Raw genomic sequence first — 576,716 nt, forward strand, 5'->3', positions numbered from 1 at the left:
TACACCAGGGGCAGCCGGCCGTGGATATGTGTGTGCGTCTACCGTACAGCATGAGGCTCTCACGAGTCCTGTAGCAAATATTGGGTTGGCCAAAAGGTTCATTTCGTTAATGAATTCGTTGTTCGATAAAGTTCTTGGTGAGAATGAAAGACGTGTCTTTTATTTCTACTTAAAGCCAAAAGAACTTTTTGGCCAAAATCCAATATATCTGTGTGACTTTGTCCAGTCCAGTATTTTGCCAACTGGTATATGATCCTGGAACCATTTTCAAATATTACTTACGAGCCTCCCACTAAACTAGAGATTCATGGAACTAGGGAGACCAACTCCCTCATCTCGGGACTTCGTCCAGGACCTGCTGACTATCTTAGCAGTAAAATTTCTGTGTTCTAGAAAAACCCAATCTCAGGCAAACCAGGACAGTTGGTCAACCTACACGGAACCCACTTTGGGAAATTATTTCCCACTCTGACAAATGATTCCACCAGAATATTCCATTTGATTCTTCCTTCCCCTTCAGACACTTTCAATAAATAAATAAAGAAAAGTATAGAAACACAGGATGACAGCTCTGGACTACTGAGTGCAGCCGAAAGCCCCCCAAATCAGGAGGAGGGCGTGGAATGGGCTGGTACCCTATTATCATCAGGAAGGGAGGTGCCCCTGCAGGAGATGTGGGCCTCCGTCAGAAGCCTCGGTGACCCTGTCCAGACACTGAAAGATTCCTGGATCCCCAAAAGGCCAAATAATTCATGAGGCTTATATTTCATTTGAGACTTCATAGTTATTAACTGGAAAAACATCTCCTCTGCTAGGAGGGAAGGGACGAGAGCTTTCTCCTCCTCCTCCTCCTCGTCCCCCTCCAAGCAGCTTGGCAAGGAGCTGCACTCTATCCCGTCCTGGTCCCTGGGGCCCACCTCTGTAGCTGAGGAGGCAGAGCTCTGTCCCTAGGTCACATCACAAAGGAATCACCTTGGCCTCTTGCAGCCCCTGCCATCAATGCCTCTTGACCTGTGCCACGTCCAGCGTGGAAGTGCGGTGGGGAAATAAATTTTTCTGTTAGACATGCTGACCTATTTTTTTAAACTTCATATTTATTGCACTCATAGCACAACAGTAAGATGGGAAAACATCTAATTTAAAAACACCCACAGTTCTCTCCACCCTAACAAATTGTATTCATTTTTCTCTCTTCCCTTCTGGCGATTGTACATGCACATATATAATTGTTCCAAAGTTATAACTATGGTGCAAATAGGAGTTTGCACTTTGCTTTTTCAATAAACACATCCTAAAAAGTTCTCCATGTTACTCTTAGTCTTCATAATTACTTCAGAGAATGGGTACACGCCATTCCAGTGAGAAAATGCAGGGTCATTTAGCTACCCTTTCCCCTAACTCAGACTTCGGGATTCATTCTAGTTTTTTACCTTATGATTAATGTTGTGATGAGCATTGTTGCACATATAGCCTTTCCTCTGTCTGGATTATTTACTGACATCAGTATCTAACAGTGAAGTTTGGATCAGCTACCATACGGCATCGCAGACTCCTTTGAACACCCCGAAGACAGAATGACATTATTTATTATTGTAGCTGAGCACAAGAGGACGACACACGGATTCTGTTTTTGTTCTTCTTTATATAAGCACAGATGACTACATAAGCCATACGCAAAATCGAGAATCATTGCAGAGTGATGTCGGTGGGAACATCAGCACAAGGACCTCTGAAAATTTTCTATGTAAAAGCTATGAGAACACTGGCAAAATTGTCAAAATCAACTTTTTCAGAACTCTGGAAATTAACCAAAGACTTGCAACAATCTAGGGGGCATTTACGCAATGACATAGCTGAATCTCAGTAAGCACAGAGAACTTGGTGGCATTTTCAATTGCCCTATTCCTATCCCCCTCGTCCCAGCTCTGTGGTAGCTTTGAAAGTCAATAGTCCCACAATCCCACGAAAACCAGCAGCCCAGGGCTTCCCTGGTGGCACAGTGGTTGGGAGTCCGCCTGCCGATGCAGGGGACGCGGGTTCGTGCCCCGGTCTGGAAGGATCCCACGTGCCGCGGAGCGGCTGGGCCCGTGAGCCGTGGCCGCTGCACCTGCACGTCCGGAGCCTGTGCTCTGCAACGGGAGAGGCCACAGCAGTGAGAGGCCCACATACCACAAAAAAAAAAAAAAAAAAGATGGACAATAACAAGTATTGATGAGGATGTGGAGAAATTGGAACCTTCATATGTAGCCGGTGGGAACGTAAAGTGATGCAGGTACTTTGGAAAACAGTTTGTAAGCTCCTCAAAATGTTAAACATATAGTTACCATATGACCCAGACAAATTCCACTCCTATGTATATACCCAACAGAAATGAAAACATGTACATATAAAAGCTTGCACATGTATGTGCATAGCAGCATTATTCATAATAGCCAGAGTGAAAACAACCCAATTTCCCATCAATTGATGAACAGAAATATAAAATGTGGTATATGCATACAATGGGATATTATTATTTTTTAACATTTTTATTGGAGTATAATTGCTTTACAATGGTGTGCTAGTTTCTGCTTTATAACAAAATGAATCAGTTGTACACATACATATATCCCCATATCTCTTCCCTCTTGCGTCTCCCTCCCTCCCACCCTCCCTATCCCACCCCTCTAGGTGGTCACAGAGCACCGAGCTGATCTCCCTGTGCTATGCAGGTGCTTCCCACTAGCTCTCTGTTTTACGTTTGGTCGTGTGTATATGTCCATATAGACGCTACCCCTCTCTCACTGTGTCCCAGCTCACCCTTCCCTCTCTGGGATATTATTCAGCCATAGAAAGGATGAGGTACTGATAACATGCCACCACACGGATGAGCCTCAAAAACATTGTATCAGATGAAATAAGCCAGACACAAAAGGCCGCATATTGTGATGCCATTTATATAAAATATCCAGAATAGGAAAATCCAGAGGCAGAAATTAGATTAGTAATTGTCAGGGGCTGGGGGAGGTGGAAGGTGAGTGTAACTGCTAAATGGGTATGAGGCTTCTTTTTCAAGTGATGGAAATGTTCTGGGATTAGATCGGAGTGATGGTTGCACGACTTTCTGAATATACTTAAAAACCACAGAACTGTGCGATGGATGGGTGAAAACATCATGTACACTATGATCTCAGTTGGGTAGAAAATGCGTTTGTGTCTTATACATATTTTTAAAAATGTGGAAGGATATAACATACTACTAACAGTGGCAATTACTAGGTGATGGGAATATAAGGTTTCCGTTTACTTACTTTTGTTTGCTAACTTTCTACAATAAGCATACATGGTATAAGAAAAAGAGAGAGATTAGTTCTAATTAAAAAAACAAATGCAATGGCAAAAAATAACTGCAAAGCTAATTCCTATGTCACCAAGAAATAGGGCATTGTCAGCCCCCGAAAGCCTTTCCTAATTACAACCTCCTCCATCCACCCACCTGTTAGGGTGGCCACTGTCCTAACTTTTGCAAAGACCATCCCTTGCTTTTCTGTTTGTCCCCAGACATGTACAGTTTCACCTGGTTTTGAACTGTATATTAATGGAATTGTATGGTATGTACTTTTTCGGTTCTTGCCCCTTTAGCACATCTTGTTTGTGAGTTCCTCTATATTGTTGCATGTAACTATAGTTCATTGAGTGTTTTACCTATTGAATGAATATACCAAAATTTATGTATCCATTATACACTGAAGGACATTTGGGGTAATTATGAGGAATACTGCTCTGAAAATTCTGGAACAACCTCCTAAGACCCATGGGCACACGATTCTCTAGGGCATATAGGGAATGACACGGCAGTTCACAAGGATGCATAGCCTCGATAGTGGGCCACACCCTCCGTGACATCTGGCATTGTTGGGCTTGTTTATTTCTGTCAGTCTGGTGGGTGTGTGGCGGTAGCTCACTGTGGTTTAATTTGGATCTCTCTGACCACTGAGGAAGGAGAGCACATTCTCATTAATTTATTGGCATTTGAGTGTCTTCCTTTATGAAGTGCCTCTTAAGAATTTTTCTCATTTTTGTCTCCTGGGGTCTCTGGTTTTTAGTATTATTACTCTGTAGAAATTCTTTATGTATCCTGCATACGAGCCCTTTTTGAACTGTGTGTGTGGCTCCTGGGCATATATCCAGAGAAAACTCTAATTCGAAAAGACACATCACCCCAATGGTCATAGCAGCACTGTTTACAGTAGCCAAGACATGGAAGAAACCTAAATGTCCATCAACAGATGAATGGATAAAGAAGAAGTGGTACATATATACAGTGGAATACTACTCAGCCATTAAAAAGAGGGAAATAATGTCATCTGTAGCAACATGGATGGACCTAGAGAATATCGTACTAAGTGAAGTAAGTCAGACAGAGAAAGACAAATATATGATATCACTTAAATGTGGAATCTAAAAAAATGATACAGCCGAACTTATTTACAAAACAGAAATAGACTCGCAGACAGAAAACAGGCTTATGGTTACCAAAGGCGAAAGTGGGAGAGGGATAAACTGGGAATTGGAGATTAACAGATACACACTACCATGTATAAAGTGGATAAACAACAAGGGCCTACTGCATAGCACAGGGAACTATATTCAATATCTTATAATAACCTATAATGGAAAAGAATCTGAAAAAGAATAGATAGATATAACTGAATCACTTTGCTATACATCTAAAACACTGTAAATCAACTGTACTTCAATTTAAAAAATTATGTGTGTGGCACAGATCGTGTCATTTTGTGGCTTGTCTTTTCACTCCCTTAGTGACATCTTCTGATAAAGTAGAAGGTTCTACATTTATTGTAGAGCAATATAACTATCTTTTTCTTAATGGTTAGTTCTTGTGTCTTATTTAAAAAATAATTTCCTACTCCAAGGTCATGAAGATAATTCTTCTATCATCCTCTGAAAATTGTATAGTTCATCTTTTGTTTTTAGCTTATAATCTATCTGGAATCGATTTTTGTGTATGATGTGAGGTAGGGGGTCTATCTAGTTACTAGGGCAATGTAACAAATTATCCCCAAACTTTGTGGAGTAAAACAACCATATATTAGCTCACAGATTTTGTGGGTGAGGAATTCATAAAGAGCCAGCAGAAAAAGATTTTTCATTTCTTTTTTCGTTTGATGTCCTGCAATGTCTGGGTTTGGAGGAACTTTGGAAGGCTGAAAGCTGGAACCATCTGAAGGCTTATTCACTCACATATCTGGCATTTGATGCTAGTGCTGGAGATTTCAGTTTCCTTTCACATGGGGTGGGTTTTTTCTCCATGCAGGCTAGTTCTGGCTTCCTCTCAGCGTGGTGGCTGGGTATCAAGGGTGAGCATACTGACAAGGAGAGAGCAACAGCCACGTGGACGTTGTGTTGTCTATTATGACCAAGCCTCAGCAGCGCCCCCTAGAGAAGCTTCTGCACATGCTGTTGGTCAGGGTAATTACCAAGGTATGCCCTGGTCCAAGGGAAGAGAACATAGACCCAGCTCTCAATGGAGGAGTGTCAATGTCACATGGAAAGAAGAGCATGTGGGGTGCGAGCTATATCCGTGCAGCCATCTTTGAAAAATGGCATCCAGTTCCATTGTTTCATATGACTATTCAGTTGTCCCAGGACTGTTTATGGAAAAGTTCATCCTTTTCTCAATTATCTGAAATGCCACTTCTTGCATATACCAAGGATGGGAGGCTCTGTTTGGAGATGTTGCAGTCTATTCCATTGATCTATTTATCCATCCCTAGACCAGTATTACACTATATTAATTATTATTGCTTTATAATAAGTATAGGTATTTCACAGGTCAAGTACCCACTGTGTGGTTGTTTTTTCAAAAATGTCTTTATTTTTCTTGACTCTTAGTGCTTTCACATATATTTTAGTGTTATTTGGTGTCAAATTCCACAACCCCCACCCCTCACCAAAAACAAACAAAAAAAAAACTACGGACATTTTTTTGGGGATTGCCTGAAATCTACATTACCTGTTTAGGAAGAATTTACATCTTTACATTTTAAGTAATTCAGATCCATGAGCATAATATATCCTTCCATTTATTTATGTCTTTTAAGAAATGTCTGTAAAAAATTCTAGTTTTCCTCCATAAAATTCTTTTGCATTTTAAACTTGTTCTTAAGAATAGCACTTTAAAAATGCTATTTAGAAATGCATCTCTTTCTGTGTCTTTTTCTAGAAAAGGTAGAAATGTAATTGATTTTTGTATATTGATTTTATATCCCACAACTTTGTTAGATTCTTATTAATTCTAATAAATTTATCTTAGATTCTTTTGTGTGCTTAGGTATGCAATCATAATGTCTGTGAGTTATCAGTTTTGTCTCTTGCCTTTCAGTCCTCTTATTGCTTGTCTATTCCTGGCTTTACCACACTGGCTAGGACTTCCAGGTCAGTGTTGACCAGGAGTGAAAGGAGAGAGCATTTTTGCCTTCTTCCTGGTCTTAAGGAAGAGGTTTTCATTTTTTCATCATTAAGAATGATGTTTAAATATAGTTCATTTTGTTGTCACGTTAAATTTTTCCCCTCTATTCCTAGTTTGCTAAAGGTTTTTAATGGATGTTGGATTTTACCACAACTGTTTTCTAGACTATGATGTGGTGATCTGTCTCCTTTACTCTGCTCATTAATTTTCTATGTTAAACTTTACCTTACGGAAATCTGCCTACCCTGGCATTCCCATTTCAGAATGGTGACTCCTAAGGACACTGTCCAGAGCTCAGAGTCTCTGCCCAGGTAGGTCTTCCCCCCATGGCTGCTTCAGCCTACCTGAGGATGCTCTCCAATAAATGCCTTGGTGTATCTGTATCTGTCAGGATTCTCCAGAGAAATACAACCAGTACAGTGTGAGGCTGACAAGTTCCAAGGTCTGCAGGGTGAGAAGATGAGCTGGAGCCCCAAAAAGCCAATGATGTAAGTCCCAGTCTGAAGGCTGGTAGGTTCAAGTCCCAGGAAGAGTCAAAGGCGTGGGGAACAATGTTACCAAGTGCAAAGCTTGTACTGCTCATCCCACAACAGGCCAGTAAATCTAGATATGATTTGTTGGGGCAAGGAATAGTGACTTTATTCAGAAAGCCAGCAGACCAAGAAGATGGTGGACTAGTGTCCCAAAGAACCATCTTACCTGAATTAGATTTCGGGCTTCCTTTATATTAAAACGGGAGGGAATGTGGTTGGTTGTTGTGAACTTCTTGGTGTCAGAATCCTTTGTTCTTGCAGCTGTCCAGGTAGGCCAGGTCACGATATTCCTGTAAACCTCCAACAAGACAAATGCTATTCTCTGTTCTGCAACTTTTTCTCTCTATATAGATGGAAAAGTGTTATACCTTTAAAGGTCAGAGCCTTGAGAATGGGTTATTCTGTATATGTCAGGCTATAGGCAACATTCTTAAATTGTAAAAAGAGCAACAGAATACAAAGCTTAAAGTAAAAGAAACAGACCCAATATGGAGTCAGATTTGTTCTTCTCTATTACAAAAATGATGCTCCAGTTTGAAAGCAGTCAGGCAAGAGAAATTCCATCTTTGTGAGAGAGGGTCAACCATCTCTTTCCTATTCGGGCGGGCCTTCACCTGATTGGACGAGGCCCACCCACATTAGGGAGGGCAGTCTGCTTTATTCAGCCTATAGATTTAAATGTTAAGCTCATTGAAAACAGTTTCATAGAAATCCCCAGAATAATGTTTTATCAAATATCTGGGCACACCATAGCCTAGTCAAGTCGGCACCCAAAATTGAGCGTTATGCTCAGGCAATTCTTTTACTGCAATTGTTTTTTGACCTGTCAACTCTGCTTTTAGATGAGCCCCCCAAATACTGTTATTTTTAGCCAATTTGTCCCCCTGTTTCCTCAGAGCACTTTCTCCTGTGGAAATAAGCAAAGACCAGCCAAATGAAAAAAGTAAAGGCTGGCTCTAGCAAGACAGTCAACCAACGCCACCTGGGTTTGGCAGGGACTCAGAGCAGGCAGAGGACTGGGGGGAGGCTCCCAAGCACCCTGCTCAGAGCCTGGAGGCCCAGGAAAGTCAAAGTGGACCAACTACAAGTGGGGCATCCCATGTCATTGGGCAGAGGGTGCCTATTTGGTTTCCTCTGGTTGGTCTTAATTTTGAAGCAGGGACAAAAATTAGGGAAGCTGTCAGTTATTAATCCCATCCTGGTCACTTTGGGCCGATTGTCACAGGGGTGGATGTTTCACTTCCTGAATTGTCACTAGAGACAGAGGTCTGACTTCCTAAGGTACTTGTGGATGGCAGCTGCCTTCCCGGGCTGGTTTTTGTAGAGAAGGTGTTGGTTGCCTGGGCTAGTTGCTGCAGGTTGTGGGTCAGGGTTCTGTTTTCATATATGGATGGTCAGGCCATTGTCTGCTTCTATAATCAGCCTGTCACTCCTTAGCAGGTGACTAAGGAAAGCACAAAGCCCACTTGGCGTCCAGCCTGGTTTATGGGTTTTTAGCTGTAAAATTAAGTCAGGATCAGGCATCTGACTCAAAGGTGGGGAAGATAAGTACTAAATGATCCATATCTGCTTAAATGTTTTTCACATGACTTCCAAAAAAGTGTCTGAATGATTTGAAGATAGGAACTTTGGTTAGGGAAATAATATTTTAAAATAGTGTACATTGAAGTTTGAGGAAACCAAATATTCAAGGTCTCTCACTTTCTGAAGTAAGCTTTAATGTGTTATATCTCCATCGTGATGCTGACATTCACTTTTTTTTGGCGGGGGAGGAAAGTTGTTTTTCCTAAAAACAAAAGTACAGGGGGCTTCCCTGGGGGCGCAGTGGTTGAGAGTCCGCCTGCCGATGCAGGGGACACGGGTTCGTGCCCCGGTCCGGGAAGATCCCACATGCCACGGAGCAGCTGGGCCCGTGAGCCATGGCCGCCGAGCCTGCGCGTCCGGAGCCTGTGCTCCGCAATGGGAGGGGCCACACAGTGAGAGGCCCGCGTAACGAAAAAAGTAAAAGTACAGGAATTGCTGAGACTGGTACAATTGAGGTAAATGAGTAGGTACTTAACCACGATTTTAAAATACATATTTTGATTTGTGCAAATAGTTTTCATCTTTGGTTCTTTTCTAAACATCACACAGCATTTTTCTGCAAATTTGGATTGAGTTCATTCAGGTTAGCTTTCATCGAACTTTCCTGGAGTTTATCAGCCCATAAAAGTCCCCTCCAGGACTCTTCAGAGGTTCCTCCAGAGCAGTAATCAGGGGTAAACTTAATTAGAGAGTGGTGTATCCAGAGAAACTTCCAGAGAGGGCAACTTCATCCCCTCTCATGGCAAATAAACACAGTTCCAGGGGAGCCTTTCCTTCCATTTCATCCTCTCTTTGTGGCAGCTGCTTGGGAGTTATTTCTATGTATCTGAGTTTAAGAAGATTTATGTACATAGTGGTGACATCACATCTGGAGTGACCGGCGTTTCTAGGGCCAAGTTTATGAGTTTAGTGCCTTGCAAGCCAGCTACCTTCATACCAGAAAGAAATGAAGTCGGCCTCTGAGACTCCGACTCCCCAGACCCAAGCATTTCGTAACAACGGGCGGTCCAGTCGGGCGGACCTTGTGAGAAACACACGGGCAGAAACTTTCCATCCAGAAACTGAGCAGGAATGCGGGGGATCTGGGCAGCCTGTCCCTGACCTTCGGGCACGAGGCCCCACCCCGGAGTCTGGGCCCAGAAGTTAACCTCCATCGGCGGGTGCAGCCCTGGGGTGCGGCGCTCAAAGCCCACGTGTTCCTCCGGAGAGGGTCTTGCCCTTCCTGCTCTCATCTCCACTGCGGGAGCCACGTCCGGGGCTTCTCCACCACACGCACCCAATGATGGGACCCTGGAGCCTTTAGCTAAGGGGCTTCCCAGGGGCCGGCCCGGGGCTGGGCTCCGGGAGACGCTGACGATCCCAGATCTGCTGTGTTTTACCCTGTGCTCCTCAAGCCTTTCCTACAAATTTGCATTGAGTTCATTCAGGTTAGCTCAGGTTAGCAAACATGGATTTTCTAATTGAACTCTCCTCTCTCCCATTTCCACCAAGTGTTAGCATCCAGGGGCCCTCTTATGGCTGTCGCGTAGGTCATCGTCTGAAGTCACCCGTGTCACACCAGGAGCTCAGGTGGGGGCCCAGGGGATGACCCCCCCGACCCTAATCATCCCCCCTCTGATGAAAGCAGCGCGAGGAAGGGCCCCTCTCTGCCACCCCTGCACCCCGCAGCCTGCAGTGCAATAGCGGCCATCTTGACCGCTCACTAGCAAACCTGCAGGGATTCCACGCGCCCGGTCCCCGGGGAGCCTGGGTGCCCCTCCAGGTGTGCGGAAGGCTGCCTGCCACGGGGCCTCCATGGGACTGCGGCCCAAAGGGGGCCATTAGGGGCAATGTTCCTGGGAAGCTTCTAGGACCTAGGACACGGTCTGCAGCCTTGCACTTTGGAGCCCTAGAAATGCCCGTCCTCCCCTCAGCCTTCCTGCTGCTGTCTGCCCTCACCTCTGCCATTGACGCCACCCTTACCTCCTCCCCTGGCCTGCGGTCCCAGCTCAGCCCCCTCGGGGCCCTTCCCCTCGGAACTTAAATACAAGCCCCTCCCATTAAAACAGCAGGTGGGGGACAGGGGGCGTGGGCGGTGTCTGGCAGTGGTCAGCCTGCCCAGTTGGTGGAAGGTGCGGGAAGAGGGGTCTTGAAAGGGCCCATCAGGTCACTATTACGGAGGGCGTCCTCGGCTGGCCCCGCCTGACACCACGCGCTCTCACTCGGGGCAGATGGCCCTGCAAAGCCCTGGCCACGTGGGCTGCGCACGGGGTCCAGTCTCTGCAGGTGCGTGTGCAGGTGCGCCTCCCTTCTCCGCGATCCAGATGGGCTCAGGTTACCCCCAAAGCACCAACTAAAGAGGACCTCAGGCAATTTAGGGAAAAATGCTGGCCAGGGCCACATGGGAGGTGCCCCGTGCAAGGGCAAGGGGCGGGGTCAGGCGAGGGGTGGGACCTGAGGCTGGTGAGGGGCGGGGCCAGGGTGAGGGGGGCGGGGGGCGGGGCGGACCTGGGGGTGGGGGCCTGGGCAGGCCCAGAGGGCACCCCACACGCAGAGCGCCTGGCGAGGAACGAGGGTGGTGTGTCCAGGAGTCTCCCCCAAGGGCCCCTTTTGGACTCCTGTGCCACGGAGTCAGCAGCACTGGTTCCACGTTTGTCCTTTTCAGTAGGAAGCCAAGCGCTCTGTCGTCTCTGCCCTACGCCCTGCGCCCCTCTGACCACCCAGCCCCAGGCTCAGGGCAGGTGAGGTTTGGAGTCGAGCTGGGTGGAGGCGGGCGCACCCCTGAGAAACCTCTCCGCCGCCGCCGCCGCCGCCGGGCCTCCGCCGTGACACTGGCACCTGCACCATTTTCCAGGTGTGCCTGGGGACTGTCACCCGGGCCGGACCAGAAAGAGGGAAGCAGGCCATCTGGTGATGCTTCAGAGGCCCACGCCTCGTGCTTTAGCTCCCACTGGGCTTTAGAGCCAGCTGCTTGATCACCTTGCGGGGGCTCTGCCTGTCGCTCTGGGGAGACCACACCTCTTCTGCCTGGTTTCTGCTGTGCAATCGAGGGCAGGCAGGGGCCACAGAGCCGATGATCTCTGAGAGCCCCCCGGCCCCTCTGATCTCGTGAAATATGTGTCTGCTTTAGGTGCAAGAAGAGCCCAAAGATCAGTTACCGCGCAGGCCGCTCCAACCTCCCTCCATGGTCCCCACCGTCACCAGGGCCCCCTGAGGGACGGGAGAGGCAGGGCACTATTGAAACCTAATTTGGCAAAACGTAAACTACAAGGTGAAGCTGATGTCTTAGCTTGTCCAGTGGACAGAGGGTCAAAACAAAACAAAAACCCCAAACCAAATAGATTTCGCAACTGGACAAGGAAGCAGCTTTGTAGATGCCCAACAAGGGTCTAATTAGAGACTTCAAGTGGAGTTTTGCAAAGGAATTATTTACAGTTCTTCAAAGGGCAATGATTATAATAATAACCTTTGCAATTCCAAAATTAAGTTTATTATGCTCTTTTCCTCTGCTCCAGAAACTCTCTGAGGTCTGTCATCAGAGCAAACTGTGAGGAGTGAAGCCAGCCTTCTCCCTCAGGGGTGACACCCGTGGCCACAGCGTCGGGCCCGCTCCGGGCTGCCATTCCTCCTCCCCCCCCCCCCCCGGTGGGACCAGTGCGGCCAGCGTTCGAAAGGGAAAGCTGCGTAAGTGTCCTCTGTCCCCACGCCCTCCCCACCCCCGTTTCTCCTGCGATTTAAGGATGGTCTGCTTGTTCATTCAGGACTCAAAAAGTTGTAGAGGCTCAAAGAAGAAACCAAAGCCTCTATTCCCATCAGAGAGAGACCCTGGAACTGCCAAATCTAAAACAAAAGAACACAGCTGTTATGAAAAAGTAACCAAAAAGTGAATGGCGATTGACCGCGTGCTCTGTGGCCTGTAGTGGCAGCTGTCTGACTGGAAATTAAGGGTTTGTCTGTTTAGGACGCACAGCTGCGGAGCTGTGGCATCAGCGGACTGGGAACTCCTGGCTCATCCTGAGACACCCCTCCCAGGGCTGCAGAGCCTTCTCTGGTCCCCACGGGGGAACCTCGTCCTCCCTGCAGCGGTGATGAGACCCAGCCGGGCACACCTCAGGTCCTGTGGCCATGCCTGCCCCGTTGGCTCCCTCACCCCCATCCTCGACCCGCTGGCACTCGGAGCTTGTTTGGGGCAGGCCTCTGGCGGCCGGCGACAGACGCTAACGACACCCAGCGTCAGCCCAGGGTGGCCTTCATAGGCTCGAGAACTTCCCATGATGGCACAGAAGCCTCTGGCGGGAGGAACTAGGGCCCTCTCGCCAGTTCAAGCCAGAAAGCCTGATGCACCTGTTATGGTCCCCACTTAGGCCACGCCCCCTTGCCTGTGTCCTGCCCCTGGGGCAGTGAGATGGCACCACGGATGGGGCTGGCCCTGTCCTGCCCAGGCCATGCAGACGGCTGGGGGCTGCTGAGGAGGAGGGCATAGCACAGGCCCGGGAGAGCTGCACAAGCGTGCCCACCTCCAGCGTTACTCCAGGCCCAGCACTCCCCTCTTTTGCTGGTTCTTTCTCCCGCTGTCCCTGGGAATCCCCACCACGCAGCATCTTTCCACCCAAGGTCCCTAAGTCAGCCTTAGGCTGGCCGCGCACGCCCTGCTCTCCCCGGCCTCGCTTACCTGTGCGGGACCCGGGGTTAACCTCACCATTTCCCTCTCTTGCTACCACTCTGCCCTCAGTCCCAGTGGTGACCTGCGCGTGTGGGTCTGTCCCCTTAGCAGGTGGGTGTGGACGCTGACTTTTGGGATCAATTTCTCCGGCTCTCGCCATTCACGCCACCTGGCACCCTCGGACTGCCCCCACCAACCCGAGAGGAAAGGGCATCTCCCAGAGGACACCTCCTCTCCCCAACCATCCTGCACTCGCCTCTTTGAACTGCCCTTCCTAAATACCGTCATCTTCTCATCTTCTCTCTGCAGTGGTGTCCCCTTGGAGTGGCCGCACTGTGGCCCTCAGTTAGCGAAGGTCCCCTTCTACTGCTGCCTCCCAGAGGCTGTGGAGGTAACGGAGGTACTAAAGGTGAAGGATGAAGGACGTGATGGCCACCGGGCAGCGTGGATGATGGCGCGTGAAGCAACATCCAGAAAACATAGGAAATGAAGTATGTTTACGTGATGACCATGATACGTGGAAGCTGTGTACTCCTGTGGACAGGAATTGGGACAAAACATGAAAACCATTAAGTGAAGGTGCTATGTTTGTTTCCTCCCCAAATGTATATGTTGAAATCCTAATGGCCGGTGTGATGGTGTTAGGGGGTGGGGCCCTTGGAGGTGCTTAAGCCTTGAGGGTGGAGACCTCCAGAATGGGATTAGTGCCCTTTTCAAAGTGGCTCAGAGAGCTCCCTGCTCCTTCGGTGTGTGAGGACGCAGTGAGAAGGAGCTGGCTGAGCAAGGCATCGGGCCCCCACCAGAACCTGACTGCAGGCGCCTTGGCCTCAGACTTCCCAGCCTCCAAAATGGTGAGTGATGAATTCCTGTTGTTTATAAGCCACCCATCAGTGGCATTTATTATAGCAACCAAAATGGACTACTGCAGAGAGTTTCCTATTTTCAATGCCATTATTGTTGTTATAATGCTGTTTGCACAAAATAAAAAACATCTCTTGGCTCTGATCTGTAGCTGGTGGGCGTTGATCTCTCACATATCAACAAGGAGCAGCTGGCATTGGTTTATTTTCTGTTTGTTTTCTGGTTTTGTTAGTTTTTTCAATAGAAACCCCAGGCCTGTCAGAGGATAGCCCAGAAAACCAGCATTAATTCCAAACCCATAGGGGCAAGAAGAGTGCACTCAGCAGCTACGACGGGTCCCAGGTCTGCAGGGAACCAACATGGGGACACCTCAGTGACTCTGGAACCCTCTGCGGTGAGATGGATTCCAAATGGCTGGGCATCCATCACTTTCAGCCTCAAAATTGTGTTGGATTTTGACAGAACACTTTCTTTCAAAAGGGAACTGTTTTGCTTCCCACCTCTGAAGGGAAGCAAACTAAACAGTATCCTTTTCTCCGAGGACTCAAGGCCGCCAGAATGAGCACAAGTCCTCTACAGGACTGAGACCCAGCACCACCAGGACCTCGAGGCTCAGTTGATGGGGCTTCACCCAAGACCTCGGGAGACGTCGGGCGCTGGGAGCCCGGACAGGGAGCTCCCTGAATTTCTCTCTCCGTGAACCAGTGTCGCAAAGCAGAGACATTCGTTGAAGCTGGGTGACGGGTGTGTGGAGGTTTCTGGTATTCTCTACTTTTACATAGTTTGGAATTTTTCATAAGAAAACAGTTTAATTCTTTTTCCTGTTTTGTATCGTTGTTCCTGCCTCCTAGCGAGAACTGTGGTGCCAGGCTGGTCAGATGTCACCTGCTGCTGTCCAGCAGATTCCCCTTCAAACCTGCTTCTTCTCAACCACCAGGAGGGGCAACCCGGGTATATTCACATCTGTGAGCCTCTCGCAGGCTCTGCCTGAAAGAGGGATTGGCTCCTGCTGCCTGGACTTTCTTCCATCTCCCCAAGGGCCTTTCCTGGTTCGCCAGGGTTCCAGCCGGGTGAGGTGTCCTTAAACTTCCTTCCTCACCCTAGGAGGGAGGGATGGAGAAGAGGGAGTGAAGTCAGCAAAGATCGAAATGTCCTAGAAAAGAATACATGTGGCTTTCTTTAGAGCCGTGGGTGGGAAAAGGCTTTCTAGCCACGACTAAAAATCCAGATACAATTAAAGAAAGCTTGTCATTAAAGAAAAGAGGAGTTGAAAAGATAAATAGCAAACTGAGGGAAAATATTGGCAACATACATCACAGATAACGGACCAATATCCCTGATGTATAAAGAACTCTTAAAACTCCCCAGGAAAAGAAGCCACAGATCTCGTAGAGCAATGAGCAAAAACATAAACAGATCATTCAGAAGAAGATAAACAGCCCTTAATCACAGGAAAAGATGTTCAGCTTTACCCATGATTAACTAAAACAATAATTAAAATGACACTAGCTACCACTTCTCATCTATCAGATTGGAAAAAAAAAAAGTGAAGGTCTTGCTAATACACACTGTGGGTGGTGCGTCTGTGGGGAAACAGACATTCATGCATTGTTGGTAGGGCTGCAAACTGGGGTACCCTTCTGCAGAGGACATGGCAGTATCTAACAGAACTATACCTTATTCCAGGAGTTTACCCCAAAGATATACCCCAGCTACACAAAAATACATTTATACAAAGTTATCTAATATAGGAGGGCTGTTATATTTTTTGCTTTTATAATTACAAAATATTGGAAACAACCTAAATGCCACATAGGAAATGTTTTGAAGAAACGTCTGTACAGTGGAGTTCCATGCAGCTGGGGAAAGAACGAGGAAGGTCGTACGAACAGACATGGAGCAGGTGTCAAAGGTGTTGAGTGATAAAAGCAAAGTGCAAAGCAGTGTATGTAGTATGCTAACTTCTGTGTGAGAAATAACAGGAAATACAAAAAATACCTATCCTTATTTTTGCAAAAAGAAACCCAAATAAGACAGAAACAAATGAAATCAATTTTCTAAAGGGCCTTTGGGCTGTGGGGGTGGGATCAGGAAGGATCCAGGCTCCTCTGAGGATACCATATCCTTTTGGCATAGTTTTTGACTTTTGGAATCAAGTTGAGTTTTTTACATATTCAAAAAATTACATTATGTCAATAAAGAAGGAAGGAAACAACTTAAAATTGTATGCAAACAGACAAATGAACTGCCAGGCCGATGAAGGCCTATTCCAGAGCTGGCCCAGTGTCACTTCTGCCATATTCTATTCAGACAGATGAAGCCAACTGCACATCATATTGCTGACATAACAGTGGCAGATTGTATTTTCCAGAGATGACTGTGACCTTCTCCCTCATCCCACAAGCCCTTCTGTGATGGACCTTGACATGGCCCCTATCAAGAGGTGGCATCTATTTGTCCACCCCCTTGAATAGGCGAGGCTCCTGTGATTATTTGGATGAACAGACTATGGCAGAAGTGATGCTGCGCCAGCTCCGGAATAGGCCTTCATCGGCCTGGCAGCCTCCACTTCCTCTCTCAGAGCCCCGAGACTCCGTATAAGAAATCTAGGTTCCTGTGCTGGAGAATCAGGCCATGAGGAGGGGCCCTGAGGGACCAGATGTGTGAGTGATGAGGCTGTCTTGGACATCCAGCCCAGGTGGAACCTAGCCTCAGCCCCTATCTGGCAGAAGGGCTACCAGATAGGGGCTAGTTCCCCATGTGGCTGAAAATTCACCTGGCAGCCTCCACTTTCTCCCTCTTAGAGGGCTGAGCTGCTATGTGAGAGAGGCCAGTAGAGAGTATGCCTGGGTTCACCTGAATCACTGAAGCCACCTTGGACAGATGGCCCTGTTGAGTCTTTGGATGATGCCAGCCTCAACCTCTAATTGACCACCTGCAGGAGAAACCTCAAGCCAGAATCACTCAGCTGAATACCTGCAATTCACAGAACTGTCAGGGACAATAAAAAAAAAACTTTAAGCCTCTAAGTTTTGTGTGGTCTGTTATATAGCTGCAGATAATCAGAACCATAACCGCATAGAAGGGGAAAAAAAAAGAACTTATTTAAGTAACTTTTGAGGATAACCTCAGTCTAAAGAGAAAAAGATATTTTTGCTGGGTATAAATATTGAACATTACTCAGTACATTTATTGCTGAAACTGTTTTGTATGTATTCTATATTTGTGTAAATGAGTAATTATACTGATATCGTGGGGAAAGGCAGGAACAAATGTGGAATGGTAGAAGGCAAAGAAGAGCTCTGTGGTGTTGGACTTAAATAGAAGTGTCAGAGTGAGATCGTGTTTTTATTTTATTTTTATTTTTTTATCATCTTTATTGGAGTATAATTGCTTTACAATGGTGTGCTAGTTTCTGCTTCATAACAAAGTGAATCAGCTATACATATACATATATTCCCACATCTCCTCCCTCTTGCATCTCCCGCCCACCCTCCCTATCCCACCCCGCTAGGTGGTCAAATCACCAAGCTGATCTCCCTGTTCTATACGGCTGCTTCCCACTAGCTATTTGTTTTACATTTGGTAGTGTATATATGTCCATGCCACTGTCTCACTTCTTCCCAGCTTACCCTTCCCCCTCCCTGTGCCCTCAAGTCCATTCTCTACATCTGCATCTTTATTCCTGTCCTGCCCCTAGGTTCTTCAGAACCTTTTTTTTTTTTTTTAGATTACATATATATGTGTTAGCATACAGTATTTCTCTTTCTCCTTCTGACTGACTTCACTCTGTATGACAGACTCTAGGTCCATCCACCTCCCTACAAATAACTCAATTTTGTTTCTCTTTATGGCTGAGTAATATTCCATTGTATATATGTGCCACATCTTCTTTATCCATTCATCTGTTGATGGACACTTAGGTTGCTTCCATGTCCTGGCTTTTGTAAATAGAGCTGCAATGAACATTGTGGTACATGACTCTTTTTGAATTATGGTTTTCTCAGGGTATATGCCCAGTAGTGGGATTGCTGGGTCATATGGTAGTTCTATTTGTAGTTTTTTAAGGAACCTCCATACTGTTCTCCTTAGTGGCTGTATCAATTTACATTCCCACCAACAGTGCAACAGGGTTCCCTTTTCTCCACACCCTCTCCAGCATTTATTGTTTGTAGATTTTTTTCATGATGGGCATTCCGACTGGTGTGAGGTGATACCTCATTGTAGTTATGATTTGCTTTTCTCTAATGATTAGTGATGTTGAGCATCCTTTCATGTGTTTGTTGGCAGTCTGTATATCTCCTTTGGAGAAATGTCTATTTAGGTCTTCTGCCCATTTTTGGATTGGATTGTTTTTTTTTTTTTCTTTTGACTTTGAGCTGCATGAGCTGCTTGTAAATTTTGGAGATTATTCCTTTTTCAGTTGCTTCATTTGCAAATATTTTCTCCCATTCTGAGGGTTGTCTTTTCGTCTTGTTTTTGTTTTCCTTTGCTGTGCAAAAGCTTTGAAGTTTCATTTGGTCCCATTTGTTTACTTTTGTTTTTATTTCCATTTCTTTAGGAGGTGGGTCAGAAAAGGATCCTGCTGTGATTTATGTCATAGAGTATTCTGCCTATATTTTCCTCTAAGAGTTTTATAGAATCTGGCCTTACAAGTAGGTCTTTAATCCATTTTGAGTTTATTCTTGTGCATGGTGTTAGGGAGTGTTCTAATTTTATTCTTTTACATGTAGCTGTCCAGTTTTCCCAGCACCACTTATTGAAGAGGCTGTCTTTTCTCCACTGTAAATTCTTGCCTCCTTTATCAAATATAAGATGACTATATGTGCGTGGGTTTATCTCTGGGCTTTCTATCCTATTCCATCGATGTATATTTCTGTTTTTGTGCCAGTACCATACTGTCTTGATTACTGTAGCTTTGTAGTATAGTCTGAAGTCAGGGAGCCTGATTCCTCCAGCTTCGTTTTTCTTTCTCAAGATTGCTTTGGCTATTCGGGGTCTTTTGTGTTGCCATACAAATTGTGAAATTTTTTGTTCTAGTTCTGTGAAAAATGCCATTGGTAGTTTGATAGAGATTGCATTGAATCTGTAGATTGCTTTGGGTCGTAGAGTCATTTTCACAATGTTGATTCTTCCAATGCAAAAACATGGTATATCTCTCCATCTGTTTGTGTCATCTTTAATTTCTTTCATCAGTGTCTTATAGTTTTCTGCATACAGGTCTTTTGTCTCCTTAGGTAGGTTTATTCCTAGGTATTTTATTCTTTTGTTGCAATGGTAAATGGGACTGTTTCCTTAATTTCTCTTTCAGACTTTTCATCATTAGTGTATAGGAATGCAAGAGATTTCTGTGCATTAATTTTGTACCCTGCTACTTAATCAAATTCATTGATTAGTTCTAATAGTTTTCTGATAGCATCTTTAGGATTCTCTGTGTATAGTATCATGTCATCTGAAAACAGTGACAGCTTTACTTCTTCTTTTCTGATTTTGATTCCTTTTATTTCTTTTTCTTCTCTGATTGCTGTGGCTAAAACTTCCAAAACTATGTTGAATAATAATGGTGAGAGTGGACAGCCTTGTCTTGATCCTGATCTTAGAGGTAATGGTTTCAGTTTTTCACCATTGAGAACGATGTTGGTTGTGGGTTTGTCATATATGGTCTTTATTATGTTGAGGTAAGTTCCCTCTATGCCTACTTTCTGGAGAGTTTTTATCATAAATGGGTGCTGAATTTTGTCAAAAGCTTTTCTACCTCTATTGAGATGATCATATGGTTTTTCTCCTTTAATTTGTTAATATGGTGTATCACATTGATTGATTTGCATATATCAAAGAATCCTTGCATTCCTGGGATAAACCCCACTTGATCATGGTGTATGATCCTTTTAATGTGCTGTTGGATTCTGTTTGCTAGTATTGTGTTGAGGATGTTTGCATCTATGTCCATCAGTGATATTGGCCTGTAGTTTTCTTTCTTTGTGACGTCTTTGTCTGGTTTTGGTATCAGGTGATGGTGGCCTCATAGAATAATTTTGGGAGTGTTCCTCCCTGTGCTATACTTTGGAAGAGTTTGAGAAGGATAGATGTTAGCTCTTCTCTAAATGTTTGATAGAATTCGCCTGTGAAGCCATCTGGTGCTGGGCTTTTGTTTGTTGGAAGATTTTAAATCACAGTTTCAATTTCAGTGCTTGTGATCGGTCTGTTTATATTTTCTATTTCTTCCTGGTTCAGTCTCAGAAGGTTGTGCTTTTCTAAGAATGTGTCCATTTCTTCCAGGTTGTCCATTTTATTGGCATATAGTTGATTATAGTAATCTCTCATGATCCTTTGTATTTCTGCGGTGTCAGTTGTTACTGCTCCTTTTTCATTTCTAATTCTATTGATTTGAGTCTTCTCCCTTTTTTTCTTGATGAGTCTGGCTAAAGGTTTATCAATTTTGTTTATCTTCTCAAAGAACCAGCTTTTAAATTTATTGATCTTTGCTGTTGTTTCCTTCCTTTCTTTTTCATTTATTTCTGATCTGATCTTTATGATTTCTTTCCTTCTGTTAACTTTGGGGGTTTTTTGTTCTTCTTTCTCTAATTGCTTTAGGTGTAAGTTTAGGTTGTTTATTTGAGATGTTTCTTGAGGTAGGATTGTATTGCTATAAACTTCCCTCTTAGAACTGCTTTTGCTGAATCCCATAGGTTTTGGTTCATTGTGTTTTCACTGTCATTTGTTTCTAGGTATTTTTTGATTTCCTCTTTGATTTCTTCAGTGGAGCTAATGATTTTTAAATGTCTGTGGGTGTTTCCTTTTTGTGTATCAGTGTCTTGGCTCTGTACACTGAAAAGGCCTAGAAACAGTGACTCCCATCATCAATAAGCACACTAGCAGTCAGACTTTGTCCCTAACTACCATCCATTCTCCAATGAAATCAACTAGGTTTCCCTGGGGAACAGTTTGATTCCAGGACTGAAGTGAACCGATGAGCCTAGAAAGTCTTGTTCTGCCAGCAGGTTAAAAAGGGCTCAAAATATGATGAAAGTGGAGTAGAAGGAAGGGGCTCCCACTGGTTGAATCTAAGACAATTTGAGCATGAAAATGAATAGTGACAGCAAAGCACTATAATGCATTACATTTTTAAAGAGAGAGAGAGAGAGAAAGAGAGAGAGAGAGACCAAGTTTCCATATTAATTTTAGAAAGCAAACAAACGAGGAGAAGGGAAATTTCCTCTTTACAGTAGAATATCAGCCAATAAATGTGGAAGGAATGACAAGAGTTAGGAAATCATAGTTTTGCAATCAATATAGTAATGAATGATTCATGGAAGAGTCATCAATGGACGCTAAGACCACTGAATCAAAGAATATTAGGAAATAGTTTATTTCCGTCATTTCAATGTACCCCCCACAGGCTATGAACTACTAAGGGGAAAATATCTTTTCATAGTGGGGAAATCTGGAAATGCCCCCTGACCAGGTGATTGAGGTCCCTCATTAACCAGGGGACAAGGTGAGTTCACCTGTGTCCTGAAGTGATGCACTGAGGACACACCAATCGTGTTGTTTCCTTGCCCCAAGTGCTAAACACACATCCAATCATAAAGAAACCATCAGACAAACCCAAGTTGAAGGACATTCTACAAAATGGCTGACCTATACTCTTCAAAAATGTCAATGATAGAAAACAAAGGACACATGTTCACAGCAGCATTATTCACAAGAGCCGGAAGGTGGAAGCCCCCCAGGTGGGCCCGCCCAACCCTTTGCCACCCTTGGGAGGCTGATGGATGCTGACAGCTTTAGAGAGACACCTGCAGAGCTCAGCTCTTTCTGTTGCCAATGAGCACCCTGTGTGCCTGTTTAGAGCTTCACATCCTTGAACTTGTGGCATCCTCACAGCCCCCAGGGAGGAATGAGAACAGTGAGGCTGAATTTCAGAGGAGGCGGTCTGCCCAAGGTTGAGACATCTACCCCATGAGTGATGAGGCTGGCTCTGCAATCAGTCTCTGAAACCCCCAAACCTCCTCCTCCTCCACCCCATTCCTCCAGGTTGGAGATCAGAGCTGGCGTCTGAGCAGAGACCCAGGGCCCCAGGTTGCCCTCCCCATCTCCCTGCAGGTTGGCAGGAAGGCAGCCTGGAGGGGGCAGTGTGTTCCGGGTGCTTCAAGAGGCTGCTTTCTCCTAGGCCCGGCCAGTGTCAGCCCTCCAAAGATTGCCTGGTGGCTTGAAGGTTGCTGAGGGCCTCTGTGGGGTCTGCTCCCAGGGAGACCTGCACATCCCTACACAGGGGAAGTTGAGTGACCTGGGTTCCCTGGGAGCCGGACATGCCCCTGGGTTTCTTTTCCTAAAAACACTGTAATAAGGAAGAACAAATCGAACTCCATGTTGGATCTATTTCTTTTACTTTAACCTTTGTGCTCTGCTGCCTGGGCTTAGTCATGCGGGCTCAGCAACTTTTGTAGAAGAACGGCGCCTAGAGCCTGAAATATACAGGATAGCCTATTCTCAAGGCTCTGACCTTTAAAGTGTAACACTTTCCATTCATATAGAGATACAAAGTTGCAGAACAGAGAATAACATTTGTCTTTTTCGAGGTTTACAGGTACATCCCACCTGACTTACATGGGCAGCTGCAAGAACAAAGGATTCCGACACCAAGAAGTCTGCAACACCAGCCACATCCCCTCCGCTTTTAGTATAAAAGAATCTGAATTCTAACTTGGGGAAGATGGTTTTTTGGGACACTAGCCCGCCATCTTCTTGGTCTGCTGGCTTTCCAAATAAAGTCGCTATTCCTTGTCCCAGAAGCTCATCTCACGATATATTGGCCTGTTGTGCGGAGAGCAGAAAGAGCTTGGAGTCGGTAACAACACCACACTGGGAAAGCTATCACTTGTCTGTTTGTCCCCTGCTCTGCGGTCCCTGGCCCCCTCAAGGTCAGAGAGCTGCAGCCGGCACCCCTCCCTGCCACGTCCCCTGTTTGTCACCTCTGGAGGCTCAGCACGGGCTATTTGCAGGCTCCTCACCCGCTCTGGGTGCCCTGCGTCAGCAGGCTTTCATCGGGGGTCCAGCGAGAGCTTCTTCCTGGGGTGCCCGGCCGAATTCCTTTTAAGGACAAAACGGCGGACATGTGGTATAAGAATAGAAGATGGCAAAGTCCTGGTCCCCGGAGGCTTCCTGGCTGCCTTGTAAAAGCCATGCCAGCCTCTTGGCAGACTCGCCAGGGCCCGGAGGCTCGACGTTCTACCACATTTAATAGTAAGAATTTCTGATCTCACGGAAGATCATCCGAGGCTTGATTTCCAAAGCTAGCTGTTTTGGTCAACGTGCGCACAGCAAAGAGATTTCATAACATTTCTATTGTTTTGGAAAGGGCCCACTAGACCATTCTATGACCTAAAATTAACACTCGGAGAGCTCAAAACCTCTTTAAAATGTTACCTTTCTCCTCCAACCCTGAAACTTTGGTGGGCTTTTCTACCAAGGCCCGCCCGGTGCTTAGACCTGGAGCCCCGTTGGGCTGGAGTTCCCGGAGGACCCTGCAGGAAAGCACTTCTCTCATCTCCACCCAGTGCTTTTGGAATTTTCTAGTAACATCAAAGAGATTAAAACTGTTAATCCCATCCTGCACCCCAAACTGCTGCCCTTGGCTGCAGAACAACAAAGTGAGAGTAATTAATGGAGGGCCAGAGACTCAGGAAGACAAGCACTGGTGAAATGAGGGTCAGGGTACCGCTCCACCTCCTCCTCCCAGGATGGCCTGTGACTGTTCCTGACACCCGGCTGCAAAGGCACAGGAAGGGGTTCACGGTGCCTTTAAGACAAAGGCTGGAAGCATTTGTAAACTTCGAGCAATTAAATGGCGAAACCTCCCATGAAGGCAGGAGCCCTGGAAGGGAGGCCAGTTCAGTCAAAGTTAAGGGAGGGGGTGGGAGGAGCCAGACCCTCTGCGTTCAGGGGTGTCACCTGCTTTAACTTCACCAGAACTGGATGTGCTGTCAGCTTGGGGGGGTGGGGGAAAGGGCCGGCGGTGTGGGGGGGCTCCTGGCATCACGTCCCCACGAAAGAGCGGCCTCTGTGTACCTGTGCGTGCTTGCCACCAAAGCAGCCGAGGTGTGGCTTTATGATCTTAAAATAGGGATTTAAAAATATTAGATTATTTAAGTGCTGTGTATCTTCTAAGTGTAGCCATTGTTCAAGTGTGAGGAGGAGAAGAATCTGGCTGTGGGTTCGGAGAAGTGGAGGCCGTGAGGGAGGAAGGCCGCAGAAGACAGAACTCACGTGACTGTGTGACAGCGGAGCCGGGAAGTGGTGGTCTTGGCTGGCTCTGAGGCCACCCAGCTTCCCGCTCCCCAAATTAGCTCCATCCCACCTGTGTCTGCATGGTGCTTGCACAGATGGGGCTCCTCAGGCGGGCGGGGAAGGTGTTGCCATTACAGGCAGAAAAGGAAGCTGGGAGATTAAATCCTGATCAAGGTCACAGGCTAAAAGCTGGAGGAGCCAGAATAAAAGTCCAGTCCGGCAGCTCCAAGCCCTGGGCTCCTGCTCCAGCACCAGGCTTCCAGAAACCCCGACCCTCTGCTGTGAGACCATGAAAAGGGGAATAACTTTGAAGTCCCCTGACTTCCCCCACCAGGCAGCCCCACCCTGAGCCCCCAGGGGATGCATCAAGTGTGATACTGAGATCCTGAAGGGACCGGGCTTGCTGTTTGCAGCCCTGGTTCCTGTCTGGGAACAAAAAGGAGCTCCAGTTACCAAGATAACGAGGGTCCGTGCTGGAGGGACACAGGCGGGTGGAGAAGAGACAGGGCTCCAGGGTCAGGGCAGACCTCTCAGAGGACCGACGGTCACCTAGGACATGCTTGCTTGTCACTCGCTGGGGGGACTCCCAGGTCAGGCCCTGGCCGCCGCCGACTGCCCTTCTCCCCAGCCTGCAGTCTCCCCACATGGCCTCTGTCTGTGTTTTGCCGCTGCTGTGTTCAGCTTCTCATTTGTATCTTGAGGTCTTACTCCCTCCTGCAGGTCTGATGGCCTCTGTTGTGACCCACTGTGTGATGTCCCCTTCGAGCAGAGCTCTCAGGCCAGGCCAGGCCAGGGGTCATCCTGGTCCAAGTGGCCGTAGCCGGTGTGATTCTGTCATGGGAGGAAGATTGGGCCAGGTGGGCCCCCAGAAGGAAACAGAGTGGGTGCTGTGACTTCCTCTGATGGTGACCTTCAGAGGTTAGCGGGAGGAACAGGAAGCGGGGAAAACCTCCCGAAGTGCCAGGCCCCATGGGGTGCAAAAGCACGTTGGTGCACGAATGCTGGTTCTCAGGTGCGTGTTCAGCGTTCGGACCGGCCGGGCTCCCTTTCCGCCTGGTGGTCCTGGTTGTCTCTGCGGGGTGAGCCATCGCTGTTCACAATCCTTTGCTTGCCCTCTCCAAGGTGAGTTACAGGGTCCCGCCTGCTGACCTCAGGAGCACTGGTGACCTGCTCCCGCCAGTGACATGTGGGCGGTGACATCAGACCCTTCTCGACAGAAGTGCTCAGAGTCAGCCTGTGGTTCTGGGTGTCTCTGTCCAGCAACGGCGCAGGTAGACGCCACTCTGACTCCCTGGGTCCTGGTCCCAGGGCCAGGATGACAGGGAGCAGGCTGCCACCTGCCAAAGCAGGCACGGAGGTTGGCTGAGGATCGAGCCTTGGCGTCTCAGCATAACTTGGCCCATCGTGTCAGTGGGCCTGGGAAGGTCTTGCCTTAAATTGAACTGTCTTATTACTGATCCATTGGCTTTCTTGTATTTGTGTTTGCTTTATGTCCTTTCGTCATTCATTTTTTTGACCTCTCTCTGTCATTTGTTTTACGTGTATCTTTGTAAGAGGCATTTAGCTGAATTTGGGGGATAGAGATTTAGTCCTATAGTCTCCAGCCTTTATACATGAATTGAATCCCTTTTATTTACAGTGCATACTAAATTAATAGAATTATTTCTCCCATTTTATGTGATATTTCATGTACTGTGAATTTCCTTTGCTTTCTTTGATTTTTTCGGCCTCTTCCAGGCATGATGATGTCTTTTGAATCCTTCTTTTCTTCTCTGCAATGGTGTGGAGGCTACAGGTTTTATTTCCAGCCTTGTACTGGCTACCGTTTATTTTCGGTCTACATTCCTAACTCTAAATTTTTTCTAATGAAGTCTAAAGTATTTACATCTTTCTGAACAAGGAAAGAGATTTGATATCGTGTGCTGTATCTTTGTCATTATGATTGTTTACAAATGCAAAAAATATTGAATAGTAGTCTTACAATGAACAGTTCATTTTTTCAAATTAATGAATTTATTTATTCTTGTCTACATTGGGTCTTCGTTGCTGCATGTGGGCTTTCTCTAGTTGCGGCGAGCGGGGGCTACTCTTCATTGTGGTGTGTGGGCTTCTCATTGCAGTGGCTTCCGTTGTTGCAGAGCATGGGCTTCAGGTGAGTGGGCTTCAGTAGTTTTGGTGCACGGGCTCAGTAGTTGTGGCGCACGGGCTTAGTTGCTCTACAGCATGTGGGATCTTCCCAGAGCAGGGCTCGAACCCGTGTCGCCTGCATTGGCAGGTGGATTCTCAACCACTGCCCCACCAGGGAAGTCCCAGCAGTTCATTTTTTGGATGTACCCTACAATGTACAGCAGAGATGGATGAAGGTCCATTTTATTCTCCTGCTCGATTCTCAGAGGGGGCTGCAGTCTGAGGACTTGCATCTCTTTTCAGTCTTGGCTCATTCTTGGTGTCTGTTCAAATATGACCTCTCCTCTCTTCCTCCTGCTCTCCCCTCCCTGAGCTCCTCTCCTCTGGCCAGAGCTGCCCAGCCACGCATGGCTCTGAGCTGCTCTTTCACGTTGGGTGACCTCTGAACCTCTATTTTTCTGAGATGCATTCTTGGTGAATCCCTTGCATCCGTCTTCCAATTCACCTACTATCTCTCTGACTGCGTTTAACTGGATTTTATTCCATCTACTGGCTTCTTTTCTATCTCAGTGACCATCTTTTCCATTTCCACGTTTCTAGGTAGATCTTCTCCATTTCTATCCGTTCACATCTTTTTTGTTTCTGCCAACTTTTTTGTTTCTGCCAACTTTTTTGTTTCTGCGAATTTTTTTGTTTATAGCTTATTGCCCTTCGTAGGCTGTTGCTTTTTGAGATGCTAACAATTTACCTTGAGATTGCTCTAATATGTTCACTTAATAGGGAATGAGTTTGTGGATTTTATTTGGCTACTTGGGGGTGGGGTGTGCTAGTTATTTCAACAGATTTGTGCATGTGCGTTTCCAGATGCATCTTGAGTAGAATGACGTTTCCTCTCTCCTTCTCTGTCTCTCACTCCCCCACCTCTGTCTACATATCTCCTTCTCTCTCCATCCTTCCTCCTTCTCTCCCTATCCATGCCTCACCCCACCCGCACTCAATCCTGTCTGCCTAGAGGTTCTACATGTTTCTGCCCAGCCTCCGGGACACCCTCCCTGACACAGGTCTCACATCACTGGCTCTGGGCTCTCATCCACCTGAGCACTGAGTACATCACAGGCGCAGGTGGTCTCCACCCGCGTTCTCTATATGAAGCTGCTTCCTGACCTTGGGTTCTCACCTCTATAGAAAGTCGTCAACTGGAACTTCCTTTCCACTTCCTCTTATGGGTGGGTGGGTGGGGGCTCTAAGCAGTGGGCCAGCCTCTGTCTTCCCACCACCACGCTGCCCAGGTGGGGCTCTTTCAGTCACTGTTACTATCTCTGCTGATTCTGAACCTGAAGCCCAGCACAAACCCAGCCTACACTCCACTCACTGCTTTATGCCTTCTATTTCTGTCTCCAAGATGTTTGTCTTGTTTTCTAGTGCGGCTGTGACTTTTAAAAATATGTTTTATCTATGGTTGCTATGGATTTGGAGCAGAGAAGAGGCCTCAAAGCACCAACTTACAATGTCGTGTTGTCCAGAAATCCAGAAGGTTCATTTCTTTATCTTCTCATGTCAATGTAAGCCCAACTTTGAGCCCCACCCTATGGGGCTGGCAGAAAATGCAACTCCTCCCCTCGCCTCCCAGGGTCACTCCAGAATCACAAGGCTTCCGCGGTGCCCAGAGAGCACGGAGAGCCTTTAGTGATTGTCCACTGCGGAGGCCCCTCACCAGCAACCTTCTTCTGCCCTCGGGTTAGCAGCTGTTCCTGCGCCGCGCTTGGCACTCAGGAATCCTCACCGAAACCCACAGTGCCCGGGCTTAGCCTCCCTGGGGGCACAGCGTGGACAGGGTGGACGGCCCACCCCCTTCCTGGACTCTTCTCTGGGCTCTGCTCAGATCCTGGGCCCTCGATATTGCCGATGTCTCTCCTCTTCCAAATCTCAGGGAATCGCTCTTTCTCCCTCCCACTCAGCCTTTGGGAACAGGGTTTCATAAAATGGGTTTAGGTTTTTATAAAAGACAGAAAGAGCCTTTGGCTTCAAGCTGCTTTGGCTTTCTGCCTGGAAAAAAAAAAAAAATCCCTGGGGCAAAAAAATTACAAAGAGCTGAGTGATCTGCTTGAAATAGGATGAAGATGAGAAATACAGAAAGCAAATAAGGATTAATATGCCCCCCCCAAAAATATGGTGTGTCATGAATTTTATGGCTCATTGAAGCTTGTGTCTGTAAGAGACGAATGTCCTATGAGAGCTGGTGATGAATGAATGAGCTGTCTTTCTGAGAACTGACAATTCTTGGGGAAAGGTCTGACAGGCACCCAGTCAGGGAAGCTCAGGAATGTGTAGGGCCACAGCCCGCCCGGCTGAGCTGGATTTGAAGGCATCACCTCGTTGCAACCTCACGTATTAATGCCTCCTCACAGCAATGACGAAATGACCAACAAAATGACAAAATGGTGACGGACTTTTAAAAACATTCTGTTTAGTAAGTGGGGGAGTACCTTTATATGGTTTAGAATGCTTGTCTTCAAAACAGTATTTTTTTAGAAGTTTGCCTCTGAAAAAGGTAAGCTTCAGTCATCTGATAAATTCTTGGAAACACCAGCAATGCAGGTGTCACCGCATCTGTCCTGTGGCCTCACAGCATTGCTGTACAATCCCCTCACTAACTCACTGGGGACACCCCGGCAAAGCCCTTCCTTCCATACTCCACTGGATTCATTGCATTCACCCCACTGCCGGAGTAGTGGGTGAACAGGGTCACCTCCAAGAGCTGTGTCCACATCACATCAGAATACGACCTTAGTTGGAATAAGGGCCTTTGTAGATATAATTAAGGTAAGGATCGCAAGACGAAATCCTCCTGGTTTCAGGTGGGCTCTAAATCTAATGATGAGAGTCCTCAGAAGAGAAGAGAAGAGCAAGGACACAAAAGAACAGGGAGAAGACTGTGTGAAGAGCTGGAGATTGGAGTGACGCCCTACAAGCCAAAGGATCCCCCTGAATTGCCAGCAGCTTCTGTGAGCTGGAGAGAGGCCCGGCGTGGCTTATCCCCAGAGCCTGCAGAGGAAACCAACCCTGCCTTGACCGTAATTTTGGACTTCCAGCCTCCAGAACTGTGGGAGCATCAATTTCTGTTACGGCGGCCCTAGAAAACTAAGACTGGAGTTTGAACTAAATAGTCTTAAAGGGTCCTCTAGGATCCACAGTCTGTAAGTAGGAAATGGGGTCGTACTTGGGGAACACTTCTGAGGGACCTTGCACAAAGCTTGCTGCTATCATCAGCTCATTTTATCTTGGTTCTTTTTATTTAGCTCTCCATGTGATTTTATTTATTTTTTAATTTTTATTTTATATTGGACTATAGTTGATACATAGTGTTGTGTTAATTTCAGTTGTACAGCAAAGTGATTCAGTTATACACATATCTATTCTTTTTCAAATTCTTTTCCCATTTAGGTATTACAGAATACTGTGCAGACTTAGCTGTGCTATACAGTAGGTCCTTGTTGATTATCTATTTTAAATACAGTAGTGTGTGTATATCAATCCAAAACTCCCAATATATCCCTCCCCCCAACCTTTCCCCTTTGGTAACCATAAGTTTGTTTTCTAAGTCTGTGAGTCTGTTTCTATTTTGTAAATAAGTTCATTTGTACCATTTTTTAAAATATTCCGCATATAAGCAGTATATGGTATTTGTCTTTCTCTGTCTGACTTACTTCACTTAGTATGATAATCTCCATGTCCATCCATGTTGCTGCAAATGGCATTATTCCATTCCTTTTTAATGGCTGAGTAATATTCCATTGTGTGTATATGTATATATATATATACACCACATTTTCTTTATCCACTAATTTGCTTCCATGTTTTGGCTATTGTAAACAGTGCTGCTATGAACATTGGGGTGCATGTATCTTTTCAAATTAGAGTTTTTGTCTTTTCCTGATATATGCCCAGCAGTGGGATTGCTGGATCATATGGTAATTCTATTTTTAGTTTTTTAAGGAACCTCCATACTGTTCTCCATAGTGGCTGTATCAATTTACATCCCCACCAACGGTGCAGGAGGGCTCCCCTTTCTCCACACCCTCTCCAGCATTTACTGTTTGTAGACTTTCTGATGACGGCCATCTGACTGGTGTGAGGTGATATCTCATTGTGGTTTTGATTTGCATTTCTCTAATGATTAGTGATGCTGAGCTGGCTTGGAGAAGAGGCTGCCCTTCCTAAGCTGCTGCCCCAGAAGGCTGAGCTTCAGCCAGTAAAGCTCATAAAGAGAAATGGCTGCAGGTTTTGAGGACATTCAACCAGGAAAAGAGGAGAATTATGGGTTGTGGTAAGTGACCTCCCGTGGTTGAAATCGTCTCGTTTGGAAGAGATTCATCTGATTTTCAGGAGTCCAGAGGAAGTACTAGAAAAGGGGTCAGATTCCAGTTCAATACAATACAATCTTTTATCTGGGAGGGGACTGTCCTGCAAGAAGTCCAGGGCCGTCTGCCAGAGGGTGGAAGGGGTTTCAGGCTGCTGGAAGGGGTTGGACCAGATGAACTGGAGGCCCTTAAATCTGAGCTTCTGGAAGCCTGTGTCCCTTGGGCTGTTAGATCTCATCAACACTAATGCAATCTCATGAAATCAGAAATCTCCAGCAGGCAGGGCCCAGGAATCTGCATTTCCCCCCAAGAGCGCTAGCCTTACCCTGGGTGTGGAGACACGGGGCCAGTGACTGGGCGTTCCCTGAGATGGACACACCCCGACCAAAGCCAGCTGCAACTCCAGGGGCTGCCCCAGCAGAGGACCAGCCCGGGACCACGTCCCCACACTCGAAAGCCCCTCACCTTCCCCAGCTCGGGTACCGTGCCGTCCCTCCAGTGCCGCCCTGGTCGGCCACAGGTGGATTTCGCATCTGTTCCCGTTCTTTTGACCAGTTCCCTGTAACCAATGCCGCGTTCTCCTCATCCCATTTTCCTAGAACCCACCTCCTTGAGGCCGACTTCCCCAGCTGCTCTCCCGTCTCTGCTTCTCTCTGACTCCACGAGTTACTTCCTTACTTCCTTGAATCGATCAGCATTTGCAAAGTTGCACCTTTGCTGGTTTGTTACTTGGTCTTTCTCTGTGTCTCTTGCTTGAGTGAAAGCGCCCTGGGAGCAGGAACTGTCTCTATCTTACTTGTTCTCACGGCTCCAGTCCTTCGCGCGGCAGGTGCTTTCATTAGCACGGGGTTCATTGCAAGCAGCAGGGATCCACGGGGGCTGCACTGGCTTCACCGCGCGCAGCTTTGTTCTTTCAGGCCGGAGCTCCGGGAGTCCTAGTCCAGGCTGTTTGGGAGCTTCGCTCTGCGGGGTCGCTGGGGACCCAGGCTCCTTCCTCTCTGCTCCAGTGTTGCCGGGCAACCTTCATGGCCTAAGACAGCTGTCCAAGCTCTGACTAGTCTGCCCCTGTGCTGGCCGGCAGGAAAGGGAAAGGGAAGGTTTAGGGCCGAGGCAATTCCCAGAGGACAGCTCTCCGAAGGTGACATCCCATATGCCCGTTCACACCCGCCGGCCAGGCCCTCGTCGCAGAGCCCTGCGGGATGCACGTGAGGCCAGGAAGTGTGGTTTTATTCCAGGCAGCCGTGCGTGTGGCTGAGAAAGATTTCATTTCTAGGAAGTATGGGACAGCTGGCAGCCTCTGCAGCGGGAACTCTGCAATCACTCCCTGAGCGAATCGCTGAATCCGAGCCCTTTCTGAACCAGTGGAAGTTCTGGGTTCCGTGCTTCATTCGTCTGGGAGGCTCCGCTACTGTGATCACCGTTGGTCCCTCAGCACATGCCTCGTCTACGCCAGGGGATAGCAGACTCCTGAGAGCAGAGGTGTCTTTTCTCTCTCCTCTAGTACGTCCTTTCCGCCCTTACCCCTCTTTCCGTCCCCACTGTGCCAGGCCCAGCGCCTGCACACAGTAGGTGGCCACAAATATCACGTGCTGGTGATGCTGGTGGAGGGACAGTGTTCGTGGCGGGAGTACATCGGCCTTGAATGGTTCCAGATGGGCTTTCACTGTCCTGTAAAGCCCAGGAGAAAAATACACTGGAGAAACAGGGCAGGGCCACTGTCACAGTCCACTCAGGAAAGGACTTTTACATCCTGGCCACAGTGCCCCATTAATCACTGCATCAATAAACAGATGCTTGGGTAGAGATAGAAACGCCACCAATCTCAGTTCTGGTTTATAAATAAGGGCAGTGTGGCCCCTGGGCCCCGGGGCAAGCCCTCTCTGGTTACAGAACGATCCGCCTTCTTCTCTCTGGCCCGTGACTACGCGTTCAGCTTCTCCACAGCCACCTCCTCCCTGCTGTCCATGAGTCAAATACTTTTTGACAAACAGACTTCTCCCTTTGCCCTGAAGAGGGTTTTTTACTCCATCATAACAGGCTGGGATGGGAGCACGTTTAAACTTCTATTGCCTAGGGCTTCCCTGGTGGCGCAGTGGTTAAGAATCCGCCTGCCAATGCGGGGGACACGGGTTCGAGCCCTGGTCCGGGAAGATCCCATACGCTGCGGAGCAACTAAGCCCGTGTGCCACAACTACTGAGCCTGCGCTCCGGAGCCCGCGAGCCACAACTACTGAGTCCACGTGCCACAGCTACTGAGCCCGCGCGCCTAGAGCCCGTGCTCCACAACAAGAGAAGCCACCGCAATGAGAAGCCCGCGCACGACAGCGAAGAGTAGCCCTCGCTCGCCGCGACTAGAGAACGCCCGCGCGCAGGAACCGAAGCAGCCAAAAAAAACAAAAACCAAAAAACTTGTATTGCCTATATGGATAACGTGTATGTATTTTCTAAATCTCCACAATAAGGAGCTCTGCACGCTTGGCCCCGAGTTCCCGGCTTCTCTGGGCTCCTGGAGGCCCCACCTCCGCCGCTCCACCCTGCCCCCCGGGCAGGACCTCAGCCTGTACGCATCGACGGCAAGCCCTCCGCTGTCTTTCTGGTGTCGTGCCGGGGACAATCGAGGTGTCCACGCGACCGGACTCGGCGCGCATCCCGGAACTCGTGCTCTGCTCAGCAAACGATGGTGAGCCTCTGTTACGGGTCAGGCAGGGCGCCGGGCCCGTGGACACAGCAGGACGCGCACTGGAGGTGGACTCTGCCCTCCTGGGTCCCACGGGCCAGTGCGGAGGACCGACGCTCCCCAAGTAAGACACAGAGATGTGGGGGGATTTGAATGGGGCTGACTGCTTGTGTGGGGGGAGCATCTGAGACTAGGGGTGGGGTGGGCGGAAGGCCTTCCGAGGAGATGACCCCGCACCCGAAGCCCGAAGGTGTTAACGGGGTGAAGGGCCCTGGGCTCGGGGTGGGAGCAGCGCCGCGGGGCCCTCAGGGGAGGCGGGCAGGACCCGAGCTGCTCGGCGATGGCGGCGGGAGGCTGAGGTGGGGGGGGGGCTGGCGGGGGCGTCCCGTGGGCCCTTCCTCGTTTCCTCCGGGTCGTCGGAAGCCGCCCGGGGGCCAGCGAGCAGGGGAGCAACAGGAGCCGGCCGGCGTTTGTCCGGTGTCCGGCGACACGGCTCAGAGGACTTTCACGGGAAAGCGCGTTCCAGGCAGAGAGCGGAGGGTGGGAATATGCCCAGAGGAGCCCGGGACGGAAGGCAGCACGGCGGGCAGGCCTGAGACCCCCCCACGCCGAAAGGAGGGTCGGGCCGGGCAGGGAGACCGCGCGCCCCACGGCTGCCCTCGGCGCCTCTGGCGACCCGGGCCCGGCGCACCTGCAGCTCAGCCCTTTGCTGCCCGCCGGTCCCGGGGCGCCTCCTGAACTCGCACGGCGGGCTGGGCTCATCGTTTTGCGCTTGAAGGGCTCCTAATCCGCTTCTAACCCGCCCCTTATGCGAGGGAGCCAGACAAAGAAGGGCCGGGGCTCCAGGACCACGTGCTTCCCGACACTCTGCCCGCCTGCTAGGCGTACAACTGCCTTTCACGGCTTTTGCTTCCATTTCTCAAGACTCCCTGGACTTTTTACATTCCTCACTCTCTGCAGGGGAGAAAGACACGCCGCGTAAGCAAAGCCGGCTCTGGCTTCACCCCCTGTCCCGCCAGCACCCCGGTCTCTGCTCATCTGTGAGGAGGGTTAACAGTCCGCCCCCCCCCCAGGGCAGCCGTGGGTCAGGGGGCCTGGCACGTGGGATCCCCGCCGTGGTACCCGGCCTGGGCCGTGACAGAGCTTAGCTCCGAGCGTTAAAGTTGTCCTTTTTTTTATTGCAGTGCGCTTTTGAATTAGTTTTTAGAGCCAGCTATGGATTGAGCACAGTGCCCTTTGTCTATCATAGATTTTGCAAATAATTCCGGTTTTTAGGGCGCCAGTGTTTTCTAATGTATGCTTTATTCTTTTTTGTACATTGAGATATAATTGACATATATTCGCTTGCCGGGTTTTATTTATTTATTTATTTGACTGCCTCCGGCTTTAGTTGCGGCATGTGGGCTCTTTTCGTTGCGGCCTGCAGGATCTAGTTCCCTGCCCGGGGATTGAACCCGGGCCCCCTGAATTGGGAGCACAGAGTCTTAGTCACTGGACCACAAGGGAAGTCCCTAGCTTGCCAGTTTTAATTTCTTTAGATATAAGGGAGTTTGTTTTAATATAATCAAATATAGTAATCCTTTCCTTTAGAGAAAAGCTTAGAAAGGATTTTCTTACTTGATATCGGGTTAAGTGTTTACATACATTTTTTCGAGTTGTTTTAAGCTTTGAGGCCATTTGTTGAATGAGTCACCTTTCTTTATTAGTCTATCAAATACTAAATTCAGGCATGTTATGATCCATATCTGGACTTTCTTGGGCATTTTAGAGTTGCCTCCTTCTAACTGTATACTACTATCACATGGTTTAATTATTACAGTTTCACAGTATATTTTAATAATTTCAAATTTCTATTCTCCAGTTATCCTAACTTTAAACAAAGCTGTCGCTCCTCCTTTCAATTTTTCATTCCAGTGGGCAATGAGGGTCATTCAGAAGTATTTTATAAGTTTCCCTCAGGAAAATGAAAGAAAGAAAGAAAAAAGTTCTATAACATTTTAATTGAAATTTAATTAAACATATAGATCAAGAAACTTGGAGGAATTTATACCTTTACAATAAAGACTTTTTATATCTAAGAATGTGATATGTTTCTCCACTTACTAAATTTTTCTTTAATATCTTTCATAAAAATGGTATAGTCTTCTTCTTATAAGACCTATATGTTTCTAATGGAATGAATTCCTACTTTCAAAATATTTTGTTGCTGTTGTCAGTATAATTTTTGGATTATTATAAAATATTTCCTGCTGTAAGAAAGCAAATGATTTTCACATATTCCACATGTAACATACTAAACTGTCTCATTGGTTGTAACACCTTTCAGATCATTTTTTGGATTTCCTTCAGACAGCTAAATCGTCGTCGAGTGGTGATTATTTTCTCCTCTACTTTTTCCTATTTGGGCTGCTTTATTTTTCTTGTCTTGTGTTGGCTAAGATTCCAGAACATACTCATGGACAGGCATGGGCACTCCTGTCCCGTTCCTGACTTTAACAGAAAACCTCTAATAATTTCCACATATTAAATGTGATATTGTTTATTAGTATAATATATACTTTCTTGATCAGAATTAGGAAAGAATTCATCGATGTTAACTAGACTTACTGTGAACATCATTTCTCAGTACATACAAATACTGGATCATTAGGTTGTTTGTAAAAAAAGAAAAAGAGGTACCTCCCCGGAGGTCCAGTGGTTAAGACTCTGTGCTCCCAGTGCAGGGGGCACGGGTTCGATCCCTGGTCAGAGAACTAAGATCCCGCATGGCGTGGCCAAAGAAAAAAAGAAAAAGAAAGACTCCATTTATTCCTGGTTTTCTACGAACTTCCATATTAATACCTGTGTCCACTCAGAATGTTTCAACCCCAAGTAACAGAATGTATGACTAATAATCTCTTAAATAAATGGGAGCTTATTTTCTTAGATGGAGTACTTAGGTGCTAAATCCTGTGAGATATTTTTATATCTTTGTATATCTTTCACTCTGATGACAAAATAATATCACTGCTGGGAACAGATGTTCCTGGGTCATGGTCTCTTTGCTCTGATATCTGTCAATGCTGCTGTACTGTTGTTAGCATCTAGTGTTGTATCAGACGAGATGTCGCACACTGTTCTGATTGCTTTGCTTTTTTAGGTAACCTATTCTTTTTGATTGAAAATTTGTTGGATTATTTTCCTTTATGGAGAAACCCTAGAATTTGTCATTTTTATTCATATATATTTAGGTAAAGTTTGCATACAACAAAATCGACCCATTTTAATTGTACATGTCAATGATTTCTGATAAATTTATGCATCACATAGTCATTAAAATTTCCATTACAATCCCCTGGCCCCTGACAATGACTGGTCTGCTTTCTGTTACTATAGATTAGATGTGTTGTTTCTAGAAATTTCATATAAATGGAATAATGCCATATGTTTGCAGAGTCTATAACTTTTCACACGATACAGCACAGATTGTGTTTTTTCTCACCGGTCGAGCCTGGAACTGATGAACCCTTAAGTGTGTAGGCTCCAGACTTTCCTCACCTCAGAGTTTTCCAATGTTTAGCTGTTGCCTTTCTCCCACCTGCTATTTTTCTCTATTTCTAGAACTTCTATGGTTCTTGCACTAGACCTCCTGCTCTATCTTCCAAGTCAATCGTATTTTCCTTTGTTGCATCTCTTTATCTTTCCGCTTTATCTGTTGAGATATTTCTTGTCCTTTTCTCCCAGGGCCACTCGTTTAGGTCCGCATCACAATCTCTTCTTTAATCCATCTGCTGGAGGTTTACGTTGCAAATCGTGTCTTTGAGCTTCTGGCATTCTTTTCAGTGCTGGGATTTAGATCTTTTACATATAAACATGTCATGCACGTGCCCATCTGACTCTTCTCACTGCTCTGTTTTGCTTGTCACATTTTCGGATGGTTCCCCCGATATTCTTCTCTCTGGTAGCTGGGGTCTCCTTCCCACCCTACCCCATCCTCCCTCACCCCATCCCCATACAGGACGCTCTTTGATTTTTCCCTTTGTCAGAAATTTGGGGCTCAGATCTGCTGCTGGAATAGCTTTCATATTCCAACTGGTAGAAAAAGCAAAGGAATCTCCCATCCCATGGCTCTCAGCCCCTCCTGAGCCCCCCTGGAGGAACTCTCTTTGCCCCCCTTACTTCATGGGTAGAGAAGACCCAATCCACTCATTCAGCTCCTGGATGCTCTACGTGAGGCCCTCTTTCTCAGGTGAGCTGCCCGCAGACCCTCAGTCCTTCCCCAGGGCTCTGACTCTGCCAACGCTAAACACTCCGTTCCCAGGGGGCTAGGGTGCCCACCCAGCTCACAGCTCAAAGCCCCAGGCCCAGCGGCCACTGCTCTCTGCAGAGGAGCTGGGAGAAAAAGGGGACTTGGTCAGGCCTTAGTCATCCCTGAACACCCTCTTAACCTTCCTCTCCACTGTCGGGATGATGTGACACCCTTTCTTTTCAAAAATACAAGTGTTGGGCTTCCCTGGTGGCGCAGTGTTTGGGGGTCCGCCTGCCGATGCAGGGGACGCGGGTTCGTGCCCCGGTCCGGGAGGATCCCACGTGCCGCGGAGCGGCTGGGCCCGTGAGCCGTGGCTGCTGCGCCTGCGCGTCCGGAGCCTGTGCTCCGCAACGGGAGAGGCCACAGCAGTGAGAGGCCCGCGTACCGCAAAAAAAAAAAAACAAAAAAAAACACAAGTGTTTTCTATGTGCTGACCTTTTCTAGAAGACAAGTAGCTGAAAGCTGTATGCTATTTGTAGATATTTTTGGAAAAATAAACACAGTCTGCCCTTCAAGGTAAAGTTGAAATTTTAGAAGAGTGAGAAAAATGGCTCCTTTAGAAAATGATTCTATGGTGACTATACTTAGAACAATAGTGTTTTGAAATTTTTCCACTGTTATGTAATCTTGAGACTTAATATTTGTCATCTACAAAGATTCTTACATCTGAATGCTTTAAAAACTTAAGGACAGAATTTTCTCACTGTTTGGAAATCTTTCCAATGATGGGATTCAGTGAGGTTTAAATCCATTGGCTAATAATATAAAAACACAACTCCACCCAATTAATTTACAAGAGCAAATAATTAACACCAGGGGAGAGACACATGGACTAGGCAAAATTTTAACAAAACCCTTTGCATAACCGATGGATGGCATTGAAAATGGATTGCATGACTTAATAAGTACAGCCAATTAGTGCATGGTTCTGCTTGGGTCTGCATGACTTTGTGAGCAGGTACAATGACGTTAGACCTTGAATCATGATGTGACAAAGCTATCAAAGCAGACACAGTCGACAGCACCGCTCACACTGGAGACAAACGTTTCTGTGATGTGTTTCTCAAGCACGCGAGCGCCACCGTCTCTGTGTACAATAATAAAAACGGTATCCGCCGGGCAGCGCACGACTGGCCCTCCCTCAGCTCCAAATCCACCCTTGTGGTTCTGGCTTTGTGCTCCTGGGGCCGCACCCTGCAAACACGTCCTTTCTCCCCGGCACACGTTAGGCTTTGTCACGCGGGAGCTGCTGGGATGCCGTGAGGCCCAGCAGAGGAGGGGGTTTCTCCTCCTGGCCCCAGCGTGTCCTTCCCAGCAGGGCGTGGACACCACCCCATGGGGGGGGGGCGGCTCCCAGCCGGTCGGCGAGCCCCCTGGGGCGCAGCTCCCCTGGGAATTGCCGTTCCACCCCCCCCCACCACCACCACCACCGAAGGCAGGTTCTCTGATCTCCGCTGTCTTCAGGGCTCTCTCGGGCCCTCCGTAGTTCCCCCCATTACCAGATACTCATTCCTCATGGTAAACCTTCCCTTCTCAACTCACTGTGCGGCTGGTGTTTCCTGACCAGACTGAGTGCTCACCCAGGCCTGGCAGGGCTGCTCGAGGGGACATGCAGGAGCTTGGGTGGGTGATGGCTGGTTTCTTAAGGCGCTTTCTTTCTGTGCACGTGTGGTCTGGTCAGAGAGTGGCTGGGCTCTCACACCAGAGACGCATGTTACACAGACACTCGTTGCTCTAGCTTCAGGCCGGGCACGTGCTCTTCACTTACGTCTGCCCGGCTTTGGCCCAGTCAGTCCACCTCTGCTCCAGGACTCCCCCTTCTCTGCAGCTTCGGCAGGAAATGTGAGCGCCGGAGAGCGGGGGCAGGGGGCAGAGCCACGGAGAGACGGCCCGCGCGGTCGGCAGGGGCTGCTCCGGCCTGCACGGGCCTTTAAAGGGAGCCGGGTGCGTGGGGGGGAGGGCAGAGGTGGGCAGGAGCGGGCTCGGGACGAGTGCACAGGGCACGGGCGGACCGGGCTCGCGGGCAGAGCTCTGTACACCCGAGCTGGGGCTGCAGGATGAGGCGGCTCTCTAAGCCCCGGCGCCCGCGGCCGGCCCTCTGCCAGCCAAGTGCAGCTTCCCCGGGGCCTGGGGAGCGGCCAGAACGGAGAGGCGGCGGGGGAAGCCCAAGCTCCCTGCAAGGACCACCCTGGGGTCACCTGTGACCACCGTGGGGCTCACGGCGGGCTGGGCTGGTCCGGGGCCGCCCTCCCTCCCGGGTGCAGAAAGAGCAGGAAGACGCAGACCGGCCACTGCTGATCAGCCGACCGTGGGTGAGCTGGGTGCTGCTGGCTGTCTCTGTGTACTGAAGAGTGCTGGCGCCCGGTGCTTACCGAGGACTCGCAGGTATGGCCAAGCACTTGTAGGCACTGCCAGCTGCTGCGGGGTATGGTTGGGGGCTGCTGGGGACTTCTGGGGACTGCCAGGTACAGGCGGGTACTGCCCGCGGCCATTCTGGGGGGGTTTCCAAGGTCAGGATGTCAAGCTTGGTCCCAATAGAAGCAGCTTCTCCCAAGCCGTGAGGGAGCCGGTGCTGTGCAGGCGTCTGGGTCCTCAGCCCCTGGCACAACGCATCTCCTCAAAGTGGTGTGCCGAGCGCCGCCCAGTGTGTTTCAGACCCGCTCTTTTCCACACCAGGTGCCGTGGAGCACTGTTCCCGGAGATGCGGGTGGGTATATTCCTCTAAAAGCAGTGGGGGGGGGGGTCGGTCCTTGTTCCGAAGTGCAGGGGATGCCTTGTGCTGCACCCCTGGGAGGCTGCCCCGGCTCACCACGGGGCACCAAAGGTTCTGAGAAGCCCTTCAACCAATACCGTAAACCCTCTCGGTGTAGGAAACCTGTGTGAGCAAGGAAACTATGAACCACCCAGTGGACCCATGTTTCAGGGACCCCCACGCTTGAGAAGCCTCGGTTTGGATCATCTATCTTTCTCAGGGGAGAACAACTCATTTCATATGTTTGGGGAAATTCTTTAGAAGACCTGGCCGCGGGGGATGATAGGTAGATTCAAAAATACAGTGGGCATGACGTCACCTGACTAGCAGGTGACCTTGAGCTTAGTGTTTTCCTCTAGCATAGGTGCATTCACAATGATGTCATCTATAGAGAGAGCAGGGAGGAGGCAGAGAGAGAGAAGACGCTGCTGAGAAGGTGAGATGGCACGTCCTCGCCGAGAGAGCTGATAGCCGCGGGAGGGTCGGACGGGCCTCTCAAGCCCCGTGCCTTCTCCGGCAAGGTCTTCCTCAGGCCCCACCTGCCCCAGGCCAGTTACACAGTCGCGTGTACTCAGTGAGAACCTCACCGGTGCTCGTCCCTCCGCCGGGAAATCTGCCCTTTCCTCTAGAAAATTCCACACTCAGACTGTTCTCAGGGACCAGAATCAAGTCGGATCTGCCCCCCGGGTCCCCACCCATCCAGCTGCCCCTACCTCTGCCCCGAGCCCAAGCCCTGCCCTGCAGCTGGCTGTCTGGTAGGTGGGGAGTCGGGACGTGTACACCCGGAACATCAAGGCCAAGTTCGTCACCCTGCAAGACAAAGGGAGATCTGGAGAGGCTGGAGGGAGGACGCCCAGGTGAGCCCCCAGGACGAGGCGGCCTCGGGCTGGGCCTGGGCTGTGGCCCTTTGGAGATGGCCATTGCCGGCAGAGGGAAGAGGCCCAGCCTGAGGGCGATGGAGGGTCCCGGTGGGGGTGGGGGTGGGGGGGCAGGGAGCCCATGGCAGGGTGGGTGCCGGCTGGAGGACGAATGAAGTTGGAAAGGAGGTTGATGCCCTGGAGATGGTCAGCCGGACTCGGAACCCACAGCCCCTGGGCTTCCGACCAGCGGGTGACCTGAGGCCGCCCGGGGTCACCCCCCTGGGTCACAGCTTCCTTAAGGCGCTGAGCCTGGTGGGGGGCTGAACGGGGTGGGGCAGCGCTCACAGAGCCCCAGCCCCTCCGTGTTGTCGGGGAGCCTGCGGATGTCTCACCACAGAGCCCGGGCATGACGTCACGGCGGAAGCTCAGCCGAGAAAGGACCTTGGGGTGGAGAGCGGCCGACCAGAGCTACCCCTGGGGGAGGCCACCCTGGGCCGGGGCAAGCCAGCGGGGGTTGGGGGTCCGGGGAAACCGGGGCGAATTGAGCTGGGGGGGGGTCCAGGGAAACCGGGGGGAGTTGGGGGCCCAGCTCAGAGGTTCTGCGCTCCCCGTCGGGCCACCCTGCCTGTCCTGATGCCGCAGACGAGGCTCCGAGATGACCGACCCCTTTGCCGTTTCCTCGCAGGAGCAGCTCTTCTCAGCCAGCGCAGGTTTAGTTAATCTTGAATCATTTTAACATGCTCAGCGAAGTAGTTCTACCTTTGGGATTTGGATGATTCATAAAAGAGACAGAACTCTCCCGTCTACAAAGAAGAGCTATGCATTAGGCATTTGACTTATGGGGGCAAAACCCAAACAGACATAATTTTTCTGCTATAATTGGGGATGGAGGAGGAACATGTGCGACCTCAAAGTTGCTTTATTTTCTTCCTCAAGAACAGACATTTATTTGGCTGTTTTAAAAGTCTCTTTTAAAAAATGATGGGAAACGTGTATGTATGTAAAGCTTCAATGAACAGTTGAAAAAGGTCGGGGGGCGGGGACCGGAAACAACGCGCGTCTCCAGCACCGGAGGGACGGTTAGACAGACGGCGGTGCACCGGGCAAATTGTGTCACACAGCCCTCACAAAGGACCGGGGCGTTTACTAAAACCAGATAAACAGCGCCATGGAATATCGGTGAGCACAAACAGACAATACACAGCAGTATAGCCTGGGGCCGGGACCCCAGCAGGACCTCGGCGTGACCTCAGGGATGACCTTTCTAGCGGGGGCGGGCTCGGCAAGTGGCCGTGGCTGCCTGTCCCCTGCCGCCCTCGGCGGCTTGTGCGCGTTCATCCTCTCATCAAAGCTTCTCTTTAAGAAATGTGTCCCTCTCGGGCTTCTCTGGTGGCGCAGTGGTTGAGAGTCCGCCTGCCGACGCGGGGGACGCAGGTTCGTGCCCCGGTCCGGGAGGATCCCACGTGCCGCGGAGCGGCCGGGCCCGTGAGCCGTGGCCGCTGAGCCTGCGCGTCCGGAGCCTGTGCTCCGCAACGGGAGAGGCCGCAGCAGTGAGAGGCCCGCGTACCGCAAAAAAAAGAAAAAGAAATGTGTCCCTCCCTGGGGGAAACGATTTTCAGCCCCTGCCGGGTGGTGGAAAAGCAGCGGGCTTGCAGTACAGAGACCAGAGCTCCAATGGCAGTGTGACTCGTGACGTGGGCTGGTCACTGCCCCCAAGGAGCCTCTGCTCCGTCCTGGCGGTGGGAAATGGTGGCGGGTGCAGGGTCCCGGGGCTCCGGACATGTGGCAACCACAGACCAAGGAACCCCTTCGTGTTGAGGCGTTGGGGGTGGGGCGGCCCGGAGACGAGGAGACGGGAAGGGTGTCTCTGAGGGGGGCCGCGGAGGGAAGATCCGGGCTGTGTCTGGTGCAGAGGGACACAACGGGTCGAAGGCGCCAGGCCGAGGCTTGGCGCACTGAACCACACTGGCAGCCGGCGCTCTGCAGCGACCGAGTGGGGCCCGGGAAGCACGTGGACCTGGGGGTTCAACAAGGCAGAGCGGCCGTCTCTGCGGATCTGAGCTCCGTCCCTCCGGTGAGGATGGCAGGCCTCCAAGCCCTGGCCCTCGGGTTACCGTGATACCCTGGAGACGGCTGTGCGGGGAGGGGACAGCGTGTGTCACCTCTGTGCACAGCACCTGCCACACGCGGACGGACGGCAGTGATGCTCCGTCCAGTCCTTAGAGGGGGAGAGACCGTAGGCAAGGTGCGTCCTGGGAGCGGCGAGGGGCGCAGGTGGCGAAGGGGCAAAGGTGAGTGCTGTCCCCCTTTACCTCTCCCTGCATGGGGCCCCGCACGTTCCTCCTCCTGGCACAAGGCTACGGCGCACTCAAGGGTTTTCGTGACCACCTAGAGGGGTGGGATAGGGTGGGAGGGAGATGCGAGAGGGAGGAGATACGGGGACGTAAGTATACGCAGAGCTGATTCAGTTTGTTATACGGCAGAAGCTACCACACCATCGTAAAGCAATTATACTCCAATAAAGATGTTAAAAAAAAAAATCAAATAAACCCTGAAACGTCTTTACTGGCCTCCTCCCTCCCCGCGGAAGAGCCCAGGGCCCTGGCTGAGTCCCTGCAGCCTCCCGCCCGACCTCCACCTGCCACGCGTTGCCTCCCGTGCCTTTCAGTCCTCGCTCCCCAAGGGGGAGTCTTGGCCCTGGCCTGGACTGTTGCTTTTCTGAGAGGATGTCAGGAATCTGGCCGGAGGTCCCGACAGCCTCCCTTGCTGCCTGCCCTGCCGACGCCAGCATCCCTCCCCATCGCGAACATCTGGCCGTATCTGCAGGGCCGAGTGCGGGCTAGCTTGCCTTCCAGGCAACTACCGCCCCAGCCAGGGTGGACCCTGGCCCCCAGTAGTTGGCCTGACCCTGAAGTTTGGCCGTGGGAGACGCTGCTGCCCGCACTCCCACCTCGCCCCGTTTATCCCCATCCTGCACGGTTCCCATCCAATCAGACAGCTGCCCTCGACCCTCCAGAGCTGTTGCGGGGCACTGCAGTCTGTTTGGGCCATGAGGTAATCACCTGGACGGCAGCTCCAAGTTTGATGCTTGCCAGTGTCGACCCTGCAAACAAGTCAGGACAGCGCAAGGCTCCCTCGGGAAGCCATCCCTCTGCAGGAGGACTTCCCAAGAGCAAAGGGTGCGGTGGCAGGGGGGCCCTGCGGAGGGCCCGGGATAGGCCTGAGCCGCGACGGTCACCGACTGCCCTCCGACGGGCCCCCCGAGCACTCCGGGAGGCCGCTGGGCCTCAGGGCCTCGGACAGCTCCTGCTGTCCCTCCGGGATGACCGGGCTGCCCCCGCACCCAGGCTCCCAGGAGGACGTGACCCCGAGCTGAATAGGCCCCCATGATCGCCAGCTTGACCCTCTAAGGGGAGGCGTGAGCGTCCATCGGAGATGAGTGAATCACTGCCCAGGAGAGGCAGGAGGCCAGATTCAAAACCGGACCGCACCTGCCCCCCTGCACCGCGCGGGGAGGGGTCACAGCACCAAGGCCGTGTCTCCAAGTGTGTGTCCGAGCTCTTCCCGGGTCCTGCCTCTCCTAAGGGCACCCCCAGCCCACAAGGAGGAGAGACAGAGACTCAAAGAGACCACCGACCCGGGGATGCTTCCCCAAGCCCAGCCAGGGGAAGGGGGCAGGGTGCGCTTCTGCTGTAGACAGGGTGGAGCTGGGGAGGGAGAGGAGGGCGCGCAGGTGGGCGAGGGGGTGGAGAGGACAGTGCGGTCTGGACACACAGCTGTCCTTCCTTGGGGACCCCCAAACGGACCCCGCCCTGGGGACAAGCCACCTCCAAAGGCCCAGGATAGGGTTGGGGGACCTGAGGGACCCCTCGCTGTGGATGGGGGTGAAGGCCGAGCTCATCCCTCCCGGGGAAGCTGAGCAGCCTTTTGGGGACGCCCCCAATCCCCCCGCCAAGCTCCATGGGCTTTGATGCAAACAGGCACCTCCTGCCGGGGGGGTCACAGCCTCACAGGCACACACGCGCAGTCACACACACGCACACATGCACACACGTGCCGTCACGTAGGTGGGCACGCACGCACAGGTGCCCACGCATGTGTGCCCTGCGACGTTACAACCACACGCGTGTACATGTGCTCACACAAGCACGCTCTTCAGAACACCACCCTTCCCAGAGAGCCAAGCTTTTCAAGTCAAAACCCCACGCCCACCCTGTCCTCCCCACCTTCCAGCCTCCTTCCCACGCTGATTTACCGCCCCCAGGATGGCTCCCCGCGGAGTGTGAGGAAGCCCAGACTCCCCATATTTCCTCGTGGATTTCACTTCCTTGCCAGCAAAGTTCAGGGTTGGGTCAGATGCTTCCCCTCTGCGCTGTGAGCTGAGTTTTCCCAGCCCCCTACCTATCCAGGTCTGGGTGTCCCTATAGGGGAGACAGAGCCTACGAGGGGAGGGCCCCGTTGCTGAGGGCAGTGATGGCACACACACTGCGTGGTGGCCTCTGTGCAGTGCCACGTCCCCTGCGTAGCTGGCAGCGGAGTCCCGTGTCCTCACGTGTGGTGCACCCCGGCAGACGCCGAGGCTGGTGGGCAGGGAAGGTGTGGGGCTGTCCATCGGTGAGTCATTCAGCAAACGTTTCTGGAGCCCCTTCTGTGTCAGCCCAGGCTGGATACTGGGCGTGAAGATGGACAGGACAGCATGGCCCTGACCTCGTGGGGCGTGAGGTCTCTGCCTGGGACCGCCCGTGCCGGCCCCTGCCTGCCTTTCTCCGCAGGGCGGCCGCCCGGGCTCCGTTCTTCCCGCAGCTGGTGGCTCCTTGGGCTGGACGTGTCGTGAGGGCAGCTCCGCGTGCGTCTCTGCACAGGTGTCTGTGGCCCCCAGTGCACTCTGGTCTCAGCAAGCACTGCCATTCCCAGTGGGAGATTTTTCCCCAGAAAAGTCCTCAGAGGTACAAGCTGAGAGCTCTCTGGTGACAGAGACGAGCTGCAGCTGGTTGTGGCTCAGCTGGATTTTGCAGGAGAACTTGGTCAAGCACTATTTAGGGTCCAGCCCCAGCCCTGCCATCACCTCAGCTTAACCCTGGTTGTTTTGAATGAGCAACATTTTTTCTTATTAAAAAGCAAGATGCATTTATTGTTGACATTTTAAGAAGCACAATTAGATAAGCAAACATGAAAACACTCAAATATACTAATAAACTCACCATGCAGAGGTAAACAATGGTAACTTGAAAATAATTTTTTCTTAATGGTAACATTTTGATGATTACCCTTTCAAACTTTGTCAATATGGAAATCACTAGCTATCTTGACACTCCCTCCATATCATCTTTTTTGTTTTTGGTTTTGCGGTACGCGGGCCTCTCACTGCTGTGGCCTCTCCCTTTGCGGAGCACAGGCTCCGGACGCGCAGGCTCAGCGGCCACGGCTCACGGGCCCAGCCGCTCCGCGGCACGTGGGATCCTCCCGGACCGGGGCACGAACCCGCGTCCCCTGCATCGGCAGGCGGACTCTCAACCACTGCGCCACCAGGGAAGCCCCATATCATCTTTCTGTAAAACTGACATTTTGTTGGATATTCAACCTGCTTCGTTTTTTTACTAATAGAAGCAAACTTCCTTGTAGGTGGATGTTGACCATGTCCTTACTTATTTCCTTGAGTGATATTCTAGGTGTCGGCGTCACCGGGCTTCTTGCGCCCTTTTCTGTAAACGTCTGGGGTCGCACCAGCTACCCGCCAGCCTCGCATTCCTGAGACGGGGCCGGAATACCTTCGTAAGGAGGGAGGATGATTTTTCCTTACTTTTCAAGGGCTGAGGACTGTATTTCCACAATACAAGGCTCAAGACTGAGGCCCTGGTGGGTGATACACCCAGGAAGAGACCCCCTGTCTCCCCAGAAGCACAGGAAAGAACATCCCTTCGAGATAGCGGGCTGTGTCCACGTGTCCGCTCCACCTCCTCCCCAAACCCCCGTGAAATGACGGAAGAGTGCTCGAAATAAGAGCCAGCCCACGGCTAGGCTGGGAAAATCTCCCCTCCCAGGGATGGTGAGGAGTTTCTAGAAACAAGAGTGGATAGGATCCACCTGGAGAAGAATTGATCCAAGTTGACCCGCTGACGGTGCTTGGAAGGCGGCTTCTCCGTGAGGCCCAGGAGCCCCAGGAACTGCTCCGCAGCGCCCACCCCGAGCATGGGAGACGCGGGGCTCAGCGGTCAGACCACACAGACTGGAATACGGCACTTGGGGAGGCCGGGTGGGTGTGGGGTTTGCAGCCCCGGGAGGGCCCTGAGGCTGAGAGCGGTGGGCAGCTGAGCCCCAGGGACCCGAGGGCCACCCGCCAGCAGGGAGAGCTGCGCCACCGGGGGCTGCCTCTCAGAGGCCCTCCTTCTGCCTCCTTCCCAGGGCCCTCGTCCTACGTCTCAAGGCCGGGGACGCCCCTCCCTTCTGGCTAATCCGGGCCCCAGTCTCTTCTGGCCCTCGGACAGCTTTTCAGCTTCGACATGGTTTTCTCCGCCGTCGATGGCTGTACTTGTTACAAGCTTATAAAAGTCCTCCGGGGCTGCTAGTGCGCACAGAGATGTGCAGAGAACAATGAGCTCTGAGGACACGTGGGTGTCGGGGGCCAGCTTGGCTCCCTCCCCGACCCAGTGACTCATGTAGGGCAGCACCGGACCACCCGGAATCTGGTCTCGTCGCCGAGGCGACGGCTTCCCGCCTGCCTCCGGGATGGCGCGTGAGGGGCCTGTGGCCCTGGGGCCCCACCCCTGCCCTCCAGGACCCGGGACTGACCTGCGGTTTGGGGGTGCACTCCTGCTGCCCACTGTCCTCTCTCTCCTGAAAATATTCCGAATACAGATGTCCTACGTTTGTGTGCATGTCTTACGAATACAAAAAGCCAAACTTGGGAAGGAGAAACGTTTGAAATCCTGCCACTTACAGTCCAAGTTTGCCTTTTTCGTCACAGGCTTTGCTTGAATCGCGTCAGCACCACCAAATCACCCTAACGTGTCTCGGCCGATGAGGTCACCCCAGAGTAACCGAGTGCGCCCAGCGTCCACCGAGGGAGGCGGGGGGCGGGGGGCGCGTGGAGACTCACCATCTACTTGCAGCCCGTTCCCTGGGTCGACAAGGGCCCGTCACGCGCCGCCAGCCGATGGTGCTCTGGGGGGTGGGGAGCATAGCCCTTGGTCCAGAGGGCCCAGAACTGCCCGCAGAGTCAGGAGCCCCGCGACCGTGGCCGTGAGCCGTTCACCCCGAGGCTGGGCAAAACCAAGAGTAAGCCGGGGGTGCTTTGTCAGCTTTTGTTTTGGCCGTGATATTTCGGTCCCCAGGGGACTGGCGACTTAAAAATGCTGGTCCTTTGTCCCGGACGGTTTGAGAAGCGCTCGTTTGAAACACGGTAAATAATAACAGAATCAACCCCAGTGACAGTAATAGCGTCATGTGCACCTGAGCTGCCCATCTGTGGCAGAGCAGCTACCTCGGTAGGCATAGCCGGCAAAGAACCCCGTCTAGATCATTTCTCGTAGCGTCATGGAAACGTTGCCCTGAGCCAACTGACTCACCGGTAGATGATGCCCCCTCTTGGTTTTATCAATGATGGTTTATAAAGACAAATTCGACACTTGGATAAAAAATAATTTTTACATTTCAAAGAACAAGATGACAAACCGGTAGACACGAGCTCTCGAGGGGTACGGGTCGCCTCCTGCCGGGGGACGCCCCTCTGCGTGTTCTCCTGTGGTGGGGGTCAAAGGCTTCCCTTCTGGGAAGGAGGTGCACTTGCTGTCTGCACCATCCTCCCCTCTTCCCCAAATCTTGTGGCAAAATGGCTGTGGAAAGCTGTCAGGTCGGGCCTACAATATCGGATGGTTTGGATAAGTTGTCTGAGCTGAGACCTGCGTGGAGGGAGACTGCGGCCATGCACTGTGTGGGGAAGCAAGGTCCCCGTGGACACCTGAACAGGGCACGCAGACAAGGGGAGAACGCTTAGGAGATGGGGCAGACCCACTGCTGACGGGGGAGGCTGGCTTGGAAAAGGGCGATGGAGGAGATGGAGGGAAAACCTACTTCCAGAAACGTTTATGAATCACCCCCCAGTTGTGCAACCCTGTGCCGTGACTCTGGGGGGTACAAGATAATTACAAAATGCCACCCTTTCCCAAGAGTATTAGTCTCGTTTCTACGTTAAGTAATTTCTTTCCTTTCCCTCTTTCTTGTTTTAAACCCAAAGACCAAGAACGCTGAACTAAGACCTTAAGGTCTCCGTGGATCATCCTGGAGGCTTCCAGGGAAACGGGGCAAAGCTAGTTTCCCTTTCTGCTTTGACTGCTAGGAAGCTCAGAGCCAAATCTGCAACCTCCACCCTCACCCCCAGCAACTGTACAGGGACACAAAGTGTTCATTCTGGATTCTGCTTGGACTCTTGTCTTCGTCCTTTTCTCTTATTTATTCCCTTCACCCCGGTTTCACTCCTAGCATCCAGGTTCTTGGCTCGCGGCACCAATACAGTCCGGGGAGGGAGGTGGAGACATTGCTCAGGGCCCCGTGGCGGCCTTGGCTCCGCTGCCTCACCGCACAAGGACGTGGTGCCGAGTTCAATTCAAGGGCCAGGGTGCTCGATGTTTGCAAACATTCCACAGAGGGAAGCCTGTGGACTGTCACCTAGGTTCGTCCAAACGGCGATTGGCGCCAAGTCTGAAGGGCTGTGGGGGCAGGAAAACCCCCCCTTTTCTCAGCTCCAGCAGCCCTACCTGTGGCGGCCAGCGTGGGCCCCAAGGGGAGCCCCGTCCCGGGGGCCCCTGTCTGAGCAGGGCTCCTCACCCCGCGCGGAGCAACCAGAGAGCTCGCAGCAGGAGCACAGCCGCGCTGTCTTCTCTCAACCCCAAACCCATCGCGGCTGCAGGGCAGGGTCGGGGAACCGCCTGTGCGTCTGTGCATCGGGACCGGGCATACTGACGACGGTGAGCTCTTGTCCCTCAGCTTGAACGGGGTCCTGAGGGGAACCCCAGCTCCGGGTGCGGGGACTTTCACCACCAGCGCAGTGCATGGCTCGGCTGTTCCCAGAGAGCTGACGGGGCCACCCGGAGCCACGGGAAGGAAGCTCAGCAGCCTCCAGCCCTCGGAGACTGTGCCACGGACAGACGCCCTCATCTTTCCCGGTCGCCAGCTCCTGCTTCGCCGTCCCAGCCGTGCCTGGTGGCCGGCAGAGAGCGTAGGCTGCCCAGGGCGCTCACGGAGCTGTCCTGCCATTTAAAGCCTTTCACCTCCACGCGTCTACGCCTGGGAGACGGCCGTGTGAGCGCACGAGTCTGTCCCTGACCCCGAGCGACGGCGCCGTCCCGCCTGCTCCGGCCCCACTGGTCCTGGCCACGGATCATGGCTGCAGCCTCGGCTAATTTTGGACCACAGGATCTGAGATAAGAATACATCCTGTAAGATTGTGAAGCTCAGTTCTATAAAGCTTCAGAGGCTTTGCTTTCTTGCGTGTTATTTGGGAATTGGTTTGGTCTCACCCCCTAACTGAAACTTTTAAAATGCCCAGGAATTCCTTGGGGTCTTGCTAAGACGCTGTGTCTGTGCGTGAGGTGTGGCCCCCAAGCTCTCGCTGCACACACACCTATTACAGCTATTAATCTCCACGCCCTGAGGGTACGTTATTTGAGAAGAAATGGGTCCTTTAACTTTGGCACAAACCTATAACCTATCGAATAGAAGGAAACCCGTGTCTCTAAGTTAACTCCTGGTCATAAAATCTTATCTTAAGAATTATGTTTATGATCCCCACTTATAATCATCTCAGATAAATGGAGCAGGTTTTACACAAATAAATGGAGCCATTTCACGGCGAAGTTTAATGACTCTTCTCCCTCGACGTTTCCACGGTGAGTCATGTGATGGTAAACTGAGTCAAGAGGAATTTTGCTGAATCAAGGCTTTACCCGGATAATATTCATCGTGACACAGACCTGCTAACGCTCTCAGGCTTTCCCAAAACAAGAACTTACAGGCAGTTGTCAAGGCAGCCAGGAAACCCAGACCCTCTGTTTCCAGCATCATCCGCCACCACATTCTGAAAGGCCTGCTGGTCCCCTCCACTGGTCTGCTCAATACCTGCCCCTGCAACGGCAGCACCCCGGGCCTGCCTGCCCCAAGGCCCAGCGGGGAGACGGCTTGCAGGGCCCGGAGCTGCTGCCCAGGGCGGCCTCGCAGCCAGGATGGCCCACCTCCTGGCACCAGGCCCCCCGAGGGCGCCGCCTCTCACGGCTGGCGTCCTGGCCGTGCGAGGCCTGCCCTGCGAGGCCTGCCGTCGGGCAAGACAGAGGCTCTTCCAGTTGCCTTCTTTCACTTCGTCTCCCCACAGATGGAGAGAGAGACCGGAGGGTTCCGTTGACCAGCTCTGCTCGGGAAACCTGCCAATTTCAGAGCCCCCACCCGGCCAGGCCTTATCAGCTGATCCTCCATGAAGTGAGGTCCTCGGAGGTCTCCCAGCTCATCTGGACGGGAGGGGGGAGGGGAAGGACACAGCAGCTTTATGCAGTTTCCTGTGCTTTTCATAAAAGAAAAAAATCATCTCCATCTCCATCTGTTTTCTTTTTCAGATAAAATCTATTTTAGGACAGAAGTATGCGCTCCACTTTACCACGCTCTCGCCTCCCCAGCGTTTGGACGTGGCCTCCTCTGTGGGTGGCTGCAGCTGCGGCCCGTCTGTCCCTCCAGCACGCTCAGAGCCGGGCAGGGGGTCAGTCCCAGGGAGCGCGGCCCGCGCAGGCGAGCCCAGGAATGCTCATAAATAAAAGTGCGTGAGCCCTCACAGGTGGCCTGCGCTGTCCAGGGCCCCTGGCCCCAAATCCCCACGGGCTCCGGGACCCCCGTGAGCTCCCAGGGCTTTGTCTGGACTGATGAGTCCCCCAGCAGGGGTGTCCCAAGGGGCAGCGCCCTGAGGCTGGGAGCAGCACCAGGGAGCTTTCCATGGGCACCGCTTCCCGCACCAGCACTTTCCTCTCGTAACTCCAGAGCAGAGTAGGTGAGGGCCTCTGGTGAAACAGAATCTAACTCAAATCACTGTCTTAAGGGCTTCTCAACAAGAGCGATGGGTTCCCTGTAATTCCAGGCCTGAGGTCTGGTGGTTCTCCTGGACCACGATTCTCAGACAGAGGCTGGTCACACACGCAGAGCTTCAGGACACGTTTGCCTACAGCTGAGGTGATCACGCATCCCAGGGGGCTGGAAAAGAGCTCTGCGTGTGCCCAGCCCGCGTGCTCTTCACTGGCGCACCAGGCTCTTCTCCCAGTTATACCATCCCGTCCGCACCACCACGGCCTTGGAGCGTGATGGCGCAGCAAACCCTGTCTGCTGGGCTACCGCGAACTGAAATCAACCGCAACCCCTCTGGGTAGCGTGGCCTAAAATCCAGCTGCACTGAGTTGAGGGGCTTAAAGCAAATGTTAAGTCGACGTTGGTGATAGGAAGAAAAATATATAACTAAATACATGAGAAAAGAAAAAAAATTCTTCCAGCCCATTTTTAGCAATAAGGACACATTTTCTCAGGCCGCATATTAAGGCATTTCTGGCGTCTTCCCTGGAGGTCGCCCGCCCGCGGGAACGCACTGGTGTACGAACAGGAGGCCCGGAGACCTCGGTGTAAACCCTCCCGGGGAGGGCCCTCCACCCATTTCCATTCTCGCCCAGAACACACGGAGCCTGACGGAGCCTCAGCAAGAGTTCAAGTCTGATTCAAGGTGGTGTGTTTTGAAATATTGGCAGGATTTTTAGGACACTAGGAAAAATCAGGAAAAGTAACAATAACAAAGGGTCTAGACAATAAGTAACAGAGAGAAAAGAAAGAAGTGTCCTGACCTACGCAGCATAAGTGTCTCTCTCTGATAACGGAAAGAGTTGGACTGCCCCGCCCTGCAGCCCCCGCCCTGCAGCCCCCGCCAGGCCAGCCTGTGTCTTGGTCTCCTCGCAGACGCCCAGACGGCCAGTCACGGGGTAGAAGTTCTCGGCGTCTCAGGATGACCTTCCCCGGGGGGTGAGAAGAGAATTTTCCCCCATAGGAAACTGACTCGATTCAGGCCCCACTTCTAGGCCTCGGTGTCAGGAGCTGCGTCAGCCCCGCCCTGGCCGCCGTCGTCAGTACCTCCGGGTCTGAGTTCCCAGCAAACTTGGCGTTTCTCGACTTCTCAGCCTTGCGGGCCGTCCAGCCGCTCCCTGCCCAGCTCCCCACGCGGCCACCGCACGTGGTGAGGTCCTGCCGGCCGGGTGGCCGCACAGCGGGTCCCCGCAGGTGGCCCTCGGGGGTCCTGGCAGGCCCCAGCTGCACGTGGTGACGGTGCCAGGACGCCAGGCCACCAGGCCCAGCCCTCCTCGTCACCCCAGAAGACTTTTCGTCTTCTAGGGTGACAGTCGGAACCAGATGTTTCTCCAAACAGGGGAAGGGCCACGGCAGGGCCTGTGCTCCGCGCCACTGCTTTTGTCTGGCGGAGGGGGTGGGGGGGAACGCGCCAGTGCCACTGGTGCAGCCGGGACCCTGCAGGGCCCAGAGCTGCGCTCAGGCGGGCCCAGGGGCACAGGCTCCCAGGTGGGCACAGGCTTGCGTGCGGCGGGGCCTGCGGCTCCAGCCTCAGGTGTCTTCTCCTGGCATCTGGGCTCTGTCCCTCCCTGTCCCCTCGCCGGTCCCAGTGCGTCCGGAGCCTCCCAGCTCCAAGCCAGCCTCACGCTCGCCCCGCTTGGCTTTTCCAGCGCCTGACTCGGCCCTCGGCTCTCCATTGCCAAATTCTGCCGCTGGCCACCGCGAGCCAGGCTGGGGACGTCGTGGGGCCAGGGCTGCTGGCCAGGGCATCGGAAGGCTGCCCTCGGGACGCGGGAGCGTGGTGTGCAGGGCCTGCAGACTCTGGGCCGGCGGCAGGGGGCAGCCCCCAGAGACAGCGGGTAAGCGCCCTGTGCAGTCCAGCCTGCACCCGGCTCTCATCGCCGTCCACCTCCGGCCTTCTCTCGAGCCACAGCTGCTGCCTGCTGGCCCGGAGCCCGCTTGCCCACATGGGCAACCCTCAACGCCCCTGCCTTCCCCAGCCAACGGCCTTCAGACCACCCCTTCCTTTGGGAGTCATGGGCAAGGGCTTGCCCGGCGCCCACCAAGGTAAGACACACGCACCGTCCTCCAGGAAGTCATTTCTCAAAGAGAAATGAGCAAATAATTGCAGAGGCTGAACGACTGCCAAGGTAATGCCATGCGAGCAGGAAACCTCTCCTTTGGAGCGACACTGTCCACAGACCCCTCCGTGTCCTGTCCCTGTAGCGCCCAGTGTGGCCGCCACTAGCCAGTGCCGTGGGGGGCTGAGACGTGGCGGGTGTGACTGAGGAACTGGGTCTTCCATTTAGCGTCACTCCAGTTAATTTGGATTTGAATGAAATAGCCTCGGGACAAAGCAAGCCCGGACGATCCACAGACAACGCCACAGAAACTTTGGAATCAAGACGTTTTAAAATGCGAGATTGTAAACAAAGTGAACAGCTGTTAAGACGCTGGGAAGGCTGCTGCTGGAGAGGGCAGCAGCGCCCGTAACTGTGGGTGCAGCACCCCTCGTGCCCGCGCTGCCGGGGTGACCTCACTGAGAGGAAACCGGCCAGACGGGGGTGCCGCTGTGGGAGGGGGGCCTGTGGCCCAGACAGGCAAAACCGTCCAGCCAGTGATTAAAGATGGAGCCCCAAACCTCTCCAAGGAAGCACCGCACACCTAGAATTTGGAAACCTAAGCAGAGACATTCACCCCAATATTATGAAGGGTGTGCGACCGTGCCGCGGCCCGTCTGGGTGCTCTGGAGGTCGAGGAGAACAGATCGAGAGCTGAGAGCTGCCTTCCCCTCACCCGGGCCACGCTGCTCCAGGAGGTCCAAGGTGCAGATGACAGAGATTGGAGACTGCGGGGTGCAGGCATGCATATCACAGGGGTTTGGGATGCGAGGTACAGGGTGTGGGCACCACTGGGGACAGGGAGGCATTTATTTAACGAGTAAGTACTTGGTTAATGTTTCCTGGAAGCATTGTTCTGAATAGAATGCCTTTGTCAATAAACTTTCATCACCATCCCCACTTCCTGAAGAGGTGCCACAGCACAGAGGATAAGGTCGAGACCCCCGGGCTCGGAGGTTTAGCCAGGTGCCAGCGTGACCTTGGGCTGTGCTTCCAGAGTCTCACCTGTGAAATGGGGTGGTGACGGTGACACCTGCTCCGGGGCAGGTGACAGCACGGGACGAGGGGGTGCTGGACAGCTCCCTGAGCGTGGTGAACAGGGGTGGGGTGGGGAAGGTCTCCATGAGCCTCCTGCGCCGTGGTGTTTCTACCCTGGGGCGGTGCTGGGCCAACAGCAAAGGGAGGGGCAGCCCCCACACCTGGCTGAGGGAGGCTGCACTGCCAGCAGAGGCCCCCAGGGGGTGGGGCTCCATCCCCTGCGAGCCTCCACATCTCCCTGGGTGGACTGGGTTTGGGATGAGATTCCCCCGGGGAGCGAGGCCTGGGCTGTGAGCCCAGCACCTGGGTTTGGAAGCGCCAGACCCTTGTGCTGCAGCACCTCTCTGCTTCCCGGGTAAGGGGTCCTGGCTGGGCAGCCTCCTGGGACCCAGGCCACTTGAGGATGGTCTCAGAGCCCGTGAGCCTGAGGTCCAGCTTGGAACATGGGACTTGAGCCATAAGCGTCTCAGCCTTAGTATGGACTTTCTTCCTCCTGGAAAGACCCAAGTGGGTTTGGTTCCCGCCTTGAACTCTGACAGACTCTCCAGTAACATGAAATCCCCCATCACCATGAAAAATGAGACTGGATCTTCTCATTAACGGATGTCAGCATTCACTCAGCATTCACTTGACAGAGTCTAGAAAAACTAAAACAGAGGTTACGTTCTGATGTTGATCTTACGGAGTTTTCTTTTATAGCGTGATTTATTTTCATTGAAGTTTAATTTTTGCACCGTAGAATTCATAAGTGTACAATTCAATAATTTTCAGTAAATTTATAGAGTTGTGCAACCATCACCACAATCCAGTTTTAAAACGTTTCCATCACCCCGAACCAAAACGTTCTCTCATGCCTGTTTGCAGCCAATCTCTGCCCCAACACCTAGCTCCAGGCAAATACTGTTACGTGCTCTGTCACCATAGACTTGCCTCTCTGACGTTTTATATGAATGGACTCATACAATGCTTTTTAAGATAATTTTTATTGGATCTATAGTTGATTTGCAATGTTGTGTTAGTTTCTGCTGTACAGCAAAATGAATCAGTTATACATATACGTATATCCACTCTTTTTTAGATTCTTTTCCCATAGAAGTCATTACTCTTTTTTTTTTAAAAAAAATTATTTATTTATTTTTGGCTGCATTGGGTCTTCGTTGCTGCGCGCGGGCTTCCTCTAGTTGCGGCGAGCGGGGCTGCTCTCCATTGCGGTGCATGGGCTTCTCATTGTGGTGGCTTCTCTTGTTGCGGAGCACAGGCTCTAGGTGCACGGGCTTCAGTAGTTGTGACTCATGGGCTCAGTAGTTGTGGCTCGCGGGCTCTATAGCGCAGGCTCAGTAGCTGTGGTGCACGGGCTAAGTTGCTCCGCGGCATGTGGGATCCTCCCGGACCAGGGATAGAACCCGTGTCCCCTGCATTGGCAGACGGATTCTTTTTTTTTTTTTTTTTTTTTTTTTTTTTTTTTGCGGTATGCGGGCCTCTCACTGTTGTGGCCTCTCCCGTTGCGGAGCACAGGCTCTGGACGCGCAGGCTCAGCGGCCATGGCTCACGGGCCCAGTTGCTCTGCGGCATGTGGGACCCTCCCGGACCGGGGCACGAACCCGTGTCTCCTGCATCGGCAGGCGGATTCTCAATCACCGCGCCACCAGGGAAGCCCGGCAGACGGATTCTTAACCACTGCGCCACCAGGGAAGTTCCCAAGCATAGTGTTCTTGACATTCATCTATGCTATCATGTTTCAGTACTTTGTTCCTTTTTATCCCCAAACAGCATTCCATTGTACGAATATTCCACATTTCGTCTGTTCAGTCACCAGAGAGTGGACGCTTGGATTGTTTTCAGTCTCTTATGAATAATGCCATTTTGAACATTCTCATACAAGTTCTTGTGAGGACCTGTGTTTTCATTGCTTTGGGGTGTTGTATTAGCCTACTCTGGCTGTTATAACAAATACCACAGACCGGGTGGCTTGTAAACAACAAACATTTATTTCTCACAGTTCTGGAGGCGGGAAGTCCAAGATCAGTGTGCGGGCAGATTCAGTGTCCGGTGGGGGCTTTTGCTCCCTGGTTCATAGGCGGCTGTCTTCTTGCTGTGTCCTCACACGGTGGAGGGGGCCAGGGAGCTCTCTGGGGTACCTTTTATAAGGGCGCTAATCTCATTCATGACCTACTCACCTCCCAAAGCCCCAACTCCTGATACCATCACCTTGGGAGTTAGGATTGCAACCTATGAATTTTGCGGGGACTCGAACTTTCAGAGGATAGCAGGTAGATACCGACGGTGACTCAATTCTCAACATTTTGAAGAGCTGCCAACCTGTTTTCCAGAGTGGAAACATTTGACATTCCCACCGGCCATGAACGAGGGTCCCAGTTCCTCCACATCCTTCTCATCACTTAGGACCGTCTGTCCCTTTGATGGCAGCCGTTCTAGCAGATGTGAAGGGGGCCACCACAGTGGTTGGGTGGCATTAAGCCTCACGTCCCATGAGCCTGAGCATCTCTTCATATGGGCTTATTAGCCATTTGTACATCTTCTTTGGTGAAATAGCTATTTATATCTTCCACCCATTTTTAATTGAAGCCTTTATCTTAGTGAATTGTAAAAATTCTTTATATATCCTGGAGACGAGTCCTTTACCAGATACATAATTTCTAAGTAATTTTTCCCTGTCCATGGCTTGTCTCTTCCTTTTCTTGATGATGTCTTATGACCTGCAAAAGTTTTTAATCTTGATGAAGTTCAATTTATCATTTTATTCTTTCATAGATCATGCTTTTAACATCAAGATTAAGAATGCTTTGCCTAAGTCAAACTCCCAAAGATTTTCTCCTGTGTTTCCTTCCCAGAGTTTTAAGTTAGGTCTACGATCCACTTTGAGTTACTTTTTGTTGATGTTGGGCGATAAGGGCCTAAATTCGTCTTTTTTGCCTATGGATATCCAATTGCCCCAGCACGTTTGTTGAGAAGACTCTCTTTTCCCTATTGATTTTCCTTAGCATTTTTGATGAAAATGAAGTGACCGTAAGTGTAAGCATTTATTTATGAACTCTTAATGTTTGTTCCATTGATCTATATGTCTACCCTATGCCAAGAGCATATAGCCATGATTACTGTGGCTTTAGAGAAAGCTTTAAAACCCTCCTTTAAATATAAATCCTCCTTTTGTTCTTCTGTTTCAAAATTGTTTTGGATATTCTGAGTCCTTTGCATTTCCAAGTAAATTTTATGGTCACTTTGCCAATTTCTACCAAAAAATTATGCTGGGATATTTATAAGGTTTAATTGACTGTATAAATCAATTTAGGGAGAATTAAGATCTTGAGGTTTCCAATCCCTAAATGGAATATTTCTCCAATTATCTAGATCTTCTTTAATTTCTTTCAGCAATATTTTAGTTTACACTGTCAAAGTCTTACCCTTCCTTTGTTGAATTTACTCCTAAATGTTCGTATTCCTTTTTGACACAATTGTGAATGGAATTATTTTCTTCGTTTCATTTTTTATTGTTTGTTTCTAGTATATAGAAATAAAAATGATTTTTGTATGTTGATCTTATATCCAGTAACCTTACTGAGCTCACTGATTAGATTTATTAGTTTTTGTGGATTCATTAGGATTTTCTATCATGTCATCTTGAATAAAGAGAGTTTTACTTCTTCCTTTTAACCTAGATGCATTTAATTTTTTTCTAGCCTTATTTCATAAGCTAGAACCTCTAGCAAAGGTTAAATAAGCATAGAGTGAGTGGACATCCTTGCTTTTTTCCTAATCCTGTGTGGAAAGCATTCAGTCTCCTACCATTAAGTATAATATTTGCTGTAGTAGTTTTTAGTGTCCTGTATAGGAATGAGGATGTTTCTTTCTATTCCTAGTTTGTTGAGAATTTTTATCATAAATGGGTATTGGATTGTGTCAAAGGTTTTGTCTGTGTGTATTGAGATGATCATGTGTTTTTTCCCCTTTGTTAATGTGATATATTACTGTGTTGGAAAAACTCACTGCTTCCCTTTACATACTCACACAGAACACTTCTGTGACTAGATGTGTAGGTTTTCCACACTTCAAGCAGTTCTGTGACACTATCTGGGTGTCCTACAACTTAATTCAATTCTGACACTAACCGGAATTAGACCCCACAGGTCGAGGGCTCAGTCCTGAAAGACTAACCCCACCCCACTTCACATGCCAACAGCAAGTCCAGGTTGTCACCTGTGCTACTGACCAGCTGGCTGTAAATCGGGGCTCACATGACATCCTCCTCAGATACAATAACTTGCTGGAGCAGCTTACGGAACTCAGGGAAACACTTATGTTCACCAATTTATTATAAAGAATGTGATAAAGGATACAGGTGAATATCCAGAGCGTAGAGATGCATAGGGTGAGATATGGGGCCTCCATGCCCTCTCCAGGTGGGCCACCCTCCCCATATCTCCATGTGTTCAGCAATTTGGAAATGCTACGAACCCCATACTTTCAGGATTTTTAGGGAGGCTTCATGACACAGGCATGATCGCTTATAAATGCAATTTCCAGCTCCTCTTCCCTCTCCAGAGAATGGGGCAGGGAGCAGAAAGTAATAAGCTTCTGAGCATGGCTTGGTCTTTCTGGTGACTGGCCCCCATTAAAGAGCTGCCTCATTAAAACGAAAGATGTGCCTATCATCCAGGAAATTCCAAGGGAGTTAAGAGCTCTGTGTCAGAAACTTCTATCACTTAGGAAATGACAAGGGTTTGAGGAGCTCTGTGTCAGGAAGTAGGGTCAAAGATCAAAAATTAGCAGGAACCCAGGGTGAAGACCAATTTATATATTTCTTACATTCCACAGTTACATTAATTGATCTTCAAATGTGAAACCAACCTTGCATTCTTGGGATGAATCTCACTTGGTAATGGTGTATAATCCTTTTCACATGTCACTGGATTCAGTTTGCTGATGTTTTGTTAAGGATCTTGGTATCTATGTCAGTGAATGTTATTGGTCTATAGTTTCCTTTTCTTTTTTTTTTTCAACATCTTTATTGGAGTATAACTGTTTTACAATAGTGTGTTAGTTTCTCCTTTACAACAAAGTGAATCAGTTATACATATACATATGTTCCCATATCTCTTCCCTCTTGCATCACCCTCCCTCCCACCCTCCTTATGCCACCCCTCTAGGTGGTCACAAAGCACAGAGGTTAACTCCCTGTGCTATGCGGCAGCTTCCCACTAGCTATCTAATTTACATTTGGTAGTGTGTATCCCTGCCACTCTCTCACATCGTCACCGCTTACCCTTCCCCCTCCCCATATCCTCAAGTCCATGCTCTAGTAGGTCTGTGTTTTATTCCCATCCTACCACTAATCTCTTTATAGTTTCCTTTTCTTGTGATATCTTTGCTTGGTTTCTATATGAGAGTAATACTGGGCTCATTTCCCAATAGAGTCTCTGAGGAATTCATATGTTTCTTTGTTAAATATTTGATAAGATTCACCAGTGAAGCCATGAGTTTGGGCTTTTTTGTGGGAAGCTCTGTAATCACTAATTCTTTTAAAGAATTTTGCTATAGGATTATTCAGTATGAGTGAATTTTAACTTTTTTGGGGGGTAATTTCCTTTAAGGTTTTAATGCTGGTGGTATGAAGTGGGGTGTTTTTGAGAAATTATAAACATACGATAAATAAGTAAATAAATATGACAAATATTCCTTCCCAATAACCAGAATATTAAACTGTTAACATTTATTCTTATTTGTTTCCAATAAAAACCAGGAGAGAAAAGAATATCAGCAATATGCTAATTATGTTGATAAATGAAAGTGAGCATACAAAATAATGTTGAGTCAATGAAACTAAACACACAAAAAAGCACATACGCACTTATGGGAATCACTCAAAATACACGTATCACAGGGATGCAAAATAGTGCTGAGGGGTGCTACCAGGGGAAGAGAAACAGAAAAGCCTTCACAGGAGGTGGTGCAACAATTTAAAAAGGTCAGGAACCCTAAAGATGAGACAGCCATGTTTTGTGCATGTTTTGTGCATGTTTTGTGCATGGCTGATTGGCTGAATCCCAAGACTGTCTGGAAGGTTAGGGGATTTTCAAAAGGCAGACTGGACATTCCTGTATTTTGAAGTGTGTGGAAACAAAGCCCTGCTCCAGGAAGGAGGCCTGCCTCCAACGTGTCCCTGGTTTGCTCAAGACTTTTGCCAAAGTTTGAAAGTAGTCGGGCAAGAGGTTGTAGTATAAAACCTCCAACTGTGGGGGATAGGCTGAATTCCATATCCACCCCCAAGTCTTTCTGGGCAGGGAAACGGTTTTGTTATTCTCATAGTCCAAAGCTCAGAAGCACCTCCTCTCAAAACACTGCAGCCAGAGGTAAACTGAAACTACCTAAAGCTGTAGTCTAGCCCTGACCCACCTTGATTCTTAAGGAGATATGGTGAACAGAGAAAAGGAGGCACTCTCTCGGGAGAATAAAAACACCGACCTCAAACTCTGTGGTTCTTTTACATAAAATGTCCAGAAACAATCACAACTTATGAAACAGATAAAGAAACAGGAACATGGCACTCACAATCAAGAGAAAAAATAGCCAATAGAAGCAGAACCTTAGGTAATCTAAAATCAATCGTAGAATTTAGACAAGAAATTTAGTATAACTACATTCAAGAAAATAGAAAAATAGATGGAAAAATGTATAGAAAATATTGAGAAAGGAATTTTCCAAAGCCACAGCAAACTGGGAGGCAAGGAATGGTGAAAAGAGTCAGGATAAAAAAGTTCCAAGGAAACCAACAGTTGCTTGCCTTGCTCCTGCAGCTGGACCTGTGGACCTCTACCCCAGTCCTATTGACGTCCCTGCTGCTGGATGTGAGTGAGGCCTGTCTCCACATTCCTAGAAGCCCTTTGATTCCCAGGATGCTGCAGGTGCACTCACTGCCCCGTTTATGCCTGACCCAACAGGGCTGACCCATCACCTCTGCCGTGTCCCATCCTGCAATTGAAACAGACTGGGACCTGGGACTGGGGACCCTTTGCTGCAGAGCTTGCACCTGGACAAATGTCTCCTCTCCTCCAGCAACAAAATACAAAGAAACTATAGGGGACTAAAACTAACTGCACACACGAGCAGTTGGGACAAATTATGGACAAGAAGATACAAGGAGACCAAAAACCCAACTGCTACTTCTGAAGAGCCAGGAGCAAAAATAAGGTACTGGGAGCAAAAAGAGGGTTCTGCGCATGTGCCCTGCACACACCACCACCAAAGGGGTGGGCAGACCACCTAAGCCACGCCTCCCGCCCGACCCCATATAAGGAACTAGCTAACGCCCCTCCCCCCAGGGAGCGAGAAAGGGAAACTTACTTGTTTTCTCTCCCCCCTGCTGCAGCAGGAGCCCCAATAAAGCCTGGCCTGAATTTCTGGTCTGGCTTCTGATCAATTTCTATTGATTAAGGAGGCCAAGAACCCCGGTCAGTAATGCAATCACATCCATGCCTTCCCCTGGCCAGAGGCTATTTCCACTGGGCATCTGTGTCCTTCCCTTTTCCTCCCCTTGGCTGAATCCGTCTCCCAGAGAACCAAACCCCTATTTCATAACAAGCCCAAACTGTATTTCCCAACTGGTTACCACCATGCCCTGGAAAACTGCACTTCCCAGAGTCCCTTGCAGCTGGCGTTCTGGACTCAGTTTAGGTGCAGCTCGATTGCAACGGCTCTGGTGGGACTGGAAAGGCAGATGTGGCCACTGCAGGCAAGGCTGGCAAACTTGCGTGTCCTGGTGGCCGGATCCCTCGTCCTGGTGTCTGGAGACCAGCTTTGTGGGCACAAAAGGCAAACGTGGTGAGGGTCTTAGCAACGGCGGTGGGTTCCTGGACTCTGGGTCTTGGCTTCGGTGGTGGGACAGCTATATCGCCTGAGTGAGCAGACGCCCACATTCACTGCTCCGGCCCGCAGTGATTTTTAAATCCTTACAGCCTAGGCTGAATCCCTTTCTGCTTCAAATGCCAGAAGTGATTTATTTGAACCTGCAGGTTGCTACATCCCCTGTGAAGAATTGCCTGGAAAATCCCACACTCACTTCTGCTTACCTACCATCAGCCAAACTTAGTCTCACGGCCACGGCTATCTGGTGGGAAATGGGTATCTGTGGCCCTGAATACAGTCAAGGTTCTGTTTCTAAGGAGGGGATGGGGGCAGATGATTTTGAAATAGGCAACAAGTCTTGGCCACCGAGTCCCAGCTGGTTCATCCGCTTCTGAGTCTGGTCAGCAGACCCGTGGCCTGAGGGCATCTCTGAGGTCAACCTCAAGGTGTGTCCTCTTGCCTATCCTGTTTTTGTTTTTGTTTTTAAAATCAAAACCTGGAATGAAGACATGCAAAAACTTGTTTACTAAATGTCCAGGTGGCAAGATTAGTAACAGTTGGAAAATGGAATTGAGAGTCCAGAAAGTCTTGACTGACCGCAATGGGGTCCTGTAACCAGAAGCTGAAATCTTCGGAGATGTGGGGTAGGTCCTGTGCTCAATCTCCCGGCAGAGCAGGGTCTGCGGTCACGGGGTCTCCCAAGGGCTGGCTGCTTGGGGACCCCGGCTGGCCCACAACCCCTTGGGGGTCAGTTTCCTCACAGCTACAGAGAGGGGTTTATTGGTTTCGGGGATGCCGTAATAAATGGCCACAGACCTAGTGGCTTTTACAGCAATAGGAATTTTTTTTTTTTTTTTTTTTGCGGTATGCGGGCCTCTCACTGCTGTGGCCTCTCCCGTTGTGGAGCACAGGCTCCGGACGCACAGGCCTAGCAGCCATGGCTCACGGGCTTAGCTGCTCCGCGGCATGCGGGATCTTCCCGGACCAGGGCACGAACCCGTGTCTCCTGCATCGGCAGGCGGATTCTCAACCACTGCGCCACCAGGGAAGCCCAACAGCAATAGGAATTTACTCTCTTACAGTTCTGGAGGCCAGAAGCCCTAAATCACGCTGTTGCAGGGCCACACGCGTGTGAAAGCTCTGAGGGAGGGTCCTTCCTTCCTCTTCAGCTTCTGGTGGCTCCAGGTGGCCACCTGGCTTCAGTCTCTGCCCGTCTACACGTGGCCTCCCTGGGTGCTTCCTCTGTGAGTCTCTTATAGGGACACCTGTCATCGGATTTAGCCCACCCAGTTAATCCGGAATGAGCTCACGTTGAGATCCTTAACTTAGTTACATCTACAAAGACTCTCTTCTCAAACAGTGTCACATTTACTGGTTCCATGGAGTACCTTTTTGCTAGCAGCTCACGAAACGGGGAGTAGACAATAAAATCTGCAGCTGAAGACGAAAACGTGTCAAGTGACTGACCCAATACGTACTTGTGCCCAGGCTCCCCCCACCAAGCCTCTGCAGCTCTGTAAAGACTGACCCCCACTATTTGGGGGGGCGCGCCAGTAATACAACGTTCCACCTTATAAAGTTCTGTTATTTGACGTTTAGGACTTACTAATAATCCGTGTGAAGAAGCCGTGAGGATTTTAAAGTCTTCTAGCTCCAAAGGAGCCGATGGGGAGCCGTGAACATCCAGATGGGGCAGAGTCGACGTCCCCTGCTTCGGAGCCAGCGGGCAGCCCTGGGGCCAGAAGCAGCTCTGCAGCTGAAAGCCGGGTGCTGGAATTCGGTCTCTCAGCCTCTTGGAGGCCCAGTTTGTCCTTCTGTAAAGACGACCGCCCACTTCTTCGGGCCCTCGCTAGTTTTAATGGAGTCACATATCAAAATAGGTAGTGTAGTTCCTGGAGTATTGTAAACCCCCCGTAAACAGCAGCTCTAACTACAATCGTCGGGTTGAAAACATAGACACACAGGGTCCCCCGAGGGAAGGCCCGCTTGGGGTCAGGTGTGCGAGGACCAAGTTATTGAGGCTACTAGGCGCTGGGCGTTCATCTCCCAGGATGGCGGGCCCTGGGGGACCCGTGGTTGCAGGCGGAGCTCCTTGCTGACCTCCTCGGGCTTCCGCCTCCCTCAGCTGACTGGGCACTGGCCCGGGGTCGCGCCCTCCTCCTTGCTGTCCCCAAGGCTCCTGGAGCCCCAGCTCTGTGGGGGCCTGACTCTGCCCTTCTGCTTCTCACGCCGAGCGCCTCTCACCCCCCAGCACATACACAGGTACCTTTTTATGTGTTGCGTCTGCCTTGCCGTCCCCGCCGGGATGTGAGCCCTGCCACCCACGTCTCCCCTGTCCACCCGCCAGGGCCCGGCATGCGGCCGGCCCCCGGCACCTTCATACAGAGCGAGGGAGGGCAGAGCTCAGGGCTGCGCTGCGGGGCGGCCGGCAACAGAGCCGTCACAGGGGCCGGGGCCGCCGTCAGCCCTGCGTCTGGAAGAGCGCCCTGGGGGGGGTCTTGCTGCCCGGAAATCGACGGCTGCCCCCCGGGGTGGCGGGCTCTACCTGGGCCTCCCAGCAGAGCAGGGGACGTTAGGAGAACCCCGTCAAAGCACCCTAAGCCTCCCCACCAGGGAGAAGCGGGTCACTTTTTAAGCTGGCTTTTCCCCTGGGATATCGGGGTGGTTTGTGATGTCGCACGAGCTGCGCCACTGTCACGTCCAGCATCTCACCGGGGTCAGGGCTCAGGCCTGGGGGGCGGGGCGGCTGGGTGGTGCTGCAGTGCCGGAATCACCACCAGGTAGCGCTGGAATGGCAAGGCTCCCCCCCCACCTCCCCTCCCCGCCACCCCACCCCCCGCGCAGCCTGGGCTGGTGGGAGGGGCTTCCCGCAAGCCCCAACTCTCCTCACTGCCCCCCAGCACCGAAGCCTCCTTTCCTCTGCGGTGCCCTTTGGTGGTGACGCCTCCCCAAATCTCAGAAAGCCTCCCCTGTTGCTGCCCTCTTGCCCCACGGCCCCCAGCGCCTGGGGGGAGAGAAGCCTTGAGAAAACAGCCCCTCCCCCCGGCTCCATCAGATTAAGTTACCAGCGTGCGAAAGTGTCTTTCACACTTGGACAAAGGGACTGGACACATTTAATTACGAAAACCCGCCTGGGGTCGACCTTGATCTCCACGTCCCCAAGGCCTCAGGACTGCTCTGCCCTGAGGCAGCCACGCGTTCGGGGGTGGGGGAGGGCGAGGGTCCTGCGGGAGGTCAGCAGAGCCCGACCCAGGGAGGGGCTGTGGCTTCCGGGGGATGCAGCGGAGAGGGGGCTCCCGTCCGTCAAGCACGAGACGGGCCCGGGGGTGTCTTGTAGGCCCCCGTGCCACGCGGTCCGGAAGGGGCCCCACAGACGGCGGCATCGCGTGGCCCCCCAGGAAGGCCTCCTCTCCCCGTGCACGGGTGTTGGCAGGGCTCTCTGCAGGGCCTTGCGGGGGTCAGCGTGCCCGTTCCTCTCCTGGCGGCGCAGACACGTGCGTCGCTGGCGACCCGGCAGCATCCCGGCTCCTGGGTCTCTGCCTGGTTTCCCCGTCCCACCCCCAGCAGGGGCTGAGGCACACCCATCCCCGAGGACGGGGCCGGGGGTCCAGGGGCGGCCCCCCACCTGGCTCCCGGTGGTATCTCGTCCGGCCACCCTGCTCTGGCGCTCCCCTGGTTTCCCCTTCGTGTTACACAGGCGGACGCCCCGCCCCGCCCCGGGGCTTGGAGCTCCGGGCCGCAGGGCAGCACACACCTGTCACCACCATCAGTCCGGCCCCGCAGGCCCCGCAGGCCGCAGCTGGGAGCCCGTGCTGACCGCGCAGGACGATGCGGCACAGAGGGTCCCAGGCCGGGTGGGGACGTGACACTTGCCTTCTGTGCCCCAAACACTGTGACCCCCTCCCACCTGTCACATTCTGCTTGGACCTGGGGACCTAGACCCAGGGCCCAGCCCTGTACCCAGGCGCCCCTCGGGGGGTGGAGGACGGCCACCACCCTTCCCGTGGGGCCTCCAAGGAGGGGGACAGAGGCTTGGAATTGTCCTGAGATCCGGGCGGCTGCTGAAAGCCCCCTGCCCTCCCCCCAGAGAACACCGCACAAAATGTCAGGGGGGTCCCAGAGCTCCGAAGCCCCCAGACTCCCCGGGGCGCTCCAGGTCAAGAGCCCCGATGTAGTGGACCCCCTCAGACGCTACCCCAGCTGTGCCAGTGCCCCCGGCTCTCCCGCGAAGGCTCTGCCTGAGCCTCCCGGGGCCGCGGTAACAAACTGGGGGCTTAGAACTACCGAAATGGATCCCCTCACGGTTTGGAAAGCAGAAGCCGGAAGTCGAGGTGCCGGCGGGGCCGCACTCCCTCCAAGGCTCTGGGGACCCTCCTTCCTGCCTCTCCAGCGTCTGGGGTCCGAGCACCCCTCGGCTTGCGGCCGCAGCACCCCAGTCTCTGCGTCCGTCTCCACGTGGCCTCTCCTCTGTCTCTGTGCACCCGTCATGGGGTTTAGAGCCACCTGAACGGCCGGGGACCATGTCATCTTGAGATCACTGGAAGCAGGACTTAGGAGGCGGGCATCTCTCCGAGGGACCATGGCTCACGCCACTGCCGTCTGTCTCAAGGTCAGAGGGGGCTGGCCGCCCGAATGAGTGTCTCCTGGCAAGGGCCGGGCAGTGTCCCAGCCCCCAGCTCCGTCCAGGGAGGGGCTGAAGAATGCTCACTACTTGTGTGGGACGTTACGGTCAGCCTCAGGCCCCGGGGAAGCAGAGCCCAGCCTTCTGGGGCTGCAGCACCCGGTCCGCTCCCCACAGGGTCTGGTGCGAGGTCTCCGGGGGAGATCAGAGGGCAGGACTTGGCCAGGGGTCACTGTCAGGACAGAGGAAGAAACGCCACCCTGAGGCTGGCGAACAGCCCCGCCCTCCCAGCCACCTCGGTGTCTCCAGAGGGTATTGGGGGAGGGGAAGGGGACGCTTCTCAGAGGAAGCTCCACTTAAACTGGGGCTCAGGGGCAGGAGAGGGGTCACGGGAGGGCGGGGGAAGGGACAGCCATTCCTGGCGGAGGGCGCAGCAGGGCCCAGGAGGCAGGGCTTGCACGGTGCCTTCCCGGAGGCCTTCCCGCAAGAGGGAGCAAGGTCCCGGGCTGATGGTCAGGGCAAGCTGGTGCCTGAGATTTTAGCGGGGCTTGTGTGTGAAACATGTTCTGTGCTCAGGGACAGCCAACCAGGCCCCGGGCAGGATCCTCGTTCTTCGGGCCCTCCTCCCCCCGGGCTCAGCTCACCTGTGTCCGTGCACGGGACACCGGGGATGCCCATTCTCGGTTCGGCACGGCCTCCTCACCCGCCCCTGCGCGGGTGATTCTGTCCTTCCGACCTGAGCGGCTTGACAGAGAGCAAACGTCTTTCTGCTCGTGCTCTAAGATGTGCGTTTGCCTTATTTTCACCTTCCTAAAAGGTACCACACCGTGTGGCGGTGGCAACGCGGGCTCCCCAGGAAGCAGCCCGGCGAGGCTGGATGTATCGGGAGGTGCGGGTGCCTGCACGGAGGGAGGGAGGGAAGGGGCAGGGCCGGGCAGAGGGGCGCCCCGAGCTGCGGCGAGGCCTCAGCCGCCCTCCAGCTCTGCGGCTGGACGGCCCTCCACCCTGCCGGCCACTGGGCGACGGGCTGCCTGCCATGGTCCCCCACGAATGGCCGCTGGTGCGGGCTGCGGGCTGCTGCAGGGCGTGGGGACACGGTCCTTCCGTCCCGCAGGCGTCCGGGCGGCACCCATGTCACCTCCCCTGCAAGAACTGAGTTGCATCCCTTTAACCATGTTGAGCAGCTTGTGACAAAGTGATGCTGCCAGACAGAGAAAATACCGTGGGACAGTAACAGCATTGGTGACAGCCTCGGCCGGCCGGCCTGTGCTCAGGGCTTATACCTCGTCGAAGGCGGTCCTTACGGCGGTCTGCGCGACGGCCAGGCTGCCCGCCCCTGGATCTTGGGGCTGGGCGCCCTGCTGCCCTCCGACAGCTGCCTTCTCTGGGGGGTGCGCCCCAGGGTGGGCCCCTCCAGGGGCCTCTGCACACAGGAGGGCGGGACGGGGATGCCCTTCTGGGCTTGGGGCGGAGCTCAGGGGAACGTGCTAAAAAATACTCTCCCCGCATTTTATGTTTTTCTCTCGAACAGCTATCTCATTCCTTGAGGAAACTGCTCTGTGGGACAGACGTTGGGAAAGATGGCTTTCTAATCAAGCTTCATTAATGTAAATGAGGTGAACTCGGAGCACTAGATACTCCTTTCTATCACGAAAGGGAAAAAGAACTATCCTCAGGCCACTATTGGAGATGACCCTTTCCCTGTCCTCTTTGGATGCCAAGTTCAAAGGCACAGCTTGGCTTTCTTCATTAGGTTTATACTGAATACCATGCTTGGTCCTTGCTTTTTCCGCTCTCCAGCCCCAAAGGCGTGCTCCTCGCGGAGGCCAGCGGCGACGGTCTGCTCAGCCCCGGGGGGCCGCCGCCGCCACGTGCCCAGCACCTTTCCAGGTGTTTCCAACTTTTCACTAAATAATGCTGCAATGAGCATCTCCACGCAGAAAACATTTTCTGTCATTAGATTGATGTCCCTGGGACCAATTCCCAGGGTGAAATTACCAGGTCAAGGCAAGGTTCTGAGTAAATATTCTCCCGTCTGTCTGTAGCCGTGACCTTCCGCCAACAGCGACCGCTGAGCGGCCCAGGTCCACACGCTCTCCTTTGAATGGACACACACAGCCCACTCGCACCCCCGCCTCCCCCCAGTAGCGTTTTTCTTTCAGAGGGTTTTGTTTGTTTGTTTGTTTGTTTGCGGTACGCGGGCCTCTCACTGTTGTGGCCTCTCCCGCTGCGGAGCACAGGCTCCGGACGCGCAGGCGCAGCGGCCACGGCTCACGGGCCCAGCCGCTCCGCGGCACGTGGGATCCTCCCGGACCGGGGCACGAACCCGCGTCCCCCGCATCGGCAGGCAGACTCTCAACCGCTGCGCCACCAGGGAAGCCCTCAGTGGGTTCTTAGGTTACTCACAGGGCTTCCTAGTTTTCTGTGTGGTTATTGAACAATTGTGTCTCATCTTCTGGGACTTGTCCGTGATTTTTAAAAGAAAATTTGTGTGAGTGTGTATGGATTGTAAACATTGAACCTTTGTTGCATTGGCTTCCTGGTTTGTTTGGTAAGTTCAGTGTCATTAGATTGGAAGGTTTCGTATTTTCTTTAGTCGCATTTATCAACGTTCTTCCTTTGTGACTTCTCATTTCTATCACTTTTTTCCATTATGGAAAAATTCAAAGAGACATGGAGATGCCCACACTCCTGGCTGATCTCCCTTGACCCTCTCACCCGGCTGGTCCCCTACACGTGGTGGGGTCACCGTGCAGGCGGCCCTCGCCCCGAGAACCCCACGCTCTGGCTGACGCCCCCAGCCCTGCCTCCAACGGGCATATGCTCAGTGACTTTCAAACACGCTCAGTCCCGCCATCACTGCAGAGATGAAGATACACACCTGAACCTTCTTTCAAAACAGGTTTACGGCTCCATGTGGTAGATTTGATCCACCTGGATTTGTTCTTTATCATTATTTTTTAATACATTTATTTATTTATTTTTGGCTGCGTTGGGTCTTCGTTGTTGCACGCGGGCTGTCTCGAGTTAGGGCGAGCGGGGGCTACTCTTTTTTTTTTTTTTTTTTTTTTTTTGCGGTATGCGGGCCTCTCACTGTTGTGGCCTCTCCCGTTGCGGAGCACAGGCTCCGGACACGCAGGCCTAGCGGCCATGGCTCACGGGCTTAGTTGCTCCGCGGCATGTGGGATCTTCCCGGACCAGGGCACGAACCCGTGTCTCCTGCATCGGCAGGCGGATTCTCAACCACTGCGCCACCAGGGAAGCCCTAGGGGGGGGGGCTACTCTTTGTTGTGGTGCACGGGCTTCTCATTGCGGTGGCTTCTCTTGTTGCAGAGTGCGGGCTCTAGCCACCTGGGCTTCGGTAGTTGTGGCTCGTGGACTCAGTAGCTGTGGCTTGCAGGCTCTAGAGCGCAGGCTCAGTGGTTGTGGCGCACGGGCTTAGTTGCTTCGCGGCATGTGAGATCTTCCCGGACCGGGGCTCGAACCCGTGTCCCCTGCATTGGCAGGCGGATGCTTAACCACTGTGCACCAGGGAAGCCTTATTTCGATATATTGATACAAAATAGAGAAGTGGTCTTTCTCTGGACCGCATAAGTAGTAACTCCAATACAGTACATTCACTACATTCGCTAATCTTTCTATTTTGAATTCATAAGAAATAGTTTGCGTTTCTACCGCAGGATGGGCCTGAGTTGACTCGTCTTATAACATGTTCCTGGACCTTGGCAGGTCTTGCCTCCTACTTGCCTTTCTCCAAGTTTTTTAAAAAAATTTCTATTGGAGTGTAGTTGATTTACAATGTTGTGTTAGTTTCTGCTGCATAGCTAAGTGAATTAATTATACATGCACATATATCCACTCTTTTTTAGATTCTTTTCCCATATAGGTCATTACAGGGTACTGAGAAGAGTTCCCTGTGCTATCCAGTAGGTCCTTATTAGTTACCTATTTTATATATAGCAGTGTGTATATGTCAATCCCAATCTCCCACTTTATGCCTCCCCTCCCCTCCCCCCCCCGATATCCATGTTTGTTTTCTACATCTGGGACTCTATTTCTGTTTTGTGAATAAGTTCATTTGTACCATTTTTTTAGATTCCACATATAAGTGATACCCTACGATATTTGTCCTTCTCTGTCTGACTTACTTCTCTCAGTATGACAATCTCTAGGTCCATCCATGTTGCTGCAAATGGCACCATTTCATTCTTTTTTATGGCTGAGTAATATTCCATTGTATCTACGTACCACATCTTCTTTATCCATTCCTCTGCCTTCTCCGAGTTTTGACTGCTGTTCCTGGCTGTGAATTGCTCAGGGACTTGTAAACCCAGCTCCACCCCAGGCCACTTGAACTTACTGAGTCCCCACATGAAGGCAGGTGGGGCTGGCATCTTTCTATCAGGGTCTTGGTTGATTTAGGGGGTCCTGGCCCCTTCATTGTCACTCTGCAGCCCTTCTTCTTGGGGGAGTCACAGGAGTGGAGGGGGCGGGGCAGGAGGGTCGGGGTTACAGCAGGAGGTGGGCGGGGTGCAGACGGAGGAGGAAAGAGGTCGAGGCGTGACTCCCACGCTCCCCATCAGTGCTGGGGGGCAGGCCTGCAAGTCAGAGCTGACCCCTCCTTGCCCGGCAGCCCCCAACCCCCAGGCCCACCCCCGCCCTGCCAGGGGACACTTTCATCTCCTCCTCTCGGGCCCCCTGAACCCTATCCGTCTACCTCTCCAGCACCTGCCTCCAATGTTCGTGGAAATCTTGACCTGAAGTCGCAGCAGCAACTGTGCTGTTAGGAAAGTGCCCTGTGGCCGTAATTACAGGCGTGGGCACAGTCGTGGCCCTGCGAGCAGCAACTGAAAATCAGAAACAAGCCAGTTTCGTCTCACACGTCAGGAGCCGCCCCTTGACTGTGCGGACAGCAGAGGACTTGAGGGCCCCCCTGCACACCTGCTCCTTTTACAGAGGAAACTGCGGTCCCGTGAGGTCACAGGTCACACCGCCGTGCAGGGCCATCTCTGCCTGATCCCCCTTCCAGGCGAGAGCTCTGGGAAATTTAGCCGGGAAGGGGGAGGCCCAGGGGGCCGTTCTCCTGGGAGGGATGGTGGGCTTTGCCCACACCTGGTCTGCACAAGAACACCTGGGCGCCTGGCATGGGCTCCACGTGGGGGCCTCTTGGGTGGGTGACCTGAGCCCCCGGGGCCCACGAGGAGGAAGGGCCTTCTCCTGGCTGGGCTTGTCCAGCAGGGAAACGGGGCACCTGGAGGCGGTGAGGTCTGTCCCTGGAGGCTCTGTGCAGAGGCTGGAGCTGTGGAGTTTCTGGTTCGCAGCGGAGCTCAGAGGCTGGACCCAGGGCTCTGTCTCTGGGGATTCTGTGCCTGATCCGATTTCAGCGAGGATGGCTGGGTGGGGGAAGGGAGAAGCCCAGGGCCCCACCCCCGCCTTTCCCCCTGGGGTGGGCAGAGAGTGCGAGGAGGAGTTTGGGGGCAGCTGGGGGTGGAGGCCGGGACCCTGCCCTACATCCCACGGAGCCTCCTGTGCAGGGCGCTGCCGCGGAGGACGACCGGCCCCAGACGTCCCTGCGGCGGGTGTGCGGGCCCTGGTCCAGACGCCGCAGTCGACGGTCCCCGGGGCGCCCGGCCCGCTCCGAAGGCGGCTGTGGCCCGTGCGTCAGAGCGTGGTCTGCGGAGCAGAAAACGGGGATGCGAACAAGAGGCTCGGCGTGAGCCCCGTCCTATGTCCAGGCCCTCACGCCGCCTCTCGTGGATGTGCAAACTTGGGCAAAGTATTTGAACTTCCTGAGCCTCAGCTTCCTCGAGTGTCAATGGGTGTAACCACGCTACCCACCCAGCGGTTCCTGGGGGGTTCAGTCAACGCAGGCCCTGATCCACGAGTCCTTGGTGAGGCGGGGCCACCACCGAGGGTCCCGTGTCGGGTGGGACCCGCCGTCTCCAGGCCCAGGGGCTCCGGAGGGCGCTCCCTGTTAGAATAACTTACACCTTCACCTCCTAACTCCGTACATGTGGATTTCAGACTTTGTCATGACACCGTCTGGGTGGGTGTTTGTCTGAAGTGGGCCAGCCTGGGGGGCGATGGGGACAGCTCAGGTCACACCCGTTGGCTCGGCACTCAGGACGTCACAAAGCCAAGCTCCGCACCGTGCTCTGGACGTGACCGGCCACCACGTTTTCCGTGGAAATGATGCATTTCACTGGACACGACTGTGCGATCGGCCACGTTCCTCCTCGGAGTGAAGCTGAGACGCGATGAGTTCGTGAGAGCTCATGCTTCAGGCCTCGCGATGGCTGCTTCCCCGGCGCATCTCCCACTGCAAATGTCTTTGCACGGCTGCAGCCAGCAGTTCTGGGAACTGTCAGAACAAGCCTCCTAATATTGTGGGAAGCTCCTTCTCACCAGACTTGGCTCTGGCTAACCCACTTTCACCATGAGGCCCAGAGTGAGAGTTGACAGAAAATACAGCGACCGTCCATGGTTCCTCCCGAAGCCTCTCCTCGTCTCTAACCACACGCCTGGCCACCGCCCCTCACTCACTGCTCCCTCCCAGGCTGGCGGCTTCTCCTCCCCACCGGCCCAGTGGGGGTCGAAATAAAGACGGGGCTGTAGATCCCTTTTTGTTACCTCTCCGTCAGCGTATCACCCTGAAACTGTGAGGGTCAACAGTTCTCATCCTTTGGATGATGTTTCTTCATTGGTGGTAACCTTGCAGAGCCATGGTCTAACAGCTCTTTGAAATGCCCTTTGTGTTTCTGTGGTGATTTGGTCTAAGCAGCATCCCGCAGCATCACTGCTCCGTGTGAGCAAACTCCCAGGAGGCTTTCCGTCCTGCTCCGTGTCGTCCTCGAGTCCCCAGTCACTGGCCGGCAGGAGCCCACAGCCCTAGCTCTGGGCCTGGCATCACCTGGTGGCTTCCTTTAGGGTCTGAGTACCTCTCGGCCCGTCAGTATTGGGCGCCACGTCCTTTTCTGGGGATGGAACACGCCGGAGTGATTCCAGGAAGGGTGAGCGCCTCCGATTTGTTAGGGCACCGTGGTGACAGCCGCCCTCCTGTTGTCCTCGGTGGGCTGTGCCCACGCAGCCCCACACCTGACCTCGTACCTTTCCACCGACACAGAGGTCTCTCAGGTGGAGATTACTGACCTTGTAGAAAGGGCCCCAGTGCCACGAGGTCGCGGGTACGGTGGTCCTGGCGAGGTTTATGGAGACTGGCCTGAGCTCCGTGGCAGAGGTGCAGTGTCTCTCTCAACACCCCTTCTCCCTCCTGTAAAAACAGAGCTCACCTTTCCAGGTTCACCTGCTGTGAAGACTGCACTTCCCAGCCTACCTTGCAGCTGGGGGCAGCCACCTTCTGGGCCCAGGGGTTAAGCAGAAATGGTGTGGGCGATGCCCGGGAAGTGTCCCAAGGAGCCATTCTGGGCTCTGGGGCAGGCCCTGGAAGCACCTAGAAGCACCTGGGAGAGGTGTGGGCTGGCCCAGTGCCACCTGCCATATCCCGCCCCGGCCGGCAGGGATGCGGGGAGGGCAGAACAGGGCGATGTGGGCAGCAGGGCTTCTGGGGGTCTAAAAATGCCACCTCTAACCTGGCCTCCCAGGTCTCGCAGGAAGTGTACTCGTCAAGAAGGGGGTTGGGGGGGAGAAAATATTTTTATTGAATACCTCTGGAACTTGATTTATAACCTCAACTCACACATGTGAGTCTCCATTTGAACTCTTGCCTCAGGCTCTGCAAGTTACTGGTGGATGTGGTAGATCCCCAGGGATCCACCCATGCAGAGATTACCTGTGTCGTCATGTATCACTCTGTCATGTATTCGACTGTCGGTTACTCACCCTGTTTAATCTCCAAGTGGCCTTTATTAATTGGGTCATTTGTAGAGACGTGGATGGATCTATAGACTGTCATACAGAGTGAAGTAAGTCAGAAGGACGAAAACAAATATCGTATATTAACACATATATGTGAACCTAGAAAAATGGTACAGATGAACTGGTTTGCAGGGCCTAAACAGAGACACAGATGTAGAGAACAAACGTATGGACACCAAGGGGGGAAAGTGGTGTGGGGTGGTGGTGGTGGTGGGATGAATTGGGAGATTGGGATTGACATGTAGACACTAATATGTATAAAATGGATAACTAATAAAAACCTGCTGTATAAAAAAAATACATTAAATAAATTCCAAAAAAACCCCCAAATTTCATTAGCCTGAAGTCCCGACTCTCTGATTTCAGAGGGTGACTGAATTCTTGTTGATATTAAGGATGTGTCAGGAAATATAACACCCTAAAAGTGCACCCAAAAGGTTTAAGTGGGCCAACTTTCTCGGTCTTTTTAATTTGAAATATTAGCTGTGTTTCACGAGAATCAGATTTAAAAGATGCTGAGTATTTAGATTAGAAAACGATTTAGTTGCAAACCCCAGTTTTTTAATACACTCAAATATCAGATAAAGGGGTTTTAATTGGCCTTAGAAACTGGGAACTTTGCACCCATTTTAGTTTTTGTGCACGAATCCCAATACTTGCATGAATCAAAATGCACAGTTTCAACCCCGTTTTCCAAATTGGAGCTTTTGCACTACCGGCAGAGAAATAAAATGTTACTTTTAAATTCAAACCAACGTAGTTTAGCCCATCAAAAGGTGTATTTTAAACAGGAATATTAAGTGCATTTAAAAATTAAACTTCAAGTCTTACATATTTATTTAAGCCATATAATATTACCCTTTAAACCTTGCTTAAAATATTTAGTATGAGTGAGGTACGGAACGGGAAACGTTTTCATTTTTGTAACTGTAACCTTTGAGTGCTTTTACTTTTTTCCTGTAGGCGCTGTAACCAACCATAAAAAACAAGCAAAGGAAACAAAACAAAAAAGGAGACAGTTGGAGAAGCTTCGACTTTGGCTGGCTATCTGACGACATTAAGGAACAGTCCATTTTTAAAGCATGATGTGGTATCGTGTCCTGTTTAAGAAAACAGTCCCTATCTTCGAGGGACGTCTACTGAAATATATACAGGTGGGTGATGTGCTGTCGGGATTTGCTTCCAAGTCGCCCTGTCTGGGGGGAGAGGTGCAGCCTACACGGACGTGGGAGTGTTTGTAGCGAATGAATGGGTGGGGGACACAGAGGGTCTCAGTACTCTTCTTCCTGCTGCTCTGTATTTGGCCAAACTTCTGATCCAGTCCATGCTGGTGGGAGTGAAAATCGGTAAACTGCTTTGGGGAGTGGCTGTCCTGATTTAACAGAGCTGATACTATGCAGGGCCAGCAACTCCTCCTGGAGAGAGCCCCAAACGATACCCAGTGCAGTGTAATTTGTGGAGGAGAAAAGCCAGCGACAGCTTACATGCCTATCGTGTCAAGAGGGCTGGGTTGTGCATGTGGGGGACAGTCATGTAACGAAATAGCACATGGCCCTTGTAATGAATGCCCTAGAGGTGTGTGCACAGAGGAGTTGAGTCCCAGTAACACACTATGGGATGAAAAAGGCATTTACAGTAAATACTTGCACCATATGCACTAACTTCTACTTTTATGGAGATAAAATTATGCAGCAAAGATGCAAAAATATGGACAAGATGTCCACACACCAGTTTCAGGGCAGCGTTTACTCTGGGGAGGGAAGGGAAGAGCATACTGGGCTGACCTGCATCCTCCATGTCTATTTGTGACGTTTATGGCAAAATGGGACCATGTGCCACATGTGACGTGTGTTGTTTTCTCTCCTCAATGTGGTTGAGGTATTTAATACGTTCAAAAAATATCAGTGCTTTATAACACACATTAAAAAATAATTTTCAGGTAAAATGATCCAAAAGATATGTCACAAAAAACCTACAGTGTGATAAAACTGAAGAAAAGCTGCCCTCAGGAATCTCCTTGCCCTAGAGCTGGAAACACTTTTTCAAGGTTTCTTTTCATTTGCGTCTGTTTTAAAAAAGAGAATTCCTGTTAGAATAAGATCCTCTCATTTGGGGTAAATTAATAAATATATCCTCATAAAAATCAACTTAAGCTTGAAAAGGCTCAAGTTACATTGGAGCTTCCTGTTTCTTCACATTGCCTGCATCAGTCAGCTATTGCTGCAATGATACTGCATAACAAATACCCCCAACTCAGTGACTCCAACTCCTAGTTTCTTGCCTGGGCAGCTCTGCTTGTGTCTGGAGGTGGCTGTGCTCCACAGGCTTCACCCTGGGGCTCAGGCAAGGGGGTCAGAGGCCCCTGGGTATTGCAGGCTGGGTTCCCAGGAAGCAGACCCTGGGTGGAGTCTGGTGAGCACTCTATTTTTTATGGTGTGTCCTTGGGGTCAACAGCTAAGAAAGGAGAGGAAGGGAACAGGACTTGACAGAGGGAGAGTCCAGCTGGGGGGCAGGCTGACCCCACCAGAAGTAGCTAGAGGGGGCCCTGAGTTGGGCCAAGGGGGCTGGACACTTAACCCGCACCCCCTCCGATTATTAGTCACTGGACATGGGGGGCCTGGGAAGGGGTGTGACCACCGGGGAAGTATGGTGGTCACCTGGGGGTGGCAAGTGTTGGCTGGGGGCCGTGTTTGCAGACTCACGGCCTCCAGGAGAGAGTGCCCGGCTGTGGGGAGGCCGGGCCTCTGGTCCCCTTCCCTTTGGCCTCGTTCACCTACGAGGTCATTTCCAGACCAGGATTTTGGGGAGAAAATAGTGCAAGGACTTGAATTATTGGACATTTAAGTGAAGACACTCCTGTAGGCCGTCTGTACGGGTGGAGGGTGACAGGGCTGCAGATGGGCTGGGTCCCAGGAGCCACCCCCCAGGGTCCCCGGCACAGAGCCAGCGAGGATGGGAGCACACGGCAGAAACCACAGGTGGGAGGGCAATAATGCTCTTTATTTACACCACAAGAGTGACAAGTCGTATGATGAGGTACAGACACTGGACTCCGGGTGAAGTGGAGTCGGCCGTCGGGGGGGGGGGGCACCTCAGTCGGTGAAAATCCACTCACAGAGAAGGAAACAAGAATGAGAAAACCAAGAACAAAATCTCCAACTCCACCGAGCAAAGGAAAGAACCACTGGGAGGTCCAGACAATCAGAGAACTGATTAAGTTACAGATGAGACGGGTCTCTGTTACCAGCGCGGCGCCTGCATTAGCGCGAACAGGCGTCGGGTGGGACAGGAAGTCGTCACCACTGCATTTTCCACGACACCGCGAGGAGCTCTTGGGCGAACAGGGCCAGCCCCCTCCCGTAGACATGTGGTGACATGTTTGTCACTCTCGTAAATTGGAAAATAGCGCCTCCACCGTGGAGCACACACACCAAAACAACAACAACGACAAAAACAAACAAACTGTCTGCTTTCTTTTTCCTTCAATAGGAGGCTTTTAATCATGTCAAAGACAGAGTGAGCTGGGAAAGCTCTGCTTCATTACAAGGAAGAAATGGTTTCCTCTCGATGCAAAGTATGATTTTAAACCACAGTGCAGCACAGTTCACGACTGCTGAGTTTAAAGTGAAATCTTAGCCATACATGATCTAAAAGTCAGGAAAAGTCGGCACAGCTGTGCGGAAACGGCCGCTGGGGCCTCGGGTTCCCCAGCGGAACCGACGGCCACCAGGGCTGGGGGTGGGGGGCGGCGCTCACCTTGCCCCTGAGCAAGGAGAGAAGGGAAGAAACCAAACAGAACAAATCCCTCTAAATCAACCCGAGAGAGACACAGGCAGTTCACTTTGAATTCTGCGTAGTTTCCCTAAAACACTGTTTCCACATAAATACAATAAACTCTATTATTGGTATGTCACAAGTGCTAGATAAACTTTTTTCTTAATATGACAAATGTTTAAGTAGTCCTTTTTATTTTTCTTACATTAAAAAGTACAATTTCTTAAGAATAAGTTCAATAAGATGCAAACGTTCCCCCCTCCCTCACTCTCCTTCAAGGTTTTGTTTCATTTTACAGAAAAATTCCCATCTTTTGTGTCTGCAAATGTCATGGGAGGGGAACAAAAAGGCATTTCTCTTCTCCCCAAAAGCTGCCGCGTCTGGCGTGCAAAATCCGTATACAATATAAAGACATGCCGCTCGTAACAGCCCATGCAACCTCGGTGTAGGAAACTTAAAAAAATATATTCGTATGTATTTTTATATATATATTTATATATGTATCAATGCCCATAAAACACGTGGGCCCAAAAGTCTACAAAAAGAAGAATGGAATGAACGCACAGCTGTGACCAGGAGAGAAGGAATGTTCTGATCAAAAATTAAAAACAAGGAATCCCATTGCTAGTGCTGCAAAAATCAGACCAGTAGAAAACGGTCCTTCCTCTGGAAACAAACTCTGAAAAGAAGTAAAGAAAAACCCAAACACTTTGACAAAGTGGCCCTTCAGAACTGGAGGGGCGGCCAGTCCCCGGGGCTCGGGTGCAGCCCAGGGACGGCCGCCTGCTGGTGGGGCTTGGGCACGGCGTGGCGCGGCTGGAAGGCCCCAAGGCAGGGTGACACCACGAGTCCCGGGGCATCACGGGGTTTCCCCGCAAAGGGATATAAAGTGCTCACTTGCTGACCCCCGGCCAGTGCCCCCAAGGCCTCTGCAAAGGAACAAAAAGGCCAAAGGTCCAGGGACCACAGAGGGAAGGTGTGAGGGGCCCTCCCCGAGGCGGTGGGCCTGCGGGCACTCCAGGTGGGCCCTCCGCCGTCTGCCCTGGACGGCTGGCCGTCGAGAAGGGCTGTGTCTTTAAAGAAAAGAAAAGGCTACACGGTGCTGCTTTAAGCACGCCTGTGAAGCTGGAGTGAGCTGGCAAATGACAAGGCTCCCCCTACCGGGCCTTCTGCAGAGGAGGCCTCTGCTGGATGAGATTAGAAGTAAATCCCCCCGAAGATTTTACTTGGCCACCAGGGTCCGTGTTACCCATCACCTGTAAAGAATGCCAGATGATGTGTTCCTCCTCAGGAGCCACGGCTGGCGGGAAGTGGGAAGGCAGCGGGGGGAGGGGGGGTCCCCCGCAGTAAAAGGGGGCTGAGAAGGCCAGAAAAGCTGGCCGGCCGGGCCCTGCCACCGCTGTGGCCGCTGGGCGGATCCAGCTGTCCGCACACTCCAGCTCCCCCGGCCAACTTGGGCCTCAGGGCAAAAGGCCAGGAGGGGAGAGAACATCAGACGTGTCCCAAGGCCTTCCTGTCCTGCCCTCAACCACTGTCCCAAGTCTGACCGACAGCAGCCCGGCGACCAAGCCAGTCCAAGAATCTGGATTCTCTTGGTCCAAGTCTGGCTGCGTCAGAGTCTCCTTCAGAAGCTACCCTGTAAACGTCGCCAAACTTGAGACTTGGCTGGGGGCTCCCGGCTGGGGGCAAAAGCTGTTCTGCACGCCCTCAAATCAGAACCTGACGTACACTTTGGAATGACACTTGGTGGCTTCAGGTGCTGGAAAATAAGTTACCGGTAAAAAGTGACTTTCAGTTACTGTCAAAGAGAAAAAGAGCAAAGGCTGGCTGTCCCCGTCAGGAGTCGGCCGTCCCTGCGGGCCCAGGCTCCCTGCGGCCACAGGCTCCAAGATCCGGGCCTCCTGGCCGGGGCCCTACCATACGGCTGCGGCAGAAAAACCCAGAATGGGTGCCGCCCGCTCCCCACCCCCCCAGGCCCACACGTTGCTGACATGCTTACAAGGTCTTTGGAAAAGTGAAGTGAAAATTCTATCCTGACCATATGGTCAGAGAAGTTTAAACATGAGCTTTGTGAATGCTGACGGCCCATGGTGTCTGGCAAACCCCCCACAACTCAGCGCTGTGATGAGCCCCCCCCCCGAGCCCACGATGCACAGACGGCGAGGAGGGCCCCGCGCTCTATGTCCAGCCGAGGGACAGGACCAGGGGAAGCAGACCTCAGACCCTGCTGCACATTTGGTGCTCACTCTGAAAGTAAACTCTGTGCTCACTGTACAAAAATAAACAGAATGAGAATAATAAAGAAAGAAAACACCTTCCAAAGTTAAAAAAAAATGTACAAGCAAAAGTTCAGAAAGGAAGAAGTTTAGATGTTATTACCATTCAGAAAACCGCTAAATGGTGAGAAAAAATGTAAAATTCACAAAACAATGCTTATTCAGGATCTTTTTGTGAAAAATTCATACAAAATCAACAGCAAATTTATATTCTTTGCTATAAAAACTCATTAGGTACACATGTGCATGGAGGCTTGGAGTGGGAAGGGGCCGGGTCAGAAAATAATTAAAATGAAAGTACAATCTTGCAGGGCAGTTACCCCGTGGCGAATGTGTGATTGAAAGCTCTCCAATCTGGAGTTCAGAAATACATGAGCTTCAAACTAGATCCCTTTCCATAAGCACCTTGATAGCTAATTCACAAGTCGTTCATTCGCCAGGGACCTTTACAATTTGCATTTATTATATATATATACTTTTTCTATAAATGCATTATAAATATTTTATCAAGATGTCATAAGAATCAAGTTTCTTAGCTTGGAATACATTGGAATATATATTATACATATATATATTTATTTATACCTAAAATTTAAGCAATACTTCATGCTACTTGCTTTTAATAAAAAGCATTCCGATCGTAACACTGCAAGTGTGCCTAGGACATGCTTCACAACCAAATGGAGATGCTCAATTGTTATATGATGTACGAGAAAAGAACACTTTGGATTCATTTAAAATTTGTTGGACTTCAAAACCCCCAACAGTATTTGCCACATTTTTGGAACTACCTCCATTTTTCAACAGCAATCAAGTGAAACGGGGTGGCAGGACCTCAGCCCTCCGGAGCTGCCGGCCGTGGCCGCGCTGCTTGCGGAGGGCCCGGCCAGCAGGCACCGGCCTCTGGTCCCACCAGCCACAGGGCACTGTCCCACCGACTCCTGCTGTTTATTTTTTCTTAAGGCATTGTTCCTCAGACTTCAGAAAACCCAGCCACAAAAATCCATCAGAGCAATAAAAAGAAAGGCACAAACGCGCGTCTTCCACCGGCTTTGAGAAACCGAAGCCAGCTTCCCGCGGGCTCACGTTTCTGTTTCGTCCAGTTTTTCTCCCTAAACGCTCGCCCGCTCTGTGCCCCGCCCCACCGCGCACCGCGGCGTCGGCGGCCGGAGCCGGAGCCGTGGCGACTTTCTCTTCAAAAGAAATAAGCTACAGGACGAGTGGAGTGGTTTGCACGGAGACTGTGGAATTGTGGGGAATCACCAAACCGTGAGCACCAGTTTTAATCAAGTTTGCTTTGTGTCGCGAGATCTTTGATTTTCAGTTTCTTTTTCTCGTGTCGGCTAGATGCGCAGCTCTGCCCCGCGGCGCCACAGGCTTCCTGCCTCTGCGGCCTCCCTGCGGAGCCCAGAGCGCCTGTGTCCGCGCGTCCCGGCGTCTGTCCGGGTCCCGGCAGGCAGAGGGCCGCCCGCCACCGCCGCCGCCGGCCCCGCCGCACCTGCGGGCTCGGACAAGGCCGCGGCAGGACGCAGGGCGGCAGCAACTTTTCTCGGCGGAGCTTCAAGACGGAGACAAACGAACAAGAGAACCGCAGCCTCGGGCGCACCTACAGGGGCGGCTCCTCCTCCATGGGCTCCTCGTCGGGCCTGTGGGGTGGCCCGGGGGAGGGGGCGGGGGTGCGGGTCGACGGCGGCGGCGGCGGCGGCGGAGGAGAGAAGAGCAGACGGTGGGTGGGCGGAGGTCCCCTTCGGCCAGGGCTGCTGCCACCCCACCGCCCCGCCCCCGACTCCGAGCTACCCCTCCACGCTAAGTGTCTGGGCCCAGGGGCCCTTCAAGTGTTTCTGTGGCTCTTGTGCTCTGGAGAGAGGTGGCCAGGCCGCCCGGTCCTGGACTAGGTAGGGTGGGGACACCTGCCCGCCCGCCCTCCTTCCCTCCCGGCCCCGCTGGGCTCGGCAGGGCCCACGTGGAGAAACCACGCGCGTCTGAGGGCGCCCGGGGCAAAGAGCTGGGGGTCCAAGGACCGCGCCGGCACTCACCTCTTCTCGGGGGCCTTCACGCCCACGGACAGCGAGGCCATGGCAGTGACGGTCTCGGCCTCTTCGTTCTCGCACTTCTGGGCCTCAAGCAGGGAGTAGCCGGCGGTGGAGGCGAGCCGCTGCAGGGAGCGCCAGTACTGGCCTGCGGGAGGGCGCGGTTACTCGCTACGGGGCCGCGACCCCGTGCGCGTGCGGCCGGCCAGCAGCCTCCTGTGGCCGGGGGCTCACGCACAACCCGTCACCGGCGACTTGAAAGCACCACTCTCTCCAGAGACAGAAGTCAGGGAATCACCTGGTTACAAACTCACAGAGGCTGTGACTCTCCGGAAAAGCTTCTGCGTGGCCCGCAGACCCAAGCCCTCCAGAGGCAGCACGTCTGGGATGGGGGGCCCCTCCCTCGGGGTGCTGTGGCCTGCCGGGGGGTGCCTCCCCGCTCCCTCCTGGAGCCACCGAGATGATGGGGGGGGCAGTGCTGGGAGGCCCGGGGGCCCAGGCAGCCTCTCCCCCCACCGGGGAGGCTGGGGGGGAATGGCCCCGAGGCCGGGAGCTTGAGGCCACAGCGGGGAAACCCTGGCTTCCACCCACCCACACGGACAGTCTGATGACTAGGTCACCCCGAAGACCAGGACAAGCAGCTGTGTGATGAGGGCAGGGCAGGAGGCCGGCCGGGAAGGGGGCTGCACCCGGCGCTGGGTCTCTGCGGGCTGAGGGTCTCTGAGCTATGGGGTGGGATCCTCTGGTCCAGGGGTAGAGGCCAGACCCGAGGACACAGGCTCACGCACAAGTCCCCACCCCCCGCCAGCTGCGGACCCAGAGCAAGTGACCTCACAGACCCCTTGAGCCTCAGTTCTTTCACCCCACAAAGCGGTGCCAATGACAGGACCGTAGCCGGTTGTGGGGAAATGAACGGGGGTAAAACGAGAGTCTCTGCCAGCTCGTTGCATTCTAGCTGAACGCGAGTCCCTGTCATGTCGGCCTGGGGAAGCAGCTGGCAGTGAGAGAGACAGAAGCCCAGGGGTGGGAGACGGGGCCACGGGGTCCTCCCTCCTCCCTTGGGTCTCTCCCCCAGGAGGGTCTCCCAGCTGAGCACCGGACCACGCCACTTACTGTGGATTTCAATGACCTTCTCCATCGACCGGACAGCGTTCGCATTGGGTCTCTGCTGTAAAACCTTTTCTGGGAGAGGGTCAAGCTGCGAGAAAAAAAGAAGAATACATACTGAATTCATATCAGTATAATCCCCGTGTGTGTTAAGATGGGATGTCCAGAGTCAGCGTCTTTCTAAAGTGTACTTGCTGACTGAGTAATAAACAGCTTTAAAAAGCCAAGTGTGCTTTTGGTATTTATTATAGACATTTTTTTACAAAACTAGATTTCTTTTCCTTAAGGTGTTTTTCTCAGGAGGCTCTCAGGTGTGTGTGTGGGCTCCTCTGTGAGCAGAACGGTGGACGGTGTCCAGGATGCCCGGTACAGAAGGGCAGAGGCTTGGCCTCCACTGTTGATACCACAGCAGAACATCAGGGGAGATGATTATTCCTTTTTGGAAATACCAGGTTCACGTCCCCTATAAATAAGGGTTTTACCAATAGTGCCTGAATATCCCCCGTTCAGGGTTTTCCTCCAATAGTGGGGAGGAAGGTAAGCGGAAGGGAGTAAGCAGCATCTCAGCGAGGGAACCTATGCTCCGAGTCCTTCCTCAAGTCCCGCGGCAGATGGCGTCAGAAGGCACACACGCGCCCACCCGTCAGCAGCAACAGAACCGCCCCAAACGTGGGATGAAACAGATCATAAATACGGTATCGGTGTAAATAACCAGCCAGGCCTACAAAACTGAGGGCGACCTGCCGGGTTCTGGAACAAAGCTGGGACTGCCCGGGGAGGTCAGGTAACGGGGGACGGGTCCTGGGCTGCGCTCGCCCGGCCGTGGCGACCACCGCCCCGTCAAGGATGAGTGGACAGAGCAGGAGCACGCGGGCCACAGGCCCCACCAGTGCTCGAGGGACGCGTGTATCCCCAAGCCAGGCCGCCAGCTGGCGCTGCCAGTTCACTTCTGGGAAGCATGGACTCCCAATCACAAAACTCACAACACACACAAGTAAGCGAGCGTGAACTTGGGTCAGGAGGAACAGACAAGGTCTCTCATACCTCTCTCCAATGAAAGGAACCAGGCTCCTTGAAGAAATGGCGGGGAAGGTGCAGGGTGAGCCTGGAGCAGCCTGAATGCAGAGAGTAAGGAAGGACGCGCTCAAAGACAAAACGGCGGGCGTGTCAAAGGGACACACGCAGGGCCAAGGGGAGATGAAGTACGTACAGGTACTGAATTATATCTCAGAATGTAAAATTAATATCCACTCGTCCATACTGGCGTGATAAGTGACCGAGTAAACAAATACACAGAGAGAAGAGACGCATCTTCCTTAAGAGGGATTCCAAATAACTGATGTGCACACCCTGTCTCTGCCAGGTGGAGCCTGCCACCTGCCACCCTGCCCCCTCCTGCCCGAGCTGAGCTGCGTGATGTCCATCGAAGCGTCCACGCGGGAAGAGGAAACACGGCAGCTCGCTGCAGACGCCTGACGGCACACTCTAACTCAGCGCCCACGTCAGCCCCAGCGGAGGTGAACCACGTGGACGGCGCCACGCCGATGAGAAGGGCGCCCGAGCATGGGGTCTTCCTCCTCCAGCCCCTCGCTCCAGTGCGGTCACGAGGGAGAGAATCAGACATTCTACAGAACACCTGGCCAGCCTGCCTCCAAACTGGTGGAGCCACGAAAAATAACAGAAGATTGAGAAACTGTCATGGCCCAGAGGGGACTAAGGAGAAGGACCCTGAAACAGAAAAAGGGGAAAATGAGTGAAAGCTCCCTCCGTCCTGGAGTTTACTTAAGGGTAATGTGCCAGGGTTGGTTTCTCAGTTGTGAGAAATGCCCCATGCTGAGTAAGACCGTCGTAACAGAGGGAATTACTTGAGGGGTCTGCAGGGACACGTGTGCAGCTCTGCAACTTTCCTGTAAATCTGAAAGTATCCCCAAGTGAACATTTTTTTTTTTAAAAATGAAGATTTAGATCCTCCAAGAGTTTAATTATTGAAATGATCAGCTTTAAAGTAAGCATGCTTAATATATTAAAAATAAAAGTAAGATACTAATGAACGGTGAAAGGACCAGAGATCACTGAAAGTGAAACGGAATATTTGAGAGAGAGCCAAATGGAACTTCTAGAAATGAAAACATAATTTCCTAGAAATTAGGAACACAGTGAGATGAGCTGGAGAGAAAACTGGTAACCTGGAAGCAAACAACTGAAGAAATGAGCCGGAACGCAGCCCAGAGACAAGGGACAGAAGGAGGTCAATGTCCCCACGAGACTGGGGGGTGGGTGATGAACGGTGCCGACGGCCGAGGATTTTCCGTGACTAATGGAGGCATCATCCTCAGTTGCACATAAAACACAGACAGTTGGACGTGACACATGACAATGGAATCCCGCCTTACGCTCTTTGCCAGAGGACACACCTGAAACATTGCAAGAAGGCTAAAAACCCCACATCAGGCACACCCAATAAAGAGGAGGCCGGTGCACCACCTTACGTGTTTGGTACAACAGACTTAAGGAAAAAAACCATAACCGGACATAAAGAAGGTCACTATACAATGATAAAAATTTCAACTCATCAAAAGGATACAATGACTTAAAATTTGTATCTATTTAGTAAAATTGCTTTCAAATGTTATGAAGTGCAAACGGACAGAACTAAGAGGAGAGATGGATAAATGTACCATCCTAGTAGGAGATTTTGACAGGTCTTTCTTAGATCAAGCAGACAAGCGGACAAAAATCAACAGAGAAAACCAAAACATGAACAGCACAGTTAGCAAGGTTGGTTTCGTGGGAATAAATGGAACACTCTGTAAAGCAGACAGACGGGGGCCACATGTCACTTCAAACGGGTGTGGAAGTGTCTACACAGACTGACCACATACTAGCCCGTGAAGCAAGTCTCCACAAAGGAAACCTGCCACCCAGACCACCTTTTCTTAGCACAGTGCCACGTGTTAGATACTGAAAACAAAAAGAGAGCCACGAGCCCTATGGCTGGACATTATAAACACACCAATCGTGGGTCAAAGAAGAAATCATAATAGAAATTATGAAATGCATAGAAATAAAAAATAATGAAAATGCCACACATCACAGTGTGTGAGATGCAGCTAAACACGGTGCTGGGGGACATTTTTATAACCTTCAAGGTACATATTGGAAAACAAGACTGAGAACTAAGAACTGAATTTAAGAAATGAGCAAGAGGGCTTCCCTGGTGGCGCAGTGGTTGAGAATCCGCCTGCCGATGCAGGGGACGCGGGTTCGTGCCCCGGTCCGGGAGGATCCCACATGCCGCGGAGCGGCTGGGCCCGTGAGCCGTGGCCGCTGCGCCTGCGCGTCCGGAGCGGCTGGGCCCGTGAGCCGCGGCCGCTGCGCCTGCGCGTCCGGAGCCTGTGCTCTGCCGCAACAGGAGGGGCCACAACAGTGAGAGAGGCCCCGTACCGCAAAAAAAAAAAGAAAAGAAAAAAAAGAAATGAGCAAGAGAATAGAATAGCCCCAGAGAAAGAAGATAAGAAAATACACAGAAAGGGGCAGAAATACATTTTGAAAGAATAAAAGATACTGTAGCTGAAAGTTGATTCTTTGAAATGACTAATTAAATCGACAAGCTGGGGCGGGGCTGATGAAGAAAACTAAAGACGAGGCACAAATAAACATCCTAGCATAGGAAGCACCACAACTGCGGGAACCGCAGAGAGGAAAGGCAGCAAGAGAACAATATTAACGTCTGCCAATGATTCTGAAAGCGTGGCTGATGTGGAAAAAAATTCCTGGTAAAATGTAACTTTCCAAAATTAATTCAAGAAGGGATAAATAAATGACTAAGTCAGCCATTTAAAATTTTCACCCAAAGGAGACCCATAGCCCGGGAGAGCCCTCCCAGTCCAGGAACGGATTATTCTGACCCTACACTCACTCTTCCCGAGAAGAGCCAAGGAGGGGACTCCCAACGTGCACCGGTCCATCCACCCATCCCTCCATCCCTCCATCCAATTCGTCCCCCCAAGAATAAATTGGAAAGAGAGGGTCTAATAGAAAAATGGGCAAAAGACACAAAGAGAAAGGCTGAGTGGTCAAGAGACATGTGAAAAGGTGCTTGGCCTCCAGGCGATGAGGAAGTGATCCTCTACCACACCTGGTGCCGTGCCCCCCTGCAGACGGGCAGGGATCAAACGTGAGACGCCGTGTCGCTGAGGTTCGTCACCCACTGCCGAGGGCCCGCAGGGCAAAGACTCTGATGCCACCTCGAAAACGTGGGGCGCACCCCTCCCTCCACCAGGATCTGCCTCAGAGCTGCAGCCGCCCTGCTGTCCCAGGAGACTGCACGGGAGTGACTCTCAGACGACCCTGTGAGTCCAGGGCCAGAGGGGAGATTCAGGAATGGAGCCTCCCCGGGACCACCCTGCTGTCCCCCACTGCCGGGCATCCCCGTGAGGACGGGAGTGTCCCCGAGCGCCCTGGTCACCCTAGGCTGAGGGCGACGCGGGGCAGAGCCCAGGCCCCTCGCGGGCACGAAGCTGGAGCAGGAAACACACCTTTTAGGTTTGGGGTCCTCACTGCAGCATAACTTGCTGTGTCCTGACCGTTACGGCCTAACTCTAATAGTCTGCTAGCGTTTTAGTTTGATCACTTTTAAGAAAAAAACAATTCTTTAAAAAGTAACTCATTCTAAAAATCACCTCTCACTTCGAGGCAGAGGGTGTGTCAGAGCGTGGCACCAGGCATTTTCTCACACTAAACCCAGGCCCCGCAGCTCCCCGTCCGGGGGGGGGGTCCCCACGGCTGATCTCCCCAGCAGGACCCGCACGCGGCTGGCGGCTGGCCCTCCTCCCAGCACCCTCCGCCACGGTCCCGTCCAGCGAGCCCCTCGAGCCCACGCCTGCTCCCCCCATTTCTACGGCGGCCCCTCGTCTCCAGCCGCCCCGGGGCTTTGCATGCTCCCAGCCTTGACTTACAACAAAACGTCGGGGAAGCGGGGAGAATCCACATCTCAAAATCCCCTACTGCTTGGGATTTTATCCTTCCACCTAACAGATATTACTGAGCAGCCCAGTAAGAACCAACAGGGAACAAAACAGACAACCCTCCCCCCAGCCTCACAGAGCGTCATTCTAGTGGGAAACACAGAGCAGGGTCCCGGGTCTGCGGGGCGGGGGGCGATGCTGACGCAGGGCCCGAGTGGAGACGGCAGGGAAGGGGCGGGGAGAGGAGGTCAGGCGCGCTGAGTGGGGCGGGGGCCGCACAGTGACGATCGTCTCGGGAAGGGCTGAGCGGGGCGGGTGTGACAGGGAGATCTGAAGGACAGAGAGGTGTCCAGCGGCCCCAGGCGGACAGCAAGCAGGTGGCCGCAGCCCTGCCCGGCCAGAAGGAGCTGGTGCGAAGTCTGGTCCAGGCCGCGTGAGCTCCGCGAGCCGGGCCGTGTGCCCTCGCGTGCCCGCCTGTGTCTGCAAGGAGCTGAGCTGGGGAACCTTCGAGGGCGTCCCCTGGGAGAGAAGAGGGGGCCGGCTGTGGACAACGTCGTGTCCCGAGCGACACACAGAGAGCCCTCAGCCGCCCTGTGGCACGGGTACCTACTGCGTTGGACGTCAGAACCAAATCGGAGAGGAGGCTTGTCCTAAGCTCAACCTTTAAGAAGCCGGCCTCGGGGGAAGTGGGCAAGAAAACACCCAGAAGGAGCGTCCGACCTCCGGGGCGAGAAAGCCCTGCACGCTTGGGTCGGACACACTGCCTGGGGCTTCGCTGGTCGTAGCAGCTGTGGAGGTGGTTTCCCACTCTGTAGTTTACAAGGGCCCACACCGCAAGGGAGAAGAATCAAGAGGTTACAGCACCAAAGAAAACAGTCCTTAGGATATCCTGGAGGAACCTAGGTCAGAGTTTGTGTTTTCCAGAATACGTAAAACTCGACTTTGTTGTTGGGAATATCTGGGCCAGCCAGGAAACTGTGAGATGATGTAGGCCCAGGCCCCGTCCTCGGCGCACGCGCTCCTTCCCCACCCTCAGAGCCCCTGGGGCAGCTACACAGCCGCCGTATCTCACAGCCCCGGCCACCGCAGCAGGTGCCCCTGCCCTCCTTTCTTCTTAAGGAGACAGAAGATGTCTAGCAGGACCCCCTGTAGCTCTCCAGCTGACCCACACCCACGGCCCGCAGGCCGGCGCCGCGGACCTGCTCTCCCCCGTGTCCGCGGATCCTCCGGACAGAGGCGCCTGCAAACTCTCTCCCACGTAAGAGTCAGAGCAGACAGGACCCGTGGGCCGTGCCTACCTGCTCGCCCGCATCTCCGCTTCCCTCTGTGGCCGTTTTCGCGGTCTCACCAGGGCTGTTTCCCGAGGTCCGTTTCCGGTCCTCCTCTTCCCCCCCAAGTCCTCTGCCCTCAGCCTCGGTCCCAGCCGTCCTGCTGGCTCCCTCGGGAGTGGCCGGGGGCCCCCGCCTGCTCACTCCCCACGGCTTCAGTGCCCGCCAGACCCCCGCCGGCCCCAGCTCTCCCGTGGGCGCTCGGGAAGCACAGCACCAGTCGGGGCCCGGCGGTGACACCCTCCCCCTAGAGGCGCCCTCCTCGGGGTCCTGCAGGGCTGGGAGGTGGTGCGGCGCCCGTCTGGCCTGCTCGGCTCCACGGCCTCAGCACTTTGAACCGCATCAGGCGACACTGCCAGACTCAGCAATTATCCGGGACCGGTCGGCATCGTGTTCTCATAGCCCTTCTGGTGAAAGCGCAAAGGCTTATGGAACTGGTCAGGTTGGTTCTCAACACAGTGTTTAAACAGCAAAAATAAACCATCAGGGGCTAAAGGTCGTGACTCCTTTCGACAAGGGGTGAGAGGAGTGAGACTCAGCGGCCAGTGGAGGGTGTGCGCCCAGGACGACATGCCCGGGGCTCAGGAGGCAGGTTCAGGCCCCTCCCCCCAGCTCCTCTGTCCCTGCAGGGGGGCTGCTGTGAGGCCGGCGCTCCTCCCGGTGGGGGGGGGCTCTCGCCTGCAGAGGGCGCAGGGCAGCTTCTCAAGGAGCGAGCGCCCGTCCTGTGGGAGAGCGAGGGGAGCTGACAAGGCGACACGCGGCCCACAGCCCCGATGCAGTGCAGGCTCTGGCCTGGAAGCTCGACTGGCGTGGCGGGCAGCCTGCTCCGTCGTCACGCTCCGGGGAAGCCGCTGGGTACCACGGCTGACTTAGCCTAGTAACCAAATGTTCACGACACTTTCCAAGGTATGTCAGCCCTGCCCCCATAGCTGAGGGGGACACAGGCCCGGGTTCCCTCCCCCACCGCAGAGAACATCCTCTGTGTCCTTGCACTGACCTCCGGCCAGCCCACTGCTGGCCCAAGGTCAGTCTCACTGGTGTTTTTGTCGCTGCTGAAATCCTTTTGAAAGAGGATAAGGCATTAAAAAACAAACAAACAAACAAACAAACAAACAACCACAAGAGCCAAGCACCGTGAACACAGGAGTCTCTTGGTGCCCGAGCCCCACAGTGAGAGCCTGGCGGTCAGCGCTGGACAAGTGGGGACACGGGCCTGAGCTCACGCGGCCCCGGGAGCTGCCCTGCCGCTGGGCCGGGCGGTCAGCGCCTCACCCCACTCCCTGGGACCGCGATGGCCAGCCCCCTGCGGGCCCGGCTCCCTCGCCTTTTAAGGACAGGCGTTTGGGCCCACCTTCTGAACATCGGTGAGCTCAGGTCTGGGGGACGAGGCAGAGGGGACGGGGGCGGCTCGCTGCCCTCAGATGGGCCGCGCGCCTGGGCCCGCGCGCCCCGCAGGCGGCCGCCGGGTGAAGTGTGCGCGCCAGTGAGCTGGAGCGAAGGAGGGAGGAGAAGGCTGGCGGGCTGGAGGCGGTCCCCGTCTCACATATACGGCTGCTGCTGCCTCCCTCCGTCCGCACCCTCCCAGAGCATCACAACGTGACAAAGGAGCGACATTCCTGCGTGAAAGCCTTTTCCCCAAGGCTGCGGGTCACCCAGTCCTCCCTGACCTTCTCCACTGATCATGGACTTGGGCTGAATGAAAGGGTGGCATTTATCCCTGAAAAGCCATACGATAAAATAGAGAACTGGCCCCAAAGAAGCCTCCCCTTGGGGGTGACACGTAACGGCAGAAGTGACCACCCACGCGACCCGGGCCCCTCCCTGGGCCCTGACCAGCGGGCTCCCCGCAGGTCTCCACGCACCACGCGCTCTGAGTAAGTGACGTTTCACTGTCACCGTCACTGAGGGTCGCAAACGGCTTGAAGCTCAAACTGTCCAACCCAAGGACTCTTGGAGCAAGGCCGACCTTCAGACCCAGCCCCGCAGGGGCCCCTCGGCCGTCCCGCTGCTGGCGGCCGGCTCTGGGGGCGGGCGCTCCCAGCACAGGCCGCCATCCGCAGCTGGCTGCCCGTGGGTGCGGGCCGCCCTCGCGCCCGGTATCAGCATCATCAAAGGCCGCGGGGCAGACGGGTGAAGCGCCGTCCAACTTCCTGGCATTAAAAAGATTTTTAAGAGACCTCGATAAAACCAGTGCGTCCTGCTTTTTGATGTGTTTCAGTAAAAGAACATTTTCTTGCTAGAAGAGCAGGAACAGGCCTAGTTGAAAGCCGAGTTCTCTATTGTTATTTTAAAATAACTGGCTCTAAAAATCGAAAGGCTTCAGGATGGTTTGAATATATAAATCAGTTGCCTTCTACTGGTAAAATTTACGGGGGAGATTGCTTTATACGAAGAGAGGAAAGGAGAAAAGCCGTGGACGCTGTGGGAAGCAAACGGGGGTATTTGCTGGGGAACATTCACGCGTGCGGCTCACCGGCCGACCGGGAAGGAGAGACGCCACCAGCACCTTGGACCCAGGACCTGTGACTTAGGTTAAAATGAACACTGTCCATGACACGCAAAGGCTGTCGGGGGAAAATGGAGCTATCCCGGGTGCCTGCCCACCGGAGCCAACTGCCCACACAGCCCGCTGCCAGCCAGCGGCCTGTCCTAGTGGATGGCCGGGGAGTGTGAGCCCAGGCCGTGGACAGCCACGGGCAGGTGGCCGCACAGGTGGTGCCTCACAGGGAGCCGGGCCTGCGACTCTGGCCGCGGGTCCTGCTCTCGGCCTCCGTGCCGGGGGTCCGGCCCTCCCTGTCCGCCCCTGAGCTCGGCCATCGGGCGGTGTTGCTCCAGAAAGCACACACCTGTCCTAGGGCTGGACTCGGCCACCCCCACTGGGCACCAGGTAACCCTGACCCTGCCGGGACGGCGTCCTCGCGCTTGGCGAACCTGGAGAAGCCCCGTTTCGTCTGACGGGGGGAGGGAGGTGAGTCCCAGGGGTGGCACGCGAGCTGGGCTCACAGCGGTCTCTGGGTATCCCCGCGTGGGCCCGGCGCCCCCCACGAGGCCCTCTGTGTCTGCAGAGCTTGGGCCCTGGGCACCTCCCTGCCGCGGGCTGGGCCGGTGAGCCAGGGCACTTGGCCTGCGCTGCCCGAACACCAGCGGCTCTTTCTTTGGACCTTCATGGTGACAGCACAGCAGCAAGAGAAAGCCACGTCGTGGGCGGGTGGGCGGGAACCTCCCAGGCTCCTTTGATGGGGTCAGGAGGTTGGTATGTGACCCCATGTCCAAAGGCCATGGATGGATTTAAAGTTTCAGGAAGAGCACATTTCTGAAATTCAAGGTGGAACCTACAAATCAGGCCGGTCACGAACTTTAGGTTCCCAGCAGCAACCCCGGCAGCACCTCGCCCGCCCTGTCCGGTCTCCCCGAGGCTGGGGGGCTTCCTCTACCAGGAGTACCGGTGGGCGTGAGAAGCCCCGGCGGACCGCACGGCGCTCTGGGCTGGAACACTCCCCGTGGCCCTCCCTCTCTCGAACCCTGCGAAGTGCCCCCTCCTGGTCCAGACACGCCCCCCCTGAGCCCGGGCCGTCAGGCCACAGCGCCGAGCCCAGCCCTGGGCGCCGCCCGAGGGCCACAGCAGCGGGAGAGCCACAGTGAATCGGGGCCCCGTGCCCCGGTCCCCGAGATGGCGTGGGGACACCTCCGCCAGAAGAGACCCGACCGTCCACGAGGAGGACAGCGGTGAAGGCGTTCTCCCCGTAACGCACACGTCAAGCTGAGCACCTTAGAAAGACTGATCCTGAACCGCCTTCCCGAGAGAAACAGCTTCTGCCTTTGTGCCCACCTCCTTCCGCCCACCACCAGATGGTCTGGTCAGGCATGTGGGAGTCCTCCTAGGTGTGGGCGGCGGAGAGCGCGAACGCCGCGGGGACAGCTGAGCAGAGCAGCGCTGGCCCTGAGCCGCGTGGGCCCCGAGCCGCCGTCTCCTGTTCTCCTACCTCGTTTCCCAGCAAAGCAGAGACGCAGGCTTCCGAGGCGTCGCAAATGGCTGTGAGGTCGTGGCCCCCCTCCAGCGCCAGAACGATCCGGCCGCCAGCCAAGCCCATCAGCTGCTTCGTCAGGTACCCAAAACCTGCAAGGGAAACGAGATCCAAGTCGAGGGCAAGGCCGGGCCGTGGCGCCGACACCTGGCAGTGGATCAAAGCATCCAGAAGTGCATCACGTCATGTTGCAGAGACCCAGGGGCTGGCATGCGGAGACACCTAATAGAAGCCAGGCCGGACTGTAATAAATTCATTGAAGAATTTGGGTTTGGGATTCTTTCTGATCTCCTTGGGGATGGGAATTATGATTTCGTTGCTTTGATTTCACGATGCCGCAAACCATCTCGTTTGGGGGCGGGGAGGACCCCGGGGGGAGCCCCTCGTCTCTCTCCTGCTGGAACCGCAGAGGCCAGGAGGCAAGAGCAGGGCAGGGCAGCTGCTAAGGCACGGCCACGTCCATCCCAGAGCCCAGGGGTTTCTGGGCAGCCGATGTGCCAGCACACGCGTGCACACATACACTCACACGCCTCAGCACCACGTGTGCCCCTCCGGGCCTCTCCTACATCCGCGCCTGGGACGTCTGGCTTTCATCAGTAGCCACAGTCCTTCCACCGCACCCATGTCATCCTCCCCCTGGCAGAAAACGCCCGATGGGTAACGATATTACCACCCTCGGCCAGAACAGTCTGACATTTATTAGGGAGCCAGGGAAAACGAGGCTGCGGGACTAGCCCCGTCACAGGCTGGCCAGAGCGGGCCCAAAGTCGGGCTCTGCTCCCTGGCTCTTCTGCCCTTGGCCCGGCCACCTCGGCAGCCCCTCGCGCCCCCACCCCCGGGCGGTGGACCCCGAGAGGCTGCCCTTGGTTTCCGTCGCTCTGCTCCACGGACCCACGCTCTCCCCGTGCGGGGTGAGGGACAGGCTCTCCTTCGCCATCTGCGCTGACGGCCAGCACAGGGCCCCCTGGGGCTCGCGTGAGTCACCAGGGCCGCGTCGAGGAGCCCCGGAAAAACCCCAGACACCTGGACCACCGCGACACCCGGGGGGCCGGGCGGTGTGGCCGGTGGGGGCGTCTGGGGGCCCCCTTCTGTGGACCGAGGCCGGCGGTTGGGCGGGGGAGGAGCTTCCAGCGCTTTACGATTTGCTGTGACAGAGCAAAAGCAGGCCCCCCCCCGACCCCCGACTCTGAAGTAAACCTGCTGCCGGCTACGCCCGTCTTCCCGGGTTTGAGGGTCTCCCCCGCAAGCCCCAGCCACGTGGGATGGCGGCTCTCAGGAGCGCCGTGGGCCTGGCCGCCAGCTCACAGCACCAGCACGTGGGTCCCGCGCTCGCGGGCTGCACGGCCTCGTGCCGGCACGCCCTCTGGGCGCAGAGCCCTGCGGCGGCTTCCCGGGCTACGTGGGCTGTTCACCCCGTGTTCTGTGGGGGTGCCGGCGTCGTGCTTTCGGTAAGATGTATAAACTGGAGTTTCCTTCCGCTGCCACTAAAGAGGAAGCCTGGTGTACCCAGCGCCCCTGACGTCTGATTCCCCGAACAGCCGCATCCCCCGCCCCGTGCTCCTGGGTCACCTGCAAACCCGACTTACATTTGGCGGAGAGGTTGTAGCCTCCGAGGGGCGTGGGGTGGCCCTCCACGGCGTCGAAGCCCGATGACACCAGCACCACGTCCGGGGCAAACTCGCTGGCGATCGGCATGACCACAGTTCTGCGGAGGGCGGGGGGAGGCGACGCCGCGTCAGCCGAGGGTGCAGCTGGGGAGGGGACTGGACGGCCACCAAGGCCAGCCGTCAGGGCCTCGAGGTCACCGCCCAGCACCGGGGCTGCGGGGCTGCGTGGCTGAGCAGGTGCTCTCCTTCCACCGCCCCCTCCCCGCCGCCAGGCCACACGGCGGGCTACGGACAACGGACCAGACGGCCCACCGCTCGGGTGCCAGGGGGACGTGTTAGGCTCATTACAAAGAAATCTGACGCTTAGAATCTCTCAAGGGAAAACCGATGCCCAAATTTAAGAGGACTGACCGATTAGAAATCTAAACACAGAGAAGTTCGGAGGTTAAGTGACATTCGGGAAACAAGGGGAAGAGTCTACCTGAAAAGCGGGGGAAAAGCATCGTTAACACAACGCCCCTGTGCCCCCAGCTCGCAGCTTAATTGCACCGGCTCGTCCTGTAAATCGCGCTTTGGCTGAGACTGGAGAGACTCACGGCAAGTCAAGCGCTCGCGTCTGTGCCCTGAGCCGGCTTCACCGTGTCTGGAAAACCATCCCTGACCTTCCGTCTCCTTCCTGCCCCGTGCGGGTGGGGTGGGCAGGTCACGGCGCGGGGCCTGGGCTCCAGGCCCGGCCAAGCAGGAGTCACGTGGCTGCCGGCGCTGGCTGCCCTGCCGACTCGGCCCCCCAGCCCCGGCATCGCACCGCGCGTTGGAAAAGCCCTGCCTGCTGCCCCGAGCCACTGGACAGACGCACGATGCGCGAGCCCACCTCCCCACCCCCGAGACCCCCTCCCACCCCAGGTCCTCTGAGGCCCGCGTGGGAGGGGGTCAGCGCACTGGGCACGGCCGACGGCCCCCCGCCACGTGCCGAACTCCAGAGAGCGCCACGGCCACAGGGTGCAGGGTGGCCCGTGAAAGCTCCCACAGGTTCTCGTTCAGCTCTTACTAAAGGGTGAGACTGCCACTTACGTGGGCAAAGTCAACCCCAGAAGACGGCAACTTTGGCCGAAGAAACAAAATGCTCAAGACTGAACGTTTCTCCATCCAGGAACTATTCCGAATGGCAGTCCTGTTGAGGAGTTCCTCTGATTTCAGGCGCCGGAAGGGCCGAGAACCCCAGGGAGCCACACACAGGTGAAGACCCGTCAGCCCTTCTCGGCGGGATCCGTGGTGCGGAGCCAGGACGCCCCGGCCCGGCTCCAGGGACCACGCACCACCTGGTGCTGGGAGACCCCAGGGGCGCTTCCCAGGGAACGTCTGTCCTGCGATGGTCAGGTGCTGGGAGAGTCTGCCATAAAGACCCGCACCCACTTCGCACCTGGCACTCCGCCCACCAAGCAACCCACCTCCGGAACTAGGGAGTCACGGACCAGGTGGGCCTTTCAACGTCTCCCTGCTTTTATTTTTCTTTCTTCTGAGGCTGCACCCAGTTCCGTTCCTTCCGGAACTGTCTCTGTACAGCTGATGAGAGCAGCTTCGAAGGACCCCGGGCTCTGTGCCTCGGGGACCACACCCCGCTTTGGGGGCCCAGGAACACGGCGTGTGACTCTAGACCAGGGGCTGGAAAGTGTTCCTGCCAAGGGCTAGAGAGTATTTCCGTGTTGGGGCCGTGTGGTCTCAACACCACCCTGTCACGGGAAAGCAGCCTCACATGATGCGTGAGTGCATCGCCGTGGCTGTGCTCCAATAAAACTTTACTTAAAAAACACATGCTGGGACTCGGCCCACGGACCGCCGTTTGCCAACCTCGCTCCAGACTCCTGTCGTTACAACTTTGGTAAAGTTCTACCACGCGTGACAACAGCCCCAGCTTTTAATGTTTCTCTGTGCCACTGGGACGCTGTCACAAAAGTTCCGAGAATCTGTAAACACAAAGTAGAGAGCGCTGTCTTTGAAACACAGCATCTGTGTCAGAGCAGGCCTGGAGTACGTGTTAACAATCCTGCCACGGGGGCCGGAAGTGGGGACATTCCTGGTCCAGGCGGGGAGGAGGGAGAGAATGCCTCAGGGATCCAGGAAGAACCGTCCTCTTTCATCTCCACGCCCGGCAGATGTGGTCTGTCTTCCCAGAGGTACGGGCCACCGTCGCCCGTGAGGACCTGGCGGGGCTCCTCCACAAGGGCCTTCAGCATTCCAGGGAGGCTGGTTTTCAATTATTTTAATGAAGTTCTCAGCACATAAACTTTGTCTTCAGGCCGGAGACCAGTTTCGGCCGTGGTCTTGGTATGGATTTTAAAGCCGAGACCGTTTTTCAATGAAAACCACAGACGTTTCATGCAGACACCAGCTCATTCACAAAGAGCTTCTGCAGCCGTTTTGAAGCAAGTTCATGTCGGGGGGCTTTAGTTCTCTGCTTTGAAGTATCGCTGAGCTACTGCATTTCTAATCCCCCCACAAAATTAAAAACACAGCCCTGTTAAACTCATCGTTAAAGGAAGTTAATACCAAGGGGGTCTCTGGTGTCTGTGCCTGGTGTGTGGCTTCACCCCAAAGCCAAGCATAACGAATTGCAAAGCACAGTTGATCCCATGTGTTGGTGTGCGGTAGGGTGTGTGTGTGTGTGTGTGTGTGTGTGTGTAGTGTGTCCGTGCATGTGGGCGGGGCGTGTGTGTGCATGTGTGTGCAGGGCGGCAGGTGCGGGTACATCGTCAGCCACGAGTGTGAGACAGCTGACGTTCGCGCACACTCACACTCACTGCAGCTTCCCGATTTGGGACCCTCCTCTAGGCGGTAATCCCAAACACCTGCTAAAGTAAGAAAACCTGAAACGGTGCCGTATGCCAGGCGAGTGCCCAGTGGGTCTCCGGCGCTGACTTTCAGTGGAGCCCTGAGCCCCGACAACGGGTCGCCTCCCCTCGACGGGACTTGGCTTCCTCGCAGGTCAGAAGAGGGCTGATGGCGGCACTCCTGACAATTCCGCTGGCCTGCCTTCTGCACCCTGCAGCGCCACCCCACCCAGGACCCTCGTGCCCGAGGGAGGCTGGAAGCGCATCACCAGTTAATAGGTTCTGCAAAGGAAACGGGAAGCTGGCCTTACATTTTATTTCTGGAATGAAATTTTAAGGAACAGCTTAGCCTGAAAATAATTAGATGTGAATATTTGCTGGAGGCCTTCTCTCACACCACTGCTTTAAGGTGAGTGTGTCCACGGGGTCCCCTGTGACCTTCTGCAGGGCAACCGAGGGCAGAGGGGGGTGGGCTGGGAGCTTCCCAGGGTGGCGGACCACCGATCGTCCGCTCACAAGGAGGCGAACGCGCCGATTCTCGAGAGGAGAGGTGGCCGGTGCAGCCCTCCGAGTGGGAAAGCGGGGAGCAGATGTTTGCAGGGACGAGAGCAGCATGTGTCCCAGAGCCTCTGCGCCCCTGGGGCTCATGCTGGGGGTGGAGCTCAGGTGAGAAGAGCCCTGCAAACCACGTGTGCAGCTGAGGCCCGTCGCCCTCCTGAGGCCTCTTCCGGGCCCGTTCCCGGGGCCTCTGCTCCAGACACCACACTGTGCCCGCCCCTCAGTTCTTAGCTCGCCGGCCGGGCCACACCTGCGGCCAGGCCGCCACGGGGAAAAGCTGGGCTGGGCGTCCGCGAGGGGCAGGCGGGCACGGCGGGCTGGGCGATGGGGCGGATGTCGCCGACAAGCCAGTTCCCGCTCGAACCAGCCAGGGCCGCTCCGGGAAGGTGGCAGTGCCCGGTGGTGCTACGGGGCACTTACAGCTCCCAGAATCGTTTCTTACAAGCCACCCTACAACCTCAGGTGATCGGATTATGGGGGGTACCAACACACCATTTCCAAAACCCACAGTGGAATCTAAATGCAAGAGCTGATTCAATAGTCTGCTTCAACTTCTAGAAAGAAAGGAACTTTCGATTCATCCCCCAACCAGGGTCCCGCACAAAACCCACCACACCTGTGGCCCACACCCGCTGGGGGCACAGAGCCTGGTGTGGCCAGAGGGCCGAGGCGCTGTCTTTGGGGGCTGTGCTCACCCACACTGGGGCCTCCACCGGAGCCGGGGTTCAGGCTGGGTCGCTGCCCCTGGCTCCCTGCCGCCCCTCCAAGTGCCCCGGAGGCACGGTCCACACAAACTGGCCCCTGGAAGCTTCACCCACACAGGCCTCCTCCCTCACTGCCGTGCTTTTGGCCGGTCTCGCAGTTAAGCATCCCCAGCCCGGAGAGCGCCCGTGAGCTGGAAGCACCAGGCAGAGGATACCAGCTGGGGCGGAACCCTGAACCCAGACCCGGTTTTACAGGAGGTTGTGGCCTGGGTACCTGACAACACAGTTTCAATAATCACAGCATTTTGATCATGAAAACTTCCTTTTGTTGTGCGTTGTGCAAGTTCTTGCTCTGAGGGCCAGGGCGGGGGCAGGTGCGTTCCCTCTAGGATCTGGGCTCTCCTGCGAGTCAATCAGGACGAGGACGGTGATGACGGGAACTCGGCTGCCCTGGCCCGGCCGCCCAGACGGTGATGCCACGGCCTGTTGGGACAGAGCTGGACCTGGCGGGCGGGCTGAAGCCCGTCCACACTGGACGCCGTCCCCACTCCTGCCCGTCTAGGCCCGGCCGCCCCTGCCCACTGCCCCCCCGCTCCACTCTGGAGCTGCTGCCCCACAGGCCGCGGGCCTCCTCGCGCTTGGCTTGCCCCGCCTCTACCTGCTGTGGTGGGGACACTCCTCCCCCGGGCCCTGCAGCCTCCTGGAAGTGGGGGTGGGTGCATGCCGACTCCAGACCCTAATCTACCCTTGCCCCTTCGCGCCCCTGCGCTCCAGGTCCCTCCCGTCGCCCCCCAGGAGGCCCCGTGCCCACCCAGCCTGCCGCCACCACCAGGCACCATCCTGGGGCCTTCACACACAGGTGGCGCGGACGCTCTCCGAGCACGCAGCCCCCCCCCGCTCCCTCAGTCCCCCAGCACTCGGCACCCCTTCCCTCCGCGTGCCCCGGGAACGAACGCCAGAGGCGGTGAGCCTGCCGAGGGGCCCGCGACCCACCCCAGCCTGAGGAGTGGGTCTCTGCAGGGCTGGGCGGGACCTCGACGAGGGGTGACCCGCCAGGCACCTCCCGGGCCTCTCCCGCCGCACCGCGGGGATGCTCACCTGCCCGCCCGGCCCCCCGGCTCCCGCTCCCCAACCAGGTGCTCAGAAGAGCAGTCTCCGCTGTTCTTCTCCCCACACCCCTTTCGCTCCCGCACCCAGAACATTCTGTCCCCCCCACCCAGGCTGTCCCTCCTGGGCGGCCAGTGGCCGCCCAGCTGCCAGGCTGGGAACACTTTGCGGCTTTTTTTCCGTGAAAATCTGCTAAGGCTGAGGGTCCCGAGCCCCACCTGGAACCCGCTCCTCCTGGCTCTCCTCCTGGCGTGTGCCCACCCTCCTCCCACGCCAGTGCCCTGAGACCTCGCTGGACCCCCCGCCCTACTCCCTGCCCCGGCCAGGGGCCCTCATCCTTCCTGGGCTCGCCTAGGGGACCCAGCGTGGCGGCCCCCTCCCGGGACCGAGACCGTCACCGAGCTGCTGCGAGACTGCTGGTGACCGTGCAGGCCAGGCCCTCGAAGGCTCCAGAACCGCCGGGGTCAGACAGGCGGGTTCCACCGTCAGGCCTGCTCCCACAGGGACGTCACCCTCCCCGACACCCCATTCCGGCTCTTCCTCCGGGGCTTGGCCGGGAAGCTCCCTCACCTGAGGACCGGTGTGAGCCCCACTCCATCATCACATGCTCGCCTCACCTGCTCGGGGCCCTGCCACTCACGGGGACGCTACCGCGTGTGCCCCCTTTTATGCAGGTACAGCGACGGCTTGCTGAACACGGGATTGCGAAACTCTGAGTTTTTAGCTAAGACTTTTGTGCTTCTAACATCACTGCAGAATGTCCTCAGACAAACTCTCTACATAGGAAAAGAGGTGGATGCTCTTAAAGAGATACAGAATTGCCTCTAGCAGGTTTCACGTCAATATCTTCAGAGCGGTGAGCACCGGCCCCTCTGGCACAACATTTCTGGAACAGATGCGCCATTGTGAATATGCAGCCAGTGCCACCGAACTGTACACTTGCACGTGGTTCAAGCAATATGTTTTATATATATTTTAGCACAACCGAAAAAAAAATGTTAAAAAAACCCAAAACATACTTTATGGAAGAAACAAAAGAGCCTCAATCTCCGTGCCAGGCTGGAAAAGTCAGGGTAAATGAAACGAACATGCCCAGCTGCTCAATTTAAAGGCAACTCTCACTCACCAAGAGATTAAAGCTTCCACTCTCGAATATCCAGTTTCACTGCCATCTTTGATAATCTTTATGATATCGCATTTAAACCCAAAGTACGACCTAAGAGCACGAACAATCCCAGCTCCATCTCTGTGCACTGCCAGGCGGCAGGTAAGCGAGGGGTTAAGAAAAGTGCATCATTATCTCCTGGCCCCGAGGCCTCAGCCCTGCTCGGCAAACTTCAAAGCCACTGGCCTGGCTGGTTTGAATTAAGGTTCCCTTTTCTCCTAGAAGTCTCCAAGCCCAGGAGAAAGTGCGGCTGCCTCTGGATTTCATTAGGGGCAATTTTCTTATCTCTTCTTCATCTCGGGCTTGATCTCCTGAAATGCAACGAGGCAGGCGTGGGTCTGAGCACAAGGTGCTGCCTCGAAAGCATGAAGGCACGCGTGTCCTGGGGCCCCCAGGGAGCAGGCAGAAGAAGGGCAAACGGCTCCTGACCCTCCCTCCCCAATCTGATCGATGCCCAGGGAACCATAAATTGTAAACTTCAAAGTGCTATTTTACATTAAAATCAATAAAAAAAATCCTGAAACAATTTTCCTTTTCAAAGAGGCTATTTGAGCTTTACAAAGTTCATTTGATAGGGCACCATCACGTCCACGCTTGGCAGAAGACTGAAACGGAATGTCAACAGAGACTCCGAGTGAAAGGTCCATCTCAAAGCTGGCGGGGTGGGGGGGTGGGGGGACCTCCAGGACCCACCTCGCCCGCCCGCTGGGCCGGGTGCGGGCCTTTCCACCCCGATCAGCGTGCCCAGTGCACACTGAGACAGGCCCTGGGGGCCGATCCAGTCGGAACCTGGCCTGAAGGAAGAGAGAACCACCATTTTTATCGCTTTAATCCACAGTTTAAAGAAAGCCCCTCTTTCTCTGCCTTCACCAGAATTCAGCAACCCCGGGTCCCCCAAGGCCCCAGAGTTCACTCGGGCTCTGTCTATGCCTCGTACACGGAGTTCAGACCCTTTACCTCTAAGGAGGCCCCCTAAGAGGGCCGGCTCTCTTGGAGGAGGTGACAAAGTGCTGGTGGCTGGAGGGCATCTCAGGACAGGCAGTGACAACGACCAGTGATGGTGGGTTCAGATTTCCTGAGGCTGACATTTAACTATGTACATAAGCAGCTTTCAGATGTGGTATCTGTTTGGGGGAGTCCGTCTCCCCTAGATAAGGGGGGGCCAATGTCAACATTGCATTACATCTGATCAAGAGGAAGAACCAACAACAAAATTAAACCACTGAGACCAGAGGAAAAAGCGGTCCAGGTGATGACCAGGGCAGGCCCTCTAAGGAGGTGATGGACTCCCATTTGCACAGACCAGTCTCACTGTTGGGGCAGTTTCATCGTTGAGCCGTTGTCTCTATGAACTAAGCGGTTGGAGAAGAGGCCTCATGTCTGCCGAGCCACCCTTGGGGCCAGGCCTCTGCATCACTGGGGCCGGACACCCACACTGAGGCTGGGGACCTGGTTTCCAGATGATGAAGCAGACGCCGCGAGGGGTCGCGTGACCCATGACCTCTGCTGCCCCCCGCCCCCAGCATGAGGCAGGGTCCTCGGCCAAACATCCACCGGTGTGTCCTGCGCTGGGATCTCACCCGCCAGACACGACACACTGGTGCCGACGCGCGCACGAGCACACGCACCCACAGACGCACACCCCCCCACACAGGCGCACGCCCGTCCACACGGAGGCGTGCGTGTCACACATACAGACACCACACGCGCCTGCGTGCAGGACAAGAGCACGTAGTCGAAGAGGAAGGGAGGAAAGTCCTCTGGAAACTTCGTGGGATTCCACGAATCCCATGGTGCAGCTCCACCTGCACCATGCCTGCTGCAGACATGGGGCTTTTAACGAAGACTGAAGGTCTGTCGGCTTCGCCACCAAAGAGAACTCTCCTCCTCCCGGGGGCCCCTGGGACTCGCGCTTGGGAAGGCGCTGCCCCCAGGCCCCTTGCTCCTCCTCCAGCAGGCGGGGGAGACCTAGGCTCTGAGCACCCATTTCTGGCCACGGGAATCCCTTCAATCTGGCCCAGATCAAAGCAGAAATCACCATCTGATGACAAAGGCAAACACTGTGTCTTACAACATTACCCTGCAGCCCGGTTCTACCGGCCCAGCATAACCTGAAGGAACCGGGATGAATGGGGAGTCGTCTCTCGATTTTATTTCTGTTTCCCATTATCTCGCAAAAGGTTTTTTGGAAGAAAAATTAGGAGATTTCGAGCCCTTCCAGATTCGAGCACGCGCTTTTCATTAACATAACGCTTTCTGACACCTTGCCTTGGTCTCCATCACTTTCTTACCGTTAAGACACGAGACAGATTCCTGTTTTCCATTTAACACACGAGACAGGAACACTGCAGACTGAAGGCTTCTCGCGAGAAGACAGACTTGAAGATGCCACCTTTGGCTTAAAGAGCAAACTGGGAGAAGCCCCAGAGCCCGTTCCTCCAAAACGCAGGGACAGAAAGGTTGGTCCCTGCAGGCGCACGCTCACGGCGCTGAGGGCCCTGCCCGGGGACCGTGTCGGGAGGGGGCGCTTGCTCAGGAAGGAAGTTGAAGGTCAAGGAAACCAGTAAACCCCGCAAGAGCTGGAGCCACCGTCCGTCGGGGAATTCCCGATTGTTCCCTAAATGCCCCGTGGGGCAGGAAGCCGGGACTCTTACCTGAAGGCCGCCAAGTACTCTGCGTCTCCCATGGGGGGATCAAGGCCGCCGGTGAAAGCCATGTTGACGTTGAAGCCCACGCCGGGCCCCGTGCCCACCTGCACGGAGGAGAGAGGTGGGCATCAGAGATCATGACCCCAGCGGCCCCACCGGCGCGCCCCTAGCCCGTCCGGGTCCCCAAGGCCCCGACACACTGCCTTCACAGATGGAACATTTTCAGAGGCAGAGCCCGCGTCCCCGTCCACGGGTGGAGCGTGTGGGGCTGCCCTGCCCAGGGGAGGGGCCGGCAGCGTGCGCCCACAGGGCCCTGCAAGCAAGGCTGTCCTTCCCAACTTCCTTCCCAGAAGAAGACCCAGAGGCAGACGATCCTTTTTCCTTGGGTGGGATTCCCCACTGTCGGGGCCTTTTGGTTCAGAGTGTGGGGCTATGCTGGGGCATCGGGGTGTCCCGCTCCGGGGCCCGCTGCCTGGCACCACACAGGCAAGAGGACGCCCTGCGGCGCGTCTTTGTCCCACCCAGGGGACAAGACGAAAGGCGTGGCTTGGAGATGCGCTGTGACTGCCCGCAGCAGCCTCTCCTGCGGGACAAGGGCGCCCCACTCTCAGCCGTTCATAAATCCTGCAGCCTGTCTGGATTAGAACCAGAACGCCCTCCTGTTTTCCATCTGTACTCGGACAAGATAAAGCCCACGTGGGCACATGCGGTGGAATCGAGGCTGACGGCTGCCCCCCGTCCCCACTGGGAGCCCTTGCTCTGCGTTCCAGGTGTGGCCACACCCGTTCTCACGCCCCCTCCAAGGCCTGGCACGGGATGGAGCCCCGCTCACCTCGTCAGGTGCCCCGCTGCCCGGGAAGAAGTTCCCGTCGTCGTAGCGGTGCAGCGAGATGTACAGGACGCTGGGGTCACTGTAGAAGGCCTGCTGGGTCCCGTTGCCGTGGTGCACGTCCTGGAAGGGCGGGTGTGGGGGTCGGGGGTGGGGGCCGACTTAGCGCAGGTGCCCTCGGGCCCTGGCTGATGAGCCCCGTGGCTCAGGGCCCTTGGGGCCCTGGGAAGAGAAGGAAGAGGCCCCAGGTGGCATGGGGCAGGTTTGGCGGGTGTCTCAGCTTCCCCGGAGGCCGCGATTTTCCAGGCAAAGTCATTTGATCAATTTCTTGTCACAGCCTGGTGGGTGAGGGCGGGGGAGGTCCCTGACCACGGCAGCTCACCTGCTCTGCACCGGACCCTGGGGTACACGGGAGACCATCCCCGGGGCGGAGTGACGGGGGTGCCGGGCCCCAAACAGGAATGACAAACCGCTTCTCCCAATCACAGTGACCATGTGTTGAAACCACCCAAGCGGTGCGGCCGCTGCATATACAGCGTGCACACTTGAGGGCTGCACACGAGTCCATGATTTCAAATCCCGGGGAACTGCTTAGAATCCTTATCCTATTTATGAGAGCTCTCTGTGCTCATTATGGAAAAGCGGAAGGACAGCTGTAAGGGAGGAACCAGCTGGATCCCAGCGAGGCCCACCACCGCCGACGGGTGCACACCAGGGCCTTGGCACTCACGCACCACTTGTGCGCTGTTCCGCGTGACAGTGGAGCCCTTTCACGCGGTTCTGCGATGATCCACACGGATCATCCACTTTCCGCAGGTGCTTTGGGCACGCCCACCTTCTCCAGCACGCAGCTGTTACACGTGCCCAGCATCTCTGACTGCTCCCCAAGGGGCACGAAGGGAAGGGCCCCTGGGGCCGAGGCACCGGGCGTGTGAAGACTGGGCTCCGCGGGCAGTCCACGCTGTGCGGCCGTGGCGCCCAAGCGCCCCTTGACCAGTGCCCGCCGCCCGGAGCTTGGGCGTGTCCTGGGCTGTGTTTTAGTTTTTCTTTTCCCAAAGGAGAAGGACTTCGCAGCATAAAAGATAATCCCACCCAATGTACCTGACCTTTTTAACTAAAAAAAATGCTGAAATAAATCTTAAATACCAAAGAGAATGTTGCCCCTGCCCCCACCGTATATGGCTTAAAAAAGAAGAGTCACGTGAACACCTAGGATCCCCACCTCCAGCCTAAGACTCCGTACACCTGTCTTTGGAGTTCAGTTCTTCTACAGCGTTTTCCATAGAGTTTACCTCTGAGGCAGAGTGGGACTCTCAGGTGGGGCCCCTCCCATGGGAAACTGGGGAAGGAGGTTAAGCGAGCGCACACTGGCTCCCCTCCGCACAAGCAGGGAGGGCTTTTACACTGGGAGTGACATTGATGCAAAGCTGCCTTGCTGGGGCTGGCTCGGGGAGGGAGGGCCACACCCTTGATCCCTGCCGAGGTCCAGGCTCGAGCGCCTCCTGCACTCCCGCCTCCCAGCGAGGCTTTGCAAGGACTGCCCTTCGGCTGCTGCCCTCAACCACGGGCCTATTTCTAGACCCTTGAGGAGCCGGGTGATTGGCAGGGTCGGCCGATTGAAGCTGTCGAAGGGACTCCTACCAGGTTCGGGCTTTTACTTTCTGCATCTCTGGGGTAGTTTCCAGGCAGGTAAGGCCCCCAAATGCCATCGCCAGTGGAGATGGGAAAGCTCGCCTCCCTCTCCCACTGTCGGGGGGATAAGGGCGGGCCACTCACCCAGTCCACCACGAGGGTCTTGCTCACACTTAGCCTCTGCTGGAGAAGCTTGGCTGCGACGGCCACGGAATTGAAGTAGCAGAACCCCCTGGCAGGCGAGAGTCAGGAGAAATCAACACAAATTCCGGGCTCCGATTAGTTTTTATTCAACTTGCGATAGAACATTCTAGAATCCCACGAGGGTCTAAGAAGGTGGGGCGAACGCGTGGCTCCTGATCAAGCGGTTTGGAAATGTTAACTGAAGCTGATCATTGACACACACATACACACACACACACACACACACACACACACACGGTCCCTGCGTGCAGGCCTCCAGCGCTCCCAGGGTGAGAGAGTCCATCTCACTTTATGCCCCCAGGACATCTCCCAGAACGTGCACTGACCGACCTGTCAAGAGGCACTGAGGCCCACAGAACACCGAAGTTACTCATTTGACTTGCTCACTGCACATCTTTTCATACTCTAAGATGTATAACAATGATTCTAGAGAGTCTGAGAGAACGGCAAAAACAAGCTGAGACAGGGAGTCAAGTAAAAATGAAAATCTCCTGAACCTGAATTTCCCTTTGCCTGAAACACCAAAGAAAATGAGAAGCCTGGGTGGGTCTGTTTCCGGGCCGTAGGCTGCCCGGAGGTAAGCCTCGTGTCCCAGCAGCCACCGCCTCCCTGGCCGCGCCGGCCCCAGGACCGAGCTGTCCCGTCTCCAAGAGCCACCACCGACGGGTCCCTCCATGTTCCATCTCGGTCCACCTGCGCCCACCCTTCAGAATATCTGACAGCTCAGGCGCGAATCAGAGAGGTGACCTCGGCGAAATGCCGCAGACAATCAGCGCCCGCTCCTCGGTCACGTGGACAGTCCCGGGCCGGGGAGTGCCCGCACGGTGGTGACGACAGCTCCCTTGACGGTGAAGGGTCCCTTCCTGAAGCCCGGCCCGACGCCCTCCCTGGGGATTCGAGGCGGCCGAGGGCTCCACCACGCTTGGCTGGAAGCCAGGCTCCGGGTCCGGCACCGGCCCCGCGCTTCCTGCTTCTCCCCGCGGCTGTCTGCACCGTCCTCGCTTCACCAGCCAACAGACCAGCGCCCGTCCCCTCGTCCTGACGACCCACAACGCGGGGTCTGCCGTCTCGGGGCCCGAGGGCGAGCCCCCGGCATCACGCTCCGGAGGGTTTTCTGCATCCACTCCGCGCACAGCTCCCCGGGTCAGGTCCCGTGAGCGCCCCCAGGAGGCTTCTCCTCGACCAGGAGGGACCCCGAATCCGCACGTCAACCCCGCCGCCTCGGCCAGCTTCCCGCGCGCACAGTCAGGGGTGCTCACCACCCGAACACAGGCCGGAGAGCTGACCCCTGTGGGCGTGACCTTGGGACGTCAGCCTCACGGTGCCAAGCGGTGAGCAGGTCCGCTGGACGGCCACACGTGAGCAGACCCGAGGCAGGACTGAGAAGGCTCTAAACAAGGAAGCACCACGAGAACTCCTTCCGGGGCGGCTGCAGTTCCCTCCCCCAGGCCTGACAACGAGACGGCTCCTCCGGACTCACTTCTGCAGACCTCCACACGCCAGCGCCTGCATCTCTCCACCGGGACCCACCCTGACCAACTCGCGCTGCACGTTCAGTTCCGCCCGCTGGACCGGCCGCGCGGGGACCGTGCGCGGGGAGGCGCGAGCATGGCGCACGGCCCCTGCCCGAGAGCGACCGCGTGTGTACTTACATGGGCGTGCTCTCCTCTGCGTGGTGTCCTGGGGGGCGGACCACGGCAAAGCCATTCTACGCGCGACACCGAAAGGAAGAGATGGGGACAAAACATGGGTTTCAGGTCAGTGAGAAAAGGCGGAGCGTGCGTGAGGATAGGGTTCCCAGCTGCGTGCCGGGCACACCGACGTAGGGTGGGATACAGGGCTGGCTGTAAGCACCTCAAAGACATCTAGGTCCCTTCTCTGAGCGAGGCCTGCTGGTTATCACAAGTTACTAAGATAAAAGGTGAGTCCATCCCTGATTTTCTATCTCTGACAGCCTGCTGGCACGGCTGGAAGCTGCTCAGCGGGGAAGCAGATAGGAGTGGAAGGGGCACCCCGGTCCCCCTCTGATCATAACCGGCGTCCCCAGGAAGCAACTCGACAGGAACCCTGGATGCAGATGAAACGGAAAGGGCTCGGCCGCCGCACAGATGCTGTGCCCTAGTTTGGCCTTAACGTGAATCTCTCTGCTGTCAGTGCAGCTCAGTTCCCAGGGGGCTGGGCGACGCAGAAGACAATCGCTAACGCTTAGCAGGAAAATCTCAGGGGCTGGAGGGGAGCTTCAGCCCCCATCCCTGCTTAGGACCCCTGAGTCACTTACGCTTTAAAAGAACCATCTGCAAACCATCCTGCAGCCACCATAATAAAAGCGGTTTAGACCGGCACCCCGGGTCTCACCAGCACAGGAAGCTGTGCGGTCGAAGTCTGTAACAGAGACCCATGGGCCGCGGACCACGCTGACCGGTGTGGGAAGTGTACCCAGCCTGCTGCAGAGACCAGCTCGGGGGGGGGGGGGACACGGGGGCACACTTAGCGGAAGCCCCGTCTCGGCACGCTTGGCGTTTCCCGACTATCTCCCAGCTCCTGCACAGGACCCCGCGCTGCGGTTCTGCATGGGGACGCGGGCCCCGGGGGTCCTGTGCCCCGGGGGCCTTTGCATAGCAACCCCAAGGCTCTGTGCCCTTCCCGCGGAGCTGAGAGCTGACCAGCAGCGGGCAGCGATGGCGGGCGGCCTTCGGGTACGGTGGCAGGAGGAGGCCTGGGCACACACGTTTGCAGGGAAAAGGAAGCTCCGTGTCAGTGCCCCGATGAAGCAGTAAAACTTATCAATTTCATTCAACCTCGACGTCTTTTTAACACCCGTGCAAAGAGACGGGGAGGCGTGTAAATAACCCGCGGGGCTGTCACCTCAAAGGAAACGACAGTGGCTGTTGTCAGGGGTGGGATTTGAGCTTTCCCGTGAAGCTGAGAACTCTGGAAAACTTGTATTCAGCCCAGCTCTTCCCAGCACTGAGAAGCCCTTCCTGATGAGATGGGTGGTGACATTCACGGTTTCAAAGATCAGTGATGCTTTGAGCACCGTATAATAAAATGTGTCAAGATCTGGAAGACCTACGCGATCCAGGGAGCCCCTATTTCCAAACAACTGTGCACTGTGCAAACGTCAGGATAAATGACCGGCTCCACGTGCGAGGCTGATGGAATTTCTTGTACAGAAGGACAAGCTCGCTGATGCTGTTTTAGGGTCCACACTGCAACTCATCTTCAAGAAGCTGTCACTTGTTGAATTTTGGCATAGCATCAAAGAATACCCACAATTATCTGAAAAAGCTATTAAAATACTCCCCCTTCCCCAGTTCCGCATCTGCGCGAGGCCAGATTTCCTTCGTGGGCTTCAACTAAAACAACACGCCACCAGACACGGAAGCAGGAGCAGGTGTGAGAGTCCAGCTGAGCGACTAAACTCTTACTATTATATTTAAATTAATAAATATTTTAAGAGCCGCAGTTTTAAACTCTAATGAGTGATCGAGGCCGATGACACAACGCATAAAGAGAAAAGCTCTTGGAGATTTTTCAGCCATTGTAAGGATGCAGTGCTCCCGAGGTCGAATTCTTTGAGAAATGCCGTATTAACTAACACGTGCTTTCACAAGCGAGGGAAAAGCCCCCTTGCGTCCAACGGTGACGACAGAGCCGGGTCCGCCCTTACGCCCCACCACAGCCACCAGGTCCCTGTCCAGAGGCGGGGCGAAGAGGGCTGGCTGTCCCCCCCCTCCCTGCCCGGGCTGTGACCTCCCAGGACCCCTCCCGCTGGTCCGCACTGACCTTCAGTTCCCCCGTGGCCACCTTGAAGACCAGCTCCAGCACGCAGCCCACGGCCAGGCGGGCTGCCCCCGACGAGTGGACCTCGTTCCATATGGTGTCACTGTCCACCTGGGAAGACAGCACACCCGCAGTAAGGCCGGCGTCTTCGGTCACAGTCAGCCCCGTCCCGGCCAGGCGGTCGTGCAGCCAGCGGCCCTCGTGCTCTGCCTCTAACACCAGAGCCTGCCGTGTCTCCCTGACTAATTGCAGAACGTACCCAGCTCACATTCGGGCTTACTTTTTTTTTTTTTGAAGACATGCCAAAAAATACTAAACAGAAAAAGAACGGTGAATGCACCAAAAATAGCACATGCCTGCGTTTTTACCCCTTTCTGAAGTGTCGTTTTTTTTCTGAGTTGCTCCAAAATACTCCATGCTAGGAGTCGTGATGTCAAGGTTACCTAGTTCCCTTCTTTTTTTAACTGCAACTGCAGCTGAGTTACACTAACAATCAGCAAAAGCAAATGCAGCAAGTGTTAGAATTAGAGGTCCCTCCACATTATGACTCTATTTCATGCTGAATTTAAGGAGAAGCTCCATGTGCTCGACAGGAGTCGTCAACAGGGACAGCACGTGGAAGGGTGAGGGGAGGAGAATCCAGGCTCTTGGACACACACCAGGGGGCTCAGCCCAGGGGATGGCACACCTGCCCAAAGAGAAAAACGTGTGTGGCACAAACCTGTCAGGTAACTTCTGTTGGTGTGTTGGTTTATTTACTTAGACATTAGATTTTTTTTCTTTTTTTTTTTTTGCGGTACGAGGGCCTCTCACTGTTGTGGCCTCTCCCGTTGCGGAGCACAGGCTCCGGACGCGCAGGCGCAGCGGCCACGGCTCACGGGCCCAGCCGCTCCGGGGCACGTGGGATCCTCCCGGACCGGGGCACGAACCCGCGTCCCCCGCATCGGCAGGCGGACTCTCAACCACTGCGCCACCAGGGAAGCCCCAAGATATATTTTTAAAACTCTAGCTAACGTGGGCAGGAAAGAAGGCACAGACTTGAGTCAGTTCTGCGGAGGCTGAGTCTCCTGCGGGCGCCGGGCGCCTGGGGGGCGGGGAGCAGGGGCCACGATAAACAGGAGCCCCTGGTTCCAGGTCAAGGGCACTGCTATCCCCAGGGCAGGGCAGCTGGTGCCTCGGCCGCACACACCTGGGGCTCGCGTGCCCTTCCTGTGGATGCCCGAGCCTAGAGATGGTTCTGGGAAGCTGTGAGGAATAAGCCCTTCCACCTGCAGCAGAGTCGGCCGGGCCTGGGTGAGACCCTCCTTCCCAGGGCAACCTCTTCCAAGCGCTGAACGCTCGGGGCCCCGGACACAGAGGCTGAGCCGCAGGTGAGGGCCCGGCACCCCCACTCTGGCCCAGCCGGGGTCAGCGCCCAGGCCCCTGCCCACCTGACAAGGGCCCTGATCGTTACATGGTGCGGGTGGATTTCTTTCAGTGAAGTCTTGGGGCTTCATCTTCAAAGCCAGATGATTTAAAATACATTTACGAGCAGCTGAGCTACTTCCTGAGGAGTGTAATTCCGTGCGGGCTCTTCTCTTCAATGACCAAACCTCTGTGTTCTTTAAATAGCTTCCAAATGTCAGCAGAACGCTCTGCACTTAGCGCACTCTCCGCAGCATTAATGTTCAACGCTCAGAGACCAGCTTCTGTTCTAAATAATACCGTGCTGTTATTCATTGAAGTAGCCACTCGACTAGAACATTCTGGACCAGTTGCTTCAGCAGAAGAATCAATTCAATAAAACCAAAGCGAGAGCTGGCGGGAGGATCCGACCGGTCGCCTGGGCCTCGCGAGGCCGCACCCTTGAGGACTAAGGGGGGTTTGGGCAAAGCTATGCAATTATTTCTCCTCCAAATGCAAGGATGTGGGTTTTAGGCTAAGTCACCAGAGGCAGGTGGGGAAGTGGACTAACCCTCCGTGTGCCCTGAAGGAGCTCTGTGCTCCGCTCTCCTCCCGCACGGCCCCAGCGTCCAGAAGGTCCTGTAACATCGTGTCCAGGGTGAGGGACAGACCCCCCCCCCAGCCCCAATGCAGTGTCTTCAGAGAACCGGACGGTACTTTCCACTGCTTCAGGGCCTCAGTCCCCCAGCTTATGGCCACCAGCTCCCCGGGGACCAACGTGGGATGGTCGGGGTGGAGCCCTGAGTTCCAGAAGTACGAGGCGGCCCTGCTTGGGGCGACCACAAATGCAGGAGCAGGAAGCAAGGGAAGGAGCAAAGGGCCTACTCCACAATCCCCGACGGCAAAGACGGAGAAAAGGTGAAGACAGGGATGGGGAGACCTCGGGGTGGCCCCTTTGGGTGGTGGGCCGCGGACCTTAGAAGCCGCGGCACTCGGGGCGCCCAGGGCCTGCCAGGGCAGGGCTGGAAGGGAAATGCAATAATCGGGAGGTGAGCAAAGCAGAAGTTGCTCTTATTTGGCTTGGAAAAAAAAAAGGTAAAACCATTTAAAAGCTCCATTACAGAACCCAGATGTTAATTCAAGTAGCTTCAGGGGAAGCAACACACCGGTTCCTTCCCTGCCTCACCAGCGACTGACCTGCACCCTCCCAGCCACACCTGAGCCCCCGGGGTCTCCTCTGCTTCCCCGACAGACAACGCCCCAAGGGGCTGGCCCCCAGCTCTGGAAGGAGATTCAGAGGCCCAAGAGGGCTGCGGCTGCACCAGTGACATGGCGAGTCCACGCTGAGCCGGCACTGCGATTCTCTGCCCTCCTACTGGGGTAGTTATAGAAAACAACTGCAAGTGAACAATCCCTTGAGACACCCTATGGTTCACGCTTCCCACTAATTATCCTGACGGGCTCCTCTCTCGACCGTGTTCGACTTGGTGAGCTCTTCCACGTCTCCGTGTTCCAGAGCATTTTTGTGCCTGGATGTGGAGGTGGGCGCGGGTAGCCTGCTGTGGGCTGGATCTGGACTTCACACCAGGGAGGGGCCCCCTGGCTCAAGGCCCCAGGCCCAGTCCCCATTTCGCTTTCATTTGCAAATTATAAATCCTGCCTCGCACGGCACGCTGCTGCAGGGCAGTGCAAATCCAAGCCTTTTCAAGTCTGGCCAAAAATTTGCCCCGCATTAAGAGATTGCAGCCTATTTACAGTACAAAATACAATGACTCTAAGAGGGCCTGGTGGTGGTATGAATAAACGCCGTTTATGCTCTTTCTGACGGGATAATTTTCAAAGCAGCGATTTTTGTAAAGACTCAGGAAGAAAACAATTTTGTTTCATTTCCATAACGGAATCCAGACCCCGAGCTTCTCCCTGCGATCTGTCATTACGTTCACACTCGGCTGATGCGTGGCTCCAGCGGAGACGCCTTTGTCGTCCACTAGGTCCTCCGGCCTCTCTGTGACCGTGACCGGTGGCAGCATCTCCCGGGCTGGGGAGCTCCACAGCCAGCAGACTGGCCGGGGGGGGGGGCTGCTCCTTGCCCTCGCCCTCCCTCATCCAGAGGACGGCCCCTCCTGATCGAAGGAGAAGCTCTGGCTGCGGAGACCTGGCCTCCGCTGCGCTGAGGTGGGGGTGGGTGCCCGGACGGGTTCTGCGCCCCCATCATGGGCAGGGAAAGCCCAAGTCAAATCAAGATGCTGCTCCTCCTGCGTGTCCACCTGCCCAGGTCTGCTCAAGAGCGCCATCTCCCGGAGAAGCAGCTCTACCTACCCCACGTGGCCCATAAACCTCGTGCCCGTCGTCAGAGCTTTGGGGCTTCAGGTTGGAGCTCGGATACGGGATTGACACACACCCCGTGAGGTGATGGATTCACGACCCGAGCCGGGACCAGTGGACTGTTGCTCGGTGGGCCAGACGAGACAGGCCCACGCACCGGATCCCGTTTCCTAAAGCCAGCCGTGGTGCCGGACGACCTTCCCGGGAGGAAGGTGCCCCAGACCCGCCATCAAAACGCTCACAGGCTCACAGGGCCTTTGAAGCCACACGTGTGAGCGGTGGGGCAGCCCCGCCCAGCAGGCCCTGTTTATGGAAAACACCTGGCAACGACTACCTGCTCTGCGGAGAGCAAGGCAGCGATTTCTGCGACCACCAGGACCCTGAGAACAAACAGGACATTATTTACACATTAAAGAAATACTTACCCCGACACCACCGCAGGGCAGCCTGACAAACACCGACGTTAGGGAGCCTGCGGGGAGAAGGAGAGCCCGGGTCAGGTGGGCAGGGTCACCCAGCGCCCCAGCCTGCAGGGAGCACGGCGCTGGCGGTGCCGCAACAGCGCTCCGACACTGGCGGATGAGGCACGACGTGTCCCACGGACCGCGGGGCAGACGGGCTTCAAAGGCACCACTGTATCACCGTGTGGCGCCGCAGGGCGCATCTGGCCGGTGGGGGGTCCTGGGCTGAGGGGGCCCAGGCCCTGCGGAGAGCCCTTGCATTCTCCGTAGCAACAGACCACTCCTCACGGGGTGGGGGGAGACCCCACGGAGGCTTCTGCTTCCAGCCCGAGCTGTGCACCTGGCAGGGAACCGCCCAGAGCTCCCTGCCCCCCGACACTGGCTCTCAGCTCTGAGCTCTGGCCACCCCCTCCAGCTGTGAGCAAGAGAGGCCTGGTGTCAACCCCCGGGCGAGCCCTTCAGACACGGAGGGGTCTTCTGGGATGTAACAGCAGCCCTCTCCCCAAGTACAGGTGTTCCAAGGTCACTGGGATGGTGCACAGCTAAGAAACCACACAGCCTTGAACCTGGCCATCTGGGAAGGCCTGCCCGGGGCCCACGCTGCAGACACAAGGCCCCCGTCCCACGAGGCTCAGGCCTGCCTCGGTGACAAGGACAGGGAGTGTCTTCTTCAGTGTGATCCGGGTGCTGGCGATGACTAGCCTGAACCTGCCTGTGGTGCAGGACCGGAGGGCGGCACACCTCCCCAGCCCCACCTCCCCGGGCGACGCTGAAGCCCGGGCTCCCTCCCTGGGCTGGTGAAGTTTGACGCCCGGGCTCCAGCTGGCCGACCCCCTCGGGAGCTGCCCCCATCCGCGAGAGACCCTCTGTGCAGCCGGGCGCTCCCTGCCCCCCTCCACCTCGCTCCCACCGCGACCCCCAGGCCTTTCCTGGCAGGTTCCACAGCCCAGCTTGGGAGCCTGCTTTCTGGACCTGGCAGAGCCGGGCCGGTGCTGGGAGGGCTCACTTCCAGCACCGCCCTCTCCCCAACCCGGAGCGCCAGCTCTGCTTGGGTGGCCGTGAGCTGCTCCCCCGGCCCCAGGAAGAAGGCAGGCCTTGGGTCACAGGGTCTGGATGGCTCGCCAGGGGGGCGGCCTTGGTGAGGTCTGTGCCCTCCTCATCCCGGCTCCTGGCCCGGACCACACTGGGGACCGTCCCCATCACGCCCCACCTCCTCCGAGATGCCCGGACGGTGGGTCCTGCTCCGGGCCTGCCCTGCCTGCGCCCCCAGCCGCCTGCATCCTGGCTCCTGACTGTGGTTCCCCTGCCGTGCCTTCTAACATCAGCTAAACTGATTCTCGAGGAGCCACACAGCCTCCGGCCCCACCCCTGTAAGGCCGGGGGCACGCCTGCCTTCTCCGCCCTGTGACCCGACCGCAGGCCCACAGCCGGAATCGGCGGGTACACAGGTGGGTGGAGGGGCCAGCGGGCAGGGAAGTGACGTCCCAGGAGAGCGGCCCTGGGAGGGGCTTGCCAGGCCTGCCCTGCCCCCCGTGGGAGGTCCTGGGGCCGGAGGGAGAGGATGGGCTGCAGTGCCTGACGGGGGCGGGGGAGAGGGGAGCTGGCACCACACTGTCCTGCAACAGATTCACCCAATGGCCTGAATCGGGGGGGGCGGCAGCAGCCCCCCGCCCCCCATAGGGCCCTGCCCCTGACACACGGCAGTGGCTCTAGACGACCACGGGCTGGGAACGGCTTCAAGACGGCTCCCATAACACCCGCCATTCCAGCACACAGGGACGTGGTGCCAGGGGTGCAAGAGCTTTCTCCCCAAGAATGCAAGCGCCCGCACGTGTGAATCCGTGCACCTCACTCGGTGTGTGTGTAAATATGAGTGAGAGGGCCTCTGCCAAGACTGGGTTTCTGTGTTTGAAATCACAGACAATGCCGTCTGTATTAAAACCACAAATCATCTGACTATTTTGATTCTGTTCATTATTCAGCCAGGAAAGACCACCATAATAAAAAAGGTAGGACACCTGCATTCGGACACAAGCCCGTGCTCGGACGGGCAGCAGGGCCTGGGCCTCAAACCGGCGAGCTGTCCTGGCCCAAAGCTCTGGAGTGGCCCAGCGGTGGTCTCTCCACGCAGCTGGTCTCCCCCCCGTCCCCAGCTGCCTGTCAACGAGGCCCTCCCCCACTAGCCTCCTGCGTTCCGGGGCCACCACCGCCTAGGCCAGGTCACAAGTGTTCAAGCTGAGAGACGGGGGGGGGGGGTCTGACGCTTGAGGAGCAGCCTTGCTTTCCCAGTCCTGGCAGGCTGGCTGACAGGCAGGCCGGGGTGCCGACGCGCGTGGGGAAGATGCCGCCTGTGTTCTGTGTCGGCTGCGGCTCCTCCTGCCGTGCTGTGTGCAGAGGGGTCGTCTAGTAGCCCTTCACCCGAGCGCGGCCCGCACGAGGTGCTCCGCGGCCCTGGCTCCGCGCTCCTCAGCCACCGGGCCGGGCTCCCACCCCGGGTCGCTGCCATCAGAAGATGAGCTCTGACTTCCAGGAACACCTAAGGTGGTGACCAGGTAGCCCCCGCGGCCCGGCCAAGCTGTGTCACTGCCCCACACTCACTACACAGGCCTTGCACGTGGCTTGGAAATGTGTGGATTCGGTTAAGAGGAGGAAGGGAGATCACCCAGTGGTGTGTAAACACCGCATCGGGGCACTTCGACATCATCAACTCTTACCACGTCCGCAATAGTCAGACTGATGTAATAACGTTAGAACAATCATCAGAAACGTAAATAGGTCTCAAGCGGTAGGAAGGTATCTGCTTGGGCAACCTCACGGCAACGCGAGTAGACTTCACAACACAAAACTCAGTGGGAGAGAAAAAGGAAACAGAACGGGTTATAACAGCATTACGGTAAATGGAACACACACACTCACAATATGTGTGTTTGTCACAACACACTCGGCTCATAAAAGAAACAATACACCGCGGCGGCTGCCCATGGGCGGAGCGGCTCTGAGACGGTGGACGAACACTTCAACAAAGAAGCCGCGGCCAGCAGAGGGGCTTCCAGGGACGGAGACGCTGGACGCACTGAGGGGTCCCCACGAGGTGGCGGACACGGCTTGGCGGGAGGAAAGCGCCATCTCCGTCTCCCGGCTCACCCACCGTTCACTCTTCCCCAAGGACTCCTGGCTCCGGCGTCTCTCTCATTTCCGCTCACCCGTCTTAAGCCTACTTTGGAACCAGTCTGGAAACCTCACCCGTCCTCCTGGCGGAGGACTCGAGCCTCCGTGCCTGCAGGGAGACCACCCTCCCGTCGCCCCATCCCCTGCCCCGTGGAGCAGTGCATGCCCAGGAGACGGGCTTTTTGCAGAGGGACTCCTGCAGGGCTGACCAGGGGGCGGGTGTGGCGCGTGCGTGGGCTCCGAGCCGCACGGTGCGTTCAGGGGGAGGCCGGCTGCTCTCCAGGCTGAGGCCCCCGGACGCTCCCGGAGACTGCGGAAGTGGGGGCTCCCGGTCCCGTGTGCGGCTGCACCAGTGCCGTCCCGGGGCCTACGGGCAGCCCCTCCCGCGCGGGAGAACGTTCCAGGAGCCGGGCTCCGCGTTTCCTGGGGGATCCCCGGGCCCTGCCGGACGTGCCAGCCTGAAGACCCTGCACTTGGCCCACTCGGCCCCTCCCTCCGAGCCCGCTGACCTTCTCCCCCATCCACAGCGTCCTTGTCCCTGAAGCCTCCTTCCCACAAAGCCCCGCCTGGGCCCAGGGCAGACTCTCTCCTCTGGGCCCCGGCCGGCACTCTGTCTCATTTCTGGACGTTCCTGCTCCGATCCGCACCCCTCTCTGTGCCACGGGCCCGGCCTCTGGGCTCTCCCAGGTGTCACCTGTCCTCCGGAGCCCTGGGCCCCTTCCTGGGGGCAGCCAGCTTAGACCTCCCTGCCCTCCCGAGTCCTGCTCCATGACTCTGGGTACGGGGCCTGGGCACCCCCAACAAGCCCTCCCAGCTCAGAGGACACAGATGCATTCTGGGGGCGCCGAGTGGAGGACGTCGTACACACTGAAGAGTCTGTTCCACGTCTGTGTCCAGTCTGCACCGCAGACGCCCCTCGGCCGAGGGAGAGAACAGAGCAGCGTGCCCCCTTCCACGGGGAACGGGGACCCCCTCCTCGGGCCAGGCGCCCCCATCCATCTCCTGCTTTCCTGCGTGTCATCCTACACCATGCGGCTGAGCTTTGGAAAGCCAAACTGAGTAGCGGGAACGAACCTCGCCGCGTGAGGACACAGGGCCCTCGGGGGGCAGCAGTTCCCGGGACAGGAGCTGGAGCGTCTACTTCCCTGGAGTCCACGTGCATCTGCAGAGCAGGGCTCACGCCAGCCAGGGCACCTGGCCGGTCCAGGGGCCAGGCCCGGGCGTGGCCGCGGGGGTGGGGCGGCTCTGGAGGTCTTCCTCGGCCCACTGTGACCACCCCCACTCCCGGGGGCGGGCAAAGTGAGCCCCCAGCTGACGCAGGCAACAGAGCCTGCGTGAGGAGCAGGGGCTGCACGGCCAGGACAAGAGGAGCCCCTGGGCAGGCCCCCGTGGCGGTCCGGCTCGGTGGCCACGTTGGTGGAGACAGCCCGGCAGGAGGCCTCTCAGCCACACAGGCCCAGGCTGCCCTGGGGGCTTCCACATGGGGAACGGGCGGCGTCCTGACCTGCCTTCACCATCCTCAGGGGGTGGCCTCTTGTGACTGACACGGCTTCGGTGCTTTTGTCCCCCCAATTCACATGTTGGAACCCTTACCCTCAATGGGATATTAGGAGGTGGGGCCTTTGGCGGGTGAATAAGCCATAAAGACGGAGCTCTCGTGAATGGGGTTAGTGTCCTTATATAAAAGACCCGAGAGAGCTCCCTCACCCCTCCCACCATGAGGACCCAGCAAAAGGCACCGGCTGTGAAGCGGGAAGAGGCCCTCATCCACCACGCTGGCATCCTGCACTCGCGTGTCCAGCCACGGGGCAGGGAGCAAGTCTGGGCATGCCTCGATTCACCCTCATACTTGACCGGGTCTGGCTGGGTGAAGGAACCTCCCCCCAGAACTGGCCAGGCGTTGCACTGCTGCCGAGGGGCCCGACGTCGTCCTCTCCCTGAACATCGCAGCACCCTTGCGTCCCGTCCCTGTGCTCCTGAGATTTTCCCCGGCAGGGCTCTCGCGGATGGCGGCTGCTCCTCCAGTCCTGGGACCTTCTCGTGATCGCCCCAGACGCTCTCCTTTCCTTTCCGTGTTCTCCGGAGGCTCCTGCTTCCTGGGCCCTGAGCGCCAGGAACGCTCCTTTGATTTTCTTCTTTTCTCCCGTTTCCTGGTTTCCAGCTCTGGTCACCTTCCTGCTCCACTTTCCGGGGGCCTTGACTCACCGTTCCTTCCAGCCCCAACACTCGATCTCTGTGACCATGTTTCACTTCACTCTCTGTTCTGTTTCTTCCCTTTTCTATGGCCCTTGTTCATGTCCTGTGGATGTGGAATCGCCCCTCTTAAAGGACTTTAATGCTGTTCTTGGCTCTCTCCGCAGCACCCCCCTCCGGTCCCCGCACCCACGCAGAAGTCTGGCCTCCGAGCTGCTGCTGAGCGCCTTCCCAGGTGCCGAGAAATCCTGGTCTTCTGTTCGCGGCCTAGAGTGAGGACGTAAAGCCGGTGGAAGGTGCCGGGACCCGGTGGAGACCCGGTGGCCTTGTGAACTGCCAGCACCACGCCAAGGATCTTAGGCAGCCATTCGCTGCGGTGCCCCTGATGACAGCTTCCTTTGGGCTAGTCAGTCCCTTAAAGAGGTCCCCATCTCTGCCCGGGGGTAAAGGTCAGTGTGCCGGGAGCCCAGCACGGGGCGGGGGGGTGGTGGCCTCACCGTGCTCTGTGCCTGAGTCTTGCCCAGCCCAGAGACCCTGTGCCTTTCCGTCCAGGGCTGCGGGGTTGGCAGGGCGTCGGGATGGAGGCCTCCCAGGCCCCTGTGGCCCAGTGCCCTGTCTGAGCCCTGCCGGTCCTGCACTCCGGGGCCAGGGTCCCTGCGGTCACTGTCCCTGGACTGTCCGAGTCAGCGGGCGGAGCTGGGGGTGTCTGCCCCGCGCCGCTCTGCAGCCCACTCCCCGGCACCGGCTGTCCAGCTCCGGACCTCCTGCTCCTTCCCTGCCTCCCAGGTGCGAGGGTTTCTGTCTTTTGAAAGCCCTGTTGCTACATATGACCCCCACCCCCCCAGGCCAGAGCCCAAGTGTCTCCTCGCTCTCGGGGGGCTCAGCGCCTACCGGGCACACAGCAGAGGAGAAGACATGCTCCCCGAGTGTGCGAATGAGTGAAGGGGTGCATGAGTGCCCGGGGAGGGAGCAAAAGGCGGCACTGCAGGGTCCCCGGGAGGGCCAAGCCGGCCCAGCGCAGGTCCGGGCACAGAGATGACCTTCGCAACACCTGCCACGGAAACCAGAGGCAGCAGCGCACCACCCACCCCTTCCCCTCGCCCCATCTGGGACCCCAGTGGCTGTGATTCCTGGGCTCCGCTCAGGGAGCAGCCCCAAGGGGCTTCCCTCCCCAGGGGGCAAAGGCAGGGATGGGAAGGAAACCCGCGGTTGGCGGCTGCCCCGGTTCCAGGCGGGTGGGAAGCGGGGGAGGGAATTACCCAGCAAGGGTCCTGACCGGAGGGGGGCGGGGGTCTGCGCCCGGGAGCCCGGGGGACCCTGCCCTTCTGGCGGACCCGCCTGCCTGACCGGGAGACTCTCACCACCTCCCAAGGTAGAAGATGTCTGTTAGGAGGTTCCTTCGGTCAGGCCCAGATCCCGCCCCCTCATCTGGGGGGCTGCCTGCCAAAGCCGAAGCCCCTGGCCCCCAGGGAGGGGGGGTCAGGTGTGGGGTGGGGGTGGGGGCTCGGGCCATCACGGTCCACCCCTCCGAGCCTCGAAGAGCGTCCCCAGACCGACTCCAGGCCCAGTGAGGGGTGGCCAGGCGGCCTCCAGCATCCCAGCTCTGCATTTAACATTCTGCAAAACCACTGGTTCTCGGCCCATTGTCTCCCCAAGACACCGGACACAAAGCAAGAAACCAACTGCCCACGTGAATGCCGAGCGTGGAGATCTCTCCTCCAGCCCCTCACCTGAGAGCCTGGCCTGGGCACCACAGAGAAGGGTCATCCCTGCCCGAGCTGCCCGCACGGAGCCTGGTGGGCGACACTCGCCTGTGCAGCGGGGGGCATGCAGGTGGGACGGCGGGGCCTCGGCTGTGGGCAGGGCTGGAAACAGCCTCGGCAGTAAAGGTAAAGAAGGCCTCGAAATACCTAGAAGTTTCTTACTGTCCAGTTTCTGCCTGTTCAGGGGGTTCGTGCCGTAGAGCAGGGCGTGCGCCTCTGAGTGCACTGTCTGCAGCTCCTCCAGGGTGGCCTTGCGTCCACGTATGCACTGCGGGGACAGAACGAGACAGGATACCGCAGGGGTCAGCCTCAGCAGAAAACGCGCCCAGGAGGAGGTGAAATGCTATACAGGCGCGAGCACAAAATTATCTGGTTATTGAGAAATCAGAAGCAAACATCACCCGACGCGATATCCGAAAAATATTTAAGAAATATTTTAGAGGGTTTGCGCTTTAATTATAACTTAGGAAAACATTTTAAAAAAAGATAATTCCAGGCTTCAACGCTTTAACCTTCACTGTCATACAACTGATTCGGCGTCAAATTATTGCTTTGCTTTCCAACTGCCGGGGTCTGGTCTAAAAAGAGAAACGAGCTGCCTGGGGGTGGACCTGCCCCTCTGCTCTCAGGAAGCGGGGGCCGGACTCCAGCTCCTTGGGCATCTCCGAGCCTTCCCGCGAGCCGAGACGGCCCGCAGTCGTCTGACACCCCAATCTGTGTGTCCGTCTGCACTCTTCTTCGTTTTGGAAATTCCTCAGGTCTGGACCCCTCGGCTATTTTCAGATGTTCTCCAGAAATTATCTTGAGCTGAGCTACATTGACTTAACCTTTGAGAAGGAGGTTGGTCTGTGAAGCGAGATTCCGGTTGACACTTCTTTATACTTTCTGAGGGCCAGAGCGACACCGGAAGAGCCAGCAGGACCCTGGGGGCCCAGGAGGAGCCCGTGGGCTGGGCGGGACGGACGCACCCCCGTGCAGGGGCAGGCCAGGAGCTGCGCTCCCCCCGGGAACCTGCAGGGAGGTCCCAGAACCGCTCCTGACGGTACAGCAGGCCTCCCAGAGACGCCTGCCGACGCGGGAGCACAGGGCAGGGGAGCCGAGGCCGGCTGTCACCCAGTCTTGACGGCCGGGCCTCCTCCTCGTGGAGGGGCCAGGGGGCCGCGGAGAAGGTTGCCTGCCCCGTGGAGTGAGGGGCGTTGGCTGGGAGGCCTGGGCACCGGGCTGTGGCCCGTGCCTCTGCCTCTCCCGTCGGGGGCCTCTCCAGAGGGAACACGCGTGTCACCCTCTGGACCTGCAGGTGCCCCGCACGGTGAGCGGCCCCCCACGTCGAGGGCACGCCTGGCCCTTCACCCCGGGTCTCCTCCCTACCAGCCTGGGCCCGGCAGGCCCGTCTCCCCGGTACCCGGGGCCCCCACGGCCATCGGCGCCGGCCCTCAGTGCCAGGGGGCTGGACGAGCAGCTCGGTGGCCTCCGTCTCCGGCCTTGAAACCACCCTGGAGGCCCCGGGCCGAGGGGACCCTCCTGGGGGCGAAGGAAGAGGTGCCCGGGAGGCGGGGCGGGACGGTGGTCCCCGGGCGGGAGGAGGAGGAGGGCGCGTCCTCCGGGGCGATGCTGCCCCCCAGTGGTGCAGCCTCGCGGGATCTGGGAGCAGGTGCCGAGGGCTCTGGCCCACCACCTCGGGGTCCCCGTCCTCTCCAGAGGGACTCCAGGACAGGATTCTGGACCCAGGCCCCATGCTTTCCCCTCCAAACACCACGTATCGGCATAAACTGGCAGAGAGATGGGGTCACGCGGGACATCTGACCTCAACTCCTAAATGCCCTGGCTTCTGGGGAAGGGGGGCTGGGTGGGGGTCAGAGTGCGGTTCGGACCACGCCCGCCCGCCAGACGTGCTGCTCCGGGCCTGGCCCAGGTGGCGCTGGGCTGGGGAGGACGGACGTGGACGCTCTGCTCATCCACGGGGCTCTAGCTTTGCAGGGCCACCCTGTACCCCACCCCCGGCTTCACGGGGTTCCCAGTGTGCGGGGAGACGGCAGGCCCCCACTTGGTGGGCACGTTGGGGGCTGGCAGCCACTATCCTAGAGGGCTCCTGGGAGGGGGCGCCGCCTGCCCCGCTCCACGGATGACGAGGCTGTGGCGCCCACGGCCTGGAGCCCCCCAGCCCCCTCCCCGCGCACCCACACAAACGCTCCTCTGCCTCCTCTCACCCCGGAGCTCAAGACCCTCTCGACGGCCGCACGCCAGGAAACGCCTCTCCCCCATCAGAAGGATGGAGGAGCCTCAAGGGTCCTTCAGCAGAGCCTTCCTGTCCTCACGGGCCTGGGGCCCCTGCAACGGTGGGGTGAGGCGTGAGTCCCAGGCCCCGACGGGCCGGGGCAGAGGCAGCTCAGCCCAGCGTGGTCCCCTTGGCAGGCGGCTGGGACAGACGCAAGGACCCGCCGCTCAGAGGGGTAGAGGCGGGGGCAGTGCTGCGCTTGGGAACCAACGCCAAGCAGACCAGACCGGCCTGCGCACCCTCCCCGCCTCGGGGGCCTGAGGCTCCCCACACCCTGGGAGAGGCTTTCGGGAAAAATTCAAGTAAGAGAACTTCCAAGGGAAAGCCAACAGGATGATGGATGCCCCCAGACCCTGCGCTTGCGGCAGAGGCCCTGGGACGGCCTGGCCGCGTGACCCCGGCGCTGACGGGGAGCCTGGCTGGGGGCTGGGGCTTCCCAGGGAACAGGAGCGCGCGAGAGGGGGCGCGGGACAGGAGAGCTCGGCAGTCCTCCGGAAGCCAGGCCCGTGCGCCTGCCTGCAGGGCCCGCGTCCTCCCCCAGGACCTCCCCCACTCGAGCCCTGGCTCACGCAGGCCAGCACGGGCCACCCTCCTCGCTGGCCCCAGGGCCGGCCTCACCTCGCATTTGCCTCGAAGGCCGGTCTCCTGCAGCCGGGACCAGATGCTCTGGATGCGCCCGGCGTGCTCCGGGTGGCTGTTGGTGTTTCCACAGGTGCACTGGTGCTTCAGCATCAGCGTGTCGTACACGAGGCCTGGGACAGAGGTGGAGGCGGCCGCCGTCAGATGAGCCCTCGGGCTCCTGGGCAGCCGCCCCCGCCCGCCGCCCGCTCGCGGCACTCGCCCAACGGTCAGAGTCCCCGCCGCCCGGGGTGTGCAGGGAGCTGAGCGGCCTGCAGCGCGCGGGGCAGGCAGAAACGAGACGGCAGGCGGCCCGCCCCCAGGTCTCCCGCCGTGAGCCGCCTGGCGCTCACGTCCAGCGGGCTGCGCCGACCCAGAAACAAGTAAGAGTTCGGTCCCAAACTCGAGGCTCCCCGTCAGGGAACTTCTCTATCGAGCGGTTCAACCCTGCGGACTGAGACCCGTCCAAGGCTCTCGGGGCCCAGAAGGCTCGGTCCTGCCCTCAGAGCCTTGCGGAGCAGCTGGACAGGCGTGTGGAGCTCGCACACGCGCTCGGACGCAAGTGCGTTTAAAATCACCCTAGAAACGGACGTACGTGGAGTCCAGGAACTCACTCCCCAGCTCTACACTCTCCACTCGGGGCAGCGCTGGAGGCTGTTCAAGCCGGAGGCTGCCCAGCACGGAGCCGGCCCAGCGGTGGGGGCACCCTCAGGAGGGAAGTGCGCTTGCCTCACCAGCCGGGGCTCCGCCGCAGGGGGGCGGTGGCCCTTCCAGCTGATCAAAGTGACTGATGTCACCTGGCACCTGCGTGGAAGGTGGTGGGACCTGCATGTCCGGAGAAAGGGGAGGAGGGGTGGGTGGGCGTGGCCACCGTCAGCTTCCACCAGGGGTCCCCGTGCCGTGCCCCTCCTGAGGGGGGTCAGCCCCTGGTGACATCTGCCAGGAGGGGGCCCTGTTGTCCCCGACACAACAGTCACACACCTGGTCTCCCAGGGCTGGGACAGTGGGAAGGCGGCTGGGTGAGCGGATGCCCCGGCAGCCACCGGCACCTGTCACTAACGCCTGCTCGTTCCGGTGGAGAAGGGACGGAGAGCTGGGCAAAGGGCAGGGGCCACAGAGTCAGAGACCCACGGCCGCTCCTTCTCCACGTCTGATGCTGCAAAGTGGAGGCATTAGCACCAGCCTCCGGCGAACCGAGCTTCAGGGTGAGCCTGTTCCTACAGGTCCAGCTGGACATGGCAGTGCCCGAGCCTCCCCGCTCAGTCTCCTAGAAGTTGGGCTAATGGGAGTCAGTCCCCTTGCATTGGAGAGATTCTGGGTCCACCAGCAAAACTGATCGGTGGGGCGGGGGAGAGTGGGGTTGGACTTCTGGTAAAAAAAAGCAGCAGGACAGGGGCAGGTTTACAGTCAGTGCGCTAACGAGGGTGTGCCTGGTAGCGCCTAACAGACGCACACACACGCCTACGTGGACAGCATGGACGTATGTGCACAGCCCAGAGGCCCATCAGCAGCACGACATGCCCCCCCCGCCCCCCACAGCATCATCGTGGTGATACAATCGCCTCCTGACTTTTACTGGCCACGAGGCCAGGAACTTCAAGGTGATGACACTGTCCTCCCCTTTCACAGACGGGACGGCAGCAGAGCCGGTCTGCAGAGTGAGCGGGGAGCAGCCAGCATGCTGGGCAGACGCGCGCGGCTCGGAGACGCCAAGAATGGCCGATAGCGGTGCAGGCCCCCGAGTCCTGGCTTCGCAAAATGCACAACGTCTGTGTCTACCTGCCTGGCTGGCTCCGCGCAGAAACAACCCAGTAGACGTGACCCGAACACTGACGATGGCTCCTCCGGGGGGCAGGGTCGGGGCACCCGTTAGCTTCCCAGGTTTCCATCACGTGTGCTTTTTTCTTTTTTTTTAAGTATTTATTTGTTTATTTGGCAGTGCCAGTCCTTAGTTGCGGCACATGGGATCTTAGTTCCCTGACCGGGGATAGAACACAGTGCCCCTGCCTTGGGAGCACGGTGTCTTAGCCACTGGACCGCCAGGGAAGTCCCATGTGTGCTTTCTTACAGTGACTATGCGTTGTCTTTTGTATTTTTTAGAAAGTGATAATGAGGACAAACTAAGGAGGTCCATCAACTGAGCAGGGTCCACCGGCCGGGCCACTCCTGGTGACGTCACGCCGACCCGCAGGCTCCCTGGCGGGACCGCTGACCACCCAGGGGGCACACCTGACACGGGAGCGTTTCCACTGTGGTCCTGGGGTCTGTCATGGGAGCTGTGCCCTTCTAACAATGGACCTACCTCAGCCAACGGCCAAGGACTCACACTTTTAAAAAGAGTCACCTGCTGATTCTATTTGTGATACTTTGCAGGTTTCCGGTTTTCTTTCTGAAAAGCAAGAATTTAACTTCTGGATACTGACTATGAAACTTTTCTCTGAATGCGATCGGTATCCTTCGGAGACCTGACAGAACACGGCCACGTCTGCACATCCCAGTGTGCAAAAAAGCAGGGCATTTTAGGAGAACTGTTTGAAGGAGGATGGAACTGTTGTGTATTTAGATAACCGTACCCTAACACGCCACTGAGAAGAAATACCCAATGCGTTAGATGAGAGCAGCGTGAGGCGCTAAGCCGGCCACCCTCCCGTCCCAGGCGGTGGGGCAGGGCGGAGGCTGCCCCGGCCCCACAGCGAGGCCACTGCCTCAGACCCGGGTGGACGCCTCACTTGGCTACACTTCTCAGCCTTGACTGGCGGGGAGTGCCTTTCAGGCAGAGGCAGAGGGTCCTGCCCACAGACTTCTCCCCGGCTGGGCGGGGTGGTGAGGCAGCGCAGGTGGAAAAAGTGCTGTCGGCAGCAGATATGGAGGCCAACTCGGTGCAGAGAGCAGGCGTCCAGGGCTGGCCGAGCCCTGCTCTCACTCGATGCGCCAACACTCCGCGGGGTCACCTGGGCCTCACGGGCGAGGTCCTGGCCGAGAGCTCAGTTCGAGGTCGGGAAGGATGAGAGAGGGCAACGTCACTACCCTGCTGACCCCGCGACAGGAAGCCGCAGGCCCGCGGAGGGGCTGTTCCCTGGAGACTGTGATTCTCCGGGGAAGAGAAGGCGGGCTTCTGGGCTCAGGACAGAGCCCCAGGGGCACAGAATGGGGTGAGGGGAGCCCCAGGAGTGCTCCATCCGGTGCCCCCAGCCTGGGCTAAGCCGAGGGCGAAGGTCGGGCCAGGTGTGGGGGGGCGTGGGCCCTGCAGGTGGCCGGGGGGCGCTGAGCCGCACCCTCTGGCCCTCGCAGATCACGCAGTGGCGCCTCCCGCCCCCTCACGTGTGCCCGGGCCGCAGCCCCGTGCCCCCCCCACCACGTTACCTGTGGTGAACCGCGGCTTGGTCGGGGGCTCCTGCACAGACATGGGGAAGGTGGCGGACGCGGGGGAGGACTGCGCCCGGGACAGAGGCCGGTGGCTGCCGAGGGACACGGGGATGCCGGCAGCCTCCATCGACGCCTGGTAGCTCCTCAGCTGGTGGACCCGTTGCTGCTCCAGGAGGAGGGCTTGCTGGGGGAGAGGAGACAAGAGCCATTTGTGTTGCTTCCAGGCAGCTCCTGCCCCCGGCTGCAGGGCTACGTGTGTCCCCTTCTCCCAGGTCGCTCATCCACCCGGCCCTTGGCCCCCGGGCAGCACCGGGTGGACAGCCTGCGCCGGCCCCGACCAGACCGACATCCCTGTGGGAAGACAGACCGTCAGCGGAGACGCCCGACGAGACGGGTCAGGGCTGACAGGGAGGCCCGGCCCAGCCTGGGGGCCGCGGGGAGTCCCTGAGGAGGTGGCACCCAGGGAGGCAGGGGCGGCCGGGCAGAGGGTGCTCGGAGGTGTGAAGAAAGGGACTGGGCAGGAAGCCACGCCGACGGGGCTCAGCAGCACTCCCGGCCGGGCCTGGTTTCGACCAGGAGCACTTGGTCTGCACGCCAGAAACTCGGGTGAAAAGCACATCACGGCCGGAAACGCGACTTCTTCTCCATCCCCGACCTCTTCCCTCTCCTGGTCTCACACGTCCTCACGCAGGACGGAAAGGACGGCTGAGGCAGAGATGGCCGGCGCCCAGCGGTCTGGGCGTCAGGGCCAGGGCCAGGGGGGTGTGGGTGCACCTCTCCGAAGCCTGGACCCAGAGGGCAATGCCCCGGACCCCACTTTAGCCAAAAATAACCAGAGTAAAAGTGGGTAAGTTAAACACACGCTTTAAAGACTTCTTGTTCACAAGTTATCTTTCATGTGTAGAATGGGCTTCTGTGAGAGAATGCCAAGAGATCCTAAAGCAGGAAGTTTGCAAACCAAAGGGCCTCCGCCGGATGAGGCTCTAGGGCTCGGAAGCAGGGAGGCCGCAGCCCCTCGGCTGAAGCTGGACAGGCCCCCCATCACCCCTTCCCTGCTCTGGACTCTGAGCCAGCGGAGAAGCACACACAGGAAGACGCCACGGGGACCGTGGGCTGGGTGGGAGAGAGGCGCTGGGCCACGGGGAGGTGGGGTGATGGGTCTGGGGTGGAGTCAGGGGAGAGGTGGAGGTGCCGGCGGTGCGGACGGCCACCCAGCCCCTGCCAGAAGCACAGGGAGTGGGGGGCTTCCTCCCTGGGCAGCCACGGAGAGGAGGGCAGGACACCCTATTCAGAGGTGCTGGAGAAAGCAGGGCTCCTGGGCGACTGCGGGCTCCATGGCCAGCCCTGCCTCCGTTCCCGGGGGGAAACGCTGTCCTTTGGGAAGAGCGGCCCCGGTGAGGACCAGGCCCCCTGGACGAGGGCCCACGGCTGTGCTGCGGCCATGGGGGCGGCCTCGGTCTGGGCTCCCGACCTGCTACCTTTAGGAGGCAGAGCAGAGAGGAGAGAGCCCGGAGCCCCGGCCTAAGGTGAGTGCGGAGCAGGCAGTTCCCCAGGGGCCGCCCCTCCCAGGCGCTTCCTCCGCTTCTGCTGATGGGGCGCCCAGTCTCTCCAGATACGAGCCGCTTACAGAACGTGGTGCCCGTCTCAAGCTGACATCTGCACATTGTTGCGTGTGCACGAAGTTCCCCCGAGAGGAGCCCTGCTTGTGGTTCCTCCAAAGCACACAGAAAGTAGGCGTTCCCCACGACTGTCTCAGGCTTGGAGTACAAGGAGGATAATTTTCCTTAGTGAACGCTGGCCACTTTATCATTGACAAGACACTAGCCCTAAAAAATTGTCGAAACGCCTTCCAATTTCATACCAGTGGCTGAACAGCAAGCTGAATTCCAGTTATAATAAGAGGCTGGCTTCCTTCAAAAACGTGCGAGGCCCACGCCCCCCAGCACGGAAACAAGGCCCCAGCTCAGGCCCGTCAGCTGCGGAAGTCTGCACAGCACAAGAGACGGCGGCTTACTCCTGCTGTGGCCTGTTTCTGTTAAGCGCTGGTTCCAGTGCACTTTGCAGAGTGGTATTTAGCGCTGAGGCTGCGGCCCGAGACAGGAGACCGACTGGCTGCCCTCCGAATGAGAAATAAAACAACAGAGCGCCAGCCACCTGCGGTGCCTGCCCCGGCGTGTGGGGCCGGCAGAGAGAGCTGACCTGCTGCCTGTGCGGGGTCTCCAGAGAAACCTACGAGCTAAGTCCGTGTGTCACCTCCCGCCCCAATGCAGATGCCCCCGGGGAGGGCTGACAAGTAGCAGAGGCGCCTGGCCCGGGCTGTCCGGCCAGAGGAGGAGCTTGGCTGGGCAGCCGGCACCGGGCCCGGCGAGGATGGGGTGGGCGAGCTGGGGCCCTGCACCTCGGGTGTTGAGCGCCACCATCGATGAAGGACACGATTAGATATTCGATTCCGCTCCTCAGCTGCCCTGGGCCCAGCTTGTCAGGAACAGGACAGCTCCCTGCAGCACTCGGGCTTCTAACACGGGGTTTCCGACTTGCCGGCTGGCTGTGCTAGTGTTTTCTCGACCTGGCAGTTTTACTTTTCACTCAAAGTCAGTGAATCATCCCTCAGATTTCCTCATCAGTCTTACGAGTCTGTTCATTGGGTGTCAGGGACAGGGAACCTCACCCGCTCTGGATGCCTGGGCCAGGCTGCTTTTCTGGATCTGTAAGGCTGGTCACTAGTGCCTTCTTGGCCCCCAAGGTCCTGGCTCCTGGTCACATGCTACCTACCTTTTTGATCCGTTAATAAATCAGCCTCCCTCTCCCACGTTTCTGCTGATACCACCAACATTTGGATCTGTGTTCATCTACAGCCTATGAACCTGAAGAAAAACCATCCCTAAGGAGTTCAGGGCCTGCGCTTAGCCGGAAAGCAGGCACGTAAGTACCCACGGTGCGCAAAGGGCCAGCGTCCCCAGGTGAGACCGCTCTAACACAGACGTCCCACTACACCTCCCTGCCGCATGGCCAGGGAAAGACGGGGGTGTGGGTGGGCAGGTGTGGAGGAAGACGCCCTCAGACTCCCTCTGGAGGGCGCTGCCCCGGGGCCCGGCCGGTCCCCCCGGCCCGCTCTCCCCTGCTCTGCGGGGTCACCTGTCTGAACAGCAGCTCCTGCTCGGACGGCTGCCGCTGGCCCGGCTCCGCCTCCTCCTCATCGCTCTCGGTGGGCTCCTGCTTCACCTGCACCCCGGCCAGCGCGTGCGTCTCCTTCGGCCCCGAGGGCCGGTCCAGGAAGGGCTCCTCCAGGAGGGCCTGGTGTTCGCGCAGCTCCTCCTCCGTCTCCTCGGGGTGGCTCTCGGGCTGCCGGGCTGGCTCGCTCGCCTTGGGGATGATCTGCAACACAGAGGTTAGGGACGGAGCTCGGTGTGACGTGGGGCGAGCGAGATCGCAGGACGTGAGAAGGCTGGTCACAAAGCCCGCACCTCAGAAACACGGCCCGGCCTCTGAGGGCGCTGCTACACACACGTACGCACACGCGCGCGCACACACAAAGCCCACACCTCAGAAACACAGGGGCCAGCCTCTGAGGGTGCGGTTACACACATGTACGCACGCACACACGCACGTGCACACACACAGAGCCCACACCTCAGAAACACGGCCCGGCCTCTGAGGGCGCTGCTACACACACGTGCGCACACGCACACGCGCGCGCACACACAAAGCCCACACCTCAGAAACACAGGGGCCAGCCTCTGAGGGTGCGGTTACACACATGTACGCACGGACACACGCACGTGCACACACACAGAGCCCACACCTCAGAAACACGGCCCGGCCTCTGAGGGTGCGGTTACACACATGTACGCACGCACACACGCACGTGCACACACACACACACACACACACACACACACACACACACACACACACACGGGTGCCGGGCACTGTCCGAGGTGCTGAGAAAGGACACAGCCGGCATTTGGCACCTGCTCATTTGGTACCAGCGAAGCGCAATGCAAGTCACCGGTGGGGACCCACATCCGCACCTGGGCGTGAAGAGGGAGGCCTCCTTCCTTCGCGGTCATAGCTGCCGGGAGAAACCCCGCCCGTGCCCCCTCCCCTGCCCCCTGAAGAACATGCGCGTCCCAGGCGCCGTGATGACCCTGCCTCCCAGCCCTCGACGGGGCACACGTGGCTCCCCTGCTCCTTCCGGACCTCTGCGCCCACTCACTCCTCGCTGTCCGGCCTGCCCTGGGCCTGCTGCCCGGAACACCGCGCTCTTCAGCAATGAGGTCCTTTCCCTGCTGAAGCTTCCACGTGCTGGTGACTCCCAGACGCAGGTGCCCAGCCCTCGCTCCGCATTTCCAGACCTACCACCCGACGGCCGGGTACGCATCTCGGCTCAACACGGACACCCGGGGCGCCGGGTCTCGCTGGCCTCCCCCCTTCGGTGCCCGCCCGGCACTGCCCACCTCACGTCTCTGGAGAGCACGCCTCTCCCCGTCCTCACGCTCTGCTCCCGTCCTGCACCGGGCAACCTGCACCTCCTGCTAGGTCCCAGCCACGGCCTTCTGGGGCCCCTCCCCCTTCCCCTCCGCGGGGCAGTGACAGTGGGCTCTCAACGCGCCACCGCCCCGCCCGAGCCCCTGAAACACTTCCCCTCGTCCTTACTTTGCTCCTCTGCCGTCCGGCCCTGCTCACCCTCCCCTCCAACCATGCCACGGCCGTCCAGACACCACAGCAGTTTCCTCCCGACGGGCTCCCCACGGCTTCCCTCCCTCCCGGACCCCCCTGGGCTGGCGCCTCGACACCCCTTAGGCCTCCAGTCTTCTCCCGGAGGCGTCCTTCGGCCTTCTGGGGGAGGCTGGGTGATGCTCACCTGCGTCCACACCCCCAAGCTCTTCCCGCCGCAGGAGTCACTGCAGCTCTGCAGCTGCCATTTACACAGCCGCCTGACCTGCAGCCTGCAGTTCACATGAGGGTAGGGGCCACTGCTGACTTATCCACGGGGCACATGGTAATTATTCATTAAACGTTCACCTGAACGACTGGATAAGCGAATGAGACGTCCAGGGAGTGAGAGGGTCAAGGTGGAAGGTGACCAAGGCCAGCAGGAAGGCACCCTGGGGGCCGCGAGAGAGCAAGGGCCTGGCCTGCGGAGGACCAGCAGGTGCACATCCCTGCGGTAGGGTAACTGAGCTGCTTGACTTCCTGTAAACCATGGAAGAACATGCCCCAAATTTCAAAGCCCCAAGTCTGAAGGTCGCTCTCCATGCATGATCTGTCCATTCGCTGTGGGAAAGGAGTCAATGGGGCAGATAGGACTGGTGTCGGGGCTTTAAGGAGACGCGGAGCTCTCGAGAGCCCGTTTAAGTCCCTGCCGTGCGAGAGATCTGCCCCGCAGAGGAGAACGAATCTTGCCACCACTCCTAACTCTGTTTCTAGAAGGAAACCGAGGTCTTCAAGGAAGCCTAATGTTTTCTCGTCCTGGGCGTTTGTATTTTTAAAAGTCCCTACAGAGCCGCCTGGGCCCTCACCCACACCCCGATGCAGTGAAGCCTGGCCCATGAGGGATGGACTCGGGACACGTGCCAGTGCTGGCGTCCTGTTAGCTTGTAAGCAGCCAGGGGTCAGCTGTACCCGGCGGGTACCAGGGCCCAGCCCCAGAGGAAGACTGAGCTCCAGATGCCCTCCTCAGCACCTGCCTTCCTTTGCTGAGAAAACAGAGTTTTGATTGGGCTAGGGATTTATTTCATGGGATCACCCCTTACGTTGTTTGTAATGAACACTGTAAAGGAAGGCAACCTATGAAAGCCAAGCCATGGGGACCCCAGGCCCTTTCTTTACATCTGCCCGTGGCAGCTTCTCATCAGAAAGCTCCAGTCCAGCCGGAACGAGGCGGCCAGAGCTCCGGGAGCAGGTCAGCGCCGCTTCAGCAGAGGGCGAGGGGGTGTGAGAGGAGAGAAAGCCGGGGCGGGAGGCTGCCGGCTGGCAGACAGGCTCAAATCTCTATTTCGAGTAAACAATCCGCCAACCTTACATACAGGTGCTTCGACAGATGTCTCACAGTGGCTCATCAAAAAAAAAAAAAGAAAAAAAAAAGTGTTTTGAAAGTCTGTTTCTGATGATTTTGAGACGTGTCAATCCCATCTGCTTCCCGCGCACCTGGAGTCCGCGAGGCCCCACAATGAGCTTCGTGCCTGGACAGAGTCCGCTCGGGGCCAGACTGTGACCCCTACCTGCCCCTCGACTGGGGGTGGGTTGAGGCAGGGAGGACCCATCTCTGCCGAAGAGGGCGCTGGGCCTCTCCCGGGCCCCGGCATGTCCGCAGGGCCTCGAAACCTCAGCAAATGGCATTATAAGCCTCGGCTTTAGGACCCACGGGGTCAAAGCTCTCTCGTCTCTGCTGTCCCCCAGGGCCTGGCGCAGAGTCTGATAGGTAACAGGGTGGCGTTTGTGGGAGGTTTACTGAGCGTGGGACCTGAGAAGGTGGCTGGGGAACAGACCCGGTGAGAGAACGCCACGACAGAGGGATAGGGAGGGAAACAGGAAGGGGGGACAGCGGCCAGGATGGATATGGCAGCGGCCGAGGCCCCTTGCGACGCGCTGGAGGGCAAGGGTGAGAAAGAATTGGCAACAATGGACAGAGGGGTGGAGGTCAGGGAGAGGGACGCGGGGACAGCAGGGGGAGGGCGTGGGGCGGGGGCTCCCAACACCGTGGACTTCACCCTCCAGATGAAGGTCCAGGAGGCAAGTGCTTTCTCAGAGCGGGTGGCAACCTCCTCTCCGCTCCGTGGAAAGATCCCAGAGGGTCAGGGGACTGCCTGCAGGGAAATGACCCTTGGGGGCTCAGCCAGCAGGGGGCCGAAGGTCAGCAGAGAGGTGGGTCCTGGCGCAGGGAGGGGAGGGCTGGGCACGGGGAAAATGGAAGCGGGGAGCACAGAGGCTCCAGGCCAGGCTCGCGGAGGGAGCCCGGGTGGCTGAGGGCCTGGGAGCAGGTACTTCGGGGGAGGTGGGGAGGCCACGTGGACAGAGAGAGCAGGAGACAGGCTCCCGCAGGGGAGGCCGAGGGGAGGGCGGGGCCCCCGCAGGGGACTTGGAGAAGCAAGGTCACTGTCGGGAGGGAGCCTGCAGCGCCGTGGCCCAAGGGTGGCCTGCAGGGGGGTCACCCGGAAGGTGCGCCTGGTCCTGAGGATGCCAGGCCTCCTCCAGGCCCTACGGCAGGCGGCCTCCGAGTGGGTAAGAACATCCGGGGACGCAGGGGAGGTGGAGGCCCCGGGAGCAGCGACCGAAGGGTAGAGGGTCCCCGTCGTCCAGGAGGAAACCGGGTTGTGACGAAGCTGAGAACGTGATCACCGAGGAGAAAAGGAGAGCAGCCACGGGAAGGTGCGCTCAGTGGACAGAAGCTCAGTCCTTGCTTTCTTCCAGCACTTTCCTTTCAACTCCAAAACGACAGGACAGTTTCGAGAGCAGCGTTAAGACTCTCCACATGCCCTTCGCCGGGACATCAACAGACGGCGGGCCATGGAAACAGAGGCAGAGGCCGTCTGTCCTGCTGCTGACCTACCGCGGGCTGTCGAGCCGCCGGACCCAGACGGCAGACGTGTCAGCACGACGCTGTCCCCAGAGCCCCGGGGAAACCGTCCACCGCGGACCTTTGAGCGAGGGGCTTAGCAACCGTATCTGCTCTATCTGCTGTGTCCTACAGATGAATTCGGAACCCGTACCCACTGTGTGTTGGGTGTGAACTTGGTAACTGTGTGTGGTCCTACTGACCTGTATTTGTTTCCTCTGTTGTTCCAATAAAGCCACTCGTGGCCTTTTCGGTCTGATCTGGGTCCAGCTACAGGTGAAAACTTGTCTTCGGGTGTCCCGTACGGGGCTGACGTCTCGGGAGAGTCCACATGCTCTGTAAAGTGCCCTGGAGGTGGAGGAGGGCCGTCCCCTCAGGAGAGATGTGGGCGCCCCCCCGCGGGGGGCCCCGGGTCGGCCGCGTGTCCGTCGGCGTGGAGCCGGGCCATCAGGGGTTGGGGTGGTGTGAACGCGTTGCCTGTGGACGTCACTGCGAGGTCTGTGGGCTGTGTCCTACTCCTCTCCGTGAACGACGGGCATAAGCGTTCACGGGCTGGATGTGCAAAGCCTCGGACGTGTCCACGTGTGTCCTCCGTCCCGTGTGGCGGGGCTCCTGCCCCCAGCCTGGGCATACCCGCCCTCGCCTCCCAGGTCGGCCTGGGTGAGCAGTGTCCCCTCCCTTCCCCCTGCAGCGTCACTGTCAGGGATCCCAGGGGCATAACCCCCGTCCCTGCAGCCCGTCCTGGCAGGGCCTGGCAGGAAGCGGCACCTCTCAGGGGGCGGAAACCCCACACTGGGGGCGGGGGGGCTGTGTCCCCACGTGGCGGCCTCCCTGGGATGCCGAGGGGCCTGCCACACACCCGCCAGGGCTCTTCTCTCAGCAGTGACACCGGTGCGCGTGCAGCCAGTCTCCTGGGGCCATGGCCACCGACAGAGGTCTGTTTCTCTCCCTGTCCGTCTGTGAAACGCAGCTGGGAGGCCACAGGCCGGGCTGGTCGCTCGGCAGATCTGGCTCCGTGAGAGGCGGCGAGGCTCGCGGCGGGCGAGTGCGACAGCGGAAACGTCGGCGGTGGTGCAGCAGCAGACGAGACAAGTGGATCGGCTCTTTGTCTCCCAAAGGCCTCTGGGATCTTGGCAGCAGCCTCTCATCAATTAAAGGAGGACGGACGTAACCCATGTTCATAACTAGAAGCTTCTAAAAGTCAGACTAGAGTTCAGGGCCCAAACCTGACTGGCGAGCAGGCCGGTATTTAAAGGTCATTGGACACACTCACCCTTAGACACCCAAACAAACGAGGCCCAGGTTTCATATTCACCACGGAGGCAGAACACGCAGTGAAGCCCGCGAGGAATGGCCGCGATGCCGGTGCACGCTGGCCGGGGCCGCAGGGAGCTGGCCGGGGCCGTCGGGGCACGAGCCCCCGAGACGAAGGGCGGAAATGTCAGCGCCGGCGGTACTAGCACCGTCAGCTCCCTGCGCAGCCCAGGAGAACAGCGTGCAAACACTTCGGTCAACCGTCACTCGCGATGGCAAGTCAATCACGGAACAAAATCCAGGGCCTCAGCCAGCTTCTAGATCACTCTGTGAAGGATGCGCCACACGTGAAGAGGTGCTTCCTGTCTTCCTAAGACGGCCTACCCGTCACTCAGTTAATGACGTAGTACAATTAGGAAGCTGGTCGCTATTAGGAAGGTGACGTGAAGTGCCTTTGACGCTTTGACACTTGGCGGTGCCCCCGCTCGCCCACCCCGATCAGGCGCCTTTCCTGTCTGAGTGGGGGGCTGGCTTCGGTGGCCCCTCCTACTCCTGGCACCGCCCTGTGCTGTCTGGTCGGAAAGCCCGCGCAGCCAAGGGGGCTCTGGGGCGGGGCTGGTGAGCCTGTGTCCCAGCGCCTGGTGGGCAGCAGGGGCCGGGGCCTGGCCTGCCGTGGGCGTCTGGCCTCATCCCTGGGGACGGCGGGGTCCCTCCTCCCCGCTCCACCTTGCACCTGCCGGGCACGTCCCACCTGCCGGGCACCTCGCCTGCCAGGCACCTCGACACATGACCCTTCCCTCGTCCCTAGGCCCCTCCCCTCCCTGACCCATCCCCCAGGGAAGCAGACAGAGGCCTAAGCGCATCTGACAAGCGGAGCACAGGTGACCCACCCAAAAAGGGGAAATGACGCGTGAGCTTTCACGGGAAGGAGACACGCCCATAATCAGGCCTCGCTGCCCCCAATCCGCCAGCGTTCTCACGTTGCCTTCAGAAAATCCCGAAAGTTGCCTCCTATCACCTCAACCTCTTATTTTTTCTAACAGCTTTACTGAGATGTAATTCATATAGCATAAAAGTCACGCCCTTTAAATTGTATAACACAGTGGTTTTTAGTATATTTACAGAGTTATGCAACCATCACCATAACCTGCTTTTAGAACGCTTCCACGCTCTCAGGAAGAAACGTCGCACCCCCAGCCCCTGGTGGCCACCAAGCTACTTCCTGCCTGTGGATCTGCCTGTTCTGGACGTTTCACGTGAATGGACCCACGCACCATGTGTTTAGTCTTTTGTGCCTGGTCTTTTTCGCTCAGCACCACGTTTTCGGGGTTTACCCACGTGTGGCCTGTGTCAGCGCTTCTTTCCTCTCTGTCGCTGAGCAACGTCCCATCGTACGGACAAGCCACGCTCTGCTGAGCTCGCGCCGCGCGGTGGGCACGGGGGCTGCCGCCTGCCCACCCGTCCGGAGCAGCGCTGCTGTGGGTGCTCGTGGCCGGGCCCCCGCCCTCAGTTCTCCCGGACAGACGCCCCGAGCTGCTAGGCAACGCGGTCGCTCCGTGTTTAACCTTCGGAGGAACCGCCGGGTCACGTTCCCAAGTGGCTCGTCTCCTGCTCTGACAGAAAGAGGCCTCACTTCGAATGTGAGCGTTTGAAACAAGCCCCTCAGAACTGCCGCTCCTCTGTTTGCATAACCGGTGGGGCCACGCTAACCTTGCTGCTGCTTCCTGTTGAAAGGGGGCCGGGAGTGACCGTCCAGACCTTGGAGGCATACAGACCTCTGGGCGGGAGCCCTGCCGACGAGGCTGCTGCAACAGGCGGGCAGGGCACGAGTGCCAAGGGGCTCGGAACCCGTGATTTGGGGGCCCTGTGCCTCCGCCGGGGACTCTCCTCTGCGGGTGTGCTTAAGAGGGTTAAGTGCCCTTAAGAGACCCCAGGGCTTCCCCGGTGGCGCAGTGGTTGAGAGTCCGCCTGCCGATGCGGGGGACGCGGGTTCGTGCCCCGGTCCGGGAAGATCCCACGTGCCGCGGAGCGGCTGGGCCCGTGAGCCGTGGCCGCTGCGCCTGCGCGTCCGGAGCCTGTGCTCCGCAACGGGAGAGGCCACAACAGTGAGAGGCCCGCGGACCGCAAAAAAAAACAAAAAAAAAACAAAAAGAGAGAGACCCCAGAGGACCACGCGGGGCAAGTAGAATGAACCCCCAGGAAAGAGACGCTCCACGCGCACAGCCCGCTCCGGCCGTAGCCACGCCCCCAGGCCCGCCGCCCACGCAGCCCGGGCCTCACCTTGCTGAGGTGCAGCTTGTGCTTCTCCAGGAACTGCTGGTGCTGCTGCTGGACCACCAGGTGCTGCAGCGCCTGCGCGCTCTGGGGCAGCGGCGCCGACTGCGTGCGGCCCAGCGGGCGGTGCTGCCGCAGCTTGTGCACCGACGGGGACACGCGCTCCGCCCCCACCAGGGGCTGCGCGTGCAGGGGCAGCGCTCCCAGGCCTGCAAGGTAGCGGTCTGAAGAGAACACAGGGGGGAGAGGCAGTAGAGGGGAGGAGAGCAGAGGGGAGGGGAGAGGGCCGTTGAGTGACTGACGGAGGCCGGCCGGCCCAGCACCGCCTCCCTGCAGCCCGCCAGGCCTGCTCTAAGCCTGGGCTTCAAGGCAGAGGCCTTCCATCATCTGGTCCCCAGACACCCAGGTCCAGGCCGTGAACGAGAGTAGCCCCGGCACGAACGCCCTCAGAGGGGCCCAGGCCTGGCTGAGGGAGGGTCCAGGGTCCCGGTGGCTCCAGAGCGTCCTGGAAGAGCAGTCTCCTCCTCGACAGCCCACGGAACCAGGGTGTGAGGATCAGTGGTCCCTAGGGACCAAACCGTCTTAAAGTTCTCTTAAAGCACAGACTCTATACACCAAGAGGGCAGTAACACTTTAAGAACTGATGCACGTTGCCCAAATCGCTTTCTATGCATTTCCGGAAAGTTTTGGCTACCAGCTGCATAGGAAAAGGGCAGCTCGGGCGCACCCGTGCCTGGACTAAGTTTTTAAATTAAGAATCTACATGGACGGGACAGGGTCTTGTTTGAATCTGTTTGAATCTTGTTTTAAAATGCAACCTCTTCATGCAAAACCCAGGAAGGTAAACGTTTTTCCTCCTTTTCCTCCTGTATTCCTTTGTATTCCAACCATCAGTATTTTTTTAAAAGTGAGTTTTGATTGATTTTTCTTTCTTTCTTTATTTTTGGCTGCGTTGGGTCTTTGTTGCTGCGCGCGGGCTTTCTCTAGTTGCGGCGAGTGGGGGCTACTCTTTGTTGCAGTGCACGGGCTTCTCACTGCGGTGGCTTCTCTTGTTGCAGAGCATGGGCTCTAGGGCACGCGGGCTTTAGTAGTTGTGGCGCACGGGCTTAGTTGCTCCGTGGCATGTGGGATCTTCCCGGACCAGGGCTCGAACCCGTGTCCCCTGCATTGGCAGGCAGATTCTTAACCACTGCGCCACCAGGGAAGTCCCAGTATTTTTTTCTTTTACAAATTGTTGGTTTAGATAGTTTACCATTTTTCCCCGGTTCCATGGACAAAAAGGCGTAACAAACCCATCCCAGGCCACCTGAGTGTCTGTTCCCTGGCACCTGAACAACATCTAAACATCACTCAGGCAGCCTATGACCCAAGATCAGGGTGTCTGACCAGGAGAAACAGCAGGTAAACTGACGCGCCAGCTCTCGGCTGCCCAGAGAGGCTGGCTCCTGCGACGGGGCACCTGCCCGAGGTGGCCCTGCTGACAGGTGGGTGGCTCCTGCCCTCCCCCAGGGTCTCCAAAGCCAGCGGGGCTGTGTCGCCATGTTTAGTCAAGCCTGAGACCCCCGGTGGGTACGTACTCTCAGTCTTTTCCTGGTTCCTTCGTGGGGGCTATTTCTGAATTAAAAATACTACTTTGTGCCAACAGAAAAAAAAACCCCTCAACCCTAGCAAAACTGTCCCTTGTTACCTTTTCAAAAAGTTAATCAACCACAGCTCCCTAAGCCACCATCTCTTTTTAACCAAACCAGTAGTTTTCTGGAAAGGTAAGTTATCTTAAACTTTATTGTTTGCTTGGCTACTAAATTAAAGTGAATAACTCAAACTGTATTAAGAGATAGCATAGAATCATTCTCTCCCCAGCTTTCTAGAAAAGTTTTTAAAAAAAGAACGGCATCATCGTAGAGGTCTTTCAGAATTCATCGACTGTTTATGTAGGTATCGTGGGGGGTTAAACCATTTCATGGAGGAGATAAGGACGCCAGCCACACAACACTGCATGTATGGGATTAAAAGGCTACTTAGTTACTGAAAAGGTCCCTTCTTGGAAAACATCCCTTGTTGTTTTTAAAGCTCCTGTGGACCCCCAAGGATGAGGGTGTAACAGGTGATGGGACAGCAGAGCCCTGCGCTGGGGTCATCGGGGCCGACCCCACATCATATCCCGCAGAGAAGCTTCTCTCGCTTCTAGAGGAGGGAATACTAATTCCACGGAGATCTGACGTCCGGTCGCACGCAGGCTCAGGAACAAGGAGCTCAAGTGGGCCGGCGAGGCTAGGATTCCGCTTCCTGCTGCTGCGGCGGGTTCTCCAGGGCTCCCCTCCCTCTGATCTGGGCCTCCAGTAGCTCGACGACGGCGCAGACACCTGCCTTCACTGGGCGACGCCTCCCAGAGGACACAGGCCGCGGTTCCCGCAGGGGCGTGGGTGTGAGCTGACGGTGGAGAGGCCTTACACACCCTGACGCCGGCGACGCTTGGGTCTGGCACGGAGCTGCCCGGGGTGCGGGCCTCTCGGGCTGGACCCCGGTTTTGTTCTGCCTCCACTCCTGACCTCTCACCCCATCCCACTCACCCCAAATTTGACTCTCGTGCCTCTGGAGGGTAAAACTGAGGGGCGACCACGCTCGGGGACAAGTGTAGTGACATCCTGACCTTCCAGTAGCAAACCCATCAGCTGGCAGGTAGTTTCCGGTTCAGAACCTGAAGACGACGCCTTAGATCAGTAACAAGGGTTTCTGATGATGACTCAAAAGCAGGTGGTTTTCAGCATATGTTGTAAAACTTTCAAGCACGAGGGCCCAGTAAATTGGGATCAAAGTCTGTCCTGGGGGACCAGCTGCCTGCGGAGGCCGGCTGGGTCGGGTGGGGGGAGGGCCCGGGCTGCCCCTCCCACAGGGACCTGCTTCTGAGTGTTTGTGAAACGATGCGGTTGTAGCTGACACTGTCTGTCTGTGACCAGCGGCGAGCAGGCAGGTCTGTGGGCCGACCACGGGGGAACCTCAGGGAACCTGCCAGAGGCAAACCTGCAATGACGCTTCCTGACGGTGCTCAGACAGCCCTCCTGGCATACGGCTCCATCGCAGAAACGTCTACTGTGTACCTTGCAGCCTCAAACACCGTGGGGGGCGGCAAGGTCGTAGGAAAGCCCAGCGTCTGTTCTCCGGGGGGATGGAAGCCCAGAAACTGCCTGCACAGAGGGCCGGGGGGCACCTGAGCGGGGCTTGATGCAGAGAAAGGGCTCCGAGAAAAGGGCGGTGGGTCCAGCAGGCGCCGTGTGGGCCTTGCCAGTGCTGAGTGAGCGGCATCCCGCGTGCTGCGTGGGAGGAGAGAGGGAGGCCCGCGCGGCCGCCTCCACGCTCAGAGCTGGGGCTCCGCGCCACGCCGGAGCTGTCCGACGGAGCTTCCTGCGCTGACGGAGGGTTCCACGTTCCTACTGCCCCACAGCCAACGGCCACGTGAGCATCGGATGAGTCAAATCTTTCCCTCTGCTGTTAGCTTTCAGTTTCAACGTGGATGGCCACGCTGGCACAGCTCTGGACCCCGGCAGGGCTTCCCGGGCCTTCCTACGAGTGTCGGGTGACTCCAGAGATCCCAGGATCAGGGAGGGGGTGGGGAAGGGCCCACGAGACCCCCAGGAAGGACCGACAGGCCAGCGGGGAGGTAAGGGAGAGAGCGAGGTTGAAGGTTAAAAACGATAAAAGACCAAGAGTCACCACCACAACCAGGGCACCTAACAGCTGAGGAGGGAGTGAGGTCAGGGCCGCCCCAGTGATACTCAGGGCTCAGTAGGCCCCTGTAAAACCCAGGGAGGAAGCTGAACATCCCGCTGGATGGTGCCTGGACCTGGGGTGATGACCCTACGGCAGGGCCCCCCCGTTCCACGGCGAGCCCCACGCACTCCGTCACTCGGAAAGTAACACTTCTACTCTGCTGTTGCTAGGCAAATTTCATGGCAAATCTCCTATTTTTTTCTAAATATAACCACCCCTTGGATGGGGCACATTAACAAAAATGTTACTGCTAATAGAAACCCGCTGCCCCACCAGAGCCAACCCTGGGCTTCCATCACGTGTCCGACGACCCAGAGGGCGGACCCATCAGAGGGGCCGCCAGAGCCTGCTCGCGGGGAAATTACCAGAAGGTGCGGCTCACGCTCCCGCTTCCGTGCACCTGGCTCTGCAAGTGGACTCGGCCTATCCGGCCGCAGCCTGGCATGTGATGGGCAAGTCCAGAAGTTCTGGGGGGTGGGGGGACAAGCCACCCCGCCGGCCCTCCCGGGGAGCCCACGACGGCCTGACGCGGCCCGCAGCGTGCTCACCTGCGACGAGGGGTGTCTGCGCGGGCGGCTGCTCCAGGAGGACCACGTGCTGCAGGAGGGAGCTGGGAGCCGCCCCCGAGTCGCGCTCCAGGGGTGCGCTGCCCAGGTAGGGGGTGAGGTGGGTGCCCGGGAAGAGGGAGATGCGTTGCTGGAGGGCCGGGAGGGCCAGTCTCTCGGCCTCCTGCTGGCTGGCCGCCCCCTGGAGAGGCACAACCGGGCCCCCGGGGTCAGGGGCCTGGGCTGGCCGCCCCGCACCACCGCCACCCAGACCCGTGGGCGCCCGCTTACCGCGGAGGGGCCGGTGGCGGGAAGTCCCAGCGTGATGTTGGGCAGGGATGGCGACGTGTACAGGGGCAGCGGGCCCACCGAGCCTTCTCGCGTCACAAGTCTGTGCGCCAGGCTGGTCTGGGGACAGAGCACACAGGGCCATCACACAGGCTCCGCACCCCCAAGCCTGGGTGACACTCGCCAAGGGAAACGACCATGGAAAACACTTCGGGGCAGACCACGCCCAGTTCTGAGATCCCCGGTACAGAAATCTATTAACGAGGACAGCACGGGGGCGGACACGGCATTCAAAGCGGGCCACAAGCACTACAGCCTGATCCACAACCCTTCACTCTCTTGTTTTGTTCTTATTCAATTCACTCATCGTTGTAAACTATCAGAATAAAATCTAGGACAGTATATTTAAAAATACATTCTTAGAGTTGGGAATGTCTTTCCAAACATATCATGAGAGGTAGAAACCAGAGAAGAAAGTATTGATTAAAAAAGAAATCCCCTCACATAAAAGGCAAATAATGGTGACAGCAAGGTTGGCAGCGTATAGTAGAGACAAAGACCAACATATAAAGAGCACGCAAATCAAACAACAATTAGTGAGAAATGACAAAGAAGAACCAGTATGGAGACAAAAACTCAGAGAAAAAAAATACTCAACATCATCAGTAATCTAAAAACATATCTAAAAATCTAAAAACAGTTAAAAACCTATCTAGCTGGCAAAGATTTTCAAGAATGACTCCAGCACCTTGACCCAGAGAAACAGAAACACACTGCCGGCTGGATCATAAATCGGTATGCTCCTTCTGCAGGACAATTTGGCAATCCGTGTCAAAAGCCTTAAAACCGGATCTAACCTTAAATCCTAAAACCCCACTCCGCCCTCAGGATGCACTCGTAGGAGATAAAGCTGGACGCACACAGACCTGGCCACAGGAGCGCTCTCTGCAGCAGCGTCCACGCTGTGCTGCAGCGTCTCAGAGGATAAATCCATGAGGGCACGCTTACACACGGGGACGTTCAGGTTGGAAAAATCTTGTTGATGACTTGGGAACTTATTTATCACGTGTGGTTAACTACCAGTCCCCGAGGACTTGAACTGCTGTCGTATTTCACACCTTTTTGCTTCTAGAATGAAGGTTCTTTGGTAAAAGGACACTGTCCTATTCACACAGTATCCTCCCTCACTAGACGCCCAGTGACGTGTGCGGGACCAAGGGCACAGGAAGAAGAGGACGAGAAGGTGGCTGCCGTGACGCTAGCTGGTGGTGACATGGAAAATAACACTAGCGATGGACATGTAACCAATTCTCCCCTCGTTCTTCTCACAATGGACTATATAATTAAGGACGAGAAACATTCTGGGTGCTTTAAAATTTCATTTGCAAAGTTAAACAACTATATGAGCTGAAAGTTGTCACAAGTTATTGTAAACAACGGCAGGCTACCTGTAAGCCCCGGCTGGAAAGTCCATCAGAGGACTGGGCGATTACCACCACCCCAGGGCATGTGCGCAGGTGTTCGGTGCTTTGCAGAACTTCCTACGTGGCTTAACGGTGTCATACTTGGTGTTACTTGGAAACACACACGCACGTGATAAACTCCGGCCTCACACTCTAAGGGCAGAGAGCAGGAAGGACCGGCGTTCTTCCTCTGGGAGGGAAGTTAGTGCATCTTCCCCGGGGAGATGGCTGCAGCCACCTTTAGTTCATTCACATATTCAATTGTACAGTAATGATTAAAGGGCTACTTTAGAAAGTAGCCTTTTCTCTAGATACAAAAAAAATCAGCAAGCTATGATTTAGAGGAAGTGATTGAGATTGCCAAGGAACGCATGATTTTGTTCCTGGATTTGTCCAGGAACAAAATAAGCAAACATTTAATGTTTGAAAGTTGTCATTTCCTCTTTATAACCAAGGCGTTTTTTTTTTTTTTTTTTTTTTTTTTACCTGATTTATTTTTAGAACTGAAGCCGCCTTCTGGGCATTGCCTGCTATGTTGACTTGTCCGCGTTTCCAGTGCCGGCCATCTCCATCTGCCCCAGGGCGCGCTGCTCAGCTGCCCAGCTGCCCAGCAAGGCCAGGGCCAGGGCAGCATGCCCTCTGCACGACCCCGGATCACACTTGGCTTTCGGCATCGGCTGAACATCCTCCCCTGGGGAGAGGCTGTCCACGGGTCAGCGGAGCCCTGCTTCCTCCACGTAAGCGGGGCGGGGGGGTGTGGAGGGTGCTGAGCGCCCCTCAGTCAAGCAGGGAAAGGGGGTGCCGGGCCAGTGGGCCTTGCTCCCGCATGAGCACCCCACCTCACCTCTGGACTGGAGGAGGGGCAGCCAGCATGGAGCTCTCCGACAACTGTCCAATTCTAACTGCGCTTGAAATCCACAAAGGACATCCAACTGTGATCACATCTTCAAAGACTACCCCCATGATTACAATGAGTACCTAACGTACAACATGACAACTGCACTCTTGACGTTTCTCGCGAGTCCTCTGACATCTATTAACCTGCAGTAGCTTAATTTCCATTAACATGTGATTTGTAAAAATTAACACATAATTTAAACTGGCATCCACCCAAATAAGGCATCTCTACAATAAGAACCGTTAGGTACACAACTGCCCGTTTTACATAAAATCAGGATCTATGACAGCTATCGACAAGCCACACCCAGCATTCACGTCTCATGCCAGGTAGCAATTTCTAGGCCAAGTTCTAAGGCTAATTACAGGTAGACCTCAGCTATGAACTCAGTCTCACAGAGAAGGACTGTTAAAGCTTTTAATAATATAAACAAGTATTTAAACCGGTAGGTTGAAATGCACAGGTCACGAAAGAAGTAGACATATAAAGGAAAAGAATAAAAGAAAGTGGGGATTCAGCAAGCTAGAGGCAGTCATACAAAATCATTTCTAGCAGTCACCTTAGTTTCTAAGAATCTGCTTATACCTCAAGTGTCTAGAAATTGGAAATGAACATGGAGTGGACACGTGTGCCTGTGTCCTCCAACTAAGACTTGTCAACCCCCTGGAAGGGCGGGCCTCATTTCTAAATATTTAAGGAAGAAAGTAAATACCAGCATCTGATAAATTATAGCCTCCTGTAAGTTGGAAAGAACGTAAGAAACCTCATGAGGACCTTGCAGTCAGCAGGACCGTCTGGGCGGGAAGAGCTCGGCACCGCTGGCTCAGTCGGGGAAGCGAGGTGTGCGGCCGGCTCCCCGGCGGCCGCCCCCACCCTCGGGCCCCGGATACCGGTCGGCACCTGCCCATCCCACTGGGCGCGGGGGCGATGACTGGAAGCAGAGGCCCCTGTGGGGCAGGGTGCCTGGCACAGGGCTGGCACGAGGCGGGAGCTCCAGGGCCACTTGTGGGAGGAGCCGCGGGAGAGAAAGTGAATAAGGAGGGAGGTGAATGCATGTAGCACAGGTTCTGGAACCTCAGGCCCGGAACGGGGCCCTGACCGAGGGCTGGTCAAGGGCACGACCTGCAGCCAGCCCCGGGGCCCCTCCACCTGGCCGGAGCAGCCCCCAGAGAGCCCTCCTGAACTCTCTCTGTACCCACGTCCCTCTCAACCTGCAGCACACCTGGGGTCTGACCGGCAGAGGGGAGGGTCGCTGACCCCTGTGGTCAGAGGCTCCTGGTTCCTGAGATGCTTCTGAAACGCTGCCCCTGACAGTCAAGATTGAAGGGCAGCTGGAAACTGCTCTTTGGAGCCGAAAGACCAGACGTGGACACAGGAGCGCTGGGCACTGACCTCGGTCGGGATGCTGGCGACCGCGGGCGCAATCCCGTTCTCCGCGCTGGCGCTCCCAGAGCTGTTGTTGGGTGAGCTGGGTGCAGAGCCTGGGGCGCTGCTGCAGGCCGAGTCTGGGGGAGGGAGAGACACCTGTGAGCCTGACTCAGGTCAGGCAAGGACACAGCTTCCGAGGCCCTGAGCCGCGATGGCCGCCTGTCCTCAAAGCTGCGCTTCCGCTTCGAGCTGGCGGACGGCAGAAGTGCCAGCAAGAAAGAACAGGACCACGGTCCCCAAACAAGGGTCATGGAGCTAATTCCCTGCTCTCCGTTTTGCTAGCGACCCCTCGTGAGCTTCGCAAGCCTGTGGCTCGTGAAGGCCCCACTGGCACCTTCTAAGCTGTGCACACTCTCAACTTTATTCCCCTTTTGAAAAGTCTCAAGATGATCGTAAACCCCAGAAAAAGAGACCCTGAACACTTATTGATATTCTAACAACAAAAGGCGAGAAGACACAGAGGCCAAATGACTGTGAACGGGGGGTGGTCAGAGTCACTGTGCTTGCTTATAGAGGCCCCTCGGCCAACGTTTGCTGTGAGCTAATCTTTGTGGTTTTCAAACATCCCGGGAAGAGCACAGCTGGTGGCTTCTGTCATTGATCAGGGTTATGGGAAAACTCACCCCAAGATACTCTCCAAGTAGCTGTGACGGGGGTGGGGAGTGGCCCCGGCCCACGCATCGGGGCTGGGACTGAGGCGGCCGTATGTCCCAGCCGGCTCTGCCCCTCAATTCCAAAGGAGCCACTGTTGCTGTGCGTGCAAACACGTGACATAATAGGAGGGTCTTGCTTGGCTGAACGGTGCTTATCAACGGCAGCCTCTGGTTAGAACCTTCCAGAGGGAGCCAGCCTGAGCCATTTGCCTTTCCCTCCTGAGCACTCACTGACCACGGGCACTGATGACTTAAGACTCTGCCCTGATCTGGGCTCCCAGGCTCGAGGAGGGGAGGCCCGGGCCACCTCCCTAAGCTGGCACCCTGGGGGTGCTCAGCAGGCCACCCTTCAGCGCATGAGACCACGGAGCCGCCCGCGGGGCCTGGCGGACTCTGAAACCCGATTCCAGCTGAACTCGGGGTGACAGTGGGAAGGCTGGGGGTGCTGGTGTGGACGGCAGCGCCCATCCCCCAGCGCCCCACCCCACAGGCCCGGCTCACTCGGGGAAGGAGACCTGACCCCCGGGGCACATGCACGACCCCCTCAACCCAGGGGACCGTGAGCGCCCTCACCCTCCCCACCGAGCAGCGGTCCCCCTGGGGACACCCTGGCAGCGAGTGGCTCTGTCCACTCGAGGGCCCGCCCCGCCCTCCGGGGCACTGACGGTGAACTCAGGCCCCGGCTCCCCTCCCTTCCCACCAGATCCAGAGCCTGGTCTCCGCCCAGTGAAGTCACATTCATGGGCGCCCCCGACTGGGCTGGCAGGTGTCACACTTCTTCACGTGTGAAGGCAGGGCTTGCTTCCCCGACCCCCATGGCAGCCATGCCCCTGTCTCGGACGCCCACACGGTGAGGCCCTCCCAACTTCCTTTAAGCGGGCCTGTCTCAGCAGCGTCGGCAGATCAACTCTCCCAGGTGTGCGTGGGAAAGCACGACAACTTTCGGGGGCAATAAAAAAACACGTATTTCTCCAACTTTTCACCCGTTTTCAACTCAATAATGTTGATTATTTTTTCATTCCACTTCAAGGAATCTGGTCTAAGAAAATAAATACAAATGCGTAACCGTCACGATCTTATTTGTATCAGCACAATGCAATACCATGAAAGGTGCCAGAAAGTGTCGTGACTGATATCAAGTGAGGAAAGGATACAAGTGTACACGGGGCGCGTGGCAGACAAGTGTACACGGGGCGCGTGGCAGACGCACAGAAAAGGACTGGAAGGAAATGTGCTCAGATGTTAACGGCAGTTTGCTCTGGCTGGTGTTGGAGGGGCAGCTGATTCCCTCGTTTGCTTTCCCTGGTGGGCACCGCTTCGACGAGGGACTGGGCGCTGCCATGTCCCGGGACCCGTCTCACCATCCTTCCAGCCCCACCTCCGGCCCGCGTCTCACCGCCGCCCCTCCCCAGCCCCCTGTACCCTCCCCAGCCCCCCGTACCGGCTGCTTCCGCGACGCTGTGGACCTCTCCTGCTCAGGGACCTTCATCGCCTCCCCAGTACCCCGGGGGAGGTGCCCCTTGCTCTCTCTGGGACCCTCCCTGCCTGGAAGTCCTTATTTTCCAGTCTTGTGGAAAGCCAGCTCTGCGCAGCGCACCCTGCCTCTCCGGCCGCCGGGAGGCGTGCTGTTCAGGAAATCTGTCCCTCATCTCCGTGCTGCCCGCATTCACCCATCGAGCTTCCCCGGGCCCGGCGTGGCCTCCGCCGCCGCCCCGCCCCGCTGCCTTCGCTGTGCCCTCCTCGGATAACACAGCCCAGGGCCAAGCTGGGGCCGCGTGTGGCGCGTCAGCTGCCCCACACGTGACGTCTGGGCTCTGCAGTTCGACCGGAAGCTCCCTGGAGGTGAGAACGCAGCTCACCGTTTTGGTGCCTGCCCGGTCCTGACACAGTCAGGGGCTGACAGCACGAACGCCAGCGCCGGCGCTCAGCACGAAGCCGCCCGCCGGGGACTCTGCGTCCCACCGGAGGCGGGGCTGGAAATAAACGCGGGGGCCCGCCGTCCGCGGCCTGGCACCCCCCGGAGAGACGAGGCCCACGTGTGGTGAGACGCACGCTCTAACTCATTCGAGGCCCGCGTCTGAACGGAATCCCCCAGGCAGAGGCTCCGGGGGTGATACTCTTCCCGGATCTCTCTACCAGAATGAGCACATGAGAAAGGCGGGCCCCCGGGCATGAGGCCTCAGGCTCCGCTGCACACAAGTCCACGAAGTGCAGAAGCAGACCCTCGGACTAGGGGTTTCAGCCCCGGGCTGCGGGACAGGGGTGAGGGCACTCCGGCTCTCATCTCATCCCAGACCCTGGACTCAAATCGGAGCGTCGGGTTCCCGGCCCCTCACAGGGGGAGCACCCCGGAGCCCCTCCTCCTTCCCCGGGAACTTGGCCCTGAAGGACGCCGCCAAGAGCCCTGGTTTTCCCACCAAACCCTGCCCTTGGTGCACACATGGTCCCGCCCCTCCTGTTAGCAGGCCGCCGGGGCAGCCCCTCTGTCCCGTGATTCTAGGGCTGGTGGATGTGCACCCTCTGGAAGTGGGGCGCATCCCAGGACGGGGCTCCGCCTGGTGGGTGTGCTTCCCCGAGTCGGCCGCTAGGTGGGGGCCGAGAGCAGCGCGTGGACGGAGACCCGGAAACTCCCAGGCCCCCTCCTCCTCGCCCCGCCCCTGTCCGGCCCACTCCCCCCAGGAAGATTCTCACGCTCGCCAGTGGCTCAGACACCGTTTAATGGGCAGTGGGGTAGGCAGGAAACGTGGCATTCACCACTGATAGGGCACGATCAGTTAGAACCCCACCTTCGGAGGAGCCTCCACTTAAAATTCCTGAGTCTCCTGTGACGTCAGGAGGTCTGACTGCTCTCACCTGCCCGGCTGGGTCAAGGTCGGGAACAGGACAGTCGTACAGGGATGGGGAGACCCCCTGCTGGGGCGCCAACGGTGGCCTGGGACTCACGGGGCTGGCGCTGCGGGCACAAGAGCCCTTGGGGAGGGGGCGGGCGGCGGTGGGGACACGTGGAGAGGCAGGTTTCGGTGCTGAAGGGACAGCGCACAGGAGAGCCTCTCAGGGCGGCGGGGTTGGCACGAACGTACCTGTGACATCCAAAGGACGCTTTTTTAGAGCCGTGACCACTGGCCCATCTTTCCTGCGTAACAGGGGGCTGCTCCGTCGTTCAGCCACTTTCTGCTTTAGCCTGGAGCGTAATTTCAGATTGGGTTCAGAAGCTGCATGCAAAGGAGACACCGTTACAAGCAGGCAGACACAACTGGGGTCAAGGTTATCTCGTGAGCGCTGTAAGAATATGCTCACTGGGTAAATATTAGCTTAACACAGATGCGCTGTTCCAGGCTGGAGCAAGGCGGCAACCTGAGGCCTCGGGCAGAAGATGTCCAGCCCCAGCCATCGGTCCAAACGCTGACTCAGACGTACCCAATGCCTTTAGTGAACTGTCTGCGGACAGAGGGTTATATACATGTTGGAGCGGCCACTGCATTTCCAAGTAGCTGGGAGGAAACCGGGCCATCGGGGATGGTTTTGGGGCTCTGGCCCACAGATGTTACTATGACCCCAACATTATAGACTTTCCCGTTCACCTGAGAATCACAAATTCCTCCCTCACGTAACAGCCCAGGAGCCAGCCGCCCACTGGAGCTCCCGGCCACCGAGAGGGTGCTAAGGTCAACCCGCCCCGGTGAGAGGATTAGCCATGCCGCCTGCGGTTGTTTGCCTGACCCCTGGGCACAGGTGCTTAGGCTTGGTTTGGTTTTGGTTAACAGCTCTGCTTGTGTGCGTGGAGCCCTTTGCAAACACGCATCTTTAAGCCCACGGTGGTCCCAGCCTCTGTGCCTGTGCCTGGAGCCCAGACCCCCCCGGCCCTGGGCCAGTCCAGTCCCACATCGGGGGTGGGCCGTCTTGGGAAGAGGGCAGCCTCACACGGCCGGGGCCCTCCCGGTGGCCTCCAGACACAGGAATCTCAGCCCCACCAGGCCGGCAGCTCGGGAGTCCAGGACAGTGGTAAGACCACCACTCCGGAGACGCGTGTGTTCCGAGGCTTTACTCCGCTACATTCAAGCTTCTACTACTTGTGGATTTGCAAACTGGCGACTTTTTACCTTTTGTTTTTGTTTTTAATCAGCTACCCTGCTGTTTTTAATCTTTCTGGAACAGGAAGTTTACTGCTCTCTAGAGCAACAAACAACACAACCAAATTGCCCCCAGAATTGGACGTAAGCTGGTTTGGGTTATAACAACTGGGCCACGTGTGTCTCTCACGGCCGCTGTGACTCTGCCCTTTGGGGAGCACAGGGGGCAGGGCTGGGGGTCCAGGCTGCCGGGTGACCCTGAAGGAGGCTGGGAGGCAAAGGACGGTTGCTCTGTGGATCCTGGGAAGAGCAGAGAGAAGCAGTCCCCCTAAACGACGCTCCGCAGAGAAATCAAAGACGTGCAAGGAAGGGGGGAGCCACAGCCCTTCCCAGAGGCTCAACTGCTCTGGAGGCACTGATTCTGGGAGAGACGCCCTCTCTGCTTTGCATCATTTGTGTACAAAGCAAGGTTCCCTGGCAAGACTTTCATGTCGAAAGACAGAAAGGATCCAACTACAAAGCAGCCTTCCCCACCGGCTAGAGGATCCACTTCCATTGTTTTTAATACTATTTTTACATTTTTGAGATAACGGTAGATTCACATTTCATTTGTTTCTATTTCTACACTGAGTTTCTTACTTTATCATTATTTAAAAAGAAAAGAGAAAGCCCAAACCCCACCAGATTAACAAGCAAGGAAACAACAACTCTTCTCCCACTAAGATCTCAGCTGAACCGACACGGTTTCCACAGCCACATGTCCGGCCCGGGGACGGAGGCTGCTCCTGAGATCCAGGGCAATGCAGCGCCCACAAAAGGGAGCGTGCGGCCCCCGGTCCCAGCGGGGGCCCCTTTCAGGGGCACTGAGGTCAGTCTATCTGGAAGCAACACTGCCTTGTCCTGACACCACGCCCAGCAGCGAGAGAGGAAAGCGGAGACTGAGGCACCAAGGATGCCCAGGACATGGCGGGGGCAGCAGCACAGAATTCAGAGACTGTGTGTGCTCAGAGCTGCCCTCTTTGGAATTCTGAAAAGGACAGTGGAGGACGCTTCAAACAAAGGTGAAAGAGGAGGAAGAAGTTGAGAAATCTGAAAAATGGGAGTAAAAAGGCCCGACATCAAATTAACAAAAACGCCAGGAGAGGACAGAGCAAACAGAGCAGAGAAAATCCCTGGCAAAGTAACTCAGAGGAGACCCAGTGCCCAAAGGGGTCAGCGCGGGCTCGCTGTGGCCTGCAGCCCCTCGCGGGGGGCATCCGCAAGGGGTTTCAGAGCCGCAGGGCCCAAGGGTCTACCTTGCGAGCAGTGTCGGGCCACTGCAGTGGCCACTCCCAGGGCAAGACGAGGACCTGAAAGTCCTGAAGGAAAGTGGCTTCTAGACCCAACCACATCACCTATCACGTGGGAGCCAGAATAAATGCATTTACCAGCACGCAAGGACTCAAAAAATGCACATTCCACACGCCATTTCTCAGAAAGCTTGGAAGAGCTGCACAGCCAAGATGAAGGAGACCACACACAAAGGTGCACGTGAGTCCAGGGAGAGAGGCCGAGGCTCCCCGGGACACCGTGCAGGGGGGTCCAGGGGCCATTGGAGGCTTCCGGGCTGGAGCAGAGCTGCCGGACTACCTGCCCTCCATCTGCCAAAGCGTGGGGGTGAATTGAAAGCAAGTAAGTATAGGGACACGTAGGGAATATAGCCAACGTTTTATCATAACTACAAATGGAATATGACCTTTAAAAACTGTCCAGTGTACAATACTGTACATCAACTATACCTCAGTTAAAAAACAACCACGCAGGCACACAGGAAACTAAGCAAATGAAAGGGTTAGGGCAGGGCTGGGCGGGTGGTTCAGCTGTTTCCCGAGTGAGCCTTGTGGGGCTCTTTGATTTATGGACATTTATTTACTTCGATAACAATAAAAAGAGAACTCTAGAAAGACAAAAGACAGACTAGAATGCTAAAATGTTTTGTAGCATACATGACAGAGACAGGATTGGTATTAACGTATAAAGCAACAAGGAAAAAAACCCAGCCGACAGAAAAGCGTACGGGTGAGCTGCCTTTAAACACTGGACAGTAAGGGACCCTCCCTGTGTGACCGGTATGGTTGCAGACACTGGGCACAGGGGGTGGACAAGAGAGACACGGTCTGGCCGGCACCCCTGCTGCCTGGCTCAGGAGCACCGGCCACCCTGCGCCGTGGGAACGTGGCAGAGGGGTTCTGCAACACGCACTCAGCTTACTTCCTGGTAGGGAGGATGGAAAGTACACAGAGACACCCAAACCCCACTAACGATGACAGAACTGCTCTTTGAAACATCACAGACATCGTGACTTCCGCACCCATCACACCCGCTCGTGGTAGCACCCCACGAGTGACGTGGGACAGGGGCCTCTCATAAGCGGCTGGCAGGGTACCGCGTGCTCGGCTCTTTACGCCACGAACACTCATTTGAACCGGCGGCTCCATTTTCAGGAGTCTATCCTAAAGAAACAGCGAGCAAAGGGACCTATATCTGTGGGCAAAATAAAAACTATAAAACTGTTACAACTGCTGTAATTTTCGCATGTTGGGATGATATAGAAAAAGGTGCTGATCTTGATACATTGAAATGGAGTGGTACCCACGATACAGTGTTAACTGAAAACTAAAGTTGCAGCCAAAGGGCAAAGCAGGTGTTTTAGTTGACAAAGAGACAGGCACAGACCACATCTGCGTGGAGAGATGCCAAACCCGTAACGGGAGCCATCTCGGGGGGGTAACATGCAGATGTGTGCGTTTTACTTATGTTTTAATTTGTCGTATGTATACATTCCTTTTGTGATTTTTTAATTAAAAAAGCACTGTACTTGATGCTTAAGACTGGTACTTTTCTACACCCTCTTTCCCACTCAGTAGCTTCAATAGAGCATTTCAGGTGGCCATCAAGCTCAGATAGGAACAGTGCATATCTGAAAAAGACTCGTTCAAGATCTCACTTCTCATGTGAGAAGGAGTCCAAGTTTGACAGAAATCCAAGCTTGCAGTGAGGCCCTTCTCAACGCAGACACTGCCTAGTACTTGACCATACTCGCCATCGCTACAACTTTCTTTGCAAAGCACAGCAAAGCCTTTCTAAAAACCTTCTGAGCACATTCACACCACTGTGTAACGAGCGCAAAGTTGATGGGAGACAGCTCAGTACGAAAGCCCTGTGCGGGGGCCGGAAGCGGCGGGGGGGCCCCGCAGGGCCAGGCACTGTGGAGTGCACCCCCGTCTCCCCGCCCGGGCAGCTCAGACAGGGCCCATTCCCTGGCCCGGCCTGAGCAACAGCCGCAGGGCATCTACCACCCCGCGCCTGACGTATATAAAACACACCCAGGGACAGCTATACACGGTGTGGGAGGCCACCAGGATGCCGCGGGCGCTGCAAGCCGCATCAGAACAACGCGTGGACCACGCGGCAACCGGCCCCTTCCCAGACTGCGGAGACGAACATCACGTGTGACAAAGGCGGCTGTGCCCTCTTCCCTGGTGACCTCGACCCATGCTACACGTGGACGTAAAAGAAACCAGCACAACTACCGTTCAGCTCACCAGGAGGCAGGGAAAGCTTCGCTTACTCACTGACACATGCGGCCACAGTGATAGAGACACCCCGCTCTGCACTGGCTGCTGCACGCCACCTTGCCTCCGGCAGACCCTTGTCAGGTGGTGGAGGCCCCGCTGGGGTGCAGGCTGCGGAGTGGGGCCCCCGGAGGCAGTGCATCGGGCCAGGGCCTCTGCAGAGACCTGAGACGGGGCCTCGGTCCACTCTATCTGTACTGGGGTGAAAACCTCGCCTTGCCCTCCATGTGCCTGGGCACCCGCCCTGGCCGGGCCCTGCAGGCGGAACCTGACATCCACCCTGGGCCTGGACCCTGCCGTTCACCTCCTCTCGCGGGACTGGAGGCTGAGGCCCGTGGCCCGTCCCCCCGCCCGTCCCCCCAGCTCCGGGCCCGGCACCCAGGAAGCACCCGGCCACTGCTCGCTCACGAATCGCAGGGAGGATACAGGCGGGCTGGCAGCCGCTGCTCGGGCTTGGGCACGCGGCACTGCCTTGGAGTGAGCGCACCCCCTGCAGGCCGAGCGTCAGGAAGCCAGTGGACCCCGGCTTACTGTCCTGTGACCCGGCAAGGCACCCAGCGCCCGTGTCCACCCGGGGGCCACTGCCGGCCCTGAGCTGGTAACAGACACGCGGCTGCCTGCAGACCTGGACTCTATCCCCTGGGGCCGTCGAGGAAGCACTGGGACAGCAGTTGCTGACAGCAGGGCCATGAAGGCTCACTGAGGGGTTTTCAGTGACTGGATTGGGTAAAACGGGCCACAGGTATGCCCCACACTCACTCTACAAACCGGACCCTGCCACCCCCGAGGGAACGCCGACAGGGAAGGGCGGGAGGGGGGCTGGAGCGTGCGGCTTCGTGTCCCTGCTGGCCTCACCGGAGGCTGTGCACACGGCCCACGAGCGGCCAAATGCGTCCTTCTGCTCCTGACGCCCCCTCGCCCCCCCGACCTGCCCTCTGACACGAGGGGGGGGCCCTGCCTCCCACACCTGTGCTGGGGTCAAGTCCACGGAGGCTGAGCTGAACAGCCCCTCCCTTCACCTCCGGCTCCCGTCTGGAGTCTGCTATACCACACGCTCTCCGGGGCGCAGCTCTGCCTCCCGGGAGGCCCCACGTCTTCTGTCCTTAGGACGGAGGGCTGCTCCCAACACCTCATCCCTCGGGTGAAGAAGCTGCTTTAGAGCACCGCTGTCCAGAATGGACCAAACTCCTTTGGAGGAAACAAAATTCGTCTTCACGAAGAAAAAGCTGTGTCGCACGGACCCATTTCCATGAAGCAGGCACCCGGCATCTCCCACGCGGCCCTGCGGCCGTGGGCTCCACCTGTCACCTCTGAGACCAGGGCAGCCGGCCGGCCCTCCCACAGCCCAGGTCCTTGCTTCTCGGGGGCAAAGCTTCCAGAAACACCTCTCCTCCGGCCCCTGGCCTTCTGGCCACCCTAACGCACAGCCCACAGCCGTTCTGATTTTTCTTAAAAGGCGCTGACCGCTTAAACCGTCACCGCTGGGGAACGTCCAAGAGCCCTGGGAGCGCTGCTTGTGTCTGAACACGCTTCTCCTTCTGGTCTGTGAGGGAACTGCTGACGTAAGCCCGAGATGCGCACCTGGGAGGCCTCCCAGGACACGGAGCGCTTCCTCCTCGTCCAGGTTTCCCTCCCCGTCTGGGACCCCCTGCCCGCCCGCTGCAGCCCCTGCACCGACCTGTCTTTCTGAGAGGAAAGTCATCTTTGGCGTCGTACATGCCCAGGACCGGGTGGCTGTAGGAGACCGACGCCCCGCTCTGGGGCGGGGAGCTCTGGTCCAGGGAGCTGTGCTGCGTCTTCCTGCAGAGAACGGGCAGGACAGAGGCTTAGTGAGCCGCACGCACGGGCACCCACGGCCGTGCAGGGGCCGCGCGCACGGGAGCCCCGCACAGGTCCCCACGACGCCGGTCCTTCCTCTGACGCGCCAGCCCAGCTCGCAGCCGGCCTCCTGGACAGCCCGGCCTCCTCTCTGGGGCAAGACTGAAACGACACAAAACCAACACTGAACAAGCGAACCAGCGCCGACCGCAGCCTCCCCTGCCGGGCCCTCGGCGCCGGGGACAGCAGGCCGGCACGACCGCGCGCCCGGGCTCTGCCCGGCCTCCTCCTCTCGGGTGTCTCCCGACCGGCTCTGTTCTCAGGCTGGGCGGGCGGTGTCACCACTGGCCACAGAGGCGACGGCCCTCAGGACACAGGGGACAGAGGGAGACAGGTGGGCTCCAGGTGCAAGGGACACAGGCGTGCCGGGCGCAGCTGAGACCCGGCGGGGGACTCTGGGGACAGTGCTGGTGACGTCTGGTTCTTGAGGGCAGGAGCCACGTGGGGACTTCCCTTCAGCAGAAGTGCCTTCACGGGGACAGCGGCCCCAGCCATTTCCCCTTCCTCAGGGAGGGGGGGGTTGGCGGCACCACCTCTGCCCTGAGAGCTGATTCATGAAATTTTCTTGCTCTATGAGCAGCCGGCCACAACGCAAAGTCCTTGGAATGCTGGACGGGGCGGCCGCCAGGAGGGGGCTCAGCGTGGGGACCGGACCTCGGGACGAGGAGGGGTGCTGCCGTGCCTGGGGCTGACCACCGGCCTGCGTCCTGCGGGCGCGCCTGCCGGCTCAGCCTCGCGGGAAGCTCTGAAGGTGTAATGAATCCCGTGAGCCTTTAAACTGTGTAATCTGCTTAATGACTTGAAACGAATTTGCCAACGTACTGATGTGGAATTTGTTAGACTGTTTTATTTGAATACACAGTACTCCACATCTACGCACCTGGTGTTATTTGAATTAAGAATGTGAGCACTGAAATGCTTACAGGTGGGTATTTAAATATTTGAGAGCAAACCGGTGCAGAGAACGTGGTGATCACGGAGCCCAGTCCCAGGATCCCAGCTGGCAGCATCACGGGAAGCGCCCAGAGAGCCCCGGAGAACCGCCCTGCCAGGCTGCACACCCCCTCTGCCCAGGGCGCAGCACCTCCCCACCAGGACGCACGTCAAGGGGGCCAGGGCCGGGGACCCAGGGCCCGACGGGCCGCCCTCACGCTGGCTGTGCCCTCTTCGTGTTGTGCCGCCAGGCCTCACCTCGGGGGCCATCCTTGCACAGCCCCATTAGAGGCCGGAGGGCAACTCTCTCTGCACCTGACATCTTCAGGCCGCATCCTCCAGGGAGCATGGCCTCGGCCGGTTCCAAACCTCTCCTTCAGTGCCAAGTTCTAACCTGGGCAAGAGATCACTTTCTCCTTCGTAAGAAACATGGAAAGGCCTGTGCGTGTATTACGTGATTTAAAAAAAAAAATAGACAATTATGATTAATAAAATATTATAGGTAATAATAACTCTTATAGTTATATTTTAATGGTAGAGTTCGTTTGTAATTAAGCCCGAAGTAGGAAGAGCTATTTGTTTAAGATCTAATAGATTTTCTCTTCTGTTTTGATCTCTCGAGTTGCTGTCAGTATTCAAATCCTCACTTTCTTGTCCAGCCTTAAAATGAGCTACAACAGGAGGCAGCCGGCATGAATCTGCCTGTGTGCTGTGGCCTGAGAGCTCTCAGCAGACCCGCTCCGCGTCGTCCAAGAGAGCGCGGCCCAGAGCAGGCAGCCGGACCGACCCCGCTGGTAGCAGCGCGGACGAGTCCAGGCTTCAAGAGTGACGCGCGTCACGCACGGCAGCCTGGCTTCCCCAAACCGCGCACAACCGAGGAAGACCAACTCAGCACTAGATGCCCCGCGCTCAGGGCTCCCAAGGAAAGCACAGGCCACCTGCCCTCCGGGGCGGGGGGGCACCCACCCCTCATCACACAGCCCAGCGCTCACATCTGCCCCCAGCAAGCAAGAGTCTGGACATGTGAGCCAACGCCAAACCTGAACTGCCACTCTTCTGTCTAACTCAGCCCCGGCCAGAATCGCCTTCCAGGTTTTCAACCCTGCATTCCAGCCAGGGGAGGAAGCGGCCGGGGTGTGTCTCTGCTGTGACCCTGGCTGATGGGAAGGGCACCTTGTTTTAAAGACAATCCTCCCTGATGAAGATGGAAAAACAAATATGCCTTGTTTTCTTTCTAAACGTTCCCGATTGTAATACAGAATAAAGCGAAACACAAATTCGGCCACTTCAATTCCATCAACCATTGGCCTTTCCTATTACCTCAGATTTGTGCAGGTGATTTAAAATAAGTAAAACTTGTCATCACTCACACCAGCACTGGCCAACAGAAGTCACACCAGCTACATGTGCAACTTAAAATTCTCTCACAGACACGTGCACATGAGCAAAAAGGAAGCAGTGCAATCAACTTCAGTGTTCTCCTTAACCCAATTTATCCCAAATCCTATCACTTCAACATGTAATCAATCTAAAAAGTATTAATGGAATAGTCCCGGTTCTTTTTTCCCACGAAGCTCTGAGATCCGGCGTGTCTGACATTCACCGCTTGTCTCAATCTGAACAGCCCGTTTCAACGCCCTGGAGCCCACATGGCTGGTGGCTGCCACAGGGACAGCCACCACAGTCTCATACGAGGAGCTTAAAGCTGGGGGTTTTCACAAGGGTACACCGTGGAACCACCATGCCTATAAGGCCACAGAGCAGCGTCACCTTCACGGAAGGCCCACTGCCCTCTGGCAAGGGATCTCCACCCCTGGCCACTGCCGCCTGGCTTCCTGTCACTACAGCTCAGCTGCGCTGACCCTAGAACTGCTTGCAAAGGCATCGCAAGGCAGAGACTCTGCGTCTTCGACCAAGCTTAACGTTTCTAGGTGTTGGCGGGCAGCCCTGGGCCTCGCTGAGCAGCAGACTAGGGTGCCCCTGTGTTTCACCTGCTGGCGGGCACTCGGCTGCTTCCGTTCTCTGGCGATAATGAATAAAGCTTTTATGACCATGGGTACACAAGTCTCTGCCCGGATGGAAGACTTTACTTCTCTTGGAGACACACCTAGGAGCGTGGCCGGGTCATGGGGTGGGAGTATGTTTACCTTCATAAGAAACTGCCACGGTGGCTCTGACACTTCAATTCCCACTGGCCACGCGTAGGGGTCCAGGGCCTCCACGCTTTGGCCGACACTGGGTTTGTTCAATTTCAAACCCACTGGGTGTGAGGGGGCATCTTGCTGCGTACTGCATTTCCCGGATGACTCACCATCTTTTCATGTACTTACTGACCATCTGCATCTTTATTTTGTGAGGCATCGGGTCACATCTTTTGCCCATACTTTTTCAGTAGGTTGCCCGTTTTTTGTTATTGAGTTGTAGGAGCTCTTTATATGTTTTGGATCAAGTGCTCTGTCAGATACATGCATTGCAAATATTTTCTTCTTGCCTGTGCCTGGCCTTTTTATTTTCTTAAGGGGGCCTTTCAAAGAGTGAAAGTTTTACATTTTGATTAAGTTTATGTTTTTTGGTTTATAGTTGAAGATTCTGGTGTTTTAAGAACTCTCTGCCTACCTCTTCCCCAAGGTCATGAAAACTTTTTCCTATGTTTTCTTCTGGAAGTTTTAACAACTTAGCTTTTATGTTCAGGTCCATGACACTTAAGCTGACTATCATTTGTGGCACGAAGCCAGGGTCGAGGTGCGGTTCTTTCCCTATCGAGATTGTTTTTTTGCTGGATTGGTTTTCCAGCAAAGTTTTGCCTTCATGCAGCAAGTGAATGTGGTCCATGATCTGGTTTGGTTTTGGGTGACAAAACGAGAAAGGTGCCAAACCCAACACAAACAAACCCATCCCCGGCTGACTCCGCTGAGACGAGTCCGTCCCCACTGCAGCCTGCATGGCCCAGTCCCCTGGGGAAGAGGGAGCTCCCCACCAAACGCTGGACCCGGGCAAGCAAGCGTCCGCCAGGTCTCAGCCGCCCTGCTCACCAGGGAGCGGCGTGTCAGCCCCTTCTGGCACCCCGCCCCCAGGCCTAGCCGCCCTGCATGCCCCCACCTGCCCCTTCTGGCTCCCAGGTGCTCCTTGCTGACCCCTCCTCCCCAAAGCCCTTTCTCCCTTCCAACCTCTTGGCACGTGCAGCTCTGCGGAGACCACCCCTCCCCGGCAGCCCGCAGCACCTTCCCATCCCGCGGGCTCCGTCCTCCCCGTCAGGTACAAGCACATCATCACGGCCTCTATTCCTGCCAGCCTGAAGACCTCACCCCACCACTCACGGGGTGTCCTGGCACTGGCCGCCCCGATCTCTTCACGTCACTGTGGCCACTGTCTGAAGACCCCACTGTGGTCAACCGTGACCTCTGCTCTCACCACCCAACCTCCTTTGGGCCCACAGCACTCTTACTGCTGTTCCCGAAGCCCCCCAGCTGGGCTCGCCTCCCCAGGATAGGCCTCTCCTGAAACGGCTCCTGGCGCGTCCCGACTCTCGGATCCCCTCCCCTCCCCCATGGAGGATGTAGGAGCACCTCCTCACCCCTGCCCCACCAGGCTACTCCTGGCCGGTCCCCACGTCCTCACCCGCCGGCCCGCCTGCCCGGCTTCTCCTCCCTCCCTCCCTAACCTACTACGCTGCAGGGCATCTGCCTGGCAACCTTCCCCAAAGGGGGAAATGGAGCTTTCCCACTGCAACACCCAGGGCGCTGTCACTAGTGGGGAGACCAGGGATTGGTGCCACCACATCGTGGGGTCCCCGGGTGTGCTGCCCCAGAACTCTCCATCGCTGCGGGGCACGTGGCCGCCGTGTACGGCTTTTCGGGGACCACCGCTGCCGTCTCCGATCTGGGCGAGTCGTGCCACCGGCTGAACGGCCTGAACAACAGCCTGCTCGTGTGAGTGCGGCCTGAACGCCTGTGTGGCGTGAGGGGCTGCAGACACGCACAGCAGAAATGGCCTCGGAACGGAAACGCCTTTCATGTTCTACCACGACAACCAACGTCATCTGCTGAAACAAATGGGTTCATTCCGGTGGGATCTGGCGGCATTTTAGCAAAAATGTTGTCCATCCGGGGGCTCCAGAAGAGCTACATTTTTCCCCCAATGAATTAATGATAATCACATTTTCATTTATGAAAACTACCCTGTGAGGTTTCTTCCAGAACAGAAAAAAAAAACCTTGAAAGTTGTAGAAAAGTATATTCAAAGCAAAAATCTGAGGCACCTTCGACCACGGTTTAAAGCCACGTAACTTTGTCACCCCGCTTCCAACTCGGCACGTGTCAACCGCCAGCCGTGCTGAGCGGCGCACAGGCCCCGAGGAGAGACCCCCGGCACACGAGCATCCTCGCCACGAAGTTGAAGACTTCTTTGGCTTTCAGTTCTGAGCGCGAACAAGGCGCTTTGTGGCCTCTGTCAATTACGCAGGCCCTGGGGGAGGGTTCTTAGTATAAAAACAATAAAAAGACCGCAGGTGCTTTTGACTTGCCTGGGAATCGATAACACATCGCGTAGAAATTCGGGAGGTGCATACGGACGACTCAGACCGGGGTTTCTTTTTCAAGAGGTTCTTTTTGCGGCCAAAGAATTGCATGAGAAGCCAAGAGTAATGGTAAGGCACTAGCCCCACGAACATCTATCTCTTTAAGGTTTGTTTAAAGACAGGCCCCCTCCGCACCTGGACGACCGCCACGTGCGTCCAACCGGACCCCTCTGGTCTGACCACGTGTGCTGCCGGCTCACGGAGTTTCTAATTCCACGCCCTCCAGGGTGGAGAGCTGAGCACCACTCCGGCCTACCCCCAGACCCCATGCACCCGGGCGCAGGGGAGACCCGGCCCCTCCACTTACCCATACCAGTAGCGAGGGTCACTGGACATGCAGTGGTTCAGGTTCCGGTGGGCCAGCGCCTTCTTTTTATTGAGGACAAACTCCTGTAGCTTCATCTTCACTTCTGTGCTGGCCACAGCACCTGGCGCGGGAGAAAGCAGAGGCGGGTGATTCCACACTCTGCCCCAGGGGACCCTGAACCACGTGCCAGAAAAGGCAGGAAAGGGATGGAGAGGGTGGGATTCCCATTCAGGACGCTGCCGACGCCAGAGAGCATCTCAAGGAAAAGAGAAGGACGGGAGGGCTTGAAGGAAGAGGTCTTCTCTTCCCAGGAGTATTTTACGTCATTGCATCCCATTTAAAACGCAGCGGTAATCAGCACAAAATCCTGTTGTAACCTAACACAAACCCACTGCCGAAGGAAGTTCTAATGTTCTTACATAAAAGGAGGTCCTGAATTAGGCGGAGCAGCAGGGTGGGTTCCTTCTCACTGTAGCCAGAAGGAACAGAGCCTCAGAGAAAAGGCTCTGTGCAAACTGAAGCATCGTGGCTGCGACCCGTGTGACGGGATGAGGCGTGCCTCCCGGGACCTGGCAGAGGGCAGGGACAGGGCAGCTGGGCTCCCTTCCAACCCTGTCAGGGGATGTGCCCGCTCTTTGCAGCCTACAGCCACCTGCCGAGACAAAGCGCGTTTCACCAAGTCGGACCAAAGCTGAAATCTCGGGTTCTGTGTTTTTTTCTGGTGGTCGTAGAGGTTGCCCACAGCCCCGTTAGAGGAAACTGGCCAATCTGAGAAACAGACACACACAAAGTCCAAGCCCACCACCCTCACTCGAGGTCTGCCGGCACCTCATCCGTTTTCCTCAGAGCTGCAATCAGACTCCAGGGCACTTTGGACCCATCCTTCCATTAGAGATAGCGGTGAGTGTTTTCCCTGCTGTCGCACAGAATTCAAACAGCATTTGTAATGCTGGGAAAATGCTTCACGAGGTGAGCGATGCAGAGTTTACAAAACCCTTTCCCAGCTGGGAGACGTTTTTAGACATTTCCTTTTGTTGTTCCTGTTAGAAACCATGTCGCGTCAACATTTATAAGTAAATATCACCCCCCACGCTTAGGATTATGTCCTCTGAAGAGATGAGCAAAATGCCTACATCCAACAAAACATTACAGCCCCTGAAGCACCTTCTAAGTTGTCTTCCAAAATGCCTCTATACACGACCACCCAAGTGCAACCCCACTGGCCATAGACCAAGAGCAGGTACCCTGTGTCTCTATTAGTCCTCGGGAGTACCAGTGAACCCGAGTCTCTGTCGGTACTCAGGAGTACCACCTGACCCTGTGTCTCTATCAGTAATCAGGAGTATCACCCGATCCTGCATCTCTACCGAGTAGTATTTGGGAGTACCATCTTACTCTTGTCTATCGGTACCCAGTGGTACCACCTGACCCTGTGTCTCCATCAGTACTCAGAAGTACACCTGACCCTTGTCTCTATCAATACTCAGGAGTACTACTTCACCCTGTGTTTCTATCTAGTAGCACTCAGGAGTACCACCTGACCCATGTCTCTAGCTATAATGGTATTCGGGAGTACCACCTGACCCTTGTCTAGCAGTACTCAGGAGTACCACCCGACCCTTGTCTCTATCTTTAATAGTATTCGGGAGCACCACCTGACCCTTGTCTAGCAGTACTCAGGAGTACCACCTGACCCTTGTCTAGCAGTACTCAGGAGTACCACCTGACCCTTGTCTAGCAGTACTCAGGAGTACCACCTGACCCTTGTCTCTATCTTTAATAGTATTCGGGAGCACCACCTGACCCTTGTCTAGCAGTACTCAGGAGCACCACCTGACCCATGTCTCTATCTTTAATGGTATTCGGGAGCACCACTTGACCCTTGTCTAGCAGTACTCAGGAGTACCACCTGACCCTTGTCTAGCAGTACTCAGGAGTACCACCTGACCCATGTCTAGCAGTACTCAGGAGTACCACCTGACCCATGTCTCTATCTTTAATAGTATTTGGGAGCACCACCTGACCCTTGTCTAGCAGTACTCAGGAGTACCACCTGACCCATGCCTCTATCTTTAATAGTATTTGGGAGCACCACCTGACCCTTGTCTAGCAGTACTCAGGAGTACCACCTGACCCTTGTCTAGCAGTACTCAGGATTACCACCTGACCCATGTCTAGCAGTACTCAGGAGTATCACCTGACCCATGTCTCTATCTTTAATAGTATTTGGGAGCACCACCTGACCCTTGTCTAGCAGTACTCAGGAGTACCACCTGACCCTTGTCTAGCAGTACTCAGGAGTACCACCTGACCCATGTCTCTATCTTTAATAGTATTTGGGAGCACCACCTGACCCTTGTCTAGCAGTACTCAGGAGTACCACCTGACCCATGTCTCTATCTTTAATAGTATTCGGGAGCAGCACCTGACCCTTGTCTAGCAGTACTCAGGAGTACCACCTGACCCTTGTCTAGCAGTACGCAGGAGTACCACCTGACCCATGTCTCTATCTTTAATAGTATTCGGGAGCACCACCTGACCCATGTCTAGCAGTACTCAGGAGTACCACCTGACCCTTGTCTCTATCTTTAATAGTATTCGGGAGCACCACCTGACCCTTGTCTAGCAGTACTCAGGAGTACCACCTGACCCATGTCTAGCAGTACTCAGGAGTACCACCTGACCCTTGTCTCTATCTTTAATAGTATTTGGGAGCACCACCTGACCCTTGTCTAGCAGTACTCAGGAGCACCACCTGATCCATGTCTCTATCTTTAATGGTATTCGGGAGCACCACCTGACCCTTGTCTAGCAGTACTCAGGAGTACCACCTGACCCATGTCTAGCAGTACTCAGGAGTACCACCTGACCCATGTCTCTATCTTTAATAGTATTTGGGAGCACCACCTGACCCTTGTCTAGCAGTACTCAGGAGTACCGCCTGACCCATGTCTCTATCTTTAATAGTATTTGGGAGCACCACCTGACCCTTGTCTAGCAGTACTCAGGAGTACCACCTGACCCTTGTCTAGCAGTACTCAGGAGCACCACCTGACCCTTGTCTAGCAGTACTCAGGAGTACCACCTGACCCATGTCTCTATCTTTAATAGTATTTGGGAGCACCACCTGACCCTTGTCTAGCAGTACTCAGGAGTACCACCTGACCCTTGTCTAGCAGTACTCAGGAGCACCACCTGACCCTTGTCTAGCAGTACTCAGGAGTACCACCTGACCCATGTCTCTATCTTTAATAGTATTCGGGAGCAGCACCTGACCCTTGTCTAGCAGTACTCAGGAGTACCACCTGACCCTTGTCTCTATGTTTAATAGTATTCGGGAGCACCACCTGACCCTTGTCTAGCAGTACTCAGGAGTACCACCTGACCCTTGTCTAGCAGTACTCAGGAGTACCACCTGACCCTTGTCTCTATCTTTAATAGTATTCGGGAGCACCACCTGACCCTTGTCTAGCAGTATTCAGGAGCACCACCTGACCCTTGTCTAGCAGTACTCAGGAGTACCACCTGACCCTTGTCTAGCAGTACTCAGGAGTACCACCTGACCCATGTCTCTATCTTTAATAGTATTCGGGAGCACCACCTGACCCTTGTCTAGCAGTACTCAGGAGTACCACCTGACCCTTGTCTAGCAGTACTCAGGAGTACCACCTGACCCTTGTCTCTATCTTAAATAGTATTCGGGAGCAGCACCTGACCCTTGTCTAGCAGTACTCAGGAGTACCACCTGACCCTTGTCTAGCAGTACTCAGGAGTACCACCTGACCCTTGTCTAGCAGTACTCAGGAGTACCACCTGACCCTTGTCTCTATCTTTAATAGTATTCGGGAGCACCACCTGACCCTTGTCTAGCAGCACTCAGGAGCACCACCTGACCCTTGTCTCTATCTTTAATAGTATTCGGGAGCACCACCTGACCCTTGTCTAGCAGTACTCAGGAGTACTGCTTGCTGCAAATGAGAAGACTGGGTGGATTCCCTCTGCCGGGTCCTTGATAACCACCAGGACGTGCACTGGTTCTTCTCTCCAGTGACGTGCCTTTACGTCCTTGCCTCACTTCTCTTTCAGAGTCTTCCTGTTGCGTGTGTGGTGCCGCTGTGGGTCTGTGTGTACACTTTAAATGTGTAGCCTTTAGTGCGTGTGGCTTTTCCTCAGTAACACATTTATTGGCAGCCATCACATGCTAGGTGTGGCACATTTAAACCTCACACTAATGCTGTAAGCGCCACATGGTCCAGGGAGGGCACTGACGGTGGCGGGCCCCAGGTGAGGCTGTTCCGCTACTCGATGTCACCAGAGTCCTGGCTCCTGGCTCTGCAGTCTGCTTGTACAGGCAAGGTTTGTCCTGGTCTCTCATTTCCCTTGAAAGTGTGGATTATATTCTGATGCTGTGAGATAACAGAAGACAGTGGTCTCTGGCCTGGTCCAGGTGCAGAGCTCCTAAAACGCTTGCAGTTTCCTACGTGATCAGAGCGTAAGGAGCGTCCCTTGTTCTCATGGGGCTCCTGGGTGGGGGAGGGTCACCAGGAAGACCAAACCCCCCTCATGCTCCGGAGTGGGGAGAGGTGCTGTAAGTGGGGTTAGTAACTGATCATGCCCACGTGAGGAAGCCTCCCCAAAACCCCAGCTGCACTGGGAGGGGGCCCCGACCCCACGGAGACAGAGTCTCCTGTGCGTGGGACCCTCCCAGGCCTCACCCTCTGTATCTCTTTATCTGGCTGTTCATCTTCCTATGGGACTGAGTCCTTAACCTGTGAGATCTGACGCTTGCTCTGGGGAGACAGTGTCAGAACTGAGTGAAATGGTGGGACACGCGCCCGGTGTTGCAGAGAATTGCCTGTTACGGGGAAATCCTACACATGTCTGGTGCCCAGAAGTGTCAGGACTGAAGGGCTCTCTGGAGGGTGGTGTCTACGTAAGGCTAAAGGAGAAACATGAGACGAGAGTGCTGCATTTTTCCCAACACTGGAAGGAAAAGACTCAGTTTTTTTCGAATTCAGATGTTCCAGTGCTTGTTTTTATGGCATCTATTCTAGTTTATCCATTGTGATTTTTTTCCATTTCCTGGAAGCTTTGAACTTGATCTTTTCACTGGTTTGGGAAACAATCAGTTTCATTTTATCCTTGTGTTTCTGGTGTTGGGTTTTCATTCATTTAGTGGTTTTCTATTACTATTTTTTCCCATTTCACTCTGATGTATGAAATGAATTTTGGTGTATGAGACTCTACAGATATTTTGAGAAATTGCTCATAAACTGTTAATACCACTAGAGAAATATCTTTCTTGCCACCTTTATCAAATTCCAAATATATGGGTTATCATTCGCAAATTGAATGTCTGGCTATAAATAGGTCTGCATTAAAGGCAGCATATCCCACTGTGGCCGTTTCACGATGGACTTCAGGGTCAGGCAGAACAAACCATGCTGCAGAGGGACCTGAACTAGACCAGCCAGGAAGCACAAGGAAAGCGCCCTAAACCGAGTCCAGAGCGCATCTGGAAGGGTCCATCGGGACACAGGGGCTTTTGCCTCAGGTCTTCTCGGCGTCCAAGGAGACAACTCATCATCACTTGAGCAGGGAGGCTTGCCCGAGCTCCACGTGGCACGTGACGTTGTGAGTGTGGGTGCACCAGCCAGCAGGCGGAGCAGCCCAGACCCAGGGTTACAGACCTGGCGACACCCAGCACGAAGGGCCACGGGAGGGGTGACCAGAGCAGGCGGTGAGAAGTGACTGGAGGTATAAAATCGCACCTCCGCTTCTGAGCAAGGCGCCTGGCTTCCCTCCAGGTGCAGCCGGGGCTGGACTTGGACCGTCCTGCATACCTTCAGCCTGTCTGTCTCGTCTGAAAAATCACACTCATAGAAACACTGAAATCTGTGTATAACATGCCTGACACGCAGCCCCCTGGCATTCCTGACGGCCTCTCAGCCCCACGTGGACACCTGACAAAATATGCGAAGTGTGGACCGTGTCACAACACAAAGTGCCTCCCAACCAGGGAATGGAGGGGGGCGGCGGGAGGCAGGGAACAGGGGGCGCAGAGGGCCCTTTACAGCAGGGAGTGGGCAAGGTAGGTTCAACCCCGCCAGGAAAGGAGCCAAACGAGGGGCTTGGTGTCTGGCTCCAGTGCGCCGGCAATGCGGGGACAGGGCCAGGCCAACGGGGAGGACCACGACCCAGAGGGCCCGTCCGAGGAGCTGACCCTCAGGCCCTTCTGAAAGGACCGGAAGGAGTAAATGATGCAAAGCAGGACAAGAAGCAGGGTTCTCAGGGGGCAGGAGCCGACAGGCTGGGGGTCAGCTGGCCTGACCTGCTCAGAAAGCCCTGTAACGTGGATGCACTTTCCCCTGCGGAGCGAGCCACGCTGAGGAAGAGCTCACTCTCCCTGCTTTGGCCACACCCCAGGCTCACACTGTGGGCTACTGAGCTCCAAGAAGAGGGACAAGGACAGACGCCCAGTTCCCGCAGGGAGGGCATGCACACGATAAATGCAGTGACGGGCAAGGGCAGCTGCCCTGTTCTCATCCCTGGCGGGGGCTGAGCTACCTCCAAGGCACCTGCTGGGCTGGGAGGTGGACAGTCCCCTTGTCCCCTGAGCCGCCTGCAGGGCCCTCACAGGAGGAGGTGTGCCTGAGTGGCCCCCGGGCGGCCACGGACACACGTGGCCCTCGGCCAGCTCTAGGGTGGGCGAGTGCACCTTGCCAGGCTCTTACGGAGTCAGAGGAAAACAAACCCATGTCTCCAAACCCTGACTTCCTTCCCCATAAAATGACCCGGAAGGTTCCTTGACAGGGAGAGAATTCACAACAGAAGATGCTGATTTTAATCCTCATCATTCTAGTCATATACCCATCTCTCAAAAGATTTCTCCACTTTAAATGAAAGTTCCAGCGTCAACAAAACACCTTCAGTAAATGAATACCAAATGTTTCCACTTTTACTTAAAAAAAAATTAATTCCTGTTGATGATCATTTATTCATTTGACAGGCTTTACAGAGAACGTACTATGTGCCAGCACTGAACCAGCCAGCAGGGCTAGAGGTAAATAAAAGCCAGGGGGAGCGATCAGAGGACAAGCCCTGGAGGAAGCCCAGGAAGGGAAGGAGGATCTGGGCAGGGCCCACCCGCTGGGGGCAGAGACCCAGTGGCTCAGCGGCCCCGGAGGCCCTGGAGCACGTGACACCAGACCCGAATGGGGACACATCTGCCAGGTTTGCGCCTCTGAGGAAGGCACAACTTCCCCAGCAAACGGGGCAAAGAACTTCTCTTGGGCTCCGGTGTTCCATCTTTTATCTCCACCCTTTGGAGCCACTTTTAGACAAAGTGAACGACTTCCCTCAAGCAATGGCACCTTCTTCCCCGACAGGCTGTACTTGTAACTAACAGTGAAAAACACGTAGTTGTATTAGTTCCAAACTGCCCAGAGGGCGAAGACTTGTCTTCCGCTGGATTTTTCCTTATTTCAATATGAATTTAAGGACAGTGTATCTTAGAGGCTTAAACACGGTTAATTTAAATAAAACTGATTGAAGATGTGTGTGTTCACGCTGAACAAGATGAAAACTGCCATAAACTCTAAGAATTCGCTGTTCTACCAAATCAACAGCATTAATTGGTATCAAGAAGTACAAGAAAGCTGCAGAATTACTTAAAATTAAAGTACAGTAAACGTTAAGTGTAACAAAACTTCTGATTAAATATTCAAAAAGAAATTCATTTTTTTAAAAACCCCAAGAAACTAAACAGCGGAAGCTCTGCACGGCCTTTTCGACCTCTTACAAAGTGGAGATGCTGAACGCCACGCGCGCACCTCCCCGCCCCGCGCTCCGTGAGCCGCACAGACAAGACCCTCGTTCAGCGGTGAGGCCCCGCGCACTCCGCAGCCCAAGCGGCGTCCAGCGCGCCGCCTGCCAGGCCTGCCTCCTCTCAAGGCCACACGCCGAGGGCCGCACAGCTGACGCCAGCGTGCCAAGGACCCAACTGTACACAGTCCGTTATTAATAATAAAACCCGACCACCCAAACCCACAGGCTGAAAACCGCCGGGGCTGCCGCTGGGAGCAGCTTGCAGGGAAGCAGAGAACATTCCTTCGCCCCGTCAAGGGCCTGCTCGGCAGGCAGTAGAAGCCGTTCTCTACTTTAAACATGTTTTCTGAAGTCAAATCTTTTCATATTTTGCGAGGCTGAAGACGTTATTTTTACTGGAACTTTCTGGCAAACTAGGAGGAGTTACTGTAGACCAGGCTGGTGAACTGGGGTTTGTGGGTGCGCTGGGCACACAGCAGCTCGCTAACCCTAGCAGTCTAAAGCCTCCATCCTCTGAGAACAACCATTCCCTCGCTCCAAAGAAAAGCACGTGTAGGAGGCACGCTGAGGGGAGGGCAAGGAACAGGGCCACGTGCGCGGGGCTCAGCAGGTGCGCCTTAGCTCTGGACCCCATGCACCATCCTGCCCGCAGCAGAGCCCCTCCCAAGGGCACCCGGGAGGACCGGGGTGCTGTCGTCCACGGGGCAGCTTCTATGGAGGCCATGAAGGGAGACCACCGAGCCGCCAAGACGCTCAGGCCCCTAACCCAGAGAGAGGACATCGACCACGACCCTGGTTCTCAGCCGCCACTGCACCTTGGAGTCGTCCCGGGAGTTTTAGAAACGAGAGCACAGGCCCCCGTCCTCTGGCCCAGATCAGTGCGTCACGACTGGGGCGCTGGCTCCCGACACCATGTGCCGCAGGCTCAGGTGTGGTCGGCACCCGGGCCGCACCCTCCGCACAAAGCAAGTGGTGGTGACAGCAGCCTGGCTGTGGGGACCAGCACGAACCAGCCTGGCGGTGAGGAGCAACGCGGCCACGTGGACAGGCTGGGGGGGTGGCAGGGGTGCCGCGGAAGCCAGCAGGCCGCGGAGAGAGGGCTGTGAGGGCGCTGGGTCCCACGTGGCACGTCCGCCCACTGCAGGGCCGCGACGCGGCCCAGAGACCAGGGTGCAAGCAGCCACCCCAAGCGTGTGCAGCTCCGCTTCTCCCGGTGCCTCTCTGTCCTCGTCTCTGGAATCTCGACCGCGGGCCATCGCTGAGCCTGCACGTCACCGTCTCACCAATTGCTGTGATCCAACGAGACGTACCGTTCAGGTTTAGTGATTCCTTTCAAATACTAGTAGGAAAACTAGATTTCACGTGGAATAAAAACTCTCCTGACCTGCTTTCTAAATTGAAACTCTATCAGACAGTTAAAGTGAAAATATATTTGAAGTGTACTTATTTCAAGAGTGAAATGCTGTAATAACTGGAAGAGCTGTTAATTTTACGTATAAAAATGACTAAGAACGTACAAATACTTGGTTCAAGATGGTGGAGTAGAAGGATGTGCGCTCACTCCCTCTCGAGAGAGCACCGGAATCACAACTATAGCTGCTGAACGACCACCGACAGGCAGACACAGGAACTCACCACAAAAGACGCCCCACGTCCAAAGACAAAGGAGGAGGCGCAGTGCGACGGTGGCAGGGGCGCGATCGCAACAAAATCAAGTCCCATAACCAGCCGCCGGGCGGGTGAGTTACAAGCTGGAGACGCTTATACCACAGAAGTCCACCCACAGGAGAGAAGGTTCTGAGCCCCACGTCGGGCTTCCCAAGCTGGGGTTCCGGCAACGGAGGAGGAATTCCCAGAGAATCAGACTTGGGATGCTAGCGGGATTTGAGCGCAGGGCTGACCATTTTCAGCAGCTGAGGATAAAGAATTTCGGAGGTTTTTGGAGGTTAACATGCACTGGTAAAGTGCCTGAAGACGTCTATCTTTACTCACGAGCATACGGCCAGAGTAAACCACCACACGGTCACGACATCACATCCCGACACAGGGGAGAGATGCACATGCCGACGTACTGACACGCAGGGTTAACAGGGGGCCAGTGCGTTCACCTGCGCTCTGAGGTCCCGGGCAGAAAGGACCAGAGCCTGGGGGTGTGAGAGTGGGTTCACTCGCCCCCCTTAGGTCCTGGGTGTGTCGCTGCAAACGACAAACTATCAAAACAAAGAGGTCCAAATACACACGAGGGAATGTTCGTTCAGCCACAACCAGGAAGGGACACAGCACCCTGTGGATGGAATGCTGAACCGCGTCCGTCCTTTCGTGCGAGCCCCAGGCTCTTTGACCGGCGCTGACGTGGGGTGTTCTGCCTAATTGTCAAAGGGGGAACAGCACCCAGAAGAGTTTCCTGGCTAAGATTCAGTTGGGTGTCTCTTGCAGGACAAGAGACCAGGCCGGTCTTCACACAAGCACGGCTGCCGCGATGGAAAGCAAACACTGGTGTCAAAGGGCAAACGTGCAACCGGAGAGGTGGGTCATCGCGTCTCCTCTCAGCCAAGGGGCGTCCTACCAGCTGCCACCTGGCGTTCAGGTGCTCACGAACGCCCTCAAGACAAAACAGCTTTGAAGAAGTTACGGCTGAACACACAGGTGAAGCTCATCACTATGCACGTGGGATGCTTTATGGTTCTTAGTCGTTTCTCAGGCCACTAGGAGCCTGCAAACATTCTTTTTTTTTTTTGCGGTACGCGGGCCTCTCAGTGTCGTGGCCCCTCCCGTCGCGGAGCACAGGCTCCGGACGCGCAGGCCCAGCGGCCATGGCCCACGGGCCCAACTGCTACGCGGCATGTGGGATCTTCCCGGACCGGGGCACGAACCCGCGTCCCCTGCATCGGCAGGCGGACTCTCAACCGCTGCGCCACCAGGGAAGCCCCCTCTGCAAACATTCTGGCAAATGCTTAAGTCAAACCCCAAGTGGGGCTGAATGCCCCTGCAGCTCCCAGGTGAAGACAAGGCTGTGGAGCAGCCCCGAAGCCGGGGCGCCCGGAAACAGAGCCCCGGGGGGGACGGCAGCCAGGCGGCTCCGGATCCAGCCCGCTTTGGGGGCCGGGGCCACGGGGCAGCGGGAGGGCTGCCTGGCGAGGGCGCGCGCGCCACCGACCCGCCGGCCCCACCGCACACTCACTCTCTTTGCCTTTCTCCTTGTTCCGGAGCCGTTGCAGCTTCTGCTCTCGGTGCTGCTTCTCCAGCTCCTGCTCCTGGCGGTGCCTCTCCAACTTGCGCTGATGTTCTAGCAGCTCCTGCTGGTGCTTCACGGCCAGCAGCTCCTGCTGTTGCTGCGGGCGGGGAGGGAGGAGACAGAGACGGTCAGAGCCTCGCCCCGAAACAAGAACGCCGAGACAGACACACACGCGAGAAGATCGGCAGAGGGCCGCCACGTCCCCGCGCTGCTGTGGCCGTGGGGACCTCGCGCCCTGTGCACGGCCCACATCTCCAAGGAGATCAGCTCGTTCGTTCTGTCTGTACAGGAAGCAGGGCTGCTCGGGGACGTCTCCTAACCACCGCACGCTCAGTGCCAAAAACGAAAATAAAAATGAGCGAATTGCTAGAAGAAAATACGCCTGAAGATTTATGCAATCTCATACGTTGGGAATGTCTTTTGGAGAATGAAGCAAAAGCGTATGAAATGGTGCGGCAGCTTCAGGAAATTGTTGGGCCCACCCTTACAAGGCTAAACACGCACCCACGCAAGACCTAGCAACCCCACGCCCAGGACTGACCCAAGAGACGTGGAAACACGTCTGTGCAAAGCCCTGCACGGGACCGTGCGTGGCAGCTGTGCACACGGCAGCCCAGCCCGACACAGCCTAGACGTCCCTCAGACGTGAACCCAGCGGCACAAGTGTGTGTCTGTACGGGAGAATCCCACCCAGCAATGAAAAAGAATCAACCGCACATACGGGAAAAAACACGCATGGGCTGCAAGACAAGCGGAGCGAGCGGGTCCGGGGTTGACAGGGCTGTGGGACACGGGAGGGAAAAGAGTCAACACGCAGAGGTTCTATTTACATGAAGCTCTGGAACAGGAAATCCTAAGACATGGTGATAAAAATCAGAAGAAGGCTGCGTCTTGGGTGAGGCAGGAAGACGAGGCGGGAGGGAGCTGTCTAGGGTGTGGGCTGTCTGACAGAGGCAGCATTTGCTCAGGCGCTCACGACTGTCGAAGCGTGGCGGACAGACACTCAAGGCCCTTGCGTTTCGTCGTGTGTGAATGACATCACGTATTTTCAAAAATGACATAACTGACAACGTGAAAAGTTACCTTCGTAATAAATACTGTAAACAAAATTAAAATGCAAAAGATGAATGAGGAAACCTCTTTGCAGTGTTCGTGGCACAGAGACGGCCGTGCTAAGTTACTAAGGCTATGGTAAGCAGCCCCTAGGAAGGTGAGCAAAAAGACCAAGAGATTCACCAAAAGCGGCTAAAAGTAAACGGGGGACAAGGGTTCAAGCTCACCAGCAATCACATCCCACTGTCACTTATCGCACCGGAAAAGGTGAAAAAGAAGAAGCCGACCAGCGCGGACTGGGGGTGCGGGAAGAGGCTCAATTAAGCCGACACACCGGACACCCGATCTCCCCAAACCTCGACCAGCAAAAGCCCCCAGGCGGGAGGTCTGTGCTGCCTCCTCCCGCCCGACGGCTCCCCCGCCCCTGTGTCTGCCCCCCCCATCTCTCGCTGGCTGTCCCCTCCCCCTCTCTGCCCACCCCTTGCTGTCCCTCTGTCTCCCTGCACCTTCCCCCCAACCCCCGCCTGCCCCCGCTCTCCGGGGCTCCGGCCACACGCACTTGCCACCTTGGGAATGACCCGAGTGGGGTCAGCCTGGCTGCCCATATCCTCTACCCCGGCCACCTGCACGGAGCCGCCCTCACCCACAGCACCTTCCAGGTGGGCGCCCATGTCCCCCTCGCTGCTGGGCGGGGTGGGCAGGCCCACCCACCCCCTCCTTGTCCCCGGGTGGAGGGACAGGCTGGGGGGGAGCCAGCAATCTGTCACCCAAGAGGCCCCGGGACTCTCCGTCGAGGATGCTTCACCGACGAGCGAGCTCCCCGTCATAGGTCACGCGTGTGAGACACAGCAGGACTGAGACAGCTTTGTGGCCGCTCCTGGGGACCACGGCAGACACCTCCTTGCGGCCCCGCTGGCCCACCCGGGAGCCTCCGCAGACAGCACGGCCGGCCTCCGGCCTCCCGGCCCTGCTGCGGTGGAAGGGACCTGATGGCAGGGCCCCTACGGAGCCTGGCGGGCTGGTCACACTGTGCCCGCACGTGCAGCAGGAGACCCGCAAGCCCTGCCACGAAAGGGAGGCGATTCCTTTCCAGCTGGGACCACAGGGACAGAATGGCAGAGAGGTGGGTGCAGCTAAGCCCAAGACCCGCGCAGGAGGGAGGGGGAGGGAGGCGGCCGCGGACCCCTCAGAGGAGCCGGTGTCTGGACCCTGCGCAGCAGCTTGCACCTCCCGCAGGGACACTGCTACTCGGCCGGGGCTCCCAGACCGCGTCGTGCAGCAGGGCGTGCAGGGGCGTGGCCGCCAGGAGTGGGTACACCCAGCTCGGCACCCGCCCGCGGCGTCCCTGCACACTGAGTGCCACTGCTGAGAGCTGTCTGTGGAAAACAGTGTTACCTTCCCAACACCCAGCTTACAGGACCTCAGGGGCAGGAAGAAAGTTGCAGAGGCCTTTGCGGGCGGCTGAATTCCAAGAGCAGATCGCCAAGCCAGCTTCCCAACTTTGCAGTCATTGCTGCCAGCAACCAATACAATCTGGTTTGACCATGAGTTGAGCTTCGGTCCCTTCAAGCTGATGTCACTGTGCACGTCCATAAGATCAGCTTAAGAACTTTGCTGATATATCTCAAAACAGTGATGTTTTCTGCTCTTTTAAAAGGAAAACCGAATGACACCACTGGGACAAAAGAGTAAAGAGGTGGGGCCAAACCATGTCCCTTATTATTATTATAGTTCTCCTCCAGAAGGCACAGCTCAGAGCTGCACTGCCTGCTCTTCTCAGAACAGGCTCGCGCGCCGAGGAAGCAGTGTTCTGCCAGAAGCAGTATTTGTTGATCCGTATGGATCCAGAGAATCCTGCCGGGGGGCCCCGTGGCTGCGTCAGTGGGTAAAGGCCCCCAGTGGCTGCCACCAGGCCACTGCCAACTGCTCTGGGATGCCACCTGCGTGGGCAGCCTTCAGAGACGGACCACTCAGAGGGCTGCCTGGTCAGGAAGCCAAGGCTGTGTCCTGAACGACGGATCTTGGAAGGAAGAACCTCGCCCTCTTGGTATTAGCTACACCCCCAGATTGCCTTATGTACGGCCCCGGGTTCCCTTCCAACTGCTCGGTGTTCACTTAATGCGTAAATGAGGCGCAGGCAGAAATCCGCTGAACATGGTCTCACAATATTTACTTTTCACCCAGAACCCAGAAGGAAAGTGAGATCTCGCAGTTGTCATTACAAAGAGACTAGAAACAACCACCCCAGACCCTGATGATTAAAATTCACAGGATGACAAAACTCACCCAGAAAAACGACATTGTCATTGAGTGTTAATGAAAGGAGCAATTAGAAGCCACAACTCTGATTCCCCAAAATGCCCCAGAGCACGACACTGTAAAAGCCTGGCACGGGCAGTGCGGAGCCGGGACTGCTGTGGGGACACGGGGCTGCCACGGTGAAGTCCACGTCCACCTGGGACCGGAACCCGGAAGTTCTGTGCATCAAAGGCCCAACAGGCTTGCCATGCAGGTTTTTCAAAGATGGTCAAGGAACTTCAAAGGCATCACGTGGTCCACCATCTGAGGGAAGTACAGGGCAGACCCGCTGACCCTCGGAGGTCACTTTTGATAGAGAGCATCTTCTCTTGGATGCTGACCTCCAGGCTCACGTGCTACTTGGCCATGGTTTCTAGGGACCATTTGCGACTAAACTATTCTTCCCTATGGGGTCCGCAAAACGGAACCACGTCCATCTTTGTCTCACTGGATTTCCTGGCTCAAATCGAAGAGGCACCCTGCTTCCAGTACATTCAAAATCACGCTTCCCTCTGGACTCCTGGCACATCGGCATGATCAAAAGGTCCCCTAGATGTGTCATTCATGTTCCCGCCCAAATCTGGATACTCAAATGCCGCAAGGACAAAAAGGTCAGCCATCAACATGCTGGTCAGCAAGAGGAAGGCCAGCATCACAGACACCCGGCACCCTGAACGCTGCGGACGCTGCAGACTGGACGTGGCTGTGAGCGCTGGGGGGAGGGGAGCATGGAGGGGGGGGGAGTAATGAGGAGGGGGAGGGGAGAAGAGACGGATGAAAGTGGTCAAGGGAGAGCCTGGCCGGCCTCCCCTTCCTCCGCCCTCACCACCCAGTCTCCATTTGCATGACACGTGTTTTCCTCCCAGGCGGGGTGCCTTGGAAGCTGCACCCCCTTGAGACCAGTGGTGGGTCCCCTCCATCTGCAGGGCATCCTGGCTCCTTCCCTCCGTGGGCTCGCCACCACCGGGACGCACTTCCTGTGGTGGCTCAGGGCTGACTGAAGACTCAGGCTGTGTCTGACCGCCTGTCTTCTCTCTGCAGACAGCAGGTCTGAGGGAGCCCGTGACGGTACCGGGCCAGACCAGAGGCGGTGTATTTATCAGCAAGAGCCAGTGAGGAGGAGTGAGGTAAAAACCATGTCGCGAGCCAGCGCAAGAGACGGTTTTCTTCGTAGAACGAACTTCTGCAGCTGCCACCTTTGGAAATACACAGAACGACCCTTCTCTTCTACACCTGCAGGCAGCCTGCAGCACAGAGGGCACAGTCAGAGGTGAGCAGGACGCCTTATAAAGCACGACGCTCTCGTGTGCCACGAATGCTTTTTGGTGGCAAAGGAAGAGCCGGGCCCGGCACGGCAGCTGGAGTGGCCTTCGATGCCCCCTGGGGCAGCAGGTCAAACAAGGCCATCCACCTGCCCATTAACAACTTCCCAGAAACCCGAAGTGCCGGGTTTATGAGCAACTCCTGCCCGTAAGCCCGTTCATTAGGCCCAGACAGGCTCAGGGATGACGCAGGGCTTTTGGCTCCCACGTGCTTTCCCGGCACCAGGGTTACAGCGACCGAAGTGCGGCCTGCGGGCTCATTAAACGCTGCCTCAGGTGACCCGGAAGCTGGGGCCCCAGGTAACATGTCTCCAGCTACCTGGGACAGGTAATGCAGAGAGTAAACACGATGGCCTGGCTCCAGCGCCATAAAACCAGGTTCCTTTCAATGTTACCCCTTTCCCTTCACGGAAAAGAGTCACATGCTCAGCTAAGTAGCTCTTAAAGCTCTCTCCTGGCCATGGAGACAGCACAAATCACACCAACAGATTTTATACACACACACACACACACACACACACACACGTACAAAAATTCAGCCTTACTAGTAAAAAAGGACATGCAAATAAAAGTGGAAATGGTTTTTAGTTTTTTCCCATTAGACCGGAAACACCCTGCAAGACCTGGGAAAGGGACGTCCAGGCTGCATACAGCTTTGGAAGGAGCAGGAACTCTTCCGGAGGGCGAGCCGGCAAGATGCTTTAACATGTGGAACGTGCTCACGGTATTTTTCATCTGAAGCGATTTATTCTGAGACCTGCCCAAAGGATGGGGCCTGCAGGCTGGCCCACAGCAGGAACTGTGGAAGATGAGCCCCCGTCTCCCAGGATGGCACCTGCCGGACAGACGTGTCGGGACCGGTGCCCGCCGTGCAGTGTGGACCGGGAGGCTGCAGCGCCACGGTCACGGGATTCAGCCCCGACTTTTGGCCGCTTTGCGGCCACAGCGGGGGTGGCAGCCACGCCGGGAGCGCCCCCAGGCTCCTCGCCCACTCACAGCCCGTGAACCCACGGGCTCCTGGTTCCGGCAGGACGGGCCTGTCTAAAGCCCCTCCCAGCGCAGGGGTTCTTCATGGGGTGATGAGAATGGCTTGGAACCAGACATTGGTGATGATTGCACCATACTGTAAACGTACTAAATGTCATTGAATTGTACACTTTAAAATGGTCAAGTGATGAGCTTTATGTTATATGAATTTTACCACAATAAAAAAAAAAATGAGTGAGGGAAAACTAAGTATTTTCCATAAAGAAAAGGGAAAAAAATGAGCAGCCACTTCTCTCTGGGCTCCGTCGGGGGAGAACGAGAACAGCCCTGAGACGGAGGACGAGCTAGGTCCCCGTGCGTGTGCCCCAGGCCCTCGGGGTCCCTGGACGGCTGCTGGGGTCGAAGGCAGGGCCAGGCTCTCCTCCGCGCTCTCCATCCTACCTGACGGGCAGCAAGAGAGAGCAGCCTGCGTCGGCAAAGGAAACGGGCAAAGTCACCTGTGGAAAAGGATCAGGACCCTGATGAGTGCTAGAAAACTACAAACCCGCTCAGGCGACGATTACATTGTGTCCGGCACCAACCCTGCCGACAACCTCTTCTAAGAGAAAAAGGCCAGCTCCCTCCACACGGGACCAAGGACAGGCCTTTCGTCCTTGGGGAGTACCTGCTTTTATTCACCTCTGCAGCCCGGGAGTGTGGCCGTCTGATCTGACACCACAGGAAAATGGTTACAGGCCCGGAGGGGGCGCCTCCCATGCAACCCTGAGGGAGACCCCAGACAGGGAGGAGAGGCCCGGCTTTGCCCAGCTCTCCTGCAAGCCTCACACCCAGGGCAAGCCCTCACCCGGGGTCCGGCCTCAGCCACCCAACCGCAGTCCGTGGCGTGGGCAGGGCCCCTCACGCACGTGCTGTCACAGATAACTTTCCAAGACCCCAACACGGTTACAGAAGTTTTAGTCAATGCATCGAAACAAAAAGGGAGGCAACAATTATAATCTGCAGGTGACATTATTGTCTACTTAGAGAACATGAAATAACCAATTACAAATTTCTTAGGACTAAGAAGAAAATTCTAGACATTGGTTGGCTAACAAGTAATAATGAAATCAAGAGCTCTACACGGACAGTGACCAAGTAGAGAGTAAAAGGAAGAAACATTCTATTCATAACAGGAGAAAATATATAAAATACCCAAGAATAATTAAATATAAAATCTACAGCCCTCATGTGAAGAAAATAAAACAAGACTTTTCGTAAGGACAGAAGAAGCCTCAAATCACAGACGGTAATTCCATATTCCTGGATTAGAAAGTTAACAGTAGAAAGTTATTCGTAGCTGTCCTGCTGATTTATTAACTTGCTGCAACTTCAGTTGAGTTTGCAGAGCAACTGTGGGGGACGTTATGAGAAATGATTCTGATGCTCACCTGGAAAAATAAAAGCTCACCCGGAGACAAGCCGAGGGAATTAAAACTGAAGAACAAATGTGTAGGGAGCGGAGACCTGCACGGTCGGATCCTGAAACACGAGCGCAGCTCCTGCTGACACTGGGTGGGGCCGGTACGAGGACCAGAGGGCGCCGGAGACAGACCCGGCCAGATCAATAGGCGCTGATTATGGGACAGAGCTGGCGTTCTCTAAATCGTTTAGAAAACTGCTCTGCTTCGTGAATGTGGCGAGGCCAAGTAGATAAGTGACAAGATGTAACGGACACTGAAGTAACGCCCTTAATTTATAAAGAACACTCATATACTGAAGAGAGAAAGACAAGCGTTGCAACAGAAAAACAGCAAAGAAAATGATAATTGGCAGAAGAAATGCAGTAAGCGTGTAGAAATATGGCAAACCACAATCAAGGAAACGCAGGCGCGACGTGAGACAGAATCAAAATAGAACGTGAACAAGTTCCACTAATGCATCAGACTGCGGGGTCAGCCCCGGCCCCTCTCCTCTGGGAGGCCAGCCACCGCTCAGCCAGCCCGCTGTGCGCGGACCGTGGAAGAGGGAAAGCGGGGTGGGGCAGGGAGCGAGCCGCGCAGCAAGCTGTGGGTGGGAGGGAGGGTGCCCTGCAGCGCCCGGCAGCGGCAGCTGCCACCCAGGACAGGTCAGCGAGTGCTGGCTGTTGTGGTCACTGCTGCTTTACTATTCTGCTCTCGGGATGAGCAGGGGTGTGTGTGTGAGAGAGACAGACAAAGAGACACATGCATACCCAGGACCTGCTGTAGCTTTTGGAAGGAAACATGGCAAGAAATAAAAGCCACAGAAAAGGACTTATCCTGGGTCAGCAATACCACTTCTGTGTTGTTTAGACAAAGGCATATGATTCACGAACGAGGACACTAAAAACAGAAGAAAAACTGGAAATGACCTTAATGTTCAACTCTTCAACTATTAGTGCTTATTTAAATTCACTGGGGTTCATTGTAAGACTACAGTAAAACCATTAAAATCATGCTTTTGAAATGTATGTAATGGTAAAGGGAAATGTTAACAATACAGTAAATAAAAACCACGTGTCAGTATAATCCCAATTCCATAAAACTATAGATACACACACGCACAATTTACATAATATACGGTTACGGGCATCCACTACAAAATGCAACAGCTTTCCTAGCTAATAGCGCTGGAATCACATCTTCTCTGTGATTTGCAATTATTCAATAATTCACATTAATGACTGTGGCGATCCGAAAGGGACCAGGATGAAACCATTCCTTGTAAAAAACAGCACTGCCTGGGATGCAAACAGCAGGGCCCTGCTCCTCTCTCGTACACAAGCCTTGGGGAGTCCGGAGGCCCGGGACCTTCCTCCTCCTCCTCCCGTTTAGCTACGCAGGTGTTCCTCCTGGGGTGCAGGAGGCTCCAGGGAGATCTGTGGGGAGGACGCTGTGAACAAACGGTTAGTGAGGAGGTCAGACACGTGGGTGAACGTGGCTGAGTGGACACAGGCATTCACTCCCACTCCTCTCGGAACCGCGAAGAGGAACGGCGCTTTTTAGGAGACGCGGGTTCACAGGAACAAAGCCTGCAGGAAGGACTGTCACCAGAACTTTGGAAAATGCAGGACTGTGGAGATGAGGCCCGGCAGCAGCCCAGAGGCGCAGCCCAGATGGCACAGTCAGCGCCGCGCTCTACTCCAAAGTGCTCACCACGTCTCCATCAGTGAAACGGAATATTCGATACATTCCCAATACAAAACGGTAAGTATTTGCCAAATAGCAAAAAACCACACATTTATGGAAACATCACTGCCTTGGACGGAGGTCAAGGGGCGGCACGCCTGAACCCAGAACCTTCAGAAGGTGGCCAAGGGACTCTGGCTTGCACGGAGGGCTCCCAGCGTCCAGCCCCGCAGCCCCGTCCCCTTCCTCCTCTCTTCACGGTGCATCCCGACTTCTCACCGTCCCCCTACCCAAGTCCTCCGCATGTGCACCCCGACTCTTGTCAAAAGCACTGTCACCATTCCCCCTCCCGCCTTCCCTGGACTGGGGTGAGGATCCCTCCTGGAGAAGATGGCTGAGCTCCAGGCCCGGTCTGTCACAGCCCTGCAATACCCATTCCGCTGGGTGAATTCCCAAACGAGCTCTCACCCTGACCTTCAGACTCGCCTTGGCCAGCGAGGCAACAGCATCCACTTAAACCACATCCAGCTTAAACCACTCTTGCCCTCTTGCTGAGCTTGGAACTCAGAAACCAGCAGATAATCCAGCGGCCAAGCAGCAGACTGGAAGTGAGGCTACTCCAGGTCACCCCGTCACTGGGCAGCTCACAGCTGATCACAGGAGCATGAGAGAGAGCCCAAACAACCCTCCACAAACACATGACTGCTGTAGTAAGCACTATATTTGGGCTAGTCTGTTATGCAGCCAGAGCTGACTGAGACACTCATGTAACAGATTCTTTGTGGTCTTATAAAAGAGTGGCCATCACCACTCAAGCAGGAAGGACTTTGTGCTGGCTTATATGCTCTAATTGTTTTCCTTTTTGCAAAAAGCAAATATTTAAACCACTGATCCTGATCTAGAGATATAACAGATTCATATTTCAGATACTCTGAAATGCAAAAATCATGTCGCTACACCATTATACTTAAAGATAGTCTGCAGTACACGACTGAAACTGTAGCCATGACCACCGGCGTTTGCACACAGTGAAAAGAGCTTACAGGTTTCTCAAACTGTGGGACTGGATTTGCATTGGAGCATAGGGAACTCAGCCAATAGGAAGGAAGGAAATCGCTAACTCCAGGGAAAGCTAAGAGCTGTTATCAGAGAGGTCATGAAGCCATTGCATGGTGTGTGTCGGCAACAGGCACCCACACAGACACAAGAATGGAGCCCCTGATGGTTCTTTAATCAGAAGGATGCTCTCAGTATATGAAGCACCCCAAAAGTGGCAGTGTATGCGGGGGGGGGGGGTGGAGGGCAAAAGCCCAGTCTCTCCAGCAAGCGGGAAATAATCACCCCAGGGGACCTTTAATGCAAAGACGAAGCGGACCATCTGCAAACAGGGAGCAGAAGGCGGCAGAGACCTGGGGCTGGGGGGCCAGATGGGAGGGCAGGGGGGCCAGCCTCTGCGCACTTACGCGGCACTACATTTCCATTAGAAACATTAGAAATAGGGATTCCCCCGATAAAATTTTAAAAAATCAAAAATGACACACAACAAACCCCCAAAGCAGCAAATCTAGGTAATGCCACATTTGCCAGGTGATCACCTAGGCTATCCCATGTGACATAAACAGCCACGGACACCACACTCACTACTCGCAGAGCCCCGGGCCTCGGTGATCACGCTGCCTGGACCCCATTCTGGGGAGAAGAAAACTAACTGCGCAGGGGGACGGGGCTCCTGAATCAGCCACGACCAACAAAGACACTGCATCTGGTACGCGGGCAACACTGAGGGTCAAAACCCTACGAAAGGCCTTCTTTGCCCAGGGTTAACGACTTTAGTTACAATTTAAAAACTATCCCCCTTTAAACTGCAAAATCCTATGCAAATTCACTGATGATTTAATGCCACTAATTCGACGGTGTGCTCAAGAAATCCGTCTGACAAACACCACAGCCAAATGTCACTAACAGTATATACCTTGTGAAGAGAGCGTAAATCGTCACAACAGAAGCCGACTGGTGGTATGATACCATTACATAGTTCAAATGGCTTCAGACGAATGATCTCCATTTTATTTTTATTTTATTTTTTATTTTATTTTTATTTTTTTTGTGATATGCGGGCCTCTCACTGTTGTGGCCTCTCCCGTCGCGGAGCACAGGCTCCGGACGCGCAGGCCCAGCGGCCATGGCTCACGGGCCCAGCCGCTCCGCGGCACGTGGGATCTTCCCGGACCGGGGCACGAACCCGTGTCCCCTGCATCGGCAGGCGGGCTCTCAACCACTGCGCCACCAGGGAAGCCCTGATCTCCATTTTAAATGGAGAAACAACTAACGATTAAAATGCAGAGAGCATGTAACCTTGAGATGCTTCCTGATCTGCGTTTCTGGGGCTCCCACCATCTCTGGGAGGACCCAGCCTGGGGGTCAGGGGGAGCTCGGGGTACCCCTGACTTCCAGGCCCTCTCTGCACAGAGCCTGCAGGTGCTGACAGGAGGACCCAGGAGGGAGACTCTGTTCCACCTCAAAGAGGTGACACAAACCCCTGGAGCACCAGATGAGGAGAAAAACTGGGGGTCAGGGAGAAAAAGCCCACCGCAGGCTGAGGCCCCAGTACAGCAGGAAGCCCGGTCTTGCCCAGAAGGGGAAGCACCAACCGGGCTCAAGAGCGTCCCCGATGTTTCTTGCTTACTTGTGCAGCCCCTCACATATGAGAGGTTGCTGATGTCTCAATTTCTCATTTTTTTCTCGTAAAAGCTACAGACTCAACCAACACAGACACGAGAACATACGCAACTAGCGTCTTCCTTAATCCTGGGCAGCCCCAAACCCACCATCGCCAGTTTCCGGTACAGCCTCTCCATCAGGGGCTGTTTGAGTGAGGACGAGGGTGCAAGAGTGAAAATAGAGAGAGAAGCGCAAATCCCAAGTTCCTTCTTCAGCCAGGCGCCGGGCCGGGCCCGCAGATGCCAGAGGTGGGCAGCTGCCCGTTACCAGGTAGGCACGCGGATGGGTGACCTACCGCGGGGGGGAGCACACAGAGGGCTCCACCTCCCAAGAGGAAGGGCAGTGCGGGCCCGCGGGTCGCCAGGCGCCCGGTTAAAGGGGGGCGTATCTGCGAGGGCCAGGAAGACACAAGACTGCAGTGATCCTTCAGGCTTCTGAGATGAGATCAAGATACAGGACGGTGATGGCCGAAGTTCAAAACGCCGGCTGGCCGGGAGGAGAGGAACTCCGCTCCGCGTGGGCGAGCAGCGCTGCTGGTCGGGAGGGAGCCACGGCTGAGATTCTAAATTGCTTTTAGGGGTCACAGAAATGTGAGGCTGCAGCTTCAAAGACAAAAGGAAAGGGGCGGCCTGGCGGGGGGGGGCTCTTGTCAGGACTGAAAGGCAGGCACCGCGTCGGGCGCACTGCTCACAGCCAAAGACCCCTCGGGGCGGGGCCTCAGCGGGAAGCCCCACCCCCGGCCCGTCCCCCTCTCCCCCCGCATCCCCGCCTCCCCTGCACCGCACAGAGCAGCAGCCGTGAGCAAGGCGCCGGCTTCCCCACCGGCAGGGCAGGTCCAGGCTGCATCCCACAGAGTAGTCCACGGGGCCGCCCTCTCCTCCCAACAGCCAGGAGGAGCGGGCGCTTCGCGTCAGGGGAGCAAAGCGCAGCGCGGTGGTTCTCGTGGACCCTCGACCACTCCACCCCAAACTCAAGAGCACTTATTAAATAGCAGAGGACCACGATGGCCGCTGGGACGTATCCACGGAGAAAGGTGACCTCTCAGGCAGGGGCACTCTCTGGCTCAGAACACTACAAGCAAAGCCGTGAGGCCTGGACTTTCAGCAGCTCTGGAGCGTGTTCTCTCCTTGGTTTGTCCACTGCCAACCTCAGAAGCCCCACGGGGTCAGGGCAAAAGGCAGCAGTGGCAGCAAAAAAACCTGCCAAGACCCACGGCCTCGGGTGCCACTCTCAGCTGGCCAGACGCAGAAACAGACAGCGCACGGTTACTCTGCGTGGCACCAGCGCACACACACCATCTGGGCGCAGGCTAACGAGGAAGCCAAGGCCGGCCTCAGCGACGTCCAGCCGTGGGTGGTGTTGGTCTCTATGGAAAGGGCATCTCAGAAGCATGTGGGCTTTTAATTCTCCACATCCCTGCTGTCCAATCCAGTAGCCACCAACCACATGTGGCTACAATGCAGCTGGTCCAAACAGAGATGTGGTCTCCATGTCTGGTCTGCGGTGGTTCACTAGGACTTAGCGTGAACAAAGCTATTTATATGGATCACAGGTTGAAATAATATTTTAGAAATATGAGGTTAAATAAAATACATTACAGTTAGTCTACCTTGTGCAGCCAGGTTCCCAGTGACCCCAAAGATTCCTGCCTCCCGGTGTTCACCCCTTGTCTGGGCCCCTCCTGGGAGGGTTGGTCGTATGACAGTAGGCTAAGGTAGCAGGGTTGGGGGATGTCACTTCCAAGATCTGGCCAGAAGACACCGAGGCCTCCTTCTTGGTCACTCGGATCTTGGGTGTCCACTTTGGGGAAGTTGCTGTTAGAGACCCACGTGAGGAGGACCTGAGGCCTCCTGCCCACAACCACGGGAGTCGGCTGGGAAGTGGGTCCCGCAGCCCCACCCAGCCCTCAGATGAGACCACAGCCCTGACTGGCAGCTCACCAGCACCTCACGAAAGACCCTGAGGCACAGCCAGCAGCGAGGCTGCTCCTGGATTCCTGACCCCCAGAGGCTGTCAGATAGTAACACCGTTTGTTATTTTCACCAGCTAAAAAGCTTTCGGGTAATTTCTTACATAGCGATAGATAGCTTACACAATCTGGTTTCTTTTGGCATTTTAAGGTGGCTACAGAAAATGTAAAACTACCCATGTAATTTTAATGTGTACACATTTCTGTTGGACAGCATTGCTCTCCCTGTTTCCACGTACAGTGAGCACACGTTATGATCACAGACGTCAGAACCGGTCCCTCAACCACATGATGTGACTTTCCTATGCACCACTAATGCATGTTTCTTTCTAATATGTTGACTTTTAAACTCTGAGATCAGATTAAGTACATGCAGAGTGTGTACCCAAAAACAACCTATGTTAGTTTTTTTCTGATTCCATTTTAATGAAAAGTAAATATTAATACCTTTTTCAAATCATAAAAAGTTGGTGGGAAAAATGGAGAGTGGGCAGATAAGTCCCAAGAAGAAAATAAAGATGACTTGCAAACACGGGTGTTTCTTCTTGCCGGTAATGCTGCTGTCTACGGACATGTCTTATCTCTGCAGATGAAGTCGGATGATAAGCACTTCCCCTAACTTCAGCACGCGCGCTTCTACAGCCTGACTTGAAGTGCTGTTCCCACCATCGGCCACATCTGCCCCCGTTTACTCAACCAGGGCCCAAGTGCTGGACACGCAGGTATTAACCGCACAGCAAGGAACATGGCCGTGCGCCGGTCTCGGCGCTCCCGCGGGTTACGGGGGGCGGCCCTTAGCACGGGAGCCACGGGGCCGCGAGGGCTCGCGGGGGCGGGCGGCGGGCGACTTACGCGGACGTGCTCGTGGAGCTGCGCTTCGTGCTGGCGGGAGAGCTGCTCGTGCTGCCTCTGGAACTCGGCGATGAGGATCTGCCTCTGGAGCTGCTGCTTCTGCTTGAGGGCCAGGAGCTCCTGCTGCAGCTGCCGTTCCCGGACGCCGGGCTCCGTCGTGGGCAGCGGAAACTGGTGGTCCAGGCGCAGGTCCGTGGGCACCGCCGGGGGTGCTGCTGGCAAAGGCAGCGCCGAGGCCACATCCGCTGCGGGAGAGAGCACAGCACAGAGCGCCGGTCACCGTGGAGCCCCAGCCCCGCCCGCCTCCAGAGCGCCGCCGCCAGCAGTCGGGGGCCCACACGCCGAGGGCCGCTGCACGCTTCGGACGCCTCTGACCCCCTCCCTCAACAGGCTCAAAAGGCATGGCCCGGAGGCCTTTGAGGTTTCTATCCCTCGGGCAAAGCTCAGTGGACGTTTGGACCAGGACACCCCCCCCCCTGCAGGCTCTCTTCCCTCCACCCGACCCTCCACGAAGGGGCCCCTGCTCTCTCAAAGGACCTTGCTGCAGGCCCAGCGGCCTCTTCTGACATCCTTTTTGAAAGTCGACGAAGAGAAGAAGCAAGAACAAGGCTCTAAAGAGCACTGAACACCCGTAAGTAGGGAGGCAAATCGCCCAAGCTTTGCTCCTTTTCACAAAAGCCACGGAAGAGTTATGTGCCGGAACCACAGGACAGAGTGTGCCACTGAAGCGGTCCAGACGGACGCTCCGGACGGGGACAGCGCTTCCACGGTGAAGCGAGCGCCCTCTGGAAACCAGTTTACCGGCTGCAGCCGATAAAACGCTCCCCCAGCTCGATCGCACAGCTTGCGCGTCAGGGCTACGTGCTCCTGCGCTTTGCCGGGAAACGGACGGTCTGCACCGCACTGATGTGTGGCCGAGGAAGAGCCACAAGTGACTCTGATTAGAAACAGAAGCTGCATCGATCTTAAGGCCTACAAATCAATACCAAGGTAAAGTGAGAAACAGAATGCAGAAAGCAAGCCTTCAATTATGGACCCCACAAAGTAACCCGACGTGGGTGCTCCTCCCACGACAGAAGAGCATCTGAAACGCCGAGGGGGCGCCGGCAGGGAGCCCCTTACTTCCCGCGAGGCTCCTGTGCTGCTTCCCCCCTTCTCGCAGATGAGCGCGCTGGGCGCTGCTCGTAGAGAGCGGAGGGCAGACAGCCCAGCGCCGAGGCCCACGGCCTCTGTCCGTCCCCAAAGCCCCCCTCACAACCTGCTCGGGGCTGGTGCAGCGGCACAGACCAGACCCGGGGACCGGAGGCTGGGGCTTCGCCCTCTGGGGGGCCCAGGGCTCTGATGGGAGCCCAGACTCAACACCCAAGGGCCGCCAGGGCCAGCTCCTCACCACCTGGCACGGGGCCTCATTCTAGCACCGCTGCCTGGACCCTCTGCAGGTCGGGCCTTGCGACAGACGCACTGGGCCTCGTCCCGGGGCCTCCCTGAGTGAGAGTGGGCCACTCACAGGCCGGACATAACCCGGTCCCTCAGCAGTCTGTGCCCCACGGCCCATGGATTCCGGAGAAACAGCCCGTAAGTAGAACCACCCCTCAGGACAGGGCACTTCTGTGGTCACTGCCAGGAGGCAGGTCCCATGCCAACCATCCTTCTGATGAGTTAGGCGAGGCGGGGCAAGGCCCGGCTCTGGCGAAGCCCCGGGTTCTAACCCCCGAGCCGACTCCCTGAGCCCTGGAGCCCTGCAGCCCTGCAGCCCTGGACTAGGACGTGGCCTCACACCTGCAGGGCTGCTCACCGTGGGAGAGTGTGGGATGCTGCCCGGGGCAGAGAGGGGCCCTGGCTCCGGCGCTGAAGTCACCGTCTCTCCCACTCCCGGGACCAAGCCCTGGCCTCCACCCCAGGCCCCCAGAGCCTGGAGCAGCTTCCACGCAACGAATGCCTGGGACCCGGCCACAGGGAATGGGGAAAAATCCTCAATATTCAAGCAGTTTCAGAAAATACCGAATTCTCTCTCTGAAGCCCAAACAAGCCTGGGATAAATACCAGCTGCCTGTTTTTCTTTGGTTTCTTCCCCCAACTTTTTAAATGTATGTATTTCTTTTTTTCTAGTGGGGTATGAGGCTTGATGTGTGACGGGGTCTTTATTTGATATTTACGTGAGAAAAATCTGCACAAATGAGCTGTTTTCGTGAACAGGCCCGGGGACCGGGGGACCCCACCAACCTCCGCTGCACACCAGCTGGTAAAGACTGGCTTTTATTAATTTCCTTTTTCTTTTTTTGGATCATTTTTATCATGCAATATAGGAAAACGGAAAAACAGTGCAAACACCACCAGTTTTATAAAACCTCGATCAATATTTTCCCCCATTTGCGTCAGACTTTCTTTTAAGGAACAGAATATTATGGAAGGCAAGGAGGAGGGCTCAGGAAGGAGACTTAGAGCAAAGAGAAAGTTGACCTGACATCTTAAAGGAAATCCAGTTCATGTTTTGCTTTCTCCAGTGGGGAGAGGTGGTGTGTATTATCCTGCTTTCACTAATGACAGTGCTGAATGCTTCCCGAAAAACACTGTTACTGTGAATGATGGCAGGTTTTTCCAGCTCCCTTTCTGCATCCACGGATGGGATCAGAAAGTTTTTCTGATTAAGTTTTCCGGTTAAGCTGCCTAGTTCCTTCATGGATTACAGGTGAGTTACTTAGCAGACCTCCTCAGGTTAGTTGGCCTTTGTTTTCTTTTTTTTTTTTTTTTTTTTTGGTCTGCGTCGGGTCGTCTTTATTGCTGCGTGTGGGCTTTTCTCTCTAGTTGTGGCGACCGGGGGCTACTCTTTGTTGCCGTGCACAGGCTTCTCACTGTGGTGGCTTCTCTTGTTGCGGAGCACGGGCTCAAGACCCGCGGGTTCAGTAGTTGCGTCACACGGGCCCCAGAGCACGCGGGCTTCAGCAGTTGGGGCGTATGAGCTCAGTAGTTGCGGCGTGCGGGCTTCAGTAGTTGTGGTGTGCTGGCTCAGCAGCTGTGGCTTGCGGGCTCTAGAGCGCAGGTTCAGTAGTTGTGGCGCACGGGCTTAGTTGCTCTGAGGCATGTGGGATCTTCCCGGACCAGGGCTCAAACCCGTGTCCCCTGCACTGGCAGGTGGATTCTTAACCACTGCGCCACCAGGGAAGTCCCAGTTGGCCTTTGCTTTCTAAGGATAAACCCGACTTGGTCTTCCTGTGTTTTACACACACACACACACACACACACACACACACAGACACACAGAGTCGCTGATGTATTCAGCCTGTGACCGTTTCATTACGCACATTTGAATCCATAGTCATAGGTGAGACTGGCCTGCGGTGTCTCTTACACTCTGCTTGTCTGGTCAGGGAGCGTAATTTTAGCTTAAGAAAATAACCACAGAGAATTTGTGAAATAACCATATTGCCTGCATTTTGTAGCAGTATCGTCTCACCTGCCCTGACAGCAGGGGTGGTCAGACGTGGCCCCCGCTCATGCGACGTGCCAAGGTGACCTAAGACACTACATAGGAACAAGGCCGTGCCCACGATGCCGGGCAGAAGACGACCCATCCACTGCTGTCTCATACCCTCTCCCTACTTCTAGTTCTTCCTAGGAGGGGTCAGGAGGGCCATCAGAAATGTCTAGTAGTTCACGTCTTCAAAAACTGAACATTAAACAACTTTAAGGGATCCCTTTTATTGACTCCCAAACTAAGATGGGCCAAACGTTTGTAAGCGTGCGTTCATGTACCGTGGAAACACTCCTGCCGGGCACTGGCGGGCTGTTCCCAGTCCAGCCTGTGGCAGGTCTGATGTGAAGACGGGCAGGAGGGGGCAGTGGGGCCGACGGAAGGCCTGGGGAAGGGTTCACACCTTCCCCAGGTGTGAGGAGGGGGCTGCATCTCTGAGGTGGGAGGGGCGCTGGGGGTGACAGAGGTGGGGTGGTGGCCGCAGGGGCAGGACGGGAGGACTCGCGGATGGCAGGGCAGGACTGGGCCCTGTGGACGGGGCGGCAGGGCGGGGAGGGGCGTCACACCCACCACCCGTGAGCTGAGCCTCGCTTTGTTTACTGCACCTTTTCTCAGCCTCCTCTGTGTCTGGAGGCGTAAGGAACCTTAGAAGGAAACACCCCCTGGTCATGCCACAGACAACGGAGCGGATGCACCTGGGGGTGGGTGCGCAGGGTGGCGAGGAGACCCCCACACACAAGCCCCTTCAGCCTGCAGTGAACAGACAGAAGGGAACAGGGGGGCACGGGGGGTGGGGGCACGTGCTGTCCTTGGCCCGAGGCATATCCCTGTTCTCACGTTCCCTCCACATTGACTGTGAGAAAGGGACGCAGGTCCTGCCTGGGTTTACCCTTTCGAGGTTTTACATAAAACTTCATTCTTCTGCTAGAGAAAGTCAAAAGCAGAACAAAGAGAGTGCAAAGCTAGACACCACCTCCGTCAGATGCACCGCGACCAGCTCCTGCCACTTCTTCACCTCTGAAAACAGCACTGCGTTTACAGACACGCAAACCAACGCTGGCGCTTACACGAGGCCAGGGGGCGCAGGCAAGGTCCTCCTCCCGCTTCGTGTGCCCCCCCCTCGCGAAGCCAGGCGGGTGGGGAACGGCCGAGCGGTCCCCAGGCCCGGCCTGAGCAGCCCACAGTCCCCATTCATTCCCAGCGCTGGCGGGTGCGCCAACGTGACTCGGACTATTTTTCTGTATCAAAAACCCTCTGAAATGCCTTGAGTTCCCGACAGAAGCTGTTGGTGCTTTTGACCCAAAGAGCCCTGAAGAAACAATGGAAGCTTCTCTACTTAAAGAATGCAGCATCAAGACAAAAACGCCTGTATTCTCATGAATATTTTATGGCAGAGTAGAAAATTGCTTTTATAGGTTGTGCCTTGAGAAACATATTAACACAGTCAGACTCATGACGTTAGTAAAAGCACAAAGACTATATTCAGAGTTTCAGTAAGAAATGGCGGGCCTGGGCTATGAATTATAAGTTCTCAATCAGAAACAGAAAAAATCTGCTGCTCTCTATTTTTTTTTTAAATAAATGATCAGAAAAAAAGAAGGACACTATAATTTTCCATTACATGGGTTGGGTCCTCTTTTCATAACGGCACTTCATGTCATCATATAGACAGGAAAGAAAGAGAAGGGCTATTCTTTAGACAACAGGGCCGAAGTTGAGGGTCTGTTCAAGTAAAGAACGACTCATTCAAATCTAGGGGACAATAAAAGGTATCTCATCCATGGAGCCACGATTTCCTCTTACCATGACATCTGCCTGCGTGTGTGAGGGTCACGGAGAGAAAAGACTGCAGGGGGTGGCGGAGCAAGAGAAAGAAAGGGAGGGGTATATGAGAAACGTTGAACTTAGTTCAAAGTATTTTCATCTTTTCTGGTGAAATGTGTCACACACCCTGGAGAGCAGAAGGGTTAAGGGTGACACAGTCTCCCCCCACCTCAACCAGAACCAGAGCATCGCTCTCCGTGCCCCACACGTCACGTGCCTGTGCCCCCAGCAACCTTCTGACTTTGTCCAGCAGCCCCGCTTCTCCTTCTGGTTATAACGTCCGCGGATGTATCCCTAAACATGTGTTTGCCACGTGAGTGCAGTGAGTACAGCAGCAGTGGGATGGGGGGTGACAAAGGTTCCCAGGAAAAGACAGAGTCTCAGTTCAGGCTGCCTCCAGCTTCTAGGACAGCTGACAAAAAAAGCTCTGTCCGGGCGAGGTCAGGGGCCACCCCCAGCGCAGCCCCGGTGGGGCCGCTCCGTGGACCAGCACTGCCCTGCTTCCCGCCTGCACTCCACCCAGGCTGTCCTCCAGGTGTGGGGCTCACAGGAGGCCCCATGGGGAGATCTGCCTCGTCTGGTAAGTGAGGCCGAGGGCAGGGAGGTCCAGACAGGTCAGCCCCCCTTCCCACGCCCGCGCCGGCGGCTGCTGAGCTCTGGTCCGGCCGGGCAGCCCAGAATCTCCTGCAGAGCCGCCCTCCTGAGGCCGGCCCCCTCGTCCTCCCTGGGATCCCACTGGTCTCTGTCCCAGAGTAGATCCCCTGATCCCTTTATCCCACTCTTCATTCTTCTTTCTCGGTTCACTCTTTTTCTGCAGGAACTCAGCCTCCAAGAGCGTCTTGAAAAAGGAGGCGTGTGAGCTTTCATGTCTGAAGATGCACTTACTTCCCTGTCAACGCTATCATTACTTGGGCCGTGTACAGAATTCCCTCTTGAGAGGCACCTTCTCCGGGGCGGTGAAGGCAGTGCTCCAAGGCCTCCTTGTTCTCAATGCTGGTGTTAAAAAAACACGGAGCCGCTCGAGCTCTGGCCCCTTTGTGCTTGCGTTTCCCTCTGGATGTTTATGAGACCTTCTCCCTGTCCCCAGAGTTCTGAGACTGGAGAGGCAGGTGGCTTGGTAAGGCTCTTCCTTCCTCCACCGTGGGGGGCATGCAGCTGGCCTGCTCAGTTTTTCCAGTCGTGGGGAATATTTCCTTGAGTTACTGGGTTGGGCAAAAGTTGGGGTTTTTCCGTAAGATGTTGTGGATATTTTGTTGATCTCCTTGTTTCTGTTCTCCCCTTCCGAAACTTCTTGGGTGGTAAATCTCCTTGAACAATCCTCTGATTTTCTCTTTCATTCTCTCCTATTTTCCTTTTCTGTGTCTAATGCTCAACTTTATTCGAGATTTCCTTAAATGTATACTCTAAGCTTTTCACCGAGGTTTGCATATTTTCTGCGGCCGTGTCCCTGAGTACGAGCGGAGATGAACCCTAGCTGGAAGCTGCGAGCAGAGAGGTGTTCTCAACGCTGAGCTTCGCTGGACGGTGCGGGGAGATGGCCTTAGTCAGGACGCACCAGGCACCCTGCTTTGGGGCTCAGGCGCCCAGCGCAACAGGGCGCCTGCTTCTCGGCCGGCCTGCATTCCACCTGGCCCTGCCCCCTTTTGCTCCTGTCCCGGGGGGCGGGAAGTGGGGCTGCTCTTCGAGGATGCTGGGGCGTCTGTCCCCCCGGGGCTCTTGGTTGCAGTGACAGTTCGAGGATGCTGGGGCGTCTGTCCCCCGCCCCGGGCTCTTGGTTGCACTGACAGTTCGAGGATGCTGTGGCGTCTGTCCCCCCTCCCCCCGGGCTCTTGGTTGCACTGACAGGAGGCTCGGAATCTGGCTTTTTCTGCCCAAACTGCCAAATCGGTTAAGACTTATGGCTCTACTTTCCAACTTTCAGACTGTTGGCGATGTTGTTTCCTTTTCTGTTCCCCCAACTTTGTGAGCTGATGACATTTCTCTGGAATATATATTTTTATTTTTTAGGGAAACATTTCAAAAACACACAGAGGCAGAGAGAACAGTATAATCAACTCGCAAGGATCCGTCAGCCACCTGCCACCTCACGGCCAACCTTTCCTTCTCACACCCACCCGCCGCACTTCCTTCTAGATCATCCTGAAGCCTTCCAGCCAGCCAGCATGTTATCCATAAGGCCTTCGGTATCTCTAGATGAACTCTTAAAAAACACAGTCGAATACCATCAACCTAGCCAAATAAATGAACAACTCCACGACATTATCAAATAGCCAGAAGGCATTCCCATTTTATTAGAGAATCTCATACACATTTTTAAAACTTTATTCAAATCAAAACCCAACTAAGGTCCATTCACTGCAATTGGCTGATATACCCTTTGAATTCTTTTTAATCTAAAGGTCCCCCACCTTCTCCCGCACCCCTGCCCCCTCCAGCTGATGGGCTGAAGACACTGATCACCTGTCCTGTGCTGACTGAGCCCGAGGTGTAGATTCCCTGGGAGCTGGAAGGGGGTCTGGAGGCCCAGAGGATGCAACTCTGGTTCCTAGCAGGGCCGCCTCCCTGGAGAGGTCCTGTGCCCCTCAGGCTCCTGTGTTATCGGCAGCTGACATGCTCACCGATGACGTCTTCGTTGCTGTAAACAGGGCTCTTCTAGCTCCATCCACCCCTCTTGATTTGCTAGCTACATTACTTCTATAGTGAGAAAGGGTCCCAAGTCAACCATCTTGTTATTCTCACAAAGGGTTTTTAGAAGAAAGGCAGGGCGAGCGCTTGATTCTCTTCCTTGTCAATTTTTAGACAGAACGAACTAGCCCCGTAGCATGCTCCACGTGTGATCAGGGAGGGGGGTTTTGGTTTTCGGGATCATGGCGAGCTGAGCCTCTGTGGCCCTGTCCCAAGGCTGCCGCGTCACTCTGAACCCGCAGGACGCCCGGGAGCAGCTCTCTGTGCAGCTGAGACAAGGTGTCCCGGCCTCTCCCTGCACTTCCTGGGCCCCACAAGGAAACAGACGTGTCTCCAAGGATAACTGGGTCCCTTTAGTGGGAAACAGTAGAGACCATCATCTAGGTTTTGGGGTGACATGGTTTATAACAAATATACCTTTATTGGAGCTTTTGTGAATTTCAGAAGTGAGTGAAATTAGATACACATGTTCAATCTGTCATCTCACCGCAGAACTCTGGGTGCATAATTTATTAAAAATATCATTCAAAAGGGCTGAACAGTCACAATCAAGTTCCATTCAAAATACTGATTTATATTCAATATCATTTTCCCCAAAGGTGCTCTTAACTGAATTACAATTATTCTATTTAACTCTGTGTGTGTGTGCGCACGCGCACGTGTGTGTGAAAGGGAAATGAGATACAGAAGTCAGAAGTGCTTTCTAATGTAAACATTTAAAAATATTCTGTAGGGAATGTAAATAACACAAGTGACCCCCCCACCTCAGCTTCTTATGTGGATGAGCACGTTATCTCATTTCTTTTTGCCTCCTTTAGATGTATATACACAATGCCAAAGAGATAACTTATGTGAACAACCCACTATCATATAAATTATGCTTGAAACATAAAGATAAAAAACATTATGGTGCGAGAACGGGCTGTTATGTTTTACATTGTTTTGTTTTCAGTTGAGATCAAAACGTAAAGAAAGAACCGTATAACACGTGGAAGTGTTTATACGTGTACATATAGGAAGGTTTTAAATCTGGTCTGGGGCAGGGAGAGAGTTGTGACACACGTGGAGTCCATTAAACGTAACCCTCTGAGCTGTGCTTTCTGTGCACGTGGTTTCCTTGCACACATCTAGACGTCAAGGCGGGAGCGGCCCTGGCCTACCCATGCTTGCGCCTTCCAGGCAAGAAGGGGGTTGATCCCTCTTCAAAAGCAAGGAGAAATATACCGGAGCAGGGCACGGGGTCCTCCAAGCTGGAGGCAGGAGAGGACGTCTGGGGCAGGCACACCTCTCCCACCCCCGCCTCCAGGTCAGTAAAGACGTCACGACGGGATCACAGTCCTGTGGGCTGCTGGCCTGGGCTCACTTAACGTGTGGACAGGCACGCTGTAGGACGTGGATGGATACCAGCATTATCCCCATTTGACAGGTGGCGAAACTGAAGTTCGGGGAGTCTAAGTGACTCGCTCGAGGCCACACAGCAAATGTCACCGGCAGACTCAGAACTGGAAGCTAACCACGGGTACCCCAACAGTGACGCGATGCAGAGCAGGGATTGCTGGGGGCCCGCAGGTCACCCCGGGGCGGTGGTTCGCAGGCTGGGCGGCGTCAGCAGCTTCGGGACTTGGGAACAACAGGTCCCGGGCCCTGCTCGGCTACAGCGCACGGCATCCCCGGGGGCTCCAGCAGCGCCTGGGCAATCAGGACCCCCGGCGGCCCGAGAACACCCCCGCTCCAGAGCTCTGAGAGCGCCTCCCACGCCCTGGCCTCCACGCCCATGGCTCCGGCTTCGGACTCCGTCGTGACCACAGGCCGGGTGGCCCCGCGATCGCCGGCTCGCTCTAGCGCCCTGCGGTCCAGCGCTGTCCACGGGAGAAAACTCGACTTTTCCTGAAGAGCTCCTGGGGCTGGGGTAGCCACAGGAATCAGCTCTGCGAGCTTCTTCTCGCGGCCAAGACAATGGCCCCACAGGCACAGCCAGGCCGGGTCTGGACCGCCCAACCAGCACGAGGAAACAGGTTGAAAAGCACCATGGAGCCAAACGCGGCCTGCTGAGCAGAGGCGGAGACCGAAAATCCCCGAAATCTTATTTTCGCTGCTAAAAAGATAAGGCTACCATGAACACCAGGGTGAGGTTTCATACCACTGTCTCTTCACCTAAGTCAGATTTCACCACTACCCACTCATACCACGCCCCCGAGCGACAAGTTTTCAAAGTGCTTCTCCCTGCCAGAGAGTCTAAGGCCGTCAATACCCTGAGGCCTGGCCTCCCAGTCAGTGCCTCCACCAGGGGGGCCTTTCGCACAGCTACTCCGATCCTCCCTGGAGGTCCCCGCTGGGCTGCCCTGAGTGTCCGCAGACACCACAAGCCACCATGGGAGAAGCAGAGCCGGAGGTGGCACTGTTCGTGGAAAGCAGCTCTGCGGCCAGGCAGCGGAGACGTGTTGCCAAGTAAAGCCAGTGAGAGAACCCCAAGCCCGGCCCCCTGCGTCAGCGGCTCCGGGGGCCCGCGGCACACAGACCTGGTCCCTCCAACATCCAGTGTGGGTCAGAGCGGGGGACACGATCACACGTGCAGCAGAGGGGCGGGGCCGGTGGGAGTTCAAATCCTGCCGGGGGACCAGCAGGCGCGTGGCTGGGGCCGTGCGTGTGGCCCAGGGTCCATCAAGGGGCCAGGATGCAGCCTCGAGCCTGGAGGCCTCTGTCGCAGGGGCCGCTCAAACGCAGGGAGAAGAGCCCGGGGTGGCTGACGCAGCGGGACGGGCGTCCAGGCAAGGCCGGCGGAGCTGAGCCCACCTTGCCTCCCGGGCTCCTGAACACCTTTCCCCCCAAAGTGGGCCCAGAAAGCGCTTTTTTTTTTTTGCGGTACGCGGGCCTCTCGCCGCTGTGGCCTCTCCCGTTGCGGAGCACAGGCTCCAGACGCGCAGGCTCAGCGGCCATGGCTCACGGGCACAGCCGCTCTGCGGCACGTGGGATCTTCCCGGACCGGGGCACGAACCCGCGTCCCCTGCATCGGCAGGCGGACTCTCAACCACTGCGCCACCAGGGAAGCCCCAGAAAGCGATTTTACTGAGCGTGGTGAAGACCCAAGGTGAAGCCTTGCGGTCAGGATGTGGGAGAGACCCCCCAGAAGGGCGCCAGCTCACCCTCGGTGTCCACACAAGGGACAACTGAAGACAGGGGAGACGGACATGCGTGAGGACACGTGCCCATGGCGCCCGGGCTCGGGTTCCCGGCAGCCCAGATGTGAGGCCCCAGAGAACAAGCCCGCTGGCCTCCGCCACCAGCAATGTACGCTCTGCAGGCCACAGGGCACCAAACCTTGCCCTGACGGGTCCATCCCTCGGGCCGTTCAGCCTTACAGAAGCTTCCAGGGGCTCCCACAGAGCAAGGAGAGAGGAGGGGTGGAGCCCCAGGCCCGGTGTCAGGTCGATCAGCCAGCGCTACAGCCTTGCCCTCCTAGGCCGCAGGGCCCAGCAGAGCCCACCGGGCAGACTCTGCCCCCGGCACACGAGGACGGTATCCAGGAGCGTCACCGCCCGAGGGAAGCACGCTCACTTGCAGGCAGGGGACAGCAGCAGGGGACAGCGCCCGGGGGACAGCAGCAGGGGACAGCAGCAGGGCCAGCGCCCGGGGGCCAGCGCCCGGGGGCCAGCAGCAGGGGCCAGCAGCAGGGCCAGCAGCAGGGGCCAGCAGCAGGGGACAGCAGCAGGGGCCAGCGCCCGGGGGACAGCAGCAGGGGCCAGCAGCAGGGGACAGCGCCCAGGGGACAGCAGCAGCAGGGGCCAGCAGCAGGGGCCAGCGCCCGGGGGACAGCAGCAGGGGCCAGCAGCAGGGGCCAGCGCCCGGGGGCCAGCAGCAGGGGCCAGCAGCAGGGACAGCAGCAGGGACAGCAGCAGGGGCCAGCAGCAGGGACAGCAGCAGGGACAGCAGCAGGGGCCAGCAGCAGGGGCCAGCAGCAGGGCCAGCAGCAGGGGCCAGCAGCAGGGGCCAGCGCCCAGGGGACGAAAATTCTCCTTTTGACGTGCACAGGAACTTCCCTTTGTAATGACCAGGTTATTTTTAGCAAAACCAACTGTAGATTCATAAAGGATAAGAACAGGGGGCGGAACGTGCTCAGATACTGGAAAACTCCATTTGGGGCCTTAACCAGAAGTGAAGACGCCTGATTGGAAACCTTGGTAACGAGGGATCACAATGTGAGGACCCCAAAGGGAAGGAACTGCAGCCTCTCCTCCCTCTCCTAGAAATACAAACCCACAAGGGTCCTTTGGGTCCTAGGCTGGAAACCCCATCAACTGAAACAGACTTGGGGTTTTGCAAACCAACGGACTGGGGCTGACAGTCCCAGGACCGTCTGCCAAGGGCGGGCAGTGTTGTTACCCGCGTGGAGGGCAGCGGCATAAACACTGGGAGGAAAAGGAAAGACGGGAGCCGCCCTCCGTCCTCCCTGGCTGCGACCCCGTGGGGGGGCATCACCCAGCTCTCCGCACCCCCCCAACGCCCGGAGCACAGAGTCAGGCCTGCAGGCAGCAGCCCGCCGCCTGCCCGTTTCCAGGGGCGCTGACCCGGCCCCGGCCCGGCCTCCTGCTCCGCCAACCTGCCGTGTTCACAGCAGCACAGGTGAGGGGCCCCTGGGTGCCCACAGACGTGGAGCCAACACGGATCCTCAGCTTCAGCTGTTGTGAACAGGACGCAGCCACACGCAAGTTTATCAGGCACCGAAGAACAAGAACGCATCTATTTAATGCAGAGGGAGAAACAAATCCTGGCTTCATCTCCTCAAGGCTGGGTGCTGAGCCCACAGCAGCTGCTGACAAGGAGTTTAGGTCAGATCTTCCCCCCTCCCGCACCCCCTTCTCTCCCTTTGTCAAAGAAATAAAAAGCTCTTTGTAGGATAGGAGCACATAGGGAAGAGAATTAAGACAACAGGGCAGAATCTAGGTGATGTCAATGTTTCTGTTTAAATCAGACCATCGTTGCGATGAGGCCCCTGCTCCTCTCCTTTCTCACTCACTCCACCCCACACCAGCCCCCCATCCTCCAGCCCAGCTCCCCACCGCTCAGCAGGGAGGTCAGAGCCTGCAATTCAGGCCCGGGTGTCAGTTTCAAAGTGTGGGCCCCGGACTGACTGTGAAGGTCAGGGGTCAGACCTCAGAGGCAGCATCTGAAGACAGATGGCTGAGCATTTCCAGGACTGGTGGGAGACAGGCAAGGCACAAGCAAGCTGGGGAAGAAACCAATAACAGCAACGATCAAGACAGTTTCAAAGTGGAACCACAGACACTAGAGAGAAAGGTCAGCAGACCCTGAGGACGAGTGAGGCTGCCCGACAAGGGACACACAGACACGGCCAGAAAACAGTGAACCAGCTCTGAGCGTGGAGAGAAACACCTGCCAAGCTAGAACTACGTGCTCGGGGAAACTGCAATCCAGGTTGAATGCAGGGGCTTCCCTGGTGGCGCAGTGGTTAAGAATCTGCCTGCCAACGCAGGGGGACACCGGTTCGACCCTGGTCTGGGAAGACCCCACATGCTGCAGAGCAACTAAGCCCGTGCGCCACAACTACTGAGCCTGCGCTCTAGAGCCCCCGAGCCACAGCTACTGAGCCTGTGTGCCTAGAGCCCACGTTCCGCAAGAGAAGCCACCGCAGTGAGAAGCCCACGCACCGCAACGAAGAGTAGCCCCCGCTCGCCGCAACTAGAGAGAGCCCGGGCACAGCAACGAAGACCCAACACAGCCAAAAATAAATAAATAAATAAAATAAAGTTGAGGGCTATGCTGGTGGCACAGTGGTTGAGAGTCCACCCGCCGATGCAGGGGACGCGGGTTCGTGCCCCGGTCCGGGAAGATCCCACATGTCGCGGAGCGGCTGGGCCCGTGAGCCGTGGCCGCTGAGCCTGCGCGTCCGGAGCCTGTGCTCCGCAACGGGAGAGGCCGCGACAGTGAGAGGCCCGCGTACCGCAAAAAAAAAAAAAAAAAAAAAAAAAAAAAAAAAAAAAAAAAAAAAAAAAAAAAAAAAAAAAAAAAAAAAAGGGAGAAATCCTAACAACCACTTAAAAATAATTAGAATCAAAAGATAATGGAAAAAGTACATATAATAAGTTGAAAGGTTCGGCTGTTACTATATACTTAGAGGAAAACCGATAACCTTAAATGATTATGTTTGACAGTAATGAGGATACAATTAATAAGCTACATAGATGTATCTTTAGCAAAAAGACTAGAACGAACCCTAGGAAAACAGAGGGAAGGAGCTAATAAACACATAAATAAATGGAAAATGTTCATTACACTCATACATACCAACACAATAAGAAATTGGTTCTTTGAAAAGACCAACAAAATAGATAACCTTCTGAGAAGAGTGAAAATGAGAGAAAAGCACAAACTTAAAACATTAGGAATTTAAAAGGGCACCAAAGTTCAGATACGGCAGAAATTGAGAAGACGGTGAACAACTTCAGGCCAATCAATTTTAAAACCTACATAAAATAGATACATTTCTGGAAAAACATAACTTTTCCAAGTTGACAAAAAACAGAAAATACAGCAACTGTGTAATCATAAACTAAAGTGAAACAATACTTGAAAATCTTTCCACACAGATCATATTAGAGACAGTATTATCAACCTTTCGACCAACTGCTCATTCAACTTTAAACAAAACTTTAAAGAGCACAGAGAAATGAAGAGCCCTCGTGGCTCATCCTGTGAGGCTGGTACAAAACCTTGCTACAAAAACCAAAGACAGTAGAAAAAAGAAGAATTACAGTCCTGGTCATGAATATAGCCACAAAATTCCCAAATGAATGATCAGCAAGCTTGATCTAGCAGTCTATAAAAAAGATAATAGACTAAAATAAGCAGTGTTTTAAAATGAGAAACGCAACATCTACATAGAACATCTATAAATGTAATTCGCTGAGTTAATCATGAGTATCATCATAATAGAAATAAGTGTATTATAAAATCCAACAACTATAAAAGCCCTTAGCAAACTACGAATAAAAGAGAATTTCTTTAACCTGAAAAAGGTGATTTATTAAAAAAAACACAGCAGACTGGCGCCGGGGCACTCATTTAGCGTGGGCGCCCTAAGCTTTGAGGCTGAGGTAGCATCTTGGGTGTTCTCTTGTTTCTCCTTGCTTTTTGACATTCCTCGGTCGCTGGTGTCTCCGATTTTCGATATGCCGTCTTCTTTGCCGGGCTCAGCAATGCCGGCCTTCGCGTCGGCCGCAGCCCTGCAGGAAGCTTTGGAAAATGCCGGGTGGCTCACCCACCATCAGTTGCAAGGAGGCCGCATGTACCTGGACCTTTCCGATCTGCTCTTGGGGTCAGTTCAAGATAATCCCACTGTTTCTGGCGTGTCAGATATGGTTTATCCTCTACAAGGACCTGGTTTGCTGTCAGTACCCGACCTGCCAGAGATCATCTCCACTCGGAGAGTTCTTCTCCCACCAGAACTTGCTGAGCACTTGGGACGTATCCTATGACTTCGTATGTAACTCTTTAAAAAATGTAAAACGTGGTGTTCTCATTATTATAATTCTAGTTCTGTGTTTAATTAGCGTATTGTGTATAAGTTCATATAAGGGTTTTATTTAAAATGCATTTAAGTATGTGGGTAGTTTGCCACGTGCCTAGAAAATTTCATGTAAAATTGAATATTGAAAATTGAGCCACATTTTAATTGTTTGGGGACACTGAGGAGAGTAAATTGTTTACCAGCAACTCTGCACTTTTAAATGATATATGGCAAGGCATTACTTTCTAATTAAGTGCTATACAGGGCATTTTTTACTACCACGCTTTTTCAGTTCAAAGACCCATGATTTTTGTTTTTATTTTTTCCTGTATTTTAATATTTTAAAACTGGGTAATGGCTCTGAAAATGTTTAAAACAAATCTGCAAAGTTTTGGTGTGTTCTTACACTTACTGGTGTCTTAGAATTGAAGTTTATAAGTTATTGTATTTCTGAGGATTACAGCAAGAATCTGTATCTAAAGCTATAAGAAACTGAAGTATTGATACTAATGCCATCTTCATAGACTGAGAAGTTAGATGAGTTTTCTTATCCTCTAAAAATAAGATTTTATTTGTTTTTCTTAAAGGGTGGCATACCCTATAAAAGGACCACATTTATAGTTCTTTGCTAGGAAGCTTTTATAAAAATCAGTCTGTAACTTTCATAATAAAGACATCAAGATGCTGTATAAAAGTTCAATCTGAGACTTTTAAAAGTATGTTAATCTGTTCAGGGTGAGAGGGCTTCATATTTCAATACAGTGTGATTTAGAAAAAGAAAAGAAATGCAAAACTAGGGAAAATGCTTATAAAAATAAATAGAAAAACGAGTAAAATCTAATCTATATTTTCCCTAAAATTTTCATTGTTTCTCTGAGACTCTGTAAAATAGTGTTATTAAATAAATAATACACCTTATCATATACTCTTAAAAAAAAAAAAAAAAAACCGCAGCAAATATTGCTTTTAATGGTGAACCTTGACCGAGACAAGATTCCAGGCAACACCACTGCAGAGGAGCTGGCTGATGGGGGACAAATGCAAGCAGGAGGCAAGACACACCACCAGGCCTCACAGCCGCTACGATCAAAACAGAGAACTCTTCTCCCGTTGAAAAACAAAAAAGAATTACAGAGAAGTTAATCGGGTCATTGAACAAAGTGCTGGGTAAGGTCAACATACAGAAAAACCCAGCTACATTTCAATATTAATGCAACAAGTAGAGAACCCCAGTATTTTTAAAAGTACAAAGTACCAAGAATTATATGTAACAAAAGATAGAAGAGACCTTTATGGATAAAAAATTATAAAAGATTATTGATAGACATTTTAAATGACCAAAGGACAAGAAGACTTACTATCATAAAGATATCAGTTCTCTCCAAACTGATGTATTTCATGAACTTGAGAAGGCGATTCTCAAACGATACAGGAGAACAAGCGCAAAGCAGTGAGAGCAGTCCTGAAGAAGATGGTATGAGTCTTCCGCACGTAACTATGGAGAAGATGGGGTATCCCGTGTTTCTTATGGAAGGAAGATGGAACTCATCCCTATTCACACTGTACACCACAACTGCTTCCCCAAGGATTAAGACTCAGATGTGAAAGGCAAAATTTTAAAACTTTTTGAAGACACTCTTTGGAAAATATCCTCATGACCTTGGAAAGAAAAACTCAAGATACAAAACGTGCTCTCACCGCAAAAGAAAAAAACCGATCACTCTGACTACATTTACATTAAGAATTTCTGCTCAAAGGCAGAAATAGAGACACGGATGTAGAGAACAAACGTATGGACACCAAGGGGGGAAATCGGGGGCGGGGGGGGGAATGGGATGAATTGGGAGATTGGGGTTGACATACATACACGAATATGTATAAAATAGATAACTAATAAGAACCTACTGTATAAAAAAAATAAAATAAGATTTGAAAAAAAAAAAGAAGAATTTCTGCTCATTAGACACTGTTTAAAAGTGAAAGCCCGAGTCCTGAAGAAGGTGGTCCACACTGTATATAACTGACAACGTACCTGACAAAGGACTTGGCTCTATAACATATACGTAAGTCCTACAAGTCAGTACAAGAAAGATCAAAGAAAAATGGCAAAAAGTACAAATAGGCTTTTCACAGAAGAAGGGCTCTTAGTGGCTGAAAAAAATAGGTTAAAATGCAGGACCGCATTAGTAACGCAGGACAGGCAATGAGACCACCGTGAAATGGGAGACTGACATCCACCCCATTCTGGAGTTATCGAGTTTCGGAAAGGCTACGGATGGGGGTGGACTTTCTGGATATTCATCAGCTTTCTCTTATAATGCTGACACTCGGTTCTATGACCCACTCCCAGGTACACCCATGCGTGAAAAATTCCTGCCTGTGTGTACAAAGAGAATAGTGCAAGGATTGTCATTACAGCACTAGTAACTGGAAACAGCCCAAAGAGCCATCAACAGATCAGCTGCAGGATATTAAGAGTGTGTAACTGTATTTAGCAGTGATAATGAATGATTTACAGCTAAAAAAGAAATGATGTAATGAGTCTTGGAAACAATACTGAATTAAAAAAAAAAAAAAGCAAGCTGCAGAAGACTGTATCAGTATGATGCCACTTTTAAAAATCTCAGAAAAAGTAAAACTAAACAGGATGCTGTTTAAGAAAGCAGACATATATGGCAAAGTAGTTTCTAAAAGAAACTAAGTTAAAAAAAAAAAAAAAAAACCTGCACTTCTAAATAAATAAATAAATGAAAGCAAGTCAGTACACAAAACTGAAAACAGGCTTCTGCTAGTGGCGAATGGCCGACTACACGTGCCGGCACTCATTACCGGGCCTGCGAGGAAAAGGGCCGTGTGTGTGTGCAGTTGGCAATGGGGGTGCCCCCTCGGGGGAGATGAGCCCAGTGGAAACCAGCCCAAGACAACGTCTCTCTCCACTTTTCACCACGTGTGATTATAAAGGACTGAACAACGGTCCGCAATTCTACCGCCCTGACTTCTTAGGAACAGAGGGCGTTCAGCAGGTCCATCTACACAACGGTCACCGGGATTCCCAGCTGGAAGGAGGCTGGGCTAAGGGGCTAGAACCTCCCCAGTGGAAACCAGCCCTTGTTCACAGAGCCTCGGAAGGAGGCACAAGACAGGGCACATTCCTTTCATGCCTTTTGTTGCACTTACCCCATCACAGAACCTTTAAATCACGTTCCACAAGTACCGAAACTCCTTTATGAAATACTTAAATACATCCTTAAGAAAAGGGGCAGGCGTTGGCTGTTAAGAGCTATTTATACATTTCTTAAAAGGAGGAGATGAAGAAATCGTAACTGCTACATAATTAGGAATTAGAAACAGGACTGCATGATGAAACCCTCTAGCTTTAATCCCCTAAAACCACTTGCTCCCAAAATAATTCAATAAAATTCCACTTTAGATTGACCTATTCCAAACTAATTTTAAGTGGAAATTCTTGACAGAAGGAAATATATTGTTTCTTCCATCTTTTTTTTAATGGTATAAACACGGAATCGGTGCCCTTACGGTACAAAATCACTAAGGAAAACAAAATCCAGCTTCCTGGAAGCTGGAAATGATTAAGGAAAGCTCTGTCCTCCCCGAGGGCCCGGCCTTGCTGCTTCTCCCAGAGGGCTCCAAGTCCCTTCTCTAAGAGTGACAGCCCCCGGGGACCTTCCAGGGGCCCCGACGATCACCCCGAGTGGGTGTGCAGTGAGGATGAAGAAGGAAACCAAGAGCGCCGAGTCTTCACATGAAAGAGACCGCAAGGCTATCGCTGTCCTCATTCGCTGAACTTGGATGACGGGCTCCTGGCGACTCCAGTCCTACGGCTCCGTGTCCCGAGGAAGGGATGGGTCTCTAACCCCAGTCACTCAGCAGCTAAAGCTACAAAAACAGCTTTAAATCCAGGCAGGGACTTCTCCCCCTTGGCGTTTATTGAGCTGTGGGATGCTCCTCGGCCCCTGACACATTCCCCAGAATCTGGCATCTTAAAACATCTTCGAGGACTTTTCTTTCAAATGCAAGCAAAGGAAAACCCGTCGAACAAGCAGACAGCGAGCACTGCTGACTGCCCTTGTGGGGAGCAGGTTCTCTGCGGCACCAGATTCAGGGTGAAGATAAAAAGCAGTCAGTTCAGGGTTCCCTGGTGGCGCAGTGGTTGAGAGTCCGCCTGCCGATGCAGGAGACACGGGTTCGCGCCCCGGTCGGGGAGGATCCCACGTGCCGCGGAGCGGCTGGGCCCGTGAGCCGTGGCCGCTGAGCCTGCGCTCCGCAACGGGAGAGGCCACAGCGGTGAGAGGCCCGCGTACCGCAAAAAAAAAAAAAAAAAAAAAAAAGCAGTCAGTTCCCCTCAGCGCAGTGTTTCATCAAATCGTTGCACAGAGACTCGGGTCCTTTTAAACAACCTCCTTTACGGATGAAAAGTGCTGGTAAAGACTTCGGAAAGTTCCTCCAGGGACCAGTGAGGATGTGGGGAGACAGCTTTTCACTGTTTCATGGATGTTTTAACTCGGAAGCCCAGCAACAAGTGTGTTCAAAAAGAAATGGATAAAAGTGACTGTGAACTGGGATGTTTAAACTCTCTGGAGTGTTACGTGGAGTCCAATCAGTCTTCAACTTAAATTGTGAAAGTGCAAATTTAAAGGGTCTCTACACTCACCACCTCCTGGCTCAGCTGAGGCTGGGGTTCATACTCAACATTCAAAGAGCTGCATGTTGTGAAGGACACAGCCTGACGGCACCCAACCCACCCCCTCCCTCCGAAACTTCCACCCCAGGGACAGTAAAAAGACATCGATCCTTCCTCCAAGCCCCATCCCTCAAGGAGACCACAGCCATAGAGTTCTTGAAGCTGGGAAGGGACCTGGCTGACCAGGGACTTCTGATCTGAGGCTGGGGAAGGTCAGGGTACAGTCAGCTTCTGGCCACCACAGCCCGCCCGCCACACACGGGGACTGTCACTCACCACCCCCCAGAGAAGCTCTCCGCTGAGGGCAGGAGCTGGGTGCCAGCCTAAAACGGGGCACTCCAAGCTGATTCACCGAGGGTTGGCGCAGGGGCCAGGCAGGGACCCGCAGGAAGGAGTTCAGAGGGTGCCACCCGGGTCAAAGGATCGGGCCAAGGCAAAGGACAGCGGGTCCTGGCTTCTGGGACACTAGCAAACGGCCAGGCGCCTGCCCATCAGCTGGGCAGGGAGGCAGCCAGTCCATCAGCTCTGCTAGCTTGTGGGAGACTCACCGCAAGCTGTGGGCCAGCCCTGAACGGGAAGACAGCACAGCCAAGCAAAACAAAGGTGCCCTGCAAGCCTCGAGGAGCTCAGCGTCTGCTGCCCCTCCCCCGCCCCCAGAAAGGCAGGAGCGTTTACGTGGCTCCCTGTCGTCCCCCCAGAGCCCAGAGCGGTGCCAGAAAGAGGGAGGCGGCCGTGAGCTGGGGGGGCCGACGGGGCAAGGGAGGGCCTGGCCCTGCTCACCAGCCCCGTACGAGGACTTCCTGCCAAGCTGGGGCCGGTGGAGGAGGGGCCCATGGGCCACTGCATCACAGACAAGACGCTGCGGGCTCAGCCTGGGGGGGAGTCTAGAAAGAACACATGCTACTGGAAAATCCAAGTCGACAGTACCGGCCAGGCGCAACCGTGCGAGAAAGCACAAGGTGAGGGGCCGGCCAGCCCCTGCCTGCTCTCTGAAGACGGCTACCGGATCAACCCCACCCAGGGGCCCGACGGCTACCGGATCAACCCCACCCAGGGGCCCGACTCTCCGGAAAGAAGGTCCCCCTCAGGCAAGCGCCGGCTGCAGCTGCAGCCGCTGGCTGGGTCCCGGAGACCATCTATTTCTCGTCCGGAGAGCCAGGTTTGTGTTCCTTCGGCTCTGAAAGTGGCCTGAGCCATCCTCTCTGCCCCAGCAACACAGCACCTGTAGGGTCAGACCACAGAGCAGCACCAGGACGGCCCGTGTGCTTCACGCCCGCTGCGGTGGGGACGGCGGTGCGGACGGCACGCGGTCCTGGTGACCCGACGGGGCCGCTCCTGCTCCCGAGTCTGACCTGAACACGCGGCCCAAGCCTGGCCTCCGCGGAACACAGAGAGCGGGGAGGCGACGACGGCGCACGCAGGTGGCCAGGGGACCACGTGGTCAGTAGGACAGGCAGAGCCCCACACGACCTGCTAGTCCCCACTTTACAGGCGGGGAAAACCGAGGCACAGAGAAGCAGAGACGCCTGCCCGAGGCCACGTTGATAGAACTAGAAAAGCTGAACTCGGCCCAACATACGTGTTCCCTGTGGCTGCAGAATGTAACAAGTTCCTACCAAACGTGGTGGCTTGAAGCCATACACGTTTACTATCTCAGAGTTTTTGAGGCCAGAAGCCCGGAATAGGTTTTAGGGAGCTGGAATCAAGGTCAGCAGGTCTGTGTTCCTTCTGGGGGCTCAAGGGGAGAGTGTGATCTCGGCCTGCTCCAGCCTCCGGGGCGGCCTGCATTCCTTGGTCCCGGCCCCTCCATTTTCAAGGCCAGGAGTCCCACCACTCTGACCTCTGCTTCCGTCCTCACCTCTCCTTCTCCGACTCTGACCCTCCCACCTCCCCGTTATAAAGCCCCCGGTGATTACGTTGGTTCCACGCAGACAATCCAGAATGATCTCCCCACCTCAAGAGCCTTACCTTACTTGCAGCTGCAAAGTCCCTTTGCCATGTAAGGTCACAGGGTCACAGGTTCTGACTTGGGGCACAGACACCTGGGGGGCACCCATCGTTCTGGTCCTCGGCTGAGGTCTGACTGAGGGCCAGGACAGAGGCAAGGGACAGGGGGACAGCAACCGCATGGCCCAGGGGAGGGGCAGCGGGGCTCAGGCCGAGTCCTCAGCCACAGGAGTGAGAAGAAGCCAGGCTCTGCACCTGTTCAGTAACTTTACTGAGGCACCTTTTGCATTTCACACTTTGCAAATGTACAGCTCAATGATTTTTTAGTAAATCTACCAAGCTGTGCAGCCACCACCGTAAACCAGTTTCGGAACATTTTCACCCCTCGAGCGTGATCCCTCCTTCCGCACGTATTTTAAGGGGCAGCTGACGGCATCTGCTGTAACTGGCTGAACGTGGGACACGAGAGAGCAAGAGGCTCGAGGGTGACCCCAGGGCTTCTGAGGATGGAGGTGCCACTGAGTCCGGGGGAAGCTGTGGGAAGAGCAGGTTTTCAGGGTAAGATCAGGAGTCTGGCTTCAGACACGTCAGGTCCGAGATGCCTATTCGACACCCACGGGGTGTTGGCTCTAGAGTCTGGCTGGAGCTAGAAATCTGAATGGCAGCAGCATCAAGATGGCACTTTGAGCCATGATTTGATGGGATGGGACCGGTGGGGTCACCAGGGGAACGCGTCGACAAGAACGAGGAGCCCCCGAAGACGGGCCTGGGGGCCCCTCAATACTGAGATGCAGCAGAGATGAAGAAACCGTCTGCCTGGGGCCTGAGGACAAGTGGCCAGGGCAGTGGACAGGCACCAGGAGCGTGTGGTCGTAGGACAAGGAGCTTCTAGAAGAGGGTGGTCCATGGGCTCAACGCTCACGCAAGGCCACCAAGATGAGGGCTGGGACGTGGTGTTAGGGGATCTGGTGATAAGGAGTCACTGGTGGACGTAAAAATGGGGACTCTGCACCGTTAACCAGAGTAAGCTGACTCTGCAGGATGTTGCGGAGCCACCTGGAGGGTGACACCCACAGCCGATCTCAGCTAAGCTCACGTCATCTGGAAACGAGGGCAGACAGCACTAACCACCAATGCCAAGCTCACGGAGTCTGGAGGGGGTGAGGGCGCAAGGTGTGTGGAGCTCAAGGGGCAGGGAGATGCAGTATCAACCACCCGGACCCCATCTTTCTTCTCTGGATCAATGACACCAAGGGCAGGGACACCGCGAGACAGCCCCACAGCAGACGCCAGCGCTCTCTCCAGATCTCCACCCCCGCCTCCATCCCCACCAACCAACAAAACGAGGCCAAGAGCCCCAGACCAGCCCGGCCGACCAAAGCAGGAAGAGAGCCCCGACTGGCCTGCCGGCTGACCGGACCAGCATCCTCCTACAGCCTCTCACCGAGGGGCCACACTGCAGCTGCCCCGGCTCAGCAGTGGAGGTCCAAGAGTCCGTCAGAAGTCACCGTGAATAAACAAGAGCGGAACAGCCTCTCTGGAGGGCAATTTGGGGGTGTGTGTGAAAATCCCTAAATAAATATTTACACCTTTGACTCCACTCATAAAAATTATGATCTATCCACAGCATGCACCCACATTTATTTTAAATATATAATCCTAACTGCTCAAAAGGTCAAATATATAAACTCTTAAGTATTTACATATACTTCTGCTTCTATTCCGTATAGTTTATGCATTTCAGTTAGGACCACATTACGCACAGTTTTACCTTAGCGGTCATGCAAACATTTCCCACATCACTGAATATAGAAATACACATATGTGTGTGTGTGTGTGTGTGTGTGTGTGTGTGTATGTATATACACACACACATATACATATATACATAATATATATTGAAAATTCCGTTCAAGAACAAAAATGGAATGTTCTCATTTACTTTCCTAGAGGAGAAAAGAAAAAAAGGAAAAGTTTCCACAACACGTTGGCTCTAAATGATTAGATTTCACTCACATTGCCCCGAGAATAAACAGTACTGATGACATGGCATTTGCTGAGCACTTACACTGCACATCGCGGGCGCCTGGACAGGGCAGCACCAGGCTGCCCCGGTCGAGGTGCTCTGATGCCCACACGTGCTGCGCCCCCTGCCCACCGATAATCGAGCCTTCGGAAGATGAAAGGCTCTCTTAGTCTGGTTCTTAAATTTGATGGGTGTCCTCAGCAGGGGCAGAGCCTGCACATGAAGCAATGTCTGTCCGGGCACCTATATATCCTCAATAATTTCTAAATGCCACCATCCCTGGTTTGGCAGAAGAGAAGTAAGCAGCAGAAGACTTGTTTAAACGAGTGTTCCATTTCAGGCCACTTTCCCGTAGCCCTGGCACGTCATCCCCGTGAGGGGTGCATTGAAAGCTCACCTCATTAAAATGGAACCCCTTGGCCACCTTGAGGACTTGGAGGCAACCACCGGACCACCCCGAGGCCATGGCAGAGACCAGGCACATCCTCGGCCGAGATCCCTGGCCTCAGAGGGGGGACGGGAACACAGCTGTGTGGCCCTGGAGGCTGAGACCAGCCCAGTGCTGGCAGGTGGAGGGTTCCCGGCAGCCGACAGCATCGCTCTGAAGGGCAAGGGGTCCTGCCCTCCCCTCAGTGAGGACCAAAATGATGGGATCTTTAGACCCTATTGTCAGAAACCTTAGGTTGAACTTAGAATCCCTTACATTTTAAAAGGAAAGTCATAAAACAAACCAAGATGTGGGAGAAGAAACAATGTATTCATTTTCTCACCCTTCTCAGTGGTCAACCAATACCATCTTAAGGTTAATAAATCGGTAAATGATAGGCGGTAAGCATGTTATTATATGTTATAAAGAGAATCACCTGAACTAAAAATAACACTGTAACTAACAAAATCAGAAAGGGAGCAAGAGAAAAGAGGCCAGAGACACTGCAGTTTGCTAATTATCTGACGTCTCATGAGGGATTCACAAACGCTGCCCGAAGTTGCCATATCAAGAAACAGCCACATAGCTAAATGTATGGGCTTACAAAGGGTCCTGTAGTCAGTTGTGAAAGAGGATACAGCCTCCCAAGAGACCAAAAGGACAACACAACTACTGACACTAAAGCAAAGGAGAGGCCGGAATGCCCACAAACAAGAAGCCCGAAACCAGAAGCACTGAACGCAGAAAGCAGAACATAAAAACTGGATGAAAAGCTTAGAACTAAATATATCTGTTGTGTTGCCAAATGTAAACGGGATCTATTCACACAAAGGTGATCAGAGTAGGTAAAAAACAAAGCTGAACAATTACTGTCTACATAGAAAGCATCCAGAACACAACGGGCAAACAGTAACTGAAAGAAATCTGAGGTCAAAACATCAGTACCACAAAGATTAAATCTAAAGCAAATGCTACACAAGATAAGGGCCATTTCACATGTAGAAGGTACGTAATTTACCTTAGATCAGAGTGTCCTGGAGATGTGTGCTTTCTAACACGAGACAACACAGAGAATGCAGAAAAATAAGAAGAAAGGGACAGGAACACAGAATTAGCCGTTGATTTGAACTTGCTGTGGTACACTTGACAACAGTGCCATGCCGAGGATTTGAAAAATACGATGAACTCTTCAGCTAAGCTATACTTCAAATGCTGCACGATGAAAGAATTTATGCTTTCTTTTCCAGACCCTCCACAAAACATTTACGAAAATCAATGCCACATAAACACAGAAAGTTTCCAAATACGTACACAAGTACCCAACATACAGGCCACAATCCCTGAGCACACTGCAACAGAATCAGAAATGAATAAAACCAGAAGAAAAACAGAAGTCCAACTATAGGGAAAACAGAACACCTTTCTCCTGAATACTCCAAATCCAAACTGAAAGTGAAGAAACTTTATAAAGCTAATGAGCACATCACCTATTGAAAATTTCAGAAACTGCTTACGGTGAGCTCAGAGAATTAATTCATAGTCTTGTGCACTTAAGTAATTTTTTAAAAAAGGAACTGAAACAGATAAATTAAGCACTGGACTCAGAAAGTTAGGAAAAGAACTCAAAAATTAAGCCATATGTTGTTCAAGAAAAAAGAGGAAGAAGATAATAAAGATTAAAAAAATTAGGGCTTCCCTGGTGGCGCAGTGGTTGAGAGTCCGCCTGCCGATGCAGGGGACACGGGTTCGTGCCCCGGTCCGGGAAGATCTCACATGCCGTGGAGCGGCTGGGCCCGTGAGCCATGGCTGCTGAGCCTGCGCTGCATGTCTGGAGCCTGTGCTCCGCAAAGGGAAAGGCCACAACAGTGAGAGGCCCGAGTACCGAAAAACAAAACAAAACAAAACAAAACAAAAAAAAAAAAAGATTAAAAAAATTAAAGGAATTACTGGGTCAGGAAACAGGAAATCCATGGAATTGCTAAAACCCGCCATGGACAAAGTTTGCCTGTGCTTCTTGGGGGCAAAAACACGGGGATGACAGTTGAAGGAGGCTTCACAAACAGAACGAAAACAACTCCTTTCGTTACGAAAATCTTCAAAGACACACAAAATCAGAGAGGGCTATCGCGAACACCCCCGGATACAGCTCTAACAAGTAATCAATATTTTGTTTCATCTATTAACATCCATTTTTTGGGGTAACTGCATGGAATAAAATATCTCAACTTTAAACTGATAAAAGATGGCAAAGAATGAGTCATTTTTTTTAAAAAACAGATTTTTCTCATTAACATTACAAAGTGAAAAAGTAAGTATAGATTCACAGGACACTGCAAAGCTAGCACTGAGCGGTCCCAAGCATCCTTCAAGCAGGCTCACTTCCAGCTGCATTTCAGTGTGAGCTGAGCGCAGGACACGGGAATACTTCGAACTGAACAACAGCCATTTCCATACACCATTAGGACTGCTTGAAATGTACGATAAACTCAAAAATCTTATTTTCACCCAAACTTCTCTGGTGGAGAGCCGCCTCTGTACTGGCCACCAACTTGGTTTGATTCTCTTCTGGCGCAGGTTTTTCCAAAGGTCCTATTAAACGACAAGCTGAAACTACTGAAGTTGTTATGAACTTGGAAGAGACAGAGCTTTCCTTAACAGGTCCCTTAAACGGCTTTTTCTCCAGAGTAATAAATACACTGTATCAACAATGCAGAAAGCGTTCCAAACCTGAGTCTACAGAAAATAAAGTGACTTAGATGTAAACGTGGCTCTACACGTGGCTCTACAGCTTTCCAGGGCCCCAAGGAACCCTCCTCTCCCGGGTGGTTCTAAGAGGACCCGTAATTCTGGTTCAGGAACACATCCATCATGTCGCTGCAAGTTTCCTGGCTTTCCTGAAGCCCGTGATGTTCTTTTCACGGAATCTGGTACGCATAACGGGGCAGGCCATCTGCACTCCTGTGCTCTGTGATTTCAGATGAAGCCAAGTGTTAGATTCCCGCACCCCCCCCCCCCATTTCAGAACTTCTCCTTAAAGCTCTTTGGAAAATCCTTGGACTGTTTCTAATTTGTTCTGTATCCCCCAAGAAGAGAAACTGTCTTCGGGAAATATTTGCAAGCTCAAATTGAGCAAGAGCTGTAAATAAAAACCTGGCGTGCAGTTGGGAACTTGGCTTTCAAGAAGCGCACAAATGTGCTTCCGGGAAACTGTAAATAGAAGCAGGCCTGCCCGGTGCAAAAAACGGGGAGACGCACTGTAAGTTCTCACATACAAAGGCAGCCACCAAAGACAAAAGTGACCCCTGGAAAACGCGCTGGACGGGGCAATCCACCTGAGACTCTGCTGTGTAATTTTATAAACGGGTGTTACTGAGAACTCTAAGATTATACAATTACAGTGCAAAGGCAATAAATAGAAACAATAGCAGAATACCCAATGTCTCATCATTGAGCACCTATTCAAAGTGCGCCCCCTGGTATTATCTCCTTTGGCCCCCATGACCCCACGCTGGGGCCCCAGTGGTGACAGGGTACACAGATGGGGGACCCAGGCTGGAGAGTTCTCAGCACCTTGCCCAGGTCGCTCAGGCTAACTGCACACCTGGATTCAATCCGGTCACACCGCTGCAGCCCCTGCACACCTCCACAACCTGCCCACAACCGGGGGCCTGGGCTGTGCTCGCCCCAGCATAACTCACAAGTTACTCTCTGAAAGCCATTTTGCTTACCCTAAACCCCATGGATAAAAACACATTATCTGAAAATTAAAAATAGTTCCAGTGGTCTAGGAAGGCCACAGATCTCCTTTGCAATCGTCCTTGCCATTTCAGTTACGTAAGGTCAAGTTTACATAATACAAAGAAGAAAGCATTTCAGAATTTCCTTCTTAGCAACCTCCAAACGTTTGGTTATGTAGTTCACCTAACAGCTGGGTTGCGGCAGAAACCAATATTACTTAATGGTAACAGTTGAAATATTTAAGAATAGAAGGTGTTTCTTCCACTTGGCAGCAGCAGGAGAGAGGGCAGCAGAGGGCGGCCTGACGCGCGGCTGCGCTTCTGAAGGTGAGCTGGCCTTCTCCAGCGTGGGCTGGGGGCGCCCTCTGGGGTAGCGGTGAGCACCCCCGCCCGGGGCCTTCTGGAAACCAGTGTGCCCAACAAGGAATGCAGCGTCCTTGCAGGGCTCTGTGGGTCATGGGGGGTAGGAAGGAGGTCAGGTTCAGACTGTAGTGTGTAGAAGGAATACCTGGGATGCTCGTCAAAAAGTCAGGCACTTAATGTACGTGCCGGGAGGTTGCGAAAGTGACTTAGCCTCTGCAGCTACGACCGCCGGTCATGGCTGAAGGGCCAGCAGCGCCAGGCAAGCTCGCCGTTACCATCGCTACCGCCATGACTACCGCCAGCACCAGCGAGCCAGAGCGGGGACCCAAGCTCTGCTACGGAAGGCGGTGGGTGGCCTGTTCCACAGCGTGGACCCTCACTCCCCTCACCCCGCAGCGGGAGCTCCCGGTTAGGAGAACTCCACCCAGCAAGCATGACGCGGGGAGAAACGCACTGGTACCTCTAAGAGATCGTGGCCTGCAGGACAACGGTATAAACGGTGTCCAGGGCATAGACGGTGCAGGGAGATCCACGCCCTCGGGAGACTTGGTTTGCACACTGTCTCGATGCCAGCGACTCAAGATTCTCAAAGACGCTCAGCCCCGGCCCCGGTCCCTCCCACGCTGCGGCTCAGAGTCCCTTTCCTACACGCCCGTGTCCCACACCAGCCCTCACCTTCGCCCACGGGCAGCTTCGTGTTCCCCACCTCCACTCACGGCAACTCCGCCATCCAGACGCTCAAAGACGAAACCCTGTGGGACCTGGGACCCTTTGCTGCAGAGCTGGCACCTGGACACACCTCTCCTTGAGCCACAAAAGACAAAGAAACTATACGGGACTAAAAATAACGGCACGCCTGCGCAGCTGGGGCAAATTAGGGACAAAAAGATACAAAAGACCAAAAAACCCAACTGTCACTTCTGAACAGCCAGGAGCAAAAGCCGGGTACTGGGCAGGCCCCCTGCACACACCACCACCAAAGGGGTGGGAAGACCACCTAAGCCACGCCTCCCCTCCCCCCCCCCCCCGACCCTATATAAGGAACCAGCTCACGCCCCTCCCCCCCCAGGGAGCGAGCAGGGGAAACTTAACTTGTTTTCTCTCCCTGCCTGCTGCAGCAGGGGCCCCAATAAAGCCTGGCCTGAATTTCTTGTCTGGCCTCCAGTCAATTTCTATTGATTGCGGAAGGCCAGGAGCCCTGGTCAGTGTCACCTGGGGTCACTGTCCACTCCTCTGCATCCCTCCCAGCTCACCTGCCACCTCAGTAAATCCCGCTTCCTTCTGAACAGCTCTAGACTCGGAGCGGTTTCAGCCCGCCCACGGCGTCCACGCCAACTCACTGTCTTTCCTGGTCGTCTTCTCCCCCCTCCACTCTGATTTGAGCTCCGCAAACACAGGGATCTTCGCTTTATTCATAAACACATGTATCCCAAGTGCCAAGGGAGGTGATGTGCACCTAGAAGGGCCGATCCCTACGAAAGCGCGAGTGAGCCCGAAGCCTGCCTCGACAGGGGGGCCTTCCCTGACCACTTCATTTAAAACCGCAGAAACCCATGTCCATGAGAACTCAGCTGTCCTTAGTTGCTTCTTCTCCCCCACAGCCTGGATCACCTTCTAGCATCGTCTAGCTTTCCACATCATCTACTGCCACCAGCTTGGATTTAATGAGCGTATTTGGAATCCCGCATCTGACAACTAGAGGCCACACACTCTTCTAAAGCACATACTGACGAGTCATCAACTCGGGCCATAAGGCGAGTCTCAAAAACATTCAAAGGCTTAGTCACCTCAAACCATAATACAGTGTATTAGAAATCAGCAACACAAAGATTACTTGGAAGAGTCTGCACTTCCAGATGAAAGACACTTCTAAATATCTCGTTTTTTCAAAGAAAAAAGAATCATCAAACAAACTTTCAAGAGGCTACAAGTTAACTACTATAAACTAGAACTTGAATACTACAAATAGAAGTTACCGAAGCGTTTCTACTTGTCTCCAGAGAGAACTACAGAACCTTAAGTGCTTACGGTAAGAGGAGGAAAGGCTAAAAATTAACGTGCTAACTGTTCAACCTAAGAACTTAGTACAAGAGCATCCACATAAACCCCTCCACCAAAAGAAGCAGAATGGAAATAGGAACAGGAATGAAAGGAGGAGAAAATAAATGTGCACTAGTATCACCAGGGGCAGAAGTTGGCTCTTCGAAAGTGACTGAAACAGACGAAGCTGCACCAGACTGACCGAGTGTCCCCGGCTCCAAAGCTGCACCAGACTGACCGAGTGTCCCCGGCTCCGGCGACACCAGGTCTGCACGCACCCTGTCCCACTAGGAACGCAGGCGGGGGGTGGAGGGCAGGCTCGCTCAGGGAAAGGCGGACACGGCCAGCGGCTGGACACCGCAGCCTCCCCACCCCTCAGCAGCGCGCTCAGCAGGCACCGGCGGGGCTGAAAGGCGCACCGCCCCTCCCCTCGGGCTCCTGACTCAACCAGCAAGACCCCCCTCTGCTTCTCCCCGTCTGCCCCGACCAGGCACCACGGCCCAAGGACACCTGGTCAGAGCCCGGCCCAACTGGGCGCCCGGGAGCCAGCCTGCCAGGGGCACAGAGGGCCAGGGCTTGGGTCTAACGGCTGCTGGACGGTACGAGTGGCTGTGAGGTTTCTCCTTAAACGACCACGCTTTACCCTCCTGGGGGGCAGGCTGTTGGCAGGGCTGAATGATACAGCATGTTAAGTGTGACCACTTTCCCAGCAATAGTAACAGCCGTGGACAAGAGTTAACAAGACTTGTCTTCCTGGCCCCGCGGAGACACAGTTAAGCACTTTTAGACACATTTAAGGGGTTCCCAGACTCTGGATACATCTCATTCACACCGTAGCCCTGAGGTACAGAACACAAAACCTGGTAATAAAGAGACAAAGAGATACAAAGTGCTTTGCCCGCAAACGACGTGCTCGTGCATCCAGAGCTTCCTGGCCTCAGTGACGCTCCCCGAGCACAAACAGAGCACAATTCTGAGTTGGAAAAACACTGTACCTTCCGCCTAAAAAGCGCTTTCAAATACACCGTGAGGACATGAAGGTTTAATGCTCTATTTTCTGTATCGACACAGATCTTAGGGTCGCCGCTGCCGGCACCACATTTATTCCTATAAGATGGAGAAACGGGGAGTCGCCGACCTCATCCCACTGGGCTTGTGCGGACGCGTGGCCGGCTTCAGGCACACCTGAGCGCGCGAGACACTTCCACGCCATAACCGGTAAATGTTTGCTTCTCAGGCTCCTGTTCCCGCCCTCAGGCCCCACAGCAAGCTCCTTCTAACTCCCCGCGTCTATGGCAACAATCACAAAACAAACTTAATGGGGTGCGACAGCTGGTGATAAACATAAATAAGCCAAACCATCTAATGTCCACCCCGGCTGGGAAGGCCTTTATCCTCCTCCCTCAAGTGCTGAGGATACTGACGGAACACAGCCGGGGAACGAGGCCACCGCCATGCCGGGCAGTGGGCCTTGGGCGGGTGCCGGGGGGGGCGGGGGGGGCTCGGCCAGCCAGCCCGTTACAGGCACCTGAGAGGCACAGGCGGGCATTTCTGGTGGAAGATGGCAGACCAAATGCCATCATTTATCCCCACTCCTCCAGAGCCCACTAGAGAAAATCACCAACACAACTGCGGATAAAAGGCAAATAGGAGAAAACACTTGGGTGAATAAGGGGCACCTGCCTCACCGGATACAAGAAACGGAATCAAAGCATCCCGAGGCTCAGGAGGGGCACAGGACCGGGACCCCCGACGCAGGAGAGGGACCTCTTCTGGGAGCACGGGGTCCCCAGACCCCCGCGCAGCCCTCAGAGCGGGAGACTCACCTTCCGGGAAGGGCGAGGGTGCAGCAGCGGCAGCGCTGCTCGCCGGCTGCGGGCGGCCCGGGCCCGGCCCCCCAGCGGGGTGAGCAGGCCACGGGAGGCGCGCCAGAGCGGGGCACGGAGCCCCCGGCCACCGCGGCCCGAACCCCCGAGGGTCCCCAGCCTCTGGGTGCCCTGCCCTAAGCAGGAGGGGACAGGCCAGGGAGACCGTCATCACGGAAGGCAGAGCCCAGGCGGCCACACAGCGGCCCCTGGGTAGCACCCCGCTGCTCAGGGAGAAGGGCAGCCCCGCTGCCCGGACGGCCCTCAGGATGGAAGGCAGGCCTCGGGCAGACCAGGGAACCAGGCCTCCGTGTCCGGAAGGAAAGCTGTTTCCAAACCCCATAACCGCACCCCCCGGTGTGCTGAGATCTGAGTGAACATAACAGGGAAACACAAGGAAGAAGAAGCAAAGAGAAAGTAGGCAAAGAGGAAAGCGACAGAGACAGAGCCCAGCTGGCCCCTCCGGCTCCTGGCGCATTCGGGGCTCACAGCTCCATAGAAGCCCTGACAGTGCGGACCATGCGGCAGGCGCAGCTCTGTGCCCCGACGGGCTCGCAGCTGCAGGAACCCACACAGCTCCCAGCCTCGGGGCCCTTGCGACAGGCTGCTAAGGCCAAAGGCAGTGAGACACGGCAGGACGAATGAGGGACGGGGGCTGGATTTACGGTACGTGAAGCAGAAACGTGAGGAGGGCTTGGCTTGCTCTCCTCTGGAAACACCATCCAGAGGCACAGGATGCAAAACTTTGTCCCGTTAAGAACTACCGGGGGGAGAATCCATTTCCTAGTTGGTCAATTCCACTGCCAAGTGAACTTATCAGACTCGAGGGGGCAGAGGCCTCTGATGGGGCGGGCCGGGGCCAAGGCCTAAGTTCCGAAGCTACCGCCTCTGTCCCTGTCCCCTCTGGAGCTCAGGCCCCAGGCAGAAGGGGGGTTCCTAGGAGCACTTCCTCAGCCCTGGGTCCTGGGGGCCGCCACTGCCACTCTGGTTGAACTGCTGAGGTTCTCGCGGCCACAAATCAAACCCACACGTGCACCTGCACAGCTGTCGGCAGAGAGGTGGGGCCTGCCAGCTCATCCGCGGCAACGGGAGTCCTCTCTCTGTGGGCCGGACCCACGTGCCAGGCTCGGCATTAAAGACGGATACGTCAGCATTAAACGTTAAGTAGGTCCGGGAGCTCGAGGTAGCAAAAAAGCAGGCAGGCTTCTAACTTGATAACATACAGCATTCAAAGAAAAGCCTTAGCAGATGGGAGTCTTCATTCTCGACGTAACTCCAAGCATCTTTGCTGTGAAGCTTCTCTCCACCGGCTGGTTTTGCTTCGTTTTAAACGGCGGTGACAGGGGCCATCACAGAGGCCTTTGGGCTGGCTGGGGGTGGCAGTCATGCTGCAGCGGTCAGCAGAGCCGGGGCGGGGGGCGGAGCGCAGTGAAACACAAGAGGGACAGAGCATCGCGGGGCCTCCCGTGTGCCAGACGCCCGCCTGCTTCCCGGGCGCCCGACGCCTCTGCCGGGCCGAGCAGCCACATGACGCCAGACAGGCGGCCCAGGCTCCGAGGAAGTGCCATCAGCTCAAGGCCACACAGCCAATGGAAGGCAGGCAGGTGCCGCTGCCTGGCCCCCAGGCCTTGCAGTAGCTCTGCTGGCCCAGCCCTGACCCTGCCCTCACTTCTTCTAACACGGAGCCCAAGGTGGGGGGGGGGGAGTGGAGCTCCTGTAACGGGGTGAGGAGGAGAAGGAATGGGACAAAAAGACGTTCTGCGTTTGTACCACGTGAGATGCTGCCCCTGCCCGGCACGGCGGTGTTCCCAGACAGAGGCACTGCCCACGGGCGCTCAGCAATCTGGTGGGAGAGGGGACAGGCGCAGGGGCTGGGAGGGAAGCAAGTGGCCAGAGAGGAAACGGGGAGACTGAAGACTCCTAGGAGGACAGCTAGGGAGACCAGGAAGGGCTGGAGAAGGGCAGCCTTGGAATTCTGAGTGGTGACGGGGAACCTGGAACCTGGGGATGGATCCCTGGGCATGACACCCGGTGGACAAGGCAGTGACACGGGAGGACAGTGCAGGACGGTGCACCCTGGTCCAGAACCACTCTTGGCTGTAAATCTACCTGTTCCCCCAGGCGACCCTGAGGCGTTTCCAAACAGCTCATAGGTGCACGCAGCATGGCAGGGCCTCCACGGCCGGGGCTGTGATGACACTCGGGTTCTGAAGTCATGTAGGCTACAGACGCCTAAACCTGGCCTTTACGTCATGACTACTCACCAGGCCTGCACGTGAACTTGAAGGAGGGAAGTGGAAAACTTCTCAACCTTTGTTTAAACTAAGCAAACAGGGCTTCCCTGGTGGCACAGCGGTTGAGAGTCCGCCTGCCGACGCGGGGGACGTGGGTTCGTGCCCCGGCCCGGGAGGATCCCACGTACCGCGGAGCGGCTGGGCCCGTGAGCCGTGGCCGCTGAGCCTGCGCGTCCGGAGCCTGTGCTCCGCAACGGGAGAGGCCACGACAGTGACAGGCCCACGTACCGCAAAAAAAAAAAAAAAAAAAAACTAAACAAACTATCAGAATCTTTTCCTAATGTTTCAAACTGTTGGATTTTACTTTATGTCTCTGTGTTCTATATTTTCATTTTCCTCCACAAATTAAAACAAGCTCACAGGAAAAGCAACGCAGGCAACCCCTCTGGTTCGTGCACGTGCTCTGTGCCCCACCGCGCGCCTGCCCGCTCTCCGCTGCAGCCGGAGGGCAGCCAGCCTGCGGGCCAGCGGGGAGCTGTCACCCAGCGATGGGCCCCTGGCCTGCAGAGAAGAGCAATGTGCAGAGTCGGGCCTGGCCCCAGAACGAGGAGACCAAGGTCCGCTCCCTGCTGGTGGGGAGCAGGCAGCAGCCTCAGGGGCCCCCAAAGGTGGCCAACGACCCTTTACTGTGCTGCATCTCAACCCCAGAAACGCAGCTTTGCATGAAACACACACAGAGGAGGATCCAGTGAGAAGTATGGTAAGTAAGGTTTTGTTACAGGGATATTTATGATCACCGTGATGAACCGCTTTCTGTGCAATGAAGGGGCACCTCCTGCAGCTTTCCCCAAGGTCACAAGTGTCGTCACGCTGGCATCTGCTTCGCATTTTCTCCCGCCAAACCAAACCAAACCAAACAACAAGAACAACACGACACCCCTGGGAGGCACGGTAAGTTTCAGGCACCAGCTAACCTCAGATTAGCTCCTGTTCCAAAATTCGAGGACGGTCAAGCAATTCAATAACCCCTTTGACGGTGCAGTAGTCAAATACTCTGTAAGATTTGGGAATCCGTGGCTAGAGCCAATCCTCACTTTTTAAAAACTAGATTGGATAAGTTCTCTAGAGTTGGAGTAGTTTCTTCAAGTTTCCAGAATTTTCTTTTAAAAATTACACCCCTGTTATACAGCCTTGAAAGGAAACCTCGATAACTCTGACTGAAGCCCACGTTTACAACGAGGGCGATGGAGCCCGGAGCAGAGGCTCCTCTTTAGCCAACACCCCATCCTTACAGCCCCGCTGGCCCAGAGGCCCCCAGCACTCTCCAAAGTGATCTTTTACTCCAGCGGCACCCCGGAGAGCAGAAACGGGCCCCTGCCCCGTAAGTGACACGCCGGGTGACCCCGAGGAGGCGGCCCTGCCGCTCGCCGTCGGTGGGGAGCGGGCAGGAAGGGCGCGGGGCCCTGCGGCAGGCCGCCACGGTGGGCGCCTCGATGTGCCCCCCTGCCGCCCTCAGGGCTGCTCTCCTCCCGGGCGCTGAGGCCTCTCCTCCAGCCCCTTCACTCCACCCAGGCGCTGAGCAGCGACACTGCCCGGCTCCGAAGGAGCCCAACTTCCAGGTTGGAACCAGCATCCCACACACTCACTCTACAAGGTCTCTTTTCTATACTAAACATGCCTTGCTTTTATAGTCAGGGAAAACGTAAGTTACTTCCCCCAAAAGTCAAAGTGATTCAGAAATGAAGGACTGAAGTCTTTTTCTTTCAAGTTCTCTGGCACAGGCCGGTGTGTGATCTCTCTCCTAGAGGGCCACCTCTCACCTCTTCCTCTGCCCTCAAGCACCACCATCTCTCCCAGCCGAACTCTGAGCCTCCAGGGAACCCTCCACGGCTCCCGCCACCCTGTCCGCGCCCCAAGTCCCCACCTAGGAAGGAAAAGGACAACCTCCCAGGAAGGGTGAAATGGTGTGCCCTTATTCATAACTGTGACACTCCATTTAGTCCAGAACAAATGAAGAAATATGACGCTCACCCAGAACAACAGTAATGAAGGAGATGTTGCAACTAAGTGGTAGGCGAACGGTTGCTGTGTTTTCTCTCTTTTATACCAGAACTATCTCACAACGAAAAACTTTAAAACAAGAAAAAAAAACACAAAAAGAAGGAAAGGCTTGTTTGCATATAAAAAGTTAAGGGGGAAGGTGGAGGAATCAGAATGAATCCAAAATAAATAGCATTTTAGCCTGTTCCTTCTACAATACAAACTTTTCTAGTAAGAGATATTCTTGTAGGAATTACCTCAAGTCTCAAGTCAAAATGGCCCCAAAATAGAAGGCATGAATAGTGCTTCTTTATTTGAAGTAAGACTTTACAAGGACTAACGTATTTAAAGAGAACCGTTATCAGCAAGGCGGTTGAGCGGGCTGCCATTCGTGGCCAGGAACAGACAAGAAACGCGCAGAGATCCAGGAGCGGGGGGCCACGTGGGCACTCCTCCACACACAGCAAGAGCTGTACGTTCAAAGGAACAAGCTCCCGTGGTGAATGTCTGAGCGATTCCTGCAAATTATACGCATGTGTCAGTTGGTTTTCGTACCACCGAGGGTCAAGAGAGTACTTAAGATTAAACTCAATTGTTGGAAAATGTGCAACAGCAAACTGGGATTGACATAAAAATACATCTAAAGATGTTTCCACTCCCGCGTCAGAAAAATGTGGCTTTACAGAAATCATCGTACTAATTTTCGAATATTACGTAAGCTGAGATTCACATTTCTTTGTAGAACGTAGTTTACAGTGGTTGGAATGACCAAAACTGGAGTGTTACGAATGCCCTTCACTTCGGCAGCTTCTAAGGCTCAGCTCACGGCAATGCCTCTGTGGCCGGCTTGGGGCGCACGGCCCCGTGTACGCCCCTCCCCGCGCTGCCGGCTTCCCGAGGGCGTCGCCGCCCCCAGTAGAGTCCCCCCTGGAAACACTGACCCCCGATGACACCAGCGAGCACAGACTCATCCTCTGACTCGGACCAATGGAACCTGGAGGCGCAGTGTTACTGGCTCCAATTTCACCGGGGCCCTCTCCCCGATACGCCATCTCTCAAGTGGGGCGCTTCCCCCAGAAGAAGAGAAGGGGTGTAACAGACCCCAGGGGCTGTCCTAGCACCTGAACGCCGGCACCGTCACAGCCACGTCCCATGCCGTGTTCAGTACCCGCCCACAGGACATGAAGAGATGACATTTCTCCAGGAACTACTAAGAATCAGACACATAGACTTGACCTCTGTAAGAATCCCGCAGAGTCGGCATTACTATCCCATCTAGGAGCTAAAACCGAGAGACTCGGCAGCCTAGAGTCACACGGCCAGTGGGCCACCAGGATTATAGGTCCCCTCCGTCCAGGGCTGCAGTCCACGGTCTGTCCGCACGTGGAGCTGGAAGGCCCGTACGAAGTCTCAGCCAGCAGGGTGCGCTTCTCAAGCCAGAAAACTAACTTGAAGCCCACCCACTTTCTGGTTCACTTGGAAACCACCTTTCCACAGTCTATCAAGCTACTGAAAAGCTTCTTCCTCCACCCCGCACTGGGCGAGCACCAGGGAACTGTCTGAAAATGCCCGGGCTACACAAGGCACTGGGAAAATGAACGCAAGAGAAAGGGAAAGCAGCCCTGTTTCCCTTGCTGGGGCCAAAATGAGGAAGAGGGCATCTTTGTCTTCGTCTGCTGTTTCCAAGCCCACTCCCCCGCCCGGCCCCCAGCGTCCTCAGTTAACAAGGAACCTGCTCCACCGGTGGGTGGAGGGGGAGGGAGAGGCGTGAGCACCCCTGCAGGAGGCCGGAGCACCGCAGACAAACAACCCACAATGACCCTGGGCAGGCCTCAGAGGATCTCTACGCAAAGGAAGACATCTCTTCTTTGACATTCCAGCCCTGCCTCAAGCTTCGATTGCTTTTTTTTTTGCGGTACGCGGGCCTCTCACTGTTGCGGCCTCTCCCGTTGCGGAGCACAGGCTCCGGACGCGCAGGCTCAGCGGCCATGGCTCACGGGCCCAGCCGCTCCGCGGCACGTGGGATCCTCCCGGACCGGGGCACGAACCCGCGTCCCCCGCATCGGCAGGCGGACTCTCAACCACTGCGCCACCAGGGAAGCCCTCGATTGCTTTCTAAGAGGACGGAGACGGTGAGGCGATGGGTGGGTGAGCCGGGGGCCGGGGCACAGGCAGGCATCTATGTGCCAGTCTCTGCCCGTCCTGCCCACAGAGAAAGCGGGCAGAGGGGGGACGGGAAGGCTGGGGTTCAGGAGGTGCCGCGGGGAACAAGACGGAGGCCTCAGGACACGGCAAAGGCAAGGGGCCAGCAGTGCCGCCCTCAAAACGCTGGCTTAAGGACATCTGTGGAACGCCGACAACGGTCCCCTCACGTACACCCTAGGCCTTCACGAGGCTCGACTTAGTCTCAACAAGGCCAAGGAGCCCATGAAGAACGGCATTCGGGCTCTGAGTTGAAATCCCGGAGGACAGTAGACGGAGGGTTAGTGTTGTACAAAAAGAACAAGAAAAAGCTCCCACGGCCGTACGGACTTGGAAAACATTGCCTATGGCATGATATTTAGGAATATTATATATGGAATGAGAGATTTCTAATCACGCTGATGCTTTTTCGTCAACTACACATGGAAAGCTGCTTAGGACACATCACTGACTCACTTTCCCCCAGGGAGCCTGGGGTCCTGGACCCAGCGTGACCTGCCCTGCAGTGTCCCCAGCTCGAGCTCAGCGCTCTTCCCCGAGACTCTCGTACAGCTCAGGACCTGGACTTAGACCCCAAACGAGCAGTTCTTACCTTCGGGAAGAACACACCCCATCGGAGTTCAAGACAGAAAGGCCCTGCATGTCTGGGCCACTTACTTTACAGGCGTTAAGCAAAGCCCACTGCATTTCCAAAACCAGTGGCCTGTTTTTACCCCAGGAAAGAGCAGCCAACTTCCGTGGACCTGAGACCCCACCCCTTTCTCTCCACAGCCCCCCAGAACACCGGAGCCCCAAACACCCCTTTGGTGGCGCCTGGTGCGCAGCAGGGCCGGGCGTGCAGACTTACCCGAGCCGGGCATGTGGTTCACGCGGGCAGGGCTGAGCAGCTCCACTGGCTGGTCTCGGCCAGAAAGTCCATCTGCAGGGCAGAGAGAGCACTGGGCTTCAGAAACCGCTCGCATCTCAATTAAAAGACTTCACACTCCTGGTGTGCAGGGAGCACTTCCTTGCAAACAATGGAAGCGCATGTGTCCTTCTCACTTTTAAAGGACACTGGTGTCATTTTTATTTGCTGAGTCAGAAAATAAAAGACCCTTTGTAGAACATCCCAACCGGTCCCCATCTCGAATATGGCAAACACCAATTCCTGGCCTGAGGGCGTCCGGCCAAGCTGCTGTGGTTTTACTTCTTTTCAGCAGCCACCTGATACCACTCAGCGTTTCTGCAGAGACCACAAAGCACTAAGATGAAGACAGAAGAGTTACTCATCCTCTTACCAGATATGGACCCGTGGCCCAGGGGGCCACAGAGACACAACCCCTGGAGGCCCCAGCGGTGAGAGCAGCCGTGGCGGGACAGTCAAGGAAACCAAGACAAACAAACCCGCTTTTAGGAAGATACTGGGCCAGGTTCTCACAATGGAAGGAATCGTTTCTTCCAGATCCACCTTTGGATGGTGTTCTGACTGCAAAGATGGCACCGAAACCACACACCCCCTCCACCTGGCACAGGCTGCCTTTAGACCACATTCCCTCAGACAGACGAGAAAGAAACTCCGGCAGAACTTCCAGGAATCACACTTTTGGTGTAAAATTAGCTTCTGACGACGGGCGTGAACGCCCGCAGGGCCGAGCGCGTCACTGCTGACGCTGACCGTGTGCTCGGTCGCACTCGTCACGGATTTTCCGGAGAAAGCACTGGTTTCCCAGAGCGGCCGTCGGCCCCCTCGGGCAGACTTGCAAATCGTGACAAAAACACTTAAGAGCAGGTCTACTGACTCTGTACTAAAACTTTGCTTTGTGCCCCAAATGGACAGCACCTCAGGCAGCAGCCTTCAAAGGCAGTGTTCCACGACCCATGTGTGTCTTTGGAGAGGTTCAAAGTCCAAGGACGAGAACAACGACCCCGAGGAGATCCCAAAGCATCTCCTGAGAACTGCAGACCCTCCCAAGGAAGCGGGAGGCCTGTGAGCTGCGCTCCCACAGCTCCCACACCCTCGGAGAAAACGAGCTGCTCCCCTGCGGTGCCCGGCCACTCCGGAGCGTGCGACGCGGGGACTCGAACACTGGGATCTGGGGTCTCCTCTCCACAGCCAGCCACCCCTCCCCCATTCTGGCAGCTTGAAGGTAGCAGGACACAAGACACTGGGCATATGTGGGGTTAAGACAGTCCCAGGCTCCCCGAGTCAGGACGAGGACTGGGGCCCACGCTCCCGCCCAGAAGCAGACCAGGCCCGAACGCTCAGCCGACCGTCTGCACCAAAGCTTCTCCACGCATACGACCCGCCCTGAGATGGTCTGGTGCTGACCTGCGGGCCTAATGCCATATGCCCTGTGAGCCCCTTCACTGCCCCTCAGAAAGGGGCCTCCAGACGGTGATAGCAAACACTTTCAAGCCTTTTTTCTGAACGTGAATAAGTAAAACGAAAATTTTATTTTCAAAACTAAAAGATTCAGGAAAGTCTATACGTATTTTTAAAAATCCTAATCCCACAGTAAATACTTCCAGAAACACCAAAAATCGCTTTTGAAAATCCTAGTCCAGCTGCCATTTCCTGGCGGCAGGGGTCGGGAGCAGGGTGTTAGAGAGCCATCGTGCCGGCCCCGCAGCGGTGTGGGGCAAGCCCAGGGCATTCCCTCTGGCGCCACCACGCCTGGCGTGCGCCCCCCAAACCGTCACCTCCTCAGTGTCCACCCTCGGCTTCCACCTGAGCCAAAGTTCCAGAACCAGACACAGCTTAGAAACCCAGAGACCAGCACGGCTTCCTCTTTTGGCAAATGAGGAAATTCCAGCGTCGGGGCCGGAGCGGTAGTGGCACTGGGCCTGCAGCCCGGCTCACGCGAAGGCCTCCTCCGGAGTTTGGATCGAGCTGCTTTGCGTCTGCCCCGAGCCCTGCAGGTCCGCTTGCTCCGAAGCCACGTGCCCGGCGATGCCTGACCACGTGCGACTTTCAGCCACGCTGAAGCGGAAAGACGCATCAAGTAGCGAGAGCCCGTGAGCCCGTGCCCGCCCCTCCCCCCGCTCCTCTGCAGACCCCACCCCACCACCCTGACGCCCCCAGCACAGCCCACGCTCCTCTCTCTGAATGCAGGGTCACAGAGGCAAAACACGAAGAGCTCTTTTCACAGAAGGCAGTAGATGGTTCTGAACCAAGAAGGGACCGGGCACCGGGAGGCGAGGCCCAGAGAAGGGAGGATAACACCAGGCCTCCCAGTCCCGGCCCCGGAGTCTCCCACTAGCTGGCCTGTGTGCTCGAGGCTGGCAGGCCCAGGTGTGTGGCCCCGGGCACGCGGTGAGGACCCTGACATCACAGGGTGAAGACCCAGGCTGAGAACACGGAGGTGTGCAGGGACCCCTCAAGTCCCTGGAGGATTCAGATCTAAACACGGAGAGAAGATATACCAAGTCCACGGACACCTGTAAGCAGGGCCTTGTGCGGCAGGGGCTGCTCAGCACGCACACGACAGTTTTAGGCACGAAAGTCAGCCGTGGGGACGGATGTGACGCATCGTCGCTCCGTGTCACAGGCACCAGAGCTGGTGACAAATGCCGCCGAGGGCCATACACATCCAATTCCGTATCACAGGGCTCACAAAACAAACCTGAGGCTGTGCAGCTGGACAAAACCCCAGGACAGAGCAGGGATAAAGAAACTGCGTTTGAAGGGGCACGGGCTACAAGGGCCGGGAAAGGCTGCTTAGAGCCCAGGCGTAAGCGCCCAGCAGCACGTGACCACGTAGCCACGGAGCAAAGAGCAGCCAAGAAAGCAACGCAAGGAAACAAGGAGAAGGGAATCAAAGCACGACTTCCTCTTGGCCCGTGAAAAAGCCCTGCAAGCAGGTTTCCGCCCTAATCCCTCTCCAGTTGAGAGTCTAATTGTGGAAACCTCGCTGGCTGGGACTGGGGTACTTCGTGCCCTCAAGTGGCATTTTACTTGGCTCCGGGAGCTGGCGGAGCAGCGCACACGCGGGAGAGAAGCAGGGAGCATGAGGGTCCTCTGTGTCTCCCTCACCACGTGACTCGTCCGCGGGTGAGCACAGCACACACGGCGGGCGGCACATGGGGCGGCAGCGCACACGTGGCCATGCTTGCAGAGAAACAACAACGGCCCATTTAGAGATGATGGGGTCCAGCCTGAAAGCAACACTCGGCTGTAATTCAGTGTGATGGGCAGCGGGTATATCTCTGACTAGAGTCGTAGCCTTTGGAGCCAAAGGAACCTAACTCCCAACTCTTGTGGCCTATTCCCCACCTTTACACATGGGAAAGCAGCCCCGCAGGGCTGAGCAATGTCCGCGAAATCATGTACTTAGCACCCCGGAACCTGGCTCCGTCGCAACTAGGCGAGACACAAGCCTGAACTGGGCCTTGTGCTCTGTACTCTGGTACTCGGCCAGACCTGTGCCGTTTAACCAGGGCTTCCAGTCACCAAGACCGAGTCCCCCGCAACCCCTAGGAATGTGCCCTCATCTGGATTAAGAAAGAAAGAGAGGGAAGAAAGTCGAGAAAGATAGGAAAACACCAGAAAAAAAGACAAGGGGGGAGGAAAAAGAAATGAAAGCATGTCATAGTTGTAATTCCCCACTTTTCAGGTTCAATTTTCTAAAATTTCTAGAAAACAGCAGAAGAGTTCATAGAATCTTCTCTGGAAGAAGAGGTAAGTGACAATATTTATAATATTATGTCTCCCAATCCATGAACATGGAATATCACTTCATTTCATTTCTCTCAAAAATGTTTTAGAATTTTGAGTGTAGAGATCTTTGAACACCTTTAGATTTATTACCAGACATTTGATGTTTTAAGTAAAATATTATATATAGTATTTTAAATTTCAATTTCTCTCTGCTGATATATAGAAATACAATCAAGTTTTATATATTGGCTTGGTACCATAGCATCTGGTTAAACTCCTATTCGTTCTAATTACTTACCTGGAGTTATTTTGAATTTTCTACATGCAGAATCATGTCACCTATGATAACGACAGTTTGTTCTTCCTCTCCAGACCTGGCTTTTTATTTCTTTTTCTTGCCTTATTCTTCGGCTCAGATCTATGGCACGTTATTGAATAGAAATAGCAAAAGAGGACACCCCTGCCTTGTTTCTGATCTTACTGGGAATGTTTTCAATACTCCACCTAGAGTAAGTATAACACTTGCTGTAAGTTTCTGACAGATAACTTTATTAAGTTAAGGAAAGCCCCTTCTATTTCTACTTTGCAAAGACTACTTTAAAATCATGTATGTGTGCTTAATTTTATTAAGCTTTTCTGTATCGATTCATATTGTTAAATAATTTCCCCTTTCATCTGGTAACTTCCTTTTCTCGTGTCAAAACAACGTGCCTTCCTGGGATAAACCCACTTGGTTGCGTCCAGTGAGTTCTGGGGCAAAGCAAAGGAACAAAGTCGTACAGATATAAGGGATTCGAGTGCGGCCTGAAATCTTTTCTACTTTTGACTCCAAAGAATTGGAGACCTAGCCACACATTTCAGCCTTAGCTCCACACTTGCTCTTTTGTCGGGTACATAAAAGAACTGGAAAACTTAATATTCTAAAATGTGGGGCTTAGTGGGGCTGGTTCGATGTAGGTCACCAAAATGAAATGGGGGTGACAAGGCCGCCTGTCACCCACTTTATATGACAGCAGGGCGCACACACCTCATCCTTCTCACAGAGCTGTTTCCAGACCCGCAGCCACGGAATCTTTGGTATTTGGCAGCAGTAATAACTCAGTCTTCATTCCAGCCCGTTTTCCTGTCCCTTTTTAATACAAGCCTTTTATTTTAGAATAGCTGTGGATTTACAGAAAAATTTTAAAAAGTACAGAGAGTCCTCACATACTCTGCACCCTGCTGCCCCTGTGATGAACATCTTACATTAGTATGTCTGGGGTGTCGTTAACTGAAGTCCACACTTCGCTCAGGTTTCCTTGCTTTTCCCCCAGTGCTCTCTTGCCGTCCCAGGACCCCACCCAGGACCCCGCGTGACATTTAGTCATCACCTCCCCTCAGCCTCCTCTGGGCTGTGAGGTTTCCTCAGACGTTCCCTGCTTTTGATGACCTTGGCAGTTGAGGACTAGGTGGTTTGTCGAATGCCCCTCAACTGGGATTGTCTGATGTGCTCTTGACCGGACTAGGGTTGTGTGTTTAGCAAGGAGAGCACGGAGGGGAAGTGCCACGTCCATCCTGTGGTACCTCATCCACCAACAAGGCACTGACATTGACCTTGATCGCCTGGCAGAGGTGTGTCCGTCAGGTCTCTCCACAGTAAGACCTGTGCCATTCTTTCCATATGGCATTCTTTGGAAGAAGGCCACTACACACTGCCCACACTTGTAAAAAGGCCCGAGCTTTCCTTGCCACGTGGCTTCTCAGGAGTTGGTACGAGTGGACCTGCTCCAGGGAGGTAGTGGGAACCCCCGGGACAGAGGGCAGCCCCGTTTTGGGTCCCAAGGGAGGAAGCAGAAGCCCGGGTACAGAGGGGCAGAGCTCAGCCAGAACTGCAGCTGGTGCTCAGGGGGGCGGGTGGGAGGCCAGGCCCTCGGTCTGCATTTCCCAGACTCATCTTTGAAGGTTTGTGTGAGAATTAATTCTTACCTTGAGGGCTTCCCGGAGCCTGGTGAGAAGCTGGAATATTTTCTCACAGTAAGAATGATGGTATGCCTCCCCTTCACCCCATTTCCTCTCCCCTGTGATCTGTCGTGAATTCAGATCTTACAGAGAACTTGCCAGAAGGTCTGCAAAGGAGAGGTGGTTCCTCCCTAACAAATGTCTGAGTCTGAGTTTTCCTTCAGCCGCCCGGAAGGCTCCCGTACATCTGATGAGGGCCTGGAGGGTGAGGTGGCCCCGTTTCCTGGACATGGAGCCTCAGCCGAGAAGCAGGAGGCTTTCAAATCTGGAGCCGCACGTGGGCCAGGCCTGGGAGACCAATGCTGGGGGGTGGAGGCACTGAGCTCCCTCAATTTGGGGCCACTTCGAGGGCTGATCCTACAGGACGGAAGCCCCGGGTCCGTATACACTAAATTAAGGAGAAAAGGCAGAATTCCTGCGGTGGGGATATTTGCGTTGCTGTGTGTGTGCTACTATAAAACTTGATGGAGAACAGTATGGAGGTTCCTTAAAAAACTAAAAATAGAACTACCATACGAGCCAGCAATCCCACTACAGGGCATATACCCTGAGAAAACTGTAATCCAAAAAGAGTCATGTAGGGCTTCCGTGGTGGTGCAGTGGTTAAGAATCTGTCTGCTAATGCAGGGGACATGAGCTCAAGCCCTGGTCCAGGAAGATCCCACATGCTGCAGAGCAGCTAAGCCTGTGTGCCACAACTACTGAGCCTGCACTCTAGAGCCTGCGAGCCACAACTACTGAAGCCCACGTGCCACAACTACTGAGCCCACGTGCCTAGAGCCCGTGCTCTGCGACCAGAGAAGCCACCGCAATAAGAAGCCCACACACTGCAACAAAGAGTAGCCTCTGCTCGCCGCAACTAGAGAAAGCCCGCACGCGGCAATAAAGACCCAATGCAGCCAAAAATAAATAAATAAATAAATTTTATATGTATATGTATGTGTGTATATATATATATATATATATATATAAAGAGAGAGTCATGTACCCCAACGTTCATTGCAGCTCTATTTACAATAGCCAGGACATGGAAGCAACCTAAGTGTCCATCAACAGATGAATGGATAAAGAAGATGTGGCGCATATATACAATGGAATATTACTCAGCCATAAAAAGAAACGAAATTGAGTTATTTGTAGTGAGGTGGATGGACCTAGAGTCTGTCATACAGAGTGAAGTAAGTCAGAAAGAGAAAAACAAATACCATATGCTAACACATATATATGGAATCTAAGAAAAAAAAAGGTCATGAAGAACCTAGGGGTAAGACGGGAATGGAGACGCAGACCTACTAGAGAATGGCCTTGAGGACATGGGGAAGAGGAAGTGTAAGCTGGGACAAAGTGAGAGAGTGGCAGGGACATATAGACACTACCAAATGTAAAACAGATAGCTAGTGGGAAGCAGCCGCACAGCACAGGGAGATCAGCTCGGTGCTCTGTGATCACCTAGAGGGGTGGGACAGGGAGGGTGGGAGGGAGATGCAAGATGGAGGGGATGTGGGAACATATGTATATGCATAACTGATTCCCTTTGTTATACAGCAGAAACTAACACACCATCGTAAAGAAATTATACTCCAATAAAGATGTTAATAAACTAATTAATTAATTTTTAAAACCCTCGATGGAAAAAAAGTTTTTTAAAAATCGGTTACCCTTTATAAGAAGGATGGAAAAGTATGCAGTTCTCGCGCCTGGTGAAAGGCGCCGACCCTGCCTGAACGAAGATGGAAAGGACCAGCCAGCGGCTCGGAGGCCCAGCCACCAGGATGGGAGCACAGGGCAGGGTCTGCAGGACAGGCTCGCCCACTGACCCCCACCCCGGGCCCTCCCACGTCATGTGAGTCTGTGCGGAGCTCGCGGGGGTGTCCCAGGACGCTCAGGTGAGGCCAGCGTTCCCTGCACCTGACCTGTGGACCTGTGGAATCCTCCCTACTGGAAGCTTGACCCTCTTGTTCATTGAATCATAAAAGGGGGCTCCGGACACTGAAAAGTCACAGACGGAAATGATTCATCAGGTAGGCAAAATACTCACATTCCCCCAGGGCCCTTCCCTTGACACCCCAGGGGGTCTCAAACTCCCCCCAGCGCCTGGCCTCCCTCCCCTCTGCTTCGCGCCTCCTTTGCTGAAGGGCCCCCCATCCCGCTGGCATCCTCCACCCTCCTTCAGCGCCACCCAACAGAGCCCCCCGCCTGACTGACACCGCCACCACCCGGGCGCTCCATACGTTCGGGCGGGCCGGACGGGCACCTCCCCCGTGGGCTCTGCTAAGAGCCTCCAGCATCTCAGTCCATTAAATGTTTCTCTTCCTCATCGTGCAAGCTGTGGGAAAATAGCAAAGTTCTATAATAAAGCTTGTGTGTGCCCATTAATATGAATTAAACTTTAATGAGCTAAGTGTTATGAATTCCTGAGGCATGTCCAATACAGTCTATGTGTATTTATCAGAGAAAATGAAAATGAGAGCTAGACCCTTTTTCTCTGGGCAATACTTTTCCTTCAGGAAAATCAGGCAGACTTTGCAAAGGTCAGGGCTGGTCTTTGAGGTTTTCTTGTCCCTCCCCTGGAAATCAAATCTAGCTCCAGCTACCAGTTTACAGGAAATACGTGTTTAAAGGAACAGGTTCGAAGGCCACCAGGAGGCTCTGATCAGTCAGGTGTGGAAGGATAAAATCGAAGGGCAAAAGCCCCAGCTCCTCGGGGTGGGTAGGTGAGCTGCTACAGAGTAAACACTGCAGACCGGTCGCTCAGTCCCAAGGCTTGCATCCTGATTTGAACAAATGACAGAACCGAGACTTTTTTAAAGACAACAAGCAAAAATGGAGCACAGCTTGGGTATAAGATGATAGTGTGGATTATTATTCGTTTTGTTGAGTGTGACAATGGGATTGTATCTGTTAGAAACACACACTGAAGTGTTTATGGGGAAATGCTGTGGCATCTGGGGTTTGTTTTAAATTCTCCAGGGGCAGAGTTTGGAGAGGGGGACCTGATGAAGTGGGAATGGTCAGAAAGCTCAGGGTTTCTGTGGGCACAGGGGATCTCACTATATGGACTACAGTTCATCTTTTTTTTTTTTAATTTTTCATGATAAGAGTTTTCGATAGAGGCCAAGACAAGCCCCCTCTCTTCCTGTTCCTTAGCATCTGTCCTCGCTTCACATCTGCCAGCTCGGTCTCACTAGTTCTCTCAGTAACATTCCTAACAATCTCCAGTTTATTACCAGCCCCTAGCCGTGCAAGCAAGCAAACACTCCCAGCTCGCATTCAACTCAACAAATGGGTCCTGAGCGTCCGGGATGTGTGACGATGAGCAGGACACAGGCCCCAGCTGGTGTCAGGCGGAACTCAGCCCCGGCGAGGGTGGACTGGCCCTCACCAATTTCAGATACAACCCACAGACCAGAAAGTTCTGGTAGTGAGGAAGGACACACAGCGAGTGTGACCACGGGCCACCAGGAGGGGCCTGGACCAGAGCTGCCCGGGCCGCAGCGGGCTCTGTCGGGTCCCCAGGTCCCAGGCCCAGCTGGGAGCTGCACCACGGGAAGGAGCGAGGGCCAGGGAGGGATGTGCGAGGCAGCGAGTAAAGAAAACAGCTTCGCGGGTGGGCAGCGCTGGAGCCCAGGCCGCTGTGCCCCGGGCGGCCGGACAAAGCCCGGCTCTGTTCTCCCTGGTCCCGGCCGCCTTTCCTGAGGGGAGCTTCTCAGCTGCCTTTCAGATGGTCCTCCGGGGACCTCCTGCCCCTGCCCCTCCCCCCCTAGTGAGCTGACAGCTCCCAGCTGTCCCCATTGCGTGGCCCGGCCCAGCTCAACCGTTAACAAGTGACTTCGAAAACCAGGAGAAAATGTCCTTGCCCGCCTTTGAAAACAGATCGGTCTCTGCTCCGGAGAGGCTGTCCATCTGCCCTGTGGGGAGGACATAACTGAGTGAGTCATCCAAAGCTGTTGGTAGAGCTCTGGAGACGTAGGAGGGGAAAGAACCTCGGATGCAAAAGGTGCAGATTTCTCAGACTCTGTGTAACAAACAACGGACCACAGAAGTCCCACGGGAGCCCCGCACGGGGGAGCACGCAGTGAACCCGCATCTCTGCGCTGACACAAAATAGCTTTCTGGACAGGTGCCCCCGGCTCACGTCAGTAACGACGAGAAGTAGCAGCGTTACCAGCAAAGACTGAAAACTGGCTCTGAAGCCCACCTGTCCATAAGCACGCTTCCTCAGACCGACCCAAACGCCGGTGAAAACCCAGAGGCGAGCCCGCCACCACTGTTTGCTGCCACTGTCCTATCTTCTGGACCAACCCCTCTGAACCGCCCGGCAGTCAGGTGAGCAGAACTCGCGACTGAGTTCATCCCCTCAGGACAGAGCGGACCCCCGCCGGGAAGGCGGCCGCGTGGCCCCGGGGACGCGGGGTCGGACAGGCCTGGCTTCCCGAACACGCAAGTCTTCATTAGTGATCATGTCGTTTCAGCCCAGCCTCCGTTTCCTCGTGTGTTAAGTGGAGAGGTAAACGGACACAGGGGTAGATAAAATACTGTAAATGACGAAAAAGATACAAAGTGTGCCCCACCCACCTCATCTGCCCTCCGTGACGCCAGCTAGCGGGCGGTCCTGCCAGCACAGAGAACACACGTCTCGTCCCGCAGCAAAGACACCTGATGGGGCAAAGCGTCTCCTGAAGCTGTGAGTCAGCCACTGAAACCACCGGCTGGATGGCCAGCTCACCGCACGCTTTCCACACTGCTGAGCATTGAAGATTAGCTGAGAGGTGTTTGTGGTTAAGTGACAGGAAGCCGGAAAAGAGGTACAAGTTAATAAGCAGCTCATGAGAAATGAGTCACTAACTCAAAACAATAAACCCCAAATGGCCACTTGGAAGAAGGCTGCGCAGGCAAGTTCACAGCGTGGCTGGAGAGCGTTTGCGGGGAGCGCGCCCCGGAGGCCCGGGCAACACGGACACCCGAGCTGCAGCCCTGGCCCACCCTCCCAGCCACGTCGGACTCGAAAGCCCTGCTAGTTCTTTGTCTCGAAAAGGGCTCCTTTGCCCTTTCCCTTGAATGCAACGGGAGGGCCCAGAGGGACCGGGAGAGGCTGGACTGACACTGCAGTAGCGCCCCAGGGACACGCGGCCCTTGTGTCCCTCCGGCCGGCGACGTCTGCTGACGGTGTGCGGTGGCCACAGCACCTTGGGTGGAGAGGCTTTCTCCCCAGCTCTCTTGAGGACGATATTTAGTATTGATATAATTCATTGTTTCTAAACCATTGTTCTGGCCAGCTCCTAAACAACATCAGTCAAGTTTACCTTCTAACTCAGAAATAACAGCTAACCAGTCACAGGCACTGATTAGGGGTCAGGTACCGGTCCAAGTCTTTCATTCACATCAGCTCGGTCAGTCCTCACCAGGAAACGAATGGCATAAATACTATTATTGTCCGCATTTTAAAGATGAAGAAAGTCAGCAAGAGAGATGGTGACGGTTGTCTTGATCAAGGTCAGGAAGTTCTGCCTCTAAGCGCTCACCCACCAAGCCACAAGGTCCAAATCACATCATTCAGTCATTCAGCAAATTTTACTGAACGAGTTACAGAGGGATTGTCCGCATTCCAGGGGATACAGCCTTGAGCGACGTCGAGTTTCAGCACCCCAAACTTCCACTAGTGAAGAGGAGGTGACACACATAAACAGATCGTGTGGGATCATGTGCTGAGCAGGATGTGATGGGGGTTACTCCTTAGATAGGTCCTTGGGAGGTGGAGACATCTGAGCAGTGCCTGAGTGGCAGGTGAGAAGGAGCCGTGGAAACTATCCCAAGGAAGAGCATCCTAGGCATTGGGGACAGCACGTGCAAAGGCCCTGAGGTGGAACAAGCTTGGTGGGTCCCAGGTAGCAGAGCCGAGTAACCAGGTCTGAGTCAGAGAGACAGGGTCAGGAGGGCCCCAGGCCTGGAGGCAGAGAGTACTGACCAGGGCCAGGAAGGAGCGAAGAGGGGACAGAAGCAGGAAGAAGAGCTGGGAGGCTGTCTCTGAGGCCTGGAGGAGAACGATGGCCATGGAGCTGGGAGCAACGGTCTGATCTGGGATCTGTTTGGAAGGTGATCCGTCGGGACGTTCAGCTGGACGGGAGGCGGGTGGCTGGCAGGCAAGGTCCCCCTCAGGGTGTGAAGGACAGGGAGGGGACTGCGGCGGGCTCGCGCGTGCTGGCGGAGAGGCGGGAGATGAGGAACACAGATCACCGGCCCTGTTGGCGCTAAGAGACCTACTTTGAAGAGCAAACAGGACTTCGAAACCCCCTCTGATCCTTTCTTTATGACTTTCTCAGAAAAAAACAGAAGTTCAGGATTTGTCAGTGGCTCAAAATTCAAGTTAATGAATGTTCTCATTTGGTTTATTCCACGCATCTTGACAGTCCGTAAGTCTGAAGGCTGCTCTACCCCGTCCTTAACAGCATATTAACTGCTGTCCTAATTTCTGCCATCCAGACTCTCAGCATCTTGGGTGGGGCTGCAGCCCTCTGAACTACTACGTTCTTTAGCTGAGCTGCTAAAGAAATAAAAAAGGAACTGGATATTAGATGATACCTACCCCACCCAGAAATCTTGTGTCAGGAAACGGTTCTTAAAATACATACCAGCGGTGAAAGCATGTTTCATGGATCTCGCTGGTGTTAGTGTCTCTCATGCCTTTTACTGAAACGCACAATCCTACAGAGGCTCTTCATTTCAGAACTTACCCCTCGTCTGGAGGACGAGACCGGGCCGTGCCCTGCGGCCGAGCAGGTGTCCGCCCGGGCAGCCTGAGCGCGGGCCACCGTGAGGACGCCGCCCGCCTCCCACCGGGCCTCACGGACGGCCTCCGCTCACACGGACCACCCTGGCTTCGCTCCGCTTCTCGGAGCAGCACACCGTCAGGGGCCCAGTGTGCCCCAGGCCCGGCCTCAGGTGCTGGCAGCCCCGCCCTGAGGGGAGGCCTGCTCACAAGGACCGGGGGCCACGGAGGAGACACGCGACTCGTGACACCGTTTCACCCTCGGCACCCAGGGCGCCAGAGACCCTGGGCCTCCTCACCAGAACCAGTGGGGTGATGGTGAATTGGAGATCGGGCGGATGTGACCAGACACTCGTGTCGTGAGGCCCAAGAGCCGCCCGCCCTCCTGAGGGCTGTCGGGGCAGCTCCGCACGGCGGCTGCTTGTCCCCACTGCCAGCCCCCGGGAGCTCCCCTGGGCCAGGCACGGGCCAAAAGGTGCTCGGATTGCAGGCCTGGCGGGGTGGCGCCAGAAGTCCTGGTGGCTCTGGGTTCATGCTCAGCAGTGACATGGGACACTCCACCAGGGAAAGTGAAAATCTCAAGGGCTCCGGCCCTGAAGTGGCCGGGAAGGAAGCCTCCTCCCCGATGCCGCCCTGCTCTGCGCCCCCGGACAGAACGGAGCCTGACACCCGACTGTCACTTCCGGGCGGGCCACGCTGCCGGAGATCATGGCCAAAGGAAGACAGCAGACGACTGGCTCCTGAGTGCGCCAGGAGAAGAGCTGTCGGATCTGGGACTGGGAAACAGGCTTCCTCCGTCCACATGGTACCCCCTCCAGCCCTCCTCCGTGCACCCCACATCTCATCTCAACTGACAAGTGCGGCCGAAGAGCCTGCAACAGGCCTCCCCACGGGAACGCGGTCCTTCTGGAGCCTGGAGCTCACAGATGCGCCAGCGGTGAGTGGACGCCGGCCGCGGGAGCACCGTGGAGGGCGGGGGGCAACATGAGCTTTGAACCGTCTCAGGAAGCTCGACTTTCTCTCATTTCCGTACCACCTAATAACATACAGCACGTTGTTCTTAAAATTAGATCCACTGTCTTAACTTTTTTAAAGATAACTTCACAGAAACAAGAGCGGGGCACACAAATCACGCCCTGCAGACGCACGGCTGTCACATCTTAGCTGATGCGCAGAGAGCCTTCCGGTCTCCCAGGCAGCTTCGTGCACCCACAGCCCCGCTGTCACCTGCCCCTTGCAGCCTAGAGGACGGGCTCCCGCTGCTCGAGGAGGCCGGTTATTCAAAGGCGTCCACGCGTGCAAGAGAATTTCCTCATTATCATCTAATGCAAAAACACCCCAGCACACCCCTTCCTCCAGCAAAACTAGCTTTCCTGGGCCCTCTGAAAAGATGGTATACAAGCTGTAGAAATCACTATTACATTTTTGTTACACGCAATATAGATATACTCTGCAGAGCACAGCTTCCCCCAAATCAAGACGAACTAAACCTTATCATTATTCCTCTTATAACCATTTTTATACAACACAGACTTCAGTTTCTAAAAATACAGCGATTACACTCTATCGTGTTCTATTTAACCTTCTAAAAATAGAGGTACAGACAGGAGCAGCAATTTGCTGTTCGATGTTACCTGCGCTGACGTCAGTGACAGGATACGGATTTCTGTCCTTTGCATTCTTTTCAGCCTGTGGTTTCTGCGCGACTGCCGGGGAGCCCCAGGCACCCTGCTGGCTGGCGCCGAGATTCTGGCTGTGAGTGTAGAGACCAAAGGCACCAAAGGCCAGATCTGCTCCTGGGTGCCCCTGACCTCACACCAACGACCTGACCTCGTTTTCCACATCTGTAAAACTGGTGAATGGTTTCACCTCACAGGACTGACAGGATGCGATGAGGCTCCCCGAGTAAAGCAGCCCCGACTGACACCGGCGGCTCACGGGAGCTTGTGCCTCAGAGACCCCAGCCACGGAAGTGAGCCCTCCTGCCCTCACTGCCGTCAGCAGGCTGGTTAGTTCACAGGGCATTCAGCAGTAATTACGGAGGAAAATCAAAAGGCACAAGGGAAGAGCAGAACAGGAGGTCAGTTTTGGCTCCCAGTGCTCCGGTGCTCTGGGGAGTCCCTCCTGGGAGGGCCCAGGGGCCTGTGCAGGCCACCTCCCCTCCCCCTGCTCCTCCAAAGCAAAGACGGGGCCCCAGGCCACACTGGAAAGTAGCAGACTGTTTTCCAATTGCCGGTGTGTTAAAAATGGCTGTTTTAAACAACCTGCCAAACTTTGAAAGCTTCATAGTTCTAGGAACAGCTATATCCAAATTTTTAGACAACAATCCCTTATCCTCCCTGTTCTGTAACGGAGTAATTTTTGAATGAAGGTAAAAGTAGAAACAAAGCATTTCTCTCCCCCCCCCCCCGCCACAGACATGCAGAGCTGAGTGACCGGGTCTGAGTGACAGAGACAGGGTCAGGCGGGCCCTGACCCTGTGCCTCTCACTCTTGTAGAGAAGCATCCAGATTCTTCTCTACAAGCAAATCATCCATTAATGCTCTGCTTGCCCTTGGTTTTGAAACTGCACAACCCAGACTGGGGCTTGAACCCACGGTCCTTTAACCGAGCTCACACACGTAGTCTCGTAGTCTCAGGACTTAAGGACTTAAGCTCAGGTTCTTTGTCTCGTCGCAGCAAGAATTCAGTGAGAGACTAAGTGATAGGTAAGAAGCGGATTTATTTAGAGAGAGACACATTCCATAGGCAGAATGTGGTGTGTCTCAGGAGGCGAGAGGCCCCGAAATATGGGGTGGCTCGTTTTTATGGGCTGGGTAATTTCACAGGCTAATGAGTGGGGGGGTTACTCCAAGTACCCTGGAGAAGGGGCGGGGGTTTCCAGGAACTGGGCCGCCACCTGCTTTTTTGGCCTTTTATGGTCATGGAGCCTGTTTGTGCGTCATTTAGATGCTAATGTACTACAAGGAGCATATAGTGAGGCTCAAGGTTACAGGAAGCTGAATCTTCTGCCATCTTGGACCTAGTTGGTTCCAGCCAGTTTTTGTTGTGGCCTATGGCTACGTCATTCCTTTAAAGGTTGTGCCCTGCCCCCTGCCCTCCTCTTTCAGTTTCAGGATGAACAGCCCCTGGCCTAGGCGGCCAGAGGCTTCACCTGGCTAAGCCACCCACACCTCACACCACCCAGCGAGCGTCCTGAGCACCCGCAGCAGGTGGAGTAAAGCGAGAGCTTGAGGCACATTTCCATCCCCGAAGTTTACCTCCTTTCCAGGTTACGCTGAACTGATGACATACCTTCTCATATCTTCTCATGAGATATTATGATTCTTGGAACAGTTATCTCCTCTCAAAGTTCAACTCAGATGAGAAATCTTGTACACTCCCCCCGACCCCGTGTTAGTTTGCTGACAATGAGTAGAATCGTGGGGCGAAGAAAATCTGTAGAAATTACACCAAAAAAAAAGCCCCCAGAAAAGCAGCCTTTCTTAATCTATAACCAATTTCTTTGGTTCTTATACCTATATAGATAGATTATGTCCAACTACTTAGGCGTGACAGCAATCTGTAATGAAAATCAGCACCATTAGGTGGGTACTTGGTTATCACTGATGGATCATTAAAGTAACCACAGACAATTAGAAAGAAGGGCAAACCTTTTAGCTCAACTGCAGGAAAGAGGAACTGGAAAACAACAGTGGTCAAATCCGGGCTGCTTGGTTGATGTTCTGAATTAACAGGGGCACCTGTGGCAAAAACCAATTTCACACTTTGGGAAACACAGATACCACTAGGGTCCAAAGTACAGAGTTGAACAATACACAAAATTAATCACAACCTCAGGCTCTTGAACCTTGCTAGACTTAAGTCATCCAGAGAACTATATATAATTCTCGGATTACCTCAGAAGAAACAGCACTGGACTGAGAGCTAACTTTTCGACCAAAAAAGCCACAAGACAATAAAATACCTTAAAACTGCTGAGTGAAATACAAGTCACCTACAGTTCTATACCCAGCTAAACTACCACTCAAGAAAAAGGGAGACAAAGACATCTTCTGTCAAACAAAAATTGAGAATGTTTACCACGAAGAAACCATTGCTGAAATAACAACTAATGGATTATTTCAGACAGAAGGAAGCCACTTCCAAAGTGAAAGAGCAAGATGCTAGGAGCAAGGGTAAGGTAATACACTATTAACATGTAAGTCAATACAGATAAGGACTGAATACTGAGTTAATACAAACCATCATATACTTACTGAGGCTACTTTCATTATGGGTAATACTGTTTCCTCAAACTTTTGCTTCAGTGCCTCTGTGTATGTGTGTTTCAAAGCCACTGCCTAAAACACCTAGTGGGTTTCCTCTTAAGAATGATGAAAATCCTAAAAATAAACAAGGTTCCCTCTTCACTTTAACAGGGTAGGAAACCCATGGCCAAATTTTAGTTTGTTTTTGAATAATTATGCAGGACTTAAAACATGCATTTCTGGGCTCTCCTTCTCTTTGACAGACCATCATTTGTCCTTTGCTCTGATTTCTTTATCTTTATTCATATAGCCCTCATTAATGAAATAAGAATTAACTGTAGCTATCCTTGAAATAGCACTGACTAGGTCCCAAAGCGCTCCACACACCAATCGTCTGGCTTTTTCTCATTACAAAGAGGAGGCAACCAGTGAAATAAGGCCCAGTTTGAGTAACTCTTTACAAAACTCTTTGCAGAAGCAGTTTCGTAGCACTGAGAACAAGGTAATAGCTCATCAATCAGACTTTAAACACAAAAAGCTACCAAGAATATGACTGACAGCAATCAATGCGGTGTTCCACTTGACACCATATTTGCATGTTGGAGAGCCCTTCTCTGAAATCAGCTACACTTGTGCAAAAGCAACTCTTTGTGAGATATAATCAGCAAAAGATTGCTTATCCTTTGCTACACTCAGAAATTAGTAAAAAGTAGCCAGCTCTTGGAAAAGGATAAACCACTTTATGCAAATACTTTTGCAAAGGCTCTCTATTAATGCAAATATTATGTCTGTCTTTTATTTGAATGCAAACAGCATCTGTTTTGCACAGTCAATGGCATCACTTTGTAGTTTGTGCTGAGAGACTCAACTGTGTTCCAGCTGCTTTTTTAGAGTTTAAAACAGACTTCCTCACAAAAGGAAGTGTACTGAAGAGTGCAGAAAGCAAGCGAGTGTGGTGCGGATCCTGAGGAGACACCTTCACTTTTAAAGCAAGAGAAAACAAATCCAAGAATGAATTCCGGAATTTACTTCTGGAACGGTTTGGCTTTTGTGGGTGGGATTTTCCTTTTTAGTAGTTTTGACTAAGGAAAAAATTAGGATTGCCTTTGATAAATTCCTTCGTTGGGAAAATATATTCAGAAGACCAACGCATGTTGGAAAGGAACAACTGGGTGGCATAAGGCTGCCATCAGAGCACCCAACCCAGGACCAAGGCTGGCCTCTGCGGAAAGCACTGACCTGACCCACTGCGTTCTCCTCATGCAATGAGGGTGGTGATGAGGAAGGCTCCTTGCCAACACGGCCATCCTAACATCACTGGATTAATTTTCTGCCTCTGCCACAAAATCAAGAGCTCCTAACAGGGATGAAAAGACGACAGGTTTTTTTTTTTTTAATCCGTGACCCTAAAACAATGACCAGTTCAGTACGGGTGGAGACCGGATGGATGGGTGAGTGGATGGGTGTATGGATGAATCATGCTATAAATGAGGAAACAGATAATATGAAAAAACTGACCTGAGATCCTTCAGATTTCACATATATTCAACTTCCAGATCTCTACCCAACCAACAGCACCTGGAAAGAGTGTGACCTCAAACATTAATACCACTAATTTTACCATCCATTTGTATGGAATGCAGATATATTACCAATCACATCCATTAGACCAATATTTTCATGGAATGGGCTGTGGAAGAAGGGGGAGAGCCTTGATACCTTCAGATGCCCCTCAAAATAAACACCTACTCTCACATAAACTTGCCATTAAAACCCCAAAATACCTCTTTGGACAGATAACTCTAAACCTCCTAACAATCCCTTTACTAATTAACGTAGTTATTAATTACATTTCAAATTGACTAATTTCCCCAGATACACCGCTAAACATCTTCTGCTATTCATGCCTGCCTCTAATTCATGTAGGAAGAGATCTGTTTTTGACAAAATACACTCTGAGCATCAGTATTTGATGGATAAACATGCTTTCTCCAAAAACAACAAGTTGCAAGATAAGGTGAAATAATAGGTCATTTGACAAAGTTGCAACACAGACGACAACCAGAAAAACCGAAACTATGCGGAGAGGAAAACTGCCTTAAAATGCCTGTGTTAGGGCCCATGCAAGGGTTTATGAACGAACAGCAAATCAAACTCAAGGAAAGTGAAAGGAAATAATAAAGAGCAAAAATTAATGAAATAGAAAAGAGAAACAAACCCTTAGGATTAACAAAACAAAAAACTGGTACTTTAAAAAGACTAATAGAGGGCTTCCCTGGTGGCGCAGTGGTCGAGAGTCCACCTGCCGATGCAGGGGACACGGGTTCGTGCCCCGATCCGGGAAGATCCCACATGCCGCGGAGCGGCTGGGCCCGTGAGCCGTGGCCGCTGAGCCTGCGTGTCCGGAGCCTGTGCTCCGCAACAGGAGAGGCCACAGCAGTGAGAGGCCCGCGTACCACACACACACACAAAAAGACTAATAGAATAGAAAGGTCCCTAGTGAGAATGATAAAAAGAAAAGATTTTGATTGTCTCAACCGGGAAAGGGGAATTCTACTGGCATCTAGTGGGTAGATTCCAGACTTGCTGCTAAATATCCTATAATGTACAGGACGGCACCTCCAAACAAAGAATTAACTGCCCCAAATGAAAACAGTGCCAAGACGAAGAAACTCTGCTATACCTCCTACAGATATTAAAAAGGTTAACAAGAGGATCTTATAAAAATCTTTATGCAAATATTGATTAAAATTAAAAATTGCTTGAAAAACACAACTTACCAAAACTGACATCCGAAGAAATGGAAGACCTGAATAGCCCTATTTCTTTTAAAGAAATGTAATCTGTAATTTAAAACTGCCCCAAAAAGAAAACTCCAGACAGAGATGACTTCACCCAAAAGTTCTATCAAGCTTTCAATTAAGAAATACTTCCAATCTTACACAGAGCCGTTCAGAGAAAATAAAGAAAGGAAACAATTCTCAACTTTTTTCATGAGACAGCATTACCTTGATATCAAAAATTGACAAGAAAAATATTACAAGTTAAACGTATTCATTAACACAAAAGCAAAAATCATAAAATATTAGCAAACTAATATACTAAAAGATGCAGTATAGAAAGGATACTACATCTTGGTCAATGTGAATTCAGTTTGGAAATGAAGGGTTGGTTTAATTTTTAAAAATTAGTATAATTAACCACATTAACAAAATAAAGACGAAAATTTATATCACCTCAACAGAGAGAAAAGAAGCATTTGATAAAATTCAACATACATTCATGGGGGGAAAAAAACCCTCACAGGAGACTAGGAACAGAAAGTACAACACTGATTTGATAATGGGTCCTTAGGAAAAAAACAAGGAGAAGACCTATAGCAATATCATGTCAACTGTGATACAAGGAAAGTTTTCCTTTGAGGTCTAGAACCAGAGGAGGACAACCACTCTTGAAGCAGTACCAGTGCTCCTGGCCAATGCACTGAGGCAGGAAAAAGAAATGAAAGATGTAAGCAATGGAAAGGAAAAATAAAACCGCCATTGTTTGCAATCAGCGTGTAGACAATTCCAAAGAATTTACAGATGGTACTAGAATGCAACAAGGTCAGTCAAAGATCAACATACAAAAATCTTTTATTTCCGCATAAAAATAGAAAATAAAACTTACTAATAGTTACCAATATAATAGCATCAACTAGCTAGGAATAAATCTAACAAAAGCTGTGGATGACCTCTGTGCACAAAATAAGGAAGCAAGGCTGAGGACACAGGAGACCTAGGGGACGGGTCACTCCTCTGGTTCTGGGCCTCCTTGCTCAGACATTTACCATGATTCCCCCACCCTGCCTGGCCTCGCCCGAATCCGTCCCTCCTCCTAATCCATTTAAAACACTCTTGCCAGTGTAATCTCTCTAAAACAATAGCTCGAACTCCCTTTGACCACGACCCACGGTACATACATTTCAAGGTGCAGCCCAGGTCCGGAGGCCCGAGAGCCCGGCGCACCTAGCAGAGGTGCGGCCGGGCCCAGGCGGCATGCGGGGGCCACACGAGAACACCCCCAGGCACGCGTGCAGCAGAAAGACTCTGGGGGCCGCCTTCACACGCTGAGGCGGCTGGACTGTCTCCAGAAGCGGCCCGGCATCCCTCGGACGGGCTGGTGTCTCGGGTGAGCAGGAGTGTCCGGCCCAGCAGGGGCTCCCCCGCTGCAGGTCCGTCAGTACACCCACTCCTGAGACGCTCTGGGAGCCTCTGTGCCCCACGAAAGGCCACACGAAAGCCCCCCGGGCAGCCATGACCTGGGAGGGGCTTAGGTGAAGACACCTGAGCCTGAGGATTGAGAACTCGCCCCGCAGACAGACCGCCCGACACACACTGCCAGAGTCACCGCGGGAAGCTGTGTCCAACATATAAAAATGCTACATTGCTTCAGTGACTGTTCACTGTCTGGGCTGCAGCCTCTGCGCCCAGAAATCAGAGCTGTTCAAACGACACAGGGGCCCTGATGCCCGCCTGACGGAATGCCGGGCCCACCACGCAGCCCGCCAAGGAGCGTACCGCCTGCTCCGTGCAGCACAGGCCACGGGGCGGAGCGGGGAGCTCCCCAGGCAGGGTGGCTCTTGGCGCTGACGTGCCAGTGTCCTGCCGGGCCTGGTGGAGCCGGTGCAGGAGGACGGGAGCAAGGGAAGGAAGGCCCCATCCGCGCAGCTCCCGAGGAACTGCCGAGGGTACGTTCTCGAAGGCCACAGAGGGCCAGCAGGATCCGGAGGGCCTTGGATGGCGTCAGCCCCCTGCGAAGGGATTTACCAGAGGCGGGGAGGAGAGGGGGTGGACACTGCACGTGCTCTGCCCCTGACACAGGAACCGAGAGCTGGTACCTGGCCTGGGTCGCCCAGTCAGTGCTCAGCTGGGCATCACCTCCGGGCCACCCAATCTACCGAGGCTGCCACCCAATCATCTCCCGTGGCTGCCCAGGGCCCCCGAGGACGGCTGGACGGAGGGCAGGTGAGGGTACACGGCCCTGGCGAGGAAGAGAGGCTCACTTCACGGATTCAAACAGGGAAGCTGGGGGTGGGAGGAGGGTGTCAACTCAGCCTGGCCTGAGGCCCCTCCCGGCGCCCATCTCCCCCAAGCCCACCAGCTGCGGGAGCTCCCTAAAGCGCTCTGGAGCTCTGGGGAAGGGAAGCGGGTTCCGCAGCGCAGTCACCCCCATCTATTCAGCCAGAGCTCCAGAGCCTCGCGAAGGTTACATCGGGCTTTGGTTTCAAAGGTAAGCACAGGCATTCCCAAAGGCAATTTACATTTATGAGGTGCTGAGAGGGTGTGGGGCAGACGATGAGTCTCCCTGGGTTGGTTTTCCAGCCGCAAGGACGGTGCTAATGCAAGAGTCCTCGTGGAAGCCACTCAGCAGACGCGGTGGTCTATCCTGGAAAAAGCAGCATGGTGTCCACTGCACCACGGGCGGCCAACCACACGTGACTCACCAAGAACACGCCCTGCGGCCGGACGAAGGCTCCACCCCATCCAGTCAACAGAGGACCTTTGCCCAGCGCTGTTCTTACACACCTACCCCAGACTGCAGAGGAGCAGGAGGGCGCTGGTGCCACGGTTGTGAGACTCAATCAGCATTTCTCAGTGGGACCCTTGGGTCCCTTTGTATGCACCTCTGTCCCCGTTCACCCCCCAGAAGAGAGGGGGCAGTTTCCGGGCCTGGCAGGCTCTCTATCCTAAAAGGGCTGTGCTGTGCTGCAGGTCCAAGTGGGGACCCAGGGACTCCCCGTCACCCTTGGTGGGGGGCTGTGGCCATACCTCCCCTTTCCTTACTTCCTACAGACGTGACACTGATCGGGACACCCCCATGCTGACTGTGGCCACTTGTTTTTCTTTTGTCCACAAGCTGGAAACTTCCTCAGAACTTTCCAGGTTCAGAGAAGCCCTCTGCTACTACACAGCAGGCCAGAGGCCAAATATGGGTGCTAAGGCACAGGCCGCAGAGGTGGGCAGGGCTGGGGCCTGGCAGCCAAGGACCCACGGAAGCCAAGGGCTGGGAGTGAGTCCTGGGCCCCCCGGACCCCCTGCCTGCATCACCCAAGGAAAGACGCCACTGTCCCAGGTCAGCCTGTGCACTAGCACACAGCCACCGGACCCTAGGTGACAAGAGGTCCTCCGCACAAAGTGTGCTGGCCCCCAGGGTCAAGCACGCCTCTCAGAAAAGAAAAAAAAAAAAAAAAAAAAATCACAGCTTCTAAAAATGCTCCTTCATAAAAGGAACTGTGAAATGCTTCCTTTTCAAACTTGTGATTTCTCAGCAAATACAACAGACTTTCTTATCAGGAAATCACTCCGAGACCAACAATGGGTGTGGTTTAAAAAAAAAAAAAAAAAAAAAATCACTCCTCCCAAGAAGCCAAGGGCTCACGCTTCACGCTCAGAAACAGGCCTTCCAAAAACAAAAACCCCACTGTTTGTCCCCAGCCCTCAAAGGCTTTCCACGAAGCCAGCCAAGCAGCTCTGCTCTCCTGGGTGCCTTCAGGGTACAGCAAGGGCAGCCCTAGTGGGGACCAGTGATGGCTGACTGGGCAGCCACCTGCTTCTGGGTCTTTGTCCCTTTCTGGACAAGTTGTCCCTCTCTCTTGCTGGCGGCACCCAGACCCCCTCCAGGTCGGAGCTGAACCCTCACAGGGAAGCTGATCAAGTCTGCGGTGCACCAGGGCCCGACGGCTCCACCAGGGGCACCAAGCCATGTCCCAGCCCAGCGCCGCCCAGGGTTCCACAGCATAGCAGTTAGCAGAGACTTCCTGACCCCTCAGGATGCCATGGAGGCAGCTACAATCTCTAACTGTTCCCGGAAGGGCTCCACACACGACGGCAGCTATATAGAGAGTCGTAATTACTCACAAAACTAACCGCAAGCCGGAAATGTCAAACCACAGCTCCGTAGCACTCACTTCCTCAGGAGGAGTGCGGGAAGGGTGTGAGTGGCCAAGCGGACCATGAGGGCTCTCACATGAAAGGGCCTGTGCACAAGCAGCCCTCCGCCTCCATGTGGTTGCTGCAGGGCTACAGGGGTGAGATCCTGCAGAGGAAGCAGACGGCGGCCCCTCCCCGGAGCCTCTGCCTCTGCACACAGGCCTCCTGCACTGTGCTCGCCAAGGACCAGGGACGGCTCTAGGTCAGCTGGTCACTTTTCCACACAAAGTCTGCTGTTACTCATTGTTTCCAGCTTCTTGATTTTTAGACAGTAACTCCTCATATTCCTAACGCATGGTCTTTCAAATGCCAGCTCACCTAAGAAAAAAGATGTTTTCCTAAAAAGACAAAGATCATCAAACATTTTTAAAAGCTGTGCACCAAACTACAAGCTTTACTTGAATGCCATACATAAATCCGCATTCTCTAACTCCTGTCTAATTAAATTCAAAGGTTTATCAAAGTAATCAGGCAATATCTATACGACTGTCATTTTTAAATTTACCTAACTTTTCACTCGTTCCCTCTCCTTTGGAGGCATGAAAGGCACCGGGAGGAGGTGGCCAGGCCAGGCTGCTGACTGCCCGCCGCAGGCCTGAGCCTCTCGGGGACGGGCAAGGGGCCTGCAGACAAGCCAAGAGGTCACAGAGACGGGAAGAGGTTTAGAATTTCTCGAGCTAAGTCTGATTTTGAAAAGATGTTGAGTCAACACGCTGCGTGTCAGGGACGAAGATACTCATCAGAAAAGTGAACACAGTTCTCTCCCCGAGTCTGACTTATCACGAAGAGGAATCAAAATACTTCATCCGTGTTCACTTTTACCAAGCGTTCCACAAACAAACATGCCAGATAATCTGGGAAGAATGTGGGGTACGGCCCCGCCCCTGTCATCAAGAAGCACCTGGAGGCCTTGGGAAGGCAGGGGTCCCCGGTGGTGACGGGGTGGCCAGCCGCCCGCCCAGCATCCTGTCAGAGGCAAGGTCCCTCTTGAGGCTGCGACCGAAAAGGGAACAAGATTTCCCAGGAAACCACATCACCCGGGGCAGGACAGCGGAACTTCTCTTTGCTTTTTCATCCGCATCGGCCAAGAGCAGATCAGACGAAAGTGGGGAAAATGAGAGGCTCTGGGAGGAGACAAGCATCCAGCTTCGTGCAGAGGCCAGTGGGGACCCCAGGGCACTGGGGCCCTGACAGGCTTGGGGCCCAGGCGCCGAGCGGGAAAAGGCCCAGGACCGCTGCAGCAGCCCCCAAAGACAGAGCAGGAGGACGCGAGCTCTGCAGCTGGGAAGGAAGGGGGGAAGGGTCTGGCCCAGGGAGCTGAGGGCCAGTCACTTCCAGGGCCGAGCTTAAAGCACCTCCGCCCTAAGTCGCTGCCTGCGGAAAACGTCAAGGAGAAAACATCCCCGACGTGCACGCCAACACTTCACTCAGGACAGATGTAAGGCACCCACGCGCCCTCACCGCCCATCCGGGCCCACAGACGGACGCCGACACGGCCGGCAGCTGCGGCGGCGTCCACGTGCCCTCCCAGGGCCGGGCGGCCTCCGCGCCCGCGACGCTTGGGCTGGCGACAGCAGCACGACGCCCTCCCGCTGGCTCAGGAGGGAGACAGTCTCTCCCGTGGCTCGGCCGCTGTGACGCCCTCCAGCCCTGCCAACCCGCCACGGGCTCAGAAGACGGGCGACTGGACCGCGGATGGGCGACGCGGGAAGACGGCTCTGAAGCGGGGGCATCTGTGGACAAGCACGCGGTCATCGCGACGGCGCGCTGTCCCCACGCCGCGCGCAAGGCGGGGCCAGCGGCCACGGGCTCGGCCCCTGCCCGGCCGCTTCCCGCATGGCTCGGCAGGACCGGCCGAGGCTTCCGGAACACGTGCTCCCCAGACCTGCCCCCTCCCCTAAATGAGGCCCTGACACAAAGCGCAGACAGGTGGCTCCAAGAAAAGAGCTCGTTCCCTAACAGTCACGCTGCCTTCCGGGAGCCCGGACGCCCCCAGGGCAGCCAACGAGGAGCCTGGTCCCGGAGGTGGTGCCATCGGCTGGGACGCAGACTCACCAGGGCACCCACGCCAACGCTTTGCTGCCTGTCCCACACCAGTATGTGTGAAAACAAGTGGAGAGTCACAGCGGAAACGCACGGATGCTGACGCCAGCACAGTGGGGACAGGGAGGGAAACTCTCAGCAAGTCACAGGGACCCTCAGCAGCCTCAACGGGACCGGGCAGTTGTCCTCCGCACGCCCCACTGGACGGGGAAGGGTGAGCTGACGACGTGCAAAAACTCAGAACATACGGCAGCGGAACAGCTGAGCACAGAGAGAAAGAAAAGGAGGAGGGTCGTTGAAAACGAGACTCGAGATCAAGTGCTAAGTTGTCGAGGGCTAAGAAACTAAACATTTACACCTTAATTAGGGATTTGATGATACTCCCGGGAATTGCACCAAGCTCCCTGTCCCACACAAGTAAGTTCCACTTATACTCAAAAGTTTTATAATGTATTATGCATGCAAATAGAGAACCATCTGTCTATTTTAAACCACGAAAACAGTCACTTAATATGAAGAAGTTGGCCAGCCGGCTGACAGATTATCACGGACGCGATACTGCCTGTGAGCTGTCCAGGCACATCTAAGCGGCTCATAGTTCAGACCAATACATACACAGACCTTGGAAAAGCTAAGTATGGAGTAAATTACGTACTGGTGGGCTAGCTTTTGGCAAGGAAAATGCAAAGGGCCCCTTCCTCACTGAGAAACATGGTGAATATTTGGATGAATACTAAGTAGACCCTAATTAGTTACGTCGCTCAGAAAGAGTCTTGCGAATCAAAGAACTCGGTTTACCGGACAAAGACACATAGCTCTTTACTTTCTCACCAAACTGTATCTGAAGGAAATGGAAGATTCAGAATTTAACCTAGTAAAAAGTTGATGTTTAGCATGTTTTGTTTTCAGATGGTCAGAGAAGCAGCAGCTGATTCGGAAGTTATCCACATCTCACAGCCGCTAAGGGTCAAACATTGACACTTTCCGAGTGGCCCGGAATACCCAGCAGGATTGAACAGCAGTTCAGAAAGCGCCCCCTTTTTGGGGTGGCTGTTCACAAGGTCAACAGCTTCCATCCCCGACAGCGCGAGTCCTCCTGACTCTCGGGCAGACGCTGCCGTCACCCCCGTTTTACAGACATGAAGCCTGGGTGGCCGAGGCTGGTGACAATGAGTGACTGGGGGCCAGGTGTGCACCCCCCAGGCAGCTCAGAGCCCCTGCTCCCAGCCCCGCCTCTCTGGATGCCCGTCTCCCCATGTGGCGCTCCGAGGGCTCTGGGCCCCACAATTAAACTTCCAACCGGGGGAAGTAGCCATCTGTACAGAACACAGGGCCTTCAGAATGCTCTGGAATTTTTGTGTGGGCAGAGAAGGAACCTCTCTAATGCTGGGATATTCAGCAAGACCAGCAATGCTGATCTCAATGAAAATTCACAACTGATGCCAAATTCCAACCAACTGCGCACAGTAACGATGGAAAACCACGGTTGAAAAAAATCAGCAAAGAAACTCGGTTCTCTCCGTGAAACTTCAATTTACTTGGCCATTTTCCCATGGACATTCAATTAAAAACAACTGTGGGAAAGGAGAATCATGGTTAGAACGCAGCAGAACCCAGCAAGGCAATGAAAAAAGCATCTCTCATAACAGCCGGAGAAGCCATTTAGCATTTACTTGTGACACAAGCAGAAAGTCAGCAGCCCTAAGAGGGGGCCCACGCCATCACTGTCTATCTGGTTCGACTATAATAAACAGCTCCGATATGACACCAAAAACACAAGCAACAAAGAAAAAATAAACTGGACCTCACTGAAATTAAAACCTTGTGCTTCAAAACTTATGCATCCAGAAAATGAAAAATCAACTCACAGAAGGGGACAGAATATTTGCCAATCATTTATGTGATAAAGGAGTTTATATATTCTAGATATGAATATCTAGAATATATAAACAACCCTTACCTCTCAACAATAAAAAGCCCAATTAAAAAAAACCTGGCAAAGAACTGGAACAGACATTTCTCCGAGAAGGATATCGAAATGGCCGATAAGCCCATGAAAAACTACTCAACAGCATTAGTCACCAGAGAAACTCGCATCAAAACTACAATGAGAGACCACCTCACACCCAGTGGGATGACTAGAGTCAGAAAGGCAGACAACAAACAAGCAGGGCTGGCCAGGATGTGAGCAACCAAAGCCCTCACACGGCTGACGGGAATGGAAAGCGGTGCCCCAAACAGTTAAACATAAAGTTATCACCTGATCCAGCAATTCCACTCCTAGGTATATACCGATGATGCAAAAACCTGTATAAGAACGTTCATGACAATTATTCGTCACAGCCAAACTGTAGAAACAAATGCCCGTCAACAGGCGATCAAACTAGCAAAATGTGGTCTATCCTCACTCCTGGAGCAACGGAAAGCGATGAGAAGTGATACAGGCTACGGCGTGGGGGACCCGACCTGAAACGCGCTCATGCAAGAAGGCAGACACGGGAAGACCGCACACCGCGTTAGTCCAGTTAAGTGAAATGCCCAGCATAGACACGTGTGTAGAGACAGAAAGTAGACCGCTGGTTGCCCGGGGCTGGCGAGGGGTCGGGAGGAATGGGGAGACGCTGCTAACGGGCAGTAGGTTCTCACACGGCTGTGCTGACGGCTGCACGGCCCCGTGGACACACTGAAATCTACGTGAACTCAGCTCAACAGAGCTGTGACCGAACATCCGTAAGTCAATGTCTCTCCCCCTCCCTGTCCTTGTTAGTCACGAGGCAAAAAGCCCCATCCTTTGTCCTCCGCCCCAGGAGCCCTTCCCTTTTATCACAGTTCACCCAGACGCCCAGGACCCCAACTGCGTCTCCGGCCTCGGTCTCCCCGTGCCAGGAGGCCTGCCCGGCGCTGGACGGAGAAGCTGGCTGAGCCCGGGCCCCCGCAGAGCCCTGCAGGCGGCGCAGCACGAGCCGGGGCCCCAGGAGCTTCCTGATTCTCCCAGGTCCCCCGGGGGCACCCACCCCTCCTGCCTGTTCCGGCCTCCAGACTGGACCCCTGAGCTGCCAGAAACAGAGGGACAGGGACACGCTGTGGGCACCACAGGGTACAAGCAGTGACGTCCCACCTGGGGACACTCAACAGGACAACCAGCCAGTTTCTTCAACGAATAAACTTCAAGGAAAAAGAGAGAGGGAGGGAGACCACAGGGGGACCTCAGTTAACACTTATCTGAACAACAACCAGGAAAAAAATCTTCTGAGACAATCAGGCATTTTAAACAGTGACTATTTGACAGCATTAAAGAAAGCATCAGTGTTTCAGCTGAGATAATGGTATGAGGGTTAAACGTCATAAAGGGTCCTAATCTTTTAAGACGTACGAATGACAGCAGGGGGAGGGAGACAGGCCACACGCGAGCAAGACTGGCCCTGGCTGGTGGTTGTGGAGACGTGGGGTGGCCACCTGGCCATTCATGGTTCTGTTTTCTTTTACTTTCGTAAATGTTGGAAAGCTCACATAATAAACAAACAGAAAGATGCCTGATGGAAGGGCTAGATCTGGACTCAGGTGCTCCTCTGCTCTGCTTCCTGGCCATTGCTGATTGGCTGTTGGCAGGCTCCTGCAGATGCGAACCTGAGCTCCGGGTATGGGAAGGTCACCCTCTCTAAGCCGGCCCAGAGAGAAACTTCAGAAGACGCCGCCCCCGGGAGCACTCCCCTTCCTCTCCTTCCCTGGAACCGTCACACCTGAGCACCTCAGCACATTTCCGGTTGCTGCCAAAGGGGGCAGAACCCAGGGTCAGCTCCACGTGCCCGGGGGCCCCACCTCCCTCTAAGGGCACAGAGACGGGATTCGCTGGGCGATGCCATGCTGGGAAGCAGGGCAGGGCATGTGGTCCCAAGATGCGACTCAAGCTGGGAGTAGCCAGGAACGAGGACGTCAGATACAGTTTAAACTGCAAGAATAATAACAGTAACCTTTACGGTAAAAATGAGAACCTCACGCGCCTACTACAAACAAAACTCACCGAGCCAAGCCAGGAAACCGGTGATGCCACGGGCCTCGCCCCAGCAGGCCCTGGGTCACAGGGCTTCCTTGTGGGCACAGGACACCCAGCTGCTGGGCGACTCCACGAGGGCAGACCTCCACCCAGGGGCTGCTCAGCAAGGTTCAGAGTCCCCGAGGCGCAGACCAAAGCTCCCTGCTGTCCCACGGTCTCCCGGGGCCTTGGGGCCCTGCCCCTCCCCGTTCTGGAAGACTCCCTCCACCAGGTGCATCAAAGGCGGAGAGCAGTCACAGCCCTTTTTTAAAAATTTTTAAAATTTTTATTGATGTTGGAGTAGAGTTGATTTACTATGGCACGTTAGGTATACAGCAAAGTGATCCAGTTATACATAAAACAGCTCTTTTCAATTAAGCCTTTCTTACGAGGAATCTTTTCAAAGAGCCGCGTGCTAAAATCATTCTGTGACAAAGAAGAGGCCGTGGCTCTCCCTGGAACTGTCAACATTCTCGGAAGCGTGACCCTCTCCCGCGGCCGCAGGATCACCAGGAGGAAACCAGCAAAGAGCAGAGAGAGCCCGATCACCACTGCGGGGAAGGGGCCGGGGGGGGGCGGGGGGGGGGGTGACCACAGGGCCGGGGCGGGCGGCCCCCTGAGGCCGTCCCTGGCCAGTGTCCCCACGCTGGATGCCCAGCTGCCAGCAAAGCCTCGCTCGCAGCTGCTTTCTTCACATGTGGTTTGATTGACGCAAATCAAGAGGCAAGCGGGTGATTCACAACTGTCCGAGCCCAGGGCACACGCAGACGGGGCAGGCACACGAACCTGCTGAGTCACTGAGAAACGTCCTGGTCCAGGAGCGGCTGCCGGTTTGAACCTCCACACGGATGCGGGCATTCGGCTTCTGAGAGTGTGACAGGGCGGCTGCGTGGAGCACAGAGGAGGATTCACCAGCTGCTGCCCCTGCAGCAGAGGCAGCAGGGCAGGGGGGACGCGAGGGGGGAGGCGTGCGGCGGGACAGTGACCGCCAGGCCCGGGCCTGCCCGGCCGCGCACGCATCCCCTGTGCGAGCCACTGGTGCCCTACGCCAGCTCCAGCCCCAGGCCCCCCAGTACCTGCAGCCCCTGGTCCGCTCCCCAGCGCCATGGGTGCCACACGCACCTGGGCAGGCGACGAGGCAGCATGGGAAGCCAGGACCCTGTCTTCCAGAAGCTCAGCGAGGTGAAGAGCTGGGGGCCCCAGAAACCCCCCCGGAGATGCCAAGGGCTACCCCGAGGGGCCACGTAAGGGGCGGGGAAGACGCAGCCGCCGCTGCCCGCCTTGGTTGGGAAACACCCCAGAGGAGAGGAGGCTCGACGAATGAGCAGGAGCCTCTACCAGGTGACAGGTGGGCAAGCTCCTTCCAGGCAGACGGGGCTGGAGGGCCACACACAGTCATGAGGGGCCCTGGATGCCCTCCTCCGCAGGCAGGGAGAACCAGGGACGGGCTGGCCCTGGAAGCCACCCACCCCGACGCCGGGAAGACCACGCCGGTGGCGGCGCAGAGAACGCCGGAGACGGTGGACCAGGGGCCGAGGCCGCGCTGGTCCCATGCAGACGGGGAGGCCTGACCCGCAGCACTGAGGGGGCCCCAGAGAGGAGGAGAAGGTGTGAAAACCGTCTATTAGCGAGGAAACCAAGTCAGCTGTACTGCCCGGGCTGCCCTGCCTCCTGTGGCCCCTGCCCTCCGTCTCTGGGGCAGGGCTGTCCGGTCACAGCTCTGCTCACTGGGACCCCAGGTCTCTGGTGCAGCAGGGCCAGGAGGGAAAGGCAGCCCGACGGTTCTGCACATCCGACGGGTGCTGCCATCTCAGAGGCCCTGGTGGCCCCCACAAGGCCATGGGCGCCTCCCCCAAACTGATCCATGACTGATGGAGAGAGAACGCCCTCCAGCTGGAAGTGGGGCTGCTCCACGGACGCGGTCCTGCCGCAGAAGGGAACTGAGGAACAAAGCCTGCGAAGGGCGGAGCGGGCCCGGGGCCCAAAGCATCAGCACACGGCCAAGCCTGAGGGCGTCTCCACTCTCGCAACTTCTTCCACCAGCGAACAGGACACCTCAACCCTGACCCGAACGCCTGCACACATGCCCCGCTGGCACTTGGGGACACGTTCAGGAGTCAGCTCTGCGGTGCCCTCCTGCTTCTCTGCGGCCCGTAGGCAGCAACCCACGGCCCCGGGGCCCCGTGTGCCCCTGCAGACACACGGGACTCTGCACGGACGGCATTCTCGGCCATCCTCCTCCCTCGCTGTTCGGGGCGCCGTGAAAGCAGGGCCCGGGTGCCGCCACCTTGGTGTCGCCATGCTGCCCCTCGCCAGGCACAGCGGGGGCTGCACAACTGCTGGAGGAGAAACAGAAGAAATCGCACAGAACTTCCTCCGCGTGGTTAGCGGACAACCAAGCTCCAGCAGCCGACAGCCCCCCGCCAGCATCTCGACTGTTCGAGCTCCCGCGGAGAACGGGCACGGCAACTTCTTTCCTGTTTCCTGTCCCCTCCGGCCTTCCCACAGACACAGGGGTGGGACCAATGCGGGGAGGGGAGGTAGGCAGAGGAGGGGGTGGTCCTCCAGTCCGACCCACGTGCGCACAGGGGCCACACCCTCGGCAGGGGGCGGAGGGCGGCAGCAGGGGCAGGCGAGCGGAAAAGAGCACATGTAAGGCCTCTGAAACGTTGACATCTCCAGCACAACTGTGACCCACCTCGGACCCCATCACACATCCAAAGGCAAATTTCTTAACATCCTTTGTGAAATTTTATGAAACGCTCCAAAGAAGGGACCTCTGTTTCTGGGGGTGTTTCTGCATATGCCCACTGGGCCTGTTCGGGCCCCTTCAGAGACCCCCCCGGGGCACGCAGCCAGCCCGGCCGGAGCGCCCTGGCCCACCGCTCCCACCAGCACTGGGTCCGCGGACAGAAGGCCCTGCCGTTTTCCCAAGGCGGTGCCATCAGGCCAGGACGGCCTCAAGTAACACGAGCACTCAGGTTCTCCAGTCTGGAGGACGCAGAACAAATAAGACAACTCTTCTCCCAACAGGCCCACCTCCACGCCCGGCTCCCCTCTGGCCGAGGCCACCTGGAGGCTGCGGGGTTTCTGAGAAATCAGTGTGTGCTCACCACCGGCTGCAGACCGTTACGTCTTCAAACCCTCCACGACAGATGGGAAAGAAAGAACAAACAGATCAGCAAGAGAGGGTCAGGCCCAGGGGCCAGGAAGGGCACGGCTCAGTTAACTCTGCGTGAGCTCCCGGCAGGGTAGGAGGCGGGGGGTCCCCAAGAAGAGGTGTCTCTGTGACCAGAAGCATTTAAAAAACACTTGACAGGGCTTCCCTGGTGGCGCAGTGGTTGAGAGTCCGCCTGCCGATGCAGGGGACACGGGTTCGTGCCCCGGTCTGGGAAGATCCCATGTGCCACGGAGCGGCTGGGCCCGTGAGCCATGGCCGCTGAGCCTGCGTGTCCGGACCCTGTGCTCCGCAACGGGAGAGGCCACAACAGTGAGAGGCCCGCGTACCACAAAAAAAAAAAAAACAAAAAAAAAAAACAACCAAACAAAAAAACAAAAAAAACCACCTTGACAATCTAATTTGCAAAGAAAAAGAAAAATGCTTAAGTACAGAGACATATCTCGTAACACGTATCAAAGTAACTCGCCAGGCTTGCTTCAACTTACCTTCTTAAGAAGGTTCTAGACCCTTCCTCAAACACTTAGGCAGCATTCTTCCTTTTTAAACAGAAAAGGTCATGATTCAGGAGCAACTGCAGAAACCCGACAAGAAGGGCAGAGCAAGTGTAAGGCCACGCGCCCCCCGAGGCAGGGAAAGAGGCCCAGAGGTGCCTTCACGACAGCAGCGGCCCACCTGCACTGGGGCTCTCCTCCAGATCACAGGACTCTGATCTCAGAACCTTGTCACATTCAAAAATAGCCTTTACTTGCAAAAACAAAGTCATGATTTGCAGTCCCCATGACACTTGCCCCTTCCAGGCCCAAGCCTGAGATCTGTGCCTACAGAGGTGGTGAAAATACCCAGCGACTGAAAAAGTGAACTATTAATGATTCGGTGAACAGACTTTCTACACAGCACCAAGCTACAAGCTTATACTCAATCCCCTAAGCCTCATAATAAATGTCCGAGGTGGGTCTTGTTATACCCATCTCACAGATGAGGAAAGTCGAGGCTCAGAGAAACTAAGTAATACTCCCGATAGCTAAGCTACAAAGCTGGGGTTCAGATCTGGTCTTGCTGACTCCAAAGCCAGTCCTGCTCACTGTTCCAGCAGAAACCGGAGTCCCCTACCCGGGACGGAGCACAGAGAGAGATGGCCTAACCAGAGGGTAGGGCACGGCAAGCACGGGGAAGGAGTGAGCTTGAAAAAGAAACAGCAGCAGCAGCGGCCAAAGCAGCAGATCTCCAGTGCAGCCCCCACGTGCCTGACGAAGGCTTCCTGCGAGCAGGTGACACGTAGGACCTGAAATCGGCCAGGCAGCCGGGCTGCAGGGGAGAAATGGGAAGACCCCGGAGTGAAGGTGTGTCTCCACCCTCAGAGCCGGGCTGCGTAACTGACCCAGCGGTATTCATTCTGGGGAAGAGGGCCAGGCCCTCTCGAGGCGTTGCTCCACACTTTGTGGAGGACTGTTTACAAATGTTTCCAAAGAAACCAAATGCTGTGAGTATAGCGCTTCTGAGTTTCCCTCCCCATGTTCCAGAACCACTAATGATGGTCCGTGGAGAGTGGGCGGCCCCCACTCAGGAGGGGCTCTCTGTTACATGCACCCAAAGGGGAGAGGACCCTGGGACCCTCTCCCCAAAGCACCCCTGTCTCCAAGAACTCTGGGATTCCCAGCCTGTCAGCTAAGGAACTGGCCACACCGTGACGAAAGATCTTACACACCTGAGACACAGCCGGCTCTGCTTTGTCAACCCTGGAAAACGTGTTGGTCCAAAAAAAAGGCATCTGGAAATTTTTACTTTACATCCTCTCCTTTGTGATCATGCCAATAACCCCCGAGGCTGGGACAAAGGCCAGAGGCCAGCGTGCCATGCCCTCCTGAAATGCTCAGCCAAAGAAAGCCGGCCTCGGACCCTAAACGCCTTTGTCCCACGGCCCCAGGATGCGGAAGGGCACAGAGCTGCTTCTGGGCAGCGGCCTGGGTGAGTATCACTAAGCCGAGCCTGCTGGTCCCTCCGAGAGGTGGGAGCACGTGACAGACGACACAGGCACCACCTACGATGGCCCGACAAGACGGCCTCACAGCAACGTAAGGGGGGGCGTGACCCACGAGGCGTCCCGCAAGTGCCCACTGTTACCAGTGACTACACGAGTCCTCCAGGTTTTGTGTGTGTGTGTGTGTGTGTGTGTGTGTGTGTGTGTGTGTGTGTGTGTGTGTAATGCTTTAAAAAGGCACGCTTTCACCCATGGGAGCGGTCCACGTGCACGCAGGCCCAGTGGTGGCAGCTGAGGGCACGGGACACTCGCAGCCCGGAGCCCGCACTCCGGAACCTGACGGTAAACGAATGAGGCGAGATGATCACAGGGGACAGAGAGCCCCCGGGAAGAGGGCGGCAGGGGAGCAGGTAGTGATGTGGCCAGGGAGGCATCTCTGGGAGCTGAGATTCAAGCTAAAACCTGAATGCAGGTGAGTCCTCAGGTGTCCCTGAAGTCAGGAGGGAAGGGCTTCCAGGCGGCCAGGGAGAAGGCCCCGAGGCCAGGAGTGCTGAGTTCCCCAGCAGCAGGGAGCCTGGTGGCTGGAGCAGGGCAGGCAGGCTGGAGTGACAGGCCTCGCCAGGGTGAGGGCCGGGAAGTCACCGAGGCCATGTGAGAAGGGGCCTAACCACACCTGGGCGTCTGCCATACACGCAGAGGACCCGAGGGCGGGTCAGAGAGCAACGCACCCAATAACCCGGAAGCGTGGTCTTCGGCACCGGGCACCTCCGTTTGTGTGTCTCAGTGCACTTGGCCGCAAGGTCCCGTGATTTCAGTTTTACGAGGGCCGTGCCGGGCAGACGGCTCTCGAGAGACGCCGGGGGCAGCACCTGGCCACCCCCCACCCCGGGGAGAAAGGGACAGAGGAGCAGGTGAGCCTGCAGAGTCTGGAAGAGGAGCCCCAGGAAGGGGGCACCGAGTGCACCTCGGGGTCGGGGAAAGAGAAAGACAAGAGGCGTCTCCTGGACTCGTGGCCTGAACACCTGGGCTGGGGACGGGGGCTCCACGGGGACGCCCCCGCCGCGGTGTGGCCGCGATCGCCCGGCGGCAGCTGCACACCAAAACTCGTGTAAACTGTACAGCTATACCAACACCTCTCGGTGTCCACTCTCCCCTCCTCGGAGGGGGACCAGAAGGGAGTCCCCAGGAGTGGGCCGCTGTAGTCAGGGGGTTGGGGACCCTGAAAGGGGCTTCAGGGAGCTGACGGGGAATGGGAGACGAGGAAGATCCCCGGGGGCAGCTGGGTGCACTCTCCGTGGACGCGGCCTGAGGGTCCTGGGTTCCCCGGACACAGCGTGTTAGTAACGACTAATGAACCACAGGGATACGTTATCATTAAGTGAAGTCCACACTTCGCTCAGGTTTCCTTGGTTTTCCCCTAATGCCCTCTTGTGGTCCCAGAACCCCACCCAGGACCCCGAATGACATTTAGTCATCACCTGCCCTCAGGCTCCTCTGGGCTGCGATGGTTCCTAGGACGTTCCTTGTTTTTGATGACCTTGGCAGTGGAGGAGTACGGGTCAGGTAGTTCGTGGAATGTCCCTGCGTTGGGACTGCCTGATGTGCTCCTGACTGGACCGGGGCTGTGCGTTCAGCAGGGAGACCACAGAGGTGAGTGCCTCTGCTCCTGACGGCATGCCAAGGATGGATACGATCGCTGTGACTTTCAAAAACCAGAATGTAAATAAAAATACAAAGGGTCAAAACCTGCTGGCTGCACGTCACGCTGTATTTCAAGGACACGTGTGACTTCTGCTAAGAGGAAGCCTGAGAATTAGTGAGCTGCATACTCAACGGCAGAAATTAGAAAAAGAACACAGACAATACCCAGAGCGAGGAGGAGGAGGAGGAGAGCAGAAATGGTAAAACCTATGACTAACAGCTAAGCAAGTCAAGTGTCAAAAGCTGGTTCTTAAAAATTTAACAAAGATGAATCAAAAAGAAGGATATATAATGTCTGAAATGAAAAAGGGTACATAACAACAAATGCAGCAGAGATTCAAAAAGCTAAGAAAATATCACTGAAAAACTCCATGGCTATAAACATGAAAATCTCGATGAAATGGACAAATTGCTAAAAGACTAATTAACACGATAAGAATTAGGCACTCAGACTGTTAGTAACTATTAAAGACATTACAACCAGTAGGTAAAAATCAACCGACCAAGAAAACACGAGCCCCAAATACTCTGAGATAAGTTATTCTAAACTTTCAAGGAATAAGTCATTCTAGTCTTAAACAAACCATTCCAGAGAATGAAAAAGTATTTGACGTTAAAAATGGAAAATTACAGGCCAATACAACTCAAGAACACAGAAAAAAAAATCCTAAAGTACTACTAAACCTAATGCAGCCAGGTATGAAAACGACGGTATTTACCAAAATCAAGGTGGATATATTGCAAGAAGTCAAGGGATGTTTGACAGTAAAAAATCTGTAGGTGTAAAATTCAACACATTGAAAAAGTAAAGAGGGAGCCATACGATCATCACAGCAGGTTCAGTGAAAGCGCTCAGCTCCCTAAACACAGTCACATCCACCCTGGAAAGGGAAATCTACAAAACCTATGGCAACCGTGGCTCAAACTGGGAAATGTCAGAAGCCTTCCCTTTAAACAAACGTCAAGGACAACAGAAGGAAGCTCAGTGTTTCTGCTCCCATTTGAGGCTGAACTGGGATCCTCAGCCAGCACAGACAGACAAGGAAAATAAATACAGTCACTAGAAGAAAGAGGCAGAACCATCATCTGTCTTCACCCACTGGACACAGGAGCCCATGAGGACCTGGAATGACGTCCCAAGGTCACCCAGCCCGCCAGGGGGGCCCGGGACCGCCACCCCTGAGCTGGCTCTGCCCGGCCTCTGAGAACGCCCCCTTCATACACTCAGTTCCCTGCTCCCAGCAGGGGTGCACAAATCCACACTAACGCCTGCTGTGTAACCATCCTTCAGATTACTCCAAAACCCATCCTCTCCGGGTTCACCACTCATGATTTTTAAAAAGCATCCATCTTGGGCTTCCCTGGTGGCGCAGCGGTTGAGAGTCCGCCTGCCGATGCAGAGGACGCGGGTTCGTGCCCCGGTCCGGGAAGATCCCGCATGCCGCGGAGCGACTGGTGAGCCATGGCCGCTGAGCCTGCGCGTCCGGAGCCTGTGCTCCGCAATGGGAGAGGCCACAACAGTGAGAGGCCCGCGTACCGCAAAAAAATAAAATAAAATAAAATAGTCAATTTCAAAAAAAAAAAAAAAAAGCATCCATCTTTATTCAGCATCGTAGCTTTAGGTAAAGTGAACAGAGCTCTGTCAGCTACAGAGAAGGCGTGCTGTTTTCTCATCAGAGCACCCCAGACAGAAACAGCTATCGAGAGTTAAAAATACAAGTGTACACTTATCGACACAGTCTCTTAATTTAAAATCTCAACCGTATCAACGACTTTTACTAAATTTAATGCATTATTTCTCTTCCAAATGACAGCTAACATTTTCCAAATTATCAGACCTGCCTCGTACTCACTTCCCTACCTTCTGAGTCAACTTCTCAACGATAACAAGGTCAGACTATGGGGACACACGGCGCCACGGACGTGGGACACACAGGACCCACGAGCAGCCCGTTTCACCTGGTGAAGGGCAGCAGGTGGTAAAGGGACGAGAGCCGGAGCCTTCGATGTCTCCCAGAAAGTGACTGGAGGGACCGGGACAAAGGACTCGGAGGACTGACCTCCAGGGCACGCAGCAGGCCAGGCAGGCAGGGCAGGCTGCAGCAATGGGGGCGGCCCCCCGCCAACACACACACACACACACAACTCCATTAGTCACCGCGCTGGTTCTGCACAGCCACTGGCGACGGGAGGGGCGGGAGGAGGAACCACATCATTCATTCAGCAATTATTCATTGTTCAGGGAGGACTGGGGTTGAGTTTTTTACTTCAAGGGTTTTATCCAGTCATGACTGATGAAAACAGGAAAAAAGCAACTCAGAAGTCCCGCTTACGCCTGGTGGTGTCACACGGGGCAGGGCTAGCCCCGTGTTCTAACAGCGCTTCCACATGGAAACCCATGTTCCGAACAAAGAAAAAGCCCAACAGAATCGTCCCGAGGCCCTGCTGGACACAGTTCTTATTGTGAAGCCTATTTCAAGAAGGTTGTAGGTCATCGCCGCCTGCCAGAGCTGGCCCGAGCCGGCCGGGGCCAACTGCGGGGTGGGGAGAGGGCCAGGCCCCAACAGCTGGGACACCAACCGGGCCTGCTGAAAATAGCTGGGTGTTTGTTTATGTCGCCTGTGCTGAGAGCCAGCCTCGCAGGCCCTGGGAGGGGGCGGGGCTCGCTGGGGCGAGGGGTCTGGGGGGACACGCAACCCACAGTGGGGACTTGGGGATGCGTCCGGGGTGCCAGCGTGCGGTAAGGTACCGGCGGCCCGAAGCCAGCCCGCCGCTGAGACCTTGCAAGCGAAAACAGTTTTAAAGGACAACCTACAATTAACACGGGAACAATTATCTTCCTAATTCAGGTTAATTTCTACTTCACAGCACGGGCTGGCAGGTGGGGAGGCAGCCCCGGAGACATCTATGTGGGTGCTTTTCGCTTTGTTCTTCCAAGTCCACACGTCTTAAATATCGTAAGGAAGATTTCCAACACCCGCCAGCACCTTCCAGCAAAGGACCTAAGCTCCAGAGAGTGGGCACAGCTCGGAACTCGGGCTGGCTGCATGTGCATGAGAAGAGAGCCTGGGTCAGAAGAGCTCCTGCTGGCGCTTGCCGGGTCCTCGGTCTGCAGCACCCCGAAGGATCCCTGGGCAGGCGTGTGCTCTCAGGGCCCAGACCAGCCCTGGAGGGCAGGAGGGGCCGGGCTCCCACTGCAGTGGGGCAGGCGGGCAGGGACCTGGATGCGGGCACTGGGTGGGTGCAGAGAGGCCTGGTGTCCAGGAGCACTGGCAGGGCCCTTCCAAGGACACCCGTGCAGACGGTCCCGGGCCTCAGCACAGGCATGGCGAGGCCCAGAGGGCCCTGCCAGCCACGCAGTAAACCAAGCGCTCTGGCTGCTCTTCTGTGGCGAGAACACAAACCCTTTCAGCACTTGTCGTCTGTTCGCACCGTGATGCAGAGGCTGTCAGAGCACCTGGGATGGGGAGGGGGTGGTGCAGGACAAACACCGCGGGCCCCGAGCAGGGCGGAGGGGCGCCAAGCCAAGGCGTCTGAGGGGCCGCCTGGACCAGGCACCCCCAGCACTAAAGCAGGGCGCCCGGGGCGGCAGGGTCTGAGGGGCACAGCTCCCCCGCCCCCTTATTTCAAATGCTTATCTTTCTTTAGTTCCCGAGGAGCAAATAACAGGATGCCACCTGTTAAGTAAATTAAAGGGTTGGTCAAATAATGTGTGTAATTCAGGACCACCCTGATTTTCCACTCACTGGTAGCAGTGAGTTGGGGGGGTAGGTAGGGAGGATACTGGTTCTGTTTCTTTCTTTATTGGGAATAGGGGAAGGGCGGAGGCAAACTCCCGGGAGCCAGGGGCCACGATTCCTAGGGGTTCGGGGTGGGCAGCCCCCTTTAAAAGCCAGCCCATCAGCACTCAGAGCAGAGCCCATTCAGGAGCCTCGGCAGGAAGTGAACTTTCCAACTTTAGTTACCATCCAAACAACAAACAGGAGGCCCACTAGATGCAGTTTTACCTTTTTTCTTTCTTTCTTTTTTTTTTTTTTTTAAATAAAAAGGAGCTGCACATCCACCTAGAAAGAGAACGGGGCTGCCCACCTGGCCAGTGGCAGCTCCCTGGTGTCCTGGGGTCCCGTGCTTCCCAGGAAATGCTGGTCCTGGGGCAGGCACCAGTCAGCCTCGGAAATGGCTTCTTTCTCGGTCCACCCTCAGACCCACTCTTCCCGGAGAGTGTCCCTGAAGAGGACCGGGAGCTCCGTGGGCTACAGGCTCCCTGAAATACAGACTGGCGCAGGCTCTTTTAGAAGGAGCCCTGCTGGGTTCTAGACTCCAGGGCCTGCCTTCCCAGCCAGATTTTCAGATGAACAAGTGTAAACATCCTGTAAGACCCTGGGTTCCAGAAAAGCCCATTTGATAAGTGCTGCCCTGCCCTCTCCAGGTGGATGCGAACCCCTGGGGGCAGCTCCCCTCGACCACAGGGGAGGCGCCGGCAGGGTCCCCAACTGGCGGGCACACAGAGAAGCAGGGCCGGGTGGGACCTCCGACCCAGGGGCCTTGGCCGCTTAAGCAGTGCGGCCCTACCTCTGCATTCAAAGCGGGTGAGACTAGCCAGGTGGGGCGGGACCTGAGGACAGCAGAGGTACGGACGGACCACGGAGACGGAGAGGGTCAGGACGGAGCTGCAGAAGCGCATGAGGCCACCAGGGCACTCCCGTGAAGGGCTGGCCCCGTCCCTCCTCCTGAAGCGGCCCTCCGCCCAGCCGCCCTTCCCTCGGGCCCCCAACCTGCACTGAGATGCCCAGACACAGGGCTCGGGCGTGTGTCCTAACGCGTCTGAGCCGACGTCGTCGTGCGCACCTTGAAGGCAAGGACACTGGCTCCATCCTTCCCCAGAAGACCTCAGTGGGAACACATCGAATGACAAGTACTTGCTAAGCACCTGCGAGGGCCCCGGCAGCTAAAGGTAACAGGAAAACACCAAGTCTTCCAGGCACGGCAAGAAAAAGGAATGCAAGTTTACCAGACGTTGTTTCTGGAAAGAGCTGGGCCACTCAACGCGTCCCCTTCCCCTACCCCACCCTCCATGTTCCGCCACACGGAGAGCAGACCCTTCTCAAATGCAGGGGTCTGGGGTCACATTTACGTGCTCTGCCGCCCCCCCGACTCAGACGAGGCCCACTAACCACACGGGTGCCGCCTGAGGGGAGGTGCGCGAGGCCGAGGGGGGGGCAGGCCCGTCACGGGAGGCCTGTCCCCGCCGCCAGGGACGGTGGCAACCTGCCCATCAGCTCTGCATTTCGGAAGGGCTCTCCGGCAGCCGCGGGAGAGGGTGCTGGGAAATCCAGAATCCGTGCCTCCCGGGTGAGAGGCGGCGGTGGCTGTGGCACAGAAAAGGCAAAGGGAAGAAACAGATTTTTAGGGGAAAGACGGCTGCGTTTGGGAAACTGATGAAATGTCAAGAGTGGAGACAAAGGCAAGAGGCCGACCGGGCCAGGTTCAGGTGGGCGGGGCTGTCCTTCCTCAGGCGGAGGGACGGGGACGGGGGAGAACATGGTGGGGAACAAGGAGGGACACAGCACTGTGTCCACGGGCGCCCCAAAGCCCACCACGGGCAAGGCTCGGGCCAGGCGCAGGGCTGGACACGGAGGGGAGCGGCCAGGGCCGCGCCTGCCTGGAAGCGGGGGCAGGAGAGGGCAGGCGGGCAACAGCCGCAGAGGCGGCCCTGCTCCGGCCTCAGCTCCTCCGCGTCCTCCTCAGGGACACCGCGGGCATCACTGCTCAGTCCTGCCGACACCGGGCACCAGCGCAGGCGGCCAGAAAAGCGCTGCTCCGGCTCTTACTCCACAATCAACCTCCAGGTCTCTCCGCGTCCGACAGCGGAGGAAGCGTCAGGCCGGCTCCGGGACGACTCCCATCAGCACGGACGCAAGAGAAGGGGCCGGGGAGAGCCGAGCCCACGTGTTCGCAGCGGCGACCACCGGTGACCGGGTGAGGAGAGGGCGGTGAGGGGCCTTCCTCCCCGTCTGCAAATACTTCTACCCTCTTACCAATTTCTTAAAATAAACAGTTCCCACCTTTACGGTTACAAGAGAACAAAGCATCGTTTTTTCAAAGAGAATGCACTTGTCATAATTATTTTATAATTTGCTGCTTCCTTTCACGCTTGTACTTGCCTAAAGCTTTTCTGTCTTGTGTTCAGTTTACCGTTCCTGTTGAGTTTCATTTTATTTCGTAGATAAAATGTCCTCGCCCAAACCAACAGCAACAACAAGTCACTACTGACGATTTTCCTGCATGAACAGCCACCTGTATCCCTAAGGCCACCTTCCTTCCAAACCAGGTAGGGAGCTGTGCAGGAACCGGGAACCCAGGGACCTACATTCTCTTTCTAAAGACACTTCTCTGCTCGGCCGCCGAATCGCACTTCACTTACAGTGGCTTCTCACGGGGCCCCCGGCTCCAACCTTGCTCTCAAGTCAGAGACAGGACTGGAGCTCCCTGGCACGGACCCTGATCTCACACATGAGAGACCCGAGGCCGTGAGCACCCTTGTGCCCCATTCTACGGATGACAGCGCTGAGGCCCAAAGGGGCTGGGGGCTGCCCCGGGTGCCCGGGAGGGGAAGACAGCAGCCTCGCGGGAGCCTAGGCGTGGGGACGCCAGCACCTGCCCCGGGCACTCCGCTGGCACAGACGGAAAGGAAGCACGTCCACAGATACGTGTCACACGCACACACAAGCACACACGGCACACGCTCAGCCACAGGTGTGCCTCGGGCACGGAGGAGTCACCGTCCCACGGAGGAGCCTTCCTCCTCAGCCCCGGTGCAGGGTTCCTGGCTCACCGCCACGCGGGGCAGGCACGCTCAGCCCTCAACCCCGAGCACCGCTGCCCGCGGGCCGCTGCCCGCTGCTTTCGCCTGTTTTCATCACTGGTTATCGTCCCTGTATCTTAAACGCAGATGGCCAGCTGAGGGCTGACACTCAGCTTCTATCACCACTTTTCCTGGGGCCTCAGATACCCTGCAGGGCTTCCTGGGATCAGGGTCACAGCACTGGCTGGCCTTTACAAGAACCCTCACTGTTTTTTTAGGACTAAGCATTTATCTGATCATCTCTGGCTCTTTTTCATGAACATCAGTCATTAAAAAAGAAACCTGGGCAGGACTTCCCAATCCACCTGGGGACAGTGAAATGGGTGTTTGTCACACACCAGACTCTGTAGATGAGCTTCATGGGGCCAGGGTGGGTCAAGGGTGGAGCACAGGAGTCAGGGTTCTGTACCTGAATGGAGGGGCCTTTGGTAGCAGATACATTTAGAAAACACTGGATGAACGGTTAAACTCGCTCACCAGGCCTGTCTAAAATGAGACGATCTTGGAACTATATGCCCTAATTTCCCTTGACATTCAATATTTGATTATTCTTGTCAAAGAAATGAAACAGTGATCTCGATGGCTTCCAAAAGATGTTCCCTGGGGCACAGGAAAAACAAAACAACAAAATTCTCACTTCTGTTTATTTTTATATTTTAAAAAAGGGATTAGCTTTATGCTACTTAGCATAAAGGCTGAGCTGTGCCCTCACCCGGGTCCCTGTCAAGGACAGGGGGAGGGCCCCCTGGAAGCCAGGATGGGAGCATCGGATGGCCCTCTGGGCCTGGGTCCCCTCAGGGGCCTGACGGAGCCCCACTGTTAGCTCTGCAGGAACCAGGGTCGAGGATGAGCCAGCCAGGGGGCATCTGTCCCCTCAACCTTCCCACGAGCGGCAGGCACTTTCCCCGACCTCTGAAATGGGGACTGGGGCGCCCAGAGCTCCATGGACACAGCGGTCTGCTCAGAGAATGGGCCCCTGAAGACGAACACCAGCTGCCCAGGAGCTGTGCCTGGCGCCCCTGCCCTCTGGGGAGCCGCAAACCAACCTCATTCGTGACGTGAGCTCAGCGCAGGGGCTCAGGGGGCCAGAGCTCGGGGTAACGACGCCCTTCTGCGGCCTGGGGCACAGCAGGCTCACGAGCTGACCTGCAGGTGAAGCTCTCGGCCTTTGTCTCGGTCTGGTTCACTGATGTCGTCGTTTCCGACATGGGACAGACCAGCGTTGAGACAGCAGCTCCGGAGCTGAGGCCCAGACTCTGCTGGTCAGCGCACGCCACCACGAGCCCTCGGTCCCCGCAGAGGGCGGCACCTTCGCCTGGGCCACATCCTCATGAGCTGATGAAGCTCTGTGGCACCAGGTCACGCGAGCATCACCCAGGCCCTCCCCACAGAAATCCCGCTACACCTCGGAGACACCGGCGCCCGTGGCTCCGGGCCTCGCTCGGGACAGTGGCTCCCTGCTCAAGGCCGCCGGACACGGGCTGCCCCGCCGCAGACGCCACAGACACAAAGAGAGACCTTCGGGAGGCTGTTGTCCGTCGCGCCAGAACTCTGGAGAAAGCTGAGACCCACCGAGTGACCACTCATTCTCAACACAGAAAGGTCAAAGGTCTTCTTCCAACCAAGGAGCGGCCGTGGGCCCGTCTCACAGCCACCACAAGGCCAACCGTCGTGACCGCTGCCGCCATGCGTGCGTCTACCCCACGGCACTGCCGTCACGAGAAGATGCGGGGAAAAAAAGGGGGATTAAGGAAAATGTGGAAGAGAGACCTGTGCCTCCCGGATTTTAAGTCTGCTGAAACCATCGTGGGTGAATGCAGTCAAGATATTCACACAAGATAGTCATACGATTAGAAAGACTCAGCAGACTAAAGCATAAACAAGCAACACCAAACCAAATCCTCTTCCTCACCAAACGCCTGGAGGACACAGCAAGCCAGGGGCATGGCAGGATAATGCCTGCGCATTCCGGAAGCGGACAGGCTGGGACCCAATCCAGGCTTCGTGACCGATTCGGCTGGTCCCCTGGATGAGCTGCGGCTGGCAGGCCCCCCACCCCCGGCATCACGAGGGAGGAGACAGCGGCCTCCAGGGCCCGACTCACAGTCGGGACCCAAGGACTCGACAGCCCTCGCGTCTCAGGAGAGACGCGGGGCCCCTTCGGCTCAAGTGTGTACGCACTGCAGACCCGCCAGCGCCGAGGCCTTTTGTCACCGTCGTCCCTCGAGCTGACGCGTGTCCGTGTGCCAAGTGCTTTTACAGGAGGTTCCTCGTTTATCTGCAGCGCGCGTCCCTGCGCCGCTCTGCTTTATCTAAATCCTGGGGAGCAGCGCAGGCAGGGGCAACAGAGCCTGTGCCTCGTCTGACAAAGCCCTGAATTCACAGGCGCAGCTCACGCATCCAGAGCCGACGGCGGAGATCATCACACTCCACCTACAGGGGCCTGGATACGGCACTTGCCTGAATAAAGTGCACGTCCGTCTCAGAACTATTTTCACGTGATTGCTAAGAATCTCTCACAGACTTAACCGTGTCATACCATCGATGAATAACGTGATTTACTCAAAAAAAAAGAAAAAAAAAAAAGAAAAAAGACCATGTCAGGAAAATCCCCTTCTTTGTCGAGTATTTAAAAATTGGGATTGGGTGGCAGCCTGCCACCGTGAACAGTCCCCACAAGCCATCACGTCAGTGATCCTTTTTTTTTCTTTTAACGGTAGAAAGAACAGCTACCACCAAGCACAGCTATTTCAGGCAGGGACATCGCATGGCGCCACAGGAGCACAGAAGGGGCTAGAAGTCATCTCAACAGCTTAAGAAAAACCCGGGCGTGGTCTGATCCCAGGCAGACGCTGCTCCGGGGATCGGAAACGAGAAGAGGCGAGCGGGGCTGGAGGGCGCCCTTGGCCGCATGTGTGTAAGGCGGGGACGGCTGTGCATATTTACTGGCACTGACGTTTCAGTGCGACCAGCGTTTACTCTCCGGCTAAGTCACTTCCAAACGTCCACACAGCAGCGCAAGACGAATCCCTGAGGGGAGGGACTGAGGGGCCCAGGGTGGGATCATGGAGTGGGTCTGTCTACACGGATGGCTCCCTGTGAGTTTCCAGACCCTGGCCTGAGCAAAAGCCCATCTGGACACCTGTCGGCCTGCGTGTCCAGCATCCCCCCCTGCTCGAGCCGCATGCTCCTGGCTGTAACCCGAGAGGGACGCAGCGGCCAAGCCAGACAGTGACGGGACACAGCTGAGGACGGAGCAGATGGGAGGGGAGGGGACCAACCAGGGGGAGGGGACAGAAGAGTGGGTGATGCCGCCTCGGGGCTTCCGTAGTTGTGTCCTGTGAACTTCTCCCCGGTTCCACCAGCAACCCCCCGGCTTCTGTTGCACCACTGAGGCCAGATGAACCCCCGCCCCAGAAGGGTGGGTGGCCCTCTTGGCGGCACAGGACTTCCACTGCCCCACCTTGCAAACAGCCTCGGGAAGAGGCCTAAAGTCAGTGACCCCTGCCTGGGCTGCTCCTGTCAAAAGGGTCCCATTCCCACGCAAGCACCCTTTTTTTTTTTTTATCCCCACCAGGAAATTCAAAAGGAGTAAGCCTTGTACCTTCAAATAGCTGCACAAAGCCCTCAGCCTGGAGCCTTCCTCAGTGCTGGACTATGGGAGCCATCAGCCACCGGGGGCGGCTTACACGGAAATCAACTACAATGAACTAGGATGTAAGACCGGCTCCTCGGTCGCACTGGCGACATCAGACGTGCTTGACGGCCACACGTGGCTCGTGGCCTCCACTGTGGAGCTGAGGTCACCCCACCACGCGGACGTCCCTGATCAGAGGCCCGAGGAGGGCTCTTCTTTACAAAGCTGTCTTTGTACCAGTGTCTTTCCTCTTCCTCCAGGTGAGCACGAAAAAACCCTCCCAGGAGGACTCGACTCTGTTTCGGCAGATGTGGATTAATCCGACTGGGTTTTCCTGCCAAGTGCACGTGAAAACCCAGAAGTGGGCGCAGCACACCCTGGGCGCCCAGCGAAGCTCTGGGAGCTGCCACCACACCCAGTCCCCCTCCAGTCCTTACCGAGCTCTCCAGACGGCCCTCTCCCCCTCCTCCCTTTTCGTGACTGCACCCTGCTTGGTGGTGGGAGAAACGAGGCACGGCAAAAGCACAGAGCCCACCTTCCTCATCGCGCCCACCTGCGCCCGGGCTGTCCCAGGACTGCGGGGCCCAGTCTCCACAAGCAGGGCCCTGGCTCTGGGCAGCCCTCTGCACTGGGAGCACCCCTCCAGGGCCGCTCCCGTCTCCCCCCAGCCCCAGGGCAGAGCCAGGCCCTGCACCTGAGCCCTCTGGCAGACACCCGGCAGCCCTCGTGGGAGGCGAGCTGTCTCTTGCCACCATTACCTACCAGCCGAAGGCACCCTCTGGAGAAAGGAGTCCCCTCACCCCGTGCCCTCATTCTGAAAAGTCAGCCCCACTTCCAGCCTCTATAAGAAACGACCGTCAGCTCAGGGGTGTGTCCCTACGGTCGGTGGGTTTCTCACTCCTGCGGGATGTTCTTTCTGCCTGTTTGGCCCAAATGTGACCGTCCTCTATCTGCTCTTAAAGTAGCCACGAGTCTCCAGGAGAGCCGTGGGCAACGCCACCCTGGGCCCTCCGCACCGGCCGGGCCCCACGGCTGAACCCTGCTGACGCTTCATCCATCCGTTTCCGAGTCATCGCCACCGTGCGAGTGCAGGCGAGGCTGCTGGACGAAGCACCTGACCGGGCTTGTCCCTCCGGCAGGACGGGATGATCCCGGTGTCTGAGACCGTGCCCACCAGTGCTTCCCCAGAGGGCCCCACTGCATGTTTAGGACAAGAAGCCTGGTGCCCCAAGCAGGGAGAGAGAAGGAGCCCGCGTCACGGTCCCGGAGACCGAGGGGTCCTGATGGGGCACCTGGACGCCAGGGCGGCGAGTGGATGGGGGACCCTCCTCGGTGTGTGGGACGCAGGCCAGGCCTGTCCCCCAGTGTGAGGCCCAGCCCTGGGGACAGGAGCAAGGACCCACATGAGGTGGTCTGAGGACTGGGCTCCCGGGAAGCCGCCAGGTCTTGACAACTGGAAAGAACTGTTTCTTTCTTTGTATCTATTCTAATGTATTTATTTTTGTCTTTCTGCAGTGCCTGGTTAACGTTTCACTTCCTCTCATCGAGACCTGTCCTCCACTGGAAAGGGAAATAGCTCCCATCCTTTTGCAATCAATGCCAAACAACTCTGGCGGGGCCCGAGGGGTGAGGGGTCCTGGGCTGTGGTGCCCTGGGGCGCGGGGCCCTGGGCTGTGGTGCCAGCCTATCCTAAGCACACCGTGATGCGGACACGCATCAGTGAGCCCGGGTTTGCTCTTCTGGTTATTTTCTCACTCCAGCTGTTTTGCTTTGTTCGCCTCTTGAAATCGCTTGTCATCATAATGTTTTCAGCTTTTTTAACTCACAGTTGAGAACACCAACCTGTTGAGTCACTGCCTCCACGATCTTCTCATGAAGTGAAAGCTTCCAGTCGGCCCCGAACGCATCCGAGTTCCTGGTGCAAATGGCTCATCTGTAAACTGCGTACCGGAGCCCCCAGAGGCCTCGTTCCTCATTCTTAAAAAGAAGCTTCGGCAGCCACATGTCCGTCACAGAAGCAAGACCTGCGCTCACCCAGCCTCCAGGGCGGGCCCAGGCCGCAGCGTTTCTGCCGGGAACTCTGGAAGCCCTCCCAGCGCCCCGATACCCAGGGCCCCCTTCCCCTGGTGTCACCATCAAAGTCCAGCATCAAGCCCCATCGCGCACTCACTAAGGACGTGTGCGCCTCTGAGTCCGAGGCCTCGCAGGCCCTCCCCGCCACGCTCCCACCTCGGCCCCTCCCTCACTGAAGCACCCAAGGCGGACACAGCCCGCCGCTGCGACCAGATGGCCTGCACCCCGGCCCGGCCGCCCCATCGGTGACAGCCGGCCTCGGCCAAGTCTGCTACCTGAGCTTGCGTCACACGTGAATGGGACCGGTGCGGCAAAGGCGCGTGGTGGAGCCGGAGGCCTCGCTCCCCGCGGCCCGGCAGGAGCCCGCCAGCCCGGAGCCTGGCCAGGGAATGTCAGTACCTGCTGTGAGGCTCACACAAGCTCAGCCACGTAAACTGGCCGTGAGCATGGAGTGATACTTGGTGGTGGCCTGGTGTCACTTTCATTATTAATAATTTGAAAACGCAGAGTAACGCACCAGGGCCGGCTGGACTCTCAGGGCCGCCACGAAGCTCAGATGGAATAACGTGACATACAGGACAACATAAAAACTCGGGAGGGATTAACTGCTCAAGTCCTTTAAACTTCCCGCTCCTTCGAAAGGCTGTTTTTAAAGGGGAGCTGGGCCAAAGGCAGAGTTTTGCACAGAGGACGATATCCCCCTTCGCCAGGCCCCGTAAACACCAGTGGGTCCCGTCAGGAGGCCCCAGGAGTCAGGGGCCCACTGGGCCGTTCCCCGTGCCTGCCGACACGGGGGCTGACTCTTCCCTAAACCGCTTACTAGGAAGTAGGAAGGACAGTGAGAGCCTCTACCCTCAAGCGGGAGGGAACAGGATTCCAAGTGTGAGCTTCTAAATTAGCAAAAAAAAAAAAAAAAAAAACCTATAAAAATGCAAATGACTTGGAGGCAAGTTCTTCAGGGTGAGCCCCCCTGGCCCAGCAACAGGCACTGGGGTGGTCGGCCGGGGCACAGCGGGGCCTGGCCTGCAGCCCCTCTTCTTAGCAAGACCTTCGCGTGGGGCGGCACACACTGAAGGCAGTTGAGGGGTCCTTCGATCAGGGGCGACGATAAATCAATCTGATGGCGCGGAGACAGCCACGTTCGTCTGACTGTTAGTTTGCGATGTTTTCTGGCTGCGATGACGATAACCGAGCAGTCGGTCCTCACGCGGGCTGCGGCCTGTCGGTTTCTCAACGCGGGGGCAGATACACGGTACACGGGCAGGCGACACGGCGTGTGGCAAAACCTCGTCCTCGTTACGTTCTCAGGGTGACGGCAGGAACGTTCCTCACTCCTTCCGCCCAAGCGCTGTGCCGCGCCCGCCTCAGTGGCACGCTGTGGGCCTGTGTCCGCTTTCCTGGGGAGTCTGAGTGCGCCCCGAAGGCCACCGCGTGGGAGCATCCTCCCCCCGCACTGGAGCCGGTGGCGGGACAAGCCCGCCCCTTGCCCCTTCCTCTGGAGAAGCCGCCCCGTCAGAGTCTGGAAAGGGGCAAGGAGCCTCCTCGCTCTTATTTTTGTCTCTTTTGTGTACATAACACTATTTCTGCATGATCTATTTTCAAATGAGAATTCCAAAATAACTTCTAGAAGTTTCCAGATTGGTAGGCAGAATGAATAAAAACTTCGTTTGGTTTTCAATCATGTTCAAATTATTTGCATATGTGCAGCTTAGTTTCACTTAGTTACTAAATTCTAGCCATCCCTAGACAAAAATGGACCAATGAAACCTTTATCTCCAAATTTAACTATATTTACAGACACACACACACGTGAATTTGTACAGATGAATCTTCAGCAAACACTTATCTGACGCCCTTTTATCTTAAACACATTTGGGGACACAGCTGTCACTGCCCTCAGAGGCCACGAAGCTAAGCAACTTTCAGGCTGACCCTGCAGGCAGCAACTATACAGAAATATGCAGATGAATGAACAACTGTGGGTAAACTCGACAGGACAGTGATTCCCCGCAGCGGAAATCATCCGCAGTGTTCTGGACCGCCCGGCTTCCCGCGTAAGGATTTAAATAATTATGTGGGGATCCAAGATCTCAGAGTGCCGCCGACTGCAGCCAGTCTTGCTTCTAGAAATTGACAACGGGTCTGGGGTCACAGGGACCCCAGTCCCTCCCCGGGAGCTCACCGTTCTGAGTAACCCCCCGATTTCCACTTGGTTTCCTCATCCCCCATCTCCTCGTGCGTGAGAAGGCAGGAGAAGCTCAGCACCCGGGGTGACTCCCAGGGCCCACTGGTCAGATGTGAGCCGCTGACCCAGGTCCCGAGGTCAGTGGCTGTAGCTGCAGAGCCGACTTCCCGAAGGGCACGAGGACCTCAGAGGCCACCCTGGCCAGGCTGCTCACTGAGTGTCACCGCCGAGGCGCTGAGGGCTCCACTAACACCTGCTCCAAGGCCACGCGCTCCTGCGGGACACGCGTCTGGGCCCCACACTCAACCTGTCTTACAGCCACCGAGGCCGCTCCGACCACACTCCAGCATCGCGGCCTTCACGATTCCACGCAAAACGTATGCTGGAAAACATGCTCTTCACTTAAAACAAGCCGTAGGACACCTGCTCAACAGCAGGGCAGAGTCCCGGCCCGCAGGAGTCCCTGTGGGCCTGGCTGACAGCGGGACAGCAGGATGGAGGCCCTCAGGCACAGCAGAGCCTGGCCCCAGTGCCCGCCTGGTTTTAAATGGTGACTAGGGGGTGGAGGTGGGCAGTGAGAGCCGAGGCAGGGCCCCCAACCCCCAGACGACAACTGGGGACCCAGCCTTGCTTCCCACAGAGCCCCGCCCTGGGCCGGGACTGTCCAGTGAGAGAACCTTCTGGAAGGGGCTCCTGAGAAGCACGGGATGTCACGAGCCCGGCATGGCGGGGGCAGCAGGGGCCACGGGGACTGCAGGACAGGGGGTGGGCCTGTCCGTGTCCTCAAGTCCACGCCCCGGCCATCGACACCGCAGAGAACCCTCCAAGGGCCGAGCTGTCAGGGGGCCCCTTTTCATGCCCGGCCCCGGCACAGTCTGCTTTCTCTTGGCCTCAGGTGCTCAGAAGGGTCTGGAACCCTGAAACGAAGGAGGAGAAGGGCCCAGGTCCCGGAATGGGCTCCGCGCCCTCGGCCAGGCGGGGCCTTTGCCCAGAACCTCCGGGGAACAGGGCTACTTTTAGCAGTATGAAGAAGGGGTCGCATTTAGAAAAAAAGCCCCTCAGAGCCCGAGGCCAAGATGACAGCAGCCTCCCAGTGACGCCCAGGGCCACTGCTGGGACCCGGGGTGAGGGGCCTGGGAGGGTAGAGGGCTGGACAGCCAGGTACTGGGACCCAGGTCAGAAGGACACGTCCTCCGCGTCGCTTGGGCCGCCCCCGCTCGCACCTACGAAACGCACACCGCTGCTCCGTAGCCCCGTCACCACCCGTGACGCTAAACATGCTTTTCTAGATGGTCAAAGGGCAACTCCTGCTCGAGAGAATGATTTTAGGAGAAGTTCTACTTATTGAGATAATTTTCTGACAACCACATCTGGACGGCCAAACGCGGTCGGTGGGTTATTTTTTTCAAGTTCTCTTTTAGAACAAGCAAAATGGAATAAGGACGTTCGAGTGCTTTACACTTTCTTCCCAGGACCCAGATTTAGGAATTGCGGCCCACTCTTCTACAGCATCCCACTTCGTCAACATCAGGATTCCTGCCCTCGTTTCTGAGGTTCACACGCAGACAGCATGGAAGGCTCAGCAGCAGGTGCCCAGTGAGGCCCCTCGGCCACCCGGATGCAAGTGGCCGCACAACGTCCAGGCCCTGCCTGGCCAGGACCCCGCTGTGAGACGGCCTGGGGGCAAGTCATTCACCCTCTCTGAGCCTCAGTTTCCTCGTCTGTGAAATGGGGGTCATAAAAGCACAGATCTCCCTCGACTTTAAATGGGGTTACATCCTGATAAACCCATTCTACGTTGAAAATATCGTCAATTGAAAATGCACTTAATACCCGTGACCTACTGACCATCACAGCTTAGCCTCATACCTTAAAGGTGCTCTGAACACTTACGTCAGCCTACAATCGGGCAAAACCATCGAACACCAAGCCTATTTCACAGTGAAGTGCTGACGGTCTCATGTGATTTATTGGACACTGTCCTGAGAGCGAAACACAGAACAGCCGCCAGTGTATCGGCTGTTCACCTGGCGATCACGGGGCCGACGGGGAGACGCGCTGCCCGGCATCACGAGAGGGGATCGGACCACGTACCACCGCCCAGGAGAAATGCGAAACCCCACATTCAAAGTGTGGTTTCTACTGAACCCGAATCACTTTCACACCATCGGAAAGTCGAAAAATCTTAAGTCGAGCCATCTTAAGTCGGGGACCCCCTGTACCTAATTTTATAGGTGTTTTGAGGACTATGTAAGCAATTTCAACACACTTAGCACAACCCAGCACCCAGAAAGCACTCTAGACACTAGCTGTCATTTTATAGACGTGAAAGTAAGGACCCAGAGGGGAGTCCACACTCAGGACTAGAAGCAGCCACAACCCCTGTGCGCCTCAGGGGGACGGCTCCCCGGACACAGTGCAACGCTGTAACCCGAGTGCCGCTCAGCGGGGATTTTCCTACTAAGAATGTAACACTTCCGTGAGGTTTTAAAGCAACCCAGGAGGGAAGCTCACAGCCAAGAACCCCAGGCTTGTTTCCAGAGGGTCTTCATAGAGAATTCTCAAATCTGCAGATCTCTCTGGAAGGTGAACTTTCAGAAAATACCAATACAGAGATACTTCTGGTTGTTAGGCAAGGGTAAAAAACCACCATTCACGGCCAGCCATCACTTCCAGCGGGGGAGGCTCTACACTTCTGATCCAGGTGAGTTTGCTTTTCATATTTCACAAGGGCAAAGGTCCGTGTCCACGGTGCAGGCCAGGTGGAGGTGGTCAGCAAAACCTCTGGGTGTCCGGGAGGGACCAAGCCGGGCGGGGGCTGCCCCCGAGACACCCAGAGTTGGCCCCCTGCGTCCCCTTTGCTCCAAGAGCCCCCGGCTGCCAGAGCACCCCCCAGCCTGCTCCCCACCAGGCTCTGTAGCCCCTTCCCGGCCAGAGGCGGACGTCCTCCACTCTCAAACCCAAGCCGAGCCTGAGCACGTAGAGGCCGCTCACCCCTTGACGGGTCTCAGCATTCCAAGCGGATCCCAGGGAGCGAGTCTCCGGGTCTCCCAGAACCGTTATCACAAAACCGCGCGTGGGAAGCCCTCCACGAGCTTCTCAAGAAAGAGTTAACCACATGGCGTCTGTACGGTACCTGCCGCCAGGGCCTTTGTTTAGAGCCCAGGAGCCCCTCCAGAGCCGGTCCTCCCAGGGCACCGGGCCTGGGTCGGAGGAGAGAACGCAAGCGGTGCCGCCGCGCTTCCTGGCGAGGAATTCACGGCTCCGCCCGACATCTGGTTTCTATTTCATACCCGTGCTGTCACATTACATAACAAGCAGATGATACGCGGGGTCGCTGTGGACTCGGCCGGCACGCCATTTACACTCGGCCCACAGCCACCAGACCATGGCTGGCACTGAGGCCGCATGTCCCAGCTGAACCCCGCGCACCCTGCTGAAAGCCACACCGCCTGGCCAGCGCTAGGGCTGAAGGGATTTCAGATCTCACTCTCCTCGCTGCGGCAGGGACCTCGGACGTAACTAGGGAAGAGCTACTTCAAGGGCAACACCCCACGGGCACGGGCACGGTGCAGCTGTAAGACAGGCACCGCCCCGGGGAGCCTGGGGCTGGCTGAGCAAAGGCCTTGAGCCCCAGGGTCGGAGCCGGCTGAACTCCACCGGCAGGGCCGGCCCTCTGCCCCCTGCGTGGCGTCGTCTGAGAGCGCTGGGCAGAGCCGCGGGCCTGAGCTGGGGGACAGGCCCCCGGGGAGAGGTGCCCTCTGGCGCTACTGGTGTCTGGCCTCCGGCTTCATCCCCGCAGGCCATTCTCTCCAGGAGGCTGAGCCTGGGCAGGGCCACCAGGCAGACCTCGGGGCAAAGGCGACAGTCACTGGTATCTGCCACCACGTGCTACGCAAACAGCCACCGAGAGAGAAGGAATCCCCGCCCGGTCACACTGCGAACCCACCCCACGATCGTCTCTGCAAGAGACGTCAACACTGTTTACCTACGTTTAAAAAAACCACACGGGCACGGGATGAACTGTCTGCCTCCTGGCGCCCGGGCGCCAGGAGGCCCGCGCTGGCGCTCAGCAGGCTCCGCGGCCGTCAGCACGCTGGCTCTGCCGCGTGGCAACGCTTGGCACAGGCGCGCCAGGCAGCGTGTGTCACGGGTCACACAGAGCAGCATGAAGCGTCCTCACGGGCGTCAGCTGTCTCTGTCCACAGACACCTAACACTGAGGGCTGCTTGGCAACATCCGGGAAACGGACAAGCCCGAGTGCTACCAGCAAGCTGAAAACGATAGACTCTCGAAATGGAAGACACTGAGGACCGAGGGCCCAGGGAGAACGGAAGCCCCCGGCCCGTGCGTCCAGGGCTGGGCTCTGTGCTGCTGCACAGTAAGGGACAGAGGGGCGCCCGACGGAGAGGACAGCCCAGGCCCTCAAGGTCACATGCGAGACTCAGCTTTTACAGAACTTCATGCTTTTGTTTTAAACGAACACTAAAAAGCGTATTTTAAACTGCACGTTCACGCATTAGTCCCCTGCTGAGACTCTGTAACACAGCACAGATGACGAAGTAGCAGCTTCCCCCGGGGGTGATGTGCTGGGGAAGCTCTGGGCCAGGGCCAGCCGGGTCCCACAGGTGCTCCGGGCCTCCCTGCAGGACCCAGAGCTCAGAGCGGAGCGAAGATGCCGTGGTTCCAGCATGCGCTAAACTAACGTGGCGGGGAGACAGACAGAGAAGACTGACTCTCGAGAAAAGTCTCAACGAAAAATCCAAAGTCACGAAAATCAAAACCAGATATTCGCCGTCGACATTGGAGGGAGCTCAGCAATAAGGTAAAATCATCACCATCAAAGGCACCACGATGCCAGTGCCCACTGCTGGCCTGACGCTTGGCCACTGCAAAGGAGGCCACGCAGGGCGCCAGGCGGACAAGGGCTGGACACCAGACCCGGTGGGTGAGCCCGCGACGCAGCGGGGGCCGCTCCGCAGGGCCTCAGCCATCGCCCCCTCCTAAGCGACCTCAGGGCCAGGGTCGTGAGCCCTGCCCTGGTCTCCAGTCCACGAGGGGCCAACAAGGAGGACGCTGTCACCACAGCTAAGAGACCCCACCGTCCCTCCCGCAAAGAGCCCTGAAGGACCTGCAGGCCCGTCTCCTCGGCCTGTGCACACGCCCTGTGTGGAGCGCAGCCACTGAGGGGTCAAGCCCACGTCTCACGTTCTGCCCTTTCTTCCTCAATTACCTGAAGGAAGGCCAAAGCCAGCTGGTAAAATCCTGCGGTAGAAATGTCCCCTACTGTCCTCACTCTACAGCAAACACCAGACTGCTACTTAGTTTTGTTAAGAAAAATGAACCGCTCGACTGCCACCTGGGAAAGCCAAATTCACTCTTCTCTTTGTGTGTCCAACTAAATTGAAGACTTCACGTTCACCCTCCATGAAAAAGGAAAACAGCCCCTAAACAAGAACCATGGCGCTTCACCAACACAGCCCAAGGACGTGCGGCTGATTTCCTGTGACCGGCCCGGGCACCCGCCCCACGGCGGCAGACAACAGGGATCGGTGCTGGTCCGCCACTCTGTCCCCCAGAACGTGGCCCGGCCACACGGAAAGAGGGCTTCAGTGGGGGGCACGCCCTTGGTGCCGGGCCCAGGCTGACACAAGCAGTGGCCTCGGGCAAACCCGTTCCTCCTGGGCTTCATCTGTAGAATGAAGCTTTACGGTCCCTCCTGGTTCTGAACTTTGAGGAGGGATGCTCTGATGGCCCCCTGTGCTCCCCTCTCTGGCCCGCACGTTCTCCCCTCCAATGGGGGTGGGGGGCAAGGAGCCAAGGAGGAAATGTCCTGGGAAGATGGGGGTGGGTGGCCCAGCGCAGGGGGTGCCCGAGGGCCGGGACTAAAAAAGCAGCTGATGGTAAGAAGTGCCCTTGCTCAGGCTTGACCTCTGTACGTGGGAATGTGGAGAGGTCACAGGCCAGAAGCCCCGCCCCGCCATCCAGGCCCAACCTCTCCCCGTGGCCAGCAGACAGATGTGCTGAACAGCAGAGTCTGGCTTCTGCTTGAATTCATTTCGAATGTTTAACTGGGCTCTGAATGGAAGGCAACAAAAGTACTTGACAAAACCAGCCGATATCAATGTCCCTGTAGCAGTCAGTGACTAATTTTAGCAGCGGAAAAGCGAGGGGCTTAGAACCCAAGAGATGGTCACCCCCTGGGAACGTCCTCCTCCCTGAGAATGTAAATAGAGATCAGGACTAAAGCAACACAGCTCACCCCGGGCCCATTCTCCACGTCAGAGTGTGACATTCAACAGAACTTTTGACAGAGCAGCTTGGACTCTTCCTAAACTCTCAGGAGGCCGACAACAGCAGTTATTGGCAGTTCTCCATGTCACGTAACAGCATCCCGCACCCCAGATCTTCCAGGCCCTCCACCTGAAATCACGTACAAAGTGTGATTCTTGTGAAAATAAGTGCCCTCGAAAGAAAGCCAGCTGAGGGCACTGCTGACAGAGGGGGGAGCGAGAGAAGCCTCTGTGTCTGGCCAGGTGGCAGATGACTCTCTAAACTCTGCATCCAGCTGAGCTGGCAGGAGAGCAAGGAAGGCCCTCTAAGGGCAGGAACTCACGGGGGGGCGGGGGGGGGTGAACGGAGAGGGAGGGAAGGGTGTGGAGCCGAGGGCATGTCCTGAAGCTGCCCTAAGGCCACCTGCCTCCGCTGCAGCTCCCTGGGTCACTGTTTAAGGTCCCCAGGGCCAGGAGAACAAGCTGGGGGTCCGGGCAGTAGCGAGTGAGGCCGGAGCTCCCCTGTAGGGATGTGTCCACGCCTGGGCCTGATGCTGGTTGGGAGGGGGCAAATCTAGAAAGAAGACTCCCTGGGAATCCATAATCACAGACCACCTCACGAGGGGCTGGGGGGGAATCCAGACAACCCCGAGACCTGACAAACACCATGGCAACTGCATCCCGAAGTGCCTCCCAGGTGGGGCCACCGCGGCTGCTACTAACCCCGGCACCAGACGCACATCCTCCCTGGCTAAGCATGCTATCTGCCAACCCTGAAAGAACATCCGTACAAAGTTATATGGGCGTAAAGTCACAATTGAAAATCACAATGCAGGGGACAAACCCAGGCAGTGGGAGTCAGGCCAGGACAAAGTGCAAAAATTACAGGAAAATCTAACATGGCCACGATGTCATCTCAACAGCAGGCTTGAGGAAACAAACAGGGTCATCCAAGGATCCCGGTGGCGAGAGTGACCATCCAGGACCATCACTCAGTAGCCGCACGACCCTGGGGTCCCACAGCCTCTCTGTGCCTCTGTTTCTCATCTGCCAAAGGGCGATGGTAACAGCTGAAGCTCCCCCCGGAGAAACGTGTTAGGGGTAAATGAGATCATCACTGATATTCTCTATTTACCATTAACTATTATTACTAATACAAAACATGGCCAGGCACATTGGAAAACAATCTCAATGGAACTTGTAGAAATAAAAGCTGTGATAATTAAAACAAAATGAATGAGTTAAATAATCAATTAGATAGAGCTGAAGAGAGAACTGGAGAATAGCAAACCAGCACTGAGAAAATAAATGGGAACGCAGCACAGAGAGACAAGGAGACGAGAGGTGTGGGAGGCGAGGCTGGGGGCTGAAGGGCAGGGGAGGCGAGCCATCACACCCCTGATCCAGGAGGAAGAAGAGGACACGCAGAGGCCAAATGCACGAGGACTGCGAGGGCACCTAGGAAGCCCCTGTGCCCGAGACCCATGCTGGCACATCCGGCAGACAGAGAGCAGGACGTCCAGAAAGAGGCCCAGGGCTCATGGAGCTCCAGGGCAGGACAAGCTGGCATCTCAACCACTGCACAGCGAGGGGCTGTTGATCAACGCGGGCCACCCGGGAAAAGATAAAATTAGATCCGAACGAAGCACACACAAGAGCAAGCTCCACGCAGATCAGGGACCTACCTGCCGAGGACGGAACAGACAAGCCCCAGAAGAAGACGTGGCCTGGGAACAGAGGAAGGCCTTCTAACTGCAACTCAAAATCCGGATGCAGTTGAAAAAAAAAAAAAAAAAAAAAGAACTTGGTAAGTTTGAACCACTGCGGGGGGGGGGGGGGGGGGGAAGGGGGTGGAGAAGGTTTATAGGGCAAAAGCACAAAAAATATGAAGAATTCACCCTAAAGAATTCAAAAAATAACTGACAAACTGAGAGAAATTATTTGCAGTCTCTCTCACAGATAAAAGCTAATACCCCTTCCATATAAAGAACTCTTAAAAATGGCGGGAACAAAGGCCAGAATCCTGACAGAAAACCAGGCCGAAGGCGTAAAGATAGAGAAAAGGCCTCTCACTGAGATCCCTCTCCTATCTATCAGATTGCCAAAAAGTACCGTCCTCTGCTCTCGGCCGTGTGGGAACGGGCAGCTCGCACCGCTGCTGCTGGCGATGCACGTTCCCAGCGCCCGCTTCACCCCGGAAGGCACGGCAAATTCTATTAAAATTGCGTATCTGCTCATCTTTTGACTACAATCACTTCTGCACACCAAGTGGACGACAGGGCAGTGCACGAGCCCCAGGTCCCTCGGGGAGCACGGTCCTCCGGGGCGATGCCGGCCCCCACCTTGGTGCCTGACGCACGAGGGAGGCCCAGGAAGCCAGGGGCACACACGCGCGCACGGGGCAGGGAACGGGGAGGAGCTCCGTGGAGGGAGGGGGTGGGTTCCAGGACACGCTCTGGGGTGGAAAAGCCAAGCGCCAGAGAGCTACCTGTAGGATGTCCGTTTTGTGTAAGGAAGAAGGCAAAATAAAAGCCATTAATTTGCTCATTTGTCCATAAGGGCAACGTGGGAGGGCGAGACGTGTCGGTGGGGCGGGGTGGCGGACCCGGGGAGGGGGCTGGGGAGAGGGGAGGGACGCAGGCACCGGGCGGGCGGGACCCGGGGCGCCACCCCTGAGTCCAGATCCCTGTACAGCACTGGCCTGAGGAGCCACGTTCATGTTTTACGTACGCAGAAGTAAAAATAAAACCCAAAAAATCTCTAAAATGAAATACGGGCAGAAACACGTGAACCAACAAACCACACTGCAAATGAACAATATAACCACCGTGGGCTCGGGGAGGGGCGGGTAAGAACCACGCCACGTAGCTTCGGGATGTGGTATTTGGACAGTACTCGGACTCTACACCCTAAACAAGTACTGGACTCTAGGTAGTGGGTGTCCTTCTCACAAAGGCGCAGATGAGCAGTTTCTTCCTGAGCATTTCGGGACTGAATAACTAAGTAAATCTACCGTGCAGACAGGGAGCTACGCTTCCTGGTGTCGGAGGAGGGGGGGAGTGACGGATGCGGCGAAGGGTAGTTGAGGGGCCTCGCGAGGCTGGAGTGGAAGCAGGGCTGGGGGCTCATGGAGCTCTAGGTGGTGTGTGGCGTGCGCGTGCGCGTGTGTGTGCGGTACGCATGCGCGTGCCCGTGCGTGCACAGACATCCGTGTCCCAGCTCTGTCCGCTGGGCGGCCGAGGACCAGTGAGCACATCCAGCACGCAGAGCTTGCTTCCTAAATAGCAGCCCCTGAAAACAGACACCAGGCCTCCTCGGAGACTCAGCTGACTCCTGGGCAGGGGCAGGGAAGGCTCGGGGAGAGAGGAGAACATGTTACTGTATCACAGACAGTAAGAGGGGCTCAAAAGTGCTGGGGGTCTGACAGCGGAGCCAGCACGCGAGGCTCCCATCAGCCAAAGCAGGACAATCTGGGCACCAAAAGAGATAATGGTAACAAAGGATAACAATGAGAACAAACCCAGTTAATAAAATAGTCCATTAGTCCAAACTAACGAAAATAAATAAATGAACAAATAAGAAAGTTCTTTTTTACAGGAAAAAAGCCAACTACTGAATTAACAAGAATGACAGAACTAGAAAATCACCAAGACTACCATCATCACAATAACAGCTTCAGGCAAGAATCCTCACCGGATACTGAAACCAGGGGTCACTGAATGCCATGTAGGGCCCTCTTGAGATCTAGGACATTGTTAGGACAACTGGCAAAATATGAATCAGGCCTGTGAGGAGACAACACTATTGTATGGTTGGTAGTTTTCTGAGGTTGACTGCTGCGCTGAGCAGCTGAGGACAGGCTGCCCTTGTTTCTGGTCAACAGATTAGTTGGGGGGTGGGGGGAAGGGTGTCATCTCAACCACTAACTTTCAAATGATCCTGAAAAAAATTTATTTTAAAAAATATAAACGTATACAGTAATTCTCTGTACTATCCTTGCAGCTTTTCTTGAAGTCTGAAATTACAGCAAAATTAAAAGTTAAAAGGACAAACAGAAAAAGTTAAGGGTTAAAACGTCCCCAGAATTTTTCAAGGACACTCATCTCCACATTCAGCAAGTCAAAAAATACCAAGACGGATAAATGAAAACGCTTAGTGAAAATGCAGAACATGCTTAGAAGACTACGATCATAAAAGCACCAAGAGAAGTAGCAGATTCCTACAAAGAAGACACGAATGTGGGCAGGGAACTTTAAACAGTGACAGCGGCATTTAGTGGGCCGACAATATTTTCAAAGTGCTGGGAAAAACAGCTGTCCACTCAGAAGTGTCCACCTGCCATAGCAGACCACAGTGCTGGGGAAAGAATGCCATTTTAGACAGAAAATGACAGAATTTACTACTGCAGGAACTTCTAAAGAAACTTCTAAAGGCTGTTACTTTCAGCAGAGTAAGATCAAAAAAGAAGAAATGGTATGCAAATAAAATAAATATAAGATTAAAATTAAGAAGCTGTATTCATCAAGAAAGACCACAGAGTAAAAGGACAAGACACATCTGCAAAAAGCAACGTACACATGTAACCATGACTTTGTTATAAGACCCATGCACACACAGACACACACAGAAAGATCAGTTCTACAGATGAACAGGAAAAGAGAACAAACGGCTGAACAGAAAAATGGGACTTCAAATCAGAAGCTACAAATGCCCCAAACAAGATGCTCAAGTTCGCTGGCGATCTAGGGCAAGCACAGCGAGATCCAGTTTCATGAGCCATCTGGCAGGAAGCCATGGTGGGGGTCAGGGAAAGAGGACGCCGTGCAGCCACGCTGGGGACGGACTGGCATCGTGACCCAGCATCCCATTCCCAGGGAGGGACCCTCAAAAGCCCCTGCAGGTGAGCGCCAGCAAACACTGAGGAGGATGTTACCGTGCCATGATTGAAGGTAGCAGCACCCCAAGGCCAGCTGCAGGTGTGCGCCAGCAAACACTGAGGAGGATGTTACCGTGCATGATTGAAGGTAGCAGCACCCCAAGGCCAGCTGCAGGTGAGCGCCAGCAAACACTGAGGAGGATGTTACCGTGCCATGATTGAAGGTAGCAGCACCCCAAGGCCAGCTGCAGGTGTGCGCCAGCAAACACTGAGGAGGATGTTACCGTGCCATGATTGAAGGTAGCAGCACCCCAAGGCCAGCTGCAGGTGTGCGCCAGCAAACACTGAGGAGGATGTTACCGTGCATGATTGAAGGTAGCAGCACCCCAAGGCCAGCTGCAGGTGAGCGCCAGCAAACACTGAGGAGGATGTTACCGTGCCATGATTGAAGGTAGCAGCACCCCAAGGCCAGCTGCAGGTGTGCGCCAGCAAACACTGAGGAGGATGTTACCGTGCCATGATTGAAGGTAGCAGCACCCCAAGGCCAGCTGCAGGTGAGCGCCAGCAAACACTGAGGAGGATGTTACCATGCATGATTGAAGGTAGCAGCACCCCAAGGCCAGCTGCAGGGCCATCCTTAGGAAAAGGAGTAAGTGGTGAAAACTCAGAAAATGGATTGCTCAGCACCAGTGAAAATTACTCAGTTACAGCTACGTGCAAACATGAATCAGTCACCAAAATAGTTTTGTTTTAAAAAATCATAAAGCATACAGTATGATTCCATTTACATCAAGTTCACAAACATGTAATAAAACTAAAGTCATATTGCTGAGGAACATGTACATAAACATTTTTTTAAAGCCAAGGAGTGATAAGCAAACATGTAAAAGCCCTGAGAGTGACCTCTGCCTTACACAGGGCAGTTAGCCCACTGCTCGTGGCTCTATTTTCTCCTTTAAATGATGCTCATTACATTCTTTAATAGGTAAAATGTTTCATAATTAAAATTTAAAATAAATATGTGTGGAAAAAATGTTAAAGGTACAACTGAAGTGGGCTAGAAAGTGATAAATCAATACAAAAAATAAATTTGGAGGGAACTACAGAGAATGGGATGCTGAACCCCACCAGCCCCTGACAGACGACATGGGTAGGCCCAAACGGACTAAATACGGAAATGAGGAAATGTAATTTTTGAGACCCTTTTGCTATGCAGAAATCTGGAATTTTATGTAATCAAAACTATCCACAGGGCTTCCCTGGTGGCGCAGTGGTTGGGAGTCCGCCTGCCGATGCAGGGGACGCGGGTTCGTGCCCCGGTCCGGGAGGATCCCACGTGCCACAGAGCGGCTGGGCCCGTGAGCCGTGGCCGCTGAGCCTGCGCGTCCGGAGCCTGTGCTCCGCAACGGGAGAGGCCACAACGGTGAGAGGCCCGCGTACCGCAAAAAAAAAAAAAAAAAAACTATCCACTTTGTTATCGAACTTTTCATTATTGGCAAATACAAAATAGGCTGATTATAGTGGGTTTCTTATAATCCATGAATGTACTGAGTCTTTGGGGGTTTTCTGTTCATCTGTTTTGGTTTTCACATCTTACTGAAATTGTCGACATCTCTACCGTATTGAATAGATGGCTGAGGACCCTGCTCTTGTTAGGACAAGGTCCTCTAGAGCTTCCCACCAGGAAAAAGGCTGGCTGGGCTTCCCTGGTGGCGCAGTGGTTGAGAGTCCGCCTGCCGAGGCAGGGGACGCGGGTTCGTGTCCCGGTCTGGGAAGATCCCACGTGCCGCGGAGCGGCTGGGCCTGTGAGCCGTGGCCGCTGAGCCTGAGCGTCCGGAGCCTGTGCTCCGCAGAGGCCACAAGAGTGAGAGGCCCACGAACCAAAAAAAAGAAAAGGGGGTGGGGGCTTGCTTCTGCTTTCAAATAATCCTTAACTATTTATACAAACTGCTTATTTCCTCCCAATTCGGGGATTTATTTTTGTATTCACTATGAAAACTGGAGTACATATTTATCTCATCTTTTTTATTTTTAAAAAAACATTTTCCCGTATTTCCATGAATTCTATACTTCCCCTGTGTAACAAAACTCTTGCAACAGAACCCTTGCTAAGGAATAACTATAAAACGTGCTCTCATATTCTTTTCCCCAATATTCTGTGTAGGGTTTTACATCTCTGTTCATAAGTACAATTTGCATATAATTTTTGTTTCATTGTTTTCTCCAGCAGGTTCTAGAATTTAAGGCACTTTCAGTTTCACAAAACTTGATAACATTTTTCTAGGTTTAGAGGCAATCTTAAAGAGGGTTGACATCGCATAAGCTTTGGGAAAATATTGAGTAATATCCTAAGTATTAGGTGCTTTTAAGAAACATTCAGGCAAACTAATATATATAAGGTGGATAAACAACAAGGTCCTACCATAGAGCACACGGAACTATATTCAACATCCTGTGACAAACCAGAATGGAAAAGAATGTAAAAAAGAATATATATATGTATAACTGGGTCACTTTGCCGCACAGAAGAAATTAACACAGCACTGTAAGTCAACTAGACTTCAATAAAATTTTTAAAAAAAGAAAAGAAATTTTCATTCGGGTCCTTTACCAACAAACCACCGGCCCCCAGCACACTGTCATGGGCCCATGAAGTCCAGGGAGGCTGTGCTTCAAGTTTATAGGAGCGCTGCAAATTCTCACGTTTACGTAAAAAAAGGGAGAAAACGTTCGTTTACTGAGCGTTTCTACCTAAACTTCTCATTGGATGGACCTTCTTCTGGGCTCTCAGATTTCCCCCTGCTCTTCCTGTTTGTTTTCTTTGTTGCCTGGCACTTCGAAGGTTGTTATTTCTCTTCACTGTGACTGTATTCATTCTGACGGCTTTGGGTTCAGAAGCAGCTTTTTCTGAAGATCCACATGGGTCCACTGTCTTCCCTGAAGTTTTGCTTTCTTGCGAAGTGACAAAATGTTAAGTGAGAACAAAAAATCTATCAAATTCATTCTTCATCAACTAGTATTTATTTATGGACTAAGCCATAATAATCTATAATTCAATGTAACATAAATATAATGCATGCATAGATCATTGATTACTTTAAATAGCTACAACTCCTATTTAGCAGAGTCTGTGGGCCCCCTGCGGGGCTCCTGTCACCCCTGAGACCTCCTGCCCACCCAGGCGGGCCCCAGAAAAACCCTGACCTGCCAGGTCTGTGTACCGCCCCGCATCCCCGCACAGGCGCACGCGCACCCGCTAAGGTCAACACTTCCCCTTGACAGCCCGGCACGCCTCCTCGGCCTCCTCGGGGCCTTAGGATCAGAACACCAAGTAGAAAGTCCTTTTAAGTGCCTTAAAAAAATATATGATTGTCCACACCAGATGGCTTAGCACAGCAGTTCCCACAATTTCTAGTCTCAGGGCCCCTCCACCCTCTTAAAAATTACTCAGGACCCCAAAGAGCTTCCGTTACGTGGTTGTACCTATCAATATTTACCATATTAGAAGTTCAAACTGAGAGTTTTTAAAAATATTTACCTAATTCATTTTAAAATAATGATGAACATCACTGAATGTTAACACAGATCGCCTCTTCTTAGGAAAAAAGAAGCGCCTTTTCCAAAACCGAAAACAACTGGTGGAAGGAGGTGCTGCCTGCAAACCCCCGCAGCATCGCTCAGGAGGGGAGCTGTCACCTCTGCTTCCAAGATCCGCGTGTTGTGACAGGTGTTTGGGTGGCAGCGATGCGGGAAACCACCTCTCAGAGACGCAGCTGGAATAGGGGGAGCATCTCTGCGGCTCCGGGACAGCTGTGGGCGCACTCGCCTGATGCTACGCGGAAGGCAGGCCGGGGCAGCCGCGGCCACCGCAGGTGGGACGCTGTCCTGGGCGAGCTCCGTGCCCTTGACCACACCACAGACCCGCACTGTGTCTGCGACGTCGGGACTCATCCTGGGAAAGAGCTAGCTGCCTCTGTGAGGGCTTCCCAGGGTGACACGGGTCAGCAGAGACCAAGTGGGGACCGCACATGCTCCAGAACGCCAATTTCCACTTGAAAGCTGACACGTTATCATTGGCAGTTGTCTTCCTTAAAGCGACAGCCGAACCTCCTTCTAAAGGAAATATCTGGCAGGTACTCAAGTCTGAAAAACCACAGTTTATCTGTAAGTCGCTCTTTCCGGTAAGAATGGTGTCCCTTGAAAAAAGTGGTTAGTTCAGCTGGCAACTGGCTCGCTGAGCCGATCACGGTACTTCCGCCTGCACAAGTGCTTTATGTGCAGGTCCCCTTCTTCACTCAGAATATTCAAAAGGCTGCACCTCCAGGGTAGAGACGTAGACACTGCACAGAAGTAACAATCGTCCTGCCTCATCAAGAACATTCCTAACTGAAACTGGCTTTTCCGTGCAATGCCCGACGGGGAGGAAGCCCGGGGCTGTGCGGTGTGGCATCAGGCCTGTTGCCGGCTGGGGCACCTGCACTGTCACCACTGTTGCTCCCCCGGACCAGCAGACACGTGAGCACGGTGACAAGGAAAGCCACATCTCAGAACTCTTACAGGCCACCCCAAGGGGGCTGGGGACCCCTCTTCCCATTTATTAAATAAACTGCTTTCAGGAAAACAAAAACAATACGACAAATCTGGACGATCCTTTGAGAGGCTGCTCTGTAGAAGGACCTCTGCTGGGTGCGAGGTAAGCTCACAGAGGCCCAAAGCTCAGTTCCCAACTTCAAGCATGTGCAGCCTGACAGTGCAACACATCGTGCAGAAATGGGGGAGGAAGGCCTGCGTCCACACCTCTCTCTCTGTCTCCTCCCCAGGTGGGACTGGAGGGGAAGGCAGATCTGGCAGGAGTGCAGAAAGCATCTGAAGGACAACAGCTCGGGCCCAGTGCCGGAGAGGGACGTGCTCGGGGACAGCCAGGTCACACACCCACAGGGCCTGTGCAGGAAGAAACACCCGCCTCCCAGGCAGGCAGAAGTGTCATAAAACTCAGTTTAAAAAAAAAAAAAAAAAAAAAAAGGCAAGAACACGCATTCCTCTTAAAATGTTTCTCTTATAAGAAACAGTGACAATTTCAGAACAAAATAAATTTGCTGTAGCTTCCCCTATAATCTAAGCTACAAAATGCCTATATGACTGGGGAAACATACACAGTGGTGTGCATTTATTAAGCACTGACAAAGGCTGATATAACTTTTTAAGGGCTAAGGATTAACACAATTGAAAGTGTGAAATTAGATGGGAGGTAAAAAAAAAAAAAAAAAAAAAGGAAAAGAAATAGCTGTAGTATAGCAACAGGAAACTTTTGGTATCTGAGGAATATTTTCAAACAGAAAGTACTCAGAAGATCCTGAATTTCAAACCCAAATAGGACATGCAAAGTCCAAAATTTAACCACAATTAGCGGAAAGAAACACAGCCCGGAGGCACCCAACAAGAAAACCGATCCTGCTACAAATCACCACGGTGAAGAGAGAGATCTGCTCTGCACATTCTCAGAAACGGAAAGGTTAGTAGAAGGAAAATGAAAGCCAAGAGGAAAGAACAACTCGGGTCTTTAAATAGTTTCAATTAAATATAAGAACAGCAATATTGAAACTCATTTAAATAAAATAAATCAATCCTGTATAAATAAAGTTCCCTGTGAAGGCCGTTGCTATCGTGTGCTTGCCCTGGCGGGCACTGGGCAAGGCCAGGGGGTCTGTGTGTGTACCCCGCAGCTTCCCCGCCCAGCAGCCCGCCTGCCATCATGTACTGGCCACAAGCCCTGGGTCCCTGGGCAGGTACCAATCAGATTCCATATGCGCAAACTGAGAAAGTGGCTGCAGAGCCTCGATTCTGTGAGGCAATGGGTAACAGTTGGCATCGGCAGCGAGCCTAAGCTGAACTCCGCCTCTTCTGTCTTCTATATAAAGCTGTGTCAGCCATTCTCAAACACTCCATCATCCCTGGAGAGGTGGGCAAAACATAAGGGGGGTGGGAGGTGTGGATAAGGTGTGGACTCGGGGACACAGTGGCAGGGATTGGAGCCGGAGAAGGAGAAATTGTAAATGTGGATACAACACCCCCGTTTAAGAAAAGCAAGAGCTGTACTGACCTGGGATTGTAGCTCAGGATGCTTCCAAAGAAAAACTTTAAACAAGCCACATCCTCTTCAACCAATGGTGCTGAAACAACTGGATATCCAAAAGACACAGAATGCAGCTGGACCCCTACCTCACACCATATGCAAAAATGAACTCCAAACAGATCAAGGGCCTAAATATAAGAACCAAAACCATAAAACTCTTAGAAGAAAACGGGGAAATCTTCATGACATTAGATTGGCAGTGGGAGCCTGGACATGACAGGAAAAGGATGTGGGCAAGAAAGGAAAAAGACAGATAAATTGGACTTCATCAGAATTCAAAACTTTTGTGCATCAAAGGACACTCACTATAGAGTGAAGAGACAGCCCACGGGATGGGAGGAAATATATGCAAAACATAAATCCAGAATATATGGAAAACTCCAACTCAACAACAAAATAACAAACCACTCAATTCAAAAAGGAACAAAGGGGGCTTCCGCGGTGGCGCAGTGGTTGAGAAACCGCCTGCTGACGCAGGGGACACGGGTTCGTGCCCCGATCCGGGAAGATCCCACATGCCGCGGAGCGGCTGGGCCCGTGAGCCATGGCCGCTGAGCCTGCGCGTCCGGAGCCTGTGCTCCACAACGGGAGAGGCCACAACAGTGAGAGGCTCGCGTACCGCAAAAAAAAAAAAAAAAAAAAAAAAAAAAAAAGGAACAAAGGACTTGAATAAACATTTCTCCAAAGGAGAGATACACATGGCCAACAAGCACAGGAAAAGACGCTCAATTCATTAGACATCAAGGACGTGCAAATTAAAATCACGGTCAGATACCGCTTCACATTACTAGAACGGTTATTATCAACAAACCAACAAACCAACCAAGAAGGAAAATAACAAATGTGGAGGAAAGACGGAGAAACTGGAACCCTCTGGTATTGCTGGAGAGAACGTAAAATGATACAGTCACTGTTTGGAAAACAGTTCAATGGTTTTTCAAACGTTAAACAGAATTCCCATAGGACCCAGCAGTTCTATTCCTAGGTATCTACCCAAAAGATGCAGAAGCAGAGAGTCTGACAGACAGGTGCACATCAATGTTCACAGCAGCGTTATTCACAAGAGCCCAAAGGTGGAAACAACGCAAGTGTCCATCAATGGATGAATGGATAAACAAAATGTTATCGATACACACCATGGAATATTATTCAGCCTTAAAAAAGGCATGAAATTCTCACCTATGGTACAACATGGATGAACCCTGAAAATACTATACCAAGTGAAATAAGCCAGACACGAATGGGTACATAATGTACGATTCCGCCTGTATGGGATCCCCAGGACAGACACATTCTTAGAGACAGAAAGTAGACCAGAGGTTATTAGGGCCAACGAGGAGAAAGGAATGGAGAGTCACTGTTTATGGGGACAGAGTTTCTGTTTGGGATGAGGAAAAAGTTCTGGAAACAGATGGTGGTCATGATCACACAACATTGTGAAGGCATATTTCACGTCATGGAACTGTACACTTCAAGATGGTTCAAATGGTCAATTTTATGTTATTTATATTTCACAACAATTAAAAAACCACAGTGAACAAAGAAAGCGGTATACGTGATTTATGTATGTATACAGTCTATACATAAAAAGACTGAAATAATACCCAAGCATCAGAAGAGAATAAGGGACCATTTTATTAACTGCTATGAAATCCTCTTCAGGACGTAACGAATGAACAAAGCAAGCGGTTGGGGAAAGGAAACAGATGCAGTATTTTTTCTGACCTCTGTGATTTTCTCAAGAGCTCCTGGGCCTTCCCACTGGGCCTCCCCGAAGCCAGCAGCCTGCAGCCAGAGCACTGCACCCACAACACCGGTGGACACGCCCGGCGGCCACACCCGGGGCAGATGAGCAGCCCGCACGCCAACCCCGACCACAAGGAAGACACTCCCGGCTGTGTTCCTAAAGAGACACACGACACAAACCCAGAGGCGCACACGAGACACAGAGAACAAGGGCGACCACATCACTCGCCACAGGTTCCTAGCAGCCTGCACCTGTCTCTGGAGATCGCCACGCTTAACTCCAGCGACGAACGAACGGCCTTCCTGAGCAAGTGTTTCCCAGCCTCTGATGCGCGGAGCCCCAAGGAAGCCCACGCCAGCCCGCCAGTGTCCCTGAGCACACGGCCCATAAGCAGCAGCACCAGAGGCAGCAGCCATCCCACTTAGGTGAACTGATGCATAAATGAGGCTCAGAAGCATCTCCTCCTTCGCGAAGGGCCGGAGGACACAGCAGAGAAGTGTGGCCTTCTCCTCCTGCGGCGGAAGGCACACGGGGTTCCGGAGCCCTGCTCCCCGGCTGCTCTGTGGGGCGTGGTACCCAGGCAGCAAAACTCGACTCCGCTGCCCACCCGGAACAGTCTCTTATCGGCGTTCCGCAAGTCCGTGTTACGGACACCTCGCCTTTGTTTTTCACTTACAGACCCCCCTTAAAAGCACGGTCCTTACCCCACTTGAGTGCACAGGCAGAAAACCAGCAGAAACTGAGACCCTGAAACCAAGATTGGCTCAGCTTCTGGGCTGCTGTGGACTGGACCTCGGGGCTGCTGTTCTACCTAAGGGTGTCCTGCAGGGAACTGTGCCCAGCTCACAGCACGGGAATCAGGATACGGGGCCTGGACACAACTCCCCAGAGCGCACTCTGTGCCCTGCGGGCGCCTAGAAACCCGCGGCCCAAGTTCAAGGGCAGGCCACACCCTGCCCACACCTCCTGCGTCTGCTAGCAAGCATCCCACGGGCCACCTGGGTGGCGAGCACTGCCTTCTTACTGCTTCACCTGCACGCCCACCACCCAGGGGCCCAGATGGCCCGTCACTTCTTCTCCTGAAGGTGAATGCAGGCCCACCCCAGGCCCATCCACCGGACCCCTCACTGCACATCCCTCAGCAGCTGCCGCCGTCCCGGGACGTCCTCTCACGTGCCCACTAGGGATGCAAGCTCCCTGAAGACCTCCTGGAGGCCACGATTTTTGCATCACCCACCTGTAGCAGGGCTCAATTACTATCTGCCAACTGCCTGAATCACCCATGAAACAACTGGAGGCCCAAGTTCTTCTAGTAACCATGGAGGAGCTGTGACACAGACCCGAGCCTGCTAGCTAGTAAACCGGGGACTGGGGACCGCATTTCCTTTGTTTCTGGCCCCTTCTGACGACACAGGAGCACTGCCGGGGCGCCCCAGCTGAAGAGGGTTCCACGGAAAGAATATCAGGATGAATTCAGCCCAGGGACTCTCGGAAGGTCTCTAGCGCCCGTGAAAGAGCCTTAGAAGGAGTCTGACAGAACGCACTCCAGGGAGCCTTAGGATCCGAGGGGTGAGGGTTTCAGAGAGGCTGGAATGACGCCCTGAGACCTCACACACAGACGGCCCGTTGGAGGGAGGTAAATATCCCTGATGATGAAGCCATCGTAGCAATAAGACAGAAGAACGGGGTGAAGAAGCACAAACGTTCCAGTACATAAATCACATCTGTGCCCGGCACACGCCTCAACAACAGAACGTGCGTTTGCGGAGCCTGGTGCCCTCGGAGAAAGGGCCTCGCCGCGAGCACGGAGGTGCTGGCTCCCCTCCTCCAGCCGCCCCTCTGCAGCTCCGACAGTGGCCTGAGCTGGCTGAGAGTCAGGCGTGGTGGCGCTGGGCTTGCTGTTTATGTCGGATCCAGACAACGCGGGGTTTATGACGATTTACTGACGCAAGAGCTCCCCGACTCTGCGTGCCAGAAATTAATCAGGGGAGGAGGAATTCTTTTTAAGAAACCACTTGGCAGCCACCGCCCTGCCTGATGGGCTGAGACTGTAAGCTGAGCTCTCCTTCCAGGCCCCGGGCCGCCCGGGAGCCGCAGCACACCCAGGAAACACAGGCCACCGGTGGAGCGTGGGCGGAGCGCAGGGCAGGGGACCAAGGGCCCCAGAACCGGGTGGGGAGTCCCGCCGCGTGGCCGGCCCTGCCCGCCACTATAGCCACTTCTCCCCGCAGTGAAAGAAGCCAGGGCTGTGCGCCGGCCCTCCCTGGGCCCAGGCCACCCCGGAAGGCCGCATCCGGACAGTCCAAGCGGACCACTGGCGGCTGAGCAGAGCCTGCCGGCAGGTTCTCCTAATGAAATCTTGTCACGCTGGCAAAATGCCTTTCCCAAGAGTTGGGTTTTAAACTTTACAATCCCTATCACCAGAGAAAAACGTTCAAATACATACGTCTGGCGCTGGTCCCTGGTCTCAGTGCAGCAGGCCTTCCTGCGGACCTGAGAGCCGTGCGCCCGGGCAGGCAGGGGAGCAAGGCCACACCAGCCCCCGTCCCACGGGCCTCTCTGCGCCCCTCCTCTCGCTGGGCTCCCCGGCAGCTCACAGCCCCTCTCTGTGCCGCCCGTGCCCCGGGATGTTCTGGGCCAGGCGGGCAGCTGGCTCTAGCTGGGGGACGGGAGGCCGCCGGCCTGACATGCAAACACCCTCGCCGGAATCTGCTTTGAGAAATGATGTCAGTTATTCTGAAGTTTCAAACATTAAAAGACACAGGGTATCTATGTTTATCAAAAAGGGCCTGAGGCTGACAAGGGCGACTAAAGCGAAACTCGCCAGGTGCTCTGGGCTGGGTGCTGGGCCCCCAAGGGCTCTGGGTGCCCAGGTGAGGACAGCCGCTCCCAGGCCGGGCACACCAGGCCCCGGGCTGCACACCTGCCCCTGTTCATCCTCCCCCACCGCACCCCCGGGGCCAGAGCTTCTCGCAGGTCCTCAACCCTCAGAGAGAAGCCAAGCCCAGAGGGAGGGGCGCCAGCCACCCAGGGAGGGCCGGGGTCTGCGCCCCGCAGCCCTCACCGCCGGAGGCCACGCACAGAGCAAAGGGGAGCTGGTAGAAGGGCGCTGTGAGGGCCCGAGTGCGGCGTCCCGGGCCCCGGCTCGGGCCCCACCTGTCACCCAAGTGCCGCCATCCTTCCGGCTGTGGTGGGGACAAGGAGAGGGACAAGGGCGGCAAGGCCACTGCCGTGCCGCCACCCGGAAGGCACCGCTGCCCCTCCACAAACGAACGACCTACCAACTGCCGACCCCTCCAGCGAAGCCCCCCCCCCCCGTGTCACGATGGCGTGTCACCCGCCACCATGGGCGCTGGCTTCGGCACCTCCCAGACCACACGTGGAGGCTTGTCTGTGGGGACCCCGGGGACCTGGACGAGGTACTCCAGGAGGCCATGGCGAGGGAGGAGTTCCCGCGCAAGAGCAGGAGCCACCTTGGCCAGCGGAAGTGGCACATCCCGCCTGGCTCCCAAGGCCTGAACGAGGACCGCCGGGAGCCCTCACCAGCTGCCCGGACACGGGCCTCGGCGCCCGTGCGGGGCATCCGGGGCGGCGGGAGGCCACCTGGAGGAGTGTCGCCAGGCAGGTCTGCCTGGGCTCTGGCCCTCTGTCAGCACCACAGTCAGCCACCCTTCCAGGCGCCTGTTCTCCAGCACCAAGTAGACACGGACTGCCGTGAACCCCGAGGAAGGGCCCCCACGTCCGCCAGCCCTCACGCTTGCTACCTCTAGGGAGCGCCTGCATTCCAGAAAGGCAAAGTAACTGCTTGACTGCAGCGCTGTTTGAGACGGTCACAGAGCCTCACCTCCCGCGGGGAGGAAAACGCTGGCTTCCTTAAAACTAGCACTCTGTAATTCAATTATTTGCAGGTAAAATCACATTTATTTTTAAATGATTTAAATTAGCAACTATAGGAATAAAATGTACTTCTCAATGTTATAAACCAAACGTGGCATTTATAACCTGACCATATTATATTAAAAGAATGGATTAGAAAACAGAAAAGGTAAATTTTAATGTTGAAAAGCAGATTCCACCCACAGCCTCCCCCGACCCCAAAAAGCCATTAAAGAAGAGAAGCTGTCTTACACCCCTACCCCTACATATAAAAATTCCCAGGCAGTTATTTGCTGACCTGTGGCTTACTTCCAACCTTTCCAGCCTTGGCTGCCACGTGAACGTGGGAATCATGGAATCTCAGAGGCGGAAGGAACTAAAATATCACTTAATACCGCCCCCCCACCCCCCGCTTGACACATGATGAAAAGGAGGCCGAGAGAGACCTGGTGCTGCATCTGAGCTCTACTCTGCCGAGCGGGGAAACCACTGCTGGTATAGTCATGACATTAATGGCATGAAAAGCAACGTCCTACAAAATATTTCTCAAGCTAAATCTAGAATGAATTTCTCATTCACACTGGAGGGAAAACAGCTTGGTGAAAACAAAGGGGAGGAGGAGGAGAACGCAGACTGGCAGGAAGGCGCTCACCGGGTGCCCTGCACTCAGATAGGGGCACTTGACATTTGTAAGGTGCGACATCAATCACCTCATAAAATATCCCAGGAAAAGTGCTACAAGAGCAGCTGGAGGCTGCAGGTATGTTTCAGTCCACTTTAAAATACGCCCAGCAGTTATTTCACTGAAATGTAAAGGTCAGTGCAAACCCGGACAGTCACCTGGGAAACCTTACACACATTATGTGGCACCGATAAGTAAACCTCATCTTCCACTTTGGCTACAGCAAACTAGCTCATGTCGGGCCAACCCTGCCGCAGACTGGCTAACATAAAAAACATAGGTAGGTACTATGAAGGCTTTGGAGTCAGAGAGCTACCAAGGCAGCCAGGACTTGACGGGCCAAAACAAGAGAGAGAAAGAAAGAGAGAGGGCATATTTTGAGCCCATTTTCCCCAAGAGGCATTTTGCTGACATACAAGCTTCCACCAGGAGGGTGAGAAGCCAACCCTGGGAAGGGAAATGGGTTCAGAGCCTGCCAAGGGGGATGGTTCACGTAAACACCCGGGGCTCCCAGCTGGGATCCTTACATACTAGGAGTAAGTACAAGGAGAAGACCGGCCCTCAGGGAAACTGAAATCAGACACTTCATAATAATAAAATGCTGGTTATTCCAACAAGAAAGTATAAAGTTCTAAATTTGCATGGGCTTAATTTAAAATAGCTTCAAAATACACAAAAGCAAAAACTGACAACTAAAACGAGAAATAATACCAATCTACAATTACAAAAAGGGATTTTAAAATATTCTCAGTAACTGGTAGAAAAAGCAGACAACAAAATCAGTAAAGTAACAGAAGATCTGAGCATCATGATTAATAAATTTGACTTGACATATACAGAACTGACAATCTTAACTGACATATCCTCTACAAATATATAAAATATTTATAAAATTGACCATACAATGATAAAGCAAAACTCAAAGAATTTTCAAAAATTGAAATTATATACAGTAAATTCTTTGACTATAGTGAAATTAAAGTAGAAGTCAATAACAAAAGCAAAATACTAAGAAATTCACGAGAGGCTGAAATAAAGAAATAAAATAACCCATGGGTCAAAGAAGAAATCAGATGTTATTCTAAACCGAATTATAATGAAAAATGATATTTAAATACCTGTGCAACCCAGCAAAGCCACACAGAGGTGAAAATCATAATCTTAAGTGCATGTATTACAAAAGAAGAAAATCTGAAAAAATAATTCAATAACCTAAATATTTACCTCAATTAGCTAAAAGTAAAAGCAAAGTAAGCCCAGAGAAAAAAAGGAAATAACAGCAATAAGATCAGAAATTGAGTTTTTAAAAATCCAGTAGAATCAAGAAAATCAAATATGGTTGTTTAAAAATATTAATACCACTATCCTAGCAAGTCCTGCGGGGAAAAAGAGAAAGAACAAATAAACAAGATGAATGAAAAAGATGTCAGTACAAATCCTACAAACAGTAAAAGATAACAAGAGAGCATTTTAAAAACTGTATCGATACATTTGAAATTTTAGATAGAATGAAAAAAAATCTGAGAATAACTAAACACATCAAAACTGACACGAGAAAAAATAGAAAATTTGAATAGTCCTACGTCAGTTGGCAGTGTAATTTACAAATCTTCCCACAAAGAAACGCCAGTGTAGGTTTGCCAGAGAGTTCTTCCAAATATTTAAAAAAGAAATTAACAACATCAACCTTATATAAACTCTTCAAGAGAATCCAACAGGGGTCAGCAAACAATGGCCCAAATCAATCTGTGGCCTCATTTTGTACAATTTGCAAACTTAGACTGGTTTTTACATTTTTAAATGATTGTTTAAAAAAAAAAAAGAGAGAGAGAGAAGAAAAATAGGCAACAGAGACCATATGTGTTCCACAAAACCTAAAATATTTACCATCTGACTCTTTAACGAAAAACTTTGCCAACTCTAGGAATAAAAAAGAGGATAATCTCATTCCATTTAAAGAGGCCAGTATAACCTTCATATTAAAACCTAACAAAGACATTTCAAGAAAAGAAAACCACAGGCCAATCTCACTCATGAATTTAGATGAAGAAAATTAAGCCAAATATAAGCAAAATGAATGCAGTAGTATAAAAGAAGAATCATATACTATAACCAAGTTGGATTTACTAAGAAATGTATGGCTGGTTAACATTCAAAAAGCATTCAAGAAAATTCATCACATTAATCAAACATAGGGGGAAAATCACTTGATTAATAGATGCAGAACAAAGTATATTAAGTTGAACCAAATGAAAGTGCCATTTTTGTAGACTGAAAAAGATCAAATATCTGCACACCATATGGTGCAGCCTAATATTTTAACACTTATTCGTGAGAGAATGCAGCAAACTAGGAACAGAAGAGAACTGTGTTAGTCTGATAAAGACCATTATAGGAAACCTATAGCAAGTTTCATACATAACGATGAAATGTTGACAAATTTTCCCTTGATATTCCAATAAGACATAGATGTTCACAATCACCAATTCTGTTTAACATTTGACTGAAGGTCCTAGACAATGCAATAAAGCAAGAAAAACACATAAAAATTTTAAAAATTAGCAACAAAAATAAAATGTCTACTATCCACAGACGGTAAACATAAAAATCCCAAAGAATCTACAAACTAGTATAGTAATAAGCCAAGTCTAAAAGCTGTCTACAGACAAAGTGGCTCCACAAAAATTAATCGTATTTCTAAATACAAACAAACAAACAAATAAAATTTTAAAACGCATCCCCAAAAAATGCCTAGAAGTAAATCTAACAAAAGAAATGAAAGAACTCTACACTGCAAACTACAAAAAATGTTACAGAAGAAATGAAAGAAGACCCAAACAAATAGAAAGCAATATCATATTCATGGACTGGAAGATTCAAATAAACTGATTTTATATGCAAATCAATGCAGTCCCAATCGAGATCCCAGTAGTTATTCTGCTGAAATTGAAAAGCTGATTTTAAAATTCATATGGAAATGCAGTGGGCCAAGAAAAACCAAGACAGTCTTTGAAATGATCAAAAAAAGGCTGGAGGACGCACATTACCAGCTGTTATAACTAATTATAAAGCTCCGTTAGTTATGACCATGTTCACTGGCACACAGATTAAGTCCAGGAACAGACCCAGATGTATGTTCATGACTGAGGACAAGGTAGCATCACAAAGCAGTGGAGAAAGGACAGAGCTGTTTAACGAATTGTTGAGCCAACCAAATACCCAAATGGGAAAATTAACCCTCAGTTATTACCACACACCGTATTTTTTAAAACATCAATTCCAGGTAGACCATAGATCCACCTGGTAAAACAATGAAGCCTCTAGAAGATAATAGGCTATCTCCATGGCATTCAAGCAGGCATAAATAAAATGACCAGTAGTTGGACTGTGTTAAAATTAAGAACATCTGTTCATCAAAGAGCATCATTAAGAAAGTGAAGAGGCAACCCACAGGCTTAGAGAAAACATCCAAGGAAATAACCAACAAAGGACTCATCTCTCGCCTATAAAAATAACTCCTACCAATCAGTAGAAAAAACAAAGACAATCTAATTTTTTAAATGAGCAAAAGACTTAAACAGGCACTTCACCAGAAAGGATATCTAGCTCTTTGATACACATACGACAAGATGTTCAGCATCTTCGGTAATAGGGGAAATACGAGATAAGTCACAGTGGCCAGAACAAAAAGTAATGAGAGTCCCAAGCACCAGCCAGGGTGCGGCCAGTGGGTCTCTCAGAGTGTAAACTGGTAGGAGAAATCTGAGAATCTGTTTGGCCCACACATACCTTATCAAAAGAAATGTGGCCCAGCAGACACACGAGAATGTAACAGTAGCATTATATGTAAAAACCCCAGCCTGAAACCAGCCAGGTGTCAACAACAATTGAACAGATAAATTGCCATCTGGTCATACAGGGAAATATTACACACCCATGTAAATGAACAAACAACTCTGGGTCACGTGACCTCAGTAAATCTCCCAAACATATTGTTGAGAGAAAGAAACCAGACAGAAAGAGTAAATGTTCTGTGGCTGCGTTAATATAAAGTTCATAACCAGGAAAAACTAATCCAAGGTGTTAGAAGCTGGAAAGCAGATTCCCGGGGTCAGGGGAGGGGCTGTGGTGACCGAGAGAGGCCACGTAAAGGCGGCTGGGCTGCCGGGGTTCTCCTCTTCTCGCTCTGTGTAGCAGTCACAGGTGTCTTCCTCTTGTCATAATTCAAGCCAAGCACTGATGGTTTGTGCATCTAGAAAAAGAGGCCTGTCACACTCCAGTCAAGTTCACTTAGGAATGGGAACCCTCAAGGCAACACTGTTTAGGGCAGCAACAGTGGGAAGGCTGGAAACAAAGCCAGGTTCCACCGAGAGTGACTTGTTAACTGAATGATATCACGGCCAAGTACAACCATAAAAGAATATGAAACTGGTTTGTACTCATTTAGAATAATCCCCAAAGGAAAAAAATTAAAAGCTGGGTGCCTAAGTACCTACAGTATACTATCATTCATAAATAAAGAGTGAGCAAGAGAGAATATCTACAAATTTATTTTTTTTAGTTCAGAGTTTATCAATAGACTTTATTACAAATTGAGTAGACAGTACAGAGTTCCTATGTACTCCACCAACAACCAATACACTCAGCTTCTGCTATTAGTAACGTCTGACAGCACTATGGTACATCTTATACTGATATATACATGTACCCTTCACTGAGGTATAGTTGGCTTGCAATGTCTCAGGTGTACAGCAAAGTGATGCAGTTACACACGTATACATATCTATTCTTTTCCAGATTACTTTCCCTTATAGGTTATCACAGGATAGTGAATAGAGTTCCCTGTACTGTACCGCAAATTTTGCAAATAGTTTTTTGTACCACTATTTTGCAAATAGTGGTGTGCATCTGTGACTCCCAAACCCCTAACTTACCCCTGCCCCCACCTGCCCCCCCACCCCCCCCCGCCCCCCCTGCCCCCTCTGGTAACCATAAGATTGTTGTCTGTGAGTCTATTTCTGTTTTACAAATAAGTTCATTGGTATCACTTTTTTAGATTCCACATGTAAGTGATGTCGTAGGATATTTGTCTTTCTCTGTCTGGCTTACTTCACTTAGTGTGATCATCTCTAGGTCCACCCTGTTGCTGCACGTGGCATTATTCCATTCTTTATACTGATACAGGGTTGTTAACTAAGGCCGCCATTTCCTTCAGATCCCCTTGTCTCCCCTGATGTCTTTTCTCCACCCCAGGGTCCCACCCAGGACCCCACGCTGCATTTAGTCCTCAAGTCTCCTCAGGCTCCCCTGTGAGGTGACAGCTTCTCAGACGTCCCTTGTCTTCGATGGCCCTGACAGTCTCCCGGGGCTGCGCAGGTATATCAGAAGGCACGCCTCTGCTGGAAACGGATGTCTTTCTCGTGCTGAGCCTGCGTTTACAGGGCAGGAAGATCACAGGGGTAAAGCGCCATTCCGCATACGCAAATTTATCTGAAATTCACAGCCTGGAACGAAGACACCCTCACTCCCCTGCACCAGTTGTACTGAACAGCGAGCCGTCACACACAGAGCCCCGAGGAAGTGGGGCAAACAGCAATTCTCCGAAGACACCGCCATCAGGTGCACTTGGGGCCGCCACTGGCCTCAGCGGCACGATATACACTCCAGGTCTGGGAAGGCCGACAGTGTCCGCCGGGCCTGAACCGACCCCGGCGCAACTCAGCTGGTTCCCCACCGCCCCCGCCTCCCCATGCTGTCTCGCCCACGGAAGCCCCGTCAACGGAAAACTCCACTGGAAGCTGGTTACCTCTCTTCTAAAGGGAAGAAATCAGCACTCATCAGAGTAAACAAAGTGAGGCCTCAGTTTGGCAGACAAAGAAAAAGCCAGCGCTTCCATCTTAACTCCACGTTCGGTGATTGGCAGCCGGGTCAGACGGCCTGTGCCGGGCCTGCCGTCTCCCGGCTCGTCCTTTCCTGGGAGCCCCCGCCTGCTTCCCAGAATGAGGATGAATGGACGGCACATCCGCCGTCCACCCGGAGCCAACCTCGGCTCCCAAACCGACGGCCACAGAGGAGACAGGACGCGCCCCACGGCCCCAGCTTTCCAGGAACAGCACGAGCCTGGCAGGACAAGCGCTTCAGCTCGGGGCTGCAGACCCGGCCCCAGAGGGATACAAGAGCAGCTTGGACCCAGCCCAGGCTCGGGATAAGTGACGAATCGCAAGGAGAAGGAGGAGTGCTGGCTCGTTTTCGTACACTGCTACCTCTGCAGGGGGGAAGGAAGACGACAAAGGGGAGGGAACCGCTCAGACGTCTCATCCCAGGGGTCGGGCTCGGAGGGGAAGAACCAGAGGTGGCTCTGCGTGACTCTGGCCCGGACGTCCAAGGGGGGCTGCGGAAGGGCACGCCTCCACAGCACCCACGGCCTTGGGGAAGCTGCGTCTCCATCCCACCCACGACCTGGTACCCAGGCTGCTCACAAAGAAGAGCCAGGTGGCGAGGAGGAGCGGGGTGAAGTCTCAGCTCTCTGCTGGGTGGGCCACGCCCCCAGCCACACACGTCTTACCTTGTTCCCCAAGCAAACTGCTCTGTGACCTCCCAGGGCGCCGCCCTTGCAACCCAGAGCTGGTGTGTCCCAGAGGCCTGGAGGCTTCCTCTCCCTCACCTTCCTCTGCTTGGCCCATCACCCCTCCTCTCACGCGAGCAGCCCCAACTCCACTCCCCTTCATTCCCACCCTGCAGAGCACCTGGGATCTGTGGTTCTCCAGGCTGACCCTCAGCTGCCCAGCCCCGCCCCGCCCAGGACCGCTGTAGACATCAAACAGCATGAACTTTCTAACCCACGTGCTGCGAAATAACAAGGTCGCATTCGAAGTTCAAGGTCTGTTGGAATTTTGAATTTTGAAATGCAAAACCAGAAGTGATATTTTAAAATGAAATATCACTCTATAAAATATGAGAAAAATTCATATTTTTTCTGGCAGTTTCCTAAATCTGTCGCAGCTGTCATGGGATTTCCCTGGATTTTGCTGACTATAGTTTAGAAGTGACAGAGACCACTGCATTCAGTGAGATTCTGAGCCCAGTCCATCCAGAAGATTCCAGAAGCATCCAAAGCAAAAGGGAGACTCACCACGAAAAGCATTCAAAGCCCCTGATGCAAGATTCTGGAGCAGGATTCTCAGGTCGTCTGGGGCAAGCCTAGCAGCTCTTGCCCCCGCCCAGGGTCTACCAGGAGTTGAGTTCCAGCTCCCTAGTGGGAGAGCTTTGTTTCCAGAAAGAACGTACTGTGGACACACAGCTGCCTCTGCCCAGTGGCTAAACCAGCCTCCCCCCTGCCCACCCCCGGTGCAGCCCAACCGTTTCAGAACTGGAAATTGTTGAGAAACGCTAGTATAATGTTCTCTCGGACAACTTAAGCAACTTGAGAAAGACCCAAGTTGCTTTTTTTCTCACAGCTAATATTGATGTTGGAAACCGTGGGGCTCAGCCAGAGCGGACTCATCCCGCAGGATCACACACACGACCCCGAGTCCCCCAGGATCTCCTCGGAAAGTCATTAAAAACGGCATCTCCTTTGGAACGACAATTGTTGAGGCCAAATCCACGCCAATCGGTCACCACATCCACCCATGACAGGAGCCACGTAACGTCAAAAGAAATCAGAGCACCTACAAACATGAAGAAACACCCCGGCCCGTGGTTCTCGGGCACCAAGTCCTCTGGCCCCGCGGGGAGCTCAAAGAAAGCCCAGCTGAGAACCCAACAAGTCAGGTCTCCGTTCAGGCCAGGGCCACCTGGCCACGTGAGCTTCACCCTGGACAGAGGTGCTGGCCAGTCGAGCATGAGGTATTGAGATGGGACAGGAAGGGACTGGAAGCCTGAACACGGAACAGACAAGAGTGGGAACCATGCCCCGGGTCCCCCTCTGCAGCACGTCCAGGGCCTGGGGTCTCCCAGCCCCACACAGCAGCTCATCACCTGCCAGGCACTGCTGCTTCCCGACCTCCAGGACCCCTCCCGGCCCTCCCGTGAAAGCCGGCCGTGCCCAGTGAGGCCCCGAGAGGCCGACCTATGCCACTCACCTGCTAGCGTGGCCAGCCCTGCCTTTCCACGCCACCAGGAGAAAGAACGTTTTACAAAAGGCTACGGATGATGGGGGAATAACAAGAGGGAACCAAATCGCAGAAAAGCAGACGGACAGCTGGACTGTTCTCAGAGGCCCCAGGCCCCCGTGGGGACGGCCGAACGGAGCCCCTAGCCGGCCGCTCAGATGCCAGCTGGTGTGTTTCCTAAAGGCTGGGCTCCTTGGGACAGAAAGCCCACAGTGGGGTCTCCGCGCTTCCAGGCCAGTTCTCCTGTGCACACAGAGTGCAGATTTGCCCTGTGTCCCTCCGGCCAGCAATGGCCTTGGCTCCTGACCTTCCCACTGGAGCTGATGAAGTGGAGACAAACACCTCCTCCCAAAAAGTCTTCAAGGACACTGACACCCAAGCCTGTATTTAGAAAAGAACCACCTTCCTATGTTGCAGCACCACCTGCGAAGATGCAGGGTTCCCCACGACAAGGACCCCGCTGATGGGGACACCCACGTGCAAATCCGCCAGGCTGCAGCCACTCCGCGCCCACCGCCTCCACTCCAGAGCGTCAGACCCACAGCAAGGGGCCTACCGGAGAGGAAGGCCACTGCCAACCTGGTCCCCTCTTCAGCAGCCACGACTTCGACCCTGTCACTCGAGGAACGGGCTCATCGACAGCTGACGGGTGTCCATGGTCACCTGTCGTCAACACCTCCGATGCGATGCTGACCTCCCGTTGCCCCCGCCACCTTCCTCACCACCACGTCACCGTCAGCGCCTGGACTGCGGCATGAACAGAGGCTCCGGCACCACCAAACACAAAGGTTCTCATCTCCAGCTTCTGCTAAAACCTCCCGGTGAAAACCCCTGCTCTCCATGCCTCCAACCTACATGCCTGCCCAGCAACTTCTCGAAGTTTCTAAGAACCCTTTCTGTGTACTGGCACCAAAGAAAGAGACCAACGACCCCGCCTTCCTCCCGTCCCCCGAGCCTTTCAGTGAGGCTGAAATGAACAAAGCCGTCAGCTCCCCGGGCCCAGGCGTGACCGGTCTGCATGAAGAGCCGCGTGGAGGCTGCGGGTGTTTGGGGCAAAGACGGTGGTCCTGGGATGCGCGGCTGTCTGGGCACAAAAGAACAGCAAAAGCAGGTCTGCGTTCTCTGGGCCACACCCTGGCGGGGAGGTGGAGCTGTAAGGAGCAGTCAATCGGACGCTGATTTGGATTAAGTCACCGTGAACGTGAAAATGAGGAGCACCGGGAATTCTGAGTCACACCGTTCAACACGGAGGAGCTGCCGCTAAACACACTCGGTGTAACAGACGCGACGGGTTAGAAAGGGCGCTTCGTACAACGTCTAGAAAACCGGTGTTAAGAACAGATTCCACGGAATTCTCTTAGAACTCCAACAGCATCGCACAAATCCTACTGAATCAACAAGTCGATGAGAGACACAGTTGTAACGGAAGTCCAATTTCTACAAAGGACTGCCTAGGAAAATTCATAGACTGCACTTAAAAAGGAATAAACTTGGCTATGAACGCAAACAAATCAAAATATTGACAGAACCTTTAGCTCTTAAAACGTGAGGCATCCTCTTGGCTTCCGCACCTTGAACAATTGCATTGTAAGGAGCAATTTTCTACAAAGTGGCCTAAGAGTTTAAAGTTTAAAAAAATAAATTGCATGGGGCTTCCCTGGTGGCGCAGTGGTTGCGAATCCGCCTGCCAATGCAGGGGCCACTGGTTCGAGCCCTGGTCCCGGAAGATCCCACGTGCCGTGGAGCAACTAAGCCCGTGCGCCACAACTACTGAGCCTGAGCTCTAGAGCCCATGCGCCACAACTACCAGGCCCGCGTGCTGCAACTACTGAAGCCCGCACGCCTAGAGCCCATGCTCTGCAACAAGAGAAGCCACCGCAATGAGAAGCCCGCGCACCGCAACAAGAGAAGCCACCCCTCGCCACAACTAGAGGAAGCCCTTGCACAGCCACGGAGACCCAACACAGCCATAAATAATAAATAAATAAATAATAAAATTTAAAATGATAATAAATAAATAAATTGCCATCGGTCACAAAAGCTCCCTCAGTGAAAGGCCTGAAGACAATCTCGTAACAAACAGGAATACAGAATCAGAGAGCACGTGTGAGCCCTGGGAGAACGCAGTTATGAGCAGACAACACATCCCCCAGTTAGCGGCCACTCGATAATTACCATCAAGATGCTTACACAAATCTTACAGACTCTTTACGGCAAAAGGAGTAAAAATAAGCATATGTAAGATATGCATGCATTTTACTTTTTAAAAATTTTAACTTTTAAATAAGCCTCCCCACTACTTTAGAAAAGTATACCGTATTAGTAGAGGTAAGAAAAACGGTTGTAACGTCGAACACTGCTGTTCATCTTAAAATCCCAAAAGCTCGGACGCTGCGCTGCAGCCTGGATGGTTCCGGTTCCGAGTCAGGATCACTGCGCTCAGGCAGCAGCAGAGCGGGAACCCCGGGCCGAGAGGAGGAGGAGACGGGCTGGGGGGACACAGAGCCTGAAGTCCAACAGGACGAGGCCACTGCTGGCCACCCCAGCTTGGGACCCGAACACTGGGTCCGAACCCGGAACCCGACACAGCCTCCAGGGAGTGGGCACCTCCCTGCCCACCTGGGCCGAGCGCGCCCGGAGACCAGGCTCTGGCCGAGTTCATCCCTCCTATTTCCGCTTGTTTTGTGGGAAGCGGGGGGGAAGGGAGGCGCAAACATGAAAATCCCACAATCGGGTCTCTCTCCATCACACGCCGCTTAGCACTCTCTCTCGCAGGCCAATATTCCCAGCACCTTAGTAAGTGGGGAAAAGCGAACCCATGTAAAAACACAAGGCCAGATATGATTCTAAAAAGTGTACAGTCATTCGATTATTTTCTTGATCATTATAATTTTCCCAAAAGTGTCCATTTTTTATCATGGTCTCACGAAATAAGCCAACAAAAGGCTCTCAGGTGGAAGTAACATGAGACGTTTCAACCAAAATCTCCCAAATTAACCTGGTCCGCCGGCCGCCCAGTCAGCTCTCAGGACTGGCAAAGAGAAGCTCAAAGACGTTCAGAAATACACTGGTGACGTGCTGTGAGCACTGCAAACGCCAAGAAGTCCAGCCACGGCCAAGCCATGCACGTTCAAACCAAGGGAACGCAAAGCACGTGTCCCAGGAGGGCAGAGAGCGCGTGCCCGGATGCGAGGCCCCTACCCCTTCTCCACGCCAGCAGGGTCTCGGAACCGAGAGGGGACGGGCCCGCGTGGACCTGGGTACCACTGCCGCCCCTGCTCAGCACCCCGTCCCCGACGCACACACCTCTCCACTCCCGTCTCCCGGCTCTGCCGGCCCAGCTCTCGCTTCCACGCCCCTCTGGGGCATCTCAGCCTCTTTGCTCCACGGGGCAGGCGAGCTCCTGCCCTGCTCCCCACTTAGCTCACACGTCCTGACCCCACACACCCCTTCTGAGGGACCCCTGCCCCCCAGCCCATCCCCTCTCCACATGAACCACACCGTACCAAGGGGGCCGGCACCTCCGTCCGGCCTGGCCCGGAGACCCCACGCAAGCCAGCAGGATGGATTCCTCACTGGTCCGGCGCGGGCAGCGTCTGCCCAGCAGAGGGGCACACGTCCCTCAAGGGCAGAAGACTGGTTCCAGTTCCAGGATGGCCTCTGAGGAGACACCTGGCCTTAGGCGGGGCACTGGATGGCAGTCAAGACTGGTTTCCTCGCGGACAGAACAGGAATAACAGTGTTCGAGCTCACTTCCCAGGGCCGTCATGCAAAATGAATGAAATAACCCGTAAAGCACAGTTCAGAACCAAGTCGCTATTCATCCTGGGCCCCTAAAAGCATAGCAGAGTTTGACTTGCAGTTAGAGAGTAACCAGTCTGGATTTGTTACTATTATAAGCTTTAAACATCTATGGCTTTTTAAACAGAGCAGCCCCGGCCCTTCACAGCCCAGCGTCTGGGGGTGGCCGCCCAGCACCCACCTGTCCACCTTCCACCTGTCCCCACCGCCGGGCGCCTCAATCACGGCCTTTCTGTTCCACCGACAAGCTGTGCTCCGTGGTTTCTAATGATCCCGGTACAGGGCTTTCTGTGTCAAATACACACCGGGAGTTCATTCTTAAATTTCAATATCGTTAATCATCTAACATTCAGCATCTCAGAATTCAGAAATTTGCATTTCTACAATGGTGGCTTTGAAAAAAAGGACATAAATGCAAATGTTCCACAAACCGTATAAGAATTTTCAGAGAATTGCCAAAACAAACCATCAATGCTCCATTGACAGTGAATTTTCTGAGCTCTTCATAACGACTGAGTATTCGTGATTTTTAGAAGACAAAACACAATTTGAGGATTTTTTTTTTAAAGGAGGTTGAAAAAGAAGTCGTTATGTCTCCATGATTTCCAGAACAAACCTTGACTGATTAAGGCCCAGATAACGATGGCGTGGGGGATCCGGGGCCAAGACGACTCAAGGGCTGCGACCGCAGCGCCGGGCGCCCTGAGGAGCCTGGGGGACGCTCACAGACGGGCAACGCACGGGGTGTTTCTGAACCTGCCCTTGAGAAAGCAGAAGCGGGCGGTACCAGGGGCCCGCGAGCGCCTCCCACCCCAGGGTCCATCTGAACGATGAGGCCCCCCGCCGCGCCCCCAAGACCCCTGCATTCAGCACGACTTCGGGAACCTGGCTCCCCTCCGCGTCCCCGGGGCTCAGCCTCGCTCTCCCCGTGCGGAACCCCGGGCCCGCCGGCCGCTGGGGACTCGCCACGCCCCCCAGAAAGGTCACGAACAAGCTCTTCTCCAGCTGCTCCCCCATCTTCCGACGGGCGTGATCACGGCCTCCATCTCCTGGCCTAAGCTCCCAGGGCTCTGCCGCAGGCCGCACCTGTGGCTCCCCACCCCGCCTCCCGAAAGCCCAGGCCTGGGCCTCCCCTGGCCTTGTCCAAGGCCACTCCCGCCTCCCCAGCTCTCCTCTTGTGGTCCAGGGCCTCTTCGCACAGGGTCCACGACCCACCCCCGGAAGCTCAGAATCAATGTCTTCTTCGTGTTAGTTGCAAGTCCTTAAAATTCACTTCTCCCCTTAAAACTTCGCAGTATTCCTGAAACGCTGAATCCTTGCAAAGCACAATTTAAATGATATAAAAATGTGTCTTTCTGAGATCATTTCTATATTAAAATATAACACCCTTGGTGGCCAAACTGGTTGAAATAAACAGACTCGAGATCCAACAAAGCAAGACCAGGGCTCCGGCTCAGACCAGCAGAGGCCAAGAGCCTTCTCCTGGGAGACTTACAGGATTAGAACTTTACGACGGCCTGAAGAAATCAAACTATGTTGAAACTCATTAATCACCAAGTTATTGCTGACACAGACTTTTTAGCTGCTTTTATGTGGACGGGGCATTTCAGACTGAAGAGGATACTAAGAAATCAGAATATGGTCCAAATTAAAACACGGACCTGAAATACACAAGTTTCCCTCAAAACAGCTGTCCTGTTTTTAACACGATACGTGCCTCAAGACACAGGGAGGGACGGGGTGCTTGAATGCCGGGCAGCCAGCTCTCCGGCGAGGGCGTGGTTTGGATGCCCACACACAGGTCCAGGAGGCTCCGGACGGGGCTCCCCAAGGTCTACAGTCCCTCCTCCAGACTTGCTCTAGGCAGAAACGTTACTGTGAAGAAGGTGAGTTGCACTGGGTGGGCTGGGAGCGCCAGAAAGTTGGCCAAGCAACAGTGTCTGGTTCTCCTGTACGCCGGCTGAGGCCCCCGGATCCTAGCACGGCCCGACCACAAGGACCTCCACAGTGTTCATCTGAGAAAAACAAAGGAAGAGGGAGGAACGAAGGCGTCCGTGCCTGTCCCGCCGGCACACCCACGGACTGTCTACAGCCCCTCAGTGCGGCCGGGACCCGGCTTCGAAGCCGAGGCACTGTGTCCTGATAGCCCCCGAGCCCTTGGGTGCAGCCCAGCAGGGAAAGGCGTGCAGTGCTGGGGTAGACGGGAAGCACCCCATCTCCGAGGCTCTCTTTATTCTCCCTGCTCTCAAAGAAGAGTTCTACTAGACCAAATCAAGCCAGGCCCTTTCCTCGGCTGCTCGCATCGTTAGAAATAGTTATCCAGAGCAATAAAACCCAACAGTTAACAGTTTTACGTCAGAGAACCAGGGCCGGGCTCTGGCAAAGTTCAGAAAGAAAGGCAATAAAATCATAATGCGTACCTCACCCAGCACCAGAGGGAGAGTTCAAGGCAAACGGGGGAGAGAAAAATTCTACACAGCAAATGAAAAGGTCACTTTATCATCAGGCCGCAGCCGGCCGGCACTGCAAGCGTGAGAGGAGGGGCGCACAGCGGCCGGCAGGGCAGCGGCCGAGGTGCCGCAGGGGGAGGGAGGGTGCGCAGCCAGGAGAGGCTGACCCCACCCGTCCCAGGGATGCAGACACTGAAACAGGACTCGTCTGCTCGGGCTGAAGACAAGACAGAGAACGGCAAGAAATGCCTGTTCAGAAGGGCGAATCGAACAAGTCAGTATTAATTAGTTCTCTCCCTCCCTCACATCCACTACAAGGACAAAAGATCAATATAAACAGGAAGGGATTTGCAACGAGGCTGGACAGTGGGAAAGCAGTAGCGTCAACTGACAAGAACCCTGGAGGAATTTCCTAGAGAATGTACATCCCCGGGGATCCAAGTGCCGGGGAAACCATCACCCGTGAGCAGACGGTCGCCGCAGGCTGGCATCGGCCCTGTGGAGGAGGGAGTGTGCAGACCCACAGCTCAGCCCGACCGCCAGCCCAAAACGGCCCGGGGCGAGCGGCAGGGCAGACGACCCGACCCTCGTGGTGGCAGGCACTGTTTGCGGCCCCTCATTGCAGCTCCAGGGGCTGCTCGGGGAAGGAGGGCGGGCCCTTGAAGAAGAGCTTCAGGCCCCGGGCACACCACTCCCTACATCAGAAGGAAGAGGAGGGAAGAGGCTCAGGCCACAGGGCAGCCCTGCCTCACCAGCTGCACCCACTGAGAGAGACAGAGGTTCCAGCGTCAAGAACCCCCAACCCCCCCACCCCCCCCACCCCCCACACACACACACGCCAGGCAGGACACGATGGCAGTCAACAGCCACGGGTGAACTCCCCACGTGAGACGCAAGACTCTGGGAAGGAGAAAAAAGCAAAACCCAACTAGATCTCTGCTGTTCACGGGGACTAGGCTCGTGTGGGTAAGATAAGTGGGCGGAGAAGCGTTTCTCAGCCCAAAGAAACCATGGGCAGAAATACTTTTAGGAGATTGACTAACTCTGGGGCAAAGAACCATGAAACAAAGAGAAATATGTTGTATTTTGTTAAGAGAACAGGGAAATACGTTGTACTTTGTTAAGAGACCAGGGCCACCAAGAGATAACAGTCATTAGTTTTTCAGCGCTGCAAAACACACTGGAATACATAAAGCCAAAAGCGGTCCATAAAATGGTCTTTTTGTAAAAAGAATATTACAAACTAAAATAATGGAAAGCACACATTTCTCTAGAAATCGAGGAGACAAAAAAGATAAAGCCTGGGCTTCCCTGGTAGCGCAGTGGTTGAGAGTCCGCCTGCCGATGCAGGGGACACGGGTTCGTGCCCCGGTCCAGGAGGATCCCACGTGCCGCGGAGCGGCTGGGCCCGTGAGCCGTGGCCGCTGAGCCTGCGCGTCCGGAGCCTGTGCTCCGCAACGGGAGAGGCCACAACAGTGAGAGGCACGCGTACCACAAAAAAAAAAAAAAAAAAAAAAAAAAAGATAAATCCATACTGATTTAAATAACTCAATTAACTTAATATGTATAGACAAAATAACATATAGAGAAAAACATACATACCTATACTCCTATGTATAAATATATTTGACACTTGAACAACACTGGATTGAACTGCACGAACCACTTACGGTGGATTTTTTTCATAGTAAGTACCACGGTATCACACCATGCGTGATGGGTTGAATTCCCAGACAGGGAATTGCAGACACAGAGGAGCCAGATGTGGATGCAGGGAGCTGACTATAAATTACACGTGGATTTTCGACTGTGGACAGGCTCGGCATCCCTGACCCCCGTGCTGTTCGAGGGTCAACTTTATGTAATACTTACGAATGAGAAAACTTTACATACAGTATTGATGTATACATAGAGACTTCTTTAGACCAAAAACAAAAAAACCAACAATAAGAAGAAAGAAAACAATAAGGGAAAAAAGAGCACTCTTTCTCTTCAAATGCCTGGTGGCATGTACGAGATTTGATTATATCTATAGCAGCTCATGCAAAAAAAGTGCACTCCCATTTATACAGGAATGTAAATTCAAACAATAATTTCTCCCGAGAACGCTGACAAGAATGAAATAGACTGAATTCACCTAGTGCAGGTGCCAATAAAGAAAAGTATCTATGCTCGTAAACTACGATTAAGAAAAGTTGAGGCAGAGTTTCCGGAGCAATTTGAGAGTAAACTTAGAAGTTTTAAATGCACATGCCCACCAACCCAGCAATTCTACCTCTTGGAATTGATCCAGTGGAGATACTTAAAGAAGCGTATGTTCAAAATATACGTATAATAATTGTTTGATGCCAGTTTGGGGCTGTTATAAATACCGCTGCAACCACATAAATATCCACCTTCGAGCTACCAAAAATACGTCAGTTTGATATACATACTGACATCAAAAGATGCACATAATGCACTAAAATGGAAAAAATAAAACACAGAACCCCAGAGATAGAACGATTACACTCTATTAAAACATTTACACACACACCTTACCTGTTCAGACACAGGAGAAAGGCATGTCCCCAACTCTGAGTGGGAGGGAGAGTGCACGGTCTACCCCACCCACTTCGATCCAGACTGCTGAATTTTGTTTGACACTTTGTATCAGGCAATACATGAATGATTTAAATCAATAAAGCCGTCATATCTAAATATAACTGGGAATCCTGCTCTCGGGAGCTGCAGACAACCCTGATCGGGCCAAGGAGAGGGGTGTGAACGTGCGGGGGGCCGATCCCCCAGGGAGAGACCACACCAAGGCCCGCCCCTCTCTGCTGAGCCGGACCCCCAGCCGCACTGACGGATGCGGTGCCTCAAGGATGCCCTGCACCTGCCCAGGCCGACTCAGGACCACTGACAGCTAAGTGGCCCGAGGCCGCACTGCGCTGGACGGTGAGGCGGGACAAGGCAGGGTTCCCAGCTTGGCCGGAGAGAGCACGTGACTCTGCAACAGGGGAGGAGGAGCCCCGAACGCGTGTGTCCGCAACACGCTTCTGAAGCTAAGAGCCACACAAACGTGGTTCCCGGCCCCACCTGGCCACTTACGAGCTCTGTGACCTGGGACAAGTACTTCTTCCCACCAGGTGGGAGACGTTTAGGGCCTAGTGAGGAGTCAATGCGCATAAGATGCTTAGTGCAGCGCCTAATGAAAAGCCTCGGGCACCAGGAGCGATGGCCCCTGGGCCACCACTGCTGGGTACCAATCGTGCTTCGTCTCAGACTCGGCCCAGAGGCCCTCCCACCCCCACGGCCCCCAGAAACAGAGCAGCTGGAGACGAAAGCAGCTCTCCAGACCACAAGTGGACACGGACCCGTCACCTCCCTGAAGCACCAGAGAAAGGGGTGCCACTCAAGTGGGCATATGCAGGTCCCGGCCGAGGCTGAGCCCACGTCTCCGTGAGGCCCTCCTCAGCCTTCCGCCACTGAGACGAAGAGCAGAGTCTACCGTGCCCTCGGGGCCGTCGTAAGCTGACGGCGGTCATGACGGAGGACCCAGCGGGAGACCCAGGACCAGCTGCGAGGGCAGCGCGTCTGCCAAGAGGACCCAGGGCCCCGCTTACCTGGATGGCTTTGGGAGCTCATTGCGAGCAGCGGCTTCTCCTTTAACGGATTCAAAAGGGCTCAAAACTTCCACATGAACGAGAGCTCCAAAGAGCCCCCGAATCCCACCGGCACATACAAATCCAGCGACTCGCACGGCTGGTCCACGGCCACGGAAACTCCCCGTCTCGCCGACCACGTAGTGGGCCCAGTAATCCAAAGGAGGGCAGGGGTCTCCCCGGGCTCTCAGGAGACAACCTGTCTGGGGAGAGAAAGGGGAGGCTTCAGTTAGGAGGTGAAGGCCCCCCCAGACCACCACACGGAGCACGGAACCAATCATTCGCGCTCCACCGCTGTCTCTACCATGAATTGCTAAAACGCTCACATGGAACCATCATTTCAAACTTGTACAAACTACCTGGACGTTTTGTTAGCAAATGTATGTAAATACGTGTAACAGTGTATCTGTGGCACAACCTCGACACCGAGGACGGAAAACATTTTAAACAAGAAATCACTTTAAGCCCACTCCCCGCACACACATTTTTTCATTTTCGCTATATCCCCGACTGTTCCTATTTTACATAGCGGCAATCTTAGCGTTTACGTTTAAATCCAGCTTCCCTCACTTATACCCTAAATGGTTTCCCAGGTTTCCATCTTCCTAATAACCATTTCCTCAATTTATTCCCATTTTCTGATCATAAAAGTAAAACATGCTCATCACAGGAAGCATTTAAAAAGTGATCCGTGATGCCATGACACAGAGGCAAACACTTGGTAATATTCTGATGCGTTTCCTTGCCGTTGCTCTTTTCGCCTTTCACCCAGACTGGCTGCTAGCTCTACAGTTGGACACCCTGTTCCCTTTGCTGACATGACAGTCAGGCATTTTCCAATGTCATGAACAACTCCTGGTAACAGCACTTTGAAGGCCGCTTCCCTCTGCGTCTGTGACGGGAGCTGCCTGCTGCCTCCCTGGGAGGACCTGCTCCTCCCCCACTCCAGGGGGCTCTGATGAGCCCGGCCAATCACAGGCCCGTCCCCAGATGGGAGGGTGGCATGTAATGTAAGCCGAGCTCATCAAATCCTCTTCCTGAGCCCCACCCTCTTCCACAGATCACAGGCACCTAACAGAGGAGGAGCCCAAAGAAACCAGGACAGGGCGTCACCAATGACTTTTTAAATACTTTGCTGTGATGAGCGTGTTTTACTTTACAATCGGAACACAGAGATAAACTGAGGAAATGGTAGCTGTGAAAATCCTCCTGCTGACCCTGGCTCAGGGGTCCTCTGACGCCTATCATCCACTCCTTTAATAGTGTGACAAATTCCTCTTCTTGATTAAATTATTCAAGGATTTTCCCCCCTATTGCTTATAACCAAAGAACCCTAACCCATTCATCATGTAAAGGATTAAACCCCAATTATACGTTATCTATAACTCTGTGATTAATATCTTTATGATTACATTCTATATCTGTTTATTTCCTTAGGAAACACAGTAACTTATTTATTCATCTCTTAAATGGATAAAAAAGATGTGGCATATATATATGTGTATATAGATATATACACATATATATATATATGGAATAGTAGCCATAAAAGGTGAATGAAATAATGCCATTTGCAACAACACGGATGGACCTACAGATGATCATACTAAGTGAAGTAAGTCAGAAAGACAAATATCATATGATATCATTTATATGTGGAATCTAAACTATGACACGAATGAACTTATCTACAAAACAGAAACAGACGCACAGACATAGAGAACAAGTCAATGCCAAGCAGGGGAGAGGGGAGGGATGGAGTGGGAGGCTGGGATTAGCAGATGAAAAGTATTACATATAGAATGGATAAACAACAAGGTCCTACTGTACAGCACAGGGAACTATATTCAATATTCTGTGATAAACCAGAATGGAAAAGAATATGAAAAAGAATACATATATGTGTAACTGAGTCACTTTGCTGTACAGCAGAAATTCATACAACATGGGAAATCAAGTACATTTCAATAAAATTTTAGAAAAAATGGAATTTTTATTCATGTCATGACCAGAAAGAAACACCATTGTCTTGAAAGCAATGCAGATGGCATATTTTGCAAACCCTTGCAAGTCTTGGATGGCTCTGTATCCTTCACACAAAAATCACAACTTGGCTGGGTATAAAAGTCTTGGATTACAAATATTTCTCCCTCAAAATCTTAGCCACTGCCTCACCCTCAGATACAGAAAACCCTGGCCCAGCAAAGCAGCACTTCCTTTCCAGGGAACCTTTGGGGCTGAGTTCTGAGGCTTTCTTCTGTCTGGATTCTGCCAGGACTTTTTTTTTTTACTTTAATCTTGAAATTCAGAAATGTTGTCAGAAGATGTATGGTCAGTCTCTTTCCCTTTATTTTGTTCCAAACATGAACCTTTCAATACACACAGGTCTTTTCTGTGCTCAGGAAAATGCGCTTCAATCACGTTTTGATAACTGTTTTGTTACAGTTGTTTTGGCATCTCCATAACTTCCCACACTGTCTCTGGCTGAAACCTCCCCATCGTATCTGGCCTCTCTCAGCACCGGCACATTGTCAGTTTACTCTGCATCCCAAGAGCCTTCGCCAGTGTGTTCTCCACAGCGCTGCTCCTAGTTTCCACGATATCCGTTTTATTCCTATGGCTTTTCATACAGATGTTAACTAAATCTTAAGCTCTTTGTTTCAAACGTTTCCCTTTACAGCTCATTCCATTATCTTTTCCTCTCAGCTGATTCCCTCCTCATGACCTTCTATTCTGTTTGTCTTCCTAGTCAAAGTCTTTTGAAATTTCTTCTTTCTGATTCTGACTATAAATTGTTTTCAGAGGTATGTTTGTCTTCTGCCTTTCAGGATAGCTCCCTTTCCCCCACATTCTGGGATACCTTTTGAGACCCCCATAGTGGGGATCATTTGTTTATTTATCCTCAAATAAGAATAGCTATGGTCCAGGGACTTCCCAGGTGGTCCAGTGGTTAAGACTACACTCCCATGCAGGATCCCTGGTCAGGGAACTAGATCCCACATGCCTCAACTAAAAAAAGATCCTGCATGCCGCAACTAAAGATTCCGCAGGCCGCAACTAAAAGACCTCACACACCGCAACGAAGATCCTGTGTGCCACAACTCAGACCCGGCACAGCCAAATAAATAAATAAATAAATAAATAAATAAATAAATACTAAAAAAAAAGAATAGCTGTGGTCCAGACCTGAGTTTTGCCCAAAGACTCTTTCCCCTGCTCCTATCCCCTCCTCTGTCTACTGCAATGGTGGCCGAAACGCTTCTCAGAGCCACCCCATCTGCAGCTGACATGCACAGCCCCGAACCAAACGCCTAGTGTCCCGCAGGCTCTCACCTAGTGCGAGGCTGCCAGACTGAGACGGCTCTTTTCCCAGATGCAGACTGAACAGAACACAGAAGCTTCTGCTATAATACAATATATACGTTCTGGAAGAACCTCACACTCCAAAAACATGCATACTAAAAATACCTGGGCTTATGAAAAAAAATAAGGTTGGAGCAGACTATTCAAAACTGTAGTTTAATAACCAGGGTACTATAAAAATCAACACTAACTCTAATGTTTAAGTTACCATAGTTTAAAAAAAACGACATGTAAAATTCCTAATACATAAAAAGTCCTTATCAAAGGTGGCAATGGTTTGATGAGAGAGGTTAAAAGGAAGAACCGAAGCTTCTGAGTTACGGACTCGGGGACAGAACGTATGAAGATGGAGAAAACCGTGCAATAACATTTTTGAGAAGGAGCATTCCGCCAAAACGAGCAAGAGGCGGGGCCGGGGTGGCGGGAGGAGGTGCACCCAGGCCCAGGGCATCCCTCCGGGGCCACCACGCCCAGCCTGCGGGCATCCCTAACGGTCAGACCCTGTTCCTAGATGGTAAGAAGCATCAGTGAAAAAGGAAAAATCAGGGGTGACCCAGCTCGACTTCTGCATCACCCTGACACCTCTCCCCCACGTACCAGCAGGACATGAGCTACTTCAAGTCCTAAGAACATGCCTTGGGACTCCCCTGGCGGTCCAGCAGTTAAGACTTCACCTTCCAATGCAGGGGGTGTGGGTTCGATCCTTGGTAGGGGAGCTAAGATCTCACATGCCTCGTGGCCAAAAAACCAAAACATAAAACAAAAGCAACATTGTAACAAATTCAACAAAGACTTTAAAAATGGTCCATATCAAAAAAAAAATCTTTAAAAAAAAGAACATGCCTTGTTACAGGGCGGGATGTATATGAAAGAACCTATACAACCCCAGTGGACTCATTTCCTACGGGCTGCCACCGTAACAAAGGACCACAGACTGAGTGGTTTAAAAACCACAGAGATGTATTGTTCACAGTCTGGAGGCAAGAAAGTTTCAGAAGTCTGAAACCCAGGTGTCAGTGAGGCCATCCCCGAAAGCTGTAGGGAAATCCTTCCTGGCCTCTTCCAGCCTCTGGCAGTCGTGGCATTTTTGGTGCTCTTGGGCTGGCATCTGCAGGGCTCCAAACCCTGCTTTCTCCCGTGGGTCTGCCTCCACGCGGCCATCTTCTTAGAAGGACACAGTCACAGGGGATTAGGGGCTCAACCAACTTCAGTGCGACTTCATCTTAACGAGTTACATCTGCAAAGACCCTGTTCCCAAATAAGTTCACACTCTGAGGTATTGGGGGTCAGGATTTCAATAAGCTTTGGGGTGGGGGGCACACAATCCAACACCTAACGCCCAGTACGCACTGCACCCAGGCCTCTTCCCTGACAGCTCCCCTACCAGCCTCACCAGCACTGTGTGAACCTGGATGGTTCCAGAGAGAAATGTGCCTCCGTCACTTCACAATCCTCTGCATCATAACCAGACCACATTCCACACAGGCCAGCTCCCTCAGGATGCTCTCAACACCATGAGGCAGAGAGGCATGGGGTCTGGAAAGCAGCCCCCCTGCAGCATAGGGACAGACGCCCAGTATCCTGGCTGGGTCAGAGGGTGACTCTGTAAGTCCCAGGGGAGAGAGTGGGGAAGGGGGCCTCCCTCTCGGCTCTCAGTTGAACCTCCAGCTGCATCATTTAGCCCAGTTCCTCCGACCTCAGCCACACCAAGTCTATCAGGAGACTCTGCACCCTGGGTCTCTGAGAGGAGCCATAAACCTCCGGTCAGTTGTTGGCTGGCAGTCCAGCTCACAGCTGAGAGCAATGGCGTGACAGCCAAGGCCACCAGTGTCCTGGGCTCCAGGTGTGAATCTCAGGTCACAATTTTAATACGAACATGACCTTGAGCAAGCAGCCAGACCTCTCTCTGCCCCACTTCCTGACCTATGGGAACGGGGATGAGGGTGGGAAACAGCACAGGGAAACTCCTGTGAACATCACAGGAGTGCTGTAAGGACTAAATGCATTAGCACAGGAGAAGCGCCGTGACCGTGACAGGGCTGGCACAGAGTTAACATCCAAATACTAGCTATTGATTCGATCATTATTTATCTTAAACCAAAAGCTTCTAATAAAGTGTTGACAATTTCCCTGGGGACAATCAGAATTCTGCTTCTAGTCAAAATAGAATAATACAGTCCAGATTTACTCTCCTACTCAAAGCAGCTCCAACAGACAAAATACATGCAACTATGGCTTTCAGACACTGGACATCAGGCGACTATGGCTTTCAGACACTGGATGTCAGGCAAACATGATGAACTGCCCAGTCGTCCCAACTGACTGCTCAGAGACAGTTTCCAGGTACCAGTGCAGGGAGGACACAGAAAACATTTGAAGAAATAATGGCTTAAATTTCCCAAATTTGGTGAAACTATAAACCCATAGGTCCAAAAAGCTCAACCAACTCCAAGCACAAACACATAATGAAGATTACAACCGGACAGAACATAATCAAATTACTTAAAACCAGTTTTAAGATAATGTCTCAAAAGCAGTTGGGAAGGAAAAGTCACATCACAGACAGAAAAACAAAAAGAAGAACAACAGCAGATTTCTCAGTGGAAAGAATGCAAGCCAGAAGACAATGGAGCAGCACTTTTCAAAGGGACACACACACACACACACACACACACACAAATGCTGCACCACGTGAAAAAAAAAGTCTTTCAAAAACAAAGGTGGGGCTTCCCTGGTGGCGCAGTGGTTGAGAGTCCACCTGCCGATGCGGGGGGCGCGGGTTCGTGCCCCGGTCCGGGAGGATCCCACGTGCCGCGGAGCGGCTGGGCCCGTGAGCCGTGGCCGCTGAGCCTGCGCGTCCGGAGCCTGTGCTCCGCAACGGGAGAGGCCGCGACAGTGAGAGGCCCACGTACCGCAAAAAAAAAAAAAAAAAAAAAAGGTGAAATAGAGATGTTTTCAGGTATTCAAAAGCTGAAAATATTCATCACCTGCAGATCTACACTAAAAGAAATCTCAAAGGCAAAAAAGGAAAATCATACCAGATGGAAACACAGATCTACACAGAGGAGTGAAGAGCTTCTGAAATGGGAACCACAGAGGTAAATAGAAAAGATTCTTCTCTGATGCTGAATCTCTTTTAAATAGAACTGTTTAATGCAAAAGTAATACTGTATTACGAAGTTTATATCACATGTACTAAGAAAACATATGTCAAAAGTAACACAAAGACTGGGAGGGGACGAATAGAAGTATACTGTAGTATGTTCTTACATTAGACGTGAAGTAGTTTAACCTTGAAGATAAGACTGTGATAAGCCAAAGATGTAGACTATAAATCCTAAAGTCCCCACTTAAAAAAGAAATGATTATAATTAACAAGTCAATAAGGAAAATATAATACAATCATAAAAATACTCAATCCCAATGAAGGCAGAAGAGAAAAAAAGAACACAAAAGTGACAAATAGAAAACAAAAAGCAAGATGGTAGCTTTAAACCAAACAATATCAATGACCAGATCAAATGGTCTAAATGCCCCAATTAAAGGGGCTGTCGGATTGGATGAAAAAGCAAGACCCTGCTTCCAGAGTATAAAGAGGAATTATGTGAGGTAGGACTAAAAATGGTTTAGAGAGAAGAGGTCATGCATTTTATTGTAAAATAAATCTTCCCCAAGCATCACGGACCCAACCATATGCTGCCTACAAGGAACATGTTTTAAGCAGTGAAAGATGGAAAAAGATATACCATGCAAATACTAATCCAAAGAAAGCTATAATGTTCACATTAATATCAAAGTAAACGTTAACGAAAGAATATCACCAGGGATAAAGAAGGTCATTTCATAACGGTCAAGGGGTCAATTCATTAAACGGACATAACATTCCTAAACATGTATGCACCTGATAACAGAGCTTCACACATGAAGCACAAACTAGTAAACGTGTAAGGAGAAATGCACAAATCCGTAGCTGGAAATTTCAACACCCTGCTCTTTATAGTGGTTAGAACAGGTAGACAGAAAATTAACAAGAGCAGAGAAGACACCATCACACAGAACAACACCATCACCCAACCTGACCAAGATGACATTTACAGAACACTTTATGAACAACAGCAGAATACATATTCTCCACATTCTTTTTAAATGCACACAGAATATTTACCAAGACAGACCATCTTTTGGTCTCAATAAATTTTAAAAGACTCAAGTCAAGATATACAAAGTATGTTTTCTGACTTGAAATTAGAAATCAGTAACAGAAAGATATCTGGAAAACCAAATATTTGGAAACTAAATAATATACTTCATGGGTCAAAGAAAAAATTAAAACAGAAATTATGAAGTATTTTGAAATGAATGAAAATGAAGCACAACATATTTGTGGTGCTGAGAGGGAAGTTTATAGCACTGAATGCCTGTATGAGAGAAGAAGGTCCTAAGTCAATGACCTCAGGTTTTACTTTTAGATACTAGTAAAAGGATAAACCAGACCCAAAATAGAAGAAAAAAGACAATAACAAAGAGCAGAAGTCAATGAAATAGAAAAATCAATGACACTAAACGCTGATTCTTTGAGATAGTCACATTGATAAACGTCTAGCTAAACTGATCAGGAAAAATAGAGAAAGAAGACACAAATTAACAACATTCAGAATGAGAGGGGATTAACTGTAGACCATACAGATATGAAATGAATGATAAGGCAATATGATGAACAACTTTACGCCAATAAATCTGACAATTTAGATGAAATAAACAAATGTCCTAAAAGACCCAAACAATCAAAGTTGACTCAAGAAGAGAGACCAGGATCCCTGCACTGGCTTCTTCGCAGCTACGGGACCCACCGGGGGAATCTCGTCTACAATTCTCACTGTCTTAGTTATCTGCCTAAGGTGATGTCTAACTCCCCTCCTTCCTTCTGCATGTATTAATTAGAATTCCACTGCAGGGAGGAGCTATCACTTGTCCAGCTCGCTGCTTAATCATTTATTTATATCAGTATGAATTTACAGATTTTTATTTTGTTCTGTGCATGACAATCCAACACCAGCATTATTTATTTGGTCATTCAAGCTTCGGCCACTGGAAGCGCCTATGTTTTTCTGACAAGCCCCCACCCCCACCTTTTATTTTTTTTTAGCACTTCCTTACTTTCTACTTCCACAAGGTGTCCCTGTCACAAGCCTGGAACCAACCACTTCTCCTGGGAGCCCCGGTCCCCTTCTTTGGAGAGCTGTGTGTGGCCACTGAGGTCCGGGTGCCGGAGGTGCTCTCGCTACCGGCGGGTGCCACTGCTGTAGGACCCTCCCTGCACACAGGACGTCTGACACCAACACACACATTTATATTCTAGTGCCTATCTATTGGTCTATATTTTTTTAAATCGTAAGTTTACATTGACGCCTCAGATTCCAACCCATCATCACAGGTGGATTTAAGTCTCCCCCTTTCCTGATTTTCAACTTATTTCTCCAGCAGCGAGAAACCTGGTTCTTACGAGCTACAGTCTTTGCTTACTTGCTCTACTCTAGCATACACTCTCGTATAAAGTACTTTCCCAGCGGCTGACCCCCACACGACCAGACTCAGAATTCACGTCCAGTTCTTGCCTCCAGCCTCACGGTATGTGGTCAGGACGCAGGTTCCCACAATGACCTGGGCAGCTCTTCCCTTCCGAGCCCCTTCAGTGCGGTGGCTTATGTATTTATTATGTGATAGAACCCGACTCATTTGTCAGTATTTGTATTTCATTTCAGTTTCCCCCACATCCTTGTTGGCTTTAACTGTTTATTTTTTGGATATGTGAAGAGCAAGAAATACAAATTTTTAAGAATAAGAAAAAAACATGTTCATATTGATATTTGCCATTACATTTAAGATTTAACGGGTTTTTAATGTCAATTTCTCTTGCTTAAAGAAAAAAGCTTTTGTACTATGGAAATTTCAAACTACACGAAGTGAAGACCATAGTGTGAGCCCACAGCACCCACAGCTTCAACGATGACTGGCCCCGTGCCAGTCTGGCTGCACCTGTGTCTCCTTTCACACACGTTCACATGTCCAAAGTGTAACTGTGCAATATAAATGGGTAGGCCTGGGTAACCCATTTTTCCTCCTCTGATTTTTCCTTTGATATGATCTAGTGAGAATCCAGTTCTGTTATCAACAGTGGGCTTTGTGTGATATCATGTCCTCTATTTCGAGGGAAGCAGAAGTCCCTGATGGTTTCTGAGCAGTACAGAGAGTTGGGGCAGGGTCCAGGGCAGGCCAAGGTGACAGCAGCAACCCGGACATGGCCTCCCTCCCCAGAGCCAGGGCTCAGGCCCCTGAGGAGGGTGTGATGAGAACACTCCCTCCACTTAGTCCCCTCCCAGCCCCGGGGCTCCTCTGCGGCCATCGGTGGCCCCGGCCACAGCCCAGACACGTCAGCCCCTGGCCACATCTGGTTATGGCCACCTCAGAGCCAGCTTGTGCCTGGGGCCCCAGCCCCCTGGCAGGAAGGCAGTAGCAACGGAGCTTGGAGAAGAAGACCGGGGAGCGTCTGGACAGTGGCCCTGGAGCTAGGAGGCTGAAGAAGCAGTTCCAGAACCCGAGAGGCACCACCTCAATGCCTGGTCTGTGAGCGCTTCTCTCTGGAACACACAGAGAGAGGTAAGGGCTCAGGCTCTAGAACACAGGCATGTTAGGAGGAAGGCCTATCCACCAGGGGTTCAAGGTTACAAGCAACAGAAGTGGCCCCTGGATGAACTAGGTACACAAAGACCTCCCAGAAGGATCTAGAGTGCTGGGCATGGAGGGGATCTGGAGGGGGCGCCTGGAGGCAGGACTTAACAGACAGCGGACAGTCCCTGCAGGAACACTGCCTGAGACTCGCTCTCCAAGGGGCCCACGTGGGCCGGGCCGGGAGGCACACCTCTGGGCAGAGCCAGGGCCGGACGCCTCAACTGGCAGCCCCCCAAAAGGGAACCCAGTGCGAAAGAGGCCAATTCCCCAGAGGCAGGCTAGGGGCCGTGACAGGACAGGAGGACACTGGACCGGGCAGGCAAGGCTGCGGGGGAGCTGGGGGCTGGGCCCAGCACTGAGCCCAGTGGGGCTGAAGCAGGGGGCCCCAACACCCAGGACTACGGGGCCTCCCCAGCTGCCCGACTTCCCCTTCCTGATGAACATTAACGTCTGTCTCCCGTGCTCGGGGTAAGCGCCAGGGGAACCAGCGGGCACACGCGTGTCCCTGCACAGCACCGGGCCCGGCACGGGGGGGCCTGGGCTCCATCGGCCCGGCATCCCCCTGGAGAGCTGCACGACCTTGGACCAGTCTTTCTTCCTCCCTGGGCGGCTTCTCCCTGTAAGACTCCGGGCGGGAGTAAACCAGCGCTCGTTGGGGTGTTGTCAGCGGTGCTCCCAGGAGAAGCTTTACGAAGAAAGGCTCAGCGTCCAAAGGCCACAGCGAAAGCAGGACCCGGCGCTGCCGCCGGCCCTTTGCACACACGTGGACTGCGGCCCCAGGGCCCGGCACCAAGCAGCCATCAACTCCCCAGGCGTCCCCCCTCCGCAGCCCTGTGCCCACGTGTCCGTGGGCTCCTTCCCCCTCTTTTCTCCACTGTATCTCCCCAGAGGGGCGTTCCCTGACAGCACTGCCCCGCCACTGCCGTCACCCTGCTCTTTCCCTTCCAAGCCCCTTTCTTCCCCTGGCATCGTATGAGATGCCAACCTGATATCTTTATGTGATCATTTCCCCGCTATCAGCCCCCCTGCCCCAGGGTGGAGTGTAAGCTCCGTGACCTCTGTGACACGCAGCCCTTCTCAAACCCTAGAGGGCGGTGCACAGCAGGCCTGCAACGAAAATGGGCCAAGCTGAATGAACTTTTGAAAAGTTTTCCTGACTCCACCTCAGAAATCACCTCGGAAAGGGCTGAGGTCAAAGTCGAACTGCAAAAGCAACAGCACTCTGCCTTCCGGAGATGAAGGGAAGAAATCAAGGACCACGTCTCAGGCGGAAGATTCCAGAAGTGCAAAAGCGCGTGGGGCCTCAGGACACCCAGTGCCTCAGAGAGGGTCAGGGGCTGCGACCAGAAAAGCAAAGCAATGGGTAACTCAAGGAGCCCTTTCAACCCTCAGGACACCTCAGTTAAATAAGGACCCGTGCAAGCCATGAAGATACTGGGGCAGAGGAGAAAATGCCAAATTAACTCCTGAAAAAAGGGAGCAGGACCCCCTGGGCCCCAGAAGGAGAGCCAAGTCTTTAACATTCAGTCTAAGAGGATAACCGACCAGTAAAGCTGCCCGATTTGCTTAACCACGTTTCTCCTCTGTCCCCCACTCCAGCAGCATCTCTTTAGGGGGAAGGTCTCTGAACAACCCAATGGAATAGTCACAGGATAAAAATAAACTAGGAATTTAACCTTTTAATAAAATAAAGTTCAAGTGTGAAATAGTTCTTTTCATCTTGACATAAATGTCTAATGACACTTTACTAACCAGTAGATTATCGCTTTCCTAAGAAACACACAGACAACACATGGCATTAAGATCTCAAAAATTCGAGTTTAAGGTTTCTGAAACCTTTTCATAAATAACATTTGAAATTTATATCTGTACATCTCTAACTAAAGTATATACGCCTGATAAATATTAGACAAATGTTGAACGTATTATGATTGGAAACACAACTGCCTTTATGATTACATTCGTTCCTGACTTGTGACATAAATCAAAAGCCCACACTTGGGACGGTAAACGGTAGCAAGGACTCTGTGACTGTGACTTTGCACTTTTAGAAAGATGGGAATGATCGCTCCACTAAGTAAACAGTCTCTGACACTAAGCGTGTATTTATACAAAGACACCTCTTTATTTTTATTTCTGTTCCATACAGAATAAATGAAACTAAACGCATCACTACGGCCTGTGTGTGCTCGTATTTCCTTCGCCAAACCCTTTGAATCTAGGATTACCTATAGTTATTCCCTCTTGCAGCGGCCCTGGGAAATTTTAGTTGACCCAATTTCAGGGAATAAGCCGTAAACTTTCCAAAGAATAAAAGTCTTAGAAACTACAAATCATGAAGAGAACATTCTTTAAAAAATCTTGTTACGAGACCACAGAGAAATGTGGGAGCACAAAGAGGACATGTTTTCTCACTCACCACAATCTTCTGCATCCCGTCACACACGGACAAAGAAGGACCACAGCTCAAAGTCCATATTCCTCCCCACCACGGCCTCAGCCTGCCAGGCTGGTGGGGGAACAGCGAGCTGTTCAAGAGACCAAAAAGAGAAGCAAGAGCCACACAGCCTGCAGCACCCCAAAGCAGGATGAAGGACGCAAGTCATCAGCTGAAGACAACAGAGAGCCGTTGCCAGAATCACGAATGCAGTCAGGATATCCCCTCCCGCCACATCCATTCAACACCATACTGGTGATGCTAACCAGGACAATAGGGCAAGAAAAAGAAATGAAAGGAACAAGGATGGGAGAGGGAAAAGATACCACCCTGTTCACAGACGATACACTGTATACACAGGAAACCCAAAACGATTTACCAATAACTGTCAAAACTCCTAAATGAACTTAACAAGACCATGGGGTACATATGTCGATATAGAAAAGTCCACTGTATTTCTACATACCAGCAATAAACAAATTGAAAATAAGCTTTAAAAAATATACCATTTACAATAACATCCAATAATGGCAAATATCCAGGGCTAAATCTACCAAAATATATATAAGTACTCTACACATTAAACTGTGAAACATTATAAGTAAATTTAAAGATCTAAATTAATCTAAATAAATGGAGGAATATACCCTGTACATGGACTGGAAGACCCAATATGGTTAAATGTCAGTGTTAATGTTAACGTTCCCCAAATTAATTGGCAGTCAATGCAGAGTCTCAATCAAAATCCCACCGGAAGTTTTTTGCAAATTGACAAGTCAGTTTCAAATTTTATATGGAAGTACAAAGGTCCTAGAATAGCAATCTCAAGGAAAAACAGGCCTGGACAACTTACACTACTAAATATCAAGATTTATTATAAACCTATGTAATTAAGACATTGTGTAAGAATACACAAAACAAGGAAAAGAATATTCCAGAGTGAGACCGTCACAAATATGGTAATATGATTATAGCAAAGGCTGCACTCCAAATCCATAGGGAAACGGGCCAGGTCTTTTCAATAAACAATGCCTGAGTCAACTACAATCTTTATGGAAACAGAAATGAACCACGACATAGGCAGCACACCATCAAGAAAATTAGCGTGGGGTGGATCAAAGACCTAAATGTTAACGGTAAGACAAGAAAGCCTCGCCTAAAGGACAGAAAAGAAAAAGATCTGCAGGCAGACAGAACTTTCTTAAATCTATTTAATAATAACAAAATTTTAAGGCACTGACCATAGAGGAAAGAAAATGACACATTATACTGCATCAAAATTAGGAACTTCAGTTCATCAAAAGACCCAGCAGAAGAGTGAAAAGGCAACCCAGCGAGCAGACGGTAATCCGCCCAACACATCCAAGAAAGGACCAGAATCCAAAATAAATAATTCTCACAAATCGTTAAGAAAAACGCAGACAACTCAAATTTAAAAATGGGCAAAAGCTATGAACAGGTACTTTCACAAATGGTCAATCACCACATGAAGAGGTGCTCAGCACCTGTATTAACAGGGAAATGCAAATTAAAGCCACAGCGGGATCCCACAAATGGCTAAAATGTGAAAGCAAGGCAGGACCCAGCGCTGACAAGGACGGAACGGCCGGACATGGACTCTGTCGTGAGAGCGTGCGGGAGACAACGACTACGGGAAAGTGATACCCGAAAAGCCGCGCCAGGCACACCGCTCCCCAAAGCCATTCACAGGAGGACACAGCAGCATCGTCGGCAGTCGCCGACAGCTGGGAACCTGCCACACATCCATCAGCAGAAGAATAAATAAACTGCGAATCGTAGCACAGTCATACCAGAGAACACGGTCTAGCAACAAGAATAAACAAAGCACACCTAAAAGCAGAAACACAGAAGACAGACAGTGCTGGGTGGGCCAGAGCAGACACACTCAGGAGTACGATGTACTGGGCGACTCCACGGTGTGAAATCTGAAACCAGGTCAAACTAAGCTGTGCTGCTAGAAGCTGGGACAGGTTACCCTTGGGTGTGGAAGGAGGAACCAGAGGGCATAAAGTCATGTTCTGTTTCCTGACCCAAGTGAGACCCCAGTGAAAGGGCGGAAACTCAGCCACCTGAATGCTTCTGGCTGGAAGACAGAATCAACCACTCAAAGATCACCTGGCGTCAAAGAAAGATTCAAAATCATACCCATGTGGTGGATCCATTCCACCGGCACTATTCTACCTTGACTTTCTGGGCAATGGATAAACATTTTATAGTTCTTGCTGCTATATTCTCACAATCAGCATGTACACGGGAAATATTTGCCAAATTACTTCCTCTTAAAACAGCAAAACCTCACAGAAACAGCACAGAACGCGTGATTCCAAGTCCGTGATGCAAAGAGAGGGTGGGCAATTCAAACCAAGGGGCCACGTGGAAGACCCAGGAGGCTCCACATCAGGCTGTCAGATGGAAAAATGTCTACGAAATCATTTTAATTCAAATATTTTTCAATCAAGTAGTTAGTTTAATTTGATTTAATTAAGATCAATTTAAATTTAAATAAATTTTAATGAAAAAAACAGTTAGTCGACTATATGATTTTTCTGAGTCCATCTTACAACGCTTTTCAAATAAGCGTTGTTTTGTTCACCAGACACCCTCCATAAACTACGGGCTGTAAGCTCTAGCAATTATGTTTTGTGAGAGTGCCATTTTATGACGGACAGTCGCATAGCAGAAGACAAGATGTTTTCCCCATAATCTGTAGGGACAGATTTATATTTTAGTGTCAAAACAGGCTCTATACTTGAACGTAATAAAACTCCATTTCTGTGTGTTGACAGGAATTTCCCTCAATCTGAGCGCAGGCTCCGTGGAGCAGAGGGCTAGGATTCTATCGGGCCCGACCCCCTCCACCCATTCTGGAGGGGCCAGAAGGTCAGACCTTGAGGGGAGAAAGGGGACGGGCACGGGGTCATCGGGGCGCCCTCGCGCACGCACATAGGAACAACTGTCCATCAGCAGCGCCACAGCATCGATCCTCTCCACCAAAGAAAGCAACTTCCCAGCTGTCTAGATCCTTTTTCCACATGGCTATGTCCGTTTATTGATAAACAGCCACATAAATAAACTCTTTAGATTAAGGGTCCAAATGGATAAAGCGTCCAGATAAAACAACACTTGTTTCCTTAGCTGCTAAATAAAATAATTTTAGAAGAGAAGATTCCAGCAGGCAGGCAGGCAGGGGACCTGGAGATCTGACTTTTTTTTTTTTTTTTGCGGTACGCGGGCCTCTCACTGCTGTGGTCTCTCCCGTTGCGGAGCACAGGCTCCGGACGCGCAGGCTCAGCGGCCATGGCTCACGGGCTTAGTTGCTCCGCGGCACGTGGGATCCTCCCGGACCGGGGCACGAACCCGTGTCCCCATGGGCAGGCGGACTCCCAACCACTGCGCCAACCAGGGAAGCCCTGGAGGTCTGACTTTTCAGTGTAAAACTCAGGCAGGGCGGGGACAGGCGGGCAGGCGGGTGGAGAGCGGACGCTATGATCCCGGTACCTCCCAGGGCTGTTGCATCAGGGTGGTGAGCTGAGCTCCTGACTGCTCCCTGCCTTGTCTCCTTAAATGGGGGCCAAGGGAGAAAACCAGTACAAACCTAAGACAGTGAAGAATCCATGGGGGTGAGGAGGCACTGGCCGACAGATTTCGACCACTTAGGCCTGAAGACAGACGCAAGCCGGTAGGAGCGAGCAGGTATCCGAGAGTCCGCCCCTCTGCCCCCAGCTCCCGCTCGCTCCTTTAGGAAGCGATTCTTCATCCTTGTCCTTCAATTTACAAAGTGCGAGGATGCAGCAGACACGTACAAGGGCAGTCTGTCTCCCCGGCCGCTGCTCCCACGGACGGAGGAGTCCGCAAAGCCCCGGGCAGCCTCCCGTCTTCACCAGAAGAGAATCACCCTACGTGTCACTCTGCAACCTCAGGGCCAGCAGCTGGGCTACGTCTTCTTCCTACGTTACTTACACATAAACGCACACAGCGTTCAGTTTACATAAATGGATGGTAAACGCACCGCTTTATTTTTAGAGCAATTGTCTTTTTCTTTCTTTTTCCTCCTCTCTGCCATCAACCACAACAGGTAATCTTTGTGTGGGTACAGCCCATACTTTTCTCCATTTTCGCTCACACGTATACACACGCACACAGATACACAGACACACCCACATACCCCCCCCACACACACACCCCAGGTGGTCACTCTCTGCCTCACAAAAATGAGATTTTATCATGGAGATTTCTCAGTATCTGACTTTGCTCCTTCAGCAATCCTTCTTGGAATAGTCCATCGTGTGGCTGCACAAAGTTTAGCCAAGCACGGCCCCAGTGGGCACAGACTCCTCCCAAATCTTTCCTTGCCGGGAGCCTCAGTGCAAACATCCTTCCGTGCTGCGCTTGCGCTCCCGCGGAGCACAGGCCCGGGAGTGGAAGCTGAGTCCGCGGACCTGTGCGTTTCCCATTTCAGAAAACGCCAGCGGGATGATTTCCAAAGACGCGCCACCGTTCCCGCCTGCCCCAGCCCTGTGTCTGAAGTTGCGGCTTCCCACTGCTCCTCCAGCAACAGATGTCATGTCTCTACTTTCCGCCGCTCTGGGTAAAAAGCAAAATCCCTTTCCATTTGTATTTGCCTCTCCCCGTGATGAAAACAGGGAGTTTGAGCATCTCCTCGTTTTGGTTTGTTCTCTGCGCTGCCCAGTCTGTTTCTAAACTTGTTCTCCTCTCCAGTTTCTACGAGGCCTGTGGATAACAGAAACTTATTCTTTACCTGTCAAATGTTACGCACATTTTCCCAAAACGCTCCTTGACTCCTGGACTCTGTTGATAGTATCTTTATCCAATCAAAAGTTTTAAATTTTAAACGGTCAAATGTGTCCTTTGCAGCTTCTGGGGATCCTGGACCAATGAGGAGGGTGAGGGTGGCTTACAGATTTCTACTGCTTTACCTTTTTCTACACTGACACCTTGAATCCGTCTGGAATTCATCTTCCCTTCATCCTTAAATACGAACAGACAACTCCCCACCCTTTTAAGGAAAAGTTGAAACAAGGAAAAAAAAAAAAAAAAAGACCAAGATAAATAGGAAACCTGACCCCAGAAGAAACCGAGGTAACTGGAGTCCCTCTAACGAGCCACAGAGAGAACGGAGACACGAGGGACAAAGTACAGCCCTGACCATGGCCAACAGGAGCGGCCAGGCCACAAGGAGGAACCCTGGGACCTCAAGCAGGCAAGTGCCAAAACAAGACGGCCACAGAGGAACTGGGAGACCCAGCTGCGCAAACCTTAGAGAACAAAATTGGTACCCTAGATGGATTCACAGGAATTCCACCAATGGGGAACTGGAGACGGAAGCACTGGAAGGAAATGATGATGATGGTGCTGAGGAGAGAAGGAAGAGAAGGAAACTACCCCCAAAATTAACATATAACAAGACCTAAAAAGGAGTCCCCCTACATGCCACCTGGGATAAATTTTTTTAAATTCCACATTATAAAATTTCAGAACACCAAAGTGAAGAGAAGCTCCTACAGTTTCAGAGAAAATCAAAGCAAGAGTCCTAAAAGTGAGTGAGAAACGGGGCGATACGACGCTTCTCATCAGCAACACCGGACCAGCACGCCTGAGAACCCTTCCTGCCCCAAGGCAGGCACGTCTGGTCACGGCCCCCTCGGTGGAACCTTCTAGACAGTGTCGCTGCCTGCACGATAGTCAGGAGATGCTGGCCCTAAGGTGTGTGTCCACTGCGGTCAGTGATGCGGGCTTCCACCGCCATGCCCAGGACCCGTCCCGGCCACTGCGCTAGGCGACCCAGGTGGAGGTGACTAATGTCGGCCACGGACCAGACCGACAGCAGGCAGGGACCGGGGCCCAGGTCCTGCCCCTCTGCCTCGACACCACGTCATTTGCCTCGGACCCTGATACTTCTCAGCTCCACTGTGTCCCTGGATACAGCCCGAGCGACCGTGCCTGAGTGACGCTTAAGAAAACCGCAGGAAGGGGCTGGCGTGGGGACACTTCCAGTCTTGAGACGGCAAAGCTGGAGAGCGTGGTGTGCCGCGGGGTGAGGACAGCCAATCGCACTGCACTGTACACCGGAAACTTGCTGAGAGCAGCCGTAAGCCTTCTCCCCCCACACAGAGAAGTCACTGGGCGAGGTGATGCACGACTTAATGAACCTGACCCCGGGAATCATTTCACGACGTGTACGTGTGTGAAATGTACACACCTTTGTCGGGTACACCTCGGTGAAGCAGAGGCCAAGGCACACCACGTTGCTGTTACAATCATGACTAAGCCCCAGGCAGACACTCCTGGCTACCGAGGGGGCTGCGGGACGGCAACGAGAAACCGCCAGCGTGGCACGCGTGTGGCTGTTCAGCGGAGGTGGAGGTCCTCGATGACAAGGGAAGTGACTCTGAGTCAGCTCGCCCTGGCCAGAGGCCGCCCCTCACTGCCTCCCAACCCCGCCCAGTAGCCAGGCCCGGCCAGACACGTGAAGCGTGGACACCCAGGGGGCCCACGGACCAGAGTCACCTTTGACATCGTCTAAAGCCGCCCAGGAAAACACACAAGCCCAGACAGCTCTGCCTGCCGGCGCCTGATGCGCCTGCTTACTGCGTGTCCACGTGCCAAGGACGGAGCACAGTACCCCCAGGCCCCGACCCCCCACGGCACACGGCACTGGGAGGCCCCAGGTGTCTGCGGGCACCTCCCCCTCGCGCGAGTCCACGTGCAGTTGGTTCGAGAAGCACCGTCCAGACCCCCCGAAACAAAGCACTCCTGTCCAGCTGGCTGCGCCCGGACTCAAGGTCCTCCCGGCCACTGACGGGGCCTACGCATCCCTGTCACCTCGAGTAAGGGAAGGCGGGCCCCCAGACCCCCCAGCGTGTCCCAGCGGGGGCCAACCTGCCCTCAGCCCGGAGGTGAGCGCGCAGGGAGCCCCAACACCCTCCTCGCCCGCCGTCGTCTTCCAACGAGGGGCAGAGGCGGCAGCACGTCCGGCAGGAGCCAGACCTCGGCTCAGAGGTCAAGGGGTGAAGAGACCAGCCCTGATCCTCAGATACAGGCCCTGCCCTGGGGCAGGACACAACCCGTGAACGCAAGCAGGAGGACAGGTCCAGGGCCCAAGACAGACACAGCCACGCTGCGCCCAGCCCCAGCTTTCCGCCCGCACCCCTGAGCTGCGGGCCGGGATGCTGTCTCCACACACCTGCTCCACTTCTGATCACCTCAAGGAGCTCTCATTTTCCCTGGAAACTGAACTTCTACGGAAATCATCAAAGTACCTGGTTTTCAAGCTTTCCTCATGTTTCAAAAAGGCAGGGGCAAGGCAGTGTAGACATCCGCGATGGCCGCGGGGAAACAGAGCAGCATCTGTACCCCTGAGACGCTGCACCCGCCACCTGGCCCGCGAAGGGGACACCAGGGAGCACACAGGGCGGCCCCACGAACGCGAATCCGACCACCCGTGTGGCTCACGGCTGAGCCGGGGCATCCCCAGAAGGGAAGGTGGTCCCAATGGTAAGCGGCGCGCTGGGCCTCGGGAAGGAGACAGACAAGCAGACTCAGAATGTCGGGGTGACGAGGGCTGGGAGAAGGCCCGGGCAGTCAGCACGGGGGTGTGGGCCGGTCCAGGGATGGCAGGGTGTGGGGGGAGAGGGCAGGAGCCCTGGGGACCTGGGGGGCGAGGGTCCAGTCGCAGTGTTATGTGGACATGGCTGCTCTCAGCAGCCCCCGCATCGTCCCCAGGGCCCCCTCTTTCACTCGACAGTTCACCTACGGCTCACCTTCTCCTTGGCCTTGGCAGAGTCAGATAATTGGGCCTTGGGTAAAACTGCCTCTCAGAAACAAACAGGCCTCTCTGCAGACTACCAACGTCCGGCCAGTGTTTCCCAGGAAGCATCTCTTTCCCTCTTTCATCCCAAAGAGAAACGACCCCTCGCTCGGCCCAACCACTAGCTTGGCAAACCTGAGAAGGTGCGGCACCAGACCCAGAGCCGCAGGGCAGGAGGGCGGCACCGAGGAGGCCGGCCCAGGTCCAGGGGAAGGAAAGCGCCCCGACACGGAAGCATCGTAAAGGGGACAGGGAGCCCCAAGGAGCACATGTCCCCCTGGCAGGGCGGGGAGTGGAGGCAGGTGAGCCCAGGGGAAAGCTGGGCCTCTGAAAGGGAGGGAAGGGAGCCCAGCCCGAGGGAAGAGGCTGCACGTGCGCTCGGGGGACGGACGGTTGGGGAGGTCAGCGGCAGGGGCCAGGGGCTGGGCTGGCCAGTGGGGAGCCTCCTGCTGTCCTGGGGCCCCACTGCGGGTGTGCAAGCCCCGGAGAGACCATCAGGCTGCGCCCGCGGAAAAGAGAGAACTCGGTGACACCCACCACGTTGGCCATCACCAGGGCAGGACACCAAGACCTCAACGTCCCACGTCGGCAGAACCCCCCTCACCCCAGGCCTCCCTGCAGGTCCCAAACTCCACCTCCCGTCACCCGCAGCCCTCTGCACCCCTGGAAAGCCCCTCCAGGCCTGCTCCCTGGGCCCGCAGGAGAAAGCCTACGCTCCGTCCAGGGCCACCAGAGGCTCCTCAGCCTAAGCTGGCCCAGCACCCACCCAGCTCTCAGGCCACCAGGCAGCCCAGTCGAGCCCCCAGGCCATGTGCCGCCCTGCCAACTGCAGGGCCACTCAGCCACCCTCTCCACCGAGACTCTGAGCCTCCGACAGCTGCACTGCCTCAGGGATGGTGGGGGGACAGTGAGCCCCCGAACCAGGGTGCAGATGGGCCTGGCCGTGGGGCATCAGACCTGGGAGAGGAGGGGCTCGGACCCAAGGCTCCGGCTTGGCGGGACACCGGCCAAGCAGGCACACCACCAGCCAGGAGCACGAATGCTTCTCTGGGCTGGGAGGTCAGGGGTGAAAAGGGAGAATGGGCCGTGGGGTCTTGGAGCCGGCCTAGGCCAAACTGGCACCCAAGAGCTGGGTCACTGAGGGAAAGATGACGTGATCAGGCCTGAGAATCTGGACCACAATAATAAGAAAGAATGCTGCAGAAAGGCCCAAGCTCTACAGTGACCCTCGCAACTGACAATCCCCAAAGGCTCCCTGGAAATTACATGTGTGCACATACACACGTGTGCATATTCAATGTATTACATAGTTACTATTATGTTAACTTAATATAGAATATGTTACATATATTTATTGTATATAAATGATGTTAATATGTATATATATATATTTTATATATCTGCATATATGTATAGTTATTGTATATACAAACATTTGTCTCTCCCCATCTTTTCCTTTAGAGCTGGCAAATGTCAGAATAAGAACCACCTATCTTTAAAAACATCTACTAAAACTGATGCTTAGTTTTGCAAGATGAAGAAGTTCTGGAGAGCTGTTGTACAACAATGTGAATTCACCTGACATCACTGAACTATGCACGTGCTAATGGTTAAAATGCTAAATTTTAGGTTGCGTATTAACTACCACAATTAAAAATAATTTTGTTAAAAGCTGGACATGGTACAGGAAAAAAATGGGGCACAAGAGGATGGTCAGGTCCCAGGCCTCGAATGAGTCCCTGGGATAGGCTGCCAAGTGAGGGTCCTTGGCTTCACGCAGCAAAGAATTCAAGAGCGAGCCACAGAAAAGGGGAAGCAGGTTTATTGAGAGATGCACACTCCAGAGTCGGAGTGCGGCCTTCTCAGAAGGCGAGAGGTGGCCCCAGGGAACGGGTCATCCTGGAAAGTGAGAGGGGCCCCAAGGTATGGGGGTGGTTAGTGTTTACGGGCTGGGTAATTCCACAGGATAAAAAGTGGGAGGAATATTCTAACTACCTTGGAGAAGGGGTGGGGATTTCCAGAATTGGGGCACCACCCACTTTTCGTCCTTTTATGGTCATGGAGCCTGTGGTGTGTCCTTCAGATGCGAATGTATTACGATGAGCGTATAACCAGGCTCGTGGTCTACTGGAAGTCGAACCTCTTCCCGCTGTCTTGGGCCTAACTGGCTCTGACCGGTTTTTGTCATATCCTGCTCTTCTTAATGGTTGTGTCATTATTTGAATGGCTGTGCCCTGCTCCCTGCCCTTCTGTCTCCTTCCTGCCTCAGAGATGTTAGTCTCACAATGTTATGGGAAGCAGAGGGGCAAGGGTCCATCTTCTGTAGCTGCTTCAGGGCTCAGTGGGGGCACTGACCCTGCCGGTCAGGGAGTAGAAACCTCAGGAGGCCTCATCTCGGGGGCCCGGCGGGCAGGAGAGCTTCTTGTTCTAAGCCTGTGGGGGGCGGGGGGACAGGTATGGGCTGGAGTCCTCACAGCCATCACCTTGATGTGGAGCCGTCGGAACCGCTTCCATGGCCTTCCTAGGAATCTTCTAAATGAAGCACCTGTACAACAGCATCAGATTATAACAGTAACAGTTTATAAATGACAAAAGACTTAAAAGCCAGGTTAAACATCTGATTACGGTGTAATCGATACAGAAACTTAGCTACAATCACCAGAATTAGGACTGATAACCGTATATACCAGGACATATCCAAACTTTAGAAATTTTATATAAATTCTAGAATGTCTATCTATATTAACAACATTTCCCCATGGTATAACCTGAGGCTTATCACTCCTTTGACAATGCTTCCCATGTAATTTAACATATCAAATAATCCTACTTAATTTAATATCTCTCTGAGATGTCTCAGGGTTTCTCTTCCACGAACCTTCTACAACTTTCTGTACTGATATTGTTTTGTCCCTTATTTTTTTCCATTCTGAAACAACCAGCTCCAGAACAAATTACTCTCTTTTTCCCTTTAACAAATGCATTCCATTCCTCATACTTTCTTCTACTGAAAACACATCTTACTTTCCTGGCATACTGAAATGTTTCTTATTTTTTAGCAGCTTTAATTATATTATACGATTTTAATCCTTAAGAACCTTAATCTCTAGATAAACCAACAAGCAGCAAGTAATTGTAAACTGCTTGTCATACCCACATTTCCTGACTGGAAAACTTATGTTTTAGTCTTCCTCTCCTCAGGCAAAGTAGGTAAACTCAGACCCACCCCACCAGCAATTAATATTCCAATATACATCCAATTTGAAATGACCTAGATAGTCATTGAGTTCTCACCATTTACCTTGGTTTAGTTTTAAGTTACCAAAATCTGGAGAGACTATTTTAGATAGACATTCCCCAAACATAATTATTTCTATAGAGTTTACCGAAAAGTTATCTCTTTTACATTTACTTTCCTTAAAAGTTTTTATCACTTACAATACTTAGTCTCCTTGCTGACAAGTTTGCAACAGATATAATAAGGTCTCATTTGACCTCTAGTAAACCTAGGTACAACAGAAGTATTGTACTTCACACTGATGACTCTAAAGACATGTACTGTATGAGTCAAACCACAAGCGTAAGCCACCTTCTAAGCCACCTTCAACACCAGATTATCAATTCAGTACTGAATATTTCCCAGATCATGAGAACCTGAAATGCATTCTGGCCAGATTTGTTTACATTTCTGAGTATTTATATAAGTGCTTAATTTCTTTAAGTCAATTAAATGGAGCTCTTTTATGAATTACTTTTGGCAATACCACGTATCTACAACACACGTTGTAGGTTTGTATAAACATACAAAACACAGAGACCTCATAATTCCCATTCCAAAATTTCAGCCATGATTCAGATGCAACAATGTAAAACCCATCAGTTACAAGGGGTTGGATTCAAATTGGGTTTCTAGAAGATGAAACAAATCATGGTCACCTGTCTAGATGACTAAACCCTTTGTACTAATATTTATGGAAAAGATATTTAAACTTTCTATGTGTCCTCCACAAGTCAAGCTCCAAATCACCTACCCCCTTTCCTGAAATTTGGATCTTAAAAGGACAGGGAAGACAAGAGTTCCTGGAGAAAACCAGGTAGAATATTTGCATCTCAAAGACATAGAAAAAAGGCTAGTTCCTCCTTGGATGACTTTTTCCCTTAAGGCCAGAAAAAAAAAAAAAAAAGTTTTTTTCAGTACTTAACAAGTCTCTTACAATAAGCAGGGGAGGTTTGGGGAGTGCTAAAAGGATTGGTGGACTTTGGATTATTTCTGGAGCCACACCTCTGGTCCTGTAAAGACTAGATTTGTAAAGCAAGGACTTTTTTTTTTTCCCCTCAAAGAATTGGATGGTTACCTCAATGATTATCAAAGGACTGACACACCCATTCACCTATGTTGGAAAGGTTTACTTTCCCTCAATTACCTTAGGGGAGAAGGTCTCCCCAAAATTCCCATCCGACTCTGAATATCAGCTATGGTCAGTTTTGTCAGAAGGTGGACTCCCATTTTGGTAATCTACTTACAAACACTTTTGAGGATCCTCCTTGGATTTAAGAAATGCTCTAAGGATGGCCTTTGATCTAAGAGACTTGCCTACAGCAGTAGGAACAATTTTTAACCCAATTTTTTTGTCTGTTCCATTCCCATCCCATAGGCACCCTCGACCTCAATTTTATAAGCACACAGAGTAGAGGCATTCATGGTATTAATGAGTAGCTGCATCTGTCCACTCAAAGACAAAGATATATTGGGTGTCTGGGTGCAGAGAAATGCAGAAGAAAGCAACCTTTAGTTCTAGCACTGCGAACCACTTTAATAGCCCATAGGTTAAAAACTTAGATGGGGTGGAATGGAGACATCCTCTGGCTTGAGACTGAGGCAGGCTCCCCTGGCCAAGAGCAGTCCTTTTTCTTGGTAAAATTTCCTAGCAAGCAACTGAAGATGGCTGGGGGGCAGGGTGAATCGCTTGGTTTGGGGCCTTCCATCCCCCCCCCCATTATCATACATGATTGGGAGGACAAGGGTCCAGGGAAATCAGTCAGCACAGAGTAGACAGCTCCCGTATCTAGTAAGAAAATAACTTTCCTACTTGCCACATCAAGGGCTACCCGAGGAGAAATGACCAGGTGTCCTTTGGGAGCCAGGGAAGGTCCCGGGCTCCATCAGCCTTCGGTCCCCGCAGCCATCACTGCTTTGGGAGCCCTGAATCCCCTTCAGGACTAGGGGCAGTCCCGCTTCCAGTGGCCCCTGAAGCTGAGCAGGATGCTGTGGAGCTCCTGGGCACAGACTCCTTTCCATGTCTCCCATTTCGTTTGTAGGGACAAGACTCCAGCCTCCATGACCTTCCCTGAGTTCTAAAGCGCAGGTTCAAACAGCTGCTAATCACGGAAGGGAGGGGACGCAGAGACAAGGGAGGAGTAGCCAAGAAACAATAGAGCAGCCTTGGGCCAGGGTCCTGGTTCCGCCTCAAGGGATACATATAACAATGTATTTGAGCTCTTTACAGAACTAAAACCCCCAACAAATGGAAGATGTCAGCATTCTTCATTCCAGAGAACTCCACAGTTTGATCACCTCATCAAGGGACCACCTGAGGGCAGATGAAAGGAGTGCAGGCCAGAAAAGCACCCTGATCTTTATCAGCTACTGCACCCCTGATCCATGGCTGTAAAACTCCTCACCAAATCCTCCCGGGCTAGGACATGCAGTTTTTCAGGGCACAAGCCCACTGTGTCCCCCTCTGCCTGGCAAAGCAATAAAGCTATTCTCTTCTACTTCACCCAAAACTCTGTCTCCAAGATTCAATTTGGCACCTGTGCACAGAGGCCCAGCTTTCAGCATCACCATCTCATTTGAATATCGGGCAGGTTCCCAGGGGACTTTCCCACACAGGAGGCATTCGTCCTTCCAGTGGCTCTCCTAGCCACACTTAAAACAGATCCATCCTTTCTTGGCGAGACAGTGGCTCTGATCCAGGCTTCCTGGATCCTGCCCCCGCCACTGGGCTTTCGTAAGGGAGGGTAACCCTGAGGAGGTGCAGGGTTAGGGCTGCCGCCAGTAACTGTGCCATTAGCTGTTGTCCCTGACTCCCATTTGCCTCTTCAACCCTATCTCTATTGTTGAATACTCCAAAGGCCAAGTCCATGGGCTGATTCACCGGGGTCTGGGGTCTCCAGCTGCCCAGATGGGGCGTTAGGGGTAAATGGTCTGGAGATTGTCCCTCCTCAGAATTGGGGGGGGGGGCGTGTAGGAGCTCCCAGGTGTGGACCTCAGGGAGGAGGTCTCATACGGGGATCATCTAAAACACCAGGCTCCCATGGGGGAAGAAGGCACTTTGAAAGGGGTGTGAGGCAGGCACACCCAGCAGGAGTTCTTTAGACCTGGATCTTGGAATAGCGTCATGAACATCTGGACGTACGGGACGTCCCCCCCATTTTTGGTTAGTATGTCACGACAAGACGGGGGGTCTGATGGTTGTTTGTCCTGGCACCCTGCCAGTGTCCCTGATATCCCAAAAATGTAAGAAGGGAGTATGCTGCCAGGGACCCTACTGGGTGGACCCCTTCAAGGGAGTGTCACAAGAGAAAAGTCCTGATGGCAATTTAGGAGATGGTATAATTGGCCTGATCTGTAACAGCCCCTGACTCCTGGGATTTGGGGATTCAGCAGAAAAGGTGTTTAATTAAGTACGGAAAACTGGGCCAGTGGCCATCTGGTCATGAGAAAGGGTCTGTTTGGCAAAAGCAACGGTGGGGTCCCTGCAGCCACCCTGAATCTGCCTGTCTGGTGAGCCTGAGAAGGCCCCTTGGATTAGTCCGGGAAAGGAACAAGAGCCAGTGGCAGAAAAAGCAACCAGAGTCCCAGGGCCCGAATCCTCGAGAGGGAGGGTGGAGACCTAGGCCCTGAGGCAAATAAATGGACCACAGGCTGGGGACGAGAACCAGCCACCCTCCACTGAGGGAGCCACAGCCTAGTAAGCAGACAGATTATGCCCCCTGAGGTCTCTTCCACAGTCACTAGGGCTGTCCCTTCACGGTCGCCAGAAAAGATGTTGCAGGGAAAAAAATGGGGCACGAGAGGATGGTCGCGTCCCAGGTCTCGAGTGAGTCCCGGGGACAGGCTGCCAAGGGAGGGTCCTTGGCTCGCGCAGTAAAAGAATTCAAGAGCGAGCCACGGTAAAGGGGAAGCAGGTTTACTGAGAGAGATGCACACTCCAGAGTCGGAGTGTGGGCCTTCTCAGAAGGCGAGAGGTGGCCCCAGGGCATGGGATCACCTGGAAAGTGAGAGGGCCCCGGAGGTATGGGGGTGGTTAGTGTTTACGGGCTGGGTAATTTCACAGGATAACAAGTGGGAGGAATATTCTAACTACCTTGGAGAGCGGGTAGGGATTTCCAGGAGTTGGGGCACCACCCACTTTTTGGCCTTTTATGGTCATGGAGCCTGTGGGTGTGTCCTTTAGATGCTAATGTATTACAATGAGCGTATAATGAGGCTTGTGGCCTCTACCACAAGTGGAACCTTCTGCTACCTTAGGCCGAGCTGGCTCTGACCGGTTTAGGTTGTATCCTCTTCTTAATGGTTGTGCCCCCGTCCCCTTCCTTCCTGTCTAAGATACACACACACACACACACACACACACACGCACACACACACACACACACACACACGCACGCACACACACCCAGTGAATTGCCCAAACTCTTTACCACACGGATTATTTCCCTTCTTTGTTCTCAACTTCACAGAAGCCTGCTGAGTGTCATTCTCCACTGAGCCCTTCAATCCCGTTCCAGAAACTAAGGAAATGCAACAAATCTAAACTTCCCGGCGCACAGAGGCTACTTACTATTCATCAAAGGCCACCGTCTGGTGTGATCTCCAGGATGCAACAGAGCAAACGAATGTCTGTGTCCTGATAACCCGAGAAAATGACCGAAAGTGACTAAAACACCTCCCATCCAGCACACACAACATAAAACATACTCGTGGTAACTAAGCTGTCACCTGAACACGTGACAAACATGCAAAGTATGATGAAAGAGGCAGATGCTAAGAATTAAGAATAAGGGTGTTGCCTTCCTGGACTGCGTTTCTCAATCATCACAATGAAAACATGCAGCCAGCTGAAGCTGCAGTGAGAGACAAATGACCCTCACACTACAGTTTAGCACATTCTAAAAATACAATTTACAATTCAGCAATATCCTTTCTTTTTGTGTAGTCACTACAACACAAACATGCCTCTTTGTTATCTCTAACTACATCTGCATGCAAAACACGCTCTAGCTAGGAAAACGTAAGTTCTGGGGAATCTAAACCCATTTTTCAAATTTGAAAGAGAGATGAAAAGAAAGGGAAAGGGGAGAGTAAAGGTGTATTTTATTCACATGCAAAAAATGTAACTGAAAGCTGACTTCAGGTCCTCACCCCAATCTGGTAAATGAGGTTGTACCTTGTCCCCAAGTGGTTTCAAAATTACTATTTCAGCTATACGACTGTGCAATGGAACCGAATCCGTCTTGATCCAAAAGCCGTGCCGTTTACTTTCATCCTCAAGGAAATGCCAGTATTCTGCGTGCGTGCGACAAGAAGGTTTCTCAGCCTTGGCACTGGCGACATCCAAATGGCCTCAGGGTGAGAACCCTGAAGTAGCCTCTGGCCTGTGCGCCTCTCTGAAGCCACCATCCCGCCCATCAGCGCACGCAGATTCCGTCCGCTGAGGCTGGCAGCTCCCCGTGCTGCCCAGGCCCCCAGGGCAGGCAGAGAGATGATGCGAGGCTCACACAGCCCCACAGGCAACAGGCTCTGATCTCACCCGAGGTCCCCAAATCTCTGTACTACTCTTCACCGCACAGAACCGCACCAACGGTAGCTGGTTTCCCAAGCTAGGCAGGGCATGCACCCACAGAACAGATTAAAATTAGGCACCCTAATTATTAAACTGTCACTGCAAAAGCCAGGAATACGATTTTTTTAGAAAATGAATAGGAGAATTAATGGAATTCTTTATTTGCTTGCATTTGTGATACTCAGCCCGTCTTTTATTATCAAGGCAGTCATGAAAAAAATGCTTCAGCCACGTATGCAAATTAAATCATTAGTATTTTTCCCAATTACTGTTAACTGCTTATTTGCATTGCTGATCTCTTCTCTCCCAATTTCGTTCCCTTAATATTAGTGATATCGGAAATGCTTTAATAAAACAATCTCAGGCAATACAAGAGAAATAATCTCTATTACACACTTCTCCGATCCTACAGCTGCAGGACCACCCGATAGTGACCTAGATCAGTCACCCAAGGATTGGCTACACCCCCGGAGCCGCAGGGCTCTCATTTCTGTGGGTCCAACAAGAGCTTGAGCACAGAGGGCCATGGGCAGGGGGTCTCCCTGGCTCCTTCCCAGAGCGCCCCACCCCCCGCCCCACAATGGGAGACAGAGCCCAGAGCTCCCCTAGGCAGGTGGGTCCAGATGAGGAGAAGAGAGCCCACTCCAGGTGGGAGCTTTCTGTAACAGCTTCTATTTTATCTAAAAAATCAGGTGAAACATGCATTCTGCTGCAAAATGTTATATGCATGCATCCATGTTATATGCATGTTTGTTTTAACTTTAAGGCACCTTACGCAAGTGTCCAGCTCACGGATTTCACCCCCTTCTGGCCAGTCTTCCGATGCCCAGGAAGACTTGCCCACTTCCTGTGGCCACGCCCCCACCTGATCCCGCCCAACAGCTTCCAGGGGCCCACCTTCCCTGCAGCACCCTCAACAGCCAGAGGTCCAGCACTGCTCTGAGCCTCTCTAAGCAGACCCCTGTCACTCACACTGCAACTCTGAGGTTTGACAGTTTGTGAGCAAACTTCCCCATCTATGAGCTAGGATCCCGAAAGGACAAGAATAAGGCCGCCAGTTGGGAGACTGAGCCAGGCTTGGAGAACAGATATGATGGAGGTCAGGCCAGGGCCAGGGACCAAGGCAGGGTTGGGGACCGGGAGCCAGAGCAGGACAGAGGCTGGGGGGCAGGCACAGGAACAGGGGCCAGAAGAGGTGCGTCAGCACCTGGCTTCTCCAGAAATCAGAAAAATCCACAGCACGTACACAGTCCACAGCGAAGCAACAAAGAAAAGTTCATATTCCAGTCCAACCACTGAAAAATGCTCTGATAACCAATTACAATTTATAACTTTCTCCTCCACGTGAAGCCCCAGGAACACCAACTCCGCAGCCCGGCGAGCAGCCGCGAGCCCCGGCACTGAGGGCCCAAAACTGTGCGAGCAGGGAGTCGGAGCGGTCACCACTGTAAGACTAAAGACCACAGAAGGGAAAGGGGGTGGTCACCAACCAGAGCCAGGTGAGAGGGTCCTGGCCAGGGGAGGAACCACGTGACGTGGGTCCACTGCCACCTCCTCGAGGACTTGTGGGTTGAGGGATTCAGGGGAAGAGGGGCGCCCCCCACTGGCGGGCTCGGAAGATGATGCAGGTCCCATGGGAGCTGGGGGAGGGTGCGGGGCCGGGGACCTGGGTGCCTGGCTGATCGACAGGCCCGAGCCCTGCTGCAGCTGCCCTGGTCGCTTGGGACGCACCTCCGGACCAGCCTGAGCCCTGGAACGTGGCGACACAACTGCAAGACAAGAGAGCTGCTGCCAAGGGAGGGCCCGCCGCACGGCAGCTGTGGGAGCGGCTGCTCGACCTTCCAGAGAAGCAGCAGTCTGGAGGTGGGAGAAGCACATGCCAGGGCGGCGGGCAGCCGGGCCTCAGACATCCCAACCCGACGGAGCCCCGGTCCTTTGCTGGGACAACACTCAAAACCCACGTGCCTGAGAAAGCCCAACTTGCAAGGATCAAAAAACAAAGTATCTCTGCTTAGAGATGAGGAACCGGGTGAGAATTACACCCCACGGAGGGAGGATTTCCTCACCCCAACCGCCATCAGATGCACCCTCGTTCCAGAAACTCTGCTGTCCCTCACTAGGCGGGGGGTGGCCAGAGGTGAGCAGCTCGAGCCAGCCCAACAGGGACCCCACGAGGGGCTGACTTCCCCGGTTCGCAGGGCTCGCGCACGTGCACGTCGGCTTGTGTGCATGCATGTGCGTGTGTGCACACGCGTCCTGTGTGCAGCGGGGGTGCCCTCGCCAAGGCTGCACATCCCAGAACTTAGCCGTGAGCTGAAGAAGATGGGAAGTGGAGGGCACGGGTAACAGACGGCCCAGAGGAGGTCACCCACCGCAAGGGCTGCCCTGCCCCCGGCACAGGGGCAGCCCCACCCTCCCAGGCCCAGAGGCCACCTCCAGCTTCCCTCCGCCATACTGGCTGCTGGTTCCTCACACCGTCTGGCAGGGCTCTGCCCGGCAAGGAGCACAGGGCCAGCCACACCAACCTGATGCCCAGGAGAGCCTCCAGCCCCAGTGAAAAGCCCCCCTCCCCCATAAGGAAAACCTCTGAAGGGGGGTGGTGCAGGTCTGAGGTCCTCTGCCTCTCGCTCTGGCTGGGCCACCTTCCACCCCCGGGGACGTGAGTCTGTACCAGGCCTGCGCCCCCAGCTGCCAGGGTGTCACACTTAATCCTCGCAACACGCTCTGACCGTGCAGCAGAGGAAACTGGGGCGGGGGACGGTGGGTAAACGCCACGGAGAGAAGCTTGGCTGCACCAGGCTGCACCAGGACACGCATCCGGGCCCCTTTCCACGACGCCAAGCCCCTCACCACCCTGCTTTTGCGACCCAGCAGTGCATCCCAGCGTGAGGCCTGCGCTTCCCGCCTAGGGGTGGGCAGCTTTACTGTGCGTTCCAACTCGTGCGTACACAGAAAGGCAAGGGCTCAGAGCGCCACCTGGCTCAAACCTAAGTCCCCACCCCCAAGCTACCTGCGCTGGGTGTCAGCTTCCCAGCAGTCAGCTGGGAGTAGTAAGGAGAGCCAAGCTGCAGGGGCGCAGTGCGCTAGCAGAGAGCGTTCAACAGCAGCACAGAGCCCAACACTAAAGAAGCACCGCAGGACACCGGTGGGAGTTTCCAGCCGGGGGCACGGGAACTAAGCAAGGCCAAAGGAGCTTCTTCCCCTCGCGCCTCACGGCAAGTCTGGGAGCCGGGCCCTCCACCTCGCCATCTTATCCGACCTGAGCCAGAAAACATCCCTCCACGACAGAAATTCTCATGCCCACTTTGCAGATGGGAGGACTGAGGCACAGGGAGACTGAGGCTGTGGAGCCCAGATCTGTCTGAGCCCCTGGCCCCTGCACGTGGGCAGATGTTACCGGCGGGGCTCAGCCAGCACGCCCTGCACTGTACCTTCTCAGGACACCCCGGCATCTGCCCACCCCTGCCCAGGGCAGGAAAGCTGACGTGGGCTCAGCCCCTCCCCAGAGCATCCTCAGACCCCGCCCTGGGCCTCTCAGGTTGCCTGGAATCAGCCCCGAGGGCAGCGGGTCAGTCAGCTGGCAGGGCCCAGTCCCCTCCGTCTCATGGCTCCACTGCCCCCACTCTAAGGGCTTCTCCACCAGACTGTCACATCCTGCAGAGGGAGAGATCAGAGGACTCGCCCTGATGAGCTTCTGTTACCTCTAACCCACCTTGCCAACTGGCCAGTTGCCCCTGACCTCCAGGGCCCAGGGTACGACCAGGAAGTAGGAAACGCCAAGAGACCGGTGGGCCCACGTCCGCTGCCACAGAAGGCCTGGTCAAGGCCTCACTTCCAGACCCTCCTGAGCCCTCTCCTCCCTCCTCGATGAACAGGGACCAGCTCCCTCCAGAGGTGCTGCAGGATTCCGTGAGACGAGGTCTGTGAAATGATTGGCATGGCCCTGCGCACAGTGGGCCCACACGAAAGGCCATTCTGGAACTGAGGCCGGGGCTGCAGAGAACAAGGGACCCCGTGGAGGGCCAGCGCTGCCCACTGGTTCGCACCTCAGCATCTGTCCCCTCCCTCTCCTTCCCACCACCAGCGACTTCCCTAGGAGGGAAGCTGACTCCCCAGCCAGATTCTGGAAGAGGCTGAGCCACTCAGCGCACTCCATACCCTTGACCAAAGTGACAGTTCAGCGTGGACCAGTGACCTAAGCCAAACCAAGTAAGTGAAGGGTGTTTTGTTGAGGTGAAGATGCTGTCTGTCCTGGCAGGCAGGAACCAGCAAGTGTGTTGTCCTGCAAGGAGCTGGCAGAGCCATCTCCGGACCAGGAAGCAGACTCTCCCAAGACAGGGGAAAGAAACAACGTCTTGATGAGGCCGCAGAGGAGCTGGATCAAGCCCTGCCTGAACCCTACATTCACCTGCACTTTCCCAGAAAGCAAGTCAGTCAATTCCCTGCAGCACACAGTGCTCTCTGAACCTGCCATGGAGAGATCCCTTCTAATGGAGAGCTACCAGAAACATCTTCCTGCTCAATACTGAGAGCTGCTCACAAAAAAATCCTGTTAAAGTGTAGGTCCCATGATCCCAGGGAGGACACAACCTGATCCTGGCCTGTTTCTCCACCCACCAGAGGCCACCTGATCCTACAACACGGTCACCTGCCCCCCCCCACCGCCACATACACACCCACAGAGCCCCCCATGGAGGGCTGCACCCATGGAGTGCCAGAAGCACCCAGCCTCTCCCGTCTCTAAATCCTACACTGCCCTCCTCCTGGGAGCACTGCCCCTTCACCCTGCCACCAGGAGCCGGCCCCAGGTCTCTACCCACGACCTGAGCACTCAGGCCACGCAGCTTTCCTCGAGCCCCTTCCTGCCACGTGGGGCAGCCTTCTGAGGCCAGCTGCAGGTGAGGGGCATGCTGTCCTTAAGGGGCCCTGCTGGCGCTTGATAAACAACAGTGAAGAGCAGGGAAAACGAGCAAACTCGCTACTGGGTTTGTAACACACATTCACATCGTCCCAGGACGCCCCCTTTTCTGGACACCAGGAAGCACCACGGACAGCAAAGACGGTGCGAAACGTCCATCAGCCCTGTTCACGGATCACGCTCGGGGCGGGACCTCGGCACCTCCGACCCAGGGACGAATCACACAGCAGCCACGGCCCAAGTGCAGCAGGGCAGCCACCGCCCCGTCCAGGCCCCACGCGCCAAGCGCCTAACACGCAGGGCAGCGCCCTCGGACCCGAGGGTGCTCCACGCACAGTCGAAGGGCTGCTGCTGAGCTTTCAAGAATGGGGTCTCTGTGAGCTACGAGAGTGCGTGCAAGGACAAACACAGACTCACTCCCAAATGTGACTGAGGTGCTTCGGGGACACACTCACCTGGCCATGACTTCCGCAGACGCAGGCGCGCGGGGAGTTAGGGTCAGGGACTCCTGCAGTTACGTAACAGACATCAAAGGCCCAGTCACCAGCCCTCCCCTTGCAGACAACATCCCACCTGAGACCTGCCCGCAGAAATGCAGAGAGGAGCCGCACCTCAGGGAGAGGCTCACGGTCCCACCACCCCCTTTCGGCCTCCAGGGAGGAGCCCTCCTCCCATCCTCCTGAAGAGACAGGCAACAGCAGCCAGGTGAGGCCACGGTGGAGCTGAGCTCTCAAGCCCGGCTTGCCTCAACACCCATGTTCTGCCCTCAGCACCCCCGAGCCTCGGAAAGCAAAGCACCTATGTCTGCGGAAACCCTCTCGTACACTGCAGGCCAATCAGCGCCACGATAAACAGAATTAACACGTCCACAGGCTACACCCTTAGCCCCGCACACCTAAGGCAACCCGAGGAGCCACAAGGAGAAGAAGGCTCCTGAAACAAGAGCAGAGGCCCACTTCATGCCTCCTTGCTCTTTCAGCTCTGTCCCCTCCTTCCTTAGAGGAATTCTGAAAATCGTAGCTCCACCAAAATGCAACCCACATTTGGATGAACACAATCCACTCCGACACAGAAGACACTGTCATTCAGGGAAGGATTTAGGGGATGCGTTTCAACACTACTGTTTGTTAACTCCAAATCCCAAACGGTCAGCTCTCCATCAGCCCCGGGGAGTGAGATGGACGCTCCTCCAGCGGGGGCCGCTGGGGCAGAGGAGGCCGCCTGCAGCTGCGCGCCCAGCCGGTGCTCCTGCGGGACTCTCAGCAGAAACGACACCGAGGATGTCGCAGGTCGACTGCTGCCCAGGCTGACGGCGGGCGGGGTCGGGGAGCAGCAGGGGATGCGCTCAGGCTGCTGCAAAACTGGCCAGACCTGGGCCATAAAAGTGAAAGGAAAACAAGGCGCTCGCGAGGAAACAGAATTAGGCACTTAAGTGCCCCCGTGCAGTGTCCTCCGATGGGTCCCTCCAACCCAGAGGGCCGGGAAGGAATTACACCACAGCCCCTACGCTGGCAAAGGAAGGTTTTTCCAAAGAATGGGACTGAAACCTCCTCTTATGGCCTTTTCAGTGCAAAATCCTATGTGAATTTTAGAGCGGTGAGGGTTTTGATCCACTGTGGCGCTTCCCTACCGCTTCTTTACGACTCTTGGTAAAGGTCCACGATGGCCGAGAGCCACACCCCCGAGAGTGGTTATACTCTTAATTTTCACTCATCAACCACAGGCCCCTGCGCTGGAGGGTCGCAGGCCCCAGTGGACAGCTCCACTCCCACCCCCCGTGTCCACGGCCCCAGAGGTGGAGTGCGGGCAGGCTCATCAGGCCCCTCTGACCCCTCAGCCCTCGTGGGGCTGGAACGTCAGCTCTGCGGGGAGCCCTGAGCATCACCTCGGAAGACCGACACCCATCCCCGCCCGCCAACTTGCTCATTGCCCTTCACCATGTTCTGCCCATCTGCTGGGGTCCTGCTTCAGCCAAGGCACCCGATGACACAGTGTCTGCCAGGAAAGCCCCTGCGGGGGCTCAGAAGCAAGTCTTCACTCCTCATGGAGGAGAAGCTGGCTCAAGTCCCTTCCAAAGTGTTCCCAACATTGACGCCCGGGGTCCGCGTCCTGACGGCTACTCTAAGGAGTCCCGGACCTAGAAGGGGGCTCTCAGTCACACTGGCGGAAAGAAGGAAGGAAGGAAGGAGGGAAGGAAGGAGGGAGGGGAGGGGGAGGGAGGGGGGAGAGGGAGGGGAGAGAGGGGTGGGGGGAGCGGGGAGAGAAGGAAGAAAAGAAGAGCCACCTCACTTGAGGATACTCCAGCCCCCCTTGCTGCGGGCAGCCCTAGCTTCTTGCCAGAGCCTGGGGGACCGCGCCAAGCTGCAAGCACGCAGTCCTGGGACGGGCCGGCTGGGCCAGAGGCCGCGGGGGCCTCGACCAGGTTAGAGCAGCAGAGGCCAGGCACGTGGCACCTCGCGGGAAACGGCGAGCAGAGGGTCAGAAGCCTCGGTTGCGCATAAGCAGCCTGCACACACGTGAAGCGCCAAGGCAGCCAGCCTGTCTGTAGGTCCCGCTCGTCCCTCCTCCCGCGCTGCGGCCCTGAAGCCCTCAGGGCGGGGCCACCATCTGGCCCAACGGCCTTTCCCCCCTGCGGCAGCCCCGCTGCTCCAGCTGAAGTGGACCACACTCCACTCCCAGCCCTCCTGTCTTCCCTCCTCTGAACCTGGCTCCTCCACCCCTGCTGCCCGCCGCAGGGCCCCTGCCCCCCAGCCTCCCACGGCCTGGTGCACCTGTGTGTGGTTATCCCCACGCCTACCCTGTCCCCACCGACGTCCAAGCTCCTTGCGGCTCAGGGCTTCCTGCCCGAGACGGGGCCACAGGACCTGCCTCTGCCCGCCCCAGCACAGGAGCATCTGTGCAACTCCTCCGCTCTCACGGAAGACTTCCTACATGCGTTAGGTGCGGGCTTAGTATTTGCAAAATTATAACCGACCAATCAGAAACGTTTAAGGGACAGGCTCCCTACCACCGCCACAGCCACGGCTCCGCCACCCAAGACAGGCCGCCGGGAGCGGCAGGGGGGAGACACCAAAATTTCTCTTCCCAAGTTTGCGGAAGACCCGCCCCAGCCAACAGCGGCAGGCGCACCAGCTGATGGCCGCTCCCGCGAGAAAATACAGCTCCGCCAACCACGGGCAGGGCGGCACTCCCACCGGGGAGGCCAGCTCGAGGCTTCTAGGCCCTAAGAGCTGCCAAACCGTCGCAACCTCAAACATCGACCCAACAAAAGCGCTTGACCCATGCAGACAGAATACCTCACAAAGAACAGTAAACTAACACAGCCTGACATTCGCATTTTTAAACAGAGCGGACTCCAAAATGTTTACAGACGCGACCATAGGAAGGTATCGTGCTAAAACTGTGAGGTTAAATAAGAAATGATTAAATAACGTCATTAATTCCAATTTCAAACAAGCAGGGGAGCGGCTGGCCACCTGGAACGCGGGCACCCTGGGTGATCTGGCCGAGGGACGTGGTCATTGGCTGGGCCGCACGCACAATGGCTCCATTTGCCAGTTGATGGCTGGGTGTTTAAGGCCCTTCTTCCTCTCGTTCCTCTCTGCATCACAAAAACCCACTTCAGTTGTATTTACTGCAGCTACTTAAAAGCACATAATCTCCAAAATCAGAACCAAGAAGTTCCCAGATTGAGGCAGAAAGGAAGCAGGCAATTCCAGAGCACAGGCAGATACCAGAAGGTGCTATGAGGCCAGAGGACCAGTCCACATCCAGGCTCTCCTCCCAAGGCCTTCGCTGCGCCATGCATCCATCCAGCCACGCATTCGTTCATTCATTCAGGCGCTGCCAGGCACTGGGCACAAAGCAGGCAGGAGGCCCTTGGGGCCCCTCCACCCCGTGGAACCCCCCCCCCCGCTGGTAAAAGAGGTGACATTAAACCACTAATGTCGCAATGAGCTATTGAAATTACACAAGCGGATCCTGTTGGGAAGGAGTAAAAAGGATGTGAGGCCATGTTTAACAGGGGACCAAAGGCTGAGCTTGGATCGAGGGATCAGAGAAGACAGAGATGAAGAGAGGAAGTTCCAAGAAATGGAAACAGTGTGTGCAAAGGCCCTGGGGCCAAAGGGGGCTTACAGAGAGCAAGGAAGCAAAGCAGGTAGGGGCTGAAGCTCAGCGAGCAGGACAGGTGCTATCAGACGACGCAGGCCTTCCAGGTTCCTAAGACATGACAGGGTTTTGAGCATGGTAATGACGGGTACGGCTCTGCCTTGGTCAAGACCACTTAGGTGCCATTGGCAGCACAACCTGGGCCAGAGCCCACCCAGACCCAGGAGGCCAGCACTGCCTTGGAGAGCTTACAAGAGTCAGAGAAACAAATCCCCTAAATTCTTCCAATGTTAAGTATATGTATCAACTTACTAAGGACTTGGTTTTCCTCCTTTATAAATACTGGGGTTGAAGAGTATTTTCCCCCCATGGAAATATCAGCCTTTTTAAAAAAAAGTATTACTATTAAAAAGTCACACAGGCTTACAGAAAAATTTATACAATACCAACATGTATAAAAAGACAATGAAAGTCACTCACATCCCATTTTCCTGACACCCCAGAAGACCACTGTTATCACTTTAGAGACCCAAGTTCTTAAAAAACAGAAGGGGTGGGTCCTTTTCCGGACCTGCTTTTTTCACTTAACACACTGCACACTTCTTGATGGTGCTTGTTGGTGGGGATAATAATAATTTTTATCTTACATGGGTTTTGTAAAATTTAAATAAGTTAATACATGGAAGGTGCTTAGAATAGGGCTTGGCACACAGTAAGCACAATATAAGTTTTGGCTATTGTTAATTATTAATTATTTAGTTACTCTCCAGAAAAGTTTTATGTCTCAAATTTTTATATGGTCATTCCTTTTGTTCCAGCAATTTTACTTATTGGAATTTATTCTTAGGAAGGGGTAAGATAAGCGCACGGATATCCAGATACGTACAGGATGTTATTTTGCTACATTATTTATAAAGGTGATACTTACTAAACACATTGTGGTATTTTCATCCTGTGGAAATCTGTGCATAGGCTCAAAGGTCAGCAACTTAGCCTATGCTAATATAGTGGGCATAAACAAAATCTTTCTGCTAAATCTCTTTATTAGTAAAGCTACGTCTTTTTTACTATTAGCCACTGGGATTTGCAGATTTATGTGCTTTGCTCATCATGCAAGAGGGATGCTCATCCTTTTCTTATTGGTTTGCAAAAGCTCTTTACATATTGACTACTGAGCATATATAGGCATAATACATTGTAGATTTTTTTTCTCTCACTGTCACTTAACCTCACTTATGGAGTCTTTTGACAAAGAGAATTTTCTTTAATTCTTATACTGTTAAATCTGTCAATATTTTCTTTAAAGTTTCTGGCTTGGTGTTAAAGGAAAAGGGATTAAGTCAGTGATTTTTCTAAGTTTCTGAAACTTTCTTCCAAGATAATCCTACAGACAAGAGTGAAGGCCAGCCTCCTCTGGCTGAAATGGACGTGGGGCACCAGGTGCCCTCCACTACCCTCACCTGCCCCCATGCAGCCTCAGGAGAAGATCCAAGCATGGGACACAGCCAACCCCGGCCGAAAGGATTGTTCAGATCCTTTCCAGTTCTACAATGCCACACACAGCACAGAGGACAGCATGAGAAAGCCAGGATTATTTCCCAGACCCTACTGAAACACAGAATCACCTATGACATCTCTGACACCACTCAATGCAACACTAAACCTAAAAGGTATTCCAAACTGTCCTCTTCTCAAAGAGGCTACACTGTCCCAAACACCTCGATGGGCAATGCTTAACTTCAAATTCAAGACTGTCAGGGGCCCGGAAGTGGAGGCACGGAAGAGAGAATCAACATCTGGGACTCAACACAGCAAGGGGTACCAGATGCTACATTTTCACATCTGTCTCAGGTTCCTCCTCTGCAAAATGGGTGTGGTAGCAGCCACCTCCTGAGGCTGTGGAGAGAGAGAAACGGGGTACACATGGCAAGTACTTATGACAGCTTGTAGCCCCAAGTAGGTGCTCATTAAACAGTAGCTACCGGTTTATGTTACATTTACAGTGGACCCTTGAACAGCCTGGGGGTAAGGGGTGCCGACCACCCCACACAGTGGAAAACCTGAGTTACCAGTCAGCCCTCCGTATCCACAGTTCCACGTCCCAGATTCAATCAACCACAGATTGTACAGTACTACAGTATGAATTGAAAAAAGTGCACAGGTAAGTGGACCTGCACGGTTCAAGCCCATGCTGTTCAAGGGTCAACTGTACGAATATCATGATCTCCCCACCAGGAAAGAGGAAAACTAGTCTGGTTTCCAAATCTGCTGCTACAGAAGCTGACCTGTCCCCACGGCGGTGTGGAGGGTCGCTGTGGAGGCAGCCTGTGGAGGGCCCTGGCCCTTCCTCCTGGAAAGTGAGGAGAAGGCACGTCGGTCAGAAAAGGCAGCAGAGGGGCCACCTGCTCCCTAAACAGGTCCGCCCGCCCCACCTCCTCGCTCCACAAGCCCAAGGGGAGAAAATGACCTTACGAACAGAACTCGCTGATCTCAGATCAGTGATGCTTCTCCCAAAAGAAACGTTCCGTGAACACACGCTGCCAAGGTGTGAGAAGATGCAGCATCACTTCTGACACAGGGCCCCTCATCTGACTTGAACCAGAGATGCTGTGCCTTCCTCTAAGGCAAGGCCAAAAGCCCTGAGCCCACTGCACACCAGAGCACATGCTGACTGTCTTTTGAGACTGAAACCAAGCCCCCTCCAGACTGGCTCCCCGGGCCCCACCCCAGGACCAGCGGGGGCTGCAACCACCAGGGCAGGAACTCGCCCTCTGCCTAGAACAGCGGGGGCTCAGGCTCAGCTTCTCAGGCCATGGAGTGAGGGACCATCCACAGAGGCTGGGCCGGCATGGACCCCCAGCTGTACAGGCAGTGATTCTGGTCCAGGGACCCAAAGCCCGGCCACATCCCGTCGCCCCGCGACCCCCAGTGGCAGTTGTCTCCCATCCTCTGCATCTCCCTCGCTCCCTCCCTCCATCAGGTACCAATCTATTTCTCACGGCAGCTTCCGGGTGATGAAAACCCAGCGTTTTCAATAGAGAACGGTACGGACGAATTCTCCAAGAGTGATGAAATGTTTCTTCTGCTCTGGCAATTAAGACGGCAGAAAGTCGCCTTTCCTCGGGTGCCACCCCCAACATCAAAGGATGAGAATTCAAAGCTATTCATGCTGCATTGAAACCTCACAATGCAGCTGGAAAATGGAAGTCGATTACTGGACATAAATATGCAGTAGTTAAAAGGAAAGAGTTATAACGAAATTCAACTGCAGCTACCCCACAATGTGTGGAAACTTCCAGAACTGGAGTCCTCCTAGGAAACATCCAAAGGGGCATCCTTAGAAAGCAGGTTTCTGACCAGAGTCAAGATCTGCGCTCAGGTGGCACATGGCCTGGTGCCATACTGTTTTGTCCATCTGGCTCCAGCAACAGGGCCCAAGGCCTCTGAGAACATGGCATTGAGAGGTTTTTATTTTGCATGGCTGTGAAGCTGCTGACCACAGAACATCCTCTCTTGGCTCAGGGCTGCTTAGGCCACACGTGTCCTTGGTCCCTAGGCCTCGCAGGCCTCCGTGTAGACTACAGTCATCCACCCCCGCACACAACCCCAGCCCAGGGCTCTCCCAGGGGCACTCTTGCCGCCAGCTACCCTCGAAGGAGAAAGAACTAACCCTAAAGAGGGCAGTGTTACATCTGCCTGCCGCCTAAATCCTTCTTCTTTTCTAACTGATTACTGCTCTCTTTAGGAAGGTATGTGATCTTTAAAATAAAAGCCCAGAACACAGAAAGCTATAGAAGTCTAACAATGTGTCAGGGTGTGTGTTTTTAAGGCAGGAAAATACTTCCCTCCCACACAAATGTGAGTTCTGGGTAAAGATGCCACAGATCCAAGGGAGTAGAATATCTGGGAAAGCTTGATGGGTCTTAAAAATAGATAATTGAACACAGATTTTAGAATTCTCAGGAGCTACCTGAAAAAAAGAAAAAAAAAAATGAAATCTCACATATTTTTGATATCCAAAACTCCATTCTGATGAAACTTCTAAGAGGGTGGCATTTTGCATTTCCAATTATAATAGAGTAATTGTGTTGCCATAGTTACTGCAAAATTCTGCAATAACTTTTGTTGCTTTGTAATTGCTGTAGTGTATATTTGTGTACAAGCAGCTGAGTTTTGTTAATTCAATCCCTCTCCCTAGCTCCCCACCCCGCCCGCCCAATCACCACCACCACCTTTCCTGGCCCCATCCAAAGCACAGAATTAATCAGAAGCAACTCAAACTCTAAGCAACCACCATCACATTACAAAAGAAAAAGTGAAACCAGGCCAAGGTGCAAACCCACCAGTATCCCCCCAATCTTGCTGGGCTGGCGCTGGGCGAGGGCTGTTTACATGTTTACTCCCAGACCTCCTGTGCTTAGGTGGTTTGTGGGAATAAACAGAGAAGCTTGAGTAGAGAAAAGAAGGGAAGCAAAGTAACTACACAGGCCCTTTCCTCCCTCACCGAGGGCAGGCAGAGCTGCTGCAAGCCATTAGGTAGGTCTCTACAGTAATGCAATTAGGATTTAGTTAAGAAAGTCATTAGTTTTAAAATAACTTGAGTTTAATTTATGCAACACTTTATTTGAAAATTGTGTCACAGCAGGTCAATTTACAACATGCAATAAAGGAAACATTCATATCAGCTGCTGCAAGTTATTACAAATTTTTGATGTGCATTAAATGAGTACACTGGGTTCCACCCCCGGCCTTTCCAACTGATACGCACGATCTCCTGCTATAACAGTGTCAAATAATTCAACGCTAAATGTAAATACGAGATAATTTCCTTCTAATTCCATGGTGGTGTCTGCTTGCAATGCCGGGAAACGCGGCTCCCGTCATCTGGGCAGGACGGGGCCGCAGCTCGGCCTGTGGGAAGCCTGCGGGCACCCACTCGGGTCGTGGACACCCCCACCCCTGCCGTTCCGGTCCGGGGCACACACCAGGCGACGGCACACCCCGCCCGCCAGCCCCAGGAGGGACGTTTTTCTGCAAACTCACAGCCTCGACAAAGTTACATAAACGGCGCCCGCCCGGGCTCGGGAGCCCCCGGCCCACCTGCCGAGGGCTCGGCCTGGAGCGGTGCGGGCGTCCGGGGCCCGCCGGCCGTCCTGCCCCCGCCCCGCGGCGGCCCTTGCCGGCCGGGGCTGCAGGGGCAGGTCCGGGACGGGCTCCGGCTCAGCTCCGGACACCCGCGGGCCGGCGCCACGCGCGGCCTGGGAGCACGGGCCGGACCGGGCCGGCCGGGCGGACCCCGGCGTCCACCTGCCGGGCCGGGCGGCGGGGGCGTGGAGGCCGGCGGGCGGCCTGCGGGCGAGCGGGGGGCGGACAATGGCCCGCGGGCCGGACCGGGGCAGCGCTTACCGCGGCGGCGGCGGCGGTGGCGGGCGCTCTAGCCCAGCGCGGACGCTCCGAGCCGCATCTCCTCAGCCTGCGCCGCCACCACCACCGCGGGCGACGGGCGGGCGCTCGGGCGGCGGCGACAGCGGGGACGCGGCCGCGGCGCGCCGGGCCCAGGCGGCTGAGGCGGTGGCGCGGGCGGGCGGGCGGCGGGCGGGCGCGCGGGCTCGGGCGAGGCGGCGGCGGGGACGGTGCTCCGCGGCGGCGGCCCCACAACCTCCCCTCCTCATTCACAAAAAATTGACCCACGTTGAACCATGATGCTGCTCCCCCCGCCAGCACCGAGCCGAGAGCTGATAGGCCAACCCCGACGCCCGTCAGCTTCCCCGGCCCCTCCTCCCCGCCGGCGGCCCTGCAGCCATTGGTCGCGGCCGCCTTGCATCACCGCCCCTCGCGGGCCCCTCCCTCCCACCCGGTTTCTAATGAAGAGCTCGTCAATTACGGCTCGGCCCCGCCCTCCGCCCGCCCTCCCCGGGCGCCCGGCCGCCCTTCCATTGGCCCGCTGGGGCCGCGGGTACAGCCCCGCTTGCGCCCGCCCCTCGGCCCGCGGCAGCCAACCGCCAGGCCAGACGCTGTACGAAAGGCAGGGATGCTCCACCCCCGCCCGCCTTCCCGCGCCCGTCCCGATCCCCATTGGCTACCGGAGCTGCCAGTCCCAGGGGCGGGGCTATCAGAGGACGCGCCAGGCGCCAGCCGCTGGGCGCTTGGCGGTTGAGAAAGTGCAGGGATCCTGGTCGGGTGGTGACTGTAAACACGGGCCCTGGCGAGCCCCACTCGCAGCCCCGAGAGAGCTGCCCCGCGCCGGCCCATTGGTCAGGACTGCGTGCCTGCGCGCCTGCTTGGCCCAGGCCGGGGTGCAGGCTGAGGCGGGGAGCCGGTAGGGCCCGGCCGCGGTCTCCATCTTGGGTACTGGCAGTGATCACGTGGTGCTGCCTGCTCCTGGAGACGCAGGGGCGGTGCGAAGGGCGAGTGCGCAGGCGCGGCGGGCTCCGCCCTGCCCCGCGGCGGGAACGCGGCCTTTGGGGTGGGGGGGCAGGGCCGGTTGGCCTTCCCGGCTGGCGTGGGGCGGGCGCAGCGCGCCTGCGCCGGCGGGAGGACTCGGTCTGCGCGAGCGCGCTGTGGGCGTGAGTCCAAGTCCGAGTTCCCTGGCCCTGGGCGGCGGCTAAGGTCGGCCCCCCAGGTGGTCCCAGCCGCGTCCACGCCGCGCGGGAGTTCCGGCCGGCCCGTTCACCCCCAGTGCTCAGCATTTGAAGGGTGCTGTGCTAAGTGACCGCGTGGTCCCTCGCAATGCCCTTCGGAGACCTGTTGGGCCGTCCCACCGGAGGGCGTGGTGGGGTCTCCGGTGACCACCCGCTGGCAATTCCTTTTCCACGGGGGTGTGACGCAGCCTCCCAGCCTCTGGGCGCCTAACGCTTTTCAGGATCCCGTGTGTCCACCGAGTGGGGAAAGCGCTGACTGGGCTGAGTTGTGATGCCCATGGAGCAGCCCGTCCTTAATGTCAGACCTGCGTGGGCACAGCCCTGCCGGGGGCTCCTGGAGAATGTAGTCTCCGGAGAATAAAAGGCTAGGGCAATGGTGTTCAAACTGCAGCGCTTTGGAACTGTTTTGTTTGTTTATAAAACACTTCCTTTAATAAAAGTGCTGTATGGGATCTATGTTTTAAATTGAAATGGTTCTAGAATTAATTTGCTTCCATGAAACTTGATACCGTGCAGGAGACTGGAACCTCAGGATGTTTCACACCATTGCTCAAAAATCTTGAGATTGAACAGCCAAATTTTGTTAAATATGTTGTCTCTTAACTAAAGCTGCTGCTTTCCCAGAAAGCAGAATGTGGGGAGCTCATTTAAGAACTGCGTCCCAGGGTGTTTTTTCCCTCAGATACACAATGTTACTGCTGACAGGCTCTGTAACAGCAACCCAGAGACCAGAACTGTACTGAAGGCGATTTGCAGGCAGGCCAAATAGAACACGAACATTACTTATCTTGAGAACTTGGTCATGAAAGAAGAAAAAGCGGTGGAGAAGCTTCCAGAAGTAAGAAGGTTATCAGAAATTGTCTGCTGGGTTAAGGGAGAGTCCTGATCTGACACCCTCTGCTCATTGTTACATCGAGAAAAAAGGCACTGATAAACCTTCATCACTGATTGACTTAAACTTGAGCTTTTACAAATTTCACGGCCCAAGTGCTTTTTCAGAAGAGAAAAGTAGAAGCAATTCTGTTTTAATAAAAAATCACTGCTTTGTGTTATCTTCTTTTGTAATAAGGAATTTTTGATTTTTTTAAGTTCTCCAAAACTTAAATCGGATAATAGGCCAGTTTAATTATCGATCTTAGAATAATCCCACAGGCAAACAGAGCTGAAACCTGATGGAGTATCTGACGAAGTTGACTGGCAGAATGTGAGATTCCTTATTGTGAGGGCCTTTCCTTTTAGAAATGAGCGGAGATTAATTTTAATATTCTTGATCAGTGATTCTTGGAGGAAAAAATGTGGTTATGTGGGTTAAAATACTGTTTTCAAAAGCACAATGGACAATTTTGCAATATGTATAACATCTTGAAATAATAAGTAATGATTAGAAAACCTTGGGCGTTCTAAGTAGAAATGCCTAAGATAGCTTAACTTTGAAGCAGCTAAATGGTGAATTGCAGATTTTTAAAACAAAGACATAGCTGAAGAAAATGACCACTAGTGACCTGGCCAATGATGGAAGCAGGCCGCTAATCACATTTTCATGGAAGGTGAAATAAGATCAGTGACTGAGAAACATTTAGATGATGAAAATTAAGGTACAAAGTTATTTCACAGATTATTCAACGTGTACAACAATCAGGAGAAAATACAGGGGAAATGCTGCCTATACATCTAGTAAAACTCAGTTAGCGAGTACAAAATGAGGGAGACATGCCTGAAGGAAAAGTCCCATGAAGGAGGAGTTCTGGGATGTGGATCATAGGCGGGATCAATTAAAGGGTAGAATCCTATCCAGAGAAATGAGTAGGCCCCTTGTCGTGCCAGTTAGGCCTCCCCTGAAGTCCTGAGAGCTCCTCCGGGGGAGTGAGGTATCTGGGCAATGTCGGGCCCTGATGGGGAGAAGAACCCCAATGCCCTTTTCTGGAGAAGAGGAACATGGGGGCCTGGGTGGCTGTGCCCGTCTGCAGGTCTCTGAGGGGCCGTCTGGCCAAAGGAGACCTGTTCACAGCCAGTAAGAAGAACTCAATCTGACAGAGGTCTGCACAATAAAAGGGTGGTCTCTAACACTGTGGCTGAGGGCAAAGGGGAAGTGACAGCTCGAATACCAGGTAACATCCCCTTGAGGCGTCCTACAAAGGCACCGTGCAGAGTTCCAACTCAAAGCGTTTTGTTTCAGAAGAAAACGAATCCCAGTGTTAATAGAATGAAGCAAATCCTTTGATCAGAAATAAAGATAGCCCCAAAGACTCAAAAAAAATTTTTTAATCTTGAATTAGAAGTTCAGCAAAGTGGCCAATTATAAAGATACAAAAAACAGACAAAAAAACCCAGTAAGTTTCAGGTATACTAAACAATAAATATAAATGTTAGTATTGGGCTTCCCTGGTGGCACAGTGGTTGAGAATCCGCCTGCCGATGCAGGAGACACGGGTTCGTGCCCTGGTCCGGGAAGATCCCACATGCCGCGGAGCAACTAAGCCCGTGAGCCATGGCCGCTGGGCCTGTGCGTCCGGAGCCTGTGCTCCACAACGGGAGAGGCCACAACAGTGAGAGGCCCGCATACCGCAAAAAAAAATAAAAAATAAAAAAAATAATAATAAATGTTAGTATTTATTGAGCATTTGCTATGTGGCAAGCATTGTGCTAAGCACTTGATATGCATTAGAAACACATGATGGAAAATTCCCAATCTACATTAGCAAAAGAACATATTCAATACCTAAATGTAATATGACATCCCAGTGGAACTTCATGGGAATTGACAAAATGGTTGAATAGTTCAGCTGGAAGGATAAACATTTGAGAACAGCCCAAAAGAAGAGTAATGAGGGAGAAACTGTGCTCCCAGAAAGCAAAACACATTATCCAGGCTCCATAATGACAACTACATGGTCCTGGCTGAGATCGATGGAAGATAATAGAAAGTAAAGAAAGGGCCCCAAGCAAGCAGAACTCCATCAGATACCCAGCCAGTAGGTGCACTCTGCGAGTACTGTTTGCTAAATATTTTGAACATCACTCCTGTAAGGATTTAAAATATAATAAAGGCAGCTTTTCAAGTCAGTGAGAAAACAGTGTGATAGAACCCTTGTTAATAATTTGGAGAGAAAAGAATAAAGTTGGATTCCTACCTCATCAAATGGAATAAAGATTTAAGTGTTAAAAAATAAAAGCCACAGGGGCTTCCCTGGTGGCGCAGTGGTTGACAATCTGCCTGCTAATGCAGGGGAAATGGGTTTGAGCCCTGGTCCGGGAAGATCCCACATGCCGCGGAGCAACTGGGCCCGTGAGCCACAACTACTGAGCCTGCGTGTCTAGAGCTTGTGCTCCGCAAGGAGAGGCCACGACAGTGAGAGGCCCGCACACCGCGATGAGGAGTGGTCCCTGCTCGCCACAACTAGAGAAAGCCCTCGCACAGAAACGAAGACCCAACACAGCCAGAAATAAATAAATAAATAAATAAAAGTAAAAGAAAAAAAGCCATAGAAGTACTAAGAAAAGTCTGTCAGTGGACATCTCTATAGAGTTATGGAAGAGAATACCACCAACAATTGTAAAGGGGAATATTGATAAATTTGACTATGTTACAATTAAAATTTGGGGTACAATCAGCAAGGAACCAGATAAATCCCAATCGTAGCATATTCATACAAGGGAATATTACTCAGCAATAAAAAAGGATGAACTACTGATACAGATGAATGGATGTCAAACACATCATAAAAAATGCCTGATACAAAAGATTATATACTATATGACTCCAATATGAAATCCAGGAACTAGCCTAAAGAATCTATGGGGATGTCAATGAGAAGCCTGGTTCTCTTTGAGGGTGGGGGGCAGGCAGAGGAACGACTGGGAAACCTGGCATAAGAGAGCTCTCCAAGGCAATGGAGGTGACTATACATACATCTTGACTGGGGTGGAAGTCACTTAGCAAAACTCATGGGATTGAAGAGCTGTGCCTTTTATAGAGAGATTTTAACCTCAAAAGAAAAAGTGCTGAAGGCAGTAGTTGCCCCCCAATATGGGGGTAGGGTGGGGAGGAATGGAACTTCTTGTTGCATTAAAAACACAAATAAGTTTAAAAGACAAATGATTGGAAGGTCACCATGTTTCAGAAAAGCTTGGTCTCCTTCACAGGTAAGCAGCTTTCAAAGAAGAAAGACAAAGATGAACATTCCAAAAGCAGGATGGGCAGGGACATGAGGAGGGAACACGAAAGGAGAAATGCCCCGTAAACAGGACAAAAAGTTCTACTCCCTAATACTAAGAGAAGCGTGATGCTTTATCTACCTATGTGATAAGAGCAAATGTGAAGAAGTAAACATTATTACACATTTGAACAACCGGTGTCAACAGGGAGAAACCTTTAGACAGCTGCCAAACTAGACACACAAATAAACCTGAAAATTTTGCATATCCTTTCATCTTGTGACTCCACCGCTAGAACTTCATTCTAATGAAATTAACATGGATGTTGATAAAGATTTAGCTAAAAGTGTCCAACATTGATCGGAAGATATATGGATATCTGTATCTGTTATCTCCAAGTTTACAAAAATAGGGGATTTAATATCATGGAAAGAAATTCATATTATAGTTTTAAGTGACAAGGAAGACTATTAAACATCATCACAATTCAGTACAGTTTTTATAAATGCAAACATGTACAGACACAGAAGAGACAGGAAGATGTCCATCAAAATATTCCAGGGCTTTCTCCCGAGTGTATGGGATGTTTTTGTTCTCCTTTTGCTCATCCCAGCTTTCTGAATTCTCCAGTGAACATGGATTGCTTTCGTGTTAAAAAACAAAAATTCTCCAAAAGGACATGAAGTTAACCCAGAAACACGCGGGGCAAGTAGCTTAGAGGATCTGTCAGGCCGGTCAGTGATGCGCGGGGCTGCAGGACACGTGGCGAGGAGTGGCCAAGTTAGAGGGGAGGCAGCAAAGACGGATCAAGGTGTATGTTTGGGCGGTGGCGGGAGGGTAGCTCAAGGCTCATCTTGAGGAGATTTCCATCTCCTCCAGGTACCTTTTCTCTGCAGCTTGAAGCCCGGCCCCCAAGGCTCTCTCCCCAGACTCAGTGCAGACGAGGAGGCTCAGCCAGGCAACGGAAGTCAGTAGTGAGCAGAGTCCTGAACGGCCACGGACCAGAGAGCTGGTGTGGAGGGTCACCCGGATCCGGCCGGCCACGTGTCGGGCTTGGATCATTGATTAGGTGGAGGAGACCTCGACTGGGCCGGTCCAAGCAAAACCTGCCAAAGGTGGAGATCCTGTCTTCTTTGTTTTCCCCTGTTACGTGTTTTGAGAGACAACTTGAAGGTCAGCAGCATATATAATAGGACGTAGGTGGAGTCGTGGGAGGGGGCAAGGAGCACGGAAGTGTAGAAACTGCAGGAGGAAGGGGGCCCGGGGGCTGGAGGCTGGAGGCTGGGGCAGCTGGAAAGGACTGGAGTCAGAGGCCATTGACATTTCAGGGAAGCAGAGAGGTGAGTGAATGGGAGGCGAGAATATCAGTTTGAACATGATTGCATTTTGAGAAATTTAATGGCCAAGTGTCTTAGCCTAGGTCCCCCAGAGCAGAGCCTGACACAGGGCTTAAGTGCCAGCAGCTGCTTGGCATTGTGATCCCAAGGGGCAGGGGTGATGGAAAGGGGGGCTGGGGACGGGGACGGGGAGGGAGGGAGTGTCGGTGCCAGGCTGTGTCGTCCAGCTGGCCAGAACTGCCCACCTGGTGGGGGAGGGAAGAGGGGAGTGCTCTCCCGGGGAAGAGACCCCTGTGTGCGTGCAGGAAACAGGTTCTGCTGTTTGGACAGGGAATCCTAGGAATCCTACTCTCTGGTTACCTAGAGCAGGATCTAGAGCAGGGAGCACGGGCCCCAGGTGAGTACCACCACTCGGCCCCACACACTTCCCACCCTGGGGGATAGATCCGCTGGAAGAGGGCCACAGTGGGTCCTGGAGAGCATGAGCCCAGGCCAGGGGCCCCTCTTCTCAGGTCGAAGGGAGGGTCTGAAAAGCTCAGGCAGGAAAACCCTTGACGGGCAGGAGACTCCAAAGGGAAAGGGGAGAGGTGTGTACAAAGAGAGACTTGTTTCTAGGTGCAGGGGCAGGACGCTGGGGATGGCACCTAAACTGTGTAATAGATAAGGTCACAGCTGAGACACAGGGGCCAGCGCAGGCTGGTAGCAATAACAACAGGCAGCGTTCCTGTGCCTGCTAGAGGCCTGGTGTGTTGGAAACGGCTCAGCTGGGTGTTGGAAAGGGGGCTGAAAGACGTGCCTGAGTGGTGCCAAGTGCCCGGCCAGAGCCAGAGGTGGTGCATTTGTGATGGCTCCAGGCCCTTTGTTTTTGCAAAGAACCTGTATGGTTGGACGGAGGCAGGCTGGGATGAAGTGCCAAGGAATGAGGAGGCCGAGTGTTGGCCACAGTGGGGGCTGTGACTCACTATGGGATCAGAAAGGAAGGGGAGATAGAAGAAGGGCAGAATGGAGGAACTGGGGGTTTCAAGAGCTGTATCAGCAGGTGGGCTCAGGTTAGGGGCAGAAAGAACTGGAGATGTGGAACATTATGGAAAGATGTTGTTACTCGCAGTTTGATTTCAGCAGCAGAGGAGAGGGCAGAGAGCAGGACTCGGACAACCTGAAAGCATTCTCCTTACAAGATCCCTAGGAATGACGCCTAGAAGATAAGATTTTTAAAACCACATGGCTAAGTGCACAAGAAAGTAAGGGAAATCCCCAGAGGCCCAACGTGAAGGAGGAAATAAAGATTAGCAAGCTCCCCAATGATGTCTTAATTAGGAGGAACCCTTTGCTGAGGCTGCCTAACTCAGGTCTTTGGTTTCAGTGCCCAGCTGGAGAGTTGGGTGTGAGGCTTCTGTGTGGAGCTGGGGTTTTCAAGCTCTGTGTCCTTGGTGAAAGGACAGACTAGGGAGAAATCTGTACCACTGGAACAGAGGCTGAGGAACAGCATCTCTCTCTCCACCTTGGCTCTCGGTGGGAAAAGTGGTCCCCTGGGAACTTGCTGCAGGGCTGCTCTCTTGGGTTCGAATTCACACCACCTGCAGGATCTTGGAACCCTCAGGCCAAGAAGGTCACAAAAAAGTAGTCCAGGGATGGGGTACTCTCAGGGGTGTGTGGCAGAAGCCAATAGCTCTGACGACAGAAACACTGCAACCCACAGCCAAAGCATCATCAGAATGAGCTCACAACCTAAAATTACAAAATGCGAAAGGAAGTAGTTCACCATGGGCAACAGTCAGCATATAAATAAAGAGCAGGATCATACTTCCACCCAAGAAATCAAGATCATAGAAGAGAGCTTAATATACGTGTGTGTGTGTGTGAGAAATAACTAGGGAAGTTAAGGAAGAATAAGCAACAGAAGAATAAGACAAGAAAAGGACAAGATGAATTTTTTGAAAGAAGTAAAATTTTCAGATATGCAGAGTGAATTAAAATTTAAAATTCAGTGGGGAAGATAAAAATCACATTAGAATAACAGAAAACATTGTTAGCAAACTGGAAGATAGCTCTGAGGAAATTATCCCAATGAAGACCAGAGAGAAGAGGAGATGGAAGCAGAGGTTTAGGAGGAGAGCGAGAGCTGCATCAGTGCCCTGAGCCCATCTTCTCTGCCAGGGGATACTCCCAACCCCAGCTGCCGGAAGAGTTGCCTGCTGGGGGCTTACAGCTGTGTCCTTCGCCAGAGAGCTGTCCTTGGTCAAAGGGAGTCACCTCACCTGGAAATACTTGGGAGGTTACCCCCTCTTCTCCCAGAGGGGGAGCCCCCAAGGCCAACGTCTGACTGATAGCAGTAGAAAAGACCAGCAGCCCCCCCCCCCCACTGAGTTCCCCATGGGATTGGGCCAAGCTGAGGCTTGAGCCTAAATCACAAGTCTATTAAGTTTCTCGCCTGCCCTACTGTGCTACCCTCAGAGCAATTCCTCAATGAATCATTTGCACAAGCATCCTTGCCTCCTTCCAGGTCTGCTTCTTGGGTATCTGATCCACTGCGAGGCATTCCAGCAGGAGAGAGTGGAGGAGGGGCAAGAGAACGGTGAGAAGTTTCTAGAACTAATGAAGGAAGAGGATCCTCAGATTCAGGAAATCCTCCAAGTCCTGAGGATGGGAAATAAGAGTAATTACACACTGTTCATTCGATGGTGGTATTGCTCAACGCCAACAAGAAAGAAGCTTTCCGAAAAGCACCCTGAAAGAAATGACAGGTTCCCTCCTAAGGAATGACAGTTGGACTGATCGCCCACAGTCTTCCAGACTCCTTAGTACCCCACGATAGAAGCCAAAATCACGTTTTCAAAGTGCTAAGAGAAAATATGGGTTAGCCTACAATTCTGGGCCAGCTAAGCTTTCATTCAATGTTGAAGGTAAGATCATGACACTTTCCAGACAAACACTGAGAGCATCTACCACTGAAAGACTCACTGACAGAACTAAGCAAGGACATTAGACCAGGTAGCAGACATCGTGGGTGCCCCCCCCGCAAATCCGTGGCTACTCACAGCTCGGAACCACCAGCACCCAGGGGTCCCACTGCTGCACCTGCTGCCTTCTGCCTGAGGGCCGCCTGGATATGCGAGGAGATGGTGCCCTGGACCAACTTCTAGTGATCAAGAGGAGTAGGTAACACCAGGCTCCTCTCCTCACAGTGGTGACACTTTGAGGGGTGCTCTGGGCATTTTCCAGAGGCCCCATCAGGATGAGCCCCAGTTGCCCAAAGCGGTGAGCTGTGCATTCAGGCACCCTGTGTTGGCCGCCTTCCTTCCGTCTCTCAGGTCCCCACTCCCCTATCCCATGCCCGGGGGTCACCTCCCCAAATAAACTGCATGTGCTCAAACCCTTGTCTTCGGGACAGGCAGGGACCCAACCTGAGACATGGCACCAGAACTGGTCCTAGGACGCTGACCTTCAGGATGGGGTCCTGTTGCTGGTGGGATGTGGTGCAGCCGTAACGCTGGTGTGTGCGTTCACCGCAGTTACTGAGGTTGGCATCCTAGGGGCGTGGACACAGAGCAAAGTGGAAGAGAGCTCTCTGAGTAATGTGGGCATCCAGCGCTTGGGAGATGGGGAGCAAAGCGCAATTGGAAGGATGGCGGAGTTGATTTCATGGAAAGAAAGAAAACAAAAGGCCAACCAGCCAGTGGATGCCTTGGGGCATCATGCAGAAGGCAGCACTGGAAGAGGGCCAACTGTGCCCCAAATCAGCCCGACCTCTGAGCGCAGGGAGGTGAGTGTTTCTGCTGCTAAAGCCAAGAGGCTGGCGGGGAAGGAAGAGATTCTGAACGCAGAGGGTGCCGGAGAAAATGTGCCGAGAACCTCAACCTCTGCATTCTCCTAAAAGGAGTGGCCTCGCCCCGGGCAGGAGGAGGGGTTTCTGAAGCCTCAGCTGGCACAATGCCCCCCACTCCCGTGCCCAACCCAAGACCCGCCTCACCAGCCCTCTTTGCTTCTAGAGCAAAGGTCAACTCCACCGTGGGCCGGACTGAGGGCTCACAGCTCCCATTGCAGGAGTGGACTTGGATCACGTGAGCAGGAACGGAGACGCTGAGGGCGCAGAGCAGCGAGAGCAGAGCTCTCCTCGCACAGAGGAGGGGTGTTGACATGGGGTCCTCTTCTGCCACTGAGGGTTCAGCATCCTGACAAGGAGCCAGAGCCAATAGGAGGGCAGAGCGTCCCCTGGAAACGTGGGGTGGTGGCTAGCAGTGGAAGAGGGACGGGGACGGACCTGTTGTGGCTCCAAGAGGTGGGCCAGCTGGAGAGGGTTTGGGGGCTCTGAATCTCGGAGCCACACAGGGATTCTTGCTCCACCCCAAGTCTCTCCCACAGGGGGTCTGGACTCACAGACCCACCCTGGGGTCTTTCCCCAGTTCCATTCATAGTAGGTGGTAAGATTTGCTTTGTGGCCCAGTATGTGGCCATGGCCAGTGTTCATCAATGTTCCATGTATGACTGAAAAGAAATGCTAATTTAGGAGTGCAGAAATCTTTCGATACTTGAACTTTAGTTGAAGCTTGGGATGGGCTTACCTCGAAGATGACAGAGCCCTTCCCTTGGTTCCCTCACGTGTAGAATAACGGTAGTCATGGTAGGAAAGGCCACAGGGAAGCCCTTGCACATGCTTCCCTATACCTTTGCCCCTTGACTCCTGCTTCTGCCTCCTGCCCCATGCCCCCTGCTCTGGCCAAGGCCGTACGTCAGCTGAAAAGAAAATGCCGAGCAAGAAATTGTAAAAGTGTGAGTAAGTCAAAGCAGGCAGGAGCTGTAGCAAACAAAGATATAAAATAGGGCTTCCCTGGTGGCGCAGTGGTTGAGAGTCCGCCTGCTGATGCAGGGGACACAGGTTCGTGCCCTGGTCCGGGAAGATCCCACATGCCACAGAGCGGCTGGGCCCGTGAGCCATGGCCTCTGAGCCTGCGCGTCTGGAGCCTGTGCTCCGCAACGGGAGAGGCCACAACAGTGAGAGGCCCGCATACCGCAAAAAAAAAAGATATAAGATAAAATGATAGGTACTTTCTGGTGGAGGACAACGAGGTGGAGCTGGTAAGGCAGCCGGGGACACTGGAATTTAGGCATGTTAAGATCCTCGTATTGTCTGAAGGGTTTAACTTTAGATTTTGTTAAGTGAAAAGTATTTGTTACAAATTTTAAAGAAAACACATAAAGACTTGAAGAGAATATACTACTTCCATGGCAGTAGAGGTGGGGGGGGAGAGGGGAGAAAAGAAGAAAACAGGGAAAAAAATGATCAGTCCAATAGAAATTAAAGAAGAAGGATGAAAGAATCATAGAAAGATCAGGTTCAATAGAAAACCCAGAATAACACTGGGAAGAAGTCCAAATATATCAGTTATCACAATGAACGTAAATAGGCTAAATTTTCCAGTTAAAGACAGATTGTCAGATTGGGTTTAAGAACACAATCATCTCCCAAATGTTTACAATTGGTGGCCTTAAACATGAGAATACTAAAAATTGATAGTCTGCAGAGGCAAAAAATGATGTTCTAGGCCGATGCCCATCAAAAGAAGTCCCTGTTGTTATAGTATCAACTAAAATTGACTCTAAGGAAAGAACACATTAGTGACAAAAGTGGCCACTGCATAATGGCAACAGGGACATTCATTAGGGAGATTGTCAGTTTAAACTTTTTTCCATATAGTAATCATAGCCTCCAAATAGTATAAAGCAACAATTTTCAATGTTCCTAGGAGAAATTTATAAACGCACAGTAGTGAAGAACAACAGTCTTTTCATAACTGATATATAAGATCTGAATAATAAAATTAGCAAGTTTATACTAATGTTCATGTAGCAAAAGAATTCTGCACTCCTAAATTAGCAAACACATTCTTTTCAGGTACATGTAGAACGTGTATGAACACTGGCCGTGGCCACACACTAGGCTACACAGGAAATCTCAATAGGTTCCAAAGAACCAATCACGTAGATCACCTTCTTTTACTGAAATATAATTGAGTTAGAAACCAATTACAAAGAAATAACTCCAAGATCATCTATAAGCAAACTATTAGAACTAATAAGAGAGCTTGGTAAGATTGCTGGATATGAGATCCATTTATCAAAATTCATTGTGTTCCTACACACCAGGTAGAAACACTCAGAACTATAGAGAATTTCCCATTTATGATGCAAAAACCTTATCATACCCAGGCATAGATCTAACAAAAGGTATGTAAGATATTCATGGAGACACTTATGAAACTTTATTGAAAAACATCTAAAAAGGACCCAAATAACCGGAGACATAGACCAAGTTTCATCGATTCTGAAACATGCATTTTTTTCACATTTTTAACATCTCAGAAATCAGATATGTCTTAAAATTGGACATGATGGTCCAATTAAGGGACCACAGATGGTCCCTTACTCTGTGTCGTAGGTCGTAGATCAATTGGCAGTACTTTTTCTTTCTCTGCAGCACATCAGATAATGGTGTGTCTTTCACTCAATGGCGTCAATTAAATGAATACCATGGTGATGGATGGAAGGACTCAAAACTGTAAAAATGGCTGTGCTTTTGCCGATGTGTTTTGTAACTGAAGTGCAATTTGGGGCGAGCTGCTTCTGAAAATCATTGATTAGCAAGGAACCCGGGACAAGCAAGGCAATTGTGATACATACATGGTAGTGAGGGAAGGTGTATTTACCAGATATCAAGCTTTAGGAATTTGATCATGTGGTATTGGCTGGGGGATATAGCCATGTAGCAGAGTCAAGTCCCGACAGTGACACACATGATATAGAAACTTGATCTCTGACAGCGATTGCATTACAGACCAGTGGAGAAGGACTACTAAATAATTGATGCTTGGAAAATTGGTTAACCATATTGAAAAAAAAAAAATACAATTCCTATCTCACACCGAAAACTTAAACTTGGCAGAAAAAAATCTATATGTAAAAAGCAAAACTTTAAAGTTTTAGCAGTAAATGTGGGACAGATAGTTTCATGATCCATGGAAGGATATTTTTATAAAGATTTCTTATCTAGGACACAAAAAGCATAAACTGTAAAGGAAAATATCAATAAATTTGGCATCATTAGGCATGAAGGAAATGCAAATTAAACCACAGTGAGGTACCACTTCACACCTCTCTGAGTGGCTAGGGTGAAAATCAGTGAAGAGAGCAAGCACTGGTGAGGAAGCGCAGCAATTACAACGCTCACGTACGGCTGGTAGGAATGCAAAATGGTGCAGCCACTGCGAAAAATGGCTTTGCAGTTTTTTCTCCAAAGGTAAACATACACCTAACATGTGATCCAGCAATCCTGCTCTCAAGTATTCACCCTAGATAAATGAAAATGATGCTCACATGAAAATCTATACACACATGTTTATAGCAGCTCTATTCATCACAGCCCCAAACTGGAGACAACCCACAGGTCTTTCAACAATTGAATGAATAAACAAACAGTAGTACATTTGTACAGTGGGACCCTACACAGCAACAAAACAGAATGAACATGTAGCAACACGCATGAACACGTGTGTTTGTTATTCTTTCTACTTTTCTGTAAGCTTGAAATATTTAATAGGGATACACAAAATAAAATACATACCTACATAATAAAATTATGGAGGGCATGTAAAGACCAGAACCTTTCTTTTTCAAGACACTGTTAGTGTTTAAACACCCAGTGGTTTTTCCCTCAATGCCTGTCTTCCACACCAAACAAGAAGCTCTCTGGAACTGACTCTCTCCACCTCACTCATTCCTGGTCCTCAATAAATGTATCCCGAGTGGACAGAATCATTGTTATGATCCAGAAAAGACATTATGTATTAATCACATTTAGAAGCATATCCATTTGCACAATTGAAACATAAAATTTCATTGGCTACCAGTCTAAAATGTTCAATTCTATGGACGCTCCTTGAGCAAGTTATTTGTATAACTTACAAAATCAAATTACATGTTCACTAACAAGTACTTTCTATTTTTAGACACAAAAGTAATTCCAGAATATCATAATGATCATTCAAATGAATATCTAAGTGTGGGCAAACAGTTTACTTTTCAGGTGACCATGTCATGTTGAATTATTTTGGTTTAGAAGGAAGAAACTTACTAGGAGACATGGTGTTGTATCATGATTTCACTTTTAAGTGAAAATGTTTATTTTTCTGAAAATCTTTTAAACATGTGATCCCCAAACATTGCCGTGGTTTACAGTTTGGGCCGACGGAGCTGCCTGATCATAGTTTGGACATTTGAGCGGGGGTATGTGCGAGGCACACAGGCAGGCCTTTCCCCATTTAATCCCCACAACAACCTCCCCATAGGAACTCAGATTATCTATGGTACAGATGAGGATAGAGAGACTTGGGAACACAAGGACCTGACTACAGACATGTGTCCAGACCAGGGGTCCCCAGTCCCCGGGCCGAGAACCCCTGCAGGTCCCAGGCTGTGAGGAACCCGGCCTCACAGCAGGAGGTGCGGCAGGCAAGCGAGCAAAGCTTCATCTGCCACTCGCCATGGCTCCCCATCGCCCCCCATCGCTCCCCATGGCTCCCCATCGCCCCCCATCGCCACCCATCGCCCCCCATCGCTCCCCATGGCCCCCCATCGCCCCCCATCGCTCCCCATCCTTCCCCATCGCTCCCCATCCTTCCCCATCGCCCCCCATCGCCCCCCATCGCCCCCACCGCCCCCCATCGCCCCCCATAGCCCCTCATCGCCCCCATCGCTCCCCATCGCCCCCCATCGCTCCCCATCGGCCCCCATCGGCCCCCATCGGCCCCCATCATTCCCCATCGCCCCCACCGCCCCCCATCGCCCCCCATCGCCCCCCATAGCCCCTCATCGCCCCCCATAGCCCCTCATCGCCCCCATCGCCCCCCATCGCTCCCCATCGCTCCCCATCGCCCCCCATCGCTCCCCATCCTTCCCCATCGCTCCCCATCGCCCCCATCGCCCCCCATCGCTCCCCATCGCTCCCCATCGCCCCCCATCGCCCCCCATCGCTCCCCATAGCCCCCCATCGCTCCCCATCGCCCCCCATCGCCCCCCATCGCCCCCATCGCTCCCCATCGCCCCCATCATTCCCCATCGCTCCCCATCGCTCCCCATCGCCCCCCATCGCCCCCCACCGCCCCCCACCGCCCCCCATCGCCCCCCATAGCCCCCCATAGCCCCCCATCGCCCCCATCGCTCCCCAACGCCCCCCATCGCTCCCCATCGCCCCCCATCGGCCCCCATCGGCCCCCATCATTCCCCATCGCTCCCCATCGCTCCCCATCGCCCCCCATCGCCCCCCATCGCCCCCCATCGCCCCCATCGCTCTCCATCGCCCCCCATCGCCCCCCATCGCCCCCCATCGCTCCCCATCGCCCCCCATCGCCCCCCTTCGCCCCCCATCGCCCCCCATCGCTCCCCATCATTCCCCATCGCCCCCCATCGCCCCCCATCGCTCCCCATCGCCCCCCATCGCCCCCATCGCCCCCCATCGCCCCCCATCGCCCCCCTTCGCCCCCCATCGCCCCCCATCGCTCCCCATCGCTCCCCATCGCCCCCCATCGCCCCCCATTGCCCCCATCGCTCCCCATCGCTCCCCATCATTCCCCATCGCTCCCCATCGCTCCCCATCATTCCCCATCGCTCCCCATCGCTCCCCATCGCGCCCCATCACTCCCCATCGCTTCCCATCGTTCCCCATCGCTCGCATTACCACCTGAACGATTCCCCCACAACCCCACCATCGGTGGAAAAATTGTCTTCCATGAAACCGGTCCCTGGTGAGGAAAAGGTTGGGGACAGCTGGTCTAGACTACAAATTCCATGGGGGGGGGGAGACAAATCTATCTTATAGTCATAGCTGTAGCCCTAGCACCTAGCATACTGCCCAGCGCATAGTAAACACTCAGAGAACACCTGCTGAGTGAATTATTCAAGGAGTGTCTGTTATGAGATGGAAGTAGAGTCTGCACCCAAGGTCTAGCTGATTCAAAGCACGTGCTTTTTTTTTTTTTTTTTTTTTTTTTTTTTTTTCAAATCAGCACCATAAATGTTGTTATTTCTCTCTTCAGTTCCAACCCGCTGGGCATTTTCTCCCTAAAATGCTCCAGTAGAATAGGAATAATTAAATAACCTTTCATTTACTAAAGGGAAAAATCACTCTCTGCTCCTTAAACCAAAGGTAAGAATCGCCTAGAAAGGGTTTCCCCTTCTGCTCTCACACAGCTTGGAGTCTGTCCTTGGAGACTGACACAGCACCTTCAAGCCTCACACAAGACCTCCTCCAGCCAAAAACTGGAGGACTCACATCCTAAACCATTGCTGAACTTGCTGGACTACCCAGGAGGGCTACAAAGCAACCCATGCATTCACTATGTAAACATAATAATAGGGCATCTGTTTTTTAATTTTAATTTTATTTTTTCCCCACTAAAATATTCAAGTGAGAAACATTTGGAGATTTATATTCAGGGCACAGGACCAAATGGCATCTTTGTTAAATATAATTAATTTTTCCTGGCTTTTTTCCTCCATCATGACAAAGCCAGATCTCTACCATTCACCCTATTTATAGGTGAATATTTCCCTTCCCCAAAGAGTGTCAGCATCAACCACCGAGATGCTGAAGGGCAGATAGCAGTGCTGTTTCCTTTCCTGTCTTCGTATCATAAAATGGAGAAACATTTTGAGCTGCGTACTTTGGGTTCCTGACTTAAATTTTGAAAAACGAACAACAACGACCCCACCAAAGAAAAAAATCAGCCTCAGTCAGCTTCTTTCCTCTCATCTAAGAAAGTGCCTGAGCTTATTCTATTTCACTTTGAATGGGCAAGGAAAAGCAACTTCCAGCAGCTGGGGGAAAAGCGAGGGTTGGAGATATTGTGTGTGTAAGGGGAGAGACAAAGAAAATATTGCTTCTGTCTTTTCCTTGTTTTTTCCTAGAAAAAAAAAGACCTCTTTATTATATATACATATATATCACCAAAAAACAAAACACAACAAACAAAAAAACCCCCTCACAATTAGAATCTAAAGAACTGTAGGAAGGAAAGCTGCGCAGAGAATGTTATTTTTCCAATAAAAGATATATGTGATCTGGCCCCTGGGTGTTGGTTTTAAGTGGAGATATTGACCTCCAACTGAGTGATGAGTGGAACGTCTTTCCCCTGAAATATTGATATAGTAGAAACCACACGAAACCACAAACTCTCTCCATAAAGCACATCGCTTCTGATACTAATGGTGTTTTCTTTCCTCGGGATGACTGCTGCATTCATGATATGATGGCTTTATTCTATCTTGGGGAAAAACTTTTTACCATACTGCTAAATTAACTTGTCAAAAGGCTTCAAACTTCGGAAGCTTTTACAGCTCAATTCGGTGCTATTATTCCAGATTGAATGGGAAGGCCATGGACTGTAAAAGCTTGCAAAAAAATAAATTTCACGGGCTTTCATAGACTGAGTGAAATACTTACCTTTTGTTCAGGTTGTGTATCTTTATTGGGCAGCCCTCAGAAGGGCTGTGTTTTGCCCATCAATCCTCTCTCTTCCCCTGAAAGACTGTGTGTTTTGCCTGTTGCCCTTGAAGGCCCTCTCCAGCGCCGGCCCTGCTGGTAACAATTCACTCCCATAGAGGACGATGTGGACTGGAACACTCTCCAAAACACGGAGCAGGAGGAGAGACAAACGCTCCCGGCTCCCAGAATGAACCTTGGGTTTTTACAATTCTGTTATTCTCGAAACAGATTCACAAGGGATTTGATAGCCAACTACTGCTTGTAAATGCAAGCCAACTGTCATGGCACTTTCCAAGGGTTATGTCTGTGGATGGCGGAGGACGACACACAAAGACAAGGCAGCAGTAAGTGTCGGCACTCGAACTCAGACTGGCTCCTTTGGACTATCAGGTGAAGTGCACATGTCTCCGTGGATGGAGTCCCAGGCCAGCCTGCAGGACGCTCAGACCACCATGCAGTCAGGTCAATGCCACACGCATGCACTGGTCCAGTGGCCTCCTGCAGACGTTGCCCGAGGCTGACGTTGGGCAAGCCCACGCCTGTCCTCTTGGGCTCTGAAAGATTTCTAACAGTGGGATGGGAAGACATTTGATAGGCTGTGCCTCTCCTCTCTACATGGAGCGTCTGTTTTCACTGAATCACTTCTTAAGCAAACGCCATGGGTAGAAGCTGGATTGTTTTAGTCATCGGAGGTGATTAGTTAGATGGGTAGAGGCTGCCCTATCGTCTCATGGACCAGGGTTTTTAATTCTTTCTTCAATCAGTAAGAACTTATTTCAATGCGAACTCAAAATACTCAAGATACTAACAAAAAATACGTGGATTTCGTGTGCCCATCCCCCAAGGAGTTGACAAGGTTGCTGGGAAGACAAGGTGTATATACATATATCCCCATATTTCTCACGCTTGAACGCAAGTTTAAATGCCTTCTCTTCCATAAAGCCTCTTTGATTCCTCAACTGGAAGAAATCTTTACTCTGAACTTTTTTTGCAACATAGCATAAGTTTCTTTCAACACTTGACAATTCCTATCTTGTGTAATGGTCATTTGCATGTATGCGTTATTCCTTCTGTCAGACTGTAAATGTCTGTGGGTTGGACCTTCTCTTATTCATCTTCCCCTCCCCCGGCACTTGTTCCAATAGTTCTCACACGCACACTGTACCTGTGGGGATGGGGCTCGGGAATGAGTAACTTGGAAAGTTTATCAAGGAATGTGATGGGAAGCCGAGATTCACACCACTGTGCTGGGTGACCTGCAGGTGAGCACATCTCCCGGGGTTTCTGCGAAGTGCCCAGGAAGGCTCACAAAAGAATGAGGATTAGAGCTGGGCTTTAGAGGATGGGTGTGGCTGAAACACTTGCCCTGGGGAGGGGGCCTGAGACGTCTGGGCATGTTCTCGGGACCCCCCTTCTTGGAAACAGCACTGGATTACCAACCCCAGAGGAGGAGTCGGGCTCACCCTGCTGCCAGGTGATCTGAGCAATTCTGAGCTGGAGGATTCTGATGGGGGATGGCAGCAGATTCTGATGCGGGGGGAAGTCTCCCCAGGGCCCCTCACTTCTCATTGCCATCCTCCTTCATGGCCATTTCACAGGGTCCCCACTCTTGTTCAGATAAAGTTCGCAGGCTTGGGCTTCTGATGTAGCATCTTTCTGGATCTCAGTTCTTGAATGTCAAACTCAACTGGAAGTGATCCTACCAGTTAGAGGGATGGTGGGGAGACACAGCATTGGGAATTTTGAAGACAGGAGGGTCACGCTGCAGGATTATGTGGGAAGACTTCTTGCTGACTAAGGTTCTTATTTTTTATTCTGAGTGGTTTAAGGGAAATAGGAGGAGCAGGAAAGGGAACTTATATTTACATGAGTGTCTATGCTTTGCCGGGCCCCATGGTGCACCTCACATATGGACCACAGGACGCTTCGCTGCAACCCAGAAGCTCTCTATCTATTATTATTCCTCTTTTCCAGAGAGGAAAACTGAATACTCAGAGACTCTGAGCAGCTTCCCATAGTCACACAGCTAAACAGGTAAGAGCCAGAGGTGGACCATCTATGTTCCCACACATCACATGACCTTCTATGGCTACACGTGGGTGGAAACCATGGCCGCTGGGGGTGAAATGGTAAATCTTAGCATATGAGAATCTGGACTCTTATTAAAGTCAGGGACGATTTTTTGATGTATGTATTAACAATAGACTTTAATTTACCAGAGATTCTCTTGAGTATTGAATGTTGTTTTTTTCCAGTAGAGGTTTCCTGGTGAATTCAAAATATAATTGGGAAATTAGAAATGTGATTTGCCAAGCTATCTTTGTTAAGAGTAGCAGTTTTGGCAAAGCCCGCTGTGTACACTTGGGTAGCACACGCAAATAGATGAACCCGGTGGGAAGCTGTAAAACATAGCCTCTCCATAGTGACTGCATCTGGTGTCCTGGCCTTCACACTGTTGGTCAGGCAACAAGAACACGGGCAATTGTGGGAAACAGGGCAGACTAGGAAGGAAAAGGAATCAATTTTTAAAAAATGCTCTCCATATTTTGGGAATATTAAAAGCAGAACGTAAGTCAAGAAAGAGGAGAGGAAAATATCTTCAAACAGGTAAAGAGAGTCAGTACAAATGTGTACAGATATGGGCACATGTGTTGATCCTATAAAAGACATCTGCATGTACTTTATGGAAAAGATGGATACCAGGTTCCGAATTCAATCAGTGCCTTGTACCCGTTCGCTTCTTTCATCTGGGCTCCCCTCTCAGCTTCTGGGCTCCGGTTTTCCTTGGTTACAGCCCTGAGTTGCTTCCTTCAGAGAACTTGTCAAAAGCACCCTTATCATGGTCACATGTGCCTTCGCTGTGACTCCCCCTGGCTGCAAGGGAGCTCCACGGCAGGCGTCCTCCCCGCCAGGGACCTCAGTGTTTAGGGGCATGCTCAGTGGCGGGGGGGACGAGCACCTCAAAGAGGCTCAACACCCCCCAGAGCTCAGAGAGGGGTCTGCACCTCAAATTCATCAGGACCCACGTGAGGGCTGCTCCACTGCCCTGACACTGGCTTTCTGACCGCTGGGCACTGCGTGCTGGCCCTGAGCACCCCTGTTGGCACACCAAAGTGTGCCCAGCATGAGCCCCAGGGAGCCCAGCCCGGGCACGCTGTGAGCCAGACCTTGGCTGCCCGGGGTGCCTGTCCCCAGGTCCGGCCCAGGAAGGGGGCTGGGTGACCAGAACTGAGCGGTGGGTGAAGCCTATTGGCTGAGGCAGGGATTCAGGGGTCCAACCTGGTGGAAAATGACTTTTCCTAGGTGTTTTTTTTTTTTTTTTTTTTTACCAGAGATGATTTTTATTTGTTTATTTTTGGCTGTGTTGGGTCTTTGTTTCTGTGCGAGGGCTTTCTCTAGCTGTGGCGAGTAGGGGGCCACTCTTCATGGCGGTGCGCGGGCCTCTCACTGTCGCGGCCTCTCTTGTTGTGGAGCACAGGCTCTAGACGCACAGGCTCAGTAGTTGTGGCTCACGGGCCTAGTTGCCCCATGGCATGTGGGATCTTCCCAGACCAGGTCTCGAACCCGTGTCCCCTTCATTGGCAGGCAGATTCTCAACCACTGCGCCACCAGGGAAGCCCCTCCTAGGTGTTTTTTAACCAGAGTGCGTGAGACCTGGAAACAGTATTTGTGAGACAAGACTGAGGTCACAAAAGAGAAAAAGTTGAGGTCAAACAGGTAGTTTTAGAGGGAGGACAGAGAAGGATAGTTTTGAGAAGACCTAAGACTTACACATCACTCAAGACGAGGACTGTATGAAAGGCAGCGCAGCACGGGGGGGTGTGCAGCACTGGGTGAGACTTGCTGGAAAGCATCTGGAGACAGAAGGGCGAATCTGGAGGCTGAGGAGGACACTGCGGGAGTGAGGACCCATCGTGCCCTTTAGGACAACCTTTTTAACAGAGGCAGAAACAACCGTTGACCGTCAGCCGTGGTGCACACGCGATAGCCTGTTTCAGAATTAGAGAAAGATGGACCAGCCGCTGAAACGACGAGATGATGTCGCCACAGCATCACTCTTGGTGCTTGACTGCTTTCCTGTGAGCTGCCTCGTCTGCCGACACGATGTCCCCAAACACATCCAAGGACAAAGGTCGGTGTTCCCCGGACATTTGCTCTGAGAGGTCCTGGTGGTAGTTGGGTGGGCACCTCCTGTGGAGGCCCGAGGAGCGCCCCACCCCAGCCCAAGTCGGAGAAACACTGACCCTGAGGCCTGGAGTCTCGGTACCGACGTTCTCGAGCTCCGACACCACCTGCACTGGGGACCCCACACTCTCCCCCTTCCCCCCTTTGGCTGCCCCCAGGCACCCGCTGGCTTTTGTGGTCCCAGCGGAGCTCTCGGTTCCTGTGTGCACGCTTTAGAGCCCTGAGCCCTCCTCGCACCACCCCCACCTTGGATGCCTGGGCAACACTGACATTTTTTTTTTCCTTTTCCATGATGGTTTATCCCAAGATATTGAATATAGTTCCCTGTGCTCTACAGTAGGACCTTGTTGTTTATCCATCTTATATGTCCTAGCTCGCCTCTGCCAATCTCAGACCCCCAATCCTTCCCTCCCCACCCCCTTCCCCGTGGCAACCACAAGTCTGTTCTCTAGGTCTGTGAGTCTGTTTCTGTTTTGCAGGTAAGTCCATTTGTGTCATATTTTAGATTCACATGTAAGTGATATCATATGGTATTTGTTTTTCTCTTTCTGACTTACTTCACTTAGTAGGACAATCTCTAGGTCCATCCATTTTGCTGCAAATGGCATTATCTCATTCATTTTTATGGATAATATTCCACTGTATATATATACCACGTCTTCTTTATCCATTCATCTGAACATTGATATCTTTTTACTTTGGATTCCAAGGGACTTGAGAAGGGACAGTCAGAGGCTTGGAGTTTGTGGTGCCCATAACATCTTCTGTAAGTAGAGTGTCGCAGCGGTGAACGAGGTACAGAGACCACACCTTTGAAACTTTCACTCCGCTCGTGTGAGGTGAACCTAGCTCGCCGGGGCAGCTGCATCCCTGTGTCTTCCCTCCAAGCCCAGTCAACCTGTCGCAAGCCCCCGGGCACAGCCCAGATGTCCGCTGGGCCCGTGTCCTTCACGGAGCTGGTCCAACCTGATGAAAATTCGAATTCCATGATGTTAAGTCCCGAACCAGTGAGACAGCTTCCCCGCATCCCCGTCTCTGTCCTTTTCCCGCTTCTCAAGGCTGTAGGCTCACTGCCCCTTCCTTCACCGATTCCCACTCAGACGTTTGTGAGCTCAGACCTCACGGGAGATGCAGGGGGAGCTCTGTGAGGGGGCTGGGGGAGGAGGGGGGGTCCCCTCTCCGCTTTTCTCTCCCCCTTCGGAGGGCAGAGCACAGACGCCCGGCCTCGGGCACCAGCACTGCAGCTGTGAGGTTGCGAAGTTAATGAACCTCTCCGGCATCAGGTTCCTCATCGAATGGCGTCCCACAGCGCTCTTGCGAGGATTCAGAAAGTCAGTGCACCACACAGCTTAGAGCACAGCCCAAGAACTCGGCGCTTCCTGGGACTTAGAGCCCCGAGCCCTCCCCCGTCTCCAGAAGAGCCCTCCCCTTGCCTCACGCGGGACAGCCCCACCCACACTCCCCCCCCCCACTTTCTACCTGAGCCCTCTCCCAGACAGTGCAGTTCCCTCCCTAAGAACTCTGGTTAATGGTTTGCAGGGCAGAAATAGAGACGCAGATGTAGAGAACAAACGGATGGACACCAAGGGGGGGAAATGGCGGGGGTGGGGGGGTGGGGGGGTGCTGAATTGGGCGATTGGGATTGACATGGATACACTGATGGGTATAAAACGGATGACTAGTAAGAACCTGCTGTATAAAATAGTAAATAAAATAAAATTTAAAAAAAGAATTCTGGTGAATACAATTTGCTACCCTTTTCAAAGCTAATTAGGTTTCATACAGTTGAACCATCTTGCACACGAGTTGTTCCCCTCCAACTCCCTTGGAGCAGTGATGCGGAGCTGATTCAGCAGAGCAAGAGCATCCGCGTGGTTGATGAGAAAGAGAGGCAGACGTTGTTCCCCGAGACCACGCGTGCTCCTTCTCTGATAGCAGAAGAGGCCACCTGTGCAGACCTGGGTGGCCATCTCTACATCTCAGGAATATCCCACTCACCTCAGTCTGAGGTTTAAATCTGGTTGATCTAACCCGTGATTAGCGTCTCATCTCTCTTGGCCAGTATACAGTAGAGGGGCAGCCAGGAGTCCTAATGCCGACAGGAGGTAATGGAAGTCAGTTAGGTCGGTTACCAGGCATGCCTTTGCTCTTTCGATAAAAAGTGATAGACTGGGATGCCTTCCCCATTTCGCCCTTTGCTCTTCCCTTTTTTTAAACTGGGTGTGATGGATGAATCACATGAATGTGAGGCTGGAGGTGCGGGAGGCTGTTGTAATCAGGAGGCAACAAACACAAAGATGAAAGTTGATTTGCTAAGGATGCTGGAGTCCTGGATGGCACCAGTGAGGAGCTGTGCCAGCCTTGGGCCCTCCACCTCCAGACTTTGTGTGCGAGAAAAATACACACAGTGGTTTAAGCTGCTGAGGCTGAGTGAACTTTACAGGCAGCCCAAAGCATTCCTAAGCGATTGAAAGTATAATTTAAAATGATTCCACATATACTCAGAGGTAGCAGGACCATGGCGGACATTACTTAGCTCTCTGTGATCTAGAAAAGTCCTGCTGAATCCAGTCCCATTTTCATCTAGTATAGATACACTCAGTGCAAACCATAATCAGTGGGCACGTTTATTTCCACTTAGATGGAAATAAACGCAGATCGGACCCTGAGAACCAAGGATGGGTGTCTCAGGGTGATGAGGCTCTGTGCACTAAAGGATATGCTTTCCTGGAAAGTGGTATTAACATTTGGGTGTGTCTGTCCTTCATAATCCTCTAACGCCACTGGAAGATGGCCCTGCTCAGGAGGAAATGCAACAGCCTGGGACTCAGATTTGTTCTCAGTCACTGTAAGATCAAAGAACTTCCCAGTTTGCACCAGTTTGTTTTTCAGTCTCGCAACGTAAGTGCTGCCTCCAGTCTGTCTTTTTCCAGCAAAGTCAGAATCGGAATTGGGGCAGATGATCCACGGGATGTCCCTGCACAATCTTTCTTCATTTAACTGTCCCACTGGTTCTATTTTCTCTCCTTTGATGCATTTTGTGTTCCAGGGAATGAGAAGCAAACATGGTCACTTTTTCTCTGGGCCATTACCTCAGAGAACAATTGTACCACTGAGATCCCTTCTATCTTGGAAACAGATATTTGAATACAACATGTTCTTATAAGTGGTTCCTTACTCATGGAGTGGTTTCAATTACAATAAAAAGGGAAACACTGTCAGAAACCATAATGAAATTATCTCAGATTGGGACACCAACGCCAACATTTCAAATTTAATTTTTTTCAGCCTTTTTCTTTGAAACGAAACATTTTCCTGATTCCTTCCCAGCATTCTAAAAAAACGTTAAGTAAAGGAAGGGAAATATTGTGAATTCACAGACAATGCACATTTTTATATGTGAACAAGTCCCTTATGACTTCCTTTGCTTTTATTTTCCTCTATTGATTTTCGTTTAGAGATGATTTGGGGTTTTTAAATATATAAAGTTTTTAACCTAATTCAAGTAACTTGTGTCTATACATACGCGATCAACCAGATTTAATAATTTAAATTAAATTAATTGTTATTGAAACTTTTTAATAGCTTTAATCGTTACCTGAAATTATATTACTTATTGGTTTTCTTGTTAATTTTGGTTTGCCCGTGGGAGAGGGATTTTGATTTTCCTTTTCACTGCTGGGTGCCCAGAACTAAGCAGAAAGCCTGGCACATGCTAAGTGCTCAGCAAATCTTTGTGTATATTAATTATCGACGGTACAAATGTATTTTACTATCATGTGGTTTCTTGTAGCATCACACTTAATTCCATACCCAGTATTTAAAAAAAAAAAACCAAAAAACTTCTGGCTTTTGCTGGAATTGCAACGTTCCATAATATTTCCTAATGCTTAGATTCCAGGAGGATTCTTCATAGAGGATTTCTGCTCTCGGGCGATGTCGGGCCGAAAGCACAGGATTATTTATTTATTATTTATTTTGCCGCTGACACGGGTGACTGTGAACGCGCGGCCTCCTGGGCGGGCTCTGCCTGCTTTGCTCACTTACCCATGCGAACTACAGCTGCCAGTGTGTTTATTTTGGTCATGTATTTCAAAGGACCATTTCTATCCCAAAGTAAACAAACATAATGGAACAGCTGTGGCTGATAAAAACTCGCAGGCATAATCATCACCCTCTTGTACATATCCTGTGGTTTCAGATTTAATTTTAAAAATTCCCTTTAACTCTTGATTCACGACTGGTTCTGTGGATTCAGTGGAAGACGGATGCATGACGGTTCTCCTCCCAAGTTGGGCACAGATGAGGGAGAGGAACCCACGGCGGCTTCTCTCCTCCCACAAAGGTAGGAGAGCGGCTCTGAGGCTGCTATTCCTCGGCTGCCAGAGTAGCTGGAGCGCATGCGCGTGGACTCGACGCGCAGCGTGGGTGGCGGGGGATGCTGAGGGCCAGGCGTGCACGTGGTCCCAAGGGCCACCCTGCGAGATGCTCCCAGGGGGCCAGGCCAGGCTCCGAGGCCACTCAGCTCCTCAGGCCACTGGGGAGGAGGCCCTTGGCTGGACCAAGCCTGCACAAGGGGCTGCCATTTCCCTATCATTTCGTTGACTCCAGATGCAACCGTAAAGTATAAATGATCAGCTTCAGAAAGTATAAATTATCTGTTTTGATAAAAGTTGTGAGATCGCTGAGCATTTGTTTGTTCTGTGAATGCTGCATTATATTATACCTTACTTGTATCTGAAAAAAAAAAAGTTCCTTTCCTAAACCATCCCTAGCATTGGGATTCTTTTTTAAACCACAAAAATGGACACTTTTGATACAACACATTGTGGTAGATTAACAACTCATTTAAAAATTGAAATATTCCTCAAAATATTAAACATAGAATTATCATATAATCCAGCAATGCCACTTCTGGGTACATACCCCAAAGAATTGAAAGCAGAGACTCAATGAGATTCTTGTACACCCACATTCATAGCAGCATTATTCACAACAGCTAAAAGGAGGAAACAAGTGTCCATCAAAGGAGGAAAGGAAAAACATCCGTATAATGGAATATTACTGAACCTTAAAAAGGAAGGAAATTCTGACACAGGCTACATCATGGATGAAACTTGAGGACCTTATGGCTAAGTGAAATAAGCCAGTCACAAAAAGACAGATACTGTACATAAATTCCACTTATATAAGGTCCCTAGAATGGTGAAGTTCATAGAGGGAGAAAGTAGAATGGGGGTTGTCAGGGGTGGGGGGAGGGAAATCGGGGAGTTTAATGGGGACACAGTTTCAGTTTGGGATATTGACGAAGTTCTGAAGATGGATATAGGTGATGGCTGTACAACAATGTGAATGCACTTAATACGACCGAATCGGACACTCAAAAATGATTAAAATGGTAAATTTTATGTTACACATGTTTTACCACAATAAAAAAAGTAATACAATTTAAACATTGAAATAAATATTTGAAAAAGAAATTTCAGAAAATTCTTATGATGGTGAATGAAGGTCGTATGATTGATTATTTACCAGTTCTCTATCTCATGGGGTCCCATATGATTTTTACATCCGTTTTAACGGTGGACACATGTGCTAGGCTCCCATGTCAGCTGGGAGCCTCCTGCCCTTGGCATGAAGAAAGAAACTTCTCTGAAGGACCCCATTTTCCTACTCCCCATTTCCAGGTTCTAATAAAGTCCAGAATCTTCTGCAGGATTTTTGAGCACACCTAAGGACTCAGAGCCACAGGAACCCCTGCAGCTCCTGCCCATGACTCAGCTGGTATGTCTCGTCCACTCCCACGTCCCCCTGGGGGCGGAACCCAACTCTTCCACAGGGATGCCGGGAAACAGAACCAGAACCGACGTGACAGTTCATGGCTGATTCCATGCTGTGTCACTTGTAATGGCTTCACAATGTATCTTGATATCTGGCTGGCAAGTGTCCCACACTGTTCTTTTCCCAAACCTTCCTAACTATTGGTGAGCCTTCCACTTGCACGTGAATTTTAGGAACAGTTTGCCAGGGTCCATGTGAAATGTTGGTTAGAATTTCAGTGAATTTTTAGGTTAATTTTGGGGAGAGTTGTTGTCTGTATGATTTGAGTCTTCTCATCAAGAATGTACTGGGCTTCCCTTCCCTGGTGGCGCAGTGGTTGAGAATCCACCTGACTATGCAGGGGACGCGGGTTCGTGCCCCGGTCCGGGAAGATCCCACGTGCCACGGAGCAGCTGGGCCCGTGAGCCGTGGCCGCTGAGCCTGCGCGTCCGGAGCCTGTGCTCCGCAACGGGAGAGGCCACAGCAGTGAGAGGTCCGCGTACCACAAAAAAAAAAAAAAAAAAAAAAGAAAGTACTATTTTTCTCTATTTTCTTGAGGTCAAATTAAACAAACAAAACCCTTCCACGCGCTCTCACAGTTTCCTTTCGACAGACAAAGCACACTTCCTATTGGATTTGTTCTGAGGCTTTTTCCAGTTTTTGCTGATGTTGTGAATGAGGGCTCCTTTCCTCTCACATTTTCGAGGCGAATGCTGTGTGTCTCGGCCTGCGACCCTGTCTCCTTGCACATTCCTGTTAACTCGCGTAGTTTCCTGGCTGCTCAGGGCCTCTGCGCAGCACCACACACGGGTGTTCCATTAGATGGCAGCCCTGAGGGGTGAGCATCTGGGCAGAACCACTTGATGCTCCTGGGTTTTCTATGCAGATGACTATAAACTGCAAAGAGTGACAATTTTTTTTCTCTTCTGTTTGAACTGTTATTCTCTGTATTCCTTTCACTGACCACCGTATTGGCTGAAACTTCTAGTAAAATGCTCCGTGGTATGATGATGGTGAGCACAGTTTCCTTTTTTCCTGACATTAACGAAAAATGCTTCTGCTGCTTCACCGTTAAGTACGGTCATTGCTTTAGATATCTGGTAGATGCTTTGTATCAAGTAGAGAAGTTTTCTTTTATTCTTAGTTTCCTAAGAGTTTTGTTTTCAGTCACACACATGTGGTTTCAATCCATCAAACCCCTTTTATTTGGCGAGTAAAAATTGAGATTCTTTACTGCATTAATCTATTATAGAGATTACACTGATATATTTTGCAAATGTTGAATTACCTCTGGGTTACTTGGATAAAGACTCCTTGGACATAATGAACTATTTTAAAACTTTTTTTCGGTGAAATAGGATATGAAGAGAAAAACGCATAAAACATACATTTCCAGTTTAATAAATTACTGTGCATTGAGCACCAGGTCATCACCATCCAGGAGAAGAAACAGAATCTTCCTGCACGTCCATTCCCAGACACAGCCCCTTCTCACCCCCCAAACCAGCCACAATCCTGGTTTTTATTGTATTCACTTCCTATTTTCTTTATAGTTTTCAACCCAAATATGCATCTCCAAACACTGTAATTTCATTTTGCCATTTGACCGCCGCATAAATGGAATCAACCATACAGTAGTCCTTCCACTGGCTTCTTTCCTGCTTATTCCATTCTTGGAGTATCTGGAGGCCAGTTGCTTTAGTCTGTGTGTGCTGGTTCTTGTTCATGCGGTCTTGCTTACTTACCTGCCTGGTTATCTTTGCTGGTGTGGTGGACAGTGCTTTTTTTTTTTTTTTTTTTTTTTTCCAGAAGAAAATTGAGAACTGTACTATGCTTTCTTCTTTCAGAGGAGTTTCATTGCTTTATGAGTCATGTGTGAGGCCCTTGTGAGTCACTGGCAGCCTACAGTCACTTTAATCCAGTCTCAGGATTTGAGAGATTTTCTGCACCATCCTAATGATTCAGAGCTAGTACAAGAGGTGGCTTACTCATGTCCACCCTGACTTCTAGGAAGTGGTGTGCTGGGGCCAGCTAGCACTGGCTAGTCAGAGCCAACGATGTGTTCAGCGAGGCCATAGTGGTAGCTTGAAATTGGCTCTGCTGGGAGTATTTACATCATGTAAATTAGTAAATGTTACAAATCAGGGCATTTTATCTTGGAGAGCCAGCTGTTAAAAATTTATCACCATACGAGTGCTCCTAGGCTTCAGCCCTTTGGGGTTTCCACCTAAAATGTGGGGTTGTTTACTTGGCTCCCTCCCCTTGGCAGGACTCAGGCTCCAATTTTTGTCCCCAAAGTCTGACAAGGCTGTTAAATGTACAAACCAGCCTCTTAACCTCCTTTTCCACACCCAAGCCCATCAGCACAGAATCAACCCTAAATGTTGGTCCCACTTGAGTTGTTTCCTAGTTTAGGCTGTTATAAATAGAGCTGCTATAAACACTAATGTATAGGTTTTGGAGTGAGCATACATTTTCATTTCTCTAGGACAAGAACAGTGAGATTGCTGGGTCATATGGTAAGTGAGTGTTCAGATTTGTAAGGAACTCTAAGCTGGTTTCCAGAGTGATTGTACAATTTTTCATTCCCATTAGCAGTGTATGAACATGCTAGCTGCTGTGCACCCTTGTCAGCACTGGATGCTGTCAGGCTCTATTTACTTACTTACTTATGTATGTGTATATGTATTTATTTTATTTTTATTTTAGCCATTCCAGTAAGTGTATAGTGGTATCCCATTATAGTTTAAAATTGTATTTCTGTAATTCCTTGTGATGGTGAGGACCTTTTCATGTGCTCATTTTACATTCATATAGCCTCTTTGGTTGAGTCTCTCCAATTCTTTTGTCCTTTTTAAAAGTGGATTGGTTATTCTCTCATTGTTGAATTTTAAATGCTTTTTATATATTCTGGATATAAGTTGTTTGTTGAATATGTGATTTGCAAATATTTCCTCTCTCCTGTCTATGTTTTATATAGTTTCTTTTTATTTCTTCCACTGATTTAGAAAAACAGATAAATGACACAGAAAACGGAACACAGTAGAAATAAAACCCATTTATACAAGAAACACAGGGAAGGACTAAAAGGTTATATACCAAACCCATGACTTAGTTTACCTTTGGGAGGGTGATGGTGACTGGGGGTGGTGGTCGAGGGGAACTGTAGCTTTTTCTGTAATGCATGACATTTTTACAAAGAGAAAGTTTTATTTATTTATTTAACTAGAGACACATGAATATGTGAATACAATATACCATCTACCATCACCAACACATCACTAAAAAAAGGACATTTTTTTGAATTTTATTTTATTCATTTTTTATACAGCATGTTCTTATTAGTTACCTATTTTATACATATTAGTGTATATATGTCAATCAAAATCTCCCAATTCATGTCCCATTCATTGGAAGACAATTTTTCCATGGATGGGGGTGGGGCAGCGGTTCAGGCAGTAATGCTAGCGATGGTTCAGGCGGTAACGCAAGTGATGGGTCGTGATGGGGAGCGGCAGATGAAGCTTCGCTCACTCGCTCGCCTGCCACTCACCTCCTGCTGTGCGGCCCAGGGGTTGGGGACCACTGGCCTATTGCACTCTTGCAACCTAAGTGCTGGCACTTAATCCTTGCCTCAGGCTCTGTTTTCTAAGGAAACCAGGGTAAGAAAGAGCATTTACTTTTCTCACTTAACAAGAAGTCTAGAGCTAAACAGGGTAAGGATAGGGAAGTTACTCAAGTGTTTCCTTAACACCCAGACTCTTTCTACCTTCCTGCTCCACCATTCTTAACCTGTGGCTTTTATCCCCATGGTTACCATAAGGATGTTGCCTCTCCAGCTTTCATCCACATTTCAGGAAGAAGAAAGGAGAAGGAAAAATGGGTGAAGAGCTGTGCTTTGGTAAGTTTGTGTCTTTTTACTCAGAAGTGCTACTCAGTTGCCACATGGCAACTACGGTCTTCAGGGGAGGCTGGGAGATTGAATTTTTAATTTCCATTCTCTATAGTAGCAGGGGTTTGAAGTGGGTGTTGAGAGACCCAGCCTGAAGGATCTTCTGGAAGTGGAAGTAGGGGCTCGAGGACAGAAATCCCCTCATGACATTGTGTGTTTCCTTCTCTTCTTTCCCTGTGCTCTGGCAGGAGCAAAGTCCTCTGGGCCTCACTTGGATCAGATTTTCTCTCTTCAAATCTGAAAAGTAGCATTCTGTACTAGAAACTTATATTATATTTTATTTTATTTAAAAATTTTTATTTCGTAACTCCACTTCTTATTTCCTTTATGACTTGCTTTTTGAAGTACCTCCTACTGTCTTTTTTAAAAAAAATTTAAATATCTTTATTGGAGTATAATTGCTTTACAATGTTGTGTTAGTTTCTGTTATACAACAAAGTGAATGGCTATATGTATACATATATCCTCATATCCCCTCCCTCGTGGGCTTCCCTCCCACCCTCCCTATCCCACCCCTCTAGGTGGTCACAAAGCATCAAGCTGATCTCCCTGTGCTATGCAGCAGCTTCCCACTAGTCATTCATTTTACATTTGGTAGTGTATATATGTCAACACTACTCTCTCACTTTGTCCCAGCTTCCCCATCCCCCCTGTGTCCTCAAGTCCATTCTCTACATCTGCATCTTTATTCCTGCCCTGCCACTAGGTTCCTTAGTACCGTTTTTTTTAGATTCCATATATGTGCATTAGCATACAGTATTTGTTTTTCTCTTTCTGACTTACTTCACTCTGTATGACAGACTCTAGGTCCATCCACCTCATTACAAATAACTCAATTTCATTCCTTTTTATGGCTGAGTAATATTCCATTGTATATATGTGCCACATCTTCTTTATCTATTCGTCTGTTGATGGACACTTAGGTTGGTTCCATGTCTGGGTTATTGTAAATTAGTGCTGTATTGAACATTGTAGTACATGACTTTTTCTGAATTATGGTTTTCTCAGGGTGTATGCCCAGTAGTGGGATTGCTTGGTCATCCGGTAGTTCTATTTTTAGTTTTTAAAGGAACCTCCATACTGTTCTCCACAGTGGCCATATCACTTTACATTCCCACCAACAGTGCAGGAGGGTTCCCTTTTCTCCACACACTCTCCAGCATTTATTGTTTCTAGATGTTTTGATGATGGCCATCCTGGTGTGAGGTGATACCTCATTGTGGTTTTGATTTGCATTTCTCCAATGATTAGTGTTGTTGAGCATCTTTTCATGTGTTTGTTGGCAATCTGTATGTCTTCTTTGGAGAAATGTCTATTTAGGTCTTCCACCCATTTGGGGATTGGGTTGTTTGTTTTTTTGATAATGAGCTGCATGAGCTGCTTGTATATATTAGAGATTAATCCTTTGTCAGTTGCTTCGTTTGCAAATATTTTCTCCCATTCTGAGGGTTGTCTTTCATCTTGTTTATGGTTTCCTTTGCTGTGCAAAAGCTTTTATGATTCATTAGGTCCCATTTGTTTATTTTTGATTTTATTTCCATTACTCTAGGAGGTGGGTCAAAAAAAGATCTTGCTGTGATTTATGTCATAGAGTGTTCTGCCTATGTTTTCCTCTAAGATTTTTACTGTGTCTGGCCTTACATCTAGGTCTTAAATACATTTTGAATATATTTTTGTGTATATTGTTAGGGAATGTTCTAATTTCATTCTTTTACATGTAGCTGTCCAGTTTTCCCAGCACCACTTATTGACGAGGTTATCTTCTCTCCATTGTATAGTCTTGCCTCCTTTGTCAAAGATAAGGTGACCATATGTATGTGGGTTTATCTCTGGGCTTTCTATCCTATTCCATTGATCTATATTTCTGTTTTTGTGCCAGTACCATACTGTCTTGATTAGTGTAGCTTTGTAGTATAGTCTGAAGTCAGGGAGCCTGATTCCTCCAGCTTCGTTTTTCTTTCTCAAGATTGCTTCGGCTATTTGGGGTCTTTTGCGTTTCTGTACAAATTGTGAATTTTTTTGTTCTAGTTCTGTGAAAAATGTCATTGGTAATTTGATAGGGATTGCATTGAATCTGTAGATTGCTTTGGGTAGTATAGTCATTTTCACAATGTTGATTCTTCCAATCCAAGAACATGGTATATCTCTCCATCTGTTTGCGTCATCTTTGATTTCTTTCATCAGTGTCTTATAGTTTTCTGAGTACAGGTCTTTTGTCTCCTTAAGTAGGTTTAGTCCTAGGTATTTTATTCTTTTTGTTGCAATGGTAAATGAGTGTTTCCTTAATTTCTCTTCCTGATTTTTCATTGTTAGTGTGTAGGAATGCAAGAGATTTCTGTGCATTAATTTTATATCCTGCTACTTTACCAAGTTCATCGATTAGCTCTAGTAGTTTTCTTTAGGATTTTCTATGTATAGTATCATGTCATCTGCAAACAGTGACAGTTCTACTTCCTTTCCAATTTGGATTCCTTTTATTTCTTTTTCTTCTCTGATTGCCATGGCTAAAACTTCCAAAACTATGTTGAATAATAGTGGTGAGAGTGGGTACCCTTGTTCCTGATCTTAGAGGAAATGCTTTCAGTTTTTCACCATTGTGAATGATGTTGGCTATGGGTTTGTCATATATGTCTTTTATTATGTTGAGGAAATGGGTGTTGAATTTTGCCTTTATGACTTTTTAAAAATTGAAGTATAGTTGATTTACAATATCATGTTAGTTTCATATGTACAGCACAGTGATTCAGTTTTATATATATATAATATATATATGATATATATATATATCATTTTTCAGATTCCTTTCCCTTATAGGTTATTACAGAACACTGAGTAGAGTTCCCTGTGCTGTACAGTAGGACCTTGTTGTTTATTTTATATATAGTAGTGTGTATATGTCAATCCCATCCTCCTAATTTATCCTTCCCCCCACCTCCTTTCCCCTTTGGTAACTGTAAGTTTGTAGAAACTTATATTTTAAAAATGTGAGTGAATGTTTAAAAAGTGAAAGATCTCTCATAGACACCTATATTCCTGGATTTCCTGGAAAAAGATGGAAGAATTAGCCAGGTTCCTCCAAAAATTGATTGGAGCTGAGGAGCGACTCCCTCTCCAGATAGTACATGTCAGCACCTCCCCTGGCTCCCCACACCCTTACTTACCTGGCTGGATTCAAGAGCTTCTGACTTCCCACACCTCTCGCATGAGGATTCATCTTCTGCAAGAAAGTTTGCAGTAAAAGTGGATTCTTTCCTAAAAACAGTTCTGATGCTAGCTGCCGAGAGAATTGTATTCCCTCCATCTCCTTACACACACATGAAGTCTGGTTCTATTTTCCTTAAAGTGATTTTTAAGGAGTCTGATTAAAAAAAAAAAAATCTCCTGGATTTAGTCCCAGAAGAATAAGAAAGTCATATTATAGAAAGAAAGTTATGACTTCACCATCTGGACCAGTTCATTGCTTTTTTTAAAGTCAACATCTTCATTCATAGGCATGAAAGATTCACTGTTGAATATTAATTTGCCTAAAATATCATTCATTCTGACTTGTTAAAATTGTTTTATATTATTATCTTTTCCTATTTACTTTCATTTATTTTAAGGGAGAAAACCTAACAGAGGTGGCACACAGATTGATTTTGTAATGTTGATGAACCTAGAAAGTTGATAAGGGAGGATTCTGACCAGAGTTGACAAGTACAATAATAATCAAAGAAATTGTCCATGACCTCTCTCTCTCTTTTGTATTTATATTTTGAGATTCAGAGTTGTGTATAAAAACAACATTTTCAGTAACTTTTTTACTAAAAGTTCAGTAGAAAAATTATTACCTTTGTTTTCTTGACTGTCCTTAGAATATTATAAAACATGTCTCTTACTCTGTAGTAGCAGATAAGATGCTATTTTTAAAATTTACTTATTTATTTTTCCAGTGTTAAAAAACTTTGTTGGGGTTTCTTTTTATTTATTTTTATTGAGATAACACTGATTTATAACATTACATAAGTTTCATGTGTACACCATTATATTTCTACTTCTGTATACCTTACAGCGTGCTCACCACCAAAAATTTAGTTTCTACCATCACCATACAGTTAATCCCCTTTACCCATTTCACCCTCCACTGACCCCTTCCCCTCTAGTAACCACTACTCTGTTCTCTGTATCTACATGTTTGTTTTAGTTTGGTTTGGTTTGTTCATGTATTTTATTTTGTCTGTTTTGTATATTCCTCATATGAGTGAAATCATACGGTATTTGTCTTTCTCCTTCTGGCTTATTTCACTTAGCATAATACCCCCTAGTTCCATACAATTTGTTGCAAATGACAAGATTTCATATTTTTATGGCTGAGTAGTATTCTACTGTATATATTTATCTATATCTCTATCTATCTATCCATGTTTCTATATATATATATCACATCTTCTTCATCCATTCACCCATTGATAGGCACTTAGATTGTTTCCATATCTTGGCTACTGTTAATAATGCTGCAATGAACAGAGGGGCACATATATCTTTTCAAATTAGTCTTTCTGTATTTTTTGTATAAGTACCCATAAGTGGGATAGCTGGATCATATGGTGGTTCTATTCTTGATTTTTTGAGGAACCTCCATACTGTTTTCCATAGTGGCTGCACCAATTTACATTCCCATCAACAATGTATGAGTGTTTCTTTCCTCTTTTCCACACCCTTGCCAACACTTGTTATTTCTTGACTTTTTTTTTTTTGCGGTACGCGGGCCTCTCACTGTTGCGGCCTCTCCCGTTGCGGAGCACAGGCTCCGGACGCGCAGGCTCAGCGGCCACGGCTCACGGGCCCAGCCGCTCCGCGGCATGTGGGATCTTCCTGGACCGGGGCACGAACCCGTGTCCCCTGCATTGGCAGGTGGACTCTCAACAACTGTGCCACCAGGGAAGCCCTCTTGCCTTTTTGATAAGAGCAGTTCTGACAAGTGTGAAGTGATATCTCATTGTGGTTTTGATTTGCATTTCCCTGATAATTAGTGATGTTGAACATCTTTTCACATGCTTTTTGGCCATCTGTATATCTTCATTTATAAAAATGTCTATTCAGCTCCTCTGCCCATTTTAAAAATCAGGTTGTTTGTTTTTTTGTTGTTAACTGTTATCAGTTCTTTATATAATTTTGATATTAACCCCTTGTAGGATATATTACTTGCAAATATCTTCTCCCATTTGATAGGGTGTCTTTTCATTTTATTGATGGTTTCCTTTTCTGTGCAGGAGCTTTTTAGTTTATGTAATCCCATTTGTTTATTTTGCTTTTGTTTGCCTTGCCTGAGGAGACAGATCCAGAAAGATATTGCTAAGGTTGATGTCAAAGAACATACTGCCTATGTTTTCTTCCAGGAGTTTCATGCCTTACATTCAAGTCTTTAATCCATTTTGAATTAATTTTTGTATATAGTGTGAGATAGGGTCTAGTTTCATTCTTATGCATGTGGCCATCCAGTTTTCCCAGCACCATTTATTGAAGAGACTGTCTTTTCTCCATTGTATGTTGTTTGCTCCTTTATCACAAATTAATTATACATATACACGTGGGTTTATTTCTGGGCTCTCAATTCTGTTCCACTGATCTATGTATCTGTTTTTCTGCCAATCCCATGCTGTTTTATTACTATGGCTTTGTAATATAGTTAGAAATTAGGGAGCATAATACCTCCAGCTTTGTTCTTTTTTCTCAGGACTTCTCTGGCTATTTGGGGTCTTTTGTGGTTCCATATACATTTTAGAATTTTTTTGTTCTATTTCTGTGGAAAACGTCCTTGGGATTTTGGTAGGGATTGCATTGAATCTGTATATTCCTTTAGGTAATATAGACTTTTTGACAATGTTCATTCTACTAATCCATGAGCACAGAATAGCTTTCCATTTACCTGTGTCTTCTTCAATCTTTTTCCAGAATATCTTATAGTTTTCTGTGTACAGGTCTTATTTTATCTTTTTGTTGTGATTCAAAATGGGATTGTTTTCTTAATTTCTCTTTCTGCTAGCTCATTGTTAGACACTATTTTAGAATGTATTGTCATATTGATGCTTGAAAAATGCCAGATGAAAATTATTTCTAAATTTCACAAAGGTTTCCTTTTCTATACATGCTTTAAAATCCATAGTCAGTTTTACTTCATGTTAATTGAAAAATCTTAAATTTATTTTACATAATCAAACATGAATATAATGACAGAATATTATTCAGTATCATCTTGTTAGGATTATATGACTATGCCTTATGGGAAAAACTATCCAGGTTATAATGAACATGCTATTTCTGTATGACAAAAATTATTCTTTCTGAGGAATCACGAAATGTAAAGAATTATTGAAACAATCCCTGTCTCATATTGTGCAAATATGCAATGCAATTATGCAGTAAATTGCAATAATTATATTTCAATTGAACTAAAATATTTAATTGAACTAAGGTATTATCACAGACTATTTTCAAATATACACACATATTTTAAATTTCCTCTCATGTACTTACCAAGAGAGCTTAATATTGAACTAGCAATAATCACAAATGCTATTTTGATCTGAGATGGGGTTGGGGTTTGTGATTTTAGAAATTACTGAATTTATATGAGAAGGTGAATTTTATAAGGTCATTTGTTAAAATATAGAGTCACATTTATCTTTTAAGCTTTCCAGAAATGTCCAGGCAGGTCCTACGACACAAATCTGATAGCGGCTTGGATGACACCTGCAGGTTCTGTAACAGCACATTTCAAGGCCTGTCCCACCTGAGATCGGCCGTGGCTGCCGACACACTGAAACTGCTGGTAATCGTGGTTTTTCATTCATAAAAATTTCATAAGTGAAAGAGTAGCTTTGGGCAGATTGAGAGCAGGAGAGAGACTAGATCAGCTACTCATTTCATTCTAAATAATTTCCCCAGGAAATTTCCAGTGTTTCTGTAAATGTGGAACTAACCGGCTTAATTCAAAATTTTCTGGGGAATTGGGTATTGAAAGTCAGAACTTCTATGATATGTTAACACAGTGTTCTGTGTTTCATTTCCTTAGGGATCTTCTCTAATGACCTTGTTTTTTTAAAAGAGAGAAAAAGCCAAGTGAAAAGGAACAAGGGAGAGAAAGGGAAAAATCGTCTCACCGAAATCACGTGCAACCTTGGAGACATTTTAGTCAATACACATTTCTGAAGCTTTTAATTTGCAGCTGCACCAGGCAGAATGCTGAGCCACTGCAATCCAAAACCTTTAGAAGATGGCGCACCACATGTGCACAAAATTGCTTCGTTATCACATCTCTTTTGGAGGCTTAATGTGCAGACGATTCCAGGAAGGATGGCGTGGGAGATGCTCTTGGGAGTGGACCTCCAATTCTAGGGTACTCTGAGCACGGGCTGGACTGGCGGTAACGTGGGTGCCGCACCCTTACAGGTGCCGACCTGGCGGCAGCACTGCTCTCCTCTGTACCCAGTAGGAAACCTCCAGCAGGCCCGGCACTGTGGCCCCTTGGGACATGAGTTGGCTGGCCCTGACGGAGAAGAGGCAGGGTTCTCCTCCCTGTCAGGAGAGGAGAAGGGATACAGGGAGAAAAGGCAGGAGGCAGCTGGAACAGGAGGTGCCAGGACCCTGCTGGGCCTCAGCCAGCTGTTCACCCACCTCCACCCCCAACACCTCTCTGAGGCCCTCGTTGGGGTGGGCCTAGCTCAGGTGGGCGCTGCAGCCCTTTATGCAGCAGGGGCCCAGAGAAGTCAGAGGACCTGCCCAAGCAGCACACCTGGGCTCTGTCCCTCTTGCTTTACCTGCCTGTCAAGGCTTGGCTGGGACTGACTCTCTGGAGGCATCTCAACCCTCTTGGAGAGACCTGCTAGGACCCACAGTACCTCCCTCAGAAGACAAGGTTTCCTTACAGGCCATGATGCTATGATACATGTGTGGGATGTTGTGCCAGGCAGGTAACATGGGGGTTACCTGTTAAACACCTGTGCGGAGACCCCGGAGATTCCATGTGGCCCCGTCTGCAGCAGGGTTGGCCCCAGAAGACCACAACTGGGTTCCCCAGGGTGACCTCAGAACTCTGCACGCAGGTGTGAGGAGGATGCATTATCTGGGGAGAATTGATTCAAGCCTATCTTTCGCACCTAGCCACTGTCCTCTCACTGCCCTGCTCCTTCATGTCTCTTTCTAAATCTCCTGGAAGGGATGCCCCCTCCCCCGGCCCTGGGCTTCCTCTCTGCCTTTGCTCCTCTCCCCGGTCCTCCTGGTTCTCAGCAAAAAGCCACAGACAAGCACACAGGCCCGGGGGACAGTCCGTGGTGGGTGGGGGAGGTGGTGGAGAGAAGCAGAAAGGGTGGGTGGACTGAGGCATTGGGAAGGTGCACAGATGAATCATATGCTTCTTTTGTCACATGTGTGCACAGACACAAAAGCCTGGAAGGAAGTGCATCAAAATACAGACAGTGTCTGTTTTTGAAATAAACTGTTATTTCTTTTTTACTACAAAAGCAGTACAAACTTATTGGAAAACTGCATAAAATAGATTAGCAAGAAGAATAACATTCTAAGCATCGATAATTTTATTGCCGAGATAACCCACTTTTATTTTATTTTATTTTATTTTTTCGGTATGCGGGCCTCTCACTGCTGTGGCCTCTCCCGCTGCGGAGCACAGGCTCCGGACGCACAGGCTCAGCGGCCATGGCTCACGGGCTTAGTTGCTCCGCGGCATGTGGGATCCTCCCGGACCAGGGCACGAACCCGCGTCTCCTGCATCGGCAGGCGGACTCCCAACCACTGCGCCACCAGGGAAGCCCAAGATAACCCACTTTTAATACACCTTCCTTGCCGCCCTCCTCCCTCCCCTCCCACCTTTCCTTCCCTTCCTTTCTCACTCTCTCTATTCTGCATCTATCAATTTATCTATTTAACCTACCTACCTGCATGTGCTTTCTGAATTACCTGTCTCCTAACATATTCTGTCACAGAAATATGGTACTATATACCATAACTTGTTTTTCTTGTTACATAGACATCGAGAAGTTCTTTTCAGGTCATGAAACATTTTCTACCATATCATTATTCATAACTACATAGTGTTCCACTGCATGGTTCACCACACCTTATTTAATCAATTTCCTGTTACTGGACATGTAGGTCACTTCTCAAAATTTTGCAATGATAAATAACATTGTAATGAACATGCTTAGAGTTAAATCCACGATTTTGAATTTAAATTTTAACATCTTATTCTCAAAAAGTTGAAAAATTTCAAACACAAAGATATATATGCCAAATGTATACGTGTGCGTATGTGTGTGTGTGTGAGTGTGTATATATATGTACTTATAAAGAACACCGAGGTACTCATCACTCACCTTCAACAACCATGAACTTAGACAGTCTTGGTTTTCCTATAACAGGGGGTGGCAAATACAGCCGATAGGTCAAATCCAGCCCACTGTCTTTCATCTTTTTTGCAAATAAAGTTTTATTGGCACACAGCCAGTTATGAAAGAGTGACAGGCAGGGCAGGCAGAACTTACCGGGCCTTCCTGGGTTCACCAAAGAAGCGACGTTAAACACCCCAGGCCTGAACTATCCAGGCAGGCGTTATCGTGGGGGGTTGAGGGGCAGAACTGCTGAGCTAGAGGTTGCTGGGCACCCACATCGCGCAGCTGGAGGCCGGCGGAAGAAGGGCAGCCCTGTCCTGGGAGCGGATGCTGCGCGGTCCCGCCTCGCCTGCGCTGCGAATGCTCACGCTGCAGCGCCGCCCACCTGCTGCCGCCTCCCACGTGCCGCACCTTCCCCGCCTGTCCTCGGCCTTCTGGACGCTGCAGGCGGGCTCTGCTCTGGGAGGGGCCCATGGGGGAGGGGCAGGCCGGGTGGGGTGAAGAACCGATTCTGGGCTGGGGAGGCCCTTCGGGAGAGCCCCAGCAGGAGACGGGGTGCCTGCTCTCCCCCCAGCCCCCTTTGCTGGCTTTAAACCTCGACAGTGGGGGTGGGAACCCCGATAAACCTAGGGACTCATACGGACTGGGGGTGTGTAGCTCACTGCCCAGGGGGAGCCTGGGGGTGAGGGCTTCTCCGGGGAGCCCAGCCTGGTCTGGTCCGGGATGGGGGGCGGGGGGGGGACGGTGGTCCCAGCTGCAGAGAAGGTCCAGGTAGGCCCCAGAGAAGGGCCGGGTGGGACAAGGCGGGGTCCTGACGGCTGAGGGGCGGGCAGAGCCTGGCTGAGGGCACAGCAGCCCTGGGGAGGCTCAGCAAGACAGCAGCAGGGCAGCCTCGTGTGTTCTGGGGGCCTTGCCAGGCCGGCTGCAGATACGCCGGGACCCAGGTTGCACACTCTCTGAGGCTAGACACGAGTCGTGCTTTCTGGAAGCCAATACCCTCGCAGGTGGCCCCCGGGACCTGGTGTGGGCTTGAGGCGCCCCTGGGACCTGAGCTCCACCTGGTGAGCAGGGAAGAACTGGGGGGCCTCCTGGACCAATGGACACTGAGTTTTAAACCAGAAGTGATTGACTTACCTTCCAGTGGAACAGTTAAGTTTCCCCCCAGTAGTGGAGACCCCAAGATGAAGTTAAATTCCGTTTTAATGAGTAAGAAAAGTGACACCCCCCTCCCACCTGAGTTGTAGTTAATAGGGCCTAACCCTGTGCTAACGTGGGTGGTGGGCTGTTGCAGCCCCAGAGGCCGCCTGGTCTGGCCGCGGGCCAGCTCGCCCAGGAGTGCTTGCCTAGTCCCTGGGTTGGAGGGCGCTGTCCAGGATGGAGTCTCCTTTGAGAGCTTGAATTACAAACGGACAATGGCCAGACCATCCACGTATGCAAACAGAATTCTGACCCACAACCTGCTGTGCCCGGCCCAGGAAACTTTCCGACCCCTTCTCTGCAGTAACCAGCCCAGGAGGGCAGCTGCTGTGAGTCAGACTCCACTATATAGGAAATCAGACAACTGTCTCTAGGAACCAGTCCAGGAAGTGAAACAATAACCCCTGGAACAATTGGCCCCAAACAACCGGGACATGATTAATAACTGACAGCATCTCTAATTTCTGTCCCTGTTTCCAACCTTCCAGAGGAAGCCAAATCTGCACCTCAAGCAATGACGTGGGATGCCCCACTGGTAGATAGCGCACCCCCGCTCCCCTGCGCCCCCAGCCTCCTAGCAGGGCTCTCTGGAGCCGGCCCTCGGTCTGCCATAAAGCTTCCCCCTCCCCGCCTGCCTCGAGTCTCTGCCAAACCCAAGTGGTGGTGGCTGAGCCCCTCGCTAGAGCCAGCTCTGGGTGAGCAGCCTCTGTCCTCATCTGGGTGCTCTTCGTTCGTTCCGCACCAGTGTAAGGAGGGTGACGCGAGAAGGGAGGGCCAGGCCACAGGCGCTGCACGAGTGCTCCTGACTGTTCACGTGTGCAGAGAGCACAGAGGCGACAAGAGCCTCTGAAATGCTCCAGACAGCTCACCCAGCCTCGTCAAGTGGGGCGAAGCTCTCGGCCTCCGAGGAGCTGGATCACTGTGGCTGCAACAGGAAGTCCTGAGAAGGACCCACATACAAGGCGGATGATCTGGGCTTGGTCCCATCCCACCATCTCCTATCAGGTACCTTTTGGCAAAATTATTGACCTGCTAGGGCCTCTGTCTCCACCTCTCTGCAATCGGGGTGCCACACTCTTCCCTGCCAGGGGGCGGTGGTGCTGGTGGGGGGTTGATGGTGCAGCTCACAGAAGACCCTAAGCCGTGGTTGTCTTGGTTTCCCCGGTGTGATAGAAACAGCACACGCTGACATCAGCATGAGGTTTTGGACACATGATGCTGCTGGCGTGCTAGGTCATTTCCAAGCAGGCGCAGAACGGGACTCAGAGACCTCTCATCCCTAAGACGGTACCGTTGCACCTTTGTCTGTCCCCAAGGGCCCTCGGCTGTGGCTCTCAGGTGTGGCTGGAGCTCTGTGTCCCGAGCAGGCCCCTCTGCCACTTGCCTGTCTCCCCGTGGCCTTCAAGCTCCATGAGGCAGGCGAGAACCCATCCTGTGCAAATCCCAGCTCCTGGGCAGTGTTGGGTAGAGGGCCGAGACCTCTAAGTGCCATTTAATCACCGAGTGGACAAGCCAACCGCCATCCCTGGGCCCAGACGGTGGCTCCTCCCTGCACAATCAGTCCTCAGGCCACCTCCCAGGGAGCTGGCAGGCAGAATTCCTCGGCGGGTTAACAGAAAACTGGGAGGGCATCTTCCCAGGAAAATGGCCCACGTCCTCATGCAGCTGTTCTGGAAAATTACTGAACCGCATAGAAAATGCCTCTCTAAGTCTCCAGATCTGTCTTCTCATCACCCACCAGTGGTCCAGCCTTGGTAGAGGGGCAAAGAGAAGACTGAGGAGGGGTCAGCTCACAGCACCACGGCCGCCCTGCTCCCCCCGGCTCCCACCCCACCGCGGGCTTGCCCGGGGGCCTGAGCCCCGTGGGCTCCGCTACCCAGCAGAACCAGCAGCAGACTTATTTTGCACACTGTTGTCGGTCTTTAAACGGCTGCCTGTTGCACTGCAGGAAGGAGTGCGAGATGCGCTTGGATCGACAGTTAGGTGGGCCTCGGCCTCGGATGCCAGGTCAGGGGGCGCAGCTCTGGTGGGGAGTCTGGCCCAGGGAGGAAAGACGGTCTCCCTGGCCGCTCCCCGCTCCACCCCGCCCCGCCTCTGCCCAGCTGCACTCTCTCTGAAGCTGGATCTTGGCAGTCGTGAGGCCTCTCTGCTGGCAAAACAAGGCTGACAGACTCCTGGGGCTGAGCTGTTGCATACCACGCAGGCGGGGGGGTGGGGGGGGTCCCTCCCCTTCCAGCACAGGCGCTGGAGATCCGCCAGCTCAGACTCTGAGATGCCCCGAAAGACCACCTGGTAGGCGTGACGTCAGGCCCTCAGGAGCCGCGTAGGGACTTAGGCTCGGTTTGGTTGGTGGACAAGGCGCAAACAGAACACGCCTGCGCCTAGACGTCTTTCAGCTGGACTGAGACGTGGGCTTTACTTGGATAACTCCTCCTGGGGATGCTGGGGGGCAGCTGGAGGGATGACAACCTATTTTTAAAGACTCCAGTGGAAAAGTCTTCTCACAGCTGTGAAAATACTCTCCAGGGTCAGTCCTGGCTTGCGCCTGGAGTCTCCGTTACCGTTGGTGGCAGTGTTTGTTCCAGAGCCAGGGAAGCTTTCCCCTCTTCCCTGAAAGAGCCCGGGGGTGGAAACACGACCCAGAGGCCTGAAACACCGAATGATTTTTATACCCTCCCGTGGTGGATCGTAAAGTGAGCTCGGGCCCCGCCTGCCAAAACACCGAATGATTTTTATACCCTCCCGTGGTGGATCGTAAAGTGAGCTCGGGCCCCGCCTGCCAGCTCTTTCCCTTTGGCATTTTTCTAAACATCTAGAGCGATCTCGCTGAGATTCTGTTGCTGACGCCCACTCGGAGGGAGCGATCGCTGTTTTGTTCTATACATTTGCAGTGCTCCCCTTGCAAGCACTTTATCAGAGAGCTGGAGAAACAGAATCTGGGCCTCTGGATAAACGTCCATAAAACTCTGAAATCCACAAGCGCCCTTTGGTCCCTGCTGTGATGTTCCACGTGGGACATCTGGAAGCGTCCATAGCCTACATTTTCTAGTTTAAACTCTAAGCTCTCATTACAGATTGCCTCACAAAACCTTCAGCTGGTCCTCAGAATCACATTTATGGAGGGTTTTTAATCTGCACGGTATCTTCATGTGCATTTTTCCGCCTCCGTTCCTTCCACGGTCCTGGAGGAGGGGGGAGGGCAGACTATCTTGTCTTACACGTGAAGAAGAAGAAACTCAGAGGTTTTTGGATCTGCCCACACCACTCGTTGCTACAAGTCAAAAGATGTCTCAGATACAACGAGGCACCTGTGTGGTCAGAGGGGAAGCATGTAAAGGGAACTTGCTTCTGTTCCCAGGTATGAGTGTTGAAACGGGCTCCCGCTAGGCTTTGTGTGTCTCTATGATCGCTTTAATTGGTACCCATCAAAAAAGGTCCTTTCTGTTGATTTTCTTCAGCAAGTTGTAATCATAGGCTCTCTTCTCTCTCTTTCTCAGGGGGAATACAGTCTCGCTCAGGGGGGGGATAAAGCACAAGTTATCAGGGGGCTAAATCTGCACTGCCATTATGTGATGTATTCCACCCCTCCCCCAAAGAAAAGCCAACTTTTGACTAAGCACTCTTGTGGGTTATCTGGATTTTGTGTCCTTTCTGGCAAGTTGTTGAGCATTCCTGAACCCCAGGCACCCTCTGTGCAGCCTGAGGGCAGTGCTAGGAGAGGACCTGTAGCCTGAGTTCAGCTGGGAAGATGCAGTGAGCTCACACCCGTGCAGTGATCGTCTTAGCGGCTGCTGACTATCTCGTGTGTGTAGTGAGACAGCGTGAGTGGGTGGAGAGGGCAGAGGCAGAGAGAGCAGCCAGAGGCAGCTCCCTGACTGAGGCTGAATGTGAGCTCCGGGGTCAGACATGGACCCGTCTCCACAGGACCAGGCAGGATGGCGCGGAGAAGTGAGACTCTGACACTTTGGGTTCCCGTGGATTTTGCCCTGGAGCCAGTGGTGTGCTGGTAAATGCTTAATGACCAGCTCTCTGAAAAGTTAAAAGCCCTGGTTTGTAGCATCGGCCGATTGCTCTGGTGTAAATCCTCCCGGGGGGGCAGATGTCAGGCTACTAACAGCGGAGCTGGGAAGATGCACGCGCAGCTCCTAGGAGCCCAGGCTGCCTCTGGGATGGCACTGGAAGGGCGTCTGACACCAAGGGCGGGGGTCAAGGGAGGGGAGTACATGCCCACTTCCCATCCATTGTCTCATGGGGTCCTCTTCATGGCCTCACGACGAGGGACTCTTGGAGCAGGAAAAAATGAGCTGTAGGGCTCCGCTGCTGGGCGCACCTTGTGGGCGTGTCGGTTGTGACCGGCCTCTCTGTGCCCAGGTGTGGCCATGGCACCTTGGCACCAAGGAGCTTGGGGGTCACTTGTTTCACCTCTGGATCAAAGCGGGACTCTCTTCTTTAAGAGGTACGCTGGGGAGGTGGTCCTGTAGCTCCCTGCCTTTCCTGAAGCCCCGGTGTTGCTGGACAGTCTGACTCATTGGAGGAATTCCTTCTTCTTTCCCTTCCTCCCTCCCCGCCTCTGGGGGCTGCAGCTCCACCAAACGTCCCCTCTGTCTTCCACACGAAAAGCCTCTGATGTTTGACAGCAGAGCATCTTCCCAAATAGGGGCCTCGAGACTGGGAAGAAGGCGTTGCTAAGGGAACTGATGCTTACCCCCAATCCACATTTCTGAACTGAAACGCATTCCCCCGTGTACACAGATCAACAATCTGGAAAATTTAAAAATCCTTCCACATTGAATGTTTGCAGCAAACGAGCTCTGAAAATCGCCCGTGATAACAACCAGGGGCGAGTCCCCATTTCCCTGACAGCCCTTCCCTGCCTGTTCTTCCTCATGGCCCTGCTGGCGGGTCACAGGGTCCCGTCAGTGACATCCTTGGGCTAATTTTCCAGGCTCTGTTATTTTTTTTTTCCTCTCACCTTCTCACATCGCTGTTTTCCTAACCAAAGCCTCTGGCCAGTGTGCACTCTACCTGGGGCTGCCTTAGCACCTTTTCTAGCTGCCCTCTCGGTCTGGAGGCCTCTTTTGTGCCATCCTTCAAGGCCCAGTCCGAGGCCCGGCTCTTTCATTCATAAACCACCGGCGGCTGTGTCTTCACGTGACTCCTTCCCGACTGCTGTGAGGTCACGTGGAGTCCTGCCTCACCAGGCAGGGAAGACTGGTTTGCTCACCGGTGGCTCACCCTCCGGGGAGTCCTGACAGCTCTTCTCCCATTTTCACGGACGTCCGGGATACCAGCCTTGGAGTCAGATGGGCGGTGCCCCGGCCTTCCACCTCCACGCTGTGTGTTTAAACCTCGTCTGTTGTGAAAAAGAACACACTTGAGAAAGATGAGTCAAATGCCAGTGTCTGGAGTCATGGATTATGTGGCGTGAACCAGCCAGGTGGAGAAATGGAGCCACATCAAGCCCCAGAAGCACAGGTGATCGCCGTCTAAATGGATAAGACCAGGGGAAGGGTGAGGAATTTGAGAGCTCCCTTGCCGTGCTATGTCAGTAAAGCTCTTTTTGGCCAGCGTATTTCGCTGAGCACTGACTCGGTTTCCCCATCCAGCAAACGGAGTCAGCGGCTGTCACTACCTGATCCATGCTTGGGTGTAGTGGGCAAATCACTGAAAGTAAGGAAACCTCTGATGTGGGTGCCAGGAGCCAGGTGTCGTCTCTAGTTCTGTTAGAGGTGGCCCCTTCGGCTGAAATAGCAGAGAGCAATTTAGATTCCCTTCAAACCATCAGAAGCCTCTTCCTTTCTTATTTCAGGAGGCCTTGATTTCTATATCCTTGAAGGAATACTGGTGTTTTGAAACAGGCCAGCCTCTGGCTTTGTGAAGTCCAACCTGAATCCCCACGTTAATGAAGTGAATCATATTTGAGCTAACGATCCCTTTGTTCCAGGGAGAAAATGTTTTCTACTGAGTGATAATCTATTTAAAAATGATTACTTCTGATTAGCCATTCTTTTATCTTCCACCAGCGCCTATACTTTAATAATGTCTTAAGGAAGAATATTTAGTAGGGGTGTGCAAGAAAGAGGAAACGTTTTCCCTGGCCGACCCTGAAGGAGTCCTCTGGGATTGGTTCATTTTCCGGAATGCCTAATGCTTGGAGTTGTGAAATGTATTATGCCTCCCTGACTCGTGGGCACCTAAACTTTGCCTGTTGTAGATGGCAAACGTCTTTTGCCCTCCTGCCAATCCGAGCATGTCGCAATGAGCTTGGCTGCTGTGTGATCCCCTTCCAGCTGAAAGCCTTCTGCACCAGAGAAGGTTGGTATTTGCATAGCAATTAGTTTGTATTCCTACACAAATTTTCATGGATTCAAGTTCTTCATAGAAAGAATGAACCAAAGGGTAAACTGAACCACAGATTAAAGGGCTCATGTCAGGCAATTCTTTGAACAGTTTTTTATGATTGGGAACCATCATTATTTGTAATATTCTCTGAAAAGCCAGCAAATAATTGTTTTCCCCCTACTGATTTTGTTCTTTTCCTCCTAGCAAATATTGATTCTCTTCCCCCCCTCCAAACTCCGTCCTGAATGGAACTGAAATTAACAGGGCTGCTTTTGTTTTAATACAATGAACAAAAACTTATGTTTGGAGGGTTCTTGTCCTGCCAAAACATCTGTGCATGGCCCAGATGGCAACCGGGTTCTGGAAATAGGGCCTGTGAGTTAGACGCTTCTGCCGAGTCAGCAGAGAGGGGGAATGTGATGAATTTTTATAGGCTCTACAAAAATAGTAACTTTTGAAAACTTCTTGGCAACAGAGGGCTTTTTTTTTTTTTTCTAACGTGCTAAGAATGTGGGACTTCCCCATTAGATAACTAAGTAGAGAAAAGCTCAATTTATCATCAGAAAGTCTGCTCGTAAGTACTGCTTTAACGCTTTGTATCTTTAACATATATTAACGTGGATGATGTCACTGTGTAAGAGGTATTGATATTTCCTACTTATTGGTGGTAGAGCTATTCTGATCTCTAGGAATTTTTCCTTGCATGAAAAGGAAGTTGTTATAAAGGGGGACTTTATTTGTCAGGAATGTCAAGTGGGGAGAGTTTTGTAAAAGATATAGAGGAATTCCCAGGTTGTGTCTTAGAAACCTTTTCTTTGTTGTTCTCAGCATTTCCCCAACTGCCAAAACTTTCAGCTTCCTGGATGGGACCCGTAGCTTAAATATGTCTGAGAAGTGGCAAGAGGCCCTGATGGTTTTTTCTTCAAAACCTGCAAAACTTTATTGAGTGCTATATGTGTGCCATAGGCCACGAGTAAATGGCAAAGGACAAAGAAAGGAGGGTATAAACTCATCATGTGGCGTGCAGTTCAGATTCCTAGACAGTGTCAGGTCCTGGAGTTAATTGTGTGATTTAATTCTTTAAAAGGCGAGTGTCTTAATGCTGTCCTGGCTGAGGGAGAATGGTCTGCCCTTCCTTCTCAGAAAGCAAGTGTCTCCCAATTCATTATGACAGGGTTTTGAACTTCAAATCAAATCATTCTAGGTATACTTTTGTATTTCACTCCTTTGGTTCAAAATTGTATTTGTGAGTCTTATTCAAGCGTAGTTGTTGTTTGTTTATTTTTATTGCTGTAAGTATTCCAGTATATTGGATTCATACAGTTTACTTATCTGTTCTGCTTTTTGATTGAATTTTCCAGTGAAGTTCTCTAGATCTGGAGTTTTATTTGAGGGAGAAATTTTTATTTATAATTCAGTTTCTTTAATGATTATAGGCTTTCCATTTCTTCTTCAGTGTTGACAAGTTTTTATAAATTTCCCATTTCATCTAAATTTTCAAACTTATTTGCAAAAATTATTGGATTTCTTAAATAATATCATTATTATCTTTCCCATATCTGAAGACCTGTCATGATGTCCCTTTTCTCATTTTTGACATTACCTATTTATGCCTTCTTTCTTTATTCCTAATGAATCTCACAAGAGTATTGACACTAATATTAGTTTTTCCAAATAACCAATGTGTATATCTGCTCTGATAAATGTGTTTTTTTTTTAATTCTCTTAATCCATAGTCCTTTTATTATTCTTTGTTGATATTTTTGTTGTATTTATTTTGGTGTTCTTTTCCAAATGTCCTGAGATGAATGGTTAGCTCATTAATTTTTAGTGTTTTTTTCCCTCAGAGACATTATGAGGCTATATTTTGCCCTCTAAATACAGCACTACCTACATCTCACAATTCTGTTAAGTAATATTTGTTGTTGTTCAGTACAAATAATTTCCAATTTCTCTTGTGATTGTTTCAAACCTATGGGTTATTCGGAAGCATATTAATTTCCAATAATATGTGGATTTCTAGCTATCTTTCTATTATTACAGGCATACTTCGTTATATTGCATTTCACTGTATTGTGCTTCGCACATATTATGTTTTTGCAAATTGAAGGTTTGTGGCACCCCTGCTTTGAGCAAATCTATTGATGTCATTTTTCTAATAGCATTTGCTCACTTTGTGTCTCTATGTCACATTTTGGTAATTCTCACAATATTTCAAAACTTTCATTATTATTTTGTTATGTGATCTGTGATCAGTGATCATTGATGTTACTACTGTAATTGTTTTGGGGCACCATAAAAGATGGTGAACTTAATTGATAAATGTGTGAATCTGACTGCTCTACTGAATGGCTGTCTCCTCATCTCTCTTGCTTCCTTCCAGCCTACCTATTCACTGAGACACAATGATATTGAAATTAGGCCAATTAAAAACCCTACAATGATCCCTAAGTGTTCAAGTGAAAGGAAGAGTCACAAGTTTCTCACTTTAAGTCAAAAGCTGGAAATGATTAAGCTGAGTGAGGAAGGCCTGTCAAAATCTGAGACAGGCCTAGAGCTAGGCCTCCTGTGCCAAAGTTAGCCAAATTGTGAAAGCAAAGGAGAAGTTCTTGAAGGAAATTAAAAGTGCTGCTCTGATGAACACATGGACACTGAGAAAGTAAAACAGCCTTATTAGGAGAAAGTTTTAGTTGTCTGGATAGAAGATCAAACCAGCTACAACATACTCTGAATCCAAAGCCTAAGCCAGGGCAAGATCCTAACTCCCTTCAATTCTGTGAAGGGCAAGAGAGATGAGAAAGGTGCAGAAGAAAAGTTTGAAACTAGCAGAAGTTGGATCATGAAATTGAAGGAAAGAAGCCATTTTTATAATGTAAAAGTGCAAGTTGAAGCAACAGGTGCTGACGTAGGAGCTGTAGCAAGTTATCCAGAATTATCTTATCTAGCTAAGATAATTCATGAAGGTGGCTACACTGTACAATAGATTTTCAATGTAGATGAAACAGCCTTCTATTGGAAGAAGATGCCATCTAGTACTTTCATAGATAGGAGAAGTCAATGCTTGGCATCATAGCTTCAAAAGACAGGCTGACTCTCTTGTTAGGGGCTAATGCAGCCAGTGGCCTTAAGGTGGAGCCAATCTTCATTTATCATTACAAAAATCCTAGGGTCCTTAAGAATTATGCTAAATGTACTCTGCCTGTGCTCTAGAAATGGAACAACAAAGCCTAGTTTACTGTTTACAATGTGGTTTACTGAATATTTTAAGCCCACTGTTGAGAACTGCTGCTCAGAAAAAAATGTTCCTTTCAAAATATTACTGCTCATTGATGGGGCACCTGGTCACTCAAGAGCTCTGATGGAGATATACAATGAGGTTAATGTTGTTTTTATGTCTGCTAACACACATCCATTCTGTAGCCCATGGGTCAAGGGGTAATTTTGAGTTTCAAGTCTTGTTATTTAAGAAATACTTTTTGCAAGGCTATAGCTGCCATTGATGGTGATTTCTCTGATGGATCTGGGCAAAGTCAACTGAAAACCTTCTGGAAAGGAAACACCATTCTAGATACCATTAATAACATTTGTGATTCATAGGAAGCAGTCAAAATATTAACACCAATAGGAGTTTGGAAGAATTTGATTCCAACCCTCATGGATGACTTTGAGGGGTTCAAGACTTCAGTGGAAGAAGTAACTGCAGATGTGGTGGAAACAGCAAGAGAGCTAGAATTAGAAATGGAGCCTCAAGATGTCACTGAATTGCTGCAATCTCATGATACAACTTAAATGAGATGACGAGTTGCTTCTCATGGATGAGCAAAGAAAGTGGTTTCTTGAGATGGATCTACTCCTGGTGACAATGCTGTGAAGACTGTTGAAATTACACCAAAGGATTTAGAATATTACATAAACTTGGTTGATGAAGCAGCAGCAGGGTCTGAGAGGATTGAGTTTAATTTTGAAAGAAGTTCTACCCTGGGTAAAATGCTATCCAACAGCATTGCATGCTACAGGGAAATCATTTGTGAAAGGAAGTGTCAATCAATGCAGCAAACTTCATTGTCTTATTTTAAGAAATTCCCACAGTGACCCCAACCTTTAGCAACCACCACCTTGATCAGTCAGTAGCCAGCAACGTCGAGGCAGGACCCAAGCCAGCAAAAAGATTATGATTATTTGAAGGCCCAGATGATGGTTAGCATTTTTCAGCAATAAAGTATTTTTAATTAAGGTATGAACTTTAAAAAATATATAATGATATTGCACACTTAATAGACTGCAGTATGGTGTTAACGTAACTTTTACATGCACTGGGAAACCAAGATATTCATGACTCACTTTATTGTGATATTTGCTTTATTATGGTGGTCTGGAACCAAACCCACAATATCTTTGAGGTCTACCTGTACTTTGTAGCTTAATCTCTGTAGTGAGAGAACTTGCCCCCTGTAATTCATCCCTTGCTCTATGGCGCAGTGTATGGTCAATTAGAAAAAATGTCCCATACGGATTTGAGAAAGATGTGTATTCTGCTGTTGATGGGCAGAATTCTTGATATATGTTCATTAAATGTGTTAATTTTACTGTACAAACCTGTATACTCACTAATTATTGATCTGCTTTATTTATCTATTACTGAAAAAAGTGTGTCAAAGTCTCCTATTATGAGTATATATTTGTCTGTTTCTCTGAGGTCCTGTTAACATTCCCTTTGTATGTTTCAATGTTATGTTATGAGGTGCATACAAATGTAACACTTCATTGTCATGTATTTTATTTCTGTTTTTTAACTCCATAGTACGTTGTTATGGTCATTTAGTCAGTTTATTTACACCACCCATATATGTTCTTTGCTCCTTGAAGTTTAGATGTTCATTATTTTGCTAACACCTCTAAGAAGATGGTTTTCTTATATTTTATCTAGTTTTTCTATTTGTCCTCAGAGTGGAGGGTTTTTTACAATTACCTAGTTTGCCATTTCTGGCATCGTAAGTCATTGTATCATTAAACATATATATCTTTTGGTTAACGACTTCTAATTTAATTGCTCTGTGCTAAGAAAACTTCATTTATATGACAGTTTTGTTTTTGTTTTTGTTTTGCGGTACGCGGGCCTCTCACTGTCGCGGCCTCTCCCGTTGCGGAGCACAGGCTCCGGACGCGCAGGCTCAGCGGCCACGGCTCACGGGCCCAGCCGCTCCGCGGCACGTGGGATCTTCCCGGACCGGGGCACGAACCCGCGTCCTCTGCATCGGCAGGCGGACTCTCAACCGCTGCGCCACCAGGGAAGCCCCTGTATGACAGTTTTTGAAATTTGATGAAACTTGGTTTATGATCTAGCTCATGGTCAACTTTTTTTTTGCGGTACGCGGGTATCTCACTGTCGTGGCCTCTCCCGCTGTGGAGCACAGGCTCCGGACGCGCAGGCTCAGCGGCCACGGCTCACGGGCCCAGCCGCTCCTCGGCACGTGGGATCTTCCCGGACCGGGGCACGAACCCGCGTCCCCTGCATCGGCAGGCGGACTCTCAGCCACTGCGCCACCAGGGAAGCCCTCATGGTCAATTTTTATGTAAGTGCTTCATGTGTGCTTGGGGAAAATGCATCTTCTCTAACTGTTAAGGGTCTATTTCTACATGTGCCTTATAAATAAAGCATTTTATGAATACATTCTAATAGTCTATATACTTATGAACTTTAATCTTTTAAAGCTGTCAGGAAAGGTATACTGAAGACTCTTACTATAAGGTTTATTTAGTCAAAATTTCCTTATAGTTCTCAAAATATATAAAGCAAAAGTCAGTAGACTGTTTTATTAGGTTCCTAAATGTTCCTAGTCTGCCATACTTTCAGAATTCGCCTATCCTCTCAAATTTCCTGGTGACTATGAACTTGGCTTCCTAAATAGTTTTTTCACATTTTATGCATATTTATCTCACTAGAGTCATTGCTCTTGCCGCCCACCTGCCTCTTCTTCACCCTGATGCTGCATCCCATGCTTCTGTTGAGTTTGTGTTGCCTGCCCACGTGGGTGGCCCACGTGGGCTGTATTGCATTTCTCCATCAAGCTTTCTCTCTGCTTTCTCCACCCCTGCCGTGTGGGCTGCACGGCTGGGCTGAGTCTGGTGAGTGTGTGGGTGTGTGGGCTTGCTGGAGACTTCCCTCTAAATGCGTGCCCAGGAACGGTCCCCCAGCAAGCTCGGGTGTTGTGGAGGTTCCTCGTGGCAAAGATCTCACTTCACTCACTGTGCTGTCCTTTCCCAGTCGCCCTGGTGCGAGTGCTTGGCCAGCTGCTCTGGACACGGGTCGCTGGTGGAATGCCCACATCCTGCCTTTGCTTCCCAGTAGCTGCTTCCAGATCGTCCTTCCATGCCTCTCCTTTGCTGGTGCAATCTCGGGGGCTTCTGTGTCTGCAGTGAGATATCTTTGCAGAGGCACGGAAGGGAGGCATGGCCGTGCAGGCCAGGCATTAGGGAGGCCCTTTGCTTTCCCTGAATTTGCTCTTTTGGCCTCTGTTACAGAGGAGATGCCACTCTTCTCCGTATCTTTGCTCAGCAGGGGCTGTGCCTGGGGGAGCAGGAGCCATGGACCGCTGCGCCCGGCTGCTCGGCACACGGCTCACCAAATGTGTCACGTGGACCTCTCAGACTGTCCCCAGCCTGCCCTGGCCTCCAGGCCCTCCAGCTCCGGGCTGGGGGGTTTCGCACAGTTACCATTTCAGTGCACCCCCTCCGGGCCTGCACCGACCGTGGGTGAGATTCAGGTTGCCCCGACCCATTTTGTGCTCAACTCATCCTCTCTGTGCCACGCGTAGCAGAGATTTCTCAAAGTCTGTTTCATTTGCAATCCTCTGTTTCCAGGTGTTACTACAGATTGTATTTCGGTTTACATTGATTTGGTCATTTCCGTGGGTTTTCAGACAATGGAAGCAAAAACACACGGGCACAAGATGTTTGAGGTCTCGAGTGGTCGTTTTGGATCAGAAAAACAAACAGCAAATGAACACCCACCCCTGATGGCTGACCAAGAGCTGCAAAATAGCAGATCGGTGCCCCACGGGGTTCTGTGAGTGGAGAACAGGGCCTGAGCACCAAGCTCCCCACCACGTCCCCTCCCTGGAGCCTCAGCTTACCTGTCTCTCTAGCTGCAGAGACGCAGCAAAGGAGAAAGCACGGGTGAAAGACAAAACCCAGACAGGCTGGTTTCGATTCTAGCTGCCACTGCCAGGGAGGTATTTAATAGTGGGAAATGGGAAAAATCAGAGGAGAAATTTCATATAAAGAAAGTAGGGGGCTTCCCTGGTGGCGCAGTGGTTGAGAATCCTCCTGCCGATGCAGGGGACACGGGTTCGTGCCCCGGTCCGGGAAGATCCCACGTGCCGCGGAGCGGCTGGGCCCGTGAGCCATGGCCGCTGGGCCTGTGCGTCCGGAGCCTGTGCTCCACAACGGGAGAGGCCACAACAGTGAGAGGCCCACGTACTGCCCAAAAAAAAAAAAAAGGAAAATAAGTAGGTGCAGTTAGCTTGGACTGAATCTGGCTCGGTCTGAAGCCCAGGCAGCCATACCTTCCATGCTGGAGATACCCACGTGCTCTGCAGAGTGACTCCCAAGGGCCACGTGTGTTCTGGGGGACGGCGGACCCAGACTCGAGGAACGGAAGTAGATGAACAGGCCTCGGATGGATGGAGTCTGTCTACACACCGCTCTCTATGGACCAGGGAAATGGAAGGTGCGGGGAGGAGGGAGGAGGTTCCACAAAACCCCATACCTGGCAAAACAGACCACGGTCAGCTCCGCGTCATCTGCTTGAGTGTTAATTGTGAGCAAGACCCAGTAGAGTCCCCTAGATCGTGGTTCTCAAGCCTAAACCCGCACACAAATATCTTGGGGATCTTCTCAAAATGCAGATTCTGATTTGGTGGGTGTGAGGGTGTGGACCTGGGCCGGGGGCCCAGGAATCTGCATTGCCCACACGCTCCCAGGTGACGCAGAGGCTGCTGGTCTGGGGACCCCAAGGCTGTTCCTGAGCGCAAGGTATCCTAGGAGCCCCTCCGCCACGTGGCAGAGCTCCGCACACACCAGTGGTTCCTAAGACTCGTCCTGACTCTTCTTGTAACCATGTGGACGCATAACAGTTGGTCTATTTGTTCGAGAACAGCCTCGTTGCTTGAGATCAGTCCTGTTTTCCAGATGACAGAATTGTTTGTGGCTATTCTCTGGAAATATTATTATTACCTTTGGATTCTCAAAGGCGTCCACAGCTGCGATTATTGCCATCGATGTCACTGATGTTGGCATAATCACTCAATGCCTTTGTAATTTGGGAAATTACTCCTCATCTTTAGAAATAACGGTAGGTAATTGTAACAGTGCAGCCTGCCTTCCCCTGGGTCCCGGGTGGCCTAACGGATCACTCTGGTCCCATTAAGTGGAGATAATAATCACAAGATTATTCCCCCCCAAAGCTTAGGGAGGAGCTGGGGAGTATCGATCCATGGGGAGTATCGATCCATTTCCATTCTTGAAATTTCCTGGCTGCTTTTAATCCCGGCGGACAGAAGCCAGTGCCCTGCGCGTGTCTGCGCTTCCCACCTTAACCAGGGAACACGCGCCCTGCTTGACATTTTATTGCTGGAGTAGAGGTCACAGGTCAGTCATTCGAATCAAGTGATCGTGGCCACTGGGGACTCATTTGTAACAGGAAATCCTCCCATTTCCTGGCAAAATTGTCCAACGATAGATAACAACTTGCTCTTACAGTCTCCCGACTTCCCACCTAGCGGACGGAGGGGCTGGCGGCACACGGTTTGGAAAACACAGAGCAGGTTCTCAGGCCAGCGCATGTGCTCCTGTGGCCCCGGAAGGTGCATCCAGGACCCCAAGAAAAGTGGCTCCGGGCCGGTCCCCAGCGCCCTGCTGCGTCCGAGCCGGGAGCTCCGTGCGGGTGTAACCAGTATTCCAATTCCGCGCTTGGCGCTGCCCCCGATGGCCGACTTCAAACACTGGCTCTTCATTTCGCTGCAGCCGCGGCTCCGGTGCCTTGAGAAGCCGCCACAATCCGGGTGGCTGGGGGCTCTCGTGCTTCTCATTCGGGTGCTCCGTGGGCCCCATCACTGCTGCAGCCCTGCCTGGAGAGGGGTCGCGGCCCCCTCGCCTGGTGGCCCTGCATCGCTGGGCCCCAGCAGCGCAGGGCGAGGGCTGTTGTTGTAGGGGGGCCGCCCCTCAGGCTCATTCTTCCGCGGGTTTGTGTTTTAAATTCCCTTCCTCCCTAAGAGCGTGTTTTATCCCCACTCTAAATGCCGTTGTCAGATGTGTTAATTCACGTATTTAAACAGACATTTCGCAGCCGGCAGAAGATCAGCTAAACATAGGTCATCTTTCTAAGCAGGCTCTTGAACGTCAGGCTGGGCTCACGGCTCCTGACACGGAGCTCGGGTGGCCACCGTCCGTGGGAAACCACCTTGCAGGGCAGGAGGACCCGGGTGCACGCACAGGAGGTGTGAGCTGGGAACACGGAGGTCCCCGGGCCCCCAGAGAAGAGCTGGACATCATGCTGGACATGCATCCTACCCTGCTTTTGGGGCCTGTTTCAGGGTCCCTGTTTCTGGGGTCCTGCACCCATTACAGACGGTTCCAGAGCTCCCCTTTGGCTCTTGACCTTGCTCTCCGTAAGACAAGGGGTTTGAACTGCATGTCTCAGAAACTCCCTTTAAATGAAGCCCTCATGGACCCTGGAAAGTGGGGTGGGGCGGACTGAGAGGTGGGGACCTCCCGGAGGGAGTCAGGGCTGGTCCAGGCGCATCTGAGGTGCTGGGGACCAGCCCAGACCCTTCGTTCCAGGCCAGGACAGATGCCCCCAGCTGCTCCTTGGAGAGGGCGTGCCTGGCTGCTTCGGGAGCACAGCCCTCCCAGGAGGAAGGACTGTCTCCCAGGGGTGCAGGAGATGCCCTTTTCTCCTCGCCACCTGGAGCGGAGAAAGTATGGACTCTGAGTTGGGGCCTGAAGCTGATGCCACCGCTCTGGCAGGGTGACATCGTAGAGGTGGCTCCTTGGTCTCCCGCCCACTGGGCCACAAGCCTGGAAGCTCCACTTGGCAGAAGCAGGAGAGCCGACAAAGGGGAGAATGCCCCGTGGATTCTAGGGGCTCCCAGGGACCAAGAGCCTGGATCACAGGGGGGCCTCAGCCCTTGAGCCCCGTCCTGTGACAGGCGTGGCTATGGTCCCGCAGATGCTCCCTCAGAATGCTTCTCTGCCCGAGGCTCCGGGAGGCCTCTCCCAATCAGTCAGAACTGGCAAACAAGGTGAAATCTATTTGCCATCTCAGCAGAGGTGGGGGGCTGCCGCCCTGGGGGTCCCCACAACCGCCATTCTGGAGGAGAAGGGGTCGGGCCTGCAAGGCAGGGGAGGTGGGGCTGTGACTGTAACCTGGGGGAGAGGGAGGGTGGCTGAGCTGCGGTGACACGGGGGGCGGAGCCGAGAGCAGGGGTGACAGCACGGGGGCTGCCTTGCCCTGGACCTCGGGACCGGGAGCCAAGGGGTGCCCCGCAGCGACGAAGGAACCGGGAGAGGGGGCAGACTGTGGGTGAAGACCTCCACTCCAGGGGCCGTGGGCCCTCTTCGTGAGCTCCGAGGAGAGGCTGGGTGGGCTTGTCTATGCTGGGAGCTCCCAGCGGAAGACCGAGGAGGAGGTCGGCCAGGGCGGCCTCAGGGTGAAGGGAGAGACCCACGCAGGCACGTAGCTGCCTGGGCGCGGGAGCAACGTGAGGTGGAGACAGTGATGGGGGACACAGAGGTGGCGTTTCTAAGTGTTCCCAAGTGGCACTTATGCTGCTGGCCATCAAGAAGCCATCTGGAGTAGAAAACTCTGGGCTGCACCTCTGTGTGCTGGGGCTGGGAGATAAGAGGCTCTGGGCAGGGAGATGGCAGGGGACAGGCAGCGTGCCCAGAAGCCCTCACAGACACCTGCGGGTACCTGGTGGGCACCTGAGGGCACCTGGCAGGCACCTGGTGGGTTCCTGTGGGCATCTGGCAGGCATCTGGTGGGTGAGGGCACCTGCAGGTACCTGGTGGGCACCTGAGGGTACCTGAGGGCACCCGGTGGGCATCTGGCTGGCATCTGGTAGGTGAGGGCACCCGGTGGGCACCTGGCTGACCCGCGTGCAGACCTCCTCGCTCCCTCAACCCCCATCCAAGTCACCCCAGGACTCCTGTGAGTTGTGAGGAGCTCAAGGCTGGGAAGCAGAGAGGCTGTAGTCTCTCATCTCTGCCCTCTGAATAAGGCACACGGAGTAAGTTAAGACCAAAGTTCTCATGTTTCGTGCCTCTCAGCAAAGGTTTGTCAAAGCCCACACAAGGTGGCGGTCTGAAGCGCTCGTGCCACTTTCATCTTTTACGGCCAGTCTCCACTTGGGTCCCCGCACTCCAGGGCCGCCCTTGCCCACTTGCCCGTCTCCTTGGCCCCCATACAGCTGCAGCCCCGTCATCAGGGGAGCAGCTCATTCAGAGAGGCGCGTGCTGAGCCATGCCGGTGGCTGTGGCTTTCATCTCAGGACCGGCTGGCGGACACCAAGGACCTTTCCTGACTGTGGTCCCCCACGGCGCCCCCCTCCAGCGTTCATCTCTGGTCCTGGCGTAGGCAGCCCGGGTACGCCCTGCTCACTTCTCCCCCACTTGGTGAAAGTCAAGGTGCTAGTTACTTGTAGCAGGACTCAGCGTTACTCAGAGCAAAGGAACCAGCACAGGAGAGGGACAAGAGCCCCTGGGGACACTCCATGGGGAGCCTAGTGGGTGCCCCTGGGCCCTGCCTGGATAGGAAGTGTGACATGCCTGCATCTCAGATGTCAGACTTGGTCCTAGACTGACAGGCAGGCGCTCCTGCCCTGCCTGGGCTTGGGTGTGTCCTTGGCTGAGTCATGGAATGAGGGGCCGGGCCGAGGGTGACCGAGGTGGCCTTCACGGTGGGGCAGGGTAGGCCCCTCTGAGGAGGTGGCATTGGCGTTGGGACCTCACCTTGCTCAGAGTGCATGGCTTGGCAAGGCCTGAGGCGGATGATGTTCCCGGAGGAAGGAGTTGGGGCTGAAGGAGAGAGAGTGGCGGGTGCGGTGCAAGGAGTGAGCTGGAGCTGGTGCGGCTTCTCCGAGGGACGGTGGGGACTGGGGGGGCCCACAGGGAGGTGGGGGCCGAGGGGGAGTTTGAAGCAGAGGGGTGACATGATCTAATTTTGTGCTAAAATGTCCACCTGTGCTGCTCTGGGAAGAATCGCCCGCGTGCGTGTGTGTGCGTGTGCGTGTGCGTGCGTGTGTGGTGCCGGGTCAAGAGTGGGGCGCCGGATGGACCTAGAGATGATCATACTAAGGGAAGTGAGTCAGACAGACAAAGGCAAATGTCGTATGATATCATTTACATGTGAAATCTAAAATAATGATACAAATGGATTTGTATACAGAACAGCAGGAGACACATAGACATAGAAAACAAACTCATGGTTACCAAAGGGAAATGGAGGGGGGAGGGATAAACTAGGAGTTTGGGATTTATATAAACACACTACGATATATAAACTAGATAAACAACAGGTCCTGCTCTATAGCACAGCGAACCATACTCAATATCTTGTAATAACCTATAATAGAAAAGAATCTGAAAATGAATGTGTAATATATATGTATATTTATAATTGAATCACTTTGCTGAGCACCTGAAACTAACACACTGTAAATCAACTCTACTTCAACAAAATTAAAAAAAAAAATAGAGTGGGGTGCAGGGCCGCCCTGGTGAGAGATGCCAGAAGCCCCATTGAAGAGGTCATGAGTCACGGGGGCCACATTCTGTGCTGGTTTTGAAGTTCGTTCTGGGACCGTTGGCTCGTGGGGCAGGTGTAGCTGTGAGAGGAGAACGGAGGTCAACACCGGTGCCCAGATTTCACGTCTGAGCAAACGAAGGTAGAGAGTGAGCCAGAGCAGACGTGTGCGAGAAGCAGGTATGGGATGGAAAGCCAAGAGCTCCCCTCTGGATGTTTTCCTCGACTGGGTTCCCTGGAAACCGGCCCTGAGATGGAGGCTGCAGAGCACAGGAGGTCTGTGCGGGGCAGGGCCAGTCTGTGCTCCCTGCCTGGTGTCAGTGGGTGCAGAAAGGAGACGGGGCGCACCTTGGAAGTACCTTGGTCCCAAAGGGAGATGTGGAGGTGCCCCAAGGTCTGCTCCTCTGCTCCCCAAGTTCTCCTCGTGTCCTATGCTGAGTTCACCCTATCTGGGAACACACCCTTCTGGATCGGTCCATATTGTTTTCCGGACAAAGGTAGAGGGAAGGTTAGTGAGATGAACTGTAGTCCCAGTTAGGGCTGTCTTTGTCCCTTTAACATCGAAAATGAACAGGAAGAGCTAACATGTGCCCCAGAGCATCACCTGGGCTTCTGCCTCTGTTGTGTGCGAGCCGCCGCCCACCTCCTTCCGCGGAGGGTTGAGGACCCCGCCAGGAGGGCAGGTCCGTTCCTTGCCTGCTGGTCCTTTGGTGGAAGCAGGCTCCTCTGGGCCCACACAGTCTAAATTTTGCAAGGATGAGAAGATTTCCAAAGTGATGTCACTGGCAGAGACAGTGAGCAGGGCTAGAGACCAAAGAGTCTCTCCAAGAAGGCCTTCTTCTACGCGGTGGGAAGCATGAGCTGCCATAATTTGTACTTTGCAGGGGGTGTCCCAGCATGGCCCCGGTCACTGAGTCCTGGGAAACTGAGCTGATGTCACTGGCCCTTAATCTTTGTAGAGTTTACCTCCCACCCTCTGGAGCTCTTTTATCTTACCAAAGCCTCCCTCCTATAGGATGCTCTTTGTTTACTTATCTGGTCTAATTAATATGATATGGTCAGTATAGTGGGCGAATGAAATATTCTGCAGACTGTTCCGACAGAGGATGGGGCAGTTACCCTAGTCCTGCGGCAAGACCACAGGTGTGTGCTGTTCTGTGTCCTTGTTGAATGTTGACTGCTTCTGACCCTGCTGCTTCGTAAGGATGGAAAAGAATGCATTCTCCAGCTCAATGGCTGCATGTCATGTTTTTGAGGCAGTGATGATTTACTCAAGCTAAAGGACCAATCTAGCCCTGCTGCTGCACTTGGGGCTACTACTCGGCTTATGTAGGGGCCAGATTGATACATTCTATGGGGGATACTGTGGGGTCCCTTCTTTCTTCCTGTAGGTCTTTAAGGGTGTGGTACTAATCTCTGCCGTTTCCCGTGGGATAGAAATGGGTTTGATATACTGTCCGGGGCTTTCACCTGGCCTCCTCCACAGCTGTAGCTCCCTCCCACAGGGCAAAGAACCATGTGGGTGCTGTGCAGGTTTCCACATGTATCCACCCCAATTATACATTTAGAGACCAAGAAAATGACCACCGAGTGCGTCTGTGATCGGGAGATCCCTGCTGGCCAGGACTTGGGCCAAGACTCTGGTTCATTACCTATCTTCCATACACCCCATTCCTATGGTATGAGGATACTCTGAAGATGCTTCAGGTCTCAAAGGGGTCAATGTCAACTTGGACTCTATATCCAACAGTCTTTAAAATGTCTGGGTATTCCTTTCCCCCGGGTCTTAGTCTGTTTGGGCTGCTATAATGAAATACCACAGAATGTGTTGCTGTTAACAACAGAAATTTATTTCTCACAGTTGAGGCGGGAAGTCCAAGATCAAGGTGCAGGCAGGTTTCGTGTCTGGTGGGGGCTTTAGCTCCCTGGTTCATAGGCGGCTGTCTTCTCGCTGTGTCCTCACGTGGTGGAGGGGGTGAGGGAGCTCCCTGGGGTTTCCTTGTTAAGGGCACTAATCTCTCTCACATGGGCTCCACCCATGACCTCATCACCTACCAAAGGCTTCCTCCATCTCCTAATACCATCACCTTGGGGGTTAGGATTTCAAGGCGGGGGGGCAAAAGCTTTCAGATTGTAGCACCCCATGTAGAAGTGCCCTAATGAATGTTTGAAGGTGTCTTTGGGGAAGGACAGGGGTCATCACCATATAGACTGGTCATGGGGTTGCTGAGTTGTAACCCTTTGTTGGGGGGCTGCCCTCAGCCTCCTAATGATCTGTTCTTGATTTCTTTGGGTTGTGAAATTTAAGCAATATCCTTCTTGGATGTTCATCTATGTTTTTCAAAAAAATTATTTTTAATTGAGGTACAAAACACATAACTTAAAATTAACCATCTTCATTTCCAAGTGTAGAGTTCAGCCACGTGAAGCATATTTGTGTGGTTTGCAACTATCTCCGGAACTCTCATGTTGCAAAACCGAATATCTGCCCCCATTCAATAACATCCCCCCATTTTCCTCCTCCTTGCAGCCCCTGGCAAGCACCATTCTACTCTCTGTTTCTAGGAGTTTGTTCTACACAGGCTGCATAAGTGGAATCCTAAAGCATCTGTCCTTTTGAGTCTGGCTTATTTCAAGGCTCATTTATGCCTGTGTCAGAACTGCCTTCCTTTTAAAGGATGAATAATATTCCCTCTCTGGATGGAGCACATGCTGTTTATCCATTCATCCCTCAATGGACACTTGAATTACTTCCACCTTTTGGCTAGTGTGAGTAATGCTGCTGTGAATACAAGTGTGCAGATGCCTCTCTGAGACCTTCTGGGTACACGCCCGGTGGTGGGTGGAGGCTCGTCTCTTTTGGCCCTAAGAATACTGTGTGCTGTTAGGCCTGTCGTAGCTCTCTGCAGGTCAGCGGTTCGGGGCTCCTGGCCTCTGGTCACCTGGCTAGTCCTCTCAGTATTTATGCCTCTACCTTTCTGGCGACGTGTAGATGCCAGCACTCCGCCTCTACTCATCGCTTGGGGGTCCTGTCTTCCCTATTGCGGTGGGGAGGGGCGGGTCTGGGAGCCACACTCTGGAACAGCAGCTCCTACCGTCATTCCGGGTCCTACACAGCACAGCCACCACCGGGCTGCTGGACGGCGTGACCCCTTGCCGTGAGTCCCCTGTTGCTTTGGTGGACGATCTGTCCTCCAGGCCTTCCCGTGGCCCATGGTGAGCTGGTGGGCCTTCCAGCCTCATGTCGTTTGTCAACTCCTGGGTTCCCACTTCTCCCAGCCCTTTGAGCCCTTCCCCCCCCCCCCACCTGACATGGGGATTCTGGCTTTTTTTCATGTGGGCCACTGATTTTTCCACTGTCTCCTGGTATCCGTATTGGGGTGTGACATCCTGTGTTACAGATGGTGCCTCGGATCCGCGCCCTCTCTCGTTGCCTGCTGGGTCCAGCCCCTGGGGATGCAGCCCCATGTGTGCTCCCCTGCCTCTGCCCGTGGGTGCCGGCCGGTCCTGCAGCTCCTTCAGGGCTTGTCCTCTCCTTCCTTCTCAGGCTTGGCATGTCTGTAACCAGGTTATGTGTGCCTTGACCCTGGTGATTGGTCTGGTGGCCAGAAGGGAACGGGGTGGCTACCGTGGGGGGCGGGACACTGTTTCTTGTGGAAGAGAGGCTTCTGCGTTGTCTCCAGCACAGGACATCACCGGACCTCGACGGCAAGGAGGGAGCCTCTTTTGTAGACTCAGAGAGCTCAGGGGGACCTGGGTATGCAAGGTCTGGAGCACTTCAACCCAGATTTTCCCATGCTGAGTCTCAGGTCCCATTTCTTCCCAAGCAGCGTCCTGACCTTGATGCAGAAGACTTGTCCTGGATGGGAATTCAAACTTGACTGGAGCACACTATGGGAGACAGAAAAATGGCTTCGGGGACCTACAAACGTGCTGTCACGTGGCAAAGTTTTCCCCTTGGAGTTGCAGGTGGAGTGAGGTTGTTAATCAGCTGACCCTAAAGTAAATAAATGATCCTGGATCACCTGGGTGGGCCCAGTATAATCACGAGGGTCCTTATAGGTGGAAGAGGGGACAGGAGGATGAGAGTCGGATTAGGTGTGCTGAAGGGAAGAGGTCAGAGGGTTGAGACGTGAGCCCTGGACCTGCCTCTGCTGGATTTGAAGGTGGAGGAGGGGCGGCAAGCCAAGAAATGTGGGGGCTTCTAGAAGCCGGAAAAGGCCAGGAAATGGATCCTCCTCTAGAGCCTTCAGCAGGAATGCAGCCCTGCCCACACCTTGATTTTAGCCCAGGGAGACTCATTTCCCACTCCTAGAACTGTAAAATACTAAATTTGGGTCAAGCCACTAAGTTTGTGGCAACTCGTTACAGCGGCAATAGGAAACTGATACACCACAATGAAGCCCTGCAACCGTCCTCAGTGTTTTCTGCCCTCTGGCTGCGGGAGAGGAAAATCTCTTTATGGGCTGTCACAGAAGCCCTCCAACTTTCTTGCTTTGCCCCAAAATGGTGATTAATTACGTTTGGTCTTTCACGATCTGTCTAACACATCCATAGCTCCAGCAATAGCTCCCTGGTTCTGCAACGCCTACTGGTCCACTTCCCTGAACCTCTCAAACGCCTGAGATGTTGCGCCACCAGCACACTCATTTTCATGGAGATCCCTCTGGTTCAAAACCAGGGAAGACTTCACAACTGTGCCGTCACAGCTGCAGGGCCATGAGGGAGTCACCCACTGCCTGGGACGGCCCTTCATGTTCAGCCGGCCAGCAGGTGACCCGGATGCAAATCGCCTGTAGAGCCTGCTTCCTCGGGTACCTGCTGGTACCCACTGCCCTCGATCTGCTTCTCCAGGAAACAGACTTCATACACAAATCTCCATGTCAGAGTCTCTCCCAGAAAGAACACCTGTAAGGGAGAGAGGGAAGCAGGACCAGGTGGCGAGAGAAGTGAGCTGGGATGCTGTTGCAGCTGTGGCCTGGCTGGTCCCACAGGGAGCTCTGCGGAGGGCAGCCCCTATCCATCTGTCACACAGGGAGGCAGGCTCTGGGCCTTCGGGTGCCGGCATGATCCAGTCCTTGGGTGGGTGATGCCTGGAGGGGTTCCCTGTGGCCTGTGCTGGCTGCAGCCGTGGGTGAGGGCGACTCCCGGAGGGGCTTCGGTGTCAGCCGCCAACACTCCGGGCAGCTGGGATGACAGCCGTTCTGCTGTAAAGAGGGCTCTGGGTGGCACCCACTGGACACCTGCCAGGTTTTGGATGCATATTCGACATTTAGGTGGGAGATGTCACGTAGACCACTTGGAATACGTCTGCAGCCCAGAAGGGAGAGGAGAGCGGAGGTAGAAATTTGGAAATAACTGGTGTAAAGATGATGTCTAAACGGTGCGGCTGGACTTGCGATCACCAGTGGTGGGTGCAGCCGGAACGGGAGGCTCTTGGTATTTTGGAAGAGGAGGGTCTCATTGAAGGAGCCCAAGAGGAGCAGCCAGGAGGCAAACTGGACCCCAGGGGAGCACAGAGCCCAGAGGCCAAGGGAAGGACGTGGACCTCGGAGGAGAGTGTGATCACGTACGGTACCTGCTCCTGGAAGACAGAGCCAGTGAGGGCCAAGTCGGGGCTTTGCCTTTGCTGACGCAGAGGTCCTCCGCTGACCAGCACCTTCTTCACTGACCACCCAGTCACGCACGTTTCCGCCATGGCCCCAGGGGGTCCCCCCGGATTGAAGGAGCTGAGGCCTGTCCCTGGGTCTGTGTCACCCTCTGGGGTTTTGGAGGCCCCAGGAAGAGACCCCGGTCTCCAATCAGGCAGGTGGTGTGCACGACCCAGAAGGACGAGGCTCTGTCCCCACTGCAGGGCTCACGGTCCTGGGTAGGAAGGCAGTGGGAGGCAGCGGGGCAGGAGGACGTCCACCCGCGCTCGCGCTTCGTTGGTGAGGCGGGGAGCGTTGGGAACACCAGGGCTCGGTCAGTTGCATCCAAGGTGGTCAAGCATGGAGTGTCTGCTGCTGGCCTTGCCCGCGGGGTGCCTGCCACCCTGGCTCTCAGGGTATGGGGACGCAAGGAAGAACTTCCCCTCTCTTCCGACGTTTGGAGGGCCTGGGAGCTTTGCAGAAGTAGGAGAGAAATCTTGAGTGGCGGAACTCAGGAGTTTTTTCCCTGGAAAAGAGAGGGTCCTCCTCAGGACATTTTGTTGGAAGGTCTGAAATGAATTCCCTTTAAAACTAAAATCCCAAAGGCAGGGCCAAACTATAATAACACAGTCCATGAGCTTGGCTGGCACTTTATAGTTTACAAAATGCTCTGCATGCGGTGCCTGGTCTGTTCTTTCAGGGAGACCCACTGGATCATCTTTGCTTGGGGGGCTTCCTGGTCTGCTCCCCCCGTCCCACACCTGTGAACCGACGTGGGCAATGGCATCTTCCTCTTTCCTGAGGGTCTGTCAATGCTTTTCCAATCCTGTGTTTTCTATATCTGCCAACCAACTCTTTTCCATTCAACACTTTGAAATTAAAATGAGTGTGTAGGGCTGTTTAAGCCACAGACACATCCATGTAAGCCATGTTTATGTGGCAACTGGTGACCAGTTAATTACATGGTAATTACAGTGTAGAGGTAGGGTGATCACACAGTAAGTGCCGTGTCATTAGCCCTAATTACTTCCATCTTCTGCGCACAGGAAGGCTTGTGGTAATTGCTTTTGGACCTTCCAAAGGCGGGTGAGATGGGTCCACAGCAGCCTGTAATTATCGAGGGTGAGTGTGATGTGTATCAAGTAAGCAAACATGGGGTGGGGTCTGCGTGTGTAAAGTGAGCCAGAGCCAAAGCCCCTGGGGAGGCTGCAGAATCCTGACGTGGGGCCCGGGGTGGGGGCGGGGCACCTCGTCCACTGCGTCCATGAAGCTCCTCTATGTCCCCTGGCCCAACGCAGAGTGAAGAGACACAGGACTGAAGGCTGAGCCTGATTCTATCCATTTATTGAAAGCCTACTGTGTGCTTGAATGGGCTGCACACAGGAGAGAGTGAGGAGAGCACAGAGCCGTTGTCCTTGAAGAGGCCGTATGTTCCTGGAGGAGGTGAGTGTGTGAAAAAAAATACTTACAATACAGTAAAAGAGGCACAAACATGATCTTCGAAATCCCAGAGGATGGAGGGGATGCTGCTTAGGGAAGTTACTGGGGGACTTCTTGGAGGAGGTAGCACTCATGGGTCTTGAGGGATGAATAAGAGTTTGATAAGAGGAAATGAGGTTGAGGGAGGACATACTAGGTAGAATCCCAGTTCCTGATTCTGAAACTCCAAGTCCCACAGCTCTCTCTTCAGTCCTGTGAGGTCCCAAGGTCCTTCCTAGCCGAGGGAGACAAAGAATTCCCTCTCTGGCTTAAGCTGCTTTGAGTAGAGATTCTGTCATCTGCAACTGAGACGGTCCTCATGAGTAACTGAGCTCAGGGAGCTGTGAGAGGGTTATAGTGGCTTGAGCCCTGGGTATAGATGGGGGAGGTTGTGGAGGGGAGGGGAGGTGAATGAGGGATGTTCAGACCGTAGGATGTAAAGGCAGCTTACAGTGGAGAGCTGCAGTTCTGCCCAGTACTGAAGAATGTTCTGAAAGCAACTAGAGAAAGAAGGATAAATGAACCCAAAGTTAGTAGAAGGAAAGAAACCATAAAGATCAGAGCAGAAATAAATGAAATAGAAACAAAGAAAACAATAGCAAAGAGCAATAAAACTAAAAGCTGGTTCTTTGAAAAGATAAACAAAATTGATAGACCTTTAGCCAAACTCATTAAGAAAAAAAGGAAGAGGGCCCAAATCAATAAAATCAGAAATGAAAAAGGAGAAGTTACAACTGACACCACAGAAATACAAAGTATCATAAGTGACTACTACAGGCAACTATAAGTCAATAAAATGGACAACCTGGAAGAAATGGACAAATTCTTAGAAAGGAAAATATCCCAAGACTGAGCCAGGAAGAAATAGAAAATATGAACAGACAAATTACCAGTACTGAAATTGAATCAGTAATATAAAAACTCCCAACAAGCAGAAGTACAGGACCAGATGGCTTCACAGGTGAATTCTACCAAACATTTAGAGAAGAGTTAACACCTATCCTTCTGAAACTATTCCAAAAACTGCAGAGAAAGGAACACTTCCAAACTCATTCTATGAGGCCACCATCACCCTGATACCAAAACCAGACAAAGATATCACAACAAAATTATAGGCCAATAACACTGATTTTAAAAGATGCAAAAATCCTCAACAAAATACTAGCAAACTGAATCCAACAATACACTAAAAGGATCATACACCATGATCAAGTAGGATTTATCCCAGGGATGCAAGGATTTCTCAATATCCACAAATTAATCAATGTGATACACCACTTTAACAAACTGAAAAATAAAAACCATGTGATCATCTCAATAGATGCAGAAAAAACTTTGGATAAAATTCAACATCTATTTATGATAAAAACGCTCTAGAAAGTGGGCATAGAGGGAAGATATCTTGACATAATAAGGGCCATATATGACAAACTCACAGCTAGCATCATTCTCAACAGTGAAAAGCTGAAAGCATTTCCTTTAAGATCAAGAACAAGGCAAGGATGCCCACTCTCACCACATTTCTTCAATGTAGTTTTGGAAGTCCTAGCCACAGCAATTAGAGAAGAAAAAGAAATAAAAGGAATCCAGATTGGAAAGGAAGACGTAAAACTGTCACTGTTTGCAGATGACATGATACTATACATAGAAAATCCTAAAGATGCCTCCAGAAGACTACCAGAGATCATCAATGAATTCGGTAAAGTTTCAGGATACAAAATTAATACACAGAAATCTGTTGCATTTCTATACACGAACAACAAAATATCAGAAAGAGAAATTAAGGACACAATCTCATTTACCATCATATCAAAAAGAATAAAATATCTAAGAGTAAACCTAGGAGGCAAAAGACCTACACTCTGAAAAACTATAAGACGCTGATGAAAGAAATTGAAAACACAAACAGATGGAAAGATATACCATGTTCTTGGATTAGAAGAAGCAATATTGTAAAAATGATCATACTACCCAAGGCAATCTACAGATTCAAAGCAAACTGTACCAAATTACCAATGGCATTTTTCACAGAACTAGAACAAAAAAATTTTAAATTTGCATGGAAACACAAAAGACCCTGAATAGCCAAAGCAGTCTTGAGGGAAAAATGCGGAGCTGGAGGAATCAGACTCCCTGGCTTCAAACTATACTACAAAGCTACAGTAATCAAGACAATATGGTACTGGCACAAAAACAGAAATATAGATCAATGGAACAGGATAGAAAGCCCAGAAATAAACCTGTGCACCTATGGTCAATTAATCTATGACAAAGTAAGCAAGAACATACAATGGAGAAAAGACAGTCTCTTCAATAAGTGGTGCCAGGAAAAGTGGACAGCTACATGTAAAAGAATGATATTGGAACATTCTATAACACCATACACAAAAATAATAAATTCAAAATGGATTAAAGACCTAAATGTAAAACCAGATACTATAAAACTCTTAGAAGAAAACATAGGCAGAACTCTCTTTGACATAATTCACAGCAATATTATTTTAGATTTGTCTCCTAGAGTAATGGAAATAAAAACAAAAATAAACAAATGGGACATAATTACACTTATAAACTTTTGCATGAAAGGTAACCATAAACAAAATGAAAAGACAACCTATAGAATGGGAGAAAATATTTGCAAACAATGTGACCAACAAGGGATTAATTTCCAAAATATACAAACAGCTTATAGAGCTCAATATCAAAAAAATCAAACAACCCAATAAAAAAAGTGGGCAGAGAACCTAAATAGACATTTCTCCAAAGAAGACATACAGGTGGTCAAAAGGCACATGAACATATGCTCAACATCACTAATTATTAGAGAAATGCAAATCAAAAGCACAATGGGGTATATATCACCTCACACCAGTCAGAACGGCCATCATCAAAAAGTCTAGAAATAATAAATGCTGGAGAGGGTGTGGAGCAAGGGGAACACTCCCACACTGTTGGTGGGAATGTAAATTGGTGCAGCCACTATGGAGAACAGTATGGAGGTTCCTTAAAAAACTAAAAATATTGTTACCATATGATCCAGCAATCCCACTCCTGGGCATAGATCCAGAAAAGACAAAAACTCTAATTTGAAATGACACATGCACCCCAATGTTCATAACATCATTATTTACAGTGGTCAAGACGTGGCAGCCACCTAAATGCCCATTGATAGATGAATGGATAAAGAAGATGTGGTACATATATTCAATGGAATATTACTCAGCCATAAAAAAGAATGAAATAATGCCATTTGCAGTAACATGGATGGACTTAGAACTTATCACACTAAGTGAAGTAAGTCAGACAAAGACAAATATCATACGATATCACTTATATGTGGAATCTAAAAAGAAAGATACAAATGAACTTATTTACAAAACAGAAACGGACTCACAGACATCGGAAACAAACTTGCGGTTACCGAAGGGGAAAAAGGGTATGAGGGATAAATTAGGAATTTGGGATTAAAAGATACACACGACTATATAAAAAATAGATTAACAACAAGGACCTACTGTATAGCACAGGGAACTATATTCAATATCTTGTAGTAAATAACCTCTAATGGAAAAGAATCTGGCAAAGACTAGAGATACAGATATAGATATATAGAGATATATATAAATATAAAACTGAATCTCTTTGCTGTGCACCTGAAACATTGTAAATCAACTCTACTTCAACCGTAAATGTTCTCAGATGTGGAGAGATGCTGCCCGTGTGTGCTCAGTGAGTCCATCAGGTTATCCAGCAACACGTTCTCGGGTCCTCTTGCCTCAGTTCTGGGGGTTGCAGGTAGCTCCCTTGATCACCCTTAGAAGGATGGACCACAGTCAGGACCAGGAGGCTAGCCAAGGTCAGCAGGGAGGGAGAACAATGACATGGGACAAAGTGGGGCCTGTTTCTCTAGCAAACGGAGCAGTGGGTGGGTGGGTGGAGGGGCCCCTCACAGAGGTGGTGTCGAGGGTGGGCGAGCGGTGGTGGTTTGGATGGGCTGAAGGGAGGACCAGCGGGAGGAAGTGAGGAGGGAGACCCAGGGTGCAGGGCACACGGAGGGGCCTGGGTGCAAAGGCTGCTGGGAGAGCCGGGAGCAGCCTGCGGGCCCCCATTAGCTTCAGAGCCTGGTTTGGTTTGGAAGGACATAGGGAGCCAGCGAAAGTTCTAGAGCAGAGCAGTGCATGGCTGGACTGGTGCCTGAGGAAGATGGATGTGGCCCTCGGTGGGAGAACTCCTACTCAGCTCTTCCCTCAGCCCTTTGCTGAGGACGCGGCCAGGCCGTGTTCCGTGCGGCCCAGGCTGCTGTGTGGGCCACCGGGGGCCCGGTTTGCACGGGTCTACGGAAGTGAGTCACTTCAACAGCCCGCTGAACTTAATTATTAGAAGTGCAAAACGGAAGCAATGTGACTCTCTGAGGAATCAATCATTCATTAATACTTCCTCGTTTTCAGACTGAAAAGTATTTAGACTACCTTTGCCTCGGGGGAGTTCAAAAGACGGGATGCTGGTTTCCTGAGGCTGGTGAGAAGTTGGGGACCACAAGTGATGTCATGTCCCCCACGCTTGTTCCTGTGCCTCCTCCCTGGCCCTGCCTCCACGGCCTCCCCCAGGACCTGACCCCCCCCCCCCGAGGTTGGGGTGGAGGTGGGCGGGGGCCCTGGAGAGCCCTGCATGCAGTCTTATGGAGGCAAAGGTCCAGCCTCCGTGGAAAATCGTACGGCGGTTCCTCAGAAAGCCGCACGTGGAGCTCCCAGGGGACCCAGCCTTCCCACTCCCAGGAACAGACTCCGAAGAACTGATCACAGACTCAGACACGTGCTTGAACGCGAACGTTCACAGAAGCACTGTTCACATCGCCAAAGCAAATGTCCGCAACGAATGAATAAATAAATGTGCAGTGTCCAGACGGCAGGAGGGACACCGACAGCCACAGGAAGGGATAAAGGTCTGACACGGGGTACCTGGTGGGTGAACCTTGAAAAACACGACGCTCAGTGAAGGACGTCCAATACAAAAGGCACATATCACGCAACTCTGTTCTTAGGAAATGTCCAGATCGGACAAATCCATAGACAGAAAGTGAATTCGCGGTTCCTTAGGGCTGTGGGGAGGGGAGGATGGGGAGTGACTACTTAATGGGATGGGTTTCCTTTGGGGGATGAGATGGCTTGGAACCGGGCAGAGGCGCTGGTTGCAGAACATGTGAATGAGCTAAATGCCACGGAGCGGTACATTTAAAAATGGTTAATTTGATGTCACGTGAATTTCACTTTAATTTAACAAAAGCAGCCTAAAACCCTGGCACCTTGAGGGGATTTGGAAACTTCAGGGCTGGTGTGCAGGGCATCCATGCCCACCTGGGGGCGGAGCTTGCGGGGCTGATGGTGGGGTCACTGGAGCCTGGGCACTGCCAAGGGGTCCTGGCTGGGGAGGCTTTGGGTAGGGGGGCTCTAACGGCCCCTGGCTTGTTCTGAGCCACCCCAGGTGTCCCCTCCCCTGCTCTCTCCTCCTGCCCTCACTGCCTCTCTTCACAGGGTTACCCCTGGTCTCCAGGCTGAATCACTCCCGCCTTCCACAGGGGCCTGACTGCAGGGTGGGTGGTGACGCGTGGGGAGTCCTGTTCCCAAGGGGCTCTGCGTGAGGTCTCCCCTCCCTGCACAAGGACAGACGCAGAGCTGTTTGGGACACAGCTGCTGTCCCCTCTGCTGGTGACAGGTGACGGAGGACCAAGAGCTCGCACACGAGGAAGCTTCTGAGTCGGGGTGATGCAGCCCCACCAGCCTCTCGGGGGGCCTTGGGAGACTCTCCCGCACATCCCTCTAGCTGAAACGTAAAAAACAACGGAAACAGGTAACACACACCACGGAGTCTACTCAACACGTGGGTGATGAAGGCTAACAGTGAACAGAGCGCCTGGGACACCGGCACTGAGGATCTCAAGGTGTGCTCCCCACCCACAGCATCAGTACCACGGGGCTTGCTAGGAACGCGGGTTCTCAGACCCCAGCCCGGACCCGCTGCAGCAGGCGCCCTGGGGCGGCACCGCCCTCTCTGCTGCAGGAAGGCCCCACCCCGCTGCCGCCCACCGCGGTGCAGACCCTCTGGCTGAGAGCAGCCCCGGCACCTCCACCGCGCTCCCGCCTCTACCCGGGAGCTCCTGGGGGTCCCACTCTTCCTCCTCCTCACATGTCCCAGCTCTCCTGTTCAGTGCCACAGAGCTTCCTGCCATCGTTTTCCAGAAGGGTTTTTTTTTTTTTTTTTTTAAATAAAACAGTTCCTTTTTCCATGATGAAAGCATCATTGACTTAAAAACTGTTTTTTATTTATCTATTTATTATCTATCTATTTATTTATTTATGGCTACGTTGGGTCTTTGTTGCTGCACACGGGCTTTCTCTAGTTGCGAAGAGCTGGGGCTGCTCTTCGTTGCGGTAGGCAGGTCTCTCATTGCGGTGGCTTCTCTTTTTGCGCAGCATGGGCTCTAGGTGTGCGGGCTTCAGTGGTTGCGGTGCGTGGCCTCAGTAGCTGTGGCTCACGGGCTGTAGAGCGCAGGCTCAGTAGTTGTGATGCACGGGCTTAGCTGCTCCGCGGCACGTGGGATCTTCCCGGACACGGGATCGAACCCATGTCCCCTGTGTCGGCAGGAGGACTCTTAACCGCTGCGCCACCAGGGAAGTCCCTAGAAGCGTTTATCATCTCTAGGGGGACTCCTCTTTCCAGGGTTGCAGGATTTGCAAAATGAGGAAAGGTCACAACATTACCAGCGTTCTTTGAGCCCGAGGCATTGCACCCCAGTCCAAGGGCTGGGCCTGTCACCGGCCTCCCAAGGTGACCAGGCACTGCCACCGCTCCCCGGTGACCCGGGGGGGGGGCATGGGGGGGTGCTCTCTGCACCCAGCACCCCCTCCAGTCGCCCTGGGGGGCGCACGGCCAGTCACCGCCCAGCATGTGCCACGTGTGTAAAGTTTGGAAGAACAGCGCAAAGAGGCCGAGCTTATCAACAGCCTGCTGACACAGCCCCCAACCTCGTGATCACGTCAGATCTTTGTTTTTTTCTTTTAAACCCTTCTGAGCCCCTTCATCAACTACAAGTTCACTGGGAGAGACCTACTCGTGAGATGGCGGAGGGAGGCTGCCGGCTGGAGGGGCAGGTGTGGCCCTGAGCTCCCTGGGTTGGCCCGGCGTCCCCCATGGCTCCCACACGGAACCGGGTCGGCTGCAGCCTGGGGGGACTCCGCCAGCTTGCCAGAGCCGATGCCTCTGCGTCCGCCGCATTTTCCTGCTTTGTTATTTTCTCTGGCTACGCCACTTGGAACTGAATGAACTCACCAGGCGTGGATTTTCACTGTCATGAAGTGTCCACGATGACGTTTACATATCCCCCTTAGGAAATATAGCTGTGGTTCACCCCAGACCATTCACTGCCCCCTCCATGCAGGCCCCCCTGCTTCTGTCTGCATCTTCTTAGCCACCCCCCCCCGCCCCCCTCTGCCTTTCCGGACCCCCAGGGCTCATGGTCTCACCTCTGCACTGGGTTCCCCTTCCAGAGCCTCCAGCCCTGCCTCTCTCCTGCCCCACAGGTGCAGGTGGTGCCCAGGCAGCATGGAGAGAGCTGGCCAGCTTCTGAACTGCTTCCCACCTGCACCCCCCCTACTGTGACCCAGACTTTTCTTCTCTCCAGGAAAGCACCCGGGACCTTCTATTCTACCTGTGGTCTCAGGTCTGTCCCTGCCTCGTGTCGCCTGGCCTGCCCCTCGGCATACAGCAGGCAGTCACAAATATTTGTTGACAAGAAAGGATTTGCTTGATTTCATGAAATCTAAAAGCTAATTCCTGGAACTAGTGCCCTGCGGAAACAGTTCTCCAGCACAGTAATTTGGTATCATCCTTGGCCATCGAGCCTGTTGTCTTATCTAAGAAAATATGCCTCCTTCAAGCCTCTCTGCTTCTAGAACAGACACTGCAGCTGTCATTTACACTGCCCGTTACACCTGTGGTCTTCATGATCTGGGTTGGTTGCCGTTGTGGGTTAAATTGTGTCCCCTGAAGACACAGGTTCAAGTTCTAACCCCTAGAACTTGTAAATGTGACTTCTTTGGAAATAGGGTCTTTGCAGATGTACTTGAGTTAAAATGAGGTCATACTGGGTGAGGGGGTGGGCCCTAAATTCTACGACCAGTGTCCTCCTAAGGAGAGAGACCCAGAGACAGACAGACACCCAAGGAGCTCTCCGTGTGATGATGGGGTAGAGCTTGGAGGGTTGTGGCCAAAGGCCAAGGACAGCCTGCAGCCACCGGAGGCCGGGAGGGGGCAGGAAGGATCCTCCCCAGAGCCTTCCGGGAGGGCAGGAGGCCCCACCGGCACCTTGGTTTCCGATGTCCAGCCTCCATTCTGGGAGAGAGAAACTTGTGAGTTTCAAAGCTGTCCCTGTCGCAGTGGCCACAGGACACTGTGTGACCACTGAGGCCTGAGAGGGAGCAGGACGGGGTCCTCTGCATTTTGCCTCTCGGGCTGCCGGCTGAGGTTTCAGTTCATTCCCAGACTTACGGACAAAACCCTCAAATGCATTCTCCCCTCAAAGGGCTGACGCGAGAAGGTTCTCTTGCCTTTCACTTCCTGTCACCGACAGGGGTTACAAGAACAAGCCAGTGGCATCAGGGCCATGGGGCAACTGGCAAAGCGCAGACTGGTTATTTGGGTGCTCAGATTCACCAAACCAGTTTGGGTTCATCCCCCTCGCAAAGGGCTTTTGCTCTTTAGATGTACTATTTCCTCAGTCCTTTGATGCCCAGAGCCTTACTTTCTTTTCTGTATAAGCTCAGTGTATCTCCCTCCTACTGCACTGTCTATTATGTTTTAAAATAGATTTCTCTGTGTCTTTTAATTGAAAGTGTTATATAAATATTTTCTAACAGCAGGAAGATGGCTTTTCTTCTCAGTTATTGTGTCCATTATTGCCAAGATGATGGATTTTTGACCGTGTCAGCATGTGCCCCGTGAGAAGCACCCCGAGGGGACTGTCTGCAGCCGGCCTGTCTCCGGCTGTCTTTCTTAGATGCCCGCAGGCCCCGCACACCCAGCAGGGGCCCAGCTGAGTTTCCCCTTCGCCCCCAAGTTCATTGTCCCCAACATCCCCACCTGCGGAGCGAGCCTCTGACAGCACACGTACCTCAGCACCACACGCAGGAGCTGGTCCTACTCCTCCTTTCCTGCACCCCACGCCACATCCAGCTCCCATCCCCAAAGGCTATTCTGCATCCTCCACTCTGGCCACCTCCGGGGCCTCCGTCATGGCGAGCTCCGGCCCCGCCGCCTCTTGTCTAGACACGGGGATGCCCTTGACTTTGTCTCCTAGCCTCATGCTTCCCTCTACAGCCCACTGCTTGCTTAGTAACTAGAGTGCTTTTTTTAATTTAGTTTTTTTTAAAAATGTGGTAAAATATGCAAAACATAAAATTCACCATCTTAACCATTTTTAAGTGTACAGTTCTGTGGCACTGAGCACATTTACTTTGTTGTGCGACCGTCACCCCCGTCCTCTCCAGAACTTTTTCATCTTCCCAGAAGGAAACTCTGTCCCTAATTAAATACACTCACTCCCCACCTCCCCCTCTCCCAGCTCCGGACAACCCCCATTCGACTCTGTTTCTTTGGATTTATCTACTCCAGGGACCTCTTCATATAAGTGGAATCCTACAGTATTAGTCCTTTGGTGACTGGCTTATTACACTCAGCATAATGTCCTCAAAGTTCATCCATGCTGTAGCAGGTGTCAGAACTTCCTTCCTTTTTATGGCTGAATCATATTCCATTGTATGGACAGACCGCATTTTGTTTCTCCATCCACTTGGGTTGTCTCCACCTTTTGGCTATTGTGAATAATGCTGCTATAAATGTTGGTGTACAAATATCTGAGTCCCTGCTTTCAGTGATTTGGGGCATATGCCCAGAGGTGGAATTGTTGGATCATATGGTAAAATTCTGTTCCATTTTTGGAGGAAGCACCACACTGATTTCCATTGGGTGGTTCTTGAAAGAGCCCAGAGCAGATCACATCACTCCCCACTTCAAGAAGGAAGACCTCTCTTTGGTCTGCCCCCGCCTCTCCTGCCTGGCTCCTGCTCTCTCATCCCATTCCCCCTGCTGCATCCATCTGTCCTTCAGGTACGTCCCTGCCCCCATCCTCTGCACTCGTGGGCCTGTCTGCTGCCATACCCATGGTTCCTCCCCTGCCTGCTGCTCTCCTGCTCCTCACCAACTTCATTCCAATTCCTTCACGGTATGAGTCACGCCCTGGCGCTGTATGTTCACTGCTTCCTTATTTGTCTCCTGCGTGAGGGCAGAGTCACCTGAGGGAAAGAACCTGGTCAGCTGGTCACCTTTGTCCCCATGGCCTGGACCCTGGCACATACTTTTGTCGAAGGAAGGAAAGAATAAATGGATAAATATACCTGAGGAAATTGTTTGCAATGCAGAAACGTATAATATGATAAAAATATCTCTGCAAACGGAGGATTCGTAATTTTGGTCTATGATTACATTTTTAAAAGTTATTATTGGGGCTTCCCTGGTGGCACAGTGGTTAAGAATCCACCTGCCAATGCAGGGGACACAGGCTTGAGCCCTGGTCTGGGAGGATCCCACGTGCCGTGGAGCGACTAAGCCTGTGCGCCACAGCTACTGAGCCTGAACTCTAAAGCCTGCGAGCCACGACCATTGAGCCCACATGCCACAACTACTGAAGCACACATGCCTAGAGCCGTACTCCGCAACAAGAGAAGCCACTGCAATGAGAAGCCCATGCACCACAACGAAGAGTAGCCCCCTCTCACTGCAACTAGAGAAAGCCCGTGTGCAGCAACAAAGACCCAATGAAGCCAAAAATAAAATAAATTAATTTTTAAAAAGTTATTATTAAAAAAATCAGTTCAGTAATTGGAATAGTAACTTAGTGATTCCAATTACCATCAGGAGGTCTGTGTCAGATAATCAGGGTTTTCATCAGAGGGAAGGACTTTGACCAAGGATCTCCACATTGAAGTTTTGTCAGGGCATGAGGTTGGGTGTATCCTAGATGGGAACTTCCTGTAGAGAACAATCTTCTCCTGAACCACCAAAGTGTGAAATGTTGATGTTTTGCATATAAATCTTGGTAGGAATTTTTTTCTTTGACTTCTTGATTTAATGGTGTCTTGTATTTCTGAACTTGATGCTAGAGGCCTGTGGATGGGGAGATCCTTAAAGCCAGTGATAGACAACATCCCTGATTAACATTGTTGTAAAAATCCTCTCTGAAATACTAGTAAACTGAATTCAAAAACACATTAAAAGGATCATACACTATGGCCAAGTGGGATTTATCCCTGGGATGCAAGGATGGTTCAACGTATGTAAATCAAGCACTATGATACATCACATTTACAGAATGAAAGATAAAAACCACATGACCATCTCAGTAGATGCAGAAAAAGTATTTGACAAAATTCAACATTCATTTATGAAAAAAATTCTCAACAAAATTGGTATAGAAGGAGCTAACCTCAACAAAATAAAGGCTACATGTGAAAAGCTCACAACTAACATCATAATCAATGGGGAAAACTGAAAGCTTTTCCTCTAAGATCTGGACAAGGCAAGGATGCCCACTCTCACCTCTTCTATTCAACACAGTACTGGAAGTTCTAGCCATAATAGCAATTAGGCAAGAAAAAGAAATAAAAGGAATCCAAATCAGAAAGGAAGAAGTAAAATTATCTCTCTTTTCAGATGACATGATCATATGTATAGAAAACTCTGAAGACTATTAGAACTCGAAAACTATTAGAACTAATAAATAAATTCAGTAAAGTTGTAGGATACAAAAATCAACATACAAAAATCAGTGGATAAACAGTGAACTATCCAAAATGGAAATTAAGAAAATAATCTCTTTCATAGTAACAACAGAAAAATAAAATACTTAGGGATAAACTTAAAGAGGTGTAAAACTTGTACAGTGGAAACTTTAAAACATTGATGAAAGAAATTAAAGAAAACACATGGGAAGACATTCTGTGTCCATGGGTTAGAAGAATCAATACTGTTAAAATGTCCATACTTCTCAAAGTGATCTATAGATTCAGTGCAGTCTGTATCAAAATCCTAATGGCACTCTTTTACAGAAATAGAAAAAAAAATCCTAAAATTCATGTGGAACCACAAAAGACTCAGATTAGCCAAAACAATCTTGTGAAAGAAGAACAAAGATGGAGGCACACTTCCTGATTTCAAAATATATTACAAAGCTACAGTAATCAAAACAGCCTGGTGCTAGAATAAAAACAGACATGTGGATTAATGGAACAGAATAGACAGTACAGAAGTAAATCCACGCATGGTCAATTCATGGTCAATTTATGGTCAATTCATCTTCAGCAAGGGTGCCAAGAACAATGGGGAATGCATAGTCTCTTCAACAAATGGTGTTGAGAAAGCTGGATATGTACATGTAGAAGAATGAAATTGAACCCTTCTCTTACACCATATACAAAAATCAACTCAAAGTGGGTTAAAGACATAAACAGAAGGGGACTTCCCTGGCGGTCCAGTGGTTAATACTTCGCCTTCCAATGCAGGGGGTGTGGGTTCAATCTCTGGTCAGAGAGCTAAGATCCACATGCCTTGGGGCCAAAAAAACAAAACATAAAATAGAAGCAGCACTGTAACAAATTCAATAAAGACATTTTGAAAAAAGGCATAAACATAAGACCTGAAACTGTATAACTACTAGAAGAAAACATAAGAAAAAAGCTTCGTGACGTTGGGCTCGGCACTGATTTTTTTGGATATGATCCCCAAAACACAGGCAACAAAAGCAAAAATAAACAAGTTGGATTGCATCAAACTAAAAGTCTTCTGCACGGCAAAGGAAACAATCAACTGAGTGAAAAGGCAACCTATGGATGGGAGAAAATATTTGCAGACTATAATATATCTAATAAAGGGTTAATCTCCAAAATATATAAGGAACTCATACAATTCAATAGCAAAACACAAATACCTGATTAAAAAATGGGCAAAGGATGTAAATAGACATTTCTCAAAAGAAGACATACAAGTAGCCAACAGGTATATGAGTAAGTGTTCAACATCATTAATCATCAGGGAAATGGAAAGCAAAACCACGAGGAAATATCACCTTGTACCTGTTAGGATGGCTATTATCAAAAAAGTAAGAGATAACATGTGCTGGTGAGACTGTAGAGAAAAGGGAACACTTGCACTCTCTTGGTGGGAATATAAATTGGTGCAGCCGTTATGGAAAATAGTATGGAGGGTCCTCAAAAAATTAAAAATAGAACTGCCATGTGATCATATGATCATAGCAATTCCACTTCTAGGATTTTACCCAAAAAATGAAATCAGGATCTCAGAGATATCTGCACTCCCATTTTCACTGAAGCATTATGCACAAGAGCTAAGATGTGGAAACAAACTAAATGTCCATCAAAAGAGGAATGGATAAAGAAAATGTGATCTATCTATATCTATATATAGATTATTCAGCCTTAAAAAAGAAGGAAAGTCTGCACTTTGTGACAACATGGATTAACCTTGAGAACATTATGATAAGTGAAGTAAACCAGACACAGAAGGACAAATACTGCATGATACTACTTATTTGTGGAATCTTAAACAGTCCAACTCATAGAAGCAGAGAATAGAATGGTGGTTGCCAGCGGCTGGGGGAGGGGAAATGGAGAGATGTTTGTCAAGTGGTGCGAAGTTTCAGTTCTGCAAGATGGGTTTGGAGAGCTCATGTACTGCCTGGTGGCTATAGTTAACAATACCGTATTATATACTTGAAATTGGCTCAGTGAGTAGGTAAGTGTTCTCACCTTGGGAGAAAAAAAAAAAAAAGAAAGAAGGTGGTTGACTGTGTGTGGTGATGGGTGATGCTAATGAACTTGATCATGGTGACCCTTTCACAGTATGTACACCTATAAACTCACCAACATGAACATCTTAAATATGTGCTGTTTTAATTTGTCAGTTATACCTCAATGAAGCTAAAAACCAGTACTAATATACTAAAAATATTATACATTTTTGAATCAGTTAGGTCCCTATACTCCTGGAAAAATGACCTGCCTTATCAATCTGGTATTTTCAATGGATTCATGTTAGAAAAATGCACATTTGCGGTGCTTACTTGAACTTTGTCCCACTGATATAAAATACCTAATATGTGAGCCAAGTCGTAGCCATGGTGAATATATGTAACACTTTAAGTCAGTCTGTTTCCCTGATAATATCCATATCGGTAAATGCTATCATTCATTCTGCATTAAAAAGAGTCCAGGAATGCTATTTAGACCCTTGTTTTCACGGGCATGAGTCATTTTCGTAGCAACCGTAACGTAGCGTGAGCTTTGCCGTCAGACACACCGTGTAATGAACGCTGGGTGGCATTTGGAGGGCAAAGCACGGGCACTACATCAGCAACGGGTTTGGACTGATGCTGCCGTCAGCATCTCCAGAGGGAGAGTTGGCTGTGGGTGTCCTTGTTGGTCACAATTGTCAACACTGAAATGAACCCGCAAAGCAGCAACCAGGGCAAGGAGAATGCATTAAACATGAAACAATGCAGGCACCAGGAACTTTTCTGGCATTCCTTTAGACCTATCCTGTGTGCAGTAGAAAACATTCTCAATCAGAAACCTGAAATTTAGATTTCACGAGGTCCACACCCTGTAGCACTGTTCTGACGGGGCTGAGGCCAGAGAGTGTCAGGACTGATGTTAAGAGGGGGCCTACAGGCCCAGGGGATCCATCGGGTGACTGTTTTAGGGTCGTCGTGTTGTGTGCTCCTCCGAGCCGCCAGAGGTGGCCCATTCACTCCGGTTGAGGGTGCAGGCATTCTGGTCAAACTGTTGCCTTTGGTGGAGTCTGCCCACTGGGGCTCTGGGGTGCCAGGCCAAAGACCAAGGCCAATGTCAGCTTTCTTCTCTGTCCAGCTGTGTGTGGACAGAAGAAGAAAGTGTGACCGCTTTCTGCTGCGGTCATTGTGTCCTGAGAAACCTACAGTTCCAGGATGGCGGCCTGTGCAGGAGAGCCTTCTCCGAGGAAGGTTTAGCTGGTCAATCTGCGTGCCCCTGGAGAGGCTGAATGAACAACGACGAGGTGAACTTAACCTTCAGTTACGTTAGAACATCTGACAGATGGAGTAGGACAACTTCTTCAGTCATGATCAGCAATGACATGCATCGTGCATTCAACGCGCACTTGGTACCGTGCTGAAAATCCTCCTTGTATGTCAAATAATCACACCACCGTGGGAACCAGCAAGTAAACCTCAAGGAAGTATGCATAAACAAAGAGAGAGAACATTCTGGATTAACATAAAAGTTTTTCCTACAAAGAGAAGACAAACAGCAGTGAGTTGGAACCTACAACCAGCAACCATACTCTCAATGTTTCTCTGACGAGGATAGCTTGGAGGCTGGGAATGACCTGGAAGAAATGCAGGCATGTCTGACGCCAGCTAAACAGCAGAGTCTGGACCAAAAGGAGCCTCGTCGGAGCGTCATGGTCATTATACCATCAGCACGAGAGGCATCAAAACCAAGCGGACGGCGGCACCGACACCTCCGTGCATAAAACAAAAGACAAACTCGGACGATGGAGCCAGAACAAAAAAGAATAAGAAGACATGCAAACACAGGAGCGGGGTTCCGGAGAGCCCTGAGACTAGAGCCTAGAAAGCGGCGCCTTCAAAAGAAGCCAAACAGCACAGAGATCGAGGAGCCATCATTGAAGGGCGTTCCTGGAACTGAGAAAACAACCAAGGTTGGAGAAAGCAGAGTCACACGATCTCTGTGATGCTGAGTCAGCACCAAAGACATGACAAGATGCTTCCTCGTAAAATGTTCAACATCAGAGAGAATCTGCCAGAAGACAAGTGCAATGAACCGGCCCCCGGAGGCTGCCCTCGCCCACCCAATCCCCCGCCCTACACACCTTTGCTCCAGGAACCCTTGTGCAGCGAGTGAGCGAACCCAGAAGAAGGTCTGCAGCTTTCAGGTGAAACAAGAGCCGAAGGTGGCGCGATGCTGTGTGTGGAGAAAGATGGTCTGCCTGCAGGGCTGTCGCTCCAAATGCCCCCCCAGGTCCCCTTCCTCCCGGGAGCACCCAAAACTCCCGGGGGGGGGGCACTGCCACCCGTGAGGTGATGGGCGGTGATGCCAAGCGCTCTGGGCCAACGACCAGGACCTCAAACTGAGCGGGATGCGACGGCGCGCCGCGAGCCAGGCGAAGCTGAGGAAGATGAGCACGGCCGCCCGAGGGCCAGCAGAGCCTCGACGGGGAGACAGTTTCTCATGGAAAAAGCAGGCTGACGTACCGTGTTCTTTTACATTAGACTCTGTGTCCACAGAGAGAGGATTGAGGAAGTCTGCAGAACGCTTCGTGAACTCACCAGCAGAGTTACAAAGAGTATTTACTTTCTAAGTTCCAGCAAAAAATGCAAGAACACGGTGACTCTGTGAGAACGGAGGGAAGGCAGCATCAGGAGGGGGCCAGGGAGGGTCAAAGCCGAAGCGGGACCCCTCCCCCAGGTGGGGGTCCCAGAGACGCAGGGAGGTGACAGGAAGCTGCCAAGGCCCCGATGGCTGATGTGCCCTGTGCCTGGCCCGGCCAAACCACAGCGCCTCCCACTACCCCAGCCTGGACGGGTCCCTTTACGGCAGGACTGGCCTGGGTTCATGGGGCTCATCATGCTTGGATGGACCTGAAATGCCCCGAGATTCGAAACAGGCATCATCCATGAACAACCGTCAGGAGGAGAAAAGCTGAGCTCGGCCCAAGGGCTGCTGAGGGGCCCCCGCGGAGGCGGCCCCGTGGCTGGTCCTGATGCTGGAGACTGGCTCCCGCTGGGGCGAGAGCCAGGATGCTTGGCTGGCCTGGGACTCAGTCCTCCAGGTGGGGCCGCAGGCCTGGAAGGCAGGGGCCACGCCCTCCAGGTCAGGAGGACGGGGCTCAAGACACCTTCTCTTCCTTCCTTTCGCTATTGATACCGGAAGAGTTGTTGCCAACCTGTTTTCCAAATGAGAGAACACACTGGAAGATTTATTTTCTGCAGAAAGGCAGACAACAAATAGGAAATATTATTTCGGAGCACTTGCACAGGGTAATTATTTATGAACGTATTATCGACCATATGGTTTCCCATGCTGGTTTGAGGGGGTAATGATTTTTATAATTACCTGTGTTTAGAAATACCTTCATGCAAAGAAGTAAATATGCCTCCTGCTGAGAACAGAAACAGTTCCTCCTCTTCCATAATGAGTGAGCTTTTCTTCAGCCAAAGCCTGAAATTACTTTTGGTTTCTCGGGGCCAATGTTGGACAGAGGCCCCGGGCCGGGATCCAGCCCGTGGGGCGTCAGATCTCTCCCATGTGTCTTCCGTGTGCTGCCCTCTGGTGTGACAAAGGTGGCCATGGGGTGGGGGGGGCGGGGCAGGCACAGACCTGCCCTCAGGGCACAGGTCCCCCTCCCCTGTCCCCACGAGAGTCCGCTGTCCCCACCTCTCCTGCCACCTGCCTCAGGTCAGTGTCCTGTGTCCAGAGCCATCTCCTGTCACGTGTGACCCGTCACTTCTCTGACTGGAGCCCCACTCCCCTGCCCCCGTGGTCCAGGGTGGGAGCCCCCCAGAGCCAGTGGGGTGAGACGCAGGCAGACCAGGACAGAGTGGTGAGGTGATGAGGAGAGCAGGGTGATTTGAAAGCTCTGTCCTTTATTCTTGGATGATGTCTTTCCTGCTTTGGGGGCTAAAGTCTCGTTTGAATGGATCGACGGGCATTTGTGATTCGAGTACTCATGTCTCGTCCCTTCTCCCAAAGCCCTGTGTTAGTTTTCTGAATCAGCAATGTGTGTGCATGTGTATGTGTGTGTGTAGGGGGGGTGGTGATGGGTGAGAGAGAAGTGGGAGGAGGCCTGGGGCCTGCAATTGGCTGGACTTGAACCTGGGATCACAGGCCCATCACTGGACCCTTGACTCCACGGCCACTGCTGGCTGCCGGGCACCAGCTGTGTGGAGCCGCCGTGGGGACCCCGTGCGGCTGCGCAGGCCACTGGACTGTCCTGTGTCTCCGCTCCTTCGCTGTGAGGCAGGGTGATGGTAGCGGCAGCCTCCTTGGGAGAGGAGACCTGCGTTCATGTCTGTAGGAGGGCCGGCTGCGGCGAGTGCCACATGGGTGCACGCTCACACGTACGCAGGTGTGCACACGTGCCCGTGCCAGCCTATGGGAGCAGGGGTGCCGTCGAGGAGGGAATAGCTGTTTGCCTGGGAGTCCGCTCTGGATCACCTGAAGGGGAGAAGGTGGGAGGGGGGAAGCCGCGAGCCCTTGGGGCCCAGCAGCTCCAGGCTCCCGCGCCTGCCCTTCCCCTGCCTCCTGGCAACCCGGGGCCCGCAAACCTTTTAGTGGCTCTTGATAAATATTTCAGGCTCGAGCTGCGACGCTGCCTGGTGTTAAGCCACGCCCCCTGCTGTGATAGAAACCGTTTCTCCAGGATTTGCAGAAATGCCTTCCAGTTCTGGGTTGACGTTTTTATCTTCCAGGAGCTGCTTGTGATGACCTGTGAGCCTGTGCCTTGGGCGGCTCCTTTGGCCACGATGCCTGGTTTCGTACAGTTAAAACACCTGTTTTCTCCGGTTGTGCCACATAAGCTTATGAGTTTTACATGGAAATGTGACCTGCTTTCTCTAGCGAGCCTGCCCCAGTGAACGGGTTCCCATCGGGCCGCAGCTCCCGCTGGGCCGAAAACGGGGCGCCCGCTCTGTCCTGTGCCCCGGTGAGATGTGTCGGGCTTAGCGAGGCCAGTGGTTCCCAGGTTGGATTTAGAGCTCCTCTCTTCTGCTGAGTGAGCGCTGTTACAGGGTTTCCCACAGCGACACTCACGCCGGGAGCATCTACTGCGTGCCCGCTGTGCGCCAAGCGCGATGCGAAGGGCAGTCAAGGCTGGTTTCCATCAGTGCCCAGGCTCTGGCTGTAGCCGTGTGTGTGTGTGTACCGTATCTGCCCACACGTAAGGAGCCCTGCTTCTCACTCCAGCGCGTGGCCACCCAGCCCCAGCCCGGCCATTCTCAGGGCCCACCGAGCAAGGCCTCCACCCGGAGCCGCAGGTCTCGGTTCTGCAACTTCTGATTCAAGGCCAGTTAACAGAGAAGCTTCAGTCCACCCCTCATGTCACCGCCGATGAAGCATCTGCTCGACAGACCCTTTCTGAGACCCTGTGGTGTGACAGGCATCTGTTGGCTTCGAAAGATCCAGAATGTCCTAGACCCGGTTCTTCCCTGCGAAGGACTCACTGCTGCCTGCTGGAGTCGGACAAACACAAATAACCCCAATCTAATGAGAGAAGAACACAGATGGCTTAGAGCTAGGTTCGGGGTTAGGCATAATTAAGGTAGCAGATGGGGAAATTCAAGTGAAAATTCAGTAAAATTTTAATTGAAAGATGATGTATTTCCACCCTAAGATCCTCTAAAGGTGAGCTCAGATTTCACGCCCCTGCGCCCCTCCCCAGGAAACACACAATCCCAGTCAAGCCTGCTCCAAGCTATGTGGTCGTCTCCCCTCCCCCTCTCAGCCTGAAGAGCTTGACCCGGTCACTCTTCCTATAACTCTTCCCTGTTGCTGCCCCAGGAAGAGATGCACACGCCCCTCTTAGGGTGGCCAGTGAGGGTTGGAGGCAGAGGAGAGAGGAGGGTGGTTGGAGGGCGCCCGGTGCAGCAGAGGCAGGGACCTGGCCTAAACAGCTACCTCTGCTCGGCCCCCCGGGTACCCCCATACAGCCTAGGTCTCGGGCTGTCTTCCTCTTGGATGTGCTGGGCTGTCCGTCTCTGCCATAGTCTTGGGGATCTGCCCGCCAGCCACTGCCGGGAAGCTCTCTTCCCCCTGGAGGGGGAGGGCCCCCAGGTCCTTGTCCGTAGGGCGACACCGTAGCCGCTATGTCTCTCTCCATAAATGAGGTATTAGTAAAATTTTATGTAACTTTGTCAAAGTTAAGTCACAGATGGAAATCCTGTATATCTCTATGGCATATCCTTTCCAACTAGGGTTTCAAGGCGCAACATCACCCATCATGGAAGAATTACTACACTTTCACGATCACACACTAATACCTGTCTTCTTCATTAGCTCTCTGGTTCTTTATACCACTTCACTAACGCTAACAGCTAAGCTAGCGCACACCAGCACGATAGACGCACAAGAAGTAGAAAGCATCTGAACCATCTTACTGGCCATTATCTTGAGCTTAATTGCCCTGCCATCGTTGCAAATCCTCTACGTGATAGGTGAAATCAACAACCCGTCTCTTACTGTAAAAACTATAGGCCACCAGTGATACTGAAGTTATAAGTACACTGACTACGAAGGCTTAAATTTTGACTCCTATATAATCCCAACATCAGACTTAAAAGCAGGGGAGCTACGACTGCTAGAAGTAGATGTGTTGCCCATAGAAATAACAATCTGAATAATAATCTCCTCCGAAGATGCATTGCACTCAGGAGCCGTACCTTCCCTAGGCCTGAAAACGGACTCAATCTCAAGGCGCCTAGGTCAAACCACCCTAGTATCAGCACGACCAGGTTTGCATTACAGACAGTGTTCAGAGATTTGTGGGTCAAACCATAGCTTCATGCTAATTGTCCTTGAATTAGTATCCCTAAAATACTTTGAAAAATGATCCGCATCAATATTGTAAACTCATTAAGAAGCTAGGTAGCGTTGACCTTTTAAGTTAAAGACTGAGAGCTAAGACTCTCCTTAATGGCATGCCACAATTAGGTACATCGACATGATTCGCTACCATGTCATCTATGTTTCTAACACTGTTTATTATATTTCAACTAAAAGTCTCAAAGTACGCTTACTACCCCAACCCAGAGTCAACATGCACCAAAGTGAAAAAACAGTCCACCCTTTGAGAAACAGAATGATGAAAATCGATTTGCCTCTTTCATAGCCCAACAATGATAGGTCTCCCTGTAGTTATTTTAATTATTATGTTTCCAAGTATTTTATTTCCAACTTCCAAATGACTAATTAATAATTGCATAATTTCCCTTCAACAACGACTAGTCCAACCTACATCAAAATAATAAGCACCCACAATCACAAGGGACAGACTTGATCACTAATACTAATATATTCATTTTATTTATTGGGTCAACCAACCTTCTGGGACTACTACCCCACCCGTTTACACCCACCGCGCAGCTCAGTAAATGTGGAACAGCCATTCCCCTATGGGCCGGCACCGTGATCACAGGTTTCCCTAACAAAACAAAAGTATCTTTAGCTCACCTCTTACCACAAGGCACACCCACCTCCCTTCCCGCCATACTAGTGATTCTCGAACTATCAGCCTGTTTATCTCGCCAGTAGCACTAGCTTTGCGATTAACAGCCGATATTACAGCAGGACATGTATTATTAATACATCTAATTGGAGGGACAACTTTAGCACTAATAAGCATCAACACTGCCGCAGCTTCTATTACATTCATCATTCTCACCCTACTCGCTATCCTCGAATTTGCCGTTGCTGTCATTCCAGCCTACGTGTTTGCCCTCCTAGTAAGCCTATATCTGCATGACAACACATAATGACCCACCAGACCCACGCATATCACGTAGCAAACCCCAGTCCTTGACCTCTTACAGGAGCCCTTTCAGCCCTCCTCATAACATCAGGCCTAAATCATGTGATTCCACTTCAACTCAATAATACTACTAATATTAGGCCTACTAATTAATACTCTAACAATATATCAGTGGTGGTGAGATGTTATTCGAGAGAGCACCTTCCAAGGCCATCACACACCAATCGTCCAAAAAGGGCTTGGATGTGGGATAATCTTCTTTATCATCTCAGAAGTCCTCTGTTTTTACCGGCTTCTTTTGAGCCTTCTATCACTCAAGCCTCACCCCTACTCCTGAATTAGGCAGGTGCTGGGTGCCAACAGGCGTTCGCCCTCTAAATCCTCTGGAAGTGCTGTTCCTGAACACTTCCGTGCTATTAGCCTCTGGGTGTCTGTCAGCTGGCCCCACCACAGCCTTATGGAAGGAAATCGCAAGCGCATACTCTAAGTCCTCTTTATGACAATTGCCCTGGGCGTATATTTTACACTCCTACAAGCCTTGGAGTATTATGCAGCTCCATTTACGATCTCAGATGGAGTATATGGATCAACTTTCTTCATGGCCACAGGGTTCCACGAACTGCACCTTCCTTATTGTCTCTTTTCTACACCAATTAAAATTCCACTTCGCATCCAACCACCACTTTGGCTTTGAAGCCGCTGCTTGATACTGACATTCTATAGATGTTGTATGACTATTCCTTTACATATCTATCTATTGATGAGGCTCATAATTCTTTTAGTATTAATTAACGCAACTGACTTCTAATCAGTTAGTTTTGGAACCCCCCGAAAAAGAATAATAAACTTAATACCGACCCTATTAACAAATACTGCACTGGCCTCATTGCTTGTACTCACCACCTGCTGACTCCCCCAGCTCAACACGTACGCAGAGAAAACAGGCCCTTACGAATGCGGATTTGACCTTATAGGATCCGCCCGCCTGCCGTTTTCCATAAAATCTTTCCTAGTAGTAAAATCACATTCCTCCTTTTTGACCTAGAAATTGCCCTCGACTGCCCCTCCCCTGAGCAACTCAAACAAGTAATCTAAAAACAATACTCACCATGGGTTGACTTTTAATCTCATTATTGGCAATTAGCCTGGCCTAAGAGCCAACTCAAAAAGGACTGGAGTGGACTGAATATGGTATTTAGTTTAAAACAAAACAAATAATTTCGACTCATTAGATTATGACTAAACTCATAATTACCAAGTGTCTTTAGTGTACATAAATATTATTATAGCTTTCACAGTATCTCTTGTAGGGCTGCTCACATATCGATCCCACTTCATGTCCTCACTACTATGTCTAGAAGGCATAATATTATCACTATACATCCTGGTGACCCTAATTATCCCAAACTCACACTTCGCCTTAGCCGGCGTAATACCCATCATCCTGCTGGGGTTCACAGCCTGTAAAGCCGCACCCAGATTATCCTTGTTAGTAATAGTATCAAATACGTATGGCTCCGACTACGTACAAAACCTTAACCTCCTCCAGCGCTAAAATTTATTACCCCTAAGATTATACTCATACCACCGACTTGATTATCAAGAAACAATATAATCTGAATTAACGCTACAACCCGTAGCCTGCTAATTAGCCTCACAAGCCTGCTTCTTCTTAAACAGTTTAATGACAATAGCCTTAATTTCTCATTAATATTTTTTTCCCACTCCCTATCTGCACTGCTATTGATCTTGACAATATATTCCTACCTCCGATATTAATAGCCAGTCAATCTCACCTGCTCAAAGAATCACTGACCCAAAAAAATCTATGCGTCACTGTACTAATCACATTACAAATATTTTTAATCATAACATTTACCGCCACAGAACTCATTCTATTCTATAACAGATTCGAGGCCACACTAATTCCTACACTCACCATCATCACTCGATGAGGTAACCAAACAGAACGCCTCAACGCAGGCCTCTATTTTCTATTCTACACACGAGTCGGATGACTCCCGCGGCTAGTGGCATGAGTATATATCCCAAACCCCACGGGCTCTCTGAATTTCTTCGTACTTCCATATTGAAGCCAAGCATTACCCAACTCCTGATCCAACGTTTTTATATGTCTAGCCTGCACAATAGCCTTTATGGTAAAAATACCCCTCTATGGCCTCTACCTTTGACAACCAAAGCACACAGAGAAGCTCCCATCGGAGGCTCTATAGTCCTTGTAGGCATATTACTAAAACTCGGGGGCTACAGCATGCTATGAACTACAACAGTACTTAATCCCCAGATAGAATTCGTAGCATACCCTTTTCTTATGCTCTCCTTATGAGGGCTAATCATAACCGGTTCAATCTGTCTACGTCAAACAGACCTAAAATCACTTATCGCATATTCTTCCGTCAGCCACATAGCACTTGAGGCCTACAAACCCTCCTCCCACTAATAGCCACTTATGACTACTGGCCAACTTAGCCCTACCTCCAACTGTTAATCTAATCGGAGAACTGTTCGTAGTTACATCAACCTTCTCATGATCAAATTTTACTATTATCTTAATAGGAACTAACATTGTAATTACAGCCCCATATTCTATATACATACTAATTACGACAAAACACAGTCAATACACAGACCATATATATATATATTTTTAACATCTTTATTGGAGTATAATTGTTTTACAATAGTGTGTTAGTTTTCCCTCTACAACAAACTGAATCAGTTATACATACACACATGCTCCCACATCTCCTCCCTCTTGCATCACCCTCTCTCCCACCCTCCCTATCCCACCCCCCCAGGCGGTCACAAAGCACAGAGGGGATCTCCCTGTGCTATGCAGCAGCTTCCCACCAGCTATCTAATTTACATTTGATAGTGTATATATGTCCCTGCCACTCCCCCACTTCGTCACAGCCCACCCCTCCCCCTCCCCATATCCTCAACACAGACCATATTAATAATATTACACCCTCCTTCACACGAGAAAACGCCCTTGTAGCCCTCCACATTCTACCCCTCCTACTCCTGTCACTAAATCCCCAAATCATCCTGGGCCCCCTGTATTGTAAATATAGTTTAAAAAAAACACTAGATTGTGAATCTAGTAACAGAAGACTGAGACTTCTTACTTACCGAGAAAGCACTGCAAGAACTGTTTCATGCCCCCACGCCTAACAGTATGGCTTTTTCAGGCTTTTAAAGGATAGTAGTTATCCATTGGTCTTAGGAGCCAAAAAATTGGTGCAATTCCAAGTAATGAACCTATTTTCCTCTTTTGCTCTGGTCACACACTAATACTACTTAACCCAATTATAATAACTAACACAGATTTCTACAAAAGTGACAAATATCCATCATATGTAAAAAAATACCGTCTCATGTGCTTTTATTACCAGCCTGGTTCCAACAATAATATTCCTCCACACAGGCCAAGAAATAATTATTTCAAACTGACATTGAATCACTGTCCAAACCCTTAAATTAACACTTAGCTTCAAAATAGATTACTTCTCAATAATATTTGTACCAGTAGCATTATCTGTTACGTGGTCCATTATGGAGCTCTCAATATGGTACATCCACTTAGACCCTTACATTAATCGGTTCTCCAAGTACCTACTTCTCTTCCTTATCACCATGCTAATCCTTGTTACTGTCAATAACCTCTTCCAGCTTTTCATTGGATGGGAGGGGGTTGGAATGATATCCTTCCTCCTCCTTGGGTGATGGTATGGAGGAGCAGGTGCAAACGCAGCTGCTCTCCAAGCACTTACATAACCGCACTGGGGATATCGGGTTCATTGTATCATTAGCATGATTCCTGTTTAACTCAAACACAGGGGACCTGCAACACATTTTTATACTCGACCTAAATCCCTCGAACCTCCCCCTTATAGGACTCGTCTTAGCCGCAGCTGGAAAATCAGCCCAATTTGGACTCCATCCTTGACTCCCCTCAGCAATAGAGGGCCCCACCCCTGTATCACCCCTGCTCCACTCAAGCCAATAGTTGTGGCAGGAGCCTTCCTACTTATTCGATTTTACCCTTTAATGGAAAACAGCAAACTTATTCCAGCAATAGCGCTGTGCTTAGGAGCCCTCACCGCCCTATTCACAGCTATATGCACTCTCACCCAAAATGACATTAAAAAAATTATCACTTTCTTCACTTCAGGCCAATTAGGCCGCATACCGGTAACGATCGGCATCAGCAAACCCTATCCAGCATTCTTGCACATCTGCACACATGCTTTTCTTAAGGCCATGCTATTCATATGCTCCGGATCCATTAGTCACAGGCTGAATGACGAACTAGGTATTCAAAACATAGGAGGCCTATTCAAGGCTTTACCCTTCACCACACCAGCCCTCATTATCGGGTGTCTGGCATTAACAGGAATGTCCTTCCTCACCGGCTTCTATCCTAAAGACTTGATCATCGAAGCCGCTAACACGTCTTACACCAGCGCCTGAGCCCTGTTAATAACTCTAATTGCCACCTCCCTCACAGCTGTCTATAGCACCCGCATCATCTTCTTCGCTCTGTTAGGACAACCCCGCTTCTCTCCCCGAACCCCCATCGATGAAAACGACCCCCTCTTAATTAACTCCATCAAACGCCTACTAATTGGAAATGTCTTTGCCGGGTTCATTATCTCCAACAACAGTCCCCTTAATAACCATACCCTTAAATTTAGAACTAACTGCCCTTGCAGTAACCATCCTAGGCTTCGTATTGGCACTCAAAAGCAACCTTAACACACAAAACTTAAAACTCATCTACCCCTCAAATACCCTTAAATTCTCTAGTCTCTTAGGATATTTCTCCACCATCACGTACTGTCTTCCTCCTCACCTAAACCTAAGCCCCAAATTAGCATCCTCTCTTTTGGACTTGATCTGACTAGAAAACATTTTACCAAAACCCACATCCGTTACTCAACTGAAGTTCTCCACACTAATCTCAAGTCAAAAAGGCCTTATCAAACTATATTGCCTATCGTTCCTCATTACTCTCACCCTTACCATGCTTTTATTTATTTAATCACAAGTAATCTCCATAATAACCACAACACCAATAAGCAACGACCAACGAGTAATAGTCACCAACCAGGTACCGTAACTATATAATGCCGTAGTCCCTATAGCCTCCTCACTAAAAAAGCCAGCGTCACCAGTATCATAAATAACTCAGTCTCCCAACCCATTGAACTTAATCACAACTTCCACCTCCTCATCCTTTAACATATAAAATACCATCAAAAATTCTATTATCAACCCTGAAAGAAACGCCCCCAAGACAGTCTTATTAGAAACCCAAACCTTAGGATACTGCTCAGTGGCCATAGCCGTTGTATAGCCAAACACAGCTAATATCCCCCCTGAATAAGCCCAAAACACTATCAAACCTAAAAATGAACCACCAAAGTTCAACACGATCCCACGCCCAATACCACCGCTCACAATCAACCCAAAGGCCCATAAATAGGCGGAGGTTTTGAAGAAACCCTCACAAAACTGATCACAAAAATAACACTTAAAATAAATACGTCATCGTCATTCTCACATGGATTCCAGCCATGACCAATGACATGAAAAATCATCATTGTCATTCAACTATAAGAACACCAATGACCAACATCCGAAAAACACACCCACTAATAAAAATCAACAATACATTTATTGACCTCCCAACCCCATCAAACATTTCATCACGATGGAATTTTGGCTCTCTACTAGGCATTTGCCTGATCCTACAAATCCTAACAGGCTTATTCCCAGCAATTCACTACACACCAGACACAACAACTGCCTTCTCATCAGTAGCACACATCTGTTGAGACGTTAACTATGGATGAATCATTCGATATATACATGCAAACAGAGCTTCCATATTCTTTATCTGCCTTTATATTCACGCAGGACGTGGCCTATATTATGGGTCCTATACCTTTCTAGAAACATGAAACTCCGGAATTATTCTACTGCTTACAGTTATAGCTACTGCATTTATAGGCTATGAGGACAAATGTCATTCTGAGGGGCAAGAGTCATTACAAATCTGCTCTCATCAATCCCGTACATTGGCACTACTCTTGTCGAATGGATCTGGGGTGGCTTTTCTGTACACAAAACAACACTCATGTGATTCTTTGCTTTTCATTTTATTCTCCCCTTCATCATTACAGTGCTAGCAGCTGTCCACCTACTATTTTTCCTCGAAACAGGATCCAACAACCCCACAGGAATCCCATCTGACACAGACAAAATTCCATTCCACCCCTACTACACAACCAAAGACATCCTAGGTGCCCGACTACTAATCCAAGCCTCACTAATACTAGTCTTATTTTCACTCAACTTGCTAGGCAACCCCGACAACTACACCCTAGCAAACCCACTCAACACACGATGACACATTAAATCAGAGTGATACTTTCTATTCACATATGCAATTCTACGATCAATCCCCAACAAACTAGGAGGAGTCTTAGCCCTACTACTCTCAATCCTAATTCTAACCTTTATCCCAATACTCCACACATCCAAACAATGAAGCATAACATTCCGACCCCTTAGCCAGTTCTTATTTTGAGTGCTAGTGGCAGACCTACTAACACTAACATGGATTGGAGGACACTCCTTCATCATTATCAGACAACTCGCATCTATTTTATACTTTTTTTAATTCTAGTGCTAATACCAGTAACTAGCATCATTGAAAACAATCTCCTGAAATGAAGAGTCTTTGTAGTATATCACATTATCCTGGTCTTGTAAACCAGAAGAGGAGAATAACATACCTCCCTAACACTCAAGGAAGAAGCCCTAAGCTTCGCCACCAGCACTCAAAGCTGAAATTCTACTTAAACTATTTCCTGAAATTATAAGACATTTACAAAATTATTAAGTACTATATCAGTATTAAAACAGTCCATTCTATCACAAACTACTATGTACATTGTGCATACTTGTACTACCACGTTAATAAGTACATATACTTTATATGTACTTATTACATCATATGTATAATTGTACATTACACTATCTACCCCATGCTTATAGGCATGTTCATCTTATTATTAGTATTGCATAGTACATACAGATTATTAATTGTACGTAGTACGTTGAGTCAAATCAATTCTAGTCAACATGCATATCCTGTCCATTAGACCATGAGGTTAATCACCAGGCTGCGTGAAACCATCAACCCGCTCGGCAGGTGCCCCTCTTCTGATCAACCTCACCAGCCCTTGCTGCCAAGGGCGGCCATATATACTGCCATCTTCAGAAAACCCTAAAAAGGAACAAAAATAAGCACAACTATAACACATAATAGGTCAAGGTGTAACCCATGGAGTGGGAAGAAATGGGTTACATTTTCTACACCAAGAACATTTTCTACACCTCTCTTACCTGCATGAAAGTTTTTATGAAACCTAAAAACCAAAGGAGGATTTAGTAATAAATTAAGAATAGAGTGCTTGAAAACCATAATTCAAAAAGAGTCATGTACCACAATGTTCACTGCATCTCTATTTATAATAGCCAGGACACGGAAGCAACCTAAGTGTCCATCGACAGATGAATGAATAAAGAAGTTGTGGCACATATATACAATGGAATATTACTCAGCCATAAAAAGAAATGAAATTGAGTTACTCGTAGTGAGGTGGATGGACATAGAGTCTGTCATACAGGGTGAAGTAAGTCAGAATGAAAAACAAATACCGTATGCTGACACATATATATGGAATCTTAAAAAAAAAAAGGTTCTGAAGAACCTAGGGGCAGGACAGGAATAAAGATGAAGATGTAGAGAATGGGCTTGAGGACATGGGGAAGAGGAAGGGTAAGCCGGGACAAAGTGAGAGAGTGGCATTGACTTATATATACTACCAAATGTAAAATAGATAGCTAGAGGGGTGACCTATCGAGCTATCTAGATAGCTGTGACCCTAGACACAGATAGCTGTGACCCCCTCTGTGACCACCTAGAGGGTTGGGATAGGGAGGGTGGGAGGGAGACTCAAGAGGGAGGAGATATGGGGATATATGTATAGGTATAGCTGATTCACTTTGTTATAAAGCAGAAACTAACACACCATTGTAAGGCAATCATACCCCAATAAGATGTTAAAAAAAGAAGAATAGAGTGCTTAGTTGAATAAGGCCATGAAACACGCACACACCACCCGTCATCATCCTCAGGTACTATGACAAAACCACAACTTATTAACAAATGTTAGTCAATTATATGAGAGGAGATAAGTCATAACAAGGTAAGAATACTGGAAGATGTGCTTGGGTAAACCTAAGCGTAGCTTAAATAAAGCACCTAGTTTACACCTAGAAGATTTCATAGGCTATGAATGCCTTGAACTAAACCTGGCCCACACCCCTCCCACCATACTAGCATGAAACAATCAAATAAAACATTCACCTAACATCTAAAGTATAGGAGATAGAAATTTAAATATTAATGGTGCCACAGAGAAAGAGTACCGTAAGGGAATGATGAAAGAAAAATTAAAAGTAACACAAAGCAAAGCTTATCCCTTGTACCTTTTACATAATGATTTAACTAGCAATATTTTAACGAAGAGAACTTAAGTTAAACTACCTGAAACCAGACGAGCTACTTATGAACAGTTACTAGAACAAACTCATCTGTGTGGCAAAATAGTGAGAAGATTTACAGGTAGAGGTGACAAGCCTAGCAGCCTGCTGATAGCTGCTTGTCCAGGAAAAGAATTTCGGTTCAACGTTAAATAATACTAAGAACCTCTTATAAGTTTCAATGTATATTTAAATGTTAGTCTAAAAAGGTACAGCTTTTTAGAAATGGGTACAACCTTAACTAGAGAGTAAATACAAACAGCACCATAGTTGGCTTAAAAGCAGCCACCAATTAAGAAAGAATTCAAGCTCAACAATAAATATACCTTAATTTCAATGTTAAATAAATCAGCTCCTAGTCTTATTACTGGACTAATCTATAAAATGATAGAAACGATACTGTTAATATGAGTAACAAGAAGTGTTTCTCCTTGCACAAGTTTACATAAGCTACTAATAATATACTGATAGTTAACAGTAAAGAAATATAACCCAACACTAGACTATTTATTAAACATACTGTTAATCCAACACCGGGGTGCACCCGAGGAAAGATTGAAAAAGGTAAAAGGAACTCGGCAAACACAAACCCCGCCTGTTTGCCAAAACCATCACCTCTAGCATCACTCGTATTAGAGGCACCGCCTGCCCAGAGACAGCTGTTAAACGGCCGTGGTATCCTGACAGTGCAAAGGTAGCACAATCATTTGTTCTCTAAATGAGGACTTGTATGAATGGCCACACTAGGGTTTTACTGTCTCTTACTTTTAATCAGTGAAACTGACCTCCCCGTGAAGAGGTAGTGATGACAAAATAAGACGAGAAGAGCCTATGGAGCTTCAATTAATCAACCCCCCAAAACACAGTTAAACCGTCAAGGGATAACAAAATTTCACATGGGTTGACAATTTTGGTTGGGGTGACCTCAGAGCACAAAAAAACCTCCAAGTGATTAAAGCTTAGACCCACTAGTCAAAGCATAATATCACTTATTGATCCAAAAACTGATCAACGGAACAAGTTACCCTAGGGATAACAGCACAGTCCTATTCTAGAGTCCATATTGACAACAGGGTTTATGACCTCGATGTTGGATCAGGACACCCCAATGCTGTAACTGCTATTAAAGTTTTGTTTGTTCAACGATTAAAGTCCTACATGATCTGAGCTCAGACCAGAGCAATCCAGGTCAGTTTCTATCTATTATGTATTTCCCCCAGTATGAAAGGACAAGAGAAATATGGCCCACTTTAAACAAGCACCTTCAAAGCAATTAATGAAATAATCTCAACTTAATAAGCAAACACTAAACAACCACCCGAGACCAGGGTTTAGTTAGGGTAGCAGAGCCCAGTAATTGCATAAAACTTAAGGCTTTATACTCAGTTTCAAACCCTCTCCCTAACAAAATGTTTCTAATCAACATCCTAATGCTTGTCATTCCTATTCTTTTAGAAGTAGCATTCTTTTTTAAAAAAAAATAAATTTATTTATTTATTTAATTTATTTATTTTGGCTGCGCTGGGTCTTCATTGCTGCGAGCGGGCTTTCTCTAGTTGTGGCGAGCGAGGGCTACTCTTCATTGCCATGCGCAGGATTCTCACTGTGGTGGCTTCTCTTGTGGCAGAGCATGGGCTCTAGTCAGGTGGGCTTCAGTAGCTGCGGCGCACGGGATTAGTTGCTCCGCGGCATGTGGGATCTTCCCGTCCCAGTTCTCGAACCCGTGTCTCCTGCATTGGCAGGCGGGTTCTTAACCACTGAACCACAGGGAAGCCCAGCCGTAGCATTCTTAACATTAGTAGAGCAAAGAATCCTAGGCTACATACAATTCCGAAAAGGACCAAATATTGTGGGACCACACGGCCTACTTCAACCCACTGCCGACGCAATCAAACTATTCACTAAAGAGCCACTAGGACCAGCTACATCCTTCACCTCCAAATTTATTATCACACCAAGCCTAGCTCTGACTCTAGCGCTAACAACATGGATCCCCCCACCCCTGTGGGAGGGCAATGCCCACCTGATGGCGCAGGGGACAGGGGAGCAGTGAGGGGCCGCCTCCCCTGGGGCGGTGGTCCTCTGGGCCACGCTGACTGGAGAGGGTGCATGAAATTGCCCCTTTGGGTTTAGTTGCTGTTGTGTGGTCCTCTCTCCACAGGATATGGACATGAGTTCACAGAGCATCCACTCCCCTGTGTGTCTGTCCTTGGGTTTGGACCAGTCTGTGTTCCTCAGATCTGCCCTTCACAAGGCTCCTCTGTCCCTCCTCCAGCCCACTGTCCTCTGCCCTCAGGAACTCTGCGTGCTGGGGCCTGGACAAAAGGCAAAAAGGCACGTTGAGATCAATTGATTAATCAATTGATCAGTTGATCAATCCATCCAAACATCTGTCCATCCATCCATCCATCCATCCATCCATCCATCCATCCATCCCCTCACCTAAACTTTCTTCAACAAAGATTGGATTTATATAATACCTCAAAAAAGTGGTAGGATGGTCAACAATGAAATCTCTAGCCACATCTTCAAACAAAATTGTATGTTGTTTTTTTTTTTAAGATCAAGGGCAGGGCTTCCCTGGTGGCGCAGTGGTTGAGAGTCCGCCTGCCGATGCAGGGGACACGGGTTCATGCCCCAGTCCGGGAAGATCCCACATGCCGTGGAGCGGCTGGGCCTGTGAGCCATGGCTGTTGAGTCTGCATGTCCGGATCCTGTGCTCCGCAACGGGAGAGGCCACAACTGTGAGAGGCCCACGTACCACAAAAAAAAAAAGAAAGATCAAGGGCAACCATGTGAAATATTAGTTGCCTTTTATTGGACAACTATTGTGCGTCTCCATTATACTGAAACATTATATTCTTTTTTCATGTATTAATGATTGGGGTGTCAAGATTTGAACATGGGTCAGCTTTCTCCCCTACCTCACCGCCTGCTGGAGAAGAAATCCCAATCAGAGCACACCTTTGAATAATATGTTTGAGTAGGGTTAGCTGACACTGTAATGGTAGTGTTTTCTCTTTCAATACTTTGGCTCTGGTGGTTCCACCATGATTTTGTTGGCAGGTGATGCTGAGATGTCCCTGACCTTTTGAGGCTCTTTTCTGGTGGACACAGACACTTCTGGGAAGCTTATTAGGCAAGCTTGGTGGGACCCTCCCTTAGAGGAGAGAGGTCACCTGCAAAGCACAGGAGGGATCCTGGTTGGAAGTGGGACATGGTCCAGCTCTACTTAGATGTGTCTTTTAAAATTTATTTTATTAGTTATTGATTGCTGTGTAACAAATCACCACAAATGTAGTGGCTAGAAACAACAGACACTTGTTTCTGTGGGTTAGGAATCTGGGTACAGCTCAGCCGGGTCCTCATCTCGGGGGCTCACAGGCTGCAGTCAGGTGTTGGCCAGGGCTGGGGTCTTATCTGAAGACTGGACCGTGGGTGGGTCTACTTCCAGGTTCTTGAGGTTGTTGGCAGCATTTCGTTCCTGTGGACTGTTGGACTGAGGGCTTTGGTTCCTTGCTGGCTGTTGGCTGGGGACTGTCCTCAGTTCCTGGCCATGTGGGGCACCCCCTCCCCACTTGGAGCCTGCTCCATGGAAGCAAGAAATCAGAGAAGACAATAGAGAGAATGCTAGCAAGTGGACGTTGGTCTTACGTAGAGTAACTGCAGACGTGCCAGCCGTCTCTGTGTTGTGTTCTCCTGGTTGGAAGCAAGTCATGGGTCCCCTCACACTCAAGGGGAGGGGGGCACAGAAGGACATGAACACCATGGGGGTGGGGGTCATTGGGGGTCGTCTTGGAAACTCTGCCAACCACATTATTCACGTGCAAGTTTTCTTTCAATATTAATGACATTAAACCTGTCTTTATGTTATGTTTGTTGAAGATATTTTTTTCCTAGATTGCTCTTTGCATTTTTATTTAATTTACTTTTGAAGTAATGATTTTTTTGTCATTATGTAGCTGGGTTCTTTAGCGTTTCCTTTTTTGGAGCTTGCGCAAACGAAAGCTTTTCTCTCCCCTAAGTCAGGTGGCTACTCATCCACATGCTACACACGTTCAGAATTAACCTCCTCCTCTATCTGGGTTTATTTTGCTGTCTCTGGATCTACCTTTTTTCCCAAGGAGAAAACCAGTTTTCCCAGCACCAGGTTTGAATAAACCATCCTTTCTCCCACTGATTTAAGTTGTCAGTTTTCTAAAGAGTGAAATGTTCTTTATGTTACAGGTAGGTATTGAATATTGAAGCTAGACCTGCCCTCTGAAGGACTCGCAGGAAGTGGGTGGTCAAGGATGGCTGGATGATGCTTTGACCCCTCTGGCGGGGCAGACGGGGGAGGATCCGACAGGGCAGCTTTTGGAGCTGCTGCTGCGGGCTTGGAGCCCTCCCCAGCCACGGGGTGGGGCACCGGAGGGCGTCTCAGAGAGCTCAAGGGCGTCCCTGCAGCTGGGGGTCACAGTGATGCCTCCCAAGGCATATAAAGGGTAATGAACAGGCTGGGATCGAAGGAGGAGCTGGTGCTGAGCCGGGGGGCGGCCTGCAGGGGCACGTTAGCGGGTGTGGAGGACGGCAGTCTGCTGCTCGTGAGGTCCACGGACCGTGTGTTATCTTTAGGGTTATTCTTAAGCTCCCTCGGTGGGCAACATTCCCCACAGAGAGAAGTTGAAGGTTCTGCGGGAATTTGAGGGCCTGAGGGACAGGGAGGGACTCGTCAGAATAGAGACATCAAATAGCCATTCTTTTTTTTTTTTTTTGCGGTACGCGGGCCTCTCACTCTTGTGGCCTCTCCCGTCGCGGAGCACAGGCTCCGGACGTGCAGGCTCAGCGGCCATGGCTCACGGGCCCAGCCGCTCCGCGGCACGTGGGATCCTCCCGGACCGGGGCACGAACCCGCGTCCCCTGCGTTGACAGGCGGACTCCCAACCACTGCGCCACCAGGGAAGCCCCAAATAGCCATTCTTGACCCCTGCCTGTTCTGAGGCCAGTGGTATCTGTGTCCTTGGCCCCCTAACAAATGACCACACGCTGGTGGATCACAACAATGGAAATTTACTCTCTCCCGGCTCTGGAGGCCGGAAGTCCTCCATCGCGGCGTGGACAGGGCCGTGCTCCCTCCAGAGGCCTCCCTCCTCCCCGCCTCTTCCAGCTTCCAGGGGCCCCAGGTGTTCCTTGGCTCGTGACTCCATCGTTCTGGTCTTCGCGTGGCCTCTTCCTCATCTTGCTGTGTCTACTCTTTTGTTTCTTCTAAGGGATCTGCCCTTGGCTTTAGGGCTCACCTGGGTCAGCCAGTAGGACTTCATCTTGAGACCCTTAGTTACCTCTGCAAAAACTCTTTCTGCAAACAAGGTCACAGTCACAGGTTCTGGGGCTTAGGGCCTGGATGCATCATTTGGGGGCCACCATTCAACCCACGACACCACCTTAGGAGGAAGTCACTCAAAGGTGTCCCTGCCCACCTCACCTTCTTCCCTGTCTACCCAGAGGGAGAGAAACGGAAGGGGGAAAATTGTGGGAGGAGGAGAAGGAGGCTTCCTGGCTGCCCCCTGGTTTCGGTGCTGCTGACGTGCTCATGTGGGAATTTATGAGACTAAATATGAACACCTGGTGCCATTCACGTCAGTTCTAGTCATATCCCTCCTCGCCTGAAGCTTTGTTTCTTCGTCAATCTTGCTTATTTTTTTCAAATAAAATTTGGAATGATTTGGTCAAATTCTCCCCAGTATTTTTTTTTTTTTTTTTTTGCTTACGCGGGCCTCTCACTGTTGTGGCCTCTCCCGTTGCGGAGCACAGGCTCCGGACGCGCAGGCTCAGCGGCCACGGCTCACGGGCCCAGCCGCTCCACGGCACGTGGGATCCTCCCGGACCGGGGCACGAACCCGCGTCCCCTGCATCGGCAGGCGGACCCTCAATCGCTGCGCCACCAGGGAAGCCCTCTCCCCAGTATTTGATTAGACTCTTTATTGGAATGGCACCAAACGTATCCATTAATTCTGGGGGGATAGACATTTTCTCAACGTTGAGCCCTCCTCTGCAGGAACCAACAAGTCTCCATTTAGCCACATGTCCTTCACATGCCGCAATGCAGTTTGCCCGGATTAATAGGTTCTGCTTCATTTCTGCTAGATTTGCTCCTTGTTGTTTTGCTACTTTTCAGTAATAGAAATTTGTTTTAACTTTGCTAACTAAGAGTTGCTAATATACAGGAATGCCCATGATTTTTTATTTTATTTTATTTATTTTTTATTGGGGTGTAGTTTTCTACAATGTTGTGTTAGTTTCTACTGTACAGGGAAGCGGACTTCCCCGTGTTATAAAGCAGGTTCTCGTTAATGATCTATTTTATACATATGAGTGTCTACATGTCAATCCCAATCTCCCAATTCATCCCATCTCACCCCCTTCCCCCTTGGTGTCCATACGTTTATTCTCTACGTCTGTGTCTCTATTTCTGCCTTGCAAACCAGTTCATCTGTACCATTTTTCTGTGTTCCACATATATGTGTCAATATACGATATTTGTTTTTCTCTTTCTGACTTACTTCACTCTGTATGACAGTCTCTAGATGCATCCACGTCTCTACAAATGACCCAATTGTGTTCCTTTTCATGACTAATATTCCATTGTATATATGTACCACATCTTCTTTATCCATTAGTCTGTCGATGGACATCTAGGTTGCTTCCATGACCTGAACGCTCATGATTTTGATGTTTTTTAGTTTCTTAGTTGGCATACTTATTGGTTTTGAGAATTTTTCAATTTACTATTTGGGATTTTTTGGGGGTTGATAATGATATCACCAGGTTCTTCTAGACAGTGATGTTGGATTTATTTCCAGCAGAGTCTTTGCCTCCTTGCTGAAGCATCGAATCCTCTGTAAGGAATTATTGTTAACGTTTGTGCATTGTGTAGCCATGTTTGTAGTAAATATTTAGACTTAGATCCGTGGTCAGATGGTTTCAGTACTTCCTAGCAGAACTTTTATTCAATAACTTTCCACGCTCAAGTTTTAAGTTGTGATTGTACTTTGAGTATGTTTGCATATGCCTCTGGAAAAGCCTATGTGTAGGAAGAATTCCTGGGTATATACTCGAAGAAATCTTGCATATATGAGAATGCCCTTCTGTTGAATGAAAACGGCCCCTGCAGAATCCCGTCAAGGAGACTCCACAATCCTGTCCTCACGTCCACGTTGCCTGTCCTGATGTCAGAGGCTCCTTTTTGTCCTTTGCATCTTCTGCCTTGTAGTTTCTCTTAACACAAGCCTTTTTTCCTCTTTATGTTCTCACTGTGAGGAACCCGTCTCCTCTGGCTTCGTCCCTGTGGCCACGTGTCTGGGAGTTCTGGCAGGCTGTCTTTCTGCCTACGGCCTGTCCTGTGCCTCAGAGACGGGGTATCAGTGGGGCGATGGTGAGGCACCCTCCTTCTAACTCTGAACCGCATTTTGCTCTTGCAGAGACTGGTGGGCTGTGGACCAGCCCCTTTTCTCTCACTGACGCAGTCATACCTCAGTCCCTCTGGCAGAGATTCCCAGAGTGCACGGCGCACGGCGTTACTTTCTGTGGGATGCAGGTATCCCCAGCTTCAAAATTATCTCCACTGACTCTGTGAGCTAAACACCTGCTCTTCCTAGGCCATTTACGTAAAAGTCACCAAGGGACGGGTTTCGTTTTCTTTTTAATAGCTTTTGTGTTTCAGAGCGTTTTAAGGTTCACAGCAAAATTGTACAGAAAGTACAGAGCGTTAGTTCCCAAGTGTCTCTACCCTCCCCCCACAGCTTCCATTATTAACAACATGCATTAGTGCAGCACATTTGTTACAACCAATGAACCAATGTTGATAGCTCATTATCCTTCCTAAAAATGCCCTGTGCCACCCGTTCTTCCTCTCCGCCTGCCCCGAACCCTGGTGGCCACCGATCTTTCTCTGTCCCTGGAGTTTTGCCTTCTCTGTGTGTTTTGTAGGACGGGAGAATGTATTGCCCGTATAGGATGAGGGGAGACAGCCATGAGAAGAGAGCCTGGAGATGTCAGGAGAGAGAGTGTGCTTGGAGGATACGGCCCCTGGGAAGCCAGGAGAAGCGGGGCATGAAGCCGAGGCGAGGAGGAATCTGCAGTGGAAGGGAGAAAGACTCCGTCCCAGAGACGGGAGGCTTCGGGAGGGCTGGAGGCCCCGCCGCAGCAGTGTGGAGGCCTGGGATTGTCTGCGGGGGGCAGGGGAGAGCAGGCAGGAGCAGAGGAGGAACGTGGAGACGCCTGGCTGGGCAGCAAGGGGCGTGGACTAGGGCTGGAAACCGCGGTTCACAAGTGACTGAAACCCGCTGAAATTCAGAGCCGTGTGGGCAAGGCTTCTGTGACAGAAGGACAGGGGCAAGAGGGTCACAGATGCTGGTGCTCGATGGGGAGATGAGGCCTGTAAGGGGCTGGCAAAAAATAAGACAGGACCCACCTGTGAGCGTGGCCTCCACTTCTGAGGTCTCCAATGTCACTAATCCTGGTCACACCCGGACAACGCAGGAGAATCAGGTACCACTTCCGCTTTGGAGAAAGTGGGATTTGCTCTGTGCTTCTCTAAGCTGGCGATTTTAAAGAACCAGAACTAATGCGAATGACTCCCCTCCAAGTGCTTTCAATCCCCTGAAATATGTGCTCAGGATAAATGTCTCTTTGCAAAACATCTCTTTCCAAAGAAGTCTTTAATTCTTTTTTTTTTTTTTTTTTGGTAACATTTTGTGTTTTCATAAAAGCCATATTCCATCCGTGATATTCTGTAGCACTCTTTCAGAGCCAGATCTATTTTTTAAAAAGCATTTGGCACTCTGAAGTGTTACATGTGGCTTAGTGAAAACAGCAATATGCAGAGATTCAAAAGATGTCACTCCATGTTAGGTACAAAACGTGATCAGCCTTAGTTCTCATCCAGCACAAACGTGGAATTCAGACATGATGCTGTGAGGAGGAGAGACCTCCTTCACACCTGGCCCTTAGGGCTTGAATTCTCAGCACTTCTGAACTGCTCACCAACAGAAAGAGCGAGGGACCTAAGGCCCTCTCTTGGGCACGTCCTGAGGTAAGAACAGCCTCTCAGGGCAGACCAGCTGGGGTAGGGAGGATTCCCTGAATGCAGCCCTGCATCGGCCAGAGCGCACCAACCAGCCACGGCACGCCTGCTGCCTTGTAGGCGGTGTTGCCTCTAAGTCAGGAGCCTTGGTGGCCTCCCTCCACCTGCCCCTCTGGCTAAGCCCTCAGACGTTTGTCGCCTGACTGAATCTCTGCAACAGTCCCAGCAGAGAGTCATGTGATTGCCTCCATCTACAGATGAGTAAACTGGGTTCCAGGGGTTAGAGCTGAGCTGAGGTTTTCCTCCCAGCGTCCGTATGTATGTTCAGCCACACGTGGCCACCACCACAGTAAGGAAGACGCTAGCCATCATCATGGCTACCTGACCCAGGTATGCACTAGACCAACGCATCTCTTAGGATTCCGGGTCAAGGTCACTCACAGCTGTATCTAGGGGCTAGGTAGGCAGCCTATGATATTCTTGCGGGAAGCCTGTGTGTGAATCGGAAGAGCCTGTCCTTCTAGGGAAATAAATACCACTGCTGTTCTGGCCACAGTAAAACATTAGCCATCAGGTCTGTATTGAAACTGAACCTAGTAGGTTAACAGCTTCCCACCAGTACCCAGGGCTTCGGAAAGCCAGCCAATCAGTGACAGCTTACCCTTCTGAAAGCCAACCAGTGACAGCTCACCTCTCTGAAAGCCATCCAATCAGTGACAGCTCACCCTTCTGAAAGCCAACCAGTGACAGCTCACCCCTCTGAAAGCCATCCAGTCAGTGACAGCCACACGGTTATGAGAGCCAGCCCGTGAAAACAGTCTCACTTTGGTAACTGAGATGCCACAGCTGCAGGTCATCCTGAACCTACCCATTGTGGGTTGGGCTCTTCGCTGGCGGGGAGGCTGCCTGCTCTTCCTTGCTTCATGCAGGTGTTTGTGCCATGCTGAGGCCCTACTGCAAAAAGTCTCCCCACCAGGCAGCAGCTCAGGCTGTGCAGGGGGGCCCAGCACTCAGGTGGGACCTCACACTCAGGTGGGACCTTACACTCAGGTGGGCCCAGCACTCAGGTGGGGACCTAGACAGGCCACAGGGAGTGCACATGTGTCCTGGCACCTTTGGCTTCCTGAGAGGGTGGGGGAGGATCTGTTTGAGCACCTCCCGTACAAGGAAATCCACCAGGCCAGGCGCTCTAACTTTATCAAATATGGCCAAGGGGGTGAGCGCAGATGATGAGGGAGCACTCCATCAAAAGCCAGAACAACAGACACCCCTCCACCCTCTACACACACATATCCCGCAGCTTCGGGTTTGTAAAGAGTCTTCTCACAGTTGTTCACTGCAGCGGCCCCAAAGGGTCCAGCAGCTCGAGAGAACCCGGCCCAGCAAGCGGCCGGGAGGGTCACCCGAGGGCTGCTGCTCACACTGAAGTGGGTGCTGTGGCCACCGGAGCTGCGCCGTTTGGCCCGGGAGCCACAGCAGTGGACTCGAGTCTCGCTCGGATGGAGGGTCCAGGAAACTGCTGAACCTCCAGCATCCCAGCCGAGTCCCCGTGCCGCTGACCCACTCTTAAGGCCTTGGGTGCCCCCTGCACCGACCTCTGTACTGGAGACCCCGCACATCCGCTGCCTCCCCCACGTCTGCGGTCTGGACCACTGACCTGCGGCCTCAGCCCCTGCTCCCAGCACCCTCTTCCTGCAGGCCCATCATCCATCCCACGGGCATACCACCGCCTGTCCCACCTGCACCCCAAATCCATGGTGAGGGCGCAGCAGGCGGAGAGTGCGGGGTCCTCTGCAGCCGGCGATCAGCCGTACAGACAGCCAGTGTCATTGAGGCTGTGGCACTGACGTCCCCGCTGGGAGCTGTGAGGGTGGCAGAGGGCGCGTTCTGTAACACAGGAGGAAAGCAGGCCTGGAGAGCGGCCGGGGTGTCCAAAGGCTGAGCGAGGAGGTGACGGAAGCCTGCAGACTCAGCCGCTCCGGCCCAGCCACCTCCAGTTTCCCGGCTGGCGGGCCCTGTGCGACGTAAACGTACGCGATGCGAGGGCCTTCAGGAATTACTTCGGTGGAAGCCGCCCCCGCCGGCCCAGGGCAGGGCTCTGCTGTCTCAGCCCATCACTGGCTCCTGACGGTTGGTCCATAAAAAGGAAAACTTAAGGGCAGCCTGAATGATTTAACTAAGCGGTCATCGTTAACGCAGTTAAGGCCGAGTTGGATTCTGCGTGTCTTTACGGAGCGCCTGTGATTCATGAGGCCCCACGCTGGGTTCTGAGAACAATCCGGATATTATTACACAGTGGTTTAGAGCAAGGTTTGAAGAAAGATAAACTCCTAGGTGTGACTGATACATTGCTCACTTGTGCGCTGCTGGCACCTCTGTGTCCACCTTGAAGGAACGCTTGCACTGCATGGAGAGCGGGCCCGAGGGGGCTCTGAGGGTCGGGACCCAGTGGCCCGACCGCGGGGAAGCAGGACGTGCCAGAGCCCTGGTTCCCTGGGAGCGACACCGGGCCGTTCTTCTGTCTCCTCTGCAGCTCAAGGGCGAGGCTCAGTCGGTGTGCTGATGTTGGTGTGAAAGTTAATGACTCCTGCCCTTCATTTACCCCTACGGGCCATGTCTGGGACCCCCAGCTTGGGGTCTAAATGGAAGGACCCCGACTCTCCAGGTCGAGAGGACTTAGGACTCAGAGGCATGCTGAGTGGCTCCGTGTGCCATCTTGGTCTTTATTTCTACGGCACTGATGTAGTTACTCGGAATTTGGTGGGAATTGGTGCAAATAAAACCGGGACAAGCCATGGTTGGGTCTACAGCCCCCAGCTCTACTGGATGCTCCGGGAACAGATACAGCAGTTATAGCTTCAAGGAGACAGCCTGGGACGTAGTTAGGCTGGCTGTCTCAACCCAGTTTCCTTCCCTTGGGCACAGGTTGGTGGGGGGGACTTAGTTTCCCTCTCTGAAGCATGCGGTTGATGGAATTGAGACACGCAAGGTCCGTCCCAGCTGCAAAATCCTCCTTCCGTGAGTCTGGCAAAACAGGACCGCGGACCGGCAGGAGCCTGCCAGAAGCCAAGGTCTGGACGATGATTCTGGAATGGCTCCGGAGCCAGGTGAGGCCAGCATCTCTCCAGAACGTTCCAGCATGGGGGACGGAAAGGGGCTCCAGGGCAGCTGCGCTCGCCCCTGTGGTCCAGCAGGGCCTGGCCGCCCGCTTCAGTTTCTCCCTCCTGCCTGGGTTTCAGTCTCTGACTTGCCAGCAGTTGGCTCTGGACCGGCCAGCTGTATAAGACAAGGAGCTGGGTATGGCCCCATGGAGAAGGAGGGAGAACATGACAGGCACTGGGTACCAGCCAGGAAACTGGCCTTTTCAGCTTCGTCTTAATTTGCCAGAAAGCACTCCCCTTCTCACCCCAGGCATCTCAGTAAGACGCTGAAAACCTGATGCCCTAATGTAGTGGATTGCAATTATTCTAAATTAGGCAAACTAGCACATTTCTGAGAGTTTTTCCCCATCTGTCTAACTTGAAGATTCTGCTGTTTGTAATGAGTCATTTCTTTAGCACAGAAGCCTGGACCAAGAAGAATTTTTACATTGAATCTTTGCTCTTCCATTGTCTGGAGGCTGAGACCTTTCCTGGCCCCTCCCAGGGCCAGGACGTTAGCTTTGAGGATGGAGGCTGGCTGAGTGTGACCCGGGGCTCCCGGGCCGCGGGGTCCTGCTGGGTCTCCAAGGAGCTCTGCCTGGAATGTGGGCCCTTTCTGGGCAAGAGTCGTGTGGTGGGGCAGCCTTGTGGAGGGAGGGAGGGGAGGTGGGTGGGTTTAAGGCATGCTGTCACCAGGAGCTGGGTCACTTGCCTCTCCTGTGACTGACTCACCCAGAAGGTGGGTTCAAAGCACACGCGAGATTCACCTCATCGGCATCTATTGACATCACCCTGATTTCCCGCAGAGCCCTGGGGCGCAGGTGGGGGCAGGGCAAGGGCAGCTTTGGAAAGGGGAGACGCAAAGTCTGACCGTGGTGGTTCTTCTCCCTCTGTGTGGGGAGGGTGTCCCCCTCCCCCAGAACTCGAGCTCCTGGGTGCAGCCGTGTATTCTGCTCTGCCTATGGCTGCAGCCCTGGCCTGGAGCAGGGCCTGGGTGAATGCATCCCCGGGGGTGGTCTCTGAAGTCGGCCCCATTCCATCCCAGCCGGGACTAGCCCAGACAGGTGATGTGACAGCAGGATGCCAGGCCCTGCAGAGAGGAAGGGCGGGAGCCCACCCATGGGTGGATGGTGGGGTCTGGGTGGGCAGATGGCCAGGCTGGGCCACGGCAGCCGGGAGCTCTGAGGGGGCACCAGGTGGGTGAAGGGACGGGTGTCCACTTTCTAGTGGGATGGCAGGAGCCGGCGTGGAGTACTGGCCAGATGGGTGCCAAGATGGGCTCCCACCTCAGACCTCACTGGGTCTCACTGGTACCCGTGCGGGAAGGCCTGGTGTGAGACTCAGGGCCATCGGTCAGCCAGCTGTGACCTTGAGGTACTGGATGCCTGTGTCAGTGAGGGCTCTCCTGAGAAATTGGACTGTACATATATACACACACACACACACACACACACACGTTATTATATATATGTTATAATATGTATATTACATGCACATATTACACACATATGTATAAGATACATGATATATAATATGTGATATTTATTACAAGGAATTGGCTCATGCAACAGTGGCATCCAAGGCCCCAGATCAGCAGTCTGCAGGCTGAACACCCAGGAGAGCCAATGGTGTAAGTTCCGGTCCAAAGGCTGGAGGTTCAAGACCATGGAAAAGAGGATAGTTCAGTTCAAGTCCAAAGGCAGGAAAAATCTGATGTCCCAGCTGGAAGGCAGTCAGGTGGGAGTAATTCACTCTTATTTAGGGAAGGTCAGCCCTTTCTCTTCAGGCCTTCAACTGATTGGATGAGTTCCACCACACTGGGTAGGGCAATCTGCTTTCCTCTGTCTACTGACTTAAATGTCAGTCTCACCCAAAACCCTCACAGAAACACCCAGAGTCCTGTTTGGTCAACTCTCTGGGTGCCTGTGGCCTGCTTGAACTGGCATGTACAGTTAACCCTTACACCCCCATCGGTGCCCACCCCTGCTGGTCCCCTGGCTGCACCCGGCTCTGGCGTGGAGGGGGGAGGTCAGGGGTGGCTGACTCGTGGCGTGTTGTGCTGGAACGGCCCCAGGTGTCCACAGACCTATCCCAGAGAGGCCCGCGTCCTGCCTGAGTCCACACAGCCAGTGACCAGGAGGGCTGGTGCTGCCCGAGAGGCTCTGACTTCACTATGCCCCGCTGCCCGCACGGTCCCTCAGGTTGGATTTCTTTGCCAAAGAAAAGTTCTATTAAGATGCGAGGGTTTTCTGTGTCCCAGAAGCTTAGGCTTTCCGCCAGGCAAGGCTCTTTGAGTCCTCAGAGAGCTAAGCAAATCTGATTCACCCAGAAAATCCAGTGCAGCCTGAGCTTCAGCCCAGGTGATTCAGTTTTGTCCCAGCAGCTGCATCCCTCGGTCTGACTTGGGAAGCAACCCCTGACAGCGTCTACAATGTGCTACCATGCAACGCTCCAGGGGTTACCGTTCAAGAACGAGATTTGCCACGTGGTAAGCACTTTGTGAGCAGCCCCGCAGGTAGTTCAGCCCTGTGAGCAGGTTTAGTCTTTGCTGCTGCGCTGAATATACCCATCAATGAAAACACAGATTTTACAATATTTTGTACATGCACACGCACACTAACTGCAGACCTGCCGGCTCCTTCTCAGAAGGTGTCTAATCTGTATTTTAAATATTTACCCCTCATCGTGCAAACAGTAGAATGAGTGTAACAGGTGACACACTGCCTTCTGTCTTAACTTTTCTTTTTTGTTTAAACATCTTTATTGGAGTGTAATTGCTTTATGATGGTGTGTTAGTTTCTGCTGTATAACAAAGTGAATCAGCTATACGTATACATATATCCCCATATCTCCTCCCTCTTGCGTCTCCCTCCCACCCTCCCTATCCCACCCCTCCAGGTGGTCACAGAGCACCAAGCTGATCTCCCTGTGCTATGCGGCTGCTTCCCACTAGCTATCCACCCTACGTGTGGTAGTGTATATATGTCCATGCCACTCTCTCACTTTGTCACAGCTTCCCCTTCCCCCTCCACGTGTCCTCAAGTCCATTCTCTATGTCTGTGTCCTTATTCCCATCCTGCCCTTAGGTTCTTCAGGACCTTTTTTTTTTTCAGATTCCGTATATATGTGTTAGCATACAATGTTTGTCTTTCTCTTTCTGACTTACTTCACTCTGTATTACACATTCTAGGTCCATCCACCTCACTGCAAATAACTCAATTTCGTTTCGTTTTTTGGCTGAGTAGTATTCTACTGTATATATGTGCCACATCTTCTTTATCCATTCATCTGTCGATGGACACTTAGGTTGCTTCCATGTCCTGACTATTGTAAATAGAGCTGCAATGAACATTGTTGTACATGACTCTTTGAATTATGGTTTTCTCAGGGTATATGCCCAGTAGTGGGACTGGTGGGTCTTAACTTTTTAAGAGAAGATGTTATTGTCAAAAAGTGCTGTGGGTAGAAACCCCACCCCGGCTGTCACTGGTGCTGAAGGAGGCAACCACGGACAGGGGAGATTCTCCAGGAGCCCAGAAAGCTGCCACCAAGCTCAAGCACTCAGCACCTTAGGCCAGGACAACCGTCACGCTGAGGGCAGAGCTTACTAACTGTGTAAGAAAAATGGAACGGTCTACCTCGGCAAGTCTGTTTTCCGGGTTCCCCCCGCCCCGGAAGCCCCCAATTCTGCTCTTGCTTCTTGAGACACAGCAAGAAGAGCATGCATCTCTTTATCTGGAAGACAGCTGTCCACAAGGGACCGGATTATCCTGGGGGGGGGGGCCCAAGCCTGTGATGTGCTGTTTCTGCCTGGTGCCGATTTCTGTGGTGTAAATACACCTCCTGTGGCTGCTTTCCAGTGGTCAGCGGGAGGTCCTCACCGCGGATGCGGGAAGACATGACGTACAACCTGTTCTTGCTGGTGGTAGCGGGCCAGCCCCAGCAAACCACTGCACCTCCAGCCCTGGGCAAGAAGTCCTCGCTTCTCCTAGGTGAAGCCTGCCGTCCAGTTACCTGCGATCTGAGAGGGCTTGTGTGTGAGTGACCCACGCAGAGAGACAGAGAGGGGAAGGGGGTCTGCTCGTGAGAGGCTGGTGGTGCAGCCCTGCGGGACAGGGCTGGGGCTGCGTATTCACGACTCACCTGCCCCACGGACGGCCCCCCAGAGGGTGCACTGCAGTCTGCACAGACCTGCTTACACAGGCTTGGGAGCAGATCGTGGCCAGATTTCCCAGGGGATCCTGCCCAAGGACTGGACCCAGATCCCTTAGCTAGGATGTGGGAAGAGCCTTCTGTGTTCTATGTGTCTGTCCAAGAGGAGACCACCCAGCTCTCCAGCCTCCCTGCTGCACAGTGGTGCGTCTACAAGCCGAGGAATGCCAGGGGCTGCTGGCAGGCCCAGAAACTAGGTAGGAGCACGCGCGCGAGTCTCTGGAAGGACCCAACCGTGGGAACATCTTGATCTCGGGCTTCTGGCCTCGAGATCTGTGAGCCAATAAATTCCTCTTGTTCTCAGCCGCCCCACTGGTGGACTTTTGTTACGACCGCCCTAGGAAATTAGCACAGGTTCCAGCACACGCTCTGCCCCAGGAGGGCTCTGGGACCCCAGGCACCCGTTTCTGACCCCCCCCCCCGCCCAAGTGGAGTAAGGACTCCGGAGATGGTGACGATGGTGACGAGCTGTGATGCTGGCATGGGCCCTGGAGCGGCGCCTGGCCTGGCCGTGTGTGTCCCACGTGTGCACAGGTGGAGGAGAGGTGGTGCCAGCAGGGCGCAGAGCCCCGGAGCCCCAGGAGGGGTGGGAGACCCTGGCAGAGCCAGGCAGGTGCTTTGAAGGCCCAGAAGGAGCATTAGCAGGGAGCGGAGAGACCCTCGACACCCAAAGAGAAGATGGCTTCGGGTGGCTGCGGCTTATCGAAGGACCTCAGGGAATTCTGGGAAAGGTTCCCGCGTTGGCTACTTGTCTGCTGCTCTCAGCCCTGCTTAGCCTGAGAGGTCAGGATGGGAGGGTGAGGAAGCCGCGGGGAGGAGGCTCCTATCCTCCATGCCTCCGTCTCTGCAAGGAGGGCGGGGACCGGGCGACAGGCTGGGCCCACGGGCCTGTGACTGTGGGGAGAAAGGGGCCCCGGAGGCGCGGGGAGGCCTCACATACACACAGGAGGGCAGATGCGCCTGGCCTGACTGCCCGCCTCCCTGCCCAGCTCCAGACCTCCCAGGGAGGAGCGTGCCGGCCTGCAGCCCAGGACCTGCGGCAGCCTGGCGGCGTCTGGCTCCATTTCTGCCCCTCGGCACCCAGAGCTGCTCTCCAGAACGCGCCTGATTGAAACTCAGAGAGCGCGTCACAGTGACGAGGTGATCCTGGACCAGATCTGCCTGCACGGACAGCGCGGATGTGCCACACGCCCCGCGGGCTCTCAGTCGCCGACGCCCACCGCACGCTCTGCCGTTATAATTTCCACTTGCCACCGAGTGACATGATGACACTGGCTGATCTGGGCATTTTCTCCAAGCCTCAAACCCTGCATCTTTTTCAGCAGGTGCGAAATTGCCCCTGCAGCTGCTGAATGTAATTAACTCCATTAGCTTCACAACAGCTGTAATTCTGGAGGAAAAGAAAAACATTAATAACCACTACCAAGCTGAAAACCAAAGCCAAACAGAAAACACAGCATCCGCCCAGTGCTGAATTTGCCGACAGGGGAGAAAACGGTCCCAGCAATCAGACAGGCTCACAGACCCCTGGGGGGCGGGGAGGGTCTCACCCTCCCTGTAGGGCGGCGGCCTCCTGCCCACCGTGGGGAGAACCGGCGATCAGGGTGACGCCTTCCAGGTCGGACCGACCAGCACACCACCAGATGGGTCCAAGAAAGGGAAGTGGATGGAATAAGAGGAAACCCCACAGGGCACGTGTCCTAACGCACTGCGGATGGAGTCGAGTCTAGGGCAGAGCACGAGTGATTCCGACTGGTCATCCTTCCTGTGTACACACCACAGGCACACTCACGCGTGCAGGCACACGTGTGCAACCGTGCAGACACGTGTACACCACACACATACCCTCCCACGTGTGTGTACACTCAGGCACACGCGTCCACGTGATACACACATGTACACATGGGCATAGCCCTCATATATGTGCGTGCACCTTGCACCTCGGACACTTAGGTGCCCACCCTGCATGCACACATACGTTCAGTCACATGATGCACACAGACGCCTAGCCTCACATGTGTGTGCCTGGAACACACAGAGGTTACCACCCTTACACCCTGCCCCGGGCCCTGCACTATGGTGAGGACCCTCATGACACACGTGTACAGCATGCTGACACGCTCACACACAGGGTATGAAAGCACACTCAGCCGCCCCGGCCCCAGGGGAACGCCCTCCATCCGGAAACAGAAGGGGGTCGTGTCACGGCTGCGTGGTCTGTGCACTGCGGACGCTGTGGCTGGAGACACTGACACGGTGAGGAGGATCCGGGGGCTGAGGCGCTTTCGTAAAACAAGGCAAACTAATGTGTCCAAGCTTCCTCCTCAGAGAGCGTGAGTGGAAGTGACTCTTGCACAACAAAATATCATTTCCAAGTAGTGACTTAATCGTCAGAAAATTAAATAATCATCAACTTTGTTGAAGTAACTTTGAGGTGAAATTTCAGTATTGATGATAGGTTGCATTTGCCCTTAATTTTAGTAAGCCATTTTAAATGTTAGATGATGGCTTTGAAAAATGCATATGGCTTTGTCTTTGATGTATATATTTGATAAAACACTTGCATGTGTGCATACGTCCACACGTGTGCATTAATAGGCACATGGGCACACAGGGCCTATGTGGACACACACACACACACACACACACACACGCTCACAGGGCTGGGCGCAAAGGCATGTGTGTGTGCGCACGCGTCTCTCTTTGGCAGCCCTGGACTGGACGACTGGCCTCTGAGGAATCAGGAGTGGGTGAGCCTGGTAGGTGGGGGGCAGGGAGGGAACAGAGGCGGAACAGAGGCGGGGGCTAAGCTGGGGTCGGAGCTGGAGAGGGCAGGGCTCACAGTGAGTGCTCTAAGCGGTTGGGGTGTGGGCTGACTGGGAAGCAAGGGCAGGGGGCCCAGGAGGGCTGCTGTGCTGTGGTGACACCCCTTCTTTCAAAACCCGTGGGAGGAGATGTGGGTGCCACACCAGGGGGACCAGCCCCTTCCCGCCCCCCCTCCTGCAGAGCAGCACCTGCCTGTCCTCCTTTTGGTTCCTTTCCTTGGATTTATTTGTGGACACAGCGCTCCAGGGTGAATCTGCGGGTCGACCCGTTCCTTGCATCCTGTTCCTTTGGGAGAGGCGGACGTTCTCCAGGAATAAAATGCACACTCCAGGCTTCGTTCGGAATTTCCCGATCATGTTATTTAGAAGAGCAATATCGTGGTGGGGCTAAATTAGTCCCCTTCTAAATTTGCCTTTTTCAGGAAAAAGAATTTTGCCTCGTGCCAACTTGCAGATTCCATAAGTTTCTGTTTGATTGTATACTAAATTTAAAAAGGATTTAATTAGCAAATCATTTCTTTATTTACATTGTGTTTCTCTTGAAATGATATTTGAAACGAATTCTATTTTTGTCCCAGGGCATGGTGTTAAGTATGATTCTGAGCAGTGATAATGGAGAAACTGTGCTGTGTGGCACCTCTCTTCCCATGGACGTGTGTGTGTGAAACGGAGCTTTCTTCTATAAATGGAATCACAGAGGCCCCTCCGCCCCTGCCCCGACCAGCTGGCTCTCAGGGTGCAGGCCTCACCTGCACCTGCTTCTTTGTGCTCCCAGCTCTACCCCAGCTCCTTCCTCAGCTGCCCCCCTCAGGGACATTTCCTGGTTCCCAGAGGGATGCTTACTGCAGTGCCCTTGGTCCATGCCTTGGCCTCTCTTGGGCTGAAAGTAGGTCGGCCTCTCTCTGGTCTCCCAGGCTGCAGGTGGGTATTTGTTGCCTCGGCCAACTAATCACCACTCTGGTCCACCTCACTATCCGGCCATCTTCACTGTGAGGGCTCCTCTCCGTGGTCAGTGTGATAGGGCCATGAGCTTGTTAGCACCTCTGGGAGCCGGACTCCTGGAACACAGCCCCCCTGACCTAACCTGGGGGTCTTCCACACCCCATGCAGGGGTGGATGAGTGTGGTGTGTGTATGCGTCCACAGGTACGTGAGCATACATGTGCAGGCATGTATGCTGCACATGTGGTTACGTGTGTGTGCTGTGGGTCTCCAGCTCTGAGAGCAGCTGGGTGGTGAGGCAGGCCAGCTGCAGTGACTTTTGACCACACCCTCCTTGCTTTGGCTGACCTGCCCCTTGTTGCACAAACATCCCTTTCCTCCTTGTTTTAATGCCCTCTGGGCTGGGGACCATCTTCTGCTCTGGGCAGGTTCCCAGGTGGGTGCAGAGGAGCAGAGTCTTGTCCTGGACGTGAGGTCAGAAGCCACCTCACAGCTATCTGATATGCTGTTCCTTTTTTTTCCCCCAGTTTTTTTCTGTGTTTCATTTTGGAAAGTTCCTGTTGCTGTTTTTCAAGTTCACTAATCTTTTCCTTCGCAGTGTCTAATCTGCTGTTAATCGCATCCAGGGTATTTTTCACCTTAGTCATTGTAATTTTTTTATCTCTAAAGGTTCACTGGTTATTTATTTAGTTTTTGTGTCTTTCACGTTGTCCCCATCTAACTGTATCATTTGTGCTCTTTCTGGGTTAGTCTCAAATGATTTTTCTCCTCATTATGGGTCATATTTTCCTGCATCCTTGTATGTCTGGTAATTTTTGATTGGATGCTAGACGTTGTAAATGTCACCTTTTGGGTGCTGGATATTTTTGTATTTGTAGGAACATTCTTGGGCTTTGTGCTGGGATACAGTAAAGTTATTGGAAGCACTTTGACTTTTTTGTGTCTTACTCATAAACTTGGTCAGGTGGGACCAGAGCAGCATTCAACCTAGGGTAAAGTTTGCTTCACTGCTGAGCCCTGTACCCGATGCCCGGTGAATGGTGAGGTTTTCTACTCTGGCCAGAGGGAATGGGAGCTACTCCTGGCCCCGAGGGAGTGTTGGGCACTCTTCCTCCTAATCCTTCAGGTCGTTCTTTCTCCAATTTGGGGCAGTTCCCTCACAAGTACACACTTATTGGTCTTCACCTGAGTATTCAAGGGGCCTCTGAAGCTCTCCAGAGTTGCCTGCCTTTGTAGCTCCCTCATCTCCAGCACTCTGACGTGAGAGCTGTAGCTGCCTTAGTCTGCCTGGGCCCTCAGTGCCTAATCTGGGGGGTCCACCAGGCTCGGTCTGTATCTCCCCCCACCCCCACCGTGTACCATGGCCTGGAGGCAACCCCAGGACTCCCATCTCAGAATCATTGTCCTTTGCTGCCTCGTGTCCAGGGTCTTGAGAACTTGTGGTTTTTATAGATTACCTGTTTTTTTTTCAGTTGCCTCAGTCCAGAAGCAGAAGTCCCATGTGCAGTTTTATGGAATTCGGACTGTCCTGAAGATCACGGAAGCCACAGAAGTGAGTGGCTCAATCCCTTAGCCCGAGGCTGTGCTGGCAAATAGGACGTTTTCTTTCTCCTTAGAGCAGACCTGTGGTTTAGGATGTTCCACCCAGGGTGGGCAACTTCACGGCTGGGGTTCTATGGGGACCTTTACTTGTGGAGGGAGGGTTAGGGCCCCAATGCATGAATTTGGGGCCCCGACATTCAGTCTCTGACCTCTCATTTTCCCATGAGCTCTGAGGTGTTGGAGGGGCTGCTCCTGTGAGAAGGACCCTGAGACCCCTCGGACCTTCAGGGGAAGTGCCTGCAGGACACTGGAGGCAGGAGAGGAGGTGGCAGGAGCTCTGTGTTGAGCAGGGGGCCACATGGCGCCTTTGTCCTGGAGAACTTTGGTGCGTCTAGTGTGCCCTGTTGGTGACCACGGATGAGCGCGGCAGCCCCTCGAGGCTGTGCGCAGCTCGGGTTCCCAGTAGGCAGAGAGATGGAGTTTGGCTTGCTGAGTATGTACTGAAGGGCTGACATCCCAGGGGTCGGGGAGGGAGGCTAGGGTGGGTGAAGGCAGAAGCCAAGCTGGGATGGAGCTGGGAGAGCCTTGGGAGCCCTCCAAGAGCTGCAAGGAAGAACGGCCCTACAGGCTTGGGCTGAGATGGCCCAGGTGCCAGGCCTTTACACCCCACCACTGCTGGGCACTGGATCTGGTGGTGCCGGAAAGGCCATGCCCTTGGGTGACGAGGCCACTCTGGAGGGGCCTCCGGGGGCCGGCGGTGATGTGCCCAGCAGCCCCGCCTTGGAGTATGACCGTGACGTGGGTGCGCGAGCGTTTGTTTCTGGGGGACAGGCTGGGACTGACTTGGGAGAAGAGCTCCCGGCGTGGGAGTGTCGCCACAAAGTCCCCGCGGAGAGGATAGGAGGTTCTGGAGGGGATGAGCTTTGGGGTCCAGGAAGACACGGCACGTTCGTTCTGGGAGGGCAGTGGAACAAAGGCCAGCCCCGCCACCCCGAGGACGCCCCTCGAGGGGCCGCTTGCAGACCCCTCTGCCCTGCTCATCTCCCCTCCTAGGCACTAGGGGCTTATACAGACCCAGGCCCCTCCAGTCACAGCAGAAGCAGTGTGAGACTTCTAGCCCTAGTGTCTGTACATATGTTTCTTCATGTTTAACTCTTCTCCCAATAATCCTGCATCAAGGGGCTGTATCAGCCCAGGGCTCTCCAGAGAAACAGAACCAGCAGGACACACACGCGCGCGCACACACACACACACACACACACACACACACACACACACACATGCTCGTCTGAAATCTGCATGCATGTTGTTGCTGTGGCCTTAAGGCAGAATTTCTTCCTCTCTTGGGAACTTCGGTCTTTTCTCTTTGACCAAACAGCTGGGCACCATGGCCTGGTCAAGCCAACACGTGGCATCAGCCATCACAGGGGTGAATGGGGTTTGGACAATGACCCTGCCTGACTCCCTGCCCCACAGCTGTGTCCTTGGTGCCTGGGGGGCAAACCTCCAGCTTCCTGACTGGCTAGACCCTGGGGGCCTCCCTGGTGGGCAGGCTGCCTCCTCACCTTCCCACACCCAGGACACCGAGCCCAGCTGCATGGGCAGGGCAGAGGGGTGCCAGGGCTTGGGACCAGACAGCACCGGGGCTCGATCACTGAGATGGGCAGAGAAGGAAGCCGCCGATTCCAGAAACTTCCCTGGACTCTTCTTCGTGGCCTGGTGCCATGGGGCCCTCCCTCCACCCTCCTGTTCTGTTGAGTCTGGGCTCAGGGGTGGAGATAACCGGGGCACCAGCGCCGTCACCCTAACCCCGAGAACCTTGGAAAGCCCAGGATTCCTGATTCACACTTAGGGCAGCGGGTGGATGCCTTGAAGTTTGAGAAACTGTTACTTCAGCTCTCAAAATTGCTGTGGATTGACAAAAATTTCCCCTCCACGCCTCCACCTTTGGAACGAGACTCTTTGCACTGGACTGATTTGTCTGCTTCACGGCGACCAGCTGGCTCTGGGGCAGAGGCCCCTGAGGGTCGGGTGTGAGCAGCCACGCCCTCAGCGGGGACGCAGCCACACGAGCCACCTGTCCCTGGATCTCAACCCTGGAACTCCGTCCTCATCTCAGCGTTTGGGAATTTAAAGCTGTTTGCGATGTGCAACTCGGGTGCAGAATACAATTCCAGGTGGATGTCCAAAGCCATCAGAGCGGTCTCTGTGCAGGAGCCCTGCCGCTGTTCCTGGAGCCTGGGGCCCGAGGGGCTGGAGCCTCCTTGCTGGGTACCACGCTCGCCAGTTCACGCTGAGCCTAGAGCTGCAGCCGCAGGGCGCTATCGAGAATTTGGGTGACGGACCTACCAGCGGGCAGGCTCCTCCTCACCCCGCGAGGCACGCTGGCCTGGCAGCAGACCCTCTTCCCAGCAAAAGGCAGAAGGAGACGTCTCTCGGGATGGGGGGGCCAGAGCCCGAGCGAGAGCGTGTCTGGAGGATGCCCCACCGCCCGCGGGCTGAGGAGCTGACTCTTCACAGCCGCTGGTCCCGCAGCGACCGCTGGGAAAGCCGGGGAGACGTATACAGCCGCGCAGAGGAAGTGTCCCTTTCACATTCGGCTCCAGGTGCCACTCGGGGGGCGGGGGTGTGAGCCCTAGGAGCCCACTTCAATTGCTGCGACTCACCGCCATTCACAGGTGCCCAGGTTACGCGTTGGGTGAACGTCGGGTGCGTCCTCAGTGCATCCTCAAGTCAGGCCTTGCCGACGCGCAGACTTGAGCGGCATCGCGTACCTCTACAGCACGGGACAAAGGCGGGGGGCCTCTGGGCAGGTGCAGGATGGGGCTGGCTCCTGGGTGGCACGCCTCCCCGGCGCAGGGCGGTGGAGCCCCGACACAGAAGGTGAAAACCAGAAAGTGCCAACAATGGGCTCACGGTGCCCCCGTAACCACGGGCTCTGCTGTTTGCCTCCTGCCTTCTATTCGTAAATTCACCCTCAGAAGACAGTGTCGGAGGTTTATGTCTTATGGCTCAGGATCTCACACCTCGTAAAGGAGTAACCGGACCCACCTGAGCTGGGGGAGGGGCCGATCCTGCTCTGCCGCAAGCCGCCTGTCGTGTCGCCAGGAAGGATCTGCGATGGTTGCATTTAAGACGCTGCTTGCCTGTAGCACCCGGAGATGGGCTCTCCTCTGTGTTATGCTAAATCTTTAATAGCTTTTGACTGTAATATAGGCCGGGAGGATTCTTATCAGGCTGGGCCCGGGTACCTCGGTCTCCTCTTAGTGGAGAAAACAGAGGGTGGACGCAGCTGCTTCGTAAAGTCAGCCTTGCTCGTGCTGGAGGTGGAGAAGAGGATCCTGGTGCGGCTGCGGCTCAGACATGAAGTCTTCTTTCTTTGCAAAGACACGGAGCTCTCTTGCGGGTGCACGCAGACTCGACAGTTTGGATGTGAAACGAGGTTTGGGCTCCGGACCCCAGACCCACTGCCGAGAGGTGGACCAGCCACCTGGAAACGGCCCGAGGCACCGCCAGGGCCGCAGGAAGTTTCTGGGTCCAGCTGGAACGATCCTGAAAGAAGTGAGGCCTTCTCTTAGGCACCGAGGGGACAAGGAAAAAGAGTCATGAACTTGTGGGCCAGGGGCCACACCCTGATGTCCAGATTCCTTTCCCGTCAGCCCCTGATGATGCACCTTGACCCACATGGTTTCTGAAAATAGTGCAAAGGCCCAGGAGAGCCGGAAGGAAGCTTTGAGACCCTCTAGTCCCACAGCCTGACTTCTGGAGCGAGAACTGAGGCTTGGAGGGTCCCATCTCTGCTTCTAGGGGTGGGGAGCGGCCCTGTGGGTGCCACCTGGCAAGCTGGGCGCTCACACCTGAGGCTTGAAGCCCTGCCCTCCCTCCTGCGAGAGGCACACCGGCATCCCTGGTCCCCGGGGCCCCCCAGGGCCCGGTCTTCCCTCCTTCACTGCCGCCGCATGCTCACTGAGCCTCCATCTGGACCCTTCCGCTCTCTGCCCAACGGTGGCCACCGTGCCTTTGCAAGTTCAGAGTCGAGGGAGGGAGACACTTCGTCCTGTGTCACGAGTGGAGCAGAAGCCGCCAATCCAGGGCTAGATTCCCTGCGGACCAGTGTGGAGGCCGAGGGATCAGGGACCGAGGGAGGACATGGAAGGGGGGGCTCCGTCCAGCCGGCCGCCCCTGTGCCGGCGCTGCCTGGGACGCTGCCTCAGGCTGTACCTAGCGGCTGCAGGTGGGGTGGGCGCTGCGGGGGAACTCAGCGTCCCCGAGCCTCTGGGTCCCTGGGGTCTCTGCCCCCAGCCACCACCAGCCCTGGCTGGAGCCCGGCGGCACAGGAATGGGGTGCAAGGGGGTCCTCCAGCACGTTTCCCTCCTCTCCTCCTGATGCCCCCAGACCCCGTGCTGCCTGTCGTGCCTCCTCCGGCCTCTTCCGTGGACCGCCGCCTGCTCCTCCGTCAGCTGCAGGGGCCCCGCATCCTGCCTCCTCAACAACCCCCTGGCGTCCTCTTGCTCCAAGACCGGAGCGGCTACACGGCAACCCTCCCGCGACCTCCTCGCTCGATGACCCTGTTCTCTTCCCCTCAGCCGTGCCGTCCTGTGGTCACCTCTCGACCTCGCCGTCAACTGTCCAGCGCCTTCCTGTCGGCGTCTGGCTCTCGGGCCCGCACTCTCCTTCCTCCGGCTCCCGACCCCTAAGAGTTCCCCTCCCCCACTGCATAGGCCCCGCCTCCTCCATCATACTGGGCCGCAAAGCCCCACCCACTCAGCCCCACTAGCCGCGGACTTCATGCCTGCACCCAGGCAGCTGAATATTTCTGCAGGAAATCTGCTTCCTGGTTGTAGTTTTTAAAAACAGCTTCATTAACGTGTGTAGTCTGATAAGTTTTTACCCAGGCATGTACCTGTGAAACCATCACTGCAGTCAAGATAGTGACCGTTTACACCGCTCCCCAAGCTTTCCTCGCACCTCTTTGTCATCCTTCCTGCTTGCCTGGGCCCCAGACTTGTGCCCGATGTGCTTTGGTGGCTGTGAAATTCAGATTAAATTCAGTTCTGTCTCGCTCAGAACTCGCCACGCCAGACACTTCCACGGGCGCCGTTTAAGCCACCTGACTGCAGCTACTCGTGTTTCCCCTTCAGGGAGCTTTGGTCTATTTTTAAAAAATAAAAATGGTATATCTTTGAGGTGTAACCACTGTACTTGGATTTGTCCTCACACCGTGAAATGATCGCCCCGGTCAGGCTAAGGAACAAATCCGCCTCTTCGCATAGTTACCTTTCGCGTGTGGTGAAAGCAGCTGAGATCCCGTCCCAGGAAATTTGCAGCCCACGGTGCAGTGTTAAAACTATGCTGCGTGCTAGATCCCTAGGACTTATTCATACTCACCACAGAAACTTGGTGTCTTTGACCGATACACCGTTGGTGGGAGAGTGAAATAGTGCAGTCGCTATGGAAGATAGAATGGAGGGCTCTCAAAAGAATAAAAATAGAACTACCATATGATCCAGCAATCCCAGTTTTGGGTGTTTATCTGAGAGAAATGAAATCTTTTCTTGAATCTGTCTTGAAGAGATGTCTTCACCCTATACTCATTGTACTGGGTGGGCCAAAAAGTACCTTCGGTGTTTAAGTAAAAATAAAAGACACATTTTTCACTTTTACCAAGAACTTTATTGAATGACGTTTTCACCCTTTTGTCCCACTACCTTCTGCCATTTTTCAGGCAGCTTCACAATCCCATCTTCCCAAAACTTTTTATCTTTTTGAGCAAAGAGCTGTTCCAGGGGCCTTTTACAGTCCTCCAGGGAATTGACATTGTTTTCCATTGAGAGAATTTTGTAAAGACCGAAATAAATGGAAATCTGAAGGTGCAATGTGTGGTGAATACGGTGGATGAATCAGAACTTCCCAGCCAAGCTGTAACAGCTTTTGCCTGGTCATCAAAGAAACATGCGGTCTCGTGTTATCCTGATGAAAGATTATGCGTTTTCTTTTGACCAATTCTGGACACTTTTCGTCGAGTGCTGCTTTCAGTTGGTCTAATTGGGAGCAGTACTTGTTGGAGTTAATCGTTTGGTTTTCCAGAAGGAACTCATGATAGAGGACTCCCTTCCCATCCCACCATATACACAACATCACCTTCTTTGGATGAAGACCAGCCTTTGGTGTGGTCGGTGGTGGTTCATTTCACTTGCCCCACGATCTCTTCTGTTCCACATTATTGTCACTTTTCATCGCCCGTCACGATTTGTTTTAAAAGTGGAACATTTTTCATTATGTTTCAGTAGAGAATCGCATGTGGAAATGTGGTCCAAAAGGTTTTTTTCGCTTAACTTGCGTGGAACCAAAACATCAAAGCTATGAACGTAACCAAGCTGGTGCAGATGATTTTCAGCGCTTGATTTGGATATTTCGAGCGTGTCGGCTCTCTCCCGTGTGGTGTAACGTTGATTGTTCTCAATTAATGTCTCGATTTGATCACCGTCTATTTCAACTGGTCTACCTGACCGTGGAGCAGCGTCCGGCGAGAAATCTCCAGCACGAAACTTCACAGACCACTTTCGACACGTTCGATCAGTCACAGCGCCTTCTCCATACACTGCACACATCTTTTTGTGCGTTTCAGTTGCGTTTTTACCTTTCTTAAAATAATAAAGCATGATATGCCGAAAATGTTGCTTTTTTCTTCCATCTTTGATATTAAAATGGCGACATAAAAATTTACGAATTTTCTCATACGTCTTTTTGTAAGTGCATGCTGATGTGACAGCTGTCACCTACAAGCCAGGACGGGCCACCTCACAACATCCCTTGAGTGGAGCAAGACAAGCCATAATGGGGACTTTAATGGACTTTTTTCTGCCCAGTGAGGCTCTCAGAGAAAAACACTCTGGTTCCCACTTCTTAGGCACCCAGAATTCCAGTCTTCCTGCCAGAGCATATTCCCAGCCTTGAGAGTAAAGATGCCACCTCTCCAGAGTCTCAGAAGGGGTGGTTATGAATAGACGTGGGGTCCCTTGAATCACCTCATGGCCTGATGGTAATGACCCCTGCCCCTCACGTACACGGCCCGGGCTCTGAGGAGGTCCCCAGAGAGCACGTATGAGCGTGCAAGGCGGCCTTTTAACAAGGGTGGCATGCAGTTTCTTCACTGCAGGACTTCTCAGTGCCTTTGAGAAGCTAATGTGCCCTGGGATCCTCCCAGAGGGGGTGGAGCTTGTAGGTTTCAGGAAGCAATTTCTCCAAGGCAACTTTTTTTTTTTTAACATCTTTATTGGAGTATTACTGCAATGGTGTGTTAGTTTCTGCTTTACAACAAAGTGAATCAGTTATACATATACATATGTTCCCATATCTCTTCCCTCTTGCGTCACCCTCCCTCCCACCCTCCCTATCCCACCCCTCTAGGTGGTCACAAAGCACCGAGCTGATCTCCCTGTGCTATGCGGCAGCTTCCCACTAGCTATCTAATTTACATTTGGTAGTGTGTATATGTCCCTGCCACTCTCGCACATCGTCACCGCTTACCCTTCTCCCTCCCCATATCCTCAAGTCCATGCAACTTTTGTCAAGAAAAAAAGTATGGGGAGGGGGAAGGGTAAGCTGGGACGAAGTGAGAGAGTGGCAGGGACATATATACACTACCAAACGTTAAATAGCTAGCTAGTGGGAAGCAGCCGCATAGCACAGGGAGATCAGCTCGGTGCTTTGTGACCACGTAGAGGGGTGGGATAGGGAGGGTGGGAGGGAGGGAGACTCAAGAAGGAAGAGATATGGGAACATACGTATAACTGATTCACTTTGTTATAAAGCAGAAACTAACACACCATTGTAAAGTAATTTTACTCCCATAAAGATGTTAAAAAAAAAAAAAAAAAGAAGCAGTTTGTGGTGTGTGCTCTGTGGAACCCAGTTTGGGAAAGGCTGCTCTACTGACCAGTCTGCAAACAGCTGCTGAGACAGAGCCGGTGGTCCAAGTAGGACAAAGGGCATAAGAAGGAACAAGGCTTCCAGCTGCCCTGGGCTCTGGGGCTCTGGGGCTCTGGGTCCCCGGGGCTCTGGGTCCCCTGGGCTCTGGGTCTCCTGGGCTCTGGGTCTCTGGGGCTCTGGGTCTCCGGGGCTCTGGGTCCCCTGGGCTCCGGGTCTCCTGGGCTCTGGGTCTCTGGGGCTCTGGGTCTCCGGGGCTCTGGGTCCCCTGGGCTCTGGGTCTCCTGGGCTCTGGGTCTCCTGGGCTCTGGGGCTCCGGGGCTCTGGGTCTCCTGGGCTCTGGGTCTCCGGGGCTCTGGGTCTCCTGGGCTCTGGGTCTCCGGGGCTCTGGGTCCCCGGGGCTCTGGGTCTCCTGGGCTCTGGGTCCCCGGGTCTCCGGGTCCCCGGGGCTCCGGGTCTCCTGGGCTCCGGGTCCCCGGGGCTCCGGGTCTCCTGGGCTCCGGGTCTCCGGGGCTCCGGGTGTCCGGGTCTCCGGGTCTCCTGGGCTCCGGGTCTCCGGGGCTCCGGGTCTCCTGGGCTCCGGGTCTCCGGGGCTCTGGGTCTCCGGGGCTCTGGGTCTCCGGGGCTCTGGGTCTCCTGGGCTCTGGGTCTGGCCCCCTGTCCTGCTTGTACCCACTCTTTTCTCCTCCAGGCTCTCCCTGTGAAAGGCCGTGCCGCCCCCCATCCTGGGCCTGGCACTCTCGCGGCTCATCCCGGCGCGGGTGACCGGCCGTGGGTGCAGCTGTGGCTGCCCCGCGGCGGGATGGATGGGGCCCCGGGAAAGGCCAGAAGCCCCCTCTCTGCTGGTGGCGGCTCTCGCTGGCCTTTGCACTGCTGCCACAGAGATGATCCGGATAATAAACAGTCTTGTCGTGATGATTTAAATTGTGCACGAGCAGAATGGAAAACCCAGGCGTGTAGCGTTTGACCTGGAGGGTCTCCTCGGAGCTGAGCCAGACCCTGCAGGGAAGGTGGGTGAGGCCGTGGGAGACACCTGGGGGGCAGCCGCCAGGGGAACGCACGTCCGTCTCCACTCCCACCCCCGAGGGCCCCAGAAAGCAGCCGCTTCGCCTCTTGACATGGCCGCATGGGGACAGTCTCAGCCGCGTCCTGGTTGTCGCTCACCTGGGACCCCGCCTCGGCCCGTCCGTGCCTCCCCAGTCCTGGGCGCGGGACAGTGGGCGTGAGCCGTGCGGTGCCGGCCGCCCCCGTGTCCCCCAGGCCCGAAGCAGGAGCCGTGGCCCAGGGCCTGGGATTGGGCCGCTGGGGTGTCTTCCTTCCTCGGTCGTGCTGTTCTCACCTCAGGGACTTGATTCCAAGGGAGGCTGCTGCGAAGCAAGGGCCAGGCCAGTGCTGCCACCTCACCTCTCCCCTGTCCCTCCAGATCCTTGCGTCCCGAGGACGTGGGTGCCACCTGGCAGCAGGGAGCGCACGTATGCTGGGAGCATGGGCTTCGGTCTCAGCTCCTCTGTCGCTGCCTTTGCGACCTCGGGGAAGTGGCTCAGTGTCGCCGGGTCTGTCCCTTCACCCGTCAGTGGGGGCAGCCAGCAGGGACGCTCTGAGCAGAGTGTCTGGCACAGCAGGTGCTGGCAATGAATGCCCCTTCCGAGGAAAGCAGACCGACAGAACCCAGAGCCCAGGAAGCCCTCCCATGGCCACTCTGGAGCCCCTCCTCCCTGCTGTTTAGAACGTCCTGTGCACCCCGCAGGTGACACAGGGACCGGCCAGCCCTCTAGTGTGGTGACCACAAGGTGGGTGAAAACGGCCCAAGTCCCGTTTCTAAATGACACCGGGTGGCGGCTCAGGTGCGGTCCGTCCTAATCCCTGAGAGCACCTGGGGGTGGACAAGTCGCAGAGCCACCCCGCAGGGAATGGAGGGAGACGCAGGGGGGAGCTGCTGCGCGCAAAGCCCACGGGCAGCAGGTTGGGACGCGGAGACCCCCGCGAACGGTCAGGGACCCTTCCCACGTGACCCCAGGGGGCTGCCCCAACAGGCAGCCCACCCGTGTCACCGGCAGGGTGGCACCCCCAGGGCCCTCCTCTCTTCCATCTTCCTGAATCCATCAGAGCTGTCACTTCCCAGAAACCACTTGAGGAAGAAGTAGAGAGGGTGGCGCAGGGGATCGGATAGTGCCCACCCTGAGGTCCACCCGGAACCTCAGGCATGCCCTTACTTGCAAATAGGTTCTTTGTAAACATAATCAGTTAAGGATCTCGGATGAAATCATCTTAGGTTTCGGTGGGTCTTAAAGCCAATGACTGACGTCCCTCTAGGAGGAGGAGGGGACACAGACAGAGGGGAGGGGACCATGAGGAGATGGGGGCAGAGACGGGAGGGACGTGGCCACGGGCCAAGGACCCCAGGAGCCCCCAGCAGCTGGGAGAGGCAGGGAGGCTCCTCCCCCACAGCCTTAGGAGAGAGCATGAATGCTGGACTTCCGGACTCCAGAACTGTGAGAGAATAGCTTCCTGTTGTTTGAAGGCACCCAGGTGGTGGTAATTTGTCACCGTGGCCCCAGGAAACTCATACAGGGCGGAGCCATATAGAGGGTGAGGGGAGCAGATGGAGAGAAGCCTGGGGCAGGGTGGGCAGGGCTGTGCAGTTGTAAACATGGATCCCATTCAGTAGGTGTGCCCACTGATATGGGCAGAGAGGAGGTCCCTCTGCAGAGTCGAAAAGCTCGGGTGGAACCCTGCTGGGAGTTCAAACTACACTGGGAAATGAATACAAGAGAGGAAAAAAGACACCATCAGTGTAAAAAGGAGAATCAAGGGAGTGGAAAATCCACCATGAGGGTACTCTCAGAAGTGTAAGCAAAGATTGACATGAAGGAAGAGAAGGCACCAGTTCTGGGGGCAGAGAGGGAGGGGCCAGCAAGGAACTCATCCCTGCTCATCGAGACACAGCCACATAGCATCTTGGCTGAGAGGGCGGGATGACTGTATTCTGTTCTGTCACCGCTGGCTGTGTGACCTCAGGCAACTCGCTTGACTTCTCTGTGCCTCTGGGGTCTCATCTGTAAAGGGATAATGATAGCTGTCCTTCAGGCTTGTTGTGAGCAGTAAATAAAATACACAGGTAAGGAGCTTAGAATAGCTCCTGGCAGATGGAAACAATCAATGTCACGGAGCGCAGGCCCCGGAAGCGCAGGCCCAGCAGCCACGGCTCACGGGGCCCAGCCGCTCCGCGGCATGCGGGATCCTCCCAGACCGGGGCACGAGCCCGCGTCCCCTGCATCGGCAGGCGGACTCCCAACCACTGCGCCACCAGGGAAGCCCAATGTCAGCTGTTTTTGAGAATAGGAGAAACAGAAGTCAAAGATATAATAGAAGAAAATTCCCCAGGCTGCAGAAAGGCCATGCATCAAGATTTGAAATGCACATCCCTGGTGGAAGAGAAACACACCGAAGCATGTGTTTGAATTACAAAGAATAAAAACGGGTCCAGGTATGTCTACATTATGCTATACCACAGAGCTGCAAAGATAAAGCTAAGTGCACATACTGACTCGGGAGAGACCTACAAAATATGCTGTTAATGGAATAAAACAAGCTGCAGAGAAAATGCAGCAGAGTGAGCCCATTTATAAAAATCCTTGTCCTCGTGTCTCCTGCTGGACAGGCACTGAGGGCCTCCTGAGAGGTGACGCGTGTGGAGACATAGAGCTGGGAGCAGGGAGGAAAGGGCCTCATTCCTGCAGTATTCTGTGGCCCAGAATCACCTCATCTGATATCTGACAGCCACCTGGGAGGGCGAGCGTGGCAATTTTCAGCCCCTCTGTAAATGAGCAATTACAAATCTCTCATTTACAGCGGGGTTAAGTAAGCTCCCAAACTCTCAGCGCTGTGGCTGGAAGCTGCCCTGGCTCCCTTCTCCGTCCCCTGCACACTGGACCGACCCAGCCGGGGAGGCCCAGAGCTCCCTGGGGTCCAGCACTGGGCAGTAGGTGTGGGGGCATCCGGGGACCAGAGCTGACTTTGTAGCCAGGCAACACCAATGACTTCTAAGCTGGCTGATGACCCAGAAAAAAACAAATGCCCCATCCGATCCCATCTCTGCATCTTTGACAGGAAACATCTTTGGTTGCCAGGCAACAGCTGGGTGCCCGCACAGCCAGAAGACAGAGCTGGCCTGTCTCCCTCCCTGGACGCCGGCTTTCCATATACCCTCCCCCCTGCCCGAGTTGCTGACCTGGGTGACGGAGCATGGCCGTGCCCCTGGACCTCTGCCAAATGTGCAGAGGCTGCAGGCAGGGTTAATGTCTCCTGCGCTGTGAAAGTCCAACTCTGCTCTCATCACAGCTCCTCCATCAGCTGTCCCTGGGGGATGCATGCCATGAATTATGCATTTCTTATTGACCTTCGCAAACCACTTTTGCCTTTCTTTGCATTTCATGTAATGCCGTCACCTGCTGACTGGAAGGTGGCCTCTCAGGATGAAGGAGCAGGGGTCAGAGGGGCGCTGGGGAGTGACTGGTCCAATGCCTGTTACCAAAGGTGTTTTCTCTTTTCTTAACACTAGAACTTCCTGTGTGTGCACGTGTGTGTACGTGTATGCACCATACTTGTGTATGTGTGTGTATGCGTGGAGACTTGATATATAAAGCAGACCCGGGAGGAGCTGGGTTGGCTGAGCCTGGGGAGGGGCTCATGGCCGCGTCCGCCGGCCCCCAGGTCGCCCCCGGGCCTTGAAGGCTCCCCAGGAAGACCATTTGGGATTCTTTGCTCTTGCCCCATCATCTCATTTCACGGATGGGGAAACTGGCCCCGGACAGGGAGGTTAACTGTCCTAACGCTCACCAGGGCAGAAGTGTATGGGGGTCCAGGTGTCCCGTGTGTCCTGCAGGGAGTTGGGGGTGTACAGCGTTCTTTCTGGGGAGCAAGAGCCACCCTGACGTGAGGACTCTTTCCAGCACCAGGCCAGGCCCCTTCTAGGAAGAGAGTTGTGCATGATTTGCGTCTGGAGAAAAAGAGGCTCCCTTATCTCTTTCACGGCCGGCATGAAGACACAGCAGGACAAGTGGTCCGAATGACGCGGGGGTCAGGAACAGCGAGATCAAGCCGACTCAGCAGCCTTTGACTCTGGGAGAGTAAGAAGTTTCCGTCACTGTTTGTCCATCCCAGGGTTACAAAGAGCTCCGGTCTGAGTGGCTGGTCACCTGGAAGCTTGGCGCTGTGTCCTGACAACATGCCCCAGGACCTTTGCATGTGCTGCGCCCCTGGCCTTGGAGTACCCTTCTCCTGTCCCTCCTGGGTAACTCACTCAAGTCCTCCAGGACCTGACTCCGTTCTTCTCCCGTATCTTTCTCAACTTCCCTGGGCAGCACCAGGTCACCGGGTGGCATCCCTCTCTCCCCCCAGCACTTCTTGAACTAGCTACTGCTCTCTGTTATTAAGTTTTTTCATACGTATACAGTTGCTTGAAGAGTCTGGGCTACAGAAGATTGCTTATTGCCTCGACGTACTATAGATAATATTTTCAAACACTGGACCATGTGTCCTGAAAATAGTTTTCTTGGAGAGCTGGCACAGGCTCCCTCAGGCTCCTCCTACAGCCTCCCCACCTCCCTCCTGCTCCCTGACCCCGGTCACCACTATCTGCTCTCCCGTCTCTGTAATCTCATCATTGCAAGCGGGTTATACACTAACCTTTGGAGACTGGCTTTTTCCACACAGCATAATTTCCTTTGATCCATTCCTGTCGTTGAGTGTATCAGTAATTTGTTCCTTCTTATTGTTGAGTAGTGTTCCATGGTGGGGATGGACCACTGCTTGCTGTGTGTGTGTGTGTGTGTGTGTGTGAGAGAGAGAGAGAGAGAGAGAGAGAGAGAGAGAGAGAGAGAGAGAGAGATCTGTGGCAATTAGATTTTTAATTTTATTTTATTTTGGGGCCACTGCTTGTTTATCCACTCCCCTGTTGAAGGATCTGGGTTATTTCCAGTTTTGGGCTATTGTAAATAAAGCTGCTGTGAACACTGTACAGGATTTCACGTGAATATATGTCTTCATTTCTCTGGGATAAATGCCCAGGAGTGTAATTGCTGGGCCACCTGGTGACGGTGTGTTTAGTTTGGTAAGAAAGCGCCATCCTCTTTCAGAGCAGCTGCACGTTGTGTGTCCCCACAGGAACGTATGAGGTTTCTCTGCATCATGGCCAGTATTTGGTGTTGTCGGTAAGTTCACTTTAGCCATTCTGATAGATAGATGGCTAGTGAAATCTCACTGTCGTTTTATTATAATTAGTTTTTAAACAATTCCTCTTCCCTAGTAAGACTGCCGATCTTTTTGAGGGAGGAACTGTGGCTAATTCATTTTTCTGGCCATGGTGTCCAGCTTCATGGCAGTTTATTCAATGTTTGTGTTTAATGTCAATGTCTAACGGTTCAGCAGCACCACTCTGGAGGAGCCCGTGGGTCCCTTAAGGCTCATCTGTAAGATCTCCGGTTCTGAGAATGTGCTCCGAGCCTTTGCCCATGCAGCTGTGGACGAGGTGACACCAGCAGGTAGGTCTGTGTGCACCTGGGGGACAGACAGGTACCAGGCGCTTTAGGAACCGTCTTGATTTATCCTCACAGGTGAGAAAAACGAGGCACAGAGAGATTAAACAAGCCATGGTTCGTAACCTTGACTTGCTTTCAGTCAAGTTAAGGAGAGAATAGGCAGCATCGGATGTTAAAACACACAGCAGCCGCGGTGCAGGGGCTGGAACACAGGTCAGAGCTGGCTGGAACCCCACACCGGGTGCACAGAGGCTGTGCCCTCGCTTTGGTCCTCACCCTGGGAATTCCCCGGCTGGGTCACCTCCAAGCACAGGTTTTTAGCCCACTAATTGTTAGCCCTTCCTCTTACTATACAAATTTTAGGGCCATACATTTTCTTAAAAATTTAAGTACATCTGTAAGTTTTGATATGTAGCCTTTTCATAATTTTTCAGTTCTAAGAATTTTTCAATAAAAAATATTTTTAAAAGTTTAATCCAGGAGTACTGAAGTAATTATTTAGAAATGTGCTTTTAAATTTCCAAAATAAAGTATATTGTTTTTATGATAGATTTCTAACGCAATTGAATTATGGTCAGAGAAAGCGTTCTTTTTGAAACTGATATTTAAGAAGTTTTTGAAACTTGACCGAGTACACGGTCAAGGCTCATAAGTGTTGCACATGTACTCGAGAAGAGTATATATTTTCCAGTTGTTGGGTGTAGAGTTCTATATATTTTCTTCAGACTCAGCTTATTGTATTATTGAGAATTTCCATATTTGTGTTTGATTTTTCCATTACTGAGAGAGACGTGTTAAAAGTTCTCACTATGATGGTAGATTTATTATTTTCTTCAAGGGACATCTCTTAGTTTCTGTTGTATATCTTAAGGTCATATTATTAGGTCCATTTTGTTTAGAATTTTCCTGTCTTCCTGGTGAACTGATCTTTCACGATTATTTGCCAGTAACTCCATCTAGTCTCAACATATTTTCGCGTTCAAATCTATTTTTCCATATATGCGGCTAATATTTGTCTGATATCTCTCTTTTACAACTTACTTATATAAGTTTTAAATATTTTTAGACAAAATATGATTGAATTAAAAGTCTAATCTGACCATTTTTTAGCTGTTGAATTTTGTCCGTTTATTTATTTTTTGTGGCTGCTGATAAATGGTGCATTGTTTTGTGATTTCTCTTTGTTCTGCGTTTCTCATGTCCCTTCCAGCCTTCTTCTGAATGGATTACGTATTTAAAATCCATGTTCCCTTTTCTGTGTTTTTGAACTCTACAAAACGATCATCTTTTTTATCCCTCTGGTGGTTCCCTTTAGAATTTTAACATACAAACTTAACTCAGAACCTTCCCTCCTTCTGTACAATCCAAAAAACTTAGACTATTTTAACTTTACTTGTGTTGCCAACAGCATTCTTGAGGTTCATATTTTATTCTATCTTCTACTCAATTAGGATTTATTATCATGATTTTAATGTCAGCGTTTATTTAGATTTGCCTACATTTTAATCTGTCCTCACCCCTTCTCCTTGCCACCCAGGACCTTTACTCTGGCACATTTTCCTCGACAGCTTCTCCAGGGATTTATCTGTGGGTGATGGTCTCTTGCAGTTTCTGGCTGTTCTGAGATTCTGGAGCTCAGGATGTGACCTGGGGTCATGAGCTTCTGACAAGCCGTGTAGACGAAAGTTGCCCCTCCCGAACGACTGTCTCCCCGAGGATGCCTTCCATGAACACGTGAAAGAAGGTCGGGGGTGGTCCCCTTCCCTTGAATTCTCCGTGTGGCTTGACCGGCCAACAGAGGACTGCTGGGTACCAGTCTCTTGTCACCCTCCCGTAAGTGGGCGGGGCCGGCTGCAGGAAGAAAGCCTGTGGCCTGGCTGTCCCATGGAGTGCAGCCCTCTCCACCCCCCAGTGAGCTCGGTGGATTTGTCTCTCGAGGTCTCCACCCTGGGGCTGGCCACTTCCATCCAGTCTCCCCCGTGGGTCCAGCCTCCGAGTCTGTCAGTTTCTCCAGCAGGAAAGGAGCAGACGGGTCCAACGCTCATCCGGGGGGGGACTCTGGGCGCCAGCATGGGATGGGAGGAAATGGGCTTGGGGTGCAGGCCGGACCTCCTACCACCTGTGGGCCTACACTGCCACCTCCTCTCGCACCCTCGTCTCCTCCCACTCCCGGCGGTGGAACCCTGCAAGCTGAACCCGCGTTTCCATCATGTTTGTCCTCTTGAAGACTTCGGCAAATACGACGCCGACACCAAAGAAAAGAGCTGCTTGCGTTGTTTGAGATCCGGATAAAGTAATTGTCTTCCCCGGAAGCAGACTGTCACTTTCTCTTACTTAAAGAAGCTTGAGTGATGGAATATAAATTGGAAAAGAAGTTTACCTCTGATGAATGAGGTTTGGCTGGTGTGAATAGGAAAAGGATTTCAACCTCCTTCGTGTCTTCTGGCAGATCCTGCTGATTTAAGAGGATGAAGGAGAATTTAGAGATAATTGGGTGCATGGAAAATGGACTTGGTCAGCACAACAGGCCGGAAGTCAAGAACTGAGGTGTATTCTTGGCCTCACCACGGACTCTCTGGGGTCATGAGTTCGTAATTTCTATTATCGCCCTGAGGCTCTCGTGAGCCACAAGAAATGCCCGTCTCAGAACAGCTCTGTGGGTGGTGAGAACCCAACCATAGCTACCTGGGCCCTTGGTCCAATTTCAGGCAAGAGGGCTTCGCTCTGGTGCAGAGAAGCAGGAGGACCCTGAAAGTGCCCTTAGAAGCCTGGGTTTGAGCCCCAGGACCGCTCCAGCTCCGGGCACACAGTGAAGCCACGCACAGTCTGAATACATTTGCAAAACACCCATTTGTAATAGAAACACTTTCATTTTATGACACGTTAAAATTTCTTGTTTGGAGTAAACCGAGAAGGATAAATTGTGAAACGGATAAAGGAATATACTCTCTGCAGGACAACTTAATGGACACAGTACTTGCTGATTTTTAGAGTAGATACTTCTAATTGGAGTATAATGGAAAGGTGCTCAAATCCCTGTATCAGATCCATGTGTAATCACACAACGGACATCTCTATGTAGCCACCAGCTACATGGAGAAAGAGGTCATTGCCACGGCCCGGAGTCTTCATAACCCTTCCCAGGTCCTTCCCACACACCCCCTCAAGGGTAACCACTGTCTTGCCTTTAAACATTTTTACTGACCGTATAATTAACATCATACACTATGTAGGTATAATTGATATCATACACTATGTATTCTCCTGACTCTGGTGCTTGGTAAGTAGCATTTTGTTGGTGAGGTGTACTTGTGCCGTGTGGAGCCGTGGTTTGCCCACTGCATTTTTCTGTAAAATGGACGCAATAACCCTCGTAGGTGGGCTCCGGGGAGGCTGGCACGCGGTGGGCCTCAGAGGCCGGGAGAGGAGGCTGCACGGGGACCGTTGCTTCCACTCGGCATCCGTGCAGTACCCACCTTAAATCACACGGACCCTGGGACTCAAGGTTCGGTATTTCGGGTTCTAAACCTCGATCCACTCCTTGTGTTCCAACTGGTTTGTCAGTAAATTCAGAGGCAACTTTGCCAACATCCCCAGAAGACTCTGGGGAGACGTTCAGGACCCCTTGACCGGGTCAGAGCCTTCAGAGCCTCTGGTCAGGCAGCTCCTTCCAGACTGCCGCTTGCGCACAAAGGTCAACGCCTCTCGATGAGATCCATGCTCGCTTCATCCCTCCCTCCCTCCCAGAACCCTTGCGAAAGAAAGCGCAGAGAGGAATCCCTGTGGGCTCAGCCAGCCCGGAGCCCCGGGAGGACATGAACCAATGACTTTGAATGTGCCTCTAAGCCCGGTGGGGCCCGACCATGTCTCACCCCAAATTCCAAAGGAGAACCGGAGGGAGGCCGGGTCTGTCTGCAGCCTGGTGTTCTCAGCCGCTACCTCTGCTGTAGAGGACGCAGCAGAAGACTTCGCTCCTTTTCAAGTGGGCAAATTTGGAGCGTCTGGCAGGGCCGTACATTTCCAGCCCCCTTCCCGTCACAGCAGGCCTGCTCCGTTATGTGTCCAGTGGGAATTCTTTTCCTTATCTTCCCTCTCAACTTAATTAATCCACATTCCATAATGAACCTTGAAATTTCCATTAAACACATCATTACTAATCAGCGCAGAGCTGGTGGTGGCGGCTTCTTACGCCCGTCAGGGTGTCTGGCGGTGCCGGGCTGCCTTGCCTGACTTGGGGCCTGGGTGCCGGCCCCCGGGCCAGCTGGGGCTCAGGAGCAGTCCTGGGACCCCATCTCTTCTCGGGAAGGTCAAGAGCGACCCGTGTGGCGGTTCCCGTGGGGCTGTCACCACCCGGGGCGTGGCGCTCACTGGCCCTTCCTGCGGGGCTGGCAGCTCCATCTCACCGAGGCCTCGTGCTGGGCTCCGGGCTGGGCGGGGGAGGGTCAGGAGTGACCCATGGACCTCGCCCTCCGCCTCAGGAAGATGCTGTCACGTCCTGGCTGGTCTGGATGACGTGACAAATAGCGAAGGTGGGTCCCCACAGCGACCCCTCTGAGGCTCAGTTTCTTGGAGTAACAGAACAAGTTTGCGTTTGCACCTCTCCCCGCTCTTTCCCACGGGGGCTCCCGCTGACGCCGTGCGATTCCCACAGACAGGACCTCCTAAGCCCGGCTCTTGTGCCACGTGGCTGGGACAGGTAGGCGGCATGTCAGCATCGTCCGCTGCGCCCGGCCCCGCCCCGCTTCCTGCCTGGGCCCCATTGCCCCGGCCGTGACCTGCGCCCCGTGAACAGCTGTCCAAGGCCGCCCTTCCGCTCCTTCCCGTCTTCTTCTCCTGATCACGCCTCCTGATGAAACCCGACCCGAGAGAGGCCAGCGCGTCCGCTTTCCTGGTGTAGTTGAAGCTGCAGTTGTGACCCTCGCCCTCAGAGGGCACCCCCTCCGCGCCCGGCTCACCCTTGCCCTGGGGCTGCCTTCTGTGCTCTCTCTTCCCCCCTTCCACTCCGCGCTCCCTCAGTGTCCGCTCACAGAGGAAGTGGAAGCTTCCAGAGGCTCCTTCTCGCTCCTCTCCCGGGCCTGGGGCCTCTGCCTGTCCACCCTCCCTCTCGTGGAGCCCCCACTGTCCCTGGACCCCGCGCCTCCCGTGTCCTCAAGGGCGCGGCCCGTCTCCCGTCCTACGGCGCCATCCTCAACCTCGCACACGCCGTCTTGCTCTCGGCTGGGAAATCGCTCTCATCCCACCTCGTCTTCTGTCTCCTTGCCTCCCCTTCTGAGTCCGGCCCTCCTCCCCGGGGCCTCTGTCCCACCCGCACGGAAGTGGCTCTGCCCGGGGATGCCCCCGGCCTGCACGCACGGAAGTCAGCACCTTGCGGCCCACGACTTGGCCTCTCCAGCTCATCCTCCAGAGCCTGCCCTGCCTCCCTGGCCTCGGCCCTCCTACTCACGGACCCCTCCTGAGCTGCCCCGGCAGTCTGGGCAGAGCCGGCCTCCCTCCCAGCCAGAGCAGAGGTGGACCCCATCCACCTCCTGCCTGGACACGTCCCGGCGCAGCCTCCAGCTCCGAGGGAGCCGCCACTGATGCTGTGGTGCCCACAGGGTCCCTTCCCAGAATACGGCGGGGAGCAGGGCGCCGGCTGGGTTCTTGGTCAGACTTCAGGCCCCCACGGTGGAAGACACACTGGCTCTGTCGTTGTTCTCCTGGAACGTCACGTGCTGCAGAGGCTAAGCTGTCAAAGGACACAAGCTTGCTCTGCCTCTTCCTCACGCCCCTCCAGGCCCTCCCGTCCGTGCTCCCGCCTTCAATTTAAGAGTCAAGATGTTGTGTGTGATTCGCCTGATGGTGAAAATCTAATCTAAGGAGACTAACGGGAGGCAGGCTGGAGGAGAGTCTGGGGCGGGGCCTGATGCAGGTGGATGCCGGCTCCCCGGAGGGCAGTTGGAGTGACCGAAGGCCCTGGCCTCCTTCCTCACAGAGAAGAGCAGGGCAGCTCCTTGTAGCCAATTGCTGGCGACCTGCGTCTTCCTGCAGTCCGCAGTTAAGTGCCTCTAAAAGAACCGAGTCTCCCTGGGCTAAAATCCAGGGGTCGGCGGGGCTGCCTGCATTCCGGAGGCTCCAGGGGAGAAGCCTCTTCCTCGCCTCCTCCGGCTTCTAGGAGCTGCCTACCATCCTTGGCGCGCGGTCCCTTCCTCCTTCTCCAGTCGGCAGAGTTCCCTCTTCAGATCGCTCTCTCTCACCTCTGCTTCCACCGTCACACCTCTTTCTCTGACTCCGACCCTCCCGCCCGCCTCTCCCCCTGCAAAGGATGATTGTGATGACCTCGGCCCCACCAGGACAAATGCCCGGTAACCTCCCATCTCAGACACTTTGGCCCAACTGCCCTTTGCTCTGTAAGGCCACGTGTCCCCAGGCTCCAGAGATCAGGATGCGGACCTCTTCGGGGCACCGTCACTATGCAGACCATACACAGTGAGCAGGAGAGACAGTCCCGCCTGTGTCCAGCGCTGGAAGCCAGGCGTGAGAACCACATCAGAGGTGGGGCCCAGACCAGGTTCCTGTCTGGGTGGGTGCCGCACTTCCTGCACCTGACCAGAGCTGAAAACATACCTCTTCCTCTCTGCGTGTCTCAACTCTCCTTCCCCAGAGATCACACGCTCAGGCTCTGGATGAGGCGGTGGCAGCTGGCAGCTGGGGACCATAACCCTCGCTCCTAAGGTTCAGAGGAGCCCCGGACCCTTGCCCGACGCTTGGCCCCATCAACACGCTATAGCAGCACCCCATCGGCTTGGAGCCTGGAGCGGTTACCGCTTCCCTTCTGCACGTCTTCGCAAAATGGTGGGATGTTCTGAGTCAGAAGGCACCTGTCACTCCAAGCCCTCACCGTCTTCTCTCTCTGATTGTCTCAAGAGATGGGCTGGACTCTGTTGGTCTCTAGTTGACCAGTCGGGAAGGGGTCTCCCCTCCCCGAGAGGTTAAAACACCCCTCCTTGTGGCCACAGAGAACAGAGGCTGATCGGACCGGGGACCAGCACTGCAGAAGGAGGCTCAGTGGCCTCCTTCTGAATCAGGCAGCCACCATTTTACAAGCTGACACTGAAGACCAACGGTGATTTTATAAAAGTCTCTGAGTAAAGACCGGGAGCGGGTGAGCAGGGTAAACCCTCTCCCAAAGGTAGAAAATTTGTTACAAACTAAAAAGTTTCCAAGGAGTCTTGCACATGACTCAGCCTACCCTTTGCACTTTCTTCAAAAATGTGGATGAGAGGACCCCAGGAGAGAGCAGGACCCTGGCGCAGTCCTGTACAAACAGGCCAGTTCATTGAACCTACTAAATGCTGTAGCTTGATCCCCATCTCAGTGAACACACGCACACACACACGCACACGCACACACACGCACACACACGCACACACACGCACACACACGCATGGAGGCAGTTTGCCATCAGCCAGGAAGTGCTTTCCTAGATCATGAGACTGATAAACTCTTAAGGTCCAAGGTCCAGTGTTCTGACTTAAACCTCGACAAAGAGTGTCCACGGGCTCTCCTGCGAGTTGTAGCCAAGGGCACATCTCCCTGTATGGAAGGATATTCAGGCCCCTGACCAGCCCGGACCCTACATCCCTTTGTGTCTCAGGCAGTCATCACAGGCTCAGGAGGAAAACGAAGTACCCGGGTTGTTGACTGAGGACATGCATACTGTCAAGGCCGCCTCTTCGATGGATGGGTCACCCCTGTTGCTTCTTAAGAGAACATGAAAAATATGGGGTTTTTTTCCCACGATGGGCTACGTCACCACTGGTTTGCGTCTGTGACGGTGAAGATGCACCAAGGGGGCACAGGCATCACAGCCCGTGATCTGTTCCACGTTTGTCCTGTCAGACAGCTGAGCGCCAGCTTCAGCACCATGTCTGTGAACGTGTGGGCCGCGCATCTAGGATCACAGACCCACCGACTCTCGCAGCGTCGGGGATGGGACCCAGCTTGTCTTTACTTTCTAATAAAGAGGCACACAGCTGTCACTCGGGGTGAAAATCTCCTCCTGTGTTTTATATTGAAATTTTATGTCAGCTGATATATTTATTTTAGCAAACTACCACAATAATTAATATGTTTGGGGGAGCTGTTAATTTTATGTACATTATCCAGAACTTTAAGATGTTAAATGAATAGAAAACCAGATTGACTGTAATTATGAGCATGTCAGTAGAGAGTGCGTTGTCTAGATAACTTTGGAAAAAAAACACAAGGACTTTTCCAAATGAACATTTCAATAATAGTACCAGGCAGAAAAATGGGCAGTAGATACCATTCTAATTCTAGTCCTTGTAGGTTTTTTGCGGGGGGGAGGGGGGATGCTATCTTTTACAAAACTAAACAAAATAACCTTTAAAAACTGTATCTACTTTTCAGTCTTTTAAGCAAAGCTCATCGGTATTCTTTGCGCTTTATGAGGCTGAATTAAAAACAAAATGTCAGTTTTGCCTCCTCGTATCTTGAGGAAGAAAATCCAAAATCATCTCTGTCAATATCAGTGAGGGATCACCTTTGGTCCAGACACCACAGAGGTTACGAGGAGCTGGGAGGAGAGGGTCTCAGAGAAGGAGACGCCCAGAGATGAGAGGCATGCGTTTCCACGCGGGACGGGACTGTGGTATCACAGCATGTGGGCGGGGACCAGAGCTGCGATTTAGCTGCAAGTGGTGCTCAGAAAGCTTCGTGTCTGCCCCAGTCAGCTCTTCGGGGCTGGTTCCTGCTGGTTCACCAAAGTACTGAAGCATCCGAAGCAGCGCCAGGTACCTGACGGGCTTCCACCAATTATTTGTTGCATGAGTGGAAACCATTTTTGCGCCACAGTGGCAAGCTTTGGAAATATTCCGTTGTAGTATATTGAATATCTAACAATAATAATTGCTGCTACTACTGCCAAAATCACTTCTGAGGAGCTTCCCGAGTCAGCCTGTGTCCCGGAGGTTTTACTCTGGCTCAACATGGGTTTAAGACATGGCCATCGGCCCCAGGCCCACGTGGGTGCTCCGGCACCTCTGGTTTTTAGGATCCTGCCTCTAGCTGTTCAGAGAGCCATCTGTGCGGCTTTGAGTTTCTCGAGCCACTTTCCCCTTCTAGGGCTCCGCTTCCTTGCCTGACACCTGAGCAGCTGATCTAGATGTTTCTGGGGCCCCTCCACGGGAGTTCAGGACCTCTGAGTGCAAAGGGTTGGACTTCCCTCCTACCAAAGCCACACGGTGTTGAGGCTTTGTTCTGAGCTCCTCAGACTTGACCGCATTTTGTTACTAGTGCCATCTCTTACTCCCTACAGCAATAGAGGGACCACTTCCTCCTCTCTCCCCCGCTTCCCTTTCCTCCAGCCAGGTTCCATGGGAGCCTACTCTGTCCCAGGCCCCGTGATCAGGGCTGGGAACACGAGCATCAAACGTGAGCTCCATGTGGACCCTGCCCACGTGGAATCCCATTTGGAAGGGGAGAGCTGCAGTGCAGACACGGGATTTCAGGATAGTGCAGCGAGAGCTTCCCGGGGCCTGGGGGTGAGCTGGGAGTCTCCGCTCTGTGCAGGATTATGGGGGGAGCTGGCCAGTGCTCTGGGCCTGGACGCAGAGAAGGGCAGGGCGGTTCGGGCAGGGGAGCAGCATTGGGAAGGTGTAGCACGGGGGATGCTTGCTGTGTCTGGGGACGGGGGTGAGCTGGTGAGGGGTGAGGAAGGCACAGAGAGGGACACGAGTGCCGGCCCGCAGCCCAGCAAGACAGGGCACCGAACCGAACCTGATTTCCTCCATCTCCTTTGGGTTTCTTTCTTGGACTGGATGGGCAAAGTCGTTGGGAGTTTGTGTGAGCAGATTTCCAGGTCGTAAGTACTGCCGCACCCATGACCCAGCTGGCGCAAAGGCTCTGGGAGCAGGGCTGTGCTTTTCCTCTCCTTTGGGATTTTGCAGTCCTAACCTGCACTCGGCAGGCACACCTGACCACATGCTGGGTCCCAGTGACCGGCCATCCGAGAGTGCGGGCTCTGCAAGGCTGGCAGCGCTCTGCTTCGAAGCTTCACATGGTCGTGGAGGGACGCCCCGCGGCGTCCCAGAACCCTCGGAAGCAGCCTCACACCTTCGGCAACGCTAGCGAGCGCCGAGTCTTTTCGGCAGACGGCTCACCATTTCAGCGTTGCATGGGGCGGGGGCAGGCCCGGCCTCGATGCACCCCTGCGCCTTAATGGGCTCCAGACTTTTCGTCATCCTTCCTGAGCCGAGGCAAGTTTAGCACATTTTTCAGATGACTGTGTTGTGTGCCTCCTGGCTGACTAAGCAGCCATCGGCGTGGGCCAGGAGAGAAACTGGGCACTTCCCTCCATCGCTATGGCCGGCGGTGACCTGAGGCTGCCTCGTGATGACGGTCAGGCTGCAAAGTCCACCCAGCTACTTACAGCAGCTGGTGGCCACACGCTCCGTGGCGTTTGCCAGGAGGGGACAGTCGCCATATTGAGTGCCCGAAGGATGCCCCCACCCTGTACTTCTTTCTCATGGAAGTGGTGTGGGTCCTTCGAAAGACACCCTGAAAACATAAATAACCTCTTTTAAACGAACTCAAGCGTAACAGCGAAATGCAACACGAGACCCTGGAACAGAAAAAGGACATTTGTGGAAAACAGACGAAGCCCCCAAAATGTCTGGGATTTAGCTAATCCTGGGGTTAGAAATTAACGAGTGTTAATTTCTCAGTGCGGCTCCTTGCGCCCTGGGTGATGGAAGATGCCGACATTAGGGTGAGCTGGGTGACAGGTATACAGGAGCTCTCGGTGCTAGTTTTTGCAACTTTTTCATACGTTTAAAATTTGTTGAAAATAGAAAGCTTTTTGAAAGTCTTGTTACTGATATTTACGACACAAGGAACCTTCTCTCTCGCTCCTCATGCAGCCCCGTGAGGCAGCCACGGTTCCCGCTTTTGTCACCGAGGAAATGAGGCTGCAGTGACCAGGCAGGTTAGCGATGGGACGCAGGTCCGTGGGAGTCCAGAGCTGGCCACTGGCAACCCCTGCTGTCCCGGGAGGTGACAGGGGCTCGCTCCCCGGTGGGGGCTTGGCTCAGAGCTGAGACCTGGGTCCTCCGGGGAGAGCGTCCACGGGCGGCAGGCCTGGGGGTGCCCCCAGCTCCCTTTCATTTGTTGTCAATGAAACCTCAGCCGCTTCCTCCAGCTCTCCTTCTCTTGCCACCGCAGTGCTATTATTATTTAAAATGTCCGTCTGGTCCACGCCTCACGGAGTATCTCCGAGAGCGAGCTGCGTGCATCCAGAGGACGGCTCCCAAGGAGCCCCCGCTGTCTCGGACGGGGACCTCGCCGAAGGTCCAGCCCGGGCCTCACACCCTCTGCGATCCTCACCCCGGCTTCCCTGTCCCCAGGCCCAGAGGGAGGGCGGGGAATCGCTCCCCTTGTGGGTTTCTTTCATTCCCACTGGGGTTATTTTGGATTCCGCTCCGCGGTGGGAGCCGCCACACAGACCAGAGAAAGGTGAACGTCCCCTGGCTCTGCCCTTCTGCGGCAGCATCCCTGCCGGACCCTCGGGGGCCTGCTCTTGGTGGAACAGTGGCCCCTCCGGAGCCCAGAAGCCCCCCCACTAGGCATCTCTTGATCCTTGTGAATCCCTGCAGGGGGCGTGTGAGGGAGGAGGATCCCGACAGCCCGGAGGAGGGGACATCACCCCGGGCCTGGACCTCCTCTTGAGACGTGGCCGAGGGCCAGGCCCGCCGTGGGATCTCCCCTCGTGGGTGGGTGGTCCTGGGCCGGGTCCTGAGACTCGCAGCTGCCATGAGGCAGCAGGGGAACATCAAAGGCTCGACTCGGGGAGTACGTCCGGGGCTGAGTCCCAGGGGCTTGGGTGGGTGAAGGGAGGGCTGTAAAAATATCAAGAATAAAACAGCAGGAGCCACGTGCGTGGTTGTTCGTAGCAGAACAAAGGCCAACTTAAAAGGCAGAGTCGTGGGCCTTCCCTGTCGGGCTGGATCAACGAGCTACGGGATTGAAACCCTGGGGGCCGGCCCAGGGATAGACCGACAGGCGGATCCATCAATTGCGAAGCCCAGAAACAAAACCAGGACCCGTAAGAATTTTCTCAATTATCAAGGTGACATTTCAAGTCGTGGCACAACGATTGATTTGTCGGTAAGTGGCTGTGGGACTTCTACCTGAGCCTTTGGGAAACGATGAAGTTAGATTCTCTACAGCGAATACCCTATACTTTCCAGGTGCGTTAAGGCGCTAAGTCTAAATATGTAACATTCACACAATCTTGGGAACGCAGGAGAACCTTCAAAGGAGTCAACAGCGGCAAAACCCGTGACCCACACTAACAGCTTTGACGACACAAGGCTGGTCGGGGTAGGCGTCCAGGTGCAGAGTCTGGTGTGGAGATGAGCCGACAGGATGTTTACTTGGGGGCCTCTGGGGACCACAGCGGGGAGGGAGGGGGAGGGCAGGCCAGGGAAGAGGGAGAAGGTGGACCCCGCCGCGGGATCCGCGGAGGCCCTTTCAAGCCCAGAGAGAGGTCTGCGCAGGTGGCCCTTCCGCGGTGCCCTGAATTGGGCTGGGGGCTGGGCCTCGTGTCCCTACACCCACTGGTCATTGGAAGAGCCAGGAAGGGGGCACCACAGCAGGGCACCACCACCCACACTGAGCTCGGGAGACAGTGGAAATTCTGGGACAACAGGCTCAAAATGCACCAGAGAAAGAAAGAAATCTTTAACAAGTAGAGAGTTGACAAATGCCTGAGAGAAGCTGTGGTCACATCCCAGCAGAAGGATACGCAGCAGACCCGAACAGGAAGCCCATTAAAGAAGCAGGACAGACGCACAGTAAAGAGGGGAAAACGGGCCCGGCCTCACACAAAAAAGTCGTGATTTGTTATTTGTCAAGGTAGGAAAAATTTTAAAAACTGACATTATGTGGTGATGATGAGCTATTGAGCAGGTTGTAAGTTTGCACAGCTTTTCCCAAAGGCCATGTGCTCGAATGCACACAGTATTTTAAATATCTGCATAGAAGTGGGCTCTGCCCCATTCATGAAAGAAAAACCCTTTCCCTCCCACATTGACTGTGTGTGTGTGTGTGTGTGTGTGTGTGTGTGTGTGTGTGTGTGTGTGTGTCTATTGCTGGACCCTACTCTGTACACTGGGCCTGTCTGTCCTTGGCCAGTATCACACTTTGTCAATTACTACGGCATAAGCTTTGTTTCTTTTTCAAGATCACCTGGGACTAATCTGAGTTTTTGAGTCAGCTTATGAATTTCTGCAAAAGTTATCTGCTGATATTTCAGTTGGGATCCATTGAATTTATAGATCGATTTGGGGAGAAATGTCCTCACCAAGGCAAGGCTTTCGATTTATTTAGGACAGTAAAATTTCCTCTCAATACCATTTTGCAGATTTCTGTGAAGAGCTTCTGTACGTCTTTTGTTAGAACTTCTTCAATTTCTCTCAATAATGTTTTGTAGATTTCTGCTAAAGGTTCCGTGCCTCTTTTGTTAGATTTATTCCAGGATAAATACTGTCTTCTGTAAATTTCTTTTTCTGTCTGCGTGCTACTCACATGGAAATACAGTTGGTTTCTGCACGCTGCTTTTACAATGGGCAAGTTTACCAAATTCACTTATTAATTATAATAGTTTGTCATTAAATTCTTTTAGATATATAAGTATGGGAGTGTTTTACATTTTTATAAGGCCAAATTATTTAATATTTTTCTTAATGGTTTCTGGCTTTTGCATTAGGGTCAGAAAACCCTTCCTTATTCCAACATTTTAAAAAAGGCCTACTCTTTATGATAGCACTTTTAATGGCTTTAAGGTTTCATATGTAGTACATCAAACTTGCCCTCTTTCTCAAATGCTTCTTGGCAATTTTAATGTGCTTTTTTGTATCTGCCTAAATTCTAGAATTATTTTGACAGTGTGAAAAAAGTCCCTTTGGAACTTTTTGTTGGGATGGCGGCTAATCTTATTTAAAAATGGTTGCCATTTTTATAACGTTCACATTGACTATCTGGTATGTTTGCGCGGATTCAGGTGCTCGGTTCATTTATCTCACTCTACTGTGGTTTTGAGAAGAGTGAACAGTAAGATACAGGAAGCAGTGCAAGACGCTGATACACATCGATGATGGATGACAGGCTCCAGGGAATTCATCATGGAGACTTCTCTGCTCTGGTGTGCCTTTGAAAATATCCTTGGAAATTAAAAAAAAAAAAAAAATCTAGCTATCTACCTACTGACCCGGTCATTTGCTTCATCGGCTCTGCAGCTCTCTTTTAAAAGCCACTCTTTATTTATCGCAACTGGGACGGCTGTCCCTGTGTATTTGATATCGTTGGTTTCCACCATCTTTATAAACCTTGAGCAGCAAAGCAAAGGTTGAACGTAGCTCTCTGTTCATTGATTCGTATAAATGGAACACAGTTCCCGAGGGCTTTTCAATAATTCATGGTTTTATAAACATGGAATTTCATTTCAGTGTGGCCAGGAGGACGCTGCTCTCGAACGGACGGCGATGCCTGGGAACCAAGGTGCGCTCTGCTTCCTGGGTTGGGCCCCTCTCCTCCTCCCCTCCACGTGTCCCCAGATCGTGCCTTCTGGGGAGGCCTTGGAGCTGTTTCTTGCGGGAACCTTGTTTAGACGCTGAGGTGCACCGACCGAAGCCTGGATAGGGAGGCTCACCTCCCAGGGTGGGGGGGCGAGGGGCGTCCAACAGGGTGCTGATGGCTTTGTGCCTTCAGCGGGGCCTGTCCTGAAGCTCCGTGGGGTCCAGGTGCATCTGAGCATTCCTGGAACTCAGGGGTGCAGGTGGGCATCCCACAGAGGTTAGTGTCCCCAGAGCAACAGGGCGGCAGGCCCCCGGGTTCTGTAACTCTTAGTTGTGTTTGGATCTTCCCCTTGCTGTGTGGTCTCAGGCAAGAATATTAAATTTCAGAATCGCTGGGTTTTTAGATATAAAATATCTGTTATAATATCTGCCTTTAGAGCATTTGTGAGATGATACTTACACAATAGAATTGTAGAGAATTTGTGCAGAGAATTCAAAGGGGAATATTTCATATTCATTTAGTTTTGCTATGTGGTGTTACAGACGCACCACTGGCCGTGAGGGCCTCAGGAGAATGATGACCAGGTAACACAGATGACCTCCCTGCCCTGAAAATAGAGGTGCTGAAGCCCCCCGGGCGATCCCAGTGTCTCCTCTTCTCCATCGATTAGGCGTAAGGTTATAAGGAAAGATGGCCTTCTTAATAAAAACACCACTTTTCCTAATAAAAAGAGCACTCAGATGCTCTGAGGGTGGGAGGGTTTCCAGGGCTGGGAGTTTGTCTGGACCCCGTGGCCTAACTGCTCCTCCAGGTGGGAACTTCTCCTCGGATCCGCTGCCGAGGGTCACCGGCCCCGTCGCAAGGCCATGTTTTACACCCAGGGAACCACCACCCAGCTCAAGATTTGGCACATTTGCAGTGATCCAGACGATTTTCCCAACACACTTCTAAATTTTTCTTATTGATGTATAAAACTTTCTTGTCAATCTTTAGATATTTATGCTTTCATTAGGAATTCAGAATCAAAAGTTTAAGTTATAAAACCTTCGTAGGGTACGAATTGGCTTTAAAAGATATTGACCCCTTGCCTGTTATAATCATTACATGTTTTCTCGTGGTCTGTCATTTTAACTTTCACTCTTTAGAAATTTAAAAGATGCCTGAGGCCAAATCTGTCAATATTTTCTCTTAAGAATTTTGAGTTTCACACCCTGATTATGAAGACCTTCCTTACCTCAGCGTTATAAACACTGATTTCCCTATATTTTCTTCTGCTAATAGCTAAAAGTATTTAGACATTTTATTTGTCAGGAATTAGGTTTTTTATTTTTGAATTTATTTTTGAATATGATGTGAATAGGAATAGGAATCTGTTTTTCAAACGGGAAACTTATTTTTCCAATTCTATTTTTTTTAAGTTTTAACTGGTTCAGTTTTTTTTTTAATTGAAGGGTAGTTGATTTACAATGTTGTGTCCAATTCTATTTTAATGAATAATTTCCATACTGAACTGCCACCTGTATTATATATCAATTAAGATAGGAGCTTCCCTGGTGGCTCAGTGGTTGAGAATCTACCTGCTAATGCAGGGGACACGGGTTCGAGCCCTGGTCTGGGAGGATCCCACATGCTGCGGAGCAACTAAGCCCGTGCGCCACAACTAAGCCCGTGAGCCACAACTACTGAGCCTGCACTCTAGAGCCTGTGCTCCGCAACAAGAGAGTCCGCAATAGTGAGAGGTCCGTGCACCGTGATGAAGAGTGGCCCCGCTCGCCACAACTAGAGAAAGCCCTTGCACAGAAGCGAAGACCTAACACAGCAAAAATAAATAATTTAATTAATAAACTCCTACCCCCAACATCTTCTTAAAAAAAAAAAAAGATAAAATAAGTGGCCACTGTGGAATACCTTTTGAATTGTTGATCCATCTGTGTACTTCTGTGCCAGACTCTAATTGTTTTTATTAGTATCGCTCTGTAATTTGGTTTGCTGGCAACAGGGAAAGTCTCCCATGATAGTCTCAATTTTCATAAATTTCTTGGCAATATTTATATATTTATTCTTCCAGTAGAATTTTATTATTGATTGATTGATTGATTGATTGTTTTGGCCGCACCACCCAGCTTGTGGGATCTAGTTCCCTGACCAGGGATCAAACCCACGCCCCCTGCACAGAGTCCTAACCACCGGACCGCCCGGGAAGCCCCAATTCTTCCAGTAGAATTTTAGAAACAACTTTTCAAGTAAAAAATATTCTCATGATGTTAATGGGAGTTGGGTGGAATGTCACATTTAGTCTGGGACACCACATCTTTACCTAGCACATTTTCACATCCAGAAACAAGATGTGTCTTTCTTTATTTAAACAAGCCTCTCAGTATCTACTCCAAGAAAAGTGTTATAATTTTCTTTATAAGATCATGCAAGTGTCTTGTTAAATGTGTTGCCAGATATTTCACAGTTTCTCCCCTGTAACATTTTACATTGGTCAGTGGGGAGCTTCAGCCTTTGGTACCTTCTGGCCCCCCTGCTCACAGGGGCAGCTGGCCTGCACAGCGTGGAAGGCACTGGCCCTGGAGGAGACAGGCCCACACTGGGGAGAGGGGAGGGCAGTGGGCCGTGGGTGCCTCTCCGTCTGCCACCCCGCAGGGCTCTCTGCACCCCCAGACACACTGGCCCTGACTCATCACCCTTGGCGATGTTCTCTGCATTAGTCTGCCAGGGCTGCTGTGTAACAAATACCACACGCTGGGCAGTTTAAGCAACAGACCTTTGTTGTCTCAGTGTCCTGGAGGCTGGAAGTCCACGATCAAGGTGTCAGCGGGGCTGGTTTCCCTGAGGCCTCTCTTCTGGGCGTGTGGACGGCTGTCTTCTCCCTGTGTGCTCATGTGGTCGTCCCTCTGTATGTGTCTCTGTCTTGATTTCCTCTTCTTACAAGGACACCTGTTGTATGGGATTACTGCTCACCTCTCTACAGGTTTAATCCAAATGCAATCTGAGGTACTGGGTTACAACGTTCGCATATGCATTTGGGAGAATACAGCCCGTAACAGGCTCAGAAGGCTTCTCAGTGACTCCTTTGAATTGTCTGTGTCTAAATAATATCATCTTAAAATACGGTCATTTTATTTCCTCTTTTCTAACATTCTGTTAAGAAAAAGTATTTTTAGAAACCTTGTAAATAAAGTATAAGGGTGGCTGCCCTTCTTTCAGTGTGGTACTGGGCATTGTCCCACAGGCCTATGGAAGGTTGTTTAACTCTTTAAGGGAATAAACTCATTATTGACACATTATTTACCTGGCAGTGCCAAGACTTTGTGAAATTTCACTTGAACTTGAAGACTTTTCACAGTAGGGGTACCAATGATTCCTGATGCTTAGAAAAAACTCCAAACTTATGGTGCAGCAGCCCTGCAGGACATGAACCAGTTTTACATCTAACCTAGCAATCTCTCTCAGCATCCTTGCTCCCTTGCTTGTAAACACTCAATTCCCACAATGCTCTTTTACCAGCTTGGCCACCTATGGGTTCTGTCATTAATGACTTGAATAAACCTTTGACGTGTACTCACTGTTTATTGGCAAGAGAGACTTTCTTTCAATCATACTCTGACAGGTTATACACGCATACTGCATTTAGTACTGACCAGAGAAGTGTTGATTTGCCTCTGAAATTATAGCTCTGTTTGTCTCTGGAATAATTCCCGTGAAGCATCACATCTATCCGTTCCGCACACTTGTGACATGTGCTCCTACATGTGTGCTCTCCTGTGTGTTGAGCCAGCGAGGGCAGCACGCTCTTCCCAGTGAGCTCCTGTTTGCTCTCACGTGGTAAGGTAACCGCTCAGCCAATGAGCTTGCTGCCTGTGCCCTGAGCCGAGTGAATTCTGCAGCACGGTGTGTGGGCAGATTCATCCCACGGCTGTGGATCCTCCTTCTCTATTTCTTTCTCATGGCATATGGTTTTGACCTGTGCTGTCTGGCGAGGGGTATGCAATGGACGGTGTTGACCCAGTGCAGAGAAACACAGAGCCGTGGGCTGCAGGTTAGGGTGCAAATGTCATGGCAACTCTGCAGCATTTAAGGATATGCAAGGGGACCAGAGGGCGGGGACCAGTGGGTCATAAGGAAGGGGGTGAGCAGAAGACCTCATAATGATCATAATCATCAATGAGCAAGTGCTTCTTCCACACCATTCAGTCCCCAGGCTGGTCCAGACCTGAGGATGGAAGAGCTCAGATCTACCGCGATGTGACCATCTGACCTTCCCCAGGAGGTGGTCCCGCCCCCTCTCCACTCCATCCTCCTGCTTTCTGCTCCTCCTTCCACCCTCTGGAGAGAGCTGAGCACCCACAGATGGTCTCTCCTGGGTCACCCCTCGCCACCCTGAAGAGGTGAGACTTTTTCCAGGGCACTCCTGAAGGCTTGATGGGACTCCGCGGGATGGGGGTGCTGAGCCAGCAGAGAGCGGCTTGACCCTGAGGAGCTGGCAGAGATTCTTGCCCCATTTCCATGGAACTTGCTCCACATTCCCTCTCCTGCTCTGACCACACATGTAAACAAAGTGGTAAATGTAATATCATTAATTGTGATAGGTGCTATGAAAACAGTGAACATGGTGCCACGATGGAAAGCCACAGACGTGACGGTCACGGAAGGCCTGACTGAGGAAGGGACTGTGACATTTAAGATATGGAGCAGGCAATTAAGCAAGAGAAAGAAACAAAAAGCAGCCAGATTGGAAAGGAAGAAGTAAAACTCCCTCTGTTTGCAGACGACAGAATCTTACATGTAGAAAACCATAAAGATTCATCAAAGCAACTGTTAGAACTAATAAATCAATTCAGTAAAGTTGCAGGATACAAAATCAACATAAAAAAATCTTGTGTTTTGATACACTAGTAATGAACCACCTGAAAAGGAAATTAAGAAAACAATCCCATATACAACAACAACAAAAAGAATAAAATACTTAGGAATAAACTTGACCAAGGAAGTAAAAGACTTGTACACTGAAATTTATAACATTGATGAAATAAATTAAAAGAACACACAAATAAATGGAAACATATCCTATGTTCATGGATTGGATGACTTAGTACTGTTAAAATGTCCCCGCTACCCAAAGTGATCTACAGATTCACTGCGATCACTATCAAAATCCCAATGACATTTTTTTTTACAGAAATAGAAAAACCCATCCTAAAATTCATATGGAACCAGAAAGGACCACAAGTAGCCAAAAACATCTGGAGAAAGGTTAACAAAGCTAAAGGCATCACACTTCCTGATTTCCAAATATATTAGAAACTTACAGTGATTCAAACAGTACAGTATGACATACAAACAGACATGTAGGCCAGAATAGAGAGTCTAGAAATAAATCCATGCGTACGTATATGGTCATTTGAGCTTTGACAGGATGCCAAGAATACACAATGGGGAAAGCATTAGCTCTTCAACAAATGGTGCTGGGAAAAACTGGATTTCCACATGCAAAGGAATTAAACTGGACCCTTATCTTACATCATACACAAAAATCAACTCAAAATGAATTAAAGATGTAAACATAACACCTGAAACTGTAAAAAAATCCTAGAAGAAGGCATTGAGGGAAAGCTTCCTGACATTGGTCTTGGCAATGATTTCTTGGATATTACACAAAAGGTACAAGCAACAAAAGCAAAAATAGACAAGTGGGACTACATCAAAATAAAAGGCATCTGTGCCACAAAGGAAACAACCAACAGAGCAAAAAGACAACCTACTGAATGGGAAAAATATTTGCAAACCATATATCTGATAGGGATTTAATATCCAAAATATATAAGGAACTCATACAACTCAATAATGAAAAAAAAAAAAAAAAAGAAACCAAATAACTAGATTTAAAAATGGGCAAAGGACTTGAATAGACACTTCTCCAAAGAAGACATACAAATGGCCAACAGGTATGCAAATAGATGCTCAACATCACTAATTATCATGGAAACGCAAATCAAAACCACTATGAGATATCACCTCATACCTGTCAGGATGCCCATTACCAAAAAAAGAAAAAAAAAAAAGGGAGAGGGGGGAAAGAAAGAAAAAGGACAACACGTGTTGGCAAGGATGTAAAGAAATTAGAACACATGTGCACCGTTGGTAGGAATGTAAATTGGCGCAGCTTCTATGGAAAAAAGTATGGAGGTTCCTCAAAAAATTAAAAATAGAACTACCGGGGCTTCCCTGGTGGCTCAGTGGTTGAGAGTCCGCCTGCCGATGCAGGGGACACGGGTTCGTGCCCCCGTCTGGGAGGATCCCACATGCCGCGGAGCAGCTGGGCCGCTGAGCCTGCGCGTCTGGAGCCTGTGCTCCGCAACGCGAGAGGCCACAACAGTGAGAGGCCTGCGTACCGCAAAAAAAAAAAAAAAAAGAAGTACCATATGATCCAGCAATCCCACGTCTGGGTAAAAACCAGTATCCTGAAGAGACATCTGATCTCCCATGTTCGTTGCAGCATTATTCATAACAGTCAAGATGCAGAGAGACCTAAATGTCCATTGAGCGATAAATGGATGAAGAAAGTGTGGTTTATACACACAATGGAACAGTATTCAGCCGTGAGAAATAAGGGAACCCAGCCACGTGTGACAACATGGATGCACCTCGCGGACATTAGGCTATAAGTGAGACGAGCCCGTCCCGAAGGATAAATACTGTATGATTCCACTTATATCTGGTTTCTAAAAGAGTCAAACTCCCAGAAGCTGAGGGCAGAGTGGTGGTTGCCAGGGCCTGGGAGGAGGGCGATGGGGAGATGTTGTTCAACGGTGTGAAGGTTCAGTTACACAAGACGAATTGGGTCTAGAGTCCTGCTCCCCAGCACTGCTTATAGCCGACCATGTTGAATTGTACCCCTCAGTTTTACTAAGAGGATAGATCACACGTGAAGTGTTCCTATCACACATACCCCAAAGTCTCCCTAAAGGATGAGTTCGACCAGCCTCTTCCTTCCAGGATGAGGGGGTGGTTTATGGAAGCTCTCAGGCTGCCAGAGCTGGGTGTTTAGGAGTGTGAGAGGGGTCCGCAGCCTTGGGACCCTGTGGAAGATGGAGCCAGGGGTCACATGGGAGCCTTTAAGGCCACGGAGTGTGGAGTGTCGATGTCTCTCTGAGCGTAGGTGAGAATCCACTGGACGATGCTGAGCAAGAGAGAAACCTGACCCAGTTCTCCTGCTTCAGTGGCTGCGGACAGAGAAGCAATTGATGCAGACAAAGACGTGGTATGTGGCGCTCGGAGTGTGTGATAAGTGGTGAGTTTGACCTGGTCAAAAAGGCTGGAAATCTTCGCAGGGAAACGTGGGCGAAGAGAGTGAACTAGGTGAAGGAGGAGGACCAGGTCCTGGTGGTGGGGCTGGTGCAAAGGGTGTGGAAGTGTGTAGAAGGCAGGGAAGGGAAGGGCTGCAGGCGTGGAATGGGGGCTGGGGAGCACAGTGCAGGAAGAGGCAGCGGACCCCACAGGGGCTGCCGGACAGGTCAAGGGGGGGCCTTTCCCCTTATCTGAAGAACCTTGGGAAGGGTTTGCAAGAGAAGGAGCTGACATCATCGACTTGGCTTTTTGAGATCAGCTGGGCTGCAGTGCGGAGGACAGAAGGCAGAGGGTGGATCATTTAGAGGCAATCGTAGATGTCAAGGTGAGAGAAGGTGGGGTTAACTGTATTAAGAGGTCAGCAGTGGAGATGAAGAGAAATAGGTAAATCTGAGAAGAACTCAATAGCTAAAGTGAACATCATTTGGTGTTAGATTAGATACGTGGAGAGAGTGAGAGAAAGACAGAGACAGTGTGTGTGTGTGTGTGTGTGTGTGTGCGCGCAGGATGACTTCTGAGATGCTGGTTTGTGAGCTGGATACATGGTGGGGCCTCACCCCCAGGCAGAGACCCCACAGGAGGACCACTTCAGGGAGGTACACGGCGGTGGTGTTGGGAGTTCAGTCTGAGGTGCCTTTGCAACATTCACGGCAGGCGCCAGGCAGGCTGTCCGGCAGCTGTGGGTCTGGTCCTCACAGGAGGGGTTTGGAGTAAACATGGATCTGTGAGTCACGCCTGTCCGGGGGGTGACGGAGGCCCCGGGACGGATGGGCACACGCTTGGGGACTGAGCGGAGTGAGGGAGGAGCCGGTGCGGGGCGGGTCCTGGCGGAGTTACTCAGGGGCCACTACGTGGTGGAGGGGAAGGGAACTTGGCTTGGGTGCGGCGCTGCAGGAGCGGGCGGGACGGTCTTTCCACATGGACGGCGTGGACCCAGGGTTGAAGGTGAGGATGAAGAGTGTCTTTGGACTTGGCTGACGTCTGAGCCGACCCTGAGGAATGGAGGCCGAGGGGTGGCTTAGTGGAGGAGAAAGCTGGGGGGACAAACAGAGCCTCCTCCTTGTAGAAGTTTGACCGTGAAGGAGAAGAGAGAACTTGGGTGGTGCCTAGTGGGGAGCGCGGGGGCGAAAGGAGGCTTCCATTTAAAATCCAGGGGCAAGAGCCAGTAGAAGGAAGGTTTGGGATTTAAAAGGTGAGAAGAATAATTTAGAAGGATAGAATCACGGGGCCCACCCCCACCCCGAGGCGATCCATCTGCTTTCGGACACTTCGGCTTCTAGATTTCCTTATACCGAGTGAATAAACCACCTTTCCGTCACTTCCACCCCCCGGGCCTGGTTCAACACAGCGGAATCACACTGAGGAAAAGCAACCCCTTCCTCTAGGATTTCCACGCAAGTTCTCCCAGCCATCCTCTGTTCGGCGCTGGGTTTTCTTGTTTGTTTGTTTGTTTTAGCATTTTCAATTTTCAGGCCATTTCTTTTTTCCTGATGGAGCTTTATTTAGGTTTTCCATGTTCCTGCTTCAACCAGAATTTCCAACAATGGACCCAATTCTCCCATGGGGGTCTATGCACACATGATATTTGACTTATTGGTCCCAGTTACCCTGCTTCTGAATAGATTGTTGACCTTTGACACACTCAAGCACGAAGGTCAGAACAAATAGCAAATTTCCATAGCAATTAATTACATCTCCAAAGCCCTTTCCTGATAAAAATTCACGTTGTGTTTCCTGTGCACCCAAAGCAAAACCTGGAAGAACTGGGTGAACGGGTCAGACCCGTTTGGCTGAACAAGAGGGCACCAGGGACTTATTAAAGCTCCAGCTGTGTGTTGTGGAGTCTTAGCCGCCACTGACACATCCTCGGGTGTTGGCGAGATTGGAGATAATCTGGGCTAACACGCATTTAACACATGAAAGGAAGTACCGGCTCAGGCTAACTGTCCACGCCTGAGCTGGAGGCTGCTGGAGGCTGAAGTGGAGGCTGGGCCTCTTCTAACAAAAGCAGAGTCCAAGGACAAAAGTGCTGAGGCTTCTGACCCTGGAAGGTGAACTCTAGGGAAGCAGGGTCCCCGCTGCTGTATTCCACGGGCCGTGTACGAGCCCTGTGTGTGGCAGGCTCTAAGTGCTCCTTGAAATTGTTGGATGAATGATGAAATAAAGTTGGGGTGGCTGATGCCTGCTCAATCCTATTTTCCCTACATAGATGGACTGTATTTCTAGAACCATCTGCTTAGGACAACTGGGGCTTCCAATGACCCATAACCAGCATGCCGAGAATTTCTTGGATATCCCCAGATCTGATAACTGGGACAAGAGCAAACGAACACCACACAAGACAATCCTAAATGCCCTTGTTGGTTTCTAGTACCATATCAAGGTCACTGATTCATTTAAAGAATCCCAAAGGGTCTTTGACCTCAATTTTTATAATTTCCTCACTGAAATTCAAGCGAAACTTTCTAGCTGTTCCCTATTATTCCTTTGTTGCTCAGAAAAGTTGAAGTTTAAATGCCAATTCTCTTTAGAATTTAATATCTGTTCCCAAACATTCTCAGTTTAATTGCTAGCTGATCCTTTAGAAAATTGAGTCACTATATTACATTGTTTTCCTGCACCGATGGCCTGGGAAGAGTTGGCAGAAGTCCCACAAAAGTTAACAGTGTCTGGGTGCCAAGCTGTGAGTGCTTTATTAGAAAAGCTTCTGGCCGAGGTTTTCCTTCTTTTAAATTTTTGTTCCTTTTTATGTTTATGTCCCAAAGCCCTGCATTGGATCAATATATGTTAAGACTAGGATTTGAGTACCTAAACTTCTCTTCGGCTGCCTTTCTAGTTGTTACCACTTATCTTTTCAGATGCATAAAGGAGCTTGCCAGGAAATTTGGGCAAAACTATCTTGGTTGAAAGAGCAGTGAGGTAGTGGCTCACAGACCCAGCTTCAGTCCAGTTCTCCCCTGGGCATGCCCGGCCTTGGGGAAGTCACCTCTCTCCTTGGAATACACGTCCTGTCTATAAGGTAAGGGGTTGCACCTGAGGACTCCTGCAATTACAGTCCAGGCTTCCACCTGGACGAACCACTGCTTCCAGGAAAAACGCCTGCTGACGACGGGCCGCTGGTCAAAACCAGACCAGGCCTGTCACTTAGATACACAGCAGATGCTGGTCGACTGGCTAATTCTTTTCCTCCAGACAAATCTGAGGTCATCACTTTCCAATAAAAACCTTGAAGGCTCTCCAGTGTCTGTAGCTGCTGTGCTCTGCAGTGCGGTACATGGAAAAGATGGTGTGATCCTCCACCTCTCCTTGCAATGAACTTGGGGCTCCTGCCATTGTGGGGGGCGGTCAGCGTCCACCCCTGACTCTGGGCGGACCCGCGGCTGACCCTGTGGCTTGCCCCAGCTGCAGAACACATGGGAAGTGAGGTGTGCTCGAGGGTCTCTCCATAGACTTCTGCCTCTACAGTGAGAACCAGCCAGGGTGAGCCTTCTGGAGGATGAAGTGCCTGGAGAGGGGTGAGGCACCCCCCCCCAACAGCCCAGACCCAGCAGCGCCCAGCAAGAGCCTGGTGCAGACGAGAGGACTCTGCCCAGGTCAGCTGTGCTGTCTGGTCTACTGCAGACATGTGCTGCGTGGCGAAGAGCTGTCATGTGAGCCAGTAGGCTTGGGCTGTTTCTTACCAGGCAATAGCTAGTTGATACACTTTGTAGGGCACACCAGGCGCTACATATCTGGCTCTGCTTCCAGTTTCTTCTCAGGCCAGACCTTTCCCCACTCTACACTCTGACGTGTGATATGCCTAACAGTGTCCCCGTCCTCAGTCCTGTCTCCACTCTGTTCTGAGCTGCCCACAGTCTCTGAAGCACCCCTTCCTAGGTCTGCTTTGAAAATACCTTTCATCCTAAGAGTCTCCTTGGTGTCATCTCCTCTTTGAGGGCCTCCCTTCCTCTCCAGGAAAAACTGGCTAATACCTTGACTTGTTCTTTCCTCCACCAAACAAATACTAAACATCTTCAGACCTTTTCCACTCTTCTTGATTTTCATGCTTATCTGTCTTTTCTAGACTGGGAGCCTCTCATACTCACATCTGGATTCCAGTGCCTGTGTGAGGCATACAGCAGGTGCTCAATGCTTGTGGGGCTGTCAGGGCTCCTGGTGCTGGTGGTGTCAGTGCCCAGTGCTTCTACAGCTTTGATTTTTACTGGCCCCCCTGGGGCCCCCGAGTCTGTCACTTTGAGCCTCTGGTGGCTGATCACTGCCCTGTGAATGGACCGCCGGACTCTCCTGGCTTCTCTGTTTTCTCTGCCTTTTCATTCCACTTCTCTGGGCCTGAATGTCCTCACCCACTGCACGGAGCGCCTCTGCACCCAGCTTTATGTGTTCCCCATACATCTTTGTACTTCAGCCGCTGCTGGCGGCCACCAGTGTGCAGGTGTGACCCGGCGGTACCTCACCTCTGCTGCCCCTCCCGGCTCCCTGCTGCAGGGGCTTCTCTGCTGCCGGACGCCCCCCTCAGCCATCCTCCTCACGCCCAGCCTAAGGGACCTGACGCCCATGGGCCACCCTTGCCCAGCAGGGTCCTGGGGCTGGTGCACCAACATCCCACAGTGCTGGCCAGCTCCATTGCACCCTAGATCTGCCCCCTCCTTGCATTTCCATCACCTTAGGACCCCTCCAGTCCCCTGGGATTGCTCCTCAAATAGACTACCCACTCCCAAGTCTGTGACTCAACACTGTCTCTGGGGGCGCCCCAGGGTATGACGTCCAAGATGGCAGCGAATGGTCCAGAGTTCCGGGGGTGGGCGTAGCTGCCCTCTGCAGAGAACAACAGCGGGATGTACACCCTGGCTCGGCCACTTCTACGTGGTCCCTTGACCTCCTGGGCTCCTGCTTCCTCCTTGATAAGGTAGGGGCAGGGCCCTGGTTGACCTAAGACACTATCTGAAGCCTCCAGGCGCCACTGCTGCGTGGCTCCGGGGACCCCAGCGAGAAGTCTTGTTCCCCGAAGGTCTCTCGCTCCAGCACAGCGTCGGGCACGGAATGGCCCTACGTCGGCTGTGGAGGGAGTATGGCTGGTGCTGCAGCCCTGGAGAGAAGGCCTCAGAGCCCCGACCCACCCCAGGGTTGGACTGTGGCCACACGGTGACCGCGCTGTCCCAGCTCCAAGCTCCTGAGGCCTGGTGTGAACGATGGGGTCTCAGTGTGTGGGTGGAAGCGTTTTCTCCACTGGGACCCAACTTGTAATGACTTTCCCGTGTTCCCTTTTCCCAGCAAATTGACTTTTAATACCTGTATTAGAACCTGTGGCCAGTTTGTCTTAGCGGTGGCTCCCTGTGAACAAGGGCGGCTGGCGGTGGCAGAGGTGAACTATATCTTTTTCTCCTCCCCCCAACACCACCCCAGAAGCTCTAACCTCCTAGAAAATTGAAAAAGGGGAAATCACCTTTCTTAAAATCTAACTCACTCTGTGACTGGTGACTGACTTAATTAACGGGGAAGCTCTTAGGATGGGATGGAGGTGGAGCCAGCACCTGTGAGCCTATTATGGGGAGAAAGGAGGGAAGGAGGGAAGGAGGAAAGGAGGGAAAAGGACCCACCATCTCATCAACCCCCTGCAGATGGCATGGCTGTTATTCAGGTCTGTGGCCATGTCTTAAAGGGCTCCCATCTGTCTTTTTACAAGTTGGGGAAGAAACTTACACATCATTGCTGCCACGTCCAGGGTGGACTTGTGTGCTGCAACTCACGCCAGCTCCCAAGTGCTTCACGAATGGTTTTTCTGTTTAAAGAGGGCGCTTTTCATCAAATATGCTTTTCAAAAAGTATTTATTTATTTATTAAAAATATTATTGGGGCTTCCCTGGTGGCACAGTGGTTGAGAGTCTGCCTGCCGATGCAGGGGACGCGGGTTCGAGCCACGGTCTGAGAAGATCCCACATGCCGCGGAGCAACTGGGCCCGTGAGCCACAACTACTGAGCCTGCGCGTCTGGAGCCTGTGCTCCGCAACGAGAGGCCGCGATAGTGAGAGGCCCGCGCACCGCGATGAAGAGTGGCCCCCGCTCGCCGCAACTAGAGAAAGCCCTCGCACAGAAACGAAGACCCAACACAGCCAAAAATAAATAAAATTTAAAATCTTAAAAAAATATATTATTGAAATCTGGTTGATTTACCATATGTTGTGTTAGTTTCAGCATAGCACAGTGATTCAGTTATACACACACACATATATATATTCTTTTACCTTATAGGTTATTACAAAATGTTGAGTAGAGTTCCCTGTGCTATACAGCAGGTCCTTGTTGATTGCCTATTTTATATGTAGCAGTGTGTATCTGTTAATCCCAGCCTCCTAATTTATCCCCCCTGTAAATTGTTTTCTATGCCCGTGGGTCTATTTCTGTTTTGTAAATAAGTTCATTTGTATCTTTTTAAAATAGATTTTTTAGATTTAAGAAATGTTGTGGCAAAATGTTCATAACTGAAAATTTACCATTTTAACTGTTTTCCAGTGTCCAGTTCAGTGGTAGTAAGTACACTTACATTATTGTGTAAGCATCCCAACATCTGTCTCCAGAACTGAAACTCCGTCCCCATTAAACACTCCCCATCCCCCCTCCCCCTGCCCCTGGCACCCAGCCTTCTACTTTCTCTGTGACTTTGACTACTTTTGGGACCTCACATAAGTGATATCACACAGTACTTGTCCTTCTGTTTCTGGCTTATTCACTAAGTGTAATAGCTTTAAGGTCCATCCCTATTGTAACATGTGTTAGAATCTCCTTCCTTTTCAGGGCTGAATAATGTTCCCTTGCATGGATGGACCACATTTTCTTATCCCCTCAGCCGTCAATGGAAACTTGGGTTTTTTCCACATTTTAACTATTATGAATAACACTGCTCTGAACACTGATGTGCAAATATCTGTTTGAATCTCTGCTTTCAGTTTTTCGGGATATATACCCAGAAGTGGAAAGGCTGGATCACCTGGAAGTTCTATGTTTATTTTTTTAAGAAATTGTTGTACTGTTTTTCACAGCTTCAATATGCTTTCTTTAATTGGAAAAACGGAGCTCTGATGGTGTGTCGTTTGGGGAATTTTGATCAGCACGTGCTTAGAGCATGTGCACTCCTGTGTATTTTTAAGGTGGGAAACAATGCCATCCTTTTCTTTCAGCGATTGAAGAGCAAACCCTGACGCTTCAAGGTTATGATGTTTGCCATTTGATATTACAAAGGAAGTTTGTGAGAATCATTTCGAATTCTTCCTTTCAGGTAAGAGGAGCCCACGGATGGGTGATACAAACAAGACCATCGTTTCATTTACATAAGGCTTACCCTTTAAAAATCAAATTGACTTTTAATAAGTAATAATTCACCTGGAACAAAATTCAAAAGGTGTAAAAGGGGATACAGTGGAAAGAAGCATCTTCCTTTTTTTTTTTTTTTTTGTGGTACACGGGCCTCTCACTGTTGTGGCCTCTCCCGTTGCGGAGCACAGGCTCCGGACGCGCAGGCTCAGCAGCCGTGGCTCACGGGCCCAGCCGCTCCGCGGCACGTGGGATCCTCCCGGACCAGGGCACGAACCCATGTCCCCTGCATCGGCAGGCGGACTCTCAACCACTGCGCCACCAGGGGAGCCCAAGAAGCATCTTTCTCTCAGCCCTGTCCTCATCTACAAAGAAGATTACCTTCCCGAGGCACCCAGAGTTCTCAGCTTCTTATGTCCTCGGTACCTCTATGCACATACAATCAAGAATGTACACATTATTTCTTCATTTTTTAAATAATGTAAATGATACCCTATTATATACCTGACTCTATACCCTAAGAGTGCACTTTGAAGACTTGTTTATATCAGTCCATAAAGAGCTGTCATATTCTTTGTAATAGTTGCCCAGCACTCCATTATTTATAAATCATTTTAAGGGGAAATTATTCTTTAAATATTGTGTTTCTGATTTAAACGAGGACTGAGGTTCTAGCTACCTGAAGCCTTTTTGGGGCAGGAGTGGAATAGCTCAAAAGCAGCTGGGAGGAAGGCCTTTCTAGGAAAAATTGCCTGGAAATGTAGTTTTGTTTTGTCTTGTTTTTAAAACATTTTATTGAGATCTAATGTAATGCAGAAAAGCGAACATATCGTAAGCGTATAGCTCCTGAACTTTTATGACGTGAACACACCACGAAAGCAGCATTCATGTAAAAAGTGGAATATGATCAGCACCCAAAGCGAGGCTATTTTTAGGCAGGGGTATTTCTCTGCTCTGCTCTATGTCTGAAAAAACTGACATTTCAACTCTGAGGCAGGCTTGCTCGGATCTAGGTCTCCCTGCTGCATGTGATAACCCGCCAGGGTTCTTGGCTTGCTTAAGCAATAGAAACTGACCAGAGGCCAGACAAGAAATTCGTGCCAGGCTTTACTGGGGCTCCTGCTGCAGCAGCGGGGAGAGAAAACAAGTAAGTTTCCGCTGCTCGCTCCCTGGGTGGGGGGGGGGGGCACGAGCTGGTTCCTCATACAGGGTGAGCAGAGGGGTGTGTCCAGGCAAGGGTTGAGCCAGAAGGCATGCTCAGTACCCTTAGTTTCCTCCGCTCTTCGGAAGTGGCCTTTGGGTTTTTGGTCTTTTTGTATCTTCTTGTCCATAATTTGCTCCAAAATATTTTTAGTCCCTTACAGTTTCTTTGTATTTTGTTGCCTGGACACGTTTGTCCAGGTGCAAGCACCGCAGCAAAGGGTCCCAGGTGCCAGCCTGTCTCAGACGGACTTCTCCCCCCAAGACCATAGCAACGTTGCCCAGGGACGAGGGCCAGGACTGGGGGCCAGCTGCAGGGAGGACGTAGGCCCCAGGGTCTGTGACCCCACGTTGCACCCTACGCCACCCTCTGCCAAGAACTGCCTCTCCCCACGATGGAGACCTCGGGCCCAGCCTCTGCAACTTGCTGGCTGTGTGGTCTCAAGAACGTTACTTAACTGTTCTGGGCCTCTGTTTTCTCACCTATAAAATGGGGTAACCATGGGTGGCCAGGTGACAGAGGTGAGATGCAGAGCTGGGGACACAGTGGCGTCTACCTGAGGGAAGAGATGACACCGCCCTGCACGTCAGTCAGACTTGCTGGTCATTGCTGCCACTTGATGGCTCAAACCTCACCCCCCCCTACTTGCTGGTGGCTCGGGGCGATGAGAAAGGGGGTCCTTCCAGGAAGACAGAAAACCATCGGAAGGTGGGTCTGCTGTGCAGCGGGGGAGCTGGGCCCGCTCGGCTGACGGCAGGGGAGGGGGCACTGGAATCCACATGTGTCGCACCCCAGGGTCCCAGAGAGCCTTCTGACGGAGCCCCCTAAGGACAGTCTTGACCAAGCCCAGAGCGGAAGGAGCGGACACCCAGGAGGCTCTGGGGTCCGCACCTGAGTCTTCCTGACCCCCGTCTCTCCCAGCTGCCGGTACCGGGGGTGGGGCCCGCCTGCCTGCCCGCCAGGACTTGGGTGCGGTGGGAGTGCGGAGCCCGGCCAGAGACCCTCAGGCAAACGCGGGAGGGGTGCGGGCAGACCTCAGCCTCAGAGCCGGAGGTGGGAGGGACCCCAGGCTGTGCTGGGCAGGACAGACATCTGGTAGCCCTTCCCAAGCTCCTCGTGGGGGCGAGGGAACAGGAGGCTGCAGTCTGTCCAGTGCTGCAGCCAGGCCTGCAAAGGTGAGGGGCAAGGAGTGGGGCCGGTCACAGCCGGGAGGGTCTGCGGGAGAAGGTGACCCGCGGCTGGACTGCGGGGTGGACCAGGAGGTGGAGGTGTCAGGCAGAGAGGGAACGGCGTGGGGCGGCCCGGCACGGGGAAGGGCCTTGTGGGGCATGACCGCCGAGGAGGACAGCGACTCCGGTAACTCCGGCCATTTCCCGTCGTCTGCGAGGAGCCTTGGGAATTCCAAGTGGGAAGGAAGGAGGCTCACGTTCCGTATTCACTGTTGCCTTCTTTTTCATCATTTATTATCGGGACCATAATAGATGCACCCGGCTGTTTAAGCCCAGGAGAGTAACATGAAGCCCTTCACCTCTTGTCATGACTTTCTGATGCTGACAGCAGAATCTTTTCACACTTGCTTCACCGCTGAACCCTCGATATAATAAAGTTACAAACCCAGAAATCTGTCTTTCCCAAAACCATATTATCCTGCTTATAAATCTAGTAAATGTTACATTAAATGCAAGTGTGTTTAAAAAGTTAACTATTGTTATGAATTCAAGGTAAACAAATTAAATTCTCGGTTTTATTTACAAACTTAGCTAGTTAAATTCCCGGTACGATTAAAATTGCATTTCTAAACTAAATAATTTGACTTTCTCTTTAAGAACTTCAGACACCCAATAGGGCAAGTGCAGAAACTAACAAGGAAAAATTTCCTCAGTTATTGCAAATTGAACAATTAAGTAACAGTCTTACCTCTCACAAAGATCCAAATCCGATTTCTCTGAGATATCGGGGTGCACGGATGACGCTGCCCTCAGGAGCGCTCGCTGCTGGGCGCTAAGTCAGTCAGGGGGCTCGGCCTCTTTCCCGGCCCCCTCCCCGTCCCCGGCCCCCTCCCCGTCCCCGGCCCCACTGCCATCTCATGATGCAGCCCTCTGGGGCTCAGTGATGCCCTCAGAGAGCAGTTGGGTCCTCTGACTGGGATCTGGCCCAGGGGGATCACACTGGTGCAGCAGAAGGACGCGCTGCACACGGTTGCCCTGGAAACCAGGGACCCCACACCCACACGTTGGAGGGTTAGCTCCAGTGAGGCCCCCAGACGTCCTTCTAGGCGATTGACGTGTGGGTCCGGAGCTCAGGGGAGAAGGCGGGTGCTGGTACCGATTTCTGAATCATAGGAGGAGATGCCATTTACACCCCAAGAGGGCAGAGCTTGCCCAGGGCAGAGCGGGGTCAGGTGGTGAAGGTGAAGGCAAGGCCCCTGGCCACAGCAGATTTAGGATCAGGCAGGGAGAAGGAGCCAGTAAAGAAAGCTCTAGAAAGGTCAGCCTGGGCGAGGGGTGGAGGGGCAGGCCAGAGAGTCTCCTGCCCCAGGGGTCTCCTGGGATGAGCTGGGGGCCGGAAGCACGTGGACCCCGGACCCTGGGACTCAGCATGTGGGGTGACCTTCTAGAATCTGCGTTTTAAACCTCCTCCCTGCTGACCCCAGGACCACACGGGGAGGAGCTCCTCTCCTCCGCCGGCTGCCTTTTCCGGAACTTTCTCTGCTGGTCTCCACAGCCGTCTATCTGCCTGACGCCCCTTCCTTCACCTTTGCCTAATTTCCTCTGTTGTTTTTTTTTTTTCCTTTTGACCCACCCACTGATTTCTGGTAAGGTTTTGTTTCTTTTTATAAGAAGAAAACTGACATTCATTTAGCTCTTTCGTAACATTTAAGGGAACTGAGCCCAGCTGCTCAGTGTCCTATAATTAGGCCTCTGGGCAGTTTTAGGAAAGAAATAACCGCATGTTCCCAAGCCCCTTACAGAATTTCCTGGGAAAATGTGACCGTGTTTCCTTGGGAAGCCAGAGCACCCCCATGTGAGAGTCCGTGAGCGGGCGGGGCCTTCCTACGTCCCTTCTCCCTGGCCTGTGCTGCGACAGGGACGTCCCGGTCTGCAAGGCCTCCCCGCAGCTTGCAGGGCCGCAGGGGGCGTTCTCAGGCTCAGGTCTGGACGGTGGGCGGGGGCAGAGCTGACGTGGAGCTCCTGCTCCAGGCGAGGGGATGGGAAGCCCAGGAGGAGGGTCGTTTCCCTTTCTTGCCCCGTGTGGCCCCATTTCTGCATCCCGCACCCCCCCGCCAGGTTGGAGCATGTTGACCACAGAGGGGGGACCCCCGTCCTGGTGGTCTGGCTGCTCTGCTGCCCTGCCCACCCTGGAAACAGCCAGCTGGCCGGCCAGCCGGGAGGAGACCCCTCGGTCTCCAGGTCAACCTGGCAGCGACCGCGGGCCGCCCAGCTCGGGGCGGAGACTGTCGTGCGCGTCTCCGTGGGAGGGGTCGGGGCTGCCGCACCGCACCCCCCCGGCCCTACTGCACATCCCAGAGCACCCGACCGTCCCCCGCCATCGGGCTCCCCTGCCGTCAGGACCCACCCAGCACCTCAGCCGCGGTAAACGAGTGTGTGTCCCTGTGTCCTGCCACCTGGGCCGTCCTGGAACCCGGGGCGCTTGTGGGCCTGGGCCAGAACTCGGGCCCGGGAAGCCCTGGGCTGGCCTCCTGGCCGGGTGCGGGCCTTTCTCCTCCAGCCTGAGCTTCTCATGGAGACTCTCAGGCTCCACCTGGCTGGGCCTCCCAAAGGCCCGTCCTACAGAACCACCTCTGGCCCGCCTGGTGCCAATGGGGGCTTCTGGCTGCCTCTGTCCTCCTCACCTCCAGGGGAGACTGGCCACGTCTTGGTGTTGCAGGGGTGATCCGAGCGCCCCGGAGCCTGTGCTGGGGGCTCCATTCGCCTCTGGAAAGAGAGAATTTGACACGGTGGGGTCCTCCGGGACGTTCTGTGACGGGGATGTGCAGCTGCCTGTCCTCGTGCTTCCCTGGGGAGGCGCAGGCTCAGAGGGGGCCTGCGGGACGCCCACTCTGTCAGCCCAGAGCCAGAGGCCGCAAGCAGCAGAGGACGTGGCTCCCGAGGCACTGACAGGCGGGGCTGCTTCTCACTCGCCAAGTCCTGACGGCGTGTGGCCTGCGCGGCTCAAGGTTCTCGGTGGAGAGAGGAGACAGGAGGGACGGCGTCAGCCGGGGGTGCCCCTCTCGAGGAGAGCGGCAGCTGGCCAGTCTTCCACGTCCAGCTCATCGGCCAGAACTTTGCCAGGATGCCGGTCCCCGCTTTGGGGGTGGTGGTGGCTGGGAAATGAGCGTCTGGTGGGCACCCTGCTGCCTCAACAGCGGGTTCCGCTGGCCGGAAGGAGGGCGGGCGTGGCTGCTGCGCGGCGGCTGGCCGTGGCTCCGCGTGGGAGTGCCTTGTGTCGTGTGGTCCAGGTGGTGGCCCCGTGGCGATGGTGGCACAGGATGGCTGCACTTTTGGCAAAGAAGGAGACCGTGACTCAGAGAAGTTAAGCTCCTGGCCCAGGGCCACCCCGAGGAGGGCCGGGACTTGGGTCTGTGGGTCGGACTCTTGTGTCCTTCCAAGCACCCCGAGTTCTCCCCAGTTCCAGTGCACATGCTCCAGACACGCGTGTGCTCACATACGTACACAAACACGTGCAGACACACACACGTGCACAGGTATGCACACACATTGGCACACGCAGGCACACAGGCACACATATGTGTATGCAAACACAAACACATGCAGACGCATGCACGTGCACACTCCTACACACAGGCACATGTGCATATGCATGTACACGCACACGCATATGCATGTGCACACATACACTTGCACACCCATACCCAAACACACATGTACCGACACATGCATGCATGTACGTATACACACCCATGCATGTGCACCCCTCGTGAGAGCCAAGCTCCTTCTGGCCCCCCACCTTTTGACAGGTGGTTCTCTCTGCTCCAGAGCCCTGACTTCCCTGCCCCCACCACACCTGGACAACCAGGGAGGCCCCCCTATTCTGGTTATTTCTGCATGTTTTATTCACAGCACTTGTCAGAGAGTGATTCTCTGATTATCGGTGGACATATCTGTTTATTCCTGCCATGCCACCCCAAAACAAGGACCACACAGTGACACGGGAAGAGACATCGGCCACAGGGAAGTTGCCGAGGCCAGGCTGGACAGTCTGGATAGACTGTGGGCCCTGCAGCTGGACTTTTGGCATTTCCACCACTTGCTCACTGCAATGGACTGAATGCGTCCACCCAGAGTCATATGTTGTAGTCCTAACCCCAAAGTGGTGGTATTAGGAGGTGGGGCTCTGCTTCATGACTAGTGTCCTGTGCTAAGAGACCCCACAGAGCTCCTCGCCCCACACCCTGTGAGGACACAGCAAGAGAACGGCAGCCTGTGACCCATGAAGGGGGCCTCCACCAGATAAAGAATCTGCTGGCCCCTTGACCTCGGACATCCAGCCTCTAGAACTGGGAGAAACACATGTCTGCTGTTGAAGGCCCCCTGGTCTGTGGTACTTTGTTATAGTGGCCTGAAGGGACTCAGACACTCACTATGTGACCTTGGACAATCACTCCACCCTTTTTCCCTCCTCCCCTTCTTCATCTGAAAAACCAAAATTCATTTCTTCCTTCAGCAGCTATTTATGGCGCATCTACTCTGTACTCGGCACTGAGCATGGGACGGACGTAACCCTGAACCACTTGAGGTGTGGCTTTCAGGGGCCACTTCTTCTGGAGGCAGGAGAGAGGTGTGCCAGGCGCCATCGCTCCCTGGACGAGAGCTTGGCAGGACCATGAGGGGGGCCTGCAGACAGCTGTCAGGGACGATCTCACTGGGTGGGTGCTGCCTCCTCTGAGGTCCAAGGCCGTGAGGGGCCAGCCACAGATACTTGGGTGAAACCCGTTCCAGGCAGAAAGAGCAGTAAGTGCAAAGGCCCTGAGGCAGGAGCCCTGCTACAGCTGGGAGGCCAGTGTGGCTGGCAAGGTCATAGGCCATAGGTCGTACCTGGTTCTGTGGGCCGTGTTAAGGGTTTTGGATTTTGCTCTGAGTGAGGTGAGAAATTGAAGACAGTCTTGAGTGGAGGGGTCACATGATCTGTCTGATGGTTGAAGAGGGTCCCTCTGGCCAGGTGGAGGGTTGACTCAGAGGCACAGGTGGGAGAGGGAGGTGGGGATCCCCTGTGGATGTGACCCGTGGGAGGCATCAGGGCCTCACCATCAGGCGTGTTTGGAGGAAGACTCGTCTGGACCCGCTGATGGACTGGCTGACAGGGTGAGAGGAGAAGGGGACGGAGCAGCTCCAGGGTTCTTGGCGGGAAGAGCCCAGCGCTATTTCCTGAGATGAGGCCCCGGTGGGAGGAGCAGAGGCCGGGCGGGTGCGGGTCCACGTAAGTGTGGAGCACACAGCATGCCGTGGCTGCTAGGGGCCTCCTGCTAGGGACGGGAGGTAGGCTGGGGGTTCTGGTAGGCAGGGCCTTGGGACAGGTGTTTGGAGAGAGGGGTGAGGGAGGTGTCAGTGTGAGGGTGGTGTTTCTTGTCACGGCGCCGGTGAGCTGACCCAGGGATGGATCAAAACACCCTGTCCTGAGGTGGTCCCAAGAATCGGACGGGCCGATCCAGGGGTGCGTGGCACATAAGACACGCTCAGGAATGTCAACTCAAAAAACGAACGGAAGCGTCGGCCGAGTTCTGGGGGATGTTAACTCTCCCGAGTGGGTACAGCCCTTGGCAGCTGGCTGGGAAGGGGCTCCTACCCTAGATCAGGGCCGGGGCCTGGAGGACCAGAGTGCAGGACACGCCGTCCCAGCCCTCTGCCCGCGAGCTGCCCCGAGGCGGTCAGGCCTTCCTCGGAGGAGCGTGGAGGGGACCCGTGGTCACATCCACCCCCTGCACGGCCGTCAGCTGTGAGCACAGCCACGGGTGGGGGGCAGCCTGTCGGCCTATCAGCACGGCCAACCCGGGGCCCCGGGTGAGCGCGAGGGCCGAGGGCAGGTGTGCGCGCAGGGGGTGGTTCCACGAGCGCGGCCTGGGTCCGGGCGGCGGCGGGGGGCTGGGCCACGGAAGGCTCTCTGAGGGGCGGCCCGAGACAGGTCGGGGCTGTCGGACTCAACCGGGCGAGCGGAGGCTCCCCGACGTGATGGGGAGGGGGCTGTGCGGCGAGGGGCGGGAGGAGGGGCGGCTCTGTTGACAGAGCAGGCGCCGGCCCTGGTGGGTCCAGTCTGGCCAGGGAGCAGTGAGTTGGCTGCCCTGGACGACGGGCAGGCTGCCGGGCCTGTGTGGCAGAGACAGGTCGGGGCCCCCAGTGGTCTCCGCGGCCGGGCAGCAGGGGGCCGTGGTGGCGGTAGTGGGTGGACCTGGGGGCCATCGGCAGCACCCGTGCTGGGCCGGCCGTGGGCTGAGCTCCGGATCGCAGGGCTGGCCCCCTGTGTCCAGGAAGCGCGTGCTTGGTGCAGGGGCGGCAGGAGAGCCGGCCGCACCTCTGGCCTCATCTGTGGCAACGTGCGCGCAGAGCCAAGGCGGAGGGCCGTAGCCGCGCCTGGCGGTCCCTGCCACATCGGGGCGCCGTGGCCCGGAGCGGACGGTGTCGTGGCTTCGCAGGTGTGCCCGTGTCCTTTCTGCACACGCCTCCCGGCCCAGCTGCCCGCTCTGACCTCCCGCGGGAGCTTGAAGCTGCCCCTTGACCGCACGGCAGCACGGCAGGCACTGAGCCCGGGGCAGGGGGCAGGGGTGCACAGCTGGGTGCCCACCCACCTCACTCATGAACACGGTTCTCAGCCTCTGCCACCACTTCTGCTCAAGTTCCGGTGGCTAATAAGCAACAGAACTGGAAGCGGATCTCCGGGGACGCCTGAGAGCCCTGGCCGCACCCCTAGCCGCCCACAGCGTGACCCGGACCCCGAGATTGAAAGCGTGGTGTGGGGCCGCGTGTGTGTGCGCTGGGCTGTGCGCTCCCTCCTGCCCTGGGTTCTGGCCAGAACAAACGACAGACTTATCTCCCGAGGGTAGAGAATTTGTAAATGTGAACCACGGAGGGTGGCAGAGACACAGTGATTACTTACCAAAAAATACGTGTTTGGGGGAATTCACTTAACTAATCTCTTTGAAATTGACCTTCGAATTCTGCAACATAAGATTTATACCCGTCATTTATTTGGAATACAATAAAATACGCTCAGCGTAAACTACCATATATTTGAGTCTTTATTTCCTTATTTATATTTAATCAAAAATTTTAAAGTGTTAAGAAGTGTAGCGGTGCCTGGGCTGGGGCTGGGAGCTCTGAGAAACCATGGAGAAATATAAATTTTGCATTAAGGGAGCTGATCAATTGGCCATGAAACTGAGACGAAGCTCCACCGCCCTGAAGACGGTACCGGCAGAGGAAAAGCTGTGGATATTCTCGGGACCAGCCGAGCAGAGGCTGGCATTGCTTGCAGCATTCAAGGTGGGAAAGCAGGCCTGGGTCCAGCCACCGTGTGAGCCCCTGGCACCACATCCCTGGCATGTACGGGATTTGGCCTCTGGGGGGATCTTCCCTGACGCCACTCTCAGGACCAGGAGTCCATGCAGAGCCGACAGGAGAAGGTGGATGAGGAACCCGCAGCCCTGCATGTGGGCGCCATTGCCACCCTGCCAGGGACCGTCTGCACGGCCTTCTCACAGCTGCCGTTCAAATCCAACCTGCTACTCGTTTGTTACTAACCCTTGAGACTGCTGGGGCGTGAAACGCCGAGCTGGTTATCAGTAATCAATGTGGTGACCAGTAGTTATGGCTGATAATGAGTAAGACGGGGCGCATGTGAAAGGAACAAGAAATCAACCTCTAGAGGTGGTGAGGTTCCTGAGGGCTGGCCGCCTGCGCTGTCCTGCAGCATTCCCTGGGTCCAGCGCAGAGCTGGGACATGGTAGGAAGCTGGTCAGAAACCTGGTGAGGGAGGGAAGGAAGGAAGGAATGAGAGAGAGAGGGAGGGAGGGAGGGAGGAGGAAGAATGGCCGAGTTATAGTGAATCAAACAGTGAGGAAAGGACCTAAGAGGGAGAAAGGCAGAGAGGATGTAGCTGAGCTCTGCGGCACTGATCCCTGCAGGGACTTCCCTCGTGTGTCCTGTGGAGGGTCTGCCTTGAGAATGATGTCAACTGAAATAGGAACCATCTACTTGGGCCTCGGCTTAACCAAAAGCTCCCCCTTTCACTTGGACCTGAACCCAGGCGATGGACAGTGGCGTCTGTCTGTTGTGGCCACAGGGAGCGTGCCCGGGGCTCGGGGTCCCTGGAAAGAGGCTCCGATTTCTTTTGTCCGGTGACAGCCCGTCTGCCGGCCAGCGTGGCAGCTCGGCCTCTTTGCCTGGTGTCAGGGTAGCTTAGTTTGGTGTCTCCTGTACATATGGTGTCTTCTCACCTCATTCACATCTAAACCCAGGAAACAGCGGGTGTGGCCGGGAACTTCTCTGAGAAAGCTGTTGGCATCCATGACATTCTTTGTAATCATAGCTCCGCCTGGTCTTTGGACAGTTACGTAAATCAATGGAACCTGGATTGAGATTTCTAATGAAGAATGTAAATGTCTAATAAATTTTAAGATGCGAACTGGGATACCAGTGGGACTGACTGATTCTCACTTAGAAGTACTGTATACAAGAGGACATCCCAAACTCAAAACACCCTGGGCTTTGGGGAGATGGGATGGATCAGGGCCATGAAGAGCCAGAGATCCTAGCTTAGCTGAGACTTCCAAGCTGGGGTGAGGGGTAGAGCCCCCAATACAATAGATGCCATTGTGCCCAGGCTGTGCTGGCCTGAGACTGAGAGAGGGACAGAGGGGGCTCAGAATAGGTTGCCCGCATAGATAGAGGGGGCAAGTCCACGTCCCAGTTACCCTGGAAGGAACGAGAAGGGCCAGCAGGGAGGAGGGTGGGGCTGACTGTGCCCTTTCCCCCCATCTGTTTCATCAGGTCCTCCTAAAAACCCTAGCAAGGTGGGAGTTTGGTCCCATGGCATAGATGAGAAACATGAGGCTTGAGGATTTCAAATGACTTTGTCGAGTTCAGAAGATCAGGCTGTGGACAGGGGTCAACTGACCCTGAGGCCCCAGCTTTGATCAACACAACTCCGAGAGAGGCAGTCCCGAGACGTGAAGGTCATCGGTGGACATGGAGGAGGTTTTCCCTGCACACTTACCAGATGCGGATGCAGGGAGACAGGGACAGCCTCTTAGGAGGGGGTGAAGTCTGTGTGGCTGGAGGTGACCTCAGCAGGTAGGGGACCGACTCTTGGTGACATTCCAAGGGCACCGCATCCCTCTGAGCGTCAGCTACAGTCTTGGAGCAGACGAGACTCTGGTTCTAAGAAGGATTACTGGTTCCCCGGTGGCCAGCTCACATCCACCCGCCAGCGGGAAGCAGGACATCTCCATAAACTGAGCTCAGGACGTATGCTCCCCTGGCCTCACCAGCCCCTGCTGCTGGGCTCCACAGCCCACCGTGGCCTTCGCACGGCTGTCCCTCTACCCACTAGCTGTCCCCACTACCCACTACCCTTCCTGCTGAGGACCGGAAGCAGCGGGGCGTGAGGCAGGCCCGTTGCCGAGGGGCATATGGGACTCTCCCCGGGGGCCACTTCCTGCCGGCATTTCCGAATTCTTGAGATCGATCCTTTTCCTGCTTCCCTCTCTCCTTCCCCCCACGGGGTTTCCATAGCAGAGTCTTCAGACTTGAGCAGACCACTCAAACCACGGGAAGCAGCTGCCCTGGCAGGTGCTGGCGTGATGGACCCTGGTGGCCGCCTTCAATGTTTATAAGGACGTGGACAGAAAGTCAGTGTTTCAGGCCCAGCTCCGAAAGGCCAGGGGTGAGGCTGGGCTCCCGTTCAAGCTGGCATCCCCGCTCGCTGCGAGGTGGAACTGCCACCGGCCAAATACACCGTGGCCGGCACGTCCTGGGGTTGCTGCCCTTCTTAAAATAACAGAGACGAAACAGGAGATGGTGACCCCCGAGACAGGGGCACGGGGGAGACCTCATGGACAGGGTGACCCTGGGAGGTCCCAGGCGGAGGGAGCGGGAGGGGCCTTCTCCGTGGAGGTGCGCAGAGCACACGCTTGTGGGGAAGGATGGGTGGGCCTCGTGTGTGGGGGGTGCAAGGTGGTGATGTGTTTTGGGTCCGGGAAGCCTTGTCCAGGTTGCCAGTTCCCACCAAAGCGAAGGCAGGTCTAGAGCCCTGAGGTTGGAGCCCACGGGCTGTGTGCTTGCATGGCTGGCGGGCTTTGTCCAGATGCCTTGCCCACCTCTAGGACGTCCGCCCTGCCCAGCCTGGCAAGCACACATCCTCTCCCCGAGAGGCGGGCTGGGTCCCCCTCCGCCTGGTCTTCTGAAGGCCCAGCCCACGATCGTCGTGACCGTCCGTGATCGATAACCAGGATTCTGCTCTGGCTTTGGCCCTACAGAGACATTTGCCGTGGCCTTTAGAAACTTACAGTGACGGGCTTTCCTGGTGGCGCAGTGGTTGGGGGTCCGCCTGCCGATGCAGGGGACGCGGGTTCGTGCCCCGGTCCGGGAGGATCCCACGTGCCGCGGAGCTGCTGGGCCCGTGAGCCGTGGCCGCTGCGCCTGCGCGTCCGGAGCCTGTGCTCCGCAACGGGAGAGGCCGCGACAGTGAGAGGCCCGCGTACCGCAAAAAAAAAAAAAATTACAGTGACACCCCGGCAGCATCTCTTCGTGCCTGGTCACCGAGGGTGACGTCCATGTCCATGTTTACAAGGAGATGGCACCTGGGAGAGTCCTGAGGAGATGGCCGGGCTTTTTGGAACAGCCCATGTTGTTACGGGACATTCGTGGTGTGGATAATAAACTAGAAACAGTGACATTGACCGAAATGTCTGCAAGTCCTTTGATCCCCTGTGTGCTCTGGAGCAGTGGTCCTGCTGACATCTGTGGTTTCCGTGAATGTCACCGGCTCGGGGGGGCACTTCCCATTTGGGGGTCTGAGTCTTGTCTGGTCTCCATCCTGAGATGGCAGTTGTTGGAGCCATGTTATGAAAAGGGCTCTGTGCCTAACTTTGCCAAAATGTTCAACTAAGCAAATTACGCATGATAAGTGACAGATATAATTCTGTTTGCCTCCAGGGTTAATTTTCAATCCCTACACAGCCCTCTCCCCACTAGGAATGGGTGGGGTCTTGCTGGGGAGGGTCTTCCTCTGGGTCCAGTTCTTTCTCCAGGTCCTGCCCTGTCTGCTGACCTCCTCTGTGTCTCTCAGCCATCCTGCCCTGCTGGTCTGAGTAGGAAGGGCCGCTTTATGTATTGAATTATGGATACAAATGGCTTACTTCCACCTCAGGCCCTCACACTAATGGGGTCCCCTCTGCGGGATGCTCTCATTTCCTTTCTCCACATCCTTCTAACTTATCAGCATTCAGATCTCAGCGTAAATGGCATTTCTTCAGAGGGTTTATCTGGTCCCTTTATACACTAGCCGGGCAGCACTGCCCTCCTGCTCATTTTCATTCTCTGCCAGCACTATGTTTATCCAGAGATCTCTCTCTCTTTCCCCTCTCTGTCTCTCTCTCTTTCCCCTCTCTGTCTCTCTTTCCCTCTTTTTATCTAATTGATTTCTATCTATTTACCTACCTATCTTATCTATCTATCTATCATCTTTCTATCTATGCATCTATTATCTATTTACCCACCTATCATTTATCTATTTATTTTTCTATCATCTATCCATCTACCTATCTATCCATCCACCTATCATCTATCTATCTACCGCCTATCTGTCTATTATCTATTTACCCACCTATCATTTATCTATTTATTTTTCTATCATCTATCCATCTACCTATCTATCCATCCACCTATCATCTATCTATCATCTATCTATCTACCTCCTATCTGTCTATTATCTATTTACCCATCTATCATCTATTTATCTATAGTCTATCTACCTATCTATCCATCCATCTATCATCTACTTATCTATCTGTCTATCATCCATCTCTCATTCTACATCACCCGCCTAATTTGTGCTGAGCTTCAGAAATAAGGGCTCTTGTTGGTTTTGTTCACGCCAAGTCCCCAGTGTTTGCAGTCACGCCTGGAACACTGGGCACAGATGATACACGCGTGGTGGATGGATCAGTGGGTGGCAGGGGAGTCTGCCTCCCCTCTTATTCTTGCTTGCAGTTCAGGTTTTAGGGAGGGCACTGGTCGCTGCATCTCAGCAGCTGCATTTAGCTCCGTTCTTCACTGTACGGGTCTGAGGAAGGCACCTGCTGCTCTTGGCAGGTGCCCAGGACGACGGTGGCCGCAGCGGTCCCTGAGGCAGGGCCTCTCCTCACGTACAGGAGGTGACTCTGTCCTGCTTTGAGGGGTTTGTTGACTGGCGTTTGTGGGTGGGGAGAAGAGCCTCCCTGTGTGCAGAAGTCAGGGACCTTCACGGGCACATCTGCATGTCACCAGTGAGCACCTCCTGTAGTGGACGGGTCAGTTATTTATCAGTCACTCTGAGGAAGAGACCAGGAGGCGGAGGGCTTTTTGGAGACTGTTCTAGCATCACAGGTCCTGCAGCCCAGTTGCACATTTGGTTGGTTGATGGATTGGCCAACTAATAAATTAACGCACTCAATCTTTAATGAGTTCCTACTATGTCCAAGATGTATGATAGATGTGTGTGGGGGGTAGGGGGTGTGCAGTGGTGGACAAACCATAGACATTTCATATTAATTTGAAGGTTTAACAACAAATTATTTTTTTAATTAAAAACTTAAAAAATTAAAAAAAAACAAATTATTTTATTAAGTAAAGAAGAGACAAAGTAACCTATTTACACACCAATATTAAGAGAAAAATAACTGGAAGGATTTAAAGAAAATGACTTGGGGAATTCCCAGTGGTTAGGACTCCACGCTTTCACTGTGGAGGGTGCTGGTTCAATCCCTGGTCAGGGAACTAAGACCCCCTCCGACAAGCTGTGCTGCACAGCCAAAAAATAATAATAATAATAATAAAGAAAATGACTCCGTGGCAAGAATCAAGTCTTTCCTTCATGTCAATGTCTTCATGGGGGCCCGTGGCTCTGTGGCCTGATGTTATCACATACCAGCTGTGGGGCTCTGGCTAGTTAGTTAATCCTGTTCCATTTTCTCCTCTGCAAAATGGGTACATACCTGCACACAACATCATTTTGAGGATTAAGTAGTAACGTATGTAAAATCCACACACACCACTTAAGACAAAGAAAAGTGAGTTTTACAATCAGTGAGTTGTTCCTTTTACTTTACTTCTGAATTTACCTCCCAGATTGTGAGGAAGTGGTCCTCCACTCACCAGAATGTTCTGTTTGAAACGTCAGGACCCTGCAGAGTGTGTGAGTTACCTGGGAGACACCAGCCTGGCGTCATGGCAACGTGGGCTGGGCAGCCACAGTTGTCATAACTCAGCAACACTCGGCCCTCCTTCGTGCGGAGCTTCTCCAGCAGTGCAGCTTCTACTCTCAGGTCCGAACAGAGATGTAGGAGAAACCTCTCTTCTGTTTCTTTTTCGCAGCACACAAGTCTCCTGCAACCTCTGGTGGGAGAGGTATTTCCAAGGGTGACCAAACTCTTCTCCGCTGACGTTCGCCTTCACCCGAGCATCTTCCACGGACCATATCATAGATCGCTATTCATTAACACACCTCTGCAGCTTCTCTTGCTTTTCCTCAAACTTGGCTTCTTAAAAGGATTTTACCTTTTGTCTCTCATGAACATTTGATCGCTTAAAAAATAACAGAGCAGCCTTAAAAAGCCAGTTTCACAGAGGGTGTTTTCACCCTGAATCTTGCTTCATCTTTTCCTTGGTACAGCCTGAGGGGAAGGTTAATTTAAAACAGCTGAGAGGTGAAGTCATCTTTCACCAGCACAGAGCACAGAGAGGAAACAAGAGAGGTTTGCCCCGGGCTCGGCAGGCAGCAGGTAAGCATTTCACAAAGGCCAGGAAGAGCCTCCTGGCCCCGGAGCCCAGGAGAAGTTGGACCCTGCGGATCCAAGATACTCTGACCTGATGGTCACCAGTGATGCTGGCAGTTAGGACTTGGTTGAGAAAAGTTTCTACAACCTAATGAGAACTCCAACAATTCAGATGAGATGTTACACTATTTTTTTTACACAGCCCTTATTTGATTTTCCTTTTGCATTGCCTATGTTTAAAGCTTCATATTTCCCTGCCACTTCAACATCCCACAAACAGCGTGTGAGCACCCCGCCCAGGGAACTAGGCGCACCGGGGTGGCCAGGCCGCCCCTGCCACAAGCTTCCCTTCTCAGCCCGTGCCCCCACCTGTGACCTAGTGACATTCAAACGCACGCGTGAACACCCCCGCCGTCTTGCTGTGTACGCCACCCCCACCCCGTGAAGGGCCTTGCCAAGGTCCTCGATCTCCTGGGTCCCCATCTGCCTGGTTGTAACCGCTCCCTGGATGCTCCTCCCACGTGGCCCTGGCCTCCATCCTCCAGCACCTGCGAATATAATAAAACCTTAATTTTACATGCTTCTCCAGGGGTAATTTCTGTGGCCGTGTTGGAATTCTCCTTAAAGACCCCGCAAGGGGGACTGACTCTGTGTTTCCAGCGCACCTTTGCATGGCTCCCTTACTTAGCTGGCCCAGCTCTGGGGGCCGTGTAAGAGGTTGGCCGGGACTCAAAGCCTGGTCTGTATCCTTCGTCCCCTTTGTGTGTAGGTCACTAGTGGGTGAACCTGGCAAGTCCCCCGGGGGCTCCAGTTGGTTGCTTCACTCAACACCTTTCCAACCCCCTCCTCGCTTGAGACAGCTTGAGAGCACATCTCCAAGAGGCCCTGGTCTGGAGGATGCCGTAGATGCCCTGGGTCCACCTAGCAGGTGCCCTGTGGAGGCGGGGGCAGAGGTGAGCAGCTTGTTTCTTCTGTGCTTGCGTTGCTCATGCCCAGTCACCAGCATCACTGACGCCCCTGGACCACGCAGGGCCACATCGACCCCCAGAGCCACGTGCTGCGCTATTTGTCCCCACTTGTCATCTTTGCCTGCAGGTTCTGGGCTGTGTGGCCCTCGGATCTTCATCTATGTCTTCCTCAGGGATTCTTTAAATTACCAAATATTTCTTTCATTAACCCTTTCCTATTTAAACCAGCTCAAGTGGATACTGTGGGCTGCAACAAAGAACCATGACCACTTCGGTCCCTTTACTAACCTTAACATCAATGCCTCAAAGCAGGGGCTCACCTTCGTTTTTCAGAGGAAGAAACTGACGCAGGTAGGTGAGTAAATGTCAAGAGTAGATGTTGAACAGGCCAAAAGCTCTTGTTCATATCATTGTTTGAAATAAACTGTTGTGCAGTTATTTTTATATTTTATTTTATTTTATTTTATTTATTTTTTTATTTTATTTATTTTTTTCTTTAATCTGGTACGCGGGCCTCTCACTGTTGTGGCCTCTCCCATTGCGGAGCAAGCTCCGGACGCGCAGGCTCAGCGGCCATGGCTCACGGACCCAACCGCTCCGCGGCACGTGGGATCTTCCCGGACCGGGGCACAAACCCGTGTCCCATGCATCGGCAGGCGGATTCTCAACCACTGCGCCACCAGGGAAGCCCTATTTTTATATTTTAAAACTTGCTTAGTTAAAGGCTGCCACGGCAGGCTCGTTGAGTTACCTAAACAGCTGGACTTCAGAATGTCTGATGGTGAGAATAACCTTTAGCGCCTGCCATAGAGAGAGCCCTGTAGGATGTGCCTTGGGATGCTACTAATGGCAGGAACGTCTCTGAGTTCTTAGAGGGTCTGGATTTGCCCTGTAGAAATGAACGTGCAGCTTATTTCATGAGAAATGGAGACACTTATGGGCTTACCCTGGTGCCCGCACCGTGAATTACTGATGGGTCACCATGAGAACTCGTATCATCACAGCTTCTAGTTGATTGTTTCTCATCCATTAAGGACTTCATTCTGCTTTTTTAACAGAAAACCACTTCCTACTGAACGTAAAATTTCATCTGTGGAAAAAGCCATTCTAACTGACAGCTCCTCCATCTCCCAAGGTGAGGGGGGTGGGAAGCAGATGGGTGTAGATCTTAAGTTCTCAAGGCAGATGGTCTGAAGGCGCCATGACCTATTATGCCTTCCCCTTGCTGCAAGTTAAGCTCAGAGAGGAACTGGCGTTTCTGGTTGTGCATATTTATAGTAAAAGAAAATCCACCGAATCTCCCCATAAAGAGGACTTGGGGTAATAGCCAGCCACATGCGGACAGCTGGAGTCCACCAGCGGGTCCCACCAAGGAAGAGAACCCATGTCACAAGCCTTTCACAGCCTGGGACCAGGAGGGGTCACGTGCAGGAAGCAGAGATGGGCATCTGGTGCTGTCTCTGCTGATATGAACACCTTCAGGGTGTTTGCTTCAATAACGTGTCTCCTCCAGTTCAGGTGCACGGGTAGCACAGATTACTTCCGCCTGGATTTTGGTGGCAACCAGCCGGTGGGCAAATTTGGTCTCACGGAGACATTTGTAAAGTTAATTTTAGGTTTCAAATACTTTGTTTTATAAACCTAGTGAATATCCACTAACGGTGCCTGGAGCTGAGGATGCAGACGTGAGTAAGACATGGCCCTGCACACCTGTGGGTGGGGGACACACCAGGAAGCCACCATAACATCCCTGAGGAGGCAAAGGGAGGCTTGACCAAAGGCGCGCCTTACTTTCTGGCGGGCTGGGATTGACTTGATAAGGCAGCCGGTTCTGGTATCCGGCCGCTCTCTGCCCTCCGTTCTCTGAAGGAGAGGGGTCCCTCCCTACTCCGGCCCCCGTGAAGTCATCTGAGCAGCGATGCTCTCACTCACTAGTCCCCCCAGCCAACCTCTGGTCTCTAGAATCCCAGACCAAAAGAACAGAGCCGCGGGGCAGTCCCTGGAGGGAACCAGTCTCCGCCTTTGCATCTCCGAGGCTCCCCGAACCCACAGAGAATCTGCTTGGCCAGCGTCACGCGTGCTGCAGCGGAAAATCTTCCCAAGACGGAACCCATTGTTGGAAGCAATTGAGTTTCACATTGTTTTGCCAGCTTCCAAACAAACAGACAGACCCATTTGGAGCTTGGTTTTTTTTGTCGTTGTTTAATAAAGCAGCAAATCATATACCATGTGAGATAATGGGACAGTTACATGAAGACTGGAATTATTTCGTTTTATGGAGTCTTAATTAGATTTGTAAGGCAGGGCTCCCGAGTACCAAATGCTTGCTTCGGTTTAATGAGACCTGTTATGGAGAGTTAGAGAATTGCAATTCTCCCATTACCTCAACAATGATACATAGTGCAAACTTTAGTATATGTCAAGTTACAAAAGGTACTGCTCTTGACCCCCCAGTAGGGAATCCAGTCCTTAATCCTCCTAATTTCTCCACAGTTTCCTCTTGGTGTTCTTTGCATGACGCCTGGGGAGGAATCTTCCACCTTTGAAGTTTCTTCATTAAAGTTTTAATGGTTTACATCCCACCTGACCTTCAATTTTGGTGACAGGCTGGCCTGCCGCTGGTGCCATGGAGGGTCTCAGCTCAAAGCCCAGGTCTTCCGGCCCTGGTCACATCCCACCTCCCCGCAGGTCACAGCTTCCTGGGACCCACCAGCAGGATCTAACAGACACTGCGTCTGGACACCTGTGGGTCAAAACCAACGGTGAGGCGGGTTCTGTAAATAATTAATCACCCAGAATATCTAAAGTACTAGATTTAGGAATCATCTGTTTTATTTAAAAAAAAATTAAGCCCAGTGGCTGTTCCTACAATCACACCACTCGAATGGCCCCTGGTAGAAGGGAGGGCGTGGAGTCACAGCTGGTGCCCCAGGGCAGCATTTTGAAACCGGGTGACAGTTTGGGAAGGGAGGTGGGGAGTTCCCTCTGCATTTCCTTGCGGGGCTAGGGGCTGGGGCTTCTCATCCCCACTGACTCCCAGACCGTGGTCTTGGGGGCACACAAGATGGCAGCCTGCCCCCCTCATCTTTCCTCCTGTCTCCTGGGCGCAGGTGCACAGAAAGGCCCTGTGGCCCTACCTGTCCCGCAGGGCTGGACTCCCGCGGCCCCGCTCTCCTGAGGAAGTTACTCAGTCTCTGAGTCAGGGCCACCCAGCTTGGCCACATCAAGACTCCCGACCCTCAGAAACTGTGAGATAATAAATGCATCTTGTCTCAAGAGGCTAAGCTTGTGGGAATTTGCTCTGCAGCAGCAAATAACGAAAACACTGCCTCATCAAGAACCATAGAGATGGTGGCAGGTGTGCTGTCCGCCAACCGCTGGTCCAGTGGAGGTTACACAGTTTTACCCAGTTGTTCATAGTTGTTGTGAGTGAGTGTGGCTCTGAGAAAAGGAGCTCTGGACTCAGAGACACGTGTGGCCAGCTTGCTCAAGTGGCATTCTCTAAGCCTTCATTTCCCCACCTGTACAGTGTGCATGAAGATACAGCTCTCGCTCTGTGGAGTTACGGAAAAAATTGCCCGAGTTAAATGCTCAGAACCCTGCCTGGAAGGGTAATGACTCGCTCAGTGTCTGTTGAACGATCCTCTCCTTATTTTGCCTCTGTGGGTCTCACAGCATCTGTGCAGGAGGCGGAGTGCTCTGAGAACTGCCACTTTAAGGTGTTAAGAACAAAGCCCAGAGACCCCTCAGGGTGACCAGAGAGGAGACAGAGAGGAGGGTAGCCATGACCAGGGTCAAGGGTGACCAAAGTCAAGATCACTTATCCTCTTGGCTTTTGTTTCACGACTGTCTCTGGCCCAGATGGGTCCCTTCCTTCTTCACTGCTGGTGCCAGCAAGCTCACATGCGTGAGGACCGTGGGTGACAGAAGAATATGGCTCTGTTCTTTCTTGATTCCTGGTGTGTGTGTGTGTGTTGGGGTGGGGGGACCCACACTCTCTTTCCTGGAATTTGAAAGCCCAGAAAAGTAGCTGAAGGAACCCCTGGCAGCCAGAGGAGACAATTACATGTTTTAAGCAATGGAAGGAACTGGAATGCCTGTAAATGTTAGAGACAAGCTTATATGAGAACTTGCTGCAAGAGCTATAATCAGAATGATGACAAGGTTTAACAAGAAGACAAAAGAAGTAGAGCCAGAAATCAAGGACATTAAACAAAGAGGCAAACAGCTAACCGGTGACTGCCAAAGGGAGGGTCAGAGCCTCTGGCTCAACAGCGTCGGGCCTTGGGAAAAATTGAGGGATGTCTGGTGGGAAAGGGCTGTCGCTAGAAAGTGCTTAACACAGAGGAAACAGAAATGCTCTGCACACAGAGCGAGGGTGGGAAAGTTAACAAGGAGGTGATTATCTGCCTGCAGTGCTGGCCAAGCCACTCAGAAGGCCCTGAATATACGCAGGAAAGTTTGGCAGGTCACATCGCCTCTCCGTGCCCACGGGGACGTGAAGCACGTTGACACAGGGGTGAGGCCCTGCTGTCCTCATCCACACAGAAGGGGGGTCCCCCAGCCCTCGTGCGAACAGTGGCTCCGTGTCCAGTCCTGCACCTCCAGAACCTCTTGAGGGAAGACCCACCACCTGGCACAGGTGCGAATGCAGCCCAGCTCGTGCAAGGGCTGGGGATCCCCGGTCCAACTCCAATGCTACCCCTCACACCGTGTGATCTTGGCCTTGGCTTCTGCATCCACAAGACAAGGGGCCGAGCTCCCTCCACTTCATTCCTGCCCCTTCCCGCATCCACCTCCATGGAACCTAGCACCTGAGGGCCATGGCCTGCCCTCGACTTCAGTCTCCTCTGAGCAGAACTTTCTACGTCTTCGATGGAACCAAGGTGACTTCAGCCCTGACTAGGCCCTGAAGAGAACACATTCCCTGCCCTGAAACGGCAGACCTGACTATCCCTCCTGAGTCACAGGAAGAAACGTCCCCCCCGCTCTGGTCACCTGAAATGTTGTAATTTGTTGTTTTTAAATGCCTTACACAGGACGTACATTTACTTCCCTTGTGGTCTTCTACCCTCATAGAAAATAAAGTTAGGAAAATAAAGATGCAGATGCGGGGCTTGAGGCTGGTGACATAGGGTGACGGGGTCTCAGGGACAGAGCAGGAAAAGCGAGGTCTGCACTGCAGACTCGGGTGCCAGGCTGGGGGTGTTGGCACTCATGGCTCCCACTTGGGAATATGAATGTGCTCAGCTCATCCACGGAAACTGTGAGTCTCGTCTGCACAGGCAGCCTCTCCAAACCCAGGCCTCCGTCTCCTGCCCCTCCGCCCTGGGCTGTGCCTCTTGGGGACCTGTTCCTGCAGGCCACTGTGGGCCTCTTACCGCGGTGCAGGAGCCCAGGCTGTGTTCTGTAGAGCAGACCATGAGATGCAGCGTGCGTGCCTGTGTGCGTGGGGTTTGTTGAGAAAGCTTCTTTGGAGAAGCCAGTAGCCTCGAGGGCACGGGCAGAGGTGGGGGAGAGCACACGGGTGCCCTGAGGGCGCTCTGGAGGGAACCGTACCTGAGCACGTCCTCCAGGCCGGGGTGCAGGCTCTCGAGCCCAGCCCAGCAGCTAAGCTCCCAGACGGTCACCTCTGGAGGCCAAGTCCAGAGAAGGTCAAGGGTGCAAAACCCACCAGAAGCAAAGAGCACATAAGCCGGGGTGGGCACGTCACACTGGCAAATGGGTTGGCGGGGGGGCATCTTGGTGGCGAACAAACAGCGTCCACTCTCCCGGATTTTGCTCCGGGCTGGACCATGCTTGGCGCACGTGGTCCCCTTCCTCCCATGTCCCCTCCATTTACCTTATAGACACTCCTAACCCGGGCCTCCCAAAGATCCTCAAGCGGTTAAAAGCAGCATTGTTTTGCTACCGAGGACCCCCTAAGATTGTGGACTGGAGAGGGACTGTGGTCATCATAAAATGCTCCAAAAGGGAATCAAGCCATTTTTATTTTCCATCACAAAAATGGCTACATGTAAGCCTGATCCCAAGTACAACACCTGGCAAGTAGCCATCCATCCGGCTTTCTCTTTGTTTGCCAGCCTCGCGAAGGATTCATCTAACTTATTTCAGACTCGACCGTGGAGCGGGGAGGATATTTCAGGAGCAAAGTCTGGTCTGAGGGCCAGCCACAGCCAGAGGAAGCAGGAGCCAGGTGCTGTCCTTCCCTGCCACCAGAGCCCCTTCCCTTCCTGGAACCAGCCAACCAGACCCTACAGAACTTTGACCTTGAACTTTAACCAAGCTCGTCCCGGACCTGCCACTTCTATCACCCTGATGCTTCCCTGGAGACTCCCAGGAAAACAGGGTCAGGGCAGCCCGGTTCCATCCCTCCTCCCTTGGGTGAACCACAGGGTGGAAATCCTGGAGGATTTTCTCTAGGAAGAGGCATTTGAACTCTGCCATGGGGTGAAGCATTATCTGGAGCAGGGAAGGGAAGTGCGTTCTAGGCCACAGAAAGGCACATGCCGTGTCACAGAAGTGTGAGCCTGAGCTGTGTCTTCAAGGCCTGATTTTGCTTCTGTGGCTGGAGCCTAGAGGCAGGTGAGGTTCCAGGCACCCAGAGCCCTGCACTACAAAGAGGGGCTCTGATCTGCAAGAAATAGGAAGCCACACGGTTTTTGAGGAGCAGAGTAAAGCAATGTGACCAATAGGGGAGAGAAGCGATTACGTCTGCAACTTCATCTATAAGAGGAAGAAACTGCAGCATGAAATGCTGACAATAATTATGCTAATGATGTCATGGACGACATAATAGCTCCCAATGTTCTGGGAAGAAATTACACATCCAGACAGGTTCAAGCCCTCAAAAGTTCATTATACCAAATCTGAGATCCTCCATATAGGACCTTCCCAAGTTTAGAGAGGGTAATAGCAAACTCAGAAAGATTTTTAATCTAACATATACCCATCCTTCAAATTATGATCTCTAAGCGATGTTGTAATTCCTCGTCTGTAAACAGTTTTGAGGTTAATTACTCTCCAGTGAAGAGTCAATTAGAAAAGGAAGTGCCCTCATCTCCCTGCTCAGCATAAGCAGATTAAAACAGACATTTCAGACCCTCATCAGGGCCAGGTTTGCAAAGGAAAATACTAGTCCATCTTATTGCTTGCTAAAAAAAATCATCTGGACCAGTAAATGCAGCACGGTAGCAGAATGACCCGGGGCTTTCTGGAGCACAGACAGCCGGGCTGGGCCCTCGGTTCCCCAGCCTCACTGCTTTCCCACACGCCTGCGCCCGAGCCTCCACCCCTACGGCTGCCTTTCCTCTGGGGGAACCCACGCCCCAGTCCCTTTACCCTCCCTGGGTGGGTTTTTCTCCACAAGCTCTCGGCCAGTGTCTCAGCAACCCCCCGGGCTGTGGAAATGCTGCGTGTTCTCCCAGGCAGAGGCCGGTGGCCGGCAGCCGACGTGCCCACGGGCTTCGCGTGGGGCCTTCGCGGCCCCCCTCCTGCTGTGGGCTGCGCGCCCGTGACCTGCGTCAAGCGTCTCCAGTTACGGGACCTCTTGGACTTTGTTCCAGAGGAACCGGGAAGCCTTTGTGTTTGAGGAGAGAGTGAGGCTGGTGACAGTTGCAGGCGGGTGATAGAGGATGCAGGATGCTGCCGGCAGCAGGAGGAAGGGGCGCCCCTGCCCTGAGAGGTTGTGAAAGGCTCCCCCTGCCCCGCCCCTGCAGCCCTGCTCAGCCCTCGGGTCGCGGGTGTGGGCGCGTCTCCCCCACTGGAGGCCATCGGATCAGGGCTCCCGGAGCGTGTGTGAGCTACCGGGGGGCGAGCTGCTGGGATAAGGGGGGCTGGTCTGCTGTGCGGTGGTAACGCTCCAACACACACACACACACACACACACACACACCATATACGCAGTGAACACCACGCACGCCTCACATACAATAAACATCACACACACCCCTCACACATACACACATAACACGCACGTCCCATCCCCCCAGCCACACACTCCACTTCCTCAGTGACTTCAGGTCCTCTGTCCCCCTCCCGGGCCTCCTTCAGGGTTGGGACCCAGGGGGGCCACCATCAGACCTCTGAGCTCCTCAGTGTGGACACCGCCGGGGCCAGTCAGCTGAGGCCTCCTGTGTGTGTTTGGGGGGTGTGACGGGCTCTGCCTGTACCGGGGGTGGGGGAGGCCATCAAAGGCCTCCGCAGAGAGGCAGGCTCTGCAGTGGGGAGGGTGTGTAAGTGCAGAGCGTGTGTGTGGTGTGTGGTGTGTGTGTGTGTGTGTGTGTGTGTGTGTGTGTGTGTGTGGAGGGAGGGAGGGAAGGAGGGAGGCCTCATCCAGGAGGCCTGGAGGAAACCTGACTCTTGTCCCCAAGGCGGGGGGCTGGGATGTGTCAGGCAGGCTGGGGTTTCTTCCTGCGGAGCAGACAACCTCAGAACGCCCTCCCCAGCCCCCCGAGTCTGGGCAAACGCAGCTCCGCGGGCTCAGCTGGGATGGGGCTGGGGTCGGTCTGCCCCGGGGTCAGGCTGAGCCCAGCGGCTCCCTGGGCCAAAGGGGCAGGAATCCCAAGGAGGGTGGGGAGAGGGTGTGTGGACACGTGTGTGATGCAGGCTGTGTGTGTGGCAGACTGTGTGTGTATGCTTGTGTGTGTGCATGCGTGTGTAGACACGTATGTGGTGTGTGGGCATGTGTGGTGTACTGTGTGTGTGCACGTGCACCATCGGATCCCGTTCTCATGCTCGTGTGTGCCTGGCTCTGGGCTCTGGGTTGAGGGGCGCGGCAGCGGGGACATGCGGACCCTTTGCCCTCACGGATTTCCAAGTCTCATCGCTTTCCACGCCCTGCGGCTTTGTAACATATTGGGATAGCCGATACTTCAGGACAGTTTTAACAGCTTTATTGGCGTATAAATGCACACATCTGTGTGCAGCTTGAGGCATTTGACACACACACACGTGCACACACACCTGAAACCATCACTATGACCAAGACTGTGAGCAGGTCTGTCACCCCATGTTCTCCTGGTTCCCCTTGGTGACCCCTGGGTCCTGCCCCCAGGGCCCCGTCCACAGGCAGTTACCGACCTGCTTTCTCACATTATAGATCCACTTTTAAGTTTTCTGGAAATATCTGTAAATAGAAACACAGCATGTATTCCTATTCTTTTATTTTTAATTGATCATTTAACTATTTTTACTCTCATTTTTTTCTGATTTGTACATTTTATTACAAGTGATATTAAATAAATACATTAATGAAACATTCTTCTCTGACAAGCAACATATTTCAAAGTTCTCTTTCTCAAATCATTTTAATTATCAAGAACATTAATATGAATTTAGAAATCTCGAATTGTGTTGATATGTAAAACTGAACTCAAACATCAAAACCACCCTTACTGTTTTCCTATTCTTTTTAAAATTAAAAAATACCATGTAGTAAAATAGACTTTTTTCTTTGGGTTTACAGTTCACGAGTGTTAACAAATGACAACCTTCGTGGAACCATCACCACAGCTCCAAAATGCCCCCCAGTCCCTTGAGACTTTATGGGCGCCCCTCCCCATCATAACCCCTGGCAACCACTGTTCTCTTCTCCTTCATCACAAATTTGTCTTTTTAAAAATGGCATCATATGCAGGGGACACGGGTTCGTGCCCCGGTCCGGGAAGATCCCACGTGCCGCGGAGCGGCTGGGCCCGTGAGCCATGGCCGCTGAGCCTGCGCGTCCGGAGCCTGTGTTCCGCAATGGGAGAGGCCACGACACTGAGAGGCCCGCGTACAGGAAAAAAAAAAAAAAAAAAATGGCATCATACAATATGGAGCCTTTGAGGCTGGTTTCTTTCTCTCTGTGTAATGCCTTTGGCACCGTCCCAGCTGTTGAGGGTGTGGGCAGTTTGCTCCTCTTTGTGGGTGAGTCGTGCTCCCCTGCAGACACCCCAGTTTGTCTATTCGCATGGTCAAGGGCTTCTGGCCGCTTCCGGTGTTTGGCAGATGTGAACAGAATCAGGCTTTGTACTACAAGGAAGGTTTGATCCTTTGGAGTCTTTGTGAGTGAGGAGGGCTTCCACTGTGCTGGTGGGAGCAGAAACAACCACCACCCTTCAGCATCTGGGTGTTGTTTCCCCAGTTCTTTTGGGTGCTCTCAGGGGGTTTCCCCACACCCATGCCTTACTGGGCTCTCAGCTCAAAACTCAAGGGGGGCTCTGCATATTCTCCAGAACATTCTCTCTGTGCAGCTCTCTCCTCTCCCATCTGTGCCCCGTTCATGCTGGCCGCCTTTGGCCTCCCTATCATCTGGCTCCACCTCCTTGGACCCGCCCTGCTGCCTGGATGCTCTCTCCAGGTGGTAACATGGGACAGCCCCGGGGCTCGCCTTGTTAGTTCCTGTCTATCAGGGGTCACTGTCCTGCTTTACCTGACATGCAGTGTCTCGAACACTATTGCTTCACCGACTTTGTCCAGGCTGTTAGTTATTTCAGATGGAGGATAAACCCAGCCCCTGTCAATCCACTATGGTGTGAAGGGCAGTTTCCAGCCCAGGACAACTGCCCTTTCGTTTTCTACATTTTATGGCCCTCTATGGCTGTAATTCTATGTTTATTTTTCCATATAAATGCTAGAATTAGCTAGTCAAGTTCCTGCTGTTATTTTATTAGGCTCACATTAAGGTTTCTAAAAATCATTAATGTAGCGATTCTTCTAAAAATTGAGGTCTTATCCAAAATTAAGATACATCTTACCATGTATTCAAGTTTTCTGAATCTCAGTAGGATGTTAAACTTTTCTTAATACAGTTTTGAAAATTTCTGGTTAAATTTGTTCCTGGGTATTTTATTTTTTGTCTTTCCTCATACTTTAACAGGTTATTATTTATGTAAAAATTTGGTGGGTTAATTTTGTGACCAACTTTATGTTCAATTTTTAAAATTTGTAACCATTTTCAGCTCTATTTGCATTTCATAAGCAAATAGTCGGACGCTGCTTCCTTCCTCCTTAGTTACATTTTCTTATTGCATCGGTTAGCACTTCTAAAAAAGTGTTAAATGATGTGGTACTTTGGGACATCCTTGCTCACTCAACATTAAGGAGAGGGTTTATTCTCTCTTACTATTAAGAAGGGTTATACTTTTAAATTTGAGATAAACATTCTGATGCTTCTAAGGAATTATCTAACCATTCCTTTATTATTATTAAGTGTTTGAAGCCAGGATGGATATTGAATTTTAAAGAGTGGCTTTCAAACTCTAAGGAGTGGAGGCCTCCTGTTGCACCCAGATTGAGTAGCCCCGTTCCTCCCAGGTCCCCTCTCTTACGACTAAAAATTCCCTGGACACACACAATGATCAGGCACAGGAAGATTGACAAATGGAAGGAAGGAGGTGGGCTGCCAAGGGGACTCAGGACTTGAGGAAGAGATACAGGGAGTCCCTGGGGTCCCTCATGGGCTTCAGCCTAGAACTGACAACAGACACAGACAAAAAAGACTTCAAGAGCAGTGTATTCCCCTGGCCAAAGGACGGGGCAAGGGTCATTTAAGAGCAGGAAACTATTTTGGCAAAACCTGCCCTCCTCCAGACAAACACCAAGTGGACAACTGCCCCCCACCCTCCTCTGGGTTCAGCAGGGCCAACAGGGAAATTGATGTTCCATCGCAGCCCCACTCTCTCCACCCCACCTCACAGAAGCAGACGGCCTGCTCAGATTCCCCTGCCTGGTGGTGTCAGGAGGGTGATATATTACCTGTAGGGAAAAATAGCTTGAATGCTGGTGGATTTCTCGTCTGAAATCAGGGATGCCAGAAGTAAGTGGCAGCCATTTCTTAGTCCTGGAAAACATCCCTCAGAATGAAGGGGGTAATAAATACATTTTCACATGAAGGGACACTAAGATAATTTGTTGATAATAAATCTACCCTTGAAAAATGGCTAAAAGAAGTTCTTTAAACAGAAAGGAACTGGTAACAGAAGAAGACTGGAATTTCAGAAAGGGAAGAAAAACATTAAAATTGGTAAAATAGGGGTAAATCTCATAGACAATCCTTTTTCTCATGAGTTTCTTAAATATACTTGATGGTTGCAGCAAAATATACCATCACTGGATGTGGTGCTTAAGACATTTAGAGGAAATACTTAGGGTCATGGTTTTTAAAAAGTGGGGAGGGAGGGTAAAAGGATTTAAATGGAAGCAAGGTCACCACACTTCACTCAAAGCAGCAAAACCTTGGTATCAGAGACAATAAGTTACGTATGTGAATTGTAATACCTAGAGCAACCTCTAAGACAATACCCCATGATAGACTCAAAAACACTACAAACAAATCAAGATGGAATTCTTAAAAAGTGTTCTGGTAACCCACAGGAAGGTAAGGAAGGAAAACAGAAGAAGGGTAAACAGAGGAAATAAAAATAAATAAATAAATAAAACCACAGACAAGCCCTAACACATCAATAATTACCTTAAATGTAAATGGTCTAAATATACCAGTTAAAAGACAAAGATTGACAGAGTGGATTTAAAAATAACAACAACAACACTCTGTACATAAGAAGTGCACTTCAAATATAACAATACAGGTAGGTTGTAAGTAAAAGGATGGAAAAAAGGTATGCCATGCAAACATTAATAAAGAGAAAAGCAAGAGTAGCACTATTAACATCACATACAGCAGACTTCAAGAAGAATTACTAGAAACAAAGAGAGACATCACATAATGATAAAAGGCTCAATCCAACAGAAGCTATAACAATTCTAAATGGTGTGAATCAAATAGAAAACATTAAAATACATGAAGCAGAAACTGATAGACCTTAAGGGAGAAATAGACAAATTCACAATTATAATTGGGCTCTTCAATACACCACTTTTAACAACTGAAATGACTATTACATAGAAAACCAGCAAGGTTATAGAACAACTGAACAACACAATCAACCAATGGTAGCTAACTGATATATAGAGAAAACTCTGCAAGCAACAGAATAACATACATTGTTTTTCAAGCAAACATGGAACATTCACTAAGATAGATCATATTCTGGGCCACAAATCAAACCTCAACAAGTTGAAAAGATTTAAATCATATACAGTATTTTCTCTGACCATAATGGAATCAAATTAGAAATCAATACAGAAAAACAACAGAAAAATCACTAAATACTTAGAAATTAAACAAGGTACTTCTAAATAATCCATAAGTCAAAGAGGAAGTTTCAAAGGAAATAAAAGAAATACATAGAACTGAATGAGAATGGAAACATGAGAAATCAAAACATGTGGAATACAGCTGCAAGAAAAGCTTATAAATTTTTAAATGCTCCCATTAGAAAAAAGAAAAATATCACAAATCAACATTCTAAGTTTCTACCTCAAAAACTAGAAAAAGAGTAAAATAAACCAAAAGCAACCAGAAGAATGGAAATAGTAAAGAGCAGAAATTAATGAAATTGAAAACAGGAAAGCAATTGAGAAAATCAATGAAACAAAAAGCTAATTCTCTGAAAAGCAATCAATAAAGTTGATAAACCTCTAACAAGACTGACTGAGATAAAAAGAGAGAAGACATAAATTACCAATATCAGTAATGAAATATGAGGAAGGATAATGGGGGCTATCACTAGGGTACCTGCAGATATTACAAGGATGATAAAGGAATACTACAAACAATTTTACGCTCATAAATTTGACTACTTAGAGGAAATGGACCAGTTTTTCGAATACTACAAACTACCCAAGCTCAACTAAGATGAAATAGATAAGCTGATTAATCCTAAAACTATTAAAAGAGTTGAATTTGTAATTAAAAGCTCACAAGTGATTATTGACAAAGGTACAAAAGCAGTGGAATAGAAAAAGGATAGTAGTTTCAACAAATGATGCTGGAGTAATTGACCATCCACAGGCAATAACCAGACTAAGCCAAACCAAACCAAACCAATCCCCCTCAACCTCAAGCCCAGACCTTATTAAAAAACCAACTTACATTGGATTGTGAGCTTAAATGTAAAATTACAAAACTTCTGGAAAAAAGATACAAAATCTTTTGACCTAAGGCTAGGTGAAGAGTTCTCAGATTCGATAACAATGTCAAGAAAGGAAAATCTGATAAATTGGATCTCAACAAAATTAACAACTTTTGCTCTGTGAAGAGGATGAAAAGCCAAGCTCCTGAGTGGGGGAATATATATGCAAACCACATATCTGATAAAAGACTTGAATTTAGAAAATATAAAGAATTCTTAAAACAACAATTAAAAAAGCAAACAATTCAATTAGAAAATGAGCAAATACTTGACAGTAAACCTGGCAAATTCGCACATGAAAAGTGAAAAGAAGTTCATTATCATTAGCCATTAGGGAAATGCAAATTAAACATGAGATGAGGTATTAATGTACACCTATCAGAAGTGCTAAAACAAAAAAGTGGTAACACAAAATGCTGGCAAAGATGTGGAGAAGCTGATCACTCATTCATGGCTGACGGGACGTAAAATGGTGCAGCTTCTCTGGAAAACGGTTGGCAGTTTCTTGTAAAACTAAACATGCAACTACCGTATGACCCAGCAATTGTTCTCTTGAGTATTCCTCTCACAGAAATGAAAACTTATGCTCACACAAAAACAGTACGCCAATATTGATAGCAGTTTTATTCATAATAGTCAAAAGCTAGAACAATTTGGGTCTCCTTAAAGGAGTGAATGGCTGAATACACTGCAGTTCATCTACACTGTGGAACAGACACTCAGAATTAACAAGGAGCCAAGTACCGATACACACAACCTGAGGAACCATCAGAGAATTACACAGAGTGAAAAAATTCTATCCCCAAAGCTGTGTAGCATATAATCACATTTACATAAAATTCTTGAAAAGACAAATTTATAGGAATGAAGTTCAGGTTAGTAGTTTCTAGGGGTCAGGGTTGGGGATGGGGATGGGGAGATGGGGAGGTGGGTGTGGTTGTAAAAGGGCAGCATAAGGTACCCTGTGGTGATGGACATGTGCCACACCTGTCAGTACCCTGGATATGATATTGTGCTGTAGTGCTCCAAGATGCTACCATTGGGGGAACCTGAGTCAAGGGTCAAGGTGGTCTCTCTGTATTGTTTCTTACAACTGGATGTGAATCTATAAATATCTCAGAACAAAAAGTTTAAACTATTTGCAAACCAAGTGACGGACAAGGGATTAATCTCCAAAATATACAAACAGCTCATGCAGCTCAATAACAAAAAAAGCAAACAACCCAATCAAAAAGTGGGCAGAAGAACTAAATAGAATGCCTCCAGAGAAGACATACAGATGGCCAAAAGCAGATGAAAAGATGCTCAACGTCACTAATTATTAGAGAAATGCGAACCAAAATTACAATGAGGTCCCTCTGACCTTACACTGGTCAGAAAGGCCATCATCAAAAAATCTACAACAGAAAAGGAAACCCTCCTACACTGTTGGTGGGAATGTAAATTGGTACAACCATTATGGAGAACAGCACAGAGGTTCCTTAAAAAATTGAAAATGGAACTACCATATGATCCAGCAATTCCGCTCCTGCACATATATCCAGAGAAAAGCATAATTCGAAAAGATACATGCACCACAATGTTCATTGCAGCACTATTTACAGTAGCCAGGGCATGGAAGCAACTAAATGTCCATTGACAGAGGAATGGATAAAGAAGATGTGGTACATATATACAATGGAATATTACTCAGCCATAAGAAAGAACAAAATAATACCATTTGCAGCAACATGGATGGACCTAGAGATTGTCATACTGAGTGAAGTCAGACCAAGAAAGACAAATATCATATGATATTGCTATATGTGGAAACTTAAAAAAAATGGTACAAATAAACTTATTTAAGAAACAGAAATAGAGTCACAGGTGTAGAAAAGCAACTTACAGTTAACCGGGGGGAAAGCGGGGGTGGAGGGGGATAAATTGGGAGATTTGGGTTGACATATACACACTACTATATAAAAAAATAGGTAACTGATAAGGGCCTACTGTACAGCACAGGGAACACTTCTCAATACTCTCTAATGACCTGTATGGGAAAAGAATCTAAAAAAGAGTGGAGGGCTGCCCTGGTGGCGCAGTGGTTGAGGATCTGCCTGCCGATGCAGGGGACACGGGTTCGTGCCCCGGTCTGGGAAGATCCCACATGCCATGGAGCGGCTGGGCCCGTGAGCCATGGCCGCTGAGCCTGCGCGTCCGGAGCCTGTGCTCTGCAACCGGAGAGGCCACAACAGTGAGAGGCCCGCGTAACGCAAAAAAAAAAAAAAAAAAAAAAAAGAGTGGATATATGTATATGTATAACTGATTCAGCTGTACCCCTGAAACAAACACAGCATTGTAAATCAACTATATTTCAATAGAAATTTTTTTAAAAAGAAAGAAATCTAACGGGCTCAGCATATGGATTTTTTCTAATGACCGTATTTGGTGGGTGATATAATAGATTTTCTTATATTGATCAATCATCTTATTCTTCAACTGAACCCTGACTGTTGTGCACTATGCTTTTAATGCTCTGCTCCATTCCAGTTGTTTATATCTTTTAGATTAATATTTCTGAAGGAGACTGTGCTGAAATCTGCCTGTGCATTCTGTTAGCGTTGTGTGCTACTGTTATGATGACTTAATAAAAAGTATTTGGATGTTTCACTTTTCTATCTCTGCTCTCGAACAGTTTGGTAGCATTAGAATGATATGTTCTTAGGAAGATAGATATATTTATCCTTGTATTTTTTGCAGTTTTTGCTTTAAAGGTTTTAATATTGTATTATGTGGCACAGAAGAAATTGGACAGATAATCATTTTAGATTGCTCTGTTCTGTTTTGTTTTTCTTCTGTTGCTTTTCCCGCAGGTGTGCGGTGTTGGCCACCCTCGGTAGCTGTCTGCACCATCCTAGGTGGCTGTGGTCCAGACGGGGTGGAGGAACTTCCAGGACAGGAACCACGTGGCTGATGTGTCTTTGCCCAGCGCTGAGCTCAGGGCTCCGCGGCCAGGTGCTACACTTCGTCCAGCCCCTCCCCTGCCTATTTTTTCTCTCTAAACAAATTGAGTTCAGCCCTCTTGCCTTGCATCTCCTTCCCCCCTGCATCCTCGGGTTTGCCTTGGGGTGGAAAAAGTCTTTCTTTGAAGGATAGCCAACTGGTTCTACCTGTGAGGCTCTGCTCCCTCCAGGACAGCGGCACTGTGGCCGGCCAGGACCATGCCCCGCAGCCTGGCACATCCCGCAGGGAGACATCCTATCTTGGCTGCATCTGTTCCATTCTCTGGCCCTGCTCAGAGGTGCCGACTTGTCGAAGGAGGCGTCTCTGGTGTGTGTTTGAAGTCATTCTCTCCTTCCCACCAAAGTCAGGCTGTGCCACACACACACACACACACACACGCTCTCACCAACCTGCACCCTGTTCCCAACCACGCGGGAGGTGGGGAAACTCTACTGCTCCCCTGAGGCTTTAGCTCTGAACGCACACGATGCCTCCCACCACTGGTTCTGGGGCTTCCACTGACACGTGTGACAGAGACGTAGGAATCAAGCCACCCGAGGGGTGTGTGTGGTCTGATGGCTTCTGTCTTTCCCCTTCCAGCTAGCCAGGGCCTCTTCCACCACGGAGAGGTCGCTTTACCAGGGACAGTCCCCACACGTGGAAGCAGTGAGCAGTACCGGGCAGGGGCTTCTGCAGGTTTCCACACTGGTTGGCGGCTGACATTTCTGGGGTCGGCGAGCTGCAGCAGGAGCCACAGAAACACGTGAGACAAATTTATGGGTGGGAGGAAAAATGGACATCGAGAGAATTTTGTCTAGTAACTCTTTGAAATTTATTAACTTCTGAAGTCAGTTTTTACGCAGGTGGCTCTCAGTCAGTATCAGCAGAGGGACACTAGCCCTGGCTCTTGGGAGCCTGCACGGTAAGGAAACATCTGTCTTGGTGAATTCCTGCAGCGACCTGCTAACAGATGCTTGTTGGGGTTCCCACTGTGCAGATGAGGAGGCCGACCCTGGCGTGTTGATGCGTGAGGGTTGCCGTGGGTACCAACCCGGTCCTCGGGCTGTACTCTGGTGTCTTGGCCGAAGAGGCACCTCCTCCCGCCCCCTTCAGGACCCAAGGATGGCGGGTGGGGGTTTGGGGGGTACAGAAAAATGGATTTAAACACAATCATATATCCACGGAGGTCCACGGAAACAGAACAATGGCATTTGTCCAGAAGAGAGAGGATTTCTATTTTCTTTTGGGTACAGTAAAAATAGCTTGTATGTTCCAAAAACAGCACTGTCAGTTACTGCTCAGGGCCCTTTATCTTTAAAAAAAAAAACCCACAACGGTATTGTTGCCAGGTTGTTAAGACCCAAACGGTCGTCCTCCCCCGCTGTCACCAGGGTCACTCTTATCCTCTCTGTATGAAATGGGCTTGCTTCCCAGGCACCGCTGGCAGCCAGGCCCGGCTGGGGGTTGTTTTTGCGTGTGCTTCTCAGGAAGACATGCCCAGCTCTAGGGCAGCTCTGGGAACGGTCCGTGCAGGGCTGACAGGGGAGGGAGCTCCCCAGAGCTGGGCGTTCTCTTCCCTCAGACCCTGGACACTCCCTTCAGCCCTGCCCCCTACGCAGGAGAAATGGAAGGAGGAAGCTTTGGGGGTCCCAGCGACGAGCCACGGCCGGGCCCCTGCACGGCCCGCGTTACTTCGTCCTTCTTAACTGCAGCCATTGGAGCTCCCGGGAAGCCCACGGGCCTGGGCGTTTTCCGGCACTTGGGCGTCTGTTGAGCTTAAGTTACTTCTCACCAAACCCGTCCACGATGAGGCCCCAGAGGAGGTCGTAGGATCGAGGTGGCTTCCTGGCCCAGGAAAAATCGGGTCATCGAGGTGTCAGCCCGCACACCCTGCCCACAGCTGCCCGTTGACACAGGCTACGTGCTTAAGCAACTTCTTTAAACCCTGTAGGTGGAGAAGACAAGAGTGGACAGAGCTGCCGTATTCCAGCCTTCCACACGCACACCCCGCTGTGCATGCTCCCCACACACACATGCACACGTGTGCTCACACACACCTGCACCTGCACACACACACATGCACCTGGACCTTCCTGTGGAGCTGCACACACACATGAACCTGCGCATACATGCACCTGCACACACATGCACCTGCACGCACACGTGCACCTGCACACACGTGCTCACACACACATGAACCTGCACACACACACACACACACACACATACACACACACACACACACACACACCCCTCAAATATGGAGAGAATCTTGCCGAAGCGGCAGCTCCGAAAGCCTGAAGCGCTCGCTGCAACCCGGGCAGCACAAAGCAGAAGCTCTCCGTAGCCTCATTAGCGGTGTCCCAGGTTTCCTGCCTTCGGGGCAAAGGTGACTTGAACTTTGGCCTGGAGGAAGAGACAGGGCTCCCTGGGGAGGGGAGGCCCCCAGCTCTTCAATGTCCTGTGGAGTAAACCGGGTGACAGACAGCAGATGGCAAAGCCGCGTGCAATTTCCAAATCCAACACCAGGACCTTGGAGCCCTGGGGACACTTGCTCACCTGTGAGGCCAAAGCCACCCTTCAAACTTCCCTGCAGACGGCTGCTCCAACCCAGCCTCTCGTCCTCTCCGGAACACCAGTCCCTGGACCCCGGGGAGAGGCAGCACGTGCTGAAATGTGTTTCCTGCCATGGAGGCGCCTTCAAGATGGGCCTCTGCTGAAAGGGGCCGTCCGGACCCCTGTGTCCACCCCCCACTGCTCCAGCCACTCACAGGTGGTCCCAGGTACAGAGGGGTCCGGTCCGACTGTGGACTGAGCAGGCTCCCTGCTCTGATGGGGCTGCAGGACCACTGGGAGGCGGGAGGATATTCAGGTTTCTTCTGCTATTTACAACCCAGTAGGCAGGCTGACCCGCCCCAAGGGGAAGAAGAGGAAACAGGCCATCTGGGGGCCCCCCGGCTTGCATGGGGGCAGCAACTGGGAGCGGAGCCGTCATGGGTGAGGGAGGGCCGAGTAGGGTGGGGGGAGGCCAGAGGCCTGGAAACTTCTCTTCCTCCTGTTCTCTGGGAAGCTGTCCGTGAGGGGAAAACTAGACCTGGCAGAGACAGCATCGCCCAGGCCCAGCTGACAGCCAGACTCGGTGTGCGTGTGCACGTATCTTTCTAAGCAGAGCAGCAGAGAACAGACAGCAGAGAAGAGCCCTGGCCTTGGCCTCCCGGGAGCAGGAGCCCGCTTCCCGTGGACCTCCCGCCCGGCCACACCCAGCAACCCCTGCCCACCTGCAGGAGGACCCGGCCAGGGGACAGGTTCCTGCTTCATGCACGCGAGGAATGAGGCATCGTGTGCAAGACGCCATGAAAACGTCCCCGTGTTTTCAGTCATTTCTTAGAAGGTGTTATGTTTTGGAGCATTTCAATTGCAGAATTCTTCAAAATTAAACTGTCAGATATTTACTAAAAACAAAACAAAACTAACTTCTATGGAAACAAACGTGCCCACTCTGCTTGGCGGTGAGGGCGGCGCCCTGTCCCAGATGCCCGGGAGTGGGCACCGTGGACCCACGTCAGCCGGAGGGGACACGCGGGGCCCCGGCCTGTGAGGGCTGGACCGCAGGGCACGCACCCAGCCCTGGGACTCAGCGGAAGATGGGGTCCTCCGTGGGCGGGGCTTCAAGGGGGCAAGCGCGTCCGGAGCTCGCTGCGTGGCAGTGACGGTGCGCACGGACACTCATCCGTCTCAAAGTCAGTGTCCCGGCAGCGACACAGAAGAGAAATGACGGGAGCAGACATCTCCACTGTCTGTGCAAAAATTAAAAGACACAATGCATTGGCTTGAGAGACACTAAGACCCGTGAACTCAGCAGCAGTGCCCCTCGAGGCACAGTCCGTGCATCTCTGGGGCTCCGAGACCCCCTTTCAAGGGGTCCACAGGGTCAAAGCTATTTCCATCATAGCGCTAGAAGTCATTTCTCTTTGTGCCCTCGTGGTGTGAAGGTGGTGAAGGCGGCGATGGGGAAGCCACAGAGCCTCAGCTCGGATCCGGCAGTCGCCCCCGGCAGCGCAAACAGCCCCTGGATCTGTCACCATTTAAAAACCACAAGTTTTACTTAAGGATGCCCTTGATAAGAAATAACATTTTAAACTTTTATTAAGTCTTGACCCTCTTTTCCACTTTTTCACTGTGTGACAGAAGGGGGCTGCACACGGCAGATGACGGGACCCTGGAGAAAAACGCCCGCTTCACTGGACGGTGCGCGGTTCCCACGGACGAGGTTCTCACACAACTGTGGTTACTCCGACGTGCGTGTCTGGCAGGTATTTTCCCAAAAATGAACGAAGGGAGCCTGTGACTTAAGGAAAACAACTGACAGCACTTGACATCAACGATCAGATTCAAGCTTTTTCAAATGAAAATTAGACTTTTGGAAAACATATGTCTGCACCGCGAGCTTGACAGCTCCTCAGCACTTCTCTGATGAACTGATGGTGATATTAATGAATGTGATTTCTTAAATGTTGTACCAGGAAATGTATCAACATTCAGGAAACCTGCATAACTCAGTGAAGAAATAGTTTCCAAGTGACCCATTGTGACATTAATGTAAATCTGTGCCCAGACAGTAAATCATGCCCAGGTAAAAGATCCACTCTAAGTGTAAGATGGACCGATGAATTTTAATATAACTGAGCACACCGTGTTCATTTTAGTAAGTACTGATAAGGTTTCGGATCCTGCAGTCCAAGTAGCTTTAAGAAACTACCGCTTGTCAAGTTCGGGTGTATTATCAAAGCAGAATGCACACAGTTATCTGGAAAAGCCACCAAACGCCCCCCGTCTGCCACTGAGATGTCTGTGTGAGGCCAGATTCCCTTCATTCAGTTCAACCAAAATGACATCTCCAAGCAGATGGACTTTGGAAGCAGATAGAGCAACAGCTGTCTTTTCCTTTAGACCAGACGTGAAAAAGAAGTGTAAAAGGTAAAACAATGCCTTTCTGCCCACTAAATTATTTTTTTGGCGGGAAAATGTGCTATTTTATTCGTAAAAATATGTTAACATGTAATGGGGTTATTATTATTGCTACATGAATTAATAGGTATTCTATTAAAATTCTCAGTGTTACTCTGTAGTAAGGTGAATATCAACAGATATAACCACACCCCAAGAAGTCTTTGGGGTCCTTGACAATTTTGAGTCACGAAGCCCACGGGTATGAGAACGGCTGCTCGGCCTGGGCGCCTCCCCCAGGGCCCGTGGCTCCCCCAGAAGAAAGAGTGAGGTGGGGGCCTGTCTCAGGAGACACGTGAGCCGGGGAGCTCTTCATCAGTTCTGTCTATTCATTCATCCGTTCGTGCATTCACCGACCTTTATTGAGAATTCTGTGGCTTGGGCCAGGGCGGGGACATCACCATGACGCCTGGCTCAGGGAGCAGAGCAGGGTGAGGGCTGGTCAGCTCCACGTACCTCCATCCCAGGCCTGAGGCCCCCGAAGTCACCCACACCTTAATGACACAGATGTGATGGATACCATCTTGCTGCAAGAAGGTTTTGGAAACAGTGCTCTTCCATTAATTTTCAATTAAATTTTGCTTGAAACGCTCTTTGGCCTGGAAACTGTTGAGTAGACGCAGATCACAGAATCAGTGTCAACAGCTCTGTCCGCCTCCCTGCAGGAGCAAGCAGTACAGTCCCCACCCCAATGCCTCCGCCCCGCCACCCTGGGAGTCAGAGACGAGGGACGCACGCCGTCTTCAAGAGGCATTGTCAGCTCTGCTACTGCTTCTCACTGCCCTAAACACTCCCGCCACAGGCACACACACTCCACGAACGCGCCCCAGGCACTCCCACGGGCACGTGCTCCCACCCTCCCGTGCACGTAGCTCCCACCCCCCCACACACATGCATACACATCCCTACCCCCACAGGGAACAAAACTATCTAATTTATTTTTTTACAAAACTACAATTTCAGACGTTATTGACCAATAAAGCAGCGACTCCCCATGAAGTCAGTGAAGAGAAAGAGGAGAAGGAAGGCACAGAGGGGCTGGTGGGGGCACCTCCGCTCCATCAGAGGAGCCCAACCCCTCCCTGGCCATCCATCTGCCCTGGGACGGAGAAGACCTTCCACCCTGAAGCCAACAGCTTCCGAAAATCGCCCTTTTTGTGCATTTGTGCCTGGGAGTACCTCTTCCCAAAGGGAGCCGTGATGATTAGCTGCACTCTGTGTGTCCACTGAGGGAAAATATTTGCTCTAATGGGGTCACCTGTCAACAAGGCCAGGCTTGGCACTGAAGACCCCACTTTCCTCCTTATCGCCTGGTCCCATTCCCCACGGGTGAGGCTGTTCGTGACACCAGCCTTGTTCCTGCACACTCTCCCTCCATCCGCCAGGCGGCAGGCATGGTCACCGGATCCCCACACCTCCTCCAGGGAGCCCTCGTCCCTCGTACGTCCAGACTTCAGTGCTGTGTGGCCAGCCCAGAGCCAGGCCCTCAACTGCTCTTACCAGAGCCGGATCCAGGGCTGCGGGTGGGGTGACCCTGCCCCGCCCCCTAGTCTGTGCTGGGCGCTCCCCGAAGGGGACGGTCCCCGGCATCGTGGAGCAGAGGCCCCCACTCCACTGCCTGGCCTCCACCGCCTCCCGCTGTGCTTCCAGCCCGATCAGCCACTCCTGGCGGCGCACAGCTTCTGGGCTCAAGGGGGAGGGGGGCCTCCTCTGTCCCTGTCCTGCTGGGCCCGGCATTGTCCTCCTCCCTCTGGCCTGAGACTGAGTCCTTCATTCCCAGCCGGGGCGGCCACCGTGCAGCTTGTGGACCGAGTGCCCTTCGGTTGCCCAGCATCTCCAGGCCTGGGTCCTGCGGGTCCCTGCGGGTCCCCACACCCGTGTTCCTGCCTGGCTGCACCAGCCGCTCGGGCTGAGACTTCTGATCTGAAGGACGGGCAGCGCTTCTGGGTCCCAGGAGGGAGACAGAGCACATCAGAGCCCCCGCCTATGCAAGATTCACAGCCTTATCTGACGCCGAGCTCTCCGGGGGGGGCGGTGCCCCCGTGGGCCCAGTTCACCGCCTTGGGACTTGAGATATTACAACTGCAGTCACAGGGTGGAAATGGCTCCGACTTTGCCCTCCGGGACCCTCAGGGTGGGACAGAGATGCCACTTACCAAGAGCTCTGGGCAATTAAGCACGAAATATTCATTCAATTATTTGCCTAACAAATTAACTTAGTTCATCATGAAGAATGGAATTAATTTTATTTATCGGGTCCATGAAAGTCAAAGCAAGCCAACTTTAAAAATGCATATAATATGTACAGCAACTATTTCTAGCACAATGAAGACAATTATTTTTAAAAATAAAATCTAGTACTGGTAAGAGCATATCTATAGCAACTGTTGGGTAGTTATTCTTGTCTATTTTTGAGCAATGAAAAGTCAGTACTATGCAAATGGCTCTTAGTGCATTTTTATAATAAAATGTGGAGTACTTGCAAGCATTAACAAGCCCCCGCTGTGTGCTTCTTGGATGGCAGATCCTTGCTTCTTCACCTTGGCAGCGGCGAGAAGAAGGCTCTCGGACACCGGGCACTCACGGTCCTAGGAGGCAGGTGGAGATGCGGGGGCAGGACCTCACGCCGCAGGCATTACTCCTCTTGTTCCGCCCACGCCCCTCCCCCCTCCCTCCTCCCCCCTCATGGCTGATCACTGAACGTGGCCGTCGTGCACCCCCTCCTTGCACGTGGCCACCCTCGGGGCCAGCCCACTCATCTTTCTTGCCCAGAGTTCTGTCTTCCGTCCCCAAGTCTGCACCCGAACGCCTGGCCATGGCTTTGTCTGCTAACACCCGGCCTCCTCCCTGCTTCCCCAGTGGTACCCAGATCCTTTGAGAACTGGCCCTGGTCCTCATCTGCGTTGCCCGCCCCCTGTGGGCATGGCTGCTCTCTCCCCAGGGCCCCCGCTCACCGCATCTTTCCATGGAAGGCGCTCTCCTTGGAAGCGCTCCGTGCTCCCCATATGCCAGACGGTCAAGCTCACCCTCCTCTTGCACGCCTCACTCCAGCTTGGCCTCCATCGTGCAGGTCCCTTCCTCGCCTTCCCCGAGGACTGCAGGTTCCCACCCCCATTGCCCTGTTCCTCCAGCCCAGCGGCCCTACAATTCTTTGTCATCGTGTCTCCTACAGAGCCACTCCTGCCGCGAAGATTTGGTTGACTTTGTAAAGCCAACAGCAACAGACTGAATAGAGCTCTCAACACTGTGCACAACACATGCTTCTTCTTTCTTAAGAAGCACTGTTTTGAGACTTCTCGGGTGGTCCAGGGGTTAAGGCTCCTCACTCCCAATGCAGGGGGCACAGGTTCAATCCTTGGTCAGGGAACTAAGATCCCACATGCTGCACGGTGCCCCCCACAAAAAAGTTTTTTTAAAAGAAAATTTGTTTATAAAAAATAAGGACTGCTGTTTAAATGTACAAGTTGCAACAGGATAATAATCTTTTAGATGAAAGTTCTGTGCTCAGTACTTTCTACACATCAGCTCGAATCCTAAGGAGAGCTCTTGTCGCTTGGTACCGCTAATTTCATCAGCATTTTACAGGTGGGGAAGCTGAGGTCCAAGGATAAAAACGAGTTTGCCTGAAGCTACATAGGTAATGAGTGGTGGGTCCAGGACTTTACCCTGAGTCTTTCTGACACCGAAGCCTGCACTTTTTTTTTTTTTTTAACATCTTTATTGGAGTATAATTGTTTTACAATAGTGTGTTAGTTTTTCCTTTACAACAAACTGAATCAGTTATACATATACATATGTTCCCATATCTCTTCCCTCTTGCATCACCCTCTCTCCCACCCTCCCTATCCCACCCCTCTAGGTGGTCACAAAGCACAGAGGTGATCTCCCTGTGCTATGCAGCAGCGAAGCCTGCACTTTTAACCACTGTGTGTGTCTGAAATATGTCTGCACATCTGTGTCCCCCATTAAGCCGTTAGGTCCCCTGAGGAACGGACTGTGCCTAATTTGTCTGGGTAACGCGGAGCTGTCACAGCCACTCACATCCCAGAGACTCAGTGAAACTCACACGGTGCAGAGCTGGTTAGCATCTCAGGCCGTGTCCGAGGGTACATCTGCCGATTCAGACCAAGCCAGATTCGCCTGCATCGCGGGCAAGCAGGAAGACACGACGCGAGTCTGTAGCTCTGAGCCCACCACCCCCGCGGCCTCATGCTGTGGCCAGGCTCTGCCTCCAGCAACTGTCTTGCAGTCCAGTTTTGAGGGACACGGGGACATAGGAATTGGGTCTCCATGTCCCGCAAAGCCCCTCTTCTTGGGACTGCAAGCAGTCTCTTTTTCTTCTTCTTTTTTTTTGTTTTTACTTTTAAACATGTCAAGCTTTATCAATGTATAATTTACATATGATAAAGTACAATTGGATTAGTTTTGACAAAGGCGTATAGTCTTGGAGCCTTCATCACAATGTAGATAAAATATTTTCATCACTCCAAAAGTTTCCATCAGGCCCCTCTGCAGTCAATATCCTTCTCCAACCCCAGGCACACAGAAGGTAATGAATAGTTACCTACTGGATACAGTGAGTTCTATCATCACGGCAAGTACAACAGAAATCTGTCATTTAATCTACCAAACACAAAATACACCAGAAAAAAAGGACTACAGTAAAGGAATTCTCAATATGTAGCACGCCAACTTGTGAGCCTGTAGCACAATTACTGCTGGGCCTTTTTCACTTTCTTGGGTGACTCCAGCATCCATGGAATTTAAGCCACCTTCATCCTTTAAGGGAATAAGTCCCCACAAAAGGCTACTTATGCTAGAGAAATTATTTTTGCATAAGCATACTCCTTGGGACCTATCAGATCTACTAAAACTTCCAAGACTCCTGTACAAGGCTCCCTAGGCTAATGAAACACTGCCCTGTAACAATGCTAGTCTTATAAAGCTGACAGAACTTTGGGTACATTAAGCTTCTGTAAAGTGTTAGTTTCTACTAGCAAAAATGACAAAATATTATATATTTGTTCTACTCTCCCCTTTTCATTTCTTGAGCTCAAGTCATA

General features: G+C 52.6%; 1 protein-coding gene and 1 long non-coding RNA gene across 17 annotated transcripts; one reads left to right on the forward strand and one right to left on the reverse strand.

Annotated features, from left to right (window-relative positions):
* Window positions 1-79,016: 79,016 nt before the first annotated feature.
* Window positions 79,017-368,669, reverse strand: HDAC4 (histone deacetylase 4). Of its 15 annotated transcripts, none has more exons than XM_059054872.2 (27): window positions 368,400-368,669; window positions 324,023-324,264; window positions 230,994-231,065; window positions 191,058-191,302; window positions 176,677-176,827; window positions 165,669-165,789; window positions 159,653-159,774; window positions 153,371-153,502; window positions 149,602-149,714; window positions 145,852-145,968; window positions 145,564-145,762; window positions 141,254-141,471; window positions 133,297-133,536; window positions 130,159-130,345; window positions 126,796-126,929; window positions 124,065-124,170; window positions 116,743-116,789; window positions 112,613-112,720; window positions 110,479-110,534; window positions 108,767-108,854; window positions 106,994-107,113; window positions 106,168-106,265; window positions 97,131-97,249; window positions 95,503-95,636; window positions 85,231-85,315; window positions 84,124-84,265; window positions 79,017-83,733 (listed from the first exon to the last, which is right to left on the reverse strand). In XM_059054872.2, exons 2-27 carry the CDS (start codon window positions 324,042-324,044, stop codon window positions 83,694-83,696), a joined length of 3,216 nt encoding a protein of 1,071 aa, XP_058910855.1. In that variant the 5' UTR covers window positions 324,045-324,264; window positions 368,400-368,669; the 3' UTR covers window positions 79,017-83,693. The 15 variants fall into 15 exon arrangements, with proteins under 15 accessions (XP_058910855.1, XP_058910854.1, XP_066883404.1 ...); XM_059054871.2 differs by having other exon boundaries at window positions 124,050-124,170; XM_067027303.1 differs by lacking the exon at window positions 176,677-176,827 and having other exon boundaries at window positions 324,023-324,260; window positions 368,400-368,646.
* Window positions 277,173-281,956, forward strand: LOC136793722 (uncharacterized). 2 transcript variants are annotated; one of them, XR_010839343.1, is made up of 3 exons: window positions 277,173-277,530; window positions 278,146-278,465; window positions 279,721-281,956. It is a non-coding gene; the product is annotated as an uncharacterized lncRNA (long non-coding RNA). The 2 variants fall into 2 exon arrangements; XR_010839344.1 differs by having other exon boundaries at window positions 277,173-277,481.
* Window positions 368,670-576,716: the final 208,047 nt, after the last annotated feature.

This window comes from Kogia breviceps, chromosome 2 (genome assembly GCF_026419965.1).
Source record: "Kogia breviceps isolate mKogBre1 chromosome 2, mKogBre1 haplotype 1, whole genome shotgun sequence".
NCBI lineage: Eukaryota > Metazoa > Chordata > Mammalia > Artiodactyla > Physeteridae > Kogia > Kogia breviceps.

What these genes read in the sequence shown, in the direction of transcription:
- HDAC4 (XM_067027302.1), bottom strand. Translation starts at nt 368,568, where the DNA reads ATGGGCCGGCGCGGGGCAGCTCTCTCGGGGCTGCGAGTGGGGCTCGCC. An exon ending in ACAAGCTGCACCTCAGCAAG is followed by an intron (nt 133,537 to 141,253) that starts GTGAGGCCCGGG and finishes TCTGTGTTGCAG; the next exon opens with ATCATCCCCAAGGCGAGCGA. An exon ending in GCAGCGGGGCACCTGACGAG is followed by an intron (nt 106,266 to 106,993) that starts GTGAGCGGGGCT and finishes TCCTCCGTGCAG; the next exon opens with GTGGGCACGGGGCCCGGCGT.